General features: G+C 44.9%; 16 protein-coding genes across 35 annotated transcripts; 8 read left to right on the top strand and 8 right to left on the bottom strand.

The window, feature by feature from the left end:
• Positions 1 to 11,952: 11,952 nt before the first annotated feature.
• Positions 11,953 to 84,804, top strand: SPTBN2 (spectrin beta, non-erythrocytic 2). Of its 2 annotated transcripts, XM_026716428.2 has the most exons (37): positions 11,953 to 12,031; positions 16,357 to 16,552; positions 24,099 to 24,192; positions 34,453 to 34,604; positions 43,344 to 43,517; positions 44,269 to 44,360; positions 46,434 to 46,514; positions 46,708 to 46,823; positions 47,088 to 47,200; positions 48,680 to 48,867; positions 49,093 to 49,210; positions 49,888 to 50,046; positions 51,126 to 51,428; positions 52,068 to 52,221; positions 53,447 to 54,317; positions 57,204 to 57,341; positions 58,658 to 59,414; positions 59,953 to 60,155; positions 62,307 to 62,397; positions 63,449 to 63,595; positions 63,720 to 63,983; positions 65,131 to 65,355; positions 66,089 to 66,178; positions 67,790 to 68,062; positions 68,971 to 69,101; positions 69,641 to 69,845; positions 71,257 to 71,631; positions 72,373 to 72,617; positions 73,551 to 73,689; positions 75,389 to 75,473; positions 76,172 to 76,368; positions 77,666 to 77,814; positions 79,127 to 79,202; positions 80,138 to 80,376; positions 81,469 to 81,642; positions 81,777 to 81,819; positions 82,220 to 84,583. In XM_026716428.2, the coding sequence occupies exons 2-37, from the start codon at positions 16,385 to 16,387 to the stop codon at positions 82,451 to 82,453; spliced, it is 7,263 nt and encodes a 2,420-aa protein (XP_026572213.2). In that variant the 5' UTR covers positions 11,953 to 12,031; positions 16,357 to 16,384; the 3' UTR covers positions 82,454 to 84,583. The 2 variants fall into 2 exon arrangements, with proteins under 2 accessions (XP_026572213.2, XP_087769735.1); XM_087913609.1 differs by lacking the exon at positions 24,099 to 24,192 and having other exon boundaries at positions 16,357 to 16,541; positions 82,220 to 84,804.
• A 2,842-nt stretch (positions 84,805 to 87,646) lies between these two features.
• LOC148124556 (RNA-binding protein 4B-like) lies at positions 87,647 to 96,296 on the top strand. Its single transcript, XM_087913612.1, is given in 5 exon segments — positions 87,647 to 87,747; positions 88,670 to 89,092; positions 91,834 to 91,884; positions 91,887 to 92,490; positions 95,664 to 96,296. Coding segments are annotated over 3 exon segments (1,059 nt in total). The 5' UTR covers positions 87,647 to 87,747; positions 88,670 to 88,680; the 3' UTR covers positions 92,483 to 92,490; positions 95,664 to 96,296.
• Positions 96,297 to 97,846: 1,550 nt separating this feature from the next.
• LOC113453399 (RNA-binding protein 4B-like) lies at positions 97,847 to 107,073 on the top strand. The gene is made up of 4 exons (XM_087913611.1): positions 97,847 to 97,957; positions 99,389 to 99,811; positions 103,710 to 104,367; positions 106,450 to 107,073. The coding sequence occupies exons 2-3, from the start codon at positions 99,400 to 99,402 to the stop codon at positions 104,357 to 104,359; spliced, it is 1,062 nt and encodes a 353-aa protein (XP_087769737.1). The 5' UTR covers positions 97,847 to 97,957; positions 99,389 to 99,399; the 3' UTR covers positions 104,360 to 104,367; positions 106,450 to 107,073.
• Positions 107,074 to 107,851: 778 nt separating this feature from the next.
• Positions 107,852 to 110,830, bottom strand: CCDC87 (coiled-coil domain containing 87). The gene has a single exon (XM_026716499.2). The coding sequence runs from the start codon at positions 110,780 to 110,782 to the stop codon at positions 108,188 to 108,190; it is 2,595 nt and encodes an 864-aa protein (XP_026572284.1). The 5' UTR covers positions 110,783 to 110,830; the 3' UTR covers positions 107,852 to 108,187.
• A 171-nt stretch (positions 110,831 to 111,001) lies between these two features.
• On the top strand, positions 111,002 to 117,954 carry CCS (copper chaperone for superoxide dismutase). Of its 2 annotated transcripts, none has more exons than XM_026716280.2 (8): positions 111,002 to 111,058; positions 111,934 to 112,006; positions 113,397 to 113,534; positions 114,304 to 114,484; positions 114,606 to 114,666; positions 114,943 to 115,020; positions 115,725 to 115,828; positions 116,136 to 117,954. In XM_026716280.2, the coding sequence occupies exons 1-8, from the start codon at positions 111,017 to 111,019 to the stop codon at positions 116,287 to 116,289; spliced, it is 831 nt and encodes a 276-aa protein (XP_026572065.1). In that variant the 5' UTR covers positions 111,002 to 111,016; the 3' UTR covers positions 116,290 to 117,954. The 2 variants fall into 2 exon arrangements, with proteins under 2 accessions (XP_026572065.1, XP_026572064.1); XM_026716279.2 differs by having other exon boundaries at positions 111,002 to 111,076.
• A 1,870-nt stretch (positions 117,955 to 119,824) lies between these two features.
• On the top strand, positions 119,825 to 128,764 carry LOC113446561 (uncharacterized). Its single transcript, XM_026716277.2, has 3 exons — positions 119,825 to 120,325; positions 125,619 to 126,873; positions 127,861 to 128,764. The coding sequence occupies exons 1-3, from the start codon at positions 119,977 to 119,979 to the stop codon at positions 128,081 to 128,083; spliced, it is 1,827 nt and encodes a 608-aa protein (XP_026572062.1). The 5' UTR covers positions 119,825 to 119,976; the 3' UTR covers positions 128,084 to 128,764.
• Positions 128,765 to 135,537: 6,773 nt separating this feature from the next.
• On the top strand, positions 135,538 to 137,981 carry ZNRD2 (zinc ribbon domain containing 2). Its single transcript, XM_026716281.2, has 4 exons — positions 135,538 to 135,570; positions 135,736 to 135,887; positions 136,568 to 136,652; positions 137,198 to 137,981. The coding sequence occupies exons 1-4, from the start codon at positions 135,552 to 135,554 to the stop codon at positions 137,530 to 137,532; spliced, it is 591 nt and encodes a 196-aa protein (XP_026572066.1). The 5' UTR covers positions 135,538 to 135,551; the 3' UTR covers positions 137,533 to 137,981.
• A 1,767-nt stretch (positions 137,982 to 139,748) lies between these two features.
• FAM89B (family with sequence similarity 89 member B) lies at positions 139,749 to 148,620 on the top strand. The gene is made up of 2 exons (XM_026716282.2): positions 139,749 to 140,599; positions 146,402 to 148,620. Exons 1-2 carry the CDS (start codon positions 140,339 to 140,341, stop codon positions 146,687 to 146,689), a joined length of 549 nt encoding a protein of 182 aa, XP_026572067.2. The 5' UTR covers positions 139,749 to 140,338; the 3' UTR covers positions 146,690 to 148,620.
• Positions 148,621 to 156,474: 7,854 nt separating this feature from the next.
• On the top strand, positions 156,475 to 195,115 carry EHBP1L1 (EH domain binding protein 1 like 1). 8 transcript variants are annotated; one of them, XM_087914207.1, is made up of 20 exons: positions 156,503 to 156,781; positions 165,087 to 165,144; positions 166,186 to 166,281; positions 166,949 to 167,002; positions 168,951 to 169,129; positions 170,369 to 170,523; positions 171,939 to 171,974; positions 173,382 to 173,492; positions 173,598 to 173,910; positions 177,253 to 178,837; positions 180,420 to 180,589; positions 181,355 to 181,403; positions 182,395 to 183,423; positions 184,505 to 184,553; positions 184,707 to 184,786; positions 187,437 to 187,557; positions 190,279 to 190,378; positions 192,431 to 192,504; positions 193,211 to 193,325; positions 194,348 to 195,115. In XM_087914207.1, exons 1-20 carry the CDS (start codon positions 156,678 to 156,680, stop codon positions 194,433 to 194,435), a joined length of 4,566 nt encoding a protein of 1,521 aa, XP_087770333.1. In that variant the 5' UTR covers positions 156,503 to 156,677; the 3' UTR covers positions 194,436 to 195,115. The 8 variants fall into 8 exon arrangements, with proteins under 8 accessions (XP_026572061.2, XP_087770333.1, XP_026572059.2 ...); XM_026716272.2 differs by having other exon boundaries at positions 156,514 to 156,781; positions 173,403 to 173,492; XM_026716274.2 differs by lacking the exon at positions 171,939 to 171,974 and having other exon boundaries at positions 156,509 to 156,781; positions 173,403 to 173,492.
• Positions 195,116 to 195,249: 134 nt separating this feature from the next.
• Positions 195,250 to 207,300, bottom strand: LOC113446562 (potassium channel subfamily K member 1-like). Of its 2 annotated transcripts, XM_087914210.1 has the most exons (4): positions 206,808 to 207,300; positions 201,844 to 202,239; positions 200,042 to 200,186; positions 195,250 to 197,132 (listed from the first exon to the last, which is right to left on the bottom strand). In XM_087914210.1, the coding sequence occupies exons 1-3, from the start codon at positions 207,283 to 207,285 to the stop codon at positions 200,182 to 200,184; spliced, it is 879 nt and encodes a 292-aa protein (XP_087770336.1). In that variant the 5' UTR covers positions 207,286 to 207,300; the 3' UTR covers positions 195,250 to 197,132; positions 200,042 to 200,181. The 2 variants fall into 2 exon arrangements, with proteins under 2 accessions (XP_087770336.1, XP_026572063.2); XM_026716278.2 differs by lacking the exon at positions 200,042 to 200,186 and having other exon boundaries at positions 206,808 to 207,141.
• Positions 207,301 to 211,581: 4,281 nt separating this feature from the next.
• On the bottom strand, positions 211,582 to 223,879 carry LOC113446690 (intelectin-1-like). The gene is made up of 4 exons (XM_087914256.1): positions 223,669 to 223,879; positions 222,230 to 222,303; positions 218,917 to 219,072; positions 211,582 to 215,439 (listed from the first exon to the last, which is right to left on the bottom strand). Exons 2-4 carry the CDS (start codon positions 222,288 to 222,290, stop codon positions 215,222 to 215,224), a joined length of 435 nt encoding a protein of 144 aa, XP_087770382.1. The 5' UTR covers positions 222,291 to 222,303; positions 223,669 to 223,879; the 3' UTR covers positions 211,582 to 215,221.
• Positions 223,880 to 227,912: 4,033 nt separating this feature from the next.
• Positions 227,913 to 232,875, bottom strand: LOC113446620 (interferon-inducible GTPase 5-like). The gene is made up of 2 exons (XM_026716353.2): positions 232,825 to 232,875; positions 227,913 to 229,590 (listed from the first exon to the last, which is right to left on the bottom strand). The coding sequence occupies exon 2, from the start codon at positions 229,544 to 229,546 to the stop codon at positions 228,305 to 228,307; it is 1,242 nt and encodes a 413-aa protein (XP_026572138.2). The 5' UTR covers positions 229,547 to 229,590; positions 232,825 to 232,875; the 3' UTR covers positions 227,913 to 228,304.
• A 7,648-nt stretch (positions 232,876 to 240,523) lies between these two features.
• F11R (F11 receptor) lies at positions 240,524 to 274,109 on the bottom strand. Of its 3 annotated transcripts, none has more exons than XM_087914205.1 (8): positions 253,650 to 253,770; positions 250,733 to 250,846; positions 248,081 to 248,218; positions 245,979 to 246,181; positions 245,087 to 245,189; positions 243,613 to 243,724; positions 241,966 to 242,014; positions 240,524 to 241,338 (listed from the first exon to the last, which is right to left on the bottom strand). In XM_087914205.1, exons 1-8 carry the CDS (start codon positions 253,753 to 253,755, stop codon positions 241,303 to 241,305), a joined length of 861 nt encoding a protein of 286 aa, XP_087770331.1. In that variant the 5' UTR covers positions 253,756 to 253,770; the 3' UTR covers positions 240,524 to 241,302. The 3 variants fall into 3 exon arrangements, with proteins under 3 accessions (XP_087770331.1, XP_026572291.2, XP_087770330.1); XM_026716506.2 differs by lacking the exons at positions 240,524 to 241,338; positions 241,966 to 242,014 and adding exons at positions 242,783 to 242,811; positions 274,046 to 274,109 and having other exon boundaries at positions 243,617 to 243,724; positions 253,650 to 253,697; XM_087914204.1 differs by lacking the exons at positions 240,524 to 241,338; positions 241,966 to 242,014 and adding an exon at positions 242,783 to 242,811 and having other exon boundaries at positions 243,617 to 243,724.
• A 10,351-nt stretch (positions 274,110 to 284,460) lies between these two features.
• On the bottom strand, positions 284,461 to 306,214 carry USF1 (upstream transcription factor 1). 6 transcript variants are annotated; one of them, XM_087914202.1, is made up of 11 exons: positions 305,955 to 306,214; positions 301,192 to 301,282; positions 297,462 to 297,514; positions 296,283 to 296,401; positions 294,135 to 294,236; positions 292,520 to 292,709; positions 291,833 to 291,920; positions 289,948 to 290,006; positions 289,478 to 289,572; positions 287,523 to 287,651; positions 284,461 to 285,378 (listed from the first exon to the last, which is right to left on the bottom strand). In XM_087914202.1, the coding sequence occupies exons 2-11, from the start codon at positions 301,197 to 301,199 to the stop codon at positions 285,292 to 285,294; spliced, it is 930 nt and encodes a 309-aa protein (XP_087770328.1). In that variant the 5' UTR covers positions 301,200 to 301,282; positions 305,955 to 306,214; the 3' UTR covers positions 284,461 to 285,291. The 6 variants fall into 6 exon arrangements, with proteins under 6 accessions (XP_087770328.1, XP_087770329.1, XP_026572287.1 ...); XM_087914203.1 differs by having other exon boundaries at positions 296,283 to 296,395; XM_026716502.2 differs by having other exon boundaries at positions 306,145 to 306,214.
• A 1,960-nt stretch (positions 306,215 to 308,174) lies between these two features.
• ARHGAP30 (Rho GTPase activating protein 30) lies at positions 308,175 to 344,295 on the bottom strand. Of its 2 annotated transcripts, none has more exons than XM_026716482.2 (12): positions 343,839 to 344,295; positions 330,753 to 330,855; positions 326,859 to 327,003; positions 326,072 to 326,154; positions 325,065 to 325,172; positions 322,608 to 322,735; positions 319,817 to 319,976; positions 318,928 to 319,028; positions 317,190 to 317,267; positions 315,359 to 315,820; positions 313,108 to 313,340; positions 308,175 to 312,237 (listed from the first exon to the last, which is right to left on the bottom strand). In XM_026716482.2, exons 1-12 carry the CDS (start codon positions 343,945 to 343,947, stop codon positions 309,961 to 309,963), a joined length of 3,987 nt encoding a protein of 1,328 aa, XP_026572267.1. In that variant the 5' UTR covers positions 343,948 to 344,295; the 3' UTR covers positions 308,175 to 309,960. The 2 variants fall into 2 exon arrangements, with proteins under 2 accessions (XP_026572267.1, XP_087770373.1); XM_087914247.1 differs by lacking the exon at positions 343,839 to 344,295 and adding an exon at positions 335,695 to 335,774.
• A 1,839-nt stretch (positions 344,296 to 346,134) lies between these two features.
• On the bottom strand, positions 346,135 to 471,913 carry NECTIN4 (nectin cell adhesion molecule 4). Of its 2 annotated transcripts, none has more exons than XM_026716402.2 (9): positions 471,451 to 471,913; positions 374,614 to 374,967; positions 371,765 to 372,055; positions 370,366 to 370,486; positions 358,287 to 358,438; positions 356,581 to 356,728; positions 355,424 to 355,502; positions 350,641 to 350,772; positions 346,135 to 349,676 (listed from the first exon to the last, which is right to left on the bottom strand). In XM_026716402.2, the coding sequence occupies exons 1-9, from the start codon at positions 471,488 to 471,490 to the stop codon at positions 349,392 to 349,394; spliced, it is 1,602 nt and encodes a 533-aa protein (XP_026572187.1). In that variant the 5' UTR covers positions 471,491 to 471,913; the 3' UTR covers positions 346,135 to 349,391. The 2 variants fall into 2 exon arrangements, with proteins under 2 accessions (XP_026572187.1, XP_087770327.1); XM_087914201.1 differs by having other exon boundaries at positions 356,581 to 356,719; positions 471,451 to 471,626.
• Positions 471,914 to 483,091: the final 11,178 nt, after the last annotated feature.

Raw genomic sequence — 483,091 nt, 5'->3', positions numbered from 1 at the left:
GCACAGTGTGTTTCACAGCAGAAACAGGAGACAGATCAGAATCTACCTGTAGATTTTTAAAATTTCCTACAGCAGGTGGCAAAATTTTCTGCTTTCTGATTGTTTACCATTAGGAGCAATGCTAAATCCTCTATTCCTAATCTGTCTGTTGCCACAAAGTTAACTTGAGGTGATCAGATGTTAATTTTGGTGGGCACAGGCTCTGATCTTTGTTCAGTTCTGGTTTTCAAAATAAATTGTGTATACAGCACACAGTCACAATTTGCTTAACCAGATTTATTCAGTTGGTTGGTTTTCTATAACATACGAAGTCCTAATGGTTCAAAAACCTGAAGATTGGATTTGTATAACAGGCTAAGCTACAAACAAGTAACCCACACTGTGCCTTTGCTCAAAATGTAAACCCAGCCTTTCATTCCACGAATGGGTTCACAAATTATGCATGTTTTAACCATGATTTGTTCAATAAGCCATTACTGGCTGGATTTCATATCATACTAAGACATGAGCTATGCATATGAACTACAATGAAAGAGTTCATATCACATGTTAAGCCCCAAATCAAGAAATCTTAGCACGCTGTGTGAAGTTGACTACAGTAATGTACATGCACATGAACACAAAAGTAAAAAAAAAAAGAACCAATGAAATCATATAAGCATGGCACTTGCTGTCATGTTTTAGAAGGGTTGGAGTGAAGCCTACATTCCTTACATTTAAAATGAAAATGTGGTCCCACTGAGCAAATGGGAAAGAGAGAGATCTGGGGTACTATTCCCCGAAACATCTGGGGTGTGGTGCAGGGGTGTCCCCTGGGTGAGATCTGGTTGCATTTCCATGCTCTTCCAACCTTTCCTGAAATATGGTCATCTCTTAACATACTGCTGGTACTTTTATTAATTTTCTTAACAACATTCTTGGCAATGAAGCAGAAATCGGCCTTAAATTTCTACTGTATCATCTTTGGAAAATGTCTGTTTCCAAATTGACCCCCCTCAGATCTTCCAATGGTTACTTTGAGTATTGCTTCAGACCAGTGGTTCTCAACTTGTGATTCGTAGACCCCTGGGGGGGGGGGCATGATGCCGTCACAGGAGGTGCATGAAGGATTGAAGAAATGTTATGATTTAAATCTTGAATTAAGTCATGGGGAGAGGTATTTTAAAGGGGATCCAGGGTGTAGAACCATTACTTTAGACTTATACGGCAGAGGTCCAGTGCTACTCACTGTATGCCATTAGTGCAATTTTATAGCGTACTAAGCTAAAATGAAACGACAGTATGGTTAATATACTGCGAACCCAGCCATTGTAGCGTGTTGTAAAGCATGTGCAAAAAAATACCGCTTTTGAGCAATCAGTTGATCTGTGATTAAACAATCCATAGCTAAGTGTTAACATATGAACCAGATGAGTGTGTTAAGAGTATGGTTTGGGTCCTTTTGGACATTTTGCTGCCTGAAGTTTGAAAATGTTGCATAGGTCATATTTTCAGCTTGTTTACTGACAATATGTCATTCTAGCTTTGTGGATATTTGGAAACCTGAATCTCCATAGTTTGCTAAGGCATAATATGGTTTATTTGAATTCATTTTAGCCCATCTCATGGATCCACCCATCCAGCGTTTAAAATCATGGCTTAACATTCTGGGTAAGCCTAACTGAGGGTGAATTCCAGGTAGTCCTCGACTTACGATCACAATTGAGCCCAAAATTTCTGTTGCTAAACAAAAAGAGTTAAGTGAGAATTACCCCATTTTACATCTTTTCTTGCCACAGTTCTTCAGTGAATCACTGCAGTTGATAAGTTAGTAACCTGGTTGTTAAGTGAATCTGGCTTCCCCCTTGAGTTTGCTTGTCAGAAGGTCGCAAAAGGTGGCCTGCAACTATCGTAAGTATGAATCATTTGACAAAACATCCGAATTTTGGGTTTTTGTGACCATGGGAATGCTGCAAGGGTCATCATAAGTGTAAAAAATGGTCATTAGTTGCTTTTCTTCAGTGCCGTTGTAACTTTGAACAGCCACTAAACAAATGGTTGTAAGTCAAGGACTACCTCTATTAAGCAAACCATGGCCTCTTAACGGGCTACGTTTTAGCATGCTGCTTAAATCCAGCAACATGGCCTCAGTGCTGTTGTCACTTAAGCCAGAGAAAGCACATGTCCAACTTTCCTGCTCGCTTAATGTGTGACACCATTACGAATATAGGTGTCCCAGGATAATGTTGCAGGATCCAATCTGGGTCGATCACTTGGACCAGAGTTTTTGTCTTCCGAGCTTTTGGACTTGTGGCTGGAGCCCATCTTCAGGGAATTCCTTTCTAGCCACTAGTAAGACAGTTCAAATTGCTCTATTTTCTACTGCAGAATTAAATAGTTTTCAAAGCCAGTCCTTTCTAGATAATGGCAGAAATAATTCTTTTGAGGGCTGCAGGTTAGTCTCTCGGAGGTGGATCATCAGTGGTGGGCAGTGCCAGAAGCCAAACTGGCTAAGAGTCACCTCCTTTTTCTTTTGTTCCCCTTCCATCCCCTTTTCTTCCTCTTCCTCTCTGCCCAAGTAGCAGCTCAGAGGATTAACAGGAAATCTGCTCCCTCTCAGCAGCGCGGTTTTCCTATCAGGCTTTTGCAGTTGTTTGTCTCAGGAAAGCCTGGGAAATGGAGCTATGTGAAGAATTCATCAGTATCGTTGTTGGGGGTGGTCTCAAAGAAAATGGCAGTTAAAATAGTGGTGTGTGGGTGTCGGTGTGATTGCCCCATTTCCCCCCAGTTGAACATCAACAGTCGGTTAAACATCAAAGCTGCATCTGATGGAGAGAAGGGAATCAAAATTATCTTATCAGCTCAGCTGAAGGGCTGGCTTCTTTTCCCACCACACTCTTTCCTTCTCTCCCTGCCGGTCTTTATTGGCACTGTGTGCTGTAATAAGGGTTTTTTTCCCCCTTTTTCTTCCCTCCTCCTTTCTTTTTTTTCTTTGGGGTCCTGACTGTGTTGATGGCAAGGGTGTCCTTGCCTGTCAACAGTTCCCAGAGATTTTTTGCCTGAATTGATTGATTGATTATGTTCCAACAAATTGCCACTTAGCAATCTCATAGATCTTTGCCGAGATGTTCTGTCCATAAACTGGTTCTTCGGGCCTCTCTAACGGTGCACCCATCACTGCTGTAATTGACTCCATCCATCTTTCTGCTGGTTGTCCTCTTCATGTCTTTTCTTCTACTTTTCCCTGCCTTAGAGCCTTTTAAAAGAGCTAAGTCTTTGCTTAAATGTTTCTGAAGTACAGATTGTCCTCGTTGTACGACCACAGTTGAGCCTAAAATTTCTGTTATTAAGTGAGACCGTTGTTAAGGGAGTTTTCCCCCATGGTACACCCTTTTTTGGCACAGTTTTTAAGTGAATCACTGCCGTCGTTAAGTTAGTAACCTGGTTGTTAAGTGGATCTGACTTCTCCATTGACTTTGTTCATCAGATGGTCACAAAAAGGGAGTCGCATGACCTCCGTCATAAATATGAGTCAGTTGCCAAGGATCTGAGTTTGGATCACATGACCATCGGGATGCTACAAACGTCGCTAGGTGTGAATAATGGTCCAATTTTTCAGTGCTGTTGTAACATTGTCACTAAACAAATTGTTGTAAGTTGGGGACAACTTGTAGATAATTTGAGCCTGGTTATTTTTTTCCTTAAGTGAGAACTCTGAGTGATGGAAGATCCAGTTGTTCGTTTTCTTGGTTTTCCAGAATCTTCTCCAACATTATTTGTTTGAAAAGAAGGATAAAAATAGTTTTAATAAAAACTTCAAAACATTCTTGAAAACATTTCCACGTTTTAAAGAAAACCTAGTTGCCTTCCTGCCTGAGTTCTGACTGTAATTCCCAGAATTTTCATCAAGCCTGGTAGTGGGAAGGTTTCCAGTTCTACAGGTAGTCCTCAAATTACAACATTTCATTTAGTGACTATTTGAAGTTACAACGGCACTGAAGTAAATGACATGACCATTTTTCACATCTAATGACCTTTGTAGCATCCCCATGGTCATGTGATCAAAATTCAGATTTTTGGCAACTGACTCATATTTACGACGGCCACATTGTCCTGTGGTTTTGTGACCTTCTGACAAGCAAAGTCAATGAAGAAGTCAGATCCACTTAACAACCAGGTTACTAACTTAACGACGGCAGTGATTCATTTAACTAATGTGACAAGAAAGGTTGTAAAATGGGACAAAGCTCACTTACCAAAGGTCTTACTTAGCAACAGAGATTTTGGACTCAATTGTGGTCTTAAGTTAGACTACTTAAGGACAGCAATCCAGGTATCTTGATTTGCTACTACCTTAAACAAATAATGAGTTTGTTTAGCTGCTCTCACTGGAATGAAAAGCATATATTAATTGATTACACATTAGTAATTCCATATTATAAGTTCTGTGTCTTTTGTTAGGATTTACAGCAATGTTTCTCCATCTTGACAATTTCAAGATATGTGGATTTCAACTCCCAGAATTCTCCATGTAGCATGCTTTAAGATGTGTGGACTTCAACTCCCAGAATGCCTTAGCTAGCATGCTGACTAGGGAACTCTGGGAATTGAAGTCTATACATCTTGAAGTTGCCAAGATAGCTCTTTTTACAGAAAAAAAAACGGGATTTGTAATCTCTGGTTCAGCCTGTTGCAGGAACTCATCCTTCGTCTTGATGTATTGCATGTCCATCATGTGAACCTAGAATATGTTTTTCCTGTGTGGTCACTTCATACACTTAAGTGTATTTGAACAAGACGGGACAAGCAAATGAGACAGTTGTGATAAAAGCTATTTAGCTTTAGTGGATTTTGTTGATTCATGCCAATATAGATTAAAATAATCCATATTTTAAATAAAACATACTGAATTTATGACCATTTTTCACACTTAAGAACCATTGCAGCACCCTCCTGGTCACATGATCAAAATGCAGATACTTGAGTCATGACGGTTGCCATGTCCTGGGGGGTCACATGATCAGCTTTTGCGACCTTTTGATGAGCAAAGTCAGTGGGGAAGCCAGATTCATTTAACAACCATGTTACTAACTTAACAACTGCAATGATTCACTTTACACCAATGGCAAGAAAAGTCGTAAACTGGGGCAAAACTCACTTAACAAATGTTTCACTTAGCAACATACATTTTGGCCTCAGTTGTGATTGTAAGTCCACCTATATAAAAGAATTTATATATGGATATACCGTATTTAAGGAACATTACCCTTTGAAAATGACCTGTTGGGTGCATTGCTCTCTCTCTCTCTCTCTCTTTTTGAGACTTGTTTTTGTTTTCTGTATGCATAGCGGGCTTCTGGGTAAAGAATATTTTACAGAAGGCCAGCATGTTTTACTGAGATTTTTCTGAAATTAGGTCAACTATCATGGCCTATGACCTAGTAAAGATTTGTTTTAAATTTAATTTAATTGGGTCAAGAGCCACAGGCTAAGCTAGGGTCTCCCAATGATGGGAAAGAATCCAGCTCTGTTTTCTGTCTGCCATTTGGTCATATGTAGATTTCCTGTGTCTTCTCAACCTTTACTTAAATGAGTACAAACAGAGTTCAATCCAGTAAAAGCCCTTAAAATAAAGTAAAAATATTATATTGCGCAGAGATGTTTTGTTTTTCATTGGGGACATACATTACAAGCAGTCCTTAATTTACAACAGTTCACTTAGTGTGTTCAAAGTTACAATTACACTGAAAAAAAAAGACTATTTTTCACACTTCCGACCATGGCAACATCCTCATGGTCACATGATTTACATTCAAATGCTTGACAACTGACTCACGTTTATGACGGCTACAGCAGCCCAAAATCTTGTGGTCATATTTTGTGACCTTTTGACAAGCCAAGTCCATAGGGAAGCCAGATTCACCTAGCAACCGTGTTACTAATTTAACAGCGGCAGTGATTCACTTAACAGACGTGGCACGGGAAGTTGTAAAATGAGACAAAAGTCACTTAACAAATTTCTCACTTAGCAACAGAAATTTTAGGCTCAATTCTGGTTGTAGGTTAACAGATAATCCGAGTTGGAAGGGACCTTGTAGGTCATCTAGTCCAGCCCCCCACCCAAGCAGGAGACCCTACACCATTGCTGACAAAAGGCAGTCTAATCTCTTCTTGAAAGTCTCAAGTGATGGCGCTCCCACAACTTCTGAGGGCAACTTCTGTTCCATTGGTTGATTGTTCTCACTAGTTGAGGACTACCTGTATTAAAAGGAAAAGGAAAGAGTAAAAAATGAAAAAAAAAGAGACAATTTCTCTGAATTTCTATGGATACTATTGGAAAATGTGAGTTCTTCAGCTTTTGGTAGTGACAGATCCAAGGCGCCATGTTCTGCAAATTAGTCACCTCCAGATGAGATCAGCGGCCGACAAATCTAATTAATTAATTACTTAGTTAATTAATTAGGCCATCCTTTAAACTCCTCACAGGTTTTATTCATTTACAGCTGCATCCTGTTAGAATCTGGCTTCTCCCTTTGACTTTGCTTGTCAGAAGGTCGCTAAAGGAGATCACATCACTCCGGGACATTGCAACCGTCATAAATATGAGTCAGTTGCCAAGCAGGTCTGAATGTTGATCGCGTGAATGTGGGGGGGGTTGCTGCAACGGTTGTGTGAAAAACGGTCAGAAGTCTTCTTTTTTTTTCCCCCATTGTAACTTTGAACAAGTCACTATATGAACTGTTGTAAGTCAAGGGCCTCCTGTACAACACATTATAATTGCAGGCCATACCTATCCTGGCTTTCAGGAGAGCTGGGGGTAAAAGTGACAGCTGGAGCCTATTCTGCCTTTTGGACGGTGGGGTGAGTGGATTCCTTCATTGTGTCTGTGTGTGTCTGTGTGTGGGGAGTCATTTCTCTTTCCTCCCTTGTATCCTGTCTCCCCAGCCCCCATTCCAGCTGGCCGCCTGTGATTGTCCCCCCTGACTGTTCCTTGGGGACCCTATTGTCCTGCTGCTGCTCCTTCCTTTCATCTGGCAGCCTCTCCTCTCCGTTGGGTCAGCCAGCCCCCTCTCTGGCGGCTTCTCGCCAGCTGGCCTGTCATTAGGGGGGGGCTGGGAAGAGGGAAAATGGGGAAATGGGGTTGCAACGTGGGAACAAGGGTGTTGGTTCTTCGGTTACATTTGAGAGAGAAGAAAAATCAGAAAGGACGATCGGTCTGTGGAGATTCTCAATCCTTCAGGTCATGCTTGTCCCAAAGGTGTCTGTTTTTTTTTTTCCCCCAAGAGGCAACTGGGCTTTCTGTTTTTTCGTTGAAGAGGTTTCGCTTCTCATCCAAGAAGCTTCTTCAGCTCTTCGGAAGTTTCGCTTCCCATCCAAGAAGCTTCTTCAGAGCTGGAGAAGCTTCTTGAATGAGAAGCGAAATGTCTTCAAAGAAAAAAACAGAAAGCCCAGTTGCTTCTTGGAAAAAAGCACTTTGGGGACAGAAAGAATGGTTTTTATCTGGGGGGGGGGGCAGAAGGGATCAACCGAGACCGGTTCTTTGTGAAGATGCCATCTATCCTTGTTCGACATCCTTTTTCTCTCCCGTTTGCATCACTTGCCTCTTCACGGCATGGGGAAAAGGATGCTTGCTCGTTCGTACCCTGGGCCATCTGGGATTCTTCACCTTTACATCCACCTTTGGGCCACATCGGTCTGCTGAAGCTGGATTTGGGAATGAGGACCCCTGGTCTGAGCGTGTGTGGATCATACAGCATAGAATAATATGATTGGAAAGGACTTTGGAGGTCTTCTAGTCTAGCCCCCTGCAAGAGACCTATTGGGGGGGCCAATCTAGTAAGGACTAGTTTTGATAGAATTGGGGCAGCCCTCTCTTTTCCACCTTTTTTTTTTTGCTTGCCTTCTTCTGTACCCATTGTCCTGGAGGAATGATCAAGACAAATAATAGCTTGCATTCTTTCAGTCCTTTCCCTCTAACCCTTGCTCCTCATTTCCTTATACCAGTGTTTCTCAACCTTGGCAACTTTAAGATGCGTGGACTTCAACTCCCAGAGTTCCCCAGCCAACATGCTTTAAGATGGGAAGATTTCAATTGCTGGTTGGGGGATTCTGAGAGAGAAAAGTCCACCCATCTTAAAGCATGCTGGTTGGGGGATTCTGGGAGTTGAAGTCCACAGGTCTTAAATTTGCCAACGTTGAGAAATCCTGCCTTAGACACAGTGCTCAGGACCTTGTGGCCTTCCAGATATGGATCTATAACCCTTGCCAACATGGCTCAGAGTGTTGGGAGGTATGAAAATATCAAGAGGAGAAGCCGGGTTGGCATAGCTGGCAACAACTTTTCAAAGTCTCCGACCAGGTAGAAAGCTGTAGCTAAACTACGAGCTAAAGCACTGCCATTGGAATGGGGAAAACATTATGAATTTTTCCAACCTTTGGGGTTTTTAATTCCTGAATTTTTGAAGGTAATATATATAGGAAACTTTCCATCCAAGTTTTTGCAGGTGAGGGAGTTTTCCTTTCCTTTCCTTTCCTTTTCACTTTCTACTTCTCCCCTTTCCTGCAGTGGTGTAACATATTCAGCTTTTCCGACATACGTTTCCTAGGAACCTTATGAAAATAAGTTTATCTTCATGGATTTACAGTAGTCAACTATCCCCAATTCTTCAACCATTGTCTTTCCTTGGTGTCACATCCCATAGAAGATTAGCAAGGAGATTTCAAAACTATCTTTCTGCATCTATCTATATTCTTGTGAGCAATCCCTACAATTTGGTAGTGTTTGGACACTGCTGGGAGGCTTAACCCTTTGGTCTGAAAAAGTTTCTGTTTTGTGCTCATTTTTTCCACAATGGAATCCGAATCCAAATCCCTTCCTACGATGAACAGTTGAGGGATCTAGATGCAGTAACAGATAACAGATAAGTAAGGAGAAACCTTCGAACAATTAATCAGTGGAACAGCTTGCCTCCAGAAGTTGTGGATGCTCCATTACTGGGGTTTTTCCAAAATAGACTGGACGACCAGGATGATATAAGATCTCCTATCTTGAGCATGGGGATGGACTAGAAGACTTCCAAGGTCCTTTCCAGCCCTACAATTTTATGTTCTATATTCCAGAATGGGCTTTTTGCAAGGGGAAAAAGGTACTGACTGCAAACTTCATCAGGGTGCCGTGGTGAGCCGTCTGTCTCTTTTTTTCCCCCTCTTCACAGTCTGACTGCAATTGCCTCTCTATCCAAGCAATACAGGGACGAGTAATCAGGGTATTAATGTTGGAAGGAGAAGGATATTTAAACTGGGGTGGGAGGAAACCAACCCTAAGGAATATTAGCAGATATTTCATTCTTTGTGAGTAGCCAATAAATACAGTAGAGAGGAGGACGTTTCTTGCTGCTTTAATGCCATTTATGGTGATTAATTTCCGATATGAGAAATGCTGGGTCTTAAAAACTTGAGGTCCCCAGTTTTTCTCCAAATGCAGAGATATTGTCAGCGATTGATGGGAAGCGTGGAAATTGGACAGGGGGAATAAAAGCCAGATTTTTCTTAGAGGGGTTTAAAAACCAGTTGTATTTCAAATCGGAAAGAAGTCTAGCTTTCTTTATTATTTACAAAGCACTTTAGAAAGAAATTTTCCTGGTCATTTTCAAAATGACTTTCAAACCAAGATTCTAGCTATTACCGTAGAAGAAGCCAGTGGTTTATTTTCATTGAAGAAGCAGAGATGGTGCAGCTTCTTATCGAGAGTTCTTAAGAATAAGCTGCCCTGGCGATTCTGAAGCTAAGAATACATTGGTCAATTGGCCAGCATAATCTATGGATTAGCTACCCTCATGCGTCCCTGCCCTAACATTTGACACTGGCATTTGCTTTTTAGGTTTTCTCTTCTGTTAATACACAGGGAAAATAGCCTGTTTTTCTTACCCAGAAGTTGTGTCTATATATCTGCCAGATGCAGACATATATAAAGATATAGAAAGCAGGAGGCGGTGAGTTCTAGTCCTGCCTTAGTTATGAAAGCCAGATGGGTGACTTTGGGCCAAACACCAGGAAACATTGAGCTCTCGTTCTGCCTTAATCATGAAAGCCAGCTGGGTGACTTTGGGCCAGTCATCTGGAGATTTTAGGACTCTGTGTTTTCTCTGTTCTTTCATAATATCAATGAAAAGCTCGGAAGCATTTGCGGCCCCTCTGAAATGCAAAACAAAGATTATCTGCAGGCTGCTAGCAAGACATACAGTAAGTAAGAGGTAATTGAGAGATCTTGTAAATGACGGCCTTGGTGAGCGCGGTAGGGTTGCCCAACCTATTGCCTGAGGGTGTGTTTTTCATCATGGCTTGAACTTCCAAAGCAGTGTTTCTCAACCCTTGCCAGTGTGAAAGTTGTGCGATCTGAACACTTACGTCCCAGATTCAAAGTTCTAATGGTCTGGCCCCCTCTGCAGTCAACTTCAGGTGACACAGCTGCCTTTATGACCATTTGGCAGTGCCCTCCAGTCACGTGACCATGTTTTACGCCATTTTTGCCATGGGGTTTGCTTAATGACCCTGAATTCACTTAACAACCGCCACAAAAATGGCTGTAAAATTAGGTTGGACACATGACTGACTCTTAGAAGACTTTGTTGTCACTTCAAATGTAATTGGCATACATTAAAATGAAATGTTATTGGAGACAGCTCTCAAAGGGTCACCACCTCCAAAATACACTACATAAACATGACAGATAAATAAATATGAATATTCCCACTTATTATATGACAACAGAGAAACAACACAGTCTAGTTCGGCTGTTTACATGTACACGGTGAGAAAAACGAATCTTGTGAGTTTGCCAGAGGGATGGCGTAGAGAACAAAGCTGTTACAGAATCTGGAAGTCCTGCTAGAAATACTTCAAAACCTCTTCCCAGAGGGGAGCAACAGACACAAGCCATGAAGTAGGTGTGTGGGGTCTTTAACCATGCTTCAAGCTCTCAGCACATAGCGCTTATATGCAGGATCCTGAATAACAGGAAGTGAGCTTCCTATGATAATCTTCTCGGCTGTCCTTACAACTGTAACGACATATGGCCATAGTGGGCAGGCTCTGTTACGGTCATATGTGCAGGTCTACAGGAAATGAAACCATACTTTTGTTTTTGCCATGGTCCTCAGTCACTTTTGGAAGTGTGACATCCAGGGTGCTAGTCAAAAGGCTAGCCCAGGGATATGTGGCCGTGCAGTTGCCAAAAATCAAGTCTTTATCCCTCAAGGCTCCGGAAAAAAAACCCCAGAAGTCTGATCTGTGGGATGAAATCATGCAATAGTTTTTGTTTTTTTTTAATTGATGTATTTCCCATTAGCTTCTGCCCTCAGGGCATTTGGAAGTTATTCTCCCAATAAATATTTGTAAGATTCGGTTTACATATCTTCCTTGTTTGGTTCTTCACTTCTTGGAACCCTCCCTCCCCCCCCAAAAAAACCCCCACCCTTTCTAAATCACATTTCAACCAAACTGAGGTTTCTTACAGGCCCCCAAGGAAATAACATTCTTTGCATTCCATGGCTTATTACCTTTCCTCTGGCATCACAGTAGCCGGCATGCTATAGCAGACTTTGCTTTGCCCAGTACACTTAAACAGTTCACTTAAAGACCTGGCAGATGTATTGGCATGAGATTGTCTAAGCTTGGTTTGGGTTAATCTGGGTTATTTTTTGTGCCTTATTGTGAAACCTGACCTACTTGGTCATCTTACCATTCAATGTATTTTGGGAACACAGAAAAAGATCCCTTCTGATAATCAGGTTAAGTGCATTGTGTGAGCCCAGCCATGCAAACCGGCCTGGAGTTTAACATCCTGTAAGTAATATTTTTAAAAAGAAATGTTGCAAACCTTCCAAATAAAAAGGATAACCCATTTCCCTCTCTTTCTCTCTTTTTTTTTCCCAATTGTGTCTTTCAGGCCTTTGTATGAAGATCAAGTTCTCAAATAAATACCCAACAAGGGAGAAATAGATACCCTGATGGTGTGGATGTTGGAGTAATAAAAACCAGGTTAATTTTACACGTAAGTAGAACCTGACAGAGCCATGTGCAAATCTGAATGAACACAAAATAAGCATAATTCTTGCCTTTATTATATTTTTTCCTCAAGATCACAACAATCCAGAGAGAGAGAGAGAGAGAGAGAGAGAGAGGATAAGAGTGAGAACAGCTTATAGAATAGAATAGAATAGAATAGAATACTTTATTTGCTAAGTGTGATTGGACACACAAGGAATTTGTCTTGTCTCTATACATAAAAGAAAAGATAGATTTGTTAAGAGTCGAGAATCATAAGGTACGTCACGTAAATGATAGTCATAGGGTACAATAAGCAATTAAATCATACTAGGAAACAGTCAGTATAAATCATAAGGATACAAATGACAAAGTTACAGTCATACAGTCACAAGTGGGAGGGGAGGGGTAATAAGGAGTGATGAGAAGATTAATAGTAATAGTAGTACAGATTTTGTAAGAATTGAATAGTGTTGGGGGAATTATTTGTTTAGCAGAGTGATGGTGTTAGGGAGAAAACTGTCCTTGTGTCTAGTTGTTCTGGTGTGCAGTGCCCTAGAGCGTCGTTTTGAGGGTAGGAGTTGAAACAGTTTATATCCGGGATGTGAGAGGTCTGTAGATATTTTCACAGCCCTCTTTTTGACTTGTGCAGTATACAGGTCCTCAATTGTTGCAGCGTTAGCCAGTTTCTATCCTAGAAACAGATAGTACTCAACTTACAACCACAATTGTGACCCTGTTGCTAAGCAAGATGGTTGTTAAATGAGTTTTGCCCCCTTTTCTGACCCTCCTTGCCACAGTTGTTAAGCAAATCACTGCAGTTGTTAAGTTAGTAACCTGGTTGCTAAGTGAATCTGGCTTCCCCCTTGAGTTTGCTTGTCATAACAGTCGATTGCAATGGTCGTGTGAAAAGAGGTCATAGGTCACTTTTTTTCAGTGCTATTGTAATGTTAAATGGTCACGTACCTAATGTTCGGAAATTGAAACTATCTGCATTTCTTCGAGATCCGTGCATTCTTTATCTTCTTTCTTCACCACGTGCCCTCCTGAAACTCCTCCTTTCCAAGTTTTTATTTTTTAAGTTAAGTGCACCGTTCCATTTCAATCCTTTGTACAACTCAATGAGCCTGCCTCCTATTTTCACCCACAACAACCCTGCCAGGTAGTTTGGCTTGAAAGAAGGCGAGGGGCCCAAAGGTCACTCAAATTTCTTCATTTATCTAGACGTTCTGCCAGATTATTTAGCTGCTCTATTTTGTTTTCTTTGCCCTTACGCATAACTTGCATTTGTATATTTCCATCATGCAACAGTAATATTCCCTGCAATTTATGCAGGATTTTCGCTAACAACAGGACATTGTCTGCATACAAAGGTACAGATGCATTCATGTCTTCAACACACCTCAGCCTCACAACAAGCATTCCTTAGACTTTTATCAAAGAGTATATTAAGCCGTGAAGGAGACATTCCAGATCCTTGTGTTCCACCCTGATCATTATTGAAGTATTCAGCAAGTCCTCCATTTATTCCCATTCTGGCTCTATTTCCATGTTACAAGCCTCTTATTACATCCTGCAAACAAGCTGCGACTCCTTACTCATGCAAAACTTCCCTCATCATTCAAGGCGGCACATCTGATGATATGCTTTTTTTAAATAAACAAATTTATAGGTACCTCACATTTGCATATTTCTTAATGACCGGCTGAAAAACAAAAAAAATTCTGTGCTGCCCATCAACCAAGCAGGGAAAAGAAACAACACAGCAAGGTATAACAAAAGCAGTGAAAAGCCACACAGGAGCCCCCTTTTAAAAAGCAGGGGAAATGCAGATTGTCCTTGACTTACAACCACAATTTCTGTGGCTAAGCAAGACAGTTAAGTCAATTTTGCCCCATTTTGCAATGTTAAGTTAGTCAAGTTTGTGTTCCAACCTGGTCGACCGCTGGGTCTCTTTTTGAGATCCTCAATCTGCTCTGGGATCGAGTTAGCGCTGAAAGAGAAATGTATGCCCCTCCTCTGCCAAATGCTGTCTGCCAAGATCTCGCAGTGATCCTGGGTTTCATCTGCCAGGTTTGTTAAGCAGTGCCAGCTGTAATGGGCTGTTGGTCTCCAGCAAGGATGGCGTTGATGGATGTCCCTCCTGAACACAGAGCTGCAGACAACAGGGCACCATCCCTGCATCCTGGCAAGAGCCTGAAGACACACTGTGGAGTTGTATTGTGTACTTCAGAGGCTGCCTTTTCTCTGCAGCTTGGAAGAAGAAAGTGATGGCGAAGACCACATTTTCCCCTTTGTTGGGACTTTTGAATTAAGACTTTTTTCCCTTTTTGCTGCAGTTCATATTGTTGAAAAAACCACAGGGAATTAATAGAGCATATATGTAAACTCTGATGTGAGTTTACAAGTGGACATGATGAAAGATGTCCTATGCTCGCTTATTTGGCACACACCAAAGTCTAGTGAAGTTGTGCCTTAAAATAAAACAGCGGTGTTGCCGACTTGGTATTTCATCTTCTTGAGAAACTTTGCTCCCTCGAATTAATCATTTTCGCTGATCCCTACACCGTAAAAAAACATTTAAAAGTTTATGGTTTTAAAAGCAAGTTAGTTCGAGGGTGCAAAATGAAAGTTGCTCATTTCAAGCCGCTTTTGAAAAAAGAAGTCCATGCTGTAAAGCTTTCCGATGCACCTGCCTTTTAGGGGGAAATCTGAAGAGGCTACCCAGCTGGATCCGAGGCAGAACAAAACCCTGGGATGCAGGACGGAGTGGGTGGGTTGGAAAGGATGATTGTGGTACTTGGCAAGGCCGTCCATCATTTTGTGGAAGGCCAGAAAGGCAGGAAGCCAGATGGTGGTGCGCTCCCCTGGGAAAGCATCCCTAGTTCCTGTGATGGTGTCATGGCAAACAAGTCCTGTCTGAAGCACATGGATAAGAGCATCTCTGTGACAAAAGGATTGCTTTCCAAAAATCCAGAAAACCCAGCAGTTTTGTGATGTTTTTGGACCCCCTTGGCTCTTGACAAAAGGCATGGCATGGGACCTCAGGCTTCCCTTTACAATTTTTAATTAAGAAGACTTTTATCCCACCTTTATTACGTTGTAAGTAACTCAAGGCAGTGAACGTATCTGATACAGGCAGTCCTCCACTGATCACAGTTGGGGCCAGAATTTCTGTTGCTAAGCAACACAGTTTTTAAGTGAGTCACACCCGATTTTTCCATCTTCATTAAGTGAATCCAGCTTCCATCATTGATTTGCTTGCCAGGAGCTGGCTTGGAAGGTCACGGATAATGATCTCATGACCCAGGGACACTGCAACCATCATAAATGCATGATGGGTGCCAAGCCTGCTGATTGTGATCAAATGACTAGGGAGAAGCTGCAATAATTGTAAGTGCAAGAACCATTCATAAATCACCTTTTTCAGTGCCATTTTAACTTTGATCACTAAACAAATGGTTGTAAGTTGAAGACTACTTGTATTCCTTCCTCCTCCTATTTTCCCCATAACAACAACCCCAGGAAGTGGATTGGGCTGAGAGAGAATGAGTGGTCCATAGACAACCTGCTGGCTTTCATGTCTAAGGCCGGACTAGAACTCACAACCTCTCCTAGTTTCTGGCTCAGTGCCTTAAATAGTACTTAATTGTAAGTTGACGTTAAGTTTTCCCCCCATGCCATCACTCTGCTAAACAACTAATTCCCTCAACACTGTCAAACTACTTAGTAAGGCTGTATTGCTATTACTCTTTTCATCTTTCGTATTACCTATCTCCTTATCTTTTTATGGCTATAACTTTGTTGCTTGTATTATACGATTTATATTATTTTATTTTGTATCCTATTATGATTTACGTTGATTGATTATTTAGTATCCTATGACTATCACTAAGTGTTGTATCTTATGATTTATGATGCATGTATTTTTATGATGACTATGATCACACTTGGCCAATAAAGAATTCCTGTTCTGTTTTATAATTCTGTTTTATTCTACTCTACTTTATATTCGATTCTATTCTATTTTACATTCTCTTCTGTTTGTTACATTCTATTCTATTTTGCATTCTATTCTCTTCCAGTGTCATCTGGGAGGATCCCAGATTGGAACCCTTGAGACCTGAAGGGTTGGATATCATGCCAAACCATACTTTATTAAATTGTGGTTTCTTGAATCTGTCCCAGTGGCTACCTTTGCAAATAACAATAAGCTAAACTCTTCAGTCTTTTTTTTTTTTAAATGAATCAATTAAAGGAAAAACGATTTGTGGTTTGGGAGAAGGAAAGAAAGGAGTAAGCCTGACTCCCCGCCTTCTTTCTTCCCTCTAGGCAGAGACTGCCTCCTGCTGAAACAGCCATGAGTAGTACACTCTCCCCCACCGATTACGACAGCTTGGAAATCCAGCAACAGTACAATGATATCAACAACCGCTGGGAGGTGGCTGATGAAGACTGGGACAACGAAAACAGCTCAGCCCGGCTGTTTGAGCGCTCCCGTATCAAGGCTTTGGCAGGTAAGGGATGGGTGGGGCAGCTGGTTCTTTTTTCCTCTCCAAGCATCCTTTTTTCATGTATTGGCAGAGGTCAAAGCGTAACAGCATAACAAAGTTGGAAAAGAGTCCCTTAGAGGTCTTCTAGTCCAACCCCTGCTCAGGCAGGAAACCCTATACCTTAATGATTGTCCATTCTTTTCTTAAAAGCCTCCAGTGATGGAGCCTCCCATCACTTCTGCAGGGAAGCCATTCCACTGATTAATTGTCCTCCCTGTCAGGAAATTTCCCCCTAATAAAGGAGAATATTTGTAGCTCAGGGTTGACGTGAGGAGTCCTTGGTGCTCTCTAAGCTTCCTTGTTTTCTTGAAGACGTTTCATTACCAAATTAGGTAACATCATCATTGCTAGTAAGTCTGTTGATGTTACTAGTTTGGATAATGAAATGTCTGCAAAAAAAAACAAGCTAGCTTAGAAAGCACCAAGGACCCCTAATTTCTCCTCAGTCCTAGGTTGCTTCTCTCCTTGATTAGTTTCTATCCATTGCTTCTTGTCCTGCCTTCAGGCTGGCCTTTTCTTCTTTGTAACAACCGCTCAAATATTGGAATACTGCTACCATGCCACCCCTGGTCCTTCTTTTCACTAGACTAGACATATCCAATTCCTGCAACCGTTCTTCACGTGTTTTAGCCTCCAGCCCGCTAATCCTCTTAGTTATTCTTCTCTGCCCTTTTTCTAGAACCTCAACATCTTTTTTTTTTTTATATCGTGGTGACCAAAACTGGATGCAGAATTCCACGTGTGCAAGTACCAAGGCATTGTAAAGTGGCACAAACATTTCACGTGGCCTTGATTCTATCCTTCTGTTAATATAACCTAGGACTGCATGCTTTAGAGCATGTGCAGAGTGTGTGACCTTTCTGCTCCCAAGACTAACCCCTTGACTTTGTAGGCTTGGTATTTTAAAAGAAATTGATTTGGGAAAGTTACAGAGATGAACACATGCTTTGAATTCCAGAAGGGTTCATTGCATTAAGCAATTTTCTGCACATTCAGCCAGCTGTGGCTTACTCATTAGCCATGACTCTGTTTCTCCATCCAACTTTGTATTATCCACGCCAGGCCCATGTTGCACACTAAACCGTGGCACTTTTGTTGGAGGAGACAATCCGGAGCTAGATGGAGAAATAGATTAATGACAAAACCAAATCGCGCTTGGCTGAATTCAGCTGACATGCTAAGCTTAACACCAAATCTCTGTTGCAGCTTAGCATTTAATTTCTGGATTTGCACAGCATTCTTATAATGGGGTTACTGAATTACTCTGTTTTCTGGTTTATACTCTACAGTTAACCATAAACTAACCAAACAGGGCCAGTTCATACAACATGCTAAACCACAGAAGGTAACCCAGGTTGAAAGTAAGCCAGTTGAATGTGAATGTAATTGCCCAGGTACAGGTAGTCCTCGAATTAGGATGACAATTGAGCCCAACATTTCTGTTGCTAAGTGAGACATTTGTTAAGTGAGTTTTGCCCCATTTTACGATCATTCTTGCCATGATTGCTAAGTGAACCTCACTGCAGGTGTTAAGTTAGTAACACGGTTATTCAGTGAATCTGGCTTCCTGATTGTTTTTCCTTGCCAGAAGGTCACAAAAGGCGGGATTACATGACCCTGAGACACTGCAACCATCGTAAATATGAGTCAGTTGACCATGTAAGTGTGAAAAATGGTCCTAAGTCACTTCTTTCAGTGCCGTTGTAACTTCAAAGAGTCCCTAAATGATCTGTTGTAATTTGAGGACTACCTGTATTAAGTGAAATCAACCTGTGGGATCCACTTGGCTTTTTCTGGATCGATCTACAATTCTATTTCTTTTGGATCAGATGTAACCTGGGAGAAACTGAGGGCATTTATGGAGTTTGTTCTAGCTGGCTTCAAGAGTCCAAAGCAACAATTTCTCTGTTTTATCTTGTTTTCCACTGCTGCCCTTTGCTCTCCATTTGGGTGAGCTTGCTTATGCCTCCCTCATTCCTTTCTATTCTGTCTGGAAAGAGGAGAGGACTGTTCATTGCCCTAAGGAGTCCATATGGAAAAGTCTGATCCTACATATCCCAAGAGGGTGGGATTCCTCATATAGAAAGACCAACAGGTGAGGTGATCTTCTTAAAGATCCTTCTCATCCTGGGCACCCTTTTTTTTGAACTATTACCATCTTGCAGGCAGTACAGGATAATAAAAACAAGCACAAATAGTCTGAAAAACAGCTTCTATCCCAGAGTGGTAACTATATTGAATTCTACTGTATAGGGCAATATTAATGCAGTATTGAGTTTTCAACTGTATAGAATGTGAAGTATGTGTTTGTGTTTTATTTTTATAGTTATAATGTACACTGAAGATGGCATTTAATTTCATTGTACAAGGTGCAATGACAATAAAGTAAACTAAACTAAGAGATGAAGGTACAAGCTGCTAAGCGAGACAGTTGTCAAGTGAATTTTGCCCCATTTTAAGACCCTTCTTGCAACAGTTGTTAAGTGAATCTCTGCAGTCGTTAAGTTAGGAACGCGGTTTGCTAAGTGAATCTGATTTCCTCATGGACTTTCCTTGTTAGAAGGTCACAAAAGGGGATCACGTGACCCCAGGACACTGCAACGTCATAAATATGAGTCAGTTTCCAAGAGCCTGAATTTACTCACATGGTCATGGGGATACTGCAGTGGTTGTAAGTGTGAAAAATGGTCACTTTTTTCAATGCCATTGTAACTTTGAACAGTCACTAAATGAACTGTTATATTTGGATTACAAGCTCCAGAAGAAGGTTGGGAAAATGGAGCTGCTCCTTGGAATGGCATTCTCGTGGGAGTTACAAATGGAAAGGTATTTTAAAGATCACCTTGCTCAACTCCCTGCTTAGTGCAGGAACCCACTAAGCCAGCTCCAACAGGCCCCTTTAAAAACTCTCATTTATTTATTATTTATTGGATTTTAATCTTGCCTTTACTACTTTATTAGTAGGAGTGGGATTCTACCAGTTCGCACCTGTTCACTAGAACCGGTTGTTAACATTCTAAGCAGTTCAGAGAACCGGTTGTTAGAAGAAATTACTGGGCTAATCCTGTAAGGAAGGCAGGAAGGAAACATTCTGGTGTTTCTGTAACATTCTGGTGTTACAGAAACTGCCTCTCCGTTAACCCTTATTACATTCGTGTCAGGATTAGACTTCCTGTCTCAGGAACTTCTCTGGAGTTTTTTCCCCCCTCCTTTGCTGGTACTTTGCTTGTGTGGAGTGACCATTCCAAGTTACAATGGCACTGGAAAAAGTGACTTATGACCCTTTTTCACACTTACGACTGTTGCAGATTCCCACAGTCACGAGAGGCCAGGCGAGGAGATGCGTGCCTCGATGTGAGTGATGTTGAGTTGACCACGCCCAGCCAGTAACATGACCACCAAGCCACATCCACCCAGTCACATGACCAACAAGCCACACCTACCAACTAAGCCATGCCCACATAACCAGTTGTTAAAAAATTTGAATCCCACCCCGTTTATAAGTAAGTCAAGGTGATGAACATATGTAGTACTCCTTCTTCTCCTTTTCCCTCCTGCACAACAACAACCCTGTGAGGTGGGTTAGGCTGAGAGAGAGTGACTGGCCCAAAGTCACCCAGTTGGCTTTCATGCCTAAGGTGGGACTAGAATTCACCATCCCCATCCATGGTTTCTAGGCCAGCACCTTCCCTCCTCTGCACGAAACTGGCACCAAACCAAACTGATCTTCAGACAGATGCATTTTTGTTCACACACCATACTCTACAAGTCATTATTTGGTTAATCCACTTTTAGCTCAGCAGATTCTGACAATCCAGACCTTGTAAAATGGCAAATGATGGTCTATTGCTGAATCTGTTTTGCAAATCCAACCATTTGTGGCTTATTCAGCTGACTGTGGTAAAGCTATTATGACTGCCTGTTGTGATGTAATGGCTGTTATTATTACCTTTATGATTTTTGTATTTAGGACCCTCCCTGCATAGCACTGGTAGAATGAGAACCAAGAACAAAGGTGTCTTTGCTTAAAGAATGTAGGTAGGTAGGTAGGTAAGTAGGTGGGTGGGTGGGAGGGAGGGAGGGAGAGAAGGGAGGAAAGGAAGGAAGGAAGGAAGGAAGGAAGGAAGGAAGGAAGGAAGGAAGGAAGGAAGGAAGGAAAGAAAATAATAGCTCTACTGCTTGAATTTGAAGGAAGGAAAGGCATTCTGGACGTGCACCAAAACGTAGCTGCATATTCTGAGATAAGAACAGGTTCTGTACGCAACACTGCATTTACAGGTAGTCACAATAGAGCCCAAAATTTCTGCTGCTAAGTGAGACATTTGTTAAATGAGTCTTGCCCCATTTTATGACCTTTCTTGTCTCTATTGTTAAGTGAATTGCCGCAGTTGTAAGTTGTTAAGTGAATCTGCCTTCCCCATTGACACTGCTTCTCAGAAGGTCACAAAAGGAGATCACATGATCCCAGGACAGTGCAACCGTCATAAACGTGAGTCAGTTGCCAAGTGTCTGAATTTTGATCAGGTGCCCAGGGGGATGCTGCAACGGTCATAAGTGTGAAAAACCGGCCATTGTAACTGTGAACTGCCACTAAACAAACTGTTGTAAGTTGAGGAATACCTGCCCTTAGATTCACTTAACAACCGCAGCAAGAAAGGTCATAAAATGGAGCAAAATTCACTTAACAATAGTCTCACTTGGCAACAAAAATTTTGAACTCAACAGCAGTCCTAAGTCGATCACCTTGTCTTGGTAAGAAAGGATTCATGTCCTCCTTCCCCCCATCTGCTCCTTCCATCGCACCCACCCCCAAAATGCCAGCAAAAACAGAAGATGGCCAAGACAGAAGCCAAGGACATCACGGGACAACCTTGAGACGGGTTTCCAAGAGTGTTTATTGTTCGCAAGCAAACAGGGCCTTGAGCAATCTCGCGTTCTCCCAGCCGAAGGAAGCCCAGACGGAGCGACTAGTTCCCCTATGTTGCATCTCTGTTGCCTCTTCTGTAAATGCACAGAGGGCATGGCAAGGGAAGATTGCGAGAACAGTCTGGGGAAGGGCAGTAAACAGCCACTTAATGACAGCTTAGGGTGATAGCCAGCAGGGTGGGGTGTGTGGGCAGGCAGGAAATACTGGAAGCAGGTGTAGAAGGGGGAACCTGGCCGTTTGCATCTCTGCGTTGTATGGGGAGACGAATCATCCTTGGAAGGACAAAATGCGACGTTTCTTGTACAGGGATATCCCCGCCTTACGGCCACAGTTGAGCCCAGAATGTACATTGCTCAGCCAGACATTTCTCAAGTGGGTTTTTTGCCCCCCTTTTAAGACCTTCCTTGCTGCCTTTGTGAAGCGAATCACTGCAGTTTGATAAGTTGGGAACAATTCATTCAACAGCCACCTTGCTTAGCAGTGGAAATTCTAGCCCCGCTAGTGGTGGCAAGTCAACAACTTACCTGTATGCTGAAGGTGGGAAAACTCAGCTGCGGAGCTAATCCTAGTGAGCAGTCCATGGCGAGGTATCTCCCAGATCACCAGGACACAACAGAGGAACAGTTGGAAGGGACCTTGGAGGTCTTCTCCATGACCCAACCCCCCGCTTGAGCAAGGGATCCTATACCATTCCAGACAAATGGCTGCCCCATCTTTTCGTAAAAACCTGCAGGGATAGGCAGGTTTTCAAGAGGGAAGCCCTTCCACTGATGAATTGTCCTCACTGCTTCTGTCCTTGATTAGCTTCCATATGCTGCTTCTTGTCTGTCTTCTGGTGCTTTGAAGCCGCCTTAGAAGCCTCCAGTGATGGAGCAGCCACAATTTCTGGAGGCATTTTGTTCCACTGGTTAATTGTTCTCACTGCCAAGAAATTCCTCCTTAGTTCCAGGTTGCTTCCCTTCTTGGTTAGCTTCCACCCGTTGCTTCTTGTCCTGCCTTTTGGTGCTTTGGAGAATAGTTGCCCCCCGCCCCGCTTCTTGGGTGGCAGCCCCCTAGGTATCGGAACACGCATTGGAACAAATCACCTCTTATCTCTTGCTCGCTAAACTCCTGGCCTTAAGATGACTTCTGTGTGATTTAAAAACTTACGTAGGAAAACTACAGATGGGATTTTTCGGCTCCCCTGGGTTATTGGGAGAAACGGCTCCTTTCTCTCCCCCAGTTCTGGATGATGCTGGGTTGATTTATCTTCAGAAATCAATGTGGAGAAACACTCTCCAGGGGCAGTCATTTTGTCTCTAAAGCCACGCAAGCTGGAGCGTCACGGTCAGACAAAGGGATGTAAATCTTTCATTGTTTGGGCCCTGCTACTGGCTGAGCTCATCTGCTCATATCTGCTTCTGCTTTCCGTTGGGCGATGCCTACAGGGTTAATCCAAAGCCACGTTTTCTTAAAACAGAAGAGCCATTACGTTCGTCTGCTTCTGAAACTCTCTGAACATATTTTTTAAAAAATAAGTATTTATCAATTGTTCTTAATATTCTAGGGCCTAGGGCTTGCTTGCCTACAAAATAGTGTTATTTCACTATTGCACAGTAACGGCACTAAGCTCTGGACAGTTGTTTGTGCCCACTTTACAGACAGGGAAAAGGATATTCTGATAAAATGCTTCACCTGTCAGAAATTTACGGATGGATTTACACATCATTTAAAGCTAGAATTAGCTTTTTAAGTTTAGTGGGGTTTTTTTTTTAATGGATCGCCTTGTTGTGCAAATCCAAACTATTTCTTTTGTTTAGAGTTTGGTGTATGATGCAAATTCAGAAAACGGATGTTTCAGGAAGCAGGTGTAACGGCAAAGTAAAGAGGAAGATTGCTTAAGAATCAAATCTTTTTAAATGTGATGCATTAAGAGAGAGAGAAAAAGGACTTTTGTATTAAAGAGGGACGATACCCCATCTCAGATCAGGAGTGGAGAAAGGGAGAGGTTTCAGAAAGATCTAACTGGAAACTAACCCAGAGCTGGGGAAGAAAAGCTTGCTGGTCACCCAACGCTAGTCCTTGAACCCTGGCTTGCAGCTGAAGACAAACCTAAGGCTATTCAAAAAGAGCCTTGGCTAAACCCCAGTGCTAAAATTTGCAAGTTTCAGACTGCTTAACTGTGCCTGTGTTTCTGTGTGTGCTCGCCAGCCGAGTTTCCCTCTTTCATGTCTGCCCAAGCTCAACACACACACACACACACACACACACACACACAAAACCACACCCCTCTGCCATTCAGAGCAGCCCAACCTGTTTTTATGTAAATTTCCCCGAGCCTCCCCTTTCCCCTCCCTCCCTGGGAGAGGGGGTAAGCAAACTCCCTTTGAAGTGTTCCAGTTGTACCAAGGTGCCGCCCGAAGAGCTTTCCTTTGCTCGCTTCCTTCTACCTGGGCCCAGCTGTGGTTGGCTTGGCAGTTGGTTGGGCAGCCCTCCGCCACCCCTGGGAAGTGGGAAGAGGCTGGCGGTCATTCGGGGCTCCCAACCGGGGAGGAGGAGTCCCTTAGCTGGGCACGATGTACCAGACCGAAACAGATTTGATGGAGGTGATCCAGGGTCCTTCCCCAACCCCCGAGCTGTCCCCTGCAGCTTTTATCAACGCGGTGCAGTACGCTAACGTCCTGGAGGGCAGGTTCAAGCAACTTCAAGGTACGGAAGAGGAGAATTGTGGGGAGTGGAGGGGGTGGGTGAAATGGGCGCATCACGAAGGGGTCATGGCTTCCTCTCCAGGATCCTTAAATCCTTAAATCTCCCTTCCCTCTGCCTAAGGGGCAGGTTTAGGAAAACCTTAATCTGCAAGGTGCTGCCAGGAATTATTTCAATACACAGGCTGGATTTGCAAGGGGCAAAGCCAAACTCCTCGGAGCTCGGATTTTTGGAGGGCTGGGGTGGGTGGGTGGTCCTGTGCCCCACTTCTGAAGGAGAGGAAAGCAAAGAGGACACCGATTGTTGCAAGAGAGAGGGACAAGCCCCTAGATACGTGGGAGGGTGACTCACAGCTACTATCTCTGTTTCCAGGTTGGCTGTGCCTTACAAGTTAACCCTGATTTGGTGGCAGTCAGTGTGGTGATGAACAGTCCTTGTAAACCCTCACCTTCGTTTCCTCTTCCCCTGCCTCCATTCACACAACCAGCCTTCTCCCCCTCCCATTCCCTTCATCTAAGCATCTTTTAGAATTGTCCCACTGGGGCAGCTGATGGGCTACGTGGTCCCAACATGTCCCTTTGGGAAAAACCGACCAGTTTAAAATTGAGCCTCATGCTTGCCATGCGCCAGCTGATCATTCAATGTTTGCAGAGATAACACTTGAACTGACCTTGAATGTAAATAGGAAAAAAAAAAAATGCTTTTAAGGCTCTTAAGAACCGGAAAAGCAGCACTCAGAGCAACCCCAGGAGAAAATACGGTTTAAAAACTCACCTTTCCTTTCGTGCAGGAAAACTGGCACCCGCCTAGTTTTTCGGAGGAATATAGTCTAAAACAAGGGTCTCCAAACTTGGCAAATTTTAAGACTTGTGGATTTCAGCTCCCAGAGTTCCCCAGCCAGGAATTCTGGGAGTTGAAGTCCACAAGTCTTAAAATGGCCAAGTTTGGTGATCTCCGCTTTAAAATCTGGGTGCCGTTGTGAAGAACTTCATCTTATTTTGGTGCTTTCTTGCCTTCTCCCCAAAAAAGGGGATTGGGGTTCCTGCCCTGGATTGGATTCAGTTTTTGTCCAAGTCAGCAGCACCTTTTCCCTCGTTAATTAAGAGGCAGCATAAAGATGGGGCTTTTGGCAGCCCGCAACCCACTTCAGGAAAGGAGACTGGGCAGTATTTTATCGGTTAGAGATAAAAGCCAGCCCTCTTTTAAAAAATCCCTTTTTCCCACACCCCCAGCCCCAATCCTAAACTCTGAACTTTCCTCCCACCGAGATGCTTTTTTATGATAGGGAGAGGTGAGGTTTATGGCATTTTATGCCTTTGCAATTATCGTCTGTTGTATCACAGAGGTTGGGGATTAAGTGCCAGGTGATTCCACGGCGGGGTGGTAGGGATGAAGGTGTCTCCAGGTGGGCGGGAAGCGGGGGGTGGAAAGTTGCATTGCTTTGGAGTTTGGCCTGGGTGTCTTAAAAAGGGTAGGTAGGTGCTGGAATGGGGAGCCGAGTTAAATTTTAGTGTCTGTCTGCGAGTGCCAAGACCTCACCCCGGAACAGAGCGACAACGAACCCCAAAGGTGCTAACAACAAAGAAAGTCCAGTTGCCTTTTGAAAAAAGCACCTCTGGGACAACCATGACCTGGAGAATCTCCATAGACAATTCTAACAAATGGGCTGCTTTTCTGTACGTACAAATAGGGTTTGGTTGGGAGCGTGTGCGCCGGAGAGAGTTTTTTACAAGTTTTGCAAGTAGAGGCTGGTGTTTTAGCACGGGCTTCTCCCTGGGTAGAGAGGGGCAGGCACATTTATCCATGCATCGAGACCAGAAGGTTATTGAACTGCAAAAAAAAAGGAGGGGGGGCAGTTGCCCTCTGGCAGAGAGGAATCCTGCACAAAATGAGAACCAGCGCTTGCTCCCATTCACAGCCTAATCCCCAACTTCCCCGCACACGGCTGTCTGATGGGAAAGGACCCCAGAGTTCTGGTTAAGCTCCAAGTGAATAGAATACAATTTGCTGATCTATTCTAGTTCAGCATTTTCCTGTTATGTTCGGAGCCCGGCTCCCGATGGAGAGGGACATAAGGGGAAGGCGTTTGGGGCTCTTTGCGTTCCGAGCATTGCTACATCTTCCGTCGGGTTTAGTGTCCTTTGTGCCAAAGGGGTAAACACGGGATGTAGCCAAGGTTAAAAAGGTAGAGAGAGGCTGGGAGGAGGTGCAGCCAGGTGATCAGCTTCAGTAATAATTTCCCTTAGAGATCTCGTTGTATACAGGTAATCCCCGGCTTACAATAGTTCGTTTAGTGACTGTTCGAAGGGACAACGGCACTGAAAAAAGCGACTTACAACTGTTTTTCACACTTATGACTTTTGCAGCATCCCTGGGGTCGTGTAATCAAAATTCAGACCCTTGGCTCATATTTATGACTGTTGCCGTCTCCTGGGGTCACGTGATCCCTTTTCTGTGACTTTCTGACCAGCCAGGTCAATAGAGGAGCCAGATTCACATAACAACTGTGTGACTAGCTTAACCACTGCAATGCTTCACTTAACAACTGGAGCAAGAAAGGTTGTAAAATGGGGTAAAACTCGTTTAAGAATTGTTTCACTTAGCAACAAAATTATGAGCTCAGTTGCAGTTGGAAGTTGAGGGCTGCCTGCAATTTGTTTCGGCATGCAACCAAATTTCTAATTAAAAAAAAAAAACAATTAGGCTAGAACAAGTACATGAGATCCTGATCCATAATGGGATTCCTCTTAATTGGACAAAACATTAAATTAAAAGGGGCTTGGGTGTGACGTTGAGGGGTTGATAGCAACTCGTGTGTGGTCTAGCACGTTGTGTAATTCAGGATACGCTGCTCGTTTGTGATATTATTTATTTGATGGGGCGTACCATGCTACGTAAGCACAATGACTGTTTTATTAACCTGGCTTTAGAACTGAGTGTATTGCATGAGCCGCGTTCATGTTAGTTTAGAGACAATCAACCCTTTCTCATTTCCTCTGCTAGTTGCCTTACGAGGAATTAGAAAAGCAAGTCTTAATTCCTGCGAAGGATGTTTTATTCATTTTATTACTTACTTGTGCATGTTTGTGTCTGTGCATGCCATCCAGAGCCAAAGGATCCAGGTGTGAGTGAATACGGAGTAAAATTTAAGCTTTTTCATCCCACATCGGCTGATCCCAATCGTGATCCAGCCACTTCTTTTTATGTTGGAAAAAAAAATATATTTTGCCACCTTTCCAAACAAGTTTTTCCAGTATAAAAAAAGGCAGCCGGCTACATAATTGATGTAATGGCTGGGTTCACACAACATGTGAACGTTAAACCTGAGCTAGCAAAACCCAGGAACTATCTTCAACCAGAGTCACTGTTTCTAAAACAAAAAAAACACTGGAGATTTTCAAGAAGAGATTGAACGGCCATATGTCTGGAATCTCCTGCGTGAACATGGGGTTGGACTAGAAGACCTCTGAGGTCCCTTCCAACTCCGTTAGTCTGTCTACTAACCTAGCGTCTGATTGAAAAGGATGACCTGGCAACAGAATCAACCCCGGCCTGACTTTTTCGCTTTCTGAAGCATCCAAACTGTGTTCTGACCTAACCTGGTGCTCGCTACGCATGAATCCTGGGGGACCAAATTTGCAAGGCCGGGGGCTCATCGAATGGTTGATGCAAAGGATTTTTGAAGAATGGGGAGTGTTCTGGAAGAGAGGAGGAGGTACCTCGCTCACCTCCTTTTCATTCAAGAATGAAAAATCACCCTCCGATGTGGGTCATCGTAGATCACCAAAGTTATTGAACCTCTTTTTTTGTTGTTGTTGTTGTCAGTGGATTTGGCGACAGGCCTCCCCCACTTCCAGACAGCTGGCTAATCTGCGAGATGCTGTGCAGATGGGCTCTTTGGCCTCTCGGGCCAGTGGGGCCCAGAGGTCATGGCGCGCCGTTGACCTTTCTTTTCCCTTCTCTGCAAAGCACATGGAGACGGAGCTTTTGGCCCAGCCCAGCCCTGTCCTGACACGTTCCTGGTGACTCAACCTCAGAGCTGAACCCTCGGCCCCACCACCACCACGGTTGATTTCTTCCTGCACATTGGGTGCACACGATAGGTTTTGGGCAGAGGCGCAGCAGTCTGTCTGCTGGAGCTGCCGGAGAGCTTTTTGTCATTTTGCAAGGATGGAGGGATTCTCAGCTTACAAGTTGGTAGGAGAGCAGAATGCTTTAGAGGAGGGGCGTCCATCCTTGGCAACTTTTAAGGCCTGTGGACCTCAAATTCCCCGAATTCTCCATCCAGCCCTAATTGATGTCATAAAAAGGGAGCAATGGTGGTACCAGGTTTATATCAGGCTTTCTGAACCTTGGTAACTTTGAGACACAGGGATTTCAACTCCCAGAATTCCCTAGCCACTTAAATGTAAAATACACTTAAATGTCTTCCCTCTATTTCTGGTGCTCAGTGATGAGGGCCATTGCTTTAGGTCGCTAAAAACCTCCCGTCTCTGCATAGAAGTTCCAAGAAACTACATGGTTGCCCAATTTCCAGATGTAGATAAACAATACCCAGCAGCCCTAGACCAATAGTGAGGGATGCTGGGAGTTGTAGTTCAATAGCATTGAAAGGACCTCTCATCATATAGCTGCTTGGTGATCCTCTTGTCTGAGATGGTATAGATTCTCCTGGTTGAGCAGTGGGCTGGACTAGAAGACCTACAAGGTCCCTTCCAGATTCTATTCTATTCTATTCTATTCTATTCTATTCTGTTCTACTCTCCAAAAGCACTCATTGTGGGCTGTGGGGGGAAAGAAGGCAAATATAGTTAGTCCTCAACTTAGGACCACAGTTGTGACCAGAAAATTGCATTAAGTGGGCATTAAGTGAGACATCACATGGCTGCAACCAATTTTACAACTTTTTTTTTGCCGTGGCCATTAAGTGAGACACGTGACCATGACTTGTGACCTCCCGCTGGCTGTCCTAATCGGCTTTGCTTGTCAGAAGCCAGCGGGCAAGGTTGCGAATGGCAATGTATTTCTTTTATTTTGTACATAAGAGAATTTATGCAGCTGTCCACTTGCTCTAAACGAAATAATGGCAACGTGACGCTGGGATGCTGCAACCATCATAAATACCTGCTGGTTGCCAAGTCCCCAAATTGCAACCAACTGGACCCTGAGACACTGCGATGGTCATAAGGTCATAAGTGCAGAAGGTTGGCTGTAAATCACTTTTTTCAGTGCCTTTGTAACTTCAGTCACTAAGTAAATGGTTGTAAGTTGAGGACTGACTCTAATCAAATATCTTGAGTTGGGAGGGAATACTGCATCCAGTTTTGGTCACCGCATTGCAAAAAAAGATGTTGAGACTTTGGAAAAAGTGCAAAGAAAGCATCTAAGATTAAAAGCCTGGAGACTAAAACTTATAAAGAATGGTTGCAAGACTTGGGCTTGGCTAGTTTAGGGAAAAGAAGGACCGGGGGGACACATGATAGCAATCTTCCAATATTTATGGGGCTACCCCAAAGAAGAGGGGGGGTCAACTTATTTTCCAAAGCACCAGAAGGCAGGACAAGAAGCAATGGATGGAAACTAATCAAGGAGAGAAGCAACCTGGAACTAAGGAAAAACTTCCTAATGGTGAGGGAAATTAACCAGTGGAACGGCTTGCTACAGAAGTTGTGGGTGCTCCGGAGGTTTTTTAAGAAGAGACTGGTCAGCCATTTGGATTTCCTGCTTGAGCAGGGGCAGGGGTGGGATTTCTACCGGTTCGCACCTATTCGCTAGAACTGGTTGTTAACATTCTAAGCAGTTCAGAGAACCGGTTGTTAGAAGAAATTACTGGGCTAATCCTGCAAGGAAGGCAGGAAGGAAACATTCTGGTGTTGCTTACAGAAACTGCCTCTCCGTTAACCCTTACTACATTCTTGGCAGGACTAGACTTCATGTCTCAGGAACTTCTCTGGAGTTTTTTTCCTCTCCTTTGCTGGCACTTTGCTTGTGTGGAGTGACCGTTCAAAGTTACAGTGGCACTGAAAAAAGTGACTTATGACCATTTTTCACACTTATGACTGTTGCAGCATCCCCACAGTCATGAGAGGCCAGGCAAGGAGATGCGTGCCTCAATGTGCAATAGATACAAACTCAAGGTTAACCGCACCAAGCTTGATTGCAGGAAATACGATTTCAGCAACAAAGTGATCAATGTCTGGAATACTCTACCCGACTCTGTAGTTTCTTCCCCAAACCCCAAAAACTTTAACCTTATAGACTGTCTCCCAGTGACCTCACCCCTTTCCTAAGAGGTCTGTAGGGGGCGTGCATAAGCGCACCAACGTGCCTACCGTCCCTGTCCTCTTGTTTCTTTTATTTTTCTTTTATTTTTCTTATATGTACCCATTTCATGTATTCAAAACTATGTATACACTTATACTTATTATCTTGTAAACAATTGACAAATCAAATAAATAAATAAAAATAAAATAAATAAAATATTGAGTTGGCCACGCCCAGCCAATAACATGACCACCGATCCACACCCACCAACTAAGCCACGCCCACAGAACTGGTTGTTAAAAATTTTTGAATCCCACCCCTGAGCAGGGGGTTGGACTAGAAGACCTCCAAGGTCCCTTCTAGCTCTATTCTGATTGACTGAAGGTTTTTTTAGCAACCCTCTGTTGCCAACTTCATTGTAAATATTAATATGTGGCTTCTATGTAGCCCTTTCATGTGCTGAAAGTTCATTCTTTGTATTACGGATGAATCATTATGAGGACAGACATCTTGAATAAGAAAATGATACCTCTCCCCCTTTATTGTAGATTGGAGGAGATGTGGTGTTGGGGGGCTGAGGGCAGAATGACTTGCCCATCTTGTAAGTTTCATGGCAAAGTAGCGATTCAAACTGCAGACTGTCTTATTTACAGTTTAACTTGTGAGCAATAAAATTAAGATCAAAGCTGTTCAGCTAGACAGTCACCTGGGACAATGAGACCTAGCATTACCTGGCACCTAACAAGTGGGAGAACTCCATGTCATCTTAAAGGACAGAAGATTTCTTTGATAAGAAATTAGAGATTGCCCAGGCAGCTGAATCCTTCTGCCTGTCAGTGATCTCCCTTCCAACCTCCTCATTGATGCTGGTCGATTTGCATATTATCCAGGTGCCAACAGAGGGTACTTTCTGAGAAACTGGAAGGAACATGTAAACAGGGACGTATGGTGCTGTGCCCTGTGAATGGGCAAGGCCATTTCTAATATTTGCTTTTGCATCCCCCAGCATAGTAACCTGCCGACCAACGAGCAATTTGGCCAGTGTGCGTGCTGTTTATTCGCAAGGGGTGCACTTACGGCCACAATGGAGCTCAACGTTTATATTGTTAAGTGGGAGGTTTGAGAAGTGAGCTTTGCCTTGTTTTACGACCTCTCTTGCCACAGTTATTAAGTACTTGTTCAGTTAGTCACCCGGTTGTTAAGTGAATCTGGTTGCCCATTGACTTTGATTGTCAAAAGGGGATCACACAACACTGAGACACTGCAGCTGTCGTATATATGCGTCAGTTGCCAAGCAAGTGACCATGGGAATGCTGCAACGGTTATAAGTGTGAAAAATGGTCACAACTCACTTTTTTCCAGTGCTGTTTTAACTTCAAATGGCCACTAAACGAATGGTTGTAAGTTGAGGACTGCCTGTATTCTCTGCAACCAAGATCAAATAGTCTGAACTTTACACAAATTCTGCAGTTTTTTATTTTTTTTAATAAACCTCCTTCTAGGCTTTTATGAAACAAGACATCATATGCAAACTCATGAACCTCATGAAGATCTGTAATGGCTGTATAAAGTGGCAGGGAAAGTAAACATCTTATGAATTCATTGTTAATTAATAAACAAAGAGAGATTCAACCTGGAAATCAGGAGGAATTTTCAGACAGGGAGAACAATCAACCAACGGAACAGAAGTTGACTTCAGAAGTTGTGGGAGCTTCATCCCTGGAAGCTTTCAAGAAGAGACTGGACTGCCATCTGTCAGAAATGGGGTAGGGTCTCCTATTTGGGTGGGGGGTTGGATTAGATGACCTACAAGGTCCCTTCCAACTGTGTTAATCTGTAATCTGTAAAAAATCAGTTTTAAAAGACACAGTGATAGGAGTTCTCATGTCAAAATTTGGGCATTTGACAACAGGGTCATGTGAACGCTTTTTGTGACCTTCCTTGTTAGCTTCCAACTAGCAAAGTCCATAGGAGGAATCAGATTTGTTTAATGACCTCCTGATTCACTTAACAGCCAGGGCAAAAGGTCATAAAATCAACTGTGACTCATTTAACAAGAACAGAACTTCTGGTTCCAGTTGTGGTCATAAGTATTTTTGATCCAATTTGGAAGTAAGATACCTGATCTTATTTGGGCTTCAAATTATAATTTAAAGATAATTGCAACTAAATTTCCTTTTTTTCCCCCTTCCCTTTTCTCCTTGATTTTATGAAATTATGAGTTATGGTTTTTAACTGTAATCAAGTTCTTTTACAATAATAATATTGTCTCTTTATATAAGCATTTGATTGATTGCCTGCTATTAATTTTAGGGGGCAAAAGGTAGCATTCACAATACAATACCTCTGGATCATACGACACCTGTCTGAAAACAGTTTTTCCTTGGATTACAGCATTCTATAATTATCAGCTAAGCTTTTCAAAATGAAAACAGCAATTTAAAAAGCACAGCATAGAAGCAGTAAAAGACAGAAATGGCAGCCAGGAATGGCTAGGAAGCTATCTTGCAGTATAAAAATTAAGATATTAACATGATTATGATTAATGCCATGATTAGAGAATGCAGCCATTTTAATTAAGAAAAAAAAATCTTTAATTCAAACAAAAGCTGGCTACCTTGCCTTCTCCTGTTACCTTTGAACACCTGCTGGCTGCATGTTACTGTCTCCTTGTCAAAGCACCTTTTTTAAAAAAAAGAAAAAATCCCTCCTTTAAATACATACAAATAAATGAAACCCATTTTTTCTTATCCTAATTCAGCAGTGGCTGTCATTTATGTGAGTTCCCAGATCTTTTCCATCTCTTCATCTTTGTCTAATTGTACAGGTAGTCCTTGATTTACAGCAGTTTGTTTAGTGACCATTTGAAGTTACAGTGGCACTGGAAAAAGTGACTTTTTTCACACTTATGACTGTTGCAACATCCCTATGTTCACCCGATCAAAATTCAGACACTTGGCAACTGACTGATATTTATGATGTTTTTCCCGGGGTCATTTGACCTCCTTTTGCGATGTTCTAACAAGCCTAATCAGTGGGAAAGCCAGATTCGCTTAACAAGTAGATAGCTTAAGGCTGTAACTTTCGTAAATACATTCCAATTGTCAAGTGCCCAAATTTTGATCATGTGACTGTGGGGGTGCTGTGATGGTCATCAGTGGAAAGCCTGTCATAAGTCACGAAATGAAAGCTGGCTGGTGCCTTTGGGCAAATCACCAGGAGGTGTAGTGAGTTCTAGTCCTGCTTTAGACATGAAAACCAGTTGGGGGACTCTGGGCCAATGTCACTCTTTCAGCTCAGCCCACCTCACAGGGTTGTTGTTGTAGGGAAAAAGAGGAAGAGGGAGGTTAACTTGAGTTAACTTATAAAGTAATGAAGGTGGGATAAAAATCAAATAAATTATGGCTATAAGTAATTGCAGCTATGCTCCTTTTCTTACATATGCTGCACATACATAGTGCTCTCTGTGCTTGGTTGTTTTCTTACAAATGTTTCTTTATCCAAACATTTAGCATATGTTGGATAATAATGTCCAACATTACCCAAATACCCAAGATAAGTAACAGCATCAGGGCTAGAAGGGAGTGGGGTTTCCACTGACGATGTTACCTCTCTGCAAGAAAACATGCACACTCAGAGAGAGCCAAGGACCCCTCATTTCAACCCTAAGCTACGAATATTCTCCTTTATGGGTCCATAATAAAGCCGCAGGTGTTGTAGCCTTCCATCTGGACTTTTCTGCATCATTATGGGTGCCTCTGGCTCCATCTCGAAAGCTGCACATGCACTTTTTAAAAAAATAATACTGCACTGCTGATGTTTCCTTCTTTCTCTGACATTAAAGCAACTTAGCCAATGGCTGTAGAGTGAAGTTAGGCCCCTAACTGGCAGTTGCAGGAAAGTATGGACAGCTCGCCCTTCCTTGCCAACCGCTCCAAGGTAGCTTCGGATTGTGGTGGTGAGGCCCTTGTTCCTCAAAACACTGGCTTTCTCTTGCAGATGAACGAGAAGCGGTACAGAAGAAGACGTTCACCAAATGGGTCAACTCTCACCTGGCCCGGGTCACCTGCCGCATCAGCGATCTGTACAGCGACCTGCGAGATGGACGCATGCTGCTGCGCCTCCTGGAAGTGCTCTCAGGGGAGCAATTGGTGAGTGTGGGGAAGGACGGGGGAGCCAAAGCAGCCCCCTCCCCCGATCGATTAAAAAGGTCTGCAAATTTAACAAACAAACAAACAACATTCCAACACTTTTTGGTATCGTGAAGGAGGACACTTTTTAGGAACGCAGCGTCCAATGTGCTCATCCATCTATCGTTAAAAGCATTTAAATCACCAAGCATGGAACCTGCTTGTTTTCATTTGATCATTTTAATAGTGGTGGCACAGTGGTTAGAATGCAGTACTGCAGGCCAATTCTGCCGACTGCCAGCGGTTTAATTCTCCCCGGCTCAAGGCTGACTCAGCCTTCCATCCTTCCGAGGACAGTAAAATTTGGACCCAGATTGTTGGGGACCAGAGGCTGACTCTGGAAACCACTTAACGAGAGATGGTTGCCCCCAACAATCTGGCTCCTTATTATACCCACCAAGGAAGGCTGAGTCAATCTTGAGCCGGTGACTTAGTATCGAACTCCCCACAGTGGGCAGAGCTAGCCTGCAATACTGCATTCTAACCGCTGCCCCATCAGGGCTCCTGTGCTTGGACCTCAGACTCGTAAGGCGCAAACTGTCCCGGATGATTTCTGACTGTGCCACGTACAAAACTATGGCAAAACCGCTGAGAAAACACAAGGACGGAGCGAGGGGCACCCCTTTCCCAGCTGGGGTGGGCCCCCTTCCAGCTTCAAAAGCGCCATGCCGCTTAGGAATTCTAGGAGGGGCAGGGCCACCCTGCCCAGATCAGCTCTGAAAAGGCTGGCCCAGCCGGGTGGTTTGCTCATCTCTTGCCACGTCTCTCTTTCCTCTTCTCCAAGCCAGTCACAGCCACCACCCACCTAGCCGGGGAAGCCGAACACCTGTTTCCCAGAATGCCACGCTTTGGCTCTCTTTGCAGCCGGGAGGGGGAACAGCCTGTTCTAACTAAAGCCAGGCAGAATTTCCAGTTTCCCTGTTGGCAGGCAGCAACCTACATACACCCTGCCTGGCAGCTTGGCAGGTGCTTCTGTCCTGGCGGCTGAATTTTTCAGCTGGTGTGGCGGGGGAAGGCAAAGGAAAGGAAGATGCTGAAACAGGCTGGAAGACGTTAGAGGCACGTAGAAAATTACGCAGATTTCAAGAGCGCCGTCTCTGACTGTGTTGGCTCCATGTCTAGTGAAAAGAAGGACCAGGGGTGACATGATAGTAGTGTTCCAATATCTGGGAGGCTGCCACAAAGAAGAGGGGGGACAATCTGTTCTCTAAAGCACCTGAGGGAAGAAATAAGAAGCAAGGTATGGAAACTAGACAAGGAGAGAAACAACTTGGAAGTCAAGTGAGAATTAACCAGTGGAACAGCTTGCCACCAGAAGTTGTGGATGCTCCATCACTGGAGGCTTTTAAGAAGAGACTGTACAGCCATTTGTCCTGTTCAAGCAGGGGGTGGACTAGAAGACCTCCAGAACTGTTATCCTGTTATTACTCTGTTAGACCTGGCTGGTAGGGTGGCATTTGGGACTGGCCAGTTGGCATTGAATTCCCACTGTTGGCTGAGATTTTGTTCATTCTTGCTGAATTCAAAGCCTCTCCACTGAGATTGGTTCAATTCTGGATTCTTCTACAGGCATTGGGGCCAGATGTTATGTTAGAGCAAGGGTCCCCAACCCGGGTACTGATCCATGGCCTGTTAGGAACCAGGCCACACAGCTGGAAGCGAGTTGTGCCCCCCCAGTTCATGGAGAAAATGTCTTCCGTGAAACCGCTCCCTGGGGCTTGAAGGTTTGGGGACCACTGTGTTAGAGGAACCCAATATAGGAAGTCCTCCACTTATAACCATTCGCTTAGCAACTGTTTGAAGTTATAATGGCACTGAAAAAACTGACTTATGACTGGTCCTCAAACTACAACCATCCAGCATCCCCACGGCCATGTTATCAAAATTCAGGTGCTTGGCAACCAGCATTTATTTACGATGGCTGCAGAGTCCTGGGGATGGGGAGTGTCCCATGATCACCTAGCCGGCTCCCAACAAGCAAAGTCAATGATGGAAATCAGGTTCGCTTAAGAGCCGTGTGATTCACTTAACAACCATGGCAGAAAAAGATTGTCCAATTAGACACAACCCACTGAACAACCGCCTCACTTAGCAATAGAAATTTGGATTTCAATTGTAAGTCGATGGTTACCTGTGTTGGCATTGTGAGCTTGTTATGTAGTGCTTTATTTGGGTCATTTTCAATTAAACCTTCTGTTTTGTTCACAGGGATTTAATATGTTTTTTTCCCCAGAAGAACTCATTTGTTAATTGCCTGGAGTTATGTACTTAAAATGGGTGCCAGTATAAATATGCACATTTTAAAAAGAATCCATTTAAATGATTTGAGTTGCCTTGGAAAAACACTGATCGGTACTGAAAGAAAAAAGGAAGTCATTAAAGTGAGAGATGCCAACACCCCTTAAAACCAGAAACAGTTGGCCTTATTTGATTATAGACCTCTTCAGATGTGAACATCCTGTATCCTGTGCTAGACACTTAAGTTGTTCTCTCTTTTCCTCCTAAATAAAATATTCCCACCTTTCCAAAACCATGTTTTTAATATGTTTTAATTTTCTTAACTTTAACGACCTTGGGGCCCTGCAACCGTCATAAATATGAGTCAGTTGCCAAGCGTCGGAATTTTGATCACGTGATCACTGGGATACTACAATGGTTATAACTGAAAAAACAGCCGTAAGCCACTTTTTCCAGTGCTGTTGTAACTTTGAACGGTCACTAAATGGACTCAAGGACTACCTGCACAAAGTGCATATAAATTCCTAGGTGTTGTGCAAAATTAAGGAAGGCCTTAAACCAAGTATCAAGCAGTAAGTGCAAAGCACCTGAGGAAAGACAGAAAATGAGGAAAGGAGGAGAGACCTTTGGGGTGAGGACATGGGTGAGGACATCGCAAGAATTTTGGTGAATCAGAGCAATGGTCCTAGTGGAATCCTGTTTCAACCAGTTTCACTGCGACTTTTAGAAAAACTCAGAAAAATAGCCCCCAAGACCTCAATTTGTTCTCAGTTGCTGCTTTTCCTATTTCTGACCTGTCCTAAATATCTAATATACCTGGCATGAAGAACAATGGCTGTCATCCGTGAATGTGCGGGAGCATTTTTGAAGGCTTCTGAGCTAGACTGGGAAATGGAAAAAAACCAGAATGCCATAGCAAATCCCTTTGGCCCCATGGTCAAGAGGCCTAAATGCAGTGCCTTTGAAATGAGACAAGGGCCAAGCTTAACTTCAAGGAAACTTTCTCCTTATCTAAAGCCACTGGCCATTACCACATCTGATGGCTTTGAACTCCCAGCTATCCATAAAAAAATTCCTCTCTTTCTGACCATCCTAAATTGCTGACTGATGAAGTAAGCAAGTTTTGATTTAGTGCTCAGACCAGGCTTGAAAATGGGAGACCATGAGTTCTAGTCCTGCCTTAAGCATGAAAGCCAGCTGGGTGATTTTGGGCCAATCACCTAGAGAATGTGAGTTCTAGTCCCCACTTAGGCCTGGCAGCCACTGGGTGACTTTTGGGCCAATCACCAGGAGGCGGTGAGTTCTAGTCCTACCTTGAAAGCTGGCTGGTTGACTTGGGCCAGTCACTCTTTCTTAACCCATCTCACAGATTTTTGTTGTGGGGAAAATAGGAGGAGGAAGGTGTGTTGGATATGTTCACCGCCTTGAGTTATTTGTAAAAATAATAAAAAGATGGGATACAAATAAATAAAACAAAAACAAACAGCCATGTTCTTCTGGATGACTACGAATTCCAATTCCTCGAGGGCTTGGAATTTATGTTCCAATTTGTCTGTAACCGGTGTAAAATTATATAATTCTAATCTTGGTAATAGATGGGAATAGAGGTTAAATTTGTAACTATGATACTTGAGGTTAATGCCGTGGCTGGAGGTTTTCAAGAACAGATTGGACAACCATTTGTCCAGAATAATATGAGGACTCTTGCCTTGGGCAACAAATTGGTCTAGAAGACCTCTAAGTTCCCTTCTAGCCATGACTCTATGATTGGAAGAGCTACATCCAACATTAGGTGAGGCCATTCCTGTTCTCCTCCTAGATATAGAAATTCCATTTACAAACACAGAAACATACACATCACACACCCTTACCTAGATATACAGTACATTGGTGATCTATTTATTATTTAAAACCTGTATGCTGCACACCCTTACCCCGCCCCATATGTGTGTGTGTGTGAGAGAGAGAGAGAGAGAGAGAGAGAGAGAGAGAGAGCTGTCCATCCGTCCATCTTTCCACCCATGTCTGTCTGTCTGTCATCTGCCTGTATCTGTCTGTCCATCTCTCTGTCTATATCCATCCACCTACCTACTTACCTTAGACTTCTATGCTGCTCATCTGGGGCGACATGCAATGCATCCTGACTGGGGTAAAAACCTAACAGTCACATCCATACAGTACAGCCATGCTTACTTTTAACCTCAGCTGGGTTTTTTTGTGTGTGTCCTGGTGGCTTCATGCGTCATATCAAGCCAATCCATTTGAATGCTTTGTATTCCAGTGGAAAGTGAGAATCGATAAAATAGATCGATCCCGTAACTGTCGTAATTAAGCCTTGCAATTTGTTATCCTAGATTTGAGATTTGTCATGTTGGCTGAGCTCAGCCAACCAGGCGGTGGCTTCTGAAAGTCTCCGTGGTCTGTAATGGAAGCCCCCTCCCCCTCCCCCACTGCCTCCCCCTCCCCATTCTTGTGAAGGATAGGGATGAATGGAAGCTTGGCACTATTGCTTCCAAGGAGCAGCAGCCCTTGACTTATCCCCACTGTTGGGAATGGAATTTCAGTCGCCAAGCGATGTGGTCCTTAAACAAGTTGCCACGTGACCAGACCTGATTTTGACCTTGGGCGTTAAGTGAATCACACAGTGGTTAGGAGAATGCGGCTTCCCCATTTGCGTGGTCGAAGGCAGCGGGGAAGGTTGCAAATCGCAATTGCGCCAAAGCAAGTTGCAATCGTGAGACCATAGGGTGGGTGCACTGATGATAACTTCAAGGATGGGCCATAAGCCATCATAACGTCAAACTCTCATTAAATGGACAGTTGTAAATTGAGGAATGCCTGCAGCTTCATTCTCCCCTTGAAAAGCCCCAAACAGGTACGGATTTGTAGGCAGGAGAAGTGGCTTGGGGAAAGGACCCCAGCAGAGGGCATAGGAAGCTGAATTTTTCCGTGTGCTGGAGCTTTCTTGTCTGCAGTGGTTTGAGACATAAAACTGGACTCGTTCAGTTCTGCAAGGTGCCATTTTGTGGTTCCGTTTTTGGCTCAGCTCGTTGGCCGAACTCAGTCATACATTGCTTACTCCTTAAACGAAATGTGGCTTATTTCCACATGCGAACCGCATTTGATGCACAGAGGAGATCTCAGATTAGATTAGAATTTAATCTAATCTAATCTCACATTAGAATTTGCTGCTTTGTGGGGAGGAGAAATCACAACCGAAGCCGAAGTGGAATAACCCTCGGAGTCTTCCATGGTATCATCTCTGTTGGATCAGGTTAGGAAGTCCAAAGCTGACAGTTAAAGAGAAGATAAGGATTGGTTACTCTCTTTCCTATTGATCTTCCAGAGGAGGAAATTCACCATTTCCTTCCCTTGACATTTTCATGTTGCAAGCCCGTTGGTGGAACGTGGTGCCATTGCTTTCATCCGAGCCCAGCCCTCTCTTCCCAGCTCCCCATACTTGCTTGGGGACTGCCAACTTTCCATCCACCGCCTGCTCCATTCCATTCCTCTGTGGTTTGCAAGCAGGGAAAAGGAATTCTTGGGCTGGGAGGGGTTGTCTGATTCCACCCCTCCCTCGGTGACAAGCAGACCAAACACTTCCGACAGCTCAGCTCGGCTCGGCTAGAAGTGGGAAGGCAGTTTGGCTGCCAGTTAAACCGGCTTACCGGCTTGTGCAACCCAGTTAGCAGGACTGGATCGCAAGGCTGCACTGGAAGTAGGGGATGGGTCAAACAGGCGGGCCAGCAGACTCGGGCACTTCACTTAACCTGAGTGTCGAGAAGAAAGAAAAATCTCAAGAAACAAGCAAAGTTCAAATACAATTAACCTGCAGTACTGCATTCTAACCACTGTGCCACCATTGCTCTTCCTTCTTTCCCACTGGCAATAGCTTATATACCTCTTTATAGTGCTTTTCAGCCCTCTCTCAGCTGGTTTTTTTTAGAGTCAGCCTCTGGTCCCCAACAATCTGGCTCCTCATTTTAATGACCTCGGAAGGAAGGAAGGCTGAGTCAACCTTGAGCCGGTGAGAACTGCTGGCAGTTGGCAGAGTTAGCCTGCAATACTGCATTCTAACCACTGTGCCACCGAGGCAATACGTTTTTTTTCTATTTGGACGGCCCTTCTTGGTGCTTGAGGTAGAAAAAAACCCGAAACTTGGATGTTGGGTTTTACCAACTAGATAGGTTTGTTATAGAAATGGCTAGTTAATACGATTATGTAAAAGTAAAAAGTTGAGGTTTGGTGTTAATGCCTTATTCTACTGCATCAAAGGGAGTCAATGCCTTTTTTTTTCTTTTTCCCCTTTCCTTTCCCTTTTCCCTTCCCAATTTTTCCTATTTACTTTTGTATTTTCTTTGTATGCCATGTTATAAGCTAATAAATAAGTATTTAAAAACAAACAAACAAACATCTGTGGTGGTCTCATTGTAGACAAAACCAGGGGCTTGCTAAACCGTAGAATCCTGGGGTTCTTCTAGTCCACGCCCGCCTGCCCAAGGCAGGAGTCCTTCTTTGCATCCCAGATAAATGGCTGTCCGATTTGTTCTTGAAGACCTCGATAGTCCTCCCCACTACAGGTAGTCCTCGACTTACAACAGTTCATTTAGTGACCCTTCAAAGTTACAACGGCACTGAAAATAGTGACTTAGGACTGTTTTTCACAGTTATGACCGTTCCAGCATCCCTATGCTCACGTGATCAAAATTCAGATGCTTGTGATCTGATTCATATTTATGACGGTCGCTGTGTCCCAAGGTCATGTCATCTCCTTTTGCGACCTTCTGACAAGCCAACTCAATGGAGAAGCCAGGTTCCCTTAACAACCGGGTGACTAACTTTAACAACTGCAATGATTCACTTAACAACTGAGGCAAGAAAGGTCATAAAATGGGGCGAAGCTCACTTAACAAATGTCTCATTTAACAACAGAAATGTTGGGCTGAATTGTGGCCATAAGCTAAGGACTGTCTGTATTTAATAGCAGGAAACGAGTGCAACAGCACAGAGACTGAATGTCTAGGGAGCCTGCCTTTGGAATTAAATCAATCTTGCCTGCAATGTTTGCACAACACACCAACCCCTCCTTGACCCAGTTAAGCTTTTCCCGTGTGGAGGCCCTGGGTCTTCATCAATATGCAAAATGCAGCCTCATGCCTCTTTTGTGAATGAATGGCTGTTGCCCGAGGTTCTCGGCTTGTATTTACTGATTTATAATGTTATGATATGCCACTCTACTTGGAACTGGCACTGGGCAGCTTCCATCTTTGACTTTCAGCAGTACGATTACAGCAATAAGCGTAATGAATTAGCTGCTGGTTGTGTCAGAAGTTGCGTACATAGAACCTTTATAAGAGGATGCTTCATGCAGCTTCTAAAGTATTGTGCCACCCTAAGTTTTTCTGGGGCTGCAAGATTCCCACCCACCGATGCCTCTGAATTCAATCGTATCCAATGCTCAGAAACCACCCAGAGAAGTCACTGCAGTTTTCTTGGCAAGGTTTTTCAGTCGTGCCTTGCCATTGCTTCCTTCCTAGGACCGAGAGAAGGTGACTGGCCCAAGGTCACCCAGTTGACTTCATGCCTTAGGCAGGACGAGAACTCACCATATCTTGATTTCTAGCCTGATCCCTTAAACCACTGCAGCAAACTACTGTGGCTCCCCAGCTAATTAATTTCCTGGATTCACACAGTATACTGAGCCATAAACTGATCAAATGGTTTAGATTTGCCAGGGTGATAATAGCTCAGTTTAGTGTCTTCTGCAAAAGGTAAATGATTAGAATGCAGTATTGCAGGCTAACTCTGTCTGCTGTCAGGAGTTCGATCCTGACCAGCTCAAGGTTGACTCAGCCTTCTGTTCTTCCGAGGTCAGTAAAATGAGGATCCAGATTGTTGTGGGGAGAGGCTGACTCTGTAAACCGCTTAGAGAGGGCTGTAAAGCACTATAAAGCAGTATATAAGTTTAAGTGCTACTGCTATTACCCTTCCTTCCTTCCTTCCTTCCTTCCTTTACAGGCTGATTCTGTAAACTGTTTAGAGAGGGCTGTAAAGCACTATAAAACGATATGTAAGTGTAAGTGCTATTGCTAATGCTGATTAGCCTTGTGTATACATATTATGAGAGTACTGTAGCCTTCGTTTGCTGGAACAGACTGGCATGGCTATATGTCTAAGACAGTTTTCTCAGCCTTATCAACTTTTAAGATATATGGACTTCAACTCCCAGAAATCCCCAGCCAGCCAGTTATTCTGGTGAGGGAATTCTGTCAATTGAAGTCCACCCATCTTAAAGCCCGCTGACTGGGGGAATTCTGGGAGTTGAGGTCCACCCATGTTAAAGTTGGTGATGTTGAGATACACTCCACTTGGAAGAGCCGTTTCCATGAGTATAAACAAGATAAGAGAAATACAGACGACCTTCAGAAGGAATTATAGCCTGTTTTTCCTTCTCCTCCTCAGCCCAAGCCGACCAAGGGCCGAATGAGGATCCACTGCCTGGAGAACGTAGACAAAGCCCTCCAGTTTTTAAAGGAGCAGCGGGTCCACCTTGAAAACATGGGCTCCCACGATATTGTGGATGGCAACCACCGACTCACGCTGGGCCTCATCTGGACAATCATCCTCCGTTTCCAGGTATGTTCCGGGATGTTCCTCATTTGGGCTTTCTCCTCTGAGGGCTGCAGCGCAGCAAGAATAGAAGCCAAAAGATTGAAAGGGAGGTCCTCGCTCTGCTTTCATTTTGAAATCAAGTTTCTAGTTCTCATGACGGAAGGATAATTAAAACGATCAGGGTGCGTTGAGCCTATGGGATAAATGCTTAAGGGGAAGTTGTTTTGAAATACCTGAAGGATTGTCGCACACCCGAGGGAGTGGATTTATTTTCTGTTTTTCCAGAGGGCGGGAACAAAACCGGTGTGTTAAAACTACAAGGAAGATGTTTCCAACTACAAGCAGGAAGTATCAGTTGTCAGCTTATGGGTGATTCGCCACCTAGCAAGTGGTTGGACTGGATAACCTCTGAGACCCCTTCCAACTCAACCAAAGAATCTTTTTAAGCAGTTCTCTATTGAGGGTGGAGATTTACCTTCTTTTATAATAAATTATGCATAATAGCACACAAGCAGCATTGGTGTTGTCAAATTTTTCTGGATTTGCACTTGTTAAGCCAGATTTAGGATGTTTTTCTTCACTTTTACCTGACCTGCCTGACATTTTCCTGGATGGCTGCAGGTTTTCATCATTATTACTTTCTATTTTGAGTTGCCATGAGTGAATAGGCGGCAATATAAATTCCATAAATAAAGAAAAGAAAAAGATACATGCACTCACACTGACTGGGAGTGACTTTGATCACTGAGCTTTTTTATTTAATCTTTTCTCTTAGATCCAAGACATCAGTGTGGAGACAGAGGACAACAAGGAGAAAAAGTCAGCAAAAGATGCCCTCCTCCTTTGGTGCCAGATGAAGACAGCTGGGTAAGAGGGTAAACAGGACGATGCGTGTAGGGGATTCCCCCCTTCCTGGTTAACACTTGATTAGGACTCTCCTATTGTGCATTTCAACGCCATCAAGAATTAACGTTGTAGGAAGCCAGCAGTGTGCAGCAGCTGCCCAAAAAGCCAATGCAGTCCTAGGGTGCATTAACAGGGGGACAGAATAAAGATCACGTGAAGTGTTAATACCACTCTGTAAAGCCTTAGTAAGACCACACCTGGAATACTGCATCCAGGTTTGGTCGCCACGATATAAAAAAGATGTTGAAACTCTGGAAAGAGTGCAGAGAAGAGCAACCAGGATGATTAGAAGAGTGGAGGCTAAAACATTGGAAGAATGGTTGTTGGAATTGGGTATGTCTAATCTAGTGACAAGAAGGACTGGATGTGATATGAAAGCACAGTTCCAATATTTGAGGGGCTGCCACAGAGAAGAAGGGGGTTAATTTATTTTCCAAAGCGCCAGAAGGCAGGACAAGAAACAATGGATGGAAACTAATCAAGGAGAGAAGCAACCTGGAATTAAGAGGCGAGAACAATTAATCAGTGGATCTGCTTGCCACCAGAAGTTGTAGGTGCTCCATCACTGGAAGTTTTTAAGAAGAGATTGGACAGAAACTTCCCCCACCCGAAGTACGACTGCTATAAGGACTTATGAATCTGTAAAATATAACTTAAGGTGGGAGCATGGTGACTCATGAGGTTAGAACGCCGGTCTCATGATTGGCAGGCTCACGTTCGAGACCTGGTTGCTGTTGTGGGACAGTGTGAGCTCCCATCACTCACTCCAGCTCCTGCCGATCCAGCCGTTCGAAAGCCGGTGACCATGAGTAGGTAGATGAGAACAGTGAAAACAGTGGAAAATCACTGGCAAATCCTTTAACCACAGAAGAACTTTGTTTCAGTAACTTAAATTTAGGTTTTCTGGTTTACGTTTGTTGTGATGTGCCTGAAATCTTAGGAATTACTAGAAATCTGCAGTTATAATGCAGGTGATCCCTATGGATACGTGTGTGTGTGTGTGTGTGTGTTGCATATATGTCTGTCTGTCTCCCTAGCTGTTTATCTACATAAATATATGTTTTTAAATATAAATAGATAAGTAAATGTTTCACTCTTTATCAGACCTTGCTAGTTTTTCAGTCAACACAGTGAAGTCTTTGGGTGATTTCACAAGACCTTGACTTTTTTTTAAAACAATGACTTTTTATATACTTTTTAAAAACAAAATGTCATGCCCCTAGTGGAGACTGACTCTGAGGAAGAGGAGGAACAACCAACAGGGAGTGGAAGCGTGGCTCCGGAGGTTGTGGAGGCGGCTGGGGAAGGGCAGAGGCCGGCTGAGCAGTCAGAGGAGGACCCAGGCCCGTCCCCTCTCCATCCTAGGGCACGCAGGGAGGAGAGGATCAGGGGGAAACAGTGGTCTACTTGGGAGGAGGGGGCCATGATCCTTTTCATGGGTTGCAGGCGTGAGATCTGCATAAGAGTTTGGGCCTGCGTGCTAATGAACGCTGGAGACAAATTAGTGTTTTATTCCTGGATGAGTGTTTTTCCTGGATGAGGTTTATTTTGGTTGGCGTTCTTCCAACGGACTGTACCTGGTTATCTTCCTGAAGTTTGTAATTATTTATCCTGGTTTGTCATGGAACTTTCTTCAGTGCGGTTTGCTTCGTTATCTGCTCTTTGAATTTGAACTGTTTGGAATGTTATTTTGAAAATAGTTTAATCTTCAACTGTGAACAATTAAACGGTGAAGCCAAGTTGAAGGCATTAAAGGACCTTTATTTACGTTTTGGTTTTTGTTATATTTTTGATACACCGGGGGGTCATCACACAAAAAATATTTATTTGTATTTAATTCTGAACTCTCAGGATGTGAGAGTCACATTTGCTATGATGATGCCTGGCTTATGTGATGCTCCCCAGAATTTTTGATGAACAAAGTGGCCCCTGGAAGGAAAAGATTAGGGAACCCTGTCTTTGTGGAGAGATTAATGTTTATGGTAGAAATAAAGCAAAATGAATACAGAGGGTCCTCTCTTCTGCTTTTTACAGGTACCCAAATGTGAATGTCCATAACTTTACCACAAGCTGGAGAGATGGTCTGGCTTTCAATGCAATTGTACACAAACACAGGTCAGTTGGCTGAGTCAGAACTAGAACTCACTGTTTGCTGGTGATTGGCGTAAAGTCATCCAGCTGGCTTTCATGCCTAAGGTGCATGAACCACTAGACCAAACTTTTTTCGATTTCTCACCCAGAAAATCATTCCTTCCCTATATTTCCCTATATTTGCATATATGTGTTTTCATCTCGGTGTCCTCAACAGGCCAGATCTGATAGACATTGATACCTTGAAGAAATGTAACGCACACTACAATCTCCAGAATGCCTTCAACGTGGCTGAAAAGGAGCTCGGCCTTACCAAACTCTTGGATCCTGAAGGTGCGTCCAGCTAGTTTCCTTTTCCCTGGGTCTTTTGTTTGGGTTGGGTCTGTGCTATCTCTGGGGGATGGTTGAATTCTATTTTAATTTTGCAAGTTTTTTCCCCCATGCAGATAAGCACAAATTCTATCACGGTCTTGTGAGAAACTTTAGCAACTAGGAGGCAGGTCTTTAAAGCTGCTTCTGCCTTCTGCCCCACAAAGAACATGGTGCTTGAGTAGAAACTGAAAGAATGAAGTATTAATCTCTATTTCTTCCCACCAGACGTGAATGTAGACCAACCTGATGAGAAGTCCATCATCACATACGTGGCCACCTACTACCACTATTTCTCTAAGATGAAGGCCTTGGCTGTGGAAGGGAAGCGGATTGGAAAGGTACCACCGGGAGAGCTGAGCCACCGAATATGTGTGTGCCATATCGAGGGCTGGGGAGTCAGGAAATCCAGGGCAAACGAGAGCTGTAAGAGAGACATCAGTTTGTGGGTTTGCGGTGGGTTAAGTTGTTGGTGGGTTAAGCCGCCAATTGTGGATCTTAAAAGCCTAGGTATATAAGTAGTCTTCAACTTATGACCAAAACTGAGCCCAAAATGTATGTTGCTAAGTGAGAAATTTGTTAGGTGAATTTTGCCACATTCTCTGACTTTTGCTATGTTTGTTAAGTAACTCACTGCGGTTGTTCAGTTAGTGACATGGTTGTTAAGTAAATCTTGACTTTGCTTGTCAGAAGGTCACAAAAGGGGATCACATGACCCCAGGATATTGCAACGGTCATAAATGTGAGTCAATCGCCAAGCATCTGAATTCTGATCATGTGACCATGAGGATGCTGCAATGCTCGTAAGTGTGAAAAATGGCCACAGGTCACTTTTTTCAGTGCCGTTATAACTTTGGTCACTAAGCGAACTGATGTAGGTCGAGGAGTCTCTGTATACAAGTAGTCCTTGACTTGCAACCTTTCACTTAGCAACCCAAGTTACAGTGCTACTGAAAAAAGTGACTTCCTCACACTTACAACCTTTGCAGCATCCCCATGGTTGCGTGATCAGGAGTCAAGCGCTTCGCAATCTGCATGGATTTATGAAGATTGCAGCATGCCAGGGTCATGAGATCACCACTTGCGACCTTCCCAATGAGCAAAGTCAATGGGGGAAGCTTAATGGCTGCGTGATTCACTTAATGACTGCAGTGGGTCACTTAACAACCATGGCAAAAATGATCTCATAGATCAGTTGTGATTCTCTTTTATCAAACCCCTTGCTTAGCCATGGGCATTCTAGTCCCACTTGTATCTATATTGGGATATATACTGTATATCTCTTTTTAGTACTGTATACTGTACTGTAATTTTCTATACAGGTAGTCCTCGACTTACAATAGTTCATTTAGTGACTGTTCAAAGTTACAACAGCACTGAAAAAAGTGACTTACGGCTGTTTTCACACTTACAACTGTTGCAGCATCCCCGTGGTCACCTGATCAAAATTCAGAAGCTTGGCAACTAACTCATATTTATGACGGTTGCAGTATCCTAAGGTCACATGATCCCCCTTTTGCGACCTTCTGACAATTTCATTCAATGGGAAAGCCAGATTCACTTAACAACCGTGTCCCTAACTGAACAATTGCAGTGATTCATCCAACAACTGCGGCAAGAAAGGTTGTAAAACGGGGCGAAATTCCATAGGGTCTCACGCCAGGAGATGGAGGGTCCTTGCAGTAAGCAGCAGCCTCGCTTAACGACAGAAATTTGGGGCTCAGTTGTGGTCGTAAGTCGAAGGCCATCTTCTAAAGAAAGTTTTCTCCAAGTCTTCTCAAAGCAGCTGGATAACTCGGGTTTTTTTGGTGGGGGGGTAGGTACTGGACTATGCCATTGAAGCTGACAAGCTCATAGAAAAGTACGAGACTCTGGCCTCAGATCTTCTGCAGTGGATTGAACAGACCATCTTGACCCTGAATGACCGGAAGCTGGCTAACTGCCTGAGTGGAGTACAGAACCAGCTGCAGGCCTTTAATACCTATCGCACGGTGGAGAAGCCAGCCAAGTAAGTTTCAACAGGTTTGTTGGATGTGCTCTTGCTCCTATGGGGGCTGTCCAGAAATACGGTGATTTTCCTAATATCCGTAGGTCTCACACCGGGAGATGGAGGGGCCCTGTGGTAAGCGGCTGCCTGCATTTAAAAATGGGCACGTTTGTGCCTCTGTTGCTTTTTAGTTAACAACTATTCCGGGTTCTCTCCACTCCCCCACCCTGCTTATTTCGCCCTTAGATTCACAGAAAAGGGGAATCTTGAAGTTTTGCTCTTCACCATCCAGAGTAAAATGAGAGCCAACAATCAGAAAGTTTACACACCTCGGGAAGGGAGGCTGATTTCCGACATCAACAAGGTGAGAGGATCCACTTGCAAAGGAGTGTATGCTCTCAACTGCCTTTAGAGAATGGGAGGACTATATTTCTCACTCAGCCAATCGGATTCTGCCTGGGTTTGCACTTTGTGCTATCAAGCATGATGTGGCTTGTTTGGTTACGTTAGTGAAGCCAGACCTGGAAGATCGTAGAACATCCTTTACAACGTAATAAAAATTGCGAGCCTCTCTCAGCTATCCATCCTGCCTTTTATTGCCTCTTCATGGACAGAAAAAAGGCCAGTCTTTAGAAAACAAATCACAATATATTCCTGATGTATTCCTTTGCGTATTTTCTGCTGCCTTGATTTTCATTTGAAAGAGAATAGGAATCCGTTAAGCAGATAAAGAAAGCAAATATTACTAATAGGGGTATGTTCCAAGAATCCAGTGGAAGCTATCAGCTAATCATGATTAATGATTAATAAACTAATCCACTCATTTTGAAATCTGGGTTATAGTTAAGGCCAAGGCATCTGTCATTTTAACTTGGTTTTGAAAAACAAGAGTTCTCTAAGCACATCAAATGGTCCTCACCCCTGAGATGCTATTATGATACGCACATGAAATCCTGGAGCTTTGAAAGCTTCCCTTCTCTTCACCCATTCAGGTTTCCAATAAATGCATCATTTTCTTTCTTTCCATCCAACTCTCTGCAGGGTTGGGAGCGCCTGGAAAAGGCAGAGCACGAAAGGGAGCTGGCTCTGCGCAATGAATTGATTCGACAAGAGAAACTGGAACAGTTGACGGCTCGCTTTGACCGCAAAGCAGCCATGAGAGAAACCTGGCTGAGCGAAAACCAGCGCCTCGTCTCCCAGGTCAGTCCAGAGTGGAAAGATCGACTTGGCTCTCTTGCAGGTGGAAACCTCACCTGGATATTCCCTGAGATTTCACGGATTCTGAATTCTGCTCTGAATTAAGATGGGTTGATTCCACACGGAAAGACTTCACCTGTCCTTGGTGCCAGCTTTTAACCAGAATGAGACAGCTGGGAGCATCTTCATGTCAAGATTTCTGGTGCTGGGATGGAGATTGGAGTGACTCCTCCCCTTGTTTTATACACGGATGCTTGGAAGTTGAAAAGTGGAAATTCTGACAAGATATCGGTGGTTCCTTTAAATAAAAAAATGTGGATGTTTTGGAAAAGCTTCAGAAACTGGTCTCAGATGTCACCAATGCTCTGGTGCCCACAGATGTTTAGCTGCTAACTTCCTGGTCTTACTCTGAAGTGAGAGGGCATTGTGTATCTTAAATGCTTCTGTGTATAAAACGAAAAAGGCTGCCATCATGTTCTTTACCCCAGCAGTAAAATCCCTTGGTTGAGCCTTGGAATTCTTTGACATTTGGCAGTTAGAAAGACAAAGCAGTTCCACAAAACACAATAGCATTATTTGTAGGCGTGGGATGTCACTTGAATGTTCCTTTTCCTTCATAGAAGCCCATCAAGCGCTTTACACTTCCCAATTCTCATTCATCCCTCACATAACATCCTGATTATTGATCTCCTTGTTCTCCTGCATCTGAATATTGATTGAGTTGGGTGTGGGACAGACAGAGAGCCAGTGCTTAAGATGCTGACTTAGAAACCAGGAGATTGTGAGTTCTAGTCCTGCCACAGCACATAAACCAGCTGGGTGACTTTGGGCCAATCACCAGGAGATGGTGAGTTCTAGTTCTGCCTTAGGCATGAAAGCTGGTTGGATGATTCTGGGCCAGTCATTCCCTCTCAGCCCAACCCACCTCACAGGGTTGTTCTTGTGGGGAAAATAGGAGGAGAAAGCTATTAGCTATATTTGCCGCTGTGAGTTATTTATAAAAACAATAAAGGCAGGATATAAATAAATACTTTCCTATGATACGCTGTGTGTCTACTCTTTCCCCCCCCCACAAACTGCAGGATAACTTTGGCTCAGATATTTCAGCCGTGGAAGCTGCCGTGCGCAAACACGAAGCCATCGAGACAGACATTGTGGCCTACAACGAGCGGGTGACGGCTGTGAATGCCGTGGCCGATGAGTTGGAGGCAGAGGGCTACCATGACATCAAGCGGGTGCTGGCACGCAAGAATAACGTGGTACGACTCTGGGACTACCTCCGCGAATTGGTGGCTGCACGTCGCGAACGTCTCCTGCTCCATTTTGAGCTGCAGAAGATACTTCAGGACTTGACCTACCTCATGGACTGGTTGGAAGAAATGAAGGTAAGCAGGCCGGAAGGTCAATGGATGACAAATGGGAGGATGGAGAAGAAGAAAGTCTAGGAACGGTCCTCGAGGAACATTTTAACTCGGGTTACAAAAATCCACTAAAAGAAACAGGTATCTGTTTCCTCCAATTTAATCCAATTCAGGGGTTTACTGATACAGATAGTCCTGACGACCACAATTGAGCCCAAAATTTCTGTTGTTAAGCAAGACTGCTGTTAAGTGAGTTTTATGACTTTTCTTGCCACAGTTGCTAAGCGAATCGCTACAGTCGTTAAATTAGTAACACCGTTGTGAAGTGAATCTGGCTTTCCCATTGACTTTGCTTGTCAGAAGGTTGCATGTGACTCCATGATGCTGCAACCATCATAAGTACGAGCCAGTTGCCTAGTGGCCGAGTTTTGATCATGTGACGATGGGATACAGCAACGGTTGTGTAAAAAATGGTGAAAAAAAATCCCTTTTTCTCCAGTCCTGTTGTAACTCTGAACAGCCACTAAATGAACTGTTGTAAATTGAGGACCACTTGTGTACAAGAGAGACAAGTGTTTTGCCTAACCATTGAAAATATGTACCTAGATGCAGAATATATATCAAAGAGTTGTTCCCTCACCCATTGAAGTGTTTTATTTGTAGGGTCGCCTCCAATCTCAGGACTTTGGGAAACATTTGCATGGTGTGGATGACCTGCTTCAAATCCATGCTCTGGTGGAAGCCGACATTGCTGTCCAGGCTGAACGGGTAAAAGCCATCAGTGCTGCCGCTCAACGTTTTGCCACTCCTGGAGAAGGTGCTGACCCTTAATCATACAATATTAAAATTAAGAGAATACAGAACCACAAAGCTTGGGTTGCCAACAAAGACATTAGGACAGGTATCCAACCTTGGCAAACTTTTCAGTCAGCCATGCTGGGAGTTGACGTCCACAAATCTTAAAAGTCGTCAAGGTTGGACACTCCTATATTAAAAATTCATCTCTCAATATTTCTTGCTCCCCAAGACTGTTATCCACAGGAATGAATTTTAAGTCAAACTAGATTATCTGGTTTGAGAAGGCTGGCTCTCATTCCCTTTAGCTCTGAACTCTAAGATCCTAAGTTTTCGCAGAAAACTTTTATCAATACACTGCTCAGAGTCACTTAGATAAGCTGAGCAGAATCAAAATTGGACAGGCAGATGGATGGAAAGAGAAAGGGAACGAAGGAAAGAGAAAGTAAGGAAGGAAGAAAGAAAGAAAGAAAAAGAAAGAAAGAGAAAGAAAGAAAGAAAGAAAGAAAGAAAAGAGAGAGAGAGAGAGAGAGAAGGAAGGGAAAGGGAAAAGAAAGGAAATACTGGTGATCCCTGGCTTAATTATTTGTTTGGCGAGTGTCCAAAGTTAGAACAGCACTTTAAAAAAGTGAATTATGACCAGTCCTCATGCTTACCACCAATGCTGCATCCCTATAATCACTGATCAAACTTTAGGCACTTGGCAACTGGCATGTATTTACGATGGTTGCAGCATCCCAGGGTTATGCGATTGCCATTTGTGACTTTCCCAGCCAACTTTTGACAAGTAAAGTCAATGGGGAAAGCTGGATTCCAGTCAGCCATGGCTGCAATGATTTGCTTAACCACGGTGAAAAAAGGGCGTAACTCACTTAGCTAGCAACATAAATTCTGACCCCAAATTCCGATATCTGTAAGTAACATTAGTTAATGAGGTAACCCATTTGAGGCTCTGCAAATTAAAACAAGTTTAGCATGTTGTGCGAATACAGTGACAGGCCAGGAGTCCCCAACCTCGGGCCATGGCCCATTAATGAGCCATGGCCTATTCAAAACTGGGCCATATGAGCAACAGGCCAGTGTGCGTGCATATGTGTGCGCAGCTCAACTTGAGTAAGTCAAATCATGCCCTCTTCCTCCCACCGCCAAGCCTCAAAGTTTGAGGGCTGCTGATTTAAGATTTTTTGCTGAGCCCTCAAAGAATGTCGGGTGAACCAAGCCCTAAGATCAATTTTCTGTCTCTGCAGGATACAAACCCTGCGAACCCCAACTTGTGGAAGAGCGAGTGGCAACGCTGAACCGGTGCTATCAGGAACTGGTGGCCTTGGCTGCCCAACGCCGTGCCAAGCTGGAGGAGTCACGCCGCCTCTGGAAGTTCTTCTGGGACATGGGGGAGGAGGAGGCTTGGATCCGCGAACAGAGCCAGATTCTCTCCTCCGATGACTTTGGCAAGGACTTGACGAGCGTGCTGCGCCTTACCAGCAAGCACAACGCTTTCCGTGATGAAATGACGGGCCGGGCTGGGCCACTGCAGCAGAGCATTGCTGAGGGTCGCCAGCTGGTATCCGAGGGCCACTTTGGAGCTACTGAGGTGGCTGAGCGGATCCAGGAAATTGAAGAGCAGTGGGAACAGCTGGAGGCTCTGTCAAGCAAGCGAGAACGGCGTCTTCTCCAAGACTCCAACCTTTACCAGTTCCAGGCTGATGCCAACGACATGGAGGCCTGGTTGCTTGACACTCTCCGCTTGGTCTCCAGCTCGGACATGGGCCACGATGAATACTCGACCCAGAGCCTGGTCAAGAAGCACAAGGACGTGGAGGAAGAGATTCACAACCACCGGCCGGCCCTGGATGCCCTCCACGAGCAGGCCCGCAGCTTGCCCGCCAACTTTGCCCATTCCCCCGAAGTGGACGGGCGCTTGCCTGCCTTGGAGCAGCGCTATGAAGAACTGGTGGAACTGGCCAAGCATCGCAAACAGGCCCTGCAGGATGCCCTTAATCTTTACAAGATGTTCAGCGAAGCCGACGCATGCAGCCTTTGGATCAGCGAGAGGGAGTACTGGATCGAAACGATGGACGTGCCAGAGAGACTGGAAGACCTGGAAGTGGTGCAGCAAAGGTATGTGTGCCCAGGGGTGGGATTCTACCAGTTCACACCTATTCGCTAGAACCGGTTGTTAACATTCTAAGCAGTTCGGAGAACCGCTTATTAGAAGAAATTACTGGGCTCATCCTGTAAGGAAAGCAGGAAGGAAACATTCTGGTGTTGCTTACATAAACTGCCTGTGTGTTATTACAGTCTTGGCAGGACTGGACTTCCTATCTCAGGAACTTCTCTGGAGTCTTTTCCCCCCTCCTTTGCTGGTACTTTGCTTGTGTGGAGTGACCATTCAAAGTTACGATGACACTGAAAAAAGTGACTTATGACCATTTTTCACACTTACCACTATTGCAGCATCCCCACAGTCATGAGGAGATGCGTGCCTCAATGTGAGTGATATTGAGTTGGCCACACCCAGCCAGTCACATGACCGCCAAGCCACGGTCACCCAGTCACATGACCACCGAGCCACGCCCACCACTTAAGCCACGCCCACATAACCGGTTGTTAAAAATTTGAATCCCACCCCTGCGTGTGCCCCCTTTTCCCAAGGTGCCCCTGGCCCTTCTTTTGCTAGCCAAGGACTACGGTTAACATGGTATGGGGAGAAGTGGGCTACAAGGAAGGACCAGAGGGGCAAGGGTGAAGTTTTGGAGGAAATTTGGAGCGTGGGGGAGGACTTGGTTTTGTTTTTATTGACTTACTTATCCCACCTTTATTACTTTTATGCATAACTCAAGGTGGCGAACATATCTAAAACACCTTTCTCCTCCTATTTTCCCCACAACAACAGTCCTGTGAGGTGGCTTCGGCTGAGAATTAATGACTGACCCACCCAACTGGCTTTCAGCAGGACTAGAAATCACCGTCTCCTAGTGATTGGCCCAAAGTCACCCAGTTGGTCCTCAGGGTCCCCTCAGTAGTGCAAATGGGCGTGGAGCCTTCTTGGCTGGAGGATGATGACACAGGGTAGAAAAAATCCCTGCAGCCAAGAAGGTTCCCTACATCCATTTGCACTAATCAGGTGGCTCTGAGGATAGAGACATCCTCTAAAAGGATGCAAATGACCAGCCGTCTACTGGGAGTATAAATCCTCCCCTTCCCCACCATCCAAGTCAGAGCTGAAGAAGCTTCTTGGATGAGAAGCGAAATGTCTTCAAAACAAAAACCAGAAAGCCCAGTTGCCTCTGGGAAAAAAAAGAAACCCACGACCTGGATGACTGAGAATCTCCCTAGACACCAGTGGATAGACTGCCACCTTGCTTGACACTGGGCTTCCGAATAACACAGGCCCACCTAAAAAAAAAGAGAAAAGAATCAATAAACCAGAAATTAAAAATAAAACGGGAACAAGATCCTAATTGTATTTGGGAGTCCAGGGACCAAACGTCCTTACATGTTGTTCGGTGTGCCAGGGATTGGTGCCAACCCTTTAGGGAAGTATTAATTTGCAGATTTTATATTCTGCTCCATCCTAGCCCCATAGCGAGAAAAGCAGGCGCCTTTGCTGCTGGCTATTTCCACTGTCTTATTTCTCACCGCCATTTTAAAATATGAAAAGCCCAAACGATGTTCGTTGTCAGGCAGCTGCACAGGCGATCCTTGCCTTATGACCACATTTGGGAGCAGAATTGCCATTGCCAAACAAAGCAGCTGTTAAATGAGCCGCGCTTGATTTTACAGCCTTTTTGGCCACAATGGTTAAGCTTATCTCTGCCATTATTAAGGGAATCACGTGGCCGTTAAGTGAATCTAGCTTTCGCCATTGACTTTGCTTGTCCAAAACTGGCTGGGAAAGTCACAAATGGCAATCACATGACCCCAGGACTTTGCCATAAACACACATAAATACACGCTGGTTGCCAAGCGCCCAAATTTTGATCATGTGGGGATGCTGCGGTGTGTAATGACCCAGTGTGGGATACAAAATAAACACAGTCACAAAAAACAGGTGAAGCCCCTTTTATTCCTTCACTTTGCTTCCAAGCTCCAAATATCCTTGACTGGAGACAAAAAACTCCCACATGAGCAGTTACAAGAAGGAGGAAATGCCGGTTTAAACTAAAAATGCCTATAAATTATAAAGAGTAAAAAAACAACACAAACCAGGCAAGATAAGGGCTTGCAGACGTCCACAGATATCAGAACACACGCTGGGAAGGATGCCAAACTCAGAGAGGAACCATAAACTAGAGATATTTCCATGCTTTGTTTCCAGTGCTTGCCCGTACGCATGTCCGTCCTCTTATCCAGTTGTCACAGCTGCAGCCCATGAAGAGGATCGTGGCCCGCTCCTCCCCAGTAGACCATGTCTCTCCCTTATCCTCTCCTCCCTGCGTGCCCTAGGATGGAGAGGGGACGGGCCTGGGTCCTCCTCTGTCTGCCCAGCCAGCCTCTGCCCTTCCCCAGCCTCCTCCACAACCTCCGGAGCCACACTTCCACTCCCTGTTGGCTGTTCCTCCTCTCCCTCAGAGTCAGTTTCCACCCATGACACGGTGGTTCTAACTGCAAGCACCGGTCATAAGTCACTTTTTACAGTGCTGTTGTAATTTTGAGCAGCAATGAGTGGTTGTAATTAGAGGACTAAATGCCTGTGGAGATTCTCAGCTATCCAGGTCATGGTTGTCCCAAAGGTGCTTTTTCAAAAGGCAACTGGACTTTGTTTTTCATTGAAGATGCTTTGCTTCTCATCCAAGAAGCTTCTTCACTTCTGACTTCAAGGAAAAATAAAGTCCTTTTGGGGAAAAACAAAAACAAAAAAACCACCTTTGGGACAATTTGGGGACCCCTTGGGAGAAGTCTAAAGCAACAGACCAAATTTTATCCCTGCTGTGAGATAGAGCTGGGAGGCTGCAGACTTTCCTTCTCACGCTTTTCCTTCTCCTTTGATTCTCGGTGACTCAGGTTTGAGACCCTGGAGCCAGAAATGAATAACCTGGCCTCTCGCATTGCGGCAGTCAACGAGATTGCAAGCCAACTTTTGGGCGCCGATCACAGAAACAAGGAAAGCATTCAAGCCACCCAGGAACAGCTCAATATTCGGTAAGTGCCCAGAGGTGCAAGAGAAGGGATGGAAACCAGATAGAGAGGGGAGCTGTCAGCTTGTGCAGTGGAATGGGAAACATCAACGACTGCAAACTTCAAAGGAAGCCAAGAGCTTCTAACACTTTGCCCCGCCTGCCTTAAAGCTTGTCGAGGGTTTTAATTAAAAGAGATGAAGGGGAAGCATCAGGCATGTTGGAAAGCAAAGCAGCAGCTTTCAGCTGTTTTCTAGAAAAGCCAATTTGCTGCCTGTGGATCCCCGAGGCATTCCCAGAAAATAAAAATGGAGAGTGCAGGCCGAAACTACCTGTTCTTCTACCCAGAAAAAAATAAAGTAAAAATAAGATACGACAGTAAAAGTCAAGATCAAGACTGGGACCTTGGTGCTCTCTGAGCTTGGTGGTTTCCTCACAGACATTTCATGACCCAACTAGGTAACATCATCAATGCTAGAAGGGAGAGGGTTTGTTTTCTATACCAGTGGCTCCCAACATTTTTTAAAACCAGTGATACCGTAGTGGCACAGTGGTTAGAATCCTGCACCAATACCAATACTGCAGGCTACTTAAGCTGATTGCCAGATGCTGGGCAGTCCGATCCTCCCTGGCTCAAGATTGCCTCAGCCTTCCATCCTTCTGAAGTCAGTAAAACAAGGATCCAGATTGTTGGGGGGCAATTTGCTGACTGTAAATTGCTTAGGGAGCGCAGTAAAACACTATTAAGCAGTGTGTAAGTCTAAGTGCTCTTGCTATTGCTTGCACAGATAGGTTCCTAACAATCCATGGCCCGGGAATTAGGGACCCCTGCTCTACACCGTTCAGAGGAGACAATTAGAAATACATTTGGAATTTTAAGACCGTACTACTAAAGGAGAATATTTGTGGCTCAGGATTTAACTGTGGGGTCCTTGGTGCTCTCTGAGCTCGGTTGTTTTCTTGTAGACCTTTCATTACCCAATGAGTAACATCATCAGTGCTAGAAGAGAGTGGAGTTTGCTCTCTGTTTACATACTAGAGGCAGTGTTGGTGGGAATGTTCCCAGTGATTTTCCTCTTCTATCAGGGCACCCTGAGGGCTAAAAGGTGTGACGGGGGAATCTTTACTTATTTGCCAGACAGCCAATATTTTCCCACCTGGGCATCCATCATGGATGCCAATTTATTCTTAAAGGCCCAAACTAGCCTCAAAAGTTGGGGAACCCTTAGCTCAGGGGTCTCCAACCTTGGCAAGTTTTAAGACTTGTGGACTTCAACTCCCACGACTCCTCAGCCAGCCATGCGGCATCTCCTTTAGACTCCTCTCCTTCCCGGTTTCCAGGTGGCAGCAGTTCCAGTCCTTGGCCAGCCAAAAGAAGGAGGCCTTGACCTCAGCCCTCAGTATCCAGAACTACTTCTTGGAGTGCAACGAAACCAAGGCTTGGATGCGGGAGAAAACCAAGGTGATCGAATCAACGCAAGGCCTGGGCAACGACCTAGCAGGGGTGATGGCTCTGCAGCGCAAGCTGGCTGGAATGGAGCGGGATCTGGAGGCCATCCAGGGCAAAGTCAGGGACTTGCACGAGGAGGCAGACCGGTTGTCAGCCCAGCACCCGGAACAAGCCGCTGCCATCTCCAGCCGGCTCGCTGAAATTGATGGGACTTGGGACGAGCTGCGGGGAACCATGCGGCGTCGCGAGGAGTCCCTGGGAGAAGCCAGCAAGCTCCAGGGCTTCCTGCGTGACCTGGATGACTTCCAGGCATGGCTCTTGCGCACCCAGACCGCCATTGCCTCGGAGGACGTCCCGGCCACCCTGCCAGAGGCAGAGCGGCTGCTGAGCCAACACGAGACCATCCGCAACGAGGTGGAGCATTACAAGGGCGACTACCAGCGATTGCGGACCATGGGGGAAGAAGTGACGCAAGGCCACACCGACGCCCAGCACATGTTCCTTCAGCAGCGCCTTCAGGCCCTCGACACGGGCTGGAACGAACTCGGGCAGATGTGGGAGAACCGGCACCAGCTGCTCTCACGGGCTTACGGCTTCCAGATCTTCCTGAGGGACACTAAGCAGGTGGAAGGGGTGCTCAGCAACCAGGTAAAGCCGAGAGAGGTTTGGAGGGTGGTGGGGATTGCAGTCAGAGGCTGAACTTTTGTCTAGCTACTTCACAGGACCGATTGTTTGCTTGTGTTGTGATCTTTTTTTGTGACCTTCCTCTTTCTTTCTTTTTCTTCCCTCCCTCTTTTTCTTTTCCCCTTCCTTCTTTTTCCTTTCCTTTCCTTCTTTTCCATCCTTTTATTTCTTTTTGCCTTCCTCCCTCCCTCCCTCCCTCCCTTCTTTTCTTCTTCCTCTCCTTCCCTCTATTTCTGTCTTCCTTCCTTCCTCCCTTCCTTCTTCTCTCCTTCCCCTTCTTTCATTCCTCCCTCCCTCTCTCCTTCCCTTCCTCCCTCTTTCTCTTTTCCTTCCTTCTTTTCCATCCTATTTCTCTTTGCCTTCCTCCCTCCCTCCCTTTCTCTTTCCTTCCTTCGTTCTCTCTCTCCCTTTCTCTCTTTCCCGTCCTTCTATTTCCCTGTTTGCTTTTCTTCCTTCCTCCATCCTTTTCTCCCCCTTCCCTTCTTCCCTCCTTCCCTCCCAGGAATATGTATTGACTCACACCAGCATGCCCAGCTCTCTCCAGGCTGCCGAGGCTGCCATTAAGAAACATGAAGATTTCATGACCACCATGGAAGCCAACGGGGAGAAGATCAAAGGCCTTGTGGACTCTGGGCGGAAACTCATTCTGGAAGACAGCCTGCACTCTGACAAGATCCAGGAGAAGGTCAACTCGATTGACAGTCGGTGAGCTTCAGGAAGACTCTTGGTGAAAAATGTCATTCCACGCCAGGGGACACAAGTGTGAGAAAGAGGCTGTTTTGCATCCACAAAAGGTTCTCTTGTCAGGGAATTTATAGAGTAACCCGGAAAGGAAACACGATTTCCTAGTACTATAAAAAGAAAGCACAAGAAGCTCCAGTCAAATCTCCACCCGGCTGCGGTTGGTGAGCCAATTATTCAGGCTAATCTACCTTGTAGGATAATTGTCAGGATAAAGTTTGAAGGAGAACCACCCACGTTGCCCTAAGCTGCTCAGACGAAGCAAAGGATAAGAATGTGATCGGCTGACAGGAACGGTTTAAAACAGGCTAAAAACCCTGGATATTGGCTTTCCTATTTTACATGGCACAAGATTTCTTTTGCTTAGGGCTATTAGAGCTTACCAGCGTATAGGATTGTTTTCTTTTTTTTGAAAACAATTTTATTAATTTTTCAAAACAAACAAAGCAAACAAAACATAAAAACATCCAGCTTTCTTTCATAAATATACAAACAGTGTGTTGGTTGGTTTACCAGTTTTTGTGCATTCATTTCGTAGTCTCAATTACAGTTACATTACATAATAACTCATATTATCAATCAAAAATTATATATCCTAATATCACTATTAAACAATCATTTGACTATAATTTTACTCATTCATACTTTACGAGATAACTATAATTGTTAGGATTGTTTTCAAGGTGCTTGGTCAGATCCAAGCCTCTCCTAAACCGAGCTGTGGAATGGGGTTCTGAAATGTGGAGTAGGCTTGGATAGCAAGAGGGAAAAGGGAAAAGCTGCATCCGGGTAGTCCTCCATTTCTGACCGTTCATTTAATGACCGTTCAAAGTTACAATGGCACTGAAAAAAGTGACTGAAGACCACCCGTCACACTTAATGATTGTTGCAGCATCCCCACAGCAATGTGACTTACATTGGGATGCTTCACAACGGACTCACATTTATGACGGTCGCAATGTCCCAGGACCAGGTGATCCCCTTCGGCAACCTTCTGACAAACAATGTCCAGGGGGAAACTGGGGTCACTTAACAATCGTGTACCTAATTTAAGAACTGCAGGGATTCACTTAATGAAGGGGGCGAGAAAAGTTGTAAAATGAGGCAAAACTTAACACATTTCTCACTTAGCAACAGAAATTTTGGGCTCCGTTGTGGTTGCACGTTGAGGACTACCTGTAATAATTATGTATGCAGGCCTGAGTTCTCACCGCCAAAGCCCATTTCAGCTTAATTGCATCAGGGCCCAACGAGGGTCTAGTCACACAGACTCTGCTCCTGTTTCTTGGTAGTTTAAGACAGGGGTCGCCAACCTTTTGGACCTCAGGGACCACCAACTCATAATTTTAAATCCCGCAGACCATTAATATGAATTTTGACTGACGGTGGCTTGCTGACGTTGGTGGGAAAGTCGGTCCCATATTCCAGAGCTGGAGTCGTCACAGGACTGGCCCTTTGGTCATCCCGGAGCAGCTGCTCCTCCACCTGGGTGCACCGGCCTGCCATGGACTGGAGGAGCTGCTCTGGGATGTCCAAAGGGCCAGTCCTGTGACTCCTCCAGCTCTGGAATATGAGACCGACTTTCCCACCAACGTCAGCAAGCCACCCCGGGGCGAATTTCCCTCCCCCGCCATTGGTCTTACCTTCCAGTTTCAGCTCGCGTGGCTCTACTCAAGGTCAGATTTGCACTTGGCCAAAGGGTGGGGGCCAGTGGGTGGGCGGGCCATGTGGGCGGCTCAGCCTTGTGTTCCCACGCAGCCTGGATCGATTGCTTTGGGGGGGTGGCATTTCTCTGTGGACCACCATGGTCCGCATGGTTTAAGGCATGGCCAGCTGAGGGATTCTGGGAGTTGAAGTCCGCACAGCTTAAAGTGGCTGAGGTTGAAAAACACTCCTGTAAAGGTTCAACACAGCCTTTCCAAATGCATTAGGACCGCAACCCCAGACAGAATTCCCAGGCAGCAAGGTTCAGGATGTAAGTGCATGGAATCGATCTCTTCAAATATTAATCAGGCATTCTCCATTCTCTTGCAAGTGATGCTCCTCTGGGGGATAGTATATGACTAACTCATGCCCGGATCTTCCTTTTTGCTTCTCCATCCTAATTGCTTTCAGACACAGAAAAAACCAGGAAGCCGCTCAAGATCTCCTGGCCCGGCTCCGGGACAATCGAGTCCTTCAACATTTCCTGCAAGATTGTCAAGAGGTAAGTTTGATTCGGTCTCCTGATAGAAGGTACAAGACTGGGTGGGGCAACTGGGGGGAGGGACATTTATTAGTCGATGTAGAAGCTGGGACGTGTTGCTAGACAAAATATGACCTGCAAGGAAAATGGAAACTCTAATCCAGCTTCGGCATAGAGGTAGCCCTCAATTTGCAACCATTCATTCAGCGACCATTTGAAGTCACAATGGCATTGACAGAAGTGGCTTACAAATGATCCTTGTGCTTGCAACCACTGCAGCACCTCTACGGTCACAGGATCAAAATTTGGGTCCTCGGCACGTATCGATGGCCGTTGTGGCATCCTGGGGTCAGGCGATTCCCATTTGCGACCTTCCCAGCTAATTTCCACCAAGTGAAATCGGTCGGGGGAAGCCCGTGTCCTTGTAACAATCGCACAATTTATTTAACAGCTGCTGTGGTTCCCTTAACAACCGTGGCAAAAGAAAGGTCGTAAAAAAGGAGCGTGACTCATTTAATAAGAGAACACTGCCCAGAGTCACTTTAGATGAGAGAGATGGGAGGCAGATTTAATAAAGAAAGTAGCAGCTGCCTTGCTTAGCAACAGAAATTCTGGTCCCGAGTGTGGTTGTAAGTTGAGTATCAACCCTGAAGCAAACCTGGCTGTCTAGCTGCATGTCTACCCTTAGCAGGAGAAAAACACAGCTAGTGGCAGGCAATTTCCATAGAAACATATGAAGGTTAATCAGAATTCATCTTAATTCCTTAAGTCGCTTTTAAGACTGTTTGGGTTCCTGCCTATCACACAATCAGGATGTGCACAGAAGGGAAGATTAAGGGTCCTTGCTGCTATCTGAGCTTGGTTTTTTTCCTTGCAGAACATTATGTTACGCAAACTAGGTAACATGTTCTGGAAACGTTCTGCTAGAAAACAAATAAGCTCAGAGGGTGCCAAGAAACACCCTGAGCAGCAAATATTCTCCTTCAAGGGGTAGATTTCCCAGTCCTCCATTTGGAATATGGCTTTCCCAGATGAAGTTCACGCTTGAAGCCCTTGTTCTGTCTGTCTCCAGCTCACTCTGTGGATCAACGAAAAGATGCTGTCAGCCCAGGACATGTCCTACGACGAAGCCCGAAACCTCCACACCAAGTGGCAGAAGCACCAGGCCTTCATGGCGGAGTTGGCCTCCAACAAAGGCTGGCTTGAGAAGATTCAAAAGGTGGGCTTAAACATGGATGACCCCGGTTGCCTTTGGCTTAGCTTGGCTTGCCCTTCTTTCTTCTTCAGCTCGCCCTTTTTCATCCTTGGAACCCATTTCTGAAACCTTCTCTCCCATTTGGCAGGAAGGGGAGCAGCTGGTGTCAGAGAAGCCTGAATTGGAGCCCGTGGTGAGGGCCAAACTGGATGAACTTCAGAAACTCTGGCAAGAATTAGAATCCAGCACCCAGAGCAAGGCTCGTTGTCTCTTCGATGCCAACCGGGCCGAGCTCTTCACTCAGAGCTGCTCGGCCCTGGAAGCTTGGCTCAGCGGCCTGCAGGCTCAGCTGCTCTCCGACGACTATGGCAAGGACCTGACCAGCGTCAACATTTTGCTCAAGAAACAGCAGGTAAATGAGGGATCCTTTGCCGTGATGACGTCAGTATTTTGCGTCAAAAGAAATCAACTCTCCAAACCCTTCTGAATAATAGAATAGAATAGAATAAGAAGGGACCTTGGAGGTCTTCTAGTCCATCCCCCCCTGCTCAAGTAGGAGACCCTAGGCCATTCCAGAGAAGGAACTGTCCAGTTTCTTTTTAAAAACATCCAGTGTTGGAGCACCCACAACTTCTGAAGGTAAACCGTTAATTCATTCACTACCAGGAAATTTCTCCTTAGTTCCACCGTGCTTCTCTCCTTGATTAATTTCCACTCGTTGCTTCTTGTCCTGCCTTCAGGGGCTTAGGACAATGTCCTTCTGGAGAGTCTCAAAAATGTCCTCCTGGAGATACACTTCAATACCTCCTTTGCAGAAGGGGCTGGAAAGCCCTCTGCCCCAAACCTTGAAGTATTACCAAGACTTGCTTTCTTGGCAATAATGATTAGTTGACCTGGAATGTAGGAAAGTGTTCCACGTTGTGCCAATCGCATCTCTGCAACAAAACATGAAAGCTGCCCTCGTCTTTGCGTGTAACAAAGGCTGTGAATTATAAGCCAGAGAGTTTATTAGACATTGTGCCTAGAATCACAGGTTATGTAATCACTGTTTCTTTTGGCTAACAAAAGAATCTCTAGAACCACCCCCACCCACACAGACAAGTCACCCGATTCACAAACCGACAGCAAACTGCACTCCTTAACTAGCACTGATAAGGTTACCTAGTTTGGGTCGTGAACCGTCTGCAAGGAAACAAGCGACCTCAGAGAGCTCTCATGTCAACCCTGAGCTACAAATATTCTCCTTTATTAGCAATGCAGCCTTCAGGGAGACCCCCTTGAAAAGTGATAACCAAGCGCATTAAAATGTACCCGGAAGGAGACTGACAGCCAGTACGCAACTCGAGGCTCGTGCAAAACTGTTCGGGCTGCTGCATTCTGAACCAATTGAAATTTCCAGATCTTCTTCAAGGGCAGCCAGTCCCAGGTGGAAGTATTGCTATTGGAAGAAAAAAGGGCATTTTTTTTTTAAAAAAAGTATGCATTTGTGGGTCAGCGTGTGAGCTTGTAGATGTGGTTGAGAGAGCTCCTTGACCATTTCCTTTCCTTCTTGCCTCCAGTTGCTGGAGAACCAGATGGACGTGCGGGAGAAAGAGGTGGAAGGACTGAAATCCCAGGCATTGGCCCTCAGCCAGGAGGATTCCAACACAGTGGAAGTGGATGGGAAATTACGGTCAGTGGAGGGAAAATTTATGGATCTGAGAGCGCCACTGCGGGAACGTTGCGAGAAGCTGCTGGCCTCCAAGGAGGAGCACCAGTTCAACCGTGACCTGGAGGATGAAATTGTGAGTTGACCTGGGAGAGGAAGGGGAAGGGGACTGGTTCCCACAGGTTTTACAAAAAGGAAGCATGTTTAGAATCGAATAACTTTATTCCAGTCATTCACCAGCAGGAAATAAAAAGAGAAAATAGTTTTCAAATATCCAGAGCATCCAAAAATAAATTAGAAGCGATGCTTCTATTTAAAAAAAAATTAAAAAAAGAAAAAATAATTAAAAAAAGAAAAAGAAAAAAAAGAAGCGATGCAGAGAAAAATATGCTTAAAAGCTTCATTCTTACTGGCTAAAACTAAACCTAAAATCCAGAATTATAGAGTCCCCTGACAAATTTGAGGAAGGTAGCTGACATTAAAAAGAAAGAACAGTGGGTAATGCTGAGACCAAAGCCATTCCCTACTCAAAGAAGTTCAATTGCTCTTGACTATTTTTTGTCTCATTTTGTACTCCACCACATAGAACCTGGCAATCCTATACGTTATTTCAGGATTAAGTAAGAATTGTTGGTACTGCGGGTCTGTTTTACTAGCCAGAAGTGGGGCAATTAGAGTATTTCAGAAGCTGTGTAAAATTGACAGTACAAAAGAACATGTTCAAAGCAAGCATTAAAAAAAGAAAAGAAAAATAGGGTGGGATATAACTTTGCAAGATTGCCTCCCAGAAGAGAGCAGTCAAAAGTGGAGTTTCTCCAACAGAGTTACTTGGATTTTTCTCAATTTTTACCTCCCTTCTCATCCTGCAGTTATGGGTGAAGGAAAGGATGCCCATGGCCGTTTCCACTGATCATGGCAAAGACCTGCCCACCGTCCAGCTGCTGATTAAGAAGAACCAGGTGAGGACAATCTTTGAAAAGGAGCGAAGGTTATCACGATTCATTATGTAGACGAATGTCAACGTTCCAACTGACGAACCCAACCAAAGCAAGCACAGTCGAGACGTTCCAATCTTCCAATGCAGAACATTATTGGATACATCATTTTGGCACCAATGAGGGCGAATCCAGACCTGGTTAATTCCCGCACAAACCCACATAATTAAAATATAGGATTCTCCCTCCCCTACTAGAGCAGATCACATGGTCCAATTGAGTCTCCATATTGTTAGGAGGAAAAAGTCTTTGGTGCCAAAACAAACTTGTTTGGATTTTTTTCTTCTTCTGTCTTTCAATTCTTTCACTTTTCCTTCCCTTTCATCTTTGGGATGAAGGGAAAAAAAGGCTTGAACTAAATGCTTGCAGAGGGCCTTTGAAAGTGACAGCCACTTGAAAGTAGGTGTAGGCTACAAGTTGCTCATCTCTGCATCAAACAATGACTAATCAGTCTTTCTGGTAAGCTTGCAAAAGTTAGGAGTCCAGGAAACCCCGATATATTTTTTCCAAGTAAGATTTTTTCCCTGAGTTTCAGTGCATAATAGAAAAAGATGGGTTTACTTTAAAAAATTTTTTTATTGTATTTCAAAGAAGATATAAAAAGCAAAATAATTTTTTAAAAAGAAACTAGGGGGAAGAGGAAGAAAAGGGAAAAACGAAATTGGGGTACAGTCAAAGGAAAAGGCTACGAAGGAAATTAAAGTGTGACTTTGTTCAAATATAGATACAAACATAAAATACAGTAACTTTTGAACTAAGTTAAATCATCAGACGAGTGTCCCGTGGCACCTTAGTACTCAACTGCTTTGAAACTCATCCAATTTGGTACTCAATACATTTTGACATCAAAATTTTGCGCCGGTAGTCATTGTGTGTTTGGTACTTGATGAACAAGCTGGAACTTGTTGGGTCAGCTTGCCTTATGATTCACTACATTATACCTTATGAGAAAAATTCATTTGCTATCAATCGTTTTTGGTACTAAACGCGCCCCCCCCACCTCCCCCAGAACCAATTAATTATGACTACCAAGCAGGGGTGGGATTCAATTTTTTTAACAACCGGTTCTGTGGGCGTGGCTTAGGTGGTGGCCGTGGCTTGGTTGTAATGTGACTGGCTGGGCGTGGCCAACTCAACATCACTCACATGGAGGCACGCATCTTCTCGCCTGGCCTCTCGTGACTGTGGGGATGCTGCAACAGTCGTAAGTGTGAAAAATGGTCATAAGTCACTTTTTCCAGTGCCATTGTAACTTGGAACGGTCACTCCACACAAGCAAAGTACCAGCAAAGGAGGGGAAAAAAACTCCAGAGAAGTTCCTGAGACAGGAAGTCTAGTCCTGACGAGAGGCAGTTTCTGTAAGCAACCCCAGAATGTTTCCTTCCTGCCTTCCTTGCAGGATTAGGCCAGTAATTTCTTCCAACAACCAGTTTTCCGAACTGCTTAGAATGTTAACAACCGGTTCTAGCGAACAGGTGCAAACTGGTAGAATCCCACCCCTGGTACCAAGGTACCACTGTACATTTTTTTGAAGACTGCTCTTCCTCTAATTCTTGCTCCTGGACCCTCTCTTAGACTCTGCAGAAAGAAATCCAAGGTCACCAGCCACGGATCAACGACATCCTGGGGAGGTGGCAGGGGCTGGCGTGCAGCGGCCTGGAGGCAGAGCTACAGGGCCGGGTCGAGACGTTAGAGGAGATCTGGCGGGAACTGCAAGATCAGGTGGACCAGAGGCGTGGACGGCTGGAGAAAGCCCAAATGGCCCAACAGTTTTACTTTGACGCCGCCGAAGCCGAGGCCTGGATGGGTGAACAGGAGTTGCACATGATGTCAGAGGAGAAGGCAAAAGTAGGTCTGCCAACTTAAAATGGGGGTCGCTCGGTTCAATGAAACTATAGTTTAAGGTTTGGCTTTCATTTATTTATGTTTCAATATACATGTATAGATACATTTTTCTGACTAAGCTGCTCAGAGTTACCCTGTAGTAAGATGGAAGGCCAATATATTTTATAAATAATTAAAAATAAATAGGTAGCCCTCCACTTATAACCACTCAGTGACTGAAGTTCCACAAGACCCCCTAAAAGTTACTTAGGTCCCGGTTTCAAAGTTCTGACAGCTACCCTTCCCCCATGGTCACATGACCATATTTGGTGCTCTCGGCAACCAATATGCATTTTACAACCCTTTGTAGTGTCCTGCAATCGTGTAACTCTGATTTATCACATTTGGACTTTGGGCAAAATTGCCCTACATTGAACAATGGGTTTGCTTAACCAACCACTGCAAAAATATATAGATATCATAAAAGCAGACATGATGATCTGCTTTGTGACTGTCACAACTTAGGACAATGAGCAGGCCTTTTTACGGTCATAAGTAGAGGATTACCTTTATCTTTTGAAAAAAGAAAAACAACCCTTGAAAAGGTAGAAAAGTTATCATGATTAACTGTATAGCGGTTGTTAAAAGAGAAGAAACTCTTGCAGGAGAAGAAATGACAGGTAGAAACTTATCAGAGACCCAAACCTAGAGTTATAACCAGTGGGATGACTTCCTTCAGAAGCTGTGGGTGCTCCACAGCTGGACAGCTGGGTGCTCCACAGCTGGACAGAAGATGGACAGAAGAACCTGGACAGCCATTTCCATTCTACTCCCTGGACTCCACTGTTTGTTTTTCTGCACAAGCTTGGACTTACGTCCCTCCTGCCTTCCAGGAATTAAAAAAACAACACTCTGGGTTTTCTTTTCCTCAGGATGAGCTGATTGCTCAGGCCATGGTCAAGAAACACTTGGGGATGGAGCAGGCTCTGGAAGATTATGCGCAGACCGTCCATCAACTCTCCGTGCAGAGCCGGGACATGGTGAATAATGGCCACCCAGAAAGGTAAGGGTTTTCTGCCTTTAGTTTTTACGTGTGGATGGACAAAGGACCTTTCTTCCCCTAACTTACAAAACTAAAATCTTATAAAACTCGTTCGTTGGGACTGAAGGAAAGCTACTTATGTACAGGGAATCCTCAATTTATGACTGCAGCTGAGCCCAAAATTTATGTTGCTAAGTGAGAAATTTGTTAAGTGAGCTTTGCCCTGTTTTACAACTTTTCTCACCACCTTTGTTAAGTGAAGAGCTGCAGTTTGTTAAATTAGTAACTTGGTTGTTAAGCGATTTTAAGTAATTTTGCTGGTCAGAAGGTCGCAAAAGAGGATCACGTGACCCCGGACATTGCGACCCATCATAAATGTGAGTCAGTTGTCAAGCATCCAAATGTAAGTCACGGGATGCTGCAACGGTCATGTGAAAAACGGTCAAAAGTCACTTTTTTCAGTGCTGCTGTAACTTTGAACCGTCACTAAGGGAACCTAGTGTAAGTTGAAGACTTCCTGTATTCGCTTCATTCATTAACGGTGCCTCCTTGACTTTCAGTGAGCGGATCAATCTTCGGCAAGGCCAGGTGGACAAGCTGTATGCCAGCCTGAAGGACCTGGCGGAGGAGCGTCGGGCCAAACTGCAGGAGCATCTCCGTCTCTGCCAGCTGAAGCGGGAAGTGGATGATTTGGAGCAGTGGATCTCGGAACGGGAAGTGGTGGCGGCCTCCCACGAACTTGGCCAGGATTACGAACACGTTACGGTGAGTCTCGCCCTCAGGCCTGTGACATCTGGAGTGGCAGGAAGAGACCCCGCTCAAACCTCATTTGGATAATTAAAAAAAAAGAAATCAAAAGTATGCCTTTTCTGTATCCTGTACAGAGGTGGATTTATAAGCTGTACAGATGCAGAGAGATAAACTCAACAAGACATCCATAACAAAGTACATTTATTGGTTCATCAGGTATCCTCATAACTTACATTTGTGACAAAGTTCTTCTTTAATGACCAATCCTTTGCATATCTGCCTTGTAGGTAAAAGGTGGTTATCTCCTAACCCATCTCGTAGCGATAGAAAGCGGCTGCCATGAGTTAGAGAATTCAGGCAAAGTGAGGAAAAACTACCCCAACCCATCGAGGGTCAAATTAGTGACCAATCGGGATTACAGATGTGGCCACGTGACATGAACTACATTTCCCAGGATATCTCTTAACTACATTTACCATGATGCATTCCCTTAAGGGGACAGCTCATAATTCCTAAGTAACTATCCAATTCCCATAGACTGGCTGGGACAGCACAATGCCCCCAAACACTCCTTTCATCTGCAAATTAGCAGCTTACTCCTACTTTAGGCTATAGAAGGACCTGCTGGCCCCATATTGTCAGTTCCAAGTTTGGCATACTCTGGATCAGTGTTTCTCAACCTTGGTAACTTTAAGATGGGTGAACTACAGCTCCCAGAATTCCCCAGCCAGCATATTTAAAGATGGGTGAACTACAACTCCCAGAATACCCAGCCAGCATATTTTAAGATGGGTGGACTACAACTCCCAGAATTCCCCAGCCAGCATATTTTAAGATGGGTGAACTACAACTCCCAGAATTCCCCAGCCAGCATATTTTAAGATGGGTGGACCTCAACTCCCAGAATTCCCCAGCTTGCATATTTTAAGATGGGTGAACTACAACTCCCAGAATTCCCCAGCCAGCATATTTTCAGATGGGTGGACCTCAACTCCCAGAATTCCCCAGCTTGCATATTTTAAGATGGGTGGACCTCAACTCCCAGAATTCTCCAGCTTGTATATTTTAAGATGGGTGAACTACAACTCCAGAATTCCCCAGCCAGCATATTTTAAGATGGGTGGACTTTGGCTTCCAGAACTCCCCAGCCAACACGTTGAGGTCCATCCGTCTTGAAGTTGGCCGGGTTGAGAACCACTGCTCTAGGTGGGATAGGCCTCACCTCCCCAATTTTCTTTTCAGTGGCCAGGCTTGTTTATGGTTTCTGGGAGATGAAGTGGGCACTATAGTTCCCTTTACCTGCTTCTTTGTTCTTCAAATAGAAGTGGTCCCACTGCCATTCTCTCTCCTCTCCTTTCAAGCTGCCATTACTCTGGGTGGCTTTAACCACCGCGTCCTTTATGGTGTGCCCCATCCTTCTCTCCAGATGCTGCGGGACAAGTTCCGGGAATTCTCACGGGACACCAGCACCATTGGTCAGGAGAGAGTGGACAGTGTCAACCGGCTGGCGGACGAGATGATCTCCACTGGCCATTCTGAAAATGCCACCATTGCGGAGTGGAAGGACAGCTTGAACGAGGCCTGGGCAGATCTCCTGGAACTCATTGACACCAGAAGCCAGATGTTGGCAGCTTCTTATGAGTTACACCGCTTCTACCACGATGCCCGGGAGACTCTCAGCCAGGTTCAGAACAAACAGAAGCAGCTCCCGGACGAAGCAGGGCGGGACCTCAACACGGCGGAAGCCCTGCAGCGGATGCACACAGCCTATGAACACGACATTCAGGCCTTGAGCGCACAGGTGTGTGTGGCCGAGATGAATAAGATTCAGAAATGGTCCAAACAATATACAGGTCGTTCTCGACCTACAACCGGTTGCTTAGTGACGGTTCAGAGTTCCAACAGAGTTCCTTGTGACCTGGTTTCAAAGTTCTGACAGTGACCCAATCCCCCGAGTGCAGCAGGCACGATGAAACCAGGCTCAAAATGAAACCAAATCAAAAATCAGAGAGCCCAGATTATAGGGAGTCCTCGATTTACAACAGTTCATTTCGTGTCCATTTGAAGTTAACAACAGCACTGAAAAAAGCAACTTGTGACCATTTTTTCATACTTAGGACCGTTTCAGCATCCTCAGGATCATGTGATCCAAATTCAAACGCTTGGCAACTCAAATTTATGAGGGTTGCCGTGTTCCCCAAGGTCACGTGATCCCCTTTGGCGACCTTCTGGCAAGCAAAGTCAATGGTGAAACCAGATTCACTTAACAACGGTGTGACTAACTTAACAACTGCAGAGATTTTACTGAACAACTGTGGCCAGAAAGGTCATAAAACGGGGCAAAAATCAGTTAACAACTGTCTCAGCAACAGAAATTTGGGGCTCAATTGTGGTTGTAAATCGAGGACTACCTACACAAGGTCGAAACACTTGTCAAGTTGTAATATTTTTAGGAGCCAGCCATTCGCATTTGGAAGGAACATAGTACATGCAAAGTTTGTGGATGGGAACTCAGCCTTGTCCCCTCCTTGGTTGTTCACAGGTAAAACAGGTACAGGACGATGCAGCACGGCTGCAGAAGGCCTATGCCGGGGAAAAGGCTGATGACATCCGGAAGCACGAGCAGTCGGTGAGCGAGGCCTGGTCTGACCTACTCAGCCGCAGCAGCGACCGTCGCCAACTCCTGGTGGACACTGTGGACAAGTTCCGCTTTTTCGGCATGGTGCGGGACCTTCTGCTGTGGATGGATGACATCAACCTTCAGATAGATGCACAGGAGAAGCCCAGGTAGTGTATCGTCAGAAAAATGTTGGATTTCTGTACAGGCAGTCCTCGGCTTAACGACGACAATCGGGAACAGAATTTCACCAGTTCTTAAGTGAGTCACCCAGTCTTTAAGCAAATCTGGCTTTCCGATTAACTTTGCTTGTCGTAAGCCAGCAAATGGCAATCACCTGACTCTGGAACACAACAACTGTCATAAATCCATGCCAGTTGCCAAGTGCCCAAATTTTAATCAAGTGGCTGTAGAGATGCTGCAACAGTTGTAAGTGCGAGGAACCTTCATAAGTCACTTTTCGGTACTATTGCAGCTTTGAGTGGTATCTGAATAAATGAGTGTAAGTCAAGGACCACTTGTTAAATTTATATTTACCAACAAAGAAATAAAGAGACTAGCATAGATCTATTTCAAGCCTCTCATCAGCTAGCCATACCCTTCTGGGATTTGAACCCAGGCTACTTGCATATTAGGTAGACGTATTAATCTCTAAGCCACAAGCTCTCCTAGCTCCATCAACCATACCAGGGGAGAGATTAAGTGTTTTTTTATCAGAGCAACCTGGTCTACCCAAATAATGGGATGGAACATACTGCTTTCTGTCCCATATATGGATAGACCAGGTTGCCCTGATAAAAAAACACTCAAGGACCACACGTACCAATTTAAAGAAGAAATGTATAAAGAGAAGAGAATGTAGCAAGCTGAAAAGAGAGACCCCTGTGCTACCTTTCTTCTGGGATTTAACATTAAGGTATCACGTTTTGTCCTGTCTGCAACTATTGCAGGCTTCTTTAATGCTCTCAACCACCTTCTTTGCAAGGCTCCAAATATGATATGTGTAGAAGTTGACCTCGTGTCTTGGGGGTCTTGATTTTCCTGCTGTCTTTGCCAGAGCAGAGGCGAGTAATCATTTTGTTTTCTTTTGCATTTCGATACAGGGATGTGTCAGCTGCTGACCTGGTCATCAAGAATCATCAAGGGATCAAGGCCGAGATGGAGGCCCGGACCGACAGCTTCAATGCCTGCATAGCTATGGGAGACGACTTGTTGGCTAAGGGGCACTACGCTTCTACGAAGGTTCGTGTAGTGGCAGTGCAAAAGACCGTGGTTATTGCGAGGAGCTAGAGACATATTTTGACTTCTTCCTATTAAGAAAAGTCTAGAAGCGTAGAGCTCATTCTGAGCTGACCTGTTTGTTTTTCCATTCTTGCTTGCTGAACAAGGTGAATCTTCAAACAGCTTCAAAGTTTTTCCTGCTCTGAAAGTCTCAGACTTTGTAATCTCAGCGTCACATGCCTGCCAGTCAAGGTCAGGTCTTTTAGCCTCCGCCCCGTGACAGGATCATGAAATTAGGGTGCCAAGTTTTGAAAAAAAATCTTGGGGTTGGTGTTTTTTGTTGGGAGTGTTTGCAATGGAAGCTAGCACTACTGTGGAAAAAATTGGCCACTATCTTGCTTTGGTATGTGCACTTTTTATGTTACGCCTTTCAATCTTACGCTTTAGCCAATAACAAAGCTTAAAATCGTGTTATTGTCTCTGTATCCAAAAGAGCCAATAGCTTGGGCTGATTCTGACCCAGTTAGGCATGGAAAGTTTTCTCTTTAACCACATCAAAACAACAGCATCCATTTGAATTTTCGCAATCTTACTTGGAGAAGTTGAGTATTCACCAGTCCTTCTGGAGAAAGCAAGTTTAGTCTCTGGTAATCTCCAGTGATTCCAAAACAAGAAAGGCCATGCTCACCAAGCTATAATTCAGCAAATGAGGACCCTAATTGTTGGAGGCAATATGCTGATGCTGTAAACCACTTAGGGAGGCTGCAAAGGACTTTGAAGCAGTATATGTCTAGGTGCTATTGCTATCTTGTTTCTCCATAGTTACTAAGTTGAGGGCCCCACAAGCAAGATGGGAGAGGCCAACCATCTGTCCTATTTGCCCAGTGCCATGTGTGCAATAGTTTCCCCTTGCTAATGTTCCTTAGCAACAGTACTCAATGCCTTTGAATATGCAGGTCAGAAGTAGCTATTTTACTGAGGAGCCATTGATATTATTTTCCTCCCTAAATTTGCTTAATTCTAACCAAATTATCTCAAATGTGCTTTTTCAACAGGAAACTGGACTTGTTTTTCTTTGAAGATGTTTCACTTCTCGTCCAAGAAGCTCCTTGAACTCTGACTTATATGGTGAGGAATGGAAGGATTTATATTCATTGCAGATAGCTGGTCATTTATGTTCTTTTTAGAAAGTTGTTGAGGCCACTTGGAAGTTTATCTGTGTCCTCAGGGTCACCCGAGGAGGTTCAGCAGTTTCAAGAAGGCTCCACACCCCATCTGCACTACTCAGGTGACTCTAAGGCCACAGACAAACCTCCAAGTGGCCTCAACGACCCTCTAAAAGGGTGCAAATGACCAGCTGTCTGCAAGGAATATAAATCCTTCCATTCCCCACCATCCAGTCAGAGCTGAAGAAGCTCCTTGGATGAGAAGCGAAATGTCTTCAAAGAAAAAACCCAGAAAGTCCAGTTGCCTCTTGAAAAAGCACATTTGGGACAACCAGAACCTGGATGACCGAGAATCTCTGTAGACATCCTACCAAATGAGTTTCTTTTTCTTCTTGCGACAGGTGAGTCTCACAGGTTAACAAAAGGAAAACCAGTAGAATCCTTGAGTGTTGCCTTGAAGCTCCCACCACTGGTGTGAATGGTGTCCTTCTGCTGAACATTTGGCCAGCTAAATTCCTTCCTTTTTTTTCTCCCCCACTTTTTTTGTGACTCAGATTGTGGAGAAATTATCTCAGTTGCAGGAACGACGCAAGGAGATCAACGATAAATGGCGAGAGAAAATGGACTGGTTGCAAATAGGTATGGGGGGGGGAGAAGACAAAGGGGGGGGTTGGAAGAGGTTTGGATGCAGTTTGGAGGGAGGCTTATGGCAGTGGGCAGCATGTCCATGACATACAGTAATTGGACTGACTTACACAATAGAACAGCGACAGTGGCATTGAAAAAAGCGACTTAGAACCACTTTTCACGCTTATGACCATTGCGCCATCCCCTTGGTCACGTGATCAAAGTTCAGACCCTTGGCAACTGACTCATCTTTATAACGGTTGCAATGTCCTGGGGTCACGCGATCCCCGTTTGCAACAAGCAAAGTCAGTGGGGAAGCCAGATTCACTAAACCACCATGTTATTAAGTTAACAACAGCAGTGATTCACACAACAATTGTGGCAAGAAAGGTGGCAAAATGGGGCAAAACTCACCAACAGAAAGTTTGGAGTTCTCCTTGTGTTCATAAGTCGAGGACTACTTGTAGGCATGAGCAATAAATCTTCTTGATAGCAGTTTAACTTACTATCCTGATTCTTTGCATGTGACATTTGCTGATCTAAATGGCATTTAAAAAGGAAGCCCAGCCCGACATGCTCCTTGGAAAGTCAAGTGTTTAACAAAACATCTGCTTTGTTAAAGGTTCAGGAAAGGTGGCTGTTTTGGGCACTGAAACCAGTTTAAGATCCAGAAAATGGCTAAATTCCCTCTCTCTTTCCTCCCCTTGCAGTTATGGAAGTGCTGATGTTCGGGCGAGATGCCAGCATGGCAGAAGCTTGGCTTGCCAGCCAGGAGCCAATTGTGCGCTCCACTGAACTGGGTGACAATGTGGACGAAGTTGAAAACCTGATCAAGCGACACGAGGGCTTTCAGAAATCGGTAGCCGCCTGGGAGGAACGTATTCTGGCACTGGAGAAACTCACCACGGTTCGTAAAGAAGAAGCACATGGCTTAGCTCACGATGTGAATACAGCCAATTGAGGTTTATAGACCTTGGTTTATGGCAGAGGTGCCAACCTTGGCATCTTTAATGCTTTTGGACTTCCTAGAATGCTGGCTGGGGAATTCTGGGAGTTAAGTCCATAAGTCTTAAAGTTGCCAAAATTGGATACCCCTGGATTATAGCTTAGTACAGTTGTATGGACCTGGTTGATTACTGGTAGTCCTGGCTTAGTGACCGTTCAAAGTTACTAGGGACCCCCACAGGTGTTCACAACCTAGATTTGAAGTTCTGATGGATGCTCCTTCCCTCAGTCACATAATTACATTCAGGGCAATAGACCACTGACCTGCATTTACAGCTGTTTGCAGTGTCCCACAGTCATGAAAAATGATTTGGGACTTATTTTTGCCAGAAACCAGTACTATTTTCAGCAAAAACAGTCTATTTGTGGACAATAGGTTCATTTAACAACCACACAAAAAATGTAAAATTAGATTGGTTGTATGGGTGCCCTGATATATAGCTATCATGACATTTAACAGACATTTCAAGCTCCGTTATTGTTGTAAATTGAAGACTATTGTAAACAGGATTGTGTGCCTTCCTGAGAAGTCATGATTAAGTACATTGGAGCATAATTTGTCATATACAGCGATCAGAATAAGATTAAAGAAACTGGAAATGTCCGGGTCAGTCCTTCCCCAGTTAACTGAAGCTTGGTCAGTTCCCAAACAGTTCCCAAACTCTGACAGAATCTTGTGTCATTTCTGAATAAATTCACTCATAAATTAATTCTCAAATAAAAGTTTTGGGAATCAAAATTTATTTCATCTAGTGCATGGATTGTCAGTTGAAATACTTGCTCCTTTCATTTTTTTTAAAATTACAAGCCCTTCAGCAATATATGGCGATGGTTAGATTGCTCATCTAATCCACTATCCATGAACTTCTCTGCATAATCTGGGGTCACTTTCTTTCTCTCTCTCTGCCAAATCTTCCTTGCAGTTTTTTGTAAGGATAAAAGGGAAGTGGGGATGGCAATTCATGGGGCTGTCATGAAGAGGCAGGACTATATTACAAGTCAAATGTATGGATCTTAAAATTGTAGTATTCCAAGACTGGGAAATCAATTTCCATTTATGATTTCTAGAAGCTGCTTTGGACAGCAAGATTGGTGGCATATAAAATTCATAAATAAGTCCTTCTGGATTAGTGTTTAGTGTCCTTTCAATTCTTGTGAGGGGTGATGAATTATTTGATGAGTTTTTCTCTCTCCACCAGCTGGAAGAGAATGAACATCGGCAGCGTGAGCAGGAAGAAGTGAGGAAGAGGACATCTCCAACCCCAACCCCATTGGAACCCACCGTCATGATACCACAGACACAAAATACAGATGGGCATCATCTACCCAGCAGCACTCAGACCAATGGGTAAGAGCTGAGGCCTGGGCCAATGTGGCAAGAAGGTAGCCGCAACATTGGCAAGGGCAAAAGGTGAAGCAGAGATGGTTGAATCTTAAAAATTATGATAACATCAGTTTGTTGCTTCCAAATTTGTATAAGGGAGAAGTAAAATTAGAATTAATAGCGGCCTTTTCTAAAATGTAAAGATAATCCTTGATTTATGACCACAGTTGGGAACAGAATATTCATTGCTAACCACGTCAGTTATTAAATTAATCTTGCTGGATTTTATGATCTTTTTGGCCATGATGGTTAAGTAAATAGCACTCAGACTTATATATGCTTTGCAGAGTGCTTTGCAGCCCTCTCTAAGTGGTTTACAGAGTCAGCCTCTTGCCCCCAACAACCTGGGTTGTCATTTTACCCATCTCGGAAGGACGGAAGGCTGAGTCAACCTTGAGCTGGTCAGGATTGAACTGCTGGCAATAGGCAGAGTAAGCCTGCAATACTGCATTCTAACCACTGGGAAGGAAGGAAGGAAGGGCCATGTGTGTATATATGTATCTACGGTTGGTTGGTTTGAGTATTTTCCCACGTCATTATAGTTGTGCTTTTAAAGTTGTAGCAATGTTTCGGCAGAATCTCATCTGCCATCATCAGGCTTCTGTATTGTGTTTGTCTACTATACAGAAGCCTGATGATGGCAGATGAGATTCTGCTGAAACGTTGCTACAACTTTAAAAGCACAACTGCAGGGAAAATACCCGAACAAAGCTGAATACCATACATGTAAATACCCATGAAAACTTAAGAAAACACACACACACACATGTATGTATGTATGTATGTATGTATATGTATATGTATCGCTTCACAGTGCTTTTACAGCCCTCTCTAAGCAGTTTGCAGAGTCAGCCTCTTGCCCCCAACAATCTGGGTCCTCATTTTACCAACATTGGAAGGATGGAAGGCTGAGTCAATCTTGAGCCAGTCAGGATCGAACTGCTGCCAGTGGGCAGAGTCAACCTGCAATCCTGCATTCTAACCACTGCACCACCACTGCAGTTGTTAAGTAAATCTGGGTTCTTCCATTGACTGTTGAAGGTTGTAAATGATGATCACATGACCCTAGGATGTTGCAACCATCATAAATACGTGCTGGTTGCACAGATTTTCACTGTAGACACGCTGCAAGTGCGAGGATTGGTTATAAGTCACTTTTTTTAGTGCTATTGTAATAACTTAAACCCTAAAGTGAACGGTTGTAAGTCAAGGACTACCTGCATGCAATTGCTGCTTTGAAACTTTGCACTACCTGGCACATCCTTCTCTTCCCCAGGAGCCCTGGAGAGCAAGGCTTAGGTCTGGAGGTGCCATCCCAAAATGGGCTTGACCCCGACTCCGAATCTCCGCAGGTAATGGAGGGGGAATTATCACAAGGTTGGGGTGGAAAACTGGAAAAAAGTCAGAAAGGGCTGGTTGGCTCCCAGGTTGTGAGGGGGGAGGTCTTGGAAACACAGGATGGCAAAATCCAGCCGAGAGAGAGATGGGTGGTTTAAGACTGTGACCCCCAAACTCTTGGGCACCAGCGAACGGGTTTCATGGAGAGAAATTTTCCATGGACCGAAGGAGGTGTGGTTTCACGTGCTTCCTTTATTCCATGGAAGGGGCTTCGTTTGTTTGTGCAGCCTGATTTCTGGCGTGCTGTGGTCCAGTGCCGGTCCATGGTTTAAGAAATATGAAATAGAAATAAAAATTGTGATTATAATTGCTAATTTAATGGCTGAGCATTGTATGAATCCATACAGACGTTTGGGGTTTGCTTAATGCAATGAATGAATCAGGCCTCTCTAATTGCAGAAGCCCTTTCATTGTAACCCAGTGACTGAGGTTTTCGCGGGTATTTGTATGTGGATCTTTGGTTATTCGGGTTTTCTCCCACGTAAAATTGGAAGTATTTTGGCGACGTTTCGACGAAATCTCATTCGTCATCTTCAAGCTTGTGTCTTTGGCTTTGTGCTTCTTGGAGTAATGTGAGCTTGCATTACTCCAAGAAGCTGCAAGCTCACATTACTCCAAGAAGCACAAAGAAGCACAAAGCCGAAGACACAAGCCTGAAGATGACGAATGAGATTTCATCGAAACGTCGCCAAAATACTTCCAATTTTACGTGGGAGAAAACCCGAATAACCAAAGATCCACATATATATATATATATCCATATATATTGTTTCAAAGTGCAAAACACCTTCCTCCTACTGGGAGCCAATTAGCGTTCCCGGGAAATAAGAATGCTGCCGTTGAACAGGTGGTTGAACCGTGATTTTAACCCAACCCCAACTGTTAACAGATTTCGGAATCATCAGCTGCAGTCAATGGGTCCCAGTTGGATTCTGTATCCAAGGGCAAAGAGCCAAGCCCATCCGCCTCACCTAAGCTCAGCTCCAAGCCAGCTGTCTTCAGCACGGATCCCACTCAGTCGGTCACGCTGCCCCCACGAATGCCAGACGACTCCGCTTCAGAGCAGATGGGAGGAATATTATATCGGAAGCAGGAAATGGAATCCCATGGCAAAAAGGCAGCTAACAGGTGATGTATGTGTGGAAGGATGTGACCAAAGGGGTTAGAAAATCCCATAATTCCACCTAAGCGGCAAGATCCAGAGGAGGGGTCCCTCCTAATTTGCAGGACATGAGAATGATCTGATGGAGACTGAGAAGCCACCATGCTGGGAAGCTGAAGGTGGCCTTCCCTGGCGTGGAGGAAGGGCTCTATTGCATGGACTTCAGTTCCCAGAATCCTTAGTCCATATAGACCTTGCTGAGAATCCTGGGAGCTGATATCCCCACTTTTTCTAAGTAGCTGGGGTGGAGGAAGCTGCAGCACCATTGGTTCTCTGAGAATTTCCCTGCAGCTCTGTGAAGCAATAAACAAAGACAGGAAAACATGAGAAGTGCACCAGCAGGACTCAAGGAGATGAGGATGGATGATGAGGATAGGTTTTTAAACAGTTTAGAACAACAAGAAATAAAAAAGGGGCAAAGATGGTCAAATGACAAATCAGGCAGACACAAAAGACAGTCTAACTCAGGGATGTTAAACTGGCGGGTCACTTCCTGGCCACACGCACCCCCGGTTTAGCAAAGGGGGGGAAAGTCGCAATACGTCACGGGACGATGATCTGTGGACTTGAGTTTGACACCCCTAAGCTAAGTTAAAAGGAGGGTTCAGTCATCCCCCATCCTGGTAAAGAACCAGCTCTCCAGGGCCTCTGAAATTTTGTGTGCGTGCTTGTGTGTGGCGTGTTACGTGTTACTCAGGAGGGGCCTCATTCCTGTACTTTCAGGATCCCATTAGATCAGGGTTTCTCAAATCATGGCAATTTTAAGCCGTGTAGACTTCAACTCCCGGAATCCCCCAGCCAGCATGCTTTTAATATGCCTGGAATTCTGGGAGCTGAAGTCCACATGTCTGAAAGCGGCTAAGGTTGAGAAGCACTGCAATAGTGTTTTATTAACTGAATTTAATTTTCAATAAAATTAATTATTAACTGAAGGAACTCAGAATGCATCACCTCTGCCAATTTGAACCAGCCAGGCATCTACTTTCGAGGGGAAATATTCGAATGGGGAGGACAAATGGAAAATGCTTCCGCTCATTCTTCTTGTCTGGCCTTCCCAGATCTTGGCAGACCATCTATTGTGTGGTACAGAAAAACAGCTTTGGGTTCTACAAAGACGGCAAACATGCCACCAACAGCATCCCCTACCACGGGGAAGCACCCATCAGCTTGCAGGGCGCGCAGTGCAACGTGGCTCTGGATTACAAGAAGCGCAAGCATGTCTTTAAACTCGGGTGAGATTTCCAGCCTTATGGTCAAGTAGTGTCGGCTGCATTTTTTAAAAACATTTTTTTTTGTTTAAGTGGAGGGTTTAGACATTCCTCCGCTCACACCAATTGATCCTTGTTGGCTTTTCTTGTCTTGGCAGATTAACAGATGGCAAAGAATATTTATTCCAAGCGAAGGATGAGGTGAGTTGAAGTCTAGAGATTTGTTCCATATCAGACTTTTCCAATCTGGGCAACTTTAAGACGTGTGCATACTGGCTGGGGAGTTGAAGTCCACCTGTCTTAAAGCACACAGTTGGGGGATGTTGGGGGATTCTGGGTGTTGAGGTCCACCTGTCTTAAAGCATATTGGCTGGGGATTTTGGGAGTTCAGTTCACCCATCTTAAAGCATCCAAACTGGTGGATTCTGGGAGTTGAAGTCCACCTGTCTCAAAGTTGCCACGGTTGAGATTCTAAAAGTTCTTTTATTCCATCTTCCAGTTCTATCCTGCTTTTGGTTGGGGTTTGGATGATTGGCTGGAAATATTCTTTTGTCCCTCATGCCCCGCCCCCCCCGCCTTCTTTTTATTCCCTCCCTTCCAGGCAGAGATGAGTACTTGGATGCGAGTGATCAATGCCGCTGCTGCGTCCGCCCTCACCCCACAAGACCCCGCGGAAGATCAGCCTGCGCTCATCAGCAAAGGCATGACGCGAGCCATGACGATGCCAGCCGGGGCCCCGCACAGCGCCTCGGAAGGGACTGTCACCCTGCGTAGCAAAGAGGCCAAGGAGAAGGACCGCGAGAAACGTTTCAGTTTTTTCAAGAAGAATAAATAGGAGTCTTCGGTGGGAGAGGGGCAGGGGGGGGTCTCTGCTGCTGTTGGCGAAATCTGTACAGGCCTGAGCAGTGATATGGGGTGCGGCAAGGGGCTTGATTCGGCAAGGGGAGCTGGTTGTGGGGGTTGGGTGAAACCAAAGCGGCCGTGGCTCTTTTCTTAAAATCCTGCAGATTGCATGAAGCATCTCTGACATTTACCAGGAATGCCTTCCGTTCCAGGCCCCCTTCCTTCCCCGTAACAACAACAACAACAACAGAAATCAAAACCAAAACAGGCCACGTCGTCTTGGTCGAAACGGGAGGGTGACCCAGTGGCAAAGACGGTTGTGGCGGCGCAAAAGGGTGGGGGGAAGGCCTCCCCAAGGAGCGGGGCAGCAGATTGTCAGATGCTGGTCATCTAGTGGGGAGAGCGGAGGTCCGTGCGTCTGCACAGGGCTGATCCCAGACCGGCCTTTTTAATGACGCTGGCCTCTTGGTGGGTTCTGGTAGCAGCGACCCCAGTGAAAGTCCCACAGGTCCAAAAGTCGGGCTTCGGGAGTCGATTCTACTACCTTGGCTCACTCACTTCCTCCTCCATCATCTGTGCTCCAAGGCTGTGAGATTTTTCCCTCCTCTCTCTCTCTCTCTGCAGGCGAAATCCCATTTGGAAAAAAGTGATCAGTCTATGCGCCACTTCGGCCCCCCGTGCAGAGCCAAGAGAAGCCTCTTCTCACCTGCCCCCTTTCAAAGTCCCGCCTATATACACACTTCACGCAGCACACAGACACCCACCCACCCCCCTCTAAAAATCAAACCCAGGATGCGCAACGCAGTGCCATTCGTCCCCGGAGCTTAAGTACCACTTGTGCGCCTGTAGTTTAGGAGTGCGCCCCCTCCTGTGGGAAATGAAGCCGGGCCGAGGATGCTGAGCTTGCCAAGAGCCTTTTTACGGCTCACGTAGCAGGGTATGGAGGCAGGAAGGCAGAAACACTGGGGAGGATGATATATATCCCCCTGAAGCCGAGTCTTGGGACCTGGCTGGCTGCCCTCCAAAGTTGCCTCGCAGTGCCTAAAAGTTAGGATCTCTCCGGCGCTCCAGGGTGGGGATCGTCAGTTAAGATCCCCGATGCTTGCTAAGAGGTTCTCGACTAGGAAGCCCGAGCTAGATCCCTCTCGACCCAGGGAGCAGCAATCAATGCCAGCCCCTTCTTTGCTTTAAAATCCCACCCCCCTGTCCACGCAACACATGGCAACGCTGTTATAACCGATTCTGTTCTGGATTTGGGGTCCTTTGGGGGCAAAACTTTCCCCGACTCGCACGCTCCAGCCCAGGTGATGCCGGCTGAGAAATTGGAAGGCGGGGTTCCAATGCACTTGGTGGCTCTCCATGCTTGGGGAGGCTGGTTTCCTAGACCCCTCCCATGCCCCAGCCTCTATTCTATGCAAAATTCATTGACCCACACTCACCCCCTTTTGTTAAGTCTCGGAGGGCACCAAGTCCTCGGAGTCAGAACAGGAAAAAACCACCCTCCTACCAGTAAGGAAGATTGCCAAGCGGTGGAGTTTCCTTTCCTCGGGCAACCTGGGTAGCATCATCGCTCTCCAGTCGATCACTTAAGAGGTTTGAAGGTTGATCTTTGCCTCCCGTGGCTACGTGCCACAGATCTCCCCCCCTCCCCCAAGCGAGCCCACTCTCTACGAGCGGCAGAAGAGAACAGCTTGCAGGGCCTAACGTAGAAAACAGGAGGGCAAAATCTTTCCCTGGAGCTCTGCTGTATTGCAATGAAATTCTCATTCATCCACTGGCGAGCACCCAAGTTGGCACATTGGGTTGGCTGGATGCCGCTCGCACAGTCGCTTGCCAGGGTCTCCTGGACTGGAGCATGACACACACACACACACACCCACACACACTTCTCTTCCCGTCTCCCCGGCCTTGGTCCCTGGACCTGGGTGTGCCTTCCATTGGTCCTCTGATGTCTCCCTGCATTGCCACCTCACCTCTGCAGCTTTGCCTGGCGCAGAGAGCATCGCCTCTCTTCCCTTCGGGCACAATTTAGGATGCCAAAAGCAGCCTTGGCGCACGGAATGGGGTTGCAGAAAAGACCCAGAGGGACGGCCTGCCTGCCTTCCGATGCGCAGGAATGTTGTTTTTCTTTCTTTCTTTCTTCTTTTTCTTTTCCATGCTACTTTAGAGGAAAGGGATGGGGGAGACCTGGCCTACAAGTGAGACACCCTTGCCTTCTTCGGCACGCCCCTCATGGGCCCCCAGCAGTATTCTCTGTGCTTGTTGGGGACTATTATCCATGTGTTTGCAGTGACATCTGTTCCAATAATTTTTTTTGGAGAAATAAAAAGAATCTGTGGAGAACTGTGGAGTGCTGCTTTTTCCTTCTCCGTAGGGGCAGGTCGCAAAAATGGAGCTTTGGGGACCCATCGCCGTTCTCCAAACGGATCAGGTTCATCTCTTGCTAACCCATCGTGTTTTCCCAGTTGGAGTCCTGGAAAGGCTGTTGTCATTGGCCTTCCAGGGATTTGGTAGGATGTGCAAAGTTCTCCCATGTGCACGAGATGGTCCAGCAAGTAAAATCTTCCCCAGTCCCTCCCTGCTCTATGCTTTTAAATCAAGGGTGGACAGCTATGGACTTCAACTCCCAGAATTCCTGATCAAGCATGGCTGGCTCAAGAATTCACAGAATAACAGAGATGGAAGGGACCTCAGAGGTCTTCTAGTCCAACCCCCTGCTCAAACACCCTAGGCCTATACCATTTCAAACAAATGGTGGTCTAATCCAGGGATGGGATTCAAATTTTTAACAACTGATTCTGTGGGTGTAGCTTAGGTGGTGGGCGTGGCTTGGTGGTCATGTTATTGGCTGGGTGTGGCCAACTCAATATCACTCACATCGAGCCACGCATCTCCTCGCCTGGCCTCTCGTGACTGGGGATGCTGCAACAGTCGTAATTGTGAAAAAGGGTCATAAGTCACTTTTTTCATTGCCATTGTAACTTTGAATGGTCACTCCACACAAGCAAAGTACCAGCAAAGGAAGGGGAAAAAAACTCCAGAGAAGTTCCTGAGACCGGAAGTTTAGTCCTGCCAAGAATGTAATAAGTGTTAACGGAGAGGCAGTTTCTGTAAGCAACCCCAGAATGTTTCCTTCCTGCCTTCCTTACACGATTAGGCCAGTAATTTCTTCTAACAACCGGTTCTCCCAACTGCTTAGAATGTTCTCAACTGGTTCTAGTGAATAGGTGCAAACTGGTAGAATCCCACCCCTGGTCTAATCTCTCCTTAAAAGCTTCCAGTATTGGAACTCCTACAAGTTTTGGAGACAAGTCCAGAATTAGTTATTCTCAATTTCCACCCCTTTTACTTCATTCTGATCAATGACTTGCGTCAGCAATTCAAGGATCTAATGAATCAATTCAGTATATTATTTGTTTTCTCATCAGTGGCTTGTCTTTCCAGACTTCAAGGAAGAAAAAAAGTTAAATACTCCCTTGAGGTGAGCTTGATTCCCAGTGACTACAGACACAACTTAGATTCTTTAGACCAATGATGGCAAAACTTTTTGTTGCGGTGTGCTGACACCCACAATGCAATGCACGCCCCCCCGTGCATGCGTGCACAACACCTCCACAACCCCCTTACCTGCACTACGCATGCGCATGCCTCCCAGATGATTTTTGGCACGTTTGAGGCCTTTTTTGGCCTCCCAGAGCCTTGAGGGAAGCCTCTGCAGCCTTTGGAGGCTGAAAAATGGGCCTGTTTTTTGGCCTCCAAATATCGGAGGTGATGAAAATGGGCCTGTTTTTTGGCCTCCAAAGGCTGCAGAGGCTTCCCTCGAGTCCCTGGGAAGCCGAAAAAGGCCTCAAATGGGCCACAAACCAGCTGGGAGGTGCGTGCATACGCAGTGCAGGTAAGTTTGGGTCTCATGTGCCTGCACAAAATGGCTCTGTGTGCCACCTGTGGGACACGTGCTATAGGTTTGCCATCACGGCTCTAGACAAATATTGGTTAGAAGAATTTTCCCCCCTCCAACTTTGCCTGGTGGTCCCCCATCCAACCAGCCTGATTCTTAAGTTTATTTTCCTTTGAAGAGCTTCACCTGTTGGTTTGTTGCTTGAATTATAATAGGGCTGTAGAGAAGTGGGGATAACATAATTTCCCAGCCTTTTCCAAGAACTTTTATGATATCCCAGTCAAAACCAGTAAAAAAAGGGTATCCACCCTTGGCAACTTTTAAGACTGGTGGATTTCAACTCCCAGAATTCCCCATGGCTGGCTGAGGAATTCTGAGAATTGAAGTCCACCTGTCTTAAAAGTTGCTGAGGGTGGATACCCCTTAGATTAGAGTAGGTCTCCACCTGGCACTTGAGTGTGGCAACTCAGAATTCCAGCCAGCGTGGTTCTGGGAGTTGAAGTCCTACCACGCTTCAAGTTGCCAAGGTTGGAGACCCCTGCATTAGAGAAGGGCTGAGAAGCCAGGCTTCCAAGTCTCCTTCAGCCAAAAGACTTATGGAGTGAGTGCTTCTTATTTGCCTACCTCACAGGGTTGTTGTGAGAATAAGTGGGATGCTTGTTGGGATGGGGAGAAAAGAGTAATAAATAATTATTCAACGAATGCATATAAAGAAACTTCCTTTTCACCCAGGAACACACCCATAACCTTCCCCCCCACCCCCTGCTCTTCCTTGTGGATCGTTCCGATTAGGGCTTCGTCCACCCCTTTTAAAAAATTCATAATGGAACCGTCCAGTTCCTCCTCTTCGCTCCCCCTTGAACAGTCTGTCCCCCCACCCCCAGATCCTCTCGCATGGGACAGTCTGCCTCCCCCCCGCATCTGCTCGAATGGAAGAGACTGGCCTAACTCCTCCCCTTCCGGTTTTGTCTTTCTCCCCCTTCGCCCTTCCTTCGGCACTGGTTAACTTTCGGCCTTTCTTAAAAAGGTGTCAAACTTCGAATGACCAATTATATTCCCCGTCCTCGGATTTATTACCACCTTTTCCGGCTGACTTCCGGCAAGTGTTGACATTCCTTCGCCTAACACGATTGGCCGAAGGGTTGATGTACAACGCAAGCAAAGGCAGGGTCATTTCCCATCGCCTCATACAAGACGATAGCCAATCGCCTTTGGAAGTTGCTATAGTCGACGAGCTGATTGGGTACCCGTTTTCCAGACACTTTCCGCTCTGGCCATTCGTACTGGCCGGCGTCTCTCGACGGAACCAATCAGAACCCAGGAGAAAAGGAGGTGGAGAAGGAGGTGAAGTTTAGTTGCCGCCGCCGCCGCTGCCATTTTGTGCTGAGGTTTGTAAAAGTGGAAGAAGCGGGCGGCGGGGGAAAGTGCGTGGTGGAGGGACTCACCTCGCGGAGGCCTGCATGCAAAGCGGAGGCTTTGGCCTTCTGCCTCGACTAAGACCAATATTTTCTGAAACTAAGGCTGAGGGCGCACATAGAATAGAAACACGCCCTCAGCCATACATTCCACACAAGCTTACACAACCATGGCCTCTGCTCGTACAGAGTTCGGCTGGTATATTACACAAACATACAAACACACACACTATCTATAGATAGATACAGAAATATAGAGATACATGCACACACACCTCATGGCCTCCGCTCGAACAAAGTTCTGGTATATTACACACACATACATAATTTTTCTATAGATAGAGTGATAGATATATAGATACGTACATATGCACACATGCATAAACCATAGCCTCTGCTTGTCCAAGTTCTGATATATGACACACACATGCATATACATACAGTCTCTATAGATAGATGAGATTAAATGATACGATAGATATAGATTAAATGTCATGTGTGGTGTATGTGTGTATATATATGATACATACACACAGACACCACACGCATGGCCTCTGCTCATACAAAATTCTGATATATTACATACACTTATAAATACTATACACACATATAAATACACAGACACAGACATAACCCAATTACAGAACAACCTGTATATTATACCTATATTTTCCTGGTATCTCCTGCAAACAGTGGTGGCAGCTTCTTCCACAGAGTTAGGATCACTGAAAATCAGTGCTTGAAGAGGCTGAAGAGATTCACCAAGCAAAACTTAATTGTCTTCGGTTAATAGAATCTCTGGGCCGTTTTTCCCCCTTCTGGCGAATTGTCCATTGATGTTCGATTTCGGTGGTTTAGAGCCAACTAACCCTTCCTTCTTTGCTCCCCTGCTCAGCTCCAGCCACCATGGTGAAACTTTTCATCGGCAACCTTCCCCGGGAAGCCACCGAGCAGGAAATCCGCTCCCTTTTCGAGCAGTACGGCCGAGTCCTGGAGTGTGACATCGTCAAGAATTATGGGTTTGTGCACATTGAAGACAAGACGGCCGCCGAGGATGCCATCCGCAACCTGCACCACTACAAGCTGCACGGCGTCTGCATCAACGTCGAAGCCAGCAAAAACAAGAGCAAGGCTTCCACCAAGCTGCACGTGGGCAACATCAGCACCAGCTGCACAAACCTGGAGCTGCGGTCCAAGTTTGAGGAATACGGCCCCGTGCTTGAGTGTGATATCGTGAAAGATTATGCCTTTGTGCACATGGAAAGAGCTGAGGATGCCGTCGAGGCCATCAGAGGCCTCGACAACACAGAATTCCAAGGTGGGAAGTGGGGCTAGGGTGGGGCGTGGAAGCTGGAAGCCAAACTTGTCCCCCTTCTGGCTTTCCTCCCCAAGAGGAGGTTATTTTCAGAGCTCCCAAGGGTCATGGGGGGAAGGGGGCGCACAGCTGGTAATGTCTACTAATTCACTTCCATCCTTGAGTCAGATAGCTGATGCCAGTTACAGATAGTCCATGATTTACAATGGTTCATTTAGTGACTGTCCAAAGTTACAACAGCACTGAAAAAAGTGACTTACGATCGATTAATAATCGTTCTCTTAACTACGATAATATCCTTTCTGTTCCTTGAATGCTTAACGGAATGCCATTACGATAAGGCAACTAAAACCAATGTAAATTATAGAAATACTATAGCACTGGATGCAGCAAATAAATTAGAAAAAGACTTAAAATTCAAAGGCTTTCCAGGTTTGTAGGTTATCCACCTTGTTCCTCTACTTCATTAGAGTGGAAAGGAGAAAGGACATATTTATTGTCCTTGCTTTTTTAAAAACCTATTAGAAGAAGCAACACCATAGAAATTGTCTGTACTTACACCTGCCGTTGATTTTATTGATAAAAAATATGCAGGGTGGTTGATCCAAGTTGTTTCAATTAGTGGTTGGCGTCATGTGATGCTTGGCCTTGGGATATTATGAGCAGAGTTTATTGAGTAAACCATAGTTGGCTGGACTTGCATGGGATGCTAAGCCATCTTCAACAGTCTATAATGACTAGATTCAGGCAACCTAGTCTGAATATCTAGCTCAAGAAATCAGGAGTCCAGGCAGTTCAATTGAATATGTAGGTTTTATTGCACGCTAAAGCTCTCTACAAGAATCTGAGCTATTAACAGTCAAAGCAAGTAGGCGGTAGATAAGAGTCAATCGAATTCAAATGGGCTGGCTTTATATCTGTTTTGGGCGTGAAGGGACTAGAGACTGATGATGTGTTTGACTCCTCCCTCGGGCTCAGCCTGGTCATCTCCCACACGAGACCACATCCTGGCTTAGAAACATGAGGGCAGTTAGCTGGTGAGATATTGAGGTATATCAATCAGTTTTTTGTGGCCTCTCTGACAAAGGAGTGGATCTTGATCCTAATCTCCTTTTCTTCCCTCCTCCCATTTCCTGTCTGTTCATTAATAAATGTGTGGAAAGGCTTCCATGCTTCTTGTATTCCCACGGCCTTTGTACTCCTGTCTGGTGTTCCCTGTAGCCAACATTACCCAGCCTTCTCCATCCCGGACCCTCAACCACCCTTCTCTCCATTGATCTCCTGTTGCTTTTGGATTGACCCCCCACCTTGCTGTGATTTGATGCCTTCTTTCCTCCTCCTCCTCTGCTGTTTCCTAATGCCCTGCATTTAAGCATTTAAACAAGGGAAATACTTCCTTGGTCTAGCTAGTGCATTTATCTACCTTTCTGCTAATAGCATTTTATGAAGTCTCATTGATTTGATACAGGCAAGTCTCAAATGCAGGTAATCCTTGACTTACAACAGTTTAGCGACCATTCAAAGTTACGGCATTGAAAATGTGATCTGTGACCTTCCACACTTAAACAACCATTGTAGCATCCCCTTTGTCATGTGATCAAAATTCAGACGCTTGGAAACCGATTCACATTTCTGCAACCTCATGTGGTCCCTTTTTGCGACCTTACAAACTAAGTCAAAGAGGAAGCCTGATTCACTTAACAACTGAGTTATTAATTTAACAACTGCAACGATTCCCTTAACAAATGTGGCAAGGGAAGTCGTAAAATGGGGCAACATTGACTTAACAAATGTTTCACGTAGCAACAAAAAATTGGGCTCAATTTGTGGCCGTAAGTTGAGGATTACCTATATGCTCTATTGTTGAATTTCAGAACTGAAGCAACAATATCGGTATTTAAAAACAAGGTCTTTTAATGATCCAGGATAGAGTCTGATTCTCTAGATGTCTGAAGTAGATGGAGAAAGTGATACGAGCGGCATTTGGTTTTTCTCTCTTTCCTCGGTCTCTTTGACTACCATGGATGAAGAAAGCACAGGCAGGGGCCTGGACTGGTGTTTGTGTTTGTAGCTCCATCCCTCAGGAGCACCAGGTCTCCAAGGACTGTTCCACAGAATAAAGGGAAGGTGCCTGAATCCTCCCACATCAGCCTGCAAAGGAGTGAGGCCAGGGCACTGCCATGCCTCCCGAAGAGTCAAACTGGAGAAGGAAGGAAGAACAGTGGGAAAATAAACCTCAAAACGGTTTAGCTTAAGTGTAAGAATCATTCCTTTAAAATTCAGCAACTCCGATTGTTTCCGAGTTCCTAGAAAACACAGGAAGCTGCATGACCCACACAGGTGTCTCGGAAGTAAATCGCATTCTGGCCAACAAGATTCTCAGGTTTTGATTTGCAATTCACTCATTTGCTTTGTGGGCCTACCAAAATATTTTCAGGGCTTAGTGGCCAGCATCAAATTAGAGAGACAAATGAAACATACCTTAAAAGTAGGTAGAGTCGGTTTCTCGCTGTCAAAACGCTTCATTTCGTGAGTATAACTCACTGGTCACTCCGGACCAGGAGAGGCATTGGGTCCTTAAACAGCTGTTGGCTTCCCTCTGACCCACTGAGTCATGGTGGATGATTTCCTGTTTTTTTTTTTTTTTTTAAATTTATATAAAAATAACTGAGCTGCTGTGCTTTTGCTTTGAATTGTCTTTAACAAATCTTTATAGCTGCCCTTCTTGCGTCTGTTTCTTCAAGGCAAACGAATGCGCGTGCAGTTGTCCACCAGCCGTCTCAGGACCGCGCCGGGATGGGAGACAAGAGTGGCTGCTACCGGTGTGGGAAGGAGGGTCACTGGTCTAAAGAGTGCCCGGTAGACCGCACGGGGCAAGTGGCTGAGTTGACCGAACCTTATAGCGAGCAATACGGAATGGTGCGCACCCCGTACCCTACAGGCTACGGGGATCCCATGTATTACGATGACCCCTATGGAATGGCGGATTACTATAAACGGTATCGCGCGAGAAACGCTGCGGCCTATGGGGCTTCTGCATACGACACTTATGCGGAGCACACCATGGCCCAGTATTCCCAGTACGCCCAGTACTCGCAAGCCACAGACATGGCCAGTCGCCTCTCTACCACCTTAGACCCCTACGAGAGGCCCCTGCTGCCAACCTCGGGAACTGCAGCCGCGGTAGCCGTCGCTGCTGTGGCCGCGACGTCCTCCTTTTACACCCGGGATAGAAGCCCTCTGCGTCGCTCGGCCGCTGCGGCTTCCACCGCTGGAGACGTGTACGGATACGAGCGCGTTCAGCTGTCTCCCGTCTCGCGATCCTCTCTCTACGATGTCCAGCGTTTCGGGTGGGATGCAGGCGCGGACAGGTTGCGATACTCCGCGTATTGAGTCTCGAGGTGAGAGTGCTTTTTTCATGAGTGGCTTGGAGGAGGAGGAGGGGGATGGCGCATTGGTGTGTCGCTGCTGGTGAGACGGGGGGACCTGCCTGAGGCTGGGTGGGTCTTCGGAGGAAATCTGCAGCTCTTAAGCCATAGCAGCCGAGGAACGGACCAGGCTGCTTGGTGGGGAGAGATGAAATTGAGAGAGAGACCACCATAGACCAGGGCAAACCATGCCAATTAGGAACGTCACCTTGCTATAAACATGGTTCTGCAATCTTCCAAAACGAGAGTGGTTCAGAGTGTCCCAGAGAGCCAAACCGACATGCCATGTCCAGGACATCTCACTTTGCTTCACACCAAGGATTTACCTCTAGGCACTACCAACCTTGGCCATTTCAGAGTTTCCTGGAATATTAGTTCCCAAATGAGTTTTGTTCCTACTTTTGTGCTTCGTTGCAGTCAGATTCAGGGAAGTCTTGCCCAAGAACAGTGGATTCCGCTGTTGTATTCCTAAAATCCTGACTAAGCTTTCCCCGTTGTTATTTTTCTCCTTCCTCTTCTCTTCCCATTGTCCCATATATTGCAATCTGCTCTCAGCACTGTGGGTGCCTCGATCCTTCCTCCTTGCCTGTTTCCCACTAGGCAACCGTAAAATTTGAAATTAGGGTGCAGCAACTACACCCCTACAAATAGAAGATGGAGTGGCTTTTAACCAAAGCTGCTTAGAAATCGAAGAGCAAGTTTGGATTACACAAGATGCCCCAGTGTGTAGCCTCTTGAGTCCCACCTGGGCCTGAGAGAAGTTCCATTTTGACTTTTTTGGTGGCCCTTCCGAAAATGCCTACTAGTTGAAGGGATAAAGATGCAAATTTGGCACTTAGTTACTTGAATCAGTCAATCCAGACCATTTTCTCCTACCAGTGGCTGAACCAGGTGCTTTACGAGCAGAAGTGCAATTCCCATCCATGAAATGGTGGACCTCTTCATTTCGCCACTTCTGCAAATATGTCCTAATTCTTAAAAATTCACAGATGCTTGTGGGCCTCAGCACACATTCTGGTGTTCATGATGCTTTGATTGCTTTGTTTTTGTCCTATCCTTAAGCCTGTGATTTATTTTCACTGGGTGACACCCTTCACCCCCACGGTTGAATTCTGCTGAAAGATGATATTCTTTTCTCTTCCTAAATGGCTCATAAATTCTGTTCCCTTCTTTTTTTAAAAGAAAAGAAAAGCATTCTAGTTATTCTCATCCCTTGAGAAATTCTTAGCGTTACTTTCTTCTGGGTGTTTGGTGGCCTTTCACGTAATTTTACACATTTTTCCTATGACCAAGCAACGAAAGTTTACTTGCAGTCCTTTCCCAACAGTTCCAAAGAGTAGATTCCTTTCCCCTGCAGTAGTTAAAATACTTCCTACAGCGTTTTCACTGGGTTTTCTCTCACTGTCCCGTAATATCCGTCTCCCTCATTAGACTGACTTTCATCCAAAAATGTAGTTTTGTGCACTTTGAAGGTTGGGGAAGGTGAGTAGCCAGTGCTGAGTATCCCACTGATTCACTTTGACTTGCCACAGAGGAACAATCAACGTTTTGTGATTTTTGTGGCATTTTTGGTGAAAAGTTGACCAGGATTACAGGTAGTCCTTGATTTACAGCCATTCATTTAATGACCGGAGTTACGACAGCACTGAGAAAAGTGACTTACTACCAGTTTTCACACTTAGGACTGTTGTCTTATCCTCATGGTCACATGATCAGACTTTGGGTGCTTGGCAACCACCTGTGTTTACGATTGTTGTCGGCATCCTGGAATTGTCATGGGACCTTCTGACAAGTAGAGTCAACGGGGAAGCCAGTTTATGTTTTTTTGCCGCTTTCATGTTTTAACAACTGTAGTGTGTTAGGATTCCAGTGATTGCCATAATTAAATCAGCCTCGAGCCAAGTTTCAAAAGTATCCAGAAGATTTATTAGGAGAAACATGTCCAGCATTAACCAGAATGAAGCCAACTCTGACACAAACAATTTATGGTAACCTCTGACCCTGTTTCCCGTCTCCCCTGGGTGTACCATCAATCAGTTTCTCCAACATTAAGGGGTAGGTGTCATCAATCACGTTCTCCAATGAAGGATTTTCCCCAGGCAGAAGGTCAGGTGCCTCGGCTACAATCTTTTTAAGATAAGCGTGGAATGTACTTCTGGTTTATATTTGGCGATCTGCTCCTTCAGTTTTCCCCCCACTCCTGCTTATGGCAACTGGGAAACAAGCATAGGAATGTTTTAGGAGTTGACATAGTGATTCATTTAGCAGCCAGGTCAAATACTCATCTCTTAACGTCTGTGTTGAAATGAATGTTTTATTTTAAGCTTGAAAATAACACCTTCCTGCTCTGCCTTCCTCCTGAAGATGGTCCATAGTCCCAGGGAGGAAGGGATCCTTCCAGAACAGGTGCAAAAAAAGCGGTTAATATTTTGACAATCTTTCCCCTCCCGCCTCCAATCAAGTACACTTCCCGCTTAATTTCCCACCTGAGTTAAAGCTCTAAGGCAGTGGTCCCCAACCTTTTTTGTGCCACGGCCCGGTACCAGCATCAAAAAATGATCCACGGCCCGGTACCGGCATCAGCACGCATGACAAGGCAAGGCGAGCCAAGCGACCGGCCAGCCAGCCGTCCCCCGCTTCTCCCCGCCACCTTCGACTCCTCCTTTGTACCTTTGTCGGTGGGCTTCGCTTCGGGACGGTCACTCGGCTCGCCTTGCCTTGGGGGCTGAAAGAATCCTCACGCCTTAGTTTCATTTGAAGCCCCCCCCCTTCGATGAAACTAAGGCGCGAGGATTCCTTCAGGACCCAAACGCCGATTTCCAAACGGAAAAGCTCACCCGGAAGCACTTTCTCGTCAAACAAGATGGCGGCGCCCAGCAAACCGGTGGCCCAGTAGGAAATGTTCCATGGACCGGTACCAGTCCACGGCCTGGTGGTTGGGGACCCCTGCTCTAAGGCATAGATCTCCAAGCTTTGGCCACTGGCTGGGGAATTCTAGGAGTTGGAGTCCCCAAGTCTGAAGAGTTGCCGAGGTTGGAAGACCCTTGCTCTAAGGAATGTGGGTGGGCTCAGCCACGGAAAGTGCCGTTTTCCTTTCCTTTTCTAGGCACTGAGCCTGCAAATGAACTGTGTCTTTTATTTTTCAGGTAGGCTATTTGAGGGCTGGACATCGGGTTCCTGCGGCGCGTTCACGTCAAAGCTATGCCAGGCTTCACGAAGTGTCGATTTTGTGTTTAGCATGGTCTCGCTAATGGAAATTCTGTGTCTCAGCGCCGCTTAGTGACAACTAACAGTCCGGTCCCCGTTCTGTTTTAAAGGAAACAACACATTCCTCCTCTCCCCCCTTCCCCCCAGGCATTATTGGTAAGAGGGGAGGGGACGGCTATAGGGATTGGGGAGAGAAGGTTGTTGATAACTGGCCTTGTGCCCTTGGCTTTGGCCGAGCTCAGTCTAACTGAGTATAGACAGAGGGACACCCCAGAATAAAGAAGAGACAAATACGTGGCCTTCCAAGGCTAACTTTGAGCCAATTTGTTCCAGTTCGATTTTGCAATTTCTCCTCCCCTATGTAGGCTCAATTTTGGAATAAAATAATTCCAGTTCCTTCTTTTTTTCTATTATGCGAAGACATTGTCATATTTGGTAGCTGCCTGCATTTGGACTATAGAAAGCTTTCCTTTTGCTATGGATATTATTAACCTGTGACTTTTTGTTCTTTTGAAATTGACATTTCTCTCCTTTTTCCCCCTTCTCCAATAAAATAAAACATTTTTAACAGATCCTTGAAAGTGTGTGCGTTGTGCAATTCAGGTTTGAAAGGACGAGCTCGCCTATTGTCAACACGCTTTACAATTTTGCAGCTGAGTAAAATGGGCTGCTGGGAAGAATGTGATCCTTTTCAAGAGCCAGAAGCTTTAAAGTTTATTTTCCCGGGTTAGGATTCATTTCCATTCAGAATTAGGCTTTTTTGAGGGTTTTTTTTAGATTATGTAAAATGTTTCATAATTCAAACTTCACAAACTAGATTTGAGCTCTTGCTGCTGGTTTTTATCCCTCAGTTTCTGCACATGTGAAGATTTCTCCAAAATATCTATTTTTGAAAGGAAAAATCAGCTTAGGTTCAGTCATATTAAAGTGTTAGAGGAGTTTATCTCAATTTTGGCAACTTTAAGACTCATGGATTTCAAGTCCCATGATTTCCCAGACAGATAGTCCATTCGTCTTAAACTTGCCAAGGTATTAGGCATGTTTGCTGCCTTGAGGTACTTATAAAATTAATGAAGGTGGACTATTAAATAGATAATGAGCACTTCACCAAGTGAACTGGGTTTAGCCAACCAACCAAGTAACCAAGTTTACCACTGATCTGCCATCGAGGACCTGTATACTGCATGAGTCAAAAAAAAAAAAAAGCTGTGAAAATACAGACCCCTCACATCCCGGACATAAACTATTTCAACTCCTACCCTCAAAATGATGCTATAAAGCACTACACACCAGAACAACTAGACACAAAAACAGTATTTTCCCCAAACACCATCACTGCTAAACAATTCCCTCAACACTGTCCAACTATTTAGAAAGTCTGCACTACTATTACTATTAATCCTCCCATCCTTCCTTTCACCCATCCCCTCCCACTTATGACTGTACGACCTTTTTGTTTGTATCCTTACGATTATTATTGACTTCCCTAGTATGATTTGATTGCTTATTGTACCCTATGACTATTATTAAGTGTTGTACCTTATGATTTTTCATGAATATATCTCTTCTTTTATGTACACTGAGAGCATTTGCACCAAGACAAATTCCTTGTGTGTCCAATCACACTATTCCTATTCTATTCTTTTCTATTCTATTCCTTCCAACATCTGTTCTGTTCTATTCTATTCTATTCTATTCTATTCTATTCTATTCAACTCGCCAATGCAACTGCTATGTCTTGAACTGACTCAATTCAGTGGAAGGGCAAACCCATTACACCCCAAAAGGGAGGCGGGGCAATATGGATACAAAAATAAAACAAGGCTATGAGCCTTTGCCCAACCAATATGGATGTCTGAGCCGGGGGTCTCCAACCTTGGCAACTTTAAGACCTGTGGACTTCAACTCCCAAAATTCCTCAGGTTGGGAGACACCTGGTCTAAGCCACAGTCACCTTTAAGAAAGAGGCCACTGCTTTAAAAACCATGAGGACCAAAAATAGCCAATCGCCTTGGGACTTTGCTAAAGACGTTGAGCTGATTGGGTACCCGTCTTCTAGACACTTTCCGCTTTGGCCATTCGTACTCCCCGGCGTCACTCGACGGAACCAATCGGAGCCCAACGGAAAAGGAGGAGGAGGCGGGCCAAGACCTTGGAGGAGGAGGAGGTGAAGTTTAGTTGCCGCCGCCGCCGCCGCCGCCGCTGCCATTTTGTGCTGAGGGCTGCTGCTGAGGTTGGTGAGGGGCCGGGCTGGGCGGGTGGAAAAAACGGGCGGCGGGGGAAAGTGCGTGGTGGAGGGACTCAGCTCGCGGAGGTCTGCATGCAAAGCGGAGGCTTTGGCCTTCTGCCCCGATTTAAGACAATATTTTCTGAAACTAAGACTGAGGGCGCACATAGAATAGAAACACGCCCACAGCCATACACTCCACACAGGGATACACAACCATGGCCTCTGCTCGTACAGAGTTCGGCTGGTATATTACACAAACACACAAATATGCATTCTATCTATCTATCTATCTATCTATCTATCTATCTATCTATCTATCTATCTATCTATCTATCTATCTTTATTCATAGGTACACACACCACACATCATGGCTTTTGCTCAGCTGGTGCATTACACACAAACATACACAGATGCATACTCGCTAAATGTATGTGTATGTGTATATATGTATATGTATGTATATATGTACATACAGGTAGAAAGATTGATATAGAAATATAGAGAAAAATACTTACACAAACGTACACACACCCACACAAACACCATGGCCTCTGCTCATACAAAGTTCTGCTATATTACACACATACATACTGTGTCTCTCTCCATAGATAGATATAGAAATATAGATACATATATATACACACATACACTCACATGCATACCCCACACATCACGGCTAGGTAGATAGGTAGATACTGGTAGATAGATACCGATGGATGGATGTAGAAATATAGAGATAAATACTTATACACACACACATACAAACACCCAAACACCATGGCTCTGCTCATACAAAGTTCTTCTGGCATATTACATATACATACATACTATCTCTATTTGTCTATATAGATTAGATATAGATATATATATATGTACACATACACACACACTACAAATATGGCCTCTGCTGGGTCAAGGTTCTGCTGATATATTATACATATACATACATGCTATCTCTGTCCACTTATATATAATTAGATATGGATATAGATACATACATATAAGCAGGCACATACTGCACACATCCTGGCCTCTGCTCGTATAAATTTGTGCTGGTATATTACGCACACACTTATAAATACTATACACACATATATACATACACACACACTCTCCACTTAGAGAATAACCTGTGTATTTTACATGTATTTTCCTGGTATCTCCTGCATGCTCATGAGAGATTTGTGGACAATTTAGGATTCTGATTGCATACTGTGCTAAATCAGATGGTTTTTTTTAACAGTGGTGGCAGCTTCTTCCACAGTTAGGATCACCGAAAATCAGTGCTTGAAGAGGCTGAAGAGATTCACCAAGCAAAACTTAATTGTCTTCGATCAATAGAATCTCTGGGCCGTTTTTCCCCCTTCTGGTGAATTGTCCGATTTTGGTGGTTTAGAGCCAACTAACCCTTCCTTCTTTGCTCCTCTGCTCAGCTCCAGCCACCATGGTGAAACTTTTCATCGGCAACCTTCCCCGGGAAGCCACCGAGCAGGAAATCCGCTCCCTTTTCGAGCAGTACGGCAGAGTCCTGGAGTGTGACATCATCAAGAATTATGGGTTTGTGCACATTGAAGACAAGACGGCCGCCGAGGACGCCATCCGCAACCTGCACCACTACAAGCTGCACGGCGTCTGCATCAACGTCGAAGCCAGCAAAAACAAGAGCAAGGCTTCCACCAAGCTGCACGTGGGCAACATCAGCACCAGCTGCACAAACCTGGAGCTGCGGTCCAAGTTTGAGGAATACGGCCCCGTGCTTGAGTGTGATATCGTGAAAGATTATGCCTTTGTGCATATGGAAAGAGCTGAGGATGCCGTCGAGGCCATCAGAGGCCTCGACAACACAGAATTCCAAGGTGGGAAGTGGGGCTGCGGTGGGGCGTGGACGCTGGAAGCCAAACTTGTCCCCCTTCTGGCTTTCCTCCCCAAGAGGAGGTTATTTTCAGAGCTCCCAAGGGTCATGGGGGGGGGGGCGCACAGCTGGTAATGTTGTCTACTAATTCACTTCCATCCTTGAGTCAGATAGCTGATGCCAGTTACAGATAGTCCATGATTTACAATAGTTCATTTAGTGACTGTCCAAAGTGACAACAGCACTGAAAAAAGTGACTTATGATGGTTTTTCACACTTAATGACTACTGCAGCATCTCCGTGGTCATGTGATCCAAATTGAAACAGCACTAGCACTTAGACTTATATACTGCTTCACAGTCCTCTCTAAGCAATTTGCAGACTCAGCCTCTTGCCCCCAACAATCCGGATCTTTGTTTTATCAACCTCGGAAAGATGGAATACGTCATCCTTGAGATGGTCAGCATCGAACTGCTTGCCAGTCTGCAGAATTAGCCTGCACTACTTCATCCTAACCACTATACCACTACAGCCCCTCCTTCCTTGGCAATCACCTTTTTGGGATCTGACAAGCAGAGTCATGGTGAAGCTAGATTCACTTAACAATAGTGCTACTAACAGCTGCAGTGATTCACTTAACTGCTGTGGCAAGGAAAGTTGTAAAATGGGACTGCATTCCCTTAACAAATGTCTCACTTAGCAACAACAATTTTGGGTTCAATTTTGTTTGTAAGTCATGGACTACCTGTATTTGGTTGCAAGGTAGATGCAACCAAAAAATGCAAGGTTGCATTTTTGCATTTCAGTAAAGATATGATTTGCTGCTTGATAGAAAGGAGATACAGTTTTGTCCAACTAGGGATTGAAAAGGTTAGGAATAATTTTGTATGAGAGTTTTGAAGCCCGTAAGATTAATAATCATTCTTTTTACTACGGTAATATCCTTTCTATTCATTGAATGCTTAATGGAATGCTGTTATGATTGGTGACTGGCGTCATGTGATGCTTGGCCTTGGGGTATTTTGAGTAGTTTATTGAGTAAACCATAGTTGGCTGGACTTGCATGGGATGCTAAGCCATCTTCAACAGTCTATAATGACTAGACTCAGGCAACCTAGTCTGAATATCAAGCTCAGGAAATCAGGAGTCCAGGCAGTTCAATTGAATATATAGGTTTTATTGCACGCTAAAGCTCTCTATAAGAATCTGAGCTATTAACAGTCAAAGCAAGTAGGCGGTAGATAAGAGTCAATCGAATTCAAATGGGCTGGCTTTATATCTGTTTTGGGCGTGAAGGGACTAGAGACTGATGATGTGTTTGACTCCTCCCTCGGGCTCAGCCTGGTCATCTCCCACACGAGACCACATCCTGGCTTAGAAACATGAGGGCAGTTAGCTGGTGAGATACTGAGGTATATCAATCAGTTTTTCGTGGCCTCTCTGACAAAGGAGTGGATCTTGATCCTAATCTCCTTTTCTTCCCTCCTCCCATTTCCTGTCTGTTCATTAATAAATGTGTGGAAAGGCTTCCATGCTTCTTGTATTCCCACGGCCTTTGTACTCCTGTCTGGTGTTCCCTGTAGCCAACATTACCCAGCCTTCTCCATCCCGGACCCTCAACCACCCTTCTCTCCATTGATCTCCTGTTGCTTTTGGATTGACCCCCCACCTTGCTGTGATTTGATGCCTTCTTTCCTCCTCCTCCTCCGCTGTTTCCTAATGCCCTGCATTTAGATATTTTTCAAGTCAATTTGTTTTTAAAATTTCTGTCTCAGAAATTGCAGAATTGAAAGCACTTTCTGCCCAGGTTGTTAACCGTTAATGTTTAGCACCCTAATAGGGTTGGGGTCAGCTGTTAAATATCCACAACAGAGATTGATGCAAATGCATTAAAACAAAACAAACTTTGGCTGTATTTTAGGAAAAATCCCACCCCACCCCGATATGTTTACTTGAGGTGGCATTTGTAGGTGACACATAGTGGCAGTTTCTTAATGTTTCCTACTGGTTAGCACAAATATTATTTCAAGGACTTTGATCATTTCATTTTCCTTTCATTTACCTGGAAGATTCTTGAGTATAGTTTGATGATAGAGTGATCAGGAGACGGATTGGTGGCAGTCTAGAAATGGGCTTGAGGCTGGTTCATTGGAAATTTTGCAAAATTTATTTAATCAATTTATATGGCCATCCCACTGAGCAGCACAGTAGCCTACAGGTGAAGACATTCACCTCCCACTTGGAAAATTGAGAGTTCAGTCCTAGGTAGCAACAGATGTTTATCAGAACGCAAAGAGAAAAATATCTGCTGTGATCTCGGCTTAGGCGTTAGGAAGGGCATCTGGCCAGCTCCATTCCACTCCGATCAAAGGGATTAGGGTTGTAGAAAGGAAAAAAAAAAAGGCCACTCCACTAAAATTTTGCATTTTATGACCCTGTAATTCCTTAATTGGGCTAAAATTGACAAGTCAAAAAATCCTCAATGCAATAAGAATAAAAACATAGCATTTTGTTATGATGAATTAAGGAGCTGAACAATTAAGGGAAATGTTTCCTTGGCCTAGCTAGTGCATTAGTAACACTTTTTCTTTTGCTAATAGCATTTTATGAAGTCTCACTGATTTGATATAGACCAGTATCAAATGCAGGTAATCCTTGACTTACAACAGTTTGTTTAGCGACCATTCAAAGTTACGGTATTGAAAATGTGATCTGTGACCTTCCACACTTAAACAACCATTGTAGCATCCCCTTTGTCATGTGATCAAAATTCAGACGCTTGGAAACCGATTCACATTTCTGCAACCTCATGTGGTCCCTTTTTGTGACCTTACAAACTAAGTCAAAGGGGAAGCCTGATTTACTTAACAACTGAGTTATTAATTTAACAACTGCATTGATTCCCTTAACAAATGTGGCAAGGGAAGTCGTAAAATGGGGCAACATTGACAAATGTTTCACGTAGCAACAAAAAAATTGGGCTCAATTTGTGGCCGTAAGTTGAGGATTACCTATATGCTCTATTGTTGAATTTCAGAACTGAAGCAACAATATCGGTATTTAAAAACAAGGTCTTTTAATGATCCAGGATAGAGTCTGATTCTCTAGATGTCTGAAGTAGATGGAGAAAGTGATACGAGCGGCATTTGGTTTTTCTCTCTTTCCTCGGTCTCTTTGACTACCATGGATGAAGAAAGCACAGGCAGGGGCCTGGACTGGTGTTTGTGTTTGTAGCTCCATCCCTCAGGAGCACCAGGTCTCCAAGGACTGTTCCACAGAATAAAGGGAAGGTGCCTGAATCCTCCCACATCAGCCTGCAAAGGAGTGAGGCCAGGGCACTGCCATGCCTCCCGAAGAGTCAAACTGGAGAAGGAAGGAAGAACAGTGGGAAAATAAACCTCAAAACGGTTTAGCTTAAGTGTAAGAATCATTCCTTTAAAATTCAGCAACTCCGATTGTTTCCGAGTTCCTAGAAAACACAGGAAGCTGCATGACCCCCACAGGTGTCTCGGAAGTAAATCGCATTCTGGCCAACAAGATTCTCAGGTTTTGATTTGCAATTCACTCATTTGCTTTGTGGGCCTACCAAAAAATTTTCAGGGCTTAGTGGCCAGCATTAAAATTAGAGAGACGAATGAAACATACCTTAAAAGTAGGTAGAATCAGTTTCTCGCTGTCAAAACGCTTCATTTCGTGAGTATAACTCACTGGTCACTCCAGACCAGAAGAGGCATTGGGTCCTTAAACAGCTGTTGGCTTCCCTCTTTGACCCACTGAGTCATGGTGGATGATTTCCTTTTTTTTTTTTTTAATTTATATAAAAATAACAGCTGCTGTGCTTTTGCTTTGAATTGTCTTTAACAAATCTTTATAGCTGCCCTTCTTGCGTCTGTTTCTTCAAGGCAAACGAATGCGCGTGCAGTTGTCCACCAGCCGTCTCAGGACCGCGCCCGGGATGGGAGACAAGAGTGGCTGCTACCGGTGTGGGAAGGAGGGTCACTGGTCTAAAGAGTGCCCGGTAGACCGCACGGGGCAAGTGGCTGAGTTGACCGAACCTTATAGCGAGCAATACGGAATGGTGCGCACCCCGTACCCTACAGGCTACGGGGATCCCATGTATTACGATGACCCCTATGGAATGGTGGATTACTATAAACGGTATCGCGCGAGAAATGCTGCGGCCTATGGGGCCTCTGCATACGACACTTATGCGGAGCACACCATGGCCCAGTATTCCCAGTACGCCCAGTACTCGCAAGCCACAGCCATGGCCAGTCGCCTCTCTACCACCTTAGACCCCTACGAGAGGCCCATGCTGCCAACCTCGGGAACTGCAGCCGCGGTAGCCGTCGCTGCTGTGGCTGCGACGTCCTCCTTTTACACCCGGGATAGAAGCCCTCTGCGTCGCTCGGCCGCTGCGGCTTCCACCGCTGGAGACGTGTACGGATACGAGCGCGTTCAGCTGTCTCCCGTCTCGCGATCCTCTCTCTACGATGTCCAGCGTTTCGGGCGGGACGCAGGCGCGGACAGGTTGCGATACTCCGCGTATTGAGTCTCGAGGTGAGAGTGTTTTTTTCATGAGTGGCTTGGAGGAGGAGGAGGAGGAGGGGGATGGCGCATTGGTGTGTCGCTGCTGGTGAGACGGGGGGACCTGCCTGAGGCTGGGTGGGTCTTCGGAGGAAACCTGCCGGTATCCGCAGCTCTTAAGCCGTAGCAGCCGAGGAATGGACCAGGCTGCTTGGTGGGGAGAGATGAAATTGAGAGAGAGACCACCATAGACCGGGGCAAACCATGCCAGTTAGGAACGTCACCTTGCTATAAACATGGTTCTGCAATCTTCCAAAACGAGAGTGGTTCAGAGTGTCCCAGAGAGCCAAACCGACATGCCATGTCCAGGACATCTCACTTTGCTTCACACCAAGGATTTACCTCTAGGCACTACCAACCTTGGCCATTTCAGAGTTTCCCGGAATATTAATTCCCAAATGAGTTTTGTTCCTACTTACTTGTGTGCTTCGTTGCAGTCAGATTCAGGGAAGTCTTGCCCAAGAACAGTGGATTCCGCTGTTGTATTCCTAAAATCCTGACTAAGCTTTCCCCGTTGTTATTTTTCTCCTTCCTCTTCTCTTCCCATTGTCCCATATATTGCAATCTGCTCTCAGCACTGTGGGTGCCTCGATCCTTCCTCCTTGCCTGTTTCCCACTAGGCAACCGTAAAACTTGAAATTAGGGTGCAGCAACTACACCCCTACAAATAGAAGATGGAAGATGGAGTGGCTTTTAACCCAAGCTGCTTAGAAATCGAAGAGCAAGTTTGGATTATACAAGATGCCCCAGTGTGTAGCCTCTTGAGTCCCACCTGGGCCTGAGAGAAGTTCCATTTTGACTTTTTTGGTGGCTTTTCCGAAAATGCCTACTAGTTGAAGGGATAAAGATGCAAATTTGGCACTTAGTTACTTGAATCAGTCAATCCAGACCATTTTCTCCTACCAGTGGCTGAACCAGGTGCTTTACGAGCAGAAGTGCAATTCCCATCCGTGAAATGGTGGACCTCTTCATTTCGCCACTTCTGCAAATACGTCCTAATTCTTAAAAATTCACAGATGCTTGTGGGCCTCAGCACACATTCTGGTGTTCATGATGCTTTGATTGCTTTGTTTTTGTCCTATCCTTAAGCCTGTGATTTATTTTCACTGGGTGACACCCTTCACCCCCACGGTTGAATTCTGCTGAAAGATGATATTCTTTTCTCTTCCTAAATGGCTCATAAATTCTGTTCCCTTCTTTTTTTAAAAGAAAAGAAAAGCATTCTAGTTATTCTCATCCCTTGAGAAATTCTTAGCGTTACTTTCTTCCGGGTGTTTGGTGGCCTTTCACGTAATGTTACACATTTTTCCTATGACCAAGCAACAAATGTTTACTTGCAGTCCTTTCCCAACAGTTCCAAAGAGTAGATTCCTTTCCCCTGCAGTAGTTAAAATACTTCCTACAGCGTTTTCACTGGGTTTTCTCTCACTGTCCCGTAATATCCGTCTCCCTGAGAAGAGCCATCATTAGACTGACTTTCATCCAAAAATGTAGTTTGGTGCACTTTGAAGGTTGGGGAAGGTGAGTAGCCAGTGCTAAGTATCCCACTGTTTTCCTTTGAGTTGCCCTAGAAACATCTAATACAGGAGGGAACATTCGCACTCTGAGGCTTGCTAGTCAAATGGGAAGGTACTCGTCTCTTAACGTCTGTGTTGAAATGAATGTTTTATTTTAAGCTTGAAAATAACACCTTCCTGCCCTGCCTTCCTCCTGAAGATGGTCCATAGTCCCAGGGAGGAAGGGATCCTTCCAGAACAGGTGCAAAAAAAGCGGTTAATATTCTGACAATCTTTCCCCTCCCGCCTCCAATAAATACACTTCCCGCTTAATTTCCCACCTGAGTTAAAGCTCTAAGGCATAGATCTCCAAGCTTTGGCCACTGGCTGGGGAATTCTGGGAGTTGGAGTCCCCAAGTCTGAAGAGTTGCCGTGGTTGGAAGACCCTTGCTCTAAGGAATGTGGGTGGGCTCAGCCACAGAAAGTGCCACTTTCCTTTCCTTTTCTAGGCAGCCCCCAGCACTGAGCCTGCAAATGAACTGTGTCTTTTATTTTTCAGGTAGGCTATTTGAGGGCTGGACATCGGGTTCCTGCGGCGCGTTCACGTCAAAGCTATGCCAGGCTTCACGAAGTGTCGATTTTGTGTTTAGCATGGTCTCGCTAATGGACATTCTGTGTCTCTGCAATGCTTAGTGACAACTAACAGTCCAGTCCCCGTTCTGTTTTAAAGGAAACAACACATTCCTCCTCTCCCCCCCTCCCCCCAGGCATTATTGGGAAGGGGAGGGCAGTGCTGTAGGGATTGGGGAGAGAAGGTTGTTGATAACTGGCCTTGTGGCCTTGGCTTTGGTCGAGCTCAGTCTAACTTTGAGCATAGACAGAGGGACACCCCAGAATAAACAAGAGACAAATACGTGGCCTTCCAAGGCTAACTTTGAGCCAATTTGTTCCAGTTCGATTTTGCAATTTCTCCTCCCCTCAATTTTGGAATAAAATAATTCCAGTTCCTTCTTTTTTTCTACTATGAGAAGACATTGTCATATTTGGTAGCTGCCTGCATTTGGACTGTAGAAAGTTTTCCTTTTGCTATGGATATTATTAACCTGTGACTTTTTGTTCTTTTGAAATTGACATTTCTCTCCTTTTTCCCCCTTCTCCAATAAAATAAAACATTTGTAACAGATCCTTGAAAGTGTCTGCGTTGTGCAATTCAGGTTTGAAAGGACGAGCTCGCCTATTGTCAACATGCTTTACAATTTTGCAGCCGAGTAGAGTGTGATCCTTTTCAAAAGCCAGAAGCTCAAAAAGGTTATTTTCCCGGGTTAGGATTCATTTCCATTCAGAATTAGGCTTTTTTGAGGGCTTGTTTTTTTGACAGAAAAAGAACGTAAGATATTTCATATTTAAAACTGCACAAACTAGATTTCAGTTCTTGCTGCTAGTTTTTGTCCTTCAGTTTCTGCACATGTAAAGATTTCTCCAAGGGAAAAATCAGCTTAGCTTCAATCATATTAAAGTGTTAGAGGAGTTTATCTCAGTTTTGGCAACTTTAAGGCGCGTGGACTTCAATTCCCAGTATTTCCCAGAGAGCTGCGCTGGCTGGGGAATTTTAGGAGTTGAAGTCCATTCATCTTACTTGCCAAGGTATTAGACATGTTTGCTGCCTTGAGTTACTTAAAAAATTAATAAAGGTGGACTGTTAATTAAATACATGAGTACTTCTCCAAATGAACTGGGATTAGCCGACCATCAATCAGGTAAGCAAGGTTACCACTGATCACAGTTGACTCCCCATTGCAACTACTGTGTCTTGACCTGACTCAATTCAGTGGAACCCATTGCACCCCAAAAGGGAGACAGGGCAATGTGGATAGAGAAATAAAGCAAAGCTATGAGACTTGGCCCAACCAATATGGGTATTTAAGCCAGACCTTTAAAAAGAGGCCACTGCTTTCAAACCATGAGAAACAGAAACATGTTTTTAATGAAAGACAAAACTCAGCAAACACAAATTGGCAAAGAAGGCAAAGGCCATAAGCACCAACTGCTGTTTTGCTATTCTTCCTGGGGATATTTTGCAGGGTGTCAGCTTAGTCTCCAATCACCTGTCTAATCTGTGTATCTCCAGCTCATCCTTGAACCTAAGGAAAAACTCGTTTCACTTTTCCATCAAAATGATTTTAACTTGACACTTGCCTCCATTGTTCTCAGCCTCCTAAATGGGGGGGGCGGGAGACATAACGGAAGGCGGAAAGAGTTGTCTGACTGCTTCCAAGGCACCAGACAGTGAAGCCAATCTAAAAAAGAGGGGAAAGTCTTCCTGAGCGCTTCCTCTGGACCGCTTTCCTCAAAACTACAGCCCGACGTTCCTGCTGCAGCCAATAAAGCATCTCCACTGTGTCCCTCTCCATTTTGTCTTGGTACGGGCGACCCTTGAAAGTCACTATATCATTGAAGGCATCGTTGATATGTTTCAGAATCAAACGGAGTTCGAAGTTGTACTGGTCCAACTCGGACTGCAATTGGCTTCTCAGGTTTGACTCTTGCCTTCTGGTGGCAAATGCGCCAAGCTCCTTGCTGAACAAGCGGTTGGGGTCCGAAGCAGTCTGCTCAAACTCTTCTATTTCAGCCAGCAGGAGCTCCCTATCCTGGATAAACTGGGCAGCAACTTCCCAAGAATTCAGCATGTCTGGAAGCAGTAAGTAATACTGGTTGGAGCTGTACTTAATGGCCATATCTAGCCTTTCCCGTTCAGAGAAATGAAGGACAGTCCATAGTCTTTCCAACCTCCTCTGTAGGACATTGAACTCTTCAAACCCGTCACTAGTAGAACTTCCCAGGTCCTCCAACCGGGTGCTGCTGACATTCCACAATCCGGTGCGAAACAATTTCTGAGACTGAAGCTCTGCAGCTTTGAGCTGTTTCCTCTTCACTTTCTGCTTCTTCACTTCATCCTCGTTTAACACAGCCTGCATGTCTCTCTCCTTCCCTTCTTTACTGTCTTCTTCAGGGTTGTACAAATGAAATATGACCGGCAGATAGTCAGCGGTGTTGTTGCTGATGTATTTCAAGTAATCATCGATGTTAAATGTGGCTTTCCACCATTTGAGCCAAGATGCGTATTCTTTTGAAGCCAGCTTCTTCTTGGTTAGATTTGGGGATTGGGGTGCCTCAACCATTTCCTCTGGGACAAACGGCCCATCTGGGAGGATTTGACTCAGCTCTGTATTAATGATCTGCTCACTTTTTCTCTTTGTCAGTGTTGAGGAAGCAAAGCAGGAGTCGTGAGGCAGGTTTGTGGCAGGACATTCTATCAAGGATCCTTGGTCGAACTTCAGGTGCTCTTTAGGAATCGTATTCATCAGTTCCTTGTAGATCTCCTTGACTTCTTCTCCTGTAGAAAGGTTTGCGTCCAGTATCTTCATGGTAGCAGGGGTTATCTCTCCCAGGAGGTGGTTGTAGATTGGTAAAGACCTATCCATCGTCACATTTTCCAAATAGTGTCTTTCAGACACCTGGAGATCAGCTGTCTTCACCACCATCCTATCGTGGATTCTGACATTCACTGTCGCTGCCTGAGGATGCGAGGCTGGGGCGGCGATGATGGTGTTTCTCCGCTTCGTCTCAAAACACTCTTCCTCGTGCAGGGACTTGAGCATTCTCTGCAACTGCAGCTGGCGATTCTCGTTGGCTTTGCTCCATGTCAACGCTCTAATGAGCGGAGGGAGATCTAAATCGTCTTGCTCGCCTTTCCACTCAGTGTTCTCCAAGTGGGAGCCCCGGACCAGCCTCTGAAGGTCTTCGGCTAGGGCTGCTGGACCCCTCAGTTCGCCTACTTCGGGGGATTCAGGGCAGCGACAAAGCAGATCGGGGCTGATCCGGCGAGGGATCAAATGGATGCCAAGTTCATCAGCTAAAAGCTTCCCTACTCTCATATTAGGCAGAGACTGGCACTTGAGAAGGACAGAAGTGGCTGGGAGAATCTGAGGCCTAGACCAGTTGCGTGAACCCACACGAGGACAAGGTGGTGTGATGGCAACGCAGGCCATTTGCTGGAGGAAATTGGCTTTCCTGGCCGTGGGTAGATTCAACTTCTTTATTTTGCTCATGTCCAGCAAGGGTAACTCCTCCAGCTCTTTCAAATCCTGGGCTACTTTTTCTTTCTCCGTCAGCATATGGGGCCGGATGTAACTGATGAAGTAAGAGATGGTGATGCCCAGGCGGTTGCCCAAGGAATGGGTGGTCATGGGGCCAAAAGGGCTGGAGGGTTTGGTCGGCGAATCGGTCGGGCGGTCCACCTGCCTCTTCATCTCCCACACCAGGCGCTGGCGCACGGCCACCACGTTGAGGAACTTGGAGCAATCCAGAGCCAGCTGGGCCGAGAAGCGGATGAGGTTGGCACAATCAGTGAAGATGTGCCGCAGCCGGCAGCACTCCATGAGGCCCAAATAGTGGCGGAAGAGATGCTGGCACACCAGGCCGAGGTAGGTCAAGAGATGCTGGTACAGCTCCCGGTTGGTGTCGGGGCTGAAGGCCGGGTCGTGCAGCAGGTGCTGGAGGTCCTTGTGGGCGTGCTTGACCTCGGTCAGGATGATATTCTGGAAGGTCCGCAGGTGCTGAGGGTGGGCGTTGGCCTCCTGAGGGCCCGGCTTCAAGCGGGCCTTCACCAGCTGCATCAGGGCCGAGAGCGAGATGGGCACCGGCAGCTCCTCCTCCTCTGGCGGGCCCAGAGAAGGGCCGGACAGGGAAGGCTTGAGTCGAGAAAAAGTGGTGGGGAAGAGCGAGAGCGGCGTCAGGATGCGCTTATACTGCTCGCGCAGCTGGTGCATCCACTTCCCCGTGTCCTCCAGCGGGTACAGCGACCGCCTGGGAGGCGACACTCTGGACGCCATGGCTGGCTTTCGGCGTCGCCTTGACAACCGAGTGGTCCAGCGCCCAAAACCGTCCGTGCGGAACGTTAAAACCGTTGCGCCCAAGTTCCGCTCGCGATTTCCATTGCGCATGTCCGCCTCTTACAACCAAGCCGGTGAGCGCGGCAGGGCTTTCCGGTTAGCGCAAAGGTGTGTCACCTTTAAAGCGGTCCGGGTAGGCCATTTTTTTTTCTCGTTTTTATTCTCGAAGACAAGATGGACGGAGCTCCGGAAAGGGGCGGAGGCCTCCGCTGCACGGTGGGGGAACCTTCCCCGGTGGGAGAATCGACGGCTGCTGCCTTTTTCCTTCCCTTCCTGATAGTTTGCGCATGTCTGAAGAGGTTGAGAGTGGGGAGGGGGGCGTTTTGAAAAGCAGGAGCAAAGGAGGTGCAGCTACACCGGTTGAACTACTTGCTGGGTCACTCTTGGAAATGGCACCTTCTCCATGGGGTGGAGGGGCGGTAATCTTAGATCTGGTTGTGGGAAGCAGTACAGGTCGTCTTCTACTTAGAACCGTTCGTTTAGTGGCTGTTCAAAGTTACACTGAAAAAAGGTGACTTATGGCCGTTTTTCACACTTAACGACCGTTATAGCATCGCCCTCTGATCAAAATCCAGACACTTGGCTACTGACTCGCATTTATGACGGTCGCGGGGTCGTGTGACCCCCTTTTGTGACCTTCTCACAAGCAAAGTCCATGGGGAAGTCAGATTCACTTCACAACCTCGTTTCTAATTTTAACAACGGCAAGGGATTCACTTAATGACTGTGGCAAGGGAGGTTGCAAAATAGGGCAATACTTCACTTAACAAATATCTTCCTTGGCCACAGACGTTTTTTGTGTGTGTGTGGTCAATTCTGGCCATAAGTCAAGGACTACCTGTATGTGGCAGGCAGAATTATGGCCCAGAATGGGCAAATGAGAAAAGGCCCCTGCTCTTCCAGATTTCCCAAAGAACTTCATTTTAGATCAGAATTTTGAAATTGGGTCAGTATTTTTCAACTTTGGCAGCTTCAAGCTGTGCAGGCTTCCAACTCCCAGGTTCCACTATATAGGTCAGGCGAGCCCATATTCGAAGGCTTTTTTATATTTTTCACTGACAGTTTTGTGTTACTTTCTCCTCTTATTGTAGCTGGAATTTGCTGTTGAGATGACTTGTCAAAAGTGTGTAGAGGCGGTTCAGAAAACACTGCAAAAGACACCGGGTGAGATCAGCTTCAGAATGACCAACATTCTTGTCAACGTTTATTTTATTTTACCTCCTCTTTATGATATTTCTAAATAACTCAAAGTGGTGAACATATCCAACACACCTTCCTTCTGTTTTCCCCACATCAACAACTCTGTGAGGTGGGTTATGCTGAGGGAGAGTGACTGGTCCAAAGGTACATCAGCAAGTTTCGTGTCTTAAGGCAAGAATACCAAGCTGGTGGGATTAGAACTCCTAGTCGCCTGGTTTCTACACAATAGTTCACCTCCTCACCACTTCATTTTACCTATTGAAATTCCACAGATGTTGAAAATGTGTATCAGAAAAGCAACTCAGTTTTCCATCCAGCTATTTTCTGGCTGAGGAGGAAGAACTCCTGGAATACTCAGCCAATACAGAGCACCAATTTTTTGGGGGGTGGGGGTGGGAAACCCTAAATCCGTTCATTATTGGAAGCCTTGTTCCAGATGCAAAATTATTTTCATGAATTTGTAACTGTAAAAGTGTTGGTGTTGGCTTTGGGACTTTCTCCCCAGGGTGATGTAACCATCTCAGGCTTTTCCCAGATCAAGCTGCAGGATAATTACTGCATGTTAGAAGTTGTCTTTTGGCTGGAAATTACCCCAAAATGTGAAAAATTGCAGTCCTCATGACTCCAGACTGATGCAAACGGCCATAAATACAAGCCAGTTGCCAATCACCCAGACTACAATCATATGATTGCAGAGTGGGTGCGGGTGTCAGAACTTCCAAAATGAGTCTAGCAAGTAGTTTGGGGGAGATACATGGAAACTTGGAATGGATACTAAGGGACCGGTTATTAAGTGAGGACTACTGTACAAAGAGACATGATGAATGGTTGGAGGAAGGCAGTTAATAGAACCCAGGAACCAAGAATTTTAGTGTCCCGACATTACATGATGTACATTTACCACCTTGAATTACTTATGAAGTAATAGAGGCAAGATGAAAATCTCATGGTTATTTAAATTTATCCAGAAAGCCAGTTTGATCTAATAGTTAAGGCACCACATTAGAAAACAGGAGATTGTGAGTTATAGTCCCGCCTTAGGCACGAAAGCCATCTCTCTCAGCCCAACCTACATCACCGAAGTTATTGCTGTGGGGAAAAATGGGAGAAAGATGTGTTGGATATGTTCACCATCTTGAGTTATTGGTAAAAATAATAAAGGGGGTGTATATACCATTCCTTAGTGCATCCCAGTCTTGGCAATGTGAAGACTTATGGACTCCAGCTCCCAGAATTCCCCAGCTGGGTTCTATGCAGCCAGCTGGGGAATTCTGGGAGTTGAAGTCCACACATTTTCACGTTGCCAAGATTGGGAAGCCCTGCCCTACATGTTCTTCTCTCCATTTCCTTACAGGCCTCCGCATAGTTGACATCAAGCTGGATTCGCAGACTGTGCTGGTGGAGACAAGTCTTGGAACTGAGGAAGTCCAGAACCTTTTAGAAACGACGGGGCGTAAGGCTGTGCTGAAAGGAATGGGAAGTAATGTTCCAGGTAAATCCCGACATGATCGTCAACACTTCCTTTGGAATCTTCTATTCCAGATTTATTCCTGGAATAAATCAGCAAACTTTTAAATAGCTCTATGATGTACAAGCTTTATTTCCCTCAAGCCATTGGTGTGAAGTGGACGGGAATCCTTGGAAAATTTTTGATGGGTTTAAAGCATTGTGCCTAAAACTGATGGGATCAGCCATAAACCCTTCAGAGTAGATCTGCTACATTATCTGGATCAGTGTTTGTCAAAATTAGTAGCTTGAAGATATGCGGGCTTGAACTTCCAGAATTCTTCAGCCAGCAAGGAACTGGCCAAACAAGCTAACCACAGAACCTCCAAGATTATTCCTACCGACACTGACAGAGGGCAAACTACTAGAATATAAATTGAGAACAAACCCTACTAGCATTGATGATGTTACCTAGTGGGGTAATGAAACATTGCAAGAAAACATCCAAGCTCAGAGAGCACCAAGGACCCTAAAGTCATTGTTGTCCTCCTCCTCCTCCCCCTTCTCCTCCCCATCCCTTTTTCCTCCACTCCACTTCCTTCCAGCACTGATGGCATTGCCAAGTTTGGTAATGAAATGTCTGCAAGGAACCACCAAGTACAGAGGACCCTACAGTCCTCCTTATCTCTTTTTCCTCCACTCCACTTCCTTCCAGCACTGATGACATTGCCTAGTTTGGTAATGAAGATTATTAATTATCAGATTATTTTCTACTACAAACGTCTCTCTTTCGACCTCCCCTTTTTCCCCCCAAGGATTGCTCGGCACTGCTGCCGTGGCCATGGTGTCGGGCCGTGGACTGATCCAAGGGGTCGTGAGGTTCCTGCAAGTCTCGCCTGAAAAGTGCCTTGTGGATGGCACGATCGACGGCCTTCCACCAGGGCTGCACGGGCTTCATGTCCATGAATTTGGAGACCTCAGCCGGACTTTTGACAGGTGAGAGGCTCTAGAAGGTGGTTCTTTTTTTTCCCCAGGGGGTTTCAGGGGTTGTAAAAGTTGGAGAGAACTTTTTTTTTTCTGACTGCCAAATCTCCCACTCTGATTTTATCCTAAACAGTTGTGGAGACCACTTCAACCCCAAAGGGGAATGCCATGGAGGCCCCCAGGATCTGCACAGGGTGAGTTAGGCCACCCATCGCCTTTTATTCTTCTTGGCTTATGTCTCTGTGACCTTGTATGGACTTCCAGGTTGGTGGCATGCCCCAAGTTGTGAGTGCTCCAACACTGGAGGATTTTAAGGAGAGATTGGGCAGCCGTTTGTCTGCGGTGGTACAAGGTTTTTCTGCTTGAGCAGGAGGGGTTGGACTAGAAGACCTCCAAGGTCCCTTCCAACTCTTGTTATTCTGCTATGCTGTTAATTGTAACTGTAAGTTAAGGATTGAATCGTTTTTCAGCATGCAGGTGATCTTGGGAACATCTTGGCCACTGCTGATGGAAGAGCATCCTTTCGGATGGAAGATCACCTGCTGAAGGTAAGTTGCTCCGGGAGCAAAGAAGCCGTCCAGCAAATGGGTTGATGAAAGAACTCACTGGGGCAACTCACCAGGTAGGGCGGGTTTTTAGGAGCTGGATATATATATATGTATATATGGGCAGCTTCCAGCTTGGCCCTTTAGCCCAAGCTGGAAGCTGCCCGTTCTCTGCAACTGGCTGAGCAACTGTAAGTTCTAATCCCAGTTTAGGCATGAAACCTGGATGGGTGACTTTGGGCCAATCACCAGGAGAATATGAGTTCTAGTTCCGCCATAGAATAGGAATAGGGATAGAATTAGAATAAAAATGGAATGGAATGGAATAGAAAATATAGAATACAGAATAGAATAGAATGTAGAATAGAATAGAACATAGTATAGAATGGAGTAGAATAGAATAGAGAATAGAATAGAATAGAATGTAGAATAGAATAGAGAATAGAATATAATAGAGAATAGAACAGAATAGAGAATAGAATAGAGAATAGAATAGAATAGAATAGAATATAGAATAGAATAAAAATAGAAAAGAAAATAAATAGGGTAGGATCCCACAGTGCCTCCCTTAGCCACTTCGCCACTTAATGATGAATCTTTTATCCCTTTTGTGGTCATGAACCGAGGACTTCCCGTACAGATATCCGCTTGACTGTTGTGGAACAAGGTTGGGTCCACTCATGGCATTGTCTTCTTTCCCTCCTTAGGTGGACGATATAATCGGCCGTTCCTTGGTAGTAGACGAAGGGGAGGATGACTTGGGCCGCGGGAATCACCCGCTGTCAAAAATCTCTGGAAATTCTGGGGAGAGGTGAGGAATAACTCTGCCACTTGCCAGCAGTTCAATCCTGACTGACTCAGTCTTTCCATCCTTCTGAGGTCAGTAAAATGAAGACCCAGGTTTTGCGGGGCAAGTTGCCGACTCTGTAAACAGCTTAGAGAGGGCTGGAAAGCACCGTGAAGCGCTATACAATTCTAACTGCTGTTGCTATTCCAACTCTGTTATTCTGTTATTCATTCTAAACCAGCTTTCTGTCTAGATAAAAAGATTCTTTTTGCAAACCAAAAAAAAACAAAAGACTTGACCTCTCTCTCTGTTTTTTATTTTTATTTTGCAGAGTGGCCTGCGGAATCATTGCTCGCTCATCCGGCCTCTTCCAGAATCCCAAGAAAATATGTACCTGCAGCGGAGTGACCCTTTGGGAAGAGCGGGAAAGATCTGCCACCAGGCTAGGCCAGGCCGTTCCCGAACGACCCACTCCTCACCTGTAGGACATGGGTTGCTGCTATTGCTCCCCTCGCGCTGGAGTTTGCAAAGGGGGTTCAGCTATTCTCTTTAGGTGCCTCCCGCAATGACCCCAATAAGGCAGGTGCGGGTGCGGGTGTGTGTTTGTGTGTCTGGAGAGAGACACAAACATACAAATCGGCTTTTGCTAGCAGGAGGAAAAGATCATCGTTGCACTTTGGATAGATTTCCCCCACACACACACAAAACCTCCAAACATTCCAATAAATCACTTTTAGATTTTGTCCCACATACACACACAATTTTTTTAGGTTTAAGTTTGGGGATTTGGGAGTTTTTGCCGCCTTCCTTTTGCATCTTCTTTTTTTTTTTTGCATCTATGCCTTCATTTTAGGATTGTGGGAACAGTGCCTTTCCCCCCCTTCCCTGCGGGGCACAGAAGGAAGAAAATCAACAGATCTGGTCTGCAGCCATAGATGAGGCTTAACGCTGGTGAGATTGCAGTTGATGGTTTAAAAGGGGGAGCCCCTTCCTTTCCCCCCCCCCAAAAGGGGAACTTTCTCTGTTAGGTTGGGGCAATGGGGGACAGCATTCTTTGCCCTGCCCTGTTTATCTCAAGAAGAATATATTGAGAGGCATAGGGGTTGCTACAACACCAAAAATTGTTAGTACAGGCAGGCCTCGGCTTACAACAGTTCTTTGAATGACTGAATAGCACTCAAAACAGTGGCTTATGACCATGGCAGCATTTCAACAGTCAGGTGATTAAAATTCGGATTTGCTCGTCAACTGGCTCCTATTTTATGACCGTCGCAGTGTCCCTGGGATCATAGTCAACGAGGAAAGCCAGATCCACTTAACAGCTGTGTCACTCACTTAACAAACTGCAGTGATTCCACAAAACCATCGTGGCAAGAAAGGTCGTTAAAAAAGGAGCAATAATTCACTTCGCAAAGGTCTCGCTTGGCAACAGAAATTTCGGACATGATTGCCTCGTAAGGAAAGGGCCACCTGTATCCCCGTCGGCTTGTCATGAATCAGTCTGGCCTCACCCTTCTTGGGATGTGTGACAGTGCCTTAAGTGTCTAAAAATATTGTTGGTTTGGAAGGGCTCCAAGATCACTTCCAACTTTGTTATTCTGTTAATTGTGGAAAGCGAGGAAAAGCGGGGGAGTGGGACTGATAGTCCTCATTTTACAACCATTCATTCGAAGTTACTTATGACTAAATTGTTCACGCTTAAAGATGGTTGGCGCATCCCCAGGGTCACATGATCAAAATTCAGACACTTGGCTCCTGACTTGTATTTATGACGGTCACAGTGTCCTGGAGGTCACGTGATCCCTTTTTGTGACCTGACCAGGGGACAATCAGATTCACTTAACAACCAGATCACTAAGATCACAAACTGCAGGGAATTCACTTTATCACTGTGGCAAGAGAGGTAAAATGGGGAGAAAAACTTCACTTAACAACTGTCTTGTTTAACACTGGAAATGTGGGGCTCAAATTGTGGTAAGGTGAGGATTACCGGTAGTACAAAATGGTCGTGTATTAGGGCGGGCTTGGGAGTGGATTTTTCCTGTGAGGGTTCTGTCTGGGACAGAGGTGCAATTTGAACTGTGCCTCTTGTTTTGCTGGTTCTTTTTATTTCTTTGACCATCCATTAAATTATATAATCTTCTTAAGCAGCTGCTGTGTTTGTCTCCTCTGATTTAATGCATTGCTGACACAATGTTTTCCCGAAAATAAGACCCTGTCTTATAATTTTTTTTGCCACCAAAAAAGGCATCAGATTGTTGTGGTCAGCCGGCAGCAGGTGTGGACGTCTGAGGAGAGCGAGGACTCAGATGAGGGGCCAGGACCATTAGGGAGTGGACTGCTGCCTTCAGAGATTGTGGGGGCTGGCAGCAGCGATGAGGAGGTTCCCGAGGAGCCTGTGCCAAGTGCACGTGCACGCAGGATTGCTTGTAGGAAAGCAGCTGCAGCAGCACGGGCAACTCGGAAGTAAGGCTGCAAGGTAATGGCCCCTCCTTCAAGAAGATAAAAGCCAGCTGTGAAGCAAGCGGACTTTGCAGGAAGCAAAGACGTTTTGAAACTCCAGCCTCGTGGACATTACAGTATTATAAGTTGGTATTTGAAGACTCTTGTGTTGTGAAATATTTCTTATCTGTTATTCTTGGCAGCCTCGCACAATTTTGGCGAGGCTCGTGCTTATCAAAGTTAATTAGTTTGCAGCAGCCTTTTAATCGGGGATTCGTAAGAACCATTAAAAGTTTTCTGTTCCCTTTGGTTTGTGTTTGTTTTATTGGAAAAGGGTTTGGGTCAGAACATAGGTCTTATTTTGGGGCGGTGTCATCAACTGACTAACTTCACTTACGCGCATCACCCCTTTTTCACTGTCAGAGGCCTTCTTGCGGCCGGCAAGGCTTTTCTGAAGGCCTCTGCAGCTGATAAAGAGATCTCTGGATCGATCTGGAACTCTGTTCTCCAGAGGCCTTCAGGAAAGCCTTGCCAGCCTTGCCGGTTGGGATGTGCGAGGCCTGGCTACAGCTGTCCAAAGGTAAGTAGTAGGGTAGCTCCATGTCCCCATTCTATCTTAACTTTTACCCCAGCACTCTGGAGTGGGTGGGCTTTTTCTGGGAGTAGGGCTTATATTGGGTGCTCGTGTAAAAAAAGCTAGGACTTACTTTCAGGGTAGGTTATATTTTCAGGGAAACAGTAGGTAAGATGGAGACCTCTTTTTTGTGATATCCATTTTGGAAATTCCTAGGTCGATCTAACTATTTTGTGGCTGATTTTTTGAGAGCTAACTCCATGTTTTCAACCAGTCTTTTTTTTTTTTTTTTTCAAACGTGGCAACTTGTAAGAGGCCTGGACTTCCAGAAGTCGTTACATCTTAAAAGTTGCCAAGTTTGAAAAGTACTGCCTTAAACCTTTTTGGATTGGCAACTGTGTAGGGTAAAGCAGAAAGGTTCAGCAAAGGTTCTAGTTATATTGCAACCTATTTATTACAGAACTCTCATAAATGGTAAGGTGCATCAAACTAAGAGGTACTAGTGTCTAATCAAAGGCTGAAATTCGAATTTCTTTTCATTATTTATGTAGCGATCACTCTCCAACCCATAGAAGGTAAAAAGAATCTCAAAAGCCCCACTTACAGATAAAAGCAATGATCTACCCATTTTATATCTATGAAAAGCGGGAGAGCTCTACTGCGTAAGCGCAGTGAGAAAAAGCTCACGGAGGAGGAGGGGGGCGTTTCAGTGCAGGGTTATATAGAGCTATTCAAACAAGAGCGACCCATCTTGATGAAAGGTCCTCATTTTCCCTCATAAGAAACCCTCAATGTGAAACCACACTTCTTTCGGGTTTAGGGCTGCCTGTTTTTCCGCAGCTTCTGTTTGTATGAAAGCACATCATCCTAGTCCGAGAGGTGAGGGTTGGGGGGGTGTCACGGCCCCCTCAAAGTAGCGGGGGCTACTGCGCATGCTTCGGTAATAGCCGTGCCAGATCGCGAGACGAGATTCGCGCTAGGAGGAGGGAGGCGGCGTGTCGTGACTCCGCGCAGGCGCGTCGACGCGTTCTCCATATTTCTCCTCAGAAAGCGCGTCGCTGTCGCGGGCGCCATTTTGAGTGGCCGCCTCGCCTGTTTTTTTCACCCCCCCTTCCCCGTTTTCTCCGGTTTCTCCTCGGGGACCGCCGGGCGCGCGATGCAGGCGGGCGTAAAGGTGTTTGTGGGCAACGTTCCGGAGGAGGCTTCGCAGGTGGAGCTGCGCGACCTCTTCGAGGCGGCCGTGCCGGGCGAGGTGCTGAAGGTGGCCCTCATGAAGCAGTTCGCCTTCGTCCACCTGCGCGACGAGGCGGCGGCCGAGCGCGCCATCCAGAAGCTCAACGGCCACCTGCTCCACTGCCACCGGGTCGTCGTCGAGCTCTCCCGCCCGAGGCCCACCCACACCGTCAAGATCTTCGTCGGCAACGTCTCGGCCGCCTGCACCAGCGGCGAGCTCCGCGTCCTCTTCCAGGAGTATGGGCCCGTCGTCGAGTGCGACATCGTGAAAGGTAGCGGGTCTCGAAAGAGGGGAGAAAAAGGGGCCTTTCCGGCCGCGCAGATAGGCTGCTTCTGGACGGGGAGGCTCTGCTCCACGGCGCTCTATTCAGCCGATTGCGGGTAGTTCTCGACTTACGACCGCCAGGCCGCGCGCTGTCTCTCCCTCCCACCCCCACCATTACAAATTTTCTTGGCCATATGCAGCTGTGATGAATTTGGCCCCGTTTTTAGGACCGTTCGTGCCCACGTTTGTTAAGCGAATCCCAGTACAGGTAGTCCTCGACTTATGACCCCCATACGAGGCCATAAACTTCCGTGGTTAAGTGAGACATTTTGTTCTGCCACCGTTTTACCCAAACTTTCTTGTGAAGTGAATCACTACAGTTGTAGTAAATTGTGGGGATGCTGCCAAAGGTCATAACTGAAAAATACAATCCTGGGTCACTTTTTTTTTCCAGTGCGGGTCTAACTTTGAAATGAGTCACTAAAGGGACTGTCGTAAGTCGAGAACTACCTGTAGTTAAGTTAGTCAGGTGTTTGTGAAGTGAATTTGGCTTCCCCATTGATTTTACTTGTTGCAAAAAAGGGGAATCACATGACCCTGGGGACTCTGCAACCGTCATAAGTATGAGCCAGTTGCCAAGCATCTGAATTTTGATCACGTGACCATGGGGAGGATGCAACTGTTACGAGTGGTCGAAAACAGTCGTAAGTCACTTTTTTTCCCACTGCTGCTGTAACCTTTGGTCACTAAACAAAACGGTTGTATGTCGAGGACTACCTGCTGTGGAGGGGGCGGTGTTTAAAGGATCGGACTCCTGGGTGGGTGGGGGGGGGTTGCTGTCTTAATTCTCATTACTCTGTTTCCCCTTTTCATCTATTCATTAGCTTTTTGCCACAGCTCTGACGCCGACCAAACGCACCGGTGGGTGGCAGTTTGCAAAGACAAGCGACAAGGCCGCCCTTTAATCCTTTGGCTCGGGTGCCGCCACACACGACCGACAGAAAGGGCTTGGGAGGGAGAAGGGGGGCTTTTTTGGGTGGGGCGGTTGGATTGGACCCTGGTTGCCAAGTGGTACCAAGCACGGAGCGCAGTGCTGTGGATGTCTCTCCTTTGGGTTACCTTTGCAGTTGGAAAGAGAGGGCATTTTGGCAAAGAGCGAGCGTGGCTCAGTAGGGACTGATAGGCCCATCTTCTGTCAACTGGTTTCTGTTTTATTCGTGTGAATTCCTTGCTGGGGGTGGTGGTGGGGAAAATACAGCCTCAATGTCTCGGGCAGATTTATTTTATTTGTATCCTGCCTTTATTATTTTGACAAATCACACAAGGCGGCGAACATATCCAAACGCAACTTCTTCCTCCATATTTTCTCCACCACAACAATCCCTGGAAAGTGGATTGGGCTGAGAGAGAGGTACTGGCTCAAAGTCACCCAGCTGGTGGGACTAGAACTCATGGTCTCCTGGTTTCTAGCCTGGTGCTTTAATCATGGTTTGCTTGTCATATAGATGGCTGCAATACCCAGAAGGTTGAGTGGGGGGAAGATAAATCTCTCTGCCCTCACCTCCATCCCTTTGCCTTGGGTAGCATGTCAGCAACATATTAAGAGCAAGAACTTGGTGGTGGTTTGGTGTCTTGATGTTCTTGGAGCTTTGTTCTTTCCCCTTCATCTTGGAGCCAGACAAATATTTATTCTGTCTGGTTCTTCCAAAAGTCCCATTGTAGAGGTTGGATATACTACTGTAGCCCATAGGACTTTTTTCAATCTTTTTTTTTTTGCCACTGTTGTGAATCACTGCAGTTTTTAAGTGAATCACTTGGTTGTTTGAATCAAACCAGATTTCCCCACTGACTTTGCTTGTCGAAAGCTCACAAATGGCAATCTGGTAACTCCAGGGCACTGCAACCATGTATACATGCTGGCTGCCAAGCACCCAACTTTTGATCACAAGCAAAATTGCATGGGATACAGTGGGCATAAGGGCAAGGGTCAGTCACAAGTAACTTTTTTCAGTGCCGTCGTGACTTCAAATGGTTGCTAAACAAAAGGTGGTAAGTCAAAGACTTACAAGAAGTTGAGTGGTTGGAAATATGGGACTAGATATTTTTATATCTGTGGTCAAAAGGAAGACCAAAACTTGCGCCTAGTAAAAATCTTGTTTTTCTGATAGTGCTTTTTTTCCTATTTGCGGTGCAAGTAGTCTGAATGGGAGGTTATGAAAGCATGGATTGATAGTCTATGCTAGTAGTCCTTGATAGAAAACCTCCCTCGTCCCTTCTGACCTTGTGATTTTATGACTTTGTGAACGTGGGACTTGTCTTAACATGTGGCTATTGGATTCCTGTGGCGACAACCTGTAAGTCTAGTGTTATATATCGCTCAGGCAAGTTTTTCCTGGAGGCTGAAAAGTAAGAATAATAAGGAGTCTTCAATTTCCAGGTGAAAGTATTTTATAGCTGAAAATTGATCAAGAAATCTCCACTATTTTTATTTTTTCAACCATGTGGTTAAAGCCCTTTTATCACTTAATGATGAGAACAATCTGTGTCTCCAGTTTCAGGGTTTATTAAAATTTAGTTCTATTTTGTTGGTCTGATTTCTGTCCTATAGTCCTATTTTTTCAAACAGAATGGAAATTTGGAGATAGTTTGCAACATAATCCAACATTGGCATAGTGTGGCTTAGCCCTTATTTCAGCAATTCTCTACAATTAAGTTTAAATTGATTTTCCCTTGTAGAAAAAGAGGGAAATTGTGGGAAATCCAGCATGATTCATCAGTGAGTCAACTCAGGTATAAAATAATTCGGCAAACGTGATGTAGATAAATCCCTATGGAAACAGAAAAAAGACATGTTGGAAAAACTAGTGAACCAACATTTTTATAATAGTTATGGATTAATACAGTCTTAAGTCTTACTGGGGAAAATATTTGTTTCCATAAAAGAGCTGAGAAATATCCTCAAATGACAATATTTATAGTATAAATATAAATGTTAAACTGTTTATTAAATTTAGGTGCTGCCTATCTCTGCAAAGCGACTCTACAGAATTGTAAACTTAAAGGCCATACAATTTGCAGATGTGGTTATGATTTTTTTCTCCAGTAGTAGTTGGTTTGAAAGAGCTGCATATGATTCAAGCACTGAATGAATGTGTGTATTTGTGTGTGTGTGTGTGTGTGTGTGTGTGTTAAAATGTTCCTTTTGGAGCTTTTCCAAGTCTACAGTACAGATGTAGGACCCAACTTTACAGCACATAGTACTGAACAATGCTCAGAGGCAACTGCCTTTTCAGCTCCAATCAGAAGGTTCTTAGTATTGCAAACGTAAGTTTTATATCCATTGATGGCCATCATGCTATTTTATTCCCCTTTGATATTAAGCAGTTAGTTTTTTAAAAATAAAGTTGCTTGTTACCCAAGAATTATACTCCTTCTATCTTATTTTCCCATAGTTTCTGATTATTGGATAGTTGGGTACATTGTTTAATTTTAAAAAAAATGATCAGAGTTGAAAGCCATCAGTTCCCACTCCTAGTTGGTTTCTGGTTTGCACTAACTTGGAGAAGCAGAAAGACATTTTGATACCTTGTTCCTAAGAATTTTGATAATCTTGAGTCTATATAATCACTAATGTGAATTCAGCAGGGAAAAGTCTTAACGTTTATTCTGCATCTAATGTAAAGTGTAGGAGATGCTTAAATGTGTTCTGTGTTCTTAACCTACATAAACTTTAGTGGGAGATACGCAGTGTAGAAAGATAACCATCATCTCACATAACTTCTGTTGTTACTTGAAATTCATTTTTGTCAAAGCTATGAATTATTTTACTGATTAAAGCCATGTAAAAATATAAATTTACCATAGGCTGTCCAAATTAGGCCGCTGGTTTTACCTTAAAAGATCATTTCATTTTTGAGCCTTTTAAGCACAGTTCTATTTTAAAGGTTTTTTTTTCCTAAAAGACAAAGACCCAACCTAGTATTTAAAAGCTGTTACAGTTACATCGTATTTTGCACATTTTCAGTACATTTACATTCAGTCAAAGTAGCAGCATGGAAATCAAAAGGAACTCCCTCCCAACCCTCCCATTATTCTGTGTTCTGTGTCTTCTCCATTTTTGGCTGGGGATGACCTACTGATAGCATTCCAAGTATTTTATTCAGGATTAATATGGTGGAGCAAAAAGACGAAAACACCATGGAGATAACTATTTTGGAAGAAACCTGTGAGATTCTTTAGCCTCCACTCCCTGTTTAGTGCAGTCACTGATACATAGTCTGTTCAACCTCTGTCTAAAATTTCCAGAAAACAAGAGGTAGCTCCTCACCCGGCAGTCTGTTCTACTTCTAAAAGCTCTCATGGGACATTTTTCCTAGTGTTTGCCCAAGCCCAGTTCTAGTTTTGCTCTCGGGAGTTAAAAATAAAATAAAATTCATTCAGTTCTGTCTTTTGCATGGTGACCTGGGAATTAATCCTTCTTTTCATGAGCCAGCTAAGCAAATCGTTCAGGTGCTAGAGGCATTAGTAGGTAAGAAGGGAACCCTGGTGCTAAGGCAGTAGATGTTCAGTATGAGCCGCAGTGGTGCAGTTGTTACAGTGCAGTACTGTAGTCTACTTCTGCTTCATGCCGGCTGTCTGCAATTTGGCAGTTGAAATCTCACCAAGCTCAAGATTGACTCAGCCTTCCATCCTTCTGAGGTGGGTAAAATGTGGACTCAAATTGTTGGGGGCAATATGCTGACTCTGTAAACCGCTTAGAGCGGGCTGTAAAGCACTGTAAAGCAATATATAAGTGCTATTGCTATCTTGTGCCTTGCTAAGTTCCAGTGGCCTTTTTTTTTTTTTGGTTCCTTTGTAGTGGTTAGAATTGCAAAGCCGCCCTCTATTGGACAGCTATTTGTCCAGGCTGGTATAGTCTGCTTGAACTCCAAAGTCCTGTCCCTTCCCTGGTGGCGCAGTGGTTAGAATGCAATATTGCAGGCTAATTCTGCCGATTGCCAGGAGTTTGATTCTTACCTTGACTCAGCCTTCCATCCTTCCGAGGTCGGTAAAATGAGGACCTAGATTGTTGGGGGCAATATGCTGACTCTGTAAACCGCTTAGAGAGGGCTGGAAAGCACTGTGAAGTGTTATATAAGTCTGAGTGCTATTGCTATCGCCGACAGACGCTGCTTTCCAGCGGATACACGGCCGCTTAAGGCCTTTCTCTGTACCCAAGGCGTATTCCCAATAGAAATGGTTTCCACTAATGAAATGTCATGTCTTCCTTATTGATAACCTTCTGTCTGCTGCTTTATCAGACTACGCGTTCGTGCACATGGAGAAAGACGAGGATGCTAAAACGGCCATTGAACACCTTAACGGAAGAGAAATCAAGGGCAAAAGGATTAATGTGGAACTTTCCAATAAAGCTCATAAAAGAGGGATTGCAGGTTACATTGGACAGTTCGGCGGAGACGAAAAGAACAAAATACCAACTTTAGAGAACCTGCAGACCAGGAATGATGGCCTGAGATCCGGTAACCTTGCCTATTCAATGGGGAATCCGGCTTATTCTTCACTTGACTATGACTATCAGCAGCGGATGAACAATAACACCAAATTTGACTCAAATGGCCAAGCTAGGCAGATGTCCCCTTCTTTCTTCAGAAGGGACCGGAGCCCGCTAAGACGCTCGCCCACGAGAGCAGGCTACACGCTCCCCATGACCGGACAGCAAGCTTCCTACAGAGACCAACCTGCAGCATCGCTTGGGATGGCCTACAGGCCTCAGCCTACTACTGGGCAGGCGGCCATGTACCGAGCCCAGCCCTCCACCATGCTGGCAAATGCATACAGAGCCCAGTCCTCTGTTGCCAATACTCAGGCAGCGGCAGCAGCCTCGGCATTAACATCCTATAATACTCAAGCCTATGGAACCCAGGCCACTGCTTCCCAAGTCGCCACTTACGAAGCCCAGCCCTCCACAACGTACGCTGCTGCTGCTGCTGCTTATGGGGCCCAGACAGCTGCCTCCTATGCAGCCTCCTACGGGGCCCAAGCAACTGCTCTCTCCGCCTCTTACGGAGCCCAGCCAGCAGCCAGCCAGTCAGCCTTGTACGCAGCTCACACTCTCTCAGCCCAGCCTGCATCCTATGGAGTCCAGCCCGCCGTTGGCCATGCTGCTTCCTACGGGGCTCAGGCTTCATCTGCGATGCAATCTGCTTATGGGACCCAATCTGCAGCCAGCCTGGCAGCTGCTTACAGCATGCAGGATGCTGCGGCGGCTGCTTACAAAACGCAGCTGTCTGCGTCGTTGCCCACGGCTTACAGAGCCCCAGCCGAAGCAGCCTACGCAGTCCAGCAGTCTGCTTCAGCCCCCGTAGCAGCAGGTTATAGGTCTCAGGCTGCAGCATACAATGGGTTGACCCAGACCGGGCAGCAGGCAGCTTCCTATGCAGGAATGTCCCAGGCAGAAACTGCCGTTCTCCACCCACTCTATGAACGCACACGCCTCTCCCCGCCACGTGGAAGCCGTGAGGATCTCTACAGAAAAGCGGCTGCAATGAACAAGAGGTATGCGGCTTTGATCATGCTTTGCACAGCAATCCCGCGTTCTATCCGAGGAGCTCTCTGTACTTCCAGAGGGACTCAAAATGAGATTCCATTCTCCAACCCTGAAAACAGGAAGGGGTTGGGTATGGAGCTCGCTAATAACCCCTTCATTGATTCTGCCTTTAGATTCCCCCCACTCCTCTTTCAGCCCTTTTTCTTCTGTGCTTTTTCTATTTAAAGAAAAAGGGAGCAAAAGAATAGTTACACTCACAATTTACCTCTCTCCCAAACTGCATATTATAAATGCATGCATATAACAGAAAGAGACATCCTAGGAACCAAAAATACCTGGGTAATTTGGTGGAAGGTATATGGGCCCTGGTTCCTGAATCTCCCGTATCATATGAAAGTGAAACTAAATTAGCTCCTTAACTTAGCTTGAGCACAAACATATTTAAGGGAGGTGTTTGGTTCATACCTGATCCAAAGGCTCTTTAGGTTTTCTAGGTTCCAGTCAGCTTGGGAAAAACATGCCCTGCTCAACGTGCCCTCTATTTTGAGCCATGTTCAACATCCAGGAGCTTGAATTTTTAAGTGGTTATGTACTTAGTTAGAATTTGAGTCCAAGGTATACACGTGGAACATGAGACACCGTAACTAAATCCTTTGAAAACTTAAATGTTTTCCTGGCCAGATTATCAACAGGGAACTTTTCCTACCAGTACTAGGAGTTAGAAAGGTTAGTACCTTAATGCAAGTGAGGATCCTTTATTCATCTTCCTGGAATGTAATTTCTGCACTGTAGTCTCATCAAGTCTGGAAGAGCTCAAATTCTTTTCTTAAACAGGAATTTATAGTTTAACTAAGCCACTAAGGGATTCTCTCCAGCCTCCAACACACAGGTAAAAGGGTGGGGGAGGCACAGCATATATTTAATTGGGGCATTTGCCACAAGTCTCTTTTCCTTTTTTTCTTTTTAATTTACCAAATGTCTCTTCTCTTAACCAGGTACAGTTCTGATCTCTCAGATGACCGCCGTTTATCTGACTACTCTGATTTCCGCCGCTTATCCGACTCCCCCCATGCGTACCGCCACTCGCCAACAAAAGCTCAACTGGATTATCGCCGCCTCCCCGAAATGCAGTCTGATGCCCGTTACGCAGGTGCCTATGGCGATTACTTGCGTAATGCACAACTGCAGCTGCATGCTAGTTACCAGCGCCGTCTGTAGAGGAAATTCCCCGCCTTCTGGGGTGGGACTCTGGTTGCCTTGGCCTCCGCCGTTGTAACCTGTAGAGCATAATCCCAACTGCTGCATCCTAAGTCAGCAGTTCGATTTCAGAACAACCTTTAGTCCTGACATTTCTTGATCATGGGTGCCCTAGGCCACTTTAGCTCTTAACATTTCTTTCTTTCTTTCTTTTTGTTGTCGTTGTTGTTCCTCCTTATGCCATGTAAAGGGTGTGCTATTAGGTAAATCATATGTGCTGCCCCAACGCGAACAATTCTGTAAACAAAAATCTTTGGGGGGATTGCCTTAACCTTACTGTTAGGGCACTCTGTTTGGCCTCAGGAGCATCGTACATTGGTGCACACTGGACCTTCTTAAACCAAAGTATGGCGTCGGGGTGGGGTTCGCACAAAGAACAACCATCACTTCAGCTTTCTCCTCGGTCTGGTCTTTCTCGAGATCCCGCCCAATGGGAAAACAATTCCACCTGGTTAATCTTTCATTTAATGAAAATGAGAATCACCTTTTCAAATCAGCTCAGTTGCTTCTATGTAACTGCATCCTTCCTTGATTTATAACAGCCTAGGCTGGGCAGGAAAACCTTATGTTAGAAGTGAGTATAGATCATTTTCTTTTTTTGGGAGGGGGGCTATTATTGTAAATAAAATGGACTCGATGACATTTTAGACCACCCACTTGTGTTATGATTTTGGTGTCCGTTTGTGTATGTGCGCAAATTCCCATTCGTTCATCCTTACCTTCCTGTCATCGGTATGTGTAAAACTGATCTTGCCCAACTTTGTCCCACTTTTATCCTGTGGCTCCTATCATTCCCGACCATTTTCCCCATTCAGGTTCTGGGTCAAGAGGTCAATGATCCAGAATCGCTGACGGGCTTAGTCTGGGAACGAGTACTTTACAACAGGGGTGTCAAACTGTCAAACCATGCGTTGCTTAGATTTGGCTTGCAAGGCTGCCCTGGAAACAGCAAAGGACCGGCCCGCAGTGCCTCTGCCAGAAAAAAACGGAGCTCGGGAGGGCTGCCTGCTCTGTTTTTACTGGCAGAAGGTTGCAGGAGGCTGTCTTAACAGAAAACCAAGCTCATGAGGGCCACATGCAGGGGGGCCGAGCTCCGTTTCTGCTTGCAGAGGGTTGCAGGAGGCCGTCCCAGCCGAGAACGGAGCTCGGGAGCCAGTTTTCACTGGCAGAGCACTCGAGCCGCCACAAGCGCCCAACTCGAGTGACATCAAGCTGGCCCCGCCCATCCCAGCCCCCTGAAGTCAAAACACAACCCTGATGCGGCCCTCAATGAAATCAAGTTTGACACCCCTGCTCTAAAGCATTCCCATGGAGGACTTCATTCTGCTTGGGGGGGGGGGGGTTGTCCTGGAAGTGCAGACCAGGTGTATCGAATTCATTTGAATTCCTAAAGATCCAGCTTTCCTGCTCCAAAGTACGTGGCATTAATAGAACCGGAGTTTCCGGATTGTGAGGAACTCTGCGCCTGCAGTATGAGAAGACAAATCGCAGTTGCTACTCCCGGTTGTAGTGCAGAACGGGCAGTCCTCGATTGTGGTACTGAACCCCCGCAAAAACATTTGTTAACTTGAGTTTTGCCCCAGTTTAAAACTATTCTCACCGCATTTGTTAAGGGAATCACTGCCATTGTTAAGTAAGTAAAACGGTGGTTAAGTGAGTCTGGCCTCCCCATCGATTTGGCCTGTCAGAAGGTCGTAAAAGGGGATCATGTGACCCTGGGACACGGCAACCGTCATAAATATGAGTCAGCTGCCAAGCATCTGAATTTTGATCACGTGAACATGGTGCTATAACGGTCCTCAGTGTGAAAAATGGTCACAAGTCCCTTTTTTCAGTGCCCTTGTATCTTCAAACGGTCACTAAATGAACTTTTGTAAGTCGAGGACTACCTGTAATTGCGTGTGCAAAGCTCTGCCCGCCCATTGTGTTCTAGAGGTAAATCACCATTTTCTTTCTGTCCCGTTTGACCTCCAAGCTCTCCATTTGTAAGAAACCCGGACAATGTAGCCTCTCTTGGGTGGGAGGCAAGGGGAGTTCTCAAGATACGGGGAAAGAGAAGCGTGTGGATGCAACACTGGAAGGCCTGGAATACTTTGGTTTAACGGGTTAGGGTTGTGATTGCTGGCAACTCACTGTGCAAGTGGTGAGGGTTGCTTTTTTCCTAAAACCAATGCTTGGTTTATTCGTTGTGCTAGACCATGGCTTATTTAGCCATGGTTTAATAGCCATCCGTCAGATCTATTGGGCATAGATTCGTAATCAGTTACATCCATGAATTTCACTTAATTCAGCCTCAACAAGAGCTACCTCAAGACTTCAGACAATGTTGAAGATTAAAGGAACTGGTTCCCGTTACAATTTAAAACAAAAATAAAAACAAGATTTTGGGTCAGTAGGTTCTGAAGGACCTTGACTTTGGGTTCTCCATTATAGGGTTAGAAGTAGGAAGACTTGATGGTTCAATACTCCCAGTTAAAAGAAGTTAAGTTTTCCTTTCAACACAACCGTTTTTTTTCCATTATGAAACACACTGCATTCTGCAACAAGTGACATTGGAGCAGTAAAAATAAATTTAAAATTGGGAGAGGCATTATGCACCGTAACACCCTGACATAACATTCAACTTGGCTGGTATTGTTTCTTGGCAAGATTTTTGTGGATTCTTATGGCATCATAATATGGATCCTATCATTCATCCCTGCTTAAAAATCAGTTAATGTTGATAAGTATTTAATTGTGTCTGGGTGTTCTTCTTTTTCTTATGGTATGGTAGGAGAGGTTGGGTCACTTCTGCCTGATCCCCTGGACTTGGGAGTACAGGTAATCCTTGACTTATGACCTCAGTTGAGCCCAAAATTTATGTTGCTAAGCTTTGTTAAGTGAGTTTTGCCCCATTTTTTACAACTTTCCTTTGCCACAGTTATTAGGTCAGTAACATAGTCGTTAAGTGAATCTGGCTTCCCCATTGACTTTGCTTGTCAGAAGTCACAAAAGGTGATTACATGACACCAGGATACTGCGACCATCATAAATAAGAATCAGTTGCCAAACTGGCTGAATTTCAATCACATGACCAGGGGGATGCGGCAAAGGTTATAAGTCACTTTTTCCATGCCATCGTAATTTCAAACTGTCACTAAATGAACCATGGCAAGACAAGACCTGTATAGCCTCCTAGTCTACAAATTGGTTGTATAGGCTGACTAGCCAGAAAAAAACATTTATGGCTTGCTTTAATTTTGGTCGCCATACTACAAAAAAGATGTTAAGACTTTGGAAAAAGTGCAGAGAAGAGCAACTAAAATGATTGAAGGCTTGGAGATTAAAACATGAAGAACGGCTGCAGGATTTGGGTTTGGCTAGTCTAAAGAAAAGAAGAATTAGGGAGGACATGATTGCAGTGTTCCAGTACTTGAGGGGCTGCCACAAAGAAGAGCGGGGTGTGTGTGTGTGTGTTAACTTATTCTCCGCAGCATCACAAGGCAGGACAAGAAACAACGGGTGGAAATTAAGGAGAGAAGCAGCCTGGAATTAAGGAGGAACTTCCAAACAGGACAATTAACCAGTGGAACAATTTGCCACCAGAAGTTGTGGGTGTTCTCCATCAGGAGGCTTTTAAGAAGAGTCTAGACCAGGGGTGTCAAACTGGCAACATCACATGACGTATTGGGACTTTTTTCCCTCTTTGCTAAACCGGGTGGGGCCAGGGCTACCAAGAGACGTATCTGGCCTATGGGCTGCGAGTTTGACACCCTTGATCTAGACAGTCACTTATCTGAAGTAGTATAGGTTCTCCTGCTTGAGCAGGGAGCTAGATTAGAAGACCTCCAAGGTTCCTTCCAGCTCATTCATTCTATTCTAATTTCAACAACCCCACGATTTGATTCTTAACCAGTCTATTTTAGTGCTGTGCTCATTGCATTAGTCTCAGTCCTTCCAAACGGCAACAGAGATGCTTAGATTTCGTCCATGAATCCTGGGCATCTCACTGGACAGAAGGGGAATCCTGGAGAAGAATAAGGCACAAAGCTGCAGGTGAGAAGTAGAAAAAACTTGTCCTTATTGGGCCAGTTAGCAGGAATGTCAGAGTTTGGGGTGAAGGGAGGTGTTTTGTCTCATAAAGGTAAAGATAAAGGTTCCCCTTGCACATCTGCGCTAGTCATTTCCGCCTCTAGGGGGCATTGCTCATCTCCATTTCAAGGCCGAAGAGCCAGTGCTGTCCGAAGACGTCTCTGTGGTCCCCTGGACAGCATGACTAAACACCAAAGGTGCATGGAGGAACGCTGTTCCCTTTCCACCAAAGTGGTCCCCATTTTTCTATGTGCATTTTTTTTTACATGCTTTCAAACTAGATTGGCAGAAGCTGGGACAAGTAACGGGAACTCCCGCAATTACGCAGCGCTAGGGATTCGAACTGCCGACCAATCGACAAGTTCAGTATCTTAGCCACTGGGCCACCGCGTCCCACTTTCGTCTCCGTACAGTGCTATAAAACTATGAAGTCTCTGGCTAACTGGCATGGACTGATTTTCTTATTTTTATTTTTTTGTCTTGCCTGGAAAAAAGGGGGTTTGTGTTGGGAATTTTTTTTAAGACATTCACCTTTTGTTGAGAATGGGCATGTGTCTCTCTATTGTGCTCCTGTTCCTCTTAGGATACGAGGTACTCCAGATTGGAGTTCCTTAAAGAAACACCCAAGCCACTTTTAGGATGGCTGACTAAATTATCTTGACCCAAGCTCTTTTTCTGGGTTCACTCTTCCACTGAAATCCATGTGTGATACTACCACAACCACGCAGTTGAGCCCAAAATTTCTGCTACAAAGTGGTCAGTTGTGAAGCTAGTTTTGCCCCCATTTTAAGACCTACCTTGCCACAGTTGTTAAATAAATCACTCCAGTGTTTAAATCGGTAACATGGTTGTTAAACCAATCTGGTTTTTCATTGACTTGTCAGGCGATCCCAAAAGGGGATCCCATGATGCCCCAGGACGCCGTAAATACAAGTCACCTGCCAAGCATCTGAATTTTGATGAGTTGACCATGGAGATGCTTGGTGTGAAAAATAGCCCTACGTCCCTTTTTTTTTTTTTCCCCAAGGGCCGTTCTAACTTGGAACTGTCACTAAATGAGCCGCTGTAAGTCGAGGACGACCTATGATAAGCGGCTGAGGCTGCCTTTTACAAGTTTGCTACTTTAAGCCTGGTTAAGTTGGAGGGATTTTTGAAACCTGGTTTCTTAAACGGAGCCCATTGGCTCACTTCAGGACAACCTGCCTGAGCCGAGGCACCTGCGAGTAGCACCACGAAAAGGGGAAGTTTGAATCCGGATCGCTCCCAAACCGAATTAAGACAATCCAGCCCTTTCTGAGCCTAGCTTTGATGGCGCTGCGCGCCGGAAGGCTTTTCCCGACCGACCCCCCGACCCCCGCCCTTCGCCCACGTGGGAACCAAGTCCTCCCTTTTCCCACGGCTCCAATTACGAGCGGAGGCTTACATCGCGATCCGGGGGGCGGGCCTTAGGGACCCCCACCCTATCCTCGCACCCGTCGGGGTGGGAAGGCGAGCGGCAGAATTGCGAGAAACGTCCGGGCAGGGAGGGGATGGGATCGGACCTAGGGTCTTCCAACTTGGCAAGTTTTAAGACTTGTGGACTTCAGCCCCCAGAGTTCCTGAGCTAACGTGACCGGAGGAGGAATTCTGGGAGTTGAAGTCCACAAGTCTTAAAAGCTGTCAAATTTGAAGACCTTTGAAAGCGGAGACGTCTTGGCCACTCGGAAGGATCTGCGCTCCCGATTGCTCCGCGCGGAGAGCCGAAAAGTCAGCTCCCGCCTTGCAGTCTGCCCGCCGTTTGTCTCGGGATCCCTACCCGGGAGAATTCCCGTCGCGGAGTAGGAGGTCCCGCTTCGTCGTTTCCGCGTACGAGGAATCGGTGGGCGCCGCTTCCGCAGCCTCCTTCCCCCCTTTTTTGCCGACTTTTAAAAAGCCGTGGACGGGCGATTTTGGCATTTCACGGCAGGAAAAATAAAACTTGTGTTTTACAGCCATTCCGAGCTAAAACGCCACCCCCCCCCGCCTTTCCTCTTTCGTCATCCTCCCCAGTTTGCAGAATACACCCATTCTGGACCTTTGGCAAACTTTCAGCTATCCTTTAAAAAGGTTCTCCAGCCGTGGCCAACTTTACGACTTGTGGACTACAACTCCCAGCTATGCTGTCTGAGGAATTCTGGGAATTCAAGTCTACGAGTACAGCTGGCTGAGGAATTCTGGGAGTTGAAGTCCACAAGTTGTAAAGTTGCCCATTATCGGAGACCCCTGCTTTAAAGGATGCTTCTTCACAAAGCCTGGAGGCTGTCTGTGTCATATTGTTAGTTCCCCCGCCCCCCCAGATCTGGGCTGAAAGGAGGAATCTGCTAGCTTGGATGGTGGTCCTCCTGGGTTATGCCGATTTAGATTTCTAAAGTCACCCCCCAAAGGCTTCCATGTCACTCAGGAATGACCAAAGGAGTCTGAAGGCCTCCTTCTTAACATGTTGCATTTAATGAAAAGCTATTCTCCTTGCTGGCTGGGGAATTCTGGGAATTGGAAGTCCCCTGCTTTCAAGCTGCCAAGATTGAGAAAACACTGGGTTAAAAGGAGATGGTTATGCAGTTATGCATTATTGCAACAAACAATTACAGATTTCAGCGTTGCCCTTTTAGAATTACAAGACCATGCGGGCGTTTTAAGCGCCAAGAGATTGCCAATCCCATCAAACTTTGAAAGATGGGCTTTTGACATATTACAACAAAGGTCTTCAAATTTGGCAATTTGTGGACTTCAACTCCCAGAATTCCTGAGATAACATGACTGGAGGAGGAATTCTGGGAGTTGAAGTCCACAAGTCTTCAAGCTGTCACGTTTGAAGACCCCTGTATTACAATTGCCGATGCAGTGTAGGTAAATTCTCTCACGTGTAACGTGCATCTCCCCATCCACCCTGCTTTCCTCGGTCTGTTCGCTTTAAACCCTCCATGCACCCGACGAAGTTAATTTCCTGCCGCTCCCCCACCCCCCAAGAAAAAAAGGTTCGTGCCATTAAATGGTTGGAAAATGATACAATTTCCAGGAAGTTCCAGTGACTTAAAGGAAAATTAGAATTGGGGTCTTATTCCACATTGACGGACGGCATTCAAATATTGAGTTGAATTATAAGTTTTGATTTTGATTTTATTTTTTAAAATAATAAAGACCTCCACGAATTTCTCTAAAACCTTAAAGACGGGAATAAACTTTTCCCGGAACGTTTGCGCGGCCGGTGAAATTGCCGGAGGGAAGTTGAAAGCCTTTCTCTCCTTACGTAGAGAAGTCCTACCAGGAGGCGGACGGCGCCTGCGCCATTGACGGAAGGAGGCATGGCTAGTGCCGGAAGTTGCGGCAGAGGGGAAACAACATGGCGCTGAGCGCGACAGGTAACGCGGGGGGGGGGGGGGCTGAGGCGTCGCCATGGCAATAGGTCTCCCGGCCCGGCGTCCAGCCCGAGGCTCGGCCAGAGGCGATGGACAGCGGGGAAGAACAGGGCTCGGGCTGCAGGCCCGGGCCTCGCCCCCACCGCGGCTTCCTCCTTTCCACTCCAGGTCACGACGACGCCGAGTGGGAGCCGCCTTCCGAGGCCGAGCTGAAGGTGATCCAGGCCCGGCGCGAGCGGCAGGACAAGATCAGCAAGCTGATGAGCGAGTACCTGCTGAAGGGCTACCGGATGTTGGGGGAGTGTTGCGACGAGTGCGGGGTGAGTGAGGCCTGCCCCGGGGCGTATGCAGAGTGCTTTCTTCCCCCGCCCCGTTCCCCTGGCCTGACGGTTACACGAAGAAAGTTGGAGGGGGGGAAAAGGGGGGCTTTTGCCCGAGGAAAGGGGGCAACTTGGTGATCAGACAAGACCAGAAACGAGAACAATCAGGCCAAAGGAGATGCCAGGCACTGATGACATGGCTCCTTGGTGAAGGCTGTCTTAATGCATGGGCCTGATGGGCACTTGTCCGTGGGCCCCACCAGCATAGGGGCCCCATGCTAATTTCTGCATGTCAACCCTTAAGTGCTCCTTATCATATAGATATACATATATTATGCAAATATATGTTGAATTTTATCAATCATTTACATTTTTATTCCTGTGAAGTAGTTGTCATACGGCCCCCAGTACACTGCCCGGGGCCCATAATGCTGTATGTTTCTTTCAGCTCTTCTCTAGGATGGCACCAATTGGAAATTGGTTGTGGGGGTGTCATTTGTGTTGGGCAGGCCCAGTACGAAAAAAGCAGTTTCCTTCAGCAAGGGTGGGTGGGTGGGTGGGCTTTCCTTGTCAGATGCATGCCCATCACTGGCAAGCAAACCCTGACTTCTACCCTTTTCTCCTCCCATGCCCCCCACCCCCCCCCACCCCTTTGCCTTGGTCACCGAATTTTCTTCCAGACCATTTTGCTGCAAGACAAGCAGAAGAAGTTGTACTGTGTCACCTGCCAAGAGCTTAATTCTGATGTGGACAAGGACAATCCAGGTATGGTGGGCAGAGGGAGTGGGGAGCTGTTTCTCTTATTCACCTGCCCCGCTTGGTGCAATCTGGTCCTCTCAGTATATATTGCCCAGTTACAAAAAGAGATGATGGGAACTGTTCTGTGCTTCTGCCAGCACCAAATGGGAACAGCCTGTGTGGGTATCACAGTGTAAATGGGATTTTCCAACTTTTAATACATTGCTTCCGTAAATTATAAACTCTGAAATGTAGTTCAACTGCAAAAGGAGCTATTGGGTGGAAGTTTTGTGCAGTTGCTGCTTCAGATAAAATTTTGCGCTTCTCTTGACAACAGAAGTAGTCTTGTATTTGTGCTGCTTTCTTTGCAAGTGGGGAAGAGATCCCCTTTGCTGTGGTTGGAAGCATCTCAAGTGTTAAATTGCTGCCAGAGAATTTGGACAGATTTTTCCATGTCGTACAAAAAGATCCCTGGACTTTAGCAACTGTCCTAGACAGTGCTTGTTGGTGAAACCGGAAGCAACAGCCCGTGATCCCATCTCTTTGATCTCTTTCTCTCTCTCTCCCTCTAGCACTCAATGCACAAGCCGCCCTTTCCCAGGTGCGGGAGCGACAGCTTGCTGCCAACACTGATGAAATGGCGTCGCGCCCAGAGCATTGCGAAGGGGCAGCCTTGGGTCTCCGGTCAAACGCACCTGACCCAGCCCTTCCAGCATCCACTGCTGCACCCAATGCTCCATTGGCACGCAACACCCTGGCTGCGGCAGAAGAGATCATTCTGCAGAAGATCGGCTGGGCAAGCCATCATCTCCAAGAAACCACCTCTGTTGAAAGGAGCATCCAGTTTTGTTCACTCATCTGTTCTTGCACGGAGGCTCTCAAGGGCATTAGGGAGCTGCCACAGTGAGGATGCCCCAGCTTGTAATGGCAGTGCCAGGCCTGGCATGGAGTGTAGGCCATGCCTGGGGTGCCAGAGGAATCCTCTCCTCCACACCATTTATCATAGGGGCTGGGTGATTTAATTAAGACTGGGCTCTCCCTTCTGATTAAAATGTGAACTTTTTTTTTTTTTTTTGCCTCATACAAGTTGTCCTGACGTTTGAGGAATGTTTCAGAGGATTTGCACGTATAAATCTGTCTAATCCGGGAGAAGGAAAGGATAGATAAACCAGAGTTAAAACTGGTTTGCTAGCAACATTTTAGGCACCAAATTTTGGGGCTCCTGCAGATTCTTCAGCCTAGATCCGCTCACCATCCCGCTTACCATCCAAAGATTTCAGGTTATCAGGAACTCCCATGTGTTGTCATTTTTTTTTGTGAAGCATTAAACGTTTCAAATTTCAAGGCACAAGATAATGGTTGTGTTGTGTCGAATCTTCGCTGGTTGTGAAGGAATCGGGCTTGGCATGCAATTTTTGCCCCTATGGTGTGTCAGGGGCCACCTGTCTTCAAACTTTGAAACTTTAATAACCAATACTTGAAAAAAGAAGCTGTAAGCTAAGAAATGGCAGCTTTCTCCTCTTAGACATCTTAGACATTTTAGTAAATAAAATTAAATCAACCCGGTGGATGCCTTGTTGGACTATCTGCCTTTGATGACAAGTGACACTTGAAATTGGTCAGATACGGTGAATACAGGTAAATCCTTGACTTAACCGCAGTTGAGCCTGCAATTTTGGTCATTAATCTTGACAGTCGTAAAGCAGATCACTATGTGGCTGCACCCAATTTTATGACCTGTTTTTGTTTTGCTATGGGAGATTTTTTCCCCCAAGAAGCCAGAAGCAAATTTTCCAGAAGGAAAATGCTGAAAATTATGGTCATGTGACCATGGGATACTTCAAACGGTCATAAATGTGAGCTAGCTACCCAGTGCCCCAAATGCAGTCCCATGACCATTGGAGCCCATTCAAATCCGCATTGTAAGTCTCTCTCTTATTGTAACTTTAGAGTTAAGTGGCTGGTCATAAATCAAGTTCTACTTATAGGAATATTCCTATGTGCAAGAATGTGTGGATTCCCTTCTGCCTGGTTTTACATAACTGTAACAAGCTCCAGAAGGACCAGCCTTCTTCAAAAAACAGCCAAGTGTAGGAATGCAGTTTGCTGGTTCTCTCTCCAAATAGGTTAAACCTTTTGTGTGGCTGCTTCTATTATGTGGCGCAGGGTCGCACGCATGGAAGGCAAAGAGTACAGTTGGCTGCCCATCTTCGAAAACTGCAGGGATGGGAGAAACAAACAAATCAACAAGTTTTTGTGATCCAAAGGATAAACGGAAAGTGGCCGGGCAAGCAGGGAGAATCTGCCCTTACCGTGACCCTCTGAAGGGATGCAGTTCAGACATGAGACTTTTGCTCCAAAACGAGCGCAGAGCAAGGCCACAATAGTAGGGTTTCTCCTGTGGACTGCTTTGAAATGGTGGTTCTGCGGCAGTTCTGGATTTCCTGGCTAGGGGGCAGCAAATATTCACGGCACCCAGTTAAGTGTAATCTTTAAACTGGGCTTTAGGCTGCTTGGCATGGATCAAGAGTCCTTCAAAGGATCTTCACACCACAGCCGTGGCTGGGAAGCTCTTCTGGCTGTTTCTGGTCTGCCCAGACGCCGCTCTTCGGATGGACTCTTTCCTCCAAACACCAGGAAAGAGGGCGACCCCTCCTTCCAGAAAGTGGATCCACCAGTTTGAGCCCACCAGAGACTGGACATGGTCCATCTTTTGCCCCTTCAGCAGACAGACCAAAATAGGTGAAGTCTGGCATTTATCCCCCTTGGCCACACCGGATCCAGGCTCTATTGGCACAACATGCTAATAATCTTTCTGAGTTCTGACAAAGCAACTGAGTTAAACAATAGGCAGCATCATGTTAACTGGTGCAATGCCCAAATTATGAAAGAAAAAGAAAGAAATTAGGAGGAGGGAGAAAGAGGGGGAGGGACAGAAGGACGGCAAAGAGAAAGGGAAGGAAGGAAAGAAAGAGAGGTAAAGAAATAGGGAGAGAGGGAAGGGAAGGAGCAAGGAAGTAATGAAGGAAGAAGCTAGAAATAGGGAAGGAAGGTCAGATGGAAAGAGATCAGGAAGAAAAGAAAGGGAGGGAGGGGGTTAAAGAAATAGGATGGAAAAGGGAGGGAAGGAGGAAGGGAAGGGAAAGAGGAAGGAAGGACAGAAGGGAGAAGCTAGAGATAGGGAAGGAAAGTCAGGTGGAAAGAAAGATCAGGGAGGAATAGAGGTAGCGAAGGGAGGAAGGAAAAAGACGGGAGAAAGGAAGGGGTAGAGGGGAAGGAAGGAAAGAAAGAAAAGAGGAAGGAGGGAAGCATAAGAGAAGCAATATCTACCCGCAAGTCTGCCTCGTCGATCCGGCTCTTCGCAGGAGGGAATGGTGCCTGGGGCTCAGCACAGCCGGGGGCCACTTTGCGGGGTCCCCCGAGGGTCGCTGAGCGGAGCGGCTCCTGCCCCGCCGAGCCAGAGGCCGCGCTGCCTCCCGGGCCGCCCGGCGGGGTCCCTTTAAGCGGCGGCAGCGGCGGCGTCCTTGCGCGCACTGCCGGGCGGCCGATCCGCAGCGTCCTTGCGCGCAGCAGCAGACAAAGGCCGGCGTGCAGCCGAGCGGGCGCTGCAGCCGCGAGGTCCGCGGTGCCTCTGAGCATAGGCCGAGTGCCCCCATGGCCCGCGGGGGCGTCCGGCTGCCGCCGCCGCCGCCTCTCCTTCCCTCGGCGGGGCCATGAGCGTCTCTCCCCCGGAGCCCCCGGCCGGCCAGGCCTGCGCCCTGGAAGGGCTGCCCCCGCTGCCCAAAGGGCTGAGCGGCATCCTCAACTCCAGCGGCGGCTCGTGGCGCGAGATCCAGAAGGTCTACAGCAAGAAGTCGCGCATCCAGGACGACCTGCGCCAAGCCCAGGCAGCCCCCGGGGAGAAGCCGCCGGCCCCGCGGCCCCGCCGGCCCGCCAACCTGGATGCCGCGCTGGCCGTGCTGCGCAAAGAGATGGTGAGCAATGCCCCGGGAGGGAGGCGGGGAAGGGGGCGGGAGAGAATCCCCGGAGCCTCGGGTGGCTTTTGCCCTCCAAACCAGGCTCCACGCTCCCTCTACGGGGGTCCTTGGGATGCGCATCTGCCGATCTCTCTTTGGGGAGTCCCGACCCCCATCCCACCTGAGCCCACCTTGCAGCGGGGGTTGTCAGGAAAGACCTCCTCCCACCCGACTCATCTCCCACCCCACCGACCTAGTGTAATCTATTAGATTAACAGAGTCGGAAGGAACCTTGGAGGTCATCTAGTCCAACCCCTCCCCCCTAGCAGGAGACCCCACCTACCCCATTTCTGACAAATAGGCAGTCCAGTCCCTTCTTGGAAAGCCTCCAAGGATGAAGCTCCCCTCCCCCACTTCCATTTGATCCATTCATTACATTTCCACACACTTCCCGTCCTACCCAAAGCGACCCTAAATTTCCTGCCACCCCGTTTTCTTCCCCGTGGGGACAAAAGCACCCCTTTCCCCACGGCTCACCCAGGTGCGAAAGCAGAAACTTTTTTTAAAAAGCGCCTAGCAACGAACGGAGAGGCTTCTGCAGGAGAAGCTGGGCTGCTTTGAACCCGGATCAGCACGAGTTGGAAGCGGGATGCTTCCCCCAAAACAAGAGAAGGCGGGTTGTGGAAACCTGGTCGATGGAGGCATGAGAGTGGGGCCCTCAAGGGCAGGTGTGTTCTTCCTCAACCTCTTGGTTGCACCAAAGGTCATGAAAACTGCAGGTCTAAAATTAGCCACTTGCATCACGCCAAGGGCTAAATTTGAGGCAGTGAGGCTGTCTTTGTTTATTTGATGTTATTTCTTGTTTGTTTCTCACCTTTATTATTTTTACAAATAACTCAAGGCTGCAAACATCTCCAACACACCTTCCTCCTTCCTTATTTTGCCCACAACAACAACCTTGTGAGGTGGGTTGGACAGAGAGAAGGGGACTGACCCAAAGTCACCCAACCAGTTTTCATATCTAAGGCAAAACTAGAACTCACCGTCTCCTGGTGATTGGCCCAAAGTCACCCAGCTGGCTTTCATGCCTAAGGCGGGACTAGAACTAACCGTCTCCTGGTGATTGGCTCAAAGTCACTCAGCCAGCTTTCAGGCCTAAGGCAGGACTAGAACTCACCGTCTCCTGGTGATTGGCCCAAAGTCACCCAGCTGGCTTTCAGGACTAAGGTGGGATCGGAACTCACAATCAACTGGTGATCGACCCAAAGTCACCCAACTGGCTTTCATGCTTAAGGCAGGACTAGAACTCACAGCCTCCTGGTGATTGGTCCAAAGTCAACCAATTGGCTTTCAGGACTAAGGCGGGACTAGAACTCACAATCTCCTGGTGATTGTTCCCAAAGTCACCCAGCCGGATTTTGTGCCTAAGGAGAGACTAGAACTCACTGTCACCTGGTGATTGGCCCAAAGTCACCCAACTGGCTTTCAGGACTAAGGTAGAACTAGAATTCACCGTCTCCTGGTTTCTTGCCTGATGCCTCAACCACTGGACCACATAGGATGGGTGTACTTCCTGGGCTTAATCACACAATGGCTCTGCAAGTTAGGCGAGGAAGAGCAGGGGAGCTGAATAGGTACCTCATCCTCCCTGGGTGGGTCCCATGGTTGGTGACTTAAGGGCAGGGGGTGGGCCCGATCAGCCCCCATCAATGCACAAAGACCTTTTAAATCAGCCAAATAATAACCATTATCATTCATTTGAGGAAGGGGCATGCTTGCCAGGCCATCAGTGCCCATAAGATTGAATGTCTGCATTCCTATTAGTAAATATTAGTGTTTAAATAGATAGCATCTCAAATCAAGATTTTGTTAACATTATTTTTTTTTTCAAAAAATGTATTATTATTTTTTTTTAAAAACATACAAACCAAACACAAAACATGAAAACAGAAAACATCTTTTTTGAAAGCAGCTTGATCCCGGGTTACATCTCTTCCTACAGACATAAATTCAAGTTCATGCTCACTTTTATATACCATTCCATATCTTATTACAATTCTACATTTTCTATATAGCTTCTCCCCTCTTTTCACTCTCTTAATTCTGTTTTACTTATTTCAGCTCAATTTAAATCATTATACTTATATCCTTTGTCTGTCCTGTTTCAACTGTCTATTATCTTTTCTCATTAACACAAAATTTCTCCTGTAATCACTGATTGGAGTATGACGCCTTTATATCTTTCCCCTAAATTTAACACTTAATATAATATATAACTTTCATTTGGATTCTGCTTAGTACATTCTAAAGCTATACACTATATTTTAAGAAAAGAAAAAAATTATAAATATATAATATAATTAAAACAACAATTCATACCAATTGAACTCTATTGTTAAAATTAATATTCATTTAAATCTTAAACATTTTACACATTCCTTTTCAAATAGGTATCATGCTTCTATGGGAACCCTTATAAATTTTGCGTAGTTACTTCCCCCCCATTTCACTTATATTTTAAAACATTATGTAATTAAAATGTTCCCATTCCTTCTTAATTCAATTCATTTCATTAATTTTGTTCAAAAAAGAAAAAGTTTATTTAAAATATTTTGGATATTTTATCCCATTTTGTAATCATATGTTGTTCCAATTTTCTAACATTATTTCTAATACAACAATACCTTATATACCTTTGCAGAATCTCTTTTTCAGTTATATTTTTACCCATTATCTCTAAATAAATTAATTAATTACCTGCTGATGCCAAAGTGGGTTTTTCCGATTTCTCATTCATCTGCTGTCACTGTAAGGAAGGAGAGTGAGAAAAAACAAACTTTCCCTTTTCACTTTCATTCTCTGCTTCCGGATCTTCCTTGGGAATGATGAATCTTTTTTAAAGTTTAAATTCCAGGATATCTTGAATGTTGCTTCTTATCCCGGTCAGCCAAAACTTTCACTACTTAGCTTTCTCCTGCATATTCTTTTCTGCCTGAGTGCTTCTTTGAGGCGGTCATTTCTGACCGCAGCTCTACCGCCTTCAGAAAAGGGAGTTAAGCCAGCTGAGGAGGGGAGGTGCGGCTCACCTCAAAACCCTGCCGGGTCTCCCCTGTCTTCAGCCACCTCTACGGGGTGGTTTTAGCCCCGAAGCTGGCTGGCTTGGGGCACTCCAGCAGCGAGCGCAAGCAGAAACCACGCACGATCACGGATTCCTGCTGCCGCCAAAGCCCAGCAAACCGGAAAAGTTCTCAAGATTTTGTTAACATTATTAACTCCCTTGGTGCTTTGTGTGTTTGCATAAGTCTGCTTGAGCAAGGGGCTGGACTAGAAAACCTCCAAGGCCCCCTTCCAACTCTGTTATTCTGTTAAATAGACAGAGCTGTGTTTCAAAGGGAAGTTCAGATGTTCAAGAAACCTAGATAGAGAGTTTAGAGAATAGAAAGAAACCATCATTGTTTTCGACATGCACTCCCCCACCCAAAAAAAAAAAAGAAATCAGAGTGGCCAACCAGAGTCACTATCAGAGGATGGGCAGCATATAAATAAAAATAAAATAAACATGACTGACTTAACAATAGGGTGGCTGTGTTCCCACAACCAACCTGTCTTGCCTGAAACGAGGTCAGGACATTGATGTGCAAGGGAATGGGGAGGATCCAATCTAGGCCACTGTGATAAACCAGCATGTGGGTGACCTCTCATTGAGCCTAACATTCTGCAAAAACAGCCGTCGAGTTTTGATAAACCCGAGTGTAATAGTTTATTGTGTGAATCCAGTCATTTTCGACGTACAGCACTTGGGCTTTTTTGGAACTGCAACTGTGGGAGGCAGAAGGATAAATTTTAAAAAGGGGATATGACATCATCAAATTTATGGGAGGCTTCAACTTATTTAATTTATTAATCACATTTGTATGATTGCAACTGCAAAGAAACAATTTAATATTCCATGTAGGTCATTGGAGGTCATGTAGTCCAACCCCCTATTCAAGCAGGAGACCCTATACCCGTGATGGCAAACCTATGGCATGCATGCCACAGGTGGCACACAGAGCCATTTGTGCCGGCATGCAAGCTGCAGGCAAACTTACGTCACTGGTCTGTGCCCGCCTCACAGCTGATTTTTGGGCGGTTTGAGGCCTTTTTTCGGCCTCCCAATGGCTTGAGGAAGGCTTCTGCAAGCTTCTGCAAGCTTTGCAGGCTGAAAATTAGCCCAGTTTCATCACTTCTGGTATTTTTGGAAAAACAGGAAGTGATGAAACGGACGTAGTTTTCAGCCTACAAAGCTTGCAGAAGCCTTCCTCAAGTCTTTGGGAGGCCGAAAAAGGCCTCAAACCGGCCCAAAATCAGTTGTGGGGCGCAGTGCAGGTAAGGGGGAGGTGGGTGGGTGGGTGGATTGGGCGTGCATGCATAGGGGGCGGTGGGGGGTGCATGCACATTGCCTTCTGGGTGCTGACATGCACAATTTTTGGCACGGGAGCCCCAAAAGGTTAGCCACCACTGCCCTATACCATTCCACACAAATAATTGTCCTGTTTCTTCTTAAAAAACCTGCAGTGATGGAGCAACCACAACTTCTGGAGGGAAGTGTTTGCAAGGGTTAATTGTTCTCACTGCCACGCAACACTGCTTTAAATAAACAACACTGTCAAGGTTATATTAAAAAGACAGGATGCATGTTTAATAAAAGCCTTTAGAAGCAACCAGAAATGGAAAAGCAGGAAAGATAAAATTAATTCTGCAATTTCTTTTTTTTGCAAGAATTGAGAGCTATCTGTCTGGAATTGGATCCAGGCAGAAATGAAAGGATGGGATGTTTGCAAAAGGTTGCATTTGCCGCTTCCCTGCCAAAAAATTGTTTGTTTGTTTTTTCAAATAATTGGTAATTGGAATTTCACTTTCATCCGAAGCAATGAAATTAGATAGGGGAGAAAAAATGACAAAGATAGATAGATAGATAGATAGATAGATAGATAGATAGATAGATAGATAGATAGACAGACAGACAGATCTTTCTGTTCAACAGTGTGTCGGTTGGGTACATATATCTTTGTGCACATAGTAACATTATCATACATATCTTACTTATTTATGTTTATAATCATTCTAGTCAATACAGTCACGACTGAGTTAGATAGAGTAAGAAAATGAATGTGAAATATACCCTTGAAAGACAGTAACTCCAATGTTAAGGATAATATAATAATTGATACATGTGATATAAAAAAATGACAGTTCTTAACACCTTGTGCTCAAAGTTTGTACAGTACAAGATTTTTCCACCAGAGGGTAGCAAAGTTCCATAGAATCAATTTAAAAGTTTTGTGGGTTTCAGAGCTGGGGGCCATTTGGCTGATTTTATTCTAAACCAAGAGCGTCTCTAACCTTGGCAACTTTGAGACTTGTGGATTTCAACTCCCAGAATTCTCCAGCCAGTCATTTTGTTCCATTAGCTGTTGACAAAAACCACATTCAGCTTTATACCCCTTGGTTGTTTAGTTTTTGTTTATTTACGTGTTTATTTATGGGACGAAGTCCACCTCTCTTAAAGCTTATTGGCTGGGGAATTCTGGGAATTGAAGTCCACCCATCTCAAAGCATGCTGCCTGGGGAATTCTGGGAGTTTTAATTTAGATATCTCAAAGCATGCTGGCTGGGGAATTCTGGGAATCAAAGTCCATCCGTCTTTAAGCTGTCAAACATTGGAAAATACTAGAAGCTGCAGTTCTTAATGGAGGCAGCCCTTTCCATCTAACTGGCCAGGGATTCAAATCCTGACAGCTCCACAGTTCAACCGTCTGCTTTCCTTCCCTGCTGCAGGTGGGTCTCCGACAACTGGACATGTCTCTTCTTTGCCAGCTCTGGTCTCTGTACGAGTCCATCCAGGAGTTCAAAAGCCTCTTCCAGGACATGTCATCCTCGCTCCACTCAGAAGGCAGCCTGGCTGCCGAAAACGGCTTCTCGGACGAGGAGGAAGATTTTGACCTGGACCCGTTAAGTCCAGATGGGCCGCGGGAACCCCCTCCGGCCCACCAGCAGCTGCGCTTCCTTCAGCCCCAAAACTCCCGGGATCAGTGGCTTAAGGACTCTTTCCATATTGCGATCTGAGCCAGGCTTGGCCAAACGACATCCAGGAAAGGCCAGCTGGAATGTCAGCATTGGAATAAGGCATCGTGGTTTGTTTCTGGAGCAACCCAGCCTGTTTTCAGCTTTCCACCTAGTTCCTGGGCCTTTTTCCCCCCCGATCGTGTTTCTCCCTCGAGAAATCGACATGATTTCTTTGGCCTTTCCAGAAAGAGATGATTTGCAGAGGGGCAAAATGCAGGGATGTGCTTTGGAGTGGAGAGTCCCAATTGCAACACGAGGGATCCCGTGTTGAGATTCTTTGGGACTGTCTTCGAAAGAGCATTGGGAAAGACGCAAGAAGGGTCGAAATTAACCGGAAATTAATCGCTTGAATTTCCTGAAAAATGCCTCTCCACATCTTCCAGCTTGTCTCCTCCACCCCCACCCCGTAAAGATCTGGTATCTTTTTTCCTCCAACTCAGGGCCCCTACCAACTTCCGGAATTTTCAGCCTACGTGAAGGACAAGACCACCGTCTGGAATTGGGGCTGGGTTTGGAGAAATGGCCCTGAAAATTGAAATGGAAATGGCGTTTTATTTATTCGGTCAAGGGTCAGCAACGCCGACCTGAAAGATTTTGTGAAGATTTTTCCTGGGAGGGGAAAAAAAAGAGGATCGCTTGGGCTCTTCTTCAGAATGCAGGTCTCTCCTGGGTAAAAATTGGACTTTATCAAATTTACTTGTCCTTGCGTGGAGATGCGAGTCACCTCTGAAGCTCTTTTGATATTTGGAGGATAGGAAAGGCTTGGCTGCATCTCTGAAGGATTCTGGCCCTTCCCTTGCCTCTTTCTTCTTCCCCACTGCCAGGTTTCCTGTGGCTGAATGAAATTTGGGATACTGATCCCGTTTTCTTCTCTGTGGTACTAACAGCACCCCTAAAAGGGAGTAAGAACTGCCACCCAGTGGCCGAGACTTTTCCTTGTCCAAAGACTTGGGTTGAATACGTTCCAATCTACCTAATTAGAATCATGAGGACTATGAACTTAATTTTTTTTTTTTTTTTGAAACAGGGGATGGCCAGTCCAGCTTGCATACTGAGGATCCAAGCTTTGGGCAAGGACCCTGAACATAAAATTCTAGAGACTTCTATTGCAAATGTATTATTTTATTTTATTATTTTTTTGCAGTGGAAATTTGCAAGGAAGGGATGACCAGGTCAGAAATAGAGGGGGGTGGGGGGAACTCTTCTGGATGCACCTTCATTTTGCTTCTGGCATGTTGCTGCTGAAAGCCTTTAGCATAAACAATAGAATAGGGGGCCTGGGAGATATGAATTGCCCCCACCCCGTGGATTTTATTTAGCTTTGATTTAGCATGCCATCGATCTAAGCTCTGATTGAAGGCTTAGGATAAGACATGTGGTGTGGTTTATTCGACAAAGGGGGGCTTTGCACAAATGTGTAAACCTGCCCCAGGTAAGCCAGCCAAACAGGTTTTTGCATGATACGTGTTAGTTTCCTTCGTGGGGGCTGATGCACCCCACTTTCTCCTCCTCAACTGCACACAGAAGAAATAGTTAGTTAGGAATGTGCTATATACAATATTTTGAGATTATTATTTTTTAAATCTGGCCATATTTCCTTGGCTGGATTTTATGACTGTCCTACTGCTCTAGCCATGTTACCTTGGCTAAATATTTAATTGCCTACTGTTTTCTAAGAATATTATAATTTTGGGGTTTTTTAGAGGCTTGAAATAAACCTGAGAGCATTGGGGAAGAGGATAATGGTTTGCCAAATGTTTGCTTCTCCTCCTTCCCATCTTTTGAAGGCAGAAGACAAAGTTGGATGGTTCATGAATATTTCAGAAAGCTGGACAGGCCATTTTTCTCCCCACCATCCATCATGGCAGCGAAAGAGGGAGGTGCAAGAAATAAAGAGGGAGGTGTGAGAAATAAAGTGACCATCTCTTGAAGGCTGGCGTGTGATCCATTCCAAGCTGCAAGTTCAGAGCTTGCAAAGTGACAGGAATCTCAACAGAAAGTAAGGATTGGAAAGGACGTTGCTGTGACCTGGATCTCATTTAAAAATCAGGCTGAATTTCTGGAGGGTAAAAATCTGTACAACAGTGAACCAATCTATCTCCAGGGGTTGTGGCTTCTTCAAGATAAAAAAGATTCAGATTAACAGAGTTGGAAGGGACCTTGTAGGTCATCTAGTCCAACCCCCTGCCCAAGCAGGAGACCCTACACCATTTCTGGCTGTCCAGTCTTTTCTTGAAAGCCTCCAGAGATGAAGCTCCCACAACTTCTGAAGGCAACTTCTGTTCCATTAATTAATTGTTCTCACTGTCAGAAAGTTTCTCCTTATTTCCAGGTTGAATCTCTCCTTGTTCAGTTTCCATCCATTCTTCCTTGTCTGGCCTTCAGGAGCTTTGGAAAATAGCTTGACCCACTTCCTCCTGTCTGTGGCAGCCCCTCAAATATTGGAAGATGCTCTCCTGTCTCCCAGGGTCCTTCCCTAGACCAGCCAGGCCCAGTTCCTGCAACCATCCATCGTATGTTTCAGCCTCCAGTCCCTTAATCCCCTTGGTTGCTCTTCTTTTCTCTGTATTTTTTTCTAGAGTCTCAATATCTTTTGTATGGTGTGGTAATCAAAACTGGATGCAGTATTCTAGGTGTGGTCTTATTAAGACTTTATAGAATGGTATTAGTACAATCTTGATTATAAATGCAATTTAGGATTACATTAGCTTTTTTGGCTGCTGGCACATATTTAGCTGGTTGTCCCCTAAGACTCCAAGATCCCTCTCACAGTTCCTGCTGTTCAGCCTGGTTTCACCCAGTCTATATCTGTACTTTTGGTTTTTCTTGCCTAAGTGTAAGACTTGACTTTTCTCTACGTTGAATTTCACTTTGTTAATTAGGGGCCAGTGTTCAACTCTGTCAAGATCCATCTGGATCTTGAGAGCCTATTTTTTCCTGCCAGTTTCGTATCATCTGCAAATTTGGTAAGTTCCCCTTTTAAACAGCTGGACTGTCAAGATTCAGGGGCGGCAAATTGGTTTTCTCAAGAGCTGATTTCACGTTTATTTTAATCCTGATCCATCCCTTGCTTTTCAGGAGTGGGAAAGACCAGCTGTGACCTGGAAATCTACTCTGCGCATGCTCAGAGGTGCTGTTTTACATTCTCCATTTTCATTTTTAACCCCAGCCAACTGAGACTCTTAAGAAGCCCCAGTTTGGTCGAACTTCTACCTCCTTGTCCCAGTTCATGTTTTTTTCCACCTCTGAAGCACACAAACCTCATCCTCTAGACACGCCTGGGCCATTGTTTGTGACTTCCTGTTGTGTTTGAAGTCCACTGGCGTTGCACAGGACAACCACAATGGGACTTGGGCTGGACAAGATCTGGGTTTCTCCAAGTTGGAAACTCAAAGAGGGGATGAACTTCAACTCCCAGAATTCCCCAGCCAGTCAGTATGCAATTCTGGGAGTTGAAGTCCACACATCTTAAAAAGTTGCTCACCCACAAAGCAACACTCCTCCAGTTACAGATGGTCCTCGAACTTACGACCACAATGGAGCCCAATGTTTATGTTACTAAGCAAGATAGTTGTTAAGTGAATTTTGCCCCATTTTACAACCTCCTTTAAGGGAATCGCTGCAGAGGTTAAGTAAGTCACATGGTCATCTTAGATCTTTGATAGAGTTGGAAGGGACCTTGTGGGTCATCTAGTCCAACCCCCCGCCCAAGCAGGAGACCCTACACCATTTAAATGAATCTGGCTTCTCCATTGGCTTTGCTTGTCAGAAGGTCGCAAAAGGGGATCGTGTGACCCCGGGATGCTGCAACTGTTGTAAATACGAGTCAGTTGCCAAGCATCTGAATTTTGATCACATGGCCACAAGGATGCCGCAATGGTCATTAAGTGTGAAAAAGCGGTCCTATGTCCCTTTTTCCCCGTGTTGATATAACTTTAAATGGCCATTGCACGAATGGTTGTAACTCAAGGACGATCTGTACTCAACTCATGAGGCCTTCATGAATAAGAGGGACACAAAGGAATCCTTGATTTACCTCTGGTTACTTAGGGCCTTCCACAAATGAGGTGGAAAAATTCGGTTGGTTGTGTGGGTGACTCATTTTACGGCTGTCATAACTTAATGACCCCACTGGGCAGGCTCCCTTACAGTCCTAATTTGAAAATACTTTTTTTCCAGCATTTGCGGTGTGTGTGTATGTGTGTGTGTGTATGTATGTATGTAAGCCTGATGATGGCAGATGAGATTCTGCTGAAACGTCGCTACAACTTTAAAAGCACAACTACAATGATGTGGGAAAATACCCGAACAAAGCTGAATGCCATATATATATATGCATGCATATATACATGCATGCATACATACATATACATATACATATACATATACATATACATACATACATACATACATACATACATATATATATATATATATATATATATATATATATGGATCTTTGGTTGTTCGGGTTTTCTCCGCGTAAGATTCGAAGTATCTAGGCAACGTTTCGATGAAGTCTCATTCATCATCTTCAGGCTTCTGCCTCCGGCTCTGTGCCTCTCAGAGTAATGGAGATTGCAGCTGCTTCCTCCTTTTAACTGCCAGTGGGGTGGGACTTGATTGGGTGGGGGCTTGGCTGTGTTCTGATTGGGTGGGGTGTGTTCTCATTGGTAGGGGGTTTGGCTGTGTTCTGATTGGTTGGGGGTTAGCCGTGTTCTGATTGGTTGGAGGCGTGTTCTGTTCAGGTGGGGGCTTGGTTGTGCTCAGGTTAGTCTTAGTTGCTGGGGGATTTGAGCTGGAGAGTTGTGATCTTGCTGTTTGGCTTCTAGTTTGTGGTCCTGCTGCATCTTCATTGTGGGTGTCGGTTTGCTTCATGTATGGCTCAAATATATATACCAACTAAGTTTCTTAAGTTTTCGCGGGTACTTACATGTATGGCATTCAGCTTTGTTCGGGTATTTTCCCACGTCATTGGTCATTGTAGTTGTGCTTTTAAAGTTGTAGCAACGTTTCGGCAGAATCTCATCTGCCATCATCAGGCTTCTGTATAATGTTCATCTGTGAGTCAGGCTTTTACAGTGGTTTCAGATTTAAATTTAAATCTGTGGTTTCAGATTTTCAATTTAAATCTGAAACCACTGTAAAAGCCTGACTCACAGATGAACACTATACAGAAGCCTGATGGCAGATGAGATTCTGCCGAAACATTGCTACAACTTTAAAAGCACAACTACAATGATGTGGGAAAATACCCGAACAAAGCTGAATGCCATATATATATATATGGGTTGAACCTGGCTAAGACTGGGAAGAAAGTGTGTGTGTGTGTATTTATTCCCAGACTGGCCTCAAATGTTGGAATTACTTGTTGTACCCCATCCAAATATTAGCCAGGTTCAAACCCTGATGCTAACAACTAGAGTTCCTCTAAGAAACCAACTAAATCCTGGTTCCCCTGCACAAATCTTTGCCTGATGCCCTATTTTAGCCCAGAGTAGGGGATGCATTTACCCAGAAAACAAAACACCCCAAAATATGGACAACACAGAGATGGTGTGTAACCATGGCTACATTATGACCTGTGAACTCGACTTCAACATGGCTGCCTCAGGAATTCTGGGAGTTGAAGTCCGCAGGTGGTAAAGATGCCAAAATTGCCCACCCCTGACCAAGAACCTTCCCACCCCCCACCCCTCTGGGTCATCTTAGATCTTAGATAGATGAACAGAGTTGGAAGGGATCTTGTAGGTCATCTAGTCCACCCTCCACCCCGCCCAAGCAGGAGACCCTACACCATTTCTGCCCATCCTTCTCATCCTGGTACTCTGCAACTCGTGGTGAGTGGAGGATGATGGGGGATGTAGTCCAATCTTCAGAGGGCTCCTAGTTGGGGAAAGGTAGCCATGGAGAATTTCAGTTTGTTTTTAATGGAGGGATCTGGAAAATAGTCCCATTTCTCTCTCAACCTGCCAAACCAGGACGAAAAATTTCGCTGTCATCTCGGAGAAAAAGCAACATTTCTCAGGAGCAGCTTCAAGCCACCACACCCATCCGAGAGAATTCTACATTCGGTTTTGGCTTCCTGGTTTTCTTTTTCTTTCTCTTCTTTTTTCACAGGGGAGCCAGGAAAATGATTCACTGTTCTCAGCCTGTCCCAGTTTTTTTTTAAATCCGAGAGACGGATCTTGAACGGTGCTAAATTAGAGGGAAAGAAAGAGAGGAGAAGAACTCCAGGTGAGGACGGAGCACCCTCTCCTTCCCGTCAGCCTGTTGGCCACGTGGCTTCCAGGATGGGGAAATTTATAATAAGCACTGTAAACCTTCCGTAGTCAGATTGCAAACCTTTTTTAAAACCGTTGGTAGTATTATGAGTAAAAGTGCCTAGGCAATTAAGGCACAGATTGCACTGACGTCAGAAAAATATCATCAGATTGCCACTTGATATCCATGCCTCAGAAATAACTCATTGCAAGTAATAAGCATATTTTTTAAAAGTACAATACTCCTTGGCTTACAACAGTTCTGTCATGCCCCTGGTGGAGACTGACTCAGAGGGAGGGGGGAACAGCCGACACGGAGTGGAAGTGTAGCTCCAGAGGTTGTGGAGGAGGCTGGGGAAGGGCAGAGGCCGGCTGGGCAGTCAGAGGAGGACCCAGGCCCGTCCCCTCTCCACCCTAGGGCACACAGGGAGGAGGAGAAAAGGGAGAGACATGGTCTACTTGGGAGGAGAGGGCCTTGATCCTCTCCATGGGCTGCAGCTGTGACAACTGAATAAGAGGACGGACCTGCGTACAGGCGAACACTGGAAACAAAGCATGGAAATACCTCTATGGTTCCTCTGAGTTTGGCTTCCTTCTCAGTATGTGTTGTGATATCTGTGGATGTCTGCAAGCCCTTACCTTGCCTGGTTTGTGTTGCTTTTTCCCTCCTTCTCGTAACTGTTTGTGTGAGAGTTTTTTGTCTTCCCTGGAGGATATTCGGAACTTGGAAGCAAAGTGAAGGAATAAAAGGGGCTTCACCTGTTTTCTGTGACTGTGTTTGTTTTGTATCCCACCCTGGGTCATCACAAGTTCGTTCAGTGACCAACAGCACTGAAAAAAGTGACTGGTGACCATTTTTCACAATTATGACCCTATGACCCTGTGGCCACGTGATCAAAATTGAGATTATTTTTACCCCCCAGAATGGTGTAGGATCTTCTGCTCAAAGAGTAAAAGACAATTCAATTCAGAATGGAACTGGAAAGGACCTTGGAGGTCTTCTAGTCCAAACCCCTGCTCCAGCTAGAGAACCTACACCATTTCATACAGGTGTCTGTCCTTCAAAACCTCCAGTGACGGAGCACCCATGATTTCTGGAGGCCAGCTGTTCCACTGGTTAATTGTCATCGCTGGTAGGAAATTTCTCCTTAATTCCAGGTTGCTTTTATCCTTGATTAGTTTCCATCTGTTGCTTCTTGTCCTGCCTTCTGGGGCTCTGGAGAATAGGTTGACCCCCCTCTTCTTTGGGGCACTCTTCAAATAATGCAAGACTGCTACCATGTAGGACAAGAAGCAATGGGTGGAAACCAGTCAAGGAGAGAAGAAACCCGGGATTAAGAAATTTCCTAATGGTGAGAACAATTAACCAGTGGAACAGCTTGCCACCAGAAATTGTGGGTGCTCCATCACTGGAGGCTTCTAAGGAGAGGCTGTACAGCCATTGGTCTGGAATGGTATAGGGCTGAGCAGGGGGTTGGACTAGAAGACCTCTGAGATCCCTTCCAACTCTTGTTTATTCTCTATTCTATTCCTATTTATTCTATTTTATTCCTATTCTATTCTTCATTCCAATATCTATTCTATTGTATTCTCTATTCTGAATCATATTCTATTCTGAATTCTATTCTGTTCTGTTCTAATCTAATCTAATCTAATCTGCCTAACCCTTTTATCCAGACTAACCATACCCATTTCTTGGACCCTTTGAGGTCTCTTCCAATTCTGGTACTCTGTTGTTATAAACTTCATATATCATCTATTTGGGTTTGAACACACACAGACACACAGACCCCAGCCAACCCAACCCTTTGGGGGCGTGCCTGGGGAAGTATCTGTCCCTCGGTTGCTAAATCTGGGGGCATGAGAGCACGTCCATCCGGGAGCAAAGCTGGAATCCAGGATCGTCTTACAGGATTCTTTATTAATCTCTCCTGAGCCAGAAACGGAGCCTCTGATGAAAAGGCAGAAAGGGAGGAAGGAGGGAGAAAGAGGCGAGGCCAGCTCAAAAAAAAAAAAGCTTTTTGTTTGTCTTATTTGTATTTTTTTTTAAAAAAACAACCCTGTGCACGTATACACACCGGCAGTTTTTTTCCCCCACTCCCCAAAAAGGCTGCCAAATCAATTGAAGCCAGGAAGCTCTATATGACCTCATGCTTTCCATCAGAGTCAGTCAGCATGCAAGGAAAGGGCTAGGCAGGGAGGAGGAAGAACAAAGAGCCAACTTAGGCAGGCAGGCACTCTTAGGCCATGTTTACACACCACCCTTGACCTGGTTACCAAATTAAATTAAATACTCAACACCTGGAGTTTTAAAAGTAAATCGGCTGGGTTGATGCTTCTGGCTTGCCTTGAACTGAGGTGGTTTTCAATTCAAGTATCTCCCTTCTTGTGATTTTCTGGACACATGGATGTTTCTGGGAGGCTTTTGGGATTTCCTGGCAAACCTGTGATTTTCTAGTGGCCTCCAGTCCAGTTCCGATCGGGGACTCCGTCTCTTGTGGGTTAGACTAGATGACCTCCAAGGTTCTTTCCAACTCTGCTATGCTATGCTATTCTGAATCCTATATTCTCTGCTATCTTATTCTGTATATTATTTTTTATACTTTATTCTATTCTCTATTTACTATTCTATTCTCTATGCTGTTCTTCTATTTTATATTATTTTCTATATTCTCTGCTATGTTATTCTACATCTATATCATTTTCTATATTTTATTCTATTCCATATTCTATGCTGACTTATTCTATCTTATTTTCTATATTCTATATTCAATGCTGTTATTCTATTTTATATTTTCTACATTCTATCCTATGTTCTCTATATTATTTTTATATGTTATTCTATTCTATGCTATTTATTTTATATTTTCTGTATTCTATATTCTATACTGAGTTATTCTATTTTACATTTTCTATATTCTGTGCTGTTTTTCTATATCTGTATTATTTTCGGTACTTCTGTTCTATTATTTCTTCTATATTCTATTCTATTCTTTACTCTTATTCTACTCTTATTCTACTTCTATTGTGTTCTATTCTTTCTTCATTATTTTATTTTATTCTATTATTATTTCTTCTGTATTCTATATTCTATTCTTTACTCTTATTCTACTCTTATCCTACTTCTGTTCTATTCTTCATTATTTTATTCTATTCTATTATTATTTCTTCTGTATTCTATATTCTATTCTATTCTTTACTCTATACTCTTATTCTATTATTCTATTTTATTTTATTCTGTTCTATACTATACTATACTATACTTCATTATTTTATTTTATTCTATTCTATTATTTCTTCTGTATTCTATATTCTATGCTATTCTTTACTCTATACTCTTATTTTATTCTTATTCTACTTCTGTTCTATTTTATTTTATTTTATTCTATTCTATTCTATTATTATTTCTTCTGTATTCAATTCTAAATAGTTGTACCACACAATATCCCCCACCCTCAAAAAAGTTATTCTTCTGTTATTCTTGCAAAAACTCCGGCCACGCCCCCTCCCGGCCACTCCCCCTTTTTTAACTGGGTCACGCCCCCCCTCCCGGGCTCCGTCGCGCCTCCTTCCTCCTCCTGCCTTGCAACTTTCTCGCCGCTCGCCGGGACTTCCTCGCTCGGGCAGCCCGGCCAGAGGCGTCGGGGCATGCGGCGTCTTCGTCGTCGGTGAAAGCAAGCAAAGGGGGCGGAGGAGGGGAGGGTGGAGGAGAGCCAGCCCCGGCCATGAGCTCCGTCTGGAAGCGGCTGCAGCGCGTCGGCAAGCGGGCCGCCAAGTTCCGCTTCGTCGCTTGCTACCAGGAGCTGGTGGTGGAGTGCACCAAGAAATGGTGAATCGGGCCCCGAGTGGGTGGGGTGGCTGGGTGGAAGATCTTGGGGGATCCCCCTTGGAAAAAGACGTCCCTTGGGCTGGCAAAACAGGGTTGTTGTTTTTTTACAGATAAATCAAAAGAGTTGGAAGGGACCTTGGAGGTCATCTAGTCCACCACCTCCCCACCCCCGCCCAAGCAGGACACCCTCCAAATGGGCAATCTAGTCCAGTCTCTTCTCGGAAAGCCTCCAGGGATGAAACTCCCACAATTTCTGAATAACAGAATAATAAATAGATAAATCAGAGTCGGAAGGGACCTTGGAGATCATGTAGTCCAACCCACCCACCCCCCCCCCCCCCCCCGCCCAAGCAGGAGACCCTACACCCATTTCTGACAGATGCCAGTCCAGTCTCTTCTTAAAAGCCTTGCAACCGCCTTGCAAGGTAGGGACAGGTGTGGCTGCAGAGTTAAGCCCATCCCAGGGGAGGTCTCGGTTGTGGGGCTTAGCAGGACAAAGGGACTCCCTTGAAATCTGGGTGGCAGATTTTGGGGCATCGAAACCCCCCGGTTTTCTGGATTTCTACCCCCTACCCTGAATCCACCCAAACAATCTGGTTGTGCAACCATCTACACACACACACACACACACACACACACACACACACACACACCAGGGTGGGTGAGGGAATCAACATTTAAACCGAATCAAAGCTAGGCTGGTGGTGTGAATGCCAACCTCTGGACCGGCCAAAGAGCGCTGTTCCCCTTCAGCCTGATTTCATGAGGACTAGGACCATGCTTTCGATTTAAGGGAGATCTTTTGCAATGTATAAAAAAAAGAAAAAAGTCCTAAAAATTTTTTTGGGGGGGGGGGTTGGGGGCCTTTCCAGGTAGGGCGGGGCTAAACCGTGTGATCCAACTTCCTCTGTTTGTGAGCTTTGAAACCAGAACTTTTATAAAGGTGGAGGGGAAATAATTAAATAATAATAATAATATACAGGGAATTAATGGGTGGAGTTTGCACACAGGAAGTGGTGAATGGAGGTTAGATAGAAAAGATATTTATATGGGTTGTATGTATTCAAAACACTGTTGTTTCGTTATGTAAATAACTCAAGGCCTTGCATCGGGATTAAAAGAAAGCCAGAATAATCTGGAAAACAGCTGTTAAGGGACAAGCACAGCCAAATACTTTTTTTTTTAAAGCCAAAAAAATTTCCCTCCAGATTAAAAATAACCACAGAAAAGAGATGAGATGGCCAAATGCTTGTCAGGAAAAATTATAATAATAATTTTGAAACTGTTCTGGAGGTGGGAGAATCCAAATTTATTTGAGTAGAACTGTTTTAGTTCGGTTATAATTGCACAGCTGTTCCAACTGTCTTTTAATGGTGCTGCAACTATGGGATGGCACCTTTGACTTCCTATTGACTTCCTATTTTTATATTTGAATATTATCCGTTTGGGAGAAGCTTGTGTTCCTGTGTCAGATATGCCAAGTTGCTAGTCCATAAGAAAATATTTGATGATTACATTTTGACTTGACAAGTTATTGCCTCGTTTGACCTTAAACTGAGACTACAAGTCCCAGAATTCTTCCTTGCTGGAAATTCAGAGGATTCTGGGCTGGGAAGTCTGGGGTTAAAGTGTTTTGAAAGTTTTAAAACTCTGTGAGGCGTGATGCCCTTGAATGAAACCCAGCCTGTGAGAGTGTGGAAAAGGTTAATTGTGTTCATCCATCCTGGTATTTTTGATGTAGCGTGAGTGACACTTTGGGGCTGTCTTCAAGGGCAGCTCAATAGACAGGGCCGTGTAGTAGTCAATCCTGGAAATTATAGAGTGATAAGACAGCATAGCACAGAGAGGTCTGGTTAAACCGGACATGACTTTAATCTCTGCAAAACCTGATAAAGTCCAGTGTTTTTCAAACCTTAGCAAATTTAAGAGGTGTGGACTTCCAATTGCCAGAATTCTCCAGCCAGCACTGTTCCATTTTTAGAAAATTTATTTTATTGATATGCTAATGAAATAGATTGGAATTACTGTATTATTATTATTAGATGTTATCCCACCTTTTTAAAGACCGTCAGATAGATTAGATATAGATATAATACCATATATATAGATATGTATATATATACCATATATATACGTATGTATGTATACACACACACGCACGCACACACACACAAACACAAACCAAATACCAAATATATATATTTGGTCAACTCAAGGCGGCAACATACCTTTCTATTTTCCTTGCAACAACAATCCTGTGGGGAAGGTCAAGCTGCCACCCAGTCAGCTTTCATGCCTAAGGCAGAACTAGAACTCACAGTCTCTCCCGGTTCGTAGTCCAACACCTTCACTACAACCCAAAAGTGGCTGGGGGACTTGTGTAGGGAAAAATAGTGAGGTTATCCAGTCCGACCTGTGGTATGAATATTATGTCTGGGTCTTTCACTAACCTAGTTAAGGGTCTGGCAAAGATATGGCCACGGTGGTCTTTTAATTTGGTGGTCTGTTGGCTTGTAGGTTGCTAAACTGTCTAGAAAAGTTAGGCTAGAACTGATCGATCATTCATCCATTGTTAATTGTAGATCAAAAAAAACTAACAGAAATGGCTTCCTTCCATAACTACTTTGAAAGATCCTTCTCTCATCATAAGTGATTAGAGTAAAATAGGCCAGACTGGAGGTAGATGCACTTTTCAAAAGAGAGATTCAAACTGGAAATAAGGATTTTTCTTTTTCAAACTGCTGAAAAGCCATTTTGCTGGGACTCTTACCCAGGGCGGGGTAGGATGGGGGATTGGACTAGAAGACCTCTAGGGTTCCTCACCATTCCCAGATTCTCTGTGCTTTAGTGGCTTGCCTGAACCTAGACCTATGGCTCACTATCTTGGATGAAGCTGGGTGATTCGATTGCTTTGGTAAACCATGGTTCGATTATGGTTAGCTTGTGCAAAGGTGGCCGCCTTCCTAGGAGGCTTGACTGGAGAAGACAATCAGAAAAGGAGAGAAAAAAGGGGGATTGTGGAAGAGGAAACATTTTTTGGGGAGGGGGTGTTTCTGTATTGCACCCGCAAAGTTGGTGGCTGGAGACGCAGCCCTTAATCCCTCTGACACAGCTCTTCCCATCTTGACAAAGTTGGATTACAACTCCCATGCTGGGGATGCTTGCGGGATGCAGCCCCGCAGGACGAAGGCGATGCCGGCCGCTGTGCCGGTTGGCTGGGAACGATAGGCATTGTAGTATCGGGAGGGCCCCTGGGCTTTTGCAAAGTTTTCCAAGTCCACCAAGAAACTCTGTTGTTTTTCTGGAAGCGTTTTTTTGGGGGTGTGGGTGGAGGAAGAGAGCGAGTGCCAGGGCTCGTGTTCCTTTATTTTTTTTTCCCTCCCCCTCCTCGCCCCGTTCTGTTCCGCCTTATAAGGTTTGGGAAACATACATATTTGAGCTGTAAAACGGAAAAGCGGGGGGAGGGGGGAAGGGGCAAGAAAAGAGAAATATGCTGGGGCTTTGAGTCATGAGCAGCCTTCGGCTGTGGACTAAAAAGGAAGTCAGGAACGGTGGAGGAACTTCGCAAAAGAGAAAGAGACTCCAGCCTGCTTGGGATTTGGGTCTTTTTTTGTGGGCTGGGGGCCTCAAATTTCCTTGCAACGAGCCTGGGGGGGCGGGAATCCTCCCCGCCAGGGCTCTCCTAGTGCCACCTGGGTTGCCCCCAACTGGGCACGGTTGGTGTGCCAAGCTTTGAGCAAGGAGAGGCCCAACTTTGCACCCCGTACGGGCCAAGTCTTTGCGAGAGACACCAGACTCCGTTGCTTCGGCGAGGCAGGTTTGGGGTAATTAAATTTGACAGTCTGTGCATGTTTCTGAGATGCCACGCCTAAGGCCCTGCCCGGAAGGAAGGCCCCAGGGTTCAGCCTTGGCTCCAGGGAGTGCCCAGACCTCTCCCTCTCCAGGAGGGGGAAAAGCAATGAGCACGTCTGTTTGAAGGTGCCCTGCGTTCCCAGCCATTCTGGTGTCTGCAAAGGCAGCTGCAAAATAGACCTTCTCCAGAAAAAGTCAGCCATTTTCCAAAGCACCTGAAGGCAGGACAAAAAATAAACAATGGATGGAAAGTAATCCAGGAGAGAAACAACCTAGAACTGAGGAGAAACTTCCTCACAGTGAGAACAATTAACCAGTGGAACTGCTTGCCACCAGAAGTTGTGGCTGCTCCATCACTGGAGGCTTTCAAGAAGAGTTTGGATAACTCTTTGTCTGGAATGGAAGAGGGTCTCCTGTTCAAGCAGGGGGTTGGACTAAATGACCTTCAGTCTCCCTTCCGACTCTCTTATTTTGCTATTCTGTTAATTAAAGAAAGATCCAACCTAGAACTAAGGAGAAACTTCGGAACAGTGAGGACAGTTAACCAGTGGAACTGCTTGCCACCAGAAATTGTAAGTGCTCCATCCTTGGAGGTTTTTGAAGAAGGGACTGGAGAGCCACCTGTCTGACATGGGATAGGGTCTCCTGCTTGTGCAAGGGGTTGGACTAGAAGACCTCCAAGGTCCCTTCTGACTCTTTTCTCTTGCAGGTAGTCTTTGACTTACAACAGTTTATTTAGTGACCATTGGAAGTTCCAGCGGTGCTGGAAAAAGAGACGTGACCCTTTTTCACACTTACGACTGCTGCAGCATCCCCATAATCACAGTCACATGATCAAAATTCGGATGCTTGACAACTATCTCGTATTTACGACAGTTGGAGCGTCCTGGGGTTCTGCGTTCCCCTTTTGCGACCTCCCTGATGAGCCAAGTCAATGGGGGAACCAGATTTCACTTAATGACCATGTTACTAATATAACAGCTGCAGTGATTCGCTTAATGAAAATTACAGACCTATCAAGTTTGACATCAATTCCTGGGAAAATCCGGGAAAAGAGGTTCAAGTGGAGGATTTCCTTTTTTAAAAAAATAATATAAATTTTTATTGAACAAACAAACACAAACAAAACAAAAATACATGGTACAATCCTCCTATCCCACCTATTTGTCTTACGTTGCTAGATCACATATAAAAATAATACAAATTTGTTTTCTATATAATATATATGTATGTATGTATATATATGTATGTACTGTATATATGTATATATATATTTAGTCATTTCTTGTCTTGATCCTTCCTCTGTTCTAACCAACCATAAAACTTATGCCATATTTTGTAGTAATCTGATTCATCCTTATTTTTTAATTCCTTTGTCAATTTTTCCATTTCTGCACCCATCCAAATTTTCCTAATTATTTCTGATTCATTTGGAGTTTATCTTTCAATTGTTGTTCATAAGCCAATCTCGCAGCCGTAATTATATGAATTATTAAATATATATATTATCCTTATCGTATTTCCCCACGTTAATCCCTAACAGAAAAAACTCCGATCTTTATTCTGTTTTAATTGTACATATTTCTTCTAGCCATTTCTGTATTTTTTGCCAAAATTTTTGGGCTTTTTTGCAATTCCACCACAGATGGTAATATGTGAGAATTTCTGAGAATCTAGAAACAAATAGCGAGATTAATAGAAGCCAGCATCAGTTTCTTAAAAACACAACATGCCAGACAAACCTCCCTCTCTCTCTTTTTTTTTATAAAGTGGTTAAATTAGTGGAGAAGGGACAGTTTGTGGATATAATATACAGGTAATTCTCAACTTACAACAGTTCATTTAGTGACTGTTCAAAGTGGCACTGAAAAAGGGGACTTATAACTGTTTTTCACACTTGCAACCTCTGTAGCATCCCCAGGATCATGTAAATCAAAATTCAGATGCACCACCGAATAAAAACCATTTAAAGCTCTGAATTCTGTGTCAACCGAACCCTGAAATGTGCCAGGCTTAAAATGAACCCAATGTAAGGATGTTGAGCAAGCTAGGCTAGGCAGCACCCCATGCAAATAAATTTAATAAGTCAATAAATGAATATTAGGTCTTGCAAGGTTGTGCGAAGCCAGCCAGAGAGGGGGTATCTAGGTTTTCTGGTCTCCCCCACCCCTCCAGATCTAACCATGATTCAAATCTCTTCTCCCGATGGTTCTGATGGATGAAATTGAATGGAATCCAGGAAGGAGGAAAGTATGTGGTGAACAGATTGGATTTCTTTTAGCGACCAGATTTAAACCCAACACCTGACTAGATTAATGACTTGACTTTCCCCCCCCCCTCCTCATCCCCAACTAAATTTAGCTTTTGGCCACAGCCTGGAGAAACGAGAGAAGCATAGATAGATCTCTCCAAGCAACAAGGCAAGAAGGAAAAAGGACATGGCTGAGGAATTGAACTTAATAACATAACCGCTAAGGGGAGAAGGATTTCTCAGCTGTGGCAACCTTTAAGATGTGTGGATTTCCATTCCCAGAATTCCCCAGCCAGTCCATCCCCAGCCAACCGCACCCCCATATTTAACATTTTAATTATTGCAATAACTGGGGTAGCCAAAAATCTACCATGCTTAAAATTTTAGAAGGCTTGTTAGAATCTTAGAAGCCTCCTTAAGAAAAGAGTCCTTAGGATCTTAGAAGATTTCTTAGGAGCATAGAAGGTTCCTTAGGATCTCAGAAGATTCTTAGGAACTTAGAAGTTTCCTTAAAATCTTCGAAGTCTCCTTAAGAACTTAAAAGAGTCCTTAGGGTCTTAGAAGATTTCTTAAGAGCATAGAAGTTTCCTTAGGATCTCAGAAGATTCTTAGGAGCTTAGAAGTTTCCTTAAAATCTTCGAAGTCTCCTTAAGAACTTAAAAGAGTCCTTAGGGTCTTAGAAGATTTCTTAAGAGCATAGAAGGTTCCTTAGGATCTCAGAAGATTCTTAGGAGCTTAGAAGTTTCCTTAAAATCTTCGAAGTCTCCTTAAGAACTTAAAAGAGTCCTTAGGATCTTAGAAGATTTCTTAGGAGCATAGAAGTTTCCTTAGGATCTCAGAAGATTCTTAGGAGCTTAGAAGTTTCCTTAAAATCTTAGAAGCCTCCTTAAGAACTTAAAAGAGTCCTTAGGGTCTTAGAAGATTTCTTAGGAGCATAGAAGGTTCCTTAAAATCTTAGAAGTCTCCTGAAGAACTTAAAAGATTCCTTAGGATCTTTGAATATTTCCTAGGAGCTTCGAACTTGCCTTAAAATCTTAGAAGCTTCCTTGAGTGCTTAGAAGCTTTCTTAGGATCTCAGAAGGTTCCTTAGGAGCATAGAAGCTTCTTTTCAGACTCTTAGAAGTGTGGTTGGGTTGCAGAGGAGGAAGACGTGCACCCCCAACCAGGAATTGAACCGAGCCAGGCTCTTGCAACACCCCAGTGCCACAGCTGGGTGCGGCCCAGCCCTTCTCCCGAGGCGGTCAGGAACCTCGCCCACACACGACTGGGAAGGCAGATAAACCCTGGGCCGGACAGGAGCTGGGGCACAGCCCTCAAACTGGTTGCCAAGCTTTTGTGAGGAGCTCTCTGAGACATAGAACAGAGAATAACAGAGCTGAAGGGACCTTGGAGGTCTTCTAGTCCAACCCACGGCTCAAGCAGGAGACCCTGTCACACTGTTCTGGAAAAACGACTGTCCGTTCTTGAAAAGTGTGATTGTCACCAAGAAGGAGTGTGTGATTGTGCAACAATCACGTGCGACAAAGGTCTCTTGGGGTCATCAGCCGGTCGCCTCAGGCCCAGTTTGTTCCTTTCCTTGTTTCTATAGCCTCTGCTCAAACTTTAGGCCCATATTTCTTCCCCTCCGCAAGTTTAGGACTTCAACTCCCAGAATTCCCAAGCCAGCAAATGTTAAGCTCCACCCATCTTAAACTTGGGCCATCCATGTTAATGGCCGTCACAGTGGCAAGTCAGATATTCTCACTCCAGTAAACCCTTGTATCTTTCCTTAGTTCCTTGGAGGCAAAATGGGTGACATCCAGGTAAGATGTATGGACTTCAAGCCCCAGAATTCCCCAGCCATCTCATGGCTGGGGAATTCTGGGAGTTGGAGTCCATCCATCTTAAAGCCTGCTGGCTGGGGGATTCTGGGATTTCAAGTCAATGCCTTTCAAGACTTTCAAATTGAGATGTACTGTTCTAGAATAAACTGTAATTTCCCACCAAATTGCGTGTGTGTGTGTGTGTGTGTGTGTGTGTACAGTATGTGTGTAAGATCCTACTACAAACCCTCTGGAGCTCCCCATTGGTTGCACCACATTAACCTGCTCCCTGTGTGCTAATTGCAACCCCAACCACCAGTGAAGTCTTGTGGACTAGTGGCTTGGTCATTTTTGGTTTGGTGTTTGTGGCTGACTGTTTTTTTCTCTCTCCCAACCACAGGCAGCCGGACAAGCTAATCGTGGTTTGGACAAGGAGGAACCGACGGATTTGCTCCAAGGTGATTTTCTGCGCTTAATAGGGGATCGGATTGAAAGCGGTTTCTTTATCAGAGGGACGAATAGTCTCAGGCCCCGAGATGAGCGGCATATTAATTTAATCAATAATAATAAAATAAGTTGAGCTCAATACGTCTGCTAGAATTTGATCTGGGTCTCCTACGGATTGTTTCCAAGGGGATTTTACTTTCTTGATTTTTTTTTCTTTGAAAACATTACTTCTCCTCTTAAGTTCTGAAGAAGTTTCTTGGAGGGGAAGTGAAACTATTTTCAAAGAAAAGTAAACGTGAAAATCTAGTTGCCTTTTGGAAAAAGCACTTTTGCCACAGCCATGGCCTAGATCAGGGGTCCCCAAACTTGGCAACTTTAAGACTTGCAGACTTCAACTCCCAGAATTCCTCAGCCAGCTTTGCAACTTTAAGACTTGTGGACTTCAACTCCCAGAATTCCTCAGCCAGCTAGCTGAGGAATTCTGGGAATTGAAGTCCACAAGTCTTAAAAGTTGCCAAGTTTGGAGACCTCTGGCTTGGATGATTGAGAATCCTCATAGACAATAGAATAGGCCTCAAATTCAGGCAGTCCTCGACTTATGACAGTTCATTTTGTGACCTTTCGAAGTTATGGTGGCAATAAAAAAAAGTGACAGGACCATTTTTCACACTTACAACCGTTGCAAGCATCCCCATGGCCACATGTTCAAAATTCAGACTGCTTGGCAACTGATTCATATTTATGATGGTCGCAGTCTCCCGGGGTCCCGTTGATCCCCTTTTGCGACCTTCTGACAAGCAGACACCATGGGGAACCAGATTCACTTAACGACCGTGTGACTAACTTAACAACTGCAGCTATCTTTAACTAAAAAGGTCGTAAAATGGACGCCAAACTCCCTTAACGAACATTTCACTTAGCAATGTAAATTTTGGGTTCCATTATGGTCGTAAGTCAAGGACTACTATATATTTTGTGTTGGTATGTGTTGTGTGCGGGGGGGGGGGCAGGTTTAAAGAAAATTTAAGTTCTTTTGTTTTGGTTGTTGGCAGGCTCACAGTTGGCAACCGGGCATCAAGAATCCTTACCGGGGTGAGGTGGTATGGATGGTGCCAGAAAACGTGGACATTATGGTCACGCTTTATCGGGTAAGACAGCCTCATCGTCCGACCTCTCCATTTTCAGAATGAGGATTCCGGTCGGTGGATTTAAGAAGAAAATTCCTCTCTCGGGAATCTCGTTTGCCCATCGCCTTGATCCATGTTTTGCCAAGTGAGGTGGAAGGAACCGCCGAAATCAACACCGAACCGGTGGGGGGGGGGTGTATCAGGATTCCAGCAATCGCCCTCGTTAAATCATGATTCTCGAGCCAAACTTCAAAAAACATCAAAGGATTCATTAGAGGCGACATACTGGTCCTGCCCTGGAGGGGGGCTGCCCCAAAGAAGAGGGGGTCAGTCTATTCTCCAAAGCTATTCTCCAGAAGGCAGGATGAGAAACAATGAATGGAAACTAATCAAGGAGAGAAGCAACCTAGAAACAAGGAGAAATTTCCTAAGAGTGAGGACAATTAACCAGTGGAATAACTTGCCACCAGAAGTTGTGGGTGCTCTATCACTGGAGGTTTTTAACAAAAGACTGGACAGACATTTCGTTTGAAATTGTGTAGGGTCTCCTGCTTCAGCAGGGGGTTGGACTAGATGACCTACAAGGTCCCTTCCAGCCTTGTCATTCTATTAAATTGTGCCTTGTTGCTAATGCATGTCCTTTTATGCAAAGGAGGAAGGTGACTCCTCACCCTTCTGTCTCTTTCAGGACCCTCATGTGGAAGAATATGAAGATAAAGATTGGACTTTTGTGGTAGAAAATGTGAGTTTCTAATCTTGGATTTGATTTTGGTTGTGCCCAGATTTTGTAGCAAAGTTGGTGGGAAAAAATCCTTTTCTGGAAATGGGCCTTGGCTCTTTCGTTGCTCAGTATTATTATTATTATTTTTTAAATCAAACAAAGAGTTTCTTATGTCCTTTGATTACAGGTAGTCCTCGACCTATGATCCCAACTGAGCCCCGAATTATGGTCATAAGTTCTAATGTATTTTTATGCCACAACTGCAGTAGTATTCAGCCAGTAGATGGCAGTGCTTAGAAATTTGGATCTATGATATATACTCTATGCTCTTTTGTTCTAAGTAGAGTTCCCTGTTTCCTGTTACAGTTGAGCAGTTAAGCAGTAACGCACATGGTGACTGTACTCTTTGTCTGTGGTACTATATATAAACAGAATGTCCAACATGTCATTATGGTTCCTAAGTGGAGGCACTCATGTGACCAGAAATACATTTCCAGCCTTTTCAGGTCGTGGTCATTAAGTGAACCCATTCATTTGAATAAGCGTTGCAACTGTTGCAAATACATGCTGGCTGCCAAATGCCTGAATTTTGATCATGTGACTGGGAGGATGCTATAATAGTCATTAAGTGTGAGGACCAGTCCCTAAGTCACTTTTTTCAGCGCCATTAAAACTTTGAACAGTCGCTAAACGAATTGTAAGTCGAGGACTACCTGTACAAGTTGGCAAGTGTTTGGGAAAAAATATAGAAAGCATCAAGGTACTTTTTTTATTAATTCTCGACTTCCTTTTAAAATCTTTTTATTTTGTTCTTGTTCTTTGAGGCAAGGATGGCTGGAACCCACAGAAGGTCTCTTCTAAACTGTGGAACTCCCTGCTACTGGAAGTCCTCTTTCTTTCTTCCCACACAAATTTGATGGATTTTTAAAGGCCGCCTTCAGAAAGCCTGTGTAGACATCCATTTATTTACAGCTTAATTTTAGTTTTGAACTGGCCTTGAGGGCAGGGATTTCTGTTTTTATAACCATTTTGGGGCAAAGATTTCGGTCTTGTGTTTGAATGGTGACCCAGGGTGCCATGAAAAATGTGATGCAACAGTGGTGGGAGTCACCTCCTGGGGGGATGAGTCTGCCTATTGAGATGAGGTGGACCAATTTCGTGGTGTGGAGACAATAACTTGGTCCTCAACACCAATAAGACCAAGGAGCCGATAGTGGACTATAGAAGGAACAGATCAGACATCCAGCCCTTGCTTATCCATGGAGACCGAGTAGAGCAAGTGGCCAGTTTGAAGTTTCTGGGTGTTACCCTAAAAGAGGACCTGACCTGGGGGGCCCACATTGCAGCCCTGGTCAAAAAGGGCCCAGCAGAGATTCTACCTGAGGCTTCTCAGAAAACAACAACCGAATGGAAAACTGCTGGTGACCTTCTACCGCTGCATCAGAGAGAGTATCTTAACTCACTGCACCTCTGTAGGGTTTGCCAATTGCACCAGGGGCAAATAGGATGGTGCTCCAGAGGGTGAATGTCATGGCCCAGAGGATCACGGGTTGCCCTCTCCCCTCTTTGGAAGAGCTTTATATCTTCCGCTGCCTTAAGAAAGTTCAAAACATCCTCAAAGATCCATCTCATCCTAGGAAACCATTTTTTGAATTATTACCATCTTGCAGACGATACAGGATAATAAAAACAAGGACAAATAGGCTGAAAAACAGCTTCTATCCCAGGGCAGTAGCTCTTTTGAATGCTGATGTATAGTGCAGTGTTGGTGAGGTGTCGGGGGTTTTGGGTTCAATGTGTGGAGGGTGAAGGATGTGTGTTTGTGTTTATTTTCATGGTCACGATGTGCACTGAAGAGGGTGTTTGATTTCGTTGTACAGGCTGCCATGACAATAAAGTAAACAAACTAAAATGGGTGGGTGAGATTTAACCCAATTAAAAATGTGCAATCGGTGAACTCTCGTGACAGGAATCCAAGGGGCAACGTAAGGTCCTTGCCTCGGTTGATGTGAACCTCAAGCGCTTCGCCAGCCAGACGCCCAACCAAGCGGACCTGAAACTGAACTTAAAGCCCAAGTCGGTGAAGGTTGTGGCCGCATCCCTCCAGCTCACTCTCTCGTGCGTCTTCTTGCACGAGGGAAAAGCCACGTGAGTCCCGGAGTAGGGAAAGTACCCTTCTTAGAAGCCCGGACCTAAATTCTCCTTTTGTGTATAGGTAGTCCTCGGCTTACGACCACTGTCAAAACCCACCTCCCAGATTTCTGTTGCTAAGCGAGACAGTGATGAAGTGGGTTTTTATGCCCCATTTTACACCCTTTCCTGCCACAGTTGTGAAGCGAATCACTTTTGTGGTTTGGTTGTTAGCTGAATCTGCCTTCCCCATTGACTTCGCTTGTCAGAAGGTCATAAAAAGGGGATCACAAGAGCACGGGGACAATGTAACCGGCATAAATACGAGTCAGTTGGACGGTTGTCTGAATTTTGATCACGTGATGGTTGAGATGCTGAAATGGTCGTAAGACACTTTTTTTCAGTGCTATAGTAACTTCCAGCAGTCACTAAATGAATGGTTGTAAGCCAATATATACTGTGTGTGTGTGTGTGAAAGAAAGACAGACAGACAGACAGAAAGTTTGGTCTAATGGTTAAGGCACCAGGCTGGAAAGTGGGAGATTGTGAGTTCTAGTCCTACCTTAGCCATGAAAGCTGGCTGGGTGACTTTGGGCCAATCACCAGGAGACGGTGAGTTCTAGTCCTGCTTTTTAGGCATGAGAGCCGGCTGGGTGACTTTGGGCCAGTCTCTCTCAGCTGTGAGGAAGGAGAAAAGAAAAGAGTGTTGCATATGTTTGCTGATTTGCCAAAATAATCAAGGCAGAATATAAATACATAGGGAGGGAAGGAGGGAGGGAGGAAGGGAGGGAGGGAGATGCATGAATGGATAAGATAGATTAGATAGATAGATGGATGGATGGATGGATGGATAGATAGATACATGGATGGATAGATAGACAGGCAGACAGACAGATAGTAGATACGATGGATAGAAGGACAAAGAGACGATGGATGGATGGATGGATAGATAGGGATGATGGGTGGATGGATGGATGATTAGACAGACAGACAGACAGATAGATAATTAGATAGATATTGTGTTCCCACAACACACCGGAGGGAACACACAAATTAACCACCCTAGAACTGAACCGAAAAAAGCTTCCAAGCAACATTACTTTTATCCTGTCCCATGAGAAGCCCAATCTAGAATGTTTTTGGACTTCAAAAATGGCTGGGTTATCCCCCCAAGGGAAGGGAGAAGGCGGGGGATAAAAACAAAAAAGGATGATAGGCCTGGTGATTCTTAGCACTGCCCCCTTCTTCTCTCCCCAGGGATGAAGACATGCAAAGCCTGGCCAGTTTGATGAGCTTCAAGCCCTCCGACATCGGCAATTTGGAGGATTTTGCGGAAAGCGACGAGGAGGCGGAAGAGGCCTCGAAATACGGCCGGGGGGAGGATGCGGTGGGCCACAAAGGATCGCCTCAAGGTGAGGAAGGGTGTCCTCCCAGCCCCGATATTTCCCTTCTCCCTGACCCGTTGTTTCTCAGCCGTAGCCACCTTAACACGCCTGGACTTTTCAACTCCCAGAATTCCGCAGCCAGCATTAGCCAGTAGTCTTCACTTAACGACGTGTCAGCCTTCCCAGGCGGGAAACAGGACCTTTGCTTTGGAACATTAACCCGAGGGGATGATCCCCTGCTTAACCTCGCATGACACACGTGTGGTTTCCTGGATTCTCTTTGATCCCCTTAAGAGGGATTGGAGGAGATATTGACGGAACGCGAGATTAACCCAGCGTCCCTTTTGCAATTTGTCCCAGTTTCGACTCACCTCTTGCTAAATGCCTTCTCTGTATAAGTTTCACATGCCACAGCTCTGGCGTCGGTCGACAGGCAGTGGTGGGTTTCCAAATTTTTTCCTACCGGTTCTGTGAGAAAACTGCCCTCTGTGTCAACGATGGTGAGCCGAGCTGTTTTTTTAGCTCAGCTGAGGCGCGGCCAATCTGTTCCACTACACAAATCAGCTGAGCTAAAAAAGCAAGGGAATATAGGAGAGGTAACGGTGGGGGGTGGGCTAGCCAGAGATGGTATTTGCCAGTTCTCCGAACTATTCAAAATGTCATGCCCATGTTGGAGTCTGAATCCGAGGAGGAAGCCGGACAGCTGACAGGGAGTGGGAGTGTGGCTTTGTTGGCTGTGGAGGAAACTGGGGATGGCCAAAGTCCAGCTGGGCAGAGCAGGGAAGAGGTAGAACAAGGGAGAGGGAGTTGAGAGGAAGACCCAGGCCCACCACCCCCTCTTCATCCTAGGGCACGCAGGGAGGAGTCGGAGAAGGGAGCAATGTGGGTTGCATGGCTTATGGGGAGGAAAGGGCCCTGATTCCCTTCATTAGCCACAGCTGGAAAGAGAGTTTAAAAGAGATGCCTGCTGAGAGCAGCAGCTGCTGGGAGCAAACGTGACTGTATCTTGTATCGTGGTGGCTTATCTCTGTTCCTGGTGTCTTCCCAACTGTGTGAGTTTTGCCGTGCTTTCAAGTCTGAAATTCTTGCTCCTGCGCTACCAAACTAATTACTTCAGTTTGGCTTGTTTGGATTTTTAAGTTACAGTTTGTGTGTACCTTGTTTTGGACTGAATTTTCTGCAGTCAAAGGCTGCTCCTGGGAGAGTTTTTCTCCAGCCAGAAGGTAACCTGGACATTGGGGGCAAAGTTGGAGCTAATAAAGGGACTCTTATTGCTTATCTGACTGTGTTGCCTTTGTGCCACGCCTCTTTGGGTCATTGCACAAAATTTCCACTACGGTCCGAACTGGCTGAATACCACCTCTGTATACGGGTCATTTTCCCACCTCAATTTCCTTTCTCCCCCCCCCCCTTCTCTTCTCATCTCTCCCTTCCCTGTTCAGGATTCTTCAAAAACGTTGTGATGAATTCTTTCTCAGGTAGGCCATCCCAGGTTTGCAAGGCCGGTGCTGGAGAGTGGCATTATCTGGACAAAACTGTGCATGTTTTGTAGGGTTCATAACTCTTGGCACAGGGGCCATTTGCACTACAAGGTAGTCCTCGACTTAGGACAGTAATTGAGACCGAGATTTCTGTTGCTACGTGAAATGTTTGTAAAAGTGAATTTTGGCCCATTAAATACCGAAATTTCTATTGTTAATTGAAACAAGCTGTCAGAAATAGGTTGCAAATCAACACTTAGAGCAACCATGAAGGTCTAGGGAAAGAGATTCAAGTACTGTGGTGTGTCTGTTATTAAGTGAGTTTTGCCCCATTTTATGACCTTTTCACTGTTGTTAAGTGAAGCATTGTGGTAGTTAAGTTAGTCACACAGTTAAGTGAATCTGGCTTTCCCACGGACTTTGCTTGACAGAAGGTCACAAAAGAATATCATATGACCCCGAAGCACTGCAACCGTCATAAATATGAGTCAGTTGACAAGGATCTGAATTTTGATCACATGACCACAGGGATATTTCAGTGGTGCGAAAGAGTTGCAAGTTACTTTTTGCAGTGCTGTTTTAACTTTGAGCAGTCACTAAAGGAATAGTTGTAAGTCGAGGACTTCTTGTGTAAGCTTTGGACAATTTACAGAGTTGGCATGTTGGATTGGAACACAGGGCCTTTAAACCAGACTTTTCAGCAGCAAATCCTTGGTTTTTTTTTTAATGGATTTCTTATGGAATTGATGTGTTTTTCTGCATTTTGTGTCTCTTACTTTCCTATTTTGTATGCTGTGTGGGATAGATAGATGATAGATAGACAGCCGATGGATGGATGAATGGATGGGTAGGTAGGTTGAGATTATGATAGATTGATAGATAATGATAGATAATGATAGATAGATAATGATAGTTAGAAATAGATAGATAATGATAGTTAGAGATAGATAGATAATGATAGACAGAGAGAGATCATAAAGATAATAGATAGATGATAGATAGGTAATAGAGAGAAAGAGAAATGATAAGATAGATGATAGATAGAGAAATAATAATAGATAATGATAGATAGTGATATAGATAATAGAGATAGAGAGATAATGATAGATAGATAAATAGATAATGATAGGGAGAGAGATCATAGAGAGAAATGATAGATAGATAGATGATAGATAGATAATGATAGATAAATAATAGAGAGATAGAGATAGATAATGATAGACAGACAGTGATCATAGAGAGCGATGATAGATAGAAAGAGAAATGATAGGTAGATAGGTAGGTAGGTAGATGGTTGAATTCGAATCTTCTCCTGTGTGACAGCTCCATCTCTTCAGGGTCTTCCTCCAAGCCTCCTTTTTCTTCCAATTCTTTCTTTTCTTTCCCTTTCCTTCATAACAACAGCCTCTCCTCCTCCTAATGTAGACAAATCACGGGATCTGAACCCCTTGGCTGAGGAGGAGGAAGACCCCTCTGGCTGTTCTCCGTCGCCTCCCAAGGCATATCTCAAGGAAGGTAAATTAAAGGGAAGCGGGGAAGAGGTGAATGGTTTAAAATGGATTTAAAAATGCCATTGTTCACAGCCGCGCCACTTCTGACCTCGGTCCCTTCTTCTTGCAGCTGTGGCCGCGGTTTCTGAGCCAGCGCTGGCGAGCCACGGAAACGTCACCGGAGGTTCCCCACATCCATCACCAAAGGCTGCCTCTGTTGCTCCTGACAGGCTCGCATTTGACGTAAGTGGCGAGGAGTGTAAAACCGGGAGTACGGGGCTCAACGGGGCGGAAGGTTCCCGTACAGCACCAAATGGCATCCCAGGAGGGACAGGGACCAGGAACAGCATGCTGGACACTTCCCGAGCATCATCAGTGCAGGCGGGGCCTGAAGAGGAGCATGAAAGCATGGGGCCAGCGTCTCCGAGTGCCGTCGACACGAGGTGAGGACCCCTTCTTTCGACAGTGGGTTTGCGGTGCCAAAGTTGGAATCTCGTCTCAGGGAGGAGAGGGTTGCTTAGACTCACCAGCACACCAGGGGTTATCCAGTGGGTCTCCTTGGGGGAGGCCAGCCCACACCTTGGACCTCCTGCCTCTGTTTACCCCACTGATGGAGGCAGGACTTGGCGGTCATCAGCCAAGGATGTTTTTTAAACAAATTTTTGGCTGGCATGTCTGCTTTCTCTATCTGGGGAGGGCAGAGGGGGTGAGTAGGCGAGATGGAGGAGGTTTACTGGATGTAGTTTCCATCCCCACCCCCCTCCTCGCCTCATCACCTCCCCCCTGCCGTGGAAGAGTTGAGTCGGCTCCACCAAGAATGGAAAGGAGAAGTTGGCAGGCAGAAGGAATGGGAAGTGAGAACACTGGGGGTGGGGAAGGGGGGGGCGTTTTGTAGCTCAGAAGGGTGGGGGAGGCGGAGCAAGGATGCCACCTGGGAGTCACTGCCTGGCTGGCCTGCCCTGAGCGGAGTTAAACCTTAAAAACAACATCAAGAGCGGGCAGTAAATTTTCCAGTTGATATTTTCCTGTTTTAGGAGATGTTAAACTGGAGAGTCCCTTCCTCCCTCCTCATCCTTTTTTCCATCCTTTTTTATCTTTCCTTCCTTCCTTCCTTCCTTCCTTCCTTCCTTCCTTCCTTCCTTCCTTCCTTCCTTCCTTCCTATCCATCCATCCATCCCATCCATCCATCATCTATCTATCCATCCAGCCAGCCATCTATCTATATTTATCTATCCATCCATCTATGAATGAATGAATGAATTCTTTATTGGCCCAGTGTGATTGAACACACAAGGAATTTGTCTTGGTGCAAATGCTCTCAGTGTACATAAAAAGAAAACGTACATTTGTTGAGAATCATAAGGTACAACACTTAATATAGTCATAGGGTACAAATAGGCAATCAAATCATATATATATCATATATCTATATCTATATATCTATATATCTATATATCTATATCTATATATCTATATATATATATATATATATCTATATATCTATATATATATATATCATCTATCTGTCTGTCTGTCTGTCTGTCTGTCTGTCTGTCTGTCTGTCTGTCTATCTATCTATCTATCTATCTATCTATCTATCTATCTATCTATCTATCTATCTATCTATCTATCATCTCTCCCTGCCTGCCTGCCTGCCTGCCTGCCTGCCTGCCTATCTATCTATCTATCTATCTATCTATCTATCTATCTATCTATCTATCTATCTATCTATCTATCTATCTATCCTATCTATCTTTCTAATCAACAATCAGCCGGTGGAACAATCAACCGGTGGAACTGCTTGCCACCAGAGGTTGTGGCTGCTCCATCACTGGAGGCTTCTAAGAAGAGACTGGACAGCCATTGGTCTGGAATGGTGTAGGGTTGAGCAGGGGGTTGGACTAGAAGACCTCTGAGGTACCTTCCAACTCTGTTATTCTGTTATCACTAATTCTCCCTTCCCTTCCCATTCCTCTTCTCCTCTTCCCTTCTTTCTCACCCTTCTACTTTTCTGTTTTTCCTTTCTTTCCAGTACTAGAATTTTTGGGGAGGTTTGTTTGTTGAACGGAGCAGCCTGTCCCAGATGTTTTAAGCACACCGAGGTTTCACTCCTTGGCTTCATGTTTTGCCTAATTTCACACACAAAAAAACAAACAAACCCTAGCTTGGAATTAATCCACGAGCATAAAATGAACAGGCTGGCCCCCTTTTGCCTATGTTTTCCTCTGATGGCCGACGAGTTGCATAGAGCTGTCATTACTAATAACCATTAGAATCATAGAGTCCAAGCGCTAGAAGGGATCTTGGAGGTCTTCAATCCATACCCCCTGCCGAAGACAGGAATTATACACCATCCATTTTGCTCCCATTCCGTCAGGCCCAATTCTTGGAGATGGCCTGGATAAATCCCTACAATTTGGGGGGCAAGGATTGTTGGTTTGACATTGCCTCTTTCCTCGGGCTGAGAAAGAGTGGCTGGCCCAAAACCATCCAGCTGGCTTTGTGCCCAAGGTGGGATTAGAACTCAGGATCTCCTGCTTTCTATCCTTATTCACTGCACCATACTGGTTATCATGTCATCCATCCATCCATCCATCCATCCATCCATCCATCCATCCATTAACTGGATTTTTAAAACTGCCCAACTCAAAACTATGTGACTCTAGATGATGTACAGCAACGAAACAAATAATAAAACAAAAAGGAGCATATATTTTATGGAATATATAAATGCAACTGATATTGTTGCATGATTTGAGGCCATCAAAACTCCCCTGAAAAAAAGAACTCTAAACTAAAACTAATACTTTTCTTCATTAAAAGTATTTTCCCCTTTTAGTGAAGAAACAAAACAAGAAAAAAACCCCACACACTTTGGAAACAAAAATAAACCAGGCGTAAAATGAAAAGGAGGGGGAAAAGAGAAAAAGTCCATGTTTTCTATAGTAGAGGTAGTCCTCGACCTACAATGATTCACTTAGTGACCGTCCAAAGTTACAGTGGCACTGAAAAAAGGGACTTACGACACTTTTTCACACTTATGACCATTGCAGCATCCCAAGCTAAGTCAATGGGGAAGCCAGATTCACTTAACATCCGGGTTGATGGCTTATCCACTGCAGCCGCTTAATGGACGTGGCAAGAAAGGTCGCAAAATGGAGCAAAACTCACTTAGCCAACAGAAGTTTTGTGCTCCATTGTGATCGTAAGTTGGGGACTACCTATAGTCCTTGAGATTGGACGGTCATGAAACCTGCCCGTCATGTAACCCAATTTTAGGACCTTTTTGTGCAGCGGTCGTAAAAGAAACGCCACGGCCTTTAAGCAAGTTCATTGCCAGTTTTGCCAAAAAGCAGAAGGAACTAGCAGTTTTGGAGTCAAAATATGATAAAAGACAGCTGTGTGACCACGGGATGTTGCAAATGGTCGTAAGTCCGGTCCGATTGCCATAGGATCGCGAGAATGTGGGAGCAACCATCAGAACAAAGTTGTAGGTGCCCCTAGGGAGATCAGTCATAACTTCAAAAAAGTCACTCAATGACCAGTCATAAATCGAGGGCTACCTGGCCATAGTCAGATGGAGATCCTAGATCTCTCTAGGAGGAGTAGAATTCTTTCAGGAATAAAAGTTCCCCGTTTTAATTCTGGGAGCTGCGGCTTTCTCTATTGTCCTTCCAATCCCGTGAAAATTAAGTTCTTCAATATTTTGTTCGCTATAGGAGCCAGCTCTTTGGGGACTCCAAATTCAGAATCTCTCTCTTTTTTTTTTTCACCCCATCCTCCAGGCCAAGTGATATCTGGAAACCCAGGGAGGATCGCTCCGTTTCACCACCCCCCAGGAGAAAAAATACGCCAAAGGAATCTGTGAAGAGGCTCCTTTCGCCGCCATTTACATCCAAGGATGCCCCCATGCGGAAACGCAAGCTGGGGAAAACAGCGGGGTCCTCGGACCCGCCAGCACCTGCCGTGGAGACCTCCGCCATTTTGGAAAATAACCTGGTTCCTCTCCCCACACCGGTTATCCTCGATAACCCACCCCTGGAAAAACCAGAATATGAGAGTCTCAGCGAAGCGGCTCCTTTTCTGCCTCCGCCCGGAAACTCCGTGGTGATGTATTTTATGGACGTTGCAGCCCTTGCCCAACAGGATCCCGTCCTTCTCAACAGCGGGTCGGATTCCCGAGGATTATCTTCGGACGCCGCGTACCTGGCACTTTCTCCTTCTTTTGGAGGCCCTTCGACAGCGCCGTGGGATTTTCAGGAAGCGGCAGCTGGCAAAGTCCAGGAAGTTGTGGAAGAAGGCACTGCTGTCCTGGAAGCCTCAAGCGACGGCGTTCCCTCGGAACGGGTGGAAGACGTGGAGATGGTGGCAGAGAAAGAAGAACTGGCCAAAGACAGGTTGCGGGGCAGTGAGGCAGGGGGTTTGGCGTTACTAGCTGAGAAGGAAGAGGAGGAGGAGGAGGAGAAGGGTGAGGTTGAAAGGCATGAGAACCGTCAAGGAGACAAGCACTTCGTACCTGCCGTAGAAACCCTTCCTGGAGAAGAGGCGCACCGAATCGTGACTGAGGCAGACAGGAGCACCCCGAGAGTTGACGTCCCTCAGGAAGGACCACTGCTGATTGAGGACGAGGGAAGCAGGCCCGGATCTGAGGTTCTCTCCTCGCCGTTGAAGATGGGTAGGGAAGCCATGGCTGGGGAGTTCCTGTGGGACATACCCCGTTGCCCCCCTGCTGTTGTGCCCGGCCTAGAGGAAGGTAAGAGGAAAGACCTGGGAGTTGCAGAGGGGGCGCCCCAAAGTCCTCTAGAAGAGCCAAACCTCCAGTGGTTGGAAAATGAGGATGAGGGAATCGAGGAAATGAAGGACCCAGAAGGAAGCGGAGTCTCTGGAGAGGCTGTGGAGCAGACGGCTGAAACAGCGTGTCCTGCGACCGAGGAAGGAGAGGATGGAGGCCAAGTTGATGACTGGGAGAAACTTTCAGAAGAAGTCCTGGGAAATGCCTTGCCGAAGGAACCGAACGTCCGTCTGAACGGGAGCCCAGAGACTTTGGGCCAACCACAGCCGGACAGTCCAGAGACTTGGAGCTTAGGGTCACCTTGGGGTGGCGATCCCCCACAGCCTTCCCAGAATGTGCCCCCCAGCCAAAGTCCCCCAGACCACGAAGAAGAAAGCCTAGAAGGGGATGGTTTAACGCAGAGACCCCCGGAGACAGAAGTGGTGGTGCCCCACGCCTCCAGCCCGCCTGTATCTCAGGATTCTGCCCTGCCTGCCCCGGGTCCCCGTGGGAGTGCTTGGCCCTGCCATGAAGCCCCAGTGTTGAGCCCTGTGTCCTGTGGCACAGCCCCCCATTTGGGACCCGAAGGGAAAGACCAGGTATAGCCGGCTGTGGTCAGTCCCTTCTTTTCTTCCCGTGAGCCCTGCAAGCCTCCAATTAATTCGGGTTTGGGGGGCGGGGATGGTGGCTTCTGCCCAGCACAGCGACGATGTTGAGGGGAGGTACCTCTGCTGCAGGGGTGGGATTCAGCCGGTTCGGGGAGAACCGGATGTTAAATTTACATCTGGCTTGCCAAACCGGTCGTTGAACTGACCGGCTGGCCCCATGCACATTTCCCCTCCCAGGAGTCCCCACATGGCCCGTTTTGGATGGAGGTAGGGGCAGGGTCCCTACGGAGGCTCTGGGCAGGTGAAAAATGGGCCTTCCAGAGGTCTGGAAACGGGCCTGTTTCTGGCTTCCAGAGGGCCTCCGGAGCCCTGGGGAGGCTGTTTTCGCCCTCCCAGAGGCCCGAGGAAAGCCTCCGGACTCTGGGAAAACGGCCCTTCTGGAAGTTCCGGTAGGCCACGCCCACCATGGCCACGCCCACCCAGGAACCGGGCAGTGATCCAGTTGCTGGGATTTTCAAATCCCACCGCTGCTCTGCCGGCACAAGGAGGGGAGGGAGGGCAGCAGGTGGGCGGTCCGAGAAAGCTCCGAGACCCCCCCCCCAAAGTGTCTTTCTTTGATGGCTTCCTCTCAGAAGGACACAGAGTGGCGGCCAGCAACTTTAAGCATGGAAATTTTGGGTCTGGTTATTATAGGCGGCATTGCCAGTAGTCCTTGGTTTACGACCGTTCATTGAACAAAGGTTTGAAGCTGGAAAACCGATTTATGACCTGTCTTCGGTGTTACGACCATCGTGCTTGCCCCGTGGTCACAATTTAGGAGCGTGGCAGCTGCCCTGCATATTTTAAGATAAGTTTGCAGCATTCTGCGGTTCTAAGGCGATTCTTCTCTTCTGGTTTGTGGCAGAAGTCCATGGGAGAAGTTGGATTTGCTTAACGGCTCCGTGATTCACTTAACAACCATACCTTTCACTGAACGACTGCGGTCAAAGTGTTGGCAAAATTGGATGATGACTCATATAAAGACTGTATGGTTTAGTTTCAGTTCTGTTCCTGATTGCGGTTATAAGTTGGCTCTCCCTGTTTGGGTCTTTTATAATTTGCAGCTGGGTGGGGTGAAATATAGCTAGTCCTTGCTTTATGATGACAGTTAAGCCCCCCCAAATTTATGTTGCTAAGTGAGATGTTTGTTAAATGAATCTTGGCTCATTTTACGACCTTTCTTGCCAGTTGTTGTTAAGTGAATCCTTGTGGTTGTTCAGTTAGTCATGCAGCTGTTAAGTGAATCTGGCTGCCCCTGTCAGAAGGTCGCAAAAAGGGATCGCTTGACCCCACCCACCCACCCCGGGATACTCCAACCGTCATAAATATGAATCGGTGGCCAAACATCTGAATTTTGATCACGTGACCATGGGGTCACGCTGCAATGGCCATAAACGAGAACAAGGTTCATAAGTCGCTTTTTACTGTTTCTCCCGTTGTAACTTCGGTCACTAAACAGACACTCGTAAGTCGAGGACCACCTGTACTTCATTTTGCCACCGTTCTTTTCATTTTGGCTTTTTCCTCTTCTCAGGCAGAATCTCTCAGCAGCCCCACCCTGGTCAACTCCAGCCATTGCCTGCTGCAGTGGTGCCAGGAAGTGACATCTGGCTATCGAGGGGTCCGTGTGACCAATTTCACCACGTCCTGGCGCAACGGCCTGGCTTTCTGTGCCATCCTGCACCACTTCCATCCCGAGAAGATGTGAGTTGTGGCGAGAAAACCCGCTCTTGGTCAAACAGAGTTACCGATCGGCAGTCAGTGTTAAGTTTTCAGGTAGTCCTCAGCTTACGATCATAAGTAAGCCCCGGATTTCTGTCGCTAAGTGAGACGTTCGTTCAGAGAGTTTCATGACATTTTATGAACTTTCTGCCCTCGGTTGTTAAGTGAATCAGTTCTGTAGATAAGTTATTAACCTGCTTTTTAAGTAAATCACTTCCATTGATGTTATCAACCTGGTTGTTAAGTGAATCACATCTGTTGATAAGTTATTAATCTGGTTGTTAAGTAAATCTCTTCCATTGATAAGTAAGAAACCCCGGTTGTTAAGTGAATCACTTCCATTGATAAGTTGTTAACCTGGTTGTTAAGTGAATCACTTCCATTGATAAGTTAGAAAGCCGGTTGTTAAGTGAACATTCCGCATTGTCTTTGCTGATCAGAAGGTCGCAAAAGCGGATCAGGTGACCGTGGGGCTCTGCAGCCGTCATAAATATGAGTCAGTGGCCAAGGATCTGAATTTTGATCACCTGGCCATGGGGATGTGGCAACGGTCGTAAGTGTGAAAAATGGTCCTAAGTTGCTTTTTTCAGGGCTGTTGTAACATGGAACGGTCACTAAATGGAACAGTTATAAGTCGGGACTCCCTGTATTTTGCTCTTCCAGCTCCCTCTACCCAACAGAAGTGAATTATTTGAGGATATTTACAATGATATTCACATTTTTTCCCCCTCTTTCTTTTGCCTGCAGCAATTACAAAGCTCTGGATCCCCTCGACATCAAAGAGAACAATAAACTGGTGAGTCGGCTTTTGAACAACCAGCTCCGTGGGCGTGGCCTTATTTTGTGGGTGTGTTTTGGTGGTCTTGTGATGTGGTAGGCGTGGCTTGCTGACTGGGCATGGCTTGGTCATGTGAGCATGGCTTATATGTAAATATTATAAATATGTAAATATTGAATTGTTTATAATTTAAAATTTGCTTGCAAGCAAACTCATAAAATTAACTCACAACACACCATGTATGTAAATATTGATTTTTTTTTATATAAAAAAGAGCAATTTTTACCCCAAATCAGGCAAAGCAGGCAGGCAGATTGATTTGCTCACAGAATCACAGATTCACTCAGAGATTTACCTTTCTGCAGTCTGCTACCTGAGTCTGCACTGAAAACTAGAAGCTTTAGTCCTAAGGATGATTCAACTCTGCTTTTAGATTTGCTAGAAAGCAAGAAATCCAACTATTTCCTGCTTTCTAGCTAATCTAAATCTCCTGGTACAGCAGAACAGCTGATGGTCGGGGGGAAAAAAAGGGAAAATAGCAATTTAGCAGGCAAGTTTGATGGCGTGTATGCCAGGTGAGTGAGTGGGTGGGTAGGGGCGGGGCCAGCCAGTGGCGCGATTTTCCAGTTCTCCAAACTGCGCAGAATCGTAGCAACCAGTTCTATAAAACCAGTCCGACCAGGTAGAATCCCACCCCTGAAAGTAACATATGTAAATATAAAAAGGAAAATTGGTAATACGTAATGATATGAAATTAGACAAGGAAGTTATATATGTAATTATGGTCATGTTTGATTTAAAATGTAAAAAACCTGGAACCACACTGTTTCCCGTAAAGATGTAGTTAAAAAAAATAAAAAAAAATATTATTATTAAAAAAAGAAAGGAAAAAGGAATGTTGGGCTCAGCTGTGGTTGTAAGTCAAGGAGTAGCTGTATAATTCCTGCTAGGAAAAAGGCCATTGGTTTCTAAGTGTCCTTTTTTTTTCTTCTTCTCCTTCTCTTATCAGGCCTTTGACGGCTTTGCCACGCTGGGCATCTCCCGGCTGATGGACCCGGCGGATATGGTATTCTTGACGGTGCCTGATCGGTTGATTGTAATGACGTACCTTTGCCAGATCCGGGCATTTTTCACAGGACAGGAACTCAACGTAGTTCAGTTTGCCAGCCACAGTAGCGAGACCACGTACAAAGTGGGCAAATTCGACACCGATCCCTCAGGATCTGTCGATCCGGCTGTGTTTTACTCCCAACATCTGCAAAGTAGCATGGAGAAGCTAGAAGCCAAGGGGGATTCTGGGAAAGCTGCGAAATTGGAGGAGAAGCAGAAAGCAGAAGGGGAATCTGGTCTCCCGGAGGATTCTGCGAGGCCTGAAGAAGCAAAGGATTCTGGGAACGAAGCCGTTGCGGAGAGCGTCCCCAGCAAGGCGAGTGAGGAAAAGCCGAATGGCTCGAGAGTGACCGACGGCGTCCTCTCCTTCGGGCCAGAAGTGAAAAATGGGGTTGCCCCCAAAGAAAATAAAACAATATTTCTTGCTCCGGTGGATTATAAACCCCACGAGAACGTGGCAGATGAGATGGCCCAAAATTCACAGCGCCTCCTAGCGGAAATCTCCAAACCTGACAGGCTGATCAACGGTGCCCCTCCGGCTTTGGAACGGGAGGATTCTGGGGGAGAACCCACAGGGCATGATGGGAAAGGACTGGCCAACGGCTCCAACCAGGACCCGGGGGATTCTGGGAAATGCGAGGCGGACGTGGAGAAGATCGATAAGGAAGACAAGATAGTTGCACCTCCCCGGCTCAAACGGCTCGCCTCCCGGGGCAGTGTGGAGCGCCCTCTGCAGCGCACCCCCTCAGCTGGCGGCGCAGGCCCTGTGGCTCCGCCCCGGGCCCCCTCCACCAAGTCTGCTTTCGCTCACATGCGCGACGCAGACCTGGTGAAGAAGCGACGGTCACGATTGAAGAGTGAGTCTCTCTCTGTGGACGAGGCGGAAGGAGGGGGACTGGCGGAGGAAGCCAGCCAGCGACGGATGGTGGTGAGTGGTGTCCGGAGGACGGTTCAGAAAAAGGTTGGGTTCAGCTCACTGGGTTGACTTCTTTTTTTGGTATAGGGAGTCCTCGATTTACGACCACCCAAAGTTTTCATTGCTAAGCAAGACAGTTGTGAAATGAGTTTTGCCCCATTTTACGACCTCCCTCACCAGAGTTGTTACGTGAATCCTTGCTGTTGTGAAGTTAGTACAGGCGGTCCTTGACGTACGATCACAATTGAGCTCAAAATGTACGTCACTAAGTGAGAAATTTCTTTAATTTGCCCCACGATACTGTCAAGCCCAAAATTGACAAATGCATAGCCCTTTTATTTAGTTTTATTATATATTCCCTTTCTTTCTTTTTGCTGGTTATGGGGGGGAAGGGTTTCGGGCTTGCCACATTCCTAAGGTGGGAGGAGTGCAGATAGTGATAGTTGTTTAGGCTAAGTGGTTCTCCTTCCTGTGGGAATAAAAGCTGACCCTGCTAAGACCTGGAGGTGGAGATTGATGACACCAAGCAAGTGTTGATTTATTTCTATTACTTCTGTTGGGAAATGTGACTTTTGGGGGCAGTTTCTAATTTCCAATATTATGTGGTGTAATTCCAGGTTGTATCAGATCCGGAATTAAAACAGATTTTGCCAATTTGATGCTTTCCTTAACAAAATAAATTGTTTTGGAACTTTGCTCTTTTTAAAAAAAAATGGATTTAATCATTTGGAAACCTGGCTTTTCTTGCCACAATTGTTAAGCAAATCACTGCAGTTCTTAAATTAGTAGCCCGGTTGTTAAGTGAATCTGGTTTGCCCCTATGGACTGTGCTTGTCAGAAGGTCAGCAAAGGGGATCCCGTGACCGTCATAAATATGAGTCAGTAGCCAAGCATACGGATTTTGATCATGTGACCGTGGGGGATGCTGCAACGGTCGTAAGTGTGAATAATGGTCCAAAGTCCCCTTTTTTAGTGCCATTGAAACTTTGAGTGGTCACCAAACGAATGGTTGTAAGTAGAGGACTACGTCTGGTTGCTGGGATCGAATGCTCTCTGGGTTGAGAATCAGTTCCTTCTATTCTTCTTTTTCCAGGACGATGTTTGCAACGAGGGAACAAAGGCCCGACAAATGAAACAACCAGGTGAGTGTGGTGTCTACTAGGGGTTGGAAATACATATTTTTAAGGATAATAGCTTCAGGAAAATGGGTTTGCAGAGATTCACAAGAGGCACACCAGTAGCAGGATATACTATTAAAATATTGCCAAGTCTAATTTTTGCTTTCTTCCTCGCAGCCTCTCCCGTCGTTCCTTCCCCGGAGCAGTGCCTGGACACTGGACAATTGAGAAATAGCAACCACGAAGAAGAAATTCCAGTAAGAGGCAGAATGACGGGCTTAGGATGAGGGGAGAGTAGATGATTTTTTTGAGGCTAGAAAATGGGGGTTGTGAGTTCTAGTATTGCCTTAGGCATGAAAGATGGCTGGGGACAATCACCAGGAGACAGTGAAGTCTAGTTTTTATTTAGGGATTGAAGCCAGTTGGGTGACTTTAGATCAATCACCAGGAGACAGTGAGTTCTAGTTCCGCTTTAGGGATCAAAGCCGGCTGGGTGACTTTGGGTCAATCACCAGGAGACGGTGAGTTTAGTTCCGCTTTAGGGATCAAAGCCAGTTGGGTGACTTTAGGTCAATCACCAGGAGACAGTGAATTCTAGTTCCGCTTTAGGTATGAAAGCCAGCTGGGTGACTTTGGGCCAATCACCAGGAGACAGTCAGTTTAGTTCCACTTTAAGGCATGAAAGCCAGCTGTGTCAATCACCAGGAGACAGTGAATTCTAGTCACGCCTTAGGCATGAAAACTGTCTGGGTGATTTTGGGCCAATCAGCAGATGAAATCCTGCCTCAGGCTATAAAGCCAGTTGGGTAACTCACCAGGAGGCTGTGAGTTCCAGTCCTGCCTTAGCCACGAAAGCCAGCTGGATGACTTTTAAGTCAGTCCTTCTCGCTGTCTAAGCCCATTCCACCTCACAGGGTTGTTGTTGCGGGAAAAACAAGAGGAGAAATGTGTGTTGGATACATTTGCCATCTTGAGTTGTTTGTAAAAATTATAAAGGCGAGATATAAATAAAAAAAAATTAAAAATTCACTTCTGCAGCATCTAAACATGAAGCCATAAGGTTGAGCTGCGAAAAATAAATAAATAAATAAAAAATCCAGCTGTAAAATTAACTCCAGGAAGTTTTGCCAGGAAGGAAGTTGGCAGGCCAGCCGTTTGTAAAACAGGAATTGTAAAACAAAGTAAGTACAGACCTAAGATCTGAACAGTTTCGTTTTGCTTTCTCATATCCAAAGTTCCTTTTTTTTTGCTATTAATTTGGAAGCCAGGCACCTCAGCACATACCTGATTACTCTCAATTAAAACGTAAAGGTATGTAAATTTAAATTTTAAAATGTAGCATTGTGCTGAATTTACTTTCAGTTTAAAAAAAATTAAAATTAAACTCAACATCAGTTTAAAAATCTAGTATTAAAAATGAACTTAATTAAAATTTAACATTTAAATGTTTTTCATTAATGACCACGTGATTTCACTTAATGACCGTGGTGATTTGCTTAAGCATCTTGGCCAAAAAAGTTTGTAAAATTGAGCATGACTACCTCGCTTAGTAAAACTACCTCGCTTAGCAACTGAAATTCTGGTCCCAAATAAGTAAGACTTCCTGTATACTTAGAGATCATTTAGTCCAACCCTCGCGGTGCCCAGGCTGCAGTCACCCAAATTCAAATCTTTCTTCTGGGTTTACACAGCATGTTCAAACACCAAATGAGAAATTTCCCTCCAGAGGCCAGGTTTTTTTCTACAGGTATTTGCAAAAACGGCAGCTTGAAAGCTCAAAATCCCTTCAGTTTCTTGAGAAATTCAGCTTTTCAAATCCAGAAAGTTTCTAGCCCTCATGAGGTCTGAGAACACGCGCTGTGGCGAAGGGCATCTCATGACGCCTGACAAATCATGTGGAAATTGAGCAATTGTTGAATTTCCTTCGTCTCTTTGTGGTTGTTGGACTGAAGGGGAAAAGATGAAGAGGGCTCTTGTTTGTTGTGATCATGGGTTCAAATTCAGAGAGAATGAGCTTTTTTTCCCTTCTGGGCAGAGTCTGTTTAACAGGACAGGAAGCAACGCATTTCACAACCAAATTGCAAGAACTCTGTGTAAACTTAGCCCAGGAAAAGTCCTTCCCAATTCCCTTGGGGGGGAAAAATTATAAGGGAAAAAAAAATCTGCTTTTCACATTGCAAAACAAAGCAATGCGGATGTCTTTCTCTTCCTTTCCTTCCTTCCTTTCCTTTCCTTTACTTTCTTTCCTTCCTTCCTTTCTCAATTCTTTTTCCTTTTTCCTTTCTTTCATTCTTTTCTTTCTTTCCTTTATTTCTCAATCCTTTCTTTCCTTCCTTTCTTTCTCAATCCTTTTTTTTATTTTTCCTTCCTTCCTTTCCTTTTCTTCCTTCCTTTCTCAATCCTTTCTTCCTTCCTTTCTTTCTCCTTCCTTCCTTCCTTCCTTTCTTTAAAATTATTTTAGTCATTATCCTGAGGACTAGAATCTTCATTTTTAAAAATCAGGAACCACATGTGAAGATCGCCCTTCTGCCCCATATTTAAAGGAAGATTCCCCCGGAAGAAAAGTTTTCTTTGTGAAAGTCAGCCCAATACAGTTTCCTAAACATCCCAAACTTCAGATGCTTTAGTGAACCGGGTACAGAATTAAACCAGTTTTCTGGATTCACAGGTCGTTTTCTATGGGCATCTTTGAGACAGCCGTGTATGTGTGTGAGAGGGAGGGAGGGAGGGAGGGGGAGAGAGAGAGAGGGAGAGAGAGAGTGTTTTTAAGTGTTTTTGTACGTAAGAAAGGACTCAGGAATATTTGCATCTTATTGATCAATTGGATGGACTAAATGGCCTTCCAGCTAGTCCATCCCAAAGGTTGTAAGTCGAGGACTAACTGGGCCTTGTGTGGTTTTGTTATAGAAATTTCAAGACACCAGCCAGTATGTGGTCGCCGAACTACGGGCGTTGGAGAACGAACAGAAGCAGATTGACGGGCGGGCAGCGGTGGTGGAGAAAGAGCTGAGGGCTCTGATGCAAACAGGTAGGACAAAAAGCAGCAGCAGCTGGCAAAGGTTCCCAGGTGTGCCCCTGGCCGTTGTGAGGCCCGTCCAGCAGCCGAATCAGAGGAGGAGGAGGCGTGGGAGTCGGGATTAGCATCAAGACAACCTGAGACCTCTGAGGGGAAAGAGAGAGAGAGGTGGAGCCTGGGCCGTCCGTCAGCCCTCAGGTGGAGGGTCAACAGTCCCCCCAGGTCTGGAGGTGGCTGATGAGGAAGAGGAGGAACAGCTGCGTCCAGTGCCTGACACTTGGGTGCATAGAAGGCAGAGGAGAGGAGAGGAGAGTGGAAATCTATGGGCCGGTCTTTGGGAAGGAAATCCCACCACTGCTAGAGAAGCCCCACCTTAGCTCTGGGGATAAAAGGAAGGGAGCGGAGATGAGTAGATGTGGCAGACAACTATTCATCTCCCTGCCAGACGGACTTGTCAGCCTGCGGTGAAAGAAATATTTTGCCGCTCCTAATAAAGGAATCCTTGCTTGAATTACAGAGGGTTTGGGGAGCTGGGTCAGAACACTGGCTGATCCTTGGGTGCCATCCCGAAACAGCTGGAGCACCAATTTGGACACTGCCATCAGCATTGACAAATTTACTATCGGTCAATTGCAAAAGGGCAAATTGACTCGGAACAGCTTACAGCCGGGGTTCCCACAAAAAGTGGGAAGCAGAGGAAACTAGTGGTAGTCCTCGGCTTATGACCACAGTTGAGCCCAGAGTTTATGTTGCTGAGGGAGACATTTCTTAAGGGAGCATCGTCCCAGTTTTACGACTTCTCTCAACACGTTCGTTAAGTGAATCCCTGCCGTTCTTAAATTAGTCACACAGTCGTGAAGTGAATTTGGCTTCCCCATGGACGTTGCTGGTAAGAAGTTTGCAAAGTGGGGAACACGCTGACCGTCATAAATGCGAGCCAGTTGTCAAAGCATCCAAATATAAATCAGGTGACCCATGGAGAGGCTGCAATGGTCATAAGTGTGGAAAACGGTCCTAAGTCTCTTTTCCCAGGACTGTTGTGACTTTGAACGGTCACTAAACAAACTGTTGTAAGTCGAGGACCAGCTGTAATTTGTGGAAGTGAAACCCTGGGAGTTTGTCCATTTTATAATGTCAGAAAAGAACAATGGGAATATATTTCTGGGGTCATTTTGGGATTCCACTGCCATCTACTGTCTGATTGTGGGACTGCCCAAAATTCAACCTTCGGGCGTCCACTTTAAAATACTCTCAATTTGGGGGAAAATAATTTGGGAGATTTTAGCAGTCCAGGATAGGTAGCCCAGGATGGTCACTTCTTTATAATTCAAAGTTTAAGGAATTATAAAGTATAATTGCAGAGGGATAATTGCAGTATCCTCTAGCAAGCCTTAGCTGATTTGAAAAAAGTTAAGCAAGAATTTGATATGTTCCTATTGGTTTGGCCGTACATAATGGTTCTAGTTTGTGACCCTCCTGGGAAAATAAATTGCCCACTCACTTAGCAACATATATTTTTGGACTCAATTGTGGTTGTAAGCTGAGGAGTATCTCCAATGATCTCTTCTGTAGGAGTTGAAACTTAGATGCTAAGAAGTTCAGGCAGACAGATGGGGTTGTTCTGTCCTAGGCCTTACCAAAAAACACTCAGTCAATTCTGAGTCCTGGCAAAACCCTTTTTATTTACAATAATGTGAATTATTTCATTCACAGTCAGCCAACAGCTTGGCAAACAGTCTCGGGAAGGTAGGCTAATTATCTCAGACCTTTATCAATCCTGGAACGCTGCCTGGTAAATAGTTCCACACTCACTGTTGGCAAGGAAGGCTGGGTTTACAAACAAATCTCCAGGAGGCTGGAACAAGCAAAACGACCGACCGAGTTGTTTCCTGCAAAAGCCCACTCCCCTTTTGCTCCTCTTTTAATCCTGATGGGAGGAGCCATTCATCATCATCTTTTACTCCCATGTGGACCCTGAGTTCTTAATTGCTCCTTTCTTTCTTTTTTTTATTTTTAAAAACAAACATAAACAAACACAAACATAAAACAACAAATAAAACCTTCGTTCAATTGTACAGCGTGTCAGTTGGTACATATCTCTTGTGCACAATATCAACAGTCTTTCCCTCTTAAGTTAAATTAAAATTCATATTATATAGATCACCTATTCATATCATGTTAGATTATTATCAAATCATCGTTAGACTTTAATTGCAAATGCACATCATCCTTTTCGAGCAAATCTCAACTTTTACAAGTCCTAGTTCATGTTATAATTCCTTCCATAATGTACAGTACAATTATAACGTCTCATTTCATTGCATTTTATTTACTTATTGTCTTATATTTATATTATAATGTATTTCATTTCTCTGTGTTCCTACTGATAAAATCAATCCCATATTTTGCAATATTTATTGCTCCCTTCTTTTAGCAGTTCTGTGCATGCACAGTTTGGGAACTGGTTCCAGCTGCTCCTCAGCCTCACTGCTATCTGAGCCTGAAGGCAGCTGATGACTGCCAGCCTGCCCTGGGCCCATCTCTGCCTCCGATGCAGAGCCCTTGTCCGAGCCCTCTTCAGCCTCCAGGCCCGGCCCAGGTTCCTCCCCAACCTCCTCACTACTATCCGACTCTGCTGCCAGCTCCGCCAGCCGCCAGAGGGCCACAACAGGGGTCGGGCACTCGAAGCCAAAGGGCACCCATCAGTCTTTCCTTGTTTTCCTTTCCTTTTAGGCGCAAATAAGTTGAAGGAGGAAGAACTGATCCAGGAATGGTTCACCCTGGTCAATAAGAAGAATGCCCTGATCCGGAGACAGGACCAGCTGCAGCTGTTGTGAGTAGGAGACAGAACAAGCAGCGTCCAATTACACTTACATACAGTATACAGGGAGTTCTTGGAGTGGTGCAGTGGCCTAGAGGTGATGCTCTCGCCTCCCCATCAGGAGGCTGCAAGTTCGATCCGAGGCAGAGGCAGATATTTTTCTCTCTGGGCACATTGAGAATATCTCTGCCGAACAAAACTCTGCATTGGCAACAGGAAAGGCTTCCGGCCAGTAAAACACTCTGCTAGCTCCATTCAGTTGCCCAGATTTCCACCCTGTAAGGGATTATGGGGTTGTTAAAAGAGATGATACAGGTAATCCTTGACTTACAACAGTTGATTTAGTGATTGTTCAAAGTTACAATGGCACTGAAAAAAGTGATTTACGACCATGTTTCACACTTAACCGCTGAGGCATCCCAATGGTCACCTGATCAAAATTCAAATGCTTGACAATTGACTCGTATTTATGACAGTTGCAGCATCCCGGGGTCATGTGGTCCCCATTGAGACCCTCTCCCAAGCAGAATCCATGGGTCAAACCCAATTCGCTTAACAACCGTGCAACTAACGGAACAGCCGCAGTAATCCGCTTAACAATCATGATAAGAAAAGGCGTAACGTTGAAGCAAAACTCACTGAACAAACATTTCATGTAAGTCACAGAAATGTTGGGCTCAATCATGGTCGTAAGTCGAGGACTACCGGTAGTTCCTGACTTACAAACGTAAATTGGGACCGGAATTTCTGCTATAAGTCAGTGCCTTCGTAAAATGATCACCCACATGCCTGGATCCAGTTTGTGAGCATTTTTATCATTGTCATCCAGTAAACCATTAAGTCATTAAATGAATCACACAGTTATTAAGTGAATCACAGGGTTGTTGAGTGAATCTAGATTCCCCAGTTAACATTACAGATCACAATTGCGTGATTGACTGCAAGACCCTTTTTCAATGCCGGCCAAGCACCCAAATTACAATCAAGTGACCAACCACGGGGTGGTGGTGATGCAGTGGTCATAAGTGCGAGGACGTAAGTCAAGGACTTAAATCTACAAGGGCCTAAGTCCAGGGCAGTGGCCTCGAGGTGGTGCTCTCACCTCACGATCAGGAGGCTGTGAGTTCAATCCTAGGTAGAGGCGAATATTTGGAATAGACTCTCCTGCTCGAGCGGGAGGGGGGTTGGACTAGATGACCTCCAAGGTCCCTTCCAACTCTGTTGTCCTATGTTCTAATGTGCCTACTTGCCGCTAAGATTAAAACCTGTTCTGACCAAGGTTTCTGAGACCGTAATTATGCACACGCTTAATTAAAACAACTCTTGTTTTATTTCAACACTGGGAATTATGTTTATTCCCAGCTTGTAATGAGTCCCAAACAGTTCCTCAAGATAAGCACCCACCTTTCTCTCCTTTGAATTGCTGTCAACAACTAAAGTGGCAAATGAACTATAAAAAACCAACATACAAAGTCCACACAGAGCTTCAAGGATTAATCTGAATAGAGTGAATGACCTTGCTTCCTGCAAAGGTTTCTGCACCTTTGCCTATTCTTTAGACCTTATGGGAGAGGCAATCACCTCCCAGCCTTACTCCCGAGTTGCCCCTTTTGTCTCAGCTGCTCTTGCCTTCTAGCAGCTCTGTGCATGCATGCACTGGGAACAGGCTCCCACTGTTCCTCTACCTCGCTGCTGCCAGACTCCAGAGGCTCTGGAGACAGCACCCCACTCCCAGATGGTCCTGGCCCAACTCTCTGCATCGGACGCAGGACCCTCGTCCGAATCCTCCCCAGATTCCCAGACTGGCCCCTGTTTTTCCCCACCGTCTGATTCCACTGCCATCTGCACAGGCTGCCAGCAAACCACAGCAAAACCAAAGATATTGCATCGCCTCTCTTGTTTCCCCCCCCTCCCGGTTTGGGGTGTGTGTGTGCGTGTGTCTTTAAATGGGACCCCCCTGTTTTTTTCCCCAATCCTTGAAGCCTCCCCCAAGCGCATCGCACCCTGATTTTTGTGAATCCTCCTGGAATTGGGCCTGAGTGTCACGGGCTTATATTTTTCCAGGATAGAAGAGCAAGACCTGGAGCGGCGGTTTGAGCTCCTGAGCCGTGAACTCCGTGCCATGATGGACATCGAAGGTGAGGCCTCGCATCTCAGCCAGATGGGCAACCCCTTCTCTCTCCCTCAAGTGAGACTAGGGGTTCATTGTAGCTACCTGGAACAAAAAAGCACAAGGATTGGCATTCGGGTGTCCGGAGGGCCTACCTTACAGGGGTGTTGTAGTAATCAGGTCAAGAAGGTGGATGGGGGCGATAAAAAAAAAAAAAACACAGATCCTGCCAGCTGCTTCACGTATTGGTAGCGATCTACGACGGGACCTTTTGGGTGGTGGCCCCCACGTTGCTTAAAACCAGAATGTCAACTCATAAAAACATTCCTGTGCCTTTTTTAGGAGTTGCCAGAAAAAAAAAGGGGGGGGGTGCAGCAGTTTGGAAGCAAAAGTACATTCCAACTCTTTATCTTTAAAAGATTGTAACTAAACTACCAGAGCTTACAATGGCCAGTGGAACAGCCTGCCACCAGAAGTTGTGGGCGCTCCATTACTGGAGGTTTTTAAGAAGAGACCGGACAGTCACATGTCTGAGATTGTATAAGTTCTTCTTCTTGAGCAGGGGGCTAGACTAGAAGACCTCTGGGGTCCCTTCTAGGCTCTGTTCTGAATTGAAAACAATGGAGTCATTTGGCTTGTTTGTATATTTGCTTTTCTCCCTGACTCAGCTGGGAAAGCCAGAAATTCTTTTTTTTAAATGCTTTGATTGAAAGCCTGTTTTTTCTACTCTGCAGACTTGCTCAAAACAGAAGCCCAGCGGCAACGGGAGCAGCTCCTTCTGGAAGAACTGGTCTCACTGGTGAATCAGAGGGATGAATTAGTCAGAGATCTAGATATCAAAGAGCGTATGTAAGTTGGCCTATGTCTTGCTTTTTCTTTTGTCTTTCTTCCTACGCTCTTCCTTCCTTTCCTTTCTTTACTTTTCCTTCCTTCTTTCCTCTCCTCTTCCCTTCTTTTTCTTTTCCTTCCTCCCTCCCTCCCTCCTTTCTTTCTTTTCTTTCTTTTTTCTTTTCTTTCTTCTCTTTCTCTCGTTCTTTCTTTCTTTCTTTCTCTCGTTCTTTCTTTCTTTCTTTCTCTCTTTTCTTTTCTTTTCTTTTTTCCTTTCTTTTCTTTCTTTCCCCAGCCCAAATATTCTAGCCACAAGGGTACAACCTAGGTGTAACCCCTCAACATTCTGTCATTGGCCTCCCAAAAGTCTTCTTCCAATTTGTAGTTCTTTTTTTAAAGAGAATGGATTTTGAAACTCCTGGGGAATTGGCATTTAATCTCATTTTAATTACCTTGAAATCAAAATAGAATGAAATACAAGGTTGTTCCTTCCTATTGCAGGTCCTTAGCTGCAGAATAGCGATGAAGGCTTTAATGTACTTAACAGGATAACAGAGTTGGGAGGGAGCTTCGGGGGTCATCTAGTCCAACCTCCTCAAGCAGATGGTGAATTCTAGTCCTGCCTTAGGCAGGAAAGCCATTTGGGTGACTTTGGGCCAATCACCAGGAGATGATGAGTTCTAGTCCTGCCTTAGGCAGGAAAGCTAGTTGAGTGACTTTGGGCCAATCACTAGGAGACGGTGAGTTCTAGTCCTGCCTTAGGTAGGAAAGCCAGCTGAATAAATTTGGGCCAGTCACTCTCTCAGCCCAGCCCACCTCACAAGGTTGTTGTTGTGGGGAAAATAGAAGGAGAAAGGACTATTAGATACGTTTGCCTCCTCAAGTTGTTTATATAAACAATACGGGCGGGATATAAATACCTGAACAAATTAAAATAAAAACCTAACAAAGAAATAAAAATAAGGGAGAGGCCTAACAGAGCTTTCCTTTTCCCTCACCTTTTCCTCCCGTCTCCCTTCCTGTCGCACCCCGAAATCTCTCAGAGCTTTGGAAGAAGACGCCAGGCTGGAGCGGGGCTTACAGCAGCGACGTCACAAGATGAGTCGGCGGGAGAAGTGCCGCGTCAGCTGAGAAGCGCTCCTGCGACACCCCTGCAGTGTGGGGGGAAGCCCAGCTCCAATGGGTTCCCGAACCGCCAACCGATCTGTTGCCTTCCCAATGTTGCTCCGGCTTGCTGTGCTCTTATTCATGCCCAGGAGAAAGGCTCTCCCCCCTCCTCAAAAGTGGGATAAATTAAGAGGCACTTAGGCCCCTCAAAAAGTGGGGGGCATAAATTTGAGGTGCACTTTGATTTCCCGATTTTTTTTTTACCCCCACTCCCCAAAAACAATTTTCGATAGGGATTTTTTCTCTTGATCCGAGCGGGGAGAGATTTGCAACGATCTTGTTTTAGAAACTATTTATTGGTTTGCGTGTGTGTGTGCTCGCGTGTGCGCCAGCCTTCCTCTGCATGCCAGGCGGTGCCGAGTTCGAAAATGGCTCCTTCCTCCCATTTGGATGTTCAAGCTTTTGCCAGAAGCCGCCTTTTACTTTTTGAATGTTTCCTGTTTATTGTTTTTTTGTTTGTTAAAAAAAAACCCCACCACAATCCACACTTGATGGTACCAAAGCCACCGAGTGCCTTGAATTCTCCTAGTGCCAAATCGGGATGACGGGCGAAGCTTTCATGCCCACCTCTCTTCCTAACGTTGGGGCTCCTGAGTATTTGCACTAAATTTGTACTGGACTTCAGAATAAATGTTTTGAAAATACGAACAGCAGGTGAGTTGATGCCAAGGACCCAGAAGGAGGGGTGGATTCATTCCCAGCCATGGATTCAGTCATATGTCAGGCTAAGTCAACTTCTCCCATTTCAATCGACAAGAAGGAACTTCCGAAATCCAGGTGTTTCAAAAGGAATCCTTTATTGAGATGAGACAACTCAAGCAGGGATTCAAAAGCAGCGTCTAACGTCTCCCAGGCAGGCAGTGATAGATAAGGGAGTTTAGGACCCCCTCCCCTTATCTTGATGTGTATTTTGTAAAACAAAGAATCAACATGTTAAATCCCCCTCCCCTCTTCTGAGAACGATCTTCTGAAGGGTTTCGCAGGAAACATCTTCCCGGCTGGAATTTTTATGGTCCTTTCTCTTGCTGTCTCTTCCAGAGGTGACAGGTTTCCAGGGCATCTGGTTTCAGTCTCTCAGTTGTATATCAAATGTAGGTTATACAAATTCAATATAAGATTTAATATATTCAAGTTATATCAAAAAAGGATTTCTTTTACCAACTTCCCTCCCCCTTTCTTCTTCCATCGAAGAATGGCAGATACACGGATCTGACATCCTAATTGTACAGGTTGTCTCTTTCCCCGAAAATACAACCTACCCTGAAAGTAAGTCCTAGCTTGATTTTTTTACACGTGCGCCCAATATAAGCCCTACCCCCCAAAATAAGCCCTAATTAAGATCCTGCCCACTCCAGACTAGATGGGTAAAAATTAAGCAAGGGTGGAGATGGGAGGGTGAAGCTGCCCTACTACTTATCTTTGTAGCCAGGACTTGCACACCTCAACACCTGCCTTGCTGGCCCATTTCTTCTGCAGCCACCAAAGCTGGTTAAGACTTTCCTGAAGGCCTCTGCAGCTGATAACAAAGCTCTGGATCGATCTAGAGCTCCATTATCGGCTGCAGAGGCCTTCAGGAAAGTCTTGCCGGCTGCAGGAAAAGAAGTTCCTGAAGGCCTCTGACAGCGAAAAGGAGGCTGGGGACAACACGCACAAATGAGGATCGTCAATGGATGACATCCCCTGAAAATAAGACCTGGTGCTGCTTTTTTGGGTGGCAAATACATAAATATAAATATATGAATGACCAGGTCTTATTTTTGGGGAAACACAGTAATTCTTGGGTTACAACTATTTAATTAACCGTTCAAAGTTACAGTGGGACTGGAAAAAAACCTACAGGTAAAAAAACCCTCGAAGTGACGACCACAATCAAGCCCAATATTTCTGTGGCTAAGCGAAACATTTGTTACGTTGAATTTTGCCCCATTTTACCACCTGTCTTGCCACTGTTGTTAAGTGAATCATTGCTGTTGTCAAGTTAGTAACCCGGTTGCTAAGTGGATCCACCACCTTTGCTTGTTGGAATGTCCTGGACTTGCAACAGTTCATTTAGTGACCGTTTAAAGCTACAACAAAAGTGACTCAGGACCGTTTTTCACACATACGACCGTTCCAGCATCCCCATGGTCACGTGATCAAAATTCAGATGCTTGGCAACTGACTTGTATTTACGACGGTCGTCGTGTCCCAGAGTCAATGGAATCCCCTTTTGAGAAGCCAAGTCAATGGGGAAACCAGTTTCATTTAACAACCATGTTGTACTAACTTAACTGCAATGATTCATTTAAGCGCTGTGGCAAGAGAGGTCGTAAAATAGGAGTAAAACTTACTTAACAAACGTTTCACTTAGCAACAAAAATGTTGCAGCTCAATTGTGGTCGTAAGTCGAGGATTACCTGAATTGGAGAGGTTGGGGAATGCAGTGAATGTGCGGTGAGAGGAACACATTTAAGGGGCATCCTTTTCAGTTAGTTTTTGGGGAGCAGGGTCCGAGATTGGAGGTCAATGCAAGTTGATCTCTGGTCACGATCCCCACACAGTCCTCTTCCAGCCTCTGTCTGCGGGACGGAGCAAAGAAACGGACCAGAGCATGGATTTCTTGCAGCTGGTAAATTGTTTCCAGGGTCACAAGCATGGCTAGCAAACCGGTAAGTAGGTAGCCTATAAAAAGGGGAAAAAGGAAGATAAAAGTGACTTTGAAATTACCTGACAGTGAGAACAATTGACCAGTGGAACAACTTGCCACCAAAAGTTGTAGGTTCCATCACTGGAGGCTTTCAAGAAGAGTTGAAGTGCTCAAAGTTGCCAAGGTTGGACACTTGTGTAAGATCTCGTGCTCAACCAGGGGGTTGGACTAGAAGACCTCCCAAGGTCCCCAGGATCCTATGATTCTGAATCATAGATATTATAAACAGCAGATGGATGGATGGATGGATGATAGATGGATACAGATAGATATTGGTAGATAGGTAGATAGATGGATACATAGAGATAGATGATAGATGGGTAGAGAGAGAGGAGGGATAGTGTAGATAGATATAGATGGATAGGTAGGTGGATGGATAGATGATAGATATTGATGGATAGACGGATACATAGAGATAGAGGATGGATGGATATAGATATAGAGAGATACTGTAGATAGACATACAGACAGATATTGACAGATATTGATAGATGGATACATAGATATTGTTTTGTGGGTAGATGGATACATAGAGATCAATACAGATAGAGGCTGGATGGATACAGATATAGAGAGATACTGTAGACAGATAGATGGATAGATATTGATGGATACATAGAGATAGATATTGGTAGGTGGGTAGATAGATGCATAGAGATAGATGATAGATGGATACAGAGATAGATTTGGATAGATGGATACACAGAGATAGATGATAGATACAGAGAGATGGGATGGATACAGATATGGATAGAGGATAGAGGGATAGATACTGTAGATATATTGATGGATGGATGGATACATAGAGATAGGTGATAGATGGATAGAGATAGAGGATGGATGGATACAGATAGATACTGTAGATATATTGATTGACAGATGATAGATAGGTAGAATAACTGTATTGTCACTTTGAATAATAAGTGACTTTAAGATAGAAGGAAGACAGACAGACCAGCAGAAAGAGATTGATAAACAGGACAACTTGCTTCCCGGAGTTATGGTTGCTCCATCACTGTTGGTCAGAGGGTTGGACTAGAAGACCTCCAAGGCCCCTTCCAAACCTGTTATTCTATGATTCTAAGACATTTCCATGCAGGGTTTTTTTGGACCAGAGCATGGAAGTCATTTGGCTTGGCCTCTTTCCGAAAACCTTTCTCAGCTTGGCAGCCACATTTGTAATCCTGGCATTTCCTGGTGATTTGTTCAGATGCCAACCAGGAGTGACTCAGAATGTGTTTTTAATCTCCCAATTGTAGTCTACAGCCCTTTGTATAGGGAGTCCTCGACTTAACGGCCATAAATTGAGTCCAGAATTTCCTTTGTGGAATGAAACATTTCAAGTTAGCTTTGTTCCATTTTATGACCTTTCTTGCCACTGTTGTTAAGTGAACTGCTGCCGTTGTTCATTTAGTATTGCGGTTTTAAGTGAATCTGGCTTCCCCAATGTTGGCTTGTCTGAAGGCTGCAAAAGGGGATCACATGACCCCAGGACATTGCAACCGTCATAAATATGAAGCATCTTCTGGAAGATTATAATAATGGAACAGTATCTATCTGTAGAATGGAATGGAATAGAATAGAATAGATATTGGAATGAAGGAATAGAATAGGATAGGATAGAATTAGAAAAGGATTAGAATAGAATAGAATAGAATAGAATAGAATAGAATAGAATAGAATAGAATAGAATAGAATAATGGAATGAAGAATAGAACAAAACAGAGCAGAATAGAAAAGAATACACAGTAGAATGGAATGGAATAGAATAGAATAGATAAGTAATAGAAATAAGAATAGGATAGGATAGGATAGGATAGGATTAGAAAAGAATAGAATAGAATAGAATAGAATAGAATAGAATAGAATAGAATAGAATAGAATAGAATTCTTTTATTGGCCAAGTGTGTCTGGACACACAAGGAATTTGTCTTTGGTGCATAAGCTCTCAGTGTACATTTAAAATATGCTCATCAAGGATCATAAGATACAATAGTTAGTGATAGTCATAGTCTACTAATAGGCATCAGATCATACTAGGGAACAAATAAAACAATATAAATTACTATTTTTATAATCATCTGGGAGATTAATTCTATATAATCCAATTAAGCGCAGCATATGTATGAATGTGTATATGTGCACATTTGTGCATGCATACACATACAAGACTAAAAATTGACATGGGGAATTTATGTCCCAACCTCATTTTTTGCACCCCTAAAGGAAGACTCCCTATTCTATTTTCATTTTCTCTGGGAAAAAGAAACATATGGAAAACATACGTTTAGACTGGGTTTAATCCAATTAAACAAATACACTCTTCCCTTATGCAACAAAACAAAGAAATCCTTACCTGGATTCACCCCAAAATTAACCCTAAATGTAGGGTTACAGTTGCTGCTTGTTCACCTGTAACAGTTCTTGGTTTGCAACCATTTCATTTAGTGACTGGAGGCTGTCCTCGACTTATGAACACAATTGAGACCAAAATTTACATATTGCTAAAGGAGACATTTGTTAAGTGTGCGTTGCCCCATTTTACGATGTTCCTTGCCCCGTCATAAATGTGAGTTGGTTGATCAGTGTTTAAATTTTGATTACGTGATAGCATCCCCATAGTCACCTGATCAAAATTCAGATGTTTGGCCACTGGCTCCTATTTACAACGGTCGCAGCATCCCACGGCCCACGTGATTCTCCTTTTGCGACCGTCTGACCAGCCAAGTCAATGGGGAAGCCAGATTCACTTAACAAACATGTGACTAACTTAATGACTGCAGGGATTCGCTTAACGACGAATGACGGCCCAAAAGGTCATAAAATGGGGCACAACTCACTTAACAATTGTCTTTGTTGAGTAAGTTCAAATGTGGCTGTTTACCTGTAAAGATGCAGGTTGTGGGAGTATTGGGATCTTAGCAGTTGCTCCCTCATAAGCTGGGGAGGAGGCTGTCTATTTTGCAGGGAGGTTCTGGATTTTGTGGTGCCCTTTGCCAGGAAGGTTGCAGGAACCGGGCCTGGCTAGTCTAGGGAAGAGAAGGACCAGGGGAGACAGGATAGCAGTCTTTCAGTATTTGAGGGGCTGCCCCAGAGAGGAGGAAGGGGTCAAGCTATTTTCTAAAGCACCTGAAGGAGTAGGAAGAAGGAAGAATGGATGGAAACTGATCAAGGAGAGTTTCAACCTAGAAATAAAGAGGAATTTTCTGACAGCGAGAGCAATCAACCAAAAGGGACAGAATTTGCCTTCGGAAGTTGTGGGACCTTCATCCCTGGAAGCTTTCAAGAAGAGACTGGACTGCCACCTGTCAGAATGGTGTAGGGTCTCCTGCTTGGGCTGGGGGTTGGACTAGATGACCTCCCAGGTCCCTTCCAACTCTGTTAATCTAATCTAATCAGAAATAAACAGTACCCCAATCAAGGAACTGCCAACTCAAACAAACAAGTGAATAGCCTAATGAAGGAACCACCAGAAATATTCCCACCAACACTGACAGGACAAGCCACAAGTATACAAAACGAGAGCAAACTCCACTCCCCTTCTAGCACTGATGACGTTACCTAGTTGGGTAATGAAACACCTGCAAGTTCAGGGACCATCAACGACCCCACAGAACGTTGCTTTTCATCCAAGAAATTCTCCCAACAATGCTAAACGTAATTTGTCTCATCTTAGCAAATCCTCCTTGATTTCGTTCCAAATCTAACATAATTATATGAAGAGAAGAGAATGGACTTTCCATCTGTCAGAAATGGTGTAGGGTCTCCTGCTTGCACTAGGGGTTGGACTAGATGACCTACGAGGTCCCTTCCAACTCTCTTCATCTGTTAAATGTCTCCATTCCCCTCTTCCTGTAATTCTGTTCTGCTTGGTGGTCCTCCAAGCCAAATGAACCAACAGCAAAGGGGAGGGAAACAAAAGTCATTTAAGGCAGTGGTCGCCAACCAGTGGGCTGGGAACCATTGATGGTCCGTGAGAAAATTTTGGTGGTCCACAGAGAAATATCACCTCCAAAACACCCCCCCCCTTAATAATTAATCCATGCTGTGCAAGGAACACATGGCTTGTATCGCTTGCATTGCAAACAACACGAGGTAGTGAGGGGAGGGGGGGAAAGGGCGGAGGGGGGAGACTTGCCCCACTCACCCCATGTGCCTGGCCTGGCCACCAGGCAGCTTCTTTCCGCTTCTTTCTTCTTCTGCTTTTGGCTGCACGCAAGGAAAGCAGCAAAAGTCTTTCTTTCTCTCCCCCAAACTCCACCAGAAATGAGGATTTGGGACCCTGCAAGGCCTCCTGCTCTAAGAGGCTGCGCCGACAAAGACTCCTTTCTGGCAGAGTTTGGGGGAGAGAAAGAAAGACTTTTGCTGCTTCTACTGCTTTCCTTGCATGAAGCCAAAAGTCAGTCAGTCTCTCTCTCTCTCTCTCTCTCTCTCTTCTCTTCCTCCCCCCGAGAGAACGAAACTGAAGACAGTAAAGAACGATCGAGATTGGCAGGAAAACGGGGTGGGGAATTTTCCTGCAGACTTTTTTGGGGGTTTCCCCAGGGTCTTTGGTCTGTGGGATTTAAAATTATGAGTTTGGTGGTCCCCAAAGTCCAAAAAGTTGGTGACCCCAGATTTAAGGGACTCTTCTGACACCGATTCTTCGTGGCTGCCAACCCTCCTGTTTCACCTCCGATGACTTACACGTGATGCTCAGCTCGTAAAACCCGTGTAGCAAAGGTGGGGACATGATGCGCGGTGTGAAATCCCCCAGGCCGATGGTGCTGAGCGAGATGAAGCAGAAGTAGATGGACTCCAGGAAGGTCCAGTTGTCCTTTAAGACCCAAAAACAGACGGCTGGAATCAAGATGAAGAGGATCAGGGTGGCCAACCCCAGCCCAATGGAGTGGCCTATGGCCACGTGTCCCCGTGGCAAGCCCCAACGGCTGTGAATGTATTGCACCGGCCGGTATGTTAGGATGGGCAACAGGTAGCGGAGTAAACCTTGGATGAAGAAAATGGTCACCGGGATGCCCACAAAACAATAAAAGATGCTGATGATTTTGCCCCAGTCCGAGAGGGGAACCATGTTTCCATAACCTAGAATCAAGAGCAACGGAGAGGATTAAAAGTTTGGAGGCTAACAAATGCTTGGGGTTGGACTGGATGACCTACAAGGTCCCTTCCAACCCTGGTCATCTGTTAAATCTACAGTGAACGATTGTGGGAACTAGATAGGTCAACGTCAGGGGATCTCCACAAAGTTGGCAGCTTTTAAGACTTGAGGACTTCAAGCCGAGAATTGCTTGGCTGGCAATTTGGGGAGTTGGAATCCACAAGTCTTAAAAGTTGCCACCTTTGGGAGAGTCCTGGTGTAGTTGAACGAAGAGAAAGGATTAGGAGGAAACGGGATAACTGTATTCCAAAACTTGAGGGGCTGTCAACAGAGAAGATGGAGTATAGGGTTTCCTGACTGATCAGGGGGTTGGACTAGAAGACCTCTAAGGTCCCTTCCAACTATTCTATTCCTATTCTATCCCATCCCATCCTCCTTTCTTTTCCTTTCCTTTTTCCCTTTCCCTTTTCCTTTCATTTCCTTTCATTCTATCCTATTCTATTCTATTCTATTCTATTCTATTCTATATTCCGATATTCTATTATATGCTATATTCTGATATTCTGATGTTCTGTTCTAGTTTATTCTATTCTCTATTCTATTCCATCCCTTTAACACCTGCAGCGATTCCCTTAACAAATATGGCAAGAAAAGTCATTAAACAGGGCAAAACTCACTTTATTTTGGGCTCAGTTGTGGTTCTAAATCAAGGACCACCTGTGTTACAAGTGACATTTTGTAAATATAAAAGATCTCTCTCTTTCCAGATAGGGGTGTAGGAGTGTCAAAAAGAGCAAATTATCCCCACCTGGAAAAAATCACAGTGGAGTTGTTCTTAAGGCCTTGATGCGGTGTGATGTAATTTGGCGTGGCTAAATGCCAGAAACGTTACTTTGCTTCTCCCAAAAATAATAATAGAGGGACATGATGCCCAGCGGGCCTCGGTGACCTTCAACAGGATCTGGCTTCCCAGTTCACTTGGTTGGGCTGAAACGCAACCACAATCGAGCCCAAAATGCTTGTTACTAAGCAAGACAGTTGATAACTGAGTTACTCCCCGCTTTACGACTTTTCTTGCCACCGTTGTTAAGTGAATCACTGCAGTTATCAATCTGGGCTGATGGGTTAACTTCTGTAGTGAGTCAACTAATTCCCTCTTGGGCAGGGGGTTGGACTAGATGACCTACAAGGTCCCTTCCACCTCTGATTATCTGTTATTATTTGTTGGTTAATTTCTGGACTGACTTTCTGGAAAGTCCTCGACTTAACAATCCCAATGGAGCCCAATATTTCTTTTGCTAAGCGAGACACTGAGTTCTGGACTCTCCTTCTGGAAGTCCTCGACATATGACCACAATGAAGTCCAAAATTTCTGTCGTTAAACGAGACACTGAGTTCTGGGCTCTCTTTCTGTAAAGTCCTCAACGTATGACCCCAATGGAGCCCAAAGTTTCTGTTGCTAAGCGAGACGTTGAGTTCTGCCCCATTTTACAACCTTTCTTGCCAGAATTGTTAGGTGAATCCCCTGTAGATGTCAAGTTAAAACATGGTCGTTAAGTGAATCTGGCTTCCCCATTGAGTTTGCTTGTCAGAAGGTCACAAAAGGGGGATCACATGGAAAACTGCAACTGTCATAAATGCGAATCTGTTGCCAAGTGTTTGAATTTTGATCATGGGGATGCTGCATAACGGTCGTAAGTGTGAGGGCCGCTCCTAAGTCACTTTTTCCGGTGCCGTTACAACTTCAAACGGTCATTAAATGAATGGCTGTTGGGTCAAGGACAAGCTGTATCCCAAGCTGGCATTTAATGCCAAGGGCCACATCAGAGAAAAAACATGGCATCTGACATCGGCCATCTTTAATGGAAATAATTCCAGGCGAGGACATCTGTTCGTTTGTTTTTTCATTTTGAGCCTGTGCATTTCTCAATTTTGATGAGGGTTGCAAGAAACAGAATGCAGTTTATGTCTACTGCATAAGTAACTGCCTTAATGCAAAAATCTCTAGGATAGAATAGGATAGGATAAATATTGGAAGGAATAGAATAGAATAGAATAGAATAGAATAGAATAGAATAGAATAGAATAGAATAGAATAGAATAGAATAGAATAGAATAGATGTTGGAATAGAATAGAATAGAATAGAATAGAATTAATGGAAATGGAAATTAGAATAGAATAAAATAGAAATAATAATAGAATAGAGTATAATAGAATAGAAATAAGAATAGAATAGAATTAATAACAGAATAGAATAGAATAGCATAGAATACAATGAATAGAATAGAGTAGAATATAATTAATGGAAATGGAAATTAGATAGAATAAAATAGAAATAATAATAGAGTAGAATAGAATAGAAATAAGAATAGAATAGAATTAATAATAGAACAGAGTAGAATTAATGGAAATGGAAAATAATAGAGTATAATAGAATAGAACTAGAATAGAATAGAACAGAACCTGGAAGGGCTCTTGAAGGTCTTCTAGTCCACCCCCCTGCTCAACCAGGAGATCGTATACCATTTCAAACAAATGGCTGATAAGTGGGATAAATGAGCAGCCTCCAGTCTTATGAACTTTTTCACAACGGTTGTTAAACATAAAATGAATCCAGTTTCCTCCATTGGTTTTGCTTGTCAAAAGCTGGCTGGGCAGGCTGTAAAGGGTGATCACGTGAATCCAGGAATCTGAAACCAGTTTAAATACATGCCAGTTGCCCAGTGCCCAAATTCGTCTGTGAGCACACCTTCATAAATGCGAGGACCGATTGAAAGTCATTTTTTTTCCAGTGCAAGTATAACTTTGAACGGTGCTAAATTCCTGATTCTAACCCAGACACTCTCTGTAATTTGATTTTCCTGAAAATCAGAATGGAATATTTATTTTGACTCATCGAGTTGCTGCTTATCTGAAGCAGGAGACAGCCGACGTGTGTGTTGCTGAGATACACAACAGTAACTTGTGTTGGCATCTTAATTTTTGTTCTTTTTTTTTTAATACTTGTACATTTTATAACAATTATATTGTAAGGCAGCCAGCCAGAATTGCCTTGTTGTTTTGCAAGGAATAGAATAAAATAGAAATAATAATAGAATAGAGTATAATAGAATAGAAATAAGAATAGAATAGAATTAATAACAGAATAGAATAGAATAGCATAGAATACAATGAATAGAATAGAGTAGAATATAATTAATGGAAATGGAAATGAAAGGGCTGCTTTGAAAATATTCCATTTTATCAGGGTTCTTGCCTTTTTCCAAAATTTGAAGTCCAGAACAAACGTGTCAGAAATATATACTTGAAGGGGTGGGTGGGGAGAATTAGATTCCTAACCTATTTTTTTCCCCAACAACCAAGTTTATTTTCATATGAAAATAAGAATTCAAATCAGATTATGATGATTGGAACATCTTATATCATGGGGATTAGAGCCTTAAACCTTGTTAATTCAGCAAGCTTTCAGAGTGAATTAAGAAGAGATTAATTTGTCTAAAGTAGCATGCTTGGGGGGGAGGGGGCTGGACTAGAAGACCTCCAAGGTCCCTTCCAGCTCTATTCTGATGAAAACCTATTCTCCAAGCCCCAGAAGGCAGGACAAGAAGCAAGGGGTGGAAACTAATCAAGGAGAGAAGCAACTAGAACTAAAGAGAAATTTACTAACAGCGAGAACAATTAACCAGTGGAACAGCTTGCCACCAGAAGTTGTGGGTGATCCAACATGGGAGGCTTTTAAAAAGAGATTGGATAGCTATTTGTCAGGAATTGTAGAGGCTCTCCTGCTTGAGCAGGGGGTTGGACTGGATGACCTCCAAGGTCCCTTCCAACTCGGTTATTACATGTGCTGCACAGACCCAATTTGGGCTGGTTTCCCCCTCCCCATTAACAGAGTTGTAGGTAATGTAGTCCAAACACCCCTCCCCCCTCAAGCAGGAGACCCTACACCATTTCTGACATATGGGAGTCCAGTCCCTTCTTGAAAGCCTCCAGTGATGGAGGGTTGGACTAGAAGACCTCAAAGGTCCCTGCAAAGTTTATTCTCCTCCACAGTTATTCTCCCAGATGTTTGCCCTGAGCAGACCCAACTTGGGCTTGGGTTGGACTAGAAGACTTCTAAGGCTCCCTCCAACTCGGTTACCTGCCCTGCGCAGACCCAACTCGGGCTGGGGTTGGACTAGAAGACCTCCAAGGTCCCTTCGGACAGTGTTAGTCATTCTCCCGGATAGCTGCCCTGCGCAGACCCAACTCGGGCTGGGGTTGGACTAGAAGACCTCCAAGGTCCCTTCGGACAGTGTTAGTCATTCTCCCGGATAGCTGCCCTGAGCAGAACCAACTCGGGCTGGGGTTGGACTAGAAGACCTCCAAGGTCCCTTCCAACTCGGTTAGTCTCCCGGATACCTGCCCTGCACAAACCCAACCTAGGGGGATCTTGAAGGATGCCCACGCTCGCCCCCCCCCCCCCATCCTTCCCTTTGACCGCAAACTGAACCCGGGTGCGCTTAGAGGGCCGACGCGAGTCAGGCGCGTCGTGGGAAGGCGCCCCCTCACCTGTGGTGGTGAGGGCGCTGGTGACGAAGAAGAGCGCCGAGGTGAACTCCCAGGCGGGGTCCGCCGAGCCGTTGCTCAGGGCGAAGTCGGCGTAGCCGCCGGCGGCCAAGAGGCGCCCCAGCAGCCCGGCCAGCTGCTCTTCGGCCAGGCAGGGCCGGTGCTCGGCCAGCAGCGAAGCGCGGGCGGCTTGCAAGCCGGTCACCAAGGCGCGCTCGGCGGGCGCCTCCAGGACGGCGAAGACGGCGGCGCCCAGCAGCAAGAAGAGCCCGTAGGCGGCCAGCAGCAGCCCGAAGCGGCCCGGCCGCCGCAGCTCCGTCGACGGCTCCATGCAGGTGAGCTGAGCTGGCAGGTGAGCTGAGCTGAGCTGTACCTGCCGCCCCGCCCCCGCCCGGCTCTGGACCCGTCGCGCCTGTTTGGAGATGGGGGAATTGCACCGTTGTAAGTCGAGGACTACCTGGAAGGAGGGATGGGAGGCCATTAGGAGATCAATGTGCCTGCTGCTGGAGGCTCTCACCCACCCCACTTCGGGGCCTATGTCGATGGGATGGGAGGCCACTAAGAAATCATGCCTTTGAGATGGGGATGCTCCCACCGCTGGAACCTCTCTCCAGTCCCTGTTGGTGGGATGGGAGGCCACTTGGAAATCACGCCTCTCAGAGGGGAATGCTCCTGGAGTCTCTGACACCGAAGGCGCGACTTGCCCACCCTTTGGAGTCTCTGTAACTGGGATGGGAGGCCACTAGGAAATCACGCCTTTAAGATGAGAATGCTCCTGCAGGTCACGTGATCCCCCTTCCCCCTTCTGGCAAGCAAACTCAATGGGGAAGCCCGATTTACTTAACAACTGTGGGACTAACTTAACAACTTACCCACGGTGGCATGAAAGGTCACAAACCGGGGCAAAACTCACTCAGTGACTGTCTCACTTAGCAACAGAAATGTTGGGCTCAATTGTGGTCGTAAGTCGCTGGGCCCAGGCTAAATGCTGCCCCCTGCTGACCCTGCTTTGCCAAAGGCTACCTTCCTGTTACTTTCTACAACGACCCTCTCGGGTAGGCCAACCAGATCCTTCTCCTTTGAGCTGTTCAGAGCATCCAGGAGTGGGAGGTGCTTCAGTCTCTGCATTCATAGGCTGAGCTGGAATTGAGGAACGCTCCTCCTCCTCCTCCTCCACGTGACTCCTCCACAGCGTTCCTCAGTTTTTTGCTCAGCCTCGTGTGAGACAGGCAGTGATTTTGTTTCTCCGTTGACTGAAACGAGAATTCAATTTGTACGGGTTTGATTGTCATCCGGTGATTGTCATCCGGTTTCTTCTCTCTAGCCTTCTTCACCAGTTTACTAGCTTGCCAAACAGTTTTGTTTAGGGGAAGCGCCCTTTGAGCTTTTGGCACTGCTCTGCACCACCTCCCCACAGCCCAAAAAAACCCCTCTTACCTCTGCCAGTTTGGTTGCCTCTGTGCCTTTCGTTCCGTTTTCCATGCTAGCGGCTTGATTTTCGTCGTTTTAAACTGCAGCCAAGTCGTATCGCTCCCCCTCTCTGAACGCCGTTCCTTCAGTGGGAAGCTGATTAGACTTAAATTCCTCCTTTTCCGCTGTTTCTTTAAATTGTGAACTCCGGCTTCGTGGCAAGGCGGGAAGCAGCCACAGAGAAGCGCCCAAAGAAACCTTAGCTGGCGGACGCCATTTTGAGTGCCACCTCATGGCTGCGCGTCTATTTCTTTTCCTTCCCTGAGCCGTGTGAGGTATTTCTACTCAAAGCAGCAGGATCCCTCCTGGATTCTGAGAGTGATTTTAACCTCATTTTGGCTATATTGCACTCGAGGTTATTTACTCCACTTTAAGGATTGTTGGCTTAACCCTCACAGCTTAATCCTCAGCGGCGCAGCAGCAAGCACCCAGGCCTGTGCCTTCCTGTGCAGGGAAGCTGCTGAAGGCCCTTATACTATTCTCCCTGGGCCTTAGGCGTTCGAAATTTGGCTAATTGGTCTATAGATTGCTCTTGGTTGTTCTTTCAATATTCCTCCTTTCAGTAATATTGAAACTTATATATATATTTCTGCTCATAGGAGCAATAATAAACACAACTGTAGTAACAATATAATAATAATTATTACAAGTATAATAATCATCAATAATACATTGTTTGACAGTATAATATTTTAATTTCAATAAAATATTACTGAGATAAGACTGTTTTCTGAGGTTCTCGTGGGTATTTGTATGTGGATCTTTGGTTGTTGAGGTTTTCTCCGAAGATTCGAGATCTAGGCACGTTGATGAAGTCTCATTCATCATCTTCAGGCTTCTGTCTTCGGCTCTTGCTTCTCAGAGTAAGCTTACTCAGTCTGAGAAGCAAGAGCCAAAGACAGAAGCCTGAAGATGATGAATGAGACTTCATCAAACGCTGCCTAGATACTTCAATCTTACGCGGGAGAAACCCTAACAACCAAAGACATATATATATATATATATATATATATATATATATATATATATATATATAATCTCCACCAGTAAAAAAAAAAAAAGCAGGGGGCAAGTACTTTATCAGGGCAACCATTCTTGACTCAGATCGGACCCTGGGCGTGCCAACCTCCTTATCCATACCTTATATCCAAACTGCTGCAATCCTAATTTAATCAACATGGCAACATGTTCTCTCCCAGATACCAGAGACCCCCATCATTCAGACCAGGACAACAACCTGATAAGTCTGACTCAGTGGACAGGAGTAGAAGGGGTGGTCAACCCAAAAGGGCCTTTTGGGGAGCAGGAAACAGGCCCTTCTGGCGACCAAGATAACTCACGGGACCCATTCCCCATTGGCGGACGCCTTAAATTATTTGCGGACCAATGGGACTCCTCTACCGCTGATTCTTGGGTCAGAGACACAGTTAGATTTGGCCTTGCTCTGGAGTTTCAATCCACTCCCCCAGATTTCTTCATGTCATGGCCTCTTTCCAGAGATCCGGTTAAACGTAATCTCATGGATTCCGCTATCCAACATCTTCTGGACATAAGAGCCATCCAACCAGTAGCTACCAAGTAACGGGGGCAAGGTTTTTATTCACATCTTTTCATTGTGCCAAAAAATTCGGGAGGGTGGAGAGCGATATTAGATTTGAAACGTCTCAACCGTTTTCTGGTATATCGCAAATTTAAAATGCATACCCTCCAATCAATATTACTGGGCATCAGACAGGGGGACGTGCTCACGTCCATAGACTTGACGGATTGCTATTCGGCTTTCCCAGTATAAGTTTCTGAGATTCTGCGACAATAATCACCATTTTGAATATGTGGCCCTTCCATTTGGATTAGCCTCTGACCCCAGGGCCTTCACCAAGGTCCTCGCAGCGCTAGGAGGAACATCTCAGGAACATCCCTGTTCGCCTCCAGTGTTATCTGGACGATATTTTGATTTTATCTCCTTCCGCCCATCAAGCAGTTATAGACACTCAGACCACATTAATATCCCTACAAGAGTCAATTAACACCATCGACTCGGATAATTCATTTAGGGGCCGTTATAGATACGGTGGAAGGCGAGGTTTATCTGTCACCAGATAGACTAAATAGCATTCAAAAATTAGTCAAGGAGATCAGGTCGTTTAAGAGGGTGTCCTTATTGGATCTATCAAAATTGTTGGGCAAAACGATATCATGTATTTCTATTATCCCTTGGGCCCGTCTCCACACTAGATCCCTCCAGTGGTTCCTGCTACCGTACCAGAGATCCGGCCGAAGCAACTCCAAACACAAAGTCAGGGTCCCACCCAAGGTCCTCATGTCTCTCCTCTGGTGGTCCAAACCGGTCATCAACAGAGGCTGTCTCTTCAAGGAGCCACAAAGGCTCACCATCACCACAGATGGTGTTTGGATGGGGAGCTCACGTCCAGTCGCTCACAACCCAAGGCAGATGGTCCGACATAGAACAATCATGCAGCATAAACTGGCTGGAACTTCGTGCAGTACACCTGGCCCTTCGCAACTTCCTCCCCCAGGTACGCGGTCAGCACATACTGATTCTGACAGACAATGTGACAGCCAAAGCTCACATAAACAAATGGGGGCACACAGCCAGCCAGCAGCTCCTCCCACCAGCCTCTAGGAAGTTAAAATGCAAAATACCTTTGTCCTTTGTACTCCAGCTATGGGTAGCTATTTGTCAAGACTTTGTACCCATCCCAGAGTTACCACAAGAGAAACCCAATGTTACATCATTGACAGCGTGGATAACCCAACTCCAGTTTACCTAGCCGGTTACCTGTAAAGCATTAGATGATGCTCATCAAACTCATAAAAAACAAGCAGACAAAAAGAGTGCTCCACAAAAACCGTACCAAGTCTTCTTGTCCACTAAGTATTTATGAACAACCCAGAAATCTAAAAAATTGGGACCTAAATATGTGGAAGTTTTCCCAATTGTATGAATTGTGAATCTGGTTGCAGTGCAATTACAATTGCCAAAGACACTTAGAAGGATTCACCCTGTCTTTCATGTCGGTTTGTTAAAACCTGAACATACACCCAATTTGCGACCTGACCAGGCCGCCCCACCTGTTCCTCTTTTGATTGAGGGCGAGCAACATTTTGAGATTAAAGAGATTCTAGATTCCAGGAAACAGAGGACAACTCCAATATTTAGTGGTTTGGAAGCATTTCCCTACTTCTCAGTCAGTATGGGGGAATGAATGTGATGTCAGAGCCCCTAAGCTTATACAGGCATTTTGTTCGAAATAGCCTGACAAACCCTAACTCCTTTTTTTTTAATAAATTTTATTGGTTTTTAAAAACAAACGTAAACAAACAAAACATAAAAACATCAAGCTATCTTTCATAGGTGTACATATACTGTGCCGGTTGGTTTACAAATTGTTTTGTGCTTCCATTTCGTAGTCTTCGATTACAATTGCATTACATATAATCTCATATTGTCAATCAAAAATTAAATACCTTAGTATCATTATTAATCATTTGACTATACTTTTATTCATTCATGTTTTACAAGATAACCATAATTTACTTAGTTTATTTCATAACAGTTCGTATTATCATCCCAAATCGATCCTAAAATCATTTTGTAGATATAATAAAAAAGAAGTACATCTTTATTTATTTATTATTTTCTAAAACTCTACATATTTCATTACTGTACTTTATTGTCTAACCATTGATAGAAAAGATCCTAAATTTTATAAAATTGTTTATCCTCTTCTCTAATTTCAAATGTCAATCTACTCATTTTAGCACATTCCAATATTTTCTTAATGATTTCTTCCTGTGATGGTATTTTCTCATTTTTCCAGTTTTTAGCAAATACAATCCTAGCCGCTGTTAATACATTTACAGTCAGGTATTTCAAGTCTTTACTATATGTTTCAGGTAAAATTCCCAATAAAAATATCTCTGGTTTCAAGTCTGTATGGTTTTTTGTCATTTTTTCCAACCACATATGGATTTTAGTCCAGTATTTTTTAGCATCCGCACAAGTCCACCACATATGGTAATATGAGCCAGATGTCTGATGACATTTCCAACATTTTTCGGATTTATTCTTGAACATTCTTGCTATTCTTGTTGGGAAAATGCCACCTGTAAAACATCTTATACAAATTTTCTTTATATGCTGTTGACATTGTCATTTTATAATTTTGAGACCACAATTTTTGCCATTTCTCTAAATCAATCCCATATCCAAAATTCTTCCCCCAAGCAATCATAGTTTCTTTAACTTGTTCTTCTATTTTAATTTCTAATAAATATCCATACAATTTTTAATAACCTTTTCATCAGTACCTGACAAAATCTTATCTAAGTCAGTAAGTTTATCATAGAAACCTTCTGTTTTAGAATCTTTATCATACCTTGAATGTATTTGTGCATATGAGAACCAATTCATCTTTATACCTCGTTCCTCTAGTTTTTGCATAGATTTAAGTTCACCCTTTTCATTCAATATTTCACCATATCTAACTGTTTGTTCCTAACCTTATAGGATAAGAAAATGCTTCAATGGTCGATAGCCAGACTGGAATTTTCAAATAACATTGTCTTTTAATCTTCTCCCAGTTTAACCACAGAGACTCCCGTACTATAATGTCTTCTAAAATACCCCTGTGTTTTAGTTCCTTTGTAGTACCATAAAAAAGCATGCCACCCCAACAACAAATCATGTCCTTCTAATGTCAACAATCTAGTATTTATTAGTGTTATCCATTCCTTGATCCACATCAAATTTGTAGCTTGGTAGTACAACTCCCAATTAGGCAAACCAAATCCTCCTCTAATTCTAGCACCTTGCAAAAGTTTTAACTTTATTCTCGCTTTCTTACCTTGCCATATATATTTCAACACAATTTTATTTAAATCTTCAAAGTAGTCTTTTCCAATTTTATGATGGACGCTTTATCTAGATTGTCCCAATATAACAGTGTCCGCCCAGAAATGATCCATCCTATTGTTCCTACAAGGCAACTGGCTGCCCCAATGGTCACCAAAGCCCAGAAAAAGGGGGATGTTAACCTTTCAAATGATTTAACTGTACAGTTAAAAGAAGTTTTAAAACTGGATGATTGATTCTTAAGCCACTCAAATGACTGTACTATTTGAGATGGTCTAGCATGGGTGGGGGCCAAGTTATATGTACCAGCTAGCCTTAAAGCAAGCCCACGATTTAAAAGCCGCTGGACATTTTGGTTTAGTGAAAACCTTACATTTGGCCAAACAGCAATTTTGGTGGCCAACCTTGAAAAAAGACATAGAAGCTTATGTACCTAGTTGTCCTATTTGTGCTTCAGCCAAACAACTACCTGGAAAACCTGCTGGTCTACTGCAACATATCGCTAGGCCGACTGCCCCATGGAAGGAAATTTCCATGGATTTTATAGTGGAATTGCCTGAAAGTGGGGGAAATACAGTCATTTGGGTGGTTACTGACTTGTTTTCCAAGCAGGTACATTTCATACCCTGTTCAAAAATCCTATCTGCAAAAATGTTGGCTAAAATGTTTATATTTGTATAGAATACATGGTGTTCCTGAATGGATAATTTCAGATATGGGGGTCCAATTTGCATCAAATTTCTGGAAGGAATTCCTGAGGTTCTTGAGGGGTTAAACCAATGGGGCCTGTGAGAGAACTCAGTATTGGAACAATATCTTAGATGTTATATCAATTATCAGCAGAATGATTGGTCAGACCTACTGCTTTTCGCAGCGGCGGCTTATAATAACTCTGTTATTTATTTTCTCGGAACAACACTGTGGCCGCCAGCTGAGGCCTGGCAGGTTGGATGAAACCTCACTCAAGGTTCTTATCAATAAACAAACACAATTCCTCTAATTCTCGTGATGTCATCAAATACAGTTTAGGCTTAGGGAGCTTCACCCCTGGCAGAATCTCAATGCTGCAATGTGTAGTGGGGGACCGCATCCAACGCTTCCTCACTAAAAAACCTCCCTTAAGTCTCGATACTCTTCAGGGATTTTTTTCTATCCCACAATGCTTTCACTGCCCATCGATGCCAACTCTGTGGAATTCTGGGGCTTTCTTAGAGACAGCCCCTCCCGGCTTCTGGGGGTTGGTCTGTGCATATGCACAGTAGCCCTTTCCTCCAATTCACTTGGGGATTCCATTTCCTAAGCCAGGGCTGTCCAAGTAATAAGGGGCGCTCCATCCCAGGGGCCACCATGAAACCCAATGTCTCTCGATGCCTCCCCATTGACATTTCCACAGGCTCTGTTAGAAAATGAGCAAGGCCACCCCCAGCTACTGATCCATCCAGTTGGCAAAAGGCTACGGGAGTTTTTAAAGTTCTTAGCCTCAATCCCAGTTTCTCCACGACTTTAGAGCTAATTACACGTCTAGTAACACCCAGAGTCCAGCAGGGCCAGTGTTTTCCCCTGGGGGCCAGAAGTTGAACATAAGTTGCCTCCAGAAGTTGTGGGAGCTCCATCACTGGAGGTTTTCAAGGAGAGCCTGGACATCCATTTGTCTGGAAGGGTATAAAGTCTCCTTCTTAAACAGCGGGCTGGACTAGAAGACCTCCAAGGCCCCTTCCAACTCTGTTAAGCTTATGAAGTAAGGCACACTCCAAAAATTCAACAAAATCATTGTTGTGTAAGTCTATAACCCAACATGAGTCAGGACATTTTGTGCCCAAACTGGCCTGTGCGATCATCTTCAGACATACCACATCAAGGTGACCACTGATGTTGAGCGTTTCATCAATGATTGTGGATGAACAACATTTGCTGTTTTTGCATCGAATATTAAACATAACCCAGAGCTCCCTGTTACGACCAACTCTTTGAGTCTGATTTTGGCCTGTGGCTAAAATAAGGCCCTTAAAAAAAGTTTCCCCCGCTCCCCTCCAATGAGTAACTCCTATCTTGTAGTCATTGCTCGTGGCTGCTATGGCTGTCCCAAAGGCGTTAATGTTGGACCAGTTTCCATCTCCGTAGGGGAAGTTGGCATTGCTTCCTTGTTGGCTGGACCAGCGATCGCCTGTGATGCATTTCCCAAAGATGTTGTTTTCATGGATGCTGACCACTGGCTGCCTCTGTTGGTAGTCATGTTGCAGTTGATCTGGTAGATCTCACCATTTTCATTGGTCAGGATATACAGTCCATCTATATCAGCAGATATATAGAGATAGAGATAGAGATAATGAAACATCTGCAAGGAAAAAGCTCAGAGAGTACCAAGGACCCCTGCAGTCTTCCTCCTCACCAGGGTTGGGGTTCAGTTTTTTTAACAACTGTGTGCGTGGCTGAGTTGGGTCATGTGACTGGGTGGGCATGCCCAACTCAACATCAGTCATGTCAAAGGACGCTTCTCATCTGGCCTCTCATGTCAGTGGGGATGCTGCAACAGTCATAAGTGTGAAAAATGGTAATAAGTCACTTTTTTCAGTGCCATTTTAACTTTGAATGGTCACTGAATGAACTGTTGTAAGTCAAGGATTACCTGTACAAAAATACAAAAAGCTTCTTTGCTTGCAAAGAATACCAATCATTAGATTAAAAATATCTGCAAGCCAGAGTTACAAATCAGGTGCCAGAGTACCTTGAGGAATGAAAATAGTTAAAATGCAGTGATAACTATCAAGCAGCCAACTTTTGCTCATAAAGTGAAACACTTTATCTTTAGCAGAGAGGTCATTTAACTCTCCAGAAAAAGCACACCCAGGAAAAGCAATCCTTAGATCCATTTGTACCACTTAATGACACCAGCTGGTCTCACTCACCTCACAAGATATCCTAAGGAAATCATCCAGATTTAAGGAAAGGTGACATGCCCTCCAGAAAGGCAGTAAAAAAAAAACCAGTGCCAAGCTTGCACCCTGCCTCTTGGAAGTACACCCCAAAAGGACAGTGCCAGATACCATTAAAGAAGTGAAGGAAGACACCCTCCCCAGATAAAAAAAGAAACCATGAGGCAGGAAAAAATTCAAACACAATGCAAATAATTAAATCACAACAGTAGCTGTTCCTTGTTGTAACTGAATAGGGAAAATTATCCCACCAATAAACACAGGATTAACTTTCACCAAGCACAGAATTAACCTTCACCAAAAACCAGTTTTAAACCAAAACTCATAAGGAGTATGTAAACTCACATTTGAATGTCAATCTTTCTAGCTAGCCAAGAAGCCTTGCTGAATGTCACTCATTTTGGTTCCCTGTCACTAAAAGCTTTGCTTCATTATTCAATCATTTCTTCAACGTGCTGATTGTCCAGGGAAATAGCAGTGTAAAAATCTTAAAACAAGTCTTCCCCTTTAAGAAAGTCAAGCCCCAGAAGCTCTGGAGACAGTCTAGGCTGTCTGCCAAGAATGTAATAAGAGTGGAAAAAAACAAAAGGAGGTTGCTTCCAACTACCGGTTCTGAACTGCTTAGATTTTAGAAAGTTAACAAGGGGTTCTATAGAACCGGATAGAACTGGTAGAATCCCACCCCTGCTCCTCAACCTCTCCTTCTTCTTCCCTCCTCTTCTTCATTTGTCCTCTTCCTCCTTCTTTCTTCCTCCTCCTCTTCCCCCTCCTCCTCCTCCTCCCCTTCTTCTCCTTTTTTCCTCCTCTCCCTTCCTCTCTTTCCTTTCCACCCCCTCCCACTCCTCCATTTGTCTTCCTCCTCTTCCTCCTCTCGTTCCCTCCTTTCTTTTTCCTCCCCCTCCATTTGTTTTTATCCTCTTCTTCCTCCTCCTCTCCCCCTTCCTTTACTTCTTTCTCCCTTCCTCTTCCTCCTTCTTTCTTCTTCCTCCTCCCTTCCTTCTCCTCCCCTCCTCCATTTTTCTTCCTTCGTCATCTGCTTTTCATGTTCACAAACACTATTTCATAATAACCAATTTACATAAATGGTAGAAGATAATGTCAATTTTGAATTATAATGGTAAAGTGAGCTGCAATGATTCCAAACTATATAACTAAGATCAATACAAAATTATGTTAATAGAAATTAACTATGGCTGGCTGGGCAATTCTGGGAGTTGAAGTCTATTTTCAAGCTGCCAAGGTTGAGAAAGTCTGGTTAGATTCTCATTGTCGGCATGATAAACGGGGCTGAAAGTTTGCTGACCTCTGGTATGTTAAAAAAAAATGTTCCCTGGATTTTGAGCAGAACTTTGTCTTAACAAAGCAGGAGCCTCCAAATTTGGTAACTTTAAGACTTGTGGACTTCAACTCCCAGAATTCATGGCTGGTCCTGGGAATTTTGGGAGTCGAAGTCCACAAGTCTTAAGGTTGCCAAGTTTGAAGAGCCCTGTAATAAACGATCAGAATCAGAGATGGTATCCAGCCGGTTCTGACCAGTTCTGGAGAACCGGTAGCGGAAATTTGGAGTCGTTCAGAGAACTGGCCAATCCCACCTCTGACTGGCCCCACCAACCCCATCTCTTCTCTGCCTCCCATTGAGTCCCAGCTGATCAGCTGGGTCTTCTTTGGTTGCCCTGCACAGGAGAATGGAGCTGGAAAGCCGGTTAGTGGGTGGGGAGGGATTGGGGATTTTGCAGTATCCTTCCCCTGCCACGCCCACCAAGCCATGCCCACAGAACTGGTAGTAAAAAAAAAAAAAGGAATCCCACCACTGATCAGAATAGGGCTGGAAGGGACCTTGGAAATCTTCTAATCCAGCCCCCAGGAGACCCTACACCATTTCAGATAAGTGGCTGTCCAGTCTCTTCTTATAAACCTATGATTAAACTCCCACAACTTCTGGTGGCAAGCAGTTCCACTGGTTGATTGTCGTCACTGTTAGGAAGTTTCTGCTTAATTCCAGTTGTTTCACTCTTTGGTTAGTTTCAATCCATTGCTTCTTCTACCTTCTGGTGCTTTGGAGAATATAGGTGGACCCCCTCCTTCTTTGTGGCAGCCCCTCAAATATTGGAATACTGCTATCCTGTCACCCCTAATTCTTCTTTTCTTCAGACTAGCCAGACCCAAATCCTGCAACCTTTCTTCTCAGTCTCCAGGCCTTTGATTATCTTATTTGCTCTTCTCTGAACTTTCCCCAAAGTCTCAACGTCCTTTTTTTGTAATGTGGGGACCAAAACTGGATGCAGGATTCTAGGTGTGGCCTTACTAAGGATTTATAAAGTGGTACTAATACTGCCCTGGTCAATACAGATTGACCATGGCAGGGATGGCCATTGGTGTGTGTGTGTGTGCACCACAAAGTCAAAATGGCAACCACAACCATGCAGTCAAAGCTCTCTCCTCCTGGGGTGGGGTTCAACCCATGTAACAACAGGTTTGGTGAGTGCACATGAGCCAAACACGCGCTTTGCGCATAGCATTTGCGCATAGTCTATGATCAGCTCTTGATACTTATCTTCTACTGCAGCCCTGGTGAGTGAAGCAGCAATCCATTGTGCTGTGCGAATCGGCAGAGCTGATTCGGAACACGGAAATAAAGGACAGGAAAGACCGGGGTCGGGGGTGAGCGGGGGCCCAAATGATCACTGGAGCGACTGGTTTGTCCGCACTCATCCGAACCAGTAGAATCCCACCCCTGCCCTCCTCTCTTTCCCATGCCTCGCAGTGCCCATCATGGTCCTAAATACCCAGAAGCGGAGAGATGTGACGGGACTAAAGCATCCTCTTTGCTCACCTGGAGCCTCTGGCATGGTAGCCTTGATTTCCTTGCAGCTCTGGTACGGCTTCTGGGGTTGGCCTGGCTGGGAGGGCTGGCAGGAAGACCCCGTTTCCCATTTCCTAAGCAGGCCCTGGAGGTCTTCCTTGGCTTTGGCGATGCAGCAGCCGACGGCTGTCGAGACAATACCCAACAAAGCATAACTCAACAACCAAGCCGGAAGGATGTTCGCTACCCACTGCTACCCATCGGCCACTGGGCATTACTTCTATTTGATTTATTTATTTTTAAAATTGATTAGCCACCCATCTTACCATCAGGTGAGGCTGGGGGGCTTATAATATTAAAAAGATAAAACTGCATGTAGTAGAATAGAATAAATGAGCTGGAAGGGACCTTGAAGGCCCCCTGCTCAAGTAGGAGAACCTATAGTATTTCAGATGTGACTGTCTGGACTCTTCTTAAAAACCTCCAGTGATGGAGCTCCCAGAACTTCTGGTGGCAAGCTGTTCCAGTGGTTAATTGTTCTCACTATCAGAATATTTCTCCTTAATTCCAGGTTTCTCTCCTTGATTAATTTCCATCCCTTATTTCTTGTCCTGCCTTCTGGTGCTTTGGAAAATAAGTTGACTCCCTGTTGTTTGTGGCAGTATTCTTTGTGGAAATACTGCTATCATGTTTCCCTCAGTCCTTTTCACTAGAGTAGACATACCCATTCTTGGAGCTAAATTGCATCAGGTATCTTAAACCCAAGGTGATATGTGAACGCTAACAGAGTTGGAAGGGACCTCGAAGGTCTGCTAGTCCAACCCCTTGCTCAAGCAGGAGGCCCTAGGCTAGACCATTTCACACAAGTGGCTGTCCAGTCTTTTCTTAAGAATCTCCAGTGATGGAGCATTCACAATTTCTGGTGGCAAGCAGTTCCACTTGTTAATTGTTCCCAATGTTAGGAAGTTTCTCCTTAATTCCAGGTTGCTTCTCTCCTTGATTAGTTTCCATTAGTAGTCCTTGACTTATGACCAGCATGGAGCCCAACATTTCTGTTGCTAAGTGAGACATTGGTTAAGTGAGCTTTGCCCCATTTTAGATCTTTCTGGCCACAGTTGTTAAGTGAAAGTTGGTAACATGGGTGTTAAATGAATCTGACTTCCCAGTTGACTTCACTTGTCAGATGACCCCAGGACACTGCAACTGTCAAGTACATGCCAGTTGCCAAGCCTCTGAATTTCGATCACGTGATCATGGGGATGCTATAAAAGTCGTAAGTGTGAAAAATGATCATAAGCCCATTTTTTCCAGTGCCGTTGTAACTTCGAACGGTTACTAAATGAACTCTTGTAAGTCAAGGACTGCCTGTACCGCATGTAAGACCTTGAGGGCACTATCCTGTGGTTTATTTATATTTATCTTTTAATGGCTTAATGGTTTTAAAGATTTTATTTTCAACTGTCAGCTGTCTCACTGTGTATTACCCAAAATCCCATTTGTGAGATTGGCCGCTGTAAATAGGTAAATAAATTTGTTTTTTTTTTCCTATCGCATATCTGTTTCAGTTCGTTCTTTTCCTGAAAACAGTCTGTGCCAGCAGCTGTACCCAGGGAGATGTTTTCTGGTATGGCGTTAGGCGTGTCACATTTCCCAGCTTTCAATTTCCAAACATTAGGCATGCTCAAACATTGTGACATGCCTTGGTAATTGTAAATATACTTTGGTTACTTTCATATAATTGAAATGTGCTTGGTAAACAACTATGTAAATATCATAAATTTTCAGACCAGCAATTCCCTAGTACATATCAAAGAACATTATTCTGTGTGTAGCGAGCTTGGCGGAGGATATCTTTATCATTTCACTCCAGAGAAAGGCTCAAAAACAGGAAAACCTGCTCAAGTGATGGCAGATAATCTGATGTATTTCAAGAAGAAGAAGAAGAAGAAGAAGAAGAAGAAGAAGAAGAAGAAGAAGAAGAAGAAGAAGAAGAAGAAGAAGAAGAAGAAGAAGAAGAAGAAGAAGAAGAAGAAGAAGAAGAAGAAGAAGAAGAAGAAGAAGAAGAAGAAGAAGAAGAAGAAGAAGAAGAAGAAGAAGAAGAAGAAGAAGAAGAAGAAGAAGAAGAAGAAGAAGAAGAAGAAGAAGAAGAAGAAGAAGAAGAAGAGAGGCATTGACAAAAGCTTGAAGGCCACGGGAGTCGATTCCACAAATGTTAATATTGGTCATCACTGGAGGTTTTCAAGAAAAGACTGGGCAGTCACCTGTCTAGAATGGTACAGGATATCTTGCTTGAGTGGAGGGCTGGACTAGAAGACCTCCAAGGTCCCTTCCAGCTCTATTCTATTCTATTCCATTCTATTCTATTTTATTCTATTCCATTCCATTCCATTCCATTCCATTCCATTCATTATTTCATATTCTAGTCTATTTTATATTCTATATTCTATTCTATTCAATTATTTCATATTATATTCTATATTCTATCCTATCCTATTCTATTCATTATTTCTTATTCTATTCCATTCCATATTCCATATTCCACCCCACTCCATTCTACTCTACTCTAAATAGTGGCTGTGGAGATGGTTCCATGTACTGGGTGCTCTGCTGGAGCTGATCGACTGGTCTGAAGGTGTATATGAGCCCCTTTGACGTGCAAATTGATTACAGCAGAAATAAAGAAGTTCACTGACAAACCGAGGCAAGGACCACGGTGGCCCCATCATCGTGCCCAGTCATTGGAGAGATGTGTGAAACAGATCCCAGGGGCAGCAAGCAGGAGAAACGCGAGCGAGGGTTATATCAAGAGGCCAAGAAGCCAGTCCGGTGGCTGATGTCGAAGAGCGAATCAAAACAAGACTGGATGGAACTCGCTGGAACATTTTTGTAACAGCGGATTCAAACTCTTGGTGTAAAAACACATACTATTAGAACCCCTCACTGAATGTTTTTTTGCAAAAATTAACTTTCAGTCTGTTAAAAGACACACTCTGGATGTGGCATCTCTTCAATTATTTGAATTCCTTGCCAAACCTTCTGTCGATGCCACCAAAACTTTTTTCTATTGATGCTACCAAAATACACCCTTTTGTAGGCCAATCCCATCCCTCAGCTCAATCTGTACCCAACTGCCATTCAAGACGTTGCTACAGGTAGTCCTCGACTTACAACCATACGTTTAGTGACCGTTCAAAGTTACAACAGGACTGAAAAACTGACTTCTCACCGTTTTTCACACTTACGATCATTGTAGCTTCCCCTTGGTCACCTGATCTTCCAGCCCCAGGATTCAATGATTCTTTGAGAACCCACTTTCCCACAAATCCACCGGTTAGTCACTCACCTGCAGGTTGTGCTTTTGCAAAGGCAGCCCAGGCCAGCAGTAGAAGAGCCAAGAACATCATTGTGGATGAGCCTCTAGAGGAAAATGTGAATTAATCTGTCTGTAAATTAAAAGCAAAGATGGGGTCCTTTAAGAATCTGTGCAAAGGCACAATTGCCCAAGAAGATGCTGCTGGCACTGTTTGATTGTTGTTGTTAAGCATACTTTGTGTCTAATCCATCTTTTTGCCAACTTCCTGGAACACATTAAGAGCCCCATTGTTTTTCAAATTCTGCCCAGGTGCCAAGACCCAGACTTCAACTAACAGCAATAATCATTTTAAATGGTTTTAAGGTGTGAAATACATATTTCAGATTTGATGAGGGAATTGGGCTTGGATTATTTTTTTTGTCACAGGAGTTCTGAGAAAAATATTAAATCACTTCTGGCAAATTACCAAAAGTTTTCTGATTTGAAAGACAATTTAGGGCTGGTTGAAACAGAAACATTGCAGTTCATACCGCCTTTTCTGAAGAACAGATCTTTTTTTGAGGAATAAACAGGATTTAAATCTCAAAATACTTGGCCACTTGGTTTTTGTGGTAGATTTACAAGACGTTTTTGGATCATAATCCTGTGAGTTTGGCTTATAAAAAAATTGTATTCTTTTAGATGGACAGTGAGAGCAGTCAATCAGTGGAACAGAAGTTGCCTTCAGAAGTTGTGGGAGCTTCATCGCTGGAGGCTTTCAAGAAGAGACTGGACTGCCATCTGTCAGAAATGGTGTAGGGTCTCCTGCTTGGGTGGGGGGGTTGGACTAGATGACCTACAAGGTCCCTTCCAACTCTGTTAATCTGTTAGATCGGGAGTCTCCAAGCTAGGTAACTTGAAGACTTGTGCGTGCTAGCTGGGCAATTCTGGGAGTTGGAGTCCACAAGTCTTCAAGTTGCCAAGTTTGGAGAGCTCTGATATAGATGGAGACTTTGGGAAAAGTTGCCACAAAAAGAAGCAACCGCAGAGGATCGTAAAAAGCAATTAAAAGATTTTTGGGGGACACGATTTAGGTAAGGCACTGATTTAAGACTGGTTTGGGAAGCAAGTAAAGCCTTAATCTGATGAGCGAAATCAGCTCAGTTCTGGAATTGCACAGTGCAGTGAGCAATATCACCTCGCCATATGTTAAATCAGATTTTAAAAAATGTAATGATGGTTAATATTGTAATATTAAGAAATTTATGAATGCTGGGCTTAAGCTGGTCTTTGGCTGTTGGGTTGAGCATGCTGTGAGAACACAACCTTCAATCCCCATGTAACAAATGTCTCCATTTTTCTACTACCATAAATTTAAAAAGGCATACTTTAAATGTTGCGCATTGCAGAATCCATGCTTGTTCCTGGCTTTTCCATCTGCACCCCAATAATCAAACCCCATTCACCTTCCTGGCAAATTTCTGACTCACCTGATCAAATCTCCAGTGTTTCTTTGATGAACGCCTTGAGCACAGGTTTGTCTTACCTGGACGAGGAAGATCACTTCGCCTGAAGAAACCAGGAAGTTCAAATCAGCCTGGTCTTCTCGCTCGGGTTTATTAAGCAGCTGGATTTCGAAATTCACCTCCCCATCACAACAGGAAATGAAAACCAGGAAGTCCTGAAATGAAGAGGGGCTGTTTACACCCACAAAATAAAAGGGTTTCAGGAACAGTTTTGGCCAATACAGAAGTCAAATAAATAGGATAATCTTGGTGCTGTATGAGCTTGGTGGTTTCCTAGCAGATGTTGTTTTAATTACAACAGAATAACAGAGTTGGAAGGGACCTTGCAGGTCATCTAGTCCAACCCCACTCCCAAATAGGAACCCTACACCACAGGGGTGGGATTCAACCAGTGTTACTACTGGTTCGATACTTATGTTTTATGCATGCGAGCGCGCTTTGCGCACATACGCGCTAGATGCGTGCTATGCACGTGTGTAATACAATGAACGCTGTGCCTCCCAGACAGCTGATAAGCACTGCGTGTACGTGTGCAGTGTTTGAAAAATGCCTTTTTTAAAATTGATTTTTCAACTCAGCTCTGCCATGTAAAGCAGCTGAGGTTGAAAAAAGCAGGAAATAAAGGTCAGGTAAGAGCCCAGGCGGGCATGTGGGCCAAAAAGCAGCAGACACTGAACCAGTTCTATGTCTGCTGCTCTTCAGAGCTACCGGTTCTACAGAGCCGGGCAGAACTGGTAGCATCCCACCATGGGTGGGATTCAAATTTTTTAACAACCGGTTCTGTGGACGTGGCTTAGTTGGTGGGTGTGGCCAACTCAATATCACTCACATCGAGGCACGCATCTCCTCGCCTGGCCTCTCATGATTGTGGGGATGCTGCAACAGTCATAAGTGTGAAAAAGGGTCATAAGTCACTTTTTTCAATGCCATTGTAATTTTGAATGGTCACTCCACATAAGCAAAGTACCAGCAAAGGAGGGGAAAAAAACTCCAGAGAAGTTCCTGAGACAGGAAGTCTAGTCCTGCCAAGAATGTAATAAGGGTTAACGGAGAGGCAGTTTCTGTAAGCAACACCAGAATGTTTCCTTCCTGCCTTCCTTACAGGATTAGGCCAGTAATTTCTTCTAACAACCGGTTCTCCCAACTGCTTAGAATGTTAACAACCGGTTCTAGCGAATAGGTGCGAACTGGTAGAATCCCACCCCTGTATAACCACCCCATTTCTGAAAGGTGGCAGTCCAGTCTCTTCTTGAAAGCCTCCAGTGATGGAGCTCCCACAACTTCTGAAGGCAACTTCTGTTCCATGGATTGATTGTTCTCCCTGTCAGGAAATTTCTCCTTATTTCCAGGTTGAATCTCTCATTCATTTTCCATCCATTATTCCTTGTCTGGCCTTTGGGTCCTTTGGAAAATAGCTTGGTCCACTCCTCTCTATGACAGCCCGTTAAATATTGGAAGATGCTATCATGTCTCCCCTGGTCCTTCTCTTCACTAGATTAGACTAGCCATGCCCAATTTCTGCAACCATTCATTGAATGTTTTAGCCCCCAGTCCCCTCATCATCCTGGTTCCTCTTCTCTGCACTCTTTCTAGTGTCTCAACCTCTTTTTTATAGTGTGGTGACCAAAACTGGATGCAGTACTCTAGGTGTGGTCTTACTCAGGCTTTACAGAGTGGCATTAGTACCTCCCTTGATCTCGATTGTATCCCTCTGTTAATGCAACTTAGGATCACATTGGCTTTTTTGGCTGCTGCCAGACACTGTTGGCTCCTATTGAGCTGGTTGTCCACTAAGACTCCAAGAACCCTCTCCCAGTTATTGCTATTAAGCCTGGTTTCATCCAATCTGTATGTGTGCTTTTGGTTTTTCTTGCCTAAGTGTAGGACTTTATTCTGCTCTACATTGAATTTCATTTTGTTAGATATGGCCCAGTGTTCAAGTCTGTCAAGATCCACCTGGATTTTGAGCCTATTTTCTGGGGTGTTGGCTATTCCTGCCAGTTTCATATCGTCTGCAAAATGGATGAGTTCCCCTTCTATTCCCTCATCTAAGTCGTTTATGAAGATATTGAAGAGTCCTGGGCTTAAGACAGAACCTTGTGGTACCCCAACTGCTTACTTCCCTCCATGTAGACTTAGACCCATTAAGGGCTACTAGTTGGTTATGGTTTGTCAGCCAGTTATGAATCCATCTGGTGGTGGTGTTATCTAACCCAATTTTTTCTAGCTTACCAAGAAGTAAGGTTGTGGTCTATTTTGTCAAATGCCTTACTGAAGTCCAGGTAAACTATGTCCATAGTATTTCGCTGGTCTACTAATTTAGTTACTATGTTGAAGAATGAAACAAGATTGATTTGGCATGATCTGTTTTTAACAAACTGGGCTGGCTGCTAGTTATTACTTTACTCGTTTCTAGGTGTTGGCAGTTCTGTTTTTTAATTATCTTCCCGGTATTGATGTTAGTTAGGTTGGTCTGTAGTTTCCTGGGTCTGTTTTTGTTTCTTCCTTTTTTGAAGATGGGAACCACATCAGCTCTTTTCCAGTCCTCTGGTAGTTCTCTGGTGCTCTAGGATTTTTTATTTTATTTTTTATTGATTTTCTATTAAATACATTTCTTAGTATTTTATAAACATTGTGTTATCTAAGGTATTTAATTTGTTTAACAATACAAATTACATTCTTAAACTCCTCCCCTTTTTTCCAACCATTGGTAAAATAAATTCCATGTTTGATAATATTCTACATCCTCTTTCTGCTTAATTTTCAATGTCAATCTATCAATTTCTGCACAATCTAGTATCTTCCTGACTATCTCTTCATCTTACAGTGTTTCTTCATTTTTCCAGTTTTGTGTGAAAATAGTCCTCATTGCTGTTAAGTCATGTAATATTAAATACATAGTTTTCTTATATACCTAATAAAACAATTCAGTTTATAGTCTATATGTTTCCCTATCATCTTTTCTAATCACCTGTGTATCTTTGTCCAAAACCTTTGAGTTTTTGAAAGATAGAATGATTCTGAGATGACATCTGCCAGCTCCTTTAAACTCTGGGGTGTAATCTGTCAGGTCCCGGTGATTTAGATTCATCAAGATCAGACAGGTGTTCTCTTACCATTTTTTTTTTGTTTATTTTAACTTTTATTTCTAGTCTGTCTGTTCGAGTTATGTTTTTGGTAGGTTGGACTATTGTTTTATTTTCCGTGAAGACCGATGCAAGGAATGAGTTAAGCAGCTCTGCTTTCTGTCTGCTGCCTGTTACTTCCTTGCTGTCTTTTCTCTTTAGTGAACTGTTTGTTTCCTTGGGTTTTTTTGTTATTTATATGTTGGAAGAAACCTTTTTAAAAATATCTTTGAGTTTGTTCATTCTGAACTTTTGCTTTCCTGACTTTGTCTTTGCAGATTCTGACTATCTGCTGATATTCTGCTTAGTTGTGTATCCCTCTTTCCATTTCTGCTTTTTCATCTTTTAAATTTTTAGATTAACACAGTTGGAAGGGACCTTGTAGATCATCTAGTCCAATCCCCCACCCAAGAAGGAGACCCTATACCATTTCTGACAAAGGGCTGCCAAACTCTTCTTGAAAGGATGAACCTCAATCAACCTTCCAGATGTTGATTCTGATGGAAAATGCTACTTTCCAGAGACATCACTGGGGGCAGAGAGAATAGAGAAGAGAAAGAAATTCCAGGGAGTCCCGGGGTTATGGCTACAGCTGAGCCCAAAATTGCTGTGGTTAAGTGAAACATGTGTTAAGTGAGGTCCCCCACCCCCGCAATTTTATTACTTTTCTTGCCACAGTTGTTAAGTGAATCACTGCAGTTGATATGGCAGTAACCTGGTCATTAAGTGAATCTGCCTTCCCCATTGATTTTGCTTTTCAGGTCACAAAAGGGGATCACGTGATCCTGGGATACTGTGACCGTCACAAATATGAGTCAGTTGCCAAGCGCCTGAATTTTGATCGCATGGCGATGCCAGAATGGTCCTAAGTGTGAAAAATGGTCATAAGTCACTTTTTTTCAGTGCCGTTGTAACTTTGAACGGTCGCTAAACAAATGGTTATCAATCAAGAAATACCTGTATTTTAATATATCTCTGAATGCCAACCTAATTTTGCTTTCTCCCAAAGCAATATGTAAAAGGAGAATCATTAAAAATAAAAAATATTTATCATCCAAATGTTTCTAGGCAGCTGGTCCCTGTAACCATCAAATATTGTGGAGGCCACCTTAAATAATTTACAAACTGCAGCCTGCTCAACTGTTGGCATACTCTTGGGCAAAATTACAAACAGAAATGGGCCGTCACACATTGCACAAAGATATTTCATAAGCATGGCTGGCTGGGGATTTCTGGAAGTTGAAGTCTACCCGTTAACATGGTTGAGAAACAGGAAACGAGAGACAGCAGAGTAAACACCTCAGGGAAGTACTCCATTTGGGGGAAATAAATCAGATTAGTGAGAGGGTTACTCCTGATTTACTCTCTTAAGCAAACGACCCTGGTTTGAAAGAACATTGGACAAGATAAAAGTGTAGCTTCTTTTCTAGAACCTTGTGGTGTCCACCTTGGACGTAGAGATCTTTGAAAACCCCTTAAGAATTTCCCTGGTTCTCCAAGATTTTTGATACGGATGTCTCAGCCTCACTTGTGTCCTTATGGCTCATAAACACCTTGACCAGAAGCCTGTGGGCTTCGGTTGCCACATCCTCCACAAAATTTTTTAACATGCTGTAGACCACAGCGAACGACAACCCTACGGAGGCCATGGGCACAAGCTGCTTTGGTAGGTTGGGCGCTCTGCTGGCTGCTTGGATGAGCAGTTCCACCACAAGTGCCTTGTTGACTGCATGAGCCAGTGGACACCTGACCAGGGCCTTCAACTGCTCAACGGGCTGGACTACATGTTCAGCAGTCCTCCTTAAGGACTCCTCTTCCAAGTCAAAGCTGATGCAGTAACCTCGCATGGTTCTGACCAGCAGATCCACATTACACACTACTGAAATATCGGGGATAGCTTCGGTCTGGATGCCACAGGCCACCACGGCCACCAACCACAAGTGTTCTAGCATCATGTCCTTCTTCTTTTCCAAGATGCGATGGGAAATGTTGGGGGTGGCAAGGAGGAATGAATGGCTCTTTGGTAGATCCAGGTTCTGCTCCAGAGCCTCTTCCAGAAGGTAGAAGTCATACTTGCTGAGTAAAATACTGGAAATAAGGAAGATCTTAGGAGATCTCACTTTCTCGGCTTGAAGATCTTGAAGGCAATCTTCCCGGATCTTCTGCAAGGTGACCATCTCGTTGAAGCTAGATGGGTTGCTCTGACGGACTGATTCCAGATCTGCCTCTACTTTGGAGCGGACAAAATAGTATCCTTTGCCAGCTTTCTTGAGATAATGAGCCAGCTTAGCATGGAAGGACCTGAAGTGTTGAGAAGCAATGATTAAAAAGAAGTCATAGGAGGCCACCTCCATCTTCTCCATGTAACGTTTGGCACTGAAGCCTGGATTCCCGACATCCGGCAGATCCCACATGATTACTTTGGGGTACTTGGGGTGTGGATAAGCCACAGCAGTTTTATGGGTCTCCACCTTCCCAGTAAGGGCTGCCCCTTCATCTCCCTCACAGAGGTCCCGAAACGTGTTGATGAAGTCCGCCCTGTCTTCTCCCGATTCTCCAATGACAGCCACATTTAAGCTGATGTTCTCCAGGGAGGAAAAAGCGTCCTGCAGGTGTTTGGTCAGCTGATCCAAATTCCCCATCGTAAAGGCAGCCTTTAGGTCCTGGATCTGTTTCTCGGTTAGAGCAATTTTGTCGTTCTCCCCTTTCTTTGCCATGGAGTAAACAGCTTAACTTTGCTGGTCAACCCAGGGAGGAAGATCTGAAGAACCAAGGGGAGAACATTGCGTTAGTAGACGTTGTGTGATAAAACAGAAGCCCCTGCAGAGATGGTATTCAACAGATTCTGACCAGTTCTGGAGAACCGGTAGCAGAAATTTTGAGTAGTTTGAAATCCCACCTCTGACTGGCCCTGCCAACCCCATCTCTTCTCTTCCTTCCGAGTCCCAGCTGATTGGCTGGGTCTTCTTTTGCTGCCCTGCACAGGAGAAGGGAGCCGGAAAGCAGGTTAGTGGGGTGGGGAGGGAATAGGATTTTGCAGTAACCTTCCCCTGCCATGAAGGGGTTGATAAAATGTGATCTTGCAGTGTGGTGACCTGGCCTGGGCTGCCACTATGGAGTGTCACAGATGGGATGTTAGCCTTAAAAGCAGGGGCGGGATTCTACCGGTTCAGACTGGTTCTATAGAACTGGTTGTTGTGATTCTGCGCAGTTCGGAGAATCGGCAAATCGTGCTCCTGGCTGGCCCCCTCCCCTCTCGGCCTGCCCCTCCCCTCCCAGTCAGTCCTTATCACGCATGCCCAACATCGCTGACTGCGTCCTCCCCCACCCAGTCACTCCTTAAGATATTTCCTTTTTTGCCCTCCTGACAATCAGCTGTTCCGATTATCATCTGTGCCGGGATTCCCTTCACTATCTCACCCACGAGGCTTCTCTGAGGCCCAGGAGGCAAAGGGGGGCTCGTGGGGGAAGCTGCACCCCTCCCATGTTCCGTTCTTTGCCTTCCTGAGCCTTGGGGAAGCCTTCTGGGAGCAACCCCACCCCCAGAGGCTCCCCTGAGGCCCAGAAGGCAAAAAAATAGCGGGGGGTGTGTTGCTCCAAAAAAAAGAAGCCACGCCCACCCAGTCACATGGTCTTGCCCACCTAGCCACACCTACCTAGCCACACCCACAGAACCAGTTGTTAAAAAATTTGAATCCCACCCATGCTTAAAAGACAGATAGGATGTTAGCTCATCCTTCAATCCTGTCACAGAGCAAAGGTTGATACCCGTTTCAGGTGCCATTATGAAAACCTCATCGTAATTTTAAACAATCAAGTGAGGTTTCAGTAATATCACCTCAAAATCTTATAAGACTTTGAGTTCTCACCCAAATTCAGTGAGATGTTGGCTAATTTGCCTCAATCTTATGAGGATTCGTATTTCTTCCTAACGTCAGACAGGAATATGTGGATATTGCTGTATCCCACTGGTTCTCAACCTTCCTAATGCCACAACCCTTTAATACAGTTCCTCATGTTGTGGTGACCCCAACCATAAAATTATTTTCATTGCTACTTCATAACTGTAATTTTGCTACTGTTAGGAATCATAACATAAATAATATATGACAATGGCTTTAATAATACAAAAGATGGTACATGGCATAATTCAGTCAATACAATTCATTAAAGTTTCCTATGATTTACCATTCTCTGTGTTGTTTTTTTACATACCTGTTACTATCACAAGCATTCACATCAACCACAGCTGAAGATAAAAAGACAGATCAGCATCCAGATTAAGTTCCCATGGTACAAAGAGTGGGTTTTTTTTTTTTGCAGTAGTTGATGATTTTACAGTACATGATTTTACATTTACCCAGTAATTATAATTCATGAAGGGTCATTTTACCTCCAATACTGCTGCTTTCTACACAGTAGCTGCTCTCAGTAGCTGCTCTCTACACATGTGTGACTGGTCCACATAAGTACATTATGATGCCAACCCTGTCACATACACCTGTATTTGTATGGGTTGTATGTGATGGGGTTGGTGCGATGATGTCATCATGCCAGGTACTCGTATGTGGGCATGCATATCTGCATGTGGGCGGACCCGCCTGGAGACGGATAGAGGAGCGGTTCCTAAGACCATCAAAAATATGTGTTTTCCCATGGTCTTAGGTGACCCCTGTGAAAGGGTCGATCGGCCTCCCAAAGGGGTCGCAACCAACAGGTTGGGAACTGCTGTTATATCCTATCTATTTCAACTCTGCAGCAAAAACATGATAGATGAAATTATGATGATAGATAGACACATAGAGAGATAGAGATAGATGATATACATAAAGATGGATGGATAGATAGACAGAAATAGATATATTGGATGGATGGATGGATGGATGGATAGATAGATATAGATAGATAGATAGATAGATGATAGATAGATAGATAGATAGATAGATAGATAGATAGATAGATAGATAGATAGATAGATAATATACATATTTATCCACAGATAATAGATGTTAATTGATAGATAGATAAGTTAGATGATACCAACAGCAATAGCACATATATCTCTTTATAGTGCTTTATAGTGCTTTACAGCCTCTAAGTGATTTACAGAGTTGGCCTCTTACCCCCAACAAGCTGGGTCCTCATTTTACTGACCTTGAAAGGACGGAAGGCTAAGTCAACCTTGAGCTGGTCAGGATCGAACTGCTAGCTGTGGACAGTCAGTGTGGAATCCTGCATTCTAACCACTGTGTCACCATAGCTCTAAGATAGACATAGCTAGATGATGAAAGAAAGAGAAAGAAAGAAAGAAAGAAAGAAAGAAAGAAAGAAAGAAAGAAAGAAAGGAAGGAAGGAAGGAAGGAAGGAAGGAAGGAAGGAAGGAAGGAAGGAAGGAAGGAAGAAAGAAGGTAGATTGGGGAATCGTAGGAATTGAAGTCCATACATCCTAAAGTGGCCAACCTTGAGAAACACTGTTCTAAATATAAATACAAAATGCTCAACAAAAAACGTATCATTGTTGAACAAAGAATCTTTGAATGACCAGGCTGTGTGCTTTATAAAACCTTGGATGTCTGTCTCAGCACTGGTGTTTCTCTCCTATTCAAAGCAGTGGTGTGATTCAAAAAATTTTTACTACCGGTTTTGTGGGCATGGCAGGGAAAGATACTGTAAAATCTCCATTCCCTCTCCACCCCACTGACCTGCTTTCCAGCTCCCTTCTCCTGTGGAGGGCAACCAAAAAGACCCAGCTGGGACTTGGGAGGCGGAGAATAGATGGGGCAGGGCCAGTCAGAGGCAGCATTGGTCAGTTCTCTGAACTACTCAAAATTTCCGCTACTGGTTCTCCAGAACCTGCTGAATTCCCACCCCTGATTCAAAGCCTCTTTTCCCTGCTGTCTTTCCTGGAGTCACATTGCCATTTTCCCACATATTAGCATCACGGGAGCAAAATCCAGGGGCCAAAAAAGGGAGGCTCTGCCTTCTCGTATCTCACCCCGAAGAGGAGTTTCCCAATTATGTTGGAATAGATTTGAAGGCAGGCCAAGTGTGATCTCCAGATTCGGGGAAAGTCTTGCATAAAGAATTATAATGGCAGGCAGTCAAGTCACCAAAGCTATATTGGATTGACGTCAACTGTGCGGCAGGAAAGTAATTTCAGCATTATCTCTCCATCACTCTCAAGTCTAAAAACATACAGGTAGTCCTCGATTTACGACTACAATTGGGGCCAGAATTTCTGTGGCTAAGCAATGTGGTCATTAAGCAACTTGCATGTGATTTTGTGACTTTTTTTTTTTTTGCTGTTATCGTTAGGCAAATTTCCCCAAGTGAGGCGGTTGTCCAGTGAGTTATGCCTGTTTTTACAACCTGGTTTGCCATGGTTGTTAAGTGAATCACTGAAGTTGTTAAGCGAATCATGCTGTCACTAAGCAAATCTGGCTTCCCCCATTGAGCTTGCTTGCTAGAAGCTGGCTAGAAAAGTTGTAAATGATGACCTCAGTGTGCAGCAGCAGCCAAAAAAGCCAATGCAATCCTAAATTGCATTAACAAAGATTGCATTAATAATCCTAAATTGCATTACCACCATGATCAAGGGCGGTACTAATATCACTCTATAAAGCCTTAGTAAGGCCACACCTAGAATGCCACATCCAGTTTTGGTCACCACACGATAAAAGAAGCTGTTGGGATGCTAGAAAGAGTGCAGAGAAGTGCAACTAGGATGATGAGGGGACTGGAGGCTCAAACATACAATGAATGGTTGCAGGAACCAGGCCTGGCTAGTCTAGGGAAGAGAAGGACCAGGGGAGACAGGAGAGCATCTTCCAGTATTTGAGGGGCTGCCACAGAGAGGAGGAGGGGGTCAAGCTATTCTCCAAGGCACCTGAAGGCCAGACAAGGAATAATGGACAGAAACTGACCAAGGAGAGATTCAACCTGGAAATAAGCAGATATTTCCTGACAGGGAGAACAATCAACCCATGGAACAGAAGTTCCCTTCAGAAGTTGTGGGAGCTTCATCCCTGGAAGCTTTTAAGAAGAGACTGGGCCGCCATCAATCAGAAATGGTGTAGGTTCTCCTGCTTGGGCAGAGGGTTGGACTAGATGATCCACAAGATCCCTTCCAACTCTGAAATCTGTAATCTAATCTGTAAACCCTAGGGGACTGCAACAATCATAACTACTTGCCAAATACTTGCGAAGTCCCTGAATTTTGATCGTGTGCGTATGGGAACAGTGCAACAGTTGCAGGCATAATTGGTCATTTTATTGTGCACCACTGAGACTTTGAATAGTTAATAAACAAATGGTCGTAAATCAAAGACTATCTGTATTCTGCTCAGATCCACATAGCTCTTTCTGGACTTCTGGCAGCATTTATGAAAAAATCCTGGGTTCATTCAAACATCTAGAAACGACTAGCACGTAGGTGCGAGGGGAACCGTTACCTTTACCTGGCTGGCTTCTGGGCAGCTGCCATAGATACGGAGAGTCAGCCTCCCAGTGTGAGGTCAGCGATGGAACCATAAGCAGAGGGGGAAAAAAAGTCAGCTGAAGGAATGGAAAAGATTTGTATATTTTATAACCAGGAAATTTGACCATGACCATGTTTTTAGTCTTGCCGGCCACATGACCGCCAAGACGTCTTTGGACAGCGCTGACTCTTCTTGGGTCAGCTGTGCTTCAAGAGAGGAGGCAAGATAATATTGGCTATCCCTTGCATATGAAGGTAAAGGTCCCCCTGCACATCCGTGCTAGTCATTTCCGGCTCTAGGGGGCGGTGCTCATCTCCCTGACAAAGCCGAAGAGCCAGCGCTGTCCGAAGACGTCTCCACGGTCATGTGGCCGGCATGAGTAAACGCCAAAGGCATATGGAACGCTGTTCCCTTCCCACCAAAGGGGTCCCTATTTTTCTACTTGCATTTTTTTTTACGTACTTTTGAATTGCTAGGTTGGTAAGAAGCTGGGACAAGGAACGGGACCTGACTCCATGATGCGGCACTAGGGATTTGAACCGCCGAACTGCTGACCTTTCTAATTGACAAGCTCGGCGTCTTTAGCCACTGAGCCACTGCGTCCCTCTTGTATGTTATACAGCCCCATAAAACCATATTTTGGAAAAAAAAAAAAAAACAGAGGGCCAGAGAATGTTTCTTACCAAAACTGCCCATTACGTCCAAGGTACAAAAAAAAAAAATCTTCAACAAACCACCAACTAAGACTCAAAAAGTCACTCATTTGTCTGAAAAGGTAGAGGGCCTCTTGCTCCTGTGAAGGGGGTGGGGCGGGGGTGCTGGACTAGATGACCTTCAAGGTCCCTTCCAACTCTTGTTATTTTACGTTAAGACATATTCAGGAGAAAATGAGCAAATGCATTCTTATGGTCTGCACCGTTTTTTGTTTTTTTTTGCAGTGCAATGGAAAACAAGACGATGTTGACCTTTAGTGCAAAGGAGAAGTGGGTGTTCCTTTGCACCATTGTCTACAAACACCTGCAACCTCTGTGGCTCCCTTCCTTCCATGGCTTCATTCCACCCATCCTCTGCTTGAGAAACTGACAAACCACAGATCAATCTGGTTTCTGCCACTGCTCAGGACGGCAGCAAGAAATACAACGTGTGAAGTGTTAACCTGCAGTCACAACCTTGGGGAGTCTGGGTGCTTAGAAAGACCCCCTTCTGGGGAGATCGGTGATACTGGACGCAACAAAACCAAATACCCAATGTGTAAATACAGGCGGGGGAGAGGTATATATGCTTAGTACCTGCATTTCATTTGATTGCAGTTTCCAAACTGGGTCTTGGAAAAAAAAAGTATGAAATAGTGTAAGGATAGAACATAGAATCCTAGAGCTGGAAGGGACCTCAGTGGTCGTCTAGTCCAACCCTCTGCTCCAGCAGGAGACTCTATACCATCTCAGACACGTGGCTATCCAATCTCTTTTCAAAAGCCTCCAGTGATGGAGCAACCACAACTCTTGGAGGGAAACTGTTCCATTCATTAATTGTTCTAAACTGTCTAGGGAATTCCTCCTTAGTTCCAGGTTGCTTCTCTCCTTGGTTAGTTTCCCTCTGTTGCTTCTTGTCCTGCCTCCTGGTGCTTTGAGGTGAGCCCTCTCTGCTCGGTGGCAGCCCCTGAAATATTGGAACACTCTTACCACGTCTCCCCTAGTCTTCCCTTTTATTCAGTTTCTGCAACTGTTCTCCCTGTGTTTTGCCTTCCAGCTCTTCTCTGCACTCTTTCTCTTGGATATTCTCCGTCATCCAGGTCCTGTTTGTCCCAAATATGTTTCTTCCAGAGGCAACTTCTTGTTTTTCTTTCAAGACATTTTGCTTCTCATCCAAGAAGCCTCCTCAGCTCTCCCTCTTGAAAAAACACCTTTGGGATTTTCTAGTCTCAACATCTTTTTTTGTATCATGGTGACTGGATGGAATATTCTTAAGTGTGGTCTTACCAAGCCAGTATAAAGCGGTGATCTTGATTCTTCTATCCCTCTGTTGATGCAGGCTAGGATTGCATTAGCTTTTTTGGTGGCTTCAGCACATGGCTGGCTCACACTTAAGTGGTTGTCCATCAGGACAGCTGGATGCTTCTCATAGTTACTCCTCCTGAGCCAGGTATCGCCTATTCTGTACCAGCGCATTTGGTTTTTCCTGCCTAAGTGCAAGACCTCACTTTTCTCACCTCTGAATTGCTTCTTGCTGGGTAGAGCTAATGTTCAAGTCTGTCAAGATCCTTCTAGGTCTTAAGTCTGTCTTCTGAAGCAATTTTTTGTCTAGACCTCTTCACATTGACTTCTATTAATGTATGTTTCTAGGTGCTGATAAACCCTCCACCTAATTTTCTTTTCCAGGATTTTCCCAGGTCTTGATGTCAAGCTGCTTGACGTATAATTTCCTGGATCTGTTTCCCTCTCCTTTTTGTAGATTAGAATCACATCATTATTTTTCCCGGTCCTCCGGTCCCCCTTTTTGCAATCATTTTTTTTCCCCCAATTGCTACCAAACTTGGTCTCTGAAAAAGGCAGATTAGAAGAAGGGTAGATGCTTTCAAACTGGGATGCTGGAGGCGACTATGGCACATCCCATGGATTGCAAAAAATCACGAACAGGGAAGAGCAAACCTCGCCAAAAATATCACTGCCTGGAAGCCAAGAGCCCCAAAGAAAGTCTCCCATACATTGCCCATGTCATGCAAGCTACCTCTCTTGAAAAGTCAATCATGCCAGGAGCGACTGGTGAAAAAATGGATGAATGACCTATTGGGATACCCCTATCAAAATAACTTACCTTATATCTGGCCAGAACTTGAAAATAACATTTAAAGTAGCACAGTATTTAAACAAAATGATTCAGTTGAGATCTGCATATGTGGGATTGATTGGGGTAGATTGCAAGGGCGACTCTGAAATATAAAGCTATTATATTTTATCTATATCTTAAATTATTGTACATTATTACAATTTTATTTGGGGTTGTATTTTATTGCTATTTCATCTTAAATCGTATTTTGTCTAGATTCCATTTTAAATTATATTTTATCAAGTTTCATTTTAAATAGTATTTTATCGAATTTCATTTTGAATTGCTTTTATTAAATTTTTGTAACAAATTGTTGCTGGAACTTTGCACTTTGATATGGCCCAAGGGCTAATCGATAAAGACTCATTATTGAGAAGGCTGGATGCCTGGATGCCACAAGATGATAGTGGGATGATCATGGCAGATCTGAAAGAGGCGGTGCAAGACAGGCAGGGCATGGAGAGTGCTGAAAAGAGCAACTCTCAAATGCTATAATTCATTTTTAAATCTATATACTTTTTTTTAAAAAGCCCGCATTCCCATATCCCATACAGAGTGGTGCAGTGGCCTAGAGTTGGAGCTCTCACCTCACAATCTGGAGGATTGTGAGTTTGATCCTAGGTAGAGGCAGATATTTCTCTCTCTGGGCACACTGAGAATACCTCTGCTGCAAAAAACTCTGCACTGGCAACAGGAAGGGCATCCGGCCAGTAAAAACACTCTGCTAGCTCCGTTCAGTTGCCTAGACTCCACTTTGCAAGGGATTATGGGGTTGCTAAATGATGATGATGGTGATGATGACCAGATTGCATACTCTACTAAATGTTTTCCTTCCCTTTGATTGTTCTAATAGATAATTTTAGACGACTGACATGTTCCCCTATTTAAATTATTTCTGCATTTAAACCCTACCCCAGTACTTGCCTAAGTATAAGATTTTGGTTTTTTATTTTGTCCTTTGCATGACATGCTGCCATCCTCCTTCCCTTCTATCTCCCTTTCTGATTTTAATAGATGTTTGTCACCTTCACCATAATCACTTCTGATTGTGACTATAGCCCAGGCAGTGGAGAAACACAGCCACCTTCAGTTTCCGCCAGATGCTCTAGCTTGCAATTCAAACACTTTATGGCAGGGGTCGCCAACCTTTTGGACCTCAGGGACCATCAAACTCATAATTTTAAATCCCAGGGATCACTAACCGGTTCTGTGGGTGTGGCCTAATTTGTGGGTGTGGTTTGGTGGTCATATGACTGGCTGGGCATGGCTCATATGTAAATATTATAAATATTTATATAAATATTGAATTTTTCATAAAAAAGAGCAACTTTTACCCAAAATCAGGCAAAGAAGGCAGGCAGATTGAGTTGCTCACAGAATCACAGATTCATTCAGAGATCTATCTGCCATCGGCTAGCTCAGTCTGTCACATAAAATTTGCTTGCAAGCAAACTCATAAAATTTGCTAGCAAGCAAACTCACAAAATTAACTCACAACACACCATGTATGTAAATATGGATTTTTTTATTTAAAAACAGCAACTTTTACCCAAAACCAGGCAAAGCAGACAGGCAGATTGAGTTGCTCACAGAATCTAATAATAAAACCTTCAGTCCTAAGGGAGGTTCGGCTGTGCTTAAAAGCAGAGCTGAAGACATAAAGACTAGCTAGAAAGCAAGAAATGCAACCATTTTCTGCTTCCTAGCTCAGGGGTCTCCAACCTTGGCCGCTTTAAGACTTGTGGACTTCAACTCCAGAATTCCTCAGCTAGCAAAGTGGCCAAGGTTGGAGACCCCTGTTCTAGCTAATCTAAATCTCCCGGCACAGCAGAACAGCTGATGATCGGAAAAAGGAAAAATAGCAACTTAGCAGGCATGTTGGATGGGTAAGGAGTGAGTGGGCGGGAAGGATTTCCATGGGCCATGTGGGCTGAGCAGCCTTGTGTTTCTGTGAAGCCTGGATTAATTGCTTTGTGTGGGGAGGGGTTGCTCTGGGGGTGACATTTCTCTGCAGACCACCAAAATTTTCTCACAGTCCACCAGTGGGCCGTAGCCCACCGGTTGGCGACCGATGCTCTGTGGTAAGAAAGCAGGGAGGTTGCAAACGATACATAAATAAGAAACACAAAAAGTTCACACACATCTTGCCACCTCACTTATAAATACAGGTGGCCCTTGGCTGACAATGGTTCATTTAGTGACCATTCAAAGTTACAATGGCACTGAAAAAGGTGACTTGTGACCATTTTTCACACTTAAACAATCACGTCGTCAAAATTTAGACAGTTGGCAACTGACTTACATTTATGACAGTTGCAGCGTCCCAGAGTCAGGCGTCCACAGTCAATGGGGAAAGCCAGATTCACTTAACAACTGTGGCAAGAAAGTTCTCAAAATGGGGCAAGACTCACTTAACAAATGTCTCACTTAGCAGCATAATTTTCGGCTCAATTGCAGTCGTACATTGAGGACAACCTGTAAGCGCAAGAACATCCAAACCTTTTAACTATTTTTAAAACACAAATAATCCGAATCACCTTCGAAACCATGCCATTTGGGCATTTATTGGCAGTCCTCGGCTTATGGCCATTCATTTAACTGCGGTTTGAAATTGACAAAAGTGACTTGTAACCCATCCTCAAAAATGACAACTGTGGTCATGTGATCACAATTTGGGCCTTTGGCAACTGCGTTTATGTTCACTGCAGCATGCTGTGTCCCTTAATCACAATTTGTGACCTTCCCAAATGGCCTCCGACAAGCAAACTCAATGGAGGAAATCAGATTCACTTAACAACCACAGTCAAAGTGATCTTAAAAGTGTCCCGTTTTGGGATGATTTGCTTAGCCACCACACTGCTTGGTGACCAAAATTCTGGTCCCAGTTGCCGACGTAAATCAAAGACTCGCTGGTAATCTGAACATCACGCTTGAGATGTGTATACCAGTTAGTCCTCGACTTACAACTGCCACGGAGCCCAGAATTCCCAGCTGCTGAGAAATTTGTTAAGTGAGTTTTGTCTCATTTTATGACTTTTCTTGCCACTGTTGTTAAGGGAATCCCTGCAGTTGTCCAATTAGTAAGATGGTCATTAAGTGAATCTGGTTTCCCCACTCGCTTTGTTGGCAGAAAAAGGGGATCACGTGGCTCCAGGGCACCGTGACCGTCATAAATCTGAGTCAGTTGCCAAGCATCGGAATGCAAATCCTGTGAGAGCGGTGGGGCACTATAACGGTCATATGTTGAGGTATCCCCATGCTCTTGTAAGTGATGAAAAATGGCCATAAGTCACTTGGTTCCATGTCACTGTAACTTTGAATACTCACTAAGCGAAATGTTCTAAGTCAAGAACCCAAAGCTAAGATCCAGATAAATTTCAACACCACACATTTGTTGAATCAAAAGTTTATTTCCAGCATTTTTGGTGTCCAGCATTTAAAAAAAAGTATAAGAATATCATAATATTAATAAAAGCAAATAATGGTAAGAGAGAGAGAGTCCTAGCTGGAGTAATTTCAGCAAATCTAACTCCCTCCCTAAGGAAGAGAGGTTTAGCAATCGTCCTTCAGCACAAACTTCCTTGACAGAGAGAATGCACTATGGCTATTTTATCTGCTACACAATTAAATGCAGGAGTTGGGTTCTTGTTCAAATTTGGCCTCTGGATCAGCGTTTCTCAACCATGGCAGCTTTAAGTTGGGTGGATTTCAACTCCCAGAATTCCCCAGCCATCTTTCTGGGAGTTGAAGTCCACCCATCTTAAAGTTGCCAAGGTTGGGAACGACTGACTTTTGGAGGACAGAAATGAAATCCACTTCTTAACCCCTGTCCTTAAACTCATAACTACCTCAAACTGAATTTGAGTGACAAGATATCAGCCTGAAAAAATTAGGCACACTACGGAATTAAGTCCTTTTGTACCAGAACTCAAGGCTCCAGTTCTTAAAAACGATGAAAATATTCTGAATAGAAGGCTGGAAGCACCGCCTTTTTAAATAGCAACTGTTTTTTTAAAAAAAATATGTAAAGGCAAACTATTATTTTATACACATACATATATTTATATATATTAACAAAATAACCACTGAAAAAAAATCACACTTAATTACAAAGATCCACTGGGAACATTTACAGCACTCCTGTAAAAGGCAAAGTCCGTAAGCCACGATCAGACCAGGAAGGAAGAAGTTTGTTTAAAGTCACCCTGAAACAAAATCAAGAGGAGGAAAATTTGCTTTGGTGTAACAGAGAATAATAAAGCAGAAAAAGGTTGTGTGAATGGAGAAGCCAAAAAGTTTGGAAAACAGATATATCCCTGATATGACCTTCCCAGCTAGCTTCCAACATGCAAAGTTAATTGGAGAAGCTGGATTCACTTAATGACTACATGATTCACTTAACACCCATGAGATTTGCTTGATGAGTGCAGTACACATGGTTGTAAAATCTGATCTGGTCACGGGGTGACTAGCTTCATGACCATCTTTATTTATTTATTAAATTTATACCCTTGCCCATCTTGCATCATTTGGTGACTGAAATGCTGATCCCCATTGTGGTTGTTAGGTGAGGACCAGCTGTATTTCCATTGTCCAGAATAATATTTCTCTAAAATTCTGCCTTAAGAGGAAAGTATTTCTGGACCTTGGTCCCAATTCAGATAACTTCAGAATCTTTAAAAGCACAAAATTATCTGAGTTCTAAAGACATCATTTTTCTAAAAACTGAGAATTATAAGCCCTGCAAAAGGCATTAAATCCCATTAAATCACTCTTTCATTAAAACCAAAATCCCTGGGGAATGAAGCAGACGAGTTTCTGCTTCTACTTACGTCGCTTCGGTTGGAAGGCTGGCTGTAAATGACCTTCTTACTGGTACTTCTGGAAAAGATTGGAGAAGGGGAAGATGAGAGATTAGGAGAGCGTTTCCCAACCTTGGCAACTTTCAGATGGGTGGACTTCAACCCCCAGAATTCCCTGGCCAGCATGCTTTAAGACTGATAGACTACAATTCCCAGAATTCCCTGGCCAGCATGCTTTAAGATGGGTAGATGTCAAATCCCAAATGTCTTCTTCAACTGAAGAGTTCAAAGACATGCTGGAAATGGTCCACTGGAGGATTCTGGGAATTTACATCCCATAATTCCCAGGGGCTGAAAGCCAGGGAACACTGATTTACTGTTTGAATGTTGGTTTTGATCAGTTTTGTTTCATGGCTTTTCATTTACTGTACAGGTAGTCCTTGAGCTACAACCACAATAGGGCCTGGAAAATGGATCACTAAGCAGTGAGGTTGTTAAGCGAGACATTGCCAGCTTCTCCATTGACTTCACAAATGGCGTTCACAGCACTCCCAGGATGGTGTACCATCACCAAATGTCAATCACATGGCCACGTTATAAGCTTGTAACCGCGAGAATCAGGTACAAACAGTCACTAAACAAATCATCGTAACTCGATGACTACCTGTACTTTGCTTTTTTTTTTAATGAACTGGTGTTTCCCACTTTTTTATCAGCAGAATAAATCCCGTAACCCAGAGAGAAAGTGGCCATGCCAGGACCAACTGTGCCCCTTCCCTCATCTACCCCGAAAAGGGAACCTCACGGCAGGACTGGCAGTTACGCGGCAAAGAACGGTGGGCAGGAAGGAAGAAATGGCTACTCACGTTGTTCTTTCTGGAAAAAAAAGAGAGACAAATAATCAGTTAGCCAAGAAAGGAGGTGATTGCATCTCTCTTGCACAATTGTTGAGCCACCAAAATTCAAGTTCTTTTGGCCTTTCCTCCAACTGGATCAGCCCTCCTGGGACCCTATATTTTGTGGAAGGGTGGACTCCAGCTCCCAGAATTCCCCAGCCAGAATAGTTTGAGTGGAGTATAGGGAGTCCTCAACTTACAGCCACAATGGAGCCCCAAATTTCGATTGCTAAGCGAGACAGATGGATTTTGCCCTGTTTTAAGACCATTCTGGCCACACAAGTTAAGCGACCTATCCTGCCGGCTTCTGATGAGCAAAGTGAATGAGGGATTCACTTTATGACTATGCGATGCACTTAACAACTGCAGGGATACACTTAATGACCAGTGATTCACTTAGTGGCTACAGTGATTCACTTAACTGCCGTAATTCACTTAATGACTGCAGTAACTCACTTAACAACTGCAGTGATGCACTTAATGACCACAGTGATGCACTCATTAAAAAGGTCACTTAACAGCCGCCTTGCTTAGCAGTGGAAATTCTGGTTCCAATTGTGGTCGTAAGTCAAGGACTACCTAGCTTGCTAAGACAATCTTGCTGGCTACTAAACTCCATCAAGATCCCAAATTTTAGAAAACCTGCTTTTGAGTCTTCATTCTCCTCTGATGCCCACACAGCCTAGGAGGGCTGGGGTTATTAAAGAAACAGGACTAGAAAATCGTCCCCAAAATTATAATTTTCCTGCTCTGTGAAAACAAGAAGGATGCAACTGGCCACTTACTGCTGAAATAGCCCCGATTGTAACCGAACCAAATGCCGAAAATGACCAGTCCCAGGATGATTAGGAGAACTACCACGGCCGCCACGATCCCACCCACATTGAGTTTACCTGCAGAGCAATAAAAATGGTTAGAAAGATCCAATGCGTACTTGAGAATTAATTACAAGAATTTCTAGGGTGTCAAGATTGAATCGCTTTGCCTCTTTCAACCCTAAACGCTTTTTGACTTACCAATGAACTGGGAGGGGGGATGGAAGGGGGAAATAGAAAGCTGAGAATGTGTGCGTGGACCGTGAGAGCCTGTGCAACTATCAAGGCCACTGCTGCAGGTGCTTGAGAAAGAGACGGACTGTTCCCATAGCCAAAAGTCGTCTCATGATTGGACAATGTGACCGCTCGGGCGGGGAAAAAGGGAAGCCGTTGTTTAACCAGGCAAGCATTTGCGTGGGAAGAAACCAGTGCTGGTTTTGATTGTTCAGTACCAAAATGGTGTATCCAATAAAGTTTTACTTTTCCGATTTTAAAACTGCCAAGTATGTTTCCTTCTTTTGGATTCACTGGTTGGGTAGTTGACAAATACATTTCTATAAAGCAGAAAAACACCAGCATGCTATTGATCCATGTTCATTCAGTTTTTGCCCAATTATGGCCAATAAAAGTGAATAAAATTAATACCCAAGAGTTTCATTTTTATGACTTACTCCATTTTCTGAGCATTCCAGATAGAATCCCACTTCAAGCAGAAACCAAATTCAACAGGTAATCCTCAACTTACGATCATAACTGAGCCCAAAATGTATGTTGCTAAAGAAACTTCTCACATGAGTTTTGCCCCATTTTACAACCTCTCTTGCCACTGTTGTTAAGCAAATCACTGCCATTGATAAATTAGTAATATAGTTGTTAAGTGAATCTTACTTCCCCGTTGATTTCGGTTGCCAGAAGGTCACAAAAGGGGATAACATGACCCCCCTGGCAACTGTCATAAATGTGAGTCGGTGGTCAAGTATCCTAATGTAAATCACATGACCATGGGGATGCCGCCGCGGTCATAAGGGTGAAAAACAGTCATAAGTCACTTTTTTCAGTGTTTGATTTTTTATTGACATTTTAATTTATTCAAAGGAGGTTAAAAAACAAAATGCCGAAATATTTTCAAAAGGAAAAAAGAATAAAAAACACACAAGATGATATTAAAAAGGAAGTGTCAAAAAAAGAACTTGACCCTCACATGACCATTGGAGATGCTGCCAATGGTGAAAACTGGTCATGTCACTTTTTTCAGTGCCATCGTAACTTTGAACCATCATCAAGGACTACTTGTACTCTGCAAAAGTAGGACTTCCCACCAAGCCCTTTGCCTTGTTTGCAAAACTACAATTGGACAGCTGGGGTTGAAGAGACAACAGAGCGTGCCACCCCAAAGAGCTGGTGCCCGCAGGAGAGATGCCAAGCTTACTGGTCACTTACTGGTTTCCATGTGAATCACCTCCGACCGCTGGGGGGGCCCCACCTTGTTCTGGGCTTCGCAGAAATAGTCGCCCGCGTCCAGGGCTGTGGCGGGCTCAAAGGCCTGAAGGGAAGAGGAAAGGAGCTCAATTCTCAGCCAAGGACACCCCTGTCTCCTCCACAGGCGGAGCCAGCCATGGTTCTCAAACTCTCTCTGAGGTTCCTGTTCTGCAAAAACTGGAGCCAGGCAAGGGGAGAAAAACCACGACAGCACTGCTCAAATCCAGGCAGTCCTTGGGTTAAGACCATTGGAATAGAAACAGGAACAAGAACAGAATCAAATAGAATATACTGTAGAATAGAAAACAGAAAAGAATAGAACAGAAGATAAGGATAGGATAGAAGAGAACCGAAGATTAAAATAGAAGATAATAGAATAGGAATAGAATAGAATAGAACAGAAGAATAGAATAGGAATAGGAATAGAATAGAAAATAGAATAGAATAGAACAGGAGAGAATATAGAATATAGACTAGACTAGAACAGAACAGAATATAGAATAGAATTACCACAGAAGTAGAATATAGACTAGAAATAACAAATAGAAAATAGAATAAAATAGGATAGGATAGAATATGGAATAGAACTAGAATAGAAAGAAATAGAAAATAGAATAGAATATAGACTAGAAATATAGAAGATAGGATCGGATTGGATAGAGACTTGAATAAGAATGTTTTATTTCGCCAAGTGTGATTGGGCACATAACGTAAGAAATTGTCTGCTTACCTGTGAAGGTAAGCCAGCCCACCCAACCCATACCAAGTACCTGGCGGGAGTGAAGCATGCTGCTTGCAGCCCCGCCCCCCGGTGATAAATACAGCTTAAAGTCCATAACATACAGGAACATACCAGCACGCCTGTGTCCGAGTCGATGGTGTAGGATGAATTCTTGAAGATGGTGCTGGTTTTGGGATCGGGGGGCATCTGGACATTGTTCTTGAACCATTTGAAAGTTGGACGGGGGTTTGCGTCGGTCTCCTCACATCTCAGGACTACTTTGTTTCCAATGGTCACCACTGAAGGAACGTGGGCAGTGGGCTTGGCGGCGGGCACTGCCCAAGAAGAGAGGGGGCTCACAGGTTAGGATGCCAATTTGGATGGCATGAACTGAGGACAATTAACCAGTGGAACAGCTTGCCACCAGGAATGGTGGGCACTCAAATCACTGGAGGTTTTTAAGAAGAGACTGGATGCTCACTTATTGGAAATGGTATAGGGTCTCCTGCTTGAGCAGGGGGCTGGACTAGAAGACCTCCAAGGTCCCTTCCAGCTTCTATTCTATTCTATTCTATTCTATTCTATTCTATTCTATTCTATATTCTGTTCTATTCTATTCATTCTTTCCCTGTTCTATTTTATTCTATTCTATTCATTCATTCCAATATTTATTCTGTTCTATTCTATTCTATTCTATTCTATTCTATTCTATTCTATTCTATTCTATTCTGTTCTGTTCTGTTCTGTTCTGTTCTAGTCTATTCTATTCTATATTCTGTTCTATTCTATTCATTCTTTCCCTGTTCTATTTTATTCTATTCTATTCATTCATTCCAATATTTATTCTGTTCTATTCTATTCTATTCTATTCTATTCTATTCTATTCTATTCTATTCTATTCTATTCTATTCTAATTCTAATTCTAATTCTCTCTTCTCTATATTCCATTCCCATTCAAACGTCCTCTTGACATGGCCTAGTTTAACAGAATAACAAAATTGGAGGGGACCTTGAAGGGACCTTCTCGTCTAATCCCCTATTCCAAGCAAGAGACTTTGTACCATTCTGGACAAACGTCTGTCCAGTCTCTTCTTAAAAGCCTCCAGTGATGAAGCATGCACAACTTCTGGTGGAGCAGTTCCACTGGCAAGCAGATCCTCCACTCTTAATTACACTCATTGCTAGGAAGTTTATCCTTCATTACAGGTTGCTTCTCTCCTTGAGTTTCCATCCATTGCTTCTCATCCTGCCTTCTGGTGCTTTGGAGTAGGGGTCGCCAACCTTTTGGACCTCAGGGACCACCAATCTCATAATTTTAAATCCCGTGGACCAGAGACCCTGGTCCCCCCAAAAAATCTGCAGGAAAATTCCCCACCCTGTTTTCCTACTGATCAATCATCTTTTATTTGAGATCGCAGGATACTGTCTCCAGTTCTGTTCTTAGGGGGAGAAAAAGAGAGGGGGGAGGGAGGGAGGGAGGAGAGAGAGAGAGAGAGAAAGACTGAAACTGAGACTGACTTTTGGCTTCATGCAAAGAAAACAGCAGAAGCAGCAGAAGTCTTTCTTTCTCTCCCCCAAACTCCACCAGAAATGAGTTTTTGCTGGCGCAGCCTCTTGGAGCAGGAGGCCTTGCAGGGTCCCAAAGACTCATTTCTGGCAGAGTTTGGGGGAGAGAAAGAAAGACTTTGGCTGCTTTCCTTGTGTGCAGCCAAAAGCGGAAGAAGAAAGAAGTGGAAAGAAGCAGCCCGGTGGCCAGGCCAGGCGCATGGGGCAAGTTGCCCCCTCTGCCCTTCCCCCCCCTCCCCTCACTACCTTGCGTTGTTCACAATGCAAATGACGCAAGCCTTGTGTTCCCGTGGGCCATGTGGGTGGTGCAGTCTTGTGGATTAATTGGATTAATTGTGCAGTCTGGATTAATTGCTTTGGGAGTGACATTTCTCTGTGGACCACCAAAATTTTCTCATGGACTACTGGTGGTTCCCGGCCCACTGGTTGGCGACCACTGCTTTGGAGTATAAGTTGACCCCTTCCTCTTCTTTGGGCAATCCCTCAAATACTGGAACACTGCTACCATGTCACTCTTAATCCTTCTTTTCACTAGATTTGATGCAAACTCTTTCATGCTAAAGAGTTTGCCTCAAGCAGCCCTTCCATAAAGATCCCCATTTATATTTTGCAGAGCTGACACGATCCGTTTCCCCAACTCGAGTGTGCCCATGGAGTAGAAGTAGCACCTTGCACAATCAGGATCACTTGTGACTGCGCAAAAGATTCTCCGAGGACTTCGCATGTGTATGTGCCCGAGTCTTTGCGGGTCACTGATGTGAGCTGGATTTCATACGGGGTGAAGGTGGCACGATTCTTGTAGTTATCTGAAGAAAGATGCACCAAAGACAGAAATTCAGTGATGTTTGAACTGTGTATGAAATGTGTCAGCGTTCCAACTAACCAACTCCAACCCAAGAAACTCCGAGGCAAACAATTCCTCAAAGTTCCATTATATTAGAGTTGTCCTATTGGCACCTTGGGAAAATCCCAAATATGCGAGTTCCAGGTTTTCCCTTCCCAAAAGAGAAATTAAAAATCCATCCCCTGCACCCACATGGCCCAATCCAATCTTTGTCCCAACTGGAGACATCCCTCCAGTCATTCCCTTCCAAGTACAGGGCAATATGTCCTTGACTCTCTGAGAAAGAATGTTGCTGTATCTAATCTTCCACCTCTCTATGAAACCCTCCCTCCCAAATTCCCAGGCACTGAATGTGGCAGCCTTGGAGTTTCCAAGTAAAAAATGGCTTCCAAGGATGACAAAATGATTCTCATCTATATATATAAAAATGAAAAACCACTCACGCATCATCACAAAATCTCCAGCGCCATAAAGCCTACAAACTTAAAATTTGGCACGTTATGTTCCTCTTGGGTTTTAAGGGCTCACTAAGAAAGGATTTTTCCAAATGACCACCAGAGCATTTAGAGTATTTCCTATATTATTATTATTATTATTATTAGACTTGCTAGTCTCAGTTACAATTGGCAAGTGACCACCAGGAGGCAGTATGTGACTGGTTTTGTTTTATATAATCCCACACTGCCTCCCAGTGGTCATTCTAAGTAAGGACATGCACAACAAGAACAAAGAATTAGCTTGGGGAATTCTGGGAATTGAAGTCCACAGGGATTAAAGGGACCAAGTTTGGAGATCCCAACTCTAAGCTAAAACAAGTTTCCCCTGTCCAGTTGAGTCCAGCTCTAGGGAGGTGCTCATCTCCTTTTCCCAGCCGAGGGACCCAGCATCGTCTGAAGACACTTCTGTAGCCACGTGGCTGGAATGACTATATAAATTTTGAGCTCAGTTGTGTTGTAAGTTGAGGACTAACTGGCTGGGGAATTCTGGGAGTTGAAGTCCACATGTCTTCAAATTGTCCTACTTGAGAAACACTACAGCTTTGTCCCAAAGATGCTTTTTCAAGAGGCAGCTGGACTTTCTGGTTTTTCTTTGAAGTTTTTTTTTTCCAGAAAATATACTATACTATAAATCCTTCCACTCCCCTCCATCCAATCAGAGCTGAAGAAGTTTCTGGGATGAGAAGTGAAACGTCTTCAAAGAAAAAAACAGAACATCCAGTTACCTCTTGAAAAAAAAAAAGCACCTTCGGGACAACTCTGACTTGGATGATAGACACTAGTTCAGCTTCTTCCCCAACCTGGCACCCTCCAGATTTCTTGGATTAGGTCCCATAATCCACAGCCAGCAGATTTTTACCCTGTTTCAAGGGGGTGTTCCAGACCCCAACAAACACAGAGCTTGAAAGTGGACTACTCGGTAATCCATCCACGGTGTTATGTCCCCGTCAGATCCTGAATCTGCGGAGGACGATGAGCTGGAACAGGAGCTGCTGGAGATCAAGGGGGCGGCTTTGTTGGCTTGAGAATATGGGGAAGAGCAGGCCCAGTCAGGCCTTTCAGGATTGGGACAACTTGTAGGCAAGGAGGAACAGGGGCTAAGCAATGAACAGGAGAGACAGAGCTCCGACAATGAGCAAGGACCACCCTCTCCTGATCTGAGAGCACGGAGAGTGGAGAGAAGGCAAGAACAATGCAGGCTGACCCAACTACTCAGAAGAACGCCCCGCCCCTCTTCAGAAGGCACACCTGGGGACTGAGACTTAAGGAGATGCTGTGGGGAAGGGCATTTGTTGGGAACAAATGCTGAATTGCTGGAGTGTTGAATGCCGATGTTTGAACTTTCCTGGATTCCTTGCATTCTTTCTGGATTTCTGGATTAATTGCCTTGCTCCTTTGATTCCTGGACTTCTTGACTTGTCCTGCTGGATTTCTTGCTTTGCAGCTGTGGTGCTCACAGCGTTGGGCTGGACTATTTGAAGCCAGAGGCTGCTGGAGGTGTGTGTGTGTGTGTGTGTGTGTGTTACAGTGGTGGGTTTCAAAAAGTTTTCCTACTGGTTCAGTGTGAGCACACGCTTTGCGCCTGCACTTGCACTTTCCATGTGCGTGCACACCAAACACACGCTTTGCACATGCGTAGCATCTGCAACTCACCTTCTGCTGCAAACCCTGTATGTAAAAAAGCTGGCCCGTGAAGCAGCTGAGGTTGAAAAGCAGGAAATAAAGGGCAGTAGAGAGTTGGGGCCCAGCAGCAGATTGTCGGAGCAAACCAGTTCACTCACAGATGATCATCGGAGCTACCTGTTCAGGCGAACCGTGCCGAACCGGTAGAATGCCACCACTGGTGTGTCATCACTTTGCTCTGGGACTTGCCAGAAATGTGGGAGCGTTTGGGGAAATTTGGAGCGATAAAAGGGTGGTTCGAACTGGCAGCTGCCTGTGTTGCCCTGGGTCATCACACACTCTGTCAGACTACTCACCTGTGAACTTGTTGGCGTGGTAGAAGAGCAGGGTGAGGCCATCTTTCTGGAACTTCCACTCCTGGCGTATCGGGTTAGGTTGGGAGTGTATGGCTTTGCAAGGCAGGCTCACAGCTGGAAAGAGAAGGCAAAGGTGTGAGAGATGCAGAGAAAAGACCTCGCACAAGGACGGCCAAGCTAAACAAACGGGTCGGAAAAATAAATATAATATAGAATACGGGTAGTTCTCAACTTGCAACTGTTCATTTCACAACCATCTGAAGTCTCAACGGCACTAAAATAAGCGACAGGATTGTTTTCCCCCATGGTCCCCATGGGGTCATGTGATCCAAATTCAGACACTTGGCAACTGGCTCGTATTTAAGACAGGTTGCAGCATCTCTGGGGAGTCACGTGATCCCCTTTTGCGGCCTTCAGATCAGCAAAGTCAACGGGGAAGCCAGGTTCACTTAAAAACTGTGTGATTCTTAACAACTGCAGTGATTAGCTTAGCAACTGAGGCAGGAAAGGTTATAAAATGGGGCGAAACTCACAATAACTGACCCCAGGACACTGCAACCATCCTCAATTACATGCCAATGGCCAAGTCTCCAAATTTTGACCACAGGGTGCTGCAGCTGTTGTGTGAAAAATGGTTGTAAGTTGCCTTTTTTTTTTTTCAAATGCAAATTTCTTCAGCACAATTTAGCCTAGCAGGCCATATGCCCCACTGCGTTACCTTACACAGGTATCCCCCAAAGTATGACTACAGATCCCCCACTTCCTGGACATTCAACTGTTTCAACTCCTACCCTCAAAACGGTGCTACAGCTCCTATTCCCTTCCCTGAATACCAGGAGGTTGGCCATCAACAAAGCTTTGCAAAACCCAAGACTTCCACCACAATTACTGTGCCAGGGCAGCTCTTTTGCCAGCCAGCTCCATAGGGTGCAGGTGAGTCGACGTTAAGCAGATCCTGAAGCCAAGCCAGGAATTTTGCACCAACCTCCAATGAGCAACCTGGAGCAAACAGCACTCCAAGTCTGAACTTGCAACTCCTAAGAAGACACATTTGTGCAGTTGTAACAACTGATACAGGGAGGATAGAAAAATTTCATTGGGGAATGGGCCACAGATCTTACTTTCAAGAAGAGATTGGATTGCCATTTTTCAGAAATCGGGTCTCCTGCTTGGGCAGGGGGTCGGACTAGATGACCTACAAAGTCCTTTCCAACTCTGTTAATCTAATCTAATCTGAATCCTTTCTATGGATTTACGCATAGTCCTTTATATTACGACAATTGTTTAGCGACCATTCAAAGTTACAACAGCCCTGAAAAAAGGGATGGTGGACTGATCCTTGCACTTATGACCATATCAATAAAGGAGAATATTTGTAGCTCAGGGTTGAACTGTGAGATCCTTGGTGCTCTCTGAGCTTGGCGGTTTCTTGCAGACGTTTCATGACCCAACTAGGAAACATCGTAACATAATTTCTTTAGTTTGGATAATGAAATGTGCAAGAAAACAACCAAGCTCAGACAGATCCAAGGACCCCACAGTCCCCTCCCCTTCCTCTTCCTCTTTGCAAACCCCCTTCCTCCTAGCACTTGATGATGTTCCCTAGTTGGGTCATGAAACGTTTGCAAGAAAACAACCAAGCACAGAGAATACCAAGGATCTCTCACTTATGACCATTGCAACATCCCAGCAGTCCTGTGACTGTGATTCAGGCACTTGGCAACCGGCCTGTGTTTATGGTGGTTGCAGCATTGTGGGGTCACGTGATCACCATTTGTGACCCTCGCAGCCGATTTCTGACAACCAAGGTCAAGGGGTGGATGGGAAGAGAACTAGCAGAGAAGGTTGCCAACTGCAATCAAGTGATGCCTTGCTTAACAACCACTGGCCCCAGTTGCGATTGTAAACTGAGGACTGCAGTTATTCCGTGACCGTGGGACACTGCAACCATCATAAGTACACGTCAGTTTCCAAATGTCTGCATGTTGATCACATGATTGTAGAGATGCTGCAAAGGTTGTAACTCTGAAAAACGGCCATGTCCCTTTTTTCAGTGCTGTTGTAACTTTGAACGGTCACTAAATGAGCTGTTATAAGTCGAGGACTAGCTGTATATAAGGGAAAAGAATGAAACTATGTCTTTATCTTTGAAGTAAATTGTATGGATCGCACTTTAGAGTTAAAAGCTCGGGGGGCGGGCAGATCACACATTATATTCCAGAAGAAATATAATGAATAGAATATGGAATTGAATATTCTTTATTGGTCAAATGTGATTGGACACACAATGAATTTGTCTCCGGTTGCATAATTATATACATTTACTTTACGCCAATTATAAATTAAAGGTCTATTGAAGTAAATAAATTAATAATTTACCCATAATTAACAATTTAACTTATCAGTTAAATTAACACATCATTATATAAATTAGTTTGGTTTACTTTGGCATTGCATCTCGTACAACAAAATTAAATACCATCTTCAGTGTACATTATAACTATAAAAATAAAACACACACATCCTTCATATTCTATACAATTGAACTGAAAACCCCTGATATTGCATTCATATTGCACTAGACAGTATAATTCAATAAAGTGACTGCCCTGGGATAGAAGCTGTTTTTCAGCCTGTTTGTCCTTGTTTTTATTATTATCCTGTACTGTCTGCCAGATGGTAATAGTTCAAAAAAAAGGGTGCCCAGGATGAGATGGATCTTTGAGGATGTCTGGAACTTTCTTAAGGCAGTGGGAGCTATAAAGCTCTTCCAAAGAGGGGAGAGGGCAACCCATGATTCTCTGGGCAATGACATTAAATGAAAGAATAAATAAACAATGACATAATTTTATCATAACATTTGATTCAGTTTTATTTCAGGATAAAAAGGAGACACGGCCACAGGTTTGAAACTTACTTCCATTCTCACGGACTTCGATTTCGTCTCTACCCAGAACCAGGGACCCTAAAGAGAGAAGACCAAAAATCAAGAAATATCTCTTTAAGACTTGGCAGGCTGCCATTGTGATCCTGGAGTATCCAGAGCCTTTTTCCTACAGCTTCTGATTCTTCTTCCAACTCAAAATAGGGATGCAACTTCTTACACAACCTCCCAAAACACAGTTTGTACAGTCAACCAGACTTCGATCCAAAAAGACCCCTCTGCAGAAAATCCAAGCCGAACGCAGATTACACCCCTATTTGCTTTGCACCAGCTGACCTGCCTACTCTTAGTTTCCCTCTGGAAAAACAACCAGTTAAATGCGGCCACCCAATTTTGCCCATCATCCACTTCTGGTCCAGCAAGGCTGGCCTTGCCCAGGAGACACAGAGAGGTCAACACCAGGAAGAACTTTCAGCAAAAACTGTGATTCATTCAGCGTTTATTCAACGCAGCAGAAACAGGAAATGAAAATGTGTGCAAATAGTTATGAGTTTCAATCAAAGTGGTAAAAAGAAAACACTTAACTAAATAGGAGTCAAGAAAATCTGACTTGCAACTCAAAGGACGTTCCCAGAGACATCCTGGAAACCACCCCGGGTAGATTCACATATTGCGTCAAACTATACATCATGGTTTACATTTACAAACTGTGGAGGCTGGGTTTGTGAAATGTTAAGTGTCAACTATGTGAATATTATAAGCTCCTGTTGGTGCTTATTTGCTAGTTTCGATTGCCATGAATTCAAAACTGACTATCTGGAAAACACACAATCAAAAAAGGGTTTGATAAGAGCAAGAAATACAGATTACAGATTAACCGAGTTGGAAGGGACCTTGTAGGTCATCTAGTCCAGGGGTCTCCAACCTTGGCCCCTTTAAGACTTGTGGACTTCAACTCCCAGAATTTCCTCACAAGTTGGCTGAGGAATTCTGGGAGTTGAAGTCCACAAGTCTTAAAGTGGCCAAGGCTGGAGACCTCTGATCTAGTCCAACCCCCTAGAAACCATAAATCATGATTACTTTAGAATCTTTTTAAATAACAAGCTTTACAATCTTTTAAAATGACAAGCTTGCACCAAAATTCATTTTGATGAATCTTTCCTCAAATATCTGTATACAGGTAGTCCTTGACTTACAATCATCCATTTAGTGATCGTTCAAAGGTACAATGGCCCCGAAAACAGGGACTTATGACCGTTTTTCAGTTATGACCTTTGCAGTATGCCCAGGGTCACATGATCAAAATTCAGATGCTTGGCAACTGACTCACATTTATGACCGTTGCTGTGTCACGTGATCCCCTTTTACAACCTTCTGATGAGCAAATGGGGAAGCCAGATTCACTTAACAGATAACAGATAATCAGAGTTGGAAGGGACCTTGTAGGTCATCTAGTCCAACCCCCTGCCTAAGCAGGAGATCCTGCACCATTTCTGACAGATAGGAGTCCAGTCTCTTCTTGAAAGTCTCAAGTGATGGGGCTCCCACCAGTGGTGGGATTCAAAATTTTTTACTACCGGTTCTGCGGGTGTGGCTTGGTGGGCATGGCAGGGAAAGAATACTATAAAATCTCCAGTCAGAGGTGGGATTTGCCGATTCTCCGAACTACTCAAAATTTCCGCTACCAGTTCTCCAGAACTGGTCAGAACCTGCTGAATACCACCTCTGGCTCCCATAACTTCTGAGGGCAAGCTATTCCATTAGTTGATTGTTCTCCCTGTCAGGAAATTCCTCCTCATTTCTAGGTTGAATCTCTCCTTGATCAGTTTCCATCCATTGTTCCTTGCCTGGCCTTCGGGGGCTTTAGATAATAGCTTGAGACCCCCTCCTCCTCTCTAGGGCAGCCCCTCAAATACTGGAAGGCTGCTCTCCTGTCTCCCCTGGTCCTTCTCTTCGTCCCTAGACTAGCCAGGCCCAGTTCCTGCAGCCTTTCTTTGTATGTTTGAACCTCCAGTGCCTTAAATCATCCTGGTTGCTCTTCTCTGCATTTTTTCTAGAGTCTCCACATCTTTTTTACACCTCTTCTTTGTGGCAAGCCCTGAGGTATTGGAAGACTGCTATCATGTCACCTCATCCTTCTTTTCCTTAAACTAGGCATGTCTTCTGTCCATCCATGCTTTGCTCAGATGACTTTCTTTCTTTCTTTCTTTCTTTCTTTCTTTCTTTCTTTCTTTCTTTCTTTCTTTCTTTCTTTCTTTCTCTTTTCTTTCTTTCTTCCCTTCCTTCCTTCCTTCCTCTTTCTTTCTCTCTCTCTCTCTCTCTCTCTCTTTCTTTCTTTCACTTCAGAGAATAACTTGATCCCTTCCTCCTCTCTGAGGCAGCCCCTCCAATGTTGGAAGACTGCTATGCTCTCCTGTCTCCCCTGGTCCTTCTCTTCCCTGAACTAGCAGACACTGTTCCTGCAACTGTTCATCATATATTTTAGTCTCCAGTTTCCTAACTTCATAACCGTCTGACTAATTTAATGACTGAAGGGATTCACTTAATAACGGGGGCAAGAAAAATGGGACAGAATTGACATAACAACTGTCTGGTGTTGCAGTGGATATTGGGGGCTCATTTGTGGCTGTAAGTTGAAGACTACTTGGGTAGTAGACACATTTTCATCCTTTACCTTTATATACATGCGAACAAAACCATAAGAATTGCACTGCCAAACATTGTGAAAATTCCCTCTGAAGTTTGCAGATAAGGTCTGAATCCAGGTTGGTGTGTGCTGGCTTGAGAATGTGCCTGCATCGTCATTCGTGAACTAAACAAACTTCTCTTCCAAGTAGCAGAGGGTGGAAGGCGTGGTAACATCCACTTTCTTGTCCTGCCAGTTTCAGGTCCTCTTATTTTCTGCTCCCACGAACAAATGACTCACTTCAACTTCTTTTAGGAGAAACTCAGCTGACATGAGTAGTTGAAGTGGCAGCTGGCTGGGATTTCCCTGCATTTGGTCTGAAAATGAATCTGGATTTTGAAACTTCTTTTCATCTCAAAGACATGACACCGCTCGCTCGCAGGAGGCAACCCAGCCAGCTGAGTTTGTCCTGTCTTGTTGATTGATCAGCAAGTTATGGCACCTTTGCCTGATTTGGCATTGAGCCGAACTAATGGAGCCGTGCCAACGGTTAATAACCTGTACACTTAGACATATAGCGTTTCGCAGTGCTTTTACAGCCCCTTTTACAGAGTCAGCCTATTTGTCTCCAACAATCTGGCTCCTCATTTTACAGACCTCGGAAGGATGGAAGGCTGAGTCAACCTGGAGCCGGTCAGGATCGAACCCCTGGTAGTGGGCAGAGTCAGCCTGCAATACAGCATTCTAACAGGAAGGAAGAAAGGAAAGGAGGGAGGGAGGGAGGAAGATAGCAATAGCACTTGGACTTATATCCCACTTCACAGTGCTTTCTAGCCCCCTCTAAGCAGTTTACAGAATCAGCCTTTTGCCCCCAACAATCTGGGTCATTTTACCCACCTCGGAAGGAGGGAAGGCTGAGTCAACCTTGAGCCTGGTGAGGATCAAACTGCTGGCACAGTTAACCTGCAATGCTGCATTCTAACCACGGCGCCACCATGGCTCTCTCTCAATGCTGGGAATTTGAGACTAAATAGATCTGTAGAAATTTACTATCTAGTTTTAATTCTGCATCCATTTAATCGTATAATTTTTGACTTGATTATGAATCAGATACAGATTAACAGAGTTGGAAGGAACCTTGTAGGTTACAATCAATCAGTATGGCTAATCTAGTGAAGAGAAGGACCAGGGGAGACAGGAGAGCAGTCTTCCAATATTTGAGGGGCTGCTGCAGAGAGGAGAAAGGGGGTGAAGCTATTTTCCAAGGCACCTGAAGGCCAGACAAGGAACAATGGATGGAAACAAGGAGAGATTCAACCTAGAAATAAGAAGAAACTTTCTGACAGTGAGAACAATCAACTGATGGAACAGAAGTTTCCTTCGGAAGTTGTGGGAGTTTCATCACTTGAAGCTTTCACGAAGAGATTGGACTGCCCTCTGTCAGAAATGGCGTAGGGTCTCCTGCTTGGCCGTGCGGGTTGGACTACAAGGTCTCTTCCAACTCTGTTAATCTGTTTGGTGAGATTTCTGCAGTCAGGGTGTGAGCGTCAAAAATCTCACAAGCTCAGGCAGTTTTACAATACATCAGGGAACTGGGAGACAACCTGGTCCACCCTGAGAGATCATGCCATTGAAAGGACCACAGAAACCTAACCTGTCCTAGGAAGGCATCCTGATTTCCCCAGGACAAGACAATATCTCCTGGACGTCTACAAGCAGCACGCAACCACTCGCCACCCAGCCAGTAATCGGAGAGAACGACATTTCTGAAGGACAGAAATTATTCATAACCTTGAACCGGGAAAGTCAAGTCCTCAAGGGAGTTGCCATTACTATAAATTTACATTATGTAAACTCCCATACAATTCGGTTCTATGGGGTTACTCAGCAAAGGTGTTTAAGAGCAGCCAAGACCAAAACAGAGACAAGAATTTCCATTTTTAAGTGACGAACGTGTGCCCTCCCCTTTTTTTCCATGGTTGTTTAGAGAATTGCTGCAGTTATTAAGTGAATCGTGTGGTCTTTAAGCGAATTTGTCATCCTTCAATCACATGCCTTGGCAGAAGTCAGCTGGGAAGGGTGCAAAGGGCCATCCTATGATTCCAGGATGCTACAATCATTGTAAATACATGTTAGATGCAAAGCAAACAAATTCTTTTTAAATTATATAAAATACAAAGAAAAAAACAGAAGTAGGAAATTAAGGAAAGGAAAAAGAGCAAGAAGGTGTGAGATATAAGGGGGGAGGGGGAGAAGGCATTGACTTTCAACCCTTCCTAGCACCATACGAGATAAAAACACTCCAGCCTCTACTTCTTGCTTTTACACATTAATATATAACTGGCCATTTCTGTAATGAAGTTAAGGTTTCATTTTCTTTTTCACCACAAACGCAAAATCCAGAAGTGATATCCAAGTGAAAAACATGCTTAAATATATTCTCCACTTTGAATAAAACAATCCATTCAACCATTCCTGCTTTATCTTCCATTTTGCTATGGAAATAGCATGTATTTCTATTTGCACCAAGTAATCTTTGCTTCACAACCAAATTCTGATCCCGTGAAGCTGTGTCGGTTGTAAGTGCGAGGACTGATTGGAAGTCACCTTTTTAAATTGCTGTTGTAAACTCGGAAGGGACACTAAACGAGTGGCTGCTAACAGTTGCAGCTTCCCAGGGTCATCTGAGCATCATCTGTGACCTTCCCAGCTGGTTTCTGGCAACCAAGAGAGGAAGGCAGATTCACTGAATGACCTTGGCAAAAACGGTCATAAAAATGACTGCTTTGCTTAGTGATGGAGTTCTGACCACGATGGTGACCGTAAGCCGAGGGCATCTTGTACTTCAAAGCCAACTCTGGGCCATAGCGAACCTCCATGTATAATTCCAGGAAAAGCCTAGAGAGGCCAAGGAACATTCTAGAAAACAAGTATGAGGCCATGCAGCCTTTTCTCTCAGCTTTTTCAGACAGGACTGTGTGCATCAGGGCAGCTTGCTGATCCTAGGTTGTTGCTCTGAGAGAAGGAAGGAAGGAAGGAAGGAAGGAAGGAAGGAAGGAAGGAAGGAAGGAAGGAAGGAAGGAAGGAAGGAAGGAAGGAAGGAAGGAAGGAAGGAAGGAAGATGTTGAGACTGGAAAGAGTGCAGAGAAGAGCAACCAGGATGATGAGAGGACTGGAAGCACGGTTGCAGGAACCAGGCATGGCTAGTCTAGTCTAGGGAAAAGAAGGACCAGGGGAGACAGGAGAGCAGTCTTCCAATATTTGAGGGGCTGCCCCAGAGAGGAGGAAAGGGGGTCAAGCTATTCTCCAAAGCCGTGGTTGCCAACCGGTGGTCCGCGGCCCATTGGTGGTCCACGAGAAAATTTTGGTGGTCCAAAGAGAAATGTCACCCCCAGAGCACCCTCCCCAAAGCAATTAATCCAGGCTGCGGGGGAACACAAGGCTGCGCTGCCCACATGGCCCCCAGGAACACAAGTAGTGTGGGGGGGGGAAGGGCTGAGGGGGGAACTTGCCTGGCCACTGGGTTGCTTCTTCCACTTCTTTCTTCTTCTGTTTTTGGCTGCATGCAAGGAAAGCAGCAAAAATCTTTCTTTCTCTCCCCCAAACTCCACCAGAAATGAGTCTCTGGGACCCTGCAAGGCCTCCTGCTCCAAGAGGCTGTGCCAACACGAAGACTCATTTCTGGTGGAGTTTGGGGGAGAGAAAGAAAGACTTCTGCTGCTTTTGCTGCTTTCCTTGCATGAAGCCAAAAGTCTCTCCTCCCTCTCTCTCTCTCTCTCTTTCTCTCTCCCTCCCTCCCCACCTCCCTGAGAATGGAGCTGGAGACAGTATCCTGTGATCCCGAATAAAGAATAATCGATCGGTAGGAAACCGGGGTGGGGAATTTTCCTGCGGACTTTGGGGTGGGGGTTTCCCAGGGTCTCTGGGCCACGGGATTTAAAATTATGAGTTTGGTGGTCCCTGAGGTCCAAAAGGTTGGCGACCCCTGCTCCAAAGCACCCGAAGGTCAGACAAGAAATAATGGATGGAAACTGAACAAGGAGAGACTCAACCTGGAAATAAGGAGGAATATCCTAATCGTGAGAACAATCAATCAGTAGAACAGAAGTTGCCTTTGGAAGTTGGACTAGATGACCTACAAGGTCCTTTCCAACTTTGTTAACCTGTTAAATAAATGTTTATGAAATAATCTTGATAGGGTTGAGCGGGGTTTTACATTTTGGAGGGCTCCATTCTGGGAATAATCTGGGCGTTGGCCCTCTAGAAGGAGAGAGGGAGGGAGGGAAGGAAGGTAAGAGGGGAGGAAGAAAGAGAGGGAAGGAAGGTGGGAGGGAGAGAGAGAGGGAGAGAAGGAAGGAAAGAAGGAAAGGAAGGAAGAAAAAAGAGATATTGAAAGGTTAGAGTGGGGGGAAAGAAGAGAGAGCGAGAGAGAAAGAAAAAGAAAGAGAAAATAAGAAAGAGAGAGAGATGGGTAAAGGTTTGAGTGGGGGAAAAGAAGAGAGAAAAAGAGAAAGACAGACAGAAAGAAAGAAAAGGCAAAATGAAAGAAAAGAGAGAATGAAAGAAAAGAAGGAAATCTCTTGGACCTCGAAACTTGTGTAACCTTGGACCCAGTGGCCCTAGAGGCAGCGGGTGAGAAAGGCTGTTTATTAACCAGAAGAACTGAGTGAAGGGGCGGGGGGGCTTTCCCCAGCCAGAGTTTGCACAAAGCAAACATTACAGATTCCACAGGAAGCAGACCCCACCCACGTTCTGTGAAGGCACATTGTCCTGAGTCTGTGTAAAAAGTATACATTGATTTACAACAGACCTCCTAAACAGAGTGCCAACCTGAAAATGCAACAGGGTTTGGCTGTCATTTTGTATACTAACTAGAATATATATATATATGGGGAGAGAGAGACAGAGAGACAGAGACAGAGAGAGAGAGAACTATTGACCTCACCCATTTTCTAAGAGGTCTGTAGGAGGCATGCATAAGCGCACCAATGTGCCTACCACCCCTGTCCTATTGTTTCTTTTTTTTAATTCATCTCCATTTCATGTATTCATAACCATGTTTATACTTATGCCTGTTATCTAATAATCTCTTGACAAAATAAAATAAAAAAATAAACCAATCAAGTCAAAAATAATACTCTGACCAAGGTGCTACCAGCTCTGGCGAGCGGTCAACAACAGCCTAATCTAGGAATCACCAAGAACCACACCCACCAACTCTTGTACATAAACAAAGGGTAAACATCACTCCTTCTAGCAGTGATGATGTTCCCTAGTAGGGTCATAAAACGTGTGCAAGAAAGCTACCAAGCTCCATTCTTGCCGACTCCAACTGATTAATCGCCTCATAGATAATCCAGTCAATTAAAAAAAGCACAAATTGTTTAAGGGTGTAGTCACACACTTGCATAACGCTTGCAATATATATATATATAGCGGTTGGTGTGTGTTTTCTTCTGGTATATGGTGTGTCCTAGTCTGTTTTTTTTTTGTAGATTGGTACATCTAGGAATGGTAGTTGTTTGTTTGTTTCCGTTTCCATGGTGAATTTGATTTTGGGGTGTGTGCTGTTTCGGTGTGTTAGGAAATTGTTTAGGTTTTCTTTTCCATGGGGCCAAATAACAAATGTGTCATCTTAACCATAGTTTGGGTTTGTGGGTGGCATTGGCTAGGGCTCTGGATTCGAATTCTTCCATTAACAGGTTTGCAATGACGGGTGACAGTGGTGATCCCACAGGGGCTCCTTCAATTTGCTTGTATCTGTCCTTTGTATATGAAATATGTGTTGGTTAAGCAGTGTTCTGCTAGTTCCATGAGGTGTTTGGGTGGTTGGTATTTATTTTTGATGATTTTGAGAGTTTCTTTTATCAGGACTTGAGTGAATAGTGAAACCACTTTGAAATTTATAAGCAGATTTTTGTTCCATGTGTAGACCTTTGATCATTTCCAAGAGGTAGCATGAGTTTTGTACATGTGAAGCTGCTGCTTCAGCATGGGGCTGTAGCTGCTTTGCTAGGTATTGGGCTTGGTTTTGTAGTGGTGCTCCTCTGGAACTATGAGTCTGTGGGGTATGCCTTCTTTGTGTATTTTGGGGAGGCCGTATAGTTTGGGGCATCTGGAAGATTTTTCTCTTGGGATGATCGTCTGTTAGATCTCTTTGCTCATGTTGCTGGTTATGATTTTCTTCTTGGTTATTATTTCTAGATATGTGGCTGGGTCTGTGTTTATGGGTTTGTATGTGGAGTCTTGGAGTAGGTCTGTCAATTTTGTTTCATAGTCTTTTCTATCCATTACTACTGTGGCATTACCTTTATCTGCTGGAAGTATGATTATGCTGCTGTCGTTCCTTAGGGCTTGCAGAGCTTTTAGTTCCTCTTTGTGCAAGTTGCTTTTGGGTGGTTTGCTTGTGCATAGGATGTTAGTGACTTGGTGTCTTATTCTATCAGCTTCATCTGTATTTAATTTATGATGAATTCTATGGGGATTTTTTTGGGTGCTATAGCATAATTGAATCCTTTGGTTAGGACATCTGTTTCTGTTTTGGTGAGTTCTCTGTTGAAAACGTTGTATACTAATTGTTTCAGGTGTTGTTGTGAGTTGTTGGGGGCTTTCTTGTCATGTTCTAATTTCTTTAGTTTCTTCAGGAGTTTGTCATTTTTGTAAGTGGTTTCAGTTTCAGCTCTCCAAGTTGTAAGTTGTTTTATCTTGTCCCAAAGTAGAGGGTGGATTTTGTTGCTCAATTCCAGGTGTAGGGTTAACAAATCTTTGTTTAACTGATCCAATTGGAATCTCTTTCTGTGGAGCTAGTTCCTGAGTAGAGCCATTTCAGTTCTTTTCAGGATACGTTTAATAGCTGCTGTGCTGTGATGAAATGTTAATTTGAAGTAGGTCAGTGTTGCACTGTTGTCTCTGCAGCTGCATAGGAATTTGAGGTTGTATATATTGTCCTACCCAAAAGGGGAGAATGTTAGGAATATAAGTCACCTAACAGGTATTTGGATTGGAAATATACAAACCAGGATAGACATTTTAATACTGTATCTTTAAGAAAATGCAAAACTGTAATTGGGTATGGTTTCTCAAATGGCCATAAGATGGAACCAGAAACTTGGGTTGTCTTAGTCTTAGCCTCAGAAGAAGTCTCAGTGAGTCTCTGTTTTCCTTCTGTTGGAGAGTATTGGTGTTCCTCATAATTGACTGCTATTCCTGGATTTGATGTAAGCCTGATACTGAACTGTTTTTGACACTGGACTTTGTTATTGGATTATCCCTGGACTAAAAACTGACTGATCTTACCTGTGAATGACTTTGGACTGCCTATTTTGAACTTTGCTTAAAAGTTTCTGGAAGTAAAAACCTACATTTACTGTACAGTGTATCTGTGTGCTGTGTGTGTATTATTCAAACACTTCTCTCAAATTCGTCTCCCTGTATGCACTCATTCTCCCAACGGGGAATTACCTAAACACTGGTTATGGGCCCAGGCCATACCAGGCTCAGATAACTGAGAGTTAGTGTGAATCCACAGTACTGTATACAGACAGCTGTTTACTGTTTAATTGTGGGTTACTATCCTGTTAAAGATGTCACAAGTCACTTCAACAAGTCTATCACTTATAACCCGGTTGGATGGAACAAACTATGTTTCCTGGTCTATGAAATGCAGTCTACTTCTGCGCAGAGAAGGTTTCTGGAATGTAGTTCAAGACCCACCGAATGTAAATGCTTGAGATCCAGCTAATGAGGACGATGCCAAGAAGCTTGCTGACTTTAAACAGAACAATGAATGAGCTCTTTGTATAATTGGACTAACACTGAGTGACCAGCAGCTAGTCCATATTCATGGAGAAGAGTCTGCTGCTAGGTGTTGGGAGAATCTGAAGAGGATTTATGTTCGTGACAGTGTAGGTGCACACATACATCTTACACGTAAACTGTTTAGAGCACGTCTTCTGAAAGGTGGAGATATGTTAGCTCATTTGAACCTCATGAAAAGAGCTTTTCAAGAGCTACATGAACAGGAACTGATATTTTCAGAGCTGCATCAAGTTTACATCATTCTTTCCTCATTGGATGAAAGTTATGATGATTATGTATCTTCACTGGAAGTCCTGATCAGAGATAAACTGACATTGACTGACATAACCGGAAGATTGTTAGAAGAAGCAAGAAGATGGCTGGATAGGGACCAACTGAGAACGGTACAACCACAAGAAGAGGATTTGTGTTCAGCTACCTATATTGTTTGGAAATGTTTTTCTTGTGGGGCTAGGGGACATATAGATTGATTCTGTAAGAAGGGAAAATAACAGAATATTAGTAATCACCAGAAGGCCAAGAAGAATTTTAATTTAGCTATGTCTAGCAATTCAACTGTAAACCATGATTTGTGGGTTGTTGATAGTGGAGCATCACAATGCATTACTAAATATAGAAAGAAGTTTGTAAAGATGTCCACGAGTAAGCAACATGCATCATTAGCAAATGGATGGAAGATTAAAGCATCAGGTGAAGGTACTGCATATTGTTCTTGTATAAATGAGCATTTAACTATGTTATATGTACCTAAACTAAAATTTAATTTGTTATCAGTAAGGGCTTTAGTTAATCTTGGTTATGTAGTAACCTTTAAGGGAGATAACTGTATAATAGAGAAAGAGGGTAAAAAGTGTTACTGCTAATTTAGAAAATGATTTATATGTCATACATGACCAGTTGAAGATGGCTAACACAGTTTATAACAATGTTAAGCCACATGATGAATGTATACATTTACTGCATAGATGTCTAGGGCACATTAATTTTAAAATGCTCAAACTATTGAATTGTCAGAGGGAGTAAAATTGAAACCCTGTAGCAAGTATTTAAACTGTAATGCCTGTAGCCAAGAGAAGAGCAAGGTTACTCCAGCAAACAGACTTAATGGGTTTAAGACCAAAGAACCTTTAGAGGCTGTTTTTGCTGACATAATTCGACCTAAGAAACCTAGTTTAGGAGGTGCCTGCTATATTTTGAGTATTATGGATCATTACTCACAATACGGTTTCTGCTATCTTATGAAAAACAAAACAGAAACATTCCAACATTTCTTTAACTGGCTAAGGTTTGCTAAGAGAAAAATGAGAAGTAAACTAATTACTTTAGTTACTGATAATGGGACCGAGTTTGTTAACAAAATATTCCAAACTATGTTGAAATTGGCTGGTGTTGAGCATAAACGTTCTGCACCTTACAGACCACAACATAACTCGTTTGTAAAACGAAGAGGGCAAATATTACAAGCCATGGCTCGCACTATGTTATCTGATTCAGGTTTACCTGAAACACTGTGGGGTGAGGCCATAATGTGTAGTAACCATGTTTTAAACAATGTAGTTAATAAAACAACTGGAGAATTGTCATTCACTCGTTGGCATGGCAGAAAACCAAATTTAAGTTACCTACACACATTTGGAGCTCCAGCATGGGTGCATATTCCCTCACAAGTAAGACTGAAAGGGCAACATAGAGCTAAGAAGTTATTTTTTGTGGGTTATGAGGTCAATCATAGATCATTTAAATTCTGGGATCAAGGCACAGCTCATGTTTATTGTAGTGCTAATGCAAAATTTATTGAGCACGTTGGGTGGAATAAACTGGAACAGGAATCCAGCAATGATATTATTATTGACACCCAAATAATCCCTAAAGATAAAATAAGTAAACCACAAATAGCCATTAAAGAGGAAGAACAAGAGGAAGTAGGAGAACAGGCACAGGAGGAGGTAGAAGAACAGGAGCAGGTGGCACAGGAAAGTCCACCAGTAAGCTCTGTAATATCAAGACATTCAACCTGAGTAACATGACCACCTGATAGATATCAGGCTAGTGTTGTATGCCAAGTGAATACTGTTCCAAGTAACTATAGTGAACTAAAACTGTATCCTGCTAAGGATAAGGCTGCTTGGCAGAAAGCAATGGATAAGGAACTGGAATCATTAAAAAGGTTGGAGGTATATGAAAACGTTAAGTTACCACCAGGTAAACATGCCATAGGATGTAAGTGGATTTATAAACTGAAGACAGGTGTGGATGGGACTGTTACCCATAAAGCCAGGTTAGTAGCACAAGGATTCAATCATTCAGCAAACGACTATGATGAGAGGTGTTTGCACCTAGTCTGAAGGCTACTACAGATGCATTATGCATTGTATTTGGAGCCTAAATATTAACTGAGCTTAACTGCATATGCTGATACAAGTTTTTCTACAGACATAAATACACGAAAATCTACATCGGGTACTGTAGTATTATTGGGAAAAGTATTGATTGGATGGAGGACTATTAGACAGAAACATCTAAGTTTGTCAACAATGGAGGCTGAATTCTCATGTTTATCTTTACTATGTACACATTTAGTTTTGTATAAACAATTATTAATTGATATGGGAATTGATGTAACAGATTCTACTGTAGTTTACGAAGATAACCAATCAGCAATACAGATGGCTTCAAATATTGCTGTTAAGACAAGAACGAAACACACAGATTTAAGATGTTTAAATGTGAGACATTGTGTGCAAAGTAAAATGATTAAGTTGGAATACTGTATGTCAGAAAACAATAAAGCAGATCATTTTACAAAGGCCCAAGGCTCTATAAAACATAAGGCTAGTTGTGAGGATTATGGACTTAGAATGTAAGGTTCTGGAAGTAAAAACCTACATTTACTGTACAGTGTATCTGTGTGCTGTGTGTGTATTATTCAAACACTACTCTCAGATATGTCTCCCCGTATGCGCTCATTCTCCTAACGGGGAATTACCTCGACAGTATTCATCTCTCTTATTTTTTTTAAGCACTCGTTCCTGCATTTTTCGACAACATGCAGTATGCAATATACTTGAGCAGGGGCTGGACTAGAAGACCTCCAAGGTACCTTCCAACTAATTCATTCTATTCTATGTGTCTTTGAATTTTGTGCCTTTCTGCTTCCTTCTTTTCTGTGATTTTTTTTTAAAAAGGAATAGTTTAGTTTACTTTATTGTCATTGCACCTTGTACAACAAAATCAGACACCATCTTCAGTGCACATTGTGGCCATGAAAATAAACACAAACACACATCTTTCACCCCACACACATTGAACTGAAAATCCCTGACACTGCACCAAAACTGCACTATATAGGCAGAATTCAAAAGAGCTACTGCCCTGGGATAGGTAGTCCTCGACTTACAACAGTACGTTTAGTGACTGTTCAAAGTTACAACGGCACTGAACTTATCAACTGCAGTGATTCACTTAATAACTGTGGCAAGAAAGATCATAAAATGGGGTAAAACTCACTAAAGAAATGTCTCACCTAACAACAGACATTTTGGGTTCCATTATGGTTGTAAGTCGGAGTGGTGCAGTGGCCTAGAGGTGGAACTCTCACCTCACGATCAGGAGGCTGTGAGTTCGATCCCAGTTAGAGGCAGATATTTCTCTCTCTGGGCACGATGAGAATTTATGTGCTGAACAAAACTCCGCACTGGCGACAGGAAAGGCATCTGGCCAGTAAAACACTGCCCCCAAAGGAGCAGCTGCCTCAAGGACAGGTAATCCTTGACTTACAATCACAAATGGAGCCCAAAATGTGTGTTGCTAAGTGAGACATTTGTTAAGTGAGTTTGGCCCATTTGATGACTTTCCTCACCACAGTTGCTAAGTGAATCACTGCAATTGTTAAGTTAGTGACACGGTTAAGCGAATCTGGCTTCTCTTCTGATTTTGCTGGTCAGGTGGTCGCAAAAGGGGATCCTGTGACCCTGTGATGCTGCAACCGTCATAAATATGAGACAGTTACCAAGCATCCGAATGCAAATCACATGACCGTAGGGATACTGCAATGGACACACATGCAAAAAATGGTCATATACGTCCCTTTTTTCAGTGCTGTTGTAACTTGGAACAGTCACTAAGGGAACTGTTGCAAGTCGAGGACTACCCGTATTCCATGGCGGGACTAGTCAGTCCTCAACTTACGACCACAATAGAGCCCAACATTTTTCCTGCTAAGCAAGACAGTGGTGAAGGGAATTTTGTCCCATTTTATGACCTTGCTTGCCACAGTTGTTAACTGAATCACTGCTGTTGTTGTTAGTAACACAGTTAAGTGAAACCGTTATAAATATGAGTCAATTACCAGTCATACATTATATTATATATATTATATGATATAAGGCTAGTTTGGAGGGAGGAAGCTAAATGCGATATTGAAGTTTAAAGCTTATTAAACTCAAATAATAAGATGCATTGGAAAGTTTTGCTTTTTTAGAAAGAATGTTGTTTATTTGTTTTTAAAAAGTTTAATACTTTGAGGAAAACAGGAGGGTGAAAGAAAGGCAGAAAAAAAGCCCCCCCCCCTTTCAGTAAGGCCCAAAGATTTTGAAAGAATACAACCAATTTTGTAAATAAAAATGGTGACAGTTCACAGAGATGACTAGGTGCAAATGTTACTATTTCCATAGCAAGGAAGATGAAGCAGGAATGGTTAACTTGATTACTTTATTTCAAGAGGGAAATATGTTCCTCTTTGGATATCACTTTTGGAATTTGTGCTTGTGAAGAAAAATAAATGAATCTGATCTTAGTTTTGTTGTTCAGAAAGATTTGTTATAGAAAGATTTGTTAAAGAAAGTTATAGAAATGGCTAGTTAGACATTAATGTGGAAAAGCAAAAAGTTGAGGCTCGAGTGTGTTTATCTTCTCTTGTGCTAGGAAGGGTTGAAAGTCAATGGCCCCTTTTCTTTCTTTTTCTGTTCCCCACTGTATCTCTCAGGTCCCCTTTCCTGCCCTTCATTTCCTATTTTCTTTTCTTTTGTTGCGTTTTATACAATAAAAAAAGAAGTTTGCAAAAGGGGAATCATGTGAAACTGTCATAAATATGAGTCAGTTGCCAAGCAGCCAAATTTGGATCATGTGACCACATGGGGACGGTTGCAACCATCGTAAGTGTGAAAAATGGTCACAAGAGACTTTTTTTTTTCAGTGCCGTTGTAACTTTGAACGGTCACTAAACCAATAGGTTGTAAGTCGAGGCCTACCTGTAACCATAGAACCTCCAAATGTCATTGAGCTGCCAGCTTTCTTAGGTGGAGGATCAACTGTATTTGTCAGCAGTGATGTTATAATTACTTTTTTTCCTTATTCTGCTGGTTTTAACTACTTATGATGGGGCGTCCATCACTGGAGGTTTTTAAGAAGAGACTGGACACTTGTCAGAGATGGTATAGGTTCTCCTGCTTAAGCAGGGGGCTGGACTAGAAGACCTCCAAGGTCCCTTCCAATTCTATCCTATCCTATTCTCAGATTTAACAGAATTCAAAAGGGTTTGGTTGTAGACCATTTGTGGGAATGCAATGGCTCGCCACCAAAAGTTCTGGGTGCTTCATCACTGGACATTTCTAAGAAAAGACTGGACAGTCACCTGTCTGGAATGGCATTGGTCTCCTGCTTGAGCAGGGGGCTGGACTAGAAGACCTCCAAGGTCCCTTCCAACTCTGTTATTCTATTCTATTCTATTCTATTCTAATTCTATTCTATTCTATTCTATTCTATTCTATTCTATTCTATTCTATTCTATTAATTCTAATTCTAATTCTAATTCTATTCTATTCTCTATTCTACTCTACTCTGTTACCAATGGAACAGCTTGCCTCTAGAAGTTGTTGGTGCTTCATCACTGGAGGCTTTTAAGAAAAGACTGGACAGCCATCTGTCAGAAATTGTATAGGGTTTCCTCTTTGAGCAGGGGGTTGGTCTAGAGGACCTCTAAGGTCCCTCCCAGGAACTGGGCTTGGCTAGTCTAGGGAAGAGAAGGACCAGGGGAGACGGAATAGTATCTTCCAATATTTGAGGTGCTGCCACAGGGAGGAGGAAGGGGCTAATCTATTCTCCGAAGCACCCGATGGCCAGACAAGGAATAATGGATGGAAACTAACCAAGGAGAGATTCAACCTGGAAATAAGGAGGAATTTCCTGACAGAACAATCAACCAATGGAACAGAAGTTGCCTCAGAAGTTGTGGGAGCTTCATCCCTGGAGGCTTTCAAGACGAGACTGGGCTGCTATCTGTCAGAAATGGTGTAAGGTCTCCTGTTTAGGTGGGGGGTGGGACTAGATGATCTACAAGGTCCCTTCCAACTCTAATTATCTGTAAATCTCTATTCTGACTGACTGACAGTTCCCAGAGGCCTCTCTTCCAATTCTCTCTCTCTCTCTCTCCAACCTTGTTCTCAGTTTTCCGTGATTCAGCACAGATTAAGTCAGCCCATGAAAGCCAAAAAGAAAAGTTAGACAGCCACCATTGTGAGTGAGGGACCATGGAATGGGCGCCAGAGCCATTCTCCCCCCACCCCAGGGAAAAGCCAGGCAGGCTCCCGGTTCCACCGTAACTCCCAAAATAGGGAAAGGGCTGCACTAGCAGGGAAACAAATAGCAAACACAGAAGTAAGAGCTCCTGTGCTAAGATGACTGTAAACTGTCACAGAAGTTAGTTAAAATTATTTCTCTTCCTTATCTACCTACCTATCTTCCTTTTTCTTTTCTTTTTTCTTTTCTTTTCTTCTTTTCTTTTCCTCTCCTCTCCCTTTCTTTCTTTCTTTCTTTCTTTCTTTTTCTTTCTCTCTTTCTTTCTCTTTGTTCCTTTCCTTCCTTCCCTTCCTCTTTCCCCTTTCAACTTTCTCCTTCCTTCCCTTCTCTAAGTGAAAACAAATGAGCCAACAAACGCAATTCTAAATCTTCGCATTTAGATTATCTCTGAAGTGAGTCATTCCCCTTGTTGTCTCACAATTTCTCAGGAATGTAAATAGCCCCCACCTCCCTTGTTAACCAAAACTCCAGGTTCAATTGGCCCAAAGCAACAAACGGGGCTGAAGAGATCAGGAATAGTTTCCTTCCAAAATTAGCTTCTTCTCATGATTTCAGGGGGTTCCTTTTGCAATCACAATTCCTGGCAAAACCTTTAGGATGAAAGAACTGGATCGAAGGTGCTACCTCATTTAAATCTTTCACGCCATCCCACAAAAATTGGGAAATTCAGATTAACCAGAATAACTGCATATGTTAATGAATATTCTGGGAAAAATAATATATCTGATGAAGGGAAAGAGATCTATTTTGCTTTTAAAAGTTAGAAAAGGACAATCTGCATTTCAACAGACTTCAGACATGCTGGTCCCATTTTCTGCCTTGTGAAATGGGGAAATCCTGTTTCTACTTTTGTTCTATTTTCTCTACGTATTATCACACATTTCCACTTGACTTCTAACTTTTTGGCTCCAGGTCAGCAGCCGCTAATCTCCCAACTGTTTCTATGCTCCAGCCATCTTGCTTTAACGGCAGTAAATACCAGTTTCATTGGTCCTCAGGTATTTTATTCTTGCTTTTTTATATTGTCATTACAGTAATAGCTACTGTGCAATGCTTGCTTACTGGAGGCTACCACATAAGTTATTTACAATTATTTCTCTGTCATCTGTTTTGAGATCTTTCTTTTTCTTTCTTTTCCTTTCTTTTATCTCTCTTGTTCACTGCCCATCTCTGCAAATGACTTGACTTTCTTTCTCTTTCTTTCTTTTCCTTCCTTCCTATCTTTCTTCCTGCTCCTTTCTTCTTTTCCTTTCTTTCTTCTCTCTCTCTTTCTTGTTCTCTATTCCTATCTCATTTCTGTTTTCTTTATTTTCTCTCTTTTTCTCTTTATGCTATTTGTCTCTTTCTTTCTTTCTCTCTTTCTCTCTCTCTTTCTTTCTTTCTCCTTCTCACACTCTTTGTCTCTCTTTGCCTCTTTGCCTTTGTTTCTTTTTTTCCCTTTCTTTCCCTTCATCTGTTTCTCTTCTTTTCTATCTCACTTTCCCTTTGTTTCTTTCCCTCTCTTTCCTTTATTTCTGATTACCATCAACAACAACAGAAAAACAGTCAGAGACCAACCACAGCTTCCTCTCTCTTCCCTTAGTTACTTGACATAAATATTCCTGCGATACTAAACCAGACAGAGTTTTAAAGAAATCCATCCACTCTCTGGTGCTGTTTTCCAGATTTTGGTCAGAAACTGTCCTTAACTGCCTTTGAAAAAGGGAACCCCGAGATCCTAAACCCCCCTTCTGTCCCTAGCAGCAGGAAGCATAACTAGGGCCAGGTCAGGCAGGGCTGGAAGGGGGGGGGGGTCCGTGTGCTCACCTTTCCAGAAAAACCTGGGTGTGGCTTGAAAGAACAACAGAAACATGATGCGGCTTGTTCTTTCAACTATTCTTTTCCAAGAGAGAAAAATGACTCAAAAGTGCCCAGCAACTTTTCGTGCTTTCGCTTCGAGCTAGTTGGTGGATTTATATGTTTTGTTCACCCACGCCGTCCCACAGGACCCAGCCCTGAAACTACCCCTCCCTCGGCCAAAGGTCTGCCAGGCACTCACCTTTCGAAATCTTTTAATATTTTTTCCCCTGCAAACAGGAATCTGCCAAAGAGATCCCAAGTCTGAGGGCTGGGCTGGTGAGCATGAATTTGAACACAATCAAACGGTTTGCCCATTACAGTTTGCCAACTAAGTTGGCACCTCTAGGCAGAGCCCGGCTTAGCTTGAACCCTGGGTTGGTTTAGAAGGGGAATTGGGGGTCTATGATTTGGATACAAAGCTAGTTTCTCAATATTTTTAAGGAAAACAAAGGTCAGTTGACTCAATACACTAAAACAGACCTCTCCAAACGTGGCAACTTTAAGACATGTGGACTTCAACTCCCAAAATTCTCTGGCTGGAGAATTTTGGGAGTTGAAGTCCACAAGTCTTAAAGTTGCCAAGTTTGGAGAGCTCTGTCTTAGATGGAGACTTTGGGAAAAGTTGCCAGAAAAAGAAGCAACAGCAGAGGATTGTAAAAAGCAATTAAAAGATTTTTTTGGGGGGTGGGGGGGAAATTTAGGTAAGGCACTGGTTTGGGAAGCAAGTAAAGCCTTGAAGTAAACCCAGACTGTTGTAGGGTCTCCTGCCTGAGCTGGGGGCTGTACTAAAAGACCCCTAGGGTCCCTTCCAAACTTATTATTCTATGTGCTTTATTAGAGGTTCATTTTATATGACATACTCGTGAACCCTAAAAAGAAAAGAAGAGTTGAAAGTTTAAGGAGTTTTTCACAATCTTGACCGCTCTAAAGATGGGTGGACTTCAACTCCCAGAATTCATGCCGCTAGCAAAGAATGGCACGGTTGCCAAACAGGGGTTTACAGCATTGTATGAACTCAACCAACTGCCTTCGTTACTTCCTCCTTGGTTAAACAAACCATGGCGTAACTTCAAGCGTAAACCCAGCTTCTCCTTTCAGAAACCAACATTAAAAACAGTAGCCAAGCAGGAGAGTGGGGAAGAGAGAAATCTTGGTCCTTTGAAAAGGAGCCTCCTTCCCCAGTCAAACGGTAGCTGGTGTCGCCCTCGCCCCCCTCCCCAAAAGGAATTATAGGGTCTAGTATAGGGTTGGACTAGATCCTCCAAGGTCCTTTCCAGCTCTATTCTGATTGATTGGGTAACTTTTAAAACCTCCGGGAAAGGGGGTTCCGATCGAGAGAGCCAATGCGGTGGAATAAAAGGCGATAATGGGGGGTTGCAGGCATCGGAGAAACACGGGATGGGGGTTACTCGGCGCTTAGTCACCCCAATTCTCCGCCGTGGTCCCCAATTCTTAGTGGGTTTGTTTTTCCCCACTGGGGAGATCCCGAAGTGAGGGGGATTCCCGCCAGCCCAGCGCTTGAACCCGTGTCTGCCATCCTCCACCCACCCTCGATGCCCCCCTTCCTTACCCCAACCTGCGAAGAAGAGGCACCCCCAGAGCCAGCCGTGCGCCGCCATCACCGCTTCTCTGGCGCTGCCCAGCTGCCGAGGTGCGCAGGTGAGCGCAGGCGGGGCCGCTCATTGGCCGCGCCGCCCGCCCATCACCGCCCCTGCCCAGGTGAGGCCCCCGCCGGCTCCTCCTCCGGCTAGGGAGGCCGGTGTCGTCCTGGAGGGGGCTCTCTAGAGCTGGGGGAAGCGGCCCAACCTTCCCCGGAGGCAGCTGCGAAGGAGCCGGGCTCCTCTGGGCGTCGCTACCCCGGTTGGATTTCGGTCCAAAATTCCCCCGGCCCCGATTGGTGGACGGACGGACGGACGGCGGCTTCTTCTTCTTTTTTTTGGAAAGTTTTATTTGGGTTTTCACAAAAACAAAATACAAATAAAACATCTTTTTTGAAAATAGCATGGTCCCAGGTTATCACTTCTTCATACAGACACCAAACTCAATTTTATGCTCATTTTTATATTCTATTCCATATCTTATTACCGTTTTATATTTTCTACATAGTTTTTCCCCTCTTTTAATTTTCTCAACTTTATTTTAATTATCTCATCTCAATCAAATCATTATATTTATACTTTTGTCTGTCCTGTTTCAATTTCATATTATCTTTTCTTATTAAACAAATTTTTCCCTGTAGTTACCAATTGGAGTATGACACCTTTATATCTTCTAATTTTATCCATTCAAACTCTTATTTAAGCTTCAATGTATACCTTTAAGATTATAGCATTCAATATAATACATAACTTCCAATCGAATTCTGCTTGGTACATTCTTAAAATACACACTATATTCTTAAAAAGAAAAAATTATATATGTAAATAAAGCACACATTCCATTCCAATATAATTCTATCATTAATATTCATTAAAATCTTAACATATTTAACATTTCTTTTCAATTAAATATCATACTTCCTTGGGGACACTTATAAACTTTCCATAGTTAATTCTTTTTTTCCGTATTTCTCACTTATATTTTTATAAATCATTACTAATAATTAAAAATGTTCCCATTTAATTCTCTCAATCATTTTAATTCATTTATTTATTACCAAACATTCAACTACATTACAGTAAATATTTTATCCATCATTTTTATCATATTTTCTAAAATTATTTCTGTTTACAATATAACAATGCTATCTTATGTACCTTTGCAGAATCCCTTTTGCAATTAAATTTTCACCCATTATCTCTAAACAAGCTTATGGTTACAATCCTTATATCTTTTCCCTGTTTCTCCATTTCTTGTTTCTGTCTTTTACAACTTCTTTTCCTTGCCTTCTTCCCCCTCTTCTTCTCCCTCCCCCTTTTACCCGCTCGTCTCTCTACTTCTAACTCTCTCATCTGTAATCCCCCCTTCTGTTGCTTTCTAATATTATACTTATGTTTCAAATTGTTCTTCTTTTTGGTTGTTTTTTCTAGTCTTAAACCTTTCACTCTCTTTCCCCCCTTTTCTTCCCCCCCACCACTTAAAATTATTTGATCATTAAAGATGGCTTCTTCTTTGTCCCAATCTTCTTGTTCTGCAAGCCTTTCTTGTTGTTTCTCATAGTTCCAGATCTCCATTTCTAAGAATTGAAATACGAAGCCAAAAGAACCTCTCCCTTCTTGTGCATCTTCTTTCCATTTTTTAAGTTCTGTTTTCAGTTCTTCTAAGAGTGATACCATTTTAAAAACTTTTAAACAACCACTCGGTTAATTTTAGTCATCCAGATGCAAAAACCAAAAATCACCAAGTAATCCAAATAATCCAAGGCTGTTTCTTTCTGCTTCTTTTTTCCACTTTCTCTTCCTGGGGTTCTATTACTTTGTTACCAAGTTTCAATTAAGATGTATCTTTGAGGAATCTTGTTGAAATTTCACTGTAAGTTCTTTTTAGTTACAGTTCCATTCCTTAGTTCCAGGCAGTCTCCTCCATTTTTTCCAGATCCTGCCCTTTTATTCTTTTTTTCCTTCTTTCCTGCTTTTAAAAACTTTTAAATATCCAGAAATCTTTATTATCCCTTTGACTTTTATTTTCAGCTTAGATGCCTATTAATGTCAAAATGGATTTTTTTCAATTTCTTGCTTAAGTCTCTTAGCTGTCAGTATAAGGAAGGGAAGAAAAAAAAACCTAATCCTTTCCCTTCTCTCTCTCTTTCGCAGCTTCAAAATCTTCTTTGGGAACAATGTTATTTAATTTAAATTCCAGGGTACCTTACGTTGTTGCTTTTGCTGTTTGACTCGGTCAGCCAAAACTTTCTCTTCTTATCTTCCTCCTGCACATTCTTTTCCGGTCAAGTTCTTCTTTGTGGTGGCCATTTCTGACCACCGCTAGAACTGCCTTCAGGAAAGGGAGTAATGGCCAGCTGAGGAGGAGAGATGCGGCTCTCCTCAACCCTGCAGGCAATCTCCCCCTTCTTCACCACCTCTATGGGGTGGCTTAGCCCCAAAACCAGCCGGCTCGGGGCGCTCCAGCGGTGAGCACGGATCGAAGTCTCACAGAGATGAGGCTTCGGTCTGTCACCGAAGAAGTTCAAACCGGAAGTCCGGACGGCGGCTTCTTGATGCTTCCTTTTCCCCCTTCGAACCTTAGAAACGGAGGCTCCGACAGGGGGCTTTAGAGGTTCTGTAGACCAACCCTGATCAAGCAGGAGCCCTTCTACCACCCTTCTCAAATGGCTGTTCAGTTTTCAGTTGTTGAATCATAGAATATCAGGCTTGGGAGGGACCTTGGAGGTCTTCCAGTCCGACCTCCTTGTTAAGGCAGGAGATTTTATTGCATCCAGGAAAAATGGCTGCCCCACCTTTTCTTAAAAACAACCAGTGATGGAGCCTGCCTGCCTGCCTCCCCCCCTCTCAAGCAGGAGACCTATCCCATCCTTTTTAAACCTCCAGTGATGAAGGACCCACAACTTATGATGGCAAGCTGTTCTTACAGGTTAATTGTCCTCAATTGTCAGGAAGTTTCTCCTTAATTACAGGTTGAATCTCTGATTAGTTTCCATCCATTGCTTCTCCTTTGTTTCTTGTCCTGCTCTCTGGTGCCTTGGAGAATAGCTTGACCCCTTCCTCCTCTCTGTGGCAGCCACTCAAATCTTGGAAGGCTGCTATCCTGTCTGCCCTGGTCCTTCTCTTCCCTAGACTAGCCAGGCCCGGTTCCTGCAAACGTTCATCATGTTTTAATACCCAGGTCTTTTATTGTCTTCATCAGAAGTTGTGGGAGCTTCATCACTGGAGACTTTCAAGAAAAGATTGGACTGCCATCTGTCAGAAACGATGCCATCTGTCCTGCTTGGGCAAGGGGGTTGGACTAGATGACCTATAAGGTCCCTTTCAACTCTGTTAATCTGTTAAATCTTTGTTGCTCTTCCCTGCACTCTTTCCAGGGTCTCAATATCTTTGTGTGTGTGTGTGTGTGTCAAAACAGTTCAAAAGGCAGGAGGAAGAACTTTGGCATAATCCAGCCTTGGGGTTGTTGAAATAGGAATGAGAGGCACCTGGCAAGCTTTCAAGGTTCTGTTGGACAATCAAGAGTTTTCTGACACCCTTTCTGTGCCTGTAGCTGCACCAGCTGAGCTTGGTGGATTGGTACATTAACAGAGGGATACAATCAAGATCAAGGGAGGTACTAATACCATTCTGTAAAGCCTGAGTAAGGCCATGCCTGGAGTACTGCATCCAGTTTTGGTCACCACACTATAAAAAAAGAGATTGAGGCTCTAGAAAAAGTGCAGGGAAGAGCAACAAGGATGAATAGAGGGCTGGAAGCTAAAACATACAATGACCGGTTGCAGGAACTGGGCCTGGCTAGTCTAGGGAAGAGAAGGACCAGGGGAGACAGGAGAGCATCTTCCAATATTTGAGGGGCTGCCCCAGAAAGAAAGGGGACAAACTATTTTCTAAAGCACCTGAAGGCCAGACAAGAAGCAATGGATGGAAACTGATCAAGGTAAAAGATTCAACCTGGAAATAAGGAGGAATTTCGTGACAGGGAGAGCAATCAATCCATGGAACAGAAGTTGCCTTCAGAAGTTGTGGGAACTTTATCACTTGAGGCCTTCAAGAAGAGAGCAGACTGCTATCTGTCAGAAATGGTGTTGGGTGGAGGGTTGGACTAGATGACCTCCCAGGTCCCTTCCAATCCTGTTAATCTGTAAAGTGTCTGTAAAGCTGAGGAGACCGCCTGGTGCCCCATACACGATTCTCAGATGCTTCAGCAACGGTGACACAAAGGGAGTGGAGACCGAAGGACTGGATTGTAATTTTAGTATAGATAGAGACCCCTGTGTAATTGACAGACTGGATTTTATCATATATTTTATCTGTTATTTATTCTAGAATTTTTAATTGTATTTACTGAGTGTTTTTATTTGCTCTGGTCTCTGGTCTATGACCGTAAAAAACTGAATTGAATTGACCCGGGTGGGGTTCAAAAGTCCCAGCAAACAATTTGCTGTCCAGTTGCTGGGAGGGTGTGGCCATGGTGGGCGTGGCCTACTGGTACTTCCAGGGGGGGCTGTTTTTTGCCTTCCTGAGGGTCTGGAGGCCTCCCTTGGGCCTCTAGGAGGACGAAAATGGCCTCCTCTGGGCTCCAGAAATCCTACGGCAGCCAGAAACAGGCCTCTTTCCGGACTTCTGGAAGGCCCATTTCCCACCCTCCCAGAACCTCCACGCAGTTACCTGCATCAAAAATGAGCCGGGTGGAGAATCCGGGAGGGGCAGGCTGGGCAGGGCCAGCCTGTTGGTTGAAATACCGGTTCAGCGAACCAGATGAAAACTTAACATTCGGTTCGGCCAAACCAGCCCGAACCGGTCGAATCCCACCCCTGAATTGACTGTGGTCAGCCAGGTGGTATTGGCGAGGTTGGGGTTCGGAGACAAATGAGGGTGTGGCAGTCTCCCTTGATGGGCAGCTTCGCCCCTGAACTGCTGGACTTGTCACAGGGACTTTTTAAAATGTCTGTTGATAATAACTTCATGAGAATAAACTTACAAGAGGAACCTCGGTGGTGCAGTGGTCAGAGTGCACGACTTCCGCTGCCTGCCGGCTGCCTGCAATTGGCAGATCGAATCCCACCAGGCTCAAGGTGTTGACTCAGCCTTCTGTCCTTCCCAGGTCAGTAAAAAGAGGACTCAGATTGTTGGGGGAAAGAGGCTGACCCTGTAAACAGCTTAGAGAGGGCTGTGAAGCAGTATATAAGACTAAGTGCTATTGCTATCTTCCTTCCTTCCTTCTGTCAACTTCAGGCTTGACAGGAAATTGTTTTGGAAGATGGACTTTGTTCTTTTCTTTTTACATGGATTTCATCACTTGGAAACCTGACACCTACCTACCTTCCTTCCTTCCTTCCTTCCTTCCTTCCTTCCTTCCTTCCTTCCTTCCTTCCTTCCTTCCTTCCTTCCTTCCTTCCTCCCTCCCTCCCTCCAGAATGCAGTACTACAGGTTAACTCTGCCAACTGCCAACAGTTTGATCTTGATTAGCTCAAGGTTGGCTCAGCCTTCCGTCCTTCTGAGATGGGGTAAAATGAGGACCCAGATTGTTGGGGGCAAGAGGCTGACCCTGTAAACCGCTTAGAGGGAGCTGTGAAGCACTGTGACGCTGTATATAAGTCTGTGTTTTAGTAATTTCCTTCCTTCCTTCCTTCCTTCCTTCCTTCCTTCCTTCCTTCCTTCCTCCCTCCCTCCCTCCCTCCCTCTTTCTGTCATGGCGCAATGGTTGGAATGCAGGATTGTCCATTACCAGCAGTTTGATCCACCCAGCTCCAGGTTGACTCAGCCTTCCGTTCTTCCAAGGTGGGTAAAATGAGGACCCAGATTGTTGGGGGCAAAAGGCTGATTCTGTAAACTGCTTACAGAGGGTTGTAAAAGCACTGTGAAGCGGGATATAAATTTAAGTGCTGTTGCTATGGCTATAAAAGACTAATCCAGGTAATTCCTGACTTACAATCATTCATTTAGTCACCATTCCAAATTACAACGGCCCTGAAAAAAGTGACTTATGGCCATTTCCCACACTTACAACCGTTGCAGCATCCTCATGGTCACATGACCAAAACGCAGACACTTGGAAACTGACTCATACTTATAGCGGTCGCAGTGTCCCATGATCCCTTTTTGCGACCTTCCGATAAGCAAAGTCAACAGGAAAGCTGGATTCCTTGAACCACCGTGTGACTAACTTAACAAACTGCAGTGATTCACTTAATAATGGTGGCAAGGAAGACTGTAAAATGGGGCAAAGCTCACTTCGTAACTGTCTCGCTTATCGACATAAATTCGGTGCTCAATTGTGTTCTAGGTGAAGGTCTACCTGTAGAAACTAAGAAGAATTGGTTCAGTGTTGATGTTTGAGGTCCCTAGAGTTTCGTTTTTTTGGGGGGGGATTCAACTTAACTCCACCCCCTCACCTGGGGAAGGAAACAATGGCTCATGGGATGGAGGGTGGCCATCTTGACAACTATGAGCCCATCATATAGGCCAGAGGTCTCCAAACTTGGCAACTGTTCTGGTTCACTGGCAGCCTGTGCAGACAGCAATGGAATTGGACAATGGAGAAGAACAGGGACCAGTCTGGGAGTCTGGGGAGGACTCGGACGAGGGTCCTGCATCCGACGCGGAGATGGGGCCAGGACCATCTGGGAGTGGGGTGCTTGATGGATTTCAAAGATCAGTCATTGTGCGGGGTGCCAAGGTGTCTGACCACATACGTGGCGTTTATTATTTTTATACTATTTTTACAAGCAAAGAAGTGTAACATAGATACAGTGTTTGGATTGGAGAATAGATGCCACATGGGTGAAACCTTTCAACCACATTGGTACAACCTCCCAACCAATCCTTAAGACTAGTGGTGATGTTAACAAATGAGATCACCTATATGGTTGGAAAGTCCAGGACTTTCCAACCCAACAGATAAGAGGATGAGATCATGCAGTAACAAAAGAGGCCCCCATAGCTAAAGGCTGCAGTTTGCTGCTAGCATCTAGTGTCATCTATAGGATCTCAGTAGCTACCACAGGTATTGCCTCCGGAGCCTGGCAGCAACAAAGCAGAGGAACAAGGGGGGCCTGTTCCCAGTGCGTGTGTGCACAGAGCTGCTAGAAGGTGAAGCAGAAGGGGCAACTCGGGAGTAAGGCTGGGAGGTGATTGCCCCTCCCATAAGGGATAAAATCAGACCTCAAGGATGAACTCTTTGCAGGAAGAAAAGTCGTTCGATCGGATCCGAGTCCTCCTTAAGCTCTGTGTAATTTGGTTGTTTTTTTTTTCTTGTACTTCCGTTGGTTTCTTTTCTAGTTAATTGGCTACATCTGTTTTGGGCAGCATTCCACAGAACTGAAAGGTGGGCGCTTATCTTGGGGAACTGTTTAAGAATAGTTCTGGCTGGGAATGAAAACAATTCCCAGCGTTGCGGTAAAATAGGTTTTACTTTTAAAACAAGTTTGTGATTAATTATGATTGAGGAAGCCTAGGTCGGAACAGAAACTTGAAGACATGTGGACTTCAACTCCCAGAATTCAGAACTGGCTGGAGAATTCTGGGAGTTGAAGTCCACACATCTTCAAGTTGCCAAGTTTGGGGGGCCCTGATATAGGCAGTTACATAGCTCACAGCCATTTTCATTTACCGACTCTCTCAAGTTACAAGGGCCCTGAGAAAACGGTGGCTTCTGGCCGGTCCTTGCTCTTACGACTGCATTCCCCACGGTCATATCATCAAACTTTAGTTGGTTTTGGCAACCAGTTATGTATGTATGATGGTTCCAGCATCCCAGGATTGTGGGATCAACAATTTTGAGCTTCCCTGGCTGGCTTCTGACCAGCCAAGTTATGTGGGGAAAGCTAGATTTGCTCAATCACCACATGATCCAGTTAACAACCAACCGCAAGTCTCCACTTAACGACTGTGGGAAAACGGTTGTACAATTAGGCACCTCCCAGCTTGCTTAGCAATGGAAACTCTGGTCCTGATGGCAATTGTAAGACAAGGACCAGAAGTCTGGACCAGACTTCCAGCTCTGTTCTATTTCTATTCTGTATTCTATTCTGTTCTACTCTATTCTTCCATTCCATTCCATCCTATTCTCTATTCTATTCTATTCTATTCTATTCTATTCTATTCTATTCTATTCTATTCTATTCTATTCTATTCTGTATTCTATTCTCTATTCTATTTTACATTCTATTCATTATATTACTATATTCTCTATTCTATTCTACTCTATTCTATTTTACATTCTATTCTATTCTTATTCTATTCTCTTCTATTCCTATTCTATTCCATTGTTCTATTCCTATTCTATTTTACATTCTATATTTTATTCTCTCTTCCTATTCTATTCTCTCTTCTATTCCTATTCTATTCTCTGTTCTCTTCTCATTAAAAGGCACTACACCTATATTAGACCTAATTATTGTCTTGGAGCTGCTGGGACCCGATCAAACAATGGGGAATATTTCCATCAGCCTATTCTCATGGTCAGACCATCCTGGGTTTCTGGGGAGTTGACCGGTGACCCAGATCTCTGCAGGGAAAAGAACATATTTGATCTGTCCACCTTGGACATCTTCGTGGAGCCTTCATCTCAGTTTACAAAAGGATTAAATTTGAGATTTTACAAGACTCTGAAGATTTAGCCGGATTGACAACTTTACATTGTACTACCAGGCCAGTTACTTAAGGTGGACTATGGGTTCTCTCTCTTTACGAGCAACTGACTCCTTCTATGCAAGGGGCAAGTCAATCTGCATAAAGCATCTCTGGTTAATAAGGAACAATGTAGTGTAGGATAACTTTTGCAGCAATAAGTAACGTATTGGTTATCTGGGTAAGTGCAGAAAAAGCATGGAGTCCAGAATTTTTTTCTCTTTTTCTTTCTTTCCATGTTATGAAATGTTTGGTTTTCATGGAGAAGGTTGCTCAGTGGCGAGAGGATAATATATTCCAATTGCAAGGTTGGATTGTTAACAAGACAAAGATAAAAATCTTTTGGAGGTTCTTAATGGCACAATAGCCGGATCGATTCACCCGAGAGGTTTCAGAAGATTGAAACGAGGAGCATAAAATTTGAAGCGCTTCAGAGGTTTGACTGAATTTGGAAAAAAAAAAAAACCCTTTCATTTAAAGGGGAAAGGGAGCTCTACTGATTTCATTGTAACATGAATGTATGTGACCAGAAATACATTCAGGCAGAAAACCATCAAGGAACCACACAGAAGAAAAACAAATTAACCCCCCCACCCCCCCACTGACACGTCAAGCCACACACACACACACACACACACACACACACACACACATATATATATATACAGAGAGCAAAAACCCCTCCCCACAAACCCTACTCCTTTCTAGCACTGATGGTGTTACCTAGTTTGGCAATGAAACGTCTGCAGGAAAATAACCAAGCTCAGAGAGCACCAAAGGCCCCAGACAGCACCTCCACTACTTCTTTCTCCTCCTCCTCCAACCTCCCCTCCCTTCTAGAACTGATGACGTTCCCTAGTTGGGTCACGAAACATCTGCAAGCAAACCACCAATGTCGAGCCCAAAGTTGATGTATGTACGTAGCCATTTTATTTAGCTCTATATTTTACTATATTCCTCTTTTCTTTCTTTCTCTTTGCTGGTGTAAGGGGGGAGGGTTTCACCCCATTCTTAAGGTGGGTAGATAGTTTTGGCTTAGGTGCCTTTCTTTCCCGTGGGAACAGAGAATCTGTCCCCGCTGAGAATCTGGAGGTGGAGTTTGAAGGCACCAGACAACGTTGATTTCTTTTTATTGGGGAAATGTGACTTTTATGGGGTGTTTCTGATTTCCAATATTATGTGGTGTAATTCCAGTTTGGGTCAGATCTGGAATTACAACGGACTTTGCCAATGTGATGCTTTACCTAAATAAAATACCTGTTTTGGAAGATGGACTTTGCTCTTTTCGTTTTAAATGGGTTTCTTCACTTGGAAACCTGACAACCAGGCTCAGAGAGCACCAAGGACCCCCACAGTTGTCATTCTCCTCCTCCCCCTCCATTCCACAAACCCCCCACTCTTCCAGCACTGATGAGGTTCCCTAGTTGGGTCATGAAAGGTCTGCTCAGGGACTACCAAGGACCCCAAGTCCAACTCCGAACTACAAATCTTCTATTGGTTTCCCTGCCGTTTGTCTGAGGCAGGGCAGCACAGCTTTGGGGCACCGTACAAGACTGCTGGAAGAGAGATTTTGGCGTCCCCATCCTGACACCCAACTTCTCTTGCCCACTGGGCACCCCCCCCACCCAGTCCTGCCAACGTTGGGGAGAGAGAGAAAGAGAGCCAAGACAAACTTGCCCATACTGGCTCCAAGCACCAATCTTCCCCCCATGGACTGATCCCAAGCCGTCCCTGAACAAAACCAAATGCAAATCAACCCAGCAAGGCAGCTATTTAATTACGTTCTTTTTGTTGTTGTCATCCAAAACTTAGGCTTTATATAAAAAAGAGGGGGGGGGGGGGAAAGAGAACTGCTATCCTGATCATTAGATGCATCATCTTCGAGAGAGGAAGACGGTGATCACTTGCAACCCACTCCAGTCCTTGGCGCTCTGCAGCGCAATGCGAGCAACGTTGCGTCTTTTCGGCAATGCAGAAACACACGGGAAGCATCGAGCGTCCGGAGTCCATCCAAGGAGAGAAGGTTGGGTGAGAGAGGGCAAGTAGGAGGGGCTGCCTAGAGCTCCACCCCCTCGCTTGGCAGGAGCAGGGTCCAGGGGACGACGACACACAATCTCTGGAGTTCCCTGTGCCACGGGTGGGAGTAGGGAAAACTCTGGATGGGAACTACGTGAGGTTGCATGCAAGGGGGCGTCGGAGGAAGCGCGCGAGGGGAGCGGCAATGCTCAGCCGAACGGCAGGGCTGGGAGAGGATCAACACAACTCATGGGGGGAGGGGAAGGGGGTTTATTCCTTTGAGGGTCCTACGAACCAAGAGTACGTTTGTCACCGTCAAACTCGGAGGGCCGAGCCAAAGGACGGCTGGACAGCAAAGTCGAACATTCTGAGCCGAGTCCTGCCCCGAGGAAGGAGATGCAGCCTTTCAATCCGGCACCGGAGAGAGAGAGAGAGAGAGAGAGAGAGAGAAGAGAGGAAGGGAGGCTTGGAAGCACCGGTACAGCTGGGCATCGCGGCCTCCTACTGTGCCCGAGATGGGGGGGGTCTGCCTCTTGAGTGAGACCCTCCCTGCTGGTGGGTGGTCGGTCAGTGGGATTCCTTGATGATCACCTCCACGCCATGCTGTCGGAGCTGTGCTCGTAGAATCAGGTTTTTGTTCTTCAGATCCTCGACCTGCGAGCAGAAGAGATGGAGGTTCCATTGTTTAATCCATTCTAAGATGGGTGGACATCTTAACAGGATGTCCACCCATCAGAGGGTAGAATAAGGATCAAGGGAGGTACTAATACCACTCTATAAAGCCTTAGTAAGGCCACACCTGGAGTATGGCATCCAGTTTTGGTCACACTATAAAAAAGATGTTGAGACCCTAGAACAGGGGTCGCCAACCTTTTGGACCTCAGGGACCACCAAACTCATAATTTTAGATTCCAGGGACCACTAACTGGTTCGGTGGGTGTGGCCTAATTTATGGGTGTAGCTTGGTGGTCATGTGACTGGTTGGGCATGGCTTGTATGTAAATATTATAAATATTTATGTAAATATTGAATTTTTTTATTAAAAAAGAGCAACTTTTATCCAAAATCAGGCAAATCAGGCAGATTGAGTTGCTCACAGAGTCATTCAGTGATCTATCTATCTGCCATCGGCTAGCTCAGTCTCTCAAATTTGCTTGCCGTGAGCCTGCACTGAATTTGCTTGCAAGCAAACCTTCAGTCCCAAGGGAGGTTCGGCTGTGCTGAGCCAAAGATCTAAAGACTACCCAGAAAGCAAGAAATCCAACCATTTCCTGCTTCCTAGCTAATGTAAATCTCCCGGCACAGCAGAACAGACGATGGTCGGAAAAAGGAAAAATAGCAATTTAGCAGGCAAGTTTACCTGGTAAGGAGTGAGGGGGCGGAGAGGGTTCCTGCGGGCGGCGCAGCCTTGTGTTTCAGTGCAGCCTGGATTAATTGCTTTGGGGGGGGGTGCTCTGGGGGTGAGATTTCACTGGGGCCCACCAAAATTTTCTCACAGCCCACCGGTGGGCCACGGCCCACCAGTTGGCGATTGCTGATCTAGAAAGAGTGCAGAGAAGAACAACCAGGAGGATGAGGGGACTGGAGGCTGAAACAGTCAATGAATGGTTGTAGGAACTGGGCATAGCTAGTCTAGTGAAGGACCAGGGGAGACCTGAGAGTATCTTCCAGTATTTGAGGGGCTGTCCCAGAGAGGATGAAGGAGTCAAGCTATTCTCCAAGGCACCTGAAGGCCAGACAAGGAATAATGGATGGAAACTGACCAAGGAGAAATTCAAGCTGGAAATAAGGAGAACAATCCACCAATGGAACAGAAGTTGCCTTCAGAAGTTGTGGGAGCTTCATCATTGGAGGCTTTCAAGAAGAGACTGCACTGCCACCTTTCAGAATTGGTGGTTAGAGTCTCCTGCTTGGGCAGGGGTTGGACTAGTCCAGTGGTCACCAACCAGTAGGCTGGGGACCACTGGTGGTCTGCGAGAAAATTTTGGTGGTTTTGCAGATAAATGTCCCTCCCAAGCAATTAATCCAGGCTGCACAGGAACACATGGTTTCCATCGCTTGCATTGCGCACAACACGAGGTAGTGAGGGGAGGAGAGAAAGGGCGGAAGAGGTGAACTTGTCCAAAAGATTGCCGATCCCTGGACTAGATGACCTCTAAGGTCCCTCCCAACTTTGCTGTTCTGATCTCTATATGGATGACAGGCCACTAATTTGCAAACAGCTCAGTATTTATTTATTTTTTCTAGGTGTGTTTCGCAATAGGAGGGATAGCAATATTGCAGTAATATATTAATCAGTAGTCAACTTGGGGGAGGGGAATAGGTTTAATTCTGTAGTTTTTCTTCATTTTTGCACCTTTTTTTTCAACCTCATGTTTGTTTTGTAGGGTGTTTTTTTTTTTTTAAATTTGTAGGGGAGTTTTGTATTTGAACCTTTTTTGAATAAAATGAAAAAATGAGTGCGTGCCAGTCCCCAGGATTCCCCAGTTAGCAGGTTGAGAAGGACTAGTCGAGACACCCAAGGGTTTGGGTGCAGGTGTCCCCAAACTTGGCAACCTTGAGACTTGTGGACTTCAACTCCCAGAATTCACCAGCCAGCTCTGGGTGTTGAAGTCCACAAGTCTTAAAGTTTGGAGACCTCTGGCTTGGTGAATGAGACGGTTGGCATGTTCTTTGGATCAGGTCAGGCTGCTCAGCTGGATTCATCCTAGACCCTTGAAGTCTTTCCCTTGATGGGAAAGTCAGAGCATCGAGGGTCCCCTCCAGAAATAGGGCAAGGGGGGGTCTGTCAACCTTACCTGTTGTCGCAGGACTCCATTATCCACCTGGAGCTGGTCCAGGCCCTGCAGTTCCTCAGAAAGACGGAGGTTATTCTGTCTTAATTCCTGAATGTAGTCACAAGCTTTGGAGAGAATCCCTCCTTTACTCTGCAGGGGGAGGGAGAGACTCAAGAGAGTAACCTCGGCTACTTTGGGGGAGCCACCATTACGGATTTGGTCCCCACTTTGAAAGAAGAGAAGGAAGAACTTTCTGGGTCATCGCTCCCTAAGCATCCTGGACTGAAGACTGGAGACCAATAGCCAGGGGTGGGATTCTACTGGTTCGGGCAAACCGGATGTTAAATTTGCATCTGGTTCGCCAAACCGGTAGTTGAACCGACCGGCTGGCCCCGCCCACCCCTCCCCTCCCCTCCCCTCCCCGGAGTCTCCACACAGCCCACTTTCGATGCAGGTAAGTGCAGGGGATGCGCGGAGGCTCTGCGAGGGCAAAAAATGGGCCTCCCTGAAGTACCAGAAGTCCGGAAACGGGCTTGTTTCCGGCTTCGGGAGGGCCTCTAGAGCCCTGGGGAGGCTGTTTTCGCCCTCCCAGAGGCCTGAGGGAAGCCTCTGGATTCTGGGGAAGGTGGAAAACGGCCCTCCCAGAAGTCCCACCATGGCCAGGCCCACCCAGCAACTGGGCAACGAACCGGTTGCTGGGATATTTGAATCCCACCCTGCAAATAGCTCTTTTACCACCAATGTGCTAATGGTTACCAGCCCGATAGATCACTAACTAGATCACCAGGAGTGCAAAATCTGCTACGGAGGAATCTGTGGCTTCCAGGTATCTACTAGATGTCACTCCAGTCGCAGAAGCCAATGATGAAGAACGCTGCAGGTGTCTTGCAAAGGTATCTTGCAGCATCCATTTTATCCCTCCCTCCCCTTCTATTCAATACCAGCAGTCCTCAGGTTATGACAGCAATAAAATTTTGGGATAAAATTTTGGTCACTAAGTGATGTGATTTTAAAACATGACATCCTGTGACTGTATTGCTCAGGGACAGAAATTCTGGTCCCAACTGCAGTCACAATTGCAGGACCGTTGAGTTGTTAAATGGGGTGAGAGTCCCAAGGAGTGTACATGTGCCATGTGGGTGTGCACCGCAGGTGGGGTGGTTGGGTTTCCTACAGAGTATGAGATCCCTGCAGTGACTTATGAGGGCCACTTGTGACCTTCCCTGTTGGCTTCCCCCTTGACTTTGCTTGTGGGAAACTGGCAGGGAGTGACGAAAATGGCAATTGGGTGACTTCTGCCAGGTCATAACTGCGAGTCGGAGACCTGAGTGCCCAGATCACGCGATCCCTGGGAACACTGCGAGGGCAGCAATGTCACACACTCGTCGTAAGTCCTTCTCCTTCAGTGCCTCTGCAACTTTGAAGGGTGGCTGAACAAGTGGCTGTAACTCAAGGACTTCCTGTATGATCAATTTTAAGCAAAATTGATCCTTTATGTATCGTTCATGTAAATTTTTAAATAAAAATTGATCTTTTATGTATCTTTTATGTACACTGAGAGCATACGGCCAATAAAGAATTCCATTCCATTCCATTATTATTTTAATTCTATTCTATTCCATCCAATATTTATTCTATTCCTATTCCATTCTATTCTATAAAAGCATTAGCCTTCTTGACAGCGAAGGTAACTGCCGGGAAGACTGAGGTCACCATTTTTCTCTCTATTTATTTGTATCCTGCTTTTATTTTTTTGACAACAAACCTGGGAGGTGGGTTGGGTTGAGAGAGAGAAAGACTGGCCCAAAGTCACCTGGTTGGCTTTCATGCCCAAGGCAGGACTAGAACTCCAAGTCTCCTGGCCACTGGCCCAAAGTCGCCCAGCCGGCTTTCCTGCCCAAGGCGGGACTAATGTCTCCTCCATCACCAACTCTAAACCTTACCTGCCCACAGCAGAGCCGCTCAACTGTTCTCACCTGCCCAGATTTGGTGTTCTCCATAGAACAGTCCGGAATGATCTTAGACAGCTGCACAATCCAGTTGTTGATCTTGTCCCTGCGCCGGCGTTCCACTGCAGGACACAAAGGGAGCACGGGGTTACTTTCTGGAAGGAGAGCCTCTTCTTCACTGTTTTGCAAGGCTGTGGGGATTCTGCAACGGTGCTAAGTGCAAGACCAGCCTTACGTCAGTTTTTCCAGTGCTGTTGTAACTTCAATTGTCGTAAGTCGAGGACTCCCCATACATAGCCCTCCTCTTTTCATGGGGACCTTCCTTTATTCCTACCCCCCACAACAACCACCTTGTGAGGGAGGCTGGGCAGAGAAAGTTGCCTAGTGAGGTTCCATGGTTGGGGACGGATTTGATCTCCCCAGTTCTACTCCACCAACCTAACCACTATGCAGCATTGCCTCTCCCCCGCCCACCCCAAACCAGCTGCCTTCCTCACCTTCGTTGTGCTGTGCCCGACGCTTCTCATCCCGTGTTGTCCGTGGAGCTTCTGATTTCCTGGGAGGAGGAAAAGGCGGCTATAATTTTCACTTGCGTCATTAAATTTGCATCGTGTCGTAATTTAAGACAGGAGTCTTACAAATGAGGCATTGTTGGGTCTGTGACTCTGGCTAAGATGTTGAAAATGGACGAAGGACTATCAAACTCAACTGGAAAGGTGAGGAGGGCTTGGTGGATATGAGAAAAAGCAAAGAAATTTGGGGTGCAAATTTATACCCTGATGAGATATGCGGATTAATATTAAATGAAACCAGGATTGTTTCTATTGGGCATTATGGACTGAACTTGAAAAGAAATATGGGAAATTAAGGTTATTGTATGTGCAGAGGGAAGTATAATGACATATCCACAGGGGAAGACTGGATTATAAAACTGCAAGGCTAAGCAGTTTGATCAGGGTAAAAATGATACAAGAATTTTAAAACAAAAAAAGACTGGAAACCTTTCTGGAATTTTGGGCGAAAGAAGAAAAGATTGAATTGTGGATTTATAGAGGGGGGGATTAAAAGGGGGATTAATGTATTTGTCATGCCCGTTAGAATCTGATTCAGGGAGAGAAGGAACAGCTGGCAGGGAGTGGGAGTGTGGCTCCGGAGGTTGTGGAGGAAACTGGGGAAGGGCACAGGCTGGCTGGGCATTCAGAGGAAGACCCAGGCCCATCCCCTCTTCATCCTAGGGCATGCAGGGAGAAGCGGATAAGGGAGAAATGTGAATGGTGTGGTCTACGGGGGAGGAAGTGGCCTTGAGCCCCTTCATGGGCTGCAGCTGTGAGGATTGTTTAAAAGGACAAACTGTGCATGGCCCAGTGCTGGAAGCAAAGCCTGAAATTATTTCTAGTCTTTCAGTTCTTACCTGAGTTCTGGCATCCTCCCCAGTGTGTGTATTTTGATATCTGTGGATGTCTTCAAGCCCTTATCCTGCCTTGTCTCATTAATTGCTTCAGTGTGGTTTGTGTTGTTTTTTTTCTATTTATAATTTATATGTATTTTGAGTTTGGCAACTGTTTGTGGGTTTGTTTTTTTCTCCAGTCAATGATAATTGGAGCTTTGAAGCCCAGTTGAAGGAATTAAAGGGACTTTACCTGTTTTTTGTAACTTTGTTGCTTTTGTATCCCACCCTGGGCCATCACAGTGTTTTTCTTGGTTTAACGTTAACCATGTGTTAAGTTTTGTTTTTATGTTTTTTTAGTTTTTAAAAAAAATATTATTCGTGTCTCATTCTATAATAAGCCATAATGAAGATTTGATTCAAAAGGGTAAAGAGGAAGAGGGAAAATTAAGATGGCAATTACTCAGTGGAAAGAAGGATGGAAATCATCACTCCATATTTTCCTTCTTTTTGTCATGTTTTTCTATTTTCCATTTTTAAAAAGTTCTGAACTTTTTTATCCTTTTCTTGTGCTAGAACATGGAAGATAGAATCTTCTGGAAAGGACCTTGGAATCCAATCCCCTGCTCAAGGCAGGAGACCTACTGAAAAATCCTAAGAAAAAATAATTCTTCACTCAAAGTTGTATTCACAAATCCCGACAGAGACCTTGGCACAGGGGTCCCCAACTCCCAGTCTGTGGCATGCCAGAAACCAGCTCACACATACAAGCCAAGCCCCATCCATCCATGGGATACAGGCAGCACACAAAACCAGGCCCCCCTCAGGTCTGTGAAAAACCTCCAAGAAACCAGTCCCTGGTGCCCACAAGGTTGGGGCCCACTGCCCTATCAAACCAATTTTGAAAACTTGGAAAACCAAGGAAAAAAGCTCCCACCCTCCCACAATTCAGACTTCCAGCAAGCAGGCCATTAAATACGAGGCCAGTCACTCACGGGGAATAAGGGTGAGTCCGTGGTGCAATTGATCGCTGGGTTCCACTCTGTAGCACCTCCTGGGGTGACATCATGACGAAAAACTGTCCTGTTCGAAGTGGGAGAGAGAGAGAGAGAGCGCTTTATGTTTACAAAATACTCCATAATGAATCACATCCAAGAACCAAACCCAAAACTGGAGTTCCTTCCAAGTAGTTTTTTTCATTGTTGTTCACCTACAGACGGAATCTTGCCAGATTAAAGCAACCATAGACAGTTCTCAAAATAGTTCTGTCAAGCTTGAAGCGCGCTTATGCCATTGCAACCATTATCGCTCTTCCACTTGCCAAAGAACTAGGAGGGAGGGAAAGGTGAGATGGAATGCAGGGCCCAGACTTCAACAGAAAGAGCCATGAGAGCCAAGGACACACTGGCGGGTGTCTGCCCAGACCAGAGACTTTTTCCCATAACAAAATAATGACACTCAACTGGACAATGTGACCTGCACTAATAGGGGGAGGGGCATACGAAATTATCATTTCCTTCAGCTCTGTCAAAAACGGTTTACAAGTCAAAAGGCAGCATTTACCAATGGCATACAAATTAATTGAATTAATAGATCGGAGGATCAAGGAGAGCATCAGAATGACAGCCCAGTGGGAAGAGAAATCCGACCTCCATCTGGGACGGTGGTCCCACACAACTGACCTGTGCCGGTGGGCGTAGCTTGTCCCAGAAGGGCATCTGAGTTCTGGGTGGTGACCACGGCAGTCGTCCCTGCTCCAGCAGAGGTGCTGGTGTCGGCCACAGTGGCCGGGTAATAGGTATAGTGGGTCTCGGTGGCCGCGGCTTCGGAGTCGACGGCATCTTCGCTTGTGAACGCTCCTTGGATGACAGCCTGGGCAGAGAAGATGAAGAGAGTGTCTTCAAACCAGAAATAGTTTTGTTTGGTATATTACCAGAAAATTATAATAAAGGGATTACAGCAGCAATAATTGTACTTGGCACAATATTGGAAACATGAGGATATACCTACAGATGAAAGTATAATTAGAAAAATATTAAGACTGTGCGGAAATGGATAGATTGACATTAATAATAAAAGATAAGAAACAATATTTTTTAACATGGGATTTGTTCTATCAATGGGTAAAAAGGTAAAAATTAGAAGATGAAAGGTTATCGATATATATATGTGTGTGTGTGTGTGTGTGTAAAAGATGCAAGAATTGGACTATACGTATGAAATCATCAGTATTATTACTACAGCTGTTATTAGTGTAATCATCAGATTATATTGTATTAAATAAATTAATCCAGACAATGCGCTGTTTATTAAGCACTTATATGGTTTAAAGAAAAAATGTATAATTTTTTTAAAAAAAGAGGGTGACTTCAAGATTTGTGGACTTCAACTCCCAGAGTTCCTCAGCCAGCCAAGGGGAATTTTGGGAGTTGAAATCCACAAGTCTTAAAGTCCGCAAGTTTGGAGATCCCTGGTCTAAAGCAAAGGGAAAAGTAGGGAACATACTCCAGGATGGCGCTTCTCAATCTTGGCCACCTTAAGAGGTGAGGACTTGAACTCTGTTGTGGCCCGCCAGCAGAGTTGGAAGCAGACTCAGACAGTGAGGAGGTTGGGGAGGGACCTGGATTCTGGGGAAGGCTTTGACGAGGGCTCGGAGGCAGAAACGGGGCCAGGGCCGTCTGACAGTTATCAGCTGCCTTCAGAGTCAGAGATCAGCGGGGAAGAACAGCTGGAGCTGGTTCCCAGTGTGTGCATGTGCCCAGCTGCCCGGAAAAGGGAACAGCTGAGGAACAAGGGTCGACTTGAGAGTAAAGGCTTAGGTAGACGGTGAATGGCCCCTCCCATAGGGAATAAAAGACGAGCAAAAGAGGAGTGGCGTTTTCGGGAGGCAGTTTGTTTAATTGGTGTAAAGATTTGTTCCTGACTCCTTGCCAAGTAATTGCTGCTGCTACGGTTTTCTGCTTGGAAGCTATTGGCCTGGCAGCTCTCCAAGCCTGTTAAGGTCTGTGGTTGTGATTTCCCCTTGAAAGACTGTTTGCCTGGATTTTGCTGGATGTGAATGCTAGGAATTCACATTAACCTAAATAAAAAGGGTTTCGTCGGGACAAGGAGTCTGCTTCGTAATTTTGGGAAGCCCCGGCCAGAACAAACTCCTAGAATTCCCCAGCCAGAATGTTCTCCTGGCAGAAGCTCCCACGGAATCATCTTGAGACCCACCTGCAGCCAGAGGATTTAGCCTCTGCTTTCTCTTCCCCAGAAGGACTCGCCTTCCTCTTCCTCCAAACCGGCAGCACCTACCTGGGTCATGGACTGCGTTGCAGGGTAGCCGCTGATGGCCCCACTGCCCTCCGTCTGCCCATCCAGCTGCCCCTCGGCCACCTGTATGACTCTGTACATCAGCTGGAGGAAGAAAGAGCAAACAGGAGACAATCTCTCTCTCTCTCTCTGTGTGTGATGAATGTGGTAAACTGAGAATGGGGAGCTTTGAAATTATTTATTTGTATCCCGCCTTTTGTTACGTTTGTAAAAAAACCTCAAAGCTGCAAACATAAATCACTTAAGGCTTTGCCCCTTTGAATGTTCACTAATTGGCATACGTTAAAATGAAATTTCGTTCTATACAAGTCTCAAAGGGTCTCCACCTCTAACATACACACACAAGCATGACAAGATGAATAGAAACAAAATTATACATTATACAATATATAATAATTATACAAATTATTATATATTACATGAACTCTTTCCTCTTCCTACAACAACCCTGTGAGGTGGGTTGGACTGAGAGAGACAGACTGGCACAAGATCACCCAGCAGTCTTTTGTGCCTAAGGCAGCGCTAGAATTCACTCTCTCGTGATTGGCCCAGAGGCACCCAGCTGGCTTTCATGTCTAAGGGAGGACTAGAACTCCCAGTCTCCTGGTGATTGGCTCAGAGCTACCCAGTTGGATTTCAAATGAGGGAACCAGATTCCCTTAATAATCATGTTACTATCATAACAGCTGCAGTGATTCACTTAACAACTGTGGCAAGAAAGGGTGTAACATTGGGCAAAATTTGTGTAACAACTGTTTTGCTTAGCAACAAAAATTTTGGCCTCAATTGTGCTCATAAGGAGTACCTATATTTTTGTTTGTCTGTCCCCCCCTTTTTTTTTTTAAATGACACAAAATCAGAATTGGGAAGCCACACTGTGTGATTAAATAATCACATCCGTGTCATCTGGAACAGATGGGAAAATTACAAACACTCAAATGAAGGGGTTTGTAATCACACAATCAAGGACCTCCAATCTGTCTCGGAAATAAATACCAAATAGCAAGTAGAGACCCTGGAAATAGAATAACAGAGTTGGAAGGGAGCTTGGAGATCTTCTAGTCCAACCCCCTGCTCAGGCAGGAAACCCTGTAGCATTTCAGACAAATGGTTATCCAATCTCTTCTTCAAAACTTCCAGTGTTGGAGCATTCATAGCTTCAAGAGACAAGTTGTTTCACTGGTTAATTGTTCTCATTGTCGAGAAATTTCTCCTCAATTCCAGACTGCTTTTCTCCTTGATTAGTTTCCATCCATTGTTTCCTGTCTTGCTTTCTGGTGCTTTGGAGAATAGCTTGACTCCCTCTTCTTTGGGGCAGCCCCTCAAGTATTGGCACATTGCTATCCTGTCTCCTTCTCTTCCCTAGACTAGCCAGGCCCAGTCCCTGCAACCGTTCATCATGTGTTTTAATCTCCAGGCCTTTGATCATCTTAGATAGATCCAGATTAACAGTTGGAAGGGACCTTGTAGGTCATCTAGTCTAACGCCCCACCCAAGCATGACACCCTGATCCTTCTCTTCCCTAGACTAGCCAGGCCCAGTTCCTGCAACCGTTCATCATATGTTTTAGCCTCCAGTCCCTTCATCATTCTGGTTGCTCTTCTCTGTACTCCTTCCAGAGTCTCAACATCTGTTTTACATGATGTAAAACAGATGTTGAGACTCTAGAAATTAGAGTGCAGAAAAGAGCAACAAAGATTATTAGGGGCCTGGAGGTTAAAACATATAAAGAATGGTTGTTTGCTGGATTACTTTTTTAAAAATGACTGTTTTCTGACAGACACCCCTCCCCCAAGAGAGCAATGTAAAGAAAATGTACCCCAAAATGCACCCCAAAGCCAGCGAATGCCTACCAGGGTTAAATCCAAACTTGCAAGCAGCAACAATGCAAGTAAGGGAGAAAGTTGTTTCGGGCAGACCAGATTCCTGTTTTTGAAGAATATATATTAATAGGGGGAGCCAGCAGGGCAGAGATCCTGTTCGCTCCAGTGTTTCTGAACCTGAGCAAATTTAAGATGGGTGGAATTCAACACCCGGAATCCCACCCATCTGAAACCTGCTCAACTTGAGAAACACCGGTTTGGATGCCTGCCGAGTTGCAAGCGAGGAAGCCTTCTGGCCGCAGCTCACCTGAGTGCCTCCATTCTCTGCTCGGAAGACATATTTGATGTTTGGATCTGAAAAGGTGGCTGCTGACTGGATGCTTGCAATGGCCACGCTGGTGGGATCTTCACCTGTCGCTACTGCTCCTTCAGGAAAGAAGAGAAAGAGGCCTTAAATAGGGCCGAAGCCACCAGGTTAATTCCGGCCCTTCCCCAGGACTATGCAATATAGGTAGTCCTTGACTTACAATCATCCGTTCAACCTTTTAATAACCCCCATAATTCCTTGCAGGGTGGAGTCTGGGCAACTGAATGGAGCTGAGTGTTTACTGGCTGGATGCCTTTCCTGTTGCCGATATGGAGTTTTGTTCAGCAGATATTATTATCATTGTGCCGAGAGAGAGAAATATCTGCCTCTACCTAGGATCGAACTCACAACCTCCTGATTGTGAGGCGAGAGTTCCGCCTCTAGGCCATCGCAACACTCACAATCATCCGTTTAGTGACTGTGTGAAATTACAATCCCCCCACCCCACCCCAAAAAAGTGACTTAGGACTGTTTTTATGACTGCTGTAGTGGTCATGTCATCAAAATTCAGATGCTCGGCAACTGGTTCATATTTACGACAGTTGCAGTGTCCTGGGGTCCTGTGATCCCCTTTTGCGACCTTCTGACAAGCAATGTCAAGGGGGAAGCCAGATTGGCTTAAAAACCACGGGACTGACTTAAGAACTGTGGTGATTCACTTAACAACGGTGGCCAGATAGGTCACAAAATGGACCAAAACACAATTTACAACTGTCTGGCTTAGCAACAGAAATTCTATTGCTCAATTGTGGTCGTAAGCCGAGGATTACCTGTATCCTTGAGATCAAAGGTAAGATCTAAAGCAGGCACAGGGCTGGGAGCCCATCAGGAAATCTCAGACCTTCTCAACCAAGAAGAAACAGATCCCCAAACTGTGTCCATAAGGTCACCCAGGAACTGTGTAGACCAGGGCTCTCCAAACTTGGCAACATTAAGACTTGCGGCTATAGCTGGCTGGAGAATTCTGGAAGTTGAAGTCTACAAGTCTTAAAGTTGCCAAGTTTGGAGACCTCTGGTGTAGACCAATTTCTGGGGTTCCAGGAACCGAGCGGCCTTGGAGGGAGCCATCTTGAAGGGGTAGGAAGAGCAGAAAAATAAAACAGGCCAGAGAATGCTCACCTTCCTGGATTTGAACCGTTCCCTCTTCTGTCTCTGATGTTTTCTGCTGCCTGCTGAGACAAGGAAGAACACATGAGATGGGGACATTCTTTCCATCAGATGTTTATCCTTTTATGTGTCATATTTAGAGATTACCCTTCTCCCTCTCAAAGTGATTGCGGGTCCTTTTTTCGTGTCCCTCCTGAAAGTGAGGCCGACCCTGCTTAGCTGAATGATTGATGATGTGATGAATGATTTGAGGGTATATCAAGACAAGGATTAAGGGGGAATATGATAGCAGTATTCCAATATTTGAGGGGCTTCCATGGGGGGGGGGGGGCAAGCTATTCTCCAAAGCACCCAAGAAGCAACCGGTGGAAACTAATCAAGGAGAGAAGCAACCTAAAACTAAGGAGAAACTTCCTGATGGTGGGAATGATTCATTAGTGGAACAACTTGCCGCTAGAAGTTGTGGGGGCTCCATCACTGGAGGCTTTTAAGAAGAGGCTGGACAGCCATTTGACCTGGATTGTATGTGGACACCTACCTTGAGCAGGAAGGGTAGAGAAGAGCCAAGACAGGATCTGGGACACACCACATCTGGAGAACATTTGTTCCCCCAAAAGAGGTTCTAGCCACCACAGATATATCTTTTATACTGAGGGAAGGGCTTGGAGATGTCGTTATCTCCTTATTAAAGCTTCCACTAGTTTTTAGAGCTTTATTTCATGTATTTTCAGTTTACAGTTTCCTAAATGCAATCAAGGCGGGTACACGCTTTTGTTTCCAAGTCAGCTTTCTTCATCCTCAGCTTGGTGGATAAGCCAGACACGCACAGAAGACAAAATTCTACATGGGTTCTTAAGGCAGTTGAAGATCTTCTAATAGACTGGCTGGGGAATTCTGGGAGCTGGAAGTCCAGACATCTTAAAAGTGGCCCAGGTTGCGAAACACTGCTCTGCATTGTGTGCCCTCACACTTCATTAGCCTGGTATTATCCTGGATTGTCATTTTTGTGGCTTAGTCCATGGTGCAAACCCAGCTCGTTGGCTTAGTTTACCACTGAATATTTATACAATTTCTTTGCTGCAACCCAACCTGACCAAGCAGATGCATACAGCAATCCTGCTTTGATTCGAAGAAATAACTCCAGTGACTGGGCTCTCAAGCTCAAAGCAGGGGAATCGTACGGAGAGCCATCAATTTTTCTGCAATTTCCCCTTCAGGCCTATATTGTGCAAATACAGCTTTGGCAAACTCAGAAAATGGATTAATTCAACGATCACTTTGAAGCAGGGTGTAACAACTGCAGTGACTTATCTTGGGGCGAAACCTCACCTGACAACTGTCTCACTTAGCAATGAAATTTTGGGCTTAATTGTGGCAGTAAGCCAAAGACAACTGGGGCAGATGTGCCAAACATAACTGAAGCACAACTTTGAGCAGCCGTAGCATTCAGCAGTCCTTGGAAGGTCTCAGATTATCCACTCTGCAGTAAACCCATTAAGCTTGTTTATCATGCTTTACAGACAAAGCAATTGCCTAGGCCAAGGCTCTTCAAACTTGGCAAGTTTAAGACTTGTGGGCTTCAACTCCCAGAATTCCTGAGCTAACCTGACTGGAGGTGAGGGAATTCTGGGAGTTGAAGTGCACAAGTCTTAAAGCTGCCAAGTGTGAAGACCCCTGGCCTAGATTCACCCCTATCTTACATGCTGGCAGGCAGGGTGGATTGGATTTAAAATAAAGTCGATTTAAGTCATGATTTAAATCACTAGTAAAAAGGCTTGATTTAATCAAGTTGATTTAAGTCATAGTTTTAAAGAGCAGATGTCATCTCTGTCCCGCAGCGGCTGCTCCTCCGATTTGCTGTTGACTCACCTACCATCCCACTCACTTTAATGGGACGGCTGTCATGGTGGTATTCTACTGGTTTGGCCCGGTTCTGGCGATCCAGTAGCAGTGATGAGCAGCAGAGGCCGAACCGGTTCTCTCCGCCCAGGCTCCCAGACTTACCTTTATCGCTGAATTTGAAGTTCAGCTGCTTTGCGGGGCACAGAAGAGTTTGCTGTGCGGCAGCTGCTGAACCAACTGGGATCATGCAGGCTTGCAGGAGGCGAGTTAGAATGCCTCTGTGCCTGCGCAAAATGCACGTGCATGCACGCAAAGTGTGTGCACGCACACAAAGCGCACCCAGCAAGCCATGCCCACCAAACCAGTGGCAAAAACATTTGATTCCCACCACTGGATGGCTGGTGATACGGCAGGGACACAACCAGGTGAGGAACGTGGTGGGCAGCAGGTGAGTGGTTGCCTGCCAACAGGCACTGCCAGGATGGATTTGAAATGACAGGTGCTCTTTAATATTTTTTATAAGCTGCTTAGGAGGTTTCCCTTCCATTATTACTGCTTGCCCTTCCTCCTCACCCTTAGAGCCTGGTGGCACAGATGCCTTTCTCTCCAAACAATCATACAGTTTGCAGCGTACAGAGATTTGCAAAACAATGGGATAAAAGGAATATCCCTGAACTTCGTTTTATGATTTATGCCATGGTTACTGTGAAATTGTGTGACTGCATCAATGCAGGGCATGTTATCTCAGCTTGCAGGGCTTGGATTCGTTGAATGAGTTTACCCAAAAATATAAATAGTGCAGAATCTACAGCCTCATGCTATATAACTAAGCTCCATTTCATGCTGAATAAACTAAATTATTAACGTATCTTAAATTAGAAAACTATCTTTAGATTTTTTTTTACTCCAAAAGCATTTTATTAAAATAAATTTGATAAAAATTAAAAAAAATCTGATTTAATTTTTTTTAAAAAATCCATTTATTTATTTTTTTAAAAAGCATCGCTTCCCCTGCTGGCTGGGGAATTCTGGAAACTTAAGTCCACACATCTTAAAGTGGGCAAAGGTGGAAACTCGGCTCTTGGAAGATCATGTCGGCCAAGAGGGAAGGGAGGGAGGCAGGATGTTGGTTTAAAACCTGCTTATTCTTATTCTTCCAGACAGCACCACACCTGCTGGTTGAATCAAAAGGTTTCTCTTTTTTCATTATGTCTTCTGCCATCCTGGCTCTCCAACCCTGATATTTATGGGAGCAGGAGGGGAGCCTCTTTGAGTAAGTGCTTTTAGCAGTTTGATCAACATTTCCCATGGATATTCTCAATCACGCAAGTCATCCCAAAAAGTGCTTTTTCCCAAAAAAGGGAACTGGACTTTCCCTTGAAAACGTTTCACTGCTCATCCCAGTTCAGAACTGAAACATCCTGCTGGGACAATGTTTTTAGTTCTCTGAATAACCAGGAAAAAAAAATGTGGATTCTATAAGGGCTGCCCAAAGAATTTGACCCTGAACATTCATTATAATGCAGGAACACCTCCTGAGTATGCAATTGGTCATTAGCCAGAACACAAGAATAGCATGGGATGCTTTGAACTGTTGCATGATGCACCTAGTGCTTCTGAGCATGCTCTCTAGATGCTCGATGACTCCAATGATGCTGGCCAACCAATGAGCACATTCCAAAGCCAAAATGTGTATATATCCCCACTTGTATATAAAGTGATTTCTTACCTTTTTAAAGACCTCTCTCGCTTTGCATCCGTGGGTGACCTCTCTTTTACTTATGCATAAATAAAGAGATATTAATTTATCTTTCTTGGATTATCTTGGATCCTATTTTAGCAAAAGCACAAAATTTGCCGTTGTTTATGGCTAACAACACATTCAAAATATGGTTCTCACCCCTTCATTTCTTTAGTCGGTTATGCATCAGAAGTTCTCAGCCTGGACTCCTTTCCCCCTGGCCCTTCTGCAGAGTTACTTCATCCAAAACCTAAAAGGGAAAAAAATACACATTCACGAAGATGGATGTCCCTGCATTTTATAGGTAGTCCTCGACTTAGGACAATTAAGCCCAAAATTTCCACTGCTAAGCAAGACCAGTTGTTAAGTAAGGTTTGCCCCATCTTACAACCTTCCTTGCCAAAGTTGTTCAGTGAATCACTGCAGTTGTTTAGCATGGTTGTTAAGTGAATCTTGGTTCCCCATTGACTTTACTTGTCAGAAGGTCGCTAAAGGGGACCGTGTGAGCTTGGGACACGGCAACCAGTGTAAGTAGCAGCCCACTGCCAAGTGTCTGAATTGTGATCACATGACCATGGAGATGCTACAATGATGGTAAGAGTGAAAAACAGTTGTAAGTCACTTTTTTCAGTGCCACTGTTAACTTCAAACAGTTGCTAAATAAATTCCATTCTGTTTGTTATTCTACTTTTACAACAGCAACAACAATAATAATATATATATATATATATATATATATATATATATATATATATATATATATATATATATATATATATATATATATATATATATAAAAGCAAAATACCACTCACGCATCATCACAAAATCTCCAGAGCCATAAAACCTACAAACTTGAAATTTGGCCCATATGTTCCTCTTGGCTTCTAGGGGCTCCCTAAGAAAGGATTTTTCAAAAGGACCATCAGAGCATTTAGACTATTTCCTATATTATTATTATTATTGTTGTTGTTGTTGTTGTTATTTTATCACGCTCTGATGCTAAGGAGTTCTACTCCCCCTCCCCACCTGAAAAGAAATCTCTTCCAAATGCAAAACACAAGCAGAGGAATTTGTTTCAGTTTCAGAGCAGCAAGCAGCTTTAGTACAGAACAGATGAGCTAAGCCACACCCAGGCTCCTTGCTGTCTCCTTGCTCACACAGCAAATACTCTTTCAGTTTCCAAACAGCCGTGAACTCTCTCACACACTGACAGGATGCTAGCCAGATGAATACCAATGCTGGTGGCAGAGGCACAATTTTTTTCTCTTTATTTTCCTCCCCAAAATCCAAGCTCGACCACATAGTTTCGTAGCGAAGCATGGGTATCGAGCTAGTAACAAAATAAATAGCGGTTGTAAGTCGAGGTCTGCCTGTACTATGGATAGGCCAGTGGCTAAAAGAATCCTTCATGTGCTTACAACAATGTGGGGGTTCTTCTGGTCTCCAACTCAAGAGAATTATGGCCAGAAGGGCCTTTGCACAGCTTCATTCCTAGACTGGGAGGCTCTACGCATCGTCACTCATGCCCTAGTCACCTCCGGGATAGACTCCTGTAATATGCTGTACAGGGGGGCTGCCCTTGAAGAGTTATTTGGAAGCTTCAGGTAGTGCAAAATGCGGCCCTACGGGCAGTTATGCATTTTACAAGAATTGCACGTTACACCTCTTCTTGACGCACTGTGTTGGTAGCTCCCAAGGCAGAAGTCCTCACACCATTTTGGACAAATGGCTGCCCAATTTTTTTTCTTCAAAATCCTCTATGATGGAGGAACCACAACTCTGGGAGGCCAACTGTGTCATTGTGCCAGGGGCTTCATTTTTAAAAAATAAGCCGTTATCGGTGTTTATGTTTTTAATCCCACCTTTTCAAATACGGTGGGAAAATATAACTCATCCTACTGGCTCTTTTTCCTGGGCTAAGGAGAACAGCAACTCTGTGAGGACCCACACAAAATGCGCTTTCATGCGAGGAGAGGCCTCTTGCTTTCTAGGTCTGCACCTTCGCCCTGACACCAGAGTGGCGCCTTGGATTCTGCAATTCTAGACAACTGCCATGTCCACAAGCAGCTTTAGGAGCTCCTGAAGACCAGGGTGCAATCACCACACCTGAGATGATGTTGCCTGTGGGGGCAGCAGGGGGGAAAAATCAACTTCCACTGAGGAAATAGTATAGGCTCATCAGAAGTTGTGGGAGCTTCATCATTGGAGGCTTCCAAGAAGAGACTGGACTGCCATCTGTCAGAAATAATGTAGGGTCTCCTGCTTGGGGGGGGGGAGGTTGGACTAGATGACCTACAAGGTCCCTTTCCAACTCTATTCTAAGAACCAAGAGCAGTCAAACCCTGATGGGTACATATTCACTCATTTGCTGCCCTTACGTGCCCCCCACCAATCACCAAAGGTGGCCATTCACATACAGGTAGTCCTCGACTTACAACAGTTCATTTAGTGTCCATTCAGAGTTTTGGCACTGAAAAAAATGGGACCTACAACCGTTTTTCAAACTTGCAACCTTTGTAGCATCCCTATGATCATGTGGTCAAAATTCAGACGCTTGGTAACTGGCTCATACTACGACTGTTGCTGTTTCCTGGGATCACGTGATCCACTGTTGCGACCTTTTGACAAGCAAAATCAAGGGGGAAGCCAGATTCACTTAACAACCATGTTACTAACTGATCAATTGCAATGATTCACTTAACAACTGTGGCAAGGTAGGTTGTAAAACAGGGCAAAACCTGCTTAGCAAATGTTTCACTTAATAGAAATTTTGGGCTCCATTGTGTTTGTAAGTTGAGGGGCATTGTGTTAGATCTCTACTGGGCCAGGAATCTTTTTTCTCTCTCTCTCTCTCTCTCTCCTTCCCATCTTTATTATTCCTGTTTATATCAAGACACTAAACCTACATAAATACTCCTTCCTCTTCCTATTTTCCCCACCACAACCCTATGAGAGGAATTGGGATGAGAGTGAGGGACCGGTTCAAGGTCATCCAACCAGCTTTCGTTCCCAAGGAGGGACTAGAACTCCCAGTCTCCTGGTGATTGGTCCAAAGTCACCCAGACGGCTTTCGTGCCTAAGGCAGGACTAGAACTCACCATCTCCTGATTTCTAGCCTGGTGCTTTAGCCACAACCAAATTGCCTCTCTAGTCTTCTGTAAACCAATAAACAAAGCATGCTTGTTGTGGAAAGGGATGGAAAGTATAGGTACGTTTGGTGCCTTGAGCTATATATTTATTTATTGACTGAACCTTTTAGTCCAAAAAATCCAGTTTCCTCTTGAAAAATGCACCTTTGGGACAACCATGACCCAAATGACTGAGAATATCCATAGACATTTATTACATTTATATACCACTTATCTCACGTTGAAAGTGACTATATAAAAAAGGTGGGACATCATCATAAATAATAACAATAATCAAAATTAGACAAAATCCCCAGCAGGAATGTGCAAAAGATAGCTTTAACTTGGAACAGTTTTTGTCCTTTAGCACCATCAAAGAACATCTGGCCTATCCCAGATGCTTAGGAAGGACTTGAGAGGTAGATAAAAATGCCAAATCCAGTTTAAACATCTGGCTGACCTTGCAAGGAACCATAATAATATACAGTAATACTGTACTATCAGTATTGACAAAATCCTCCTTGGTCAATTGCAAAAGGCACCAGTGCTTGGAACAGCTTACATCCTGCGGATGAGACCTTCAATATTAAAGAATCTGTCTATCCCAGGTCTTTGGGAAGGCCCCCAGAGGTGGGCAAAAATGCCCAAACCAGTGTAAACATCTGGCTGACTGTGCGACCAACCATAATAAGAAGCTTTCATCCTGTGAAGACATTTTGAACACCTCAAACATCCACATCTGCCTCTCCCAGGTTCTTGGGAAGGACTCAATAGGTAGACAAAAATGCCAAACCCATCCTAAATATCTGGCGGACTGTGCAATGATCATAGTTATCTCTTTTATTCACTAAACATGGAACTCAGTCAACTGAACATTTAAAAATGCATCACAAATATCACTGACTGATATTATCATTATATTAATTACAATATTAATAATCACAGTAATGACTTAATATAGACAGACAAAAATGCCAAACCCAGCCTGAACATCTGGCTGGCTGTGCCATCGCATCAATGATAATAACATTGACAGAATCTCCATCCATCAATTACAAAAGGGCAGCTTGGCTTGGAAGGGCTTTCATCCTGGGATGATGACCTTTGACCCCATCAAACATGCCCATCTGCCCCTTGGGAGGGGCTCCAGAGATGGACCAAAAGGGCCCAACCCAGCCTGAACATCTGGCTGACTGTGCGATGATGATCTCTTTTATTCATTAATAAACATCAACTGAACATTTAAAGATGCATCACAAATATCACTGACTGGTAATAATTATAATAGTGATATTAATTATAATTACAATATTAATAACAACAGTAATGACTTGATACAGGTAGACAAAAAAGCCAAATCCAGCCTGAACATCTGGCTGACTGCGACGATCAATAATAACAACATTGACAGAATCTCCATTTGTCCAATGACAAAAGGGCAGCTTGGGTGGAAGGGCTTTCATCCTGGGACAGTGACCTTTGACCCCATCTAACAGCCCCCCCCCTCGGTAGGGGGCTCCAGAGGTGGACCAAAAGGGCCAGCCAGATCCAGCCTGGACATCTGGCTGGCTGTGCCACCAACTCCCCAGGAGGGCCCAAGAGCCCCCCCCCCAAAAAACCCTCCAGGGGGTCGGGGAGCAACCCGGGGGGGGGCGCTCCGACTAGATGACCTCCAAGGCTCCCTTCGTGGTTCTGTCTTCTAAGGAAGCCCCGGGTGGGCAGCAGCTTCCCCATCGCCCCGCCGGGCCTCAATGGGGACCCCAAGCCCGGGGTGGGACACCCCAGCCTTACCCCCTCCTTGTCTCCTTGAGGGGTGGGCGCGGCCTTCGCCTCCTTGCCTTGGAAAGGCCGCCCCGAAGAGCCAACCCGGGAAAGGCCGCGGGGACCTCCGGACAAAGAGTCGGGTTGCTGAGGGAAGCGGAAGGCCACCGGGGGCACCCACGAACCCAGCCCCGCCTCGCCTGGGGGGCGCCGTCCTCACCTGGGCCGCCCTCCGTCCCTCGGAGCCCCTCGGCTCTCCATGAAGATCGGCGCATGCGCGCACCGCGAACGCCCGACTCTCCCCGCAACTTCCGCCTTCTTCCCTCACCGCCAAGGGGGCCCGACGGGGGAGCGGAAGCCACCCAACAGGCAAGCCCCACCCCCGGCCGCCTCTCCTCACCGGGCGCCGGAAGCTAGGAGCTGGGATGGTCGGCGCTTCCGGTGGCGGCCATTTTGAGGAGTTACATTGAGAGAGAACGAGGGAGAGGTAGGCCTCGGCGCCTCCACCTTGACTTTGAAAGAGCGGCCAGGCGAGAGGGCGCTTGGGGAAGGAGCGTCCTGGGTCTATGAGTGGTGCTTTTAAAGATTTTGCATCTCGTACAATGAGACATAGCGCTTTGGAAACGAAGGCGGAAGCGCACACGTGACTTCCAGTTAGCGCCCTCCTAGGGAGCCGTTCAATATATATGCACTGCTTGGGCGCCATGTTGGAAAAGGGCGTTGGCTTCTGCCTTTAGTTGCCCACTTCCGGTCAATCTACTTCATCCAGTGGGCAGTTTTGGGGTCGCCTTTCTTTGTGAAGGCGCCCAAGTAAAAACTCCAGCGGCGTGCTGCTAGTCTTTACATTGCCAATTGTGGACATTATTCTGCAATTGTCCCTGGAAATTAGAAGTATCATTCCTTCTGCCTGTGGGTGGATGCAACTCTAGATTACAACCCCCATAATTCCCCCCCCCAGCATCCCCCCCATCTCAGTGGGAATTATGGGCTTTCAAGCCTCAAACGTCAACATCCCTGAATTTAACAGTCATTCTAATACAGAGTTTATAAATCTCAGCCACTTCTACTCCCAGAATTCCCCAGCAAGCAATGCTGGCTGGGGAATGTTGCGAGTTGAAACCGCCCGTTTCAAAGTTGCCAGGTTTGAAAAATACTGCTCTCAGGCATGGATTTTAGGAGTTGTAATACACACATAATTTTATCTGCTGAAGGCAGGGGTGGGTTTCTACCGGTTCTGTGCACCTCTGAAGAACCGGTAGCTCTGAAGAGCAGCAGACATAGAACCGATTCTATGTCTGCTGATGTTTTTGCCCACCCGCCCACCTGGGCTCTTACCTGATCTTTATTTCCTGATTTTTCAACTTCAGCTGCCAAACGAGGCACAGCTGCAGTTAAAAGAGGGCTGTGTCTGCACACAGCATGCTGATAACGATTTACAGGCAGGCGGCTCACAGTGTGCAGGGAAGCTCGTAAATCCCTAACCAGTAGTTAACCCTGTCATATCCCACCCCTGGTTGAAGGGACGTAATAACAATAGAACAAGGTAGAATTAGTGGGGCATAAGGATGGATTCAAAAGAATTAGTTTAACTGCTATACAAAGTTAGCACCCACCCCTCTCCTAGAAGAATGAAATATCCCAGGAAATATTAAAAGAACCAACTGAATACCACCTCTGCTGCCAACCTATCTAAAAGGCAAAAGGCTGGGCCAGCTTATCTACAACACAAAAGACCTTCACCCTCAGAACATAATAGGATTAGCCCTCTACCCACTGGTGGGCTGCTGCCGGTTTGGACTGGATCGTCCATGTAATAAATGTGTAAAATAAACATGTAATCAAGCATTCCAATTACTGGAAATGTTTTGCTTTCTTCAGCTTCTTAGATGAGAAGTGAAATGTTTTCAAAGGAAGAAAACCAAAGAAGTCCAGTTGGCTTTTGGAAAACCATGATCTCGATGACTGAGAATTTCCACAGACATTTAGTTTCCAGTTTTAAAGCTCTTTAACAGGACATGAGAGGATCTGTTTGTAGTTTGTCTAAGCACACAGATTACCATTCTTGTTAGTATCTGTCTACATGAAAATAATGCAAAGAAATATGCATCCAATATATGTGAGTTATGCTATCAGATCCTTAGAGTAACAGAATAGCAGAGTTGGAAGGGGTCTGGTAGGTCATCTAGTCCAACCCCCTGCCCAAGCAGGAGACCACCATTTCTGACAGACGGCAGTTCCAGTCTCTTCTTGAAAGTCAATAACTTTAATAACTAATAACTTGCAAGAGGAGCAATCAGACTCCCAACTTTTTGCCAGACAGTTCTCTTGCTTCATAACAAGATATTCGACCCTTTTAGACTACACACTTAATTTCCACTCAAATAGGTATCTTGATATGTGCAATCCATGGTCTTTTCTATTTAAATATAGTACATTGCAACCAAATAAACTGCCAAAGCCACATTTAAACCACATTGGATCTATACAACAGACAGTGTTTCTAATGTTGAGAACATTAAGATATTGGACTTCAACTCCCAGAATTCTGCAAGTTGAAGTCCATGCATCTTAAAAGCATGATGGCTAGGGAATTCTGGGAGTTGAAATCCATCCATTCTCAAAGTTGACATGTTTGAAAAATACTGCTCTACTACAGCACAAATGTAGTTTATCTTTGCATCCCCAAACCTCATCAGTTTCATAACACTGAAATTCGACAGCAAGATTTCATACCTGTTTTCTTTCCTGTTTTTAAAATTATTTTAAGAACTTCGCTGTATTTAAACGAGACGTGCTGAACATAACTGAGTTTATGCTACTTGGCTCATTGTGGCTCAGCTCTTAATATATTTTGTGTATCACATGACCACACTGTGCCACAAGACAGTTTATCTGGGGCCTTGGGTGATGAGAACCCAGTCAACGCTCAACTTGTTTTGCATAAACAAAAAAGGCTGGTTTATCCACCAAAACAGAAAACAAAAGAGTCAGAAATGTTGGATCCTTCCAACACTTGGAAAGGAAATTTCTTTTCCCAGTCTGATGCTGAAGACCTTTGTGTCGCAGATACCTGCAATCTGTGAAGCATTTGAACTGCTTTCTCATCAAAGGAGGAAAAAAGAATTTCTTGGGCATTTTTTCTCCTTGCAGTTGTTTTGATTAGGGTGCACACTTTCTGAGCCTTAATCTCTCTCCTCCCCTCGGCCCATCTGAATTTGAAATTATATGCAGGTAGCCCTTGTTTAGCAATCACAATTGGAACCCACAACTCAGTCATTAAATGCAAGATTCGCTACGTGAATCTTCAACTGTGCTTGTGATCTGACTTCAGCATTCTTCTGCTTTTCAATAAAAGTCATCAATGCAAAGCAACTTAGAATCATAGAATCGTAGGGCTGGGAGGGATCTGAGAGATCTCATACTCCAATCCCCTCTGTACACTCAGGAGACCCCATACCATCCTTCTGGAATGGCCGTCCAGTTCCAGTCTCTTCTAAAAGCCTCCAGGGATGAAACTCCCACAACTTCTGGAGGGAAGCCGTTCCACTGATTAATTGTCCTCATTCTCAGGAAATTCTTCCTTAGTTCTAAGCTGCTTCTCTGATAAATTTCCACCTGTTACTTCTTGTTATTGCAAATGGTCAGTAAACAAGATAGTCACTAAATGGGAAGAACCTGTCTGGGCTCTTTATAATGCTCTTAATATATCAGGATTTGTGAATATTTTAAAAACCAGCAAAAGATAAATTTGACCTTTGTATTCTCTTTTCCTTTGAACCATTATTATCATAGTATTTTTGTTTGCTTAGAACAAAATTCTAGGAGTAGAAGTCCACAAGTCTTAAAATTGCCAAGGTTGGAGATCCCTGGTTTAGAAAGAGACACTGTTTGGACCCCAGCTTGAGAAAGGCTGAGTTAGACAGATCTCTGCCTTGATCTGAGCTTCAGGTTCTAAGGAGTATATCATGGTGGGAGCCCCCACCAATTCAGGGTGGCCCAAAGTGGCCCCACGGTAGGACTAGTTGGGGCCAACCAGTCATCTCCGCTCATGGGACAATCCAAAGCATGCTTCATCAGACACGGACAAACGCCGCCCTATCTTGGATAAGCTCACTCTACTCCTCGGAGGGAAGTCCTGAGAGTAAGAATTGGAGCCTTCCAGTCTCGGGGTGGGCACACCTTTGGGGATGTTGTCAGGCAACCCTGGAGAACAAGGCATCTTTCCCGAAAGGTGAGCTTCCGAAGGCCCAGCTGGGCTCATGCAACTCAGCGGCCTTTGAGGAGACCTCAGAACAGGCTTGTGGGGAGTAGAAGTCTTCTCCATTTTGAAGGATCCGTGTGAACCGTCCATGTCACCGTAGGAATAGGTTTGCATTCTCCGCATGGGAGCCTGGGGCACATGCTTATCCTTGGCGAGGGCCACAGCCTCATCGAATGACATGCTTCCACGACAGTGCCAGTTGGTCCAGCGCTGCTTCTGAGGAGTGCCGCTCTCCAAGGCCTCTTTGGTGGACCTCTCTGCTCCATAGAGATGTCCCTTCCCTTCGTCGTGTTGGCTGCTGTTCTGTTTCTCCAAACTGCCCTTCGTGAAATGAAGGCTGCTGCCTCCCGTTTCTCCACTCTTGGACCACGAAAAGCATTTGTCCTGTGAAACCGGAGGCGGCTTTGGGGTGTTGTCCTCCATGTTCTTATGGTCCTTGCTGAACATATCCAAGCTCACAGGCAAGGAGTTGCGTTGCTTTGGAAGGACTTCTGAATGGCCGTAACAATTCTCAGAAGAGCTGGACAGGCTAGGAGATGCTGGGGAATGTTCTGCCTTTTGGTTGCTGTTTTTGGTCTGGTCAGAGCTGGTCAGGTGGAAAGGCCTTTTCAAAGAGCTTTGGATGAATTCCTGCTTGGTCCCGTTCTCACAGGTCTTCAGCGGAACAGTGGCGAGACATTCCTTGCTGGGAATCACTGGCTTTAAGGCAGGAGGCACCTTAGCGAATTGAGGCTTCGGGGGCACCACCGGGAATGATTTCACTTGCTGAATTCGGGGCATGGTAGATGTCAACTTCATCTCAACCCTTCCATCCAAGAAGTCATGTTTTGGAGCATATGAAGCTTCCACTGGCAATCCAAGCTGAGATTTCTGCAGAAGATTTTCCAGGCAAGGTTTTGGAGAAGAGGCTGTGAGGGAGAAATCTTCAGAGTCCATGCAACTATCAGACAAAGAGGCAGGGAAAGAATAATAATAATAAGATGTATGCTCTGAATTCGGTACTGGGAAGCTTACATTCTCAGAATTATTGTCCAGTAGAGAAGGAATCAGACTTTGAAGTATGTTGAGTTGCTCCATAGATGAAGCAGTTTGTGCAACATCTCCATGGGGCATTTCTCCCGTCTCTTGAAGCACAAGGGTATTACCTAAGGGTTTGTTGGATCTTCCAACCACCTCTGGAAGAAGTTCTACTCTCATGCTGCAAGGAATATGGGGAATCTGTTCACTTTCAGGTGGGCTCTGAGATTGCCACTTCTCTTCAACACTTGTTTTGATTGGTTGGTTTTCAGACTCTGGATCCTGAGGTGTTTGGCCGGCAACTTTTTCAAGGCATCCAGTTTTTGGGACAAAGAAATCCACTCCGTTTCTATCTTCTATCTGCAATGATGAAATAATGGGTTCTACCTTACCGTCCTCAGCATTTCTTCCCCCAGCTTCTGAATCCAGAGAATTTTGGAAAGTGACTTCTTCAGGGCATCCAGTTTTGGGGACCAAGAGACCAACTTCACTCCCAACATTTGCATCTTTGATTTGCAACATTGAAAAAATGGGTTCTACCTCAGCTTTGTCAGTCAGGGGGCTTTCCATTTCATTGGGGTTGCTTCTGGCACCCAGTTCCACTTCAGGTGACTTAGCTAATTTTGGATCCAGGTCCTTGGTTATGACTAATTCACAAGTTGACCTAGTTGTAACCTCCTCATCCCCTTGTTGAGGTTCCAGGCTAGGTTCAGGTAAGTGTGAGTTCTTTGGGTTTTCAACCAAGGTTTCTGTAGCCACCTTGGAGATCTGGTCTTCCACAGTGAGTTTGGGAGAGGGGATGCGAAGAGTTTGACCTGCATCTGATTGCTGAAGGTGTTCTAGTTTGCTAGCTATGGGGCTGAGATCATCAAAAGCGCTCAGATAGACTTCTTCAGCATCAACCTCTTTAGATGGCTCTTCTTCAATGAATCCCATGGCGAGATAATACTGGTCATCTTCTCCTTCCGAATGTTCATTCATGCATTCTTCAATGGACAGGTAATCCAGGTAGGGCAGCGTAGAATACATCTCCGGCTAAACCGGGTGGAAAGAAAGAGAAAGCATTAGAAGATCTAATTTCTCAAGAATTAATAGAGAATGTAGGCATTTATAATCTTCCCACAGTTAATTTGAAAAAGAAAAAAAAATTGACAGAACATCAATTTTTAACTTCCTCACCATAAAATCAATGAGAATCATATTTGTCATTTTAGGATTAGGTGAGGAGACTAGGCTAGAAACCAGGAGACGGTGAGCTCTGCCTTTCGCATGAAAATCAGCATAATGACTTTGGGCCAATCACCAGGAGATAGTGAGTTCTAGTTCTACCTCAGGCATGAAAATAAGCACAATGACTTTGGGTCAATCACCAGGTAACTGTGAGTTCTAGTTCTACCTTTGGCATGAAAGCTGGCTGGGTGACTTTGGGTCAATCACCAGGATACAGTGAGTTCTAGTTCTACCTCAGGCATGAAAATCAGCACAATGACTTTGGGTCAATCACCAGGAGATGCTGAGTTCTAGTTCTGCCTTAGGCACAAAAGCTAGCTGGGTGACTTTGGGCCAATCACCAGGCAACTGTAAGTTCTAGTTCTACCTTAGGCATGAAAACCAGCTCTGTGACTTTGGGCCAATCACCAGGTGACGGTGAGTTCTAGTTCTGCCCCAGGTATGAAAGCTGACTGGGAGGCTTTGGGCCAGTCATTTTCTCTCAGCCCAAGCCAATTCACAGGGTTGTTGTTGTTGTGTGGAAAACAGGAGGAGGAAAGCAACAAGAAGGAAAGCTACCACCAAGATACAAAGCAAGAAGAAGGTGTCCAAAGAGAACTCTTTCTTCTGCACGATGCTCTCCCTCCTGTGGTTCAAGTCGGGGATAGAGAGAGAGGGCCAAATTAAGGCACTCACCTCCATCCCAGCTGCGATCATCTCGTTCATAAACCCACTTCCCAAATCATCTTCCATGCTTGGGAAGGTGTCCAAGCCACGTGGGGGAACCTCGGGGCCTTTCCCGGGATCTGTCTGCAGCTGTTCTTCTTCCATCACGTTGTCAATCCAGCCGTCGGGGCTGTCCAGGAACGAGAAGGAATCCTCAACTTCCATAGACATCCGGCTCTCCATTTCAGCTTCGAAGTTTGTTCCTGAAATGTGCGCGAGCAAAAAGAAAAACTCAGTCCAGGTTTCGCAGTAGGGACTAGGCGGCGGGGCGGGGGGTGTGTGTCAAAAAAAGTAGCAACCAGTTTTCTGCCTGGTTGCTGGGTGGGCGTGGCCTAGTCGGCCTCCTGCACCAGGGCAGGGTGGGGGTGGGGCCTTTTCAACCCTGCCCAGGCTTCTCGAGTCTCTGGATGGGCAAAAACAGCCTCCACAGGCTCCGGGGGTCTGTAGAACTTCTGGGAGGTGCATTTTTCACCCTCCCTGGGCTCCGGAGGCTTTCCCCGAGCCTCTCAGAAACATATCCATTTCTGGTCTTCTGGAGCCTCCGGGAGGCCCGTTTTTCGCCCTCCCAGAGCCTCTGTGCAGGCCCTGTACTTACCCGGGATCCAAAACAGGCTGTGTGGAGACTTCTGGGAGGGGAGGCAAGGGGCAGGGTGGGCGGGGCCAGCCAGTCATTGCAACTACCGGTTCGGCGAACCAGATGTAAAATTAACATCCGGTTCGCCCAAACCGGTGCAAACCGCTAATAGCCACACCCCTGGGACTAGGTCCTTGCTGAGTACAAATACAGGCGACCCTCAACTTATGACTACAGTTGAGCCTAAAATTTCTGCTGCTAAGTGAGACAATTGACCTGGATCTGGATAACTAGAATCCCCATAGACAAGTAGCAGGAATGTGCAATTCACTAGGTTAAGTGGCTACATTGATTAAGGAACTGGCTTCTTCTTAATATTGAGCTAGCACCCTAATTTTGATATCTTGATATTTGAAGGAAGTGCAAAGGGCTGGAGCCACAACCAAAGGCGTCTTGACTGCTGCTTTTGGAATCATTACTTCCTGCCCTTGATAACGGTTTACTTTAACAATTTAGCTGGTTAATTGTTCTCGCTGTCGGGAAATTCCTCCTTAGTTCTACGTTGGTTCTCTCTTTGATTAGTTTCCATCCATGGCTTCTTGTCTCGCTTTCTGGTGCTTTGGACCCCTTCTTCAACCTATTCTCCAAGGCACCAGAATGCAGGATGAGAAACAATAGAGAGATCCAATCTAGAATGAAGGAGGAGTTTCCTGACAATGAGATCAATTAATTAGTGGTACTACTTGTCTCTAGAAGTTGTGGGTGTTCCATCACTGGAGGTCTTCAAGAAGAAGCCTCAGTCATTTGTCCTGAATGGCATAGGATCTCCTGTTCAGAGGGGGTTGGACTAGATGCCCTCCAAAATCCCTTCCACCCTGGTTATTCTGTTCTGTAGTTCTGTTCTATTATGATCATTCTTGATTACAATACAAACATTGTCAGCCTTGGAAGCTATTTTTTACTTGCAAGTTCCGAGGCTGCCACATTCAGTGCCTGGGAATTTAGGAGGGGGGATTTCATAGAGAGGTAGAAGATTAGACACAACAACATTCTTTTCTCAGAGAGTCAAGGACATGTTGCCCTGTACCTGGAGGGGAGTGACTGCAGGGATGTCTCCAGTGGTGGGATTCAATTTTTTTTTTACTACTGGTTCTGTGGGCGTGGCTTGGTGGGTGTGGCTTGGTGGGTGTAGCAGGGGAAGGATACTATAAAATCCCCCTTCCCTCCCCACCCCACTAACCTGCTTTTCAGCTCCGTTCCCTGTGCAGGGCAACCAAAGGATGCTGATCAACTGGGACTCAATGGGAGGCAGAGAAGAGATGGGGGCGGGGCCAGTCAGAGGTAGTATTGGCCGGTTCTCCGAATTACTCAAAATTTCCACTAGCGGTTCTCCAGAACTGGTCAGAACCTGCTGAAGACCACTTCTTCACGAAGATTTGTTTGGGCCATGTGATGGACTGGTGGACACAGGAGATGGATTTTTAATTTCTCCTTTGGAAAGGGAGAACCCGGAACTCTCATATTTGGGTTTTCCCAGACATTCCAATAGGACAACTCTAATAAAATGGAACTTTGGGGAAATGTTTGTCTCGGAGTTTCTTGGTTTGGAGTTCGTTAGTTGGAATGTGGGCAAATATCAACACTGACCTTCATCTGCTTCCTTGTTTGCAGTGAGGGCAGACATCTCATTGTCTTCTGCCACCTTGGGAAAGTCTTCTCCGTTGGAGGAGGAAACGACCTCTGGAGTCTCCAAGTTGCAGAGGCCCAGTGCTGGACACTCCAGACCTCTGGTCAGCCGGGACAAAGTGAGGTTGGAGGTGATGTGGAAGGGGACGGTGACCGAGAAAGGCCCTGAGATGTGGACCCCAGCACACTTCTCAGCCCGGTTCCTGGAGCTCTTGGGTGAACGTCCTTGAGAGGTCCCTCCGATGAGGCCAGACCTGCTGGTTTTAGGGGTGGTGGGTTCCGACTTGGTGGCTTCCTCCTGCATGTCTTCACATTTGCTCTTGGCAGATATGTGTGCAGATTCGGAGAAGCTGCTGTCGAGTGAAACTGGGCCATCAAAGCATTCGAGTTTCGGAGGTATCTCGCTCCCCAGGTGGACATCGTCTGCATGCAAAAGAGAGGGACCAATCAGAGAGAGTCATGGAGCAACGCTCAGGTATCCAATCAGTGGAATGGAATGGAATGGAATGGAATGGAATGGAATAGAATAGAATCGAATCGAATAGAATAGAATAATAAAGAGAAGAGTGGAAAGAATAGAATAGAAATAGAATAGAATAATAAAGGGAAGAGTGGAAATAATAGAAATAGAATAGAATGGAATAGAATAGAATAATAAAGAGAAGAGTGGAAAGAATAGAAAGAGAAAGAATAATAAAGGAAAGGGAAATATGAAATAGAATAGAATGAATAGAATAGGAATAGAAGAGAAGAGTGAAAGAATATGATAGAAATGGAATGGAATGGAATGGAATGGAATGGAATAGAATAGAATAGAATAGAATAGAATAGAATAATAAAGGGAAGAGTGGAAATAATAGAAATAGAATAGAATGGAATAGAATAGAATAATCAATAGAAGAGAAGAGTGGAAAGAATATGATAGAAATGGAATGGAATGGAATAGAATGGAATAGAATAGAATAGAATAGAATAGAATAGAATAGAATAGAATAATAAAGGGAAGAGTGGAAAGAATAGAAGTAGGAATAGGAATAGAATAGGTAATAGCATAGCATAGAATAGGTAGCAGCATAGCATAGAATAGAACAGAAATAGAGAAATAGCATAGAACAGGACAGAACAGAATAGAACAGAAATAACAAAACACAATATATTAGAATAGGAATAGGACAGAACAGAATGGAATAAAAATGGAACAGAACAGAATAGGAACTAGACTAGGAATAAGTAGGACAGAACAGAACAGGCTTTTCCCCCTCTTTCCCCCTTTCCCTATACCTCTTTTTTTCTTTTCTTTCCCTTCCCCATTTTCCTGCTATCTTGATTTTCATTTGGATTACTTATTTATTTATCTGTTAAATTTGTACCCCACCCGCCTCACTATCAAGTGACTCCAGGTGGCTTCCATTACCATGAATAATAATAAAAAACCCAATATATGTATATATGTATGGAAGAGAGCTGATGTTTTTATGTTTTGTTTGTTTCGTTTGTTTTTAAAAAATCAATAAAATTGTTTTCAAAAAAAACCCCCCAACAACCCAATATTATGAACATTCTAATAAAATGGTTATAAAACAAACAAGCCAGCCATCTCTCCAATGTCTCCGGCCAGACCGAGGAGGGCTCACCAGGGAAAAGAGAGCTGGAGGAAGCAGACATCACTTCTCCCATCCCATGGGAGGTTATAAACAGTTTTAACCATAGTTGGCATCGGATTTATAATCTATGGTGTGAACAGGATCGTAGACATGTTTTTTTGCAGATTTTTGCCAATTTATCAACCTACCGTCACCGATAGATGGCACGCAGCTGAGGGAGTCCATACTTTTGGCTGGACGGAGGCGCATCTTACTCAGTTTATCATCTGGAACAGAAAAGGCAAGATTGAGCTGTATCAAAACAAGAATTCCCTTAACCTCAAATGTTTTTGTTAGGAATGCAGATTTTTTTTCCTTACAACACCCCACCCCCCGGAAAATTCAGATAATCCTCAATTTATGACCATCACTTAAAGAACATTATACTACCTGAGGCTTCTCAGGAAACAACTGAATGAAAAACTGCTGGTGACCTTCTACTGCTGCACCATAGAGTATCCATGCATCCTTCACTTTATATCCTTGGAGGGGCCCTTTTTTAAACTTATGCATAAATAAAGAGATATTAAACTACGTTTCTGGCTCGGATCCTATTTTGGCCAAAGGCACAGCTGGCTAAGAATCTCATCCATGTTTACAACCAGAGGTAGTATTCAGCCAGTTCAGACTGGTTCTGGAGAACCGGTAGTGGAAATTTTGAGTAGTTCAAAGAACCGACAAAAACCACCTCTGACTGGCCCTGGCCCCACCTATTCTCCGCCTCCCATTTAGAGCTGATCGGCTGGCTCTTCTTTGGTTGCCCTGCACAGGAGAACGGAGCTGAAAAGCAGGTTAGTGGGGTGGGGAGGGAATGGGATTTTGCAGTATATCCTTCCCCTGCCATGCCCACCAAGCCATGCCCAGAGAACTGGTAGTAAATTTTGTTTGAATCCCACCACTATTTACAGCTAACACTAGAAGGACCTGAGCTTCAGCAGCGAAGAGAAAACCACCATGGGGAGCCAGAGAGAAAGTTGTTTGGGAGGAATGGCAACCAGAATCCCCTTCTCCTTCCTTGGTCTTCAGGGCTCCAAGGTGTCCCCAGAACCAGCAGCAGGAGGAAAAATGTGCCTCTCCTATTAGGGAAGCCTCATTTGAACCCCTCCAAAGAATCCTGTGATTGTAGCCTTTCCCAGGCCAGTGTTGTGGCCCGCCAGCGGGCAGCGGAGTTGGCAGCAGACTTGGAGAATGAGGAGGTTGGGGAGGAGCATGGGCCAGTCCTAGAGTCTGGGGAAGGCTCTGATGAAAGCTCTGCGTCAGAGGCAGAGATGGGGCCAGGGCTATCCGGCAGTTATCAGCTGCCTTCGGAGTTGGAGATCAGTGGGGCAGAAGAACAGCTGGAGCCTGTTCCCAGTGTGCACATGCACAGAGCTGCCAAGAGAAGGGAATAGTTAAGGAACAAGGGTCAACTTAGGAGTAAAGCCACAGGGGGATGGTGAATGGCTCCTCCCATAGGGAATAAAAGACAAGCGAAAGGGGAGTGAGGTTTGCAGGAGACAATTAGTTCAATTCATTAGGTGTCCCTGACTTCTTGCCAAGTAATTGCTGCTACAGCATGGCATTTGGAAGATACTGGCCTGGCAACTCTCCAAGCCTGATAAAGGTCTGTAGTGGTGAAATACCTTGTAATCCTGTTTGCCAGGACTTTGCTGGAGAGGAATTCACTTTAACCTAAATAAAAGGGGTTTTATTGGGATGAGGAATCCGCTGCATAATTTTCGCCTGGGTCAGAACGGCCCCATCCTTGCAAAGCTGGAGCGAATGTACATTGGGGAAAGGAGAACTCTCTGGGTTGTTCTTCCACAACATGAGAAGCAGGGGTGCAAGCAGCCACATGTATGTAGTACAGATTGCTATGCTCCGCGCATAGGACCAGCTGTCTCCTACCTTTGTCTTCTGGCTTATTCAACTTGCGTTTGGAGTCCTGGTTGGATCGTCCAAGGTTGAAGATGGACTTCCATTTCTTGGCCTTGAGGGACCCTTTTCTTCTAGAAAGAGGCGGAATTCAGGTTACAAAGTATGCTGAGGGGGAAAGCCGTGTACTTAGGGGAGCCCCCCCGCTTCCCCAAGGGATGAAACTAGGTCGTACTTTCAGGGAAACAGGGTATATGTGCAATGGAGTTAGCTGGGAAGCCAACTGTCAACCACAGTGCCAGTATGAGAGATGGAACCTCACCCTAGACGTGGTTGATGAGCAGAGGGTAAAGGCTGACCCTCCTAGGAGATCGACATCCCTGGGGATCCCTCCCCCTTTGAGTAAGACAAAACCTGGGTGGTCTTCCAAGTCTCCTCTAGATGTTTGCTAGAGTAGGATTATTGTTTAGTCCAGGGGTCCTCAAACTTGGCAAGTTTAAGACTTGTGGACTTCAACTCCCAGAATTCCTCCTCCTCCAGTCATGTTAGCCCAGGAATTCTGGGAGTTGAAGTCCACAAGTCTTAAACTTGCCAAGTTTGAAGACCCTTGTGATAGATGATAGATGATAGATAGATGATACATAGGTAGATGATACTTAAATATGGTAGGTACGGAGAAGGAGAGAGAGAGAGCGATATGATAGGTGATAGGTAATAGATCAGGGGTTGCCAGCTTGACAGCTTTAAGACTTGTGGACTTTAACTCCCAGAATTCCTCCTCCAGTCATGTTAGCCCAGGAATTCTGGGAGTTGAAGTCCACAAGTCTTAAACTTGCCAAGTTTGAAGACCCTTGGTTTAGTCCATCTTTGGCTGCTCTTTTGTTGGAGCGGGCCGGAGAAGGCAGAAGAGATGGCCACTTACTTGCTTTCGTTGAGTTCGATGATGGTGTGGTAGGGTCTCATCTGGGGAGGCCCATCTCCCTGGTTCAGCATTGAGGGCACATGGTAGGGGGTGCAGTACTTAGGTAGGACCACCGGGGACAGAGCAAGCAGAGACCTCCTGATGGATTCACGGGTACCACCTAGGAACAAAGAAGCTCTGTGTTTCCATACACTTATACAGAGAGAGAGAGAGAGAGAGAGAGAGAGAGAGAGAGAGAGAGAGAGAGAGAGAGAGAGAGAGAGAGAGAGAGAGAGAGAGAGAGAGAGAGAGAGAGAGAGAGAGAGACGGTGGCTCAGTGGCTAAAGATGCTGAGCTTGTTGATCAGAAAGGTCAGCGGTTCAGCGGTTCGAATCCCTAGCGCCGCGTAACGGAGTGAGCTGCTGTTACTTGTCCCAGCTTCTGCCAACCTAGCAGGTCAAAAGCATGTAAAAATGCAAGTAGAAAAATAGGGACCCCTTTGGTGGGAAGGGAACCGGGGTGGGATTCTATAGGTTCTCACCTATTCGCTAGAACCGGTTGTTAACATTCTAAGCAGTTGGGAGAACCGGTTGTTAGAAGAAATTATTGGCCTAATCCTGTAAGGAAGGCAGGAAGGAAACATTCTGGTGTTGCTTACAGAAACTGCCTCTCCATTAACCCTTATTCCATTCTTGGCAAGACTAGACTTCCTGTCTCAGGAACTTCTCTGGAGATTTTTTCCCCTCCTTTGCTGGTACTTTGCTTGTGTGGAGTGACCATTCAAAGTTAGAATGGCACTGAAAAAAGTGACTTATGTCTGTTTTTCACACTTACCACTATTGCAGCATCCCCACAGTCATGAGAGGCCAGGAGAGGAGATGCGTGCCTCAATGTGAGTGATGTAGAGTTGTCCATGCCCAGCCAATCACATTACCACCAAGCCACACCCACCAACTAAGCCACGCCCACAGAATGGTTGTTAAAAAAATTGAATCCCCTCCCCGAAGGGAACAGCCTTCGGTGTTGAGTCCTGCTGGCTACATGACCATGGAGACGTCTTCAGACAGCGCTGGCTCTTCAGCTTTGTGACGGAGATGAGCACTGCCCCCTAGAGCCGGAAACGACTAGCATGGATGTGTACGGGGAAGGGGAGGTCTTCTAGTCCAAGCTAGAGACCCCACATCGTTCTGCACAAATGGTGGTCCAATCTCTTCTTAAAAGCATCCAGTAATGGAGTACCCACAGCCTCTGGAGGCCAGCTGTTCAACTGATTAATTGTCCTCACTCTTAGGCAGTTTCTCCTTAATTCCAGGTTGCTTCTCTCCTTGGTAAGTTTCAATCAGAATAGAGCTGGAAGGGACCTCAGAGGCCATCCAGCCCAAACCCCTGCTGAAGCAGGAGAACCTATACCATTTCAGATAAGTGGCTGTCTAGTCTCTTCTTAAAAACATCCAGTGATGAAGCACCCACAACTTCTGGTGGCAAGCAGTTCCACTGGTTAATGGTCTTCACAGTGAGGACGTTTCTCCTGAATTCCAGGTTGCTTCTCTCCTTGATTCGTTTCCAATCACTGTTTCTTCTCCTGCCTTCTGGTGCTTCGGAGAATAATTTGACCCCCTCTTCTTTGAGGCAGCCCCTCAAGTACTGGAAGACTGCTATCATATCTCCCCCGGTCCTTCTCTTCGTTAGACTAGACACATCTAGCACCCTCAACTGTTCATCATATGACCTAGGCTCCAGACCTTTGTTGCTCTTCTCTGCGCTCTTTCCAGAGTCTCAATATTAAAAAAAAAATAAAAATGGTGGTGATCAAAACTGGATGGCAGCGTTCCCATTGTGGTCTGATAAAAACTTTAGCAACGGGTTCTCTGCCCGGTTGCTGGGTGGGTGTGGCCATGGTGGGCGTGGCCTAGTCAGCCTCCTGCACAACAGTGTGGGGGAGTGGCCTCTCCTTTCCTCAAGCCTCGGGCGGGGGGGCAAAATGGCCTCCCCGGCCTCTAGAGACTCTCTGGAAGCCGGAAGTGGGTCAATTTCCAGCCTTCTCAAACATTCCGGGAGCCCGTTTTTTTTTGCCTCCCTCGTGCCTCTGTGTGCACCCTACATTTACCTGCATCCGAAACAGGGGCGGGATTCTATCGGTTTGGACCGGTTCTATAGAATCAGTTGTTACGATTCTGTGCAGTTCGGAGAACCGACAAATCATGCCCCTCCCCCTGCCCCTCCCCCAGCCAGTCAGTCCTTCAGGTATTTCTCTTTTCTCCCTCTCCTGAGGATCAGCCGTGCCGATGATCAGCCGTGCCGGGATTCCCCTTGCTGTCTTCATGCTTCACCCAGGAGGTTTCCCTCAGGGCCAGAAGGTCCCAAAAATGGGGTGGGGGTGGGGGGTGCTGCCAAAAAAGGAAAAAAGCCACACCCACCCAGTCACATGGCCACGCCCACTTAGCCACACCCACAGAACCGGTTGTTAAAAAAGTTGAATTTCACCTCTGATCCAAAATGGTCCAGGTGGGGGGGGCTCCTTGCAGGGGCAGGGAGGGGTGGATGAGGCCAGCCAGGAGCGGGCTTGGGGGGGTTTTCTTTGAACTGTCTAGAATCTTAGCTGGGGGCCCTGCTGAACCCCTGCGGACCCCCAGCAGCCCACCCCTGTACAAAGCAGCACGTGATCTTGATACTTTTACGTGATCTTGATACCATCCCTTTGTTGAGGCAGCCTAGGATGGCATTGGCTTTTGGGATAGCAAAGTTTTTCTTCTTTTTTTTTACTTTTTCCTGACGTTGCAAAAAAGCCTTGGGGAAGAACTGAAGGACTCACCGCCCAGAGGAGCATTTCCAAATATCTGTTCCACATGGTTCAGGATGAACTCCACCACGATGGACTGGATACGGACTTCCATGAAGGCTGCGGTGCCATTGAAACCCGAGACTTCAATGTCCTTGGACCTGAGAGGTGGAGAGAGGAAATGGAGGCATCAGGAGAAGCAGAGAGAGAAAGCAAACCATCCTTTTGTACTTACTGGCTTCATCTTAGTCCAAGTTTAGCTATAGGGAGGCCTTGACTTATGACCCTTCGTGTAACGATCATCCAAGTTTACGATGGGGCTGCAAAAGCAAGCTGCAACTGCTTCCTGCGGTTATATCTACCCTGTTTCCCAGAAAATGCAACCTACCCTAAAAATAAGTCCTAGCTTGATTTTTTGTTGTGGTTTGCTGGCAGCCTGTGCAGCTGGCAGCAGAATCAGTGGGGAAGAATGGGGACCAGTCCGGGAGTCTGGATGAGAAGCGAAATGTCTTCAAAGAAAAAACAGAAAGTCCAGCTGCCTCTTGAAAAAAATACCTTTGGGTCAACCAGGACCAAACTTGCTGGCTGGGAGGCAAAGGAACAAGGGGAGCCTGTTCCCAGTGTGCGTGTGTGCAGAGCTGCCAGAAGGTGAGAGACAAAAGGGGAAACTTGGGAGTAAGACTGGGAGGTGATTGCCCCTCCCCTAAGGTATAAAGGAGGTGCAAAGGTAAAGAAACCTTTGCAGGAAGAAAAGTTGTTCGCTCTGTTCGGATTAATCCTTGAAGCTCTGTGTGGACTTTGTACTTTGGTTGGCTTTTTACAGTTCATTTGGCACTCTAGTTGTTGGCAGCCATTCAAAGGAAAGAAAGGTGGGTGCTTATCTCGAGGAACTGTTTGGGACTAATGAGCTGGGAATGAAAATAATTCCCAGTGTTGAAATAAAACAAGAGTTGTTTGGACTAAGCGTGTGCTTCATTACAGTCTCAGGAAGCCTTGGTCAGAACATTTTTTTTACACATGTGACTAATATAACCCCTGCCCCCCAAATAAGCCCTAATTAAGATCCCGCCCACTCCAGAGTACACAGGTAAAAATCACTTTAGGGTGGGGATGGGGGGGTAGAGCTGCCCTACTACTTACCTTTGAAAAGTTGTAGCCAGGCCTCGCACACCCTGACACCTACCTTGCTGGCCCATCTCTTCTGCAGCCAGCAAGTTTGGTCCTGGTTGACCTAGCAGGTGTTTTTTCAAGAGGCAGCTGGACTTTCTGTTTTTTTCTTTGAAGACATTTTGCTTCTCATCCAAGCAGCTTTGAAGAACAATTAATCAATGGCACGAGCTGAAGAAGCTTCTTGGATGGGCAGCGAAACGTCTTCAAAGAAAAAACAGAAAGTCCAGCTGCCTCTTGAAAAAAAGGCATCTTGGAGACTTCCTGGGGTTATGACTGTTGCATAAAGTTCAGAGGTTCATAAAATTGGGTATGACTCACTCAATGACCATATCACTTAGTGACAGATGTCTCAACTATAGTCCTAAGCCGAGGACTACCTGAAGATCTCATTTTTCCTGGTCAAATCAGAGTATCAGGGAAGGATGAAAGGGTGATTTCCACTTGCCCCTATTCAATAAATTGGAAAGGGTTTTTTTTTAAAATGTACTTCAAAACCACAAAAATCAAGGAGTTTGGTTGCACCTGAGATGGTCACAGATGGAAATATTGGACTGAAATAAATAAGCATAGGAAGAAAACATGTATTCAAGATGCAATAACATTTATATGTATTTACATGTATCATCATCTTCGTTTAAAGACCCCATAATCCCTTGCGGGGTGGAGTCTGGGCAACTGAATGGAGCTGAATGTTTTACTGGCCGGATCCCTTTCCTGTTGCCAGTACCGAATTTTGTTCAGCCAGTACCGAGTTTTGTTCAGCAGATATATACTCATCCTGCCCAGAGAGCAAAACATCTCTCTCTACCTAGGATCGAACTCACAGCATCCTGATTGTGAGGTGAGAGCTCCGCCTACAGGCCACCGCACCACTCTATGTATTTATATGTATAAGTGTAGTAGGTATATACATATGTATGTATATAGCATGTCTATAGGTGTGTATGTATGTGTACACTTTTCAGAGCAGGCAACAGAATTTCATTTTGAATGTGTGCCTGTAAAAAAATGACAATAAAGGTTATCTTATCTTATAATAAACCCCCATGTTTGTGATCTCAATGCTATGTCACACCCAAGACCCAAACTGACATGTGTGCTCCTTCTGGATAGGTTCTTCATTGTTGTTTGCCTACAGACAGAATCTTGCCAGAGGAAAGTAACTACAGCAAGATCTCGACTTACAACAGGTCATTTAGTGACTGTTCAAAGTTATAGTGGAACCAGAAAAAGGGATTGGCATGGAAGATAAAATGTGGCTTGGCCCCACCCCAAAGGACCCTAAGTGGGTCGAGATTGGAAGCCCCCCCCCCCTCTTACCTGAGCAGGTTGGGGGCCCAGACTATAGCCAGGTTCCGGGCGTGCATATTGGTCTGGGAACTGAACGATGCCATGCGCACCAGGTGCTTCATCAAGAATTCAAGGGTGCTGGGTGCAAGTTGGATTTTGAAGCAGAGATGGAAAGAGGAGGAAATAAAAAAGGTGGAATATGAGGATTAGTCGGTCTCAGGCGGGAATTCTTGATTTGCCATTTACACCCATTTGCCCAGCCAGGAAGGGAATATCATTCCATTAATTTCTTAAACTTACTCCTGCTCCCCTTTTCCTCTTCCTCTTCCTCCTCCTCCCCTCCTTCTGCTCTCCTCTTCCTCCTCCCCCTTTTGTCCTCTTCCTCCTTCTCCTCCCCCCCCTCCTCCTCTTCCTCCTCCTCCCCTCCTTCTGCTCTCCTCTTCCTCCTCCCCATTTGTCCTCTTCCTCCTTCTCCTCCCCTCCCTCCTCCTCTTCCTCTTCCTCCTCCTCCCCTCCTTCTGCTCTCCTCTTCCTCCTCCCCATTTGTCCTCTTCCTCCTCCTCCTCCCCTCCCCTCCTCCTCTTCCTCTTCCTCCTCCTCCCCTCCTTCTGCTCTCCTCCTCCTCCCCATTTGTCCTCTTTCTCCTTCTCCTCCCCCTCCCCTCCTCCTCTTCCTCTTCCTCCTCCTTCCCTCCTCCTGCTCCCCTTCTCCTCCTCTCCATTTGCCCTCCTCCTCCTCCTCCTCCGTTTGTACTCTTCCTCCTCCTCCCCCTTCTCCTCCTCCCCCTCTTTCCTCCTCCTCCCATTTTCTTCCTCCTCCTCTTTCTCCTTTCCTCCTCCTGTTCCACTTCTCCTCCTCCTCCATTTGTCCCCCTGCATTTGAACTCTTCCTCCTCCTCCTCCTCTTCTTTCTCCTCCTTCCCTCCTCCTGCTGCCCTCCTCCTCCTCCTCCTCCTCCATCTGTACTCTTCCTCCTCCTCCTCCTCTCTCCTTTGCCCATTGTCTTCCTCCTGGGAGAGGCAGAGTGCCCGCAGATACCGGTGGTGTGGTGATGGCAGCTCCTTCAGCACTTCTTTGATCTTCTCCAGGCGGCTTTCTTCCAGCTGGATGGCCACAGCTTCCTGGGGGGGAGGGAGACGTGGATGGTCAGTCATCCATTCCATCTGCTAAACAACCCCATTTCCCCCTCATTCCAGCGGAGGAAAGAACCACGTGTTGACTCTCAAAGCCGAATCGCGTATGATCAGATGCAGGGATTGGCGGTTCAGAACGGGCCCAATTGGACATGGAAGTTTGGGTGAAAGGTTAAAGGATCAAATATGGATTCCGAGCTCCAGTAGGGAAAATGTGTCAGGCCCCAAACCTAGGGGAGATTCTTCCAACAAATACAGAAATAGAATAGGACAGGACAGGACAGGACAGGCAGGACAGGACAGGACAGAATAGAAATAACAAAACACAACATAATAGAATAGGAACAGGACAGAACAGAACCAGAGGTGGTCTTCAGCCAGTTCTGACCAGTTCTGGAGAACCGGTAGTGGAAATTTTGAGTAGTTCGGAGAACCGGCCAATCCCGCCTCTGACTGGCCCTGCCAACCCCATCTATTCTCTGCCTCCCATTGAGTCCCAGCTGATTGGCTGGGTCTCCTTTGGTTGCCCTACACAGGAGAACGGAGCTGGAAAGCAGGTCAGTGGGATGGGGGAGGGAAAGGGGATTTTGCAATAACCTCCCCCCTGCCACGCCCACCAAGCTACACCAGGCCCACAGAACCGGTAGTAAAAACAATGTTGAATCCCACCCCTGCCGGAAAGTCCTACTTACTGCAAACTTATCATATAGCTGGTAGGTCAGGAGTGGGTTGGGCAGCTCCCTGAAGTAAGCTTTGCAAAGGGAGCTCACACAGTGGATGTCCTGCAGATACACATCTTTGTTGAGGTCAGGATTGCAGTCATTGTCGAACTCAAGCCTGAGAAGGAGTTAAGCCGGGGGAGGAAGGAAAGGGAGGAGGCAATAGCACACAGCAAAGATCAGCATCAGAAGATCACAATATAGGTCGTTCTTTGCCCACAGCAGTTCGCTTAGTGATCAGAGTAACCAGGGCAGTGAATAAAAGTGACTTACGACCATTTCCCCCACTTACGAACGGTGCAGCATCCCCAATGCTCACGTGACTTACATTCGGATGCTCGATGACTGACTCAGATTTATGACGGTCGCAGTGTCCCTGGGGGGGGGGGGTCCCGTGATCCCCTTTTGCCACCTTGTGACAACCCAAGTCAATGGGGAAACCAGACTCACTTAACAACTGTGTGACTCACAGGCAAATGTAGCAAGAAAAGTCATAATATGGGGCAAATGTTCTCACTTAACAATGTCAATTTTGGGCTCTCGGATGTGGTCCTAAGGTGAGGACTACTTCTAGTCCCATCCCTGTAGTGGAGAACCTAAATTGTGGGGAAGGGGAAATGAGGGAGAGAAGGCCACATTCTTTGTCAGAGACCCCACATGATGTGGTCCCTCTCAAAGGCAGGGAAGATCTATTTCTTCCCATAGAATCTAGAGTCTGAAGGTACTAAGGGCTCATCTAGTCTTGAGACTACAGCGATGCTTAGCCTTGTGAAGAAAAAGCTTTTAGGGGAGGGTCTATGACAATTTGCCACAGGACAACTCACTGTAGGACAAGAGTTACACTAATATCAAAGAAATGGTGGAATAGAATCATTAAAGAAAGGATAGAAGTTGGCTGCAATGAGTTGGCCGTGATGAGTTGGCCATGACAAATTGCTCATGGCAAGTTGGCCATGGTGAATTGGCTGTTGTGAGTTGGCCGTGGTGAGTTGGCCATGACGAGTTGGCCATGACAAGTTGCTCATGGTGAGTTGGCCATGGTGAATTGGCTGTTGTGAGTTGGCCTTGATGAGTTGGCCATGAGGAGTTGTCCCATTCTCTTTGGGGGAAACCTGTTAAGAGTCTTCCAATATTTGACAGCAGGGCTGTCCCAGGGAGGAGGGGTTGAACACCATGCAAGAAGTAAGAGGTGATCAGAGAGAGATCCAACCTCTGGACATAAGGAGGAATTTCTTGACAATGAGAACAATGCATCTCAGGCACAACTCACCTCGAGAAGTTGTGGTGCTCCAACCCCTGAAGGTTTTCAGGAAAAGATTGGGCAACCATTTGTCTGGAATGACATAAGGTCTCTTGCCTTGGGTGAGTGGGGGTTGGACTAGAAGACCTCCAAGCTCCCTTCCAGGCCTATGATTCTACAGGTAGGCTGTAGAATCTTTCTGGGACATTTGCCCAGGTATCATAGAATATCAGGGAGACAAATTATTCTTATTGTCGAGATTTTCCAAATTGGTCTTCTCTTTGCTAAGCTTTCACTCATTGCTTCTTGTCCTGCCTTCAGCTGCTTTGGAGAATAGGTTGGCCCTCCCCTCGTCTTTGTGGCAGTCCCTCAAACATTGGAAGATTTCTATCATGTCACCCCCTAGTCCTGATCTGTACCTCCATCAATTTGAAGTCTCCATTTGCTTTTAGATCCAATGTGCGTCTTGCATTTACCTGCATCCCAAACAGGGGTGGGATTCTACTGGTTCGGACTGATTCTATAGAATCAGTTGTTATAATTCTGCGCAGTTCAGAGAACTGGCAAATCGTGCCCCTGGCTGGCCTCGCCCCTCTTGGCCCACCCCTCCCCTCCCCTCCCAGTCAGTCCTTAAAGTATTTTTCCCAACGATCAGCTGTTCCGATTATCAGCTGCACCAGGATCTCCCTCGCTGTCTTACTGCTTCGCCCAGGAGGCTTCCCTGAGGTCCAGTAGGCAAAAAAATGGAAAGGGGGCACAGCTCCCACCTGCACCCCCTCCGTTTTTTGCCTTCCTGGGAGCAAAAAATGCCCCCCCCGTGCCTTAGGGCGTTTTTGCTCCCAGAGGGCTTCCCTGGGGCCCAGGAAGGCCCCAAAACAGAGCACAGGGGGGTGCTGTGCTCCCCCCATGCTCAGGGTTTTTTTTGCCTTCCTGGGCCCCAGAGAAGCCTTCTGAGAGCAAAAAAAAACTCTGCAGGAGGCTCCCCTGAGGCCCAGATACCCCCCCAAAATGGGGGGGGGGGTGCAGAAGAAGAAGAGGAAGAGGAGGCCATGCCCACCCAGTCAAATGAGCATGCCCACCTAGCCATGCCCACAGAACTGATTGTTACAAAATTTGAATCCCGCTCCTGGGAGCACTGATTATTTTCGAGGTGATAGAACAAGCTCTCTGTCTTGGTTATGGACATTTAAGGGCTGGGGTGTTTCTATGCAGCCTTCCTTCACCCCACCCCCTGCCCTTAAGTCCAGATGGGATTCCAGTAGAATTGTATAAAGTCACAATAGATTTAGTAGGGCCTCTGATGCTGGAAGTGTTTAACGAAGTACTTTTGGCTGCCAAAATGCCAGACTCATGGAGGGGGGCGTTGATTGCGTTAATTCCGAAGGAGGATGTAGATGCCAGATATATCAACAATTATAGACCAATCTCACTTTTAAACACCGATTATAAATTATTTGCCTCAATTATAGCGAATAGAGTAAAACAAGTTTTAAATTTATACATTCATGAAGACCAAAATGGTTTCCTTCCATTCCGCCAAATTAAAAACAATTTAAGAACCGTTATTGACGTCTTAGAATATTATGAAGCTCATCCAGAGAAACAATTTACACTCATGTTTTTAGATGCGGAGAAAGCATTCGATAACTTACATTGGCACTTTTTAATACAAAAAATCTATAACATGAATCTGGGCACTAAATTCGAGAATATTATCACAACAATTTACAATACCCAACAAGCCAATATACTAATTAATGGCGAACAAACAGGCCCACTAAGCATTGAAAAGGGCGTTAGACAGGGTTGCCCTCTCTCACCCCTCTTATTTATATTTGCTTTAGAATCATTGTTAACGCGGATAAGACAAAACTCTGAAATCCAAGGTTATGGACATTTAAGGGCTGGGGTGTTTCTATGCAGCCTTCCTTCACCCCGCCCCCTGCCCTGAAGTTTTATTAATGTATTAGAAAATTTATATTGCTGCCTATTTACATATGGAGACTCAAGGTGGCTTAAAGGTATAAAAGAAAATAATTAAATAACTCCCCCACCCCTCACCCTGGTGACAACCCTGGGACAAGTGGGGGGCTATTATTTAATGGGCTCCATCCTGTTCTGGGTTCTCTGGGCCCACACGCAGAACCAGGTTTTCTGTTGTCTTCTAGGACTCATATTTGTAGTGATAGGAGGAGAGGAATTATGAGATATATGGGGAACAATCTTCTTGATTGTATTTAGTTCATTGGGCATCGTCATAGAGACACACCCTAAACCAAGGCTCTTCAAACTTGGCTAGTGTAAGACTTGTGGACTTCAATTCCATAATTCCTGACTGGAGGAGGAGGAGGAATTCTGGGAGTTGAAGTCCACAAGTCTTAAACCTGTCAAGTTTGAAAATTCCCGCCCTAAACTTTCTCTTCTCTAGACTAGCCAAGCCCAGTTCCTGCAACCGTTCATCGTATGTTTGAGCCTCCAGTCCCCTCATCATCCTGGTTGCTCTTCTCTGCACTCTTTCCAGAGTCTCAACGTCTTTTTTTATACTGTGGTGACTATGGTGACGAGCTCTCTCTCAGTTTAGCAATGCTTTTTGGTACTCCAATGAAAACTGATATTCCCACCTTTACCTTAATTTTTGGATGTTTGAAGAGATTCCGGAGATCCGGTAGATGCCATCCTTGACCCCATGCTGTTCCACAAACTCCGTGCAGATCTTCAGGACCTGGGGAACTGGAGAACCACCAAGATTCAATTTGGAAATGGTAAATCTCTCCACGAGTCTCCCAAATCAGCTAGGGAAGTCCCATCAATCATAATTCCATCCTAAAGTTTCTCCATGAGGATTTCCTCAAAGTTTGGAAAACCAGGAAGACTGGCAATCCCCGGAGATCTGATAGAACAATCAAAGGAATCAAAGGCAATCCACTCACACCTCAGCTTGGGTCAAATCAATGCTCCGACCATTCCTCCATCACTGGCTGCTAAAATCCCATGGAAAAAGTTTGTCTCCTAACCCCAAAGTATTTTTTCTTGGTTCCCCCCCACCCCTTGGAAAATATTAAGTTTCTCATCCAAGAAGCTTCTTTGGTTCATGGATTTAATGAAGCTGCTACAGTTCAGGACAATTCAAGCTTCATGAATTGAAGAAGCTTCTTGGATGAGAAGCGAAATGTTTTCAAACAAAAAAAGAACCCCAAGAAAGTCTGGTTGCCTTCTGGGAAAAAAAACACTGTTGGGCAGTGGTGGGCTGCAACTGGTTTTAACAACTGGTTGGGTGAGTGTGTGTGCAGTGCACATGCAGTGTTCAAAATCACCCATTTTCAGCTTAAAAACTTACCTTCTATGTCAGCGCTGATGAGGAAAACAGCTGAGGCGCGGAAATCTTGCTGTGCCACGCAAATCAGCTGAGCTAAAAACCAGGGAAATATAGGACAGGAAAAGGCAGGGTGGGATTCTACTGGTTCGGACCGGTTCACGTGAACCAGATGTTAAAGTTACAGCTGGTTTGCTGAACTGGTATTTCACTTGACTGGCTGGCCCCACCCTTTCCTTCACAGGAGTCTCCATGCGGCCCTTTTTCAGTGCAGGTAAGTACAAGGTCAGCGCGGAGGCCTTGGGAGAGGGAAAAATGGTCCTTCTGGAAGTCTGGAAATGGGCCTGTTTCTGGCTTCCGGAGAGCCTCCAGAGCCCAGGGGAGGCTGTTTTCACCATCCCAGAGGCCTGGGGGATGCCTCTGGACCCTTGGGAGGGTGAAAACGGTCTCTCCCGGGTTCTGGAGGCCCACCAGAAGTCAGAAACAGGAAGTTCTGCCCACCATGGCCCTGCCCACCCAGCAAACAGGCAGCAAACCAGTTGCTGGGATTTTTGAATCCCACTCCTGGGTGGGTGGGTGGGGCAATTGCTCACCAGAACTACTGGTTCTCTAGAACCGGTATGAACCAGTAACAGCCCACTACTGCCTTTGGGACAACTATGACCTGGGTGATTGAGACTCCCCATAAACATGCACTCTCTCCCAATCTTTTTCTTAGAGCTGAATGGAAATTACAATAGGACGGTAGGCATGATGGTGCACTTATGCACGCCCCTTCCAGACCTCTTAGGAATGGGGTGAGGTCAACAGTGCATAGTTTGAGGTTAAAGGAGTGGGGTGGTTAGAGGATGTAACAACAGTCAGGTAGTGCATTCCAGGTGTTGACCACTCTGTTGCTGAAGTCGTATTTTCTTCAATCAAGTTTGGAGCAGTTTACATTGAGTTTGTATCTGTTGTGTGCTCTTGTATTGTTGCGGTTGAAGCTGAAGTAGTCATTAACTGGTAGGACATTGCAGCAGATAATTAGAGACTGCAGACCACCAAAGAGAGGATTTTGCACAGAAAAACACACCTGGTGGCTTCCTAAATGCAAGAACATCACACTCCCCCTGTGAGAATTTCTCTAACGTGTTCTTTTCCAGGAATTCTCAACTTTGACAAAAATGAATCTCTAGATCAGGAGTCTTCAAACTTGACAGGTTTAAGACTTCTGGACTTCAACTCCCAGAATTCCTCCTCCAGTCTATGTTAGTTCAGGAATTCTGGGAGTTGAAGTCCACAAGTCTTAAACTTGCCAAGGTTGAAGAACTTTGCTCTAGAACAAGTTATCTTTCCTCAAACTGAAAGAAGCAAAATAATATCTTTGCCCAACACCACATTCTGGAAGCCCACCAACAATCTTCAGTCATGGTTTTATCAACCCTGTTTCTGTTAAATACTCCCCATTCTTGGCGTCTTGGAGCAATTATTTAGAATTGACTAACCCCGAGGAAGCATAATGTCCAACCACATATCCTCTACAGCCGTGGGTCTCAACCCCGGTGACTTTAAGGTGTAGAATCATAGAAAAACAGAGTGATTGAAAGTCTTCTAGTCCAGCCCTCTATTCAAGCAGGGGATTCTATATCATTTCAGATACATGGCTGTCCATTCTTAAAAACCTCAAGTGATTGGAGCACCCACAATTTCTGGAGGGAAACCATTCCACTGGTTAATTATCCCCACTATCAGGTAATTTCTCCTTACTTCTAGGGTGCTTCTCTCCTTTATTAGTTTACCTCCGTTGCTTCTTTTCCTGCCTTCAGGTGCTTTGGAGCTGTCCAAAGTTGTCCCCTTCTTCTTTGTGGCAGCCCCTCAAGTATTGGACTTGAACTCCCAGAATCCCCCAGCCAGCAGGGATGGACTTCAATTCCCAGCACACTGGCTGGGGAATTCTGGGAATTGAAGTCCAAACATCCATGATTGTGAACCTATGGCATGCATGCCACAGGTGGCAAGCAGAGCCATTTGTGTGGGCACCTGAGCCCCAGTCAAACTTACCTGCACTGTACATGTGCGTGCCTCTCAGCTGATTTTTGGCCCATTTGAGGCTGTTTTCGTCTTCCCAGAGGCTTGAGAGAAGCCTCTGCAGCCTCAGTAGGCTGAAAAATGGGCCTTCCGAAAATGCCAGAAGTGCCTGTTTTCAGCCTCTGGAGGGCCTCTGGAGCCTGGGGGAGGCCGTTTTCACCCTCCCAGGGGCTCAAGAGAATCTGAAAAACGGCCCATTTCAGCACTTCCAGTATTTCCAGTATCGTTCGCCATCACTCCCGTACATCTTAAATACACCCCGTGCAGGTTGAGATGTCCCTGCTCTACCAACATGCAACAAATAAGAATTAGTTTCTTATGAGTAAGCGAGCAAGATTTCCCGTTGGGCTTCCTCATTCAGACTGAGCGGGCGGGTGGAGTCCCTGCATGATTTCATTTCTGAGCCAGAGACAGGAAGTGAGAGACAGAAAGCAACCCAGCAATAAAACATGGTGCTGAAGACGTCAGCATGTTTATAGCACATTTGTGTTTGTTGGGGGCATCTCATGGCTGGTGATGGCCAATGCTTTTCATTCTGCTCAGGAGCTCAAGGCTTTGGACATCCAGCCTCCACAACACCAGCTTTGTGAAATAGGTTGGAGCAGCCCGTGTTTTTCCATGCTGGCTGGGGAATTCAGGGAATTGAAGTCCACAAGTCTTAAAGTTGCCAAGTTTGGGGACATCCCCCCCCGATCTGACCTACCTTGCTGGGTTGTTGTTACAATGAACATATAATTGAGGGAGATTCCCCATGTAAAAGTACTCCAGTTCTTGAAGAAAAGGCAAGATAAATATCTAACAAGTCACAACAAATTTTCTTTCTTCTTGGAGAAGTTAAAAAGGGAACTTCTGCCATAGTTGTCTTCTGTGATACAGCTTTACATGACTCTACAACCTCCCCAACTATCCATAGCTTTACAAAAGCTCTCCTGATAGGTTTATTTACCTCAAGAATTACACTCATGTGGAAACCAGGAAGGATGCAAATCATGGGAGAAAGGACTCCACCATAAATGGTAGGGAACTAGAATCCCTAAAGACTATCTATCTTTATAGAATAACAGAGTTGAAAGGGATCCGGGAGGCCTTCTAGTCCAACCCCCCTCTGAAGCAGGAGTCCCTGTGCCATTTCAGACAAAACCTCCTTCTTCAAAATCCCCAGGGATGGAGCACCCAGAACTTCTGGAGGGAAGCCATTCCATTGGTTCATTATTCTCACTGTCAGGAAATTTCTCCTTAGTTCCAGGGGTTGGATCTCTCCTTGATAGGTTTCCATCCCAGGTGCGATTCAACTGGTGTAACAACCGGTTCGGTGATAGCGCGCTTTGCGTGCGTGCGCATCAAACATGCACTTTGTGCACACACAGAGCATTTGCTACTGAGCTTCTCCAGCAATCTCTGTGTCAGGATTCCAGCAAGCGCTCTAATTAAATCATGATTCTCGAGCCAAACTTCAAAAAACTTCAAAGGATTCATTAGAGGTGACATGCTGGCCTAGCCCTGTATATGAAGCCAACTCTGGCCTACGTCAATTACCCTGTTTCCTCCGCTTCCCCCCTGGGTGTCTCATAAACCAGATTCTCCAATTGAGCACCTTCATGGGCTGGGTGTCATCCTTCACGTTCTCCAATTAAATATATTCACGAGCAAAAGCTCTTTTAAAGATAAGAGTTGGAACATACTTCCGCTTTCAACTGCTCTTCCAGATTTCCTTCCTCTCCCCCCCCCCCTCTTTTTATGGCAACTACTAAAACAGGCATAGGAATGTTTTATGAGTTGACATTCTGTTTGTCAAACAGCTGATCCACTTTGCGGCCCGAATCAGCTGAGCTTGAAAACCAGGATATAAAGCACAGACTACAGCTGGGGTGGGCAGGTGGACCCAACAGCTAATCGCACTCACAGATGATCCTCGGAGCTACCGGTTCACCTGAACCAGGCCAAGCCGGTTGAATCCCACCCCTGGTTTCCATCCATTACTTCTTGTTCTGTCCACAGGTGCTTGGAGAATAGCACCTGCGGACAGCACCTTTGTGGCAGCCCCTCAAACCCTGGAAGATCATTATCATGTCCCTCCTTTAATCCTTCATTTCAATAGGCTAGACCCATGATGGCAAACCTATGGCACGCGTGCCACAGATGGCACACGGAGCCATTTGTGCGGGTACGCAAGCCCCAGACAAACGTACCTGCACTGCGCATGTGTGCACCTTCCAGCTGATTTTCAGCCCGTTTGAGGCCATTTTCACCCTCCTGGAGGCTTGACAGAAGCCTCCGTAGCCTCAGGAGGCTGAAAAACGGGCCTTCCGGAAATACCAGAAGTGCTGAAATGGGCCCATTTTCAGCCCATTTTCAGCCCTCTATAGGCTGAAAACGGGCAATTCCGGTATTTCCAGAAGGGCCATTTTTTGGCCTTCTGAGGCTGCAGAGACTTGAGCCTCTGGGAGGGTGAAAACAGCCTCAAATGGGTCGAAAATCTGCTGGGAGGCGCATGCATGCACAGTGCAGATAAGAGGGTGGGACGGGGGTGTTGCGCATACATGTGCAGGGGGTGAGCCACATTGCATTGTGCATTGCACATGCGCTTTTGGCACACCACAACAAAAAGGTTCATCGTCACTGGGCTAGACATAGGTTTGTATAACAAGGCATTCTGGTAAGACTACAACATCAATCACAACAAGGGAGAGATTGGCTTGTTTACGACACTCAACTGTCCTTGACTGCAAGTTTGCTCAACCGTAATATTGATGCAACCACTCCCAGGGACAAGGGCTGGGGCAACAGCCCAAACAAGGAAGTCACAAGAGTTCTAATAGACTTGCTTTTCCTCCCCTCCTTGCTACCTGGGCTGTTAAGGGCCACCTCCCAGATGACTTCCTGTGTGCTGCACAAGGAAGTTGGCCGGTGCCCAACCCAGCCTTTTGTGTATCTCAGCGTTCAACAAAGAACAGGTAGAACCGTGTCCATCAAATGCACATTTCTTGTCTTGCATGCAATTCATACCATTTATGTTGGAGTTATGAATGGATGGTGGAATCTCAACCCAACCTCCTTCAAAATGAGCTGATTAAGGTGCCAACACCCAGGGATAACAACCATGCAGGCTGGGGTGGCAGGAACTACAAGGTGGAGAAGTGGGGATGCTGTGGGAAGAGATTCATCAACCCAAGGACCATGTTTCCTCTGGGAACAGAGATTGACTCAGCCCCAGCATTTCTTGAGAAGAGTACTGTACTCCTCCACTCGCCATAGAATTCCCTTTGCCTCCAGTCTCAGAATTTTGGGCTTGGACAATCTGGAACTGTACCACCTGCGGTCTGATCTAAGTATAGTTCACAAAATTGTCTGCTACAACGTCTTTCCCATCAACGACTACTTCAGCCTCAACCACAATAACACATGGGCAAACAATAGATACAAATTCAAAGCAAACCACTCCAAACTCGATGGCAGAAAATACGACTTCGGCAACAGAGTGGTCCATGCCTGGAATACCCTAGCCGACTCCGTTGTTACATCCTCAACCCCTCACAGCTTCAACCTCAAACTGTCCACTGTGGACCTCACCTCATTCCTAAGAGGTCCTTAAAAGGGGGCACGCACAAGTCCACCAATGTGCCTACTGTCCCTGTCTTACTGTTCCCATGTTTGACAAACAAAAATAAAATAAAAATAAACATTTAAAAGTTTAGAGTTCTGAACGGTGGGGAAATGTGCAGTTTGCTGAAAACATGGAGTGTCTTAAAATGTTGACCAAGACATGGCAGACACCAAACATCTATCTCTCTAAGTTCCCATTTGGGGACTTTTTCCTTTGACTTTTGGGAAAAGGTTGCTCAATCTTGACAACTTAAATAGGTGTGGACTTCCACTCTCAGTATTTCCCAGTCAGGGAATACAATATAGGCAATGTCTAATATTTATTTCAGAACAGCAAACATTTAAAGTTTATCCTTAATATTTGAGGGGGGAAATTCTTGGCAACTTTCAGATGGGTGGATTTAGGCTTCCAGAAGTCCCCAGTAAGTGTGTTCAGTTAGGTACAGGTTAATAGAGTTGGAAGGGACCTTATAGGTCATCTAGTCCAACCCCCACCAAGCAGGAGACCCTAAACCAGGGGTCACCACCCTTTTGGACCTCAGGGACCACCAAACTCATAATTTTATATCCCAGGGACCACTAACCGGTTCTGTGGGCATGGCCTATTTTGTAGGTGTGACTTGCTGGGCATGGCTTGTATGTAAATATTATAAATATTTATATAAATATTGATTTTTTTTATTAAAAAAGAGCAACTTTTACCCAAAATCAGGCAAAGCAGGCAGGCAGATTGAGTTGCTCACAGAATCACAGATTCATTCAGAGATCTATCTGCCATCGGCTAGCTCAGTCTGTCACATAAAATTTGCTTCCAAGAAAACTCATAAAATTTGCTAGCAAGCAAACTCACAAAATTAACTCACAACACACCATGTATGTAAATATGGAATTTTTTATTTAAAAACAGGAACTTTTACCCAAATCAGGCAAAGCAGGCAGGCAGATTGAGTTATTCACAGAATCATTCAGTGATCTATCTATCTGCCATTGGCTAGCTCAGTCTTGTCACATAAAATTTGCTTGCCTGTGTCTACACTGAATAATAGAACCTTCAGTCCTAAGGGAGGTTCAGCTGTGCTAAAAAACAGAGCTGAAGATCTAAAGACTAGCTAGAAAGCAAGAAATCCAACCATTTCCTGCTTCCTAGCTAATCTAAATCTCCCAGCACAGCAGAACAGCTGATGGTAGGAAAATGGAAAAATAGAAATTTAGCAGGCAAGTTTGCTGGGTAAGGAGTGAGTAGGCAGGGAGGGTTCCTGTGGGCCATGTTGGTGGCGCAGGCTTGTGTTTCCGCGCAGCCTGGATTAATTGCTTTGGGGGGGTGCTCTGGGGATGACATTTCTCTGTAGCCCACCAAAATTTTCTGACCACTGCCCTACACCATTTCTGACAGATGGCAGCCCAGTCTCTTCTTGAAAGCCTCTAGTAATGAAGCTCCCACAACTTTTGAAGGCAACTTCTATTCCATGGGTCAGAAAATTCCTCCTTATTTCCAAGTTGAACCTCTCCTTGTTCAGTTTCCATCCATTCTTCCTTGTCTGGCCTTCAGATGCCTTGGGGAATAGCTTGACCCCTTCCTCCTCTCTGGGGCAGCCCCTCAAATATTGGAAGGCTGCTCTCCTGTCTCCCCTGGTCCTTCTCTTCCCTAGACTAGCCAGGCCCAGTTCCTGTAACCATTCTTCATATGTTTTAGTCTCCAGTCTCCTCATCATCCTGGTTCCTTTTCTCAGCACTCTTTCTAGAGTCTCAACATCTTTTTTATAGTGTGGTGACCAAAACTGGATGCAGTTCTCTAGGTGTGGTCTTACTAAGGCTTTACACAGTGGCATTAGTACCTCCCTTGATCTTGATTGTATCCCTTTGTTAATGCAAGTTAGGATCACATAGGCTTTTTGGGCTGCCGCTTGCACATTTCTTGCTCCTGTTTAGCTGGTTGTCCCCTAAGACTCCAAGATCCCTCTCACAGTTACTGCTATGAAGCCTCATTTCACCCAGTCAATATGTGTACTTTGGGTTTTTCTTGCCTAGGTGTAGGACTTTTCTGTACGTTGAATTTCATTTTGTTAGACAGGGCCCAGGGTTCAAGTCTGTCAAGATCCATCTGGATCTTGAGCCTATCTTCTGCGTGTTAGAATTGAAGTCCACCCATCTCAAAATGGCCAAGGTTGAGAGACATTGCTTTGGGAGCAAGCGGGTATCCTTTAAACTTGGCAAGTTTAAGGCTTGTGGACTTCAACTCCCACAATTCCTGAGCTAACATGACTGGAGGTGGAGGAATTCTGGGAGTTGAAGTTCACAAGTCTTAAAGCTATCAAGATTGAGGACCTCTGTTTTAAACCAAGCTAGCCACCATTTTTATTTGCAAATAATGTTTGTAAGGCCGGTGGCGGTGACAGATAGAGGCAACCAGAGAAATAAAAATTGATTCTAGAACTTTGTGGCAGAACTTTGTTCCAGTCTAATTTTTTTAAAGTAGAAAGGATCTATTAAAAACCACAGCCACCTGGCCAGAGATCCTGATAAGCAAAACACCAAGACCAGGTTTTCTGAATTTGGATCCCATTAAAATGGTGGGCTTCAACTCCCAGCCATGCTGGTTGGGGAATGCTTGGAATTGAAATCCAGCCATCTTAAAGCTGTCCAGATTGAGAAACCTTCACAAAGAGAGTCAACTGTTGATCTCCGCTTTATAGTGTAGGAAGTTAGCACCCACCTCTAGAAAATGAAATATCCTAGGAAATACTAAAAAGGCAGAATATTTCCTCTAAAAAGAGAAGTAGAAACTCAGAAGCAGAAGCTCAGCCCCCACTTTTGTTAATGGGTGGGCCATTAAGGCCTGGGCCAGAGTATTCTACATAACAAAGTTCTACTCCAGGTAGAGCCATAATAGGAATTGCCCAAAGCTCTTTTCATTACATCATCATCTAGCAAAGGCTCAACCAAGCCTGGGACTCAGGACAGCCTACAGAGTTGCTCCTGCATGTCTAGTTTAACAAAGAGAAAGACTGAGGGTGGCATGATAGCAGTCTTCCAGTATTTGAGGGGCTGCAACAGAGAAGGGGGCGTGCCCATCCAAAGTACCACAGGGCAAGGCAAGAAGCAATGAGTGGAAACTTATCAAGGAGAGATCCAACCTAGAAATTTCCTGTGAGGGAGATCAATTAACCAGTGGAATGGCTTGCCTCCAAAAGTTGTGGGTACTTCATCACTTGAGGTTATTTTAAAGCAGGACTCTTCAACCTTGGCAGCTTGAAGATTTGTGGACTTCCACTCCCAGAATTCCTCCACCTCCAATCATGTTAGCTCAGGGATTCTGGGAGTTGAAGTCCAAAAGTCTTAAACTTGCCAAGTTTGAAGAGCCTTATTTTAAAGGAAAGATTGGATAGCCATTTGTCTGAAGGTTGGACTAGAAGACCTCTAAGATCCCTTCCAACTTCTATTCTATGTCATGCCGTTCCGTTCCACTCTATTCCATTCTTAGTCTTATTCTATTTTATTCTTATTCTAGTCTAGTTTAGTCTAGTCTAGTCTAGTCTAGTCTAGTCTTATTATTCTAGTCTTATTCTTATTCTTATTTTATTCTTATTCTATTTTTTTCTTTTATTATTCTATTCTATTTTATTCTATTCTATTCTTATTCTATTCTTTCTTATTCTATTCTTCTTCTTCTTCTTCTTCTTATATTATTATTATTATTATTATTATTATTATTATTATTATTATTATTATTATTATTATTATATTCTAATTCAATTCTATACAGATAGTCCATGACTTATGACTCAAAATTTCTCTTGTGAAGTGAAACAGTTATTAAGAGAATTTTGCCACCCCTCTACGACATATCTTGCCATAGTTGTTAAGTGAACCACGAGTTTGGCAAATTGTTGAGTTAGTAACACAACTCAACACAGTGGCTCAGTGAATCCGGCTTCCCCGTGGACTTGGCTTCTCAGAAGGTCGCAAAAGGGATCACGTAACCCCAGGACACTGCGACCGTCATAAACACGAGTTAGTGGCCAAGTGCCTGAATTTTGATCCTGTGACCATGGGGATGCTGTAATGGTTGTAAGTGTGAAAAACGGTCATTAGTCCCTTTTTTTCACAATTTTAACAGTTGTAAGTTAAGGGCTAGCTGTATTCTGTAATAATGGTGGAATATGACTGTGGGCTTGACTATCTCTGCTTTCAACATTGGTTTGATATTTTTCATCATACACTTAACATTGCTGCGTATCTTTTACTGAATATCATATGGAATTTGCAGGAAACCTTACAAGAATATTCTGTTTATGTTCTGGTTTCTTTATTAGAAATATTTTCTAGCTGTGCACATTGTCATTCATAGTGGTGGGCATATAAATTTAATAATCAAATAAAAAAGTAAAAAATAAACTGAATGTAACTCCTATAGTTATTTCTAATTGCAGAAAAGACAATGGCTACCAACCTTCCATGGAGGACCTGTATACTGCAGGAGACAAAAAGAGGGCTGTGAAAATATCTACAGACCCCTCACATCCTGGACATAAACTCAACTCCTACCCTCCAAACGATGATATAGAGCCCTGCACACCAGAACAACTAGACACAAGGACAGTTTTTCCCCAGACATCATCACTCTGCTAAACAACTAATTCCCTCTACACTGTCCAGCTATTTACAAAGTCTGCACTACTATTACTATTAATCTTCTCATCACTCCTTATTGCCCATCCCCTCCCACTTGTGTCTGTATGACTGTAATTTTGTCGCTTTTATCCTTACGATCTATACTGACTGTTTCCTAGTATGATTTGATTGCTTATTGTACCCTGTGATTATTATTGTTACACCTGATGATTCTTGACTCTTGATGAATGTATCTTTTCTTTTTATGTACACTGAGAGCATTTGCACCAAGACAGATTCCTTATGTGTCCAACCACACTTGGCCAATAAAGAATTCTATTCTATTCTATTCTATTCTATTCTATTCTATTCTATTCTATTCTATTCTATTCTATTCTATTCTAAATTTCAACCATAGGTATGAGTAAACTCTATGGGGCATTGGGAGACACGAATTGGGACTGACAATATGTAGCATATTTCTTCTCATTATTACAATTTCCACACAATTATTCCATATGCAGTTTTCATTTTAGACTTGAATGTAAAAGTTTAAGAAGGTTTTTTTTTTAGAATTTTCTGCCCAGGCTAAATCGTGTGTGAACGTAGTTCAAACAAGGAAGGGCAAGAAAGAGAAACCAAACATATGTCCAATATGGTGGTTGAGGTAACTGCAAAATGACAAAGCAATCTCAGCCTTAATCCATATCTGAGATTCAATGTGACAAATCCTGGATGGCAGACAAGGAATAACATCCGGTAAATATAGCGTGTGACTAATATCCATTTCAGAAACAGCAAACATTTAAAGTGAATGCCGAAGATTTGAGTGAAACGAACAATTTCTGAGCTGTAAAACTGAGTTGACTCATATAGGTTGTAATTTCAATCTGTTTTGGATCAGAATAAGTCCAGTAGTGCCTTGCCTAGTTAGCAACTTTAATTAAAAGTCATAAACTTCTATGAGCTACAATTCACGTAATCAGATGCAGCTCACCAAAGCCTATGTGGATTTGTAAAATTTACTAATCGGAGAAGGTGCTACAAGAAATCCTGATTTTTGGCTGCCATACACTGCACTCCCACTGTCCTCACACCATGATTCCATTTTGAGGCACTCCTTTAAAAACTATTTTTCGGGGTATCTCTTGCCACCAATTAATCAAAAGGCCCTTTTCAAATAAATATCCAGGATGATTCACAGAAAATGTGTTGAATATCTCCTGTTTTTGTAAAGCTCAGCAGATAAGGATTGACTCGACCATAGAGGAATTTCAATCTTAGAATTAGACACAAAGAACAATAGAGTTGGAAGGAATCTTAGAGGTCTTCTAGTCCAACCCCCTGCCCAAGCAGGACACCCTGGACAATCTCTTCTTAAAAACCTCCAGTGATGGAGCACCCACAATTTCTGGAGGCAAGTTGTTCCACTGGTTCATTGTTTTCACTCTCAGGAAAATTTCTACAGTCTACCATCTTTTTTGTATCATGAACTGGTTGCAAGATGCCATATATGGTTCTTATCACACTTCTTCTCAGCCCTTCAAAAGTTTGGACCCCAGGTTTAACCAGCTTCATTGCTTGGCTTTCTCACAGACACAAACATGGCTTTTAATGTTGCTTTTATAATGCTGTCAACTGCTTTGATCAATATGGTTTTAATTTTTATTTGTCCTTTAACAAGATGTGATTGTTAAATCTTGGAATACGCTTGAATACCTGGTAATGCATCTGGAGCTTGGAGAAGACTCTGGTAAGGGCCCTAGATTTATGCATAGGGTGGAGTAGAGCAGGGTTCTCCAATGTTGGCAATTTTAGGTCTTTGTGGAGTTCAACTTCCAGAATTCCCCAGCCACCATACTGGCTGGGGAATTCTGGGAGTTGAAGTCCACAAGTCTTAAAGTAGCCAGAGTTAGAGGCCTCCAAGTTCTCTTCCTGCTCTGTGATTTTATGACTACGACCTAAGGTTGGAGTCTTCTCTGAAAACCAGTGAAGCACATTTGGAAAAAAAGTTTGTTGTTTAGCAGAAGTTCTCACCTCACCCCATTTCCTGTTTGGGCTTAATGGCCCTTCAAGGGGATTGCAAAAGTTGCCAGTCTCCAAAAAGAAAACGACTTACTGTCATGGCCAGATGATTGCAGATGTTCCACCAGATCACACCCAAAGACTCGATCCTTTGCCGGTCCTTTCCGTTTGACCTTCTGCAGAGCTTTCATGGCCAGCGACATGGGTGCGAAGGAGCTCCTCTCCTCCTCTTCCTCAAAACTTACACCTTACGTATCAACTTCTCCTTCCAAGGCTGGGCCGAGTCCATCGGTGTTCAGGAGAAACTGTCAATTGTTGAATTCCTGCCTCTCCGGAACTCATTTACTGGCCCATGGCGGTCTTCTGCTTCCTTAAATTCATTCTCATCTCCGTGGTCAATGCTTGGTCCATCCAAGGTCCTTCAGCCACCACGGGGCCACCAGAAGTGTGGTTCTTGGCCAACTGGGAGGTTGCCGGAAAGCATACAGCGGTAGTCGAGAGCAAGGTAGAAAATCTGTGCCGCCCCCCTTTTTTTCATTAAAAATTGTTCTGTTCTTACTCAGATCTGACAGGAAGTGAGTTCAGCTTGTCTCCCAAGCTCAACTTCCCCTACACAGCATCTCCGAAACCACAAAGCACAAGCTAACAGCTTTCAGCAAACGGCTTCTTTGCCTTGTCACAAGCCAATGTTTGGAGGGTGAAGGATGAAAGTGAATGGCTTTGCAATCTTGCCTTTTTGATTGTCCAACTCAGTTTTGCTTGTGGATGGCAGGAAGTGCACCTGTGACTGGTGAGGTTATGGGGAGAGGGCCAGAAAAACAGAGTGTCAATCCACCTGAGGACAGGACAAGAAGTAACAGGTGGAAGGTTATTCAAGAGAGATCCAGTCTAGAACTAAGGAGAGGTTAGGGTTAGGGTTAGGGTTAGGGTTAGGGTTAGGGTGAATGTGTCCATCACTGGAGGTTTTCAAGAAGAGGCTGGATGGCCATTTGATTGGGATGGTATAGGGCAGTGATGGCTAACCTTTTTGGGCTCCTGTGCCAAAAATTGCATGCCAGCACCCAGAAGGCAATGACCGCACCCGCCATGCCCCTGCGCATGCATGCACGATTCCCTCCCCAGCCCGCTTACCTGCATTGCGCCTCCCAGCTGATTTTCAGCCTGTTTGAGGTGCCCTTTTCAGCCTCCCAGAGGCTTGAGGGAAGCCTCTGCAGCCTTTGCAGGCCAAAAAAATAGGCCCCTTTTTGTCACTTCCTATATTTCCGGAAATACTGGAAATGACGAAACGGGCCCGTTTTTCGGCCTCCAAAGGCTGCAGAGGCTTTCCTCAAGCCTCTGGCAGGCCGAAAAAGGCCTTAAATGGGCCAAAAATCAGCCAGGAGGTACGTGCATGCACAGTGAGGTAAGTTTGCCTGGAGCTTGCGTAGCACGTGTGCCATAGGTTCGCCATCACGGGTATAGGATCTCCTACTTGAGCAAGGGGCTGGACTAGAAGACCTCCAAGGTCCTTCCAACTTCTGTTACTTCTGAAAATGGGAACAATTAACCAGTGGAATGGCTTGCCTCCAGAAGTAATGAATGTGTCCATCACTGGAGGATTTCCAGAGAAAGATCAGACAACCACTTACTACTTGAGCAAGGGGTTGGGTTTGAAGATCTCTTGAGGTCCCTTTCAACTGTTATTCTATCCGATACCTTCACAAATGGGTTTTTATTCAATATTAGGTGACTTAAGCTCTAAAGCATGATGGTAACCCTGATGTTTCTCGACCTGTTGGGTGAAGCAGGGATGGGGTGATGTTTTTCTATGGTCTTTGTGGGTGGCAGAGGAAATTATACATCTTGCCTTGGAGCATCTCTGAACAATAGTCTTGTGATCTTGCAAGAGACCTCCAACCAAGGGCAGAATTGCCCTGCTTGGTACGTGTGTGTGTGTGTGTGTGTGATTTACCAACTTGTGAGAACCAGGAGTGTTCAATCTTGGCAACTTTAAGACTTGTGGACTTCAACTCCCAGAATTTCTTTTCTTTTCCAGAAAAGGTCATTCTGGAAGTCTACAAGTCTTAAAAAGTTTCCAAGGTTTTGAGATCCCTGCTGTTACACAAATGTTTCTCAACCGTGATGACTTCAGCATGTGTGGATTTCAACTCCCAGAGTTCCTGGAGTTGACACCTACACCTGAGAGAAATGTGTACATTTGCACACTTACATTTTCTGGACTTGTGAAAGAATTGAGGGATCGCCAAATAAATCAAAATTGGAAATCCTTTTGAACCTTCCTTTTTCTCCAAAATATATTACAGGGCTATTTTTTGATACTTAGCCCTTATAGTCACTTAGAATAGAAGTAGAGAGAAACTCAAGATTTGCATATTTAGCAAAAAGCAGAATTCTGGGATGGCAAAATTGCAATTTATTTACAAAACCAGCAGTGCATCTTACACCTGACAAGGCATATCCCAAGTCCCGTTCTATACACAGAGTATTTTACACACACACACACACACAAACACACACACACACACTCACACACACATACACAGAGTGAGACAGACATGCGTTGCTTTTTTTTCTCTATATACAAAGACATTTACAGATCGTAGAAAGACAGTTGCTCATTTCCTCAAACTAAAAAAAGGCTAATAACAGTATTAATACATATTTAAAAGGCTTCTAAAATATTTAAAAGGAAACTGTCAAGTTCATTTCCAAAAAGTCCCGTTGTGATAGTTGTGAGATTCAGAGGAAAGGAGGCGAGGGGGAAATTAAAATAGATGTTTTGGACCCCACAAAATTCTCTATCGTGTTTCAAGGAAAAACAAAAGATTTCTTAGCAAATTGACCCTTGGAGAGTTTTCTTTCAAACTCCATGCTCGCTTTCTGGATTTGTCCAACATGCTCGAAAGGGGTCAGTTAAAAACCAGTGTGTGCACAACATGTAAACTTGTGGTTACCTTAATTCTGTTTGGCACGTTGCGTAAATCCAGCCCATTTAGTTCACTTCTGTAGCTTATTGGTTCATTAACATAGTATAGGGAGTCCTTGACTTAAAACATTTTGTTTAGTGACTGTTACACCGTCACTGAAAAACGTGACTTAGGACCATTTTTCATACTTACAACTGTTGCAGCATCCACATGATCACAATTGGGATGCTTGGCCACTGACTCATAGTTATGATGGCCAGTGTCCCGGGGGGGTCACGTTGATCCCCTTTTGTGACCACCTGACAAGCAAAGCCAGTGAGGAAGCCAGATTCACTTAATGACCATGTTCCTAGCTTAACAACTGCAGTGATTCACTTAACAACCAGGGCGAGAAAGGTCCTAAAATGGGGGCAAAACTCACTTAGTGGATTTCTCGGTTCGCAACCTAAACATTGGGCTCAATTTTGGTCGTAAGTCAAGGACACAGAGGCTAAAAACAAAGCTAAGTTTGCAGCAGGTTCGAAGGAGTTGGTGTGTCTGTGTTTGTTAGCTCAGTTGTGGCAGTTCCAGGAAATGCACGTCTGAATGAGCCAATCTGAGATGTAGTTCCGTGAGTCTTCACTAATGGTGGGATTCTACCAGTTTCCCTACCAGCTCGGTGATCGCGCACTTCACCCATGGGCGCATGCAGCTTTCCAAGCACCGGCTGAGGCTCTGCTGCACCAATCAGCTGAGAGGATAAAGAACAGAAAAACCTCTCAGCTGATTGGTGGAGCTTTTTTTGCTACCTGTTCGGTTGAACTGGTCTGAACCGGTAGCATTTCACCACTGGTCTTCACCTCATCTCATGTCCTATGCAACTGACCAAACCAGGGTCCAGGCAGAAGGTCCACTGGGACCCAGAAGGTCCAAAATGGATGAAATTTTGAGGCATTTCCCTGTAAACCCCGATAGGAGTTCTGATCCTGCCTTCAGAGCTGTAGTGGTGCACCAAATTTGTCACTCCTCCACCCCATATATTGTGGGTTACTTTCACCTCCACTTTGGGTCAACAAGTTTTCTAAAGGAGGTAGTTTCTCAGCCCAGTCGCAACTCTTTGCAAGCATGAAAAAAATGAGGCATAGTATGCACAAGAAGACTTAAAATATACTTATCAGAGAAGGGTTGATGTTTAAGAAACTTACTTCGTAAGCCTATCCAAAGAGAACTTGGAGCAGTTTTGCAATTCCCCTAAAACTCAAAATCAGTGTTTCTCAACCTTAGCTTAAAATGGGTAGACTTCAACTCCCAGAATTCCCAAGCCAGTTAAATTATGCTGGCTGGGGAATTCTGGGAGTCCACTCATCTTAAAGCATGCTGGCTTGGGGATTTTGAGCGCCAAACTCCACAAGTCTTAAATGCGCTAAGGTAGACTTCAAATTCAATATCAAATGTGGACTCCGGAACCCTCCAGCCAGCACGCTTTAAGATGTGTGCACTTCAACTCTCATACTGGCTGGGGAATCCTGGGTGTTGAAGTCCACCCTTCTTCAGGTTGCTGAGGCTGAGAAAAACCACTGTTCAAAATGCAGACTCCCTCACAAAACCTGTCCTCAGGGTCACACACTTATCATGCATACGTATTTCCATAGTTGTTGGTTAGCTTTAAAAATATTCATAGTTGCAGCATGCTAAGGAATACAAATTAAAGAGATGGGGGAGGGACTTGGAAGATCACTGGAGATGGGGTGGCCCATCCTTCTTGGTCTCCAAGGGTATGACCACACCGCAGGGGTCCCCAAACTTGGCGACTTTAAGACTTCTGGACTTCAACTCCCAGAAATCTCCAGCCAGCAAAGCTTTTAATAGATGATGAGCAAAGCTGGCTGGAGAATTCTGGGAGTTGAAGTCCAGAAGTCTTAAAGTCGCCAAGTTTTGAGACCTCTGCTCTAAATGGCTTTGGGAGTTGTAGAACCACTGGTCCCATGGTGCAGGCCGAGCAGAAGCATGTTATTCAAGATCGTTGACCCAGCAGAACTAGGACTTCTGTGGGTGCCTCCAGGTACTTTCTTCAGCATTTCCTGGGAAGTCCTTGAAACTTAACAGTGGAAAATGTTCCTTGCCCGGTTCATATTAATAATACACAAATAAAAATAATAATTAAAATTGAGCTCGTCTTTTTAACAGCTGGTGGCCTGTGGGAACCTTTGTCCAAAGATGGACCAAGGGCCATCTTAACAACGGCAACAACAGTTAAGTATAATAATTGCTAGAAAAGACACAGGAGTTTCTATGATTTTGCCCCTGAGCCCAGCTGAGTCACCTGAAGAGCCCTGAAGGGACATCTTGCTTGTCCTTCTCCCCCCATTACCTGAGTCATCCCTGGCCACAAAAGACTCCAAAATGAGTTCATACAAAGAGGCAGCCCAGAACAGTTGGGGGGGTGGGGGACAGGGGAAACCCGAGGCTCCCAGTTCCTGAAGTGGCTTCCGAGCATCTTCAGGATGTCTTCCGTGTTAGAGGAGAAGTTGGCTTCTACGTTGGCCAAAGTCTTGGGAAGAAGGAAGGGGCCTTCAGGAGATCTCAAGGTGGAGAGCCTGCGGCTGGGGTGGACCAGTGGCTCAGGAGAGGGCCTGAGTCCCATGAGATCTTTGCCCCCAAAAGAGGCACCAGTAAGCAGTTAGGATGAGGGCTCAGAGTGGCTCGGATCTGGGAATCCGGCAGGGAAGGGGGCACGAGTGTCAGACCAAGTGTCCCCGCCCATTAATGTAGATGCCGTTGGAGGTGGGCTTCGCTCGGAGGGTGCCGTTCTCTTGGACAAAGTGAGTCATTGCTTGCTTGATATTGTTTTCGTCGTTCCGCTCTTCCTCTTCTTCTTTCTCTTTCTCCTTCTCCTTCTCTTTCTCCTTCTCCTCCGTCTGATCTTCTGGGACAGGGGTTGGGGGTGGCGGGGGAAGCTCGGTCTGGGTCTCGATTTCCCGGACGGTTGATAAGGTTGAGTAGCTGCGTCCCTCGGCTTCTTCTCCCTGAGCGGGACGAAAAGAAGAAAGGGTCACCCAAGGGGAAATGGGATAGGAGGAGGTCCCAACTCCAGCCACAGAAGCTCAAGCATTGGAAACATTACAGGCAGTCCTCAACTTATAACGGTGAGTTTGGTGACCATCCTGAAGTTACATTGGCACTGAAAAAAGTGACTTCTGACTGTTTTCACACTTATGAAATAGATACAGTCATGTGTGATGTGTTCTTTTTTTTTTTTAAAGGCTAAATTGCAAACAAAAATGTGTGTGTTTGGAAAACAATGAATAGAACAGAGAATAGAATATAAAATAGAACAGAGCAGAATAGAATATAGAATATAGAATAGAATAGAATAAAATAGAATACAGAATATAGAATAGAATATAGAATGTAATGTAAAAAATGGAATAGAATGTAAAATAATGAATAGAATAGGATAGAGAGTAGAATAGAATAGAAATAGAATAAAATAGAGAATAGAAATAGAATAGAATAGAGAATAGAAATAGAATATAGAATTCAGAATACGATAGAAAAGAAAATAGAGAAGAGAACAGAATAGAATTGGAATAGGAATAGGAATAGAATATTTGGCCAAGTATGGTTAGACACACAAGGAATTTGTCTCTGGTACAAAAGCACCCAGTGTACTTGTAAAAAGAAGGTGGAGGAGGAGGAAAAAAGAGGAAGATAATAATAATAATAATAATAATAATAATAATAATAATAATAATAATAATAATAATAATAATTGCAACCAGTAAAAAGAGGAAAAAGGTTATAAAAGGATAAATAACACTACAACCATACTTGATGAGTTAATATCCCTACACATTAGTCAGCATAATTAATCCAACATTAAAAAAACAAAAACAAATGAAAATCTGAGAATGCTAGAACCTGCCAGCCTTGCAAAGCTGAGCGACCCAGAGACTCCCTGAGGCTGCCTCCTTGCTTGACTCTACTCACCATCACTGAACAGAGGCTGGTTTCCCGGAAGCTGTCTGTGCGAAAGCTGCCCTGTCTGCTGTCCCGGCATAGGCTGTCCCCGCGGAAACTCCCTTGCCGGCTCTCCGACCTCAGGGGAAGGTTTTCTTCGATCTGAAGGGCAGAGAGATAGAATGGGGAGAAGCTCCCTTCAGAAGGAGTGGCAGCTTCATCCCTGGAAGCTATCGAGAAGAGACTGGACTGCCCACTGTCAGAAACGGTGTAGGGTCTCCTGCTTGGGTGGCGGCGGAGGGGGGGGGGTTGGATTAGATGATCTACACGGTCCCTTCCAACTCTGCTATTATTCTGTTATTCAGAAGTTGTGGGAACTTCATCCCTGGAAGTTTTCTCTTTAACTTGTTCTTCTAATTTCACTTCTAATTTCACTCCAAGTAAATAACCATATAATTTTTTAATCAACCTCTCATCAGTACCTAAAATTTCATCTAAATCAGTAAGTGCATTGTAAAACCCTTGTATTTTACTATCTTTAACATATTTAGAATGTATTTGCCCATATGAGTACCAATTCATCTTTATTTCTTGTCCTTTTAGTTCTTGTTTTGTTCTGAGTCCACCCTTTTCATTTAATATTTCTCCATATCTAACTGTATGTTCCATTTTAAAAACAATTAAATAAGCAAAAGCCTCTATAGATGACAACCAGACTGGTATTTTCCTGTAATGTTGTTTTCTTATTTTCTCCCATATTGTCAATAATGAATCTTCGATATAATGTCTTCTAAAATACCCATGCATTTTACTTTTCTTATACCATAGCAATGCATGCCATCCTGATAACAAATCATGATCTTCCAATGTTAACAATCTAGTGTTCCTCAATACAATCCATTCTTTCACCCATGTCAATGAGTGACTTGATAATATAATTCCCAATCACTGGAAGCTTTCAAGGGGATACTAGACTGCCGTCTGTCAGAAATGGCATAGGGTCTCCTGCTTGGGCGATGTAGATGACCTACAAGGTCCCTTCCAACTATGTTAATCTGTTAAACTAATCTCAATGTTCTTTAGGGATTATTTCCTCCTGCTAAGCCAGGGTGGATTGGATCCTCAGTTCTCGGAATCTGAGGAGGACCTAGGACTTGGGGATTAGGAGTCTCCAAGTCCCGGGCTGCAGCCTACTTCTTTGAGCTTTGAGCCGTTTGGAACCAGGGCACAAAAGTGGCGGGCGAGCACATCCCCACTTGCGCAAGCAACGGGTGAGCAGGTGTGCGCCTGTGTGCTCACCACTCGCACGGAACAATTTCTTCTCAGTCCCTCCCCGCCAAGCTACAAAGCCGGAAAGGTTATGGATGTTATGTTATCCAGATGTTATGATGTTCTTAAGCATTACAGAATTTATTTATTTATTTATTGAATTTATAACAAGATTTGGAGGGGATTGTGGTCTGCCAACAATCAGCGGAGTTGGCAGCAGACTCGGACAGTGAGGAGGTTTGGGAGGAACATGGGCCAGTCCTGGAGTCGGGGGAAGGCTCTGACGAGGGCTCTGTGTCGAAGGCAGAGATGGGACCAGGGCTGTCCGACAGTTATCAGCTGCCTTTGGAGTTGGAGATCAGTGGGGCAGAAGAACAGCTGGAGCCTGTTCCCACTGTGTGCATGCGCAGAGCTGCCAGATGAAGGGAACAGTTAAGGAACAAGGGTTGACTCAGGAGTAAAGGCACAGGGGGACGGTGAATGGCCCCTCCCATAGGGATTAAAAGAGGAGCAAAAGGGGAGGGGTATTTGCATAAGACAATTAATTCACTTCATTAGAGTGAAGATCTGTTCCTGACTTCTTGCCAAGTAATTGCTGTTACAGCGTGGTGTTTGGAAGATATTGGCCTGGCAACTCTCCAAGCCTGATAAAGGTCTATAGTGGTGAAATACTTTGAAATACTGTTTGCCAGGACTTTGCTGGAGAGGAATTCACTTTAACCTAAATAAAAGGGGTTTTATCGGGATGAGGAATCTGCTTCGTGGTCTTGGGAAACCTGGGTCAGAACAGGGGTTCCTTGTAGGCCTCTTCATCTGGCCCTACTCAGGCAGGAGTAAGTTGTGGTTTTGAAGCTTGATTTAAAGCAACCCCCCCCTCCAGATTTGATCTGCTGGTTGAGCAGGGGGTTGGACTAGTTGACCTCCAAAGTCCCTTCCTCTTATTCTGTTTGGTTAGGAGACTCTATACAATTTGGGACAAGTGGCTATCCAGCCTCTTCTTGAAAGTCTTCAGGGTCCTTCTGGTAGTCAGCAATAGAGTTAAAATCGCCAATCAGAATAATATTACCATTTTCAAATTCTGTTATTTTTTGATGGAGATGTTTGAAAAATTTACCTTGATCATCATTTGGGGCATAGATTGCTACCAGTAAGAGTGTAATGCCATTAATCGAGATTTGTACCACCAGCGTTCTTCCTTCAGGGTCCACCCAGATTAACTCCGCTTTTAAGTCATCTCTCACATAGATTGCAATTCCTTTCTTTTTGTGTTTATCTGCTGGTGCTGTAAATAATTTTCCCAGTTTCGGACACTCTAGGAATTTCTCCTCACTTTTCCTAACGTGTGTTTCTTGTATGCAAATTATATCAACTTCTGGAGGCATTTCCACTGGTTAATTAATTGCTCTCCGTGTCAGGAAACTTCTCCTGAATTCCAGGCTGCTTCTCATTGTTTCTTGTCTTGCCTTCAGCTGCTTTGGAGAATAGCTTGACTCCCTTTTCTTTGTGGCAGCTCCTCTTACATTGGAAGATGCTATTATGTCTCCCCTAGTCCTTCTTTTTAATAAACTAAACCAGGGGTCTCCACCCTTGGCAACTTTAAGACTTGTGGACTTCAACTCCCAGAATTCCTGTCAGCTCTTCAACTTTGGCAACTTTAACACTTGTGGACTCCCAGACTTCCTCAGCTGGCCATGCCAGAATTCTGGGACTTGAAGTCCACAAGTCTTAAAGTTGCCAAGGGTGGAGACCCCTGAACTAAATAAACCAATTCCTGCCTTCTACCACAGAAACACAATTCTTCTCCAAAGCAGGAGATGTTATGTTGTTATGAAGGCCTTTCCCATAATCCTAAATAATGCAGACTTAAGTAAGTCAGTTTATCCCAAAAGTACTTCTTCAAAAGGCAACTGGATTTTGTTTTCTTCTTTGGAAACATTTAGCTTCTCACCCACAAGGCTTCTTTAGTTCTACATGGAATATTGTTTGGACGGCATCTTTGTAGGTTTCAAACATCTTGTGAGAACAAGATGGGTGGACATGTCTACGAATCGTCGAAAGAAACGGAACCTAATTTTTGTTCTGGCTTCTCCTTTTTCTTGGGGTGTCTCCCCAAAACCCCCTGTTCAAACCAGCCCTACATTAAATTAATGTCCTTAAGGCCTTCAGAAGTACTGAGAAAATTAGATGCACGGGAACCATAATTTCTCCATCTGAGCTCCTCATGTCAGAGTTAGCCCTACAAGCAGAGGTGAGCTGCTGCCAATTTGCACTGACCGGTAGTTAAGATTAGGCACAGTTCGACGAATCGGCAAATCCTACCACTGGCTGGCCCCACTCCACCCATTTTTCAGCCTGGTTTTGGGGCTGTTTTCAGGCTGGTTTTCAGGCTGTTTTCAGGCCATTTTCCGAGCCAAAAACAACCTGAAATTGCCTCAAAAACAGCCCCCCAAATAGCCTGAAAATGCCCCCAAATGGGTGGGGGTGGGGCCAGCCAGTGGTGGGATTAGCCCCAACCGGCAGGGCTGGGTGTGATGAGTGACATCACCCACCCGGTCACATGACCAACTGGCCATGCCTGCCCAGCCAGAGAACCAGTCGTTAAAAAAATTGTAGCCCACCACTGCCTACAAATGAGAATTTAACTTCACGCTTTCCCTTTTGCAAACATACAGCCATTTGTCATAATTTTGGGTATGTTCTCCCTCCTTTCCTATGGCCTGGAGCTGGCACATTCTTCTCGAGTAGGATTTGCGATGTTTTCTCAGAAGAAAATACATGCTTTTTAGGTGCATGTTTTTCCCGCTTGTGTCCACTAGGGACCGCTGGAGGTCTTAATCCATCAATCAGAATACAGCCAGAACTTCACTTCTGTGGCTCAGTACATGAAAAGAACGGCAGAATGTGAGGGCCAAAAATCAAGAAAGAGTCCTTCCTAGGTTGAGCAAAGAGTTGTAGCTGTAATCACCAAATGGCCTCGCCCTGGCCAGAAATGGCATTCCAATGGTGTGGTGTGCCACTGGTGTGGCATTGCTCTCATCACAATGCTCTTCCTATTAGTCACATATTCATGGAAGTCCAACTGGATGAAATTTCCAGACAGTTGAGAGCAATTAACCAATGGAACGACTTGCCACCCGAATTTGTGGGTGTTCCATCACTGGAGGTTTTCAAGAAGAGACTGGACAGCCATTTATCCAGAATGGCATAAATTCTTCTGCTTGAGCAGGGGGTTGGACTAGAAGACCTCCAAGGTCCCTTTCAACTGTGTTATTCTGGGATTCTGTTAACCAGTGGGATAGCTTGACTCTAGAAGCTGTGGGTGCTCCATCCCTGGAGGTTTTCAAGAAGAGATTGGACAACCATTTGTTTAGAAGAGTAGGGGGTTGGACTAGAAGACCTCTAAGGTCCCTTCCCACCCTATGATTCTATGTCCTATGGCCAGTCCTTAATCCATCCAGAAGGCAATGAGGTTTCCTCCACAACTCACAACCCAACCTTTGTGTTTTTCACCCTTCTCCACCACCATCACACCTCAAGTTTTTACCTGATGCCGTGTCTCCGTGCTGTGGCTCGAATGCAGGCGCCGGATTGAATTTTCCCGGGTCAAAGTCAGTTCTTCCTCACTGCCAAGGACAAGGAGATGGGGTACTGAAGATGTGAGCTTGGCGAAAACGCCTTTCAACCCAACCGTTGACTCTGTTTTGTGATTCTGACACCAGAAGAAGGAGTTGACTAGCCACGCCACAATGGGGAGTTGAAGTCCACAACCTGAAAATGGGTTGAACCTCAACTCCTGATGTGAGTCGACTTCATGGGTGGCTGGACTTCCAGACTTCTGGAAGAGCATTTCTCAATCTTGGGCATTTGATGGTCGGTGGACTTCAACTTCTAGAATTCCCCGGCATAGCTGGGTGGGGAATTCTGTGAGTTGAAGTCCACCCATCTTCAAGCACCCAAGGTTGACACATATTGTCCTATAGTCAGAGAACCTCGTCAAGTGGTACTATCTTTTCTGCCATATCTAGATATAAATCCGTTCCTCTTCCCTGTGTTGTTTCACCCCACCCTTGATCTCCTTTCCACCCAAGGTCCTTCTTCATCCTGTCAGGGTTCTGACCGATACCCTATTTAACCATGAGCCTCAGGCCAAGCTTCAAAATAAGTTGACAGATCCATCCGAGCACCTGCAACTCAATGACGATGACCGGTGTCAACCCTGGAGCGGACCTGTCTGAGACCATCTTTGTAAGTTTTGTGTGTTACCACAAAGCAGAAGAGGGGACCGGGAGTGGGGATTAGCTAGCTGAAGTTTTGCAGTCAAAGCAAAATGTTTTCTCGTGGGAACCAAGGTCATTCCAACAAGTAGCTGGGGAGAGGAGGAGTGACATAACCAAGCAACTGGCCAGCATCTCGACTGGACCATGTGATGGGGAACTTGGGGAAAGGGGAAAACTTTCACTTTGAATCAAGGTGAAAAACCATGGGAACTTTCAGAGTCGGCTTACACCGGTTGTGCCAACATGATGTATCCAAATAACTTGTTCTTTGAGGAATTTGCCTGCCGCAGAGTTCTGATTTCAAGGGGTGCATTACTTGGAAGCCTGACAACTGAAGGGTCAGGCAGACCAGTTCTCATGACTTTCTCGTAAGGCCAGGTTGATCCCCAGAGGAGAGGAAATCGACCTGAGCTTCCATGCTTACTATTTCTTGGTGATGCGCTTGGTCTTCCGCTTGTGGTAGCATGTCATGAGGATGATCACCAGAATCAGGAGGCTGAGCAAGACCACCGAAATGATGCCCACCCCGATCATGGAGATGGAGACCACGTCTACCTGTGGGGCTGGGAGTTCTGCAGGTGAAACACACACAGAGAGGATTTCAAGCTCAGAAAGAACCAGGAATCACAGGTCTGCTTTGAAGTGCCTATACAGACACCACACACACACACACACACACACACACACACACACACACACATATCAGACATAGTTGAATGGAATAAATAATATGGAATTAAATTTGGGCATAGTTGAATGTAATTAAATATATATATTTAATTCGGTCTCTGAGAATCTCTCTCTTTCTCTCCCTCTCTCTCTTTCTCTCTCTCTCTCTCCCTGTCTATTTCTCTCTTTCTCTCCCTGTCTCCCTCTTTCTCTCCCTGTCTCCATCTTCCTTCCTTCCTTCCTTCCTTCCTTCCTTCCTTCCTTCCTTCCTTCCTTCCTTCCTTCCTTCCTTCCTTCCTTCCTTCCTTCCTTCCCCCTCCCTCCCTCCCTCCCTCCCTTTGGTTAAAATGAAGTATTGCAGGCAAACTCTGCCCTCTACCAGAAGTTCAATCCTGATTTTTTACAGTCCAGTAAAATGAGGACCCAGATGGTTGGGGACAAGAGGCTGACTCTGTACACCTCTCACAGAGGGCTGTGAAGCACTGTGAAGTGGGATATAAGTCTAAGTACTGTTGCTATTTCTTAAGTTAGTCACACAGTTTTTAAATGAATCTGGCTTCCCCATTGCCTTTGCTAGTCAGAAAGTCGCAAAAGGGGATTCGGTGACCCCAGGACACTGTGACTAGCATAAATATGAGTCACTTGCCAAGCGCCTGGCTTTTGATCACAGATGCTGCAACAGTTGTAAGTGTGAAAAATGGTCATGTCACTTTTTTCAGTGCCGTTGTAACTTGGAACGGTCACTAAACGAGCTGTTGTAAGTTGAGGACTGTCTGTAGATGCCAGCTGCCAAATAGTGATTATGTGAATATGGGGATGCAGTGACAGTTGTAGGTGTGAGGGCCCATTTTTCAATCCTGTTGTAACTTTGAATAGCTGGTCAACAAATGCTTGCCAATCCCAGACTAGCTGCAATCCGAAACACAAGAGATAGACGGTGAATGAACTGGAATCAACTAGAGGTTTTCAAGGCAAAAATTGACTGGAGAAAAGACACAGGAATAGAATAACAGAGTTGGAAGGGACCTTGGAGGTCATCTAGTCCAACCCCCTGCTTGAGCAGGAGAGTCTATTCCAAATATCAGCTTCTACCTAGGATCGAACTCACAGCCTCCTGATTGTGAGGTGAGAGCTTCCCTTCTAGGCCACCACAAGGGACTAGGAGATTGAACTAGAAGATCTCCGAGACCCCTTCCAGCTTTATGATTCTATGTTTCTAACTAATATGACTCTCATATGCCTTAAGCAGGCCTGAAAGACAGGTGAGTTCAAGGAGGGAAGGAAGAATGCATTTTACGGGCCCAACTGTACCTCTGCCTGTTTCAAACATTCTTCGTCCAGTTGTTACTGGGACAGCACAAACAGGGACTCTCCCTATTCATGCCTGATTTCCTCGGGAATAAAAACCATGCAAGGTAGGAAGGCCCATGGATAATTGCAGATGTGGCCACCTGAACCTACCTTTGATGCCCACCACAGCCCTCACTTCCTTGGCTGCAAAGCTGTTGGATACTCGGCAGATGTAAACCCCTTTGTCTCCAGTTTTGAGGGGTCTCTGGAAGAGCAAGGTATCCCCTTTGATCCTCACTCCCCTGGGGAGGGACTCATTGAGCCTGTGGGGAGAGCAGAGAAGGTCAGAGTGGAAAAGAAAGCAAAACGTGGAACTTGCTCCTCTTTAAGCTTAAAGGGAAGGGAAGGGAAAAGAGGAGGGGAGGGAGATAGAAGGGAAAGGGAAAGGGAGGGGAGGGAGGGGGAAGGAGGGGTAAAGAAAGGAGAAGGAAGGGAGGGAAGGGAGGAGAGGGGAAGGAAATGGAAGGGAGGGAACGGAAAGGAAAAGGGAGGGGATGGAAGGGAAGGGAAGGGAGAAGGAAGGGAGGAGAGGGGAAAGAAAGGAAAGAAAAGGGGTGGGAAGGGAAGGTGAGGAAAGGAGAGGGGAGGGGAAGGGAGGAAAGGGGAGGAAGAAATGAGAGGGGAAGAGGAAAGGGGAGGGCAAGATGTTTACAGTGCAAGACTTCTTATCAGCCTGACCAGACAGGAAACACAACCAGATACACCAATCCCCCTTTACCGTTAAGGCTACGTGAACAAAATCTCACAAGCCCGAAAGTACAAATCTCCTACCATCTGTTTCACAGCCTTGGGAGGCGAAGGAGCACCTCTGCTGACTCTCATCCCCCCCTGCCCCCGTTATGCAGCCGAGGGCTCAGCCGTCCCTTATATGACCCTTCTCTTGGCCCCACATCCCATCCCCAGGTGTGGCAGGTAGCATTACCCCACAAGGGACTAGGGGACCCAGGCGCAGAACCTGGACCTAGGTCACCCACTTGCATGCGATAGCCTCAGAAGGAGTGAGACCGCAATCCTCACAGACAGGGTTGGTTCACACTGATTCAGGAGAACTGGTAGCCAATGTGGCGAACTGACAAATCCCACCCCTGGCTGCCCCCCCGCTCCCCTTACCTCCCAGGAGTCCCCATGTGGCCCCATTTTGGATCGCAGGTAAGTGTGGAGGCTTGAGGAGGGTGAAAAACGGGCCTCCCGGAAGTTCCGGAAGGCCGGAAATAGGCCTGTTTCCAGTCTCTGGAAAGCCTCTGGAGCCTGGGGAGGCCATTTTCGCGGCCCCCCTGGAGGCTCGAGGAAAGCCTTTGGAAACAGCCCCCCTCCCAGGCCAGGGTGGTGCAGGAGGCCAATTAGGCCATGCCCACCATGGCCACGTCCACCCTGCCACCAGGGAGAGAACCAGTTGCTACGTTTTTTGAAGTCCACCCCTGCTCATGGACAGCAGAATCACACAACCAGCACACGCACTAGGCCAGAGGTCACCAACCTTTTGGACCTCAGGGGTCACCAAACTCATCATTTTAAATCCCATGGACCAGAGACCCTGGGAAAGTCCCCCAAAAAGTCTGCAGGAAAAATCCCCCACCCCGTTTTCTTACTGATCGATCGGTTTTTTATTTGGGATCGCAGGATACCGTCTCCAGCTCTATTCTCGGGGGTGGGGGGTAGGAGAGAGAGACTTTTGGCTTCATGCAAGGAAAGCAGCAGAAGCTGCAGAAGTCTTTCTTTCTCTCCCCCAAACTCCACCAGAAATGAGTCTTTGACGGCGCAGCCTCTTGAAGCAGGATGCCTTGCAGGGTCCCAAAGACTCATTTCTGGCAGAGTTTGGGGGAGAGAAAGAAAGACTTTGGCTGCTTTCCTTGCATGCAGCCAAAAGCAGAAGAAGAAAGTAGCAGAAAGAAGCAGCCCGGTGGCCAGGCCAGGCGCATGTGGCATGTGGGGCAAGTTCCCCCCTCCGCTCTTTCCCCCCTCCCCTCACTACCTCGTGTTGCTTCCAATGCAAGCGATGCAAGCCTTGTGTTCCCATGCAGCCTGGATTAATTATTTTGGGGGGGACATTTCTCTGCGGACCACCAACATTTTCTCATGGCCCACCAGTGGTCTTCAGCCCGCCGGTGGGCGACTACTGCACTAGACTTGAAGCTAAAAACTGCAAGTATTTCCAGGCAGCATCCCACAGGATGTCTCTCTTCCTTGACTTCCACACCGCTGATAAATTGCTATCCTATTTCTGGGGCTTGCCGGACAACCTCTCTAGGGTGAGTTGTTAATACTCATCCTTCAGGTTTTAGCCTGCACGCCCAATTCGTACATGTGCCAGGGTCACACTTTTTTTAGAGCAACGAATAGGCTGCAACATGCACGGCTGATTTTTGCTAATATTATTTTTTTTTCTCACCCTTTATTTTAAATATTTATAGGCTATTTCCTCCACTAGCTTTTAGGTGCAACAGTTGGGAAGAAATAGCTCAAAAATAATCAGATGAAAAAATGAGTGCAAAACACATTTGATTTTTCTTCTTCTGCTTTGGCCAAACCTTGGGCAGGATGAAGTCCGACTTCAAGGCATCGGAGAAATGTGGAAGATGACAAAGATTTTCAGCGGAGTAAAAACTAAGCCTTGTTTTAAGAAATAAAACAGGAACAGTTAGTCCTGCACTTACGGCCATTCATTTAGTGACAATTATGGAAATTATGGTGGAGCTAAAAAAGTGACTTATGACCAGTCCTTGTACTTTTGTCCCATTTTATGACATCTCTTGCCACAGTTGTTAAGTGAATCACTGCAGTTGTGGAATAAGTTACATGGTTCTTAAGTGAATCTGGCTTTCCCGGTTGTAACTTGAGGACCGCCTTGACTTTGCTGGCACCTGGGCTGTGGCTTTTGGCTGGTTAAAGTAACTGAAGGGGGAAAGGGCCTCCCTTTCCTGGCTGCTCCTCCATCCCAGGGACGTGTTGTGACTGGTGATTGAGGGAAGAGAAATTGGGGGGGGCGGGGGGGGGAGCCATGACATCATCCACAATAGGTGCTGAAATCAAAGGCAGGCCTTCCCTTTTCCCACGGTGACCTGATTAGCAGAGTCGGTGCTGAAACCTGTTCGGGCCCCACCCCAAACTCTGCACCCGCGGATGCCGGCAGCATCGGGTGCACATTGGTCTGGGCAGCTGCTGCACCCCCCAACCCTAAACCCAAACCCCAATCCAAAACCCAAACCCAACTGTGATGACCCAGGGTGGGATATCAAAGCAACAAAGTCACAAAAACAGGTGAAGTCCCTTTAATTCCTTCAAGTTGGCTTCAAAGGTCCAGTTATCATTGACTGGAGAAAAAACTCCCCCCCACAAACAGTTGTGAAAAGGAAGAAATGCCGTTCAAACTCAAAATACATATCAATTATGAATAGAAAAAACAACACAAACCACACTGAAGCAATTAATGAGACAAGGCAGGATAAGGGCTTGAAGACATCCACAGATATCAAAATACACACACTGGGGAGGACACCAGAACTCAGATAAGAACTGAAAGACTAGAAATATTTTCAGGTTTTGCTTCCAGCACTGGGCCATGCACAGTTTGTCCTTTTAAACAGTCCTCACGGCTGCAGCCCATGAAGGGGCTCAAGGCCACTTCCTCCCCCGTAGACCACGCCATTCACATTTCTCCCTTATCCACTCCTCCCTGTGTGCCCTAGGATGAAGAGACGGTGGGCTCCTTCCTGCGTGCCCTAGGATGAAGAGATGGTGGGTCTGAATGCCCAGCCGACCTGTGCCCTTCCCCAGTTTCCTCCACACCCTCCGGAGCCACACTCCCACTCCCTGTTGGCTGTTCCTCCTCTCCCTCGGAGTCAGATTCTAACAGGGGAATGTCACCAACCTGTAACCCTAACCCAATCCCCAACTGAAACCCAAGCCCTAACCCTCAACCCTAACTCAACCCCAAACTCTAACCCCAATCTCAAACTCTAGTCCTAACCCCCAAGTCTGAACCCATAATCCTAATCCCCAAATTCTAGCTCTAAACCTAACCCAAACCCTAACTCAAACCCAAACTCTAATGCCAGCACTAACCCTAACTCCAACCTCAAACCTAAATCCAACCCAATCCTCAACCCCATCCCCAACTGAAACCCAAGCCTAACCCTAACTCAACCCGAAACTATAGCCCCAGCCTCAAACCCCAAACCAAACCCCAATCGTAACCCCAAATACCCGTATCCCAACCAACCCCAAAACCCAAACCCAACCCCTAACCCTAACCTCAGCCCTAACCCAAACCCAATTCTAATGCCAACCCCAATCCTAGCCCAAACCCACCACCCAAACCCCTAACCCTAATCCCAAATCGCATACACCAAACCCTAACCTCAACCATAACCCCTAACCCTAAACTTCCTTCCCCAATCCTAACCCAAACCTACCACCCAAACCCCAATCTTAATCCTAACTCTAACCCCAACCCTAACCCTGACCCCTCAGTGATGGTGAACCTTTTTGGCACCAAGTGCCCAAATGAGAACACACGTGCATGTGTGCGTGTCGGACCACCAGAAAACCGAAGAGCAGCTGGCCGATGCACGCATGCCTCTTTTTTGGCCTGTTTTGGCCATTTTCAGGCTGGTTTTGGGGCCAAAAACGGCCTGAAAATGACCCCAAAACAGCCCCCCCAAAGGCCCGAAAACAGTCTTGTTTGGGGGTGAATTTTGGGCTGTTTTACAGTGCTCTGGTGCTTGTAAAGAGCAGCTGGCGATGGGGAGCATGCCCACTGAGACAGCTTCACCTGCCACCTCTGGCATGCATGCCATAGTTTTGCCATCACGTCCCTAACCCCAACCATTCCAGACCAGTGGTTGTCCAGTCTCTTCTTCAAAAGGTAGGGTAGAGGGGGCTGGACTAGAAGACTTCCAACTCTGTTATTCTGTAACAGAGGCTTTTTCCGTCGATGTTCTTAAGCAAAGCACTGCAGTTGTTAAGTGAATCGGCAGTCATTAAGCAAAACCAGATTCCCCCTGTTGGCTTTGCTTGTCAGAAGCTGGCAAAGGGCAATCACATGACCCTCAGAGGCAGGGCTGGGATTCTACCGGTTCGGACCGGTTTGGGAGAACTGGATGTTAATGTTGCATCTTGTTCGCCGAACCGGTATTTCAACTGACCGGCTGGCCCCTCCCCCCCCCTCCCCTCCCAGGAGTCTCCAGGTGGCCCATTTTCAATGCAGGTAAGTGCAGAGGATGTGTGGAGGCTCTGGGAGGGGGAAAAACGGGCCTTCCAGAAGTACCGGAAGTCCAGAAACAGGCCTGTTTCCAATTTCTGGTGGGCTTCCAGACCCTGGAGGAGGCTGTTTTCACCCTCCCAGAGGCCTGAGGGAAGCCTCTGGACCCTTGGGAGGGCAAAAAATGGCCTCCCCCAGCCTCTGGAGGCCCTCTGGAAGCCGGAAACAGGAAGTTCTGGTAGGCCCCACCCACCACGGCCCCGCCCACTCAGCCACTGGGCAGCGAACCAGTTGCTGGGAGTTTTTGGGAATCCCACCCCTGCCCAGATCCATGCAACTGACATCCATGCATGCCGGGATCCAATTTTTGAACCCAAGACCACGGTGGAGCTCTGGCGGGCATCCGCATCAGAGCTGGTTGTAAGTCATTTTTTCCCCCCAGTGCTAAAAGAATGATTTTAACTTGTACAGGTAGTCCTTGACTTACAATGGTTCATTTAGTGACCATTCAAAGTTACAACAGCACCGAAAAAGGACCATTTTTCACAGTTACGATCTTTGCATGGTCGCGTGATCAAAATTCAGAAACTTGGCAGCTGACTCGCATTTATGATGGTCTCAGTGTCTCGGGGAGGCAGTGGGGCTCACATGATCCCCTTTGTCGACCTTTCTGATGAGCGGGGAAGACCAGATTCACTTAACAACTGGTTTACTAATTCACCAAGTGCACTGATTCCCTTAACGACGGTGGCAAGAAAGGTCATAAAACGGGACTGTGGGCTCAATTGTGGTCATAAATCGAGGACTCTCTATTAGAATGTTAGCCGCCTAGGGTTGGAAGGGACCTCGGGAGGTCTTCTAGTCCAATCCACCTTGCTCAAGGTATCCTGGTCAAATGGTGTATGGGTTCGTCACTTGGTCTGACAACTGGGGAGAATTTTTTTTACAAAAATATTTTTTTTTATTTTATATTTTAAAAAACATCTCTTTGGGATTCCAGGTTTTTACATTTCAGTACAAACATGACCATGATTACATATTCAATGTTCATATTCAATTTCATATCACATTATTACTTATTCCATTTTTCTTTAAATATTCTCATGCGTTATTATGTTCGTACACTTCTTTGATCCAATTACCTTTCAATATTGTAGCTTATTTCCTATTAATTAACATTTAATAATGTGATGAATAAAGGAGCATGAGAATTGAAATGGAAAGATTACTGCTAGTTTTTAAAATTACTTGAATGGATTAAAATGGGAAGAATAAATTTGCTATGTAAATGTTTTTGGAATAAATATAAAACTTTAGAATGCAATAGAGAAAGGAAAATACCATGTGGAATCTGATTATATATATATAATAATTAATAATATATATGTAATTTATTTTATTTATTTTTGTTTTATTTGGTTTGTCAATTGCTTACAAGATAATAGGTATAAGTAAACTCTAAAACTCCACACTGTTCAAAGAATGTCCATCCCAAATTGTATAGCTAAAAGTCTGTGGAGATTCTCAGGCCTCCAGGTGATGGTTGTCCCAAAGGTGCTTTTTTCAGGAGGCAACTGGACTTTCTGTTTTTTTGAAAATGTTTCTCTTCTCATCCAAGAAGTTTCTTCAGCTCTGACTTGGATGGTGGAGAACAGAAGGATTTTTATTCTTTGCAGACAGCTGGTCATTTGCATCCTTTTAGAGGGTCGTTGAGGCCACTTGGAGGTTTGTCTGTGTCCTCAGGATCACCTGAGTGGTACTCCTGGTTCCTGTAGTCTGCAATTTTTTTTCCTCTACAGGACTACAGGAACCATTTGCATCACTCAGGTAAACCTACAAGTGGCCTCAATGACTCTTTAAAAGGATGCACAGGTGCATGGTGCGCGGCAAGGGGAATCATGCGTGCAGATGCAGGGGGTGTGGGGGCCCCAGCACGCATTGCCTTCTGGTACTGGCACAAAAGCGTGTGCACATGAGCGTGTGCACATGAGCGTGTGTGCAATTATTGGCACAGGAGCTGAAAAAAGGTTTGCTACCACTGGTATAGAGTCTCCTGCTGCAGCAGGGGGTTGGACTGGAAGACCTCCAAGATCCCTTCCAGCTGTGACTGATTGAATTCTATGCAAAATGCGTCCAATTCTCTACCGGGATGTATCCGATGCACGCCAGTGCATTCAGTCTTGCAAATTTGCAGATCAGCATTGCAAAGTTGCTCTTTTCCATGTTTTGCGACACTTTGTCACCAAGCCAAGTTCATTCCTGATTTTGGGGGGCAATTCCTGTGAATCGACCCAACAACTCTCTAAAAAGGATGAGAATGACCAGCTGTCGGCAAGCAATATAAATCCTTTCACTCCCCACCATCCAGTCAGAGCTGAAGAATCTTCTTGAATGAGAAGAGAAACATCTTCAAAAGAAAAAACAAGAAAGTCCAGTGGCCTCCTGAAAAAAACACCTTTGGGACAGCCATCACCTGGATGAAGAGAATCTCTAGAGACTTTTAGCTCTATACAATTTGGGATGGACACCCTTTGAAGGATGTGGGAATAGGAATGGATTTCCAGAGGGAAAAAAATGCAGACTACAGGAACCAGGAGCACCACTCAGGTGACCTTGAGGATACAGATAAACCTCCAAGTGGCCTCAACGACTCTTTAAAAGGATGCAAATGACCAGCTTTGCCTTCAAGGAATATAAATCCTTCCATTCCCCACCATCCAGCCAGAGGTGAAGAAGCTTCTCGGATGAGAAGCCAAACATCTTCAAACAAAAAACCAAAAAAGTCCAGTTGCCTCCTGAAAAAGCCCCTTGCTTTGGGACATCCTCAGGAAATTTTTATTTTTTGATTTGTCAATCGCTTACAAGATAATAGATATAAGAATAAACATAGTTTTGAATACATGAGATAGATACTTATAAGAAAAATAAAAAGAAACAATAGGACAGGGATGGTAGGCATGATTGGTGCGCTTATGCACACTCCCTACAGACCTCTTAGGAAAGGGGTGAGGTCAATAGGAGACAGTCTAAGGTTAAAGTTTTTGGGGTTTGGGGAAGAAACCACAGAGTCTGGTAGAGTATTCCAGACATTGACCGCTCTGTTACTGAAGTCGTATTTCCTGCAATCAAGTTTGGTGCGGTTTACCTTGAGTCTGTATCTGTTGTTTGCTCTTGTATTGTTATGATTAAAGCTGAAGTATTCATTTGCAGGTAGGACATTGCAATGTATGATTTTATATACTATACTTAGATCAGACCGAAGGCAGTGTAGTTCTAGGTTTTCTAGGTCTAGAATTTCGAGTCTGGTGGCATAAGGTATTCTGCAACGAATAGAGGAGTGAGAACTCTTCTTGTGAAATATTTCTGGACTTTCTCAACTGTGTTAATATCAGATACGTAATGTGGGTTCCAGACTGATGAACTGCATTCGAGTATTGGTCTAGCAAATGTTTTGTATGCTCTAGTTAGTAGTGTGATATTAGCAGAGAAAAAGCTACGTAAGATTAGGTTAATAACTCTTAACGCCTTTTTGGCTATGTAGTTACAGTGGGCTCTAGCACTTAGGTCATTTGAGATGAGTACTCCAAGATCCTTGACAGAGTTTGGATCCTCAACAAGGTCTTGACTATTCAGCCTGTATTTTATTTTCTGATTTTTTTGCCAATATGTAAGACAGAGCATTTATTTGTTGAGATTTGAAGTTGCCATTTGATTGACCATTCTGATACATAGACAAGGTCTTTTTGAAGGGTAGCAGTATTGTCGGTGGTGTTGAATAGCTTTGCCTCATCAGCAAAGAGAACGCAGTTGCTCTTAATATGATCACAGAAGTCATTTATGTAGAGTATGAAGAGAGTTGGTCCTAGAACCCTTGGGGGACACCACTTTTGACAGGTACAGAATTTGATAGGATGCTCCCAATTTTGACCACTTGTCTGTTTGACAGGAATGCTTCTATCCAGTTATGTAGGTGTCCAGAGATACCATAAGATTTTAGTTTTAGGAGTAGTTTGTCATGTACCACTGAATCAAAGGCTTTACAGAAGTCTATGTAGATTGTATCTATTGCTTTGCCCTGATTGAGTTGTGTAGTCTATATGTTTTTGTGGTGTAAGAGTTGCAGATTACAGGATAGTTTTTTTTCGGAAACCAAATTGTTTATTAGAGAGTAGGTTGTTTGTCTCTAAGTGGAGGATAATGGATTGGTTAATAATTGATATAATAGATATATATATAGTGTTATTGTTTTAAATGTAGAATGTAGTAATTAAAAAATGACTTTATTAACATGAATTTTTGATAATGAATTAAAGGGAGTAAAGAGGGGAAAATGTGTAAGGTAAAGGGATGGCTAGCTTGAATTGACAATGAAAGGGATTTGATTGCCTATGACTATCATTAAGTGTTGTACCTGATGATTCTTGGCTCTTGATGACTGTATCTTTTCTTTTATGGACACTGAGAGTATTTACACCAAGACAAATTCCTTGTGTGTCCAACCACACTTGGCCAATGAAGAATTCTATTCTATTCTAGGATGAACTTTAAGAAACAATGAATGTCATAGTATGTGATAAAATTTACAAAAGTGACAGATATAAGAAAATGTGTGTAATGAGTACAGAAATTGAATAAGGATTTAGATAACATTGTAAAATAAGGTTTAGGAATATTGAAAGAAAAGTGAAATAAACTACAATCGGGGAGAATTGAGGGGGTTTTAAACCCTCCAAGATTTGGGATGGTCATTAAGTTGAGGACTGCCTGCATTCGTTGCTGGGAATCTACTGGGTTAGCCGGCGGAGAGGTGTAAAGGATCGCTTCCCACCGTTTATTTATTTAATGCAAGGCTGTCATACTGCAGGCATATAATTAAAACAGAGAGGAGCATGACACCGAGAGTTCAAACAGAGCCTTGGCTGTTCAGGGAACATACCACAGGACCATACCGCCCGGGGTGGTGGTATGGGGGGAGCTCAGTGCCCACCCCTGCCCCAGGCCTGGGAAAATCACCAGGCCTTCAAAGGCTTTTCGAATGTCAGCAGGGTGGGAGCTGTGTGGGTCTTGGGATGGGGCTGGGGTGCTCCAAAGGGTAGGAGGCACCGCGATAGAGAAAGTGGCGCATTTCCTAAGTCCCCACAGTGTTGAATCGAAGAATAGAGCTGGGAGGGACCTTGAAGGTCTTCTAGTCCAACCCCTTGCTCAGACCCTAGACCCCTGGTGGTGAGCCTATGGCACGCGTGCTGGAGGTGGCACGCAGAGCCCTCACTGTGGGCATACGCGCCATTGCTAGCTGCTCTTTTGGTTTCCGGTGCACCAGCTGGTTTTTGCGTGCACTGAAGAACCGGGAACCAAGGACCAGCTGGCCAGTGTGCATGCACATGCCGGAAATCTGGAAACCAGCTGGCCGGCCAGCTGGTCTTTGGTTTCCGGTGCTCCGGCGTGCACACGGCACATTCTGGCTTGGGCACTTGGTGCTAAAAAGGTTCGCCATCACTGCCCTAGATCATTCCAGACAAATGGCTGTTGCTTCTCGAAAACGCAACTTCTGGTGGCAAGCAGTTCCACTGGTTAATTGTCCTCTCTCTTAGGAAGTTTCTCCTCAATTCCAGGTTGCTTCTCTCCTTGATTAGTTTCCATCCTTATTGCTTCTTGTCCTGCCTTCTGGTGCTTTGGAAAATAAGGGGACCCCCCTCTCTTCTTTGGTGCAGCCCCTCAAATCCTGGAATGCTGCTATCATGTCACCCCCTAATCCTTCTTTTCATTAAACCAGGCATTCCCAATTCCAGCAACTGTTTCTTTATCTTATCATCTCAGGTGCTCTTCTCTGCACTCTGCAATCTTTGGATTAAACACTCAGTCCATTACCAGATTTAACAGCATAACAGAGTTGGAAGGGACCTTGTAGGTCATCTAGTTCAACCCCCCCCCCCCACCTAAGCAGGAGACCCTACACCCTCTTTTCTAGCCTTCCAAAGTTTTCTTTCTGGTTTCGGTTTTAGACGAAGCCTCTCACAACCCAGCAAGGCCAGGGATGTGCCATTTATTGCCCATCAAACCAAGGAGATGACATTCTGGGCATGCCACCAGGTACCCTCCGGCAGGGCGGCTGCCAACCTGGGCCGCTCCGGTGCTCTTCTGCTGCTGTGTGACAAGTCCTGCAAGGGCGGCAGCCGGCAACAGCATTGTGTTCCTGCCGGCCGCACCCCCAGGAAGACTCCCAGCCCCCTCCCCCCACTTCCCCACCCACCCAGCCGTGCTGACTTGGCTGTTCCTTCCTGGCTCACCACAAAGGCTACGAGCTGCATTTTGCCCTAAGGCCCCTCTACCCGAAACCCAAGGCAAGTCCCAGCTGGTCCGTCCCCAAAGCAAAAGGCAGCTTTAAAGAGACAGCCTAGAAATGGAGAAAGAGGTGTTTGTGGAGGATCAGGCTCTCTGTGGCAGCCGGGCCAGACCGGGTGCCCCTGCGTTAGCTGGCAGGAATAGCATGGCTCTTCTCTTGGGCTTGGAAGCAAGTGGCGGGTAGCCACAGGAGGTGGTTTAAAAAGGCACACTGGGGCGATCAGAACTCTTCCGTGTTTTTACATATAAGACATAGGCAGTCCTTGACTTGTTTCCCCGAAAATAAGACCCTCTCTTATATTTTTTTGCTACCAAAAAAGCTCCAGAAGGAAAGAAAAATAGAGAAGGGAGGATGGAAGCATGTAAAGGAGGGAAAGCGCGAAGAAGAGAAAGGAAAGAAGGAAGGAAGGAGGGAACGAGAGGAAAGGAAGAATGGAGGGAAGGAGGGAGGGAGGAAGGAAGGAAGGGAAAATAGAGGAGGGAGGGAGGGAGGATGGAAAGAAAAGAGGCTAGGGAATTCTGGTAATTTGGAGAGAGACCCCTGTTCTTACCAACAGCCCACTGAACAAACCAAGTTTAGATCCTTGCCCCATTTAGGTTACCCCAATAAGCCGGGAATCAAGGCTAAAGACAGGGCCCCAGACTCACCGAGACCAGTTGTAGGTGGGCGGTGGGTTCCCATCTCCGAGGCACTTCAAAGAAGCCCCTTCCTGGCCTTCCGTCCAGTCCTGCTCGGCCTCCAGGCCCAGGATGGAGGCATCCGAGAGGTCTGCGAGGGGAGAGGAAAGGCAAGGTTGCAGAAAACGAAGGGAGGGAGAGGAACCTACCCGCACGGCACAGCCCCAGCACTGCCTTGTCGCCAGGGCCTTGGGCTGAAGCTTCTTAACAGAGAAGAAGCCAGCTGAGAAGTAGTGGGGAACACGACACAGTGAACACCCCCGGGGTCAACCCTCAAGCCAAGGAAAGCATCATCACCAGGACTATAACTAGAGACAAGCAGCAGATCTGTCTGTCTGTCTGTCTGTCTGTCTGTCTGTCTGTCTGTCTGTCTGTCTTTCCATCCATCCATCCATCCATCCATCCATCTATGATCCATCCTCTCTCTCTCGCTCTCTCTATGTCTGTCTATATCAGAGCCCCCCAAACTTGGCAACCGTAAGACTTGTGGACTTCAACTCCCAGAATTCCTCAGCCAGCTATGCTGCCTCACCAGGCTCAAGGTTGACTCAGCCTTCCGTCCTTCCGAGGTTGACAAAATGAGGACCCAGATTGTTGGGGGCCAGAGGCTGACTCTGTAAACCACTTAGAGAGGGATGCGAAGCACTGTGAAGTGTTATATAAGTCTAAGTGCTGTTTATCTATCTGTCTATCTGTCTGTCTATCTATCTATCTATCTATCTATCTATCTATCTATCTATCTATCTATCTATTTTTATGTTTTTTAAAAAATATGGATCTACATCTCTCTACATATATCTACATATATCTACCTAAGGCTGGGAGATGATTGCCCCTCCCCTAAGGGATAAAGGAAGTGCAAAGGTAGAGAAACCTTTGCAGGAAGCAAAGTCGTTCGCTCTGTTCAGATTAAACCTTGAAGCTCTGTGTGGACTTTGTACTTTGGTTGGCTTTTTACAGTTCATTTGGCACTTTGCTTATTGGCAGCAATTCAAAGGTGAGAAAGTTGGGTGCTTATATAGAGAGACTGTTTGGGACTCATTACCGGCTGGGAATGAACTTAATTCCCAGTGTTGAAATAAAATAAGAGTTGTTTGGACTAAGCATGTGCTTAGTTACGGCCTCAGGAAGCCTTGTCAGAACAGACTTCCAGGCCTGGGGTGGCGGGGCGGGGGGGTGTTTCTGGTGTACCCCCGTCTCCAGTGCATGCACGCTTGAATCCCCACCCATTCACACATACCCAAAGCCTAAGGGTCAGTCCCAAATTCAAGTGGAATGTGATGATGGCCGTCTATCTGCTTGGCCACGGAGATCTACAAGAGGACAAGGCAGGGTGGAGGCCAAGGTGAAGGTAAGAACAGGTACCTACAGGCCACACTGAGGGTGTGGGTGATCCTCTTCAGGTGCTGCAGTCCTGGATGCGAAACCACGCAGGTCAAGGCCTTGCCGTGCATGCTGCGCCCAGGGACCACGTAGAATTCGCTGGTGACTGAGGCCGAGCGGGAGTGCGAGGATTCCTGGGTATTGGATACGCCGCGGATTTCGGTCTCCCAGGTGATGGAGGGGACTGGGTTCCCTTCTGCTGTGCAGGAGGCGGCCAACGTGCGGCCCTGCCCTTCCTCTAGTGGAGGCCCAAGGTTCAGAATTGGCAATGGGGGCACTGCAAAGAGATGGAGATTGGACGCCGCTTAGGAGAGATGGAGGATTCAGAAGGATGGGTTCAGATCTCCTCCCACTCCTCCTCTCTACAAACCCCCTCACTTGTAGCACTGATAATGTTCCCTAGTTGGGTCATGAAACGTCTGAAAGAAAACCACCAAGCTTAGGGAGCACCAAGGATCCCATAGTCGTCGTCCTCCTCCTCCTCCTCTCTGCGCACCCCATTCCCATCTAGCACTGATGATGTTACCTAATTTGGTAATGAAACGTCTGCAAGAAAACAACCCAAGCTCAGGGAGCACCAAGGATTCCTCATTTCAACCCTGAGCTACAAATATTCTCCTTTATTGATATTTTCCTGCATTCAAAAAAAACACCAGTGTCCACCGAGGGGAATGGCCAACGGTGAAATTGGCCTTGTGATGATGTGATGTAGGCTGTACCCAGCCTACACCATCAAAATTTTTCCTACTGGTTTTATGGGCGGGTTCTATGCACATGCACTTCATGAAGCCTGGCCTTTTGGAAAACAGAAGATTACAAGGTCCCAGCCAGGTGTGTTTGTGTGTATATCTGTGTGTATGTCCTTATTGTTCATCCCATGGAGTTAAAAAAAACCAGGATATCCCCATATCTCTATTCTGAAGTGCAGATTCTCCTCTCCAGAAGTTGGTCGGGGAGGCAAAGAGACCAGCTTTGGACAACTAAGGTTTTTCCAGCTCCAATTTCACCTGCTCACTTTCAAAAATCCAGTTAAAACTCAGCCGCTACGATCTTTGCAACTTATCTATCCTGGAGGCAGGCACGGATTCTAATTGCCGTAAAATCCTAAACACTTTTAGCACTGTAATTAAATGCAGGTATGGGAAGGGGCCTGAGGTGAGCCAGGAAGGGCCCATGGAACCACCCTGAGCTAGGAACCCAGTGTTACCTCCTCTGGGGCAGAAGGGAGAGGAGTGGAGGGTGGTGGAGCTGGTTTCTCTGGGCCTATGCAGGAAGCCATCCATCCTGACATTAAGACAGATAATCAGAGTTGGAAGGGACCCTGTAGGTCATCTAGTCCAACCCCCCACCCCACCCAAGCAGGAGACTCTAGACCATTTCAGACAAATGACTGTCCAATCTCTTCTTGAAAGCCTTCAGGGATGGCTCTCCCACAACTTCCGAGGGCAACTTCTGTTCCATCGGTTGATTGTTCTCCCTGTCAGAAAATTCCTCCTTATTTCCAGGTTGAATCTCTCCTTGTTCAGTTTCCACTCATTGTTCCTTGTCTGGCCTTCAGGTGCCTTGGAGAATAGCTTGACCCCCTTCCTCCTCTCTGGATCAGCCCATCAAATACTGGAAGGCTGCTCTCCTGTCTCCCCTGGTCCTTCTCTTCACTAGACTAGCCAGGCCCGGTTCCTGCAACCGTTCATCATATGCTTCAGCCTCCAGTCCAGAGATGGTATTCAGCCGGTTCGGACCAGTTCTGGAGAACCGATAGCGGAAACTTTGAGTAGTTCTGGAGAATCCACCAATCCCACCTCTGACTGGCCCCGCCCTCATCTATTCTCTGCCTCCCGAGTCTCAGCTGATTGGCTGGGTCTTCTTTGGTTGCCCTGCACAGGAGAACGGAGCTGGAAAGCAGGTTAGTGGGGTAGGGAGGGAATGGGGATTTTACAGTATCCTTCCCCTGCCACACCCATCAAGCCATGCCCACAGAATCAGTGGTAAAAAATTTGGAATCCCACCACTGCTCCCTCATCATCCTGGTTGCTCTTCTCTGCACTTTTTCTAGAGCCTCAACGTCTTTTTTTAATAGTGTGGTGACCAAAACTGGATGCAGGACTCTAGGTGTGGCCTTACTAAGGCTTTACAGAGTGGTATTAGTACCTCCCTTGATCTCGATTGTATCCCTCTGTTAATGCAACTTAGGATTGCATTGCATGCACCTGTCTTTCCAATGCCACCCTCGACTTACAACTGTTCATGTAATGACCATTTGAAATGATGACAGCCCTGAAAAAAGGATAGTCTTCCCACAGTTAGGACTGTTGCTGAGTCCCTAAAAGTCACATGATTAAAATAAAACGCTGGGTATTTATGACTGTCGCAGCGTTGTCGTGACCCCCTTTTGCGACCTTCTGGCCCGCAAAGCCAACAAAATCAGGTTCACCTGCAGTGATTCGCTCAACAACCACAGCAAGAGAGGTCGTAAAATGGGCCAAACCTCCCTTTACAACTTGACTCACTTAGTCATGGAAAATTTGGGGGCCCAATTTTGGCCTTAAATCAAAGACTGTACCTGTATATACAGGTAAATCCTTGACTTAGGACTGGCTATCTAGCAACTGTTGGAAGTTACGACAAACCCAGGAGTGGGCTTCAAAATGTTTAGCAACGGGTTTTCTGGCGGGTTGCTGGGTGGGTGTGGCCTCTTTGGCCTCCTGCACCAGGGGGCGGGGTTGTTTCACCCTCCCCAGGCTCCGGAGGCTTCCCCCGAGCCTCCAGGAGGGTGAAAATGGCCTCTCCGGGCTCCGAAGGCCACGTGGAGGCCAGAAGCTCCTCAGGGGTCCTTACCTAGAACCTTGAGGGCCAGGCGGGACTCGAAGTTGCCCTGGGGGAAGGTGATGAGGTGGCATTCATAGGCGCCCTCGTCGGCCTGCACCGCATTCTTCAGCAGGATGGAGCCATTCACCAGGGACCCCTGCCCCTGCCGTAGCACCCGGCCCGCATAGGCATCCTGGATGTGGACCCCGTGCTCCGAATTCAGGACCGCCAACTCTGTGCTCTTCCCACTGTCCCCGCGTTTCAGCCAGGTGACCTGCAGCACCGTCTCGCCCTGCGTGGCCTGATAGCCGCAGGGGAGGACCACGTCTTTGCCAAACACCGCCGTCACGCTGCTCGGGGTCTCCAACACTCGGGCCAGCAGACCTGGGGAGATGGGAGAAAGGAGGAGAGGTGTGAATGGGGGCTCCCAAATTCAATCCCAGGAGAAAAGAGAAGGTGTGGTTTTAGAAACCTGCATTTCTCCTTGCAATCAAGCCCAGGAGGCTAAAATATATGAAGAATGGCTGCAGGATTTGGGTTTGGCCAGTCTAGAAAAAAGAATGACATGAGAGCAGTCTTCCAGTATTTGAGGGCGTCAATTTGTTTTCCAAAGCAGGGGAGGACAAGAAACAATGAATGGAAATTAATCAAGGAGAGAAGCAGTCTAGAATGAGGGAGAAACTTCTTAACAGGGAGGACAATTAACCAGTGGAACTGCTTACCACCAGAAGTTGTGGGTGCTCCATCACTGGAGGCTTTTAAGAAGAGACTGGATGGTATAGAGATTTGTCTGGGATGGTATAGAGTTTCTTGCTTGAGCAGGGGGCTGGACTAGAAGACCTCCAAGGTCCCTTCCAGTTCTATCCTATCCTATTCTATATATATTAAACTTTTTTTGTGGAAATAGTAACAATAGAATAGAAAATGAATAGAATAGAATGGAATGGAATGGAATGGAATGGGAAAAGAAGGAGGAGGAGGAGGAGGAGGAGGAGGAGGAGGAGGAGGAGGAGGAGGAGGAGGAGGAGGAGGAGAGGAGGAGGAGGAGGAGGAGGAGAAAATAGAATAGTCCCTTCCAACTCTGCTATTCTATTCTATTCTATTCTATTCTATTCTATTCTATTCTATTCTATTCTATTCTATTCTATTCCTATTCCTATTCCTATTCCTATTCCTATTCCTATTCCTATTCTACTGTACTCTACCCTACCCTATCTATCCTATTCTTATTTTAATATCCGTATTCAGCTACAAAACTGGAACATTTAAAAAAAACATAAAACTCTTTTAAAGTTCCATCAACCATTTTGACAAACTCAGGAAAAGGGGACTGGAGTCCCATGGGCCAGTCCATCCTGATAACTGGTAGATCAATCAATCAATCAATCAATGGATAGAAAGCAGAAGAATGCCCAAGTGCATAGAATCATAGAATCATGGGGCTGGAGGGGAACTTGGAGGTCTTCTAGTCTAACCCCCTCCCCAAGTTCATAGAGTCATGAGGCTGGAAGGGACTTTGGAGGTCTTCTAGTCTAACCCCCTCCCCGAGATCATAGAATCATACAATCATGGGGCTGGATGAGATCTTGGAGGTCCTCTGCGCAAGGCTAGAATAACACTCCCTTCTGTATCTCCTTCTCCTTCGAGCCTCACCTTCAACTCAGAATTTCTTCTCAAATCAGCTACAAGTTGCATGAACCCAGGAAAGTGGACGGGCCCAGGAGTCCAGCTCAACCTGCCTGCACAGGTGCTGAAGATTTGTCCCGGCTTGTCCAGACCCTGCCCCTCCCTTCCCCCTGCCCTCCCCTCCCTCCTGCAAGACTGCCATCGTTTCCTCAGCACAACACCAGCAGGAGTGGCACATCACACGGGCTCCTTGCAAAATCCCAGTCTCTGCCAGCAGCCCCTGAAAGTGGATTTATTTCTTTTTTTTTTAATGGAAGGGAAGAGAAAATACAGTTGAATAGAATAGAACAGAACAGAACAGAATAGAATATTGGCCCCGATGGATTATGTACTTTCTTCTTAAAAAAGCTCTCCTCTGCCATAGCAGAACCCCTAAGCTTGTTTTGTCACGTGCAAAGTCATGGAATCAATCAATAACCAATTCATCACTCTCCACTTAGAGTCAAGCAACCTACTCTCCAAAAAACAATTTGGTTTCAGGAAAAAATTGTCCTTCAACCTACAACACCTACACTGTAAAAACATATGGACTACTCTACTTGACCAGGGTAAAGCAATAGACGCAATTTACATAGACTTCTGCAAAGCCTTTGATTCAGTGTTACATGTCAAACTACTGTTAAAACTAAACCCTTACGGCATTTCCAGATCCCTTCATAAATGGATTACTGCATTCCTGTCAAACAGGCAACAAGTAGTAAAAATAGGGAACGCTGTATCAAACCCTGCTCCAGTTAACAGCAGTATCCCCCAGGGCAGCGTTGTAGGACCCACACTCTTTATACTTATGGCCACAGTCGAGCCCAAAATTTCCATTGCTAAGCAAGATGCTTGTTAAGGAAGTGTTGCCCCATTTGAAAATCTTTCCTCCCCACAGCTGTTCAACGAATCTCTGCAGTTGTTAAGTTAGTGACCCAGTTGATAAGTGAATCTGGCTTCCCCATGTATTTTTCTGGTCAGAAGGTCGCAAATGTGGATCAGTGGGATGCTGCGGCAGTCATAAATACAAGCTGTTTGCTGAGCGTCTGAATTTTGATCACGGACATGCTTCAACAGGCGTAGGTGTGAAAACCGGTCCTAAGTCCCTTTTTTTCAGCGCTGCAACTTCGAATGGTCACTAAACGAGGACAGCCTGTACATTCTTTAAGGAATTTACTTTGGGGCTGAGTCATGCATTCCTCATCCCAACGTAGCTGGCTGGGGAATTCTGGGAGTTGAAGTCCACAAGACTTGAAAGTTGTCAAAGTTGGACGCCCCTGTTAGGGAGTCTTGCCCAGGGGGTTGGACTAGGAGACCTCTAAGGTCCCTACCTACTCTAATTCTATTCCAATTCCAATTCTCTTCTTTTCTATTCCTACTTCTATTTATTTCTATTTCTATTCTATTTCCACATCATCAACTTGGTATGTGCTCCCTTGCTTGGGAATCTCCACTCCGTGCAAAACACAATACCCAGGGAAGAAAGAAAGGGCACTCAGTGACACACACACAAACACACGTACACACGTCAAAGGAGGAGCTGGCTTCCTTCTTGGCCGTCTGCGTCCCCATCCTGATTCAGGCTCTTTATTCACACCTGGCCAACCTGCGCCTGGGCCCTGAGATCCATGCCAGGAAACACAAGCCGGCTATGACAAAGTCAGCGGGAAACAGTTATGGCCACTGAACAACTTCCTCATACCGGGATTAAAAGATTCTTCTTCTTTTCTTTTTCCTCTTTCTCCTTCTCTTCTTCCTCCTTTTCCTTCTCCTCCTCTTCTTCCTCCTCCTTCCTCTTCTTTCTCCTTTCCTCCTCCTCCTCTTTCTCTCTCTCTCTCTCTAGTACAGGTAGTCCTTAACTTACAACAATTCATTTAGTGACCGTTCGAAGTTACAGCACTGAAAAAGGGACCTATGACTGTTTTTCACACTTAACAACCGTTGCAGCATCCTCACGGTCACATGATCAAAGTTCAGCCGCTTGGCCACTGGCTCATAGTTATGAGGGTTGCAGTGTGCTGGGGGTCACATGATCCCCTTTTGCGGCCTTCTGACCGGCAAAGTCAAAGGGGAAGCCAGTTTCACTAATAACCCTGATACTAACTTAACTACCATGACTCACTTAAGAACCGGGAAAAGAAAGGTCATAAAGTCAGGCAAAACTCAAAACTTAACAACTTTTTGCTTAAGCAATAGGAATTTGGGGCTCAAAATGATCATAAATTGAAGATTACCTGTAGAGGCCCGGAAGGGACCTTGGAGGTTTTCTAGTCCAGCCCCTTGTCCAAGGCAGGAGTCCTTATACCCATGATGGCGAACCTATGGCACGCATGCCACAGATGGCACACAAAGCCATTTGTGACGGCATGCAAGCCGCAGGCAAACTTACCTCACTGCGCATGCATGCGCCTCCCAGTTGGTTTGAGGCTGGTTTGAGGCCTTTTTCGGCCCCCCAGAGGTTTGAGAAAGGCTTCTGCAGCCTTTGCAGGCCAAAAAATAAGCCCATTTTTGTCACTTCCTGTAATACCCAAAGTGACAAAACGGGCCTATTTTTTGGCCTGCAAAGGCTGCAGAAGCTGTCCTCAAACCTCTGGAAGGCCGAAAAGGCTTCAAATGGGCCAAAAATCACCTGAGAGGTGCAGTGCAGGTAAGGGGGGTATTGCGTGTGCATGTGCAGGGGGCATGGGTGGGTGCATGCATTGCCTTCTGGGTGCTGGCATGTGAGCATGCAATTTTGGCACAGGAGCCCCAGAAGGTTAGCCACCACTGCCTTCTGCATTCCTGGACAGATGGCTGTCCAATTTTTTTCTCGAAAAACCCCAGCGACTATGATTCAGAGATGAACAATCCCTGGCTTTCAGAAGTCTGAATTATTTCTGAAAAATGATGCCGAATCTTTGACGCAAACCTCAAATATTTCTTTTAAGCTAATAAGGTTCACAAACAGAAAGTGTCTGACTCAGCCCCCCAAAAACCATTATGTGGGTAACTTTTAAAATAATATTAATCCCCAGGACTCAGTAGTCCTTTAGCAGCTGGCTTAGGGGAATCTCGTCTTGGCTTCAACTTCTCTGCCACTCCCTGGGGATGAATTTAGAATCTTGGTTTGGATGTAAAAAAAAAAGACACATGTTCACATACTGTTAACACAGTCACAACAATGGACGAGCATTATTTATTTACTTCTATGTGTATTTATCCCTAGGCAAAAGAAAACCTCAGCAGCTAGTGATACAATAAAACAACAAATAAATAAACAAACCATGAGTAACGGTTCTGCAAACTCAAATCAGTTTTGTATAATTTTAAAAGTCCAACCCCATCAAGCTTTGAGCACTGAATTACTTCTGAACATGGTAGAATGGAATGGAGTGGAATGGAGTAGAGTGGAGTAGGGTAGGGTAGAGTAGACGAATGGAATGGAGTGGAGTGGCGTAGGGTAGGGTAAGGTAGGGTAGGGTAGGGTAGAGTAGAGTAGAGTAGAGTAGACGAGTGGAGTGGAGTAGAGAAGAGTAGAGTAGAGGAATGGAGTGGAGTGGAGTAGAGTAGAGGAATGGAGTAGAGTAGAGTAGAGTAGAGGAATAGAGTAGAGAATGGAATGGAATGGAATGGAACAGAACAGAACAGAACAAAACAGAATAGGGTTTCTCAGTTTGGCAACTTAATTTTTTTTTTTATTAAGTTTCCAAATTTTAAAAACATAAAATAAAACTTTATACACTGTTATCAACATCAAGACATCTTTTGCTTCCCCTCACATTTTTCAGTGTATGAATTTACTTATTCCTTTACCATTGCATCTTACTCTTACTATAAATCAATATCTTTTATCCTTACATATCAATCTTCTCCATGGTATATTTACATATTTACATATTCCCGCATTCTTTTCCTAATTGCCATTTTATTTTCTTTTTATTTCTAAACTACTCATACCAGGCATCCCAGGCCCTATAGTAAATTGAATCTTCTCTGTCTTTTATTTTCATTGTTAGCCTGTACATCTCTATACAATATATTATTTTTTTTTATAACCATGCCTTTTTTCCTTTAGAGTTGTGTGTACGAAATCCTTGCAGCTGTTAATATATGTAACATAATATATCTATCTGTTTTATTGCATTTTTGTGTTATTATACTTAATAAAAAAGTTTCCAGATTAAATTCAGTTTTCTGATTAGTGATTTCTTCTATCCATTGTCTAATTGTATTCCAATATTTTTTCATTTCCTGGCATGTCTACCAGGTATGAAAATAAGTGCCTTTTTCTTTTCCACATTTCCAACAATTTGGGTCTGAGTTAAACATTATTGCCAACCTAGCGGGGGAAGGTGCCATCTGTAGAACATTTTGTATTGATTTTCCTTGTATGCTGTGGATGTAATTAGTTTGTAATTTGATCCCCACATTCTCTCCCAGTTTTCCAGGTCTATATTGTGGCCAACATTTTTCGCCCATACCACCATCGTCTCTTTGACCACCTCCTCTTCCATTTTAAAATCTAGTAGAAAGTTATGTATTCTTGGAATCATTTTCTTTTCCATTTCTTGTAGAATTTTATTTAATTGATGTTTTCCCATGCAGAAACCAAATTGTTCTTTGTCCTTCTGGTATCTCGCCTGAATTTGCATGTATGGCCACCAATCTATCTTTATATTTTGTTGCTGTAATTCTTGTCTCGTTTTTAATCTTCCTTGTGTATCTAATAAAGTCTTTGTAATTCCTCTTTTTCCCCAGATCCATTGCATTTGGGTAGATTTATGCTTCCATAGTTGACAACCAATTCGGTATTTTAGTATAATGATTTTTTTAATCTTGTTCCATGTCCGAATTAATGAATCACTAATCATGTGTCTCTGAAAATATGCATGCTGTTTACATTTCCCATCCCATAGGAAACTATGCCACCCTCTCTGCAAGTCGTGACCCTCTATCGACAATAATCTTCTATTTTCCAGGCTGATCCAATCTTTAATCCATACCATAGCCGCAGCCTGATAATACATTTTCCAGTCAGGGAGTCCAAAGCCACCCCTTTCTCTTTTGTCCTGTAACAATTTCATTTTTATCCTGGCTTTTTTCCCATCCCAAACAAATTTACTTATTATTCGATCTAATTCTCTAAAAAAGGTTTTATCCAATCTTATTGGTACAGTTTGAAAAAGATATAGTATTTTTGGTAGGGCAGACATTTTAATTGCTGCAATTTTCCCCAGTAGTGAAAGCTGTAATTTCCCCTACATTTCTAATTCTATTTTGATTTGTATTATTAATTTGTCACAGTTACCTTTTTTGATAGAAGAGCATCTTGCTGTTAACCAAATGCCTAAATATTTTACCCTTTTCACACTTTGCATTCCCAATTTTCCTTCTAATTCGTTTTTTTGCTTCTCTTTTAAATTTGTAGTCAATAATTTTGTTTTTATTAATCTTAAGACTTGCGACCTTGCCAAATTCCTCTATTTCCTTTATTAATTTTACTCCCGTATCCTCTAGATCTTCCAGAAAAAATACTATATCATCGGCAAATGCCTGTACCTTATAATGCTCCGTTTTAATTAAAGCCCTTTTGATTTGTACATTTTTGCTAATGTTTTTCAATACGTTTTCTAAGGTAAGAATAAAGAGAAGAAATGGACAAACTGACTCTGGCACTAAAAAACAAAGATACTTCACAATATTATGATAGTTGGAATTGTTGGTATAATTGGATTAATCATAGATAAATTATATATCATAAGGCATAAGAGAAAAGTTTTAACTGATAATAATGAGATAGTGATATATGTATAGAATAGGTGTATATATGACATAAATCAAAGGCTATAATAAAAAAAAAAGATCTTGCAAACTGTAAAATAAATATGAATGTTTTTAATTTTCCTTCTTTCTTTTTCTTTCTTTTTCCTTTCTTTTCAATCTTTTCTTGTCTTTCTTTTCTTCTTTCTTTTTTTTTTCTTTCATTTATTTGTATATGTATTGTTGGCTGTTTTTAACTGTTAAAACTAATAAATTGTTTTATTAAAAAAAAAAAAGAATAAAGAGAAGGGGTGACAGTGGGCATCCCTGCCTTACTCCCTTGTTTGGCAACTTTTAAGACGTGTGGACTTCAATGCCCAGAATTCCAGAGCCAGCAGGCTGGTTGGGGTATTCTAGGAGTTGAAGTCCACACGTCTTAAGAGTTCAAAGCTGAGACGCACTAAAGTTCACACATCAGCGATATGCTGATGATATTCAGCTGTTTGTCTTGGCCCTGTGGTGAGTGAAGTGATGCCGTGTCCTTCCTCTCACAGTGCCTGGAGGCTGTTAGGGGCTGGATGGGGGAGCAACGGGTTGAAACTAAACCCTGGCAAGACCGAGTGGCTCTGGGTTTGGGGTTCGTTGGCTCAGGGAGATTTGCTACCGTTGGTCTTGGATGGGGTGGCACTACCCCAAACAGACCTTGTGCATAATCTGGAGGTTCTCCTGGACTCGTGACTCCTGGTGGCGGTTGTGGCCGGGGGGGGCTTTGTACAACTGTGGGTTGTGCCCCATTTACGCCCTTTCCTGGATCAGCAGTCCCTACTCACAGTCACTCATGCCCTGATCACTTCCCATCTTGATTATTGCAACGCGCTCTACATGGGGCTGCCCTTGAAGAGCATCTGGAAGCTCCAGTTGGGGCAAAATGCAGCGGTCTGCATGGTTTTATGCAGACCCCGGTGTGCACGTGTCACCTCTCCTGTGGGAGCTGCATTGGTTGCTGATTTGCTTCCGGGCGCAATTCAAGGTGCTGGTTGTCACTTTTAAAACCCTTCATGGCTTGGGACCTCAGGTCTCTTGCCGGTCACATCCACCTGACCCATCAGAGGCAAGGAGGGTCCCATCCCTGAGGGAGATACACCTGGTGGGACCCAGAGGAAGGGCCTTCTCTGTGGTGGCTCCCTCTCTCTGGAACATCATCCCCCCAGAGATTAGACTGGCCCCCACTCTGATTCTCTTCCAGAAGGCGCTGAAGACCTGGTTCTGCCAGCGGGCCTGGGGAACCCAGAGCGGGATGGAGACCATCAAAGGGCTTGTGTGATGTGTTGTCGCTGGAGCCGGGGGTTAAATTATTTTACTATATTAAATATTAGTTTTATATGGGGTTTTATATTCTATAAGCTGCCCTGAGTCACCATGTGTGAATAGAAGGCAATTTAAATTCCTTTAAATAAATACACAAATAAAATCTTAAACCAGGTTGCCTATGACATTATGGAAATTGAAGTCCAACTTTTGAGCATGGTCAAAGTTGAGAAACCCTGAAGTCCCTGAAACCCTGAAAGCATGCTGGATGAGGAATTCTGTGAGTTGAAGTCCATGCATCTTAGATTGGTCAAGGATGAAACACACCATCTCCAGAGCTTAGTCCCAAATCAAAGTATGGCCTTTTATAGATCATGATTTCTTTAAACCGGAAAACCCCAGAACAGAACCTCAGATTTTTCAGTAAAAGAAGAATTGAGTTTATATGTAGCACTAGCTCAATACCCACGCTTCGCTACGAAACTATATGATCAGGCTTAGTTTTTGTGGAGGAAAATAAAGGGGAAAAATTCTGCCTCTGCCTACCAGCATCCATCGGTATTCATCTGGCTAGCGTCCTGTCAGTGTGTGAGAGAGTTGAGGGCTGTTTGGAACCTGAAACAGTATTTGCTGTGTGAGCAAGGAGACAGCAAAGAGCCTGGGCGTGGCTTAGCTCAACTGTTCTGTACTAAAGCTGCTTGGTGCTGCTGTGAAACTGAAACTGAAACTCCTCTCCTCTGCTTGTGTTTTGCATTTGGAGCAGATTTCTTTTCAGGTGGTGAGGGGGAGTAGAATCCCTTAGCATCAGAGCATAATAATAATAATAATAATAATAATAATAATAATAATAATAATAATAATAATAATGGGAATACTAAGGTTCTGATGGTCATTTCTTAGTGAGCCCCTAGAAGCCAAGAGGAACATACATGCCAAATTTCAAGTTTGTAGGCTTTACGGTTCTGGAGATTTTGTGATGATGCGTCTTTCACTTTTATATAGCATATGGCTTGTTCAGTTTACCATGTCAGGTAAATTCCCTCACCATTACAATAATTTGTTCAACTAATCATCATTAAAAAGCAGTACAATTCTAGCCACTTTCTACCTTTCCTGACACCATAGAGAAGAGTTTCCATCTAAAATCCCTGGAAATGCTTCTCAGTTAGAAATGTAAGGTGTTGTTTTAATTCTGAATTTCAAAAATATACATTTTCTTATGAACTGAAGTAAATGATTTTACGGACTTCTCCGCTCATAAAACCAAGCTGTGGAAGTTTCAAGTGACCTCTTAAGTCTTGATTTGTTTTTTTTGTTTTTCTTTTAATATATTATTTTTGGTCCTACAAGGTGATTTAAAAATGGTTGTTAAACTGACGATTTCCCACAGAAAATGCAGTAAATTGTGCATATTAGTGAAACGTGCATTGAATGTATATAACAGGGGGGCAGAAAGCAATGCACTAATCTGAATCCCCATTTCTACTTTTTTAAAAGTTGCAAACTGATGCAGAACAGACAGACAGAATAAATTCCAGGTTCACAAAAAATAAAAATAAACCTGAGCAGACCTCCACCTGACTTCTTGCTCTTTAAGATTATATTTGAAAAAAAAAAAAACAACCCAGGAATTTTTGTTTTGTGGTTTTTTCTGCAAAAAAAAAAAGTTTGTTATTTTTTGGGAAAAAATCCGAAACTCCCCTTAGCAAGTCAGACCAGTTTTAAGGATGCCCTGCCTACCCAGCCATCTCAGGGAGGGGACCTGGGATCTGGCATGCAAAACATGTGCTCCCGCATGAGAAAACCAAGTTACGGCATTTCTAGGCACGCTTGGCTTGTGTACAATGCTCCCTTTGACCTCAAATCATAAGCCATGATGAAAAAACCATAATCATTCCATGTGAACCGGAATCAGGCCATGGCCCACAGGACAAAAAACAACAACCATCAGATCATGGTTCCCACAATGCCCTGTGACACGGAAAACAGGAAGACCAATCAGAATTATCATGGGGGTATCTGTGGGTGTGGTCAAGAAAATCACAAAGGCAGCATGATCAAAGCTCTACCCATCTATAGAAATGTGTGAAAAGGGGCGGAGCTTCCCCTGCACAGTTCTGGGGGCCATTTTGACTTTTTTGACCTGAGGACAAAAAAATTGGTCTTACAAGGCTTTCCTCGAGAAAGGGAGCACTGTCATTTTTTACATTAGTTTCTTTAAGTTAGATTTCTAATCTGTATTTCTCTCTCTCTTTTTAATTTGTTTTCTTTTTATTTTTTAATGGTAAATTTGTTAAAAAACTATACTTACGTTTTCTCTTTCTACTTTTCTCTCTTACGTTTTCTCTTTCTACAACTAGCTCTATACCCGTGCTTCGCTGCGAAACTATGTGGTCGGGCTTAGTTTTGGGGGAAAAAAATTCTGCCTCTGCCTACCAGCATCCATCAGTATTCATCTGGCTAGCATCCTGTCAGTGCGTGAGAGAGCTGAGGGCTCTTTGAAAACTGAAACAGTATTTGCTGTGTGAGCAAGGAGACAGCAAGGAGCCTGGGCTTAGCTCAACTGTTGTGTACTAAAGCTGCTTGATGCTCTGAAACTGAAACTGAAACTCCTCTCCTCTGCTTGTGTTTTGCATTTGGAAGAGATTTCAGGTGGGGAGGGGGAGTAGAACTCCTTAGCATCAGAGCGCGTTAATAATAATAATATAGGATAATACTAATGCTCTGATGGTTATTTTGAAAAATCCTTAGTGAGCCCCTAGAAGCCAAGAGGAACCTATGGGCCAAATTTCAAGTTTGTAGGCTTTACAGTTCTGGAGATTTTGTGATGATGCCTGAGTAGTATTTCACTTATATATATTTGTTTTCTTAAGTTTTCGCGGGTATTTATATGTATGGTATTCAGCTTTGTTCGGGTATTTTCTCAGGTCATTATAGTTGTGCTTTTAAAGTTGTAGTAACGTTTCGGCAGAATCTCATCTGCCATCATCAGGCTTCTGTATTGTGTTCGTCTGTGAGTCAGACTTTCATAGCCGTTTCTGTTTTAAATTTGGTGCTAGCCTACTGCTGTGCCAGAATGTTTTTTTCTTCATCCTGATTGGTTGGGAGTCTTGGTCTGTGTTTATTGGTCTTGGAGTTTGCTGTGTTCTGCTTGATTGGTGTTTCTAATATCTTCTGTCTGTTTTGTAGCATTTTTTTTCCTTTGGTCTTGATTGGCCAAGATCTGGCCAATCAAGACCTGAAAGCATGAATAGAAGAGATGACTCCACCAGACTGTCAATTATCTGGAAGCCTGCACTCTCGAACAAAAAAAACTCCACACCACAAGCCAGGCAAACACCTGGGCACAAACAGACCCCCCCTGATACCTCCAGCTCAAACACACCCCAACCAGGCACCTAGATGAAACCTAGCTTCCTAATAAATGATAGCTGTCCATTTACTCGGAGCCAAGCCGCACTAAAAGCCTCCAATACAGGAACACAATGTTGCCAGGCAATCAAGACAAAAAAAGCCACAAAACAGACAGAAGATATTAGAAACAGCAATCAAGCAGAACACAGCAAACTCCAAGACCAATAAACACAGACCAAGACTCCCAACCAATCAGGATGAAGCAAAAACCATTCTGACACAGCAGTAGGCTAGCCCCAAATTTAAAACAGAAACGGCTGTGAAAGCCTGACCAACCCAATACAGAAGCCTGATGATGGCAGATGAGATTCTGCTGAAATGTTGCTACAACTTTAAAAGCACAACTATAATGACCTGAGAAAATACCCGAACAAAGCTGAATACCATACATATAAATACCCGCGAAAACTTAAGAAAACAAATGTATGTATGTATGTATGTATGTATGTATGTATGTATATGTAGGTGTTTTCGGGTCTTTTCCCATGTAAGATTAAGAGTATCTTGGCGATGTTTTGGCGAGGTCCCACTCACCATCCTCAGGCTGGTGCTTTCTGCTTTGTGCCAGTGGAAGCAGTGTGTGATCGGAGCTGACGTCTCTCTATAAATACTGGGGGGGTGGGTATGCTGGGCTGGTTGGCTGTGCTGCTGCCTCTTGATTGGTTGATGGAGTTGATGTTGGTATAATGGGCTGACACATGCCAAGAACACAGACCCAGACTCCAAACTCGAAGCCAGACCAAAACCCGGAATGCTACATTACAGCCACCCGCTCAGGATATCACACCAGAAAACTCAAGAAATTACACCACAAGAACTCAAGAAGTTGCAACACAGCAAACGACCCATGAAATCACAGCACAAGACCAAGGATACCACAGCAATAAAACTCACAAGGTCATCACACAACCCATTACCCAAGCCGTTACAACACAGGAGACTAATGGAAAAGAGATCAAAACAAACACGACCCAGGAGATCACAACGCAGGACCCAGGATACCACAACAAAAGAACTCGCAAGGCCATCACACAATCCATTACCCAAGCCGTTAAAACACGGGAAGCTAATGGAAAAAAGATCACTACAAAACAAATGACCCAAGAGATTACAGCACAAGATCCAGGATATCTCCACAACAAAACTCACAAGGCCATCACACAGCCCATTATACCAACATCAACTCCATCAACCAGTCAAGAGGCAGCAGCGCGGCCAACCAGCCCAGTACACCAGCCCCTCCCCCCCAGTATTTATAAAGAGACGGCAGCTCCGATCACACACTGCTTGCACTGGCACAAAGCAGAAAGCACCAGCCTGAGGATGGCGAGTGGGACCTCACCGAAACGTCACCAAGATACTCTTAATCTTACACGGGAAGAGACCCGAACACACCGAGACCTACATACCTGTACCCGTGAAAATTTATGAATATATGTATGTATGTATGTATGTATGTATGTATATGTGTATGTGTATGTGTATGTATATATGTAAAAGACCTGAAAGCATGAATAGAAGAGATGATTCCACCAGACTGTCAATCATTTAGAAGCCTGCACTCACAAACAAAAAAATCTCCACACCACTAGCCAGGCAAACACCTGGGCACAAACAGATCCCCCCCAGCTCAAACATACCCCAACCAGGCACCTAGATGAAATCTAGCTTCTTAACAAATGATAGCCATCCATTTACCCAGAGCCAAGCTGCACAAAAGGCCTCCAATAAAGGAACACAATGTTGCCAGCCAATCAAGATACAAAAAGAGCCACAAAACAGACAGAAGATATTAGAAACACCAATCAAGCAGAACACAGCAAACTCTAAGACCAATAAACACAGACCAAGATTCCCAACCAATCAGGATGAAGAAAAAACCATTCTGGCACAGCAATAGGCTGCCCCAAATTTAAATCTGAAACCACTGTAAAAGCCTGACTCACAGACGAACACAATACAGAAGCCTGATGATGGCAGATGAGATTCTGCCGAAACGTTGCTGCAACTTTAAAACCACAACTACAATGACGTGGGAAAATACCCGAATGAAGCTGAATACCATACATATATATATATATATATATGTATATATATGTATGTGTGTGTATGTATGTATATATATATAAATCTTTACCTGCTGCAAGTCTATTTTTAAGTAACGCCATTTCTCTCCACAGCAAAAGCTGAATATATATGTGTCTACAAGTACAGGTAGTCCTTGACTTACAACAATTCTCTTAGTGACCGTTCAAAGTTACAACGGCACTGGAAGAAGTGGATTTATGACCATTTTTCACACTTATGACCATTGCAGCCTCCCCAAGGTGAAGGGATTTACACTCGGATGCTTGACAACTGATTCATGTTTATGACGGTTGCATCAAAAAAACAACAAACTAGAACCAGATAATGGATTATTATCAGCCTCATAATCAATAGTCTGCTGCAGGTGTTTTGATCCCCCAAGAAAGCCAATATATATCAAAATATTAAACCTTAGCAAATGCAAACTTCAGATTTGTTAGTTGAGAGATTGGGAGGGGAGGAAAAAATGAACCACCTGCATGCAAACAAGCCAATTAAATCTCACCGACTCAGCAATCCTTCCACTTTCCAAAAGGCAGTAATGAAACCAAAATATTTATGTCGGTGACATAATCCCATTCAAAAGAGGCACCCCAAGAAATGAAACCTAGAATTAGGTCGAGCCGGGCCCATTTTTCGAAGGAGCAGCATCTCCTTGGTGCAGGCTATTCCAAGGTCCAAATTCCCTCCAAAATGGCACCCCGACAAATAAATACCGAGTGCAAATGACTTCAAATAACTCTCTGAAAACAAAACACCCACAGCTATCTCTTTCCAATCAAGACACTTGTTTAGTACCCTAGAGGCCTCTGCCCCAGGACGGAAGAGCCAGGTTAGCTGTTCATCGGCAGAGCATTCTGGCCTTGCAGGCACCAGGATTTTGGCAAAGCGACGCCTGGTTCTAAGTGCAACTTCGCAGCTTTGGAAAATAAGTTGACCCCCCCTCCTCTTCTTTGCCACATACATGTTCCAGTATTCCTCAAATACTGGAATCCTGCTATCATGTCCCCCCTGGTCCTTCTTTTCTCTAGACTAGCCAAGCCCAAATCCTGCAACCGTTCTTCATATGTTTTAGTCTCCAGGCCTTCAATAGGTTTAATAGGTTTTCCCCAACTGTCTTCCAGTATATGAGGGGCTGCCACAGAGAAGAGGGGAGTCCACCTATTCTCCAAAGCAGGGGTCGTCAACCTTTTGGACCTCAGGGACCACCAAACTCATCATTTTAAACCCCGTAGACCAGAGACCCTGGGAAAATCCCCCCAAAAATTCTGCAGGAAAATTCCCCACCCTATTTTCCTACTGATCAATCATCATTCTTTATTTGGGATCGCAGGATATCGTCTCCAGCTCCATTCTCAGAGAGAGAGGGAGAGAGGAGAGACTTTTGGCTTCATGCAAGGAAAGCAGCAGAAGCAGCAGAAGTCTTTCTTTCTCTCCCCCAAACTCTGCCAGAAATGAGTCTTTGTCGGCGCAGCCTCTAGGAGCAGGAGGCCTTGCAGGGTCCCAAAGACTCATTTCTGGCAGAGTTTGGGGGAGAGAAAGAAAGACTTTGGCTGCTTTCCTTGCATGCAGACAAAAGCAGAAAAAGAAAGAAGCAGAAAGAAGCAGCCCAGTGGCCAGGCCAGGCGCATGGGGCGAGTGGGGCAAGCTCCCCCTTCTGCCCTTTCCCCGCTCCCCTCACTACCTCGTGCTGTTCACAATGCAAGCGACGCAAGCCTTGTATTCCTGTGCAGCCGGGATTAATTGCTTTGGGGGTGGCATTTCTCTGTGGACCACCAGAATTTTCTCATGGACCACCAGTGGTCCTCAGCCCATTGGTTGGTGACCACTGCTCCAAAGCACCCGAAGGCAGGACAAGAAGCAACAAGTGGAAGATTATATAAAACAAAGAGCCAACCTGGAGGTAAGAAGAACTTTCCTGAGAGGGAGACCTCTCTGACATGCAGATTGTTATGCAATCCCAGCCTGTTGGCTTGGTTCATGATTCAAACTATTATGCAAGTCCAGGAACAAGATTAATTCAGTCACTAAGTTAACTAGCAGGAGCCCAGCCTTTCAAGCTACCTCCTCAAGCCTCTTCATCACTGTAGCATTTGGCAGCAATTAAATTGAGATTTGGCATGGCTGTGCCAAGTGAGTTTGCTTGCTGTTTTGTTTTTCTTAGCCAGGGTTTGTTGAGCAGGTTGCAAAGGTTCAGTTTGCACAATAGGCTAAGGCAAAACCGATTTCAGCTGTGTCGGAAGGATGTCAAATACGCCATAAGAGAATACGTGTAGCTCAAGGTTGAACCGTAGAACCCTGGTGTTCTCTGGGCTTGGTGGTTTTCTTGCAGATGTTTCATCACCCAACTAGGGAACATCATCTATGCTAGGAGGCAGAGGGGTTTGCAAGGAGGAGGAGGAGGAGGACTGTGGGATCCTTAGTGCTCTTGGAGCTTGCTTGTTTTCTTGCAGATATTTCACTACCAAACTAGGTAACATCATCAGCGCTGGAAAGGAGGAGGAGGAAGACTGTGGGGTCCTTGATGTTTTCTGAGCTTGGTTGTTTCTTGCAGACTTTTCATGACCCAACTAGGGAACATCATCAGTGCTAAAAGTTAATCGGGTTTGAATGGCTCTCTGTTTAGCACTGAAGATGTTCCCTAGTTGGATCATGAAATGTCTGCAAGAAAATCACCAACTTCAGCAAGCACTAAGGACCCCACAATCCTCCTCCTTCTCCTCCTCCTTTCCATAAACCGCCTTCCCCTTCCAGCACTGAGGATGTTCCCTAGTTGGGTAATGAAACATCTGCAAGAAAACCACCAAGCTCAGAGAGCACTAAGGACCCCACAGTCTTCCTCCTCCCCATATACCTCACAAGCAGCCACAGTGGAGAAACACTTAACGCAGGGGTCCCCAAACTTGGCAACTTTAAGACTTGTGGACTTCAACTCCCAGAATTCCTCAGCCAGCTTTGCAACTTTTAAGATTCATGGACTTCAACTCCCAAGCATAGCTGGCTGGAGAATTCTGGAAGTTGAAGTCCACAAGTCTTAAAGTTGCCAAGTTCTGAGACCCCCGCACGAAACAATCTTCAAGACTTCAAATCCCAGCCCAGCCCAGCTCAGAATGTGAAGCCACCAGTCGAAATCCTTTCTTGGATGAACCACGTCCTTGAGATGAAGCTTGCATCAGCCTCTGTCTCTGCTCCCAACAAGGAGGTTTTTGTTGTTTTTTCTTCAAAACTCTCTAGTTTTCACCCCAAATTTTGGGGGAGAGAAGCCTTTCCCTCGCCCAGGTGCTAAAATAAGCTTTTGCAGCCAGTCCTGCTGGCTGGCCATCCCGTTGCCTGCAGCGGTTTCCACCCAGCGTGAGCGGAGCAAATCATAACACCCAATGCCATGTCACTCTTGAAACTGGCCCCCGGGGAGGAGCACCTGAGAAAGGAGGAAAGAGACCCAACCAGCCCAACCAGATTTTTCGGGGGTCATTTTCTGCAAGGTTTAATCCAACCCACCCCGCCAGCTGGGCACCGGGCCGCCTCCTTCAGCTTCGCCTTGCCAAACCTGTTCCTCCCAGGGAGCTGCAGCAGGCATGCAAGGAGCGTGCCAAGAGAGCAGAGCAGGGCGCCCAAGGCTCACTGAGGAAAAGGATTGGCAGAGCCATTCGGGCAGCGGGAGAACCCCATTGCCCTCCCTGCCGCTGGGAGACACCAGGAACAGATCGGGCATTCCGGATCCACAGGGGATCCTTGGTGCTCCCTGAGTTTCCTTGCAGACGTTTCATGACCCAGCTAGGGAACGCCATCAGTGTTAGAAGGGAGAGAGGGGTGTGTTGAGTGGAAGGGGAGGAGAATGGGAGGAGGGGGGAGGAAAAGGAAGACCGTGGGGTCCTTGGTGCTTTCTGAGCTTAATGGCTTCCTTGCAGACGTTTTGTGACCCAGGTAGGGGGGGGGGTGGGAGGGAGGAGAATGGGGGGGGGGGGAGGGGGACGGGTGGCCTGGTGCTTTCTGGCTTTGGCCCAGGTAGATAATGTCATCAGTGCTAGAAGGGAGAGGGATTTGTGCAGGGATGGGATTCAAAAATCCCAGCAACCAGTTTGCTGCCCGGTTGCTGGGTGTGCGCGCCCATGGTGGGTGTGGCCTACCAGAATTTTCAGAAGGCCCATTTTCCCCGCTCCCAGAGCCTCCGTGCATCCCCTGCACTTACCTGCATCAAAAATGGGCCGCGTGGAGACTCCTGGGAGGGGTGGGTGGGGCCAGCTGCTCGGTTCGACTAATGGTTCGGGGAACCGAATGCAAATTTAATATCCAGTTTGCTCAAATCTGTCCAAACCGGTAGAATCCCACCCCTGGGTGTGTGGAGGGGAGGAGCACAACTCTGGTGTCTTTGGTGTTCTGAGCTTGGGGGGGCTTGCTTGCAGATATTTTGTTATCCAACTAGATAACTTCATCAGTGTAGAAGGGAGTGGGGTATGCAGGGAGGAGGAGGAGGGGGAGGAGGACAACTGTATTAACTAGTTAGTACTAGCACTAACACTTATGATCTTACCTAGTTTGGTTAATGAAACATCTCCAAGAAAAAAACCAAGCTTAGAGAACACCAAGGACCCCACAGTACTCCTTCTCCTCCTCCTCCTCCTCCTGGCATTGATGAGGTTCCCTAGTTGGGTAATGAAACGTCTGCAAGAAAACCACCCAGCCCGGAGAGCACCAAGGTTCTACGGTTCAACCTTGAGCTACACATATTTGCTTTTATTGGCTAAGGATCTACCTCTGGGAATCTCCGCACAGAACGCAATTCATTCAAAAGGGCAGCTTCAAAGTACAGCTGGTCCTCAGCTTATGACCAGAATTTCCGTTGCTTAGCGAGGTCGCTGCAAAGGGAGTCATGCTCGATTTCCCACCGTTTCTGCCACTGGTTATGCAAATCACTGTGGTTTGCTAAGGAAATCACAACAGCCGAATCACAGTCTCCTGCTCGGGGTGGGTGGGGTGGGTGGACTAGAAGACCTCCAGGGTCCCTTCCAAATCTGTTGTTCTGTTATTAATTTAATTCAGCTCCGCCCCCCCATTGATTATGCCAGCTGGGGAGTTCATAAATGGCAGCAATATGATCCCAGGATGCTGCCACCATTGCAAATGGTGGCCAAGTAACCCAAATCATGTGACTTTGGAGTTGCCCAAGTTCAATGGCTCAGAATAACAGAGTTGGACAGGGCCTTGTAAGTCATCTACTCCAACCCACCCAAGCAGGAGAACCTACACCATTTGTTAAGGTCAAAACCTTTTTAAGTACCTTGGAGTTCTCATCTCTAATGATCTAAGTGCTAGAGCCCACTGTAACTACATAGCCAAAAAGGCATTAAGAGTTATTAATCTAATCCTGCGTAGCTTTTTCTCTTGTAATATCACACTACTAACTAGACTAGAGCATACAAAACATTTGCTAGACCAATACTTGAATACAGCTCATCAGTCTGGAACCCGCATTACATATCGGATATTAATACAATTGAGAAAGTCCAGAAATATTTCACAAGAAGAGTTCTCCACTCCTCTACTCGTTGTAGAATACCTTATGCCACCAGACTTGAAATTCTAGACCTAAACAACCTAGAATTATGCCACCTTCGATCCAATCTAAGTATAGTATATAAAACCATACATTGCAATGTCCTACCTGTCAATGAATACTTCAGCTTCAACCATAACAACACAAGAGCATACAATAGATACAAACTCATGGTCAACCGCACCAAGCTTGATTGCAGGAAATACGACTTCAGCCACAGAATGGTCAATGCCTCGAATACTCTACCTGACTCTGTGGTTTCTTCCCCAACCCCCCAAAACTTTAACCTTAGACTGTCTACTATTGACCTCACCCCTTTCCTAAGAGGTCTGTAGGGGGTGTGCATAAGCGCACCAACATGCCTACCGTCCCTGTCCTATTGTTTCTTGTTTTTATTCGTATCCATTTCATGTATTCATAACCATGTTTATACTTATACTTATTATCTATTACTTGCTTGACAAATAAATAAATAGAAGTCACTTGATTCAGTAAAAGATTTCGCGATCTTTGGAAAGTTTCACTTAGGCCCATTTTGCAATGAACGTTTATATTAGCAACAATTCTGAACAATTATTGCATGGTGGTGTTTCTTAGCCTTGGCCAATGTAAGATGGGTGGACTTCAACTCCCAGAATCCCCCAGCTAGCTGGCTGGGGAATTCTGGGAAGTCCTCCCACATGACAACGGCCAAGGTTTAGGAACGCAGCAATAAGGTAGATTATTTGGTGGAAATGCTCCATAAAATATGTGTACATCAGAAAAATCTCAGACGAAAGAGCATTCTTCTGGAGAAATGCTTGTAAAAATACACTCATATTTTACTATGTTTTTTTTCCTCTTTAAAGTAAACATCAAACCACTAAGAAATCAGATAACAAACTGTTTACAAATGGAGTTGTCAGAATTTCTAAATCAACCCCAAAAAGGACTGAAATGAGAAATTTACAAGTAAGTGAAAAAAGGATCTACGCTCTATATCAAGCACATATGCATAGCAAGACAATCCAGAAATACAGGTAGTGCTCAGTTTATGGCCAAAACAGAGACCGACATCTCTGTCGGTAAGCGAGACAGTTGTTCGGTGAGCCTTGCCCCGTTTTACGATCTCCCTTGCCCCCATTATTAAGTGAATCTCTGCAGTTGTTAAGTTAGTGACACGGTCGTTAAGCAAATCTGGCTTCCCCATGTGACCCTGGGACACTGCAACCATCATAAATATGAGCCAGCTGCCGAGGATCTGAATTATGATCATGTGACTGGGGGGACACTGCCATGGTCGTAAGTGTGAGAAAAGGCCATCAGTCATGTTTTCAGTGCCGTTGTAAATTTGAACGGCTATTAAACAGATGGTTGTAAGTTGAGGAATCCCTGTATATTCAGATAAACTGTAGGAGTTGGGAAGATAAACTTTGCTCATTTCCTAAGAAAATGTGGAAATTTGGGCAAATGTGTTGTTCATAAATCAATCACAATAGAGCTGGGAGGGACCTTGGAGGTCTTCTAGCCCAGTGGTTGCCAACCAGTGGGCCAGGGACCACTGGTGGTCCATGAGAAAATTTTGGTGGTCCACAGAGAAATGTCTCCCCCAAAGCAATTAACCCAGGCTGTGCGGAAACACAAGGCTGCGCCACCCACATGGCCCATGGGAACACAAGGCTTGCATTACTTGCATTGCGCACAACACGAGGTAGTGAGGGGAGCGGGGAAAGGGCAGAGGGGGGGGACTCACCTCACTCGCCCCACACACCTGGCCTGGCCACCGGGCTGCTTCTTTCCACTTCTGTCTTCTTCTGCTTTTGGCTGCACGCAAGGAAAGCAGCAAACGTCTTTCTTTTTCTCCCCCAAACTCTGCCAGAAATGAGACTTTGGGACCCTGCAAGGCATCCTGCTTCAAGAGGCTGCGCCGGCAAAGACTCATTTCTGGTGGACTTTGGGGGAGAGAAAGAAAGACTTCTGCAGCTTCTGCTGCTTTCCTTGCACGAAGCCAAAAGTCTCTCCCCCACACCCCCGAGAACGGAGCTGGAGACAATATTCTGCGATCCTAAGTAAACAACACGGGGTGGGGAGTTTTCCTGCAGACTTTTTTGAGGATTTTCCCAGGGTCTCTGGTCCACGGGATTTAAAATGATGAGTTTGGTGGTCCCTGAGCTCCAAAAGGTTGGCGACCCGTTCTAGCCCAACCCCCTCCTAAAGCAGGAGACCCTACACCATTTCTGACAGGTGGCTGTCCAGTCTCTTCTTAACAGCCTCCAGTGATGAAGCACCCATAACTTCTGGTGGCAAGCCGTTCCACTGGTTAATTGTTCTCACTGTTAGGAAGTTTTTCCTTAATTCTAGGTTGCTTCTCTCCTTGATGAGTTTCTAATTCATTGTTTGTTTTCCTGCCTTCAGGTGCTTTGGAAAATTAGGGGATTCCCCTCTTCTTTGTGGCAGCCCCTCAAATACTTGGAATGCTGCTATCAAATCTTGGTCTCCACCCCCCCGACTGCCCACCAGGAAGCATTCCTAGATCATATCCTGCCTCCCCCCCACACACACACAAAGTGGTATAAAAGAATAACAGATTGGGAAGAGACCTTGGAGGTCTTCAAGTCTTACCCTCCTTATGCCTGTTGGATGAATGGGCGGAGCCTCCCACTTGGGGCAGAGTTTATTCTATGAAGTCCCTGCAGATTTTTTTGGTGAGGTTTATCAGGAGTGGCTTGCCATTGCCTCCTTCCTAGGGCTGAAAGAGAGAGACTGGCCCAAGGCCACCCAGCTGGTTTGGTGGCCAAGGCAGGACCAGAACTCACCGTCTCCCGGTTTCTAGCCTGACCACTACAACAAACTGGCTCTCTCACATATATCTAGAAACCAGGAGATGGTGAATTCTAGTCCTACCTTGGGCACCAAATCAGCTGGGTGACCTCGGGCCAGTCTCTCTCTGAAACCGGCTGGGTGGGTGACAGACAGACAGACAGACAGACAGATAGACAGATGGATAAATGATAAATAGATAGATAGATGATAGATAGATAGATAGATGAAAGTTAGATGATAGATAAATAGATGATAGATATTTGATAGATAGATGATAGATAGATAGATAGATAGATAGATAGATAGATAGATAGATAGATAGATAGATAGATGATAGATGATAGATGATTGACAGATGGTAAATAGATGATTGATAGATATAGATGATAGATAGATAGCAAGAGAGAGAAAGAGAATAGAGAGTTTTTAGTTATTTTATAATTTACTACAAGTTTTTAAGAAGAGAAAGAAGAGAACTAAAAGTGAAAGAGGAAGAATGAAAAGACATAGAAGTAGCTTTTGATTTTCTTTGCAAACATTCTAAGTACAAATACAACATGACTTTGACTTTATGGTTACAAGAAAACCTTTCTCTCTTTTTTCCTATTATTTTTTTCTAATCTCTGAGCCATAAATCATAGGATCTTTCTTTATTCCCCCTGCTTCATGCCCAAAATATATAAGGAGTTTCCAGTCAGAAATAAGCATAGATCTTATCATTTCTCTGATCAAAGAAATCAACCTTTTGAGGCAAAATTTCTGTCGGAGATTGAGGATGGCCCTCGGACAGGAAGAATTGTTTGCATTGGGGTGGGATGGTAGGAGGACTGATGGGTGACAAACAACAAGGATGACTAAGGAGTCTTGAATAGTGTCCTCACTTGGTGGCTTGAGGAGGGGTAGACTTCATCTTCTAGAATTCCCTAGGCAGCTAGGGGATGGATACATGGATGGATACCACCCAGTGTAGCCCCATGGTGAGATAGACAGCAAATAAATTTAATAATGGGTGGATGGATGGACAGACAGACAGAAAATAGATGATAGGGAGAGAAAGAAAAAAGAAAGAGAAAGAAAGAAAAAGAATACATGAAAGAATGAGAATGAATGAAAGAGAAAGAAAGGGAGAAAGAATGAAAGAATTAAAAGAGAGAAAGAAAGAAAGAGGAATAAAGGAAGGAAGGAAGATGGACAGATAATGTAGATGATAACGTCTAGCTAGCTGGACAGACAGACAGAATATAGATACATGATTGATAGAGAAAGAAAGATGATAGATGCAACTTTCTCGTAGCAATTTACATAGTCAGCCGCTTGCCCCAACAATCTGGATCCTCATTTTACCGACCTGAGAAGGATGGAAGGCTGAGTCAACCTCAAGCCGGTCAGGATCGAACTGTAGGCTGTAGTCAGCCTACAATACTCCATCCTAACCATGGCTCTAGATAAGTGATAGAGATAGATAGATAAATGAGAGAGAGAAGAGATAGATGATAGATAAAAGATAGATAGATAGATAGATAGATAGATAGATAGATAGATAGATAGATAGATAGATAGACAGACAGACAGACAGACAGACAGGAGACAGAGAGAGAACAGACAGACAGACAGACAGACAGACAGACAGACACACTGGGGTTATATCGATTGAACAACATACAACAGCATATACTAATTATTCTGAATTATGTGGACCAGTATGTTCTTGTCTCTATGTGGTTTTCAAGGAATGCCTCTGTGTTTCTGCAGGGCTGAATCCCAGTTCTGAACTTTCCAGAATTAAATCTGAGATTAGAAATGGGAATGAAAGTTGCCAGGATTTCAGAAGCACTTGAACATGAAAGAAAACTATTTGGGAGGAGCTAATCCTTACCATTAATTTCTCCCCCTTTTTTTTTTGCAAATATGAAGCCCATTTTAATTGCTTCTAAATTTTGAGCATACGCTTGGAAAATGTTGTTTTAAGAATCGTATTAGCATGCCCGTGTATTTTGCTGCAGAAGTCTCAAACATGCATTTTCCCCCAGTTTGCCTAATAAATATACCATTTACATTTTGGGAGGAAAATAATACATTCTAAAAGTATGAATTCTTTAAATATCATTACCATTCACTGAGGTATCCTTGTTTTTTTTCTTGACTTTTTTTTCCTAATAAAAGTTTTAATTGCAACTGAACTGTATGACAATCCATATGGTGAATTCTGAATGTCTGCATTTCAGTCTAAAACAGAATATTCCCAAATGCCGAATCAGCTGAAATTGTTCCAGTGCAAACGGAGCCAGTTTGTCTCCGTCTTTCATCGGTGCCAAGGCTGTCAACAAAGGTGCACAATGCACAACAGGGTAGTCCTTGACTGACAGCCATTCATTTAGTGACCAGTCGAAGTTACAACGGCACTGAAAAAAGTGACTTATGACCATTTTTCACAGTTACGACCATTACAGCATCCCTATGATCATGTGATCAAAATTCAGACGCTTGGCAAATGACTTATACTTACGACCATTCCTGTGTCCCAAGGTTGTGACCTTCTGACAAGCAAAGCCAATGGGGTATCTGGGTTTGCTTAATGACCGGGTTAGTAACTTAACAACTACAGTGATTCCCTCAACAACGAAGTCAAAGAATGCTGTAAAATGAGGGCAAAACTCACATAGCATCATGAATTTTTTGAGCTCAGTTGTGGTCATCAGTCTGTAATTTTTTTCCCAAAGCAGAATAAAATAAAACCATCAAACAAAGCAATTTGCACTTGTGATTGGAGCCAACAGGTGTCCTGGTGAAATGGACCTGGTCAACCCAGGTAAGAAAAGGTGTGAGAAGACTAAACCTGGGGATTAAACCATGTGAAGAACAGCTGCAGGTTTGGGGTCCAGCTAGTCTAGAGAAAAGAAGAATTAGGTGTGACATGATAGCAGGATTCCAGTGTAAGAGCCCCAGTGGCACAGTGGTTAAAGTCAGGGATAGGATTCTACAGGTTCTCACCTATTCGCTAGAACTGGTTGTTAACATTCTAAGCAGTTTGGAGAACCGGTTGTTAGAAGAAAATACTGCCCTAATCCTGTAAGGAAGGCAGGAAGGAAACATTCTGGGGTTGCTTACAGAAACTGCCTCTCTGTTAACCCTTAGTACATTCTTGGCAGGACTAGACTTCCTGTCTCTGGAACTTCTCTGGAGTATTTTTCCCCTCCTTTGCTGGTACTTTGCTCGTGTGGAGTGACCATTCAAAGTTACAATTGCACTGAAAAAAGTGACTTATGACTGTCTTTCACACTTACGACTGTTGCAGCATCCACACAGTCATGAGAGGCCAGGCGAGGAGAGGCGTGCCTCAATGTGAGTGATGTTGAGTTGGCCATGCCCAGCCAGTCACATGACCACCAAGCCATGCCCACCAACTAAGCCACAGAACCAGTTGTTAAAAAAATTGAATCCCACCCCTGGTTAGAGTGCAGTACTGCAGGCTACTTCTGCTGACTGCCGGTTGCCTACAGTTTGGCAGTTCGAATCCCACCAGGCTCATGGTTGGCTCAGCCTTCCGTCCTTCCGAGGTGGGTAAAATGAGGACCCAGATTGAGGATGACTCTGTAAACCACTTAGAGAAGGCTGTAAATCTCTGTGAAGTGGTATATAGGTCTAAGGGCTATCTTCCTTCCTTCCTTCCTTCCCTTCCTGATGCAGTGGTTAGAATGCAGTATTACAGGCTAACTCTGCCAACTGCCAGGAGTTCGATCCTAACCAGCTCAAGGGGCTGGAAGAGAAGACTTCCAAGGTCCTTCCCAGCTCATTCTAGTCTAAGAATGGTCATCTTAGGAAGGAGCTACCGATAAGGACTGGCTGAACCCATTGCTTTGAACCATAAATGATGGGGACAGGAGAGGGGTGTCTCTCTCTCTGAGTAATGTTTTCAGTGACTAGGAGTGCCTTTGATTGATGTTTTTACTTCCTTTGAAGTAAAAAAGCAAGAATGTGGATTCTGATAAAACCGGTTCAGACTGGCCAGAAACAAGAATTGCTCAGAAAAGTTGAACTTTAATAACCTGAAAATGCGCTACAATGCAGGAAATACACTTTCTGAATATGCAGTTGGTCATCAGCAAGATCTTGCTAAGAATATCATGGGATGCTCTGAACTGTTGCATGATGCACCTAGCACTATGGAGCATGCTCTCTAGGTGCTCGATGACTCCAATGATGCTGTGATGACCCAGGGTGTGACACAAAAATAACAAAAGTCACAAAAGTAGAATAAATTCCCTTTAATGCCTCCAACTTGAGTCCAATGTCCAGTTATCCTCGGCTGGAGATCAAACTCTTCCAAAAGCAGTTTACAAAGGTGCAGAAATGCAGTCCGAACCCAAAGTAAAGATAATTAGGAATTAAAAAACGCAACACAAACCACCCTGAAGTAACACAGCAGGCCATTAACACAGCAGGCCAGGATGATAAATTGGAGACTTTCAAAGGATAATGCAGCATCCACAGTTGGGAGGATGCCAAAACCCAGATAAGCCTTGACAAAGATAATGCACACTTTGCTTCCAGCAAGAAGCTGTGTGCAAATGCCCCACTTCTATCCTGTTCTCCCAACTGCAACTAATGAAGGGAATCAGGGCCTTTTCCTCCCCCATAATCCACGTTGCTCCCTTCTCCGTTCCTCCTTGCATACCCAAGGATGAAGAGGGGATGGGCCTGGGTCTTCCTCCGAATGCCCAGCCGGCCTGTGCCCTTCCCCCGGTTCTTCCACAGTCACCGGATCCCCACTCCCACTCCCTGTCAGCTCCTCAATCTTCCCCTCAGAGTCAGACTCCAACAAGGACATGACAGATGCTGGCCAACCGATGAGCACATTCCAAAGCCAAAATATTTGAAATATGTATAAAGTACACCTGGGCAGGAAAAAAAAAACAAAGGTACCTGCATAGAGTAGGCAAAGTCTGACTCAAAAACAGTAACTGTGAAAGTCTTAGTGGACTTAAACACGATCCAGCCATATGCGGCAGCAGCCAAAAAAGTTAATCCTGGGTTGAATAAACAGAGGCATAGAATCAAAATCACATGAAGTTTTAGTACTACTTTGTAAAGCCTTAGTAAGGCCACGCCTGGAATACTGCATCCAGTTTTGGTCACATTACAAAAAGGATGTTGAGACTGGAAAAAGTGCAAAGAAGAGCAGCTAAGAAGATTAAAGGCCTGGATACAAAAAAAAACTATGAAGAACAGTTGCAGGAATGAGGTATATTTAGTCTAGGAAAAAGAAGGACTATGGCAGACATGATAGCAGTGTTCCAATATTTCAGGGGCTGCCACAAAGAGGAGGGGGTCAATTTATTCTCCAAAGCACCAGAAGGCAGGACAAGAAACAATGGATGAAAACTAATCAAGGAGAGAAGCAACCTGGAATTAAGGAGAAACTTCCTAACTGTGAGGACAATTAACCAGTGGAACAACTTGCCAGCAGAAGTTGTGGGTGCTTCATTACGGAAGCTTTTAAAGAACAGACTGGACAGTCACTTGTCTGAAATGGTCTAGGGTCTCCTGCTTGAGCAAGGGGCTGGACTAGAAGACCTCCAAGGTCCCTTCCAACTCTATTTTGATTGGTTGAATTCTTACCTTTATAAGTGTCTTTCACCCTTTACCCATGGGAGACCTCTCTTTTACTTATCTACATCTAACTATATCTGTATAAAATTTAAAATTTGGCACGTGTGTTCCTCTTGGTTTCTAAGGGCTCATTAAGAGATGATTTTTCCAAATGACCATCAGAGTATTAGCATTTCCTATTACTAACATGCTCTGATGCTAAGGAGTTCTACTCCCCTCCCCACCTGAAAAGAAATCTATTCCAAAGGCAAAACACAAGCAGAGGAGTTTAGTTTCAGTTTCACAGCAGCAAGCAGCTTTAGTACAGAATAGTTGAGCTAAGCCACGCCCAGGCTCCTTGCTGTCTCTTTCTTGCTCCCACAGCAAATACTCTTTCAATTTCCAAACAGCCCTCAACTCTCTCATACACTGACAGGACGCTAGCCGGATGAATACCGATGGATGCTGGTAGGCAGAAACAGAAATTTTGTTCCCCCTTATTTTCCTCCCCCAAAACTAAGCCTGACCACATAGTTTCGTAGTGAAGCATGGGTATAAGAGGTAGTGCATAAATAAAGAGATATCAATCTATCTTTCCAGTTCAGATTGCAAGAACACACTGGGCTGAAAACTTTGCCATTGTTTACATTTTTATTTAACTACATTCCATATCAATATTATTCTATTTCTATACTTTTTACAACTATATGATACATTTTCTTTTCGTATTTCTTTCCTTTATCCAGTCATACCATTTTTCCCATATTGCATAGAATTCAGAATCTTCTTTTCCTTTTAATTCTATAATCCTATCCATTTCCGCACACTCAATTTATTTTTTTTGACTACTAGGCCTTTGGATGGTATGTGTTTTTTCTTCCAACATTGCACAACGGCTGTTCTGGCTGCTGTTGTTATATGTAGCATCAAATATTTTATCCTTTTATTATATTTACCTTTAATTATCCCTAGGAGGAATAATTCCGGGGTAAATTCTCTCTGATTTCCAATTAAATCCTGTATCCATTTTTGTATTTTCTCCCAGTATTTTTTTGCTTCAGGGCATAACCACCATGTGTGATAGAAAGTACCTTGTTTTTGTCCACATTTCCAAGATTTTTGATCTAAATTAGGGTAAATCTTGTGGGAGCCAAGTGCCAGTGTAAAACATTTTATATTGATTTTCTTTATAAGCTGCCGATTTTATTATAATTTATATTCCATATTTTTTCCCACTCATATAACTCAAGGATTCTCTGCAAAGTGGGCTAAATTATCACGATTGACCTGAAACAAAGCAATTCTGTTTTCAGTTCCAGCTTTAGGATTTCTTTACAGCTGGGTTTCTGCAACTGGATTTCTTTTTTTGGCTCTCTGTTTGCAATTTTTTAGCAAGGAGGCCACCTAAAACTACTAGTAAGCAATTATAGAAGAAACCTTCCCACTCAAGAGTTTGTGCTGAGGAAGGGAATCCTTAAACACTGAAAATCCTGTACCCTGAATTCAGCAATTATTTCGTTTCTGCTTGCACAATGCAGCTGAGGCAGTGGATGGCAAAGTAAACCCAAGGCCCAGTGATGGGGCTGTCCATTGGCCCATGCAATTTTAGGGTAGACGTCAACATGGGTTCATTTCCAAATGATGGCAAATCGTTTTACTATTTAAAAATTTATTTATTTATTTGTTGAGTCTCTAAGGCTGCTCACTCATCACGCAACGCTGAGAAGCTTAAAGGAGGATTAAAGGTATCAAAATCGAAAAAGAATCACAACCGTGAAAACAACCACACTGGGAGGAGGAAGAGGAGGAGGGGAGGGGAAGGAGGAGGAAGAAAAAGACTGTGGTGTCCTTGGTACTCTCTGAGCTTTGCTGGTTTCCTTGCAGATATTTCATTACCCAACTAGGTAATGTCATCAGTGATAGAAGAGAGAAGGAGGAGGAGGAGGAAGGAAGAGGAGGAGGAGAAGGAGGAGAAGGAGAAAGAGAAGGAGACAGAATAATAGAATTGGAAGGTGTTATTTTTTGACTTGCCCTCTGGTACTTTGGAAAATAATTGGACCCCCTTTTCTTTGTGACAGCCCCTCAAATACTGGAACACTGTTACGGTGTGACCTCTAATTCTTCTATTCTTTAGACTAGCCATTCTTGATTTAGTCTCCAAGTCTTTTGATCATCTTAGTTGCTCTTCTCTGCACTTTTTCCAAAGTCTCAACATCTTTCTTGCAGTGTGGTGACCATAACTGGTTGCAGGATTCCAAGTGTGGCCTTACTAGGGCTTTGTAAAGTGGTAGTAATACTTCACGTGATCTTGTTTGAATCTATGCCTCTGTTTATACGCTCCAGGATTGTATTATGTTTTTTCTTTTTTTGGCTGCTGCTGCTACACATGGCTGGCTCATATATATCTTATGTAGCACCAGTTCAGTTCTGACCGTTAGTTGACTAGGTTAATGCCAGGCACTAGCAAAAAAATAGGACCACATTTAAGTTCCAGTTAAAGGTATTTATTGATCGTGCCTCTACCAAGAATCTAATCAACTTACGGTCAGCACTAAATTGGTGCTACATAATGGTTAATGGAATCCATAAGGGACTGGCATTAGACTGCTTGTGGGAACATAATGACTCCAGGCTGATTCCTTTCTTGACTCCACCTCCAGTCTCTGCTTCTTATTCTTCTATGTTTTCCAAAGTCCCAGAAAATGTAGTTTTCTTAATGATTTCCTGGACACCCTGAATGGACACGAAGCTGATCGGATGGCTGATTTGATTATGTTGCCACTGCCATGGTGGGGCGGAGGAGAAAGAGGCTGCCCCAAAGAAGAGAGGCTCAATTTATTCTCCAAAGCACCAGAGGGCAGGACAAGAAACAATGGATGGAAACTAATCAAGGAAAGAAGCAACCTGGAATTAAGGAGAAACTTCCTAACAGGGAGGACAATTAACCAGTGGAACTGCTTGCCACCAGAAGTTGTGGGTGCTCCATTCCTGGAGGTTTTAAAGAAAAGACTGGATAGCCACCTGTCTATAGGATCTCCTGCTTAAGCAGGGGGGTTGGACTAGAAGACCCCAAGGTCCCTTCCAGCTCTATGCTATGCTATGCTATGCTATGCTATGCTATTCTATGCTATGCTATGCTATGCTATGCTATGCTATGCTATGCTATGCGAGTAAAGCTTCCCCCATTGACTTTCCACCCATCTGTTTATTTACCTATCCATCAATTAATCTGTCCACCCATTTATCCATCCATCATGTATTCATCCATATATTCATTTGTCCATCCATCCATTTATCTTTCTATGATTTATTCATCCATATATTCATTTATCCATCCATCCATCCATTTATCCATCCATCGATCCAGGCCTGCATTTACCATGGCAAACAATTCCTCATTAATCAGGTATATATATAAATATCTCAATATTTCCAGTACATTTACAAGAACAGAGCCAAGTATATCTGCCAGTGCCTGTGAATTTGGTTTTTCCTCCATGACTCAATTTCACAGACCCAAAGCAGTTAGGCTAATAAAAAGCATCCAAGTGACAAATTGCTCCAAATGTGCAGATTTTTGCCTAAGAATTCCCTTTTGATTTTGCAAAGAGTGTCCTACTTGTTTAATAATTTAAGCTTTAGACACTATTTCCAAGGATATAGAATCTTCAAAATTCAGTACTTCATTGTTATTTATTTGTTTTCCAGGTCTAGAACATATGACATTAAAAAGAGAGACTATAATAATTAAATTAGTATAATAATCTACATAGAAAACTTTAAATAACTATTTCACAAGTATAAAAATCACAGTGCTTTAATATTTAATGGCTTTTAATCTTTCTAAGCCACCCAGACAAAAATTTTCGACACTCTCCTGTGCCAAAAATTGCTCATGAGCTTGCATGCATGCACTCATGTGCCAGCACCTAGAAGGCAATGCCCTCCCCCATGCCCCTTGCGCATGCATGCACGACTCCCCCACGTGCCCTGTGCATATCTGCACATGCATACCAGACCCCCGTGGCCCACTGCGCATGCACACCCGACACCCAACAATCAGCTGTTGGGCCGGTGGCGCGTACGCATGCACAGTGGGGCTCTTCCGGGCGACTTCTCATGTGCTGGCAGAAGTGGCTCTGCGTGCCACTTCCAGCATGTGTGCCATAGGTTCGCCATCACAGCTCTAAAACCTCGAGGTTTGGCACACTGGAACCTTCCCTGCCTCTCCACCCTTCCTTTTAAAAAAGAAGCGGATCCAAACCAGGGGCTTCCTGTGTTGCGACTGCCTCTTGTGGCCGGGAGTTCCGCAGGCTTCAGATTCCACACCCCCCATCCCTCTTTCACTCTTTCATCTTTGTTGCTCTCCGACAGCAGGGAGGTTCTCGTGAACACCTTCCCAAGCCCAGCTGGGCTGTGTGCCTGCAACCGCCTCCACGCATTCCCGCAGCCCTCACCCCTTGCCTGCAGGGACAACGAGCTGGTTTGGCTGGTAACCCCTGAATCTTGGGCAATGTGTTTTGAATCTGTCGGAAAGCTCTCAAAACTGCCGAGTGGCTGAGAATTGGGCGTGTGCGCCGCACAGAGAGAGAGAAAGAGACACCAGCGCATTGATGTCTCCGGGTGCGCATCAAAACACTCCCTCTGTCCAAAAGATAGGCTGCGAGGGAAGGAAGGGCGGGGTGTCTTAATTTGGCGGGGGGGAACCCCATCTGACGGTGGGAACTAGGAATGGGGAAGAAAAAAAACTTTGCACTTTTTCCTAAATTAGCTAGTGTTGCTAATGTTTCATTTTCAGAGTCATTTTATTTAGTTGTAACAGAATAACAAGGGCTGGAAGGGACCTGTAGGTCATCTAGTCCAGCGCCCCCATCCAAGCAGGAGACCCAACACCATTTCTGACAGATGACAGATTAACAGAGCTGGAAGGGACCTTGTAGGTCATCTAGTCCACCTAAGCAGGAGATCCTACATCGTTTCTGACAAATGGCAGCCCAGTCCCTTCTTGAAAGCCTCCAGGGATGAAGCTCCCACAACTTCTGAAGGCAACTTCTGTTCCATCGGTTCATTTGTGTTTAATTATGCATTTATTAGACTTGTACAGGCAGTCCTCGACTTACAACAATTCTTTTAGTGACCGAAGTTACATTGGCATTGAAAAAAGTGACTTATGACCGTTTTCCACACTTACGACCATTGCAGCATCTCCCTGGACACTGATCAAAACTCAGGCACTTGGCAACTGACTCATATTTATGACGGTTGCCGGCGTAAAAAGTTAGCCACCACTGTTTTAGAGCATTGTTTCTCAACCTATTAAGTGGCCTGGACTACAATTCCCAGAATTCCAGGTGCCTGGAAATGTTGAGAAGCACTTTGGAGGTGAATGGAACTGGAGTTTCTGCACTGTGGAGTGTGCAGGATAAAAAATATCCCTGTGTAGAAATTCAGGGGGATGCTGGCTGGGGGGATTCTGGGAGTTGTAGTGCAGGTGACTTAAAGTTGCCATGATTGTGAAACACTGGCTTTAGAAGGTGCTGGGTTTTCTGCTTTCTAAATGAATAAACAGAAGAATAGAAAACAGAATGACCGGGTTGGAAGGGATCACCTAATCCTGCTCCAGCAGGGAAACCCTTTCCCAAATCAGGGGGATGCTGGCTGGGGAATTCTAGAACCTCTTAAAGTTGTTGAGACGTTGGAAAAAGTGCAGAGAAGAGGAACAAAGATGATCAGAGGCCTGCAGACTAAAACATGTGAAGAAAAGTTGCAGAATTTGGGTTTGGTTAATCTAGAGAAAAGAAGGACCAGGGGGGATATGATAGCAGTATTCCAGTATTTGTGGGGATGCCACAAAGAGGGAGTCAAGCTATTCTCCAAACCATCTGAGGGCAGGACAAGAAGCAACGGATGGAAACTAATCAAGGAGGGAAGTAATCTGGAATTAAGGAGAAACTTCCAGATAATGAGGAAAATTAACCAATGGAACAGCTTGCCTTCAGAAATTGTGGACACTCCACTCACTGGAGGTTTTTAAGAAGAGACTAGAAGACAGTCACTTATCTGAAATGGCATAGGGTCTCCTGCTTGAGCAGGGGGCTGGACTAGAAGACCTCCAAGTCCCATCCAGCTCTATTCTTTTCTAAAGTTGCTCAGGGTGAGAAAAACCTGGCTTAGAGAATGAAGAGAGCTGGATTCACTCGTGCTTCCCTCAATGGAAGGCAGGTTGGTAGTAATCTCAGACACAGACTTCAGAGAGTAATTAGGACTGCAGAAAAGACAATGGCTACCAACTTGCCTTCCATGGAGGACCTGTATCCTGCACGAGTCAAAAAGAGGGCTGTGAAAATACCTACAGACCCCTCATCTCCTGGACAGAAACTCTTTCAACTCCCACCTTCAAAATGACGCTATAGAGCCCTGCACACCACAACAACTAGACACAAGGACAGTTTTTCCCCAAACGCCATCGTTCTGCCAACAACTAATTCCCTCTACACTGTCCAACTATACAAAGTCTACACTATTATTACTATTCATCTTCTCATCACTCCTTATCACCCATCCCCTCCCACTTGTGACTGTATGACTGTAACCTTGTCGCTTGTATCCTTATTCTATTCTATTCTACCCTGTGACTATTAAGTGTCGTACCTTATGATTCTCGACTCTTGATAAATGTATCTTTTCTTTTGAGTACTGAGAATATTTATACCAAGACAAATTCATTGTGTGTCCAATCACACTTGGCCAATAAAGAATTCTATTCTATTCTATTCTATTCTATTCTATTCTATTCTATTCTATTCTATTCTATTCTATTCACATCACTCCTTATCACCCCTCTCTTCCTACTTGTGACTGTAACTTTGTCGCTTGTATCCTTACTATTTATATTGACCATTTCCTAGTTTGATTTGATTGCTTATTGTATCCTATGACTATTATGAAGTGTTGCACCTTATAATTCTTGACTCTTGACGAATGTATCCTTTTTTTATGTACACTGAGAGCATTTGCACCAAGACAAATTCCTTGTGTGTCCAACCACACTTGGCCAATAAAGAATTCTGTTCTGTTCTGTTCTATTCTCTGGAGAGCCGGGTTTTACCCCTGGTGTAACGGCCTTAGCAAATGGGGCCGATCAGAGATCACCTTCGTTTAAGGACCCCATAATCCTTTGCGGGTTGGAGTCTGGGCAACTGAATGGAGCTGAGTGTTTACTGGCCAGATGCCCTTCCTGTTGCCAATACGGACTTTTATTCCGCAGATAATATTTTCATTGCAGAGAGGGTAATATCTGCCTCTGCCTAGGATCAAACTCATAGCCTCCCGATTGTGAGGCGAGATACGGGCCATTTCTACCGATATCAGCTCCATGCCCACGGCTGAGAGACACACAGCGCACAAGATTAGACTTTGTTTTTACTTGCACCTCCAAGGAGAAGCTGCTGAGTCAGTGTTCCGACATTCCCTTTGCTGGGCCTCGCCTTCTCACCCTGCAAGGACTCTTCCTCCAACGATGGCAAGGAAAGAGCCTGGCAGAGATCACGAGACCAGTTCCAAGCTGTCCCTGGGATAGGCCAGAAAAAGCCAAGAGGGCTGCCCTGCTGGTGTGGCTGCCCCTCAACCTGGGGCCCTAAAAATCAAGCCGTGCTTGGGTTGACTGGCACAGCCACCATCTTGAGATTGCCATGATGTCCACCCTTAGACATGAAAGCTGACTGGGTGACTTTGGGCCATTCACCAGGAGACTGGGAGTTCTGGTCCCGCCTTGGGCATGAAAGCCGGCTGGGTGACTTTGGGCCAATCATCAGGAGTCTTGGAGTTCTAGTCCCGCCTTGGGCATGAAAGCCAACTGGGTGACTTTGGGCCAATCACCAGGAGACTGGGAGTTCTAGTCCCACCTCAGCCATGAAAGCTGACTGGGTGACTTTGGGCCAATCACCAGGAGACTGGGAGTTCTAGTCCCACCTTGGGCATGAAAGCCGGCTGGGTGACTTTGGGCCAATCATCAGGAGTCTTGGAGTTCTAGTCCCGCCTTGGGCATGAAAGCCGGCTGGGTGACTTTGGGCCAATCATCAGGAGTCTTGGAGTTCTAGTCCCGCCTTAGCTATGAAAGCCAACTGGGTGACTTTGGGCCAATCACATGGAGACTGGGAGTTCTAGTCCCACCTTGGGCATGAAAGCCGTCTGAGTGACTTTGGGCCAATCATCAGGAGTCTTGGAGTTCTAGTCCCACCTTGGGCATGAAAGCCGGCTGGGTGACTTTGGGCCAATCATCAGGAGTCTTGGAGTTCTAGTCCCGTCTTAGCTATGAAAGCCAACTGGGTGACTTTGGGCCAATCACATGGAGACTGGGAGTTCTAGTCCCTCTTTGGGCATGGACCCTGGCTGAGAAGGTCACAAAGGGTGACCACACGACCCCAGGATGCTGCCATTTTTGAAACATGCCAGTTATCCAGCGCCTGAATGTTGATCATGTGACTACGCGAGGGGGTACAACGGTTGTATGTGCGAGGACTGCCTGCTGGTAACTCACTTTTTTCATTGACTTTGCAACTTCAAACGGCTGCTAAACAAATGGTTGCAAGTCCAGGACCACCTGGAAACAGGCCCACTCCAGCCCCCTGCCCCTCCCCTGGGGCTTTGCCTTCGTACAGCACACACACACACACACACACACACACACACACACACACACCAGTTTTCCACCTCCCCCCCTCCTGCCCTGTCTGGGAAGAGCTAAACCCTGAGAAGAGCTGGCTTCCTCCCAGCAGAACTCCGAAGCCATCGCTAAGACCAGGGATTTGGACTGCACAGGTAATGGCAGGTGCTGCGCAGAGCAATTTTCTCATGCTTACCAACTTTCTTCCCCCCTGCGGGGATCCCGCCTCCCCCACCCCAATAGTGGGGAGGGGGCTGGTGGAGGGTGCAGGAAGGGGTGAAAGGCCTCCAGGAGGGAAGGCAGGGGCTTTGTAAGTCCACAAAGGGTCCTGAGCAGGCTGGCTGCAAAATACCAATAAAGAAGAAGATTTAGCAGTTCAGTGTTGAACTGTGGGGTCCTTGGTGGTCTCTGAGTTTAGTGGTTTTCTTGGAAACATTTCATGACCCAGCTAAGGAACACAACAAAGGAAGGGGTTGTAGAAAGGAGGAGGAGGAGGTGATGGTGGTGGTGCTGGTGGTGTAGGAGGAGGAGGAGGAGGAGGAGGAGGAAGAAGAAGAAGAAGAAGAAGAAGAAGAAGAAGAAGAAGAAGAAGAAGAAGAAGAAGAAGAAGAAGAAGAAGAAGAAGAGGAGGAGGAGGAGGAAGAGGAGGAAGAAGAAGAAGAAGGAGGAGGAGGAAGAGGAAGAGGAGGAAGAAGAAGAAGGAGGAGGAGGAGGAGGAGGAGGAGGATTGTTCCTCTTGGCTTCTAGGTGCTCACTAAGGATTTTTCAAAATAACCATCAGAGCATTACTATTTGATATATTATTATTATTAACACGCTCTGATGCTAAAGAGTTCTACTCCCCCTCCCCACCTGAAAAGAAATCTGCTTCAAATGCAAAACACAAGCAGAGGAGAGGAGGTTCCGTTTGAGTTTCACAGCACCAAGCAGCTTTAGTACAGTTGAGCTAAGCCACGCCCAGGCTCCTTGCTGTCTCCTCCTTGCTCCCACAGCAAATACTCTTTCAGTTTCTAAACAGCCCTCAACTCTCTCACGCGCTGACAGGATGCTAGCCAGATGAATACCAATGGATGCTGATAAGCAGAGGCAGAATTCCCGCCACTCCTTATTTTCCTCCCTAAAAAACTAAGCCCAATCACATAGTTTCGTAGTGAAGCACGGGTATCGAACTACTATAATATAATATAATAAGAATGGCATCAACTCTCAACAGAACCCCCCCAAAATGCAATTATTTATTCAAAACAGCCATCCCAACTGTCTTTTTTTAAAAACAATAACAACAATGAGTTAAAAAGGAAAATATTGTTAGGAAGAAAAAGGACCAGCCAGTATTATCTACTGACTGACGCTTGGTGCTCCTTTCAGCTGCTGGGATCACTGTTCAGTGGCTGAATTAACACAAAACGTTAAACTCAGGTTAAGCAGAAGACAAACACTAGCATTGCAGTTCATCCAGCCTGGAAAGTAATGAACCAGATTCTGGCTTCACACATACACACGGTGTGTGCTGATTAACACAAACTTTCCCACCATTTGACCAGGTGTCTCCAAACTTGGCAACTTAAGACTGGTGGACTTTCAACACCCAGAATTCCCCAGCCAGCGTTGTAGTGAAGCACGGGGATTGAGCTAGTTAATCATATGTTGGCTAAGATTACAGATAGTTCTTGATTTACAGTCATGTGTTTAACAATGGTTCAAAGTTGTAACAGTGACTTATGACCATTTTCCACACTTCTGACCACTGCAGCTTCCCCATGGTTGCCTGATCAAAATCCAGACACTTGGCAACTGACTCGTATTTATGATGGTTGCAGTATCCTGGGGTCACGTGATCCCCTTTTGCAACCACCTGACCAGTAATGAGGAAGTCAGATTCACTTAAACAACCACGTTACTAACTGCAGTGATTTACTTAATAATTTACTTCCAGCGAGAAAGATCATAAAATGCGGCAAAAAGCTTGATTAGCACCAGAAATTGGAGACTCGATTGTGGTCGTAAGTTGAGGATTATCTGTACAAGAGCTTGGCAACTAGAATACAGAAGAAGAGAGTTGGAAGGGACCTTGGAGGTCATCTAGTCCACCCCCCTGCTCAAGCAGCAGACCTCTGGGCCCCTAATCTTCCTGGTTGTTCTTCTCTGCACTCTTCCCAACATCTTTTTTGTTATTAGTATCTTTTTTTTTTTTTGCAGGATGGTGACCAAAACTGGACATTATTTCAAGTAGTCCTTCTTTTCTCTAGACTAGGCAAATCCAAATCCTGCAAGAGTTCTTTGTGGGTTTTTGTCTCTGGGCTCTGCGTTAATCATCTTAGTTGCTCTTCTCTGCACTTTTTCCAAAATCTCCACATGCATTTTGCACTGTGGGGACCAAAACTGGATCCAGTATTCCAGGTGTGGCCTTAACTAAGGCTTTATAAAGTGGTACTAGCACGTCCCCAGGATTTTGAGGTTATTCCTCTCTTGATGCATCCAAGGCAGTGGTGGTATTTGGCCGGTTCTGACCAGTTCTGGAGAACCGGTGGTGGAAATTTTGAGTCGTTTGGAGAGCTGGCCAATATCATCTCTGACTGGCCCCACCTCCCTCTATTCTTTGCCATCCATCCATCTCTATCTGTTTTTCTATCTATCACCCATATTCCATCATCCATCCATCCATCTGATCAGCTGGGCCTTCTTTGGTTGCCCTGCACAGGAGAACAGAGCTGGAAAGCAGGTCAGAGGGATGGAGAGGGAAGGGGGATTTTGCAGTATATCCTTCCCCTGCCACGCCCACCAAGCCATGCTCATTAAGCAACGCTTAAAAAAAAAATTGAATCCAACCACTGCTCCAAGGATTGCATCCAAGGTGGCACATCTCTTATCAGTGTAGTTCTGCAATAACACCCCCCCCCCCCAAACAGGAAAAAAGAGAGAGGGGAGACAGAGCAAGGCTCTCTGGGAAGACCTGGAGAACAATAGAGGGAAGATAAACTGGTGGGAAAGGGGGGGGGGGAAGCCAGGGGCTGCCAAGTTTGTGAGGCAGAGTTTACATGAATTAGGAGGCTTAAGGCTGCTCAATCTGTTGCCAGTGACTCATCAGAGGGCACAAAGCAAAGTTTGGCGCACTGGGTGGCTGGCTGGCTGGCTGGCTGGCTGGATTGGCACAGGGGATGAACTCACCAGTCTGTCTCAGCCTGGCTCTGTCCTGCCACCCCTCTCTGCCCCATTAAGGCAGCCCATGGCCCTGCCGGTGGGGTGCAAGAGGGCAGAGATCTCAGCTGCTGGCTCAGAAGGGACCCCGGATACAGAAAGAAGAAGGCGGAAGAGAGTCGCACTTGCAGCAAAGAATGGAACAAAACAAGCATTGTTTCTTTGGGCCCAAGGCAAACTTGGAAGGTGTCCCCTGGGCCAAGTGGCTACCCAACTGGGCTGTGGCACTGCCAGAGACTCAGAGTGATTCTCAGAGACATTACAGGGGTCCTTTCCCTCCCTTTTTTCCTTTCCTTTCCTTCTTTCTTTTTTCCTTCCTTTCCTTTCCTTCTTTCCTTTTCTTCCCTTCTTCCCTTCCCTTCTTCCCTTCCCTTTCTTTTCCTTCCCTTCTCTTCCCTTCCCTTCTTCCCTTTCCTTCCCTTCTCTCTTTTCCTTTCCTTCCCTTCTTTCCCTTCCCTCTTTCTTTCTTTTTTCCCTTCCTTCTTCTCTCTCCTTCCTTCCTTCCTTCCTTATTTTTACGACTACTTGAAGGCAGAGAACATACCCAACACACTTTCCTCCTTCTATTTTCCCCACAACAACCACCTTGTGAGCTGAAGGAAAGAGACTGGCCCCAGCTCACCAAGCACATGAGGTTGCACAATCTTACTCCCAATGGATTTCTCATTCAGAATAACAGAGTCGGAAGGGACCTTGGAGGTCTTCTAGGCCAACCCGCTGCTCAGGCAGGAAACCCTATTACCAATCAAGACAAGTGGCTCTCCAGTCTCTTCTTAGAAACCTCCAGCAATGGCGCAGCCACAACTTCTGCAGGCAAGCAGTTCCTCTGATTAATTGTTCTCCCTGTCAGGAGTCTCCCTGTCTAGGTTGCTTCTCTCCTCGGTTATAGTTTCCATCCATTGCTCCGTGTTCTGCCTTCGGGGACCTTGGAAGACAGTTTGATCCTGTCTTCTCTGTGGCAGAGCCTCAGATATTGGAAGACTGCTATCCTTGTTAGCCTTGGAATCCATTTTTTTTCTTCTTGGAAGCTTCGAGGCTGCCACATTCAGTGCCTGGGAATTTGGGAGGGGGGGATTTCCAGGAATGGTATTCTACCAGTTCGGACCAGTTCAGTAGAACTGATTGTTATGATTCTGCACAGTTTGGAGAACTGGCAAATCGTGCCCCTGGCTGGCCCCGCCTCTCTCCACCCAATTACTCCTATGATCAGCTGTTCCGATGATCAGCTGTTCCGGGATCCCCCTTGCCATCTTACTGTTTTGCCCAGGAGGCTTCCCTAAAGCCCAGGAGGCAAAAAGGGGCATGCGGGGGTGGTGGTGTATGCTGTGCGCCCTCCCATGCGCTCCATTTTTTTGGCCTCCTGGGCCTCAGGAAAGCCTCCTGGGAACAAAAACAGCCTCCCAGGAGGCTTTCCTGAGGCCCAGGAGGCAAAAGAAGGAGGAGGAGGAGGAGGAGGAGGAGAAGCCATGCCCACCCAGTCACATAGCCACATCCACCTAGCCACGCTCACCTAGCCACGCCCACCTAGCCATGCCCACAGAATCGGTAGTAAAAATATTTGGATCCCACCCCTGGGGATTTTATAGTGGGGTAGAAGAGTAGACACAGCAACATTCCTTTCTCAGAGAGTCAAGGACATGTTGCCCTGAACCTGAGGGGAGTGTCTGTAGGGATGTTGGGATGAAGAGTTGGTTGGGCCATGTTATGGGCTGGTGGGTGCAGGAGAGGGATTTTTGAATTTCTCTTTTGAAAAGAGAAAAATGGAACTTTGAGAAAATGCTTGTCTTGGAGTTTTATTGGTTTGGAGTTCGTTAGTTGGAACACTGACAATCATATCACCCCTGGGTCTTCTTTTCATTAGACCAGCCATATCCAATTCCTGCAACCGTTCATCATATTTTAGCCTCCAGTCCCCTCATCTTCATGGTTTCTTCTCTGCACTTTTTCCAGAGTCTCAACATCTTTTTTATATTATGGTGACCAAAACTGGATGCAGTACTTTAGGTGTGGTCTTACTAAGGCTTTATAAAGTAGTATTAAATCTTCATGTAATCTTAATTCGATTCCTCTAGTCTGGTCCAACCCACTCCAGCCCAAGGCAGTAGTCCTTAGAGCAAAGGTCTTCAAACTTGGCAAGTTTAAGACTTGTGGACTTCAACTCCCAGAATTCCTGAGCTAACATGACTGGAAGAGGAATTCTGGGAATGGAAGTCTACAAGTCTTAAACCTGTCAAGTTGGAAGACCCCTGATCTATCACCTACCACCTATCTATTTATCATCTCTCTGTCTCTGTCTCTCTCCCTCCCTCCCTATCTATCATCTATCAATCTACTGTATGTATGTATGTATGTATGTATGTATGTATGTATGTATGTATGTATGTATCATCTTTCTATGATCTATCACAAGGGTCTTTAAACTTAACAGCTTTAAGACCTGTGGATTTCAACTCCCAGAATTCCTGAACTAACATGACTGGAGGAGGAATTCTGGGAATAAAGGTCCACAAGTTTTAAAGCCGTCAAGTTTGAAGACCCCTGATCTATCACCTCTCTCTCTCTCCCTCTCTCCCCATTCTCTCTTTCCATACCTACCTGTTTACCTATCTATCTACCATCTATCTATCTATCTATCTATCTATCTATCTATCTATCTATCTATCTATCTATCTATCTATCTATCTATCTATCTACCTATCCATCTACCTACCTACCTACATATCATCTATCTATCATCTATCGCAAGGGTCTTCATACTTGGCAAGCTTAAGACTTGTGGACTTCCACTCCCAGAATTCTTGAGCTAACATGACTGGAGGAGGAATTCTGGGAGTGGAAGTCCACAAGTCTTAAAGCTGTCCAGTTTGAAGACCCCTGCCTTAGAGCATCCTGTAAAAATGGCTGTCCAGTTTTTTTCTTGAGAACTTCCATTTTTCCATTTTTCTTGAAATCTGGGTGACCCCCCCAGATTTCATACCTTTTTGCAACAGCACCTTGATTCACAACTCAAACTTCTTACTCAGAGCACAGGGAGACCTTGAAGCCCTAATATGGAGCGGCAGCTACAATGTGCTGGTCTGTTGTGAAACCTGGAAGGTTGGTTGCTTCGTCTTAGAATATAGGCCTGGAAAGATCTAATCCGCGCAAAAGGAACAGAGTCAGCAAAATGGGGTAAGTGTTGCATTGTACATCAAGGATGACTCCTGCATGGAAATGTATGACATCAGGGGTGAAATTTCAGCCCTGCCCTGTCTGGGTGGAAATCAAGGGGGGGCGGGGGGAGAAATAACAATAATCAACATTGTTGTGAGTGTGAACAACAGTCCATTACATCCCTCAGAAAATACAGACGGTCCTCAACTCACAACCACAAGGGATTTTCCATTTTCCAGTTGTTAAATGAATGGTGCCCAAATTTACCGCCTTTTTGGGGGGGGCATGGTTGTTTAAGCAGATCAATGCAGTTGTTAAGTAACTCGTGTGGCCATTAAGTGAATTCAGCTTCCTTCATTGTTTTTGCTTGTTTGGAAGCCGGCTGGGAAGGTCAGAAATGGGCGATCACATAACCATGAGACATGGTCACAATTGTTAAATACATGCCGGTTGCCAAGCTCCCCAATTTTGATCATGTGACCCTGGGACTGTGATGGTTGTAAGTCTGAGGACTGATCGTAAGTTGCTGTGTATTGTTTTTTTTCTGTAGTGTTGTAACTTCGAATGGTGGCTTAATAAATGGCTTTGCTGGCTGAGGAATTCTGGGAGTTGAAGTCCCCAAGTCTCAAAGTTGCCAAGTTTGGGGACCCGTGGCATAATCAGATGTCCATCTGTGATAATGGAGGATTTGAACCACACCAACTGGGGATCTGACACTATGGCAGAAATCAGATCCAACAACTTTCCCACATGTACAAAACAACTGTAAAAAAAAAAAACAGTTGTAGAGACTCTGGAAAGAGTGCAGAGAAGAGCAACCAAGAGGATCAGAGGGCTGGAGGCTGAAACATGTGAAGAACAGTTGCAGGAACTGGGTATCTGGTGAAAAGAAAGACCAAGGGAGACCTGATAGCAGTCTTCCAATATTTGGGGGGCTGCCCCAAGGAAGAGGGGGCTCCCCTTATTTTCCAAAGCACCTAAAGGCAGGATTAGAAGCAACGGATGGAGCAAGGAGAGAAGGAACCTGGAATTAAGGAGAAACTTCCTGACAGTGAGAGCAATTAACCAGTGGAACTGCTTGCCACCAGAAGTTATGGGTCCTCCATCACTTGAGGCTTTTAAGAAGAGACTGGACAGCCACCTATTAGAAACCGGAACTGCTTGAGTTCCACCCCTTCCAACTCTGGTATTCTGTGTTCTGCTTTGCAGCGATTTTCATTGTGCAAAAAGGCAGAGGAGGAATTTGACGGACACTACAAGGAATGGCAGAGGAAATGGATGTTGTAGTAGGATGTGGGAGAAAGCGATGCGAGAATTCTCCACGCTTCAGACACGGGGGATTGAAAGCAATGCGATTAGTGTGTTAGATTTCAAGAGAGATTATCTCCATCAGCTCAGAGAGTGATGGTGAACCTTTTGGGCTTGGCGTGTCAAAAATTTGGAAAATGCCTAACTTATCACACATAAATCCTCTTTGCATCCTGATCAATGTATAGTTAAGCACCTCACGATAGTGCATAAGGATACAATTAACGTTGCTAGCTTCTGGGCAAGATTTGTTTAACTTGTACATGTTTTAATTTTGTAGCTTAGGTTTTACATTTTATGTTGTATAGTATGGCTTATTTTAATTGTGATACCTCTGACATAAATAAACAAATGAACACCACACATATGGCTAGTCCAGTGAAGAGAAGGACCAGGGGAGACAGGAGAGCAGTCATCCAATATTTGAAGGGCTGCCACAGACAGGAAGAAGGGGTCAAGCTATTTTCCAAGGCACCCGAAGGCCAGACAAGGAACAATGGATGGAAACTGAACAAGGGGAGATTCAACCTGGAAATAAGGAGGAATTTTCTAGAACAATCAATCAATGGAACAGAAGTTGCTTTTGGAAGTTGTGGGAGCTTCATCCCTGGAGGCTTTCAAGAGGAGACTGAACTGCCATCGGTCAGAAATGGTGTAGGGTCTCCTGCTTGGGTGAGGTGTTTGACTAGATGACCTCCAAGGTCCCTTCCAGCTCTGTTAATTTGTTAATATACAGAGACCTCTTGAATAAAAGAGAACTAGTTGTTTATACATTCATCTATTTTTTTTAATAAATTATAGTCTAGTCATGTGTCGTGCTATGTATTTTATATTAGAGAAACATCAAATAATTATAAACATGAAATAAGAGTAAAACAAATTCATTTGTGGACAGTCTGGAACAGAGGTGGTATTCAGCAGGTTCTGACCAGATCTGGAGAACCGGTAGTGGAAATGTCAGAGAACCAGTAAATGCCACCTCTGACTGGAGATTTTACAGTATCCTTCCCCTGCCATGCCCACCAAGCCACGCCCACAGAACTGGTAGTAAAAAAATTTTGAATCCCATCACTGGTCTGGAGGATGTACAAGAGCAGGGAATAAGGAGGAATTTTCTGATAGGGAGAGCAGTCAGCCCATGGAACAGAAGTTGCCTTCGGAAGTTGTGGGAACTGGGCCTGGCTAGTCTAGGGAAGAGAAGGACCAGAGGAGACAGGATAGCATCTTCCAATATCTGAGGAGCTTCCACAAAGAGGAGGAGGGGGTTAAGCTATTTTCCAAAGCACCCGAAGGCCAGACAAGGAATAATGGGTGGAAACTGAACAAGGAGAGATTCAACCTGGAAATAAGGAGAAACTTTCTGACAGTGAGGAACACTCAACCTATGGAACAGAAGTTGCTTTTAGAAGTTGTGGGAACACTGGAAGCTTTCAAGAACAGACTGGGCTGCCTTCTGTCAGAAATGGGGTCAGGTCTCCTGCTTGGGCAGGGGGTTGGACTAGATGACCTCCAAGGTCCCTTCCAACTCTGTTAATCTGTTAAAGCAGTGGCCCCCAACCTTTTTTGTGCCACGGCCCAGTACTGGTATCACAAAATGATCCACGGCCCGGTACCAGCATCAGCACTCATGACAAGGCGAGTCGAGCGACCGGCCAGCCAGCCGTCCCCCGCTTCTTCCCACCACCTTCAACTGCTCCTTTGTACTTTTATCGATGGGCTTTGCTTCGGGACGGCTTCGGGACGGTCACTCGGCTCGCCTTGCCTTGGGTGCTGAAAGAATTCTCGCGCCTTAGTTTCGTTCGAAGCCCCCCCCCCTTCGATGAAACTAAGGCGCGAGGATTCCTTCAGGACCCAAATGCTGCTTTCCAACCAGAAAAGCTCACCCAGAAGCACTTTCTCGTCAAACAAGATGGTGGTGCTCAGCAAACCGGCGGCCCGGTAGGAAATGTTCCACGGACCGGTCCCGGTCCGCGGGTGGTTGGGGACCCTGTGTTAAAGGGTCTCCTAGAATGACTTGTGAAGGCTGCCCCACTGTTACATTGTCTCCAGAGCCTCCAAAAGTGCACAAGGACGGGGTATGCTTATGAGAATTGTTGTTATTGCATGTTGGTAATTGCTGGTGTGTCACCCAAAATATTATAGCGTGTCACCTTTGACATGCGTATCACAGTTTCACCATTACTGAGCTAAGGGAAACAATAGCAAGAACTGCATGGGTGGAAATCTTGAAGGGAAAACCAGTTCAGAGGTTAGGAAATCCCCCGAAATGTTTCAAGCCCAAACAAAAATAATCCCAGAGAGAAAAGGATGCAGCTGGTGTTCTTGGAGAAGTTTAAAAGATTGAAAGAAAAATATAAAATCGAAGCAGAGAATCAGCAAACAGCCCCAAGCTGTAAGGATGGTCAGGAAGGCAAAGGCTCAGAATAAACTGAGCTTGCAATCAATACCAGAAATAATTTTTTAAAAAAAGTTTCAGTGGTGTACAGGAGAGGAAAGTCAAGCAAACACTGTGCCCTATCTCAAAAGTGGCTTTTCCAAAAGGCAGCTGGACTTTCTTGGTCTCTGTTAATCTATTAAAAGGGACTGAAGGGACTTTGTAGGTCATCTAGTCCAACCCCCCACCCAAGCAGGAGACCCTACACCATTTCTGACAGATGGCAGTTGTTAAGTCGTGGGAATGAGACTCAGGACACCAACTTGATTCCAATTCGTTTTACTTCTGTATAGGACTCACCCGAAGAAACCGCAGCAGCCTTTCTTATACTTGGGCTGCTCGTGGCTGCAGCCAGTGATGGCTCTTCGAACTTCCTGCCGCCATGGACTGACCAATTACAGGTAAGTATGCCAATACATAACACCCCTCCCCACCTGGTCTGGTTTAACCAACTGGAGCCTCGCCTACCGTACGTAATCACGTAGGTAGGCAGGGCTTTTATGGGTTCTACTGGACCTGCACAACTCAGTCTCCATTTGGCTCCTGAACAGTTCGGACGGATCTATTGTTTCTCCCATCCATCTTCTTGGAACATCCTGGAAGGTTGAGTCAGTCATGCCGCTCCCGCCAGGAATTTCCTGGCTGGTTGAGTTGGCTCAGCCGCTCCCGCCAGGGACTGCTTCCCCGCTATTCTTTTGGGCCTGTTCCTGTCTTCCTGACCTGCCTCTTCCCTGGTCCCAGATATGTGTTTGCATTTCCTGACCGGGGCTAGTGTTAGTATTGGTAGTTGTTTAGTTGTCAGGGTTTGTTCTGTTGTTTCTGGTGCTCATGGAGGGTCTCCCGCTCCCTTCCCACTTGTGTTTTGTCTGTTTGAGGGGTCTCCCCCCTCCCCTATGGTTATTTTTGAGGGGTCTCCCCCTCCTTCCTTGCATTTGTTTTGTTTGTTTGAGGGGTCTCCGCCATCTTCCATGTTTCTGCTTAGGTCACCCTTCGTGACTCTCGATCTGAGCTGGTCTATGTGTCTCCTCCAGCTTCTCCCATCCATGGTGTCTACCCTGTACGAACGGGGCCCAGTTATCTGGGTTATTTTTGCTGGTATCCACAGTGGTTCTCCTATGAGATTTTTTGCGTAAACTGGGTCCCGTGTTTGAAATGTACAGCAATTACTGGAGGAGTCTGCTGGTTTTTCTGGCTATATGTGGGGTGTAGTTTGTCTAGGTGTGATCTTAGTTTCCTCCACATTAGTAACTCTGCTGGGCTTTTATTGGCCTTTTATTTATTTTATTTGTTGTGGCACTGGATGTCATATCTTGAATGGTTAGTAGCTTATCTATCTTTTCTTGTGTGTGTCCCGACCCCAGCTTTTGGAATGTTTCCTTCGTGTAACGTACCATGCCTTCCGCCCGTCCGTTCGTAGTTGGGTGTCCCGGCGCTGTTAGTGCATGCCTTATCCCCTGTTGCGCTAGAAATCCCTCAAATGTTGTTGCCGTGAATTGTGGCCCGTTGTCGGATACAATCACATCTGGCAATCCATGTGTGGCAAAAAGTTTCCTGAACTGTCTAATGATGGTTTCTGTTGTGGTGGAGTGCATAATGCTTGCCTCTAACTATTTGGAGTAAGCGTCTACAACTATTAGAAATGTGTGTCCTTTGGTTGGACCTGCAAAATCAATGTGTAATCTTGATCATGGTCCCCTTAGTGTTTCCCATTCGTGTTTTGGTGCTGTGGAGGGTGTTGGCCTTGATTCCTGGCAGCTTTTACACGTTGACACCCAATCCCCCATTTCCTTATCCATTCCTGGCCACCATACATAACTCCTTGCCAGGGCTTTCATTTTTACAATACCCGGGTGTCCCTCATGTAATAATTCTAGTATGTGTTTCCTTAATCTGTCCAGTATGATCTCCCGATCCCCCAAAGTATGCACCCCTTAAGCATTGAAAGTTCTGTTTGTCAATTCCAGAATGGTCTAACGGTCTTGTCACTCTCAGTTTTTGTCCATCCTTTTCCTACCCAATTTAAAATATGTGCAGGTTTTTGTCTCTAGCTGTTTCCCTAGCAATGTCTGCTGCCGTCACGGGTAAGTTTTCTAATGTCTCTATTTGCAGCGTCGATATGGTTGGTGCTGGGTCATCTTCTATGTCAGGGAGAGGGCAACGGCTAAGTGCATCAGCATGATTTATGTCTTTTCCAGGTCGGTAGGTCAGTTTGTAATTATAGGCAGCCAGGAATTCTGACCACCTTGTCATTCGTGGTGATAATATATTAGGTGTAGCTTTGTTTCCTCTGATTATGACCAGGAGTGGCTTGTGGTCTGTGACAAGTATAAAAGTTCTCCCATAGATATATTCGTGGAAACATTTTATTCCGGTGACAGCGGCCAATGCCTCTTTGTCTAGTTGACTGTAGTTCCAATCCGGCTTTGACAGAGTCTTTGAATAGAAGGCTATGGGTGCTTCTTTCCCATCGGGTAGTATGTGGCTGAGTACAGCGCTGATGCCGAAAGGTGATGCATCGCAGGTTAGTGTTATCGGAAGTGTCTCTCTGTATTGTATTAGTATGCGGTCTGATGTGATCAAGTTTTTTATCTCCTGGAATGCCGTTTCTTCTTGTTGCCCCCAGGACCAGGTTGCTTTCTTGTCAAGCAACCTGTGTAGTAGTTCCGCAATGGTTGCTTTCTGCCATAGGAATATATTATAAAAGTTAATGAGTCCTAAGAAAGCTTGTAGATCAGTTCTATTTGTGGGTCTGGGGGCTTCCTTGATTTCTCCAACTTTATTATCAGTGGGGTGGATTCCTTTGCTGTCTGTAAGGTATCCTAGGAATTCAACTTTGCTAGTGGCTAATTGGCATTTCTCCTTTCTTACTTTTAGCCCTGCCTTCTTGAATTTGACTAGGACTTCCCTTAGGTGGTCACGTAGTTGTTCTTTGTTCCTGGTGGATACCAGGACATCATCAAAGTATGGTACCACCTCTTTTATCCCTTGCAATAGGCGTTCCATTAAGCTTTGGAACACTCCTGGAGCAACGCTGACACCAAATTGTAGTCTGTTGCATTTGAATGCCCCACTGTGTGTCATGATTGTCTGGGCTTCTGCTGTTTTGGGGTCAACGGGCAACTGTTGATATGCCTGTGTGAGGTCTAGTTTTGCGAAGATTTCCCACCCCCCCAGGGAATGTAATAGTTGCTGTACCACTGGAACTCGGTATGCACTTAGTTGAAGCATGTGGCTTTGTAGTCCCCGCAGATGCGCACCAAGCCATCCAGTTTAATTGGTGTAACAATTGGGGTTTCCCACTTAGTGTGGTCAATTGGTTCTAAAACCCCTTGTGCGATGAGTTTATCCAATCGCTCATTGATTTTTGGTTTTGGTGCAAAAGGAACCCACCTCGCCTTTAGTCTTATGGGGGCTATATTTGGGTTTAGACTAAAGGAAATTGGGGACCCCTGGTACTTGCCCAGTTCTCCGTCGAATACATTTCGGAATTCTTCCATCAGATCATCTTCCCACTCTGTCTCGGTTATTGCTGTTTATCCCTGTGACTTTGATTCCTAATGGTGCAAACCATTCGAGTCCCAATAGGCTTGGCCGATTTCAGTCAACTATGGTTAATGGAAGAATTCTGGTGTATTTTTTGAATGTTACCTTGAATTTTCTGGTACCTACTACGGGCATTTTGTTCCCTGGTAGTCTTTCAGTGTTAGTGTTTGTTTTTCAAGTTCTTCCCGGCTCATGTCTGGTATCAGTCTTTTAATGGTGTCCGACAATACCATTGACAAGTATGAACCTGAGTCCACTTCCATCCAGCATGGCTGGACTTCTATGGTGACCTGGACATATACTTTCTTGGCATTTGTCATGTTGGAGTGTCCGATGGTCACCGTCTGGTGTGTTTCTTCCCTTCTGTTGCTTGTTTCTTTGCCTCGCCTGCTTCTGTTGTCTTGGTTCCAATAGCTACCTGTTCGTCTGTCTGTCTGTCTCTCTCTGTGTGTGTGTCTCTCTCTCTGGGGCAGGTGTTCCATCTTTGTCTAGGGCTGTAGTTCTTTCTTGCTTGGCATGCCCTAGCAATATGTCTCCGCTGTTCAGTGTTTGCAGATGGCATCTAGGAAATGGCACTCGGAACATGGATGGTTCCCCTCGCAACTGGCACCACGAAATTCTTTCCTTTTTCCATTCCGGTCCCTTCTGCCCTGTTCTGCCCAGAGTTGATTCACCCCTTCTTCTTCCTTGTCGTCTTCCAATGGGGACCTGATGTCCTCGTGGTGGGCTGTGGTGGTGTTTTGGGGGGTTTCTGGTGGTGCTTTGTTCATCTTCTGCATGGCGGCTGCCGATTTCTGTGTTGCTTCTTCTGCAGTAGCTTCCTCTATTGCTTCTTTGAGCATTATTTTGGGTTTTGTTAATAATTGGCCCTGGAGTGTAAGGTCTCTCAGTCCCAGGACTACTTGGTCCCTCATGACTTCATCCAAGTTTAGGAATTCACATGCTCCGGCAATATCCCGCAGCATTAGAACAATATTGCCGATGCTCTCGCCTTCTTTTTGGTCATGTTGATAAAATTCATGCAGGAAACAGTTGGTGTGTAGTGAGCCCTCAGTAATTTTTCCAAGTCCAGCCAGGCCATCGTTTTCACATCGGTGGGTGCCGCTAACGCTTTGGCTATCTTAAATACCGCTGGACCACAATGGGTGAGGAATACTGCTCTCTTCCTGTTTTTGCATACATTATGGAGGTTGCTTCCTTTGAGGAACATGAGGAATCGGTTGATGTATGATTCAAATGGTGCAGGTGGCGTGTTGTTTCCAGCCATGTCACCTCGATGCGTTGCTGGTGTTCGTCTGTTGCCATGTGCTCACTGGTTCCCTTTGCCTCAGGATCCCATCCTCATTGCCAGTGTTAAGTCGCGGGAATGAGACTCAGGACACCAGCATGATTCCAATTTGTTGTACTTCCATATAGGACTCACCCGAAGAAACCACGGCAGCCTTTCTTATACTCAGGCTGCTCGCGGCTGTGGCAAATGATGGCTCTTCGAATTTCCCGCCGCCATGGACCGACCAATTACAGGTAAGTATGCTAATACATAACAGCAGCCCAGTCTCTTCTTGAAAGTTTCCAGGGATGAAGCTCCCACAACTTTCGAAGGCAACTTCTGTTCCATGGGTGGATTGTTCTCCCTGTCAGAAAATTCCTCCTTATTTCTAGGTTGAATCTCTCCTTGATCAGTTTCTATGCATTACTCCTTGTCTGGCCTTTGGGTGCTTTGGAGAATAGCTTGACCCCCCTCCTCCTCTCTGTGGCAGCCCCTCAGATACTGGAACACTGCTCTCCTGTCTCCCCTGGTCCTTCTCTTCCCTAGACCAGCCAGGCCCAATTCCTGCAACTGTTCTTTGTATGTTTGAGCCTCCAGTCCCCTCATCATCCTAGTTGCTCTTCTCTGCACTCTTACTAGAGTCTCAACATCTGTTTTGTAGTGTGATGACCAAAACTGGATGCAATATCCTAGGTGTGGTCTTACTAAGGCTTTAAGGATGTTTCGCTTCTCATTCAAGAAATTTCTTTGCATGGGTTCATGTGTCAAAAATTTGGAAAAATGATGTGTCATGGGGAAGTCATGGTTTCAGCAGAAGTTGCGACTCATGCATGGAGACTGGACAAGGTTATAGGTTTCTCCAGACTTGTGGTTGATCAGATGCAACCTTGCAAGCTAATAAGCTATTATTCTATTCTATTCTATTCTATTCTATTCTATTCTATTCTATTCTATTCTATTCTATTCTATTCATTCTTTCCCTATTCTATTCCATTCTATTCATTCTTTCCCTATTCTATTCTATATTCTGTTCTGTTCTATTCTATTCATTCTTTCCCTGTTCTGTTCTATTTTATTCTATTCTATTCATTCATTCCAATATCTATTCTATTCTATTCTATTCTATTCTATTCTATTCTATAGAAAAAGAAGCCCCAGATTTCAAATGTGCTACTTATGAGTCTAGACTACAGATAGTCATTGATTTGCATCCATTTATTTAGTGACAGTCCAAATTAAAACAACAGTGAAGAAAACGATTTATGACCAGTTCTTGCTAGTATGATTGTTCGCAGCATCTCATGTGGTCAAAATTTGGTCACTTGGCAACCAGCATCTATTTATGTTGGTTGCAGCACCCTGGGCTTTTTGGATGAGAAGCAAAATGTCTTCAAAGAAAGAAAGTCCAGTTGCCTTTTCAAAAAGCACTTTTGGGACAACCATGACCTGGATGACTGAGCATCACCATAGACAATGGGCCCTAGTCAACAAAATGCAATTCAGGAGGGAGGCGGAAGGCCACCGGGGGCACCCACGAACCCAGCCCCACCCCACCTCGGCGCCGTCCTCACCTGGGCCGCCCTCTGTCCCTCGGAGCCCCTCGGCGCTCCATGAAGATGCACGCACCACAAACGTCCGACTCTCCCCGCAACTTGCACCTTCTTCCCTCACCGCCAGTGGGGCCCGACGGGGGAGCAGAAGCCACCCAACAGGCAAGCCCCACCCCCGGCCACCTCTCCTCACCGGGTGCCGGAAGCTAGGCACTGGGATGGTCGGCGCTTCCGGTGGCGGCCATTTTGAGGAGTTACATTGAGAGAGAACGAGGGAGAGGTAGGCCTCGGCGCCTCCACCTTGACTTTGAAAGGGCGGCCAGGCGAGAGGGCGCTTGGGAAAGGAGCGTCCTGGGTCTATGAGTGGTGCTTTTAAAGATTTTGCATCTCGTACAATGAGACATAGCGCTTTGGAAACGAAGGCGGAAGCGCACACGTGACTTCCAGTTAGCGCCCTCCTAGGGAGCCGTTCAATATATATGCACTGCTTGGGCGCCATGTTGGAAAAGGGCGTTGGCTTCTGCCTTTAGTTGCCCACTTCCGGTCAATCTACTTCATCCAGTGGGCAGTTTTGGGGTTGCTTTTCTTTGTGAAGGCGCCCAAGTAAAAACTCCAGCGGCGTGCTGCTAGTCTTTACATTGCCAATTGTGGACATTATTCTGCAATTGTCCCTGGAAATTAGAAGTATCATTCCTTCTGCTTATGGGTGGATGCAACTCCCCCATCTCAGTGGGAATTATGGGCTTTCAAGCCTCAAACGTCAACATCCCTGAATTTAACAGTCATTCTAATACAGAGCTTATAAATTTCAGCCACTTCTACTCCAGAATTCCCCAGCAAGCAATGCTGGCTGGGGAATGTTGCGAGTTGAAGTCCATGTATTTTAAAGCATGATGACTGGGGCATTCTGGGAGTTGAAACCGTCCATTTCAAAGTTGCCAAGTTTGAAAAATACTGCTCTCAGGCATGGATTTTAGGAGTTGTAATACACACATAATTTTATCTGTTGAAGGCAGGGGTGGGTTTCTACCGGTTCTGTGCACCTCTGTAGAACCGGTAGCTCTGAAGAGCAGCAGACATAGAACCGATTCTATGTCTGCTGATGTTTTTGCCCACCCGCCCATCCGGGCTCTTACCTGATCTTTATTTCCTGATTTTTCAACTTCAGCTGCCAAATGAGGCACAGCAGCAGTTAAAAAAACAAGAAAAGAGGGCTGTTTCAAAGGCTGCTTCTCGGCACGCAGCGTGCTAATGACGATTAACAGGCACGTGGCTCACAGCAGGCAGGGAAGCTCAAAAATCCCAAACTGGTAGTTAACCCTGTAGTAGTCCACTCCTGGATAGATAGATAGATAGATAGAGATAGATAGATGATAGACAGATAGAGATGATAGATAGATAGATAGATAGATAGATAGATAGATAGATAGATAGATAGATATAGAGAGACAGAGAGATAGAGATGATAGATAGATAGACAGACAATAGAGATAGATAGATATAGATAGATAGAAAGATAAAGATAGATAGATAATGATAGATGATGATTATGATAGATAGATAGACAGACAGACAGATAGATAGAGATAGATGATAGAGATAGATAGATAGAAAGACAGACAGACAGGTAGCATTCCCCATGGTTACGTGATCAAAATTTGGCCACCTGGCAATTGGCCTATATGTATTACCGTTGCAGCAACTTGGAGATCAGAAGATCATCATCCGTAACTTTCCCAGCTGGCTTCAGACGAGCCAAATCAATGGGAGAAGCAGGATTCCACTAGATCCCTTACGAACTGCAGGGATTCCCTTAACCACTACAGCCAGAAGGTTGCAAAACGAGGCACAACTCACTGACATTTCTGCCTTGCTGAGCAGCAGAAACAATGAGCCCATGAGTATGATCATAGGTCAAAGACCCTACCTGCACTCTCAAAGCCCCTGGAGGGCACCAGGTTGGAGAACAGAGGTGTCAATGTCCATGTCCCAACTAACCAACTAAAACCCAAGAAACTCCGAGACAAACAATTCCTCAAAGTTCCATTTTATTAGAATTGTCCTATTGGCCCCTTGGGAAAATCCCGAATCTGAGAGTTCCAGGTTTTCCCTTCCCAAAAGAGAAATCAAAGATCCATCCCCTGCACCCACCAGTCCATCACATGGCCCAATCCAATCTTCACCCCAACTGGAGACATCCCTGCAGTCACTCCCCTCCAGGTCCAGGGCAACTTGTCATTGTCTCTCTGAGAAAGAAGCCTATTGCCTCGGATCTTGCATAGTGTCAGGTGAGGCTCCATTCAAAATCCAAGAAAGGAAACCTTAGACTCCATTGTTCTAGAGGAAAGGACTTTTACTGAAAATTGAAGTGATAGCAACAGAAGAATACAAGCTCTGAGGCAAAAAGTGCGAAAATCACATATAGAAAGTTATTCGGTGTTCCCACCCCCAATTATTGGCCATCCAATAATTTGCTAGACCAATACTCAAATACAGCTCATCAGTCTGGAAACCACATTACATATCGGATATTAATACAGTCGAGAAAGTCCAGAAACATTTCACGAGAAGAGTTCTCCACTCCTCTACTCGTAGCAGAATACCTTATGCCACCAGACTTGAAATTTTAGACCTAGAAAACCTAGAATTTACGCCACCTTCAGTCCGATCTAAGCAGTGGTGGGATTCAAATAATTTAACAACTGGTTCTCTGCCCTAATGATTTCTTCCAACAACCAGTTCACCAAACTGCTCAGAAAGTTAACAACCGGTTCTCCCGAACTGGTGCAAACTGTCTGAATCCCATTGCTGGATCTAAGTGTAGTACATAAAATCATTCATTGCAATGTCCTGTCAATGAATACTTCAACTTCAACCATAACAACACAAGAGCACACAATAGATACAAACTCAAGGTTAACTGCACCAAACTTGATTGCAGGAAATACGACTTCAGTAACAGAGTGGTCAATGTCTGGAATCCTCTACCTGACTCTGTGGTTTCTTCCCCAAACCCCAAAAACTTTAACCTTAGACTGTCTACTATTGACCTCACCCCTTTCCTAAGAGGTCTACATAAGCGCACCAATCGTGCCTACCGTCCCTGTCCTATTGTTTCTTGTTTTTATTCGTATCCATTTCATGTATTCATAACCATGTTTATACTTATACCTGTTATTTAATACTTGCTTGACAAATAAATAAACAAATAAATAAATAATCTGAGATGTGTATAATATCATGTGGGGCATCTGCAGGTGGCGTTTCACACATCTGGTATGCCAAGACAGTTGATGTTGGTATAGACCAGTGGTTCCCAAAGTGGGGAGTACCTCCCCCTGGGGCGGGTGGGATGCCTTAGGAGGGCGCTAAGAGGCAAGAGGGCTGGCAGGGGGCACTAAGAGGTGGCAGGGGAGCATTCGAGGTGCTGGCCCTGCAGGCTCACTGACTGCCGGCCATGCAGCCATTTACTGTTTCGTGCTCCATAGCTGGCGCCTCGAGTGCGGAACCTGCGCGTGGTGAGCCTTGCCAAGCCTTGGGGGAGAGAGAGGCAAGGGGGAGGTGGCAGCAAGGGGGAGCCTTAGCTTGCAGGCTGCCCTCTCCGATGGAAGCGGCGGAGGTGCACCAGAAGGCCAGAAAGCGAAACCTTCCCAAAGTGCGCAGTGGAAGCGGTGGATGGTCCGGCGTTAGGGCCCCCTTCCCCGGAGAGCAAGGGAGCATGCAGCACCCGTCCGGCCTCCTCCAGCAAGCCGGGCTTGCACGCAGGATGCGGATGGGTGCAGTAGCGGCTCTCCAAGGCGTGTGGCTCGGTTCAGTTCGGCTCTATGTGGCCATCCCGGACCTAATATCTAGCCTCCCTCTGCAGCCCAGTTCTTTCGACCGAGCCCTGCGCTTGCTTGCTTGCTTGCTTGCCAAGTGATCGTTCCCTCCACCAGCCTGGGCTGCTTCCACACGCCTTCCTCCTCCCAGGCGGAGCGTAAAGATGGGCAGAATGCTTCCCCGAAGTTGGGAGTCTCTGAGCGTGTGCAGAGTACCTCCCCTTGCTTGGCCCGATGCAAGTGGACCTTGGGTTGAAGCAAAGAGGGTGAAGTCAGCTGCATCGCTGCCCCGAAGAGGTTGGCATTGCAAAATTGGATGCCAAAGAAAGAATTGAGGCAGGGGGCAGGAGAAGGAGCAGGAGGCAGCTGCATTAAGGAGCAGGAAGATCTTAGGCATGGTTATTGACTAAGCCAGAATCAAACAGCATGCTAAACTCTAAGCCAGAATGGCTGGGTTGATATATTCAGCCCGTGTTTCTCAACCTTGGAAACTTGTGTGGACTTCAATTCCCACTCTGGCTTTGCTCTACTTTCCAGAAGTGCCACCGCTGTCGCATTCTTTCTGTCTGTCTGTCCATCCATCCATACACAAACATACACACACACACACACACATACATACATCCAAAAGGTCTGCCTTCCTGTCTACCTACCTGCCTGCCTGCCTGCCTGTCTTTCTGTTTGCCTAACATACCTACCTACCTACCTATCACTATTGATCTATCGATTGATCTATCTATCTATCTATCTATCTATCTATCTATCTATCTATCTATCTATCTATCTATCTATCTATCTATCTATCCATCCATCCATCCAAAAGGTCTGTTTGTCTGCCTGCCTGCCTTCCTGCCTACCTGTCTTTCTGTCTACCTACCTATCTACCAATATAGATTTATCTATCTATCTACCTACCTACTTATCTACCAATCTACCTACTTACCTATCCATATATTCAACCAAAAGTTCTGCCTGCCTGCCTGCCTACCTACCTACCTACCAATTTATCTACCTACCTACCTGTCTCTGTCTATCTATCTATCTATCCATCCATCCATCCATGTATGTTTGAAGCGCCGGCCCCGCAGGCACATTGGGAAAGTAGAGGAAAGCCAGTCTGGGAGGGAGGGGGGAGAGAGAGAGAGAGAAAGAGAGACCTGATGGATCAGATTGAAATGAGGCCTAGTTTAGGCCCTTTTCCACATTGAAACATCTTTGCCAGCACATTGAAACATCTTTGTTTTCTATTAAAGGTTTTGTGGATGAAATATGGTCAAGACTATCAGGAAGCTCTCACATTTTGTTGAGGCTTTAAACAGGATCCATTGGACCAGATCTCCACCCTAAAAATTACTTTTCCCCAATGTATTACAGTGCCAATTCTGAAGAAGGCAAAACCAAAATGTACTGGTAAATTACAAGGAACACACACACACACACACACACAAGCCCGGCTGGAGCAGGTGATTGGACTAGAATAGATATCTTATTATCTTTCTCTTCCCTCCCTCCTCCTTTATTTTTTTCTTTCTGTCCCTTCCTTCCATCCCCACTCTTTCTTTGTCCCTTTTTCTTTCTTCCCCTTTTCTCTTTCTTTTCTTCCTTCTCTCTCTTTTCTCTCTCTCTTTCCCTCTCTCAGGCTCACCCCATTGACTTGACTTGCTTGGGCAGGTCCCTCCAGTGCAGTGGCTCAAAGGGGTGGACCTGCAGGGCTGGCACCCAGAACGCGGTAGTGGCAGCATGTTTGAAAGGTAGAGCAAAGACAGAGGTCAGTAATTTTTGCTGTAAAGAATCACAAAAGCTTCTGGGTTGTGCACAAGAAGGGGCACACATGTCAGTGCAATTCAGCAATATAAAATAAAGAAATAAAAATAAAACAAATCAACAAGAATCGGCAAAGTATCTCTGATTAGATTTTATTCACTACTAGAATCTAATCAGAGATGCTTTGCCGATTCTAGTCCAATGACCTGCTCCAACAGGGTTAAAAGGGAGTGTGTGTGTGTATGTGTGTGCATGGCTGTCAAAACTCCAAAAACAGATCAAGTATCTTTGGGGAGGCCAGTCATAAATTAGGACACTTGCTAAACAACCGGCCATTTAAGTGAGGACCACTTGTTTGCCAGTCATCTGGCCACACCCACCCGGTCACATGACCACCAAATCACACACCTACCTGGTCATGTGACTAGTAAGCCATGTCAGCCAGTCGTGTGACCAGTAAGCCATGCCCACCCAGTCACATGACCAGCAAGCCACAACCACCCAGTCACATGACCAGCAAGCCACACCCTGAAATTAGGCCATGTCCAAATAAATTTGAATCCCACCCCTGGGTGGGGGGCACCTAGGATGAATTTGTAGCACCAAGGGGGCGGTGGACTGAAAAAGTTTGGGAACCACTGGTGTAGACAGATAAGAGGCTACATCTGCGCAGTAAGCAAGTAAGCATAGTCAAGAAAACATCCCAACTTTTACATTTCACCAACTTAAACCTCCAGCAGCCTTCCCCTCACGAAGCCCAATTATTCTTCCCTCCACCCCCCCATTTCTATGGCAGCCGGAAAGACAAGCAGAAAAAGGATTCTTGGAGGCTGACAGTTGCTGTGTCTAATCTTCTACCTCTCTATGAAATCCACCCTCCCAAATTCCCAGGCACTGAATGTGGCAGCCTCGGAGCTTCCAAGTAAAAAATGACTTCTGAGTTATCTTCAAGAAGGCTTGGCGGGCGGATGCCCCAATTCACACACGGAATTAATTGCCCTTAATTCACTTCTGTTTTCCTGACCTATCCGTGGAGCTAAAAACAATGGCTTGGCTTTGAAATCAAACGGAGGGCCCTTGTGTATTGCCTACACATCGAAGAACAAAAGACATACAACAGCAACAAGAAGGAAAAATATCTCTTAAGCTATTCAGGACGAATATCAGCAAAAATAAAAAGAAAAGTTCAGGTGAGAGCCAGATTCAAAGCATTTAGGAAATTTGCTTTGGCACATAAGGAATACCGGTAGTCCTTGACTTACGACGACAGTCGGGAGCAGGATTTCTGTTCTTCAGCAAAACGGTTGTTAACTGAGCCATTTCCAGTTTTGTGACTTTGTTTGCCATGGTTGTTATGCAAATCACTGCAGTTGAGTGAATCCAAGGGGTCTCCAACCTTGACAACTTTAAGACTTGTGCACTTCAACTCCCAGAATTCCTCCTCCAGTCATGTTAGCTCAGGAATTCTGGGAGTTGAAGTCCACAAGTTTTAAAGTTGCCAAGGTTGTAGAGCCCTGGTCTAGACTCCTAGCTAGCAGGCTTGAAATCTATAATTGGAGAACCCCAAGAGATGAGGGCCACCATCTTCCTCTTGGGCATAGTGGCTTCCAGGGTGCATCTGATCAACCCCGTTGGGTCCCTGGAGTAGACAGACCCCATAACCTCGTCCAGACTCCACACAGAAGTCACATCCTCTGCAGAAACCAAGACTTTCCCATGACATATTGAACCTGTGACGAGTTGACCTCATTTTTCCCTTCACGTTTAGGATTCAACCCAACCTAAACAAAAAGTTTAGGTCAAGTGCGCCAAGAAAACTGGTTTCACTGAATGGCAGTGGGTAAACATGTTGTGAGAATCGGAGCGACCCAACCCACGTTGGGTTTAAAGGAAAGCTGTGAGATAGCCTAGATATGGGACTCGCCCACACAGCTCATACCACACAGGTGGCAAGCCAGGAGCAGAAAGAAAAGGTAGGGCATTCCTATTCAAATTACAATCCTGCCCATGCAAATCGATGGCCATATACACAGGCCTTATGCAAACTCTGGGCCCACCTTCGGTTTTGTACCCCACTCTTTGAAGGAAGACACCACCAACCCTGTGGGTAGGGCCCTGGGATGCAAATGGATCTCAGGGGGTGGCAGGTTTTAACCCAACTGGAACTGAACCGTCAAGGCCAAGGTTGCATTTCCTCCAATTGGCATTGCCAAAAGTTACACAGGTTGTGCGTCTCGGTTCACAGAGGAATAAGGGAAAATGGGACAAAGTGGAAACAATGTGTGTGTCAACTCATAAAATACTTCTCTGGTCTTTTTGGAGTTGTCAACAGACAGGGAGGGGGAGCAGTGCAGCCGCTTGCAAACCAAAACAGCATTCCATAAATGTTTTCAAAGATAGTAACTAGGTGACTGAAGTTTCTGCCTTGCAAAATTATAACTGGAGAGCATGACTGATGACTCTGGGCTATGGATGTGTCCCATTGGAGAATATGAATTATGATACACCCAGAGGGTGGGGGGAAAACCAGGGTCAAGGGTGACAATGAATGATGTGCCTCAGAATCGGCTCCACCCAGGCAGTGCCAGATATGTTAACTCCCAATGAATCCTTTTGAATTTTTGGAAGTTTGGCTTGAGACTCATAATTTAAATGGGAGTAATTGCCGGAATACTGACAGTGTATGTGTATGTGTCTGTGTGTACCTGTACACATGTGTATCTTGATTTCATTTGGTTGGGGCAGGTAGTCCTTGACTTACAACCGTTTAGTGACTGTTCAAAGTTACAATAATAGCAGTGGTGGGATTCAAATATTTTACTACTGGTTCTGTGGTACAAGCCGGTGAGCATGGTGTGGCATGGTGGGCGTAGATTGATGGGCGTGGCAGGGGAAGGATACTGCAAAATCCTCATTCCCTCCCCATCCCACTAGCCTGCATTCCAGTTCTGTTCTCCTGTGCAGGGCAACCAAAGAAGACCCAGCTGATCAGCTGGGTAGGTAGGTAGGTGGGTAGGTAGGTAGGTAGATAGATAGATATGGATAGATGGATGGATGGATGATGGGTGGATGGATGGATGGATGGATGGATGGATGGATGGATGATGATGATTGATGGAGAGAGATAGATGATGGATGATGGAATATGGATGATAGATAGATAGAGATAGATAGATGGACGGATGGCAGAGAATAGATGGGGGCTATAATTACTAGGGTGGGATACAAAACAAACACAGTCATAGAAAACAGGTGAAGCCCCTTTTATTCCTTTACTTTGCTTCCATGCTCTGAATATTCTTGACAGAAGACAAAAAACTCCCACACAAACAGTCACAAGAAGAAGGAAAAAATCAACACAAACCAGGCAAGATAAGGGCTGGACAATGTCCACAGATAACACACACTGGGAAGGACGCCAAACTCAGAGAGGAACCATAAACTAGAGATATTTCCATGCTTTGTTTCCAGCGTTTGCCCGTACGCATGTCCGTCCTCTTATTCAGTTGTCACAGCTGCAACCCATGAAGAGGATCAAGGCCCTCTCCTCCCAAGTAGACCATGTCTTTCCCTTATCCTCTTCTCCCTGGGTGCCCTAGAATGGAGAGGGGATGGGCCTGGGTCCTCCTCTGACTGCCCAGCTGGCCTCTGCCCTTCCCCAGCCTCCTCCACAACCTCCAGAGCCCCACTTCCACTCTCTGTCACCTGTTCCTCCTCTCCCTCAGAGTCAGTCTCCACCAGGGGCAGGACAGGGGCGGGGCCAATCAGAGGTGGCATTTGCCGGTTCTCCAAACTACTCAAAATTTCCGCAACTGGTTGTGCAGAACCGGCTGAAGATCATCTCTGAACAGTACTGAAAAACAGAAGTTAGGACTGTTTTTTCATGATTAAAATGTTTTAATTACTGCTGAACTGTATGACAATCCATGGGGTGAATTTTGAATGACTGCATTTCAGTCTAAAATATAATATTCCCAATGTCGAATCAGCTGAAATTGTTCCAGTGCAAACTGAGCCATTTTGTCTCCGTATCAGTGCCAAGGCTGTCAACAAAGGTGCACAATTCACAACAGGGTAGTCTTTGACTGACAACCATTCGTTTAGTGACCAGTCGAAGTTACAACGGCACTGAAAAAAAGCGACTTACGACCATTTTTCACTGTTACGGCTGTTAACAGCATCCCTATGGTCATGTGATAAAAAATTTGGACCACTGACCACCGACTCACATTTACGACGCTCGTAGTGTCCCGGGAGTGTCACGTGATCCCCTTTTGAGACCTTCTGACCAGCAAAGTCAGTGAGGAAATCAGATTCACTTAACAAATGTATGACTAACTTAACGATGGCTGTGATTCCCTTAACAACTGTGGCAAGAAAAGTTCATAAAATGGGGCAAAACTCACTTAATGAATGTCCCATTTAGCGACACACTTTTTATCCTTGTAAGTGGAGGACTACCTGTATTCTGATTTTACTGAGTATATTTATATTTGATGATTAAAATGTTTTTAATGTTTTAAGCCCTTGCTTAATGTTGAAACAAGAGGGGAGGCAAACAACTAACTAACTAACTAAATGACTAACTAACTAACTAAATAATTAATTAAATAAATGACTAAATAACTAACTACATAACTAACTGACTAAATAAATAACTAAATAACTAACTAATGACTAACTAAATAACTAAGTAACTAAATGACAAAATACATAAATAAATAAGTAAGTAAGTAAATAAGTAAATATGTTTCTACTTATACTCACCTACATACCATCTTAGGGAAACTGGTTGCAAATTTGCTGCATTAGAGGCAAACTGGCTCAGAAACAGGTAAATGTCAAATCAAATCAATCTTTATTGACTAGCAAATAAAACCCAAGCGTCACAATTAATGAAAATAAAGGGTGGAGGAGGGGCGGAGAAAGTGCCAGGAGAAAAACAGGCATTTATATATATTTTAGCAACAAACCAATGTAGCCACCTCGGAAGGGTGATGAAATTGGGAAGATATGGGAAAGGAAGAAAAAGGGGCAGATTGATCTAAATCTGAATTTAAAAAATGGTGTCCTAGCACATTATTTCCTCAACCTTGGCAGCATGAAAATGGGTGGACTTCAACTCCCAGAATTCCCCAAACAGTAGGGAATTCTGGGAGTTGAAGTCCACCCATCTTAAAGTGGATGGGACTGAGAAACAGAGATGCGTAATCCAGCATGGAGTTTCTTAACCTTGGCAGCTTCAAGATGGGTGAACATCAGAGGTGGTCTTCAGCCAGTTTTGAGTGGTTCTGGAGAACCGGTAGCGGAAATTTTGAGTGGTTCGGAGAACCGGCAAGTGCCACCTCTGACTGGCCCCACCAACCCCATCTCTTCTCTGCCTCCCTTTGAGTCCCAGCTGATCAGCTGGGTCTCCTCTGGTTGCCTTGCAGAGGAGAACAGAGCCGGAAACCAGGATAGTGGGGTGGGGAGGGAAGGGGGATTTTGCAATATATCCTTCCCTTGCCATGCCCACCAAGCCACTCCCACAGTACGGGTAGTAAAAATTTTTTGAATCCCACCATTAGTGAACATCAACTCCCAGAGTTCCCCCAGGCAGCGGAGAATTCTGGGAGTTGAAGTTTACCCATCTTCAGGTGGCTGAGATTGAGAAACAGTAATGTGTAAATCTAGCACGGAGTTTCTGGCTGGACTTTGGGCTGCTCCAAAATGGCTTCAGGGCCGACAGGATGGACTTCAACTCCCAGAATTCCTGAGCTAACATGACTGGAGGAGGAATTCTGGAAGTTGAAGTCCACAAAAAGCTGTCAAATTTGAAGACCCCTGATCTATCACCTATCATCTACCTATCTATCAACTATCTTATCTATCTATCTATCTATCTATCTATCTATCTATCTATCTATCTATCTATCTATCTATCTATCTATAATCTATCTATTTATCTATCTATCATCTATCACAAGGATCTTCAAACTTGGCAAGTTTGAGACTTGTGGACTTCAGCTCCCAGAATTCCTGAGCTAACATGACTGGAGGAGGAGGAATTCTGGGAGTTGAAGTTCACAAATCTTCAAGCTGTCAAATTTGAAGAACCCTGAGGTCTTAATACATCGATCAGACACTCTACAGATATGTTGAGACTACCACTCCCAGAATTCCCTGGGAGAGTTCCTCACCCAACCTAGAGGGCACCAGAGAAGGTCCACCTTTTCCTGTAGTCCAAGGTCCTTCTCCTGGTCTTTTCCTCCAAGTTTTAGTCAACTTGGTTGGAATGGCACAATCCAATCTCCTGGAATCCCAGTGTCAACTTTAGGGCAGACTTCCCCATGGTGTCTGAAGTTGCCAACACTTCTGGAGCCACCCTGAACATCCAACACGATTAAGAGGAAGCTGGAAGCCTCTGACATCAGAACTTGGCCCAGCCAGCACTAGAAGATACGATCAGCAAACAACCGAAAGCCAGGCAGCATCTCCTCTTTGGGCGGACAACAGTGAGGTCGGTTGCCTCATGAGAACATTCCAGAACTGAAGGGAAGACGCTTCCCTCAGGAATCAACATGCCCCAGCAGCCGAAGGATTACAAAAACAAGCAGGCTGGAGAGAAGGTGCCTCAGAGTTCCACCTTGGCCCTTGCAAAGTTTGGGGAAATCATGCAGAGAACAAGCCTCCTCAAAGTTTAACCCTTTCCTTCCCTATTCTAAGAACTTAGAAGATGGTCTTCTAACCTCCATGAGGGTTTAAAAGTTGCTCTTCTCTCTCAAACTTAGTTATTTTATTTGTTAAACTGATATGAGCTGTACCACCAAACCCCGCCAAGGAACTCCTCCTCCTCCTCCTCCTCCTCCTCCTCCTCCCTCCTTCTATCACTGATGACATTACCTAGTTGGGTAATGAAATATCTGCAAGAAAACCAGCCAAGCTCAGAGAGCACCAAGGATTCCGCTTCAAAAATTGAGGAAACTTCTGTGTTTAGGAAAAAATACACATTTCCCTGAAAATTCTACTCACTATATTTACACCTGCTGATGAGTGGTAGTTTCATATTTCTACCATATTTCTTGTATATTCTATTTTCTACCGTAGCCAAATATCTAAGGAAATTCACCTGAAACATTCACCAGTTCACCAATCACTCTTGAAGCGAGATGGGTGGCATATATATTTAATAAATGAATTTAATAAATACATAAATGGAATTGGTTATTTTTATTACCTTCTGCCAGGGAAGCATACTGCCCTGCTTCTTATACATTATTATAATTATGAATAACAATCTTGAGCAATTTTGAGGTCAAGCTCTCCACTATCTCTATCTCCGTGCTATCTCCAATGGCTCCTTCCAGGAAGCGTACTGATCACGGACAACCTAAATCTGTTGGCCAGGCCATTTTATTGCCCAACTCCAGTTGTGATCACCATAGACTGTACACGTTCCTTCGGTATTTGGAGGGATATGGGTACCCTCATCATCCCCTTCCCCATTATTCTGAGAAGTGCAGGGGGTGAAAATGGCATCCATTTCCTAGTAGGGTCTCCATCCCATACATCTCAAGAGGAATGATTGGCCCACTAGGATGGAGGTACAGGTTAGAAAAGACAAGAGAGAAGAAACAGGAGGGACGAAACTAATTTGTTCTCTCACAATAATGTGAGCTATAAGGAGTTGTTCCAATTCCTACCCTCCAAATGACACTGTAGGGCACTGCACACCAGAACAACTAGACACAAGGACAGATTTTTCCCAAACGCCATCACTCTGCTAAACAACTAATTCCCTCAACACTTTCCAACTATTTACAACGTCTGCACTACTATTACTATTAACCTTCTCATCACTCCTTATCACCACTCCCCTCCCACTTGTGACTGTACGACTGTAACCTTGTTGCTTGTATCCTTACGATCTATATTGACTGTTTCCCAGTATGATTTGATTGTTTATTGGTACCCAATGATAATTATTAAATGTTGTACCTTATGATTCTTGACTCTTGACCAATGTATCTTCTTTTATGTACACTGAGAGTATTTGCACCAAGACAAATTCCTTGTGTGTCCAATCACACTTGGCCAATAAATAAAGAATTCATTCATACATTCATTCATACAAAACACGCCAAAAAGCCCAGAATCACAAGCTACAAATCCCATTATATCCCAGTCTAACATGATGTGTGAATCCAGCTATTGGGTTTCATAAGTTCTGGTCCCCATGATCCAAAAAAAGATGGACCCTACTAAGGGTACAGAGAAGAGCAACAAACAGAATAAAAGTTCTGGGTACAAGCTAAATTGTGTGATGAACGGTTGAGGGAACTAGGGATGTCTGGTCTAATGAAGAGAAGGACCAGGGGTGACATGATAGCATCTTCCAATATTTGAGGGGCTGCCACAGAGAAGAGGGAGCTGACATATTCTCTTGTCTGAAATGGTATAGGATCTCCTGCTCGAGTAGGGGGCAGGACTAGAAGACCTCCAAGGTCCCTTCCAGCTTCTATTTCTCTTTCTATTCTGCCCTGCCCTACTCTATATTCTCTTCTATATTCTCTTCTCTTCTGCATTTCATTATATTCTATTTTCTCTTCTCTTCTGCTTTCTCTTCTCTTCTATATTCTCTTCTCTTCTGCATTTCATTATATTCTATTTTCTCTTCTGCATTCTCTTCTCTTCTCTTCTATATTCTCTTCTCTTCTGCATTTCATTCTATTCTCTCTTCTCTTCCACATTTTATTCTATTCTATTCTTTATTCTATTCTCTCCTATATTCTCTTTTCTTCTATTCAGCATTTCATTCTATTCTATTCTATCTTCTCTTCTCTTCTCTTCTCTTCTCTTCTCTTCTCTTCTCTTCTCTTCTCTTCTCTTCTCTTCTCTTCTCTTCTCTTCTCCAAAGCATCAGAAGACAAGACAAGAAGCAACAGATGGAAACTAATCAAGGAGGAAGTAATCTGGAACTAAAAAGAAACTTCCTGACAGTGAGGACAATTAACCTGTGGAATGGCTTCCTTTCAGAAGTTGTGGGTGCTCCATCACTGGAGGTTTTGAAGAAGACATTGGATAGCCACATGTCTGAAATGGAATATATTATCTTGCTTTAGTAGGGGGCTGGACTAGAAGACCTCCAAGGTCCCTTCTAACTCTGTCATTCTATTTTTCAAATTCTCAAGCTTTTCACTTGAAGCACACCCTACTGTTGGGTCAAGCCTAGGAGAATTTAAGCAAGAACTGGGGAAAGCTTTAATTAGTCAACCAACAGTGCGATCCTATGGCCATGTGTCCTGGAAGTAAGCCCTGCTGTGTTCCACAGAGGTTTATGCCAGGCCAAGGTTTCTAAGATTGCAATCTGCAGCTGGTAGGCAGATGCTCACCTGGTATGACCCTAAGCTCCCTTCCAGCATTCTGCCCATGCAGTGTTTGCAGAAGTCAAGCCCACTTGTTTATTACTTTTATTATTATTTATTAAACAAATTTACATAGCCGCCCATCTCACACATAGGTGACTTCAGGCAACTTACAAACACAGCTCCTTCTACTTTTCAATCACAATGTTATATATATATCATTTTTACTGTGTTTGGTAATTGTCTTTACATATATCTCTTTTGGAGTTTTTTTTATTTGTAAACCATCCAGTGAGGTGAGATGGATGGAGTAAAAATTGGAGAAGCATACAAACAAATAAGACTTTGTTGTGTGTCAAAAAGCAAGGAAAAATTGCGAAACCACTCAAAATATTATATAACTGAACAGGCAAAAGATTTTCAGACTCATTAGATGAGAGGTACCTAACAAGGTTTCTTTGACCAAGCCTTTTTGAATTTGAAATTAGGGTCTCCTGCTTGGGCAGGCGGTTGGACTAGAAGACCTCCAAAGCCCCCTCCAACCATAACTTTATATTCTATGAAAATACTTCATGACTGCCTATATTGACCTAGCTAATAATAGAATAGAATAGAATAGAGAATAAAATGCAGAATAGAATAGAATAGAATAGAATAGAATAGAATAGAATAGAATAGAATAGAATAGAATAGAATAGAATAGAATAGAATAGAATAGAAAGTAGAATAAGAATAGAATAATGTCAACAATCTCATATTTCTTAATGTTATCCATTCCTTAACCCACATCAAACTTGTAGCTTGGTAATACAACTCCCAATTAGGCAAACCAAATCCTCCTCTAATTCTAGCATCTTGCAAAAGTTTTAACTTTATTCTCACTTTCTTACCTTGCCATATATATTTCAACACAATTTCATTTAAATCTTCAGAGTAGTCTTTTCCAAGCCTATTTGGAATTGTTTGAAACAAATATAAAATTCTGGGTAATATATTCATCTTGATTGTTGATATTCTCCCTATTAATGACAGTTGTAAATTTTCCCATTTCGCCAAATCTAGCGCTATCTGCTGTTTAAGTTTGATATAATTATTCTCTTTTAGTGTACTGCATCTTGCTGTCACGTATATCCCCAAGTACTTGATCTTATTCGTGACCTGAATTTTCAATAAGTCTGGCAGGTCTTCCTTTTGTCTTGATAGCATATTCTTTGTCAAGATCTTTGTCTTATCTTTATTTTCAAACCAGCCACCTTTCCATATGTCACTATCTTTTCTATCAATTTTGGTGCTGTTTCTAGTGGGTCTTCTAAGATGAAAACCAGATCATCTGCAAATGCTTGCACCTTAAATTCTTCCTTTTTAATTTTCATCCCTTTTATATTCTTTTCATCTCTAATATTTCTGTTTAGCACTTCCAAAGTGCTAAACAAACACAAACAACAAAGGTGATAGTGGGCACTTGTCTTATTCCTTTTCTTATATTGATAGATTCTGTCAGTTCTCCCTCTATCATTACCTTTGCCGTCTGCTTATGATATATAGCTTCTATTGCTTGAATAAATTTTCTAGCAAAGCCCATCTGTTTCAGCAGTAATAACATGAATCGCCAATTCACATTATCAAATGCCTTCTGTGTATCTAGAAATATCAAAGCCATTTGTTTTTCAGGATGTGCCTCATAGTATTCCAAAGTGTCCTAGATTACTCTCATATTGACTTTGATTTGTCTCTTTGGCAGAAATCCATTTTGGTCAGGATGGATAAAATTATTTAAATATTTTTTAAGTCTTTCTGCCAATATTGAAGAAAAGATTTTATAATCTGCGTTTACTAGGGAGATAGGTCTATAATAGGTCTATAATTCTTGATTTGTAATGGATCGGTCTCCTCTTTTGGAACAAGTGTGATATAAGCTTCTGGCCATGATTTAGGTATCCTCTTCTTTAACATAACTTCATTCATAACTTTTTTGTGGTCGTAAGATGAAGAATGTCAACTCATAAAACATTCCTACACCTGTTTTAGTAGTTGCCATAAAAGGGAGGGGGGAATCAGAAGTACATTCCAACTTTTATCTTTAAAAGGCTGTAACTAAACTACCAGAGCTTTTGCCCTGAATATATTTAATCAGAGAATGTGATTGATGACACCCAGCCCGTGAAGGTGCTCAATTGGAGAATCTGGTTTAGGAGACACCTGGGGGGGTGACTGGGGGAAACAGGGTCACGGGAGACTGTTAAATTACATAGGCCAGAGTTGGTCTCACATAGGGCAGGACCATTATGTCGCCTCTAAAGCAGGGGTCGCCAACCTTTTGGACCTCAGGGACCATCAAACTCATAATTTTAGATCCCAGGGACCACTAACCAGTTCTTTGGGTGTGGCCTAATTTGTGGGTGCGGCTTGGTGGTCATATGACTGGCTGGGCATGGCTTGTATGTAAATATTATAAATATTTATATAAATATTGAATTTTTTATAAAAAAGAGCAATTTTTACCCAAGATCAGGCAAAGCAGGCATATTGAGTTGCTCACAGAATCATTCAATGATCTATCTATCTGCCATCGGCTAGCTCAGTCTCTCAAATTTGCTTGCTGTGAGTCTGCACTGAATTTGCTTGCAAGCAAAACTTCAGTCTTAAGGGAGATTCGGCTGTGCTGAGCCAAAGATCTAAAGACTATCTAGAAGGCAAGAAATCCAACCATTTCCTGCTTCCTAGCTAATGTAAATCTCCCAGCACAGCAGAACAGATGATGGTAGGAAAATAGAAAAATAGAAATTTAGCAGGCAAGTTTACCTGGTAAGGAGTGAGGGGGTGGAGAGGGTTCCTGCGGGCCATGTGGGCCGTGCAGCCTTGTGTTTCTGCACAGCCTGGATTAATTGCTTTGTGGGGGTGCTCTGGAGGTGAGATTTCTCTGCAGCCCACCAAAATTTTCTCACAGCCCACCAGTGGGCTGCGGCCCACCAGTTGGTGTGGCCCACCAGTTGGTGTGGCCCACCAGTTGGTGCGGCCCACTGGTTGTCGACTGCTGCTCTAATGAGTCCTTTGAAGTTGGTGGAAGTTTGGCTCAAGAATCATGATTTAATTAGGGCGATTGCTAGAATCCTGACACATAGATTGCTGGAGAAGGTCAGTAGCAAATGCTTTGTAGATTACCTAGGGCAGTGGTGGCTAACCTTTCTCAGCTCCTGTGCCAAAAATTGTCCACACGCTGGCATGCTCGCACTGGCATGCCAGCACCCAGAATGCAATGCTTGCACCCCGCCATGCCACCTATGCATGCACGCCCAATCCCCAACCACCCACACACACCCGCTATCCCTTTACCTGCACTGTGACTCATAGCTGATTTTGGGCCAGTTTGAGGCCGTTTTCAGCCTCCCAGAGGCTTGAGGAAGGCTTCTGTAGGCTTTGCAGGCTGAAAACTAGGCCCACTTTGTCACTTCCGGTATTTTTGGAAAAACAGGAAGTGATGAAACAGGCCTAGCTTTTGGCCTGCAAAGCCTGTAGAAGCCTGCAGAAGTCTTCCTCAAGCCTTTGGGAGGCCGAAAAAGGACTCAAACTAGCCAAAAATCAGCTGTGAGGGGCATGCATGCGCAGTGAGGTAAGTTTGCCTACAGCTCGTGTGCCGGCACAAATGGCTCTGCGTGCCACCTGTGGCACGCGTGCCATAGGTTCACTATCACGGGCCTAGGGGGGTAGCTAACGCACTAGTGCAGGGGTTGACAATCTTAAACACTCAAAGAGCCACAAAGGTCCTAACTGGAAGCCCCCCATTCAATTCTGGAGCTGACCGGAAGTCCATTCTCCTACCATAGAGCCTCTTCCTAGCACTGAGTCCTTTTTCCTTTTACCGTCTGGCAACAGGGAGCCACAGCAGAAGGATGAAAGAGCAATATGCGGCTCCAGAGCTGCGGGTTGCCGACTCCTACACTACTAGTTGTGAGGCAGGAAGGGACACAAGCGATGCACAAAAACACTTGCCCATAGTTGCCCTCTGCTCTCAAGTGCTCTCAAGACCCACACACACATGTTGCCCCAACTCTGTTTGGGGAAGAGCTCTCCAGATTCCAGTCCAGGGGACTCCCAAATCCAGGAGCCCCTGGAATCTTGGCAGGATTGTGTGGTTGCTAGATCCCCCCATCCACAGCCTCACAACTGCCGTGAGGAGGCCCCAGGTCAGTACCAGAAATCATACCATTTGTGCATCCAGAGGCAGAGACGTCCAACTCAACGTCGACAGCTCGCTGACAATCCTGCACTCTGGACCATCGAATGGCCTCACCCGGGGGGCTTTGTGGAGCTGTTGAACAGGACATGTATATATCGGTTATACCTGGTGTGATGACCCAAAGCCCCCAATGTCCTGGTTACCTTCTGGCTGGAGAAAAACTCTCCCAGGGACAGCCTTTGGCTTTTGTGGTCAACAAAAATTGTATCTATAAGTCCAATCAAGGCAAGATGAGGTCCAGCAGGGCAGGAGCAAGAATTCCAGACTTGAAGGCACGGCAATAACTCAACACGTTGGGAAGATGCCAGGAACATAGATAAGCAAAGTCAACACAAGATAAACTCACGTTTGCTCCCAGCAGATGCCGCACTCAGCATACATCTCTTTTAAACTTTCATTCCCAGGTGTGGCTAATGAAAGGAATCAGGGCCCTTTCCTGCCCCCTAAGCCACTCAATCCCATTGCTCTCTTCTCTGTTCCTCCTTGCGTGCCCTAGGATGAAGAGGGGATAGGCCTGGGTCTTCCTCTGAGCTCCCTCTCCCTTGTTCTACCTCTTTCCTGCTCTGCCCAGCCGGTCTGTGGCCTTCTCCAGTTTCCTCCACAGCCAACGGAGCCACACTCCCTGTCAGCTGCTCGGTCTCCCCCGCCGAATCAGATTCTGACAGGGGCTTGACACCTGGCTCAGCAAGAGTAACTATGCAAAGGATGTGGGAATCCTTGTGGACAACCACTTAAATATGAGCCAGCCGTGTGCTGCAGCTGCCAAAAAGACCAACACAATCCTACGCTGCATCAACAGAGGGATAGAATCAAGATCACGTGAAGTGTTAATCCCACTCTGTAAAGCCTGAGTAAGACCACACCAAGATACTGCATCCAGTTTTGGTCACCAACACTATAAAAAAGAGGTTGAGACTGCAGAGTGCAGAGAAGAGCAACCATGATGATCTAACCCCCACTCCTTTAACCTTAAACTATCCACTATTGACCTCACCCCATTCCTAAGAGGTCTCTAAGGGGCGTGCATAAGTGCACCATCGTGCCTACCACCCCTGTCCTATTGTCCCCAATTATTCATACCCATTTCCTATATTCTTACTCATGTTTATACTTATACCTATTATCTTGTAAGCGATTGACAAATCAAATAAATAAATAAATTAGGGGACTGGAGGCTAAAAAATACAAAGGACAGTTGCAGGAACCGGGCATGGCTAGTCTAGGAAAGAGAAGGACCAGGGGAGACAGGAGAGCATCTTCCAATATTTGAGGGGTTGCCACAGAGAGGAGGAAGGGGGTCAAGCTATTTTTTAAAGCGCCTCTAGGCCAGACAAAGAATAATGGATGGAAACTGAACAAGGAGTGATTCAACCTGGAAATAAGGAGGAATTTTCTGACAGTGAGCACAATTAATCAGTGGATAACTTCCCTCCAGAAGTTGTGGTGTCCCATCACTGGAGGTTTTCAAGAAGAGACTGGACCACCATTTGTCTGGGATGTTATAAGGTTTCCTGATTGAACAGGGGGTTGGACTAGAAGACCTCCAAAATCCCTTCCAACTCTATTATTCTACATTTTAAGAATTGAGACAAGAGGTTCCTTATCTAAGAGCAGGTGCAGCTGCTTGGTCTCTTTTTCCCATCAACACCAACTGAAAGCAGCCACAGAAGAAAGAGGATAATTTAGTTGCCCTTGACATACATTCATTCATTCATTCATTCATTCATTCATTCATTCATTCATTCATGGCAAGATTCTGTCTACAGGTGACTCAGAAGTAACTCCACCTGTCGGGCTTTGGTTCTTTGGGCCTGGCATCAGTCTTGCCACACTAAAGTACAGATAGGCCTCAATTTACAACCACAACTGAACCTAAAATTTCTGTTACAAATAAAATAGTTCTTAAGTGAGTTTTGCCCCATTTTTAGACATTTCTTGCCACAGTTGTTAAGTGAAGTTCGTTAGAGTTCTTTAGTTAGGAGCATGCTTGTTAAGTGAATTTGACTCCCTCACTGGCTTTGCTTGTCAGAAGGTCACAAAAAGGGATCACGTAACCCCGGGACACTGCAGCCATCATAAATATGAGTCAGTTTTCAAGTGTCTGGATTTTAATAACGTGACCATGGGGATGGTGCAAGAGTTATAAGTATAAAACAGCCATACAATCACTTTTTTCAGTGCCATTGTAACTGCAACAGTCACTAAACAAATGCTTGTAAGTTGAGGACTACCTATATGTGAATACCAATGATGAAAAGAGGAAAATGTTCAAGGTAGCCACACCCTGCAATGCACCCAAGGTATATCTACCATATTTCCCCGAAAATAAGACCTTATATTAATTTTTGCTCCCAAAGACACATTAGGGTTTATTTTCTGGTTATGTTGTGATTAGCCAGCAGCAGGTGTGGATGGCTGAGAAGAGCGAGGACTCAGAGGGGCCGGGACCATTAGGGAGTGGACTGCTGCCTTCAGAGATTGTGGGGGCTGCTAGCAGCGATGAAGAGGTTCCCGAGGAGCCTATGCCAAGTGCACATGCGTGCAGGATTGCTCACAGGAAAGTGCAGTTACAACAGCATGGGTAACTCAAGAGTAAGGCTGCAAGATAATGGCCCCTCCTTCAAGAAGATAAAAGCCAGCTGTGAATGAACATACTTTGCAGAAGGCAAAGACGTTTTGAAACTCCAGCCTCATGGACATTCCAGTATCCTGTGTTTGTATTTGAAGATTCTTATTTTGCAAATCATTTCTTGTCTGTTATCTTTTGGCAAGTCTCGCACAGTTTGGCAAGGCTTGTGCTTATCACAGCTAATTATTTTGTAAAAGCATTGTAAGGTTTCTGTTCCTTTTGGATTGTGTTTGATTTGTTGGAAAAGGGCGTGGGTCAGAACAGGTTAGGTCTTATTTTCAGGGAAATACGGTGCTAAATGCATCCATCTGGCTAGTGATCTTAACTGGGGCTTACTTTGAAGGTAGGGCTTATATTAGGAGCATCCTAAAAACCCATGGTAGGGGTTACTTTCCAGTTGGGTCTTCTTTTGGGGAAAACACAGTAGTAAGTTAGAAGGTCATAGTTCTAGCTCAGCACCCAGTTCTAAAGTTCCAACAGTCCCCAAACCCATGTTTAGGTCACTGTACATCAAGTCTTAGCAATATATGTTCCTGGTTGTAAGTCAAGGACTATTTGTAAGGGTGGGGACAGTAGAGAAGCAGATTTCTCTTTGTCAGCTTTGAAAGCCATTAGCACCAGGTGTTTCCACGCTGCCACATTCTTGAGCCTGGGAAAATGGGAGGGAGGAATTTCTTGGAGAGCATGAGGTTAGACATAATAGCATTGTTCTTCTAAGTCAAGGTCATGTTGTTTCTGCACCTGGTTGAGAGGACGTCTCAAGCTGAGACGGATGGGGATTGGGGCATGTGATGCCATGAGGGATGCAGGGGTGGATTTGTAGGTTTTTTACTTATTGCAAGTAAACCTGGAACTTTCAGATTCGGGATTTCCCAGATGTGCCAATTTACTATCCAAATAAAACAGAACTTTGGAGACGATGTCTGGCTCAGAGTTATTTGTTGATTTTCTGGAACGCTGACACTTCTCCACTTGTGGGAAGCCCTAGACAGGGAAGAGGAGGCATGGAACTGGGCTTGGCCTGTATCAAATTGAGGCTTCCCCCTCCCAGGCATTTTGGGCAAGGGCTCAGATTAGCGGGTGCCAAAACCTTGAAAATGTTCTGCCATGGCCGGCTCCGGAGTCCCTTATCAAGTCACCAGAGGCTCCGTTCCTGTTTTTTTTTTTTTTTTGTCAGCTGTCAGATTTACGATTGCAAAAGCAACAAAAGGCCGTATCTTTCCTTGGATCAGCAGCTGTGATTGAAAAGCTCACTCAACAGGAAAAGGACTTAAGCATCTCTCTCAGTGCAGGATTTAATTCACATCTCAGCTCTGGTTTTTAGAGACAGCAACAGAAATTCCCTTGGTTTCTTCAGTGTAATAATGCCTTTCTGGCAAATTTGCAGACATATAACAATCAATGATGAATCAGTAATAGAGCTGGAAGGCATCTTGGAGGTCTTCTAGTCCAACCCCTGCTCAAGCAGGAGACCCTATAACCATTTCAGTCCGGTCCCTTCTTAAAAACCTCCAGTGTTGGAGCATTCACAAGTTCTACTGGTTAATTGTTCTCACTGTTAGGACATTTATTCCTGAATTCCAGTTTTCTTCTTTCCTTGATTAATTTCCATCCATTGTTTCCTGTTTTGCCTTCTGGTGCTTTGGAGAATAAAACCTCCAGTGATAGAGCACTCACAACTTCTGGTGGCAAGCTGTTCCACTGGTTTATTGTTCTCACTATTAGGAAATTCCTCCTTAGTTCCAGGTTGCTTCTCTCCTTGATTAGTTTCCGCCCATTGTTTCATGTCCTGCCTTCTGGTGCTTTAGAGAAAAAACTGACCCCCTCCTCTTTGGGCAGCCCCTCAAATGCTGGAATAATGCTATCCTGTCCCCCCCCTAGTCCTTCTTTTCTCTAGAGCAGTGGTGGCTAATGTTTTTGGGCTCCTGTGCCAAAAATCATGTGATAAACTGGGTCCCATTGTGGAAAGGGAACTTCACCAGGACAGGGGTGACATCCAAGCAGGAAAAAATCCCAAAGGGAACATCAGGCCAGCCATAAAACAAACTTGCATAGGAAAAGAGATTTGATAAAAGGTATTGAAAGAAGCCCCCTAAACAAAAGCCAAGTAATTAAGAAAGCTAGGGAAACAAGAAAAAGAAATCCCTTACAAACAAAAGGTCATGCCAAATCAGCAAAAAGACAAAAGATACGAAATGAATTCCATAGCAGACAGGAGATTGCCACCAAACAAATATAAGAAAACATTAGGATGAAACTGATAATCCAATCAAACCACCCCACAGAGTTTACCCTCTGGCGGAAATGAAGACAACCCCCTGATAGGATTTAAAACATTAAGCACTCACACACAAAAGGAGAAAAGGTATAAAAATCAGGAGTTTATTACACAAAGCTGGCTAGCCCCAGGAACGCAGACTTCTTGCTATCTCTTGCCTTCCTGAAAATTAAAGAAACCTGCTCCCAAGTAGTTGCCTCTGTGTATTGGAGCACTCCCAGCAGGGAAACTGAATCCTTAGAAGAAAGGCATTTTCCAGCCTTTCAACACCACTTAGACAATTCCCATTGGGGTTGGAATAGAAGATCTCCAAGGTCCCTTCCAGCCCTATGATTTTATAAGGAGCAAAGATCAACCTTACAATTATTTCATCAAACAAAAAAGCAATTACGTTGGCTTGTTTTCAATAAAAAGAAAACAGCAATATTATAGCTTTTTTGTTGATTCTATCGCTATTCCTCTGACCTTTCTTATTTCTCATCTTTTAAACATCTGTTTTATTTTTTTAATGATGTAACATTGCGTTAGCTCATTTACATCAACTTGTAAATAATGTAACAAATAAAGACTAAATAAAGGTTCATGAACCGAACTCCAAATTCAATATATTTCCAGTCACACACTCTTTTAAAACCTAGATGGAAAATTTGCAGGGAACGTTAAGCTTGTTTAGTATTAAACGTTGCTAGTTTTTTGTGAGTCAGTTTGGTGTTCATGGTTAAGGCATCAGGCTCAAAACCAGGAGATGGTGAGTTCTCGTCCTGCCTTGGCCACCAAACCAGCTGGGTGACCTCAGGCCAGTCTCTCTGTCAGCCCTAGGAAGGAGGCAATGGCAAGCCACTCTGATAAACCTCACCAAACTCCCCCCCCCCAAACCTGCAGGGACTTCAGGGAAGAAACTCTGCCCCAAATGGGAGGCTCCATTCCTCCCGCCCCCCCCAGTCCACCAGGTATCCCCTCTCAGAGCTCGGCAGATTCTCCCCTGTGTGAATGGAAGTCAAGATTGCTATGTTCTTGGAGAGGGGAGCAGGATATGATAGGATACGATCTAGGGACTCTTCCTGGTAGGCAGGGGGAGGGAGACCAAGATTTCCCAAAAATACTTTTGCCCAGATTTCCATGTTTTCTTAAGAATTTAGCAGAGTTTATCCCCACTTTTCCAACTCCTGCAACTTATCTGAATATCTCTAGATTATCTTACTACACGCAAGTGTTTGATAAGGTAGGGCCAGCTCCTCCTTATTTGCAAATTTCTCATGTCACTCAGCTCAGCCAGGATAGAAACTGGGGGAGACAGTGAATTCTAGTCCCACCTTGAGCACAAAGCCAGTTGGGTAATCTTGGGTCAGTTTGCTTGTTTATCAACCTTCTTCACCTCTCACCTTCCTCCTTCCTGTCTGTCTCTCTCTCTCTGCCCCAGGAAGGAGCCAATGGCACACCACTTCTGAAAAACCTCACCAAGAAAACCACAGGGACTGGTCCAGGCAGTTGCTGAGAATCCAACACATAGATGTGTTTTCGTCTTGCGTTTCTTTTTAATGCACATTAAATGCTTTGTCTGTTTTTTGTCTTGGGGGTTTTGTTTTCTTTTTGTAAATTTCTTTTTATTTTAACTTTCTGATTAAAATAAAATTTTAATTTAAGAAAGAAAGAAAGAGAAAGGGGCAGAGAAAGGAAGAAAGAAGGGAGGGAGAAAGAAAGAGAGGGAGGAAGAAAGAGAGAAAGGAAGGAAGGGAGAGAAAGAGGGAGGGAAAGAAAGATAGAGAAAGAGAGGAAGTGAGAAAGAGAGAGAGAAATTAAGGAAGGAAAAAAGAAAGAAGGAGAAAGAGAGAAAGAAAGAGAGAAAGAGGGAGGGAGAAAGAGAGGAAGGAAGGAAAAAAGAGAGAGAAGGAGAAAGAAAGAAAGAAAGAAAGAAAGAAAGAAAGAAAGAAAGAAAGAAAGAAAGAAAGAAAGAAAGAAAGAAAGAAAGAAAGAAAGATTGATTGATTGTGGCTGGCTGGCTGGCTGGCTAGAGAGACAGATGGACTAATTCCAGGAATCCTATTCTAGCTGCAAATCTGAAATTATTCACATGATCCCTGAATTAAAGTGGGGTTATGAATCACTACACCATTTCTCACAGAACTGAGAAACTCACTGTTAGAAGATGAGGGGGGGGGGGGACTGTTGGTGGAAGACAAATCTTTAAAACCAGGATTCTGAACCTCAGCTCGTTGCACGTCAACTCTTCCTGGCTGGGGAATTCTGGGAATTTGAAGTTCACCCTTCTTCAAGTAGCTGTAGTAGAGAAACAAGGCTCTAAAGTGTGCCTGGGCATGATTTATTTTACTTATTTATTTGAGTTAAAAGATTTATATGGCTGCCTGTCTTAAACAGCTCAGAGCAAGAGTAAAACCAGTAGCTATAAAACTGTCATAAAACCATAAATATAGGCTCCGTGTAAATACTCTGATAGCTCAAGGTAAATATTACGACTTACTCAATGTCAATTCTACTTTGGCTTCTCCAACTGGGTGAGATTTTCATCCTCCTAGTCCTTACTGAGTGCAGTTCTTCATAGGATGACGGGAACAAAGTCCACCTGTCTGATCTAGATAGCATTCCCAAATCTTAGCTAGTGAGATCCATCCAGCAATGGGAATTCTGGAAAGAAAAGATCTCAGTCTCTATGGCAGATTTTCTCAATCTCAAACTTTAAAGAGATGTGGATTTCAACTCCCAAATTTTCCCAGTTGGCCATTCTGACTGAAGAAGTACCCCTTTATAAACCCTTAGTAAGGCCACACCTGGAATCCTGCATCCAGTTTTGGTCACCACATTACAAAAAAAGAGGTTGAGACTCTGGAAAAAGGTGCAGAGAAGAGTAATTAGGATGATTAAAAGGCTTGGAGATGAAACATATGAAGAACAATTGCAGGAATTGGGTAGGGCCAGTCTAGAGAAAAGAAGGACTGGTGTGACACAATAGCAGTATTCCAGTATTTGAGGGGCTGCCACAAAGAGGAGGGGGTCAGATTATTCTCCAAAGCACCAGAAGGCAGGAGAAGAAACAATGGATGGAAACTAATCAATGAGAGAAGCAACCTGGAATTAAGGAGAAACTTCCAGATAATGAGGACAATTAACCTGTTCAGTCTTTATGTACCCTGACTAAAGTACTGACAGCTAACGGCTTCCACAAAAGCAAAATCACCAGCTTGATCCACAAAAACACACTGAGACATAATGGAGACCTAGAAGATGAACAGACCTATGGAACAGCTGTCCTGCCCTACATAAGAGGTATTACAGACAAAATCAGTAAGATATTACACAGGCATCACATCAAGACTGCCTTCAAAACAGACAGAAAAATAGCAGCCATCCTAAGAAACCCCAAAGATAAAATTGACCTGGAAAACCAAGGCATATATGAAGTCCCCTGCGCATCATGCCCGGCCACATACATTGGACAGAGCAATAGAAGAATAAGTACCTGCCTGGATGAACACAAAAATGCAGTAAAAAAGCTGGAACACACTTCCTCACTAGTCCAACACATGAAAGCCACAAGTCATAGCATCAACTTCAATGGCACCAAAACCCTAGCCACTATAGAAAACCCCAGCCACAGAATTATCAGAGAAGCCATAGAGATTGAAAAAAGACCTGAAAGCATGAATAGAAGAGATGATTCCACCAGACTGTCAATTATTTGGAAGCCTGCACTCACAAACAAAAAAAACTCCACACCACAAGCCAGGCAAACGCCTGGGCACAAACAGACCCCCCCTGATACCTCCAGCTCAAACACACCCCAACCAGGCACCCAGATGAAACCTAGCTTCCTAATAAATGATAGCCATCCATTTACTCGGAGCCAAGCCGCACTAAAAGCCTCCAATACGGGAACACAATGTTGCCAGCCAATCAAGACAAAAAAAAGCCACAAAACAGACAGAAGATATTAGAAACACCAATCAAGCAGAACACAGCAAACTCCAAGACCAATAAACACAGACCAAGACTCCCAACCAATCAGGATGAAGCAAAAACCATTCTGACACAGCAGTAGGCTAGCCCCAAATTTAAAACAGAAATGGCTGCGAAAGCCTGACTCACAGACGAACCCAATGCAGAAGCCTGATGATGGCAGATGAGATTCCGCCGAAACGTTGCTACAACTTTAAAAGCACAACTATAATGACGTGGGAAAATAACCGAACAAAGCTGAATACCATATATATATATATATATATATATATATATATATATATATATATATATATATATATATATATATATATATATATATATATATATATATATATATATATATATGTATATATATATATATATATATATGAAAACACATCTATATCTATATCTATATCTATATCCATATCTATATCCATATCCATATCCATATCCATATCCATATCCATATCTAATCTATATTTATACAACAGCAGTTCCTGGATTTGTGCACCGAAAACCAGTAGCACCAGATTGGGAAACCTGTCTCAGCAGGGAGGACGATGGCCTGGTTTTGTTCACCAGAAGGCAGCGTGCAAAGCGATGGGGCGTGAGGCCTGTTTTATACCTGACCTTCCGGTCTGAGAAGTATTGCCACATGCACAAATCCGCCACCCACCTCGTGATGGTTGAGACTGATCCTATCCATCTTAGGCTGGGCTTGGAAAACTCTCAAGGAGGGAAGCCAAGTGTGAGAAGAGAAACCCACTGGTTTCAGTTTCTCATTTTTGGGGAAATATGTCAAATTTGGGTGTGTGCAATTTCAAGTTTTTTTAAAAACAAGTTTTTTTTTTAAGTTTGCATTCATGTTTCCAAGCCTTTTCTTGCATATTGCTCGGAATACTTGTCTTCATCTTCGTATCCCTTCCAGCTACAAACATGAACAGTCCTTGAACAGATTAACAGAGTTGGAAGGAACCTTGTAGGTCATCTAGTCCAACCCCACCCACCCACCCACACACACACAAGCAGAAGACATTTCTGACAAATGGCAGGCCAGTCTCTTGATTTAAATCAGTCCTTCTTGAAATCAGGACTTAAATCAGATTTAAATCCTTGATTTAACCCCTCATTTAGTGAGCATTCAAGTTACAGCAATACTGAAAGAAGTGATTGGATGACATAAACCCTCAGTCCAAACTACACTTAACTATGGTGTGTCAGTCCCAGAACCAGCTAGGTTTATTTCCTGGTGGGGTACGTAAGAATTGTACAGATGCTCCCAGACTTATAATGATTTGTTTAGTGATCATTCAAAATTACAACAGCATTGCAAAAAGTAACTTACAATTTGTCTCCTACTTTAAACCATCACAGTATCCCCAGGATCACATCATTAAAATTTGGGCTTCTGGAAACTGGCATGTACTTACAACAGTTGCAACCTAATGAATATTCAAACAATACCCAAAGGAATTGTCCCTACAATTTTGCAGTTCTCACAACTGTCACCCAAAGGTAGACTGCTAACAAAACAAACCATTTTATATATATATACACATACATACATATGCCAATTTCAGGCAGACTGTCATGCCCCTGTTGGAGACTGACTCGAGGGAGAGAAGGAACAGCCGACAGGGAATGGAAGGTTGTGGAGGAGGCTGGGGAAGGCCAGCTGGGCAGTCAGAGGAAGACCCAGGCCCATCCCCTCTTCATCCTAGGACACGCAGGGAGGAGAGGATAAGGGACAGACGTAAATGGCATGGTCTATGGGAGAGGAAACGGCCTTGATCCTCTTCATGTGCTGCAGGTGTGAGAACTGGTTAAAAGGAGGGACATGCATATGGACCAGTGTTGGAAACAAAGCATGGAAATATCTCTAGTCTGTTGGTTCCTCTCTGAGTTTGGCATCCTTCCCAGTGTGTGTTCCGATATCTGTGTAGGTCTTCAAGCCCTTATCTTGCCTGGTTCCCTTGATTGCTTCAATGTGGTTTGTGTTATTTTTACTCTTTATAATTTATAGGCATTTTTAGTTTAACTGGCATTTCCTCCTTCTTGTAACTGCTTGTGGGGGAGTTTTTTGTCTCCAGTCAAGGATATTTGGAGCCCTGAAGCAAACTGAAGGAATAAAAGGGGCTTCACCTGTTTTTGTGACTGTGTTTATTTTGTATCCCACCCTGGGTCATCACACAGACCAGAATTTCCACTGCTAAGCAAGACAGTTGCATTCAATTTTATGGCCCTTTCCCCCATGGTTGTTAAGTGAATAATGTGGTCGTTAGGTGAATCTGGCTACCCCCTTGACCCTATTGAGAAGGTCACAATTGCTGATCACTTGACCCCCCCCCCCCACATTTACACTCATGACTGTGAGTGTGCTAATATAATTAAAACATTTACAAGAATTGAAATACTAACAGGGATTTAAAAGGTATGTGTGTTATGTAGTTGCTAGGAGATTATTGTTATTAATTCTTAAGGTGATAAGTAAAAAAAAATAAATGATTATTGGGATTTAAAGAAGGAACTAACTAAATGTTATATAAGATATAGTGATGGCACACTCTAATTGGTAATTGCGGGGGGGGGGGACTTTTTTGAAATGTTTGAATTGAAATTGAGTATTTGAAATGATGAAATAAGTATATGTGATGAAATTACAAACGTGACAGATGAAAGTACAAAGCAGAATGAATATGAAGGTATGAGAATTATTTAAAGTTATTTAAATAATATTATTTTAAAAAAATAGGTTAAGAAATTAACTGAAAATATACAAAATAAGTTTGAGGAAAGTATTTGAGAAAATTAATAGAAAATATGTTAAGTAATGATAAGATATGAAATCAAATGTGAAAGATGAATATGTAATTAAGGTCATGTTTGTGTGGAAATGTGAAAACCTGGAATCATGTTGTTCACTAAAAAAGAGGTTACTGAAATGTGGAAAATATAAAACCTTTTTACAAAAAAACCCACAGGAATAAGAGAGGAAAGATAGAAATAGAACACCTATTAACATAAGATTTGCATTAAGATATGGAACAGAGGCAGAAATTGGAATGGAGGAAATGGCACAATATTACTATGAATATTTTATGTAAGATATCAAAATTAGTATACAGATGAAAGCATTAGAAGTTGAAAGATGATTGTATTATGTACAATGTTATCATAATGGTGTGAGCATGATCAACGTAAGGTTATCAAAATTGTCAATTTTATTATTATCTGGTATCAAAATGAATGATACCCAGAAGCCACAGTTCATGTATTCAATCTACATATATAAAAGTGAAATACCACTCACACATCATCACAAAATATGCACATTCTAATATTTTCCTAATCACATTCTCATCTATAGCAGAGTCACCAACCTTTTGGACCGCAGGGACCACCAAACTCATAATTTTAAATCCCGTGGACTGGAGACCCTGGAACCCCCTCCAAAAAGTCTGCAGGAAAATTCCCTGCCCAGTTCTTTATTTGGGATCACAGGATACCGTCTCCAGCTCCGTTCTCGGGTCAGGGGAGAGAGAGAGACTTTTGGTTTCATGCAAGGAAAGCAGCAGAAGTCTTTCTTTCTCTCCCCCAAACTCCGCCTGAAATGAGTCTTTGCCGGTGCAGCCTCTTGGAGCAGGAGGCTTTGCAGGGTCCCAAAGGCTCATTTCTGGCAGAGTTTGGGGGAGAGAAAGAAAGACTTTTGCTGCTTTCCTTGCGTGCAGCCAAAAGCAGAAAAAGAAGGAAACGGAAAGAAGCAGCCCGGTGGCCAGGCCAGGCATGTGGGACAAGTGGGGCAAGTTCCCCCCCTCTGTCCTTTTCCCCCTCCCCTCACTACCTCATGTTATTCACAATGCAAGTGATGCAAGCCTTGTGTTCCCGCGGGCCATGTGGACAGTGCAGCCTTGTGTTCCTGTGCAGTCTGGATTAATTGCCTTGGGGGGGACATTTCTCTGCGGACCACCAAAATTTTCTCGCGGACCACCAGTGGTCCCTGACCCACTAGTTGGCGATCACTGATCTATAGGGATTCATCACTTTTAAATATATATAAGTACTAACTTGATACCCATGCTTCGCTACAAAACTATATGGTCGGGCTTAGTTTTTTGGGAGGAAAATAAGGGGGGAAAATTCTGCCTCTGCCTACAAGCATCTATCGGTATTCATCTGGCAAGCAACCTGTCAGTGTGTGAGAGAGTTGAGGGCTGTTTGGAAACTGAAACAATATTTGCTGTGTGAGCAAGGAGGAAACAGCAAGGAGCCTGGGCGTGGCTTAGCTCAACTGTTCTGTACTAAAGCTGCTTGGTGCTCCGAAACTGAAACTGAACCTCCACTCCTCTGCTTGTGTTTTGCCTTTGGAAGACATTTCTTTTCAGGTGGGAAGGGGAAGCATTAGAGCGTGTTAATAATAATACAGGAAATACAAATGCTCTGATGCCATTTCAAACAATCCAAGAGGAACCTACGTGCCAAATTTCAAGTTTGTAGGCTTTACGGTTCTGGAGATTTTTTTTTTTTTTTATAAATTTTTATTATTTTTTTAACATAAAAAACACAACAACAAAACATAAAAGTATCAACTCCCCCATATTTTTGTACACACAGTAAGTCGGTTGGTCCATCGGTTTTGTGCATTCACCTCATAGTCACAATTACACGGTTCTGGAGATTTTGTAAGGATGCGTGAGTGGTCTTTCACTTTTATATATATATAGACTAAAAAAAACTTATTAAAAAATCAGATGCTTGGCAACTGACTCATATTTATGACGGTTGCAATGTCCCTGTGTCAAAGTGATCCCGTTTTGTGACCTTAAATTAGTCCCTTAACAACCATGTGACTAATTTAGCAGTTGCTGTGATTCACTTAACAACAGTGGCTGGGAAGGTCATAAAATGGGGTGCAAAACTCACTTAGCAACTGTCTCACTTAGCAATGGAAATTTGGGGCTGTAGAAATTTTGTTGTGGTCACATGTCAAGGACTACCCGCAAACTGGAAGTAGCCTGGTTCACACAGGGTACTAACTGCAGGATGCACAAACATTTTTACCAACGGGCTTTGAGGAAGAGCAAGGCAACACCCTAAAACTAGATGGGGCTGGAAGATGCAGCCAGGACAAAAATTAAAGCACGTGAATGAGATTAAATCAAATGTAATTAATAGGATCGCTCTGACATATTAATTTTCTCCTGTTGAATTACAATTCTGGGTGAGCTTCCAGAAGGGTTTTGCTTAGTAACTGCAGTTATTCGCTCAACAACCCTGACAAAAAAAGGTTGTAAAATCAGATGTGCCTCACTTAAAAGCCCCCTCAGCCACAGATATTCTGGTCCCTGTAAGTCAAGGACTACCTGTATACATGCAAAAAATTCATGGTGCCCTTTAGCTCTTGGGCCTGACCCTTGACCTCTGCGCTCAGCCATGAATCAATTAGCTGAGATCACAGGATGTAAGCTGAATTTTCAACATCCAAATACATTTTTGTTAGCCTTGGAAGCCATTTTTTACTTGGAAGCTCCAAGGCTGCCACATTCAGTGCCTGGGAATTTGTGGGGGGGGGGGTTTCATAGAGGGGATTAGAAGATTTGACTCAACAACATTCTTTCTCAGAGAGTCAAAGACATGAAAAATGTTAAGATAACTGCTGCAGCAGTTATGAATCAATTATGTATGTCCAGGAAATCCTGAAATATCTACCTTTGTTTCAGGATTAGGGGCAAGGGTCTCTATGGGGTATGGCCAAAAACTCAAAAGCTCGGTACAATCAAAAGCAGAGTTTTGATAATGCTGTTGCAGCAGTTATCTTAACATTTCCCTCCCACAAAACCCCTTAGATTTGGGGCCAAACTGGCTTTTGGGGACATTTAAAAGGGGCTTCCACCAAAGCAGAAAAAAAACCTTTTGCACCTCCAATGAATTAATTTACTACCATTAATAATATCCTGATTTAATGTTCTGTGCCATGCTCCTGGCACTAGCCCACAGGAAGTCTTTAATCATGGGATATAATACAATATTGTAGAGATTTGGAGACATCTACTCAAAAGGGAAAGGGACACGGTGGCTCAGCGGCTAAGAGGCTGAGCTTGTCGATCAGAAAGGTCGGCAGTTCAGCGGTTTGAATCCCTAGCGCCACATAATAGAGTGAGCTCCCATTCCTTGTCCCAGCTTCTGCCAACCTAGCAGTTTGAAAGCATGTAAAAAAATGCAAGTAGAAAAATAGGGACCCCTTTGGTGGAAAGGGAACAGCGTTTCATGCGCCTTCAGTATTTAGTCATGGCCACATGACCATGGACAGCACTGGCTCTTCAGCTTTGTAATGGAGATGAGCACCATCCCCTAGAGCCGGGAACGACTAGCATGGATGAGCAAGGGGAACCTTCATCTTTTACGCAAAAGGGCAATTGCCACAATTCCTCCTTTGAAAGAGAGGGGCAGGACCCATAATCCCCTCATCGCTCCCCTTTCTGAAGATATATTGATTCAGGCTCCTCCCCGTCTCTCGGAGGGAGGTGACCGGGAAGCTGGCTGGCTGGCACCTGTCCTCCTGGGCATCCTGCCACTGAGGAAGACTCACTGGGTTGCCACCCTGTACAGGGAGATGCTGGGCTGGGGCAAGGTCACCAACATGCCCCATCAGGACAGGACACGGCCAGCAAGCAACTTTCCCTCTTCTGGAGCAACTGGAAAAGCAACCCGGGCATGAATGCGGGGACAGTCCTCAAGTTACGACCGCTCCGGAGATCAGAATTTCCATTGCTGAACAAGGTGATTGTTCGGTGAGTTGCAACCCATTGTGCAGTCCCTTCTTCTCACCATTGTGAGCCTTGCGGTCATTAAGCGAACCCAGCTTTGCCCCGTGACTTTGCTGGCCGGGAGACAGCTGGGAAGGTCACAAACGGTGACCAGGGGATGCTGTAGCCGTTAGGGACACATGCCGGTTAGTAGGTGCCCCAATTTTGATCGGGAGGTGGCAACAAGTGTGAAGACAGGTTGTACATTGCCAAGGCAGGTTCAAATAAAAGCTGACTGAATCGATGTAAAATGAGGACTGCCCAGATCTTACATGCCCTGCAAGCAACTAAACCCCAGATGTATCTGGGGCAGACACACCTTAGTTAAGGATAGGTTGATCTGAGGTTTATTTATTTATTAAATATTTTATTTTAAAAGAACAAAAACACAAATCTCTTTTCACATTAACAGTGTTCGTGTCGTTATTAATACATACATATCCTTTTATATATAAACACCAACTCTTATTTCTATCCTCCACCCATTTGTACCACCTATCCCAAACTGCATAATAATCTGAATCATCTTTTCCTCTTAATTCCATTGTGAATTTATCCAGTTCCGCACAATCGATTATAACCAGTGATTTTTATAAATTCATAGGGCTGGAAGGGAACTTGGAGGTCTTCTAGTCCAACCCCCTGCCCAAGTAGGAGACCCTATACCATTCCGGACAAATGGCTGTCCAGTGTCTTCTTAAAAGCCTCCAGTGATGGAGTGTCTACAACTTCTCACTGTTATTGTTCTCACTGTTAGTAAATTTCACCTTAGTTCTAGATTGTTTCACTCCTTGATTAGTTTCCATCCGTTTCTTCTAGTCCTGCCTTCAGGTGCTTTGGAAAATAAGGGGAGCCCCCTCTTCCTTGGGGCAGCCCCCCAAATATTGGAAGACTGCTATCATTTCTCCCTTGGTCTTTCTTTTCACCGGATACCCAGTTCCTGCAAATGTTCTTCACATGTTTCAGTCTCCAGCCCTCTGATCCTCTTGGTTGCTCTTCTCTGCACTCTTTCCAGAGTCTCAACATCTTTTTTTATGTTGTGGTGATCAAAATCGCATGCAATATTCCAAGTGTGGCCTCAATAGCACTGAATAAAAGTGGCACAAGCACTTCTCGTGATCTTAATGTTATCCTTCTATTGAGGCAGCCTAGGAGGGAATTGGCATTTTTGGCAGCACACAGCTGACTCATACCGTACATAAGTGGTTGTCCACTAGGAGATTTAGATTTCTTTTATATTTGCTGCTGTTGAGCCTATTCTACACCTTTGCATGTGTTTTTAATTTTGCTTTTAATAAGTTTTTTATTTTTTTTTAAACAAACATACAAAAATCACAAACAAAAAACATAAAACCATCTTCAGTTACATACAGTGTGTCAGTTGGTACTAATCTCTTGTGCGCAATCTCTACAGTCATTCCCTAATTGCTTTTTAATCCTTATATTATGTATAAGTTATATTTCTGATATAATCATTATTAATTATTTAATACTGTTACTTACATTTCATCATTTTATGTGAGCATTTGACCTAGCCTACTTTATAACATTCATTTCATCATCACCATCTATTCAATCACATTTTATCCTTACAATACTTTATCTCTAACAATTCTATTATTCTTATAATATATTACAGTATTAGAAAATATTTCACTTCTGTATTTTATTGTCTAACAATTGATAAAATAAATACCATGTTTTATAAAATTGTTTATCTTCTTGCTGTCTGATTTCAAATGCCAATTTACTCATTTCTGTGCAGTCCATAATTTTCCTCTGCATGTGGTTTTTCTTGCCTAAAGTGTAAAATCACCCAAAGCTTGAGATTAAATTAATCTGGATTAAAGAGATGCCCTGCTTTTGGAGAGTGGTCCAAGCCTTGGCAACCTCAGCAGATTTAAGACATGTGAACTTCAACTCCCAGAATTGGAAGTCCAAAGATTGAAAAGTGCTGTTTTGGAACATGGAGATTCATTCCTCAGTCGCCCAGATCACATAGAAGCATCATTCAGGGACCAGAATAATTCATATTCTTTAAAGTCATCTGGATTTGCAGAGTGCTAAAGCCCAGATAAAATAGAATAGAATAGAACGCTGGAAGGGACCATGGAGGTCTTCTAGTCCAGCCCCCTGCTCAAACAGGAGAACTATACCATTTCAGATAAGTGGCTGTCCAATGTCTTCTTAAAAGTAATGAAATCCATGTTATAAGAAAAATAACAAAGTCCATCTTCAAAAAGATTTCTTTTATTTAAGAAAACATCAAATTGGCAAAGTCCATGGTAATTCTGGATCTGACCCAACCCGGAATTACCTCACAATATTAGAAGTTAGAAACAACCCCCAAAAGTCACATTCTCCAATAGAAGTAATACGATGTTGCTTGATGTCATAAATCTCCACCTCCAGGGCCCCAAGCCTGGACAGCTCATTTCCCACGGGAAAGAAGATCCCCTAGCCATAACACTCTCTTTATCTCCACTCCTCCCACCTTAGGAATGTGTCAAGCAGGCAACTCCCCCCCACCCCCCCATGACTACCAAAAGGAAAATAAGAAAAAGAATATATACTAAGACAAACTAAAATGGCTACACTTATGACAATTTCAGGCTTGATATCACAATTTCTGGTTGAGGATTGTTGAGGATCCAAAATTTGTCAAGGATCTTGGAGTACTCATCTCAAATGATCAAAGCCCACTGTAACTACATAGCCAAAAATTAAGAGTTGTTAATCTAATCCTACGTAGCTTCTTCTCTGGTAAAATCACACTACTAACTAGAGCATACAAAACATTTGCTAGACCTATACTTGAATACAGCTCATCAGTCTGGAACCCGCATTATGTATCTGATATTAATACAGTTGAGAAAGTTCAGAAACATTTCACAAGAAGAGTTCTCCATTCCTCTATTCGTTGCAGAAGACCTTATGCCACCAGACTTGAAATTCTACACCTAGACAACCTAGAACTACGCCGCCTTCGGTCCGATCTAAGTATAGTATATAAAATCATACATTGCAATGTCCTACCTGTCAATGAATACTTCAGCTTCAACCATAACAAGAGCACACAATAGATACAAACTCAAGGTTAACCACACCAAACTTGACTGCAGAAAATACGACTTCAGCAACAGAGTGGTCAATGTTTGGAATCCTCTACCTGACTCTGTGGTTTCTTCCCCAAACCCCAAAAACTTTAACCTTAGTCTGTCTACTATTGACCTCACCCCTTTCTTAAGAGGTCTGTAAGCGCACCAATCGTGCCTACTGTCCCTGTCCTATTGTTTCTTTTTATTTTTCTTATAAATATCTATCTCATGTATTCAAAACTATGTTTATTCTTATACCTGTATCTTGTAAGCGATTGACAAATCAAATAAATAAATTAAATAAATAAATAAGCTCCTTCCACTGGTTAATTGTTCTCATTGTTCGGATGTTTCTCCTTATTTCCAGGCTGAATCTCTCCTTGTTCAGTTTCCACCCATTCTTCCTTGTCTGGCCCTCAGGTGCTTAGGAAAATAGTTTGACCCCTTCCTCCTCTCTGGGGCAGCCCCTCAAATCTTGGAAGATGCTCTCCTATCACCCATGGTCCATCTCTTCCCTAGACTAGACAGGCTCAGTTCCTGCAACGATTCATCGTATGTTTTAGTCTCCAGACCTTTGATTGTCTTAGGGAAATTACAGATTAACAGAGTTGGAAGGTACCTTGCAGGTCATCTAGTCCAACCTCCCACCCAAACAGGAGACCCTACACCATTTCTGACAGAGGGCAGCCCAGTCTCTTCTTAAAAGCTTCCAGGGATGAAGCTCCCACCACTTCTCAACTTAAAAGTTGGCTCAGACCACATGGAAAAACCGCACACCTTTGTGCAACCTCAGCAGGTTAGTGAATCCGATCCCCAGCATATGTGTGTTGTGCGACTGAAGCCAGAAAAAGCTTCAGAGCTGGTGGGGGAAATACCCTAAAATGTGGGTGGGAAGGCTGGTTGCATTAAGCGCAGATTGGCTGTACAGGAGGTCCTCAGCTTATGACCACAACAGAGCCTGACATTTATGCTGTCAAGGGAGACATTTGTTGAGTGAATTTTGCTCCATTTTATGACCTTTCTTGCCTCGGTTGTTAAATGAATCAACACAGTTGTGAAGCCAGTAACCCGTTTGTTGAGTGAACCTGGCTTCCTCCATTAACTTTGCTTGTCAGAAGGTCCCAAAAGGGGATCACGTAACCCCGGGACATGCAGGAAAGAAAGAAAGAAAAACAAGGGAAGGAAGAAGGGAGGAATGGAGGTAGGAAAGAAGGAAAAACAAGGGAAGGAAGGAAGGAAAGGAAAAGGAGGGAGGGAGGGAGGGAGAGAGGAAGGAAGGAAGGAAGGAAGGAAGGAAGGAAGGAAGGAAGGAAGGAAGGAAGGAAGGAAGGAAAAAGGGAGGGAGGCAACTAGAATGTGACTAAAGGTTGCTTGAATGCAGCTGCTCAGCTCTCACTGTGCACACTCCAAACTGCACATCCTGCAACCTCAGCAACCATTCAACACACACACACACACACCCTGCCTCTTTCAAGGATATGCAAGAACAAAACCGTGTGCATGTGTGTGTGTGTGGTCAACAAGGAAATGGCAAGTAGGTCTGGGTGTTCTGCATATGTGCAAACCACCCAGGTTTGGGTGACACTTGGCATTTCCTGTTACCACTTTGCAATTCAAGGTTGTAGTTTTGCAGGTTGTTGTTTTTTCCCGTTTCCTTCCTTCCAAAATATGGCTGCCTGGGGAATTGTGGGAATCAAAGTCCACTCATATTAAAAGTTGCCATGGTTGGAAAACATCTGCATAAAGCATTGAGTAAAACCAGGGCTCTCCAACTTTGGGCACTTTAAGACTTGTGGACTTCAACTCCCAGAATTCCCCAGCCAGCTGGCTGGGGAATTCTGGGAGTTGAAGTCCACAAGTCTTAAAGTGCCCAAAGTTGGAGAGCTGGGCTTCAGGTTACAAATCATTGTCCGGAGGTTGCCCAACTGCTCTTTGGCAACAACTTCACTCCATTTTGCTTGGCCACAATCTGGACATGGGCTGTCCAGCCTTGGCTTGCAATAGGAGGTAGTCCTCGACCTGTGACCATAATGGGGACCAGGATTTCTATTGCTAAGCAAAGCAACTGCTAAGTGAATTGTGTCGTGTCCCCATTGACTTTGCTGGTGGGACTTTTGCCAAAGGAAAACAAGACTGAACAAATATTTTATGTAGGAAGGATTAAAAAGGAATGAAGGTGTTTCGGATTAGAATTAAGATGACAATTACTCCATGGAGGGAAGTCAAAATTCCCTTCCCTTCCCTTCCTCCTTCCCCTTCCTTCGTTTTCTTTCCTTCTTCTCTTGCCTTTCCCCTTCCTTTCCTTCCCTCCCTCCTGCTTCCCACTTCTCTTCTCTTCCCTTTCTTTCTTCCTTCTTTTTCTTTTCTTTCCTTCATCTCTTCCCCTCCCTTCTTCCTCCCTCTTTGCTTCCTCCCTTTCTCCTCCCTCCTTCCCTCTTCTCTTCCCTTCTTTCTTCCTTTTCTTTTCCTTCATCTCTTCCCTTCTTCCTCCCTCTCTCTCTCCCTCCCTCCTTCCTTCCTCCCTCTCCTCCCACCTTCCCTCTTCCTTCCTTCTTTCTTCCTTTTCTTTTTCCTTCATCTCTTCCTTCTTCCTCCCTCCCTCTCCTCCCTCCCTCCTTCCTCCTCTCTCCTCCCACCTTCCCTCTTCTCTTCCCTTCTTTCTTCCTTTTCTTTTTTCCTTCATCTCTTCCCCTCCCTTCTTCCTCCCTCCCTCTCCTCCCTCCCTCCTTCCTCCCTCCCTCTCTCCTCCCACCTTCCCTCTTCTCTTCCCTTCTTTCTTCCTTTTCTTTTTTCCTTCATCTCTTCCCCTCCCTTCTTCCTCCCTCCCTCTCCTCCCTCCCTCCTTCCTTCCTCCCTCTCTCCTCCCACCTTCCCTCTTCTCTTCTCTTCTCCTTCCTTTTCTTTCCCTCATCTCTTCCCCTCCCTTCTTCCTCTCTCTCTCTGCCCCTTTCCTCTCCCTCCCTCCTCCCTTCCCCTCTTCTTTTTTCTTTCCTTTCTTTCCCCTTTTTCTTTTCCCTTGGTTGTACTTTCATCCCATTGCCAAATCCCAATCGCCACTGCAAAACAGTGGGCTCCAAGGACCAATGTGTGTGTGTGTGTGTTTCAACATGATGTTTTTCAACTGCACACACCTCCATCTTACACACCTCCATCTTGACTTTTCCCACCGGGCTCTGCAGGCCACTCTCAACTCAGAGCCTTTTAAAACAGGCGGTTGGGAGGGCAGGGCCCTTGTCCTTGTCCAAGCCAGGGGGTTGGCCATTCTGATGATCCCTCTCCCCGCCAGCCAAGCCCTGCCGGCCTGCCCCTTTTCCCAGGCTGGCAGGGTGACTCGGGGGTGCCAAGGCCCGCGGGCACCCAGCAGGAAGGCTGAGTCAGCAGCTCCCATGCAGGAAACCTGCCGAGTCACTGCAGAGTGGCTGGTGCCAGGGAGGGGAGGAGAGGGAGGGGAGAGGCCACGCAGCCCAACAGGTAGAGACTCCACAGAGAACCCACACAACATCGGCTGTCACGGCAGCCTTATCCGCGGTTATCTCTCCAAACCAGTTTTTCGGGATCTTCATTCCCCCCACAGGCTGAGTCATCCTGTCCACTGGGCTCAGCCCCGGCTCCGTGGGCCACGCAAACACAATGGCAACTCCATTGGGTGGAGGCGGCCCCTTTATCTTTGAGGCGGGGGAGGCTGAGGGTCCCCCCATTTGCTGGAGTGGGAAAGACGTGGAGTCGCCCGTTCCCCTCGCACAGCATTTCCTCCTCATCTGGCAAAACATTCCTCCCAATGGGGAAACTTCACGGAAAGAGAGAGAGCCTCCACCAACTTGTCCCATGCAGCGGGGAACTCTGCACATGGGCAGGGACACTGTTTGCTGGCTGTACCTGATGGCAAGCCAGCTCTGCCTTGAGGACATGAAGGCTTTGCATCAATTGGTCAGGATAAAGCAGGATTTCTCAACCTCAGGCACTTGAAGAGGGGTGGACTTCACTCCCAGAATTCCCCAGCTGGCATGCTTTAATTTTGGGAATTGAAGTCCACCCATTTGCAAGTGCAGAGGTTTTGAAATACTGCCATAAAAGGCTCCAACATGGCTTGATTGAAGCCCATATAAAGTTCCTGCTTGGTATGTTTGTGGCTGGGGAATTCTGGGAATTGAAGTCCACCCATCTCCAAGTCTCCAAAGTTGGAAAACATGGCTCTAAGTTATTCAGGTTGGCTTTTCCCAACCAAGCCTCCTCCCCACGCCTCCTCTTCCCGGTCCCTTTCACGTAGAGACAAGCAACCGATCTAGAAGGCAAGAAAAAAAACACGGGGCATTTTCACCCAAATTTGCCTTTTTCACGAAGAGACAATAAGAGAAGTTGAAAACCAAGCCTCTTTCTCCGAAAAAGCGTCCAATTTTAGGCTTTGGTAGGGCTTCCACCCCAATGGGGATTTACACGATTTTGGTTTGTTTTTTCAAGAAAGTAATTCTCATTCGCCATCTGAAAAGATCTTTATGAAGAGATTAAGAAATCCCCGCATTGTGTTTTGCTCTCCTTTCAAAGGAAGTATGACGCTGCCAGCTTGGCAACCCAGCCTTACCCTCGCTCCACCTAACGGATAGCTGCCAACTTTATGATTATGACTATTTCATTTTTCCCCCTTGCTTGCAAAGCCAAACCAGCTCCGTTTTCCCTGACAATTCATTTGGGACAATTAATTCACAGGTTGGAGGATTTTAAAGCAATTGCTGCTTCTAGTTCCTGTCTCCAAGCCCACGGTGCCCGAGGAAGTTACTTCCTAATCCCAGCTGGGAAAACTAACATGCATATTGGCTTGTTCCTTCAGACGTTTTCGGAGATTCCTTCCCCTCCATCCTGCATGTCAACATCCCTAAAAAAAATATGAATTCTATCCCCAACCTTTGCAACAAATCGAACCCATCGATAAAACCGATAAAACACACTACAGGTAGTACTCAGCTTACGACTTCAATCGAGCCCAAAAATTTTGTTGCCAAGGGAAACGTTTGTTTGGTTAATTTTGTCCCATTTTATGAACTTTTGTTCCACCGCCGTTAAGTGAATCGCTGCCCAGAGAGCAACCTGGTTGTTCAGCAAATTTGGCTCCCCCATGGACTATGTTCGTCAGAAGGTCACAAAAAGTGAACATGGCAACCGTCATAAGTATGAGTCAGTTGCTACACATCTAATTTGGGGGGGGTTTGCTCACGTGAGTCATGGGCACACTGCAACGGCCATAAGGATGAAAAGCAGTCATACGTGTAAACTTTGAATGGTCACTAAGCGTTGTAAATTGAGGACGACCTTTAGAGAAGAAGATCGCCAGTGATGCAATAAACAAGCCAGTCTCGAAAGATCAGCTTGGAACCCAGTCTCCGAATCAGGTGCCTGCTTACACACTTGCACTATCGGTGCAAAAAAAAAAAAAATCAAGGGAGCAAAAGGAATGGGGTGGGAGGTGGACCTGGCCCCACCCAAAAAGAGCTCCCCGAAGCAAAGACAAAGATTTGCAAAACTGTCAATCACCTGTTGGGTCAATGTCAAATTTGATTTTGGCTGGAAAGTGTTAAGATGCTTTCTCCATGCAGAAAGCAGAGCTCAGGATGACAACTCTCGGCACGGGAGAAAATGAAGGGAAGAAGATAAACCGATGACTTACCAGAGATTGGCAGGACCAACAGGCAGAGGTTCCACAACATGGTGTGCCAAGGAGAGGGGGATTGTTGGTGTTGGTGCCAGGGGCCACAAAACGTGCCTTGCACACTTGCCCTCAGTCCCCCCCGAAAGTCTTGACAAGCTCTAACAATCCGTCCTTGGCTTCTCACCGGCAAACCCGAGCGAAGGAATTGGCCACACTCTCCACTTGTGTGTGCCACACACACACATACACCCGCTCACGCCCGCAGGAGAGAAGCGCGGAGTCCCATAGTGTTGTCACCGACTGCCTGGAGGAAAGCCGGGGTCCACAGGCGTCTTTGGTGGGCATCCAGGTTGGGGTGGTTGGATGGGGGGGCGAGCAGTGGGTTTCTCTCCTTCCAGATCCCGCATGAAAGTTGTGGTGAACTCCGCTGAGGCGCTTGTGCTTGTGTTTTGAAACTCGACAACCTGTTCCTCACACATAGGACTGGAGGGAGGGGGAAGCCAGCCAGGGAAGAAATATTATTAACCTGTTTAGCAAGTTTGAACAGGTGTTTCTCAAAGGGGGGTGGCGTGAGGTTTCGTTTATAAAGGGAAAAGCCTTCACAAGTGTGTGTGTGTGTATGTGTGTGCGCGCGCCAGAGTGCTTAGCGGCCATGTCAAGTCATCACAATTCCTTGAGGTGGCAACTCCGAGGCTGGGGGCCAAAATGGGGGACTCGGGGGGGGGGCTTTGAGGACCCCAGGCCCTAAAGATGGAATACCTGAAGCCTGAAGGATCGATGTGGGTTGTAGGGAACCCCAACAAGAGGGGTTTTCCTCCCACAGGGCCTGCTTGTGATGACCCAGGGTGGGATACAAAATAAACACAGTCACAAAAACAGGTGAAGCCCCTTTTATTCCTTCACTTTGCTTCAGGGCTCCAAATATCCTTGACTGGAGACAAAAAACTCCCCCACAAGCAGTTACAAGAAGGAGGATATGCCAGTTAAACTAAAAATGCCTATACATTATAAAGAGTAAAAATAACACAAACCACACTGAAGCAATCAAGGGAACCAGGTAAGATAAGGGCTTGAAGACCTACACAGATATCGGATCACACACTGGGAAGGACGCCAAACTCAGAGAGGAACCAACAGACTAGAGATATTTCCATGCTTTGTTTCCAGCACTGGCTCATATGCATGTCAGTCTTTTTAAACAGTCCTCACAGCTGCAACCCATGAAGGGGATCAGGGCCCTTTCCTCCTACATAGACCACGCCATTCACGTCTCTCCCTTATCCTCTCCTCCCTGCATGCCCTAGGATGGAGAGGGGATGTGCCTGGATCTTCCTCTGACTGGTGAGCCGGCCTCTGCCCTTCCCCAGCCTCCTCCACAACCTCCGGAGCCACACTTCCATTCCCTGTCGGCTGTTCCTCCTCTCCCTCGGAGTCAGTCTCCACCAGGGGCATGACACTGCTCGTTTCAGACATCTTTTCCTGTGCTCCCTTTACAACAATTTCGTTTAGTGACTGTTCCAAGTTAGGACAACCCTGGAGAAGTCGACTTGCAACCTTGATCCTTGTAACTTACAGGAGAGTTGACGTGGACAAAATCCAGGGGCTTGGCAACTGATGTGTAACTCACGACAGTTGTAGCATCCGGGGGTTACCGATTGTGACCTTCCCATCCAGTTTCCGGCAAGCCAAACCCGTGGGAGAAGTAGAATTCGCTTAACAGTGGAGACTCACTTAAGAACTTGTGGCAATTTGCTTAACCACCAGGGCGAAAAAAAAATTGGGAGAGGCTCGCTTAAACGACTTTCCTTTGTGTTGCAAGGGAAAAGTCAGAGCCTAATTGTGGTCATAAAGCGAAGACCACCTGTATGTATATTATTTTTTCAAAAGAAACGTGCTCCCCAGCCCTCTTGAGCCCATCCAGACAAGCTCCCAGCAGTTATACTGCAGTTGCTTATTGCAACCAAGCTGTTCCTTTATGTATTGCAGGAGGGTTTCCTCAATTTATGACTGCAATTGAACCAAAATCTTTGTTGCTGAGCGAGACAACTATGATGTGAGTTTTGCTCCATTTTACAACCTTTGTTGCCACTGCTGTTAAGTGAACCACCGCCATTGTTAAGTGAGTAACACGGTAGTGGAGGGAATCCAGCTTCCCCACATGCTGGTCAAAAGGTCACAAAAGGGGATCACATGATCAGGATGTTGCAATCGTCATAAGTACGAGTCAGTTGCCAAGCGGCTGAATTTGACACACACACATACACACCCTGGGGATGCTTGCAACAGTCGTAGGTCTGACTTTTTTCCCAGCGCCGTTGTAACTTCGCTCAACAAATCATCGTAAATCCAGAACTGCCTTGTATTTTTTTTACTCATTTATATGCCACCCGCCTTGCTGTCCGGAAACTCTGGGCGGCTTCCTTGTGGGTTGAAAATGTTTTCCCCTTTTTTGTGCTTTGCAGTTTTAATAGTTTTGTACCTGTGTTTTCCTCGTTTAAGGAATCCCCTGGAGGACTTTGGCCATCCAAAGGGGATGCCAGTCCCTGAACACAGCAGGCCCCTCCCAGCTCCCGTGGCCACAGATTCTTATCTTGGCTCATCCGCCAGGAGGGAAGCTCGCCTGGCAGACACACCTGCTTGGCATTCCTTCCCCAGCACCCGCGTGAAAGAGAATGGCTGCCCAGCCCTCCTTCACGCCCCGGCCATCCGACCTGCTCGGCAGGAAGCGAAATCTTGCTGACTGGAAGGGCTGTGCTCTGAGGAGGATTTCTATTTTATGCTGCGGTTGGCCTTTTTAAAAAGCCCCAGGTTTTCCACAAGAGATTGGACAGCCATTTGTCTGGAATGGTTATAAGGCTCCCCTGCTTCAATGGGGGTGGGTGGGGGGGGGTTGGACTAGAAGATCTCCAAGGTCCCTTTCAGCCCTACAATTCTATGATTCTAATAGCTTGGGCAGGGGGGTGGACTGGAAGACCTCTGAAGTCCCTCCCAACTCTGTTCTTCTGCATTTCAGTGAGGTCCAGTTGTTCTTTGGAGACTGTTCGGGCACAGCCTGCAGTTTTCTTGGCAAGATCTTTCAAGAAGTGGTCGCCATTGGCTCCTTTTAGGGCTGAGAGAGGGACTAGCACAAGACCACCCAGCCGGCTTCGTGCTGTTGGAAGAATTATATCCTTCTGGGTTCAGTTCCAAGTGGGGGAAGAGAGACCCTTAATCATATACCTTCTGTTGGGCCCCACCTTAGTGTTTTCTGTTCCTTTCCAAGAAATGTATCCCACTGACTGTCAGACTCCCAAAGGCGGGGGTCTTAGCTAACTTTGTAGGCTTTGTCTGGATCATATGGCTGCTGGCTGATGCAATCTTCACAGGCCAGGTGTTAAGATGGGTAGCGGGCTTTGTTACGTAGAATACTCTGGCCCAGGCTTTAATGGCCCGCCCATTAACAAGGGGGAGGGGGCTGAGCTTCTGCTTCTGAAGTGAGTTTCTGCTTCTGAGTTTCTACTTCTCTTTTTAGGGGAAATATTCTGCCTTTTTAATATTTCCTAGGATATTCCATTTTCCTAGGAGAGGGGTGGGTGCTAACTTCCTACAATGCCTAAGGCAGGAACTCACCATCTCCGGGTTATTGACGGACACCAAAATTGGCTCTCTAAAATTTGTTGCGTTGTGCCTTATAACCAGGGTTGGGCTTCAAAAAATTTAACAAGGGGTTCTCTCTTTCCAGTTGCTGGGTGGGCGTGGCCATGGTGGGCGTGGCCTAGTCAGCCTCCTGCACCACAGCTGGGGGGGCAGTGTTTTCACCCTCCCTGGGTTCCAAAGGCTTTCCTCGAGCCTCCGGGAGGGCAAAAATGGCCCTCCCTGGGCTCCAGAGGCTCTCTGGAAGCTGGAAACAGGCCCATTTCCGGCCTTCTCAAACTTCCGGAAGGCCCGTTTTTCACCCTCCCCGACCCTCTGTACTTACCTGCTTCCAAAACGGGCCATGTGGGGACTCCTGGGAGGGGTGGAGTGGGCCAGGCCAGTCATTGCAACTACCGGTTCGGCAAACCAGATGTAAAATTACAATACTGCAAGTGACTTCTGCTGACTGCCGGCTGGCTGCAATTTTGCAGTTCAAATCCCACCAGGCTCAAGGTTGAGTCAGCCTTCCATCCTTCCATGGTGGGTAAAATGAGAACCCCGATTGTTTGGGGCAAAAGGCTGATTCTGTAAACTGCTTAGAGAGAGCTGGAAAGCACTATAAAGCGGTATATGTCTTAAGTGCTATTGCTATATTCTACTTGCAGAAACCTGAAAGAAGGTTAGATGGCAGCAAGCAAAAATATTTGGAATATTTCAAGTCTTTGCTGCCATCTAGCTGTGAACTAGATTTGTGTCGTCTAGCAATTATACTCCTCAGAAAGCACAATGGCTCCGTTTACAACAACTTGCTCCATTGAACCCAAATCGCACTGTGGCTTAGCTCACTTAACTCACTTACCACCTTCCTTAATGATGAAGTTTCTGATTGTGTTTGTAAGATGAGGACAACCAAGATAAACATATGATGAACAGTTGCAGGAACTGGGCCTGGCTAGTCTAGGGAAGAGAAGGACCAGGGGAGACAGGAGAGCAGTCTTCCAATATTTGAGGGGCTGCCCCAGAGAGGAGGAAGGGGTCAAGCTATTTTCCAAGGCACCTGAAGGCCAGACAAGGAATAATGGGTGGAAACTGAACAAGGAGAGATTCAACCTGGAAATAGGAAGAAATTTCCTTGACAGTGAGAACGATCAACTCATAGAACAGAAGTTGCCTTCAGAAGTTGTGGGAGCTCCATCACTGAAGGCTTTCAAGAAGAGACTGGACTGCCATCTATCAGAAATGTGTAGGGTCTCCTGCTTGGGCATGGAGTTGGACTAGATGACCTACAAGGTCCCTTCCAACATGGGAAGCCCACTTACATTGGAAAACAGCTAGCTAAGTCTCTATAGATAGAGATTCTCAGTCAGCCAGGTCATGCTTGTCCCAAAGGTGCTTATTCCAAAATACTTTCTTCGGGGTGTTTTTTCCTTGAAAATGTTTCTCTTCTCATCCAAGAAGTTTCTTCAGTTTAGACTGAATGGTGGGAAAGGGAAGGATTTATATGCCTTGCAATCCTCTGGCCGTTGGCACTCTTCCTGAGAGTCACTGAGCCACTTGGAGGTTTGTCTGTGCCCTCAGGGTCACCTGAATAGTGCAAATGGGCGTGGAGCAGTGGTGGTATTCAGCCAGTTCTCACCAGATCAGGCGAACCAGTAGCAAGAATTGGGCGTGGGTCGCCGAACCGGTAGTAGGTTCTGGCTGGCCACACCCACAACCCAGTTGCCCTCCCACCCGATGCTTGCTCACCCTACCCGCCTGCCTGACGTTCGCCTAAGGTATTTCTTTCTTCCCCCGCAACAATCAGCTCACCTGTGCCGGGACTCCCCTTGCTGAGGCCCAGGAAGGCAAAAAATGGCTCAGCCCCCCTTCTCCATTTTTTGCCTTCCTGAGCCTCAGAGGAGCCTTAGGGGAGCAAAAATGCCCTCCTCGAGAGGCTCTTCTGAGGCCCAGAAGGCCCCAAAATCAGGTGGAGGCTGTAAAAAAGCACAAAAAAGCCATGCCCACCCAGTCACATGGCCACGCCCACCAAGCCACGCCCACAGAACCGGTAGTAAACACTGTTGAATCCCACCACTGGCGTGGAGTTTTCTTGAGACTGCTGAAAGGATTGTGTTGTACTTTTTCACCCAACACAACGCAACATACGTGCACACTTTAAGCCCAAGAACACATTAAGGGAGAAACTTGTCCACCCCAAGGTGTAAAACACCCAGCTGCAAACTGAGCAATGTGGCATATGCTGCTGCTGTGCAGATCTGTTGTACGTTGGAGAAACGAATGACCACTTCACAAATGCATGGCACAACTTAAGAGAACAAACCCATCAAGAGACGATTCAGCAGTCCATCCATCTGCCTGGGGAGGGAGGAAATGGGCCTCCCGGGGGCTATGGAAGTCCAAAGACAGGCCCGTTTCTGGCCTCCAGAGGGTCTCCGGAGTCTGAAGAACCCATTTTTTACCCTCCCAGAGGCTCGAGGGAAGCTTCCCGAACCCAGGAGAGTGAAAACGCCCCCCACCAATGGTACAGGAGGCCGATTAGGCCACGCCCACCATGGCCATGCCCACCCAGCAACCCGGGCAGAGAATCGGTTGCTAAATTTTTTAAAGCCCACCCTTGGGAGGAACACGACCCCACCCACCTCCTGTACACCACACAGTCCTTTCAGCAGTTCCAAGAAGGCTCCACACCTGTTTGTACTGATTCAGGTGACCCCCTGAGACCATAAATAAATCCACAAGGACTCTTTGAGAATTAATATTGGAACCCTCAGAGCGACCAGATGACTGCTAAAAATATAATCCTTCTATTCCTTCCCAGTTAATCAGAACTGAAGAAGCTTCTTGGATCAGAAGGGAAATGTTTTCAAAGGGAAAAAAACATGCCCCCCTTCCTTTCTAGCATTGGAAAAAGCACCTTTGGAACAACTAGATGACTCCAAATTCAAGCCAATACACAGCCACAAACGTTTGTTGGACGATTGTGCTCCAGCTATCATGGTTGCATTTGCAGAACTTCTTACTTGTGAGGAAGCATTGATTTTTCACTCTGTAGCCCACTCTTCAAGCACGGTGGCATTTGCTGGTATCAGTTTGACCCAGAGGTGGTATCCAGCCGGTTCTGACCAATTCTGGAGTAGCGGAAATTTTGAGTGGTTTGGAGAACCAGCAAATCCCACCTCTGACTGGACCCGCCCCATCTGTTCTCTGCCTCTCATTTAGTCCCAGATGATCGGCTGGATCTTCTTCGGTTGCTCTGCACAGGAGAATGGAGCTGGAAAGCTGGTCAGTGGGGTGGGGAGGGAATGGGATTTTGCCATAACCTTCCTCCAGGAGTGGTAGCGGGATTGAGATTTTGCAGTATCCTTCCCCTGGATAACTACGCCCCACCAAGTCACGCCCACCAAGTCATGCCCACAGAACTGGTAGTTAAAAAAAATTGAATCCCACCACTGGTTTGACCTTAACTTGCAGAAAGTTACACCGAATGGACCTTTTGCAGCCCAAGAAAATTTTGGGCATCTTCTGGTGGCTGATGGCATAGCCACAGTTGGACTCCAGTCCAGCAATGAGTTAGCACCGAGTTGCATAAGAGTGAATCATGGTGAAAACAACTCTTGCTTAACTTGGCATTCCAGTAGTGGCACCACCATATTTCTCAACCTTGGCAGCTTGAAGACGTCTGGACTTCAACTCCCAGAATTCCCAGCCAACACGGGTAGATTTCAACTTCCAGGGCAGGAGGCCCAAGTGACCAGCAGAGTTCTCCAGGGATGACTAAGGGGAAGTGGAGGGCCTTCGACTCACTCCTCCAGCCAGACTTTGGGATGGATTTCCAGATAGGCAGAAAGTTTCCTGCAAGAACAGACCCATCCCTGAAATGGTTGGGCAGCTCAACCAGCAGGCCTGAGCCAGATGGGGGCTGAAGGGTCCAGGAGAGTCCTTTTTACCTGGATCTCACCTCCCTTCAGGCTCTGGGTCACCTTCAGAGCAAGCCCAACCTGCCTTGTTCAATGAATGATGCCACAGCTTCCCTCCGGAAGTTGTGGCTGCTCTGTCACTGGAGGTTTTTGAAGGAGAGACTGGACAGCTACTTGTCTGGAATGATCCAGGGTCTTCTGCTTGGCCAGTGGGCTGGACTAGAAGACCTCCAAGGTCCCTTCCATTCTGTTTCAAGCAGATATAGGCCATTTGGTCTCCACCAACATTTGGGGTCGACCTTGTCGGGGATGTTGGCAGCTGAAATCCAATCCTTGGCAGGCAGCTCCAGGCCAAATGTCCTATTTATTCACTTCTACAACTCCACACAAGGCTTGGTTTGATCCAGGGGAAGCAACTTTGGGTTCCCCGAGTTCTCTTTTCTCTGCCCCCAGGCTAGAAATAGCCAGGGTTACCCTGTGGTAAGATGCGTGGCCGATGAATTTGATAAATAAAAATAAAAAAAATCCTGAAGTTTTGTGCTGACAGGAAGATTGTCTGCCTTTTGGGAGGAAACGTCCAATGCTCCGAAGAGATTCAGCCAACGTAGGAGATGTGCACAAAGAGGGAACGGAACGCAAACCATCAAGAAGTTCCTTCGTTCCGGCATTTCTCAAAATGGGCTGGTTCAGAAGGAATCCTGGGAGTTTAAATCTTTCTGCTGCTTCCTGGGTTTTGGCAGCAGCTCAACAGGTAGCGGCACCTGGCTGTAACTGGAGTGGAAGGTTGCCGGTAGCTCAGCCTGGTAGCCAGCGCACCCTGGTGGAGTTGTGGCTAATGTCACAATAGTCCAGCTTCTGTATCCTAACAGAGTGTTTCTCAAGCTTGGCCACCAAGATGGGTGGACTTCAACCCCAGAATCCCACCACCCATTTTAAGGCATGCTGACTGGGGAATTCTGGGAATTGAAGTCCATCCATCTTAAAGCATGCTGACTGGGGAATTCTGGGAGTTGAAGTCCACCCATCTTCAAGTGGCCCAGCTTGAGGGACAAAGGTGTCTAGGATTCAATGATTCAAAGAGTCCTGTAAAAGTGGGGTTTGGACAATTTACTTAGCCAAGATCGGGAAAGACGTAGCCGCAGCCTCCATGCAACAGGCTCAAATAAACAGCTTTCCCTTTAACCTTCTTCATTTAGCTATCTTTATATTCTCCTTTTTAACAACTTTATTCTATGGTAATCCACCCAGAATCACTGTATGAATGAGATGGGTGCCATTAAAATTTAATAAATAAATTAATAAAACTGGTTGTGGTAAGCTGGGAGGGGGGAGCTTGTCTGATGGCTTCTAATGTGGTGCAACCACATTTTTGTGGCAGTTTGGGGCCCATTCAGGCTCGCTGAAAAATTATTAGAACATCATGTGATCTTTATTCTCTACTAATGTGGCCTAGAATTGCATTGGCTTTTTTGGCTGCTGACCCACACTCCTGGCACTTATTTAAGTGATTGTCGACTAGTAATGAATTACAACTGGTTGTTTATTAATTCAAACACATCTCTCCTCTGAACTATTTTGAAGATGCAAATAAACCAAGTAGATGGTTAGCATATAAATTGAGAAAGGAGAAAGAATCAAGGAAAATATCGCAATTAATAGATGACCAAGGCCAAGTTTGCTATGGTAGTAAAGAGAAGAAGGAAATTATTCGAGATTATTATGGGAAACTATACACACAAGAGAATATTGATGAGGAAAGAGTTAAACAGTACTTACAGAATGCTAATTTACCCCAGATACCTAAAGAGATTGAAACAATGTTAGAAAGCAATATAAGATGGTGGAGTTAACTGAAGCACTCAAGAAGCAAAATAATGGAAAGGCACCAGGCCCAGATGGACTTCCGGCAGAATTTTACAAAACATTACAAGAATCATTGAATTTTCCACTGCTAGAAGTTATGAATGAAGTTATGTTAAAGAAGAAGATACCTAAATCATGGTCAGAAGCTTATATCACACTTGTTCCAAAAGAGGAGACCGATCCATTACAAATCAAGAATTATAGACCTATCTCCCTACTAAACGCAGATTATAAAATCTTTTCTTCAATATTGGCAGAAAGACTTAAAAAATATTTAAATAATTTTATCCATCCTGACCAAAATGGATTTCTGCCAAAGAGACAAATCAAAGTCAATATGAGAGTAATCTAGGACACTTTGGAATACTATGAGGCACATCCTGAAAAACAAATGGCTTTGATATTTCTAGATGCACAGAAGGCACTTGATAATGTGAATTGGCGATTCATGTTATTACTGGCTTTCTACCACCCACCTCTTCTATGTGGCCCAAAATGTCCTCATCATCAACGTTTGCTAGGCCAGCCCCTTTTGGCACCCCAGGGACCCCCACAGTTGCATTTAGCAGGCAACTTGAAGAAGAAGCAGTGCAAGTCCATCAACAGAGATTGGACAGCCACGTGTCTGACATGGTATAGGGCAAGTTTTAACAACCAGTTCTGTGGGCGTGGCCGGGTGGGTGTGGCTGAGTGGGCATGGCTTCTTCTTTTTTGCAGCACCCCCCTTTGTTTTTGGACCTCTTAGACCTCAGGGAAGCCTCCTGGGGGGGGCGTTTTTGCTCCCAGAAGGCTTCCCTGGGGCCCAAGAAGGCACAAAATGGAAGGCAGGGTGGGGCGCGCAGCATACATACATCCCGCAGCCCTTTTTGCCGCCTGGGCCTCAGGGAAGCCTCCTGGACAAAGCAGTAAGACAACGAGGGGGATCCCGGCACAGCTGATCATCGGAACAGCTGATTGTCGGGAGGGGGCAAAAGAACCTTAAAAGATACTTTGAGGAGTGACTGGGTGGGGAAGGGCGCAGTCAGTGATGTCGGGCAGGCGCAATAAAGACTGACTGGGAGGGGCGGGTGGAGAGGAGCGGGGCCAGCCAGGGGCAGGATTTGCCGGCTCTCTGAACTGCACAGAATCATAACAACCATTTCTATAGAACCAGTCCAAACTGATAGAATCCCACCCCCGGTATAGGGTCTCCTGCTTGAGCAGGGGGTTGGACTGGATGACCTCCAAGGTCCCTTCCAGCTCTATTCTGATTGGTTAATAAAGGGCCAAGCCCAGCAAAAGGAGCTGGAGACTCACTGAGAATTCCAATCCCATCAAGGAATGTCCAGAAGACTCCACGGCTTTGATCCCCAACCTGTGTCCCCGAGCATTGACAGTCTTCCCTCTCCTAAAGATAGGATTTCTCCTCCTCTCTTCTACAACCCAACGCCTGGCTCTTAAGACAGCACTGACAGAGCCAAGAGAAAGAAAGAAAGAAAGAAAGAAAGAAAGAAAGAAAGAAAGAAAGAAAGAAAGAAAGAAAGAAAGAAAGAAGGAAGGAAGGAAGGAAGGAAGGAAGGAAGGAAGGAAGGAAGGAAGGAAGGAAGGAAGGAAGGAAGGAAGGAAGGAAGGAAGGAAGGGGAAAGAGCACAGTCCCACCTAAGTCTCAACCAGAATTCCTTTAGTTCCTGAGATTTTCTTTTGCACAAAATGTTCCTTTTCCTTCCTTCTCTTTATTTATATTTGTATCCCTTCCATTCTACTACACAACACACACACACACACACACACACACACACACACACACATACCTCTGTTCTTACCTTCTGTTCCCAGGCTTGCTTTTTGCTAGCCATCTTGTATAACTTCTGTACTTTCTTGGTGTTCAATTCAGTAAACCTGGAGACAAATACCCATAGATTCCTGAAAGGAGGTGAACAGCTATTTGAATTTTCTCTTTTTAGGAGCTGAGCCAGAAGCCCAAACTTTTCATGCCAGAGGAAAGAGATGCCCCAAACAAGCAATGATGGAGAGATCCTTTCTTCTGGGGTCCAAAAGTTCCCTCTTACACAAAAATGTCTTACTTCAAACTTGAGTGATGAAGACTTCCAAGATAAAGTCTGCACAGTTGGATGCAAGCATGGCATGAGCGGGGGGATGGGGGGAGGGCAAGGAGCATGGCCCATTTGCCTGCCATCCCTTCCCTCTCCTACCTGCAGCCCCTTTATTGGACCCGGAACAATTGCCCCTGGTTGGCCCTGCCATACCCTCCCGGTCACACCCAT

Source organism: Pseudonaja textilis, chromosome 16 (genome assembly GCF_049901715.1).
Source record: "Pseudonaja textilis isolate UNSWEBS1 chromosome 16, rPseTex1.2, whole genome shotgun sequence".
Taxonomy (NCBI): Eukaryota; Metazoa; Chordata; class Lepidosauria; order Squamata; family Elapidae; genus Pseudonaja; species Pseudonaja textilis.
Note: the sequence above shows the minus strand (reverse complement) of the source record. Positions and strands in the feature narration are given on the sequence as shown.

Coding starts and splice junctions, on each gene's coding strand:
- SPTBN2 (XM_026716428.2), top strand. CDS start 16,385: ATGAGTAGTACACTCTCCCCCACCGATTACGACAGCTTGGAAATCCAG. Junction 48,868..49,092: donor ACGGTGGAGAAGCCAGCCAA/GTAAGTTTCAAC, acceptor TTTCGCCCTTAG/ATTCACAGAAAAGGGGAATC. Junction 75,474..76,171: donor AATGGACTGGTTGCAAATAG/GTATGGGGGGGG, acceptor CTCCCCTTGCAG/TTATGGAAGTGCTGATGTTC.
- LOC113453399 (XM_087913611.1), top strand. CDS start 99,400: ATGGTGAAACTTTTCATCGGCAACCTTCCCCGGGAAGCCACCGAGCAG. Junction 99,812..103,709: donor CGACAACACAGAATTCCAAG/GTGGGAAGTGGG, acceptor TGTTTCTTCAAG/GCAAACGAATGCGCGTGCAG.
- CCDC87 (XM_026716499.2), bottom strand. CDS start 110,782: ATGGCGTCCAGAGTGTCGCCTCCCAGGCGGTCGCTGTACCCGCTGGAG.
- CCS (XM_026716279.2), top strand. CDS start 111,017: ATGGACGGAGCTCCGGAAAGGGGCGGAGGCCTCCGCTGCACGGTGGGG. Junction 115,021..115,724: donor TGGAAGATCACCTGCTGAAG/GTAAGTTGCTCC, acceptor TTCCCTCCTTAG/GTGGACGATATAATCGGCCG. Junction 115,829..116,135: donor TCTGGAAATTCTGGGGAGAG/GTGAGGAATAAC, acceptor TTTATTTTGCAG/AGTGGCCTGCGGAATCATTG.
- LOC113446561 (XM_026716277.2), top strand. CDS start 119,977: ATGCAGGCGGGCGTAAAGGTGTTTGTGGGCAACGTTCCGGAGGAGGCT. Junction 120,326..125,618: donor CGAGTGCGACATCGTGAAAG/GTAGCGGGTCTC, acceptor CTGCTTTATCAG/ACTACGCGTTCGTGCACATG. Junction 126,874..127,860: donor GCGGCTGCAATGAACAAGAG/GTATGCGGCTTT, acceptor TCTCTTAACCAG/GTACAGTTCTGATCTCTCAG.
- ZNRD2 (XM_026716281.2), top strand. Junction 135,888..136,567: donor AGTGTTGCGACGAGTGCGGG/GTGAGTGAGGCC, acceptor ATTTTCTTCCAG/ACCATTTTGCTGCAAGACAA. Junction 136,653..137,197: donor TGTGGACAAGGACAATCCAG/GTATGGTGGGCA, acceptor CTCTCCCTCTAG/CACTCAATGCACAAGCCGCC.
- FAM89B (XM_026716282.2), top strand. CDS start 140,339: ATGAGCGTCTCTCCCCCGGAGCCCCCGGCCGGCCAGGCCTGCGCCCTG. Junction 140,600..146,401: donor CCGTGCTGCGCAAAGAGATG/GTGAGCAATGCC, acceptor TCCCTGCTGCAG/GTGGGTCTCCGACAACTGGA.
- EHBP1L1 (XM_087914207.1), top strand. CDS start 156,678: ATGAGCTCCGTCTGGAAGCGGCTGCAGCGCGTCGGCAAGCGGGCCGCC. Junction 183,424..184,504: donor CCAGCCAGCGACGGATGGTG/GTGAGTGGTGTC, acceptor TTCTTTTTCCAG/GACGATGTTTGCAACGAGGG. Junction 190,379..192,430: donor CAGGACCAGCTGCAGCTGTT/GTGAGTAGGAGA, acceptor ATATTTTTCCAG/GATAGAAGAGCAAGACCTGG.
- LOC113446562 (XM_026716278.2), bottom strand. CDS start 207,135: ATGGAGCCGTCGACGGAGCTGCGGCGGCCGGGCCGCTTCGGGCTGCTG. Junction 202,240..206,807: donor CAGCGCCCTCACCACCACAG/GTGAGGGGGCGC, acceptor TCTTGATTCTAG/GTTATGGAAACATGGTTCCC. Junction 197,133..201,843: donor TTACGAGCTGAGCATCACGT/GTAAGTCATCGG, acceptor CCCTTTTTATAG/GCTACCTACTTACCGGTTTG.
- LOC113446690 (XM_087914256.1), bottom strand. CDS start 222,290: ATGATGTTCTTGGCTCTTCTACTGCTGGCCTGGGCTGCCTTTGCAAAA. Junction 219,073..222,229: donor TGCAAAAGCACAACCTGCAG/GTGAGTGACTAA, acceptor TTGTCTCGACAG/CCGTCGGCTGCTGCATCGCC. Junction 215,440..218,916: donor TACCATGCCAGAGGCTCCAG/GTGAGCAAAGAG, acceptor CTGCTGATATAG/ATGGACTGTATATCCTGACC.
- LOC113446620 (XM_026716353.2), bottom strand. CDS start 229,546: ATGGCAAAGAAAGGGGAGAACGACAAAATTGCTCTAACCGAGAAACAG.
- F11R (XM_087914205.1), bottom strand. CDS start 253,755: ATGGCAGCCTGCCAAGTCTTAAAGAGATATTTCTTGATTTTTGGTCTT. Junction 250,847..253,649: donor CGAAGTCCGTGAGAATGGAA/GTAAGTTTCAAA, acceptor TTCTCTTTCCAG/CTGTGAGCCTGCCTTGCAAA. Junction 245,190..245,978: donor ACTCGGACACAGGCGTGCTG/GTATGTTCCTGT, acceptor TCTTCCCTTCAG/GCCTTTGAGCCCGCCACAGC.
- USF1 (XM_087914202.1), bottom strand. Junction 294,237..296,282: donor CAGAGAATGGAGGCACTCAG/GTGAGCTGCGGC, acceptor TTCTTCCTCCAG/CTGATGTACAGAGTCATACA. Junction 290,007..291,832: donor CGGACTCACCCTTATTCCCC/GTGAGTGACTGG, acceptor TCCTCCTCCCAG/GAAATCAGAAGCTCCACGGA.
- ARHGAP30 (XM_026716482.2), bottom strand. CDS start 343,947: ATGTCGCTGGCCATGAAAGCTCTGCAGAAGGTCAAACGGAAAGGACCG. Junction 319,029..319,816: donor ATCGAACTCAACGAAAGCAA/GTAAGTGGCCAT, acceptor GCCTCTTTCTAG/AAGAAAAGGGTCCCTCAAGG. Junction 315,821..317,189: donor CGTGCCATCTATCGGTGACG/GTAGGTTGATAA, acceptor TTTTGCATGCAG/ACGATGTCCACCTGGGGAGC.
- NECTIN4 (XM_026716402.2), bottom strand. CDS start 471,490: ATGTTGTGGAACCTCTGCCTGTTGGTCCTGCCAATCTCTG. Junction 355,503..356,580: donor AAGCGCATCACCAAGAAATA/GTAAGCATGGAA, acceptor TGTCCTTGGCAG/TGAGGAAGAACTGACTTTGA. Junction 349,677..350,640: donor CCAGCCTCTGTTCAGTGATG/GTGAGTAGAGTC, acceptor CGTCCCGCTCAG/GGAGAAGAAGCCGAGGGACG.